This window comes from Stegodyphus dumicola, chromosome 2, assembly GCF_044657685.1.
Source record: "Stegodyphus dumicola isolate Sdum_Otavi_A_Nest chromosome 2, ASM4465768v1".
Lineage (NCBI taxonomy): Eukaryota > Metazoa > Arthropoda > Arachnida > Araneae > Eresidae > Stegodyphus > Stegodyphus dumicola.
In genome coordinates this window covers 198,557,613-199,035,914 of record NC_140769.1, presented here as the reverse complement: position 1 = coordinate 199,035,914, position 478,302 = coordinate 198,557,613, and the positions used below count along the sequence as shown (strand labels likewise).

Here is a 478,302-nt window from a genome sequence, read left to right as displayed (position 1 = left end):
TGATTCTTTACATAGTAACTTAACAGTTCTAAGGTAAATTGGTTTTGTTGCAGTGTGAGTTGCTCCAATCTAAGCCTTTGAAACACCTGACACTGATGAAAAATATGTACAAATGATATTCAAGCTTCTAAACATTATGAACACATCTTTGCTGAAATACAAATCAGCAGGAAACTATATCAGACAGAATGACAAACAAAAATATGCTGTTAAATTAAAATTGGGTAAAAAGGGATGGAACTTTGAACTGCCAAAAATGAGGTTGGATATTAATCTTCAGGTATATCGGGATGGAGAAAAATTTTTTGAAAGATGTTTCATATTTTATCATAAAATCATTAGATTATTAACAATAAATAGGCATTCACAGTATCACTGAGGTCACTCATTTCACCAAGTTTATAGCATATTTTGACATAATAAGCATGGTTGCTCTTTGTCAGTACTGTTTTATTTTCAGTTTGTGAAAAGAATTATTTACATTTTAATTTCTAACATCCACAGTGGTGGCAGCTTCCTCTTTTGAGAAAATTCGATTCTGTTCATGTGGTGGAATCGATCATATAACAAAAGTTATAAGAAATCATGCCAGTCAAATTCATTTGCATATAACAGAAATTCAATATGAATAGAGTTAAAATCTATGAAAAATTACATCTACAAAGGTTATTAAATATTCATAAATTTGTATAATTTATATATATAAAATTAAGTGATTTAATCACAAAAAAAGTTGCTTTTAAGGGGGGAATTAATTTTCTATTCAGAATATTTCATGTATATCTCTGTTGGAGTTATAGAACTGCATTCTATGTGCTTGACATAATGGTAAATCTCCATATAAACACAGAAGGGGCTCTTCATCTTTGGACATTGATCATTTAGAAGAAAGTATGATTTTAGGCACTCTGGTATATGCAAAGCTCCTTGTATTATAGATAGCTAGCTAATTTTAAACTCTTGAACTGTTGTGGGATAAAATTATTTCATGTTTGATATCTTCAGATTCACAGAATTCTTTTAATTGGTTGGTCCTGACCATATATATACAAAAATATTTGAATATTGTAATTAATATAAATTAAATACAGGTAATTTATCTGCCACAGTCTGAGTATAATTATTTGTTATATAGCCATCACTAAAAGAGGACAAGACAAATTAATTTAAATTTTTCTCACTTCTAATGCTCCAAAATTCTTGGTGGTGTCAGCATAGTAATATATCACCTTTCTTTTTCAAACGATAGTGGCATAAAATGTTTGAAGTTTGTTCTGGTACTTTTTCAAAAAGTAAGAGTTTTATTTGAATCCCATGGACTTAAAAAGATTGCAACTTGAAGGAAGAAGTTTTGTATTATGATTTAAACTGTTTTTATAATTATATAATTGACAGTTTTCAAAGCATCTAGCACTTCATTAAAAATTAATAACAATATCTTATATGTACTTCAGTTTTAGTATGTACAGAATTCAAAAGTTTGGGTTCGTATAACTTTGTAATTAACTTAGATGTAGTTTGATGTCTTGAAAATAATTTCATACATAGCAGAATGTTAAGTTAATATGGCTTCTTTAGCAACACATTTAAGGTCATCAATAATAATGTCTGGGGATTTAAAAATAAGCAGAAATATTAGAAGACAAACTGCTATTTTCCCTTTTCTTATGTTTAATTCTACTTTTTGCGTGATCTTTTGTTATCACCTTTGTGTGCGATTGAGAAAGACGTAACACAGTTGCTATTGTACCAAAGTTTAAAAAATGTGTATTCAACTTGAAACTTTTTTTGCACTTCTTTCTCTTTTTAAGTATGGTACAGGAAAAAGTTAAAAAATGAGGGTAGTCTTTTCAGATACAAGCATTAAAGAAGAATTAATAGAGCATTTGCCAAGAATGGGTGGTATATGAACTATAAAACTACTGTATCTTTCTGATAGCTTGAATTAAAGATAATAATATAGTTAGCTTGAAATGAAGAACTCTTAAAAGCCTGCTCAGCAATTTGTTTCATTCACACAAAAAAAAGTCACAAAGAGCACTACCATAAAAAGCAGTCTTAATGTGCATGCACCACATAATAAAAGTTTCATGAACCAATGCTAAATAGTGATGTGTAGCTGTGAACTGGATGGATAATGACTTATTTAAAAAGTTATGATATCACAGCCCCACTTATTATGATATGTACTCATTATGTTATCTGGTAACTTTAAATATGCAACAAATAGCATTAAAAAAAGTTAATATATTCCATAAAAGCAGGGCATTATTATCTCGAAATGTGAGAATTCATCAACAGAAATTTGAAGTTCTGATCTGTTGATGTTGGTCAAACATTTCAGTTTGTTAAAAATTAGTCTTGTTTAATAAATATTTAGAAAACTTATACTGCATCAGTATCCATGTAAGGGTGTCAAAACAAATAAAACATCAGTAACATGATGAGACCAGAATTGCAAAAAAAATAAATACATTAATATTTTAAGTTGCATTACTTTAATGACAATCACAAAAGTACTGTGAGCTCATTCCATTATTGAAAATGGTAACAGAGATACAAATATCAAAGCTGTCGCTTTAACACGCATACTTGAATGTTAAAGTGTGAAAACTGCTTTTCTTTTGTTTTCACTGTAATACCCATCGGCCATGAAAGTCAAAGTTGCAAAAAATCATTCCTGTGGAATTCTGAAAGAACTAGTGCTCTTAATCAGTATTTGACCAGCTTCGTGTAAAAGCTTTGATTGATTTCTACTATTTTATTATTCCTGTCTATTTTACTGAAAGCTCTGTTTAGAATGCTATGACTTCACAGCTGAAATCGAGCTGTCCCTACATTTCATGTTTTAAATTTTTCATTGTTCTTCCTTATATTTTCAATAACCAATACATTTTGCATTTTTGCTTTTAATGTGTCCCTTTTATATCGCTGGCACATTTCAGTTGGAGACTTTAAAAATAGATTTGCTTATTTGCAGAGGGAAAAAAAAAAATATTTCATGATGCTTAGGAACAAAAATTAACAAAAATTGCCAAATATAACTCCTTTCTTAAGTAAGAAAATAGTGTTCCATGTTTGGTCAGCGGTCGATTTTTGGATCTCTTGAAACTGCATTTTTATTTACTCTGAAACTCTTGAATCTAGAAAGAATCTGAACACATTTATGGACCCCTCTTATGAATAGTTAAGTACATAAGAAGAAAGCATTTGTTAAGTCTCCTTGGCAGGAAATGAATATCCGTTTCTGAGGAAGAAATGGGTAACCTAGCTTTTTACATGTAGTAGCAAATTTTTATCACTTCAAATTCCTATTATTAGTATCATTAGTTTGTGACATTTATGTAAATGATGCAGATTTCAGGTAGGTACTTACACCTGTGTGTTGTGGTGCAGTCTGACAATAGCAAATGACATTTTTAAAATTTACAACGTAGGTTTTTACAATAGCTTTTACGGGTAGCAGCTTTACACTAAACTTTACATTGTATTAGAGCCCTCTATTTTTATAGTTAGCAATGACAAACTGCTCAGCTCAAATAGTTTAGCAGATGCTAGTACAACTCAGAAATTCAAATATGTAGATCTAGGTAAGTTAAATTAACACTTGCTATTTACTAGCTTTTTTACATCTATTTTCACAAACAGTAGCAGTACATATTTTTTACTTTTTTCACTTTTTAACAGTGACTCAAAGGTAGCAACATTTTTTTTTTTTTTTTTGCACACAAAAGAAGCATTTTACATTTTTTAAATTTACAGCATAGGTTTTTATTATAGCTCTCACAGGTAGCAGCTTTACACTCTACTTTACATTGTATTAGAGCCCTCTATTTTTACAGTTAACACTAACAAACTGAAAAGAATAAATACTTAACATAAACAAAAATTACTTAAAACAATAAATAGATTTTTTTTTTGAAGAAATAAAATTGGTTAAAACATTTTAAACAAACCATTTTATTGCAATGCAAGAAGTATCATTTCCATACCCATCTAGTCTCAAGTGCAAATCTAATAATTACTGCTCTAAATTCTAAACAAGTTGCGCACGATCTACACTTACGAGCCAAAACATTATGACCACCTACTCATTAACGTGCTGGCAATAACCTTTGAGCTGCAACTAACCTTGGCATGGATGACACAAGTTCGTGGTAGAAGACTAGAGACAGCTTATACCAAATGTCTAACCAGCAGTCACGCAAAGTCGGAATATTCCGACATAGTTGTGCTTGAGCTTTGAGCTGCCGCTTCATGACATCCCAAATGTGCTCTATCAGTTTAAGATCCGGCAAGTTAGGTGGCTAGGACATTAACTGGAATTCATCCTTATGCTCCTTGAACTACTCCAACACAATTCGAGGCTTGTGACATGGGGCGTTGTCCTGCTGGACAATTCCATTTCCAGTAAAAGACTGATCTGCAGTTATGTTCAGGTAGTCCGTAGCTTTCACGGTCTGTTCTACCACAAATTATGGTCACAGAGCCGCCCATGAGAAGCCCCCCCCAAAGCTTAATATTGCCACTAGCCTGTGTGTGACCTGGGGGGTGCAACTGTTCACCTGGAAGACGGTGTACCCTGACACGACCATCGATGTGATGAATAAGAAATTGTGAATTCAGGCAACTGTCTTTCACTTATCCATGGTTAGTCTCGATGTTTCCAGGCCCGTTGTAGGCGTAGTTGACAGTAAAGTTTGGTCAACAGAGGCACACGAGTAGGACGTCTGCTGAGCAGTCCCATATCCAATGGTGTCTGCTGAACTGTGTGTTCCAAAACACTTACACTTGAACCTGCACTGTACTGGTTTGTGAGCTGAGCCACTGTCTGGCGTCAATTTTGCTGTACCAAGCGGGACATTCTATTACATCTTTTTTTCTTTGATGACGCTTGGATGTCCAAACCCATGTCATTTACTGCTGGTTTCACCCCACATATAAGCTGTTATCCTTGCCGTCGAAACCGCTAAAAATAAATTTAAATGTAAAATCAGCAAATGTGATAAAAATGAGAAAAGGATTTAAAAAACAATCAGCTTATATCTTATGTATATAAATTATATTCAGTATATATACTATTCTTAATTGGCCAAAGATTTAAAGTATCAAATATTACTAATCTTATTCAAGTTATAAAATATTTGTTTTAAAAATCATGAACTCGTCATAGTAGAGCTAATATTAATTAATATAACGGAAGTGGTTTAAATACACTACCTGAAGTAATTTGGTACTCAATTTGAGCTTTCATTATAAGTTAGATATTAAAAAAAAAAGGTCACTTTTCATGAAAATTGTAAAAAAAGAAAAACAGTATGCAGCAGACAATAATATTCAGTCAAAAGTTCTCGGCATGGCGGTCAAATGAAATGTATCTCTGACATTCCTTGAAATCTAGTTTTTGCTGCTACGGACATAAAATCCAGAAAAATATTGTAGCATTTACTGAAACTCATAAAGTTTAAAAATATCTTGAAAACAGATTTAAAATATATGATGTGGACATCACAATATCATTGTACGGCCTGTTAAATTATACACAATTTTTGCTGCACTTCATTTAAATTTATTTCATAAAATATACATATCCAACCAGTGGCCGAGCGGTAAAGTTGCTGAACACTGGTAGTTCCCATTCTAGGTGAACAGGCTGGTTGCATGGGCGTTTTCGTGGATTTCCCCATGTGTAACATGTATACGAGCCAGTTTTCCTTAAAAAGTCCTTCATGAAGGCATCTCTCCCTTATACATATAGGGATATACAATATCTCTTCTGAATCCATTTGACAATCCGTTTTGGAAAAAATACTCCCTTATTCTGTCCGTAAATATAGATGTCACACACACACACACAAAAAAAACAAAAAAAAAAAAAAAAACATTCAAATAGATTCGAGAGAGTTCAAGATGGATATTTTCATTGAAATGTGATGCCCGAAATTTTTCCGTGATTACAATTCTTTGTACCAAGGAAGTAAAAATCTTGTTCATCCATAAAATTATTTAAAACATCAAATGAACTAGCATAATCATCAGCACACTTTTTAGCACTTAATTTTTCGCCAAACTATAAAGCTTAAGCCTCGCAGTACCATCTAATGACAACTTCTTTGAAGATATGAAAAATTCTCCCTATAAAGCTATTAAATCGCTTACAGACTATGACCCTACTATTGAGCACGTAGTGAAAAGACCTCGAACGATCCACCACAATTCTAAGTGGTGGTAGTGTATATATTGTACAAAATTTTTATTTTATTATTACTCTTCAGTTACTATTCAAGAAAGATGAACTTTGCAAAGTTAGGACTTTATTTTTCATGGATGAATTCTTCGTTTTACTACTTATTTAACCAAGATTTTGAATTTTACTTTTTATTTTTACTATTTCGGATCGTGTGTTTTAAAATCAAAGTTCGTGGTCAACACCAAGTGCTTACTCTCACTCATTAGCCCTAGTGAGCCACATGACCTCATTTTCACCTTTTACAGTTTCCTATTCATTTAATGATAATATCGCAAGTTTAGATGATTTTCAAGTATTTCAAAAGACATAGGACTCTTAAATTCAAAGATAGATGTTGCTTTTACTATGTTCAAACTTTATTTATTTCCAAAAACTACAAAAAACTTCATTTTTCGAACTCTGACTCCTCGACCAATCTTAATGCCGGACGCTGATCACATGTTTCTACTCTTCTAGACTCACCCAGAAGCTTAGACTTTCATTTCGCCTCTCGCCGCCATTGATATAATCACCCATGATATGCCATGATGTGCAATTTAGCAAAACTTATTTTATGAGTTTTCTCATTTATTGATCTCGCCTTCGGGCGCGGTGTATTTTTAAATACACCTCTTAAATTTTTAACTTTTTGGCCTATGGTATAATGATAATATACTGGTAAAAGCTCCTAATAGCTAAAGCCAGCAGTAAAGATATGATCCAAGACCATCTAATTAGAGGCTGAATTGCTTTGTACTCAAACTGATAGTTTTTTTTTTTTTTTTTTTTTTTTTTTTTCTTTAAAGAGACGCAGAAGCAAATGCTGGAGTTTTAAAAAATTGAAATTTTGGAACAGCTTCAGTATAGCCCACCTTCAGCATAGTCTGGCGAATTTGTTTTGGCGCCAAAGCACATAAAATACGTTGTTTTGAAAAATGGTTGCCATCCAGATTTTCGACGAAAATGGCTTTTTTAACTATCCATCTATTTTCACTTAAAAAACATCCGAGAATTGCACAAACTAGGCACCGCCTACAACCTCGGCATTGCGCACTACATTGGCTCTGCCCATGTATACATCGATCTATTTTCATTTAAAAAAACATCCGAGAATTGCACAAACTAGGCGCCGCGCACAACATTGGCTTTGTCCATGTATATAGCTATCTCTTTTCACTTAAAAATCAGACATTGAATAAACTCTGCATTGCTTATATACTAAGAACTCTGCTTTCACTTAAAAGAAATCGAAGAATTGCAGAAACTCGCGCATAAGCAACTCCACTGATTCGCGTTGTAAAAAAAAAATGAAAAAAAAAAATGTCTCTAGAAAAATTGAGCTTACTACAGGCGAACCAAGATCCTAACCTAATTGATTTCTCAGCCCTACACTTCTTGTATCTCCAAGTACTACCATTCGATGACATTTTCTGACTAACTAACCAGCATGGTGTCTTACATTTCTCACAACAAACGTTATCCTTCAATAATCGACAATCCATCAAAAATCTTCTAAAAAGTTCATACTGTTTTGTTAATTCACACATAAAATATCTGTTCCCAAATTTTATTTGAAAACTGCCAACTTAAATTTTCCTTTATAATCTCCTGATACTTAATTACAACATCACTAACAGCAGTTTTAGAACAAGCAATAAATAAACGCAAAAATATCTCTTCCAAAGTAGCCAAAAAAATATATACAAAATAGTATTCAAGGTATCTGAGCGTTAAACAATCGCCAATAACAGTGTTACGGATTGTGTATTTAAATACTAATTTTAATAGAATTCTAATTTAAAATGTTCTATTTCCCCCTGCAACGCAGCGTGAGACAAATTTTAAGAGAAATCTATACTGGAAAAGTAAGAATACAGAGCACGTGCATTAAACTTTGAGTAAACGGATATCTCGGTAATTTGTATTGAAATTGAATAAATGTAACTGACTACTATATTAGCTGTAACCGTAATTCCATCCTCTTGTTTACATTGCGTTTGGCGGATAGTATGGGTTACCAGATCATATCATTTATCGCCGCTTTTAGCGATATTTTTTTGTTTAAAATTTCGGGTAGGCTATACTGAAGCTGTGCCCAAATTTTTTTGGAAGTTGAATTTAATTTTATTCACAAGTAAATAGTTAATTTTATAAATAGACAGCAGGAGATATGCTAATTTTAGTTTTTAAACGATGATTTTTCAGATTTTTTAATTAAAAAATTTTAATCATAAATTCGTTTTAAAACTATCAAAGTTTCCAAATTGTAAGTAAATTATTTACCTATTTGCTTGTAAATTATTAAAAATCTTGTTTTTCGAGTAAGCATTCCACATTTATGTCGACTAACTTAGTAGTAGAATTATAGTATAATTTTTAAATTTGCATACTGTTGCTATCAGAAAATGCGCTTTGCACGATTTGTACTTCTGCCAAATAAACATATTTTTCGCTAAATGTATTCAAGTTTGCGAATTGAAAGGTTAATGTATAGAATTCTGTGTTTGCGCATCTAAAACACGCAGCTTGGGATTTGGGTATGTTATTTAATGTGTGGTGGTTTTTCAGATTCTAATATTTTGTTTTGCCTGAATTAATATTATTTATCATTATTACTATTATCTAAATTACATGACGTTTTGCTATTTACATTATTTTTTCAGTTAGAAAGTTAATGAAATCGATTGTTTGGAGCATTGTTTTAATTTTTGGCAGTTAAAACTATCTCGCCAATTTGACACCAAACGATATGTTTCTTATATTAATGCGGAAGCAAACTTAGATTAAATCAAGTTAGTTAGTTTGGTTAGAGATTAGCGCGAGGTTTTGTCTGTGTTCTTGATTGCTATCTTGTGAAGAAACGTTCTGTTTTATTTGAAAGAAGAGTTATAATTTTTGATGAAAACTCTGACATTTAGCTTGCGTAGTATCTAACGGATTGAAATAAAGAGCTATATTTCTTTTACAAGTAACTTAGTCACTGTGCGGTACATATTGCTCATTTCTGTGGATTCCATTATTAAATTCAAAGTTTTATAATGTCTTCTCCAAAATGGTTGCCTATGGAGTCAAATCCGGAAGTAATGAATAAATTTCTGAAAAATGTGGGTGTTCCTGAGCAATGGAAGATATCTGATATTATTTCTTTTGATGAAGAATATTTGAGCAAGATTCCACGCCCATGTTTGGCTGTGCTTTTTCTATTTCCTAAAAGTGCGAAGTATCATGAACAATGTGAAAAGCTGGAGAAGTGTGAAAAGTCGGAAAAGCATGAAGAAGTATTCTTTATGAAACAGCAAATTACAAATTCTTGTGGAACTGTGGCTTTAATTCATGCTATAGCTAACAACGTAGAATTCCTGAAACTCGGTTCTGATTCATGTTTGCGGAAGTTTATAGAAGGTGCTAAAGGCAAGAATCCCCAAGAAATAGGACTGTTACTGTCGAATTGTAAAGAAATCGCTGCTGTTCATGGAGCTTCTGCAGAAGAGGGACAAACTCAGACGCCTAGTGAAGATGAAGAAAGCAAGCTTCATTTCATAACATTTGTTAATGTAGGAAGCAAACTCTATGAATTAGATGGATTGAAAAATTCACCAATTTGTCGTGGACCGACAACAGCTGACACGTTTCTCCAGGATGCTTGCAAAATCTGCAAGGAACATATGGAACGCGATTCAGATAGCCATAACTTCACCGCTTTGTCCTTTGGCGCCGCATCCGGTTAAATATGCAAGGTAATGGCTATTGGAATTTTGTACTTGCAGGCTAATTGATACTATTTAAAGGAAGATTTAACTCTGATTTATTTTTTGTGTTTATGCGATACAGCCAAGAAGCAAAATAACTAATATTATGAAACTTCCATTTAATACTGAAACTAACGTGTTTTTTTTTTTTTTTCCATTTGTTTAAAATTCGATTCCAAAGGAACTTAATATTAAAATTTTTATCCGTTTACATGGATCTCCAACTTCAAGAAAGGCAAACAAGTTGCCTTGTGTAAAGAAACATGGAACATTAAGCAGAAAAACAGAAAAACTTTTTTACTTGATGTTTAAGTAAAACATCATGCGTGTTTTAGGCTTAGCAGTTGTATAGTGTTCCGAACGGCCGATTTTACATTCATTTTGAATATGCGAGTTTTGCTTTTTGTTAACGTTCGAAAATGTTTCTTTCATTCTTGTTAACATGCAACAAGCTGATTTCATTTAAAATTTTCTGTTGTATTGAGTTTTTTAGTGTTTAAACAAAATTAGAAAAGATGCAATTCATTTCTTTGCTTATATTGTATTACCTTACATTTAATTTAATGTTCGGTTTTCGTTTAAATTATAGTTAAACCTGGACTGTCTGGAAATAAATGTCAATGATAGTTTGTCTGTATTTTAATGTTTTATTTTGGATGAAAATCTAATCTAAATAATAAGAGTTTGCAGCTATTCATAAATTCGAAATTTTTTTTTTTTCGTATCACTAGGTTATGTACAGATTCCGAAGTAATTTTCTATTGCAATATTTTTTCGACAGCATACATATGTAAAATATTAGCATTTTTTAAATGATGTATTTAATGTATTGGAAAATAATAGAAGCATCAATATCAGAACTTTTTCCAATTTTGCTAGTTTCGTTTGATGTTCTGTTTGATGAAAAATTACTAGGTTTAAATTCTTTCTAACTGAAACTTAAAATATGTATGTAATATATTTAATGAATGTTACAACTATTTTCATTTTTGTGGATACATCTGGGCTAATCTTTGGAATATGGTGATTCACCTTATATCTCTGATGCCATGTTTATATATAAATTATGTTTCTGATTCGCTTGGTTTACATTACTGGTATATCTAAAACAAAATCTAAGTGGTATTTTTAAATATGTAAGAAGCTTCGTAATTAGCAACATTAATAGCATTTCATAATCAGCTTAAATTGCTGTATCTAACAGTAAGAGAAAATAAATATTAGATCTTCTTCTAATAACGAAAACATTTGCTGTCGCAGGAACGTTGCAATAAAATATAAAAGTTTACAACTGGGTGACTCTTGTTTTTTGACGCCAAGATCGGGGCCACGAAAGCACAATTTCAAGATGGCCGCTACACAAAACCAAAATAAGAAGTCAAAGAATTGCACAAACTCTGTGTTCATGTACACATCGATCTGTTTTCACTTAAAAAACATCCTAGAATTGCACAAACTAGGCATCGCGCATTTTGCATAAATTTGTCCATGTACACATCAATCTATTTTCATTTAAATAAAGTCAGGAAGCTAAAACAAGTTAAAACTATCATGGTAACCAGAAGTGAAGTTCCATCGCCAAAATTTAAAAAAAAAAAAAAAAAAAAAATTGTCGCAAATTGAAGGGGCATCCAATTCTACACTAGAGCCAAATATTTCATATTTAGACATACTATAAACCATGTTTTCTTTTTGTTATTAGCATTATTGAAAGCTCTACTGTAATGAAATGCATTATTAGGCTCTCGTTGGTTTGTCGATTTATCTATTCCTTTCCATTCGAAAGTTAAATATTTCTGCTCTTCTAGAAGTGATTAAAATTTGTTCATCTTGTCTATATGGTTAATTATTTGGGGTGGAGCAAATTTCACGCAATGAATTAGTTCCTCATTTTTTGAAAACAAGAGGCGAGGGTTGCATAGCTTGTTCAATCAATTGAAGCCAAGCCCTTGGAGCAGTTTAAATACGAGAACTGGAAGCTTAACCGAACTGAAAGCTAGATTGGACATTTCAGAAAGTGCCGTAAAATAAAGATGATTGTCTATTCCATATTAATATTATTGAGTTTATCATCCGACTAGACATCCCTTTTGGTTTCATCCTAGTATACAGTACACACCGTATTTGGCGACATTATGATGAGCAGTTAACGAGTTATTTTGAGGCTGGCGATAATTTTTTTTTTTTTTTTTAATTCTTTCAATCTCTTTAACCCGTAAACTATCGTAGCAAAATATCGCACTTAGCAGTAGTGGTATCTTGCAAATCACTAGCATATATATATATGCAAACTGAATTTCTAAATCTGTAATCAATAAGTTAATTTATTATTTGCGTTTGCTGTAATCTAATGCCTAAAACTAAGGTTATATGTTGATACATAGCAGTTAATTTTCTTCATTAATTTCAAGTTTCTAGACGTTATATTTTAATAGCTATTTATTGGAACTCTAACAATCGGGAAAATATGTTTAAGACCGTATTAAGAACAGAATGTAGGGCTAAACATTGGAGATTTCTGTGTTAAACACTTTAGCAAAGCATTTAATTTAAGGTTAAAAGGCAGAATAACTAGTTCAACATAAGATATAGCATTAGTTTTTCTCTAAATGCAGGAAACTTATGATCGGAAAGGAAAGCTAAAGCTGAACATTACCAGTTTAAGCAGTTCAAACTGACATGCATCACTTAAATGACCATAGTTATTTATCATGTTTAAAATCTCGTGCAACACTCACTAAAAGTATATCTGAGATATGCTTTATTACAAACTCTTAAAATTATACAAATACATTTTTATAGCCAAAATAATTGTGAACGTATAATCTAAGTTGAACCTGAATAAATTAGCCACAACTTAGTGTTGTATGATTATCTAAAGTAACAGACCCTTTAAGACTGCACAAAAACATCTACATTATGTGTACCGATTTGATTCTGTTTTTCTGGACATGTTCATCAAATCACCTTTTACGAACAGCTCTTATTGATTTGCATATTTGCTTGTGTTAGAGGAAGATAAAGCAGAAATGAGATTCTAAACGTGTATTTAGTTCCAATAAAAAGAGGTGAATGCTTTCATATAATCAAAAAATATTTCAGGAAATTAGAAAATTTAATTAGCACACAATTTGTATCCATTTATGCCAAAGACATATGTTATTAGAAACAGAGTAAATTTAGGCTGCAAGCGCAATCATAATCTACGATCTATCATGAATAAAATATGTTGGTTAATCAAAACAAAAGTCAGCTGTCTGAGGCGCGAATGTGATTGATGGCACACACGGACTGTCTCCCGCATCCTCCCCTCCAATCAGTTTCTTTCATGGGATCTGAATTCGGATCGAATTTACTCGTACTTTCCAACAGCCTTATTCTCTTGGACGCTAGTGAGTGCTGTGGCTGAAGAATTTTTCGCAGAAGATCGTAGACCACCTGCTTAAAGAAGGAAGGATGATATTGCAATCTAGAGTCGATTGGGAATTATTAGATTTTGGCAAAGCACACTAGAGCTATTTGTTTGGTGGAGAGACTTCTTGTAAAAAGGCCTAAGGACTTCCTAAGGCAAACTGGCTGGCATTCATGACGCAGCTAATCCTTTCGCCGAGTTTTCAACTTCACTCAAACTTTAGTTTTAGCCATCGGATCGAAAGAAAATACTATTGCTCATCGGCTTTAGGCACTAACTGGTCTTTTGTAATTAATATTTTGGAAAAAGAGATAAGATACAATGCAGTCAATCACATGAAAATGATACAATTATCAGTCAATAACAGTGCTTTTAGAAAGATGATAAAAAGCTCGTAATATCGTAATATCGAAAAATAATTTATAAAATCTATCCAGAAAGTTAAAGATGCACCTGGATGTTTGCTACTCTTGAATTTTAGACATGGGAAGCTTTATAGAAAGACTGAAGTTGTTGCAACTTTATTTTTTTTTTTTTCTCTCAGAGCAAAATCGAATAATTACTTTCATGTTTGCGCATTCTTTTCGTGCATATAAAACACGAAGTAACAGGCACATATCGGCCCAATTCCCCGTAAGAGTCAACTTTGTTCTAAGTAATATTAATCCCTCGAAAAATAATTTGATTATCAATTTCTGTAGATACGAAAAATTAAAAGGGTTTATAATTACTCAATGTTCAGTACAATTTGGATTTTTTAGTTATGTGTCTTAAAGGCATTTCTGATTTCTTCCGCTTTAGAATAACATGCAGTGTCAAACTTTCAGAGTTAGAGATATGCTCCAATGTTTGCTGTTGGCCACCGTTAAATTAAATTTGATCTTTTAACAGTGGTTTGTTTTTAAACAATTATTGCTAATGAAAGGCTTAAACCATATAATTCTATTTCATTTTTTGTATATTGAAATAACCAATTCAAGATATAAATTATTTCTAGAAAAATTTTATCACAGTCGAACTGGTCTGTTGACAAATTTTCTTTGGAGCATCAATTTGATGCATATATATTTCTAAAATAGGTTCTCAAGCAAGGGGGAATTCTCTTGTTGGGAGGAACTTCTTAGCTTTGGGAGGGAGTGCGTTCGCCTTTTATGTAAGCGTTAAGTATTTTGTTATAGTTTATGAATGTAAAATGCAACTTTTATTCAGGTTTTGGTATTTATAAATATATGCTCTGCTTTTTGTTGGTTAATTTATAAAACAGGCTAAAACATAATATAAATTTAAGTGTATTTCTCTCTGTATATATGTATAAAGTTTGAGAAAAGAGGGGGGGTAATAATTGTGAAAAGAGTGTAAGAACTAAAAAGGTTGAGAACCGTTGTTTTAGAGAAAACTGTTTGACATGTGTTGTCCTGTACTACAAAAGATTCGACATTCGTACATTTCGAATGTGTGAATTGTAATAAACGATTTTTAGCTGCATATAATTCGAATTCAAAGATAATTTCAAACGTAATACATTCAAACTACTCTACGACCAGCTACGGAGCGGGAATTCTGGATCGCGTTAATACCAATGCTAAGGTCATTAAAAAATCTGTTTTGCTACCAGATGAAATTTTGGATTCTTATCCAACTGTGTCTTTAAAAGAATCGGAAGAATTTTATGTTCTCTGCAAGGTTTTTAAGTTGGAAGATTTAAGTGCAACATGAAATGAATTTTTTCGGAAGTAAAACTGTAATCAATTCCTGCACTTCCAGTTTACCGTACGAAAGCTATTGAATTATTAGCTATGCAATATGGAAACTTAATTGGTATAACATAGCTGAAAGTCGCATCATTTACGGTTCCATTCTTCTCAGGGAAGACGTAGATAAATCTTTTCCAATTCCCATCTGTTTCCATCTCAACAGTGGCCAAGTTGTTAGGACTACTGAATGATGGGCGTTCGATTCCAACCGAACATGCTGGCTGAATGGTTGATTTTCGAGGTTTTGCCCGTGTGTTATGCGATTAAGAGCTAGTTTTCCTTAAAAAGTTCTATCCTTAGGTATCCCTTCTCTTGTACGCTTTTCTATATAAAACTAACTTAATTTAAACAACTTATCTTCTTTCTAATTTCAGAGTCATAACTCCAATTTCCACGTGAAGCGCTATAACTTCTACTGTATTCACTTTAATATCAACCATGTGATAAAGTTGGACTGATTACATTCCACAATTTACCAGCGATATTTTTATTTGTTTTATTTGTGACAATTTCTACGTTGAACTTCAGTTGTTTATTCTGAAGCCGCACAAATAGTTTCCCTCAAATATTTTAAGTTTAGCCCAGTTCCTTCAAACTACCAGCAAGCGAAAACTTTGCAGACTTGAATTTAAGTTAATCCAAAGCAAAGTTTATTTCTAAGGCACTTTTAAATGAATCCAAAGCGTACCCTTTTCTAAAACGCGCAATTATATTCAATTCTGATACTTGATCTAACATTTCTGCGACACGACGATCCGTCATACTATCCTGAGCAACGGCCTCAACTCCTTCATTAGCTGTAATTTTTCATGAATAAAGAAAGTCTCTAATTTTCAATCTAGTAAACAATAGCAGTCTCACAAAAGTTTAGGAAATTTACATACGCAACAAGGCTTAGAAAACAAGCTTTCGAGAACAAGAGCCTCCTCCACTTACAATCATTTGTCAAGAATGATAAATTACATAACGTTTATCTTTTCCCCTTTCCGTAAATACTGCCACACCTTATACACATCTATTATACATCCCCTCAAATTTCATCGTATGACATTACTTAGCATATTAATAAAACTGTCATTAGTAGAAAAGTCGATTTAATCTAGAATTTCAGAATTTGGTAAGACATTAGAATGCATAATTTATATTTTAAATGCTATTATTTGTTTGAATAAATTATTAATTTCCTTCCTATGGCAGTCCTTAAGTGCTTTGTGATGGTGAGTAATATATAATCTAAAACTTTTCAACCGCCCAAAATAGTTATTAAACATATGTAATTAATTTATTTAGCTAGTGATAATAAGAGTTGAAGAACTGCGTCTATTGTTTTTAATTCGTTTAATTTGTTAATCAGTAAGGCAAAATAAATTTGAAAGAAGTTAAATATCTTACATTTCGCCAAATACCAACACAGTGGTAGGTATAGACCCAAACATTTTATTTCGGGTAGCAACAATGCTTTCAAATAGCTCTTTATTGATTAAATCCGGAGTAGATGGGGCTAGATCACCGAACTTCAAAATATCAATATGTTTTTTGTTGATTAAATTTTAAAGAAAAATATTTTGCGCTTAAACCGAAAAGTAACAAGTTCTTTTAAACCGCTAAGTTTTCTGAATAAGTTTGAAACACAAACATCCTAATCTCTGTCGAGTGGCAGAACACAGTGTTTCTAAATTGCCAAGTTTGTTAATCAAAATTTTTATCAGTTCGCATAAAACAAAATAACTTTTTTTGTTAGTTAAAAATAGGGGGTTTCAGTGTGCACATATTTGGTGAAATACTATGTGTTCAAAATTTGCTGCTGTTTCTGCCAACATAGTGCGTACACCTTGCACAAAGAAAGGGAATAGTTCTGTATCTCAGGTTCTGCTGGGCCGGTTGACGAAATTTAACTTATCTTTTTAATGCCTCGAAAGCGAGACTTGAGATTTATATCTAACATTGTTCTAACATAGATATTCTGACACAAAATCAGACGTTTTCTGAAATAACATACCTATTTTTTTTTTTTTTTTTAATATTTCGATTCTATGATTCAAAAATTATACCAAAGTGACATGTTTTATAAAAGTCGCATGAACAATTTTTTTTTTAAATTAGCTCTCGAAGTTTTAGTTTCTCAATGTTAAATGAATTTCGTATATTTATTATTATTTCCTTTTTACTTCCTTGTACGAAGTAAAAAGGAAGTATTGTAATCGCGAAAAGTTTCAAGCAGCATATTTTAACGAAAATATCCATTTTGACCGCTATCGAATGCAATTTAACGATGTTTTTGCGTGATATCTGTACGTAAGGGCAGAATAAAAGACTCGTTTCCTCCAAAAAATTATAAAATTGCTTTAAAATTAATTCTGTAGAGAATTTTTCGTGGCGTCTGTACGTACGTACGTATCTCGCATAACTCAAAAACGAGTAGCTTCAGAACGTTGAAATTTTGTATATAGGACTGCTATAACATGCAGATGTGCACCTCGTATTTTGGTTGCAATCGGCTACACCAAACGTATATAAAAAATTCATATATAGATCCACTTTGTTACCCGGCTCAGTGATCTCAGTTTCTTTACTCGTATATGTTTGTAAATTGTACATTTTTTGCTTTCAAAATGATTGAATTATGTTGTTCTTATCTTCCGGTTAAGGATTTTATGCCTTTAGTAAATCTGTGTGCAATATTTTTAGAATTATCAACAATTTTAAAGTTGTTTAAGTGCCGCTTAGCCTTTTTTTTATGGCGGCATTGATTGTTTACATTTGAAACAGCAGACTAGTGGATTTGTTGCCAATCTAGAGGAACTTAGCTTAGCAACAACAAAGATAGCGCCTTCATTTATTATTGCCAATTAAATCATGCTTAATCCTTTCTGGAATTTTTTCGAGGAAATAAGTGTTTAAGATTTATTTCTAATTTTTAATATAGATATTTTGAGTTTTTATGTATTTTTGCCTTCTCGCCAAGTGAGAACTGAATTAATTGAATGAGAAATACTCAATCGTCTGTGAAAAACTGTTGCTTTTTTGTTTTGTTTGCTTAATTTCTTTTCTACATCGTTCTAGCTTTATTATATTATTTGAATAGAACATGTGGCAACGATTAGATAATTCTATTCTTTAAATGATATAAATTTTGTGCTTTATGAGTTATAATATGAACGAAATATAATACTGGTAAGTGAATCTAGCGCCAGAGTATCGCTATGGTAAACAAATACTAGACTGAATTTTAAAGAATGCATTTATTCTATTGTGGTTTAGGCGCTGTCGGCGAAGTAGATTTAATTCAATCCAATAAGTTTAAATGAAATGCAAGAAAAAATGCGTATAATTTAATATTTCGTACAAGGAAGTCATGTGGTGTACACATCAGATTTTTTTTATTAAACTTGATTCCTTCTTACAAAATTCGAAATTTAGGTTCAATCCAAATAAAAATCGCAGATATTTACGGATTTATCTTTTAAATATGCATTTTTTAGTAGTTTTTATAAATTTTTCGAAAAACATTTTGAATTATAACCTATAAAATTTTTACCGTCACCTTAAAGTAGGTGCATTTTTAGGGATACCTGAAAAAAATTGGTGTTTTTTTTTAAAATTTCCAAAGATATACGTGAATTTATATATTGGCGCGTTTTTAAATTTGAAATATTTGTTATAAGTGCCGAAGTTGTTATAAGTTTTAAGCACTTTATTAAAATTATTTGAAGGAATGAACGATGCGCCTTTTCCCCCACTCTCATGCATTATGAAGAAAGGGAAAGAAAAATAGGTTACTAATAAATTAAGAATTTTGCCAAGCTAATTATTCTTGGCGCAAACTGAAAAAAATGTGAAAAGATAAATGTTTAAACTCCTCAGTAAGTTTCTCACCAAATTTTACAAAGTTTAATATTTGGGAATAATTTCAGTCACAGAATCGAAATATGGAAGAAAATAGATATGCCCTTTCAAAAACATTCCGATTTTCTGTCAAAATACCTATGTTAGAACAATTTGGCTGTATATAAATCTACTATATATCCTCAATCGCGCTTTCGAGACATGAAAATTCCAAATTAAATTTCTTCAATCTGCCCAGGCCCACCAGTGGTCGAGCGGTAAAGTCGCTGAACACTGGTAGTTCGGTTCGAGGTTCGAATCCCGCGAACGGGCTGGCTGCATGGGCGTTTTCGTGGTTTTCCCCATATGTAACGTGTATACGAGCCAGTTTCCCTTAGAAAGTCCTCCACGAAGGCATCCCTCCTCTTAGGCAGATAGCCCTCGAGGCTTTGCCATAATTACACACACACACACACTCAATCTGCCCAGCAGAACTGTCCCCCCCTTTTTTTGTGCAAGGGGCACGTGCAGAGTTTTCAGTATTTGATAAGAGATTAAAACGTATGCTATTTGTAAATCCGACTCCTGATGTATTATTATTGCTTTTTGGTGCTACTCATAAACTTTTTGAAAATAGCTTTTTTCAAAAAGCAACGAAAATCAGGGTAAATATAATGTAAACTACATATTTTTCTTTTCCCATTACCTTTATGAAATAAAATTACGCGAAATATTGTATCCTAAATTATTTACTTTATTTTAGCTATCGGGGGGGGGAACATAAATTAAGTTATGAATAATATCTTTTCTTTCAACATTTTTTAATGCAATTCTTAAAATTCATTAAGATTTATGGAAATATATCATATATTAAAAATATCTGCGGTTATTGTTAGCCTCTGTACCAGGTATCTACGTAACTCCTGATTTGCTTTTCTAGTATTGGCTTTTTAAGTTATTGTATGATTCGGGGCTTATTTGCATTCATTTTACCTCTTAAATAGTCATAAGACATTTACGTATTGGCGCAGCCACACTGGCGCAGTTTGGTGGATTTTGAAAGAAAATGAATGATGTCTTCTGGTCGCAAACAATTATTTTTATATTATTACATGTGCTTTATATTTTATTAGGTGTTTATCCGAAAATCAGTTAATAAACTTATTCGCTAGCGAATTTTTGTTTTTGTTCTAGTGGAATTTTGTGATCGTTTTAAGAACAAAGCAATTATTCCTTTTAACAATTTTTGCAGCAAATATTTGCAGTTTTCCTGCAGGAATTTTATCGCAGTTTCTTTCACTGCAGACAAATCCCACGAGTGCAAAGTTAAAATTGGTTTTAAGGCAATAAATATAACTATTTCTTTATAAAAATTGTTCGAATACAACAAAAAGAACTGGCATGAAAGTGACAATGCCACTTGTTAAAAGTGAAGAATTTACTAGATACATATGACCGCGTGTAAGCACCGTTATGGGCACATTTACTATAATTTGGAGCTTCTGAACATTTGGCGACATCTACTGTGATAGATGCACTAATACGGATCACGCCGATCACGATGACCAGTTAAAATTCGAAAATCGTGAAATCGTGTAATTGCGAAAAATTTTCCTCTAGAAATTCCTCTCTTTCTTCTTTTTTTTTTTTTTTTTTTTTTGCCTATTTCTCTCTCTTTTTTATTTCTGAAAACGTAGAACCAATCGGTAAATTGTTGCAGTAATAAGCGTATTGTAGATGTTAAAAACGTTAACAAAATGCCCGTTGCGTCGAAACATTACAGCGTGGAATTTTCAGACTAAAACTAAACAATTTTGGTCTTTTGCTTGGTAATGACCTTCCCATCATAAAATCAATATTAGCTATAACTACTAGAAGGATAAAGGAGAAAGTACGGAAATATTAGCTATAACTACTAGAAGGATAAAGGAAAAAGTACGGCCCAAGAAAAAAGTTATTTACTATTTAAATTATATCACTAATTATTCCCCAACCTATAAATAAAATAAGCTGGAAGCACAGATTTTACTAATATTTTAATAATTAAAAAGTAAAGCTCTTTTATACTTTTAAATGTATAAATCCAATTTTTAAATATTTAATGATAATCGGCACTTAGAATGTTAATCTTATCATTTTCAATTTTAAATGTATAAATCCAATTTTTAAATATTTAATGATAATCGGCACTTAGAATGTTAATCTTATCATTTTCAATTTAAATATCAAAGAAGGCGGGTGAAGATTGTCCGCTAATTAGTATAATTAACAGATAATTACATAAGATTTAAGTGTTCAGAAACTGTTGCCGACAGACAGCGCCAGCGTAAATGCATTAAATAATTTTGAGGCTTGAAGAAATACATGGCTTTGTTATAATAGGGAAGTCATTTTGAAAAGTTACAAAAATCTTCATTAATCCATAATGGAATAAAACTCAAATTTATTATTTGTGCAATCCAATTTTTTATGGAAGAAAGAAGAATATGTCTTATTAGCGAACACGATGATTAAGGCTATCGAATAATATTGCACTGCATAAAAGGAAAGTACACAGGTGATCCTCGACTTTTGAACAATTTCCTGTTTGGAACACTTTTAGAAAATCACATCTTAAAGATTTTTATCGATATTGCAAAAAATGTTCGCTTCCAATGCAGTCGCTCCCATGGAGCGCGGTAGCTCGCGTTCATTCGCACATGGCCTTCTAGAGAAGCTGACTTCTCGAAATTCTCTTGTGGTAGGTTTTCAAGCGTAGTATTGTCAAATGCATACAATGTATGTAGTAAAGAGGCTTAGTCCTTGGGGCTCGAGTCCAGACGTTATGCCAATTTCTTTGCTGTGCTTAAATATTTCGCTCTTATATATTTGTAAACATGAGTGAGAAACTGCAATGTGGTTATGAGAAGGAAATTAAAAACTCAAATTTCATAAGATCGAAACAAAATAATTAGAAGTTCTGAAACCGGTGAATTTTTTGCTGTTGCAAAAAACAAGCGTACGAATGCAACAAGTCGTACGAATGTACCGGTGACCATTCGTACGACTGCTGGTTGAAGATCTACGATAGTTTTGAAAAATAAGAATACAATTAGGAAATGCGTTTAAAATTGTGGAAATATGTCTTCAAAGATTGTTTCCAAAAGACGTGATATATTGATGGATGAAATAGAAAGGTATTTGCCATTGCGGTTTGACAATCAACATGAGAACGATGTCCCTCTGAGGTTTTCAATTACTCAATTTAATGCTCTTAGTCTGCATGAAGATTTTAAAACTGAATTGAAGAATATTTTAACGCGGTGTTTCAAGCAAATAATGGCTGATTTGACGAATGTTAAATGAGGTATTCTTCACATAATACTAAATTTAATGGAGAATCGACTGAAGCAGATAAAGATGCTGCAAAACAATTATTATTATTAGTGTCCAGAATTGGTGTAGGTGGAGGATAATCTCTTAGCCAAGTGTTCAATGTAGTAGAGAGAAATTTATTTTGGGGAAAAAATGTTTAATTTTACATTCTTATCGAACAAAGAATCAATGATCTCTATATTTTACATTTTCTAAAAACCGATTAACATTGTTTCTTAATGGAAACTTAGCTAGTAGTTTAAAACTGAAACCAGTGTATGTTTATCAATCAAAAAATCTCAGAACATTGAAAGGAAACGATAAAATGTTGCTCCAACGTACTTGAAAATAAAATGAAAAGGCCTAGTTTACTGCTTGAATGTTAAAGTTTGGTTGACTTTTTCATTTTCTAAAAATTAACACCCGGAAATAAATACTGTATTTCCTCCTTCCAATACTACCTGCCTTCTAATGCTGAAGAATCAGTTAGTGATAGCTACGTTTAAACTATGTTATATGAGGACAATGATGAATCAGTCCACCAAGACAATTGACAGGGCACCCGGACCTATATTTTTAGATTTCCTAGTAGTACTATAATATATGGAATGCAATAAACAATGTTGGAGATTCTAAGGCAGAAATAAAAGAGTCAATAGGGAAACGTGCACACAAATGATGAGTGATTTTATAAATTTTGAAGAACTTCCGGAAACTAACACAAATGAAATAGTTAGCTTAATGAAGGACTTTATGGTGTGAGGATGAAATCGCTCTCGAAGCTGAATTGAAGTCCTACAATCCTACTAAATTAGCGAGTTATTACTAAACCTCAAATAAAATGACAAAGCCTGGAAAAGGTTTTAAATAACGTTTTCATTTAATTTGAACTTGTAGTATAAAAAGTATGAGTACTGACCTTGAACCGTTAGCTTTCTCCTCGCGGTCGTTCGGCATTTCAACGTTGATTCTGGTTAGAGTAGGTCGTGTTTAAAACGGCTGCGCCGATTCAGAATCCCGCCAAATGCCAAATGCGCTCCGTCATACGTTTTCTTCATGCAAAAGGTAGCATAAAAAGTATGAGTTAGTGACCAGCGGATATTCACAAAGAAATTGTTTCTGTTTATGGGAACATAATGAATCGACAAAATGTAACGAAATGGTGTCGTCATTTCTCTGAAGGTAGGACCGATGTTCATGACGAACAAAGAACAAGTCGGCCATCTGTGATCTCTGATGCCCTTCTTCAGAGAACAGAGGAAGTAATTCGTGCGAATAGACGCCTCAAATTGAAACAATTGCATCAGATCATACCGGAAGTGTCAATGACGACTCTTTATGAAGTTGTGACTGTCAAGTTAGGGTACAGGAAATTGTGTGCGCGCTGGGTTCCAACAGGCGGCAACGTTCTATGACTGTGGGATATAAAAACTTGTGCACCGACTTAACAAATGTTTGGATAACGGGGGTGATTATGTCGAAAAATAATAAATAATCCAGTTAATAATTTCCAAATAAATGTTTTTTTAAGGAATGCGAGCCATTGTATCTTTGCTTTTCGAAATGCCCTCGTATTTAAAGAAACTAAATAATGAAGAATCTGCTTGAATGTATGTATGTTTCTGGTATTTTGAAAAAAAAAAAAAAAAAAAAAAAAAAAAAAAAACTGTACCTACAGTCATCAAATTTAGAATAACGTCGTCCTCCATCCGAACATTCGCACCTGGATGCCCGAATTCGGAATTTGTTTTATTTGTTATTTGTAATATTTTGTAAAAATTTAACGAATTTTTGATTAAAAAACTTAGCAATGTTAAAAGGAGCAGCGGCAAAAGTGTAGGAAATAAAGCCTTTTTATCTCCAGCGCGCGAGATTGTCAATTGGAAGTTCCAAAGATATGCCGTTTTTAAGTATTTTTAAAGCACAATGTGGCGTTAACCCAAAAGCTCTCGAAAAGTGCCTGTAAATAAAAAAAAAAGGTCCATTTGGACGTAATATAAAACCTGACAGCTTTCAGATTTCTTTTTCTATAATTATTATTATTTTTATGTAGCTTTATTCATTTATTTGTTTTTTTTTTTTTTTTTTTTAAATTTAGGATAATAATTTAAGGATGTATTTTTGCAACTGTATTTTTGACCATGTAGTTTGTTCATAATGATTATTTCTTATGTAAAATTGTAGATTTTATGGTTCTGAATCCAACAACGTTTAAATTGTTAAAATAGATCAAATAGAACGCGAGATATGGACAAAAACGTTCCTGTTAAGCCTTGGTAACAGCTTTTATCATCAATTTAGCAGTATTTTAGAGCTTTCGGAAAAACACGTTTACAAAGCTTCAAAGAGCCATTTCCCCCAAAGCTTCCAGAAGCCCATGCAACACCAATGCGACTTCGACAACAAACAGTTTCGACTGCAAACAGAAGCCAGTCGTTAGTTACCAAGCAAAATGAAATTCAAAGAGAATTGAGCTATTCACTGCACAAATCGATTAGCTTCCTTTTGAAATATACGAAATGTAAATTAAAGCACTTCGCCCAATCATAACTTTTTATATTTATAATAAATTTACCATATAATAAAAATTAATACCATTAAGCGACAAAATATTTTTGGCCATTGAATAATAAATAATTTATTGAAGAAGCCATTTGATTAACTCAATATTCTAATGTAAATCGTCGTCACAATTCAACTCAAATTCAGTAACGCATGCTAAATGAGAATGGTAATTTTTTACTGCCATTTTATCAGAATTAAAATAGAATAAATAAATCAGTCACAGTCTAGTTGCCACAGAATCAAGTACTGTGTTTGAATCATTATAAAGAATTATTTCAATTTGATAATTATTTTTAAGAAAATAGGTATTATACCGTTATAATCAAAATGAAAGAGACTAATAACAGTCTTGGATGTGGAAAACAGCGAATCTGATAGTTCTTCAATACGATTCATTAGCAGAAAGTCTGTCTCAAGAAAACAGTTACGTTTTTTCTTCGGATTTTTCTGATTGCAACAAACACGTCGATGAGGAGTAAACAAAAAGTTGTAATCCTGATAATTGGGCGAGAAATTTACAAGAGCATAAAAGAACTAGAGGTTTGACATAGAGGAATACAGGGGAGAATTTAATAACAGCAAAAACATTTGTCGACATATGCAAATGTCGTCAGAAGTGCAATCAAAATTTATTTAAAACGAAAGAAAGGCTACCATGAAGATATTTTATAGTTTACATAGTCAACTTGCTCAAAATATTTTCTTATTTGCAAATATATATATTTCTTATTTACATTATTATTTATTTATCTTATTCTCTCTATTTATATATTTCTTTTCGCATATCCAAGAAATAAAGAAAAAAGGTGTCACACGAATTCCTTAAACAAGCAAGCTCACATTCCTTTATATAATATTGTTGCGTTCAACGGGTTCGTGAATTTGGAGTAATTGATGATAATACTTGATGAAAAATGAATACATAATTTATTCGCCAGTAAGCACTAGTACACAAGACAGTTCTTGAAGACACGTTTACACTGTCGAAAAACTACGACAAACAGTTTGAAATAATCAGCAAGACAGCCTTCATGCTATAACAGTGAAGAAAAGTGACAAGTGACGGAGGACGCGGGCACTGTCCCTTTACCATTAGGGTAATCGGTATAGCACCGCGTCCACCCCTGTCTAGAGAGAACACCAAAAAGAAGAGATTTACACATGCAAGGGAATTTATTAAAAATCAAATAAACAAGGGTAATAATAACAAAATAATAAACATAAATATTATATGAGATAATATTAAATATGCTTAAGTTAGCCAGATATAATAAGAAATGGTTGAAATAGTAAGTAACTATATGATAATAATTACATACAATAAATATGGAATTATGAATAAATATGGAATACAAGAAGAATTATAATAACATAAAGGTTTTAACATGGGGGAAGGCACCAAGAAGGCATGGACGTTACAAATAGCATTACAAGTATTGAAGTACCAAGGACATTAAAGGTTGGAAATTAACATTCCAAGTGGGTAGGCGGTTTTGTTAAAATGCAATATATAAAAGATACACATCACTATAAAATTTTAAGTACAAGATCATGATGTAATATATTCGGTCGTTTACAATAATTAAGCAATATATATACTATTATTTACACAGAGATTTAAAGCATATATATTTAGTGCAGATACAGATAGTATTGCAGGTGGTACCAATACAATAAGTACTTGCAGTGAATATGCGGTGAAAAAATACAACACTTAAGTAGGTAAGTACCAGAACGATGAATATACAGATATGTATGCATTATCAATAAAATAAACAAAAATAATAGGAGTATATGTAGACAATACGTATAACAGGCAATATACCTATTATATTAATAAGTACATTGTGGTACACATCAAGATATATATACGAAAAGATCGGAGGTGTTTGTTTTCCTGGTTGATACATATAAAAGAATACATAGACTGCAGTTAAATACATTATGCATAAAAATAACAATAAGAAATATATAGAAAAATATATAATACGAAATCAGAAGGATACCAGAAATATATATAATATAATATTCCTACCATACTTTAAATAATAATAAGTGTACACAGTACGATAGTCATACGAGACTTTAAATACCCAAGACTGCGAATGCACACATATAAACTTAATACCCAAAAATCGTGCATAAAAATACCAAAAAGATATATAAGACAATAATAATACTATATATTGAATATCCTGAAGTATACACTATATAATATGCATACCCTACATTAAATGCCTAGGACTATGAGTGCGTACCTATAACGTATTCCCCATACCATTACAATATAGAGACAAGAAGTGTAAACAAAGAAATATATATAATACAATATTCATACCATACAGTAAATAACAATCAGTGTGCAAACCTTACATTAAATGCCAACACTAAGAATGCACACATATAAGCTTAATACCAATAAGTTTTGCATAAAAATGCCAGAATATATGTAATACAATATTAATGCCATACATTGAATATCATGAGGGATATACGAAACAATATACATACCATACATTAAATGCCGAGGACTATGTGTGTATACATATAACTTAATCCCCATACTGCGACGGAATGGTTACAATGTAGATACGAGAAGTGCAAAGAAATTTGTATAAGAAAAGATTCATACTAGATAGTAAATAACAATCAGTATTCATACAATACATTAAATACCCAACGCTGGGAATGCACACATATATACTTAATACCCATAAGTTGTACATAAAAATGCCAGAAATATATGTAATACAATATTAATACCATACATTGAATATCATGAAGGATATATTATACAATATACATACCATACATAAAATGCCGAGGACTGGGAGTACATACATATAACTTAATCCCCATACTGCGATTGAATACGTTGCAATGTAGATACGAGAAGTGCAAACAAAGAAATATGTATAATGCAATATTCATGCAATACAGTAAATAACAATCATTATTCATACCATACATTAAATACCCAACACTGTGAATGCACACATATAAACTTAATACCCATAAGTTGTGCATAAAAAGGCCAGAGATACTATATGTAATACAATATTAATGCTATACATTAATTCCATGCATTGAATATTATGAAGGATATACTATACAATATACATACCATACATTAAATGTCAAGGACTATAAGTGCATACGTATAACTTAATTTCCATACTACAATTACCTAAACAAAGACTTACATGTGTTTGTTGAAGCAATTCAATAAGTCCATGCCAATTGTTTAGTGATAAGTATAGGGAATATATACAAAATATGCCGATATAATGTTGGCAGCAAGATTATAAATACAATCAAACATAATCAATGATATAAGGGCATGGTGAAGTTACAATAAAATTGTATTAAAGAAATTCTTAATACACTATAATAGATAAATTTAAAGAAAGCATGTGAAAGGGAGAATCATATACAAATGAACAGTTTAAGACCACTGCTATACCTCGAAAACATAAAGATTATGCAGTTTGGCATAGATCAACACCATAGTCGAAAAGAAGAGACATTATGGAAGATATCTTTTTGACCAGGTGAGGTTGTTTCACCATAAATTTGGCAAATACCTGTACATTAGATGATGGCATCTTAATATGATGAGCACGAGTGAGTTCACACGAAGTAAGATAATGTTCGGGAGTTCCCGTCTCCCCACAGACGCATAAGTCTGTATTTGTTGTACGGTGTCTGTGAAAGTAGACAGGGAACGGCCCATGGCCAGAGATGAATCTTGTAAGGTGAGGATTGGTAATCTGACGAGCCGGATCTACGTAAGAAAGATGGTAATAAGTTCTTCTGCCAGTCGTAGCAGAGTCCCATTCAGCCTGCCACTTGGACACAGTTTGTAAGAAGATTGCATGTTTTAGGTAGGAATATGGCCATTTTATTTGTACTGATTCAGCTTGAAAATTGGCTGCAGCCTCTTTTGCAAGAAAATCTGCAAGTTCGTTACCGGCATTGCCAGAATGGCCTTTAGTCCAGACTAAATGTATGGGCGGGCAGTCATGATCATGCAAAAGTTGTTGTATGCTATGTATAAGAGAAGAGGAATGGCGAGGATTAAGAAGTGCGAAGAGGGCTGACAGGCTATCTGTGTTGTGGCTTAAGCAATAGCTTGTTGAAGGGACAAGCATTCTGCTTGGAAAACACTGTTATTGGAATGCATATGGCCCTTCCAATGAAAGGTGGGGAGGTTATCCGCATAAGTAACGTAAGCACAGCCTGTAGAATTATCAAGCTTTGATCCATCTGTGAAGATATTAATGGTGGTTGCTGGAGGTTGACATTCTCCTTTCAAGAAGACTGATAAACCTTTCCCAAAGGTTGATGGATGTATAGTAAGTGGATGCGCTGGGGTATCAAAAGGAACCGGCGAATGAAGAATATCATCCAAATAGATGGCTTGCTGAAGTTGTTTAACTTTAGTGATTGTAGATTCTTGCAATGCTTTAAGATGCAAAGGAATGAGGCCAGCGAGTACACATAAAGCGTGATTAGAAGTAGTACAATATGCCCTTGTCATGGCAAGGGCAAAATGACGTTGAATAGACTGCAGAAGGCGTACTTTGCGTGCTTGCATTGGTTCAACCCAGACCGCTGCAGCATAGGTAATAATTTTTTCTATGACGGTCTGGTATAGAATTTTCAAAATAAACGGATTTAAACCCCAGGTAGATCCTTGCATTTGACGAAGGCTTTTAGCAATGGTAAGAGCTCGCGTTTTAAGGTGAAGAATATGTGGGATCCATTTTAGCTTTTCGTCGAAGAGAAGGCCAAGGTACTTTAGTTGAGGTTCAATTTTAATTCTTTTGCCATTAATTAGAAAAGTCTGCCGTCGAACAAGAGAACCTCCTTTTTTCGGAATTAAAAGAGCACGAAGACAGCTTCATATCAAAGCACTAAAGTGCAGCTCCCGGCACGGTCTATCGCTCTCAAGCTAATTTCTGAACTCAAGACACTACATTCTCGCAGAACAGGCAGGGTATATATAGCTGTAGCCTAACTTCGAGAATATTCTCGAGAAAACTGCTAAAAATGCTTTCTAGAATGTCCTCGCTCCGTCTAATTCATATCGTCAATTTCGTTACCAAATACCGCCAAATGGGTCATTTCACGCCAAATATAGCAACCCTGCCTTTCCCTGCCACTTTTTTGCAACCCGCCGTTGATTCACGCTGTTCAGCCGGCAGACTTCCGAAACCGGGTTATGAGCAAAAGTGAGGTTTGGGCTCTAGACGCTTGTGACTTTTTTCTCCGCTCCGCTTGAGGAGTTTCGTTTTCGTCCCGCTTTGCGGGGAAGCTATCTGACCGCGCAGCCGCTGGGCATTCACATTTATTTTTGAAAAGACTGACATGATATTCCCGTTTGCAAAAATGATTTCGGGGACACTTATCAGGCGAGTGACGCGGGATATACAAATGTTGTTCTAAAGAAAACGCTACGTATTTGATTAATTAGCGCAGTTGCAAGCAATAAAATAGATATCATGTATGTTATAGAATAATATAGAGTCATTTCCAGCCTACACTACTCACTAAACCAGAGCTCATAATCCAAGATGACAATATTTAAATTCTGACTTAAATATTAAGAAAATGTATGAACTGTACGTCACACAATGTGAAAATAAAATATTGTACTGGTGAGAAAAAAATATTACTATAAAGTATTCTCTACAAAATTTAATTTACATTTGAAACAACCGTTTAGGGATGCAGGAGAAACTTATTGTTCTTTGCAAATAAGAAATTCAGTCTGCAGATGGTGAAAGAATTTAGATGGCAGAAATTGAAAAGAAAACTCTTAGAAGAGGCTGAATGGATTTAGTCGAATTAGAAGAGGCTGAATGGATTTAGTCGAATTAGAAGAGGCTGAATTGATTTAGTCATACGGATGCAGATCAAATGCCAGCATGCGAAAAGTTTTCATATTTTCTTTCCATTTAAAAAAAAGATTTAGCCTTTCCTAAACTGACCACATCCATAGATTATTATAAGCGAAATTTATATGTTTATAATTTGGTTTTCCATGATTTCAATAAAAATATAAACCACATTGTATGTTTGTTCAGAAAGTGAAAGATCTCGTGCGTCTCCAAATATTTCATCATACGTAATAAAGTATATAAAGGATTATGCTGAAAATTTCGAAAAAGTAACATATTGAGATTCATGTACCGAACAAGGCTTAATAACTGTCAAGCGGTAAAAGTCTCTGAACACTAGTAGTTCGGTCCAAGGTTCAAATCCCTGCGAACGGACTCGCTGCATTGGCGTTTTCATGGGTTTCGCCATGTGTAAGGTGCATACGAGCCAATTTCCCTTAAAAAGTGCTTTACGACGACATCTCCCCTCTTAAGTAGATATCCCTAGTGGACGTTGCCGTAACCTAATAAATCAAGCCATATACCGGACAAAACAGAGGCATCAAAACTCTCTTAAATTTACTGAAAGATGTTTAAAGTACGGAAATAAGGGCAGAGTTAATTGAAATGAAATTTGTGGCATTTTGAAAATTTTAGGAAATAGCTATTTGTCTAACGATTCAGATTTTGCCATTACTGAGCCACATAGGGGAAAAAAAAGTAAATACAAAAATTTATTAAATGTATAAAAAATCATTTACAATGTTTAACTTAAAAGTCAATAATATCGTTGAAAGCTCGGTAGGCCGAAGCTGAAGATACAAAATCATAACATTTCAGCGGCCAATGAATTCCAATTAATTTTAATCTGAATTTCAATAGATTTCTTGCTTTATCAAGCAAAAAGCAGGAGGAAAACACTTTGCTGAACGCTAAGATTGCAATAACAAATTTCAAGACGTCAGCTTAAACCGTTCCAGATAAACTTTAAACTTACCATGTTCAGACAAAAATTGTGTAACTTTGAAAATTGAGCAATAAGTCCTTACTTTTCAGTGTTTCAAAAATAGTTGCGAAGAATGTTTTTGTAACAGATCCCTTATCAGAAGAGGTATAATCACAATTCCATTGCTCAATCATTTTAGTTTTGAATGTTTTTTAAAATAAGATTTTGGAATATTTACATCATTAATATAATTTTTAGTTGCATTCTTAGCAAGCCATCTTCTTCAGATCTCCGACAGACTGCTGTATATTAACAGTAACAATAATATTAACATGAAGAGGTATTTTTAAGCGACTCCAGGGAAGAGAGTGAATCCGTACAAATTAAGCAGCTGTAGCTGGAACCACGTCCAACCTGGCTAATTATCTACTTAATTGCACAATTAAAACACAGAAGCTCAGAAATATATACAGTACATTCATTTCTAGTGCGAAATTGGTGATACTCAATTTCAACATCATCTTCAAAAATAACATAAGCAAAACCAACTTTATCATCAATCATACTACCAACCGTATAGCACACAAGTGATAATGTATTTACATTGGTGGTAACTCCGCATTGTGCTGAAAATATTTAATAACAGCATATCACTAGAATTTCTAATAGACAGTCTCGCGCGCTAGAGATAAAAATATTTTATATCGTACAGTGTTGCAACTTCTCGCGTTGAAATTGTTAGGTATTTTAACAAAAAATTCATTAAAGTCTTACAAAATAGGAAATAGACAATAAAACAAATTCGAAATTCAAACTTCGGGCTTCCAGGTGCCCATGTTCAGGTTAGGAATCATATAATTAAAAATTTGATGACGCTAGGTACCGTTGTTTTTCGCAATGCGAGAAGACCATATATACATATCTTAATGTAGGATCTTCATTATTTAGTTTCCTTAAATATAATACAGGACGATAATATTTCCTGGCAACAAATCTGAAAAGTGATTCGGACATTTAAAATGATTCGATGAAAATTGCCGTTTTGAGAATAATAGCACTTCGGGGCTAACGTGCATTTGAAGAAGATTAAGGCATTCCCCGTATCGAGAACTCAATCTCATTCCGGGTCCACTCCCCCTTTGGGCACGTCGTGGTCGTTCAAGCTCCACTATTACCCTCCCGGAGAGCAGCGCACCACCTGGGGACGCACCCCAGGCAGCACCGGTCGTCTAATGCTCCTACCAGTAAAGTTTTATGCAATGAAGGATTTAAAATACTGAACACTGAATTTAACTTTAATTACTTTTTTCTTGTTAAATTGATTAACTCCCTCATTGATATAAAAATTGTAACATTACTAACAATTACGTTTTGGCTGTTCTTTCGTATTAGCTTTATATACCATTAGAGGAATCTCTGTTTATACATTCTAGAATTTTGAAAAACAATGTATACTGCGAAAAAAAGGGGGGACAGTTCTACATCTCCCGTTCTACTGGGCCGATTGACGAAATTCAAATTGCGTTTTTCATGTCTGGAAAGCGCGAATTAGGATATGTAGGATATATATTAGATTTATATATAGCATTCCTATGTTAGTATAGTTCTAACATAGGTATTTGGACACAAAATGGGGCATTTTTTGAAATAGACTCGTATTAAAATTTGGTACGAAGTTTACGCAGAAATTAAAAAAATTAACTTGGCGCATTTTTTACAGTTTGCGCCAAGAATAATTCATCTGGCAACTTCTTAATATATGGCAAGTTATTTTCCTTTCCCTTCCGTTGTGCAGGAGCGGAAAAAAAAGTCGCAGCGTTTATATTTTCAAATAATTTTAACAAAGTGCCCAAACCACATTTGATATTATCATCGCTTTCAACAAATATGCCAAATATCAAAACGCGCCAATATATAAATTCTCAATCTTCGGAAATTTTGGATAAAAAACCGCACTTTTTTGCAGGTATGCTTACAAATACATCTACTTTAATATGATGGTAAAAATGTTTTCGAAAAATTTATAAAAATTATTTAAAAATACAAATTTGAAAAATAAATGACAAAAAACGGGCCAGTTTTATTTAGAATGAACCTAAATTTTGAAATATTAAAGCAAGAATCAAATAAGTTTAATAAAAAAGAGATATTAATAAATATGTATCTAATAAAAATAGATATTAATAAATATATATCAAATTCAATTAACATTGAGGAGCTAAAATTTTGAGAGCTAATTTTTTAAAACTACTCGTGCGATTTTTACAAAACTTGGTAGTTTGGCGTCTTTTGAGTCGTCGAATCGAAATATGGAAAAAACATTGGTATGTTATTTCAGAAACAGTCGGAGTTTGTGTCAAAATACGTATATTAGAACAATGCTATATATAAATCTAATACATATCCTAAGTCGCGCTTTCGAGACATGAAAAACGCAAGTTGAATTTTGTCAATCGGCCCAGTAGAACGGTAGATATAAAATTACTTTTTAGTCCAAAGGGATTTGAATCCCGAAGGACTATTAGTTTCGTTTTGGCATTTTGCGTCGGACTCATAAATGTCGGTTCACTTTTCAAACTGTTGCCACAAAATGTTAGAGTCCTGCATTATATTTGAAGAAAGTAAATAATGAAAAATCTGCATAAATGTATGTATATTTCTCGTATTGTGATAAAACAACGGTACATAGAGTCATCGAATTTTGAATAACGTAATCCTCCAACGAATATGAGCATGTGGAAGACCAAATTTGAAATTTGAAATTTGTTTTATGATCGATTTCCTATTTTTTAAAACTTTGACGAATTTTTGATTAACAAACTCAAGGATTTCAAAGCGAGCAATGGCAACGTTGTGCAGAAAAAACATTTTTATCTCCAGCGCGTGAGTCTCTGTATCGGAAATTCTAAAGATATGCTCGTTTTAAAACTATTTTGCGATATTGCTGTTGCACTGGATCTTATGGTTTAAGTGCGAGGAACATGATATTTAATAAAGAAAGGTAACACACAAAATGTTAAAAAACGCCCCTTTGGACGTAATTTAAAATCTGAAACATTTCAGATTTTGTTTTTAAGTATTAAATTTAAAAATTAAAACCTCAACCTCCTGATTGAGTTCTTTATAACACTCGTAAATTTATGCGATCTGAGGTTTTTTTTTTTTTTTTTTTTTTTTTGTGTGTGTGCAGTGTACACTATTTTATCGCATTTCTCCACTTTTTATGGAGTTAATAGACTTGTGGCAGTGAACAGCTCAATTGTGTTTTATATCATCTGGGTCAGGAAAGGCTTACTTTAAAGTAAGTGCGTCACAAAACGCATGATTACGAATAATGAAACATGGGTATATGCTTTTGATGCAGAAACAGCTTAGCAATTAAGGTAATGGAGCTGGAAAAGTGAATCAAGACCTAGAAGATTATGTCGGAGGCGATTAAAAGTCGAGGTAATGGGATGACCTTTTTTTCTCCTTTTAGTTTCAATGAATTTTTAACGACTAGGTTAAATTGTTAACAAAGAACAACATTTCAGTGTTTCTCAGGACTTGGGCAAACAGTTCTTAGAAAATGAGACCTAAATTGTGGCAACTTAATTCATGAATTTGCTACCAGGATTAATGCGTTTGTTCGTGAATGTTTGGCTGAAAATTCAAGAGACATGGCTTAGGAAGCTGCGTTATTGTCTATGAGGTACCGTGGTTTTTCTTTCTCAGTTCTATGGTTAAAAGAGCTGCTTCGTGGTAATCGGTTTGAGAATACAGATATAGTAAAAGAAAATTCACAGCAAATCGTTGCATGGTTTCACGTTTGCTTGGTTTGGCTTATTTAATTACGGCAAAGCATACACGGGGGCTATCTGCCTAAGGTGAGCAAATCCTTCGTAGAGGAATTTAAGGGAAGCTGTCTCATATGCATGTTACACATGGAGAAAGCCAAGAAAACGCCCTTTCCTCAGAACTCGAACTCCGGACCGAATTACCAGTGTTTAGCGACTTTACCACTCGTCAGCTGATGGGCCCGTGGTTTCATGAAAAAGATTTTAAAACGTGTTTCGAGGCTTGGAATAAAACATTGGCATGAAAGAATTTCAGCTTTAAGTCGGAAGAGATTGTTTTGAGGGAAACATATATATATATATATATATATATATATATATTCTTTTGATGCAGTATTCATAAAGTATTGATTAATAAATCGAAATCTCGAGTTTTATAGATTCATTCCTCATACTTTTTGGAACCCACCAGCGGCCGAAGGGTAAAGACGCTGAACACTGGTAGTTCGGTCCGAGGTTCGAATCCCGCGAATGGGCTGGATGCATGAGGGTTTTCTCCATGTGTAACATGTGTACGAGCCAGTTTCCATTAGAATGTCCTCCACGAAGGCGTCCTTCTCTTTAGACTGATAGCCCTCGAGTGCTTTGCCCTAATCAAATAGACCTAAGTCTAAACCTGAAAACTCAAATGCATTTTAATCTTCATATGAAGTGTAAAAATTAAGACTTAGAACATACCTAACCTTTTTCCTCCTATGTTAGTCCATTCCCTCCATACGGCGGTATAAGAATTCCTTTTTTCGGTGGGCGGCAGAGCTTCAAATTTCTGAGTTCTTCAGATAACCAGCGATGTTCTTTTATCTTTCTATCATCTATTCTTTAACAAATAATAGATGAAAGAAAATCACTTCTATTCGAACTTAGGAAAAGTAGGAAAAATTATAGTATAAATTTTCGAAATTCTATCTTCGCTTCAGAAAGCCGATGTAAACAAATTTCCCTGCGATGTGAAATGTGCGAGTCCATCAAAAAGTCGATTTTTTTTTTTACATTGAGAAGTATGAGAAATATTTATTTAAAAGTATTTGTGAGATACGAATTAAATAGAGACTTGTTTTTAGACTGGACTATAGAGGACTGGATTAAATAGAGCCTGGACTATACAGGTTTCGAAATCTACAGCCAATTTTTACTGAAATATGTACAAGTAAGCATATAAATATTTTGCTTCTGTGTTTGAATTAAAAAAATTTCAGTGTGTAAATTTCAGTTTACAGTCTTGACGAATTTACTTTAAAAGTTAAAAAAAATATGATAATTACAACATCTTAAAGAAACTGCAATTTGATATCGATATAAAGACTTCAGTTTAGCACCTGAAAATATTTAAGCTAAGCAGATTAAATATTTAAAGATCTTATATTAAAATTAAATTAAAAATTAATTAAAAATAAATTAAAGATCTTATATTCTCAGGGAATGGCAACATTTATGATGTCCCGTGGATAGCGTGATACAGTGAAACGTCGAAAAGGCTGTGCTGGAAACATTTCTGACGTAGAAAAATATATTCTATAGATTTTTACTACAGTCTTAAGGTTTCGTTTCTCCTGCAGGCCCACCAGCGGCCGAGCGGTAAAGTCGCTGAACACTGATAGTTCGGTCCAAGGTTCGAATCCCGCGAACGGGCTGGCTGCATGGGTGTTTTCGTGGTTTTCCCTATGTGTAACATGTATACGAGCCAGTTTCCCTTAGAAAGTCCTCCACGAAGGCATCCCTCCTCTTAGGCAGATAGCCCTCGAGGCTTTGCCATAAACACACACACGTTTCTCCTGCAAGCACAGAACATTGACACACTTGGAAGATGAACGAATTTTTAACCGACAAGCTTTGAAGATAAATAAGCTGTGGCATCAGTTTTTCGATTCCTGAGACCATATAATCTTATATTTAAAATCAGGAGTTCAAACTGTAAATTTTAGAACAAGCAACTTCATCGTAAAATGAAAATAATAACTTTCTTTCAGATGTTGGATTAGAATCAAATGTTAAGCCCTCCATTACATTGTACTATATTACATGTTTACGTAGAAATACTTTAAACCGAAAGACTGAACAACCCTAATATTTTATTCACTGCTTGTTCTAAATTTTACTAATGTGTCCTGCGCTTATTATTTTTTTAGTCGTGTTTTATTCGTCTCGAGCAATTTACTTGCAATTTGAAAGTACTGCATTTTTGTTTTTGAGTTATGCAACTGGATAGGATCCAATTACTTTTTCTTTTTACCTTTATAGAATTCCTCTTTACAATTATTCTGCAGCAGTCTCGATTCATGTACATATGGGTAAGTGACTGATAGTGAAATATGATAGATCTCTGAATGTTAAAGCGGAATTTACTCCAAGAAACATTGCTTGAGCTGAATCATCAAGAATCGAGCTTAACCTGCCAGTGCTAAATTTATGCTCCAAAGATGCATCCGAATCTCTGGAGCAACCTCACTTGTTGCGCATCATTTCATCCTGCATATCCGCTCGTCCATCCACACATACTTCACCTCCCTACTCTGCGTGTCCACGTGCAGAAGCAAGGTTGCAGTTGGGCCCTCTACCGGCGATCCCGGCCAACATCCCCGTCACTCGCTTCGAACGCCATCAGTTGATCAGCAGATCCCGCTGCGGATTGATACTTACCATCTTTTTCCTTCGCTTTCGACCATCTCGAGTTGGTGGACCTGGAAGAGAAAGAAAAAAAAAAAAAAAAAAAAAGCTTAGCTTTTGTTACTCTGTGTGTACACTGGGATTCTCGTCGAGTGAGGGTGGGAAATCTTGTTCATGTGTTTGTGCTCGTGAATTTTCCCTGCCTGGGAGATCTTTGAGGATTGCGGTGGGCGTGTGTCAGGAGTGAAGAACAGCCATGATGTGGGAACGTTCGTCGTGATATACCCCGCCATCTGCCTAGAAGAGGTAAGTTTTGGTTTAGGTATCTTGTGACAGTATTTCCCTCATGGGGTGATTTTGAGTCGGGCACTTTTCTTACGAAATTGCGGATGTCCTTCCAAGGATTTATTTGTATATGACGCAGGCTATATATAGCACTTATTCCAATGCCAAAAACTGCTAGTGGAATATTGCTGTGGTCAAGATATGGATTTTACTTTTAATCGTAGATATTATTAGAGAATTACTAAGACTAGGGGAATTAATTATTAAAGACGCGATTAAAGTATATATATCTGAAAATAATATTTTACTGCCTCCTTTTAAATTTGAGCGAAAGAAAGTAAAACTTATATCGTCTGAAAGTAGAAAATATAGATTGGGTTAATGTTATGTAAAACATGAATATTATACAAACGCGTGCAAGTATGCATAGTATGAATTCTATATTACAGTATGTGAAGAGAAGAAGGAATCATTTTTATGTAAACATTCTTCGATTTTTGTGTATTCTGTATTTCCAAAAAGCTGAAGTGCATGTTTTTTATTCATAATAAAGTAATTTCGAGTATTTGTAACTATTTATGTTTGAATTTGCTAGAACGAAATGTGAAGAATTGTTAGAAAGAAATGTTAATATTAGAAATTTCATATATTGGTCATTAATTTTAATATATGTTAAACCTTTTTTTACGTTCGTAGTTAAGAACGTATACATTATATTCTATTTTTAGAATAATAATTCAGGTAGTTTATTTTCTAGAATTCCGAAACAAGTTCTCAGAATAAGAAATATGCATTTATGTTATACTTATTTCTTCCTTGATTTACAAAATGAGCTCTTAAAGAAATTTGTTTCGGAATTTAAATTAATTTAAAAATCAACATTTTCCTGCAGGAGGATATTGAATAGCTCTAAATTATGCAAAATTTTTTTATATTTAATCGTTATTGCTGTACCGTAATTTTAAATTATTTTCTATATATTATTGATAATCATTATTAAAAATACTTAATATATACATCTTTTGAATTCAACGTTCTATAATTAAGAGAAAAAATATTTTCTAAATTGACTGAAAAATAAATCTGAAAGCCTTACAGCGTGTTTTATATTTTCATGATTAGTTAAATTACTTAGAAACAGGGTCTTGCCGGGGGGGGGGAGCGCGACTGGCTTTTGCCTCTATCGGGGAGGGCCTCTAAAAAATCTTAAGTATATGTATTGACATGTTGGAATATATAAAAGACGAAGCTAATAAGTGGTCTGCATTGAAAATGGTAAAGTTTATTGTAAAAATGTATTTCCACGAATCAGTCCTTTACTTATATTTGGGGTTAAACACATTTTTTATAGTGCATATTTCAGTTCCTTCTTGCGAGAGAACCTTTTCAGAGCTGGAGTTCATTAAAAGCTATCGTCGATCAACAATGAGCCAGTAAGACAATCAATTTGACAATCCTTTTCATTGAAAATACTGTACTAAAAACATTAATTTTGAAGAAGCAATTTAAAAATCTTGAAGAAGTCAAAGCTCCCCAAAAACAGTTTTTTTTTTGGGAAGGGGGTGACAGAGAAGTTAATTAAAACAATTATCACAAAAAAATTTAAAAAAAAATCTGAAAGTTTTCAGATTTTATATTACGCTCAAAGGGTCTTTTTTTAACCTTTTGTGTATTACCTTATAAGGTATTTCTCCCGACTTCCTAGCGTGCCTTCGTGGTGTAGTGGTTCTGCAAGCTGGGCCAATATTCCAGAGGTCCGTGATTCGATTGCCGACGATGGCGGCTGCTATTTTTCATCTTTCCTGCTTCCAAAATACCTAATGCCTCTAAAGTGGCGCCCGAACTAAAAGGGTGTTGGATGAGGATTCTCCACACCCATGATTTGGCGATTGGGTACCCTAAAAACCCCAGTCGCCCTTTAAAAAGGGGGGTATATAAGGTATTTCTCTCTCTTTCCTAGCGTGACTTCGTGGTGGAGTGGTTCTGCACGCTGGGTCGGTATTTCAGAGGTCCGTGGTTCGATTCCCGGCGAAGGCGGTTGCTAATTTTTCATCTCTCTTGTTTCCAAAAATCCTAATATCTCCACAACCTTTATTTATTAAACTTTATGCTTTCTGCACTTAAACTACAAAATTCAATTCAACAGCAATATCACAAAATTTTTTTAAAAGAACATATCTTTAGAATTCCGATAACAGTCTCGTGTGCTGGAGATAAAAAAAAAAAAATTCGTTCAGTGTTGCCATTGCTTGCTTTGAAATCTTTGAGTTTTTTATTCAAAATTCGTTAAAGTTTTACAAAATCTGAGATAGATAATGTAACAAATTCCAAATTTAGGCTTCCAGATGCCCATATTCGAGTGGATGACTACATTATTCAAAATTTGATGTCTCTAGGTACTGTTGTTTTTTTCACAGTACGAGAAGCATACATACAATCATGTAGATTCTTCATTATGTAATTTCTTTACATATAACGCAGGACTCTAATATTTGGTGGCAACAACTGGAAGAGTGAAACGCCGTTTATAGTGAACCAATGCAAAATGCCAAAATGGGCAAATTGCCTTTTTGGACAAAATATGGCAGATTAACAAACTTTTTAAATGTATTTTTGCTTGCTAAATGAAATTGGTTTTTCTTAAGATTTTTTGTTTTCCAAATCATTTTAACTTTTAATGTGTATTATACAAATTGTATTCACATTTAATACCGCGACTTTTCCAACAAGGGATGGCTTTCGCCCGGGCCTCGATAGCTGTAGGTCTGGCAAATATGCATAAATAGTTTTCACATGTTCTGATATTAAAATAAATATTAAGATAATTTTCAGTAATGATGTTTATATTCTAAATTGATAGATTAAGGCAGAGGTGCCCAACCTTTGACCTCTCGCGAGCACTTTTTGGCCTATCGCGGGCCCATTTCCAAAACATCAACATTTTTGTTAAACATATTTCCAATCTTATGTGATACATCTGAAATATTAATTTAGGCAAATGTTTTTGAGATGAATAATAATATTGGTTGAACTTTATGGAAATCAGAGAAGCGGAGTTCAAAGTTATTTTTCTGTACATTTAGGTTTTTCGAGTATTTCTCTGTTTCAATTGCCTTGTGGTTATTAATATGGCTTGATAAATTCTGAAAAATGGGTGAAATTTGTTTCTTTCATCTGATTTATCCACAAATTTAACTTTATCTGAAAAGCAGTTACAGTCCCAGTCAATTGAAAAGTTTTTTTTTTTTTTTTTTTTTTTTTTCCCTGGAGATCTTTGTTCAGTTTGCTCAGTTTAGCTGTTATATCCGTGAGAAAATACAAATCGGATAACCAATTGTTATCGTCCAATTCTTTATAACTTTCGTTTCCGGATTCAAAAAACTGCTTTATTGGCGAAAGAAGTTCTACAACTCGTTGAAGTACTTTTCCCCTGCTGAGCCATCTAACATCGGAATGAAGCAATAAGATTCCATGTTCGCTATCAAGTTCATGAGTCAGCAATCATTTATTTTATAACATCTTGCAAGATATCTCTTATGACTATAAATGCTTCCCATATTTTAACAATTAAGAAAAATAAATGAATGGTTATTTTAAAAATATTTTTTGTTCATAGTACCTAATCGGGCTGGCGAGCACATACAAAACGATCTGCGAGCACAAAGTTGGGCACCGCTGGATTAAGATATAACCATTACTAAAAAGCTTTAGTAATAGAAATTCTATTAATAGTAATAATTATAAAATGTTACAAAATTAACATTATTCAATAACGAATTTTCTTAAATTGTGTTAGTGTTGTGATTTTCTTTTACATTATGTTCAATTATACTGGAAGTTCATGGCTAATAATAGCAAAAGCAATTTAGAGATAAGTTTTATTAATAAACGTATCACATTTATGAAATGTACTGCAAAATTTTAAAATGGCATGCTTAAACCTTTCCGTCACGCTACCTTTTAAAGTCGGAGTTTTGATTAAAAAAAAAAAAAAAAAAAAAAAAAAAAAAAAAGGTAGGCAGTCTAATTAGAGGCCTAGAGGAGTACACAAGTAAAATTTTGTGAAGATAGCACTTATCGTTTTAATTCTGTGGTTGTGCACAAAGTGGCCCACTGATTGAATAGAGCTTCGAAAAGAGTGCTGAAACGAGCATTGTTGTCAATGAACTGACCGATGAGATGCGGAGAAACAAAGAATACAGAGTCTCAGTTGTCCTAGATTATCGGTGAGCCCGCTCTGGGCACACCTAGGGTTCGCCGTTTGCTTTTAGGCAAGATTTCAAGGTAAAAATTTAAAACTAATGTAGAATAAGGAGATTAGTATACAGCCAATAAAATAACAGAGAAATTTCATTTCAAACAATTCCTTTTATACCTTAAAAAAATCTAGAAGATTTCTTTGAAAAATGAGGGTCTTAAAAAACTAAACATGGCTAAAATATATGGACTGGTTTGTGTCGAGCTGCCATCTACTATGAATAAAGAAGGTTCAGAGTAACATATAGTAACCTATAAATCCTTTTTCATTCAATTTTTCTGTGCGTACAGAAGGAAACTTTTAGGTGTGTTACCGGACACACTGTGCCGCAAAGGGTTAATGTTTTATTGCTACATGATTAATTACAATACAAAAGAAAGTGAAAATTTTCCCAAGAACAGCCTATATTCACATACGTTTCAAAATAATACCTATTTTAATGAATCAAATTTTAGATTGCTATAAAATGCTGAATCACAATTTGGTATTTGCATTGCTGATGATTAAACTTTATATATCGTCAAGTTTCTTTTTAATTATTCTAAGATATTTGTTGTAAGCTTATTTGAGTATTGCTTCGTGAAAGGACTGCAAAGATTCCCTGTGTCCGTAGGCTTTTAAAATGACACTGTTAAAATTTCTTTAAAAGAAGTCTTATTATAAAAGAAGTAATCCAATGACTGTTTTTCTGCTTTCAGTACAAAAATGCTGTTGAACTGTACTGTGTAGTTCTTAGTATCTGCAATGAAAATTTTACACATCTGACCTCTTAGATATTTTACATCAATAAATTTGTCATGCCCCATTTCCAAGAGTTTGAAATGGTTGCCTTGTTTTCATTCCGGTTTAAATGAAGAGGCATATTGAGATGGAACATAGATGAGGCCTGATTGCAATAATCGTTGCACGTTTTTTCAATTAATAAGCACAAGCTCCTTCATCTTGCGTGTGCCAACAACAAAAAACTTATATGTTATGCGTTAAATGTTTAAGCTATAGCATAACATTGACAGAAAACTGAGCACCTGTCGCAAGCTGAGATGTGTCAGCATTGCGGCGAACGTACACGAGAAATCAAAGAATGCAAAGGAGACACTATTGCCATTTGTTAGTATGGTATACTGAACTAAAATATGTGTCACACCTTTTGAAGCGAAGAAAACAATTTTCCAATGTTGGGAACCATCGTAACTGAGGTTTCCTATTTTTCGTTTTGTGCAACTTTTGTAGCATATAAACAAAATGTTGAATAAAAGTTTAATTTCTAATATAGGGAATTAATTGTAGGATGGATTATTTTAATGAAGAACAGCTGTAATTTCCTAGAGTATGGCAAGGGATAAAATAATAATGTATAAAATCTAAATATTATAATAACTATATGTAAAACAAAAATCTGTAAAAAAAACTATGCCCCTCCCCCCCCCAAAGAAGGAAAAAAAAATATGATGTGGACTCAACATGATTTCTTTGTACTGCCTAATAAAGTATACACTGAGGTTATTTCGAAGCAGGGGAGATGAAAAATGAGCAATGCCCTCGCCGGGACTCGAATCACGGGCCTCTCGAATACGCGTCGAACGTTCTGACCACTACACCACGAAGCCATGCTAAGAAGGTGAGAGAAATACCTTATATACTATACCCCTTTTAAAGGAAATCTGGGGATTAGGGGAAACAGTCGTCAAATCCTGGTGATGGTGAATCATCATCCACCACCTTTTATCATCATCATCCACCACCTTTTAGTTCAGGCGCCTTTAGAGACATTAGGATTTTTTTAAGCAAGAGTCATGAAAAATGAGCAACACCCTCTCCGGGAATCGAACCACGGATCTCTGGAATACGCGCCCAGCGTGCAGACCACCTCACCACGAAGGCACGCTAAGATGGTGGGAGAAATATCTTATAACATATTTTTTTCCTGCATTTCGCTTAAACTTATTTCTTCGAATTTCACTAGAGATATATTTCTCCTTCAATTAACTTAGTTCTCACTTCGCCGCAAGGCAAAAACATATAAAATCTGAAATTATCTTCATTAAATTCGTAAAATACAGAAAAACATAAAACTCTAAATACAGTTAAAAAAAACAATTTTTACAATTAAAGTTACAGTTTCTCCGGGAAAACTAGCCATTTGGCCAGAGGTCAGGAGCACAGATTTTTCGGTGCACAAAAGTGAACCTTACTTTTGGTCCCACTCGGGAAAAAGGCACTGAAGTTGGTGCAGAAACTGACTTCATTCACTATTATACCAAGCATCTCAAATGTTAAAAAATGACGGCTTCGTTAGGATTAGTACTACTAAAACGACTTTTCGGTTGTTGATAATTCTGAAACTATTGCATGCAGATTAAGCAAAGGCATAAAACCTTAACAAGAATATAAGAGCAACATACTTAAATCACTTTGAAAGCAAAAGATGCACAATTTATCATCATATAAGAATAAATATCTGAGCTCTTATATACGTTTGGTGCTACCGATTGCAACCAGAATGGAGTTACACAACTACCTGTTATAGCACTCCCATACGTAAAATTTCAACGTCTGCAATGTCAAATGACTACAGCGAAGAAAGATCAGTTTATTATCCAAAACGAATACAAAAAATGAGCAGACCTGGTTACGTTAATGCAAAGAAAAGTTTCAATATATAATGGTCGTAGAATTCTTATACTAAGGGAAATTAAAATAAAAAGAGTGGAAAAAAAGTGTCAAAATCAACTCAGCGAACTTTCAAGGGAAAGGTTTACGTTCGATATTTGCAGAAAAAATTCCATTATCCCAGTGACTTTCTAAGAGTGAAACTGCATCAACACAAAGCAACAAGACATACTTCGAAAAGCACCACTGAATTTCTTGAAAAAATGAAGAATTACATAAATATAGCACACATACTTTTTGAAGGTATTCCTGCGAATTCATCCGACGTTTCACCTATTGATTATTGTGCCCCTGGTCACTTGAAAGAGCTCTTTCTTAGCTTAAATCCACAACGATTGATGGACCCTGGAAAGTAGTTTAAAAGGAATGGAAATCAGCCCTCCGCATAGATTTAATTTTTAGCGGAGCTTAAAAATAGGCTCATTTAAGAACATTATTAATTTATATCAATGTAATCATTTATAATTTATAAATGAGTATATTTGATTAATTCTGTAAAGTTTTTAAAGGAAGACGCTAGTCTTCATTCAGTTAATCATCGTATTGTTCAATTAATGTCATATTTATCTACCGAAAAGTAAGTTTTGAAGGAAAAGAAAAGCAAGATGATTTGAGGGCACAATCGCGCTGTGCTTTGCTTTGCTTTTAAAAAGGCTAAATAAAAAAGAATGCCTTCAACGTCTAAAAGTAGCTTAGAGAAATGAAGCTCCCTCTCATGCCATTCTATTCAGATGGTTTGCAGAATTTCGTAGCGGTCGAAATTTTTTCCTGGATGAAAACCTTTTAGGAAGTTCTTTGTCAGCTATAACTATCACAAAAAATGTATTGGCCATACAAAATACGTTAATCAATGATAATCGTTGTACCCACCAAGTAATACAAAAGAAACTTAACAATGGATCCACAGTTATACATAAAATTACTCATAAAGAAGTGCACGTTAAACAATTAGTTTCTTGATCCCCCATAAATTAACAGAACATCAAAAACCGGAGCATGTCGGAATCAGTAAAGAAACGTAAAATTACTTAACGATGGGAGACACCGCATAATTTCTAAAATCATAAATAGTGATAAAAGGTACATAGTGTTGTCTTCTCAACACATAATGGAAGTAAAGTATGTCTCTTTTAAGATGACCCTAATCAACAATGGTGAAACAACGACCAGCAGTGAACTTCAGAAGTACAAGAATGGTCAAGGTTTTCAAGTTAGAGACACAAAAGACAGTTACAGCTAACTTGTACACCACTAAGTGTTTTCCAGAAATTCTTCGAAAGGTAAATATCAGGACATTCATGCCTCACCATGGTAATAAATCTTCTCAGTCAGTAAGACCAACAGCTGAATTTCTTGAATAAAAACATACCAAACTGATAGAACATTTACCTTTTTCTCCTGATTTTGCTACATGAGAGCTTTGACTGTTTTTAAATCAAAAATTTACTTAGCTATCATTTCATTCCGAAGATGAGACTGATGAAGGTACAAAAACAGATTTTTCATCCATTCCAAGAAATCGATTGTTTGAAACATTTCATTTTTAGAAAATTCGCCTACGTTGATGTTAGAGGAAATTATTTTCGACATACCTAAGATTCTGCAAATTTAACTTGTACCTTTTAATAATATTTTAAAAATTTCAGAATACCCGTCCTAATATTTTAAGCGTTAAATACCTTCTTTTAAAAGAATGTAAGCATATGTAAGAATTTTAATAATGTATGGTATATTTGGTATATTTATTCCAAAAATCCTTTTCCGAGAGCAAAACTGTTATTTTCTATTCCTATTCAAAAAAAAAAAAAAAAAAAAAAAAAAAAAAAAAGGTGGGGGGAGGGGGAAAGAAACTCACACAATCTTACTTTTAGATACAGAAAACGTTACTTAATTAAGTTCAGTGGAATTTTATTCGTAACTTTAATTTATTATCAATGGCTGAAAATAAGAAACAGTTAATGCTAGCGTTAACAGATATTACGCCATAAAAATGATAAATTTAAAAGCAAATTTTTTTTGTTTTATTATTACGTAAAAGTAATTAATTTTCTCATTTAAAAATTCCTTTTTGACATTCTCTGAACCATACAATAAACAGCTTGCCGCTATTCTTTGTGTCCGCATAAATGAAAGGATGCTTCCTTGGAAAAGATTATAAGTACAAGGAAATTTGTAAATTTTCTATTATATAAGCAATTTTATGTTAACGGGGGTGAGGAAGTAAGCAAGATCTAAAAGTCACCAGTATTTCTGACAGCCTAATTAAATAACGCTTTTGATCGTATGTTCTTTTAAGTACCATTTCTACGGTAAACTAGATGATATGGAACGATGTATAGTCCGTTTTTGCTTTGGCGTGTATGTCTTTTATGCTCACAGTATAAATACAAAATCGGTTTCCCTTAGACATTCCTCATCGAGTGCTTTTTGTAAAAAGATTTTCTCTTCCGAAACAGACTGATCTTTCAGAATTAATCACCCATCCTAATTAATTTTATCTAATAAACTTTTAGTTTACTGTCGTCATTAATTTAACTTTATTTAAGAATTAAGATAGGTGGACCTAGCTTGCTGAAGGAAAGTACTTATTTTTTCAGGTTTATATTATTTTTGGAATAGTTATTTTAATTTGTTAGCCATTTCTGTCATTTCTTGTTTCTCTCGAGAATTCATTAGAGATATCTTTGTGTAACATATTTTAATTTATAATTTTGTTACATTTGGTGTGCTGAGATTCTTTTCATGTTAGTCATTTATAATACGTTTTCAAATGCTCAAAATACGTTAATAATATTCACATGTAAGTTTATTCTTTAGGATCGTGATCTAACAGTCATATTTAAAAATTCGTTGAACTACAGATATTTCTAGTTTTTAGTTTATGTACAATAGGTGAGAAAAACGTCTTTGAAAAACTTTTGGAATTCGATAAATTATTTCAGCAATTTCGAAAATGTATCGAGTTGTCTAAGGGGTATTACTTGAAGCTTGCGAGCATTTAAGCAAACCGTACCGGGTCGCGAACATAGAAGAAATTCAGTCCTTTTGATTGGTCACAACGCAAATGACGTATGCGCGGTAAGTTGCAGGAGCAACATATGCACATGACATTTTTGTGGAGCTGTTTTCGATCAATAATGTCAGATTAAAAAAAATCTTGCATCCACTCTTTTCCGGATCGCCTTCTTACTTTATGGAATAAAATTATGAAGGACGGTGTGAATAAATAAATCCCCACGAACACTGATTGTTTCATGTTTGTTCCCAAAATTAATTTTCATGTCTTAATCACTAAACAATAAGGTTATTTAAAACATTGTTATTAATATTTATCAATAAGCAACAATAAAATATATAAATCTAGAATAAGATAATAGATATGTTAAATTTAAAATTATAAAATAAAGTCTTTTTGTTCCTTACAACCATGGACATATACACAACTAAAATAATTTTATTTATTTAACCTAAAAATGTAACTTAAAATGTTTCTTAAATATTTTATTTTACATTTTTAGCCTACAGAATACTGGAAAAATGATAGAGGAATTCACTGCTTTCGAATACAAGAAAATTATAGTTTTTAACCCGTTCTGCGAATGCTATCGCCGCTCTACCCCTTGGCGTATATTTGTATTTAATATTTAAATTTTCTTGTGATTTACAAATTTCATCTCGCCATCACTTATAACCATCACGCAATGAAAGATTAAATCTTGTGACTTAAAAATACATTATTGTTAGCAAGTGTACAATAGGTGAGAAAAACGTCTTTGAAAAACTTTTGGAATTCGATAAATTATTTCAGCAATTTCGAAAATTCTTTATTTGGAAAATTATTTGATGTACCAGTAGTAAAAATCGGAAAACTTTACTAATTAGTTTGAACGTTAAACAAAGATATGTAAGAATAATTCAAGTCTAAATAAACAATTAATACATTTTTGAAATCTGGAAAAATATTGAATGTGTCGTCATTACAAATATGTATAGCAAAACAATTCCGAAAAAGTACGGTAGACAAATAACAGTGTCTCCTAAATTTCATAAGATAAGAACGATTTATTATTAAATATATTGTTCTTTAATACAGCAAAACATCATAAATAGTTGATAGAATAAACATAGTATTTCCTAGAAAGATGACTTACAGTGTATACTGAATCATTAAAAATTAGCAAGAGTTTGTTTAAGTTTACTTAAAACTGACCCTTCCATGTAAGAAACTCGCCGGTTCTCGTTTTTGTCTCTGCTACCCTTAGGGCTCAAATCATCCATCAATAATTAGAAAAGGTGAATGTGCAGCTGACTCAGCGAAATCGTAAACTGAATGTCCGTTCATGTTAGCTTCGCTGTGATTGGTCGGTTCTTGTACTGGCATAAAAATTCAACAATTAAAAGGTAAAGGTTCGGAATGATCTTTGCAGGCAGGATCCCCTTAGGCAGATAGCGGTCGTGTGCTATCTGACTAAGGGAAGGTATGGATTTGAAGGGCTATCTAAGGGAAACTGGCTCGTATTCAGGTTACACAGGGGAAAGCCACGAAAGCACCCACGCAGTCAACCCGTTCGCCTGGAAACGAACCCAGGTCGAACTGCTAGTGATCAGGAACTTTACCGTTTGGCCGCTAATAGGCCAAAAAATAAGAAAGATATTGTTGAAAATTTTTTATTTTAAATATTTTATAGAAAAATTAATCACAAAAAACAAGAATTCCATATGCAATATCGAGAATTATATTTATTAGTTAATTGGTTATATTAAAGCGTAAAAGGTTGTTTAACTATGTTATCTACAGAGCCACTGTTGAGTTTCTGCCATAGAGATCAAATTATTTCATTGAATATTAACGATATTTTACCAGTTATTAATAATATTTTACTTTACCAACACTATAATTTTCCAAATATTACTGCATACTGTATAAAGTTTTCTTTTTCTTTTATATATAAAGGATATGAATGAAAATTAAATAATATAGCTTCTTAGAACTAGATTAATAAATATTAAAAATCTCATTAGTTTTGCTCTTTGGCTGTTTTCCCAAAATTATGTTAAGTTAAAAAAATGTGCAGTTTTGTAACCATAGCAATACAATTTGCAGAGTTTAATACACGTCGAAATTAAACAATTCATTTATATATATCCTATTTCTCAGTTAAAGATTTTCAGTAGTTTAATTTTTAGCAGGAAATTTCATTTTGTTTAGACAGATTCTCAAAATTCTTTGTACAGTTTGCGAAAACTTGTTTCATCTCATGTTTTTGAAGCTGCATCTGCGTTGTTCGGGAATGTAGTTCACGTGAATTAATAAAAGAATATTGAGCCAGTCCTGAATTTGGAAGATTTAAATTCTTCAAGATTTCAATTACTTGGAAGCCTTTGCTCGCTACGAAAGTCAACTCTTTGTTAATAAACATTTATGAAATTAACGTACACTCAATCATTGTAATCATCCTCTTCTAAAAACATTATATCGTTTAGATTAAAAATATTTCTTTTTTTAATGCTGAAACTGTTATCCAGTGCTAAAAGCAAAATGTAAACAAAAGCTACGGAGATGTACTCTGGAGCCCAAACGATGCAGAGCTGGGTTTTAACTAAGGAATAATGATGTCATCAAAAAGCGTGTCCAATTTGAGAAGACGAATTTCCCTCTGCTTTAGTTGCACGGATGTTTGCTTGGATGCAGCCATCCTGCCGCTATTTTCTAGAACACGATTGTGTGAGTAATGTGTAATTTTTGAAAAAAATTCTTCACGACAATCTATCAGTGTTCAGTATCACGTAATTTATTACTATCAGATGCTTATTTCTAACTGATGTTTTTTTCATTTTCAGTTACGTACATGAGTACGATACCTGAATTTTCAGGAAACATTATCTGAAACTTCAGAATTAAATATCTCGTTTAAATTTCGTTGCATGGGAGTCAAATATTTTGCGTTTTTTTAAACGAGTACAAACCTTTTATTGACTATGTAAACATAGAGACCGTAAAAACAGTTAGGTTTTGTAATTTTTACAAGACTTCCTTGGTAAATTAAAAAAATGCCCAAACTTAGCTATTTGCCTTATTTTAAAACATTTTTCGAAGTGGAAGCAAATGTCTACAGTTAACGATTGCAAAAATAAGGTAGCCTGAGGACGGTTTCAGACACGGCAATGTATTCATTTGGCCATTTGTCAGCATTTTTCTAAGAAAATACGGATTTAAAAGAACACTTCAAGCTGGTTGAGCTTTGTACCCTGTTGTAGGCGTGTGAGCATGTTCTTATGTTGTGGTCTGTTTAAATATCTTCAGGGCATTAAAAGGTTATTAAAATAACGAGTAATAAGCAAAAGAATGAGTTGCGAGTTTGATGTGTCTGCATAAAAAAATTAAATGACAGAGAGAGAATTCCAAATGAAAGAAAGGCATAGGTAAAACATTCTTGGTTCTACACTCACGCTTAACCGTGTGATCAATAACGACCACCTTTCGCTTTCGCTCAAAGAACGCCTGCGTGCTTTTATCGTCCGGCAGCCCTTTCCAGCACAACCGCCTTCCAATATCTCGACGCAAATATTTGTGCACGGATTTAGTTGTAAGCTATTATGTGAGCGTGGATGTCGGAGTTTAGTTGTGTGGGCGCAGGCCTCGCATTTCTAGTTTATCGCACAGCATCAACAGACTCATTGGCTTCTAAAATCTGAAATTATAACACCCACTTAAAATAGCTGACTGAAAGAGTACAGGAAGAAATAAAAGGAATTTTTTAAAACATCTTCGTTGATTAAAGGACGTCGGATATCTCGAAGGAGAATTTTTGTTTAAATTTTGACGCTTATTTTTTAAATAGGACTAGGATAAGAAGCAGCAATGTATCTTTTCTAATCACCATAATTTAATGCACTGTAATGTTCTATCATGTTAATAAGCCAGTTATTGTTATTTAGATCTTCACTGTAACTTCTTTTTTCCGTTTCCTTACAAGAATGCAAATTATGTTAAGAGTATTTAAGGTGAGGTTTTTGGATTGTAAGACTGAGCGCGTTTATGTCTCTCGAAGCAACGTTACTAGGTCCGCTAGCTCAAATAAGATTGTAGTCTTCGGCTTTACGTTATAATTGCTGACATTTAAATTGTTACACCGGTGAGAAGTTTGAGCCAACTTCGCGTTAAATAATTTGTGTAGTCTTCTACTACTAGATTTAGTTTTAATTTGAATTTGACTGATAAGTTATCTCGTCACAAATGGCAAGCGTTTTATGTTCAAGGATCTGATTAATCAAAAGGCTATTTTGTAACCTTCTCAAGTTTTAGTCGTTATCTTCAGACGAGCGATAATTTGCTCCAAGTCTGTTAGAAGTTTGGATATCAGTTTATGCCACCAAAGGACACCAAACTTTGCATTGGCAGTCTTGTTGTTGTCTTGTCCTTGTAATTTTATGGAGTAATGGTTGCCAGAATCTCAAGGAGATTGGACTTCTACTTCCCACCTCAGTTTTGAAGGAGAGCACCCCGGGAGGTAGTCCAGTGGTCTTCCACCTCTCTCCTGTACCACCAAACCACAACGGCTTGCCATATATTTAGTGAGCCACCATGCCGCAAAGGCACTACACATTTACACACATTCATGACTTCTTTGGGATTCGACCCCGGGGTCTTCGATACTGCAGTAGGCTCCCCTAGCCACTATATATACTTGTCAATATAGAGTACATAAGAATAAATTTTAAGTTTAACTACTTATATCGCAATATTACATGCTTAAATTTTCATACTGCTGCATGTTTGGGTTTTCATGAGAATTTTCTTAATAACTGCGTCAAATGAATAGGAAGAAATTGGCATTTTTTTTGAAAACAAATCAGAGCACATACACCTAAACAAATAGATCTTAATAACTCGGAGAATATAAAAGATAAGGAAAATTATCCTTAATACTCGAGAAATACCTTATGCTTCCAAAATTACAAACAAAACAAAATCTAAAACAGTATCTCCAAGCATGAGTTACAGGACTGGGAATTGAATAATTGACTAAATCTTTATTCTACTGCAGTCAATATTTGTAGAGTTGTCTAAGCACTTATGGAAGCTTCGAGAAACATTGCATAGGGGTTTCAGAAATGCGTCTTCCTGAAATTTCCAGAATGTCGCTGAGTAGGCAAAAAAACAGCGAAATGTCGCCAACTTGGCGACACAAATTATCACCAGGGTGCTTCAGGAAGGTTTCTGCCTATATTTCGGACTCTAATTGAACTATCTTTATAATTATCATGGATAGTATTATTGGGTGTAATGTACTTGTAGACGCTGTTGTTCTGAAAGATCATAGCTAAAAGGCTTGTTAAGTTGCATAAAACTGCTATTTAAAATTGCTTTTTAAGGTGTTCGAAAAAGTGATATAGGCTTCATTCTAGGCATATCTTCCATTTACAAAACTTTTTAAAGAAAAGTGCAGAATTTATTATGCAAACATTTCATCACTGTGGAAATATAAATTTTAAATTTTTATATTCTTGGCGACACAAATATCTTTATATAAATATTTTCATTTCGTAGAGCAGATGTTTCAGTTAGTAAGATATCCTCTACAGTTTATTAAATTAGGTACAAATATTTCCACAACTTTACATATTAAATTCCAAGAGATATGCGTAATTAATATTTTCCTAGAATTAGCTACGTATTTAATTGTTTTACTCTGTACAAAACTATTAGTTCGGAATAGAAGCAGCTTTTGTTTTGTAGTTGCTCTTTAAACCTGTTTGAAAACTATTGAATTTGAGATAATAGTAGGCAAAGAGGATTAAGTCAAGTCAATAAATTCATTTTAGAATATGCAAAATATTCGCATATTCAGCTTTAGAAGGACTGGGCATTTTTGTATTTAACTTATTAAATACGAAATTTTTTTATTGGAATTTTCCTTCCCGAGGAGCATGTGAAAAGTGATTTTATAATTACAGAATCGTCCCTTTCCAGTGTTAAAACAATTTTATATAAATAAATCTATCTTATATATATATATAGGATGGAGATTTTAAGGATATAAACCTTATAGTCACCTTTTTCAAATCCTTTCTATGTTATACTAATTTCAGAAATCAGTATTTATTCATTCAAACTCTTTTTCGAATGAATCTCACATAGAAATAGTGAGAAAGTATTTCATTACTATACTTCTTTAAAGTATATATACAACTTTTGTCTTGAGCATTTTGGGGTTATAACTGGAAGTAGAATGAGAATTAAATATTGTGAAGGTCGCACAGTTAAACTCCAGCTCTATCTCTTAAACTCACAGATTAACAGTGCTTCTGCGAAATTCCACCAGATGACAGGGCTGCGCAACAGTAAAACCCGGAACACTGTTTTTTCAGAGTTTTATGGCTTTATGCAGTACTTTCACAATTGCTAAAGCATCATCCCCTCATTTTTCAAACTCGAAAATTTCATTTATTTAAATTTAGATTATTTATAAATTTATTTTATAAATTAAAAAAGAAAAAGTATACAAAATATTGATAAACACCAAAATTTTAATAAAAGTAGTTCTTCATATTCAGAAACTGAAAATAAGTAGTTGTAAAATCATTAGTTTTTTTTTTTTTTTTTTTTTTTTTTCTAAAGTCCAAAGGGGCTTTGTCCCTGAAGGACTATTGTTTTTTTCGTTTTCGATTTTGCGTTGGTTCACTATAAATGTCCGTTTCGCTTTTCATATTGTTGCTACCAAATGTTAGAGTCCTGCATTATATTTGAAGTAATTAAATAATGAAAAATCTGCATAAATGCATGTCTATTTCTCGCATTATGATAAAACAACGGTACATACAGCCACCGAATTTTGAATGACGTACTACTCCTACGAACATGGCATGTGGAAGACCAAATTTGAAATTTGGAATGTGTTTTATGAACTATTTCATATTTTGTAAAAGTTTAACGAATTTTTCATTAACAAATTCAAGGATTTCAAAGCGAGCAATGTCAACACTCCACGGGGGGAAAAAACCTTGTTATCTCCAGCACGCGGAACTGTGTATCGGAAACTCTAAAGATAGGCTCATTTTAAAATTATTTTGCGACACTGCTATTGAACTGAATTTTATAGTTTAAGTGCAAAGAACATGATATTTAATAAATAAAGGTAACACACAAAACGTTAAAAAAACGGTTCTTTGGACATAATAATTTAAAATCTAAAACCTTTCAGATTTTCTTTTTAAATAATTATTAACGTATAAATTAATAATTATAATTGTATAAATTAATTTTAATATTTTGACACTGCACAGGAAGTTGACTATATGACAACTTCTAATTTAACAAATCCATTATGAAAGCTGTAAACATATATTATATATATGTATATATTTTTAGCAGGAGACTTGAAAAATGTGTACTGCCCTCCCCGGGACTCGAACCCTGGACAAATAACAGCACTGGACATCTAGTTACAATCATACCCATTACGATTCCCTTCTAACTTAATCAACGCTGCTGCCGTAAATTTTCTAAGCTATAAGAATCTGCATAAACCTCTGGACTTAGCGACTACGTGAGGAAAACGCCTAAAATAAATAATCCACAAAAAGTTTATTATTAGCAAAAATTAAATCAATGTCATAGCCCTTGATGTTAGCACAAAGGCTTGGCAATGAACCAGAATTTCTTCCAATGAATTAGAATTTCAAACTATCAGAAATCGGATGAAGCCCCATTCCATATAAATGGTTGTGTTAATCCCCAGAGTTGCCAAATTTAGGGTCTAAAATCTCGCATGTTAATACATGACCATATTCGAGATTCCCTTAAGGCTAATGTCTGGTGCGACCTAATAGAGTAATAAGATTTTTTGTTGTTGTTGTTGAAACTAATATTAATTTCAAAATATTTCTTTACATGCTACAGATCATTTTGCTTTTGATCATTTTGATTCGAGTAAATGAAAATGATAAATATTGAGTTCCAGATCTTCATAATGCCACTGTCCCACTTTGCAGGTCATGTGTGAGATCCTTTGAATTGTCGATTTCTAGAATGGTAAATTGACGTATCCCATGGTAACAAGAAGTCTTGATCTTACTCTCGTAATAATGATGATGGTAAACATGTCACGCTGTCCTAGATATTTCTTGCTGCAGTTTTATCAGAAATGAGGTTTACAATAAAGGAACTGAAAATTTTGACCACCTTAAAGACGAAATCTTATAAGCGATTACATGTGTTTTTAGAGTTATTAGGTTTTTTTTGGGGGGGGAAGCAGGAGGAGCGAAATATGTGCATTGCCCTCGTCGGGATTCGAAGCTCGGACCTCTGGAATACGCGTTGAGTGTGCATCCCATTATACCACGAAGGTATACGGAAAAGGGGGGAAAATACCTTATATGTTCCCCCTTTCAAAGGGCGACTGGGGGTTAGGAGATTCAAATCCAGCTGGTGACGAACCATCGTCTACCACCATTCAGTTTGGGCGCCACGGTAGAGTCATTAGGTTTTTTTTGAAGCAGGAGCCATGAAAAATGTGCAGTGCGTCGCTGGGACTCGTATACTAGAACTCTCGAATATCCCTCGAGTATGCTTCCAATTACACCACGAATGCATGCGGAAAGGAGGGAGAAATTACCTTATATGTTAACCAGATGTTGTAAGGGGATGTGCAAGAAATGAATATCGCTATGAAATTTGTTGTATGTACTATTAATAGCGTGTTTGAATTTTGAATAAAAAGCTCTTAATTTTTTGGACGTACGCCTAGAAACACATCTACTTTAAGGTGATGGTAAAAATTTTATGTTATAATTCAAAAATGGTTTCGAAAAACTTATTAAAATTACCAAAAAATACAAATTTTAAATGTAAATCAGGAATTATCTGCGAATTTTATTTGAATTGAAACTAAATTTCGAATTGCGAAAGGAAGAATCAAGTATGTTTAATAAAAAGAGAGATATGAATAAATAGTATATAACCAAATTCAATTAATATTGAGGAGCTAAAATTTCGAGGAGATATTTTTTTAAAAACTACTCGTGCGATTTTTACGGAACTTAAGCACTTTGGCATAATTTGTATCATAGAATCGAAATATGGAGAAACATCGGAATGTCATTTTAGAAAAAGTGCAATTTTGTAGCAAAATACTTATGTTAGAACAATGTTATACAAAAATCTAATATATAACCTAACAAGTCGCTCTTTCGAGACATGAAAAGCGCAAGTTAAATTTCATCAATTGACCCCCTAGATTTTTTTGGTGCAAGGTGTACATTATCAGTTAACAGAATAAAGACCGACATCTCCCCTTTTAGAAAGTACAAATTCGAAAAATACATACACAATTATTTAAATTTAGATTATTTTTAATGTGCGTTTTATAAATTAAATACTAGAATATATAGAATACTAAAACGTGAATATAAGTAGTTTTTTTATATTCATAAATTAAAACTAAATACGTAATAGGTAAATAAAAGGTTGATTACGTTCCTCCTTTCTGAAACTATGAAACTGATATTGGTTACTGATGACATGTAAGTTAAAGGCCACTTGGATTAAACGCTAAGACACAACATTCTTTAAATTAAAATTAAACCGAAATACGCTGATTCTGGCGAAGCTGTTATTTCCCATTAGCCGTCAACGTCACTGGTCACCTACTGGTTGAGGGTTACTGAGAAACAATCTTTGGGTAACTAGTCGGAGGTGTGGAGGTCATGCAGTAAACTTAGACAGAACTTAAACAAATTAAAATTAATCCTCCTACAAATTAAAATTCTGTAGGAGGAAAGTGTTGAGAAGGGTTTTGGTTACGGATGATCTACAGAAGCTAGTAACTAATGAATCAGCAGCATGCAGGATTAGTATAAAATTAGTTACATTTTAAAATAAAAATGAAAATTAAACACTCAAATGGCGGTTAAGGCTTTCAGTTACCCATAATCTACAGGACTACGATAACTGCAGGTCAACAGACGACCAATATTGGTTATACCGACCAATACTGCTGTTATACTGGTGACCATTATGGGTCACCAATATAATATTGAAAGTAAATTCAAATAAAGTTTAGAAATAAAGTTAAATGGATTGACACCGTTGCCCATGAAAGTTGTTCACCTACATGATGGCAATCAATACGAGAAATAAAATTCAATGGATTGACATCGTTGCCCATGAAAGTTGTTCACCTACGCGATGGTAACCAATATGTTACGATTATTGGAAATCAAACCATAAAGTGACTGTAGTGCGGTAATACAGTAAATTTATATAAAATGTTAAAATTAGATTTAACTAAAGGAACCGCTCACCGAGACCAAAGAACACCGATGATTGTCAATGATGGTTACTAATGGTCACCGATTATTACTAATGGCGTATGGAGTTCAGTTACTAGTGTAGGACAGAGCAGTGCTGTTGCAGCTCTGCAAGGCTTGAAAAAAGTAGTAAATGATAATTACTTGCCAGATTAACGTAATGTACCGCTCTGAAAATTTAAGATGTATTCTAGTATAGTGGTTCTTAAGATCAAGACACATATGTTTTTCCATCATTAAATTCATACTTTTTCTGCAGCCGTTGCACAACCGCTGAACGTGTATTTTCCCTTTTTTCATGAACCGGGAAAAATCCTACATAGATTTCTATCAGACAGCGAAATGTATTTCTCAGTAGGTGTTTTATAAAGGCCAAATGGTTTAAATTGAATTTTTGTTCAAGGGGTGATATATATATATTTAGTATTTAAATGAATAGGAACTTCTGTGTTCTGTAAATTTGCTAAAGTAAACAGCTAAAGAGGATTTCAAAATGCTGTGAATACACATGCTTGTTTGTTAAAGTGAAATTCGTAGTACTACGGATATTTAGAAATTTAGCCACGAGCTAAGTTTTCAATTTCCTGTAGTTAGGGTATATACAGAAATGGAAAGTAACGTTCATAATTTTCTTTTCTAGAATACAATGATGCTGTAATATTTTACCAGAGCGTATAAGATTTAATTTAAAATAAACATTTGAGTCAAAAATACTTTTTTCTTTTATCTTTTTTCACACTAGTTACTCCTTCTTTTCGTAAAATCATGAATCATCACGTTTGAGTAGCTGCTATAAATGTTGTTAGAACTGTCCTCAAACAATCATTCTTTGAAATTGCTGTCACAAAAACCTTGAAATGCTTATTATTTTAAGATGAATTGCACTCGTACGAATTCGTAATGGATTGAATGCACAAGTCTGATAATAGGTTAAAATTTATTTTTATCAAAAGAAATATTTCAGAACTCTGAAATATTCGTACAAGTGTTCAGTGTATCACATATTATAATCAGTAGCTACGCTTCCAACTATTAAAAACGTTAAACACAACACAATGCAAAGGGCATCTAAAGGGAAAGCTAACTCGGATTTATCTCAGTTCACTCAGAAGTACAACTCGCATTAACAATAGCTAAGCAACTGGAGAGCAGATGTTCTCTCTTCGGCATTAAGTATTTTTTCAACCGGCCGCAGATATATTTCTAGTACTTTCTGTTTCTCGAAATTAATGAAAAGCATCGCAAGGGTAGATTACGGTTACAGTTGATATAGTGGTCAATTACATTTATTCAATTTCAATACATATTACGGGGATACAGGAATCGGACCAAAATCTCGCCAAATTTGGAAACAAAAAAAAAGTCGCCCAAATCGTTGTCAGCTTGGCGATATCTCGCCAAATTACCGAGATACTCATTTACTCAACGTTAAATGCCATTTGCCCCTATACTCTTACTCTTCCGGCATCACAAAGAAAAATACAACAATTTCACATATAATTCTACTAAAATTGCCTATCTAAGTACAAAATTCGTAACAATATTTATAAATGTAGTATTATACTCTGAGGTCTACAGCCCCAATGCAACTACCTAAAAATCCAAGACGACTGAAACTGGTTCTCCAAAGGACAGAAGTTGTCAACCGTTTTTACAGAATTCAATTGTATTTGAATTTTTCTTATTTTTATAAAACGTTTTTATCATGCGGAAATAAAGAAGGATACTTATCACTTGAATAGTATTTACACGATGCATGTTATTTTGATATTATAATTACAGTTGTCTTTAATTTCAAGGAATTGATTCTTATACTAGTAAATAGCTCTCTAATATCTTTGTGCATGGCAGTCTCTTAAAGATATAACCGTCAGAAATCCTGTTTATGATTTGCTGGACTACTCTTTAATTCGAACGTGATCTGAATTTCATAAGAGAAAATAAGCCGTCGGCTTGTAAACATCTATCATGTTGCTGTCCTAATTCGATAAAACTTTTAATACCAGTATCAACTCTTCCGTAAACATAGCAGAAGTCAATAACATAAACAAGTACATTGTATCTTTCATTATGTATATGAACTGAAGTAAGGCTAAAATGTCATTTTAAGATTGTTTTTTGATATTATAATTAGGTTAAACTAATATGATATACTATAATTATGAATCCGTTTCTTTTATTTATTTTCATATGAAGGAATTTGAAAATTACAGTTATAATGATGATGTTTTTAGATAGCAGCTGCCCAAGCGATAAATATTTTATCAACAACTTTATTAGCATTGATGTGAGGAGCATGAAAATTTTAAAATTGAACTGAAAAATATTTTAATAATCTAATATGAAAGGCACTCTAAGGGTACCATGTGGTTTGCAACAGTTTAATAAGTCCGGAAGATATGATTCTTTTTCCGATTTATATATTCATTATTTTTTTTTCCGAAATGGTTGTCTGTTGGCTATAAAGTAATTATTTACTGAATGAAGTGTTTATATATCGAGCCAGTTCCATTAATAAATATCTCACATTAAACTATATTACATATCTAACTTAAAAACGTTCATACTGCATAATATTTAAGATTTTATAAGCAAAAAAAAAGCTACCGTTTTTATTTGAGCATTATTAGCGCAGGAGTCTCGAAACGGCATTTTGCGTGAAATCACTATAAATTGCTCTATCACGTTTCAAATTGTTGCCACCAAGTAATGTTACCCTGTATTACAATTAAAGAAATTAAATAATGAAGAAGCTGCATAAATTTATGTATGTTTCTCGCATTGGAAAAAAAAAACGATACCTACAGCCATCTGATTCTGAATAACGTAGTCCTCCACCCGAAAATGGGCACTTTGAAACCCAAATTTGGAACTTGGAATTTTTTTTTATTGTCTGTTTCAAATTTCATAAAACGTTAGCAAATTTTTGATTAAGAATCTCAATGATATCAAAGACAACAATGGCAACACACTGTACCGAATAAAAATTTTTTTATCTCCAATGTGCGAGGCTGCCTATCGGAAATTCTAAAGATACGCTCATTTTAAAATTGTTTTGCGACATTGCTATTGAACTGAATTTTATGGTTTAAGTGCGAAGAACATGATATTATTAAATTAATGTAACACACAAAATGTTAAAAAAAATAACCCTTTGGACGACTCTTTTCTCTTTATCTTTTCTTTCTTTGTTTGGACGCAAGAATTGGATGAACCATAAGCTTCTGGGATTACGTTACATAAAAGCAGTTGTTTATGCTAGTAAAAATAAGAAATCCTTTGAGATATTTATTGTCACATCCCTCTTTCTTCCATTTAATGCTCAAGAAGTTTCTTAGTTATTCTAAATTTCCTGTACCGTTTCTTTCCCATTTTAAAATTTTTTGTCTTTGCCTTTTTCCCTTTTTATTTTTTTTTTTTGGCAAGATTCAAGGCTTACCCATTATAGCAGTCACTAACATTTAGGGGAGAAGGAGACCGTTTGTCGACTCAACATAGAAAACTGAAGGTATGCATTGTGGTTGTGCTCAGAACTGACGCTGCTGCCAAAGATGAATGCTTCTTCGGGTGATTGTCGGACAAAATGCTCGTATTCTACTTGTATGCAGTTTGCCTTGATACGGTTCTCTTAGAATCTAAAGACAATGCAGTTGTCGATGTGCACTTAAAAAGTTAATTCAGAGTCTAGAAATTGTGTCATTATTCTTTAGCAGCCTTTGCCTGGAGTTGTTAACAGAGATCACGTTCTTGATGCAATATTGTTTCTATTAGGTAATATCGGTTTGATCTCGAGGTTGTTGTTTATGACACGGTGCTACTCTTAAGCTACCTTGGACAGAACTAGAAAACTCACAATCTTTATGAAATTATAAGGTATTTCTCCCGCCTTCCTAGCGTGCCTTCGTGGTGTAGTGGTCAGCACACTGAGCCGGTATTTCAGAGGTCCGTGGTTCGATTTCCGGCTATTGCTAATCTTTCATCTCTCCGGCTTTTCCAATTAACCTAATATCTCTACAAAATGTTATTATGCTTTGGCAATCTTGGTCCGATTTAGCGTTAGTTTTAGTGTCTTAGCATTGTTTCCACGACATGCAAAGAATTTGAAGACCTGCCATGGACTATCTGTCTTCAAGCCTGATGTCAAACCAAATAAATTTTACCTCGAATTGTGATTTATCACAAGTCTTCACATTTAAGTTACTAATTCACTTTGCCTTTGTTTGGAAGATAAATAATTTTGTCCCAAAGTTAAGAAATTAAGTAAATAGACAAATTACATTAGTCATTAAAACTTTACGTATCATTTAACTTTTAGATTTTTTTTTTGTTGGCAGATATTTTGAATTATTTCGGAAAATGTGTTCATTATCGCAGTTTTGCATACCAGTATATAAGACTGATTCTTTAAAATTTCAAATTACTACTATAGCATTATCAATATAACGAAGCTACTAATTTTATAATTTCCCCTTAAAATACCCTTCACGAAAGCATTTCACCCCTTACTCAGATAGTCTTGAAAGTTTTGCTGCATTCAAATAGTCTAACCTAACCTATCCACTTACTAGATGGTTACTACCATTAATATCATGATAGCATGCAGCGTATATTAACCATAACGTATATTTATAATTACATATTCACGTATCTGAACACGTTCAAAATGTTTTTCATATTCCCAGTGTTATTATAATCATAATGTTCTACTTATTTCTAAAAACATTATTTTCAGAGTCGAAAAGCAGAATTTTCTGGAGATGAAACATCGGTACAAGGAAAAAAAGCTCTTTTCTCCTTCCATCTCTTATTTCATTTGTCATAACCCCGGTATTAGCACAATTGTTCTAATTTTTCTACGCTCATTGCATGTAATACGTCATTATTCGTCAATAAAAAGAACATGTCAAGCAGGAAATGTCTTACAATTTATTCTTTGTACCTCATTTCTTGTTATGTTTCTGAAAACAAATGCACTTTAATAAAAGAGAACAAAATTTGGTTTCATTATTACTAATATTTGGCTAAATCAATTCGTCACAGATGCGACGTCAGCAATATTTTTGTTTGATTTACTTTATTGCTAGCAATTATTCATTATTTGTCAAACAAAACATATTGCAAGAGGAACAGAAAATACGTTATTGATCACGTGTTTTTTAACTCCAGACCACTTTTACTGACTTTCGAATAAAAGCAGGTTTCAGCACTACAAAAAAAACTTCATTTTATTAATCAATAAGTGAGCATTATTATTATTTTTACTTCCTTAAACGAAGTAAAGGAAGTATGGTAATCGCGAAAAATTTTGGGTAATGTATTTCAACGAAAATATCCATTTCGAGCGCTCTCAAATCCATTTAAACGGTGTTACTGTGTGACATCTATACGTGTGGACAAAATAAAAGACACTTTTTACCGAACGGATTATAAAATGGATTCAAAAGAGATTTTTTTCGTGACGTATGTATGTATCTGGCATAACTCAAAAACGATTATCTTTAGAAAGCTTGAGTTTTATATATGGGACTGCTATAACATGTAGTTGTGCGCCACCCTTTTTGGTTACAATCGCTCTCACCAAAAGTATACAAACACACACACACGATTTTATACATATATGGTGTGTGTGTGTGTAAGAAAATTAAAAATATTCAAAGATAAATTATATCTTTAATTAGCAGCGTAAATTTATTTTCCTTCTCTAGTCTAAAAATAGTACACCTTCTTTGCACTGCATCACTTCCAGATTAATCCATGTCATATGACAAAGGTTCATAACACTGATGATGTAAGTAGAAGTGAAATTCAAACAGCCAATAATAATTGTACAGCAGTATTAATTATCCAATCAAAATGCGTTGAGAACCAAAACTAGCTTAGTCTGAATTAAGATTTCACCCTGAACATAACACACTCCCTCGCTATTCTTCGGCCTAGCTGGTCTGTTGCTTCCTTCTTACTGCAGAGTTATCAAAAATGTAAACCTCTTGAGATAGGCACTAATAATGTGCCGAGTTGATTTCGGCTGCAACGTGTTTGCTGAAATAAAATGAAAGAATTTATTTCCCACTGGTGCCAGTTTCCTATTCTTTGTGGATCGGCATTTCAGCATTTCAACGCCATTACAATTCCTGCTGTTCATTAGTTTTAAGTTTGTTTCTATTATATATATATATATATACACCCACTTTGTTACTCGTCTCGGTGAGCTCAGGTTTTTATTTTTACATGTTGGTAAATTGTGCATATTTTGCTTTAAAAGTGATTGAATTATGTTATTCTTATGATCCGGTTAAGGTTTTTAAGCCTTTGCTTTATCTGCATGCAATAGTTGCAGAATTATCAACAAACAGCCAATAATAATTGTACAGCAGTATTAATTATCCAATCAAAATGCGTTGAGAACCAAAACTAGCTTAGTCTGAATTAAGATTTCACCCTGAACATAACACACTCCCTCGCTATTCTTCGGCCTAGCTGGTCTGTTGCTTCCTTCTTACTGCAGAGTTATCAAAAATGTAAACCTCTTGAGATAGGCACTAATAATGTGCCGAGTTGATTTCGGCTGCAACGTGTTTGCTGAAATAAAATGAAAGAATTTATTTCCCACTGGTGCCAGTTTCCTATTCTTTGTGGATCGGCATTTCAGCATTTCAACGCCATTACAATTCCTGCTGTTCATTAGTTTTAAGTTTGTTTCTATTATATATATATATATATATACACCCACTTTGTTACTCGTCTCGGTGAGCTCAGGTTTTTATTTTTACATGTTGGTAAATTGTGCATATTTTGCTTTAAAAGTGATTGAATTATGTTATTCTTATGATCCGGTTAAGGTTTTTAAGCCTTTGCTTTATCTGCATGCAATAGTTGCAGAATTATCAACAATTTAAAAGTTGTTTAAGTGGTAGTAATCCTAACGAAGCCGTCATTTTTTAACATTTGAGATTCTTGGTAAGAATAGTGAATGAAGTCAGTTTCTGCACCAACTTCAGTGTCTTTTTGCCGAGTGAGACGAAAAGTAAGGTTCACTTTTGTGCACCAAAAAAATCTGTATTCCTGACTGTCGAAGCCATTTGCTTACATTTGAAGCTCTTAGTAGAATAGTGAATTAAGTCAGTTTTTGCACCAAATTCTGTATCTTTTTTGCCGAGCGGGACCAAATGTAAACTTTCAGTTTTCTGCACCAAAAAAAAAAAATCTGTCTTCCTGCCCGCTTGAGGAGTTGTTTGGTTTTACGTAAAAATTATATATATATATATATATTTACTGTTTTTAACTTTGTTTGGTGTTTCATAATTTTCTGCAGTTGACAAATTTTAACGAAGATATTTCGAGTTTTTATGTATTTTTATCTTGTGGCGAAATGATAACTGAATTTATTGAATGAGACTGTAAAATTATTTATTTATGCGAGGAGAGAAGTTTAGATGAAATGCAACAAAAAATTTACAATTTTTTGCAATGCACTTTTGAAGCAAAATATGCACAATTTACCAACATGTAAAAAAAACTGAGCCATACATTAATAGGCCATACATGGAAGTCATGTAGTGTCGGCATCAGATTTTTTTTTAATGCATTTCTAAGATCAAATTTAAAAGAAAGATTTATTGGGAAGGGGGAATTAATATTTTTACATTAATTAAATCATTGTCCTTTTTTATGTAAACATCAACTGAAAATAATTATCCAATCAATGTACGCTTTCAAAAGCCTGATGCTTTATTACGGTATCTCGTGTTTTAACAGAATCAAGTTTTGTTGAAAGCATCAGTAAAAAAAAAATGTTAAACACTCCAAAGGAAAAGTTTTGTAGGTGTTTATTGTTTTCAGTTCTCGGATTTAATATAATGTCAAAAAATATTCCCTCTTTAGGGAAATATTTGTTTCTAGCCTCGTACGTAACGATCAGTGAAATAAATGCATAGCCGGTATCTTGAATAATTTTTTTCCCTCCTATTGACCAACTGCACAAGTCTTCCGTGGTGTTTAATTTGCGATAAAATAATATCATAGTAAATTGTTTTCTACAGTATGGTTACGCCATTTCGAACAATTCGTTTTAAATGTAGGAGTTTACATTATATAGCTTTAATATCTAGCTAATTCATTCTTAAATTAGTTGGCCTGTTGTGACTGGTTAAGCTTAAATGAATTAATCGAATGAGAAGTATATCTTTAATGAAATTGGAAGAATTGAGTTTAAATGAAATGCATAAAAAATTTATATAATTTAATGACACGTACAAGGAAGTCATGTGGTGTCTGCATCATATTTTTTATTTCATTTTGAGCGATTTGTCTCACATTTTGTTGTACCGTTATCTCATTGTTCTATTGCCTGTAATGTAGATTTATCCTTCTAGTGAAGCATATTGCAAAGAAATCAACATTACAGGTGATCTTAAATAGTATTAGATATTAGCATATAAATGTAGAGCCACCTAGTTTAAAATGAATGAAATTGGAGGACTGAAAATTCTGATCAGAGTTAGTTTCATACAAAATATCTAGATATTCTAGCTACCAGTTATTTTGTATAATTGTTGCATAAAGTAAAATATTATTATTAGTGCATGTGAAATTTTCTCCTCGGATATCAAATTATAATAAACTTAAGTGCATACAATTATTTCTCTATGCTTATTGACACTAACGTTCGTTTTCTATTTACACACACACACACACACACACACACACACACACATATATATATATATATATATATATTGTTTTAAGAGAAATATTTGTGCTCTAGTTAATTTCATTGTATGTTATTAAATAGTTATGTTCATTACATGTTATTAAACAGTTATGTTCATTATATGTTATTAAATATTTATGTTCTAGTTAATTTCAGTCAAAAATATTTCGAATGAATAATAGAGGCCGTTTATATATTTTTAAACGACTTTATTAAATCTGTAAAACCTATAAACTTAGAAAATAATTATTATCGCGGAACGTATTTCGTTCTGAATTTTAATCATTATCTAGTATAGTTCAATATCATATAATTTTAAATTGTTTTATCAAAATATTTTCCGTATTCTGTATTCTGTTCATATTCGCTCTCCTTTGGTTCAAGATGTACAACATTTACTCGTATATTTTCCAACTCGACAAAAACCTAAACTACATTGCACACGTGCCCATGTAGGAACATTCGGCAACGAAATGGAAGATAGCTTGGCAAAAGAGGCAGCAAATGGTACTATAACAGCAATAACCTATTTACCAAATCCAATATCACTTTTAAAATCAAGACTTGAACAAGACTTGATTTTACAATGGAAACTCGTGTGGTCACAAGATAATACGGGCAGACGAACTTTTATGTTTCTAACAAAACCAACACGAAATTTAATTACAACAAATAATGCAATAATTTGTCTTCTAACAGTACATGGACCCTTCATTTCATATCTTTTTCTTTTTGGCTTGTATCATACAGAGAATTGCGTATGTGGATCAACAGGAACAATAGATTATTACCTGTTTGAATGTGCAATCACTAAAGACCTCCACTTTCGTCCTTGCACAAGTGAAAATGCCCAAGGATGGTTCAAAGAACTACTCAGAAGTAAATCTCTCCGCAAAAAAACTTCATAATTTAATGGAATATCTCATAGAAAATTGTGATAATCTAAAGGCAGCATAAATTAAGGCATAAAAATTCCACATCAGCATTTTTTCGATATAATTAGCATCACTTCAAGGCAGCACATCTTCAATCAACAAATATGAAACTTACTTCAGACTAACTATAAAATTTATCAGAGATTTATCAGAACTTACTTCAGAAACTATTAACTTCAACAGATAAGTAAACTTTAACAGACTTATGAACTGTGAACTTTTATGAATAGTGAACTATTTATGAATTATAAACTATTTATCAACTGTGAACTATTATTGCATTTCAGCAAATCATCAAAATCCTATTTTATTTATTATGTTGTAGAGACATTAGGTATTTTTTGGAAGCCGGAGAGATGAAAATTGAGCAAACGCCTTCGCCGGGAATCGAACCACGGACCTCTGGAATACCGGCCCAGCGTGCTACCGTTACACCACGAAGGCACGCTAGGGAAGTGGGAGAAATACCTTATATACTCCCTTTTTTAAAGGGAGACTAGAGTTTTAGGGGACCTAGTCGCCAAATCCTGGGTGCGGAGAATCATCATCCACAACCCTTTTAGTTCGGGCGCCACTTGTAGAGACATTAGGTATTTTTGGAAGCCGGAGAGATGAAAAATGAGCAAACGCCTTTGCTGGGAATCGAACCACGAACCTCTGGAGTACCGGCACAGCGTGCTACCGTTACACCACGAAGCACCCTAGGGAAGTGGGAGAAATACCTTATAATGTATATAACCAAAATTTTGTATCTAAATCTTAATTTTTATTCTGCATTATGCATTCTATATTCTATGTACGTACCATCAAAATTTCTTTTAATATTTATATGAAATCTGTCAATGTATGTCAAGTATATGTCAAAATTGTGTACATATGAAAATCAAAATTTTATTGTAATATAAAATTTTAAATAGACGTGGTCCCACTGAGTGAGCAATAAAGCTGAAAGTCTTCATGGCGGCACAGCTGCTCACCCAATGGTCTCCTGGTCTCCTGTATTCTGTATTCCCAAAAAATCTTTATTTGTATTCTACATTATGCATTCTATATTCCATGTACGTACCATCAAAATTTCTGTTAATATTTATTGAATTCTGTCGATGTATGTCAAGTATATGTCAAAATTATGTATACATCAAAATCAAATTTTTATTTTAATATAAAATTTTAAATAAACGTGGTTCCACTGAACGAGCAATAAAGCTGAAAGTATTCGTGGCGGCACAGATGATCACCCAGTGGTCTCCTGTCTCCTGAATTCCCAAAGATAAATATTCAAAGATAACTAGATATATATAAATACAGTTTAAAATGACAGCAAAGGCTGTGAAACTGACATTTGGAAAAAGAAAATAAGTACTAACTTTTATAATAAAGATAAAAGTCGCAATAATTGCTTTCTTCTGTAACTGCTTCAAAAGTATTATGTTTAATCTTGCTCTAAAAAATTCTCAGATTTAAAATATAACTGTAACATATTTTAATACTTTTGAACAGATAGTATACAAGAACTAAAAGAACTAAAAAGATAAAATCTCAGAAAAGAGAAAATGAATAATCTTTTACATTTCCCAAATTTTGTCTCAATGTGCGGCTTGAAATAGAAGTCTCAATTAAAACCATATAGCTGGATATAAATGGATATATATTAGGAATGTTGAAGAATCATAGATTTACATGATTTTAATACATTTTTTGAAAAAATTGAAAGAACAATTATAAAATGCACTTTATACTAATTCTTGTAGGTGAAATCTAATGAGAGGTAGTTTGTTGGAAGCTCAAGATCAATGCTATGACGTATTTTTATAAGCTTCACCTTCATTACGAAACATATGTGAAGTTTTAAGCACGTTGTTTGTTATACATGTGAAAAGAGTCCAAGGGAGTGCTTCAGACTCTAATTTCAAGGAATTCACGAACAGATGGATAAAATTGTCTTCGAAGTTGTCGAAGGTGAAATATTTCATTAAGAAGGTTCTTGATGGTTTTCGAAAAATGGCATGCGATTGGGTTGATAAAAGCACAGCAGATGTCTGTAAAGGACTAAAGGCAGCCGAAAGCTTCGTAGCTGGAATTTGAAAACGGTTTAAAGACAATGATGTTGCATGCAGACAACCAGGTCAAGGTGAAAAACGTGTCAAATGCAGACTGTCAGGAAACGATTGCTAAAAGCAATAATTGATTGTTATTTGGAAATCATTGCTAAAAGAACTAGGCGACTAATAACAGCTCAAACAAGAGATATATATATAAAGAAATCCATGATTTGCGTCCCACTAATTGGGGCTGCGAAGTGTTCCCTCTTCTGATGGTGCTGAGATCATAAGAACAGGCTAGATTTAATTCTCTAAATACTATTAGATATGAATTTCAAATTACAATTTTTCGAAAAGTTGCAGGAACTTATAAAGAAGCAGGCGAATTGTCTTTTACATTTCTCGATATAAGAATCCCTAATAAAGATGTCTCGAGAAATATAAAATTTACTTGCTTCTATTTTATTTTTGAAATAAAATGTGAAAAGTTTTTCGCATTTATTTTCATTTTGTAATGATTCATTATTCAATTTTCGTTTTACACTAGCTTGTCTGGTGATTTTAGAATTAAAGTCGGTTTGTTTTAATTTTAAATTACTATTCAAATTTTGCACAGGATTTTTATTTTTTAAATTTTTTCACTTCTGTCAATTGACACAGTAAATCGGTTACATGTTTTACTCTTTTGAAGTCATTTATACCAATTCATTTTTCTACTCTGCCAAATTGAATATGACATTTGGATTTCCTTTTAGTTCGGTTTATTTTGTAACACATATATTATTAAAAGATGCGTGCTCATATTCGCTTTCACTATTCTGAAGATGTGAAGAAATTTACATTAATCTCGACTTCATTTTTTTTTCACAGCGAGAACTGAAAACTTTGAAAACTGTTCTTTGAAAGACAGTTCTGAATACTTCAGAATTTTTTGAAATATACTTCAGCCATTTTCAACAAAGCATTGAGTTGCACAATGAAATGTCACGAAACGTATAAAAGTGTTCGATAGATCGATAGGAGAAACCTAAAATGGAATTCTGAAGCACACTTTGTAGGGAAATAAATATTCGTCTTACATTTTCCCGTATTACTTGCTTTCTAACGCAAGTAATCAATGCATTCGTTATTACCAATATTTTCTCTTTAACATGATCTTATTAGTTTCTATTTTTCTTGTTTTTTAAACGTTTGTTGATTGTTATGTCTTACGAGATTCCCTTAACAGAGTTTAGAAAATATTTGCGCCACAGTATTAGTTACTTTACCTTACATTGTGTTATCATGCATATATCATGTACTGTCCATAGTAGGCTTTGTTACTGGGCAAAACCTAGGAATTTTATTTAATATTGCACGAAAATTCACGCATACCTAGTTTTCAAAATTTGGCCTTTTCGTATACGATTTTTAATTTATCCTTCAAATTTAATCTGTTTATAACTGTTTGAAACTTTATTATTTAAAAGCATCAAACACACTTCTTAATATCTTGTATTTAATGGACAATGTACAATATTCGTTTCGCAATATGCAATGTTTAACATGCAATATTGAATATGCAAAAATGCTAGCTGATAATTTTTGTGAATATTTACAGCATTATTTTAGTCCAAAAAAGATAATTCCAATGTCGTTTATTGCGTATCTGGCACAAGATTCTTTGGTATTTTAACAGTTAGAATTCACGCATAAACCTTTTGCTTTTTTAAGCTGCATTTAGTTCTTCGTCAAATTATCACTTTATTGACATGAAATATTTTCGTTTATTTCTGCAGTTCTAGCAAATACTTAAATGAATATATAAAATCATTTATAACAGGCTCCCAAGTAAACCGAAATAATACTGATGTCAAACCCAAACTACAGTTGATACGATAACAATTAAAACAATATAGAGTAGAAACTGACAAAAAGTAAATAATTGGATTAGCATACAAATCAGAGTAATATGAAATAATAAATTTAATAATAAATAAGTTTGATTATGTTTAGAGTTACTAGAAATGCTTTCTTAGAGTTAGAAACAAGAATTAAAATTCAAAGTTAGATGTAAGACGTCAGCAGTTTTCCATTAGTATTTCTATTTAGTAATTAATTATTTTAATTATTTTATTTTATAATATAACTTAATGTATTTAATTAGCTATGGACAAATCGCTACAACATTTTCCTCCTTTATGTAACTGTACATAAACAGTTACCTGTTAAATGGATTTTTGATTTAAAATAAATTTTACTCTGTATTTTAAAAGAAATTACTGTGTACACGCTGTGTATTATTTGGGTAATATCTGAAAATTTAATAACAATTTCAGTGTCTAAATAAGCGGTAATAAATCTAATTAGTAATGTTAAGTTACCTAAACAAATGTTAAAATTCAGTTCTTAATAACTGGGTCCTCGAACTAAATTTAAGAAATGTTTCTGCTAAACGGATGTATATAGGGTTAATCCACCACTATCGTTACTCCTAAAAATTGAGTATTAAAAATTTTCACGAAAAGAGTTTCATAAACTTACCGCAAGATGATATTTAGGAACAAACAAATATTTCACTTAGAAAGTAAATCATCAAATTTAGAAAGGAAAGCACTCTATTTTGTACAAGCTAGCTTTATAAACCAGAAAATTCTAAACAATAGGAACTTTGTTTTTCCCAAGTGCCAAATAAAATTAAACTAAGCAAGTAAGTTTGAAATATTATTACTATTTATTTTTTAAAGAAATATATCACTCGAATGAATAAATAAGATCCGTAGACAAAACCATGCCTTGGAAACTGATAATAGATCAGAGAAACGGAAAGAATCTAGAAACATCCTTTAGAAAATGCCACCAATGTACAAATCTATAACCTTTCCTTCATGCGCCGTCTCATAGAGTCAGGGCATATTTAAAAGTTTTCATTCCTGATTACACTACATCTTTCATTTATTTTTCAAATATAATCCATGCGCTGTTATTTTATCCTGATTTAAAAAAGTTATTTGATTCCCTTCAGTGGCTTACTTTCAAGCTTTCAGACAGATAAACATCTGAAGAAATATCCTTATTATTATGCAAAACTATCTGCACAGCAGGAGAAACGTAATCACTCATAATAAAGAATAACTCAGTTTTAAACTAACCAGTTTTTGTTCCGTTACTTATCTTTTCTATCTTCCCTCATTTCCGTTTTCTGCCAGAATGATATTTCAGTGTCGCGTATTATGCAAAACAGGACAGAAAGATACCACTTAAGCTGGTGTCTGAGTTATATCAGACGGAGAGTGTAATGCCGTTCGGCCACGTTGATTCGCTGAATTAAGCTTGCTTTTTGACCGCCTTACATATGAATTGCCGGTTTGTGTACGTCAGCGAACTCGGGTTAATTATTTCTGTGCAGCTTCCGCTGATTATTTAACTTGGTTTTAATTTTATATTTCTGTTTTGAGTTGCAGACAAAAGTATTGGCACAGTTTGTATGCACCAAGAGTAACGTCTGTAATTTACTTCTTGAGTTCAATAAAATGGTCTTCTCACTCTCCCATGTGTTGTTATTAGTACAGTTTGAACTTAGCGAATAGTCGCTTCACAGCACGCTTGTAAGTACTAGCTAGCCATCAAAGTAAAGTTAACTGAACTAGAATCTTACAACCGAACAGTAAATAAGCACGATGCAAGAGGACGTCCATAAGGATCCTTTTTGAGCGCGGATCTCTGGGGTCTTACCTTACCTCAACGACATCTGTCATACCTCAACAACAGTCAAATCATACGAGAAACTTGGCATTTTCAGGCCACATCGCGTGCATCACTTCTGGCAGAAGTAGAAAATAGTTCAAAGATAATACCAGCCACACTCAACAAACTATGTGACTCAAACTAACAAGCTCAGAGAAGTAGCTTAAATCAATGGTATTTGACAAACCATACAAAGAAAACAAACTTTCGAAATTGAGGGGAAAAGAATAGAGATCGTAAATAAGTCGAAAATTCTTGGAAATACAACAGATTGAAAACTCAACTGGACAGAACATTTTCAAGATGTTCTGGAACATCTTCAACTGGATAAAACATCTCCAAGCGATTGAAAACTTCAAAAATAGCCATCTGTATGAGAAGAACGAGGGATATAATTTGAGCTGAAACTCGCAAATCCAGAAATTACTGTTTAACGTCGGGATAGAAAAAAATATTAATTACGGAGCTGCTATCTGAGCTATCGGCATGACAGAAAAGAAGAAGCAACAGCTCCGTGTCGTTCAATGACCTTTTCTCTTTAACATAGAAAAATCTGTCTGAACCACTTCTAACCTTGTATTCCGTGTACTCTTTGAAATCTATGAAATATATTCTATCTTCTGTCAGAGTTAGAAGCATTTAAAACTAAAGCATTATAGCTGAAGAATCAAGCTCCTTATATGGACTAACATTAGGATTCGAATAACTTTGAATTCCTAAACCTACTGTATTCTTGGCATCTTGCAATTTCTCCTAACACCCCAATTTACTTTAAAGAGCCAGTAATTATCAGTACGTACCCAACAGCATTTACAGATGTATCAAAAATAGATGAAAAGTTGGGATAATCTTGTATTTTCTATAAATCTAAGTGCCTTAGAAACGGAGCCTGTGTCCAGAAAGTATAGGTTTTCAAGCGGAATTTTTAGCAGTTAAAAAAAGGCAGTAGAAATGTTAAATAATAATAAATTCAGCCAGCTCACAATCCAATCAGATTCTCTTCGCGACATGCAATAGCAAATTTCAACACCCTTCTCCAACAGCACAAGAAATCGTTCGTCTCCTTCAAGAAAATAACCAAATGAAAACTGCTAACTTCTCTTGTTTGGGTGAAAGCACATGCGGAGAATAAAAAATACCACGAGGACACGAAGAAGGTGACTCATTCTACAAATGTAGCTCCTCCTTCTGATTCCAAGGATTTGAACTTAAAAGGGTGAAAGTCATGTTTAAAAAAAGTAGCATACAAGAAAATAAATCAAATCTGGAAGAACATGGAACTCTGCTCCCCAGACAGGAAACATATTATTAATTAATTAACTTAATAAATGAGAAAAGATGCTTCTATAACCGTCATTCAAGTTCATCCACCACTTGGACACAGCCCCTTTCCACTTATTACAAGGAAAGAAATATCTCTTCCTCAGACAACTTTGTTTGCGGCAAAAGAGAATCTCCAGAATGCTATTGTTTCTCATAAGTACATAGCAGTGTTAGACTAACTATAAACGAATTCGACTTCCGAAGATATAATAATAATCTAAAGTCTCATTACAAAATCAACCATATTGACCTTTCAGAAAAAGGCCAAGATATTTGTGAACAATAATGTTTACGAAAAATTCTTTATTTTAGTATACATAATCTTTTAAATAATAGCTGCATGAAAATGTTTTAGAAAGTTTCACAAAGCTTCTGTAGGATGTTTCACTGGATCAGTAGCATCACGGGATAGTACCTGTATCACCTTATGGTGAAGTCCTGGTGCCTCGTATGCCTTTTTTTGTCCTGCTATTATTGGTAAATAAAAATAAGGGCTGAGAGAGTAGTAAATGACTTCTTAATATATTTTACGCTTATGATAATTGCTTTAAATTAATATGCATTTAATTCATAAAATATCCAATTTATGTTTGCTATGAGTATTTCCACCTGTGTTGTCACTAATAAAAGAATTTCTAAAGACATATATTATGTAACTGGTACTGAATCATTAATTTTTTTTACTTCAGAATGTCAAGCTTTTTATTTATTTATTTTTTTAGTTTTTGAAACTATGAATTACAACCGCTTCTTTGAAATACAGACTGTAATCTGAAGTTTTCAGATTATAATTTTCACTTTGATTTAAGGAAGTAAAACTGTTTAAACTGTACAAAGTTAATTAAATAAATTGACGCAGAAATAAAATTCTCTCATTTACACAAGCTAAATTCATATTTCGCATAGAGAAAAATAATGCCTTTGTGATGCAACAACAGACACTCGGCGCGTATTCGAGATGTCCAGATTCTAATTCCGGCGAAGGCATTACGCATATTTCACGTCTCCTGCTTTAAAATAGCATAATTACTTTACAGTGGCTCCCGAACTAGAAGGTGATGGATGATGATTGGGTCACCCAATCCCCAGTCGCCCTTTAAAAGGGGAAGTACATAAGGTAGTTTCTTCTTCCTTTCTGCATGCGTTCGTGATACAACGGTAGCACACTCGGCGCGTATTCGAGAAGTCCAGGTTCGAGTCCCGGCGAGAGCATTACTCATTTTTCACGTCTCCTGCTTCAAAAAAGTCTTAATGGCTCTACAATCTGAAACATTTGAAAGGTAGATCTTTTAGTTATTTTAGGTCTTGAAGTTGAAGTATATTTGTGAAAAAAGGTTTTAAGGTTTCTCCCTCCTTACCGCGTTCCTTCGTGGCATAAATGGATAGCAAGTCCGGCTAGTATCTAGAAGTCTGGTATTTGAACCCCGGCGAAGATCTTGCACATTTTTCATGTTCCCTGCATTAATGTAACTTAATGACGCTACTAAGTCAAACACGCCAAAGTAGTGCCTAAAATTAGGGAAACCAACAAACCTTGTGTGTGGCGTAGATTTTAGTTAAAACTCTATCGAGTTCGAGGGTAAACCGTATCCGCATTTATAAATACGGCCGTGGCTTACGCTTTGGCTAGCTGATTTCAAAACAAAATATGCACTTTTGAAAAATAAGAAACATCATATTTATGCAAACGTTGGTGTTATAGAAAATTTCTAGGGATTTCCAGCCACATGGACAAGGAGTCCTTCTTATACAAGATTCAAAAATCAGCTACATGAGATTAGTATTTACTGTCCAAAAGATTTACTAACTTATCCCGCTCCTTGGCATTCATAAATCATAAAGTAGTCTCTAAAAGCATTCTCAATTAAAATATTCTAGACGATAATTTTTTTATTTTTTGGATTTGGCTGACAGAATTTCATGTCTCTACTTAGTCCTCCTTTAAATCGTAGAGAATATTTTGAATGATATCCTTTTCCCAAGTGTGCTTTCGTGGTATAAGAGATTACATGCTCAGCTAGCAAATGAAAGATACAATGTTCAAAACTCGAGGCGAAGGTACACTAGATTTATCCTGCTTTCCCTGACTTCAAAAAACCTAAATGTGTTCTGCATCTTCATCAACATATCTGATGTAGAATCGGATATAAACACTTACAATCAAGTAATTATTGGTATTAAAATAGAATTAGGTACATCTCAATTAGAATAAGTTTATTTATACATTTTGTTCCGTAACTTTACATTTACGGAACAAAACGTATTCTGTAGCTTATAGATTAATCCAGTTTTTAACATTTCATCAAAAGAATACTGTTGAAACTTTGAAACTGAGTATCGATAGCAACTGCGTAGAAACCACAAACTATAAATATTAGCAGTCACGATTAACTAAGTTGTATTTAGATAATTTAGGAACGAGTTTTCTTGTTCAAAAAACAAGAACGCTTTACGATGCTGTCAAGCATGCACTCATTATAAAAATGAAACCTATTTGCTATTCGAAGTAAATTAACTTCGTATCTGTCTCTGAAAATTTACTGAATTTTTCCATTAAGCCAAGAATAATCTAATATTTAATTTCTCTTGATTTTTATTTGCTATTCGCATGCTGCTGTTCCGAATGTGCGTCTATTTTTCCAATACATTGAAAACATTTTAAAATGTGAAAGAGGAAAAGTGTAGTTTCATGTAGTTTGCAACATTGTACAAAACGCGATTTATTGCCTAAATAACTCCTGATAAGGGAATAAATATACTATTATCATTTAATAATTATTTCAATCCATTAATGTAATCAATTTAACGGCATTAAAATATTAAAAAAAATAAATGTATACGTTTTTCAAGACACTACCTTGATAACAAATATGTTAGGAGCTTGATTACTACATTCCAAACACACAACAACATGATTGTTAACATAAAGTTTTATTTCAAAAAAAAAAAAAAAAAAAAAAAAAAAAAAAAAGAATAAGAACGAAATAATACTTACAGGTTTTACAGATAATTAATTATACATTGTAACCACAAATTCCTTACCCGACCATGGTTTATAGACATGTAATTCCAATTATCAAGTATTCTAAATGACTCGAATTCATGATCTGATAATTCTTGATTAAAAAAAATCTATAACATACTAAATCTAACTTTTTATATATTTTCTCGGTCCCTGTTGTTATATTTAAAAAACTGCTACACTTTTATAAAAATAAAACACAGAAAGTTCGTATCCTGTAGGAGAAAAATTAAATTAGGTATTTCATTTCAAAATTTGCGAAGAATAATTCGAGGTTGATTTTCCCCTAAAAACAAGATAGCGCTATTGTTTTTTAATTTACTAGCGTGTAATATTCTCTAACTTATAACTTTGCTTTTGCAATTGATATGCATAAAGGAATTTTCAAACAAATAATTTATAAGTTTTGAAACAATTAGAAGTTAGAAATGCCTTATTAATATTTCCATGTAACATTACTAATTTAGAATCCTAATCTAAAAATCATGCAAAAATTCATTAGTTGCGAGGAATATTTCTAATCTATACAAATATGACCAGAATGTTTCAGAACAATTCTGTTTCATGAATAAAATCCCGTTTGAAAACTTAAATCATATTGATCAATATTTTTCATGGGAATTTGCATAGAAATGCTCGTACTTTAATTCGCTAACATTAAAAATCTTTCTAAAAGTTGATATTTTATTTTTAGTAAAGTGAAAATGCAAACACTAATTTAAATTACATTTCGTAATTTTTATGAAATTGATTTAAATCTGAAAATGGCAAAACATTTGCGTCATTTAAAGTACCTTTCTAATTGGATTTTTTTTTACCAACAGTTTCTGAAGCAAAGTCCGAGTAAAGATTTTCATTGACAAGGCGTGTATTAAAATATAAATACATATGCACATGTTGTGCAGGAAAACTTTCATAACATTTCAAATGAACGAATCGCCAACGACTTTCTACAGTGAGAATAATATTTCATTGTTCATTTATTAGTAATCATTTCCTTTGATTGGCCTGCTACTCTAACTGGCTTACAGTAAAAACATATGATTAAATTATGAGCAATAGCAGAACGAAGCCCATACCTACATAATATGCACATTATTATTATTTTCACGCGAAAGATAAAGTTTTACGCATTCTGGGAAAAAGTAAAATATGTAGCATTTTGTATATCATATTGTTACGAAATGCCCAACTGCGGTAAGATAATTTCCCGCAAAGCGGGTTTATGGCTGCCATATTTGGCGCGAAATCGGCCATTTGGCGACAAAATAGGCGATATCCCACGGAGACGGAAGCGAGAACATTCTAGAACGAATTCTTACCGTTTTTCCTGAGAATGTTCTCGAAAACAAGTAAAAGCTATATATATCTTGCTAGTACGCGGAGTAAGCGAATATGTTGAGTTCAGCAGTAGTGTCTTGAGTTCAGAGATTAGCTCGAGAACGTTTGATCGAGTGGGGACCTTATAAGCCTTATAAGGCTTTGTTGCTGATTGTTTCAGCTTGTTCGTATTTTTTCGACGGCTGTAAACGTGTCTTTAGAACTCTCCCGTGCAATACTGATGAATAAATTGTGTTTTCGATTAAGTGTTGTCATCAATTACTCCAAATCCACAAACCCGCAGAAAGCAACAATACTCATTTTCGTGCTATTATGCTATTATCTGTTTATTTAATATTGAGAATTTTAATTGTACATAATAATCATTGTAGCGTTACATTAATAATTGCAATAGGCAATGAGAGTAGATTCTATTAACATAATAAATTCTATTAATATAATGTAAATGAAAATAATATTAAGCACTAACATATTATTCTTAAACATTTTGACTTAGTATCTTAACTTATTATTGTTACTGTGGAAGTATATCGCATTTTTCACCCTTCTAAGATTGATTAAAATCCCTCTACACTCGTAAGCATAGTTGCATAGTCGACATTTAATCCGTGTTCCTGACATTTTTCCAATCCTTATTGTTAACTTTACGCATTGTGAATTTAAAAATAAGAATTTTACTCAACACACATCCTTTCGTTTTTTAACAAAGATATTTGAAAAAGTTAGCTGCAGACTTTACTTTCCTATATATTAAACTTAGACATAATACTTCAGATTGCAAAATTTCTCTTTAAGAAGTAAAGACTTTTATGTATAAATATTTAAGTATGATCTTGTATTTAAAGTACTGTTATGTTACTTATGGTCTAGGAATCATTATTGCGGTTTTTATTTTAAAAACAGCAAAGGGTTATAAGTTGTGGTTTATCTTTTTTTTCTTTGTCTGATGTATTATTAGCTTACGTCAACGAATTTTATTATAGCCAGTAGACAAGAGTTATGCTTGTCGCTGACTTAAACCTTGTACAGCTCACATTACATCAGAGGAGAGGGCTCCCAGACCTGGTAGTTACGAGGTCACCTTACACGATTTATTAGTGCCCCAACCTCTAGTGGCCATCCTAGAGGGCGCCACTCCCCTCGACCAACTCAGTGGAATTTCACATGTCAGACATCGTCCGTCCCCAAGTGTTGACCGAGGAGCGCCATCCCCGGACAACCAACGGTATCTATCAATGTAACGCCCCCATATCCAAGAGGCAGACAAGATAGTACCAGTACGGTCCCTGCCAAGCCTGAACCTAGCACGGAATAAACGATGACTCTAATCCTATGAAGATTGTTTGTTTACCCCAGAAGTCGAGGCTATCTAGACATTGGTCTAACCAGTTAGCTGGATAGAAACTCGGGTCTCCTCACATAAAACGGTTGGTTCTGGAAATTCCAACCCAGGCGAACTCAGGGATGGTGTCGGACATAATTAGCCCAGGCGAACTCAGGGATGGTGTCGGACATAATTAGCCCAGGCGAACCTGGTTACCAGCGGGGCCCCGAGGACGCCTATGTCGGACTGGAACAGGAAAAGCTATAAGGTAGCGCGTCATCGTTCCGGCAGTGCACACACTCTCAGAAGGTCCAGATCTGGTCGGTTCCAGAATCCAGTCCTTTCCAACTACTCCCCCCTTGTGCAGCTTACAGGAGACTGCAGGAATTTGCCCATTTCCATCCTATTTTTTTTTAAGAATTCCCTGGAGAACGGATCTGATTATCTCGTACCAACTGTCTTTTCCGGGGTTCGAACTTGGAGCCAAGGCTGTGCCATCTAACTTCCCTAGCACCATGACAAATGTAAAGTATAAATTAATGCATATATCAAGGTAAATAATGTCCTGCAAATTTAGAGCTTTATAAAAATAATATTTAAAAGCATGCCATTCACAGAGAAAAAGTAAAGTTTTTCCTGCGTTTGGAGTCTTCTATATCAGAATTATTCTAGGTCAAAATGCATCAATGTGTTTATGTCCATAATAAACAAATAAATAGATTTGAGATACATTCATTAGCTTGAAATGAAGGAACTACGATCTCCAAACTTTCTGTCGTTTTTCTCAATTCCGCATAAAAATTGTATTGCTCCTGACCGCGGCAGATGTGAATGATTAGAAAGAAGTCAGTGACAAAAGAAAATCGAAGAGGGAGAATGGTGAAGTTTTTTATTCCTTCTTCGATCGGAATTTTTCCTCTAGATAGCGAACGCAAGAAAATAGGTCACAGCATTTAATGGAAATCACTTTAAAAAGTTCTGAAATACTAATCAATACACAGGCAAAATAATACTAAAAAGGAACCGGGCAGTGTATTTCTATTTGGGTTTAGAATGAAATGAAGAATTGCTTACGTCTTCTAAAACTTATTTATTTCTTGGGTCTGCAGTGCTATATGCTACAAATATTTGCTTTCTTAGCATTTTCTTCAATTTTGTATCTCAGTATGTACATTTCGAAAAACATACAAAGAACATATAGTATAAAAATAATAAACAATTTAACCCTTAGCCTGTCGAGTGATTTTCTGCGAATCCCTTTAAAACTGTCGCTAGTTTTGGACCGAACTTCCCGTAAAATGTCGCGAAAAATAACCCTAAACCTCTGAAAATTGTCAAGCAGTTCTTTTGTTATTTCCCATCCCTCCCAGAATTTTACTTCAATGATTCCGCTAAGTGAGATTGATTAGACTAGCGCGCTGCGCGTAAGCTAATAGACCCACGGCTACGAAATTTGGTACATAGGTACATCTACACAAGAACCAGTGCACTTCGAAGCGATTTTTTCGAAATTCGAATTCGAATTTTTTTTTTATTTCATGTTTTGTGACGAAATCGTGTCATTTTGAAACATAATGGGCTATAGGAAAGCGACATTTTACTCTACACACTCCATTTTTTACATCGTCATGAAACGTAGGCACTTAGCTATTTTACGAACTTAAAATAAATTTCGTGTTTCAATAAATCGATTAAATACGAATTTATTTAACAAAGGGAGCTTAACACTTTTTCAATGGGATTTTTTCTAAAAATGTTTATTTTTAAAAATGTACAGTTTATTTTTCTTTGATTTTTGGACACGTTAAACTTTCATCCTTGTGACTGCTTTTGCAAAAAGAATTTTGGAAAAATGATAATATTTTGTATTTTTAAAAATTTTTTGTAAATGAAGCTTCTGAGTACACTTCTCACATCTCCCATCTTTAAAAATGTGATTTTGGCAACAATTTTCCTGTCTTATTGTTGTTGATAGATTTTTGATGAAATCGTATCATTTTGAATAGTTTCATTCTTTTAGAAATATGGGTTTGGCAACAATTTATCATCGTATTTCTTATGTCACTGTTTTTAAGAGATTGGTATATTTCATTTTCATTTTTATATAAATATAATATATTTTTATTGATTTCTTTATATATATATATATATATATAAAGTTGCTCTGTGGAGTAAAATTCTGCGCGGAATTTTATGTTTTTTGAGTTGCTTTCATGTTATTTTTTGCTTATTTCCCTGTTTATAAGGTATTGAAAAGTTTTGCATGATTTTTGTTCTACGGAAAGTTGGTTAATTTTTTAATTAGGATAATTAATATTTGTAATAAGAGATACAGCTTATTTCATTGTAATTTTTTCCCTTGAAAACATAAGATAAAATATCATTAATTATACTTTGCTTTTCAGAATTTTTTGTTTTTTGCATTCTTTTATTTTATTTATTGCTCATTTCACTGTTTTTAAGATATTGAAAAGTTTTGACTGATTTTTTTAGGAAACAAAGTTCTTAACCTCCTTTATAACATTTGAGTTCTTAAGATTTTGCAAAGGGAATTTGGTTAATTTATTTATTAGGATAATTAATATTTGTATTAAGGGGTATTGCTTATTTCATTGTAATTTTGTTATACGTAATTACTTATGAAGTTGTTCTGCAGAGTAAAATCTTACGCAGTTTTTAAATTTAACGTTTGGAGTTCCCTTCAGCCATTTTTCGGGTACATTTAAAAGTCAGACGAAAGCTAAGTAACCTAAATCTGTATATCACTGATTATCACCGGAATTTCAATGGAGACTGATTAAACTGCTATCACTAAAATTATATTCTGACAAATATCTGGTGCAACTTTCATTCCTTCTGAGATATTGCTGAAACATTCCGTTTTATTTCCGATTTTCTGCATTTTTGTCATTAATTAAAAATCTTTAAAACCTTCAGCATTTTCCTATATTCTTCAACTGCATGCAACTAATAATTATTTTAAATAAGTTCTTTTTTCCTTAATTATTACGTAGTTTTAAGAGAGTAATAAGCGAAACATTTGGGTGTTTTTTAAGGGTGATAATATTAATATTAAATTTGCATTTTACTTTTTATATACATTCAAGATATTCAGAAAGGGAATTATAACTTGAAACCGTTTTCAGTGTATCATAAATTTATTGATTCAAAATAAAAATTCTTGCTTTCCTGTCCAAGAAACACTAGCAAGTTTTATCTGAAATAGGAAAGATGAGACATATTAATAACAAACAAAGCAATTAATTTGGAAGTCAAAGAACAAAAATCAGCGTTATATTTTCAAATTTTCACAGGACTAGTTTCGATGGTTTTACCGAACCATCATCTTCAGCTGCAAAAGCGCAAATGAACGAGATAAGATATAATGAAAATTAGATTGTGAAAATTTGAAAATATAACGCTGATTTTTGTTGTTTGACTTCCAATTTAATGTTTGTTCGGCTTGTTATTCTATCTTAATTAAACAAAGCAATGTTGTTACTTATTAGCTTACAATATAATTTATTCAATATGGTATTTTTGTAAAGAAAGAGTGTTGCTGTACATTTGGTAAAGTAAAAATAAGCATTTAATTTAATAATTATAAAAGTTATTAATTATTTAATAATTAATCATAAGAATATGAATAATTAAATATTTTTTCGGAGATATATTTTCCGGCGATATTTTTTTTCTAGGGATCCCAGCATACATTTTTGAAGCATTATGCTCTAAATAAATGTCTTGTTTGAACATAGCATTTATTGTTGACAAATCTCCAACCAAAGGAAATACCTTACTAGGGAGGATATTCAAACAAAACCTTTTATTAGAATAAATATTTTCGTTATTTTAATACTACTAATAATATACAAACATTAGTTTAAGTTCACTATAGTTGAGTGAATAAGATTGCTGGATGTTGGTAGTTTGTTGTTGGCAACCGAACAGTTTAGCTGCTTGTGGTCTTTATGATTTTCCCGATGCGTAACGTGAATTCAAGCTAATTTTATTTAGAAAATTGCCCACGAAGGTGTTCTCTTAAAGCAGATAACCCATGACTTCTTAAAAACTGTAAAATATAATCTGTGGATATTTTCCGTTATACGATAACACGAAGAAAATGATTTCCTATACGAAACATATGATCAGCGCTGTTATTGCCCTCCGTTTAATTAAATGCATCCATCTTATTCCTTACAATTAATTTTCCTTTTTCAAAGAAAGTTTGATTTCAGTAAAATGTACTATTTACAATGAGTCATTTTATTTTGCTCGTTTTTTATGCAAATATTCAAATTCAGATAGATATTGCGTAAGTTCAGAAAGCCAACTAGTCTCCAAGCGGTAAGATAGCTGAGCACCGGTAAATTCTAGCGGCTGCATGGGAGGCTTAGGGGTTTTTCATAAGTACAATTGATTGTGAATTAACAGTTTGTTTCCCACAAAAAAAAATCTACCCTGATGACTTCCTTTCCCTTAGACAAATAGGTCCTGTGTGCTTTATCATAATCCAAAATTTTAAGCGTATAAATCTTTTATCATAGCCGATGATGACGATAAAATATTTTCTATCTGATGTGTCAAGTTAGCATAATTGTATATTTCTAACGAAAAATGTTTGGCTCATGTTACCCTATAATGAAAAAAAGATTCAAATCGGTTTTTAGCTTAAACAGTATTTTCATTATTAAATCACGAATTTTATCAATAGTGTTCTTAGTATTAATTGCAGGCATGTATTCAAGAATATAATATACACAAAGCTGTGTCTAATGATTACGGCTAATTTTTATATAAAATTTTATAGTATAAAAATTTAGGTTCATAGGTCAGTCATATTTGAAAGAGTACTTGTGTATTATTAGAAAAGAGAGAGAGAAATTTAAGAATCAAAAAATTTACCACGAAGTAATATAAAAATGCAATAAAATACAAAAGAGTACAATACTATTTCATGTTTTGTGGATATACTTGAAGACAGAAACATGTTTCAGCTGTATTCGTTCATCGGAGGAAAACTTTTTATATGGAGCTATTTTTTTCAAATCTTTCACTATACAAGTAATACAAAAGCAGTATAAGAATTTCTTTTCTTAATACCCAACCGAAGAGCTGAGGGGACGTACAATGATTAACATACAATGTGTGCCCTGAATTATTTTGCTTTACATGCAGTTTCCTTATATATGTAAAACAAAACAAACTTTCACCCATTCCAAGATTTCAAGAACTCACAGAGAGAGAAATATCTATAACAAATTTTATTGCTGTCTGACTGATTGCTTCGGGAACGTCTTCCAACTCAAGCTTTCAAGCTTCAAGCTATTCAAATAGGAACGCTTCTCAGCAAAGCCATTTGGACCGCATCTGCTTTGTTAAAGAAAACCTTTTGGGGGTAAAATCATCCACTTCATCGGGTTTTTCAAACAAAGCAGTCAGTGGTCCTGTTACTACCTGCTGACCTAGAGAAATTTCTCAGAAACTTTTGTTCGAAAAAAACGAGTTTTATATTTTTAAGAATTTCCATTCTGACAGCAAGCTTTTGTTCTTTTTCATATATAGATGAAAAGAAACTAATTTGTTTTTAATAAAGAAGAAAAAAATTCATAAGCTTATTTAAATTTTTTACACAGCACCGAGTAAGGAGACGAAATTTAATTTTCTTTATAAATATTTTTCTCAGACAATACTTTAGTGTTTTTTAAATTACGAGAATAGTGCGTTAGTGCATGCATTTTCAAATCAGATTTATTTAATTAATATATATGGATATGCCGAACAAGCACACTTTCGCACACATACACTGTATATTAGTACATAAATAAAAATGAAATAAAATTTGAAAACAAGCAATTTAAAAACTACTGTATTGAAAAATTATTGAAAATTTGTTTTTACCTCATTTATTTTTTTTTTCGTTATATATATTTACTTCAGTTTTTTTATATGCATTTACTTAATTTTATTTTCTTATATGCATTTACTTAATTTTATTTTGTTATATGCATCTGTTAGTTATTTTTGAAAAATTTTTAGATTTTTTGAGTATGGCAAAGAAAACGAGACCTATCAGCCGAAGGCAATGAATATCTCCGTGGACGACTAAAACGTACTCATGTTCATGTTACACATAGGGAAAATCACAAAATTCAACTAGTTTGTTTGTTTGGGTTCGAATATGAGTCGAAATAGCGATAATCAGATATCTTAGCCAGGAGGCCATTGATTGGATTTGACAGATTTGGAAACCTAATAAATAGTATTTAATAAATATAATATTATTAAACGAATCGGATGTATATAAACCAAATAAAATTCTTATATCGAACACAACTAAAACTCGATATAACTTACACTGATAAACTGATGTGTAATAACACTGATAAATTAAAATACTAAACGGAATATACATTAATTCTACATACATAATTTTTTGTAATGTATTTCGCTTAGAATGTCTGGCCGCAAAATCCTGATTATATATACCCTTATTTTAAGGTTGTCACATATCTTATGGTTTGACTTTTACCTCAAAACACAAAGAATCCACAAAATTCAGTAAAATTCATAACTTTATTTCCCTGTAGAAAATTCTCCGAATCTTTTCAAATATAAAAGCACACGCGCCAAGCAGTTTGCTTTAAATAAATATATGCAGCAACGAGAAGATGCGCTTTTGACAGCAACTCGTTTCGAAAATGGAAAATTTTTCTAAATGTAAGAGATTTGTCGCTTAAATTAATTTTTCATTAACCAAAGAAACAAAATAGAATCGCATATTATTAAAAGAATTTTATTGATAATTCAGATTCTGAAAACAAGAACATTGTTGTTATAAAAAACAAAGAAAAAATAAACAACATACTTCATTCAACGGGGCCCAACTTTGGCTCATAAACTTTTCAACATAAAAATATTTGAAGCATGTTATGGATAAAGGTTAATTTGATTATGGCAAAGTACTCGATGGTTATTTGCCTAAGGTGAAGGATGCCTTCGTTCGAGGACTGCCTAACGAAAATTCGCTTGCATACATGTTACACATATGGAAAACTAAGAATATCATCCTGGCAACCAGCCCGTTTGCCGGGATTCGAACTCCGGACAGAACCACCAGTTGTTCCGTTAGACTCCGCTCAGTCGCTGGTGGGCTGTCCGATAACGGAAAAGTTCAAAATTTCATATTAGAGGAAAAGTGGTAGCATAGTATAATTCGAAGTTATTGCCATTTCAGTAATGTGAAGAGATTTCAAGAATGTTTAATTATTTTATTTAGCTTATGACAAACTAAATAAAATAATTAAACATTCTTGAAATCGCTTCTCTTAACATACTGGTAGTTTGACCTGCATTCAAACCCCCGTGAACAAGCTGATTGCATGGGCGTTTTTATGGTTTTAACTTTTTGTAGTGCGAGATTGTTTCCCTTAGAAAATCTGTCACGAAAGCATACCTTCCCTTAGACAGATGGCCTTCACGTGCTTAATAATCTAACAAGCCAAACCAAACACAACCCGAGCGAGGACTCGCAGTCAAGGCACGTCATCATGAAAAGCTAACTAAAATTGGCTCATATTTACATTAAACATGGGCAGCAAAAATTCGCTAAAACTGCTATACAAGCAATCCATTCGTCAGGATTTGAACCCGCTTCAAACTATTAGTATTCAACGATTTTACCGCTATTTCGTTGGCGGCCTTTTGTAGTATCATAAGAAAAGTAATCGCAAAGACACAATCATTGCGTACCGACGGATGAATTAAGTTCGGAATTTAAAGAATAACTTTCATTCGTGCTATTGCTGTTAGCATTGACATTTGGACAGATGTTAATTTATTTTAAATTCTTTTAATGTAATTAATTCATATCTTTAAATAATTGATCTTCTGACTGTAATTTTTTGTGCGGAGTATATCTAACCGTTCCGTACACTAACTGTTTTAATTCATTTACACTCCATTAATTTTAAGAGATTTTATATCGATAGATTTCTTTCCAAAAATGTTTCAAGGATTACATATTTTTTCTTTAGATTTCAAAACATTTTGGATTTAAAATCATAATAATAAAATTTTTAAAACAAATATTTCTAGAAATTCCTTCGGCGTATTCATTTATTCCATTTAGTTGAAGTTTCGAGTAGAATATCTTCCTTTCAACATTCATGTAATTTTTATATGTCAGTTCGCCATTTCTACGGAGCATAGAGCCACACATACGAGTACAAAACTCAGGCATGCTGAAAGCACAGTTTTAACATTTAAGAATGTAAAAAGAAGAATATACCATTATAATAACGCGCATTTGAAATACGAAGGCAAACAAGAAAGCTGGTTACAACATTTTATATTTTTTCCTGACGAATCAGAAATTGTAATCATTTTTCAATACAAAAAAAAAAAAAATTGATTCTATAACATATAGGCATAAAGGCGTCCTCCGTTACAATTCTTGTTTTTTCTTGTTTCTACTAAAATTCGGCAATGTACTATAACAACGTCGGATCCTGTTTGACTTTCATTTGTATAAAGTGCCACAAGGCAAATAGTTGTGAAACGATTTATCTTCTTTCGCAAACTTTTAGTCGGCACACAGGTAATACATACCTGATGTCTGACAAAGATACTTCACTCTAAGGACTTTTCCCTAAAGTTCTCTTTTCAAAGAGACTTCACACCCTATTAAGACCTTTGTGTAAACTGACAGCCGCCTGCAGAAAGGTAGGGGAAGGAAGACCAAATCGCGTCGTCTAAACACGTCTTAAGCAACCTTCGCGAAATTCGGGCTTCGTGTATACACGTCTTAAGCATTTTTCGTGCGATTTGAAATTCGTGTAAAGACGTCTTAAGTATTTTTAAAGAAATTCCAAAAACGTTTAAACACGTCTTAAGCAGTTAAAGGGTTAAGGAAGCGAGCAAAAAAGAAGTTACATTTTTTCAGCCCAGGGGTAATTTGTAATTTAAGAAACGAGATTAGCATGAATGAATAATACAATAAAGGATATCTTATATCTGTTAATGCTATCGTTATCTAAATTGCCTTTCACTTGAATTATATAATATATATGTGTATTTATATATCGTATTTATGTACATTATATATATTCAAAGTAAATTTAAACAAACACGATATATTTAAATGTGTAAAATTGTTAAAAATTTAAAGCAATGCAATAATGATGCTCTAAAAGAGCCAAAATACATAAATAAATAAATAATAAAATAAAGCAAAAAAATCTTTCATATTTTACATTACGACCAAAGGGGCGCTTTTTAAAGTTTTGTGTGTTACCTTTATTTATTAAATATCATGTTCTTCGCACTTAAGCCGCAAAACTCAGTTCAACAACAGCATCACAAAATATTTAATAAGAGCACATCTTTAGAATTTCCTATGCTGAGACAAAAATGTTTTTTTTCTCCGTAGAGTGTTGTCATTGGTCGCTTTGAAATCGTTGAGTTTCTTAACTCAGGGTTACGAAATTTGGTAAATAGGGGGTGCATCTAAACAATAGCCAGTGCCAACCTCGAAGCGATTTTTTCAAAATTCGAATGAGTTTTTTTTTTTTTTTTCATTTTATGTTTTTTGATGAAATTGCGTCAAATCGATGATTCTCTCTCATTATGGCAACAGTGCTGATAATGGCACGCTGCCAATGGCACAATGGCACGCTGCCATTGTTGTTGATATCAGAACTGTTGCCACTCGGAAAAATGAGGGCGATAATTCTGTGCAGTTTTTAAATTTAATGTTTCTCTCGGACATTGGACGTTTGTCGAGAGAAGTCAACGGTTAGTTGGTTAATTTATTTATTAGGATAATTAATATTTGTATTAAGGGATATTGCTTATTCCATTGTAATTTTTTTATATGTAATATATTTTTATTGATTTTTTTGATAAAATTGTTTTATCAAAAAAATCAGTTGTTTGATTTTTTATACGGTTTTTACATTTAATGTTTGGCCCCTTTAGGCCAACAGTTCTCAAACTTTTGAGTAACGTGTACCATCTAAACAAAATTGAAAACCTTTAGTACCACCACAACTCTTGAACAAAGTTCAGATCACATAAATTTAAGAGTGTTAGAGAAAAACGTCAATCAGGATGTTGGGGTTTTCATTTTTGGATTTAATAGTTAAAAGTACTTTGTAACCACCTATTTTTGTCTTGCATACCAACAGTGGTACGCATACCACCGGTTGAGAACACCTGCTTTAGGCATTTTCCGGTATATTTAAAAGCCAGACGAAGGCTGTATTCCAAATTTGGACTTCCAGATTCGAGTGGAGGAATAAGTTATTAAAAACTCGATGTCTTTTGCTACTGTTTTTTCAAAATGCGAGAAACATACATACATTCATGCAGATTCTTCATTATTTAATTTCTGTAAATATACTATCGGGCGATAATAATTGGTGGCAACAATTTGAAAAGTGATACAACGCTTTTAGTGATTCGAAGCAAAACGCCGTTTTGAGACTAATAGCCTTTCCGGGATAACGCCCCTTCGGGGTAATAAATATTTAGTATTCTATGATAAAAATCAGATTAAAGCACAAAAAATTTTTAAAAAATAAAATCTGACAGCTTTCGGGTTTTACATTACGTCCAAAGGGGCTTTTTTTAACGTTATATGTGTTACCTTTATTTATTAAATATTATGTTCTTTGCACTTAAACCATAAAACTCAATTTAACAGCAATATCGCAAAATAATTTTAAAATCAGCATATCTTTAGAATTTCTGATACACGATCTTGCGCGCTGGAGATAAACTTTTCCCCCATAAAGTGTTGCCATTGCTTTCTTTGAAATCGTTAAGTTTTTTAATCAAAACTTCGTTAAAGTGTTACAAAATACGAAATCGATATAAAACAAATTTCGAATTGAAGATTCGGGCTTCCAGATGCCCATATTCGGGTCTAGGCGTACGTTATTCAAAATTTGATGACTCTAGGTACCGTTGTTTCATCGCAAGGCGAAAAACAGACATACATTTACGCAGATTCTTCATTATTTAATTTCTTTAAATATAACACAGGGCTCTACCATTTGTTGGCAACAGTTTGAAACGTGAACCGGCATTTATAGTAGACGAACGCAAAATGCCAAAACGAAACTAATAACCTTTCTGGGCTAACTTCCATTATAATGAATTAAATTCGAAAGCTCTGGGACTGGAAATTGGTTACATTTTTTTAAGAACAGTTGATTTAAAGTGTGCCTATACGGTAAATTAAAATTAGGGAAAGGGAAACTGGAAATAAAAGTATAATTTAATTAAAACAGTAAAGACTGATTCACACTAGTTCTTTATCAGGGGGGAGGTAACTCAGGCTGGATAAGTCTTCCTTCATTTAATAAATAAAAGAAATAAAAATCAATATATCTGATCGGATTAAAGAAGTTTAGAACACCAAAATTCAAGTAGAAAATATAATTAGAGATAAAAATTAATTTAAACTACTTTAAAGCCGCCTATACCTACTATAGACAAAATTTTCCATAAAAAAAAATAATTTACGGAATAATTATTAAAAAATCTTCTTTCATGTTAACAGTAGCGAAAATTTATGCGTTCCATTAGATAATAACTTAATAGTAAATTTCTAAGCAAATAATCGATATTTAATTTTAAACCAATAACCGGCAAAACTGAATTAGATTGTAGCTTAATTAGTCAAAATAAGAGGAAACAGAACAAAAAAAAAAGAACAATGGAAATTGAATATTCACATTTCTTGTGGAGCAACGAAGTGTCTTCATTTTGCAAGTGGCTGCTATTAAGCAGTAATGTTGCCAAAGTACAAAAAGTAAAAAATGGAACAAGTTTGTTTGTGTATAATATATATATTAAAATTAATTACTAATTATTATTATATTGATTATATATATATTTCAAAAAATGCTATTAAAATGAGAGATTTTTATAAGTGTAAAACTTAGTAAAAGTTGTACCTATTGTGGACAGCAAAAGTTGTAAATATGAAAAACTCAATGAAAAATTTTAAAAATAAACATATTTTAGAAGACAAATTATTGCCTATTCCATAGGAAGATCCTGATCTTTCAAGAAATAGTCTCTTTCCATAAAATTACTAAAAGTTTAATTCGAGAGCGTTTTGTTTGTCTCGAATTTTCGAACGAAATTCCTATACCAAAAATTGGAATTCCTATACCAATTTCCAAATTGCAAAGTAATACAACTTTTGAAGTGAAATCTTTGATTTTAAATAAATTACCCGATGCGGTGTGAGACAATGTATGTAGAGAAAATAAATGTGGAAATATACTACATAGAAGTTTTGTTCAAAAATGCCAGAGAGATGCTATGTGGTCGAATTCAGTGGTTGGTGATTTTATGGAAAGAGAAAGTCCCTTAAGAAGTCAGGATCTTTCTATGGAACCGGAACCAGTTTTTCTTGTAAAATATTGTTACGAAATGCCCAGCTGCGGTAAGGTAGCTTTTCCGCAGAACGGGACTAGGCTTGCAAGAAAGTGACAGGTAAAGGCAGGGTAGCCAGATCTGACGCGAAATTTCCCATTTGGAGATATTTGGCGACAAAATTGGCGTTATGCCATGAAGGGAACGAGAACATTCTAGAACGCTTTCTTAACGGTTTTCTCGGGAATATTGTCGAAGATAGGTTAAAGCTATACCCTGCCTGTCCTGGGAGAGAGTAGTAGTAGTAGTAATATCTTGAGTTCAGAGATTAGCTTGTGAGAGAGTCGAGATCTGTACTTTAGTGCTTTGCCGTGAAGCTATCTTCACCGTATTAGCCTGAAGTTTGGCTGATTGTTTCAGCGTGTTTATCATAGTTTTGCGACGACTGTAAACGTGTCTTTGGAACTGTCCTGTGTAATACTAGCGAATAAATTGTGCTTTGATTCTTTATCAAGTGTTATCATCAATTACTCCAAATCCACGAAACGCAGACGCGGCAATATTTTTATATGTAAAATTTTTAGTTAAATTTAATTCATACTACATCTTATGCTTTCTGTAATACGTAGAAACTTTAGTACGTCCCCACTTCAATAGAATTTTTTTAAAAAAAATTTCCTTTTTCATTATCATTTTCTTATAAAACTGAAACTAATTATTAAAATTTATATTATAATCTTAGCAAGGTTTGTTCTATTAAGCTCGGTTTTAATTTATATGTATGTTTATGTATGTGTGTGTACTTGTAGTGTATATTCTCGTATAACACATTATACATTGATTATTATCATTTTATTTACTTGATTTATTTTGTTCATTTATTATTTTATATTTGAATTCCGAAAATTACTTATTTGGAAGCATAGCGAAACTGCGTTTTGAAATTTTGAAAAGTACAAAATAGCATTGCATTGCCCAAATATCGTTATTTTATTGTACATTTTTAACTGCTTATTTATGGCAACTCATAGCTCATTTTTCATTAGTAAGCATACTAAATCAAATGCATCATTTTTTAAAAGATGTAACTTTAAACAAAGGTACCGAAATAAGGGACATGGATAGAAAAGAGGCATCACATAAATTTTCACTTTTTTCCATCCTTTCCGTCTGTAAAGCATTGATCTGAATAAACCAAATTCGAACTGGGTCTCTGAAACTTGTATATATTTACGCATATTTATATGTTACGGGCAAATTATTAAAACTATTTTATTTCGACCAGGTTCTTCAGATTCAAAACCTTTCAGAACGCTGCCCATCTTTTTGCTGTGACGAAAGTTAAGTTTTTTATTATGGAATTCGGTTTTTCCATAACCGTAAGCCGCTCCGTGCAGACGGTTCTAAACTCTTAAAGTAAAGAGAATAATAAACAGTAGCTCCCCATGGAGCGACAAAAGTTTATGCGCGTTGCCAAGGCAACCTCGGTAACCACGGTTTAAACGCCTTTGAACTCTGGAGAGCAAAACTGCATTCGTTATTGGCCGTACTAAGACAATAGATGCGGAAACAATCTTTTTTCAGCACATTAATTTGTTTGTTTTTCCCTCTTTTTATCGCTTTTATTTGTTATAGTTGTAAATTTAATAAGGAGGTCAAATGCCTAATGAGGATAATTCAAGAAATTTCAAAACGAATGTCTATCTAAGTATTTTTTGAACAGTTGGCTGTAGACACACATAATTCCAGTTTCAGAAATGAGTCAAAATACCTGCATTAGAATAATGGTATATATAATCAAATACATATCTTAAGTCGCGCTTTCGAGACATGGAAAACTCGAGTTAAATTTTGACAATCGGTCCCGTAGAAAGGAGATATAGAACTGTTCCTTTTGTGTGTGTGTGTGTGAAAAGTGTACACCACAGAAGCAAGGACAGGGAATGCTATAATTCTTTATATGTTTTTGGTTTTATTTAAATTACGTTCTAAATCACTTAAGTTATTTTTTATAATTTGGTAGCTATAGCAAAACTTATCATTTTTAATGATAATCATAATTGATAATTAATAATTTAATAGTTAAAAATGCCAATCACAAGTAACAAGAGCGAGTGTATGTATTACGAAAAGCAATTTTCTTTAATCATCTTTATAAAAGTGCATAACTTTAGTATCATGAATTTATTAGAATACAAATACATTACAGTTATTTAATGTCTTTCGGTGATGCTTTCGATCTAATCAAAGGTAAAGGAACATTTTCGGAAAAAAGAACCAATTAGAAATATTACACTATAATTTCCGTGCTGCCAAAAAATGCTCTTATGGTTCCAAGAGACAATAATTTTAAACTATTGTATGAAAAAAATGATTAATTATCTATTCATTAGCGGTCGAATAATTCAAGTATTTGATTCAATGGGCTTTTTTCTAAATTAATTTGATGGCTACAAAGGAATGAAGTAACTGAAAAACCAATAAAGAGAAGTGGCTTTTTTACGTAAATAACTTAATTTACGCATTTAATTTTACATTGCAAAAGAGCAAGAATTCTTCTCGCCATTAAAATATTTCGTATTTTGGAACCTTCGCAAGAAATTTAAAAAATAAAAAGTAGATGGAGATTCTCCGAGTTTGATTTTATAGGAAGAAATGTTCTGCTTAAATTTTTAGAAAAAAAATAATGATTAGTATTAGGGATTACTTCAAATGATTATGATCTGCTTTGCAATGATAAAAATACGAAATTTATATGCGTTTAGAATGATTTAAAATTATTAATGCGGGAACCAAGGCTCCCAGACCTGTTTTAAAATGCCTTATATGGTTATAACGCCCCATACTTAGAGGCGATCCAAGGAGGCATACCCCCCGGGTCAATTTACATCCATCCATCCTGTCCTTTCATAGGAGTCAACAGTGGCCCACTTATTAGACGCCTTCTACTAATAAGTGACCACCGCTTCCCGCCTTATTAGAATTGAAAACACGAGTCTCAAAATTAAATGTGAGCCGCTTTAGTTCTTGTTTTCGTAAATGCCACAAAGAGACCGTATTAGGTTTATTGCGATGAAACTTTTCTGTTTATATTTGATTCAGTATAAAACATAATACTCTCAGTAATCGAAATGGAATTCGAGATCACCAGTGCTTTTATTCTTTCGTAATTTCTGAATTAATCGACATAAGTAAAAACTCGACACAGCAGAATTCAACATATAATGAGTTCATTGTACCACAAAGAACGATTTGAACAGAATTCAGTACCCATATTGAGTGACATCATTCCAGGGTGCTTTTACTAATACCGTCTAGTCTATAATTTCTGAAAGGTCTTTCAACTCGGCAAAGGACGAATGTGTGGAAGTGCTTGTCATTTAAAGATTGCGGGAAAGAAAGAAAGGAGAAATTTATAAACGACTGGAAGCGACGAAAATAAAGGGTTTTAACTGTGACATAAACTGCTGAAATTCGAAAGCTGCTAGCATGCTGCTGGAAACAGTTCACGACACGTGGACGTCCTCTTCCATTTTCCAGCTTGTTTCTCTAAATAATTCCATTTTAGTGATCTGCAAGTTTCTATTTTGGTTAGCGCTACATCGGAGACGTTTCATTTCTGTTGTTCTATTATACCAGACAGCTGTGGTAAGATGACGTCACGGAAGAGATTTTTTCCGGGTCGGATGATTTTCGACACGACTAAAATTTAAAGTAAATGAAAAAATAATTTTTTTTTTTTATAAAATAACCTTTTATTTAAAACCCATAAAATAATTAATAAACTAAAAACAGAAAATTAATTTATCATATAGTTCGATATGGTAACAAGAGCTTAAATAATTATCTTTCGAAATTCATCTATAATTTTATATCACGGATAATAAAAGCTTATTAGGCAATAATACTGAGAGTTTAGGGTGACGTTCACGGTTAACTCGATCGCAGTTAATCCGAACGCATTTAAAAAACACGAAGAGGAATAGCTCATATTGTAATCGGCAGAAAATTGCTGCTAACAGCTTATCTGTGCTGTGTTTATCTTATCTGGAACTGTCATAGTAAATTATATGTCGCTGGAAATGGAAACTGGTTTGCCGGAAATAATATTGAATACTATTGCTATTTTTGAAAGAAAACGTGTGTTTTTCTTTATTTAATAAACAGCTCTAAAAATACACTTAAATATTTTTTCCAGTTATGGAAAACTAAGCCTATCAATAATATGTGAATTCCTAAATTAATAAATAATAAAACAAATTTTAATATCTGAAAAAAGGTTTTAGATTGCTTTACAATAGCAAATAAACGGAGTAGTATTTTTAACGTTTTATTTTTATTTATTTATTATCCCAAAGAGGCGGTAGCCTAGAAGGACTATTAGTCTAGAAACGGTATTTTGTGGCATTCTATTATAAAAGGCGAATCACTTTTTAAACTGTTCCCACCAAATATTATTGCCTTGCATTATATTTAAAGAAATTACATAATGAAGAATTTGCATGAATGCATGCATGTTTTTCCCAGTGTGAAAAACAACGTTACCTAGACCAAACACATTTTGAATAAGTAATCCTCCACCGGAATATGAACACCTGGGAGCGCGAATCTTGAATTTCGAAATTTATTTATTGTGTATATCATATTTTGTAAAACTTTAACAAATTTTTGACTTACAAACTCAACTATTTCAAAGCGAGCAATGACAACAGTGTGTAGAGACGTTAGGCTATTTCGAAGCAGGAGACGTGAAAAATGAACAATGCCTTCACCGGTGTGAGAATGGAAATTTCTCACACCACGCAGTTCATCAGCATGGACAGTATCGTAACATTAATCGGAATCGTAGAACAACACGTGCATATAAATACCTGCCAAATAGGTCTCTCTCTTTGCTGACTACGTCTCGAACGAGTATGCGGGGCTGCGCCCCTTGCATATCGCACACTCATGGAATGATGTCTTTTTTTTAATGGAGAAGAAGGAGCAAAGCAACATGAGAATTGCCCAAATTATCCTGAAAGATTATGTTGAAAATTAATCCAACTATAAAATAATTATGTTAAAATTAAACCCGTCTTGAAATAACTTGTTAATGTGTGTTTCGCATCAAGAAATTGCTGCTATTGTCATCGACTCGTCTCCTTGTGGTCTTTACCTTGTGCTGACCAGAAGAATGTGTGTAAAAAAAAGAATAATCTATAATATAAATAATAGAATAATCTAGAATATAATCTAGAATAAACGTATAAAAAGCAACATCTGCAAGCTGTTTACATAACGTGGAAGTATTTCCAGTACGAAAAGTGAACGATGTAATAAGATATAAATTTTGCTTTCTATCTTCACTAGACGGCGCCTTCTTATGTTCTTGTGTTTTTTTTTTTTTGTGTGCTATGTTATCAATTTGATATATTTAATCTAGATAATGTTTGCGTAACTGAATAAAGTGAGATTGAGAAAAGAAATGTGTCTCAGAAAGTCTCATGCATATATGTTTGTGGGTAAGTGAAGTAATTTTATTATTCTCTATTTTAGGGTTACAATGTAATGTACGACATATCTTTTTTCAGGCCAGTAAATATTGGGTACATGTAACTTCGATTTGATACTTGAAAGTATCTAGTTAGATAGTAATTTACACGCAACACCACAACTTGGAATCGAACCACGGACCTCTCGAATACGCGTCGAGCGTGCTGACCACTACACCACGAAGACATGCTAAAAAGATGGGAGAAATACCTTATATACTCCCTCTTTTGGAGGACTGGTGGGGCTTAGGGAACCCAATCACCAAATCCTGGAGAATTATCATCCCCCGCCATTTTTAGTTCGGGCGCCCTGTAGAGACTTTAGGTTATTTCGAAGCAGGAGACGTCAAAAATGAGCAATGCCCACGCCGGGAATCGAACCACAGACCTCTAGAATACGCGCCCGGAGTGCTGACTCATATACCCCGAAGGCATGCTAAGAAGATGAGAGAACTACCTTATAACTGTTCGGAAAAAACATTTTTATCTCCTGCATGCGAGACTATGTATCGAATTTTCGAAAATTCTAAAGATATGCTGTTTTTAAATATTTTTTTATATTGAAGTTACATTCAATTTTATGCGGTTTAAGTGCGAAGAATATGATATTTTATTAATAAAAGTAACACTCAAAATGCTAAAAAATTTCCTTTTGGTGTAATATAAGATCTGAAAGCTTTCATATTTTTCGTTATTTATTATTCTAAATTTATTTACGTTTAATGTTTCTTCGGATGAACTAATGAAAAGTACTAGTAATTTTTTACCATTAAAATGTAATATGTTATTGTTTGGGGGAACACCGTGAATGTAGATGTTGAAATTTTAATATTTGTGAGAATATTCGTCAGAATTCAGAATGAAATTTCATTTATAAAAAAGCAAATCTGGTGAAAATATTTTAAAAGCCTGTTAGAGTATGTTTTATTTCTATAACAGTAACTAATAATAGCTAAATATTAAGAAAAATACGAATTTGAACACAGTGCTAATCACTAATTATTTTAAAAATTGCAGAGCATGTAATAGTATTTTCTACCGCTGCTTCCTTGCAAGTGTACCAAATACCTACAAACAAGTAAAGTGAAGTTTAAAATACTTTGTGCAAATTACAATTTTATTTCAATGAACGATAACAGATTAATACTTAAAATGATATGAGGTAAAATAAAATTAAAAAAAAAATCTGAAAGGTTTCAGATTTCTTACACCACATAAAATTCAGTTTCCCAGCAAAATCAAAAATATTTAAAAACAGCATATTTTTAGGAATGCATGAAAAAACGTAAGAGGTTGCCATACATACTTTTATATTCGCTTTATTATTTATTTAAAAACTAACCGATCGTGCGACCATCCGCCTAAAATAATTATCATAAAAAAGAAAAAGTGTGTACTAATTTCAATCAGTTCAGCTAGAGTAATTTCATAGAAATACTGAATATTTCTAATTAGACATCTCATGATTTTATTACATGTACGTATATTTAAATCAATCACATTAAAAATTTTAAGGACTATGGTTATTCCTTCAAATCTTTATTTCCTTTATTACTCAATAAAATTCCAGACTAAATTTCAGAATACCTTAGGCTTTACTAAATGGCATGACGCTGGCGCGTGGAAGATAGAAATATTTTATTTTTGGCCCGCAGAGCTGAGTTTATTAATTAAAACTGAGAGATAAATATCTAACATTTTTTCCGAATGGCAACATTCTAGTGCGCTGGCGATAAAAATGTTTTGTTTCGAACAGTGTTGCCATTACTCGCTTTTAAATTGTTGATTTTGTTAATCGAAAATTCATTAAAGTTTTACAAAATATGAAATGAATATTAAACAAAAATCAAATCTGAAAGCTTTCAGATTATACATAAGTCCCAAAGGGATGTTTTTTAACGTTTTGTGTGCTGCATTTATTTATTAAATATTGTGTTCTTCGCACTTAAACCATAAAGTTAAATTCAACAGCAATATCGCAAAATAATTTTAAAATGAGCATGTCTTTAGAATTTCCGATACACAGTCTCGTGCGCTGTAGATAAAAATGTTTTTTTTTCGTAAAATATTGCCATTGCTCGCTTTGAAATCGTTGAGTTTGTTAATCAAAAATTCGTTAAAGTGTTACAAAATATAAAATGGCTAATGAAAAAAATTTCAAATTCGGGTTTCCAGATGTCCATATTCGCTGGAGGATTACGTTATTCAAATTTTGATGGCTCTAGGTACCGGTCTTTTATCACAATGCGAGAAACACATTTATGCAGATTCTTCATTATTAATTTCTTTAAATATAATACAGGGCTCAACTATTTGATGGCAAGAATTTGAAAAGTGAAACAATGCTTGTAGTGAATCAACGCAAAATGCCAAAACGAAATTAAGAGCCCTTCTGGGGTAACGCTCTTTATGCTAACAAATTCGAAATTCAAAATTTGGTCTTGCAAATGCACATGTTCGAGTGGAAGACTACATTATTCAAAATTTAAAGGCTCTAGTTACCGTCGTTTTTTTACATTTCGAGGAACTTACATACATAAATGCAGATTCTTCATTACTTAATTCCTTTAAAAAGTAAAACAGAGTGATACTATTTGATGGCAGCAATTTGAAACGTGATACTCTTTTCGGTTAACTAACGCTAAATCTAATTTCGGGGCTAATAGCCCTTTTGGAGTAAAAAATTTTAATTTTTACAGAATTAAATTGTTTAGTCTATAAAATTAATCACAGATATAGTAAAAGATTCAAGCATTTGAGAATTCTTTGTATGCTAACAATATTTTATGATATTGTTTAAAGGATGCACATCATTGATTATACATTATACTATTTTGATGTAATTTAGACATTGCTTGTAGTAGACATAGAACTTTGATAATTAAATTTCTAACTGTATCATTTTAGCAGTAGCATTAACTAAAACCATATTAATTCTTCAAATTTGCTATTTCGAAGACTGCCAAGCACCGAAAGGCAAAAGAAATGAAAAGTTATGTAACTTAAAAAGATATTAATTTTAAGTCAGCGTTAATAATAATTTAGTTAAGTTAGTTAGTTAAGTAGTATTTACTTTGATGTTAGCTATGCACTAGATTGTTCAATTAGAAAATTGCAGATTATCTAGGAAGTACTGAAGATAGTTTAAAACTCACAAATTCTCAAGTCAAAGTTATTCAATTCATAATTTTTTAGTAGATTGTTGGGAGAAGTTGAGTTAAAATTATTGACACTGGTACATAAAGACATAAAACTACTGACAAATGACAGCTTTTTATTTAATCTTTTCGTGAAATTATCTAGGGCATTATTCAGAATGCTAGTTTCAAGCAATAAAACAGCTCTTCCTTTTGACCTACTTATTTATGAGACGATAAGATCGAACTTCCATGCAGCATCACACAGAGAAATGTTTTATTCCATCGCATTTTGTTCACGAGTTTGATAAATGGGTTTAAGTATACATCTTTACCTCTTTCTCAGTATTTTGATCTTTAAATACAAAACCTGAATATCTTTAAATATTTTCTGCATTAACCTATCTGCAGGACTATTTCGAAAGGTTTAAAATCATAGGATATACTAAATATAGTAACCAATACTTTTTAGTATGAAATGAGAAATAGGAATATGCGCTCAAAGAAGAATCGGATATAAGTAAATTCAAATTAGGCAGCATGCATTCCATGTCATAAAATCATTTTATCTTACATTCTCTTCAGTTTCATTTGATATTCAAGATGCGAAATTCATTACTCATTAGATGTAATAAAGCCAAAGAAAATTTTAAAAATTTTTACTATGATTTTAATATCACATTAAAAGTCTCATAAAGTTGGATATCTTGAGGATTAGAACCAAATTTTCTGGATTTTTAAGCGCTAATTTAAACTAGATTCGAATTCAAAGGAGGGAGAAAGAATGAACAAAAAAAATTCAAAATACTGATTTTTCATAAAAGAAAAGGAAAACGAGGGAAAATATATATTTAAAAATCTGAAATCTTTCAGATTTTTTACTATGGCCAAACGGCCGTTTTTCCATTGACAGACACATTTGCGTTTCGAGAAAATTTGAGCTAACGCCGCTTTGGGCTAAAAATCTTTAAAAGCAGCATATCTTTAGAATTTCTGATAGACAATCTCGCGCGCTGGAGGTAAAAATGTTTTATTTCCTACAGTGTTGCCACTTCTCGCTTTAAAATTGTAGAGTTTTTCCATAAAAACTTCATTACATTTTTACAAAATATGAAACAAGCAATAAAACAAGTTTTAAATTCCAAATTTGGGCGTTAATTTTAAAATGCGTTTAAAAAATGCGTTAAATTTATTATCTGTATTAAAACATATTCAACATTTTTTTTCTAATGACGGGCCCTCTGCTGATTTCAGCTTGGCCATGTTTGGAGAATATATTACATTCGGGTTCGAAATTTTATTAATTTTGGAAAAATGCGCATCATAGCTGCATCGCGAAGTTGTTAGTTTGTACGTTTTTTAATCTGCTTAGCAGCAGCCTTTTAGAGCCTATATTTTTTTATTGTGCACTTTTAAAGTAGCAGACTGATGAATAAATTTTTTCAAGGAAGAAAAACGTGAGACCATTATACATCTATTAAACTAGCAATCAGTCTTCCTCATGCGCAGTATACTGAATATGCTGATGGCGCAGAATTAATTCATTTGCTTCTATTTATTAATACCACAAATTTTGCTTACAAGCTTTATCTACCACCTTATTACACTGGTAGGCTGAATTAATGTTTATATATTTTATGCAGATGGTTAATTGTACTGTGGTTTACTGCTACTGTATGGGTACTTTAAAATGAAAATTAGAAATTCTTCGAACCTATAGAGATTTATGTAGATATATCGATATATACGGAAGACTTCATAATTTCCTATAAATTGGGATTTCGTATAGATAAAATTAATTCATAATTTTAATATTAGTTAAAACAAATTAGATTTAGTGAAAAGTAACCTTTTCGTTTAATGCAGATATTTTATCTCCATTTACGTAATTTAGAGTGAGGTGGGATTTTAAATTCTGTATATCTCTGGTATGTGAAAATACGTTTTATTGCACTATTGACTCCAGAGCCAAAGAAGCGGTTTCTAATACAGGGGCAACCCAAAGCCTCCACGAAAGTCCCTTAAGGGCTATATTCTGTACATCTCTCTATAAGAATGTCAAACGGAATGGGACAATAGCCACAAAGGGCGTTGTACTCACGTTTTTATATCCAAAGTCTGCATTGCTAGACTCTACTCTGCCTCACAGCTTACTAAATATATCAATGGCTACGGCCAGTTTCTGTAATATTTCTTCACCCGAGCAATCCCGAACTCAGACCTGAGCATTTGCGGAGCATAAGGATGCCCTCAGCATTACGTCACGGAATGCTTAGGGCTGACCTTCTAACTGAAAGGTCTCATATTGGAATGCCTTCTACCCACATAAAGCCATCCAGATATTTTGTACTGAGGAATCCAATCCTGCGACAGAGAACATATAACACTGTCAATCTGTTAATGTCATCAGGATTGTATACTGTGGCCTCGTAAGATCTCTGTGAAACTTCTTCATGGAACAAATATCCAGTTGTTGAACGAGGAAATGCATGATATACTCAATCACCAGAATAATCAGTGCAACTAATACCAGCAAATTGCAACAATAATATCATAAGTAATTAATTAATATACTCAAGCAATAACGTATTGAAATCTTCAATTTTATATGAATTTATGTATTTAAGTGTTAAATTATTGCATACAAGAAAAGAATGCATTCCGAAAATAATGTGTATGCCCATTCAATGTAAATTATAGAACTCAAGTATTTTATGTATCCAATAATTAACGTGAATATGTATATATAAGTGTTAACAATCCGTACTTAAGTACTTATATAATTAATGTATTCAAGTACTCGAGTATTTTTATTGCAATCAAGTATTCAAGCTGTTCTAGATAGGGGAAGGTATGGGACATATACGTGTTTACCTTCGTTAGACATCAGGTGTCACCGTCCAACGCCATCTGTTACCTGCACTGCGTTTCTACGAAATTCTTGCTCTAATCGAAAGAAACCTGTTGACATTTACCACAAAATGAAAAATAGCGAAACAAGTATTCAGTGCTAGCTTCGTGTGGTAATCGAAAGAGTATGCAAAATCAGGTTGGTTTGTATTATACTTTTAAGAGATATAAAGAGCTATATAACGGCGAAAGTGCGGAAAACAGTCAAGAGTACCACACCAGGAACAGCAAATGATAGATTTAAAGGAATTATTTGGATTTTAGCAAAGAATACTATGTCTATTTGATGAATGGAAATGATGCCCTTGTGCGAGAGTTTCTGAGGAAACCTGGCTAGTATTCATGTCAGACTAGGGAAACCTACGGAAACATCTATATAACCAGACTGTACGATAGAATTTGAACATGGATCGAGCAATCAATGTTCAGTGGTCTTACCACTTGGCAACTGGTGGGACTATAGCAAAGAAAAGTGGAGTTTATGATATAAAAGTGAATTAAGTCAGAACTTCTTGATCTTAATGATTTGTTGTACTTAATAGATCCAAATGACTATGAAATGTTAATAGATATTTCTTTTCCATACAGATTCTTCCGCATTTTCTTCTTGCATTTTAGATTAGGCATTTAAAACTCATTTCTCTGTTTTAAATACTAATGGCAGCTGCGGAAGATGATTCCAGTTCTCTTATTTACTAAAGCCCTTTGTGTGTAGGGGTAAAGTGTGAGGAGGGATGACGACACACGTTACAATAGTATGTGATTCGTTATGGCTCTAAAGTGTCCATTTTAAAGTAATAAACTACACACCTCACTTCTTCTTGTAACCCATTCCAGATTCTTGTATACTCCACCATTCCAGTTCTTCTCCTTCACGACTACCAGTTTTGAGCCTTCCAGTTCCTTAAGTTTTCGTTTGTTGTCTTCTCGACTCTGGATGGTGAAATTACGCTATTATTTGTACTTCCCAGAGGCTGTGGTTTTATCACACCAAATCTGCCTTTCCTATTTCTTAGCGATATTTTATTTTTATACGTTATTTGATGTGGCTAGCTGGATCCTCAAGTGCTGAAATGTTTTTCCAAGCAAACGAATATAGTTATTCTATTTTACGTACGTCACCGAAAACGTACTTTCCGTTGACATGGAAAACCTACATTTTACTCAAACATCCACAAAATAAGGCTGGAAGTAAACTAAGCTATTGCTTCTCAGACTTTCAAGTATTAAATTCTTGAAGGATAAGTGCATCATGTGTAAAGTCTTTTAGTGTACAACATCTTAACCAACCACAGAAGATCTCTTGTATTTTGGGCTCAGTAGATGAGGATTATCTCGAAAGATTTTATCGATCGCGGTTTCAGTTGCCATGACAACTGGTGTTAGCACCGCCTACCGCTTTTCAGAAGCAGTAACAAGTGTTTCTGTCATATCCGTGTTTAAGGAACCGAAATCTGGACTTTTTAAAAGTCCGGATGCATTGTGGGTACTTATTTATAAATACCTCTGACGACCAGATAAATTGACTGCTGGGGTTGAGCTGAAATGCTGTTTCTGAAAGTTTTAGAGAGTTTTATTTTACACTGAAGGGAGGGAAAGAGAAGGATGTATGTGAGAATAAATATCAGTGTTATTTTGAAGTTTTCCTCTACTATTAGCTGCTGTGTTGCAAATACTACACATTAAAAGGTATAGTGAATAATCATATAAAGCACAAAATTTCAATTTTGTTGATGAATATGTTATTTTCATCCCCTTCGGAATTAACCCTTGCAACTGCCATGTACATGTGTCAACGTTTTTCCCAGATCTCTAAACGTGCTTTTTTAAGGTCTCTGATTACGTTCTAATTTTCAACTTTGATGAACGTTTTCCAAAAATGTTTATTACTTTATTTCCAAAACTACTTTTACTTTGTCTCTCCAGTAGTTAGAATTATGGCTGTTCTTGTTCTGCACTGTGAACCGGAAGTTTCTACTTAAGAATCTGGAAGTTGATGTCTGAAGGTACTACTCTGAATAACTTTAAAATAAGAATTTTTCATTTGAAAACCTTTTGTGATGTTCAAAAGATGATATTGAGCCTTTCTATTTGTTATTAAGTGCTCGGGAACAAGTCTAATGTAGTAATTTAATTTTCATACTTGGCAACATTTACTTTTCCTTCGGTTTGTTTTTGTATTACATGAAATCTATTTTTTTGGAAACCGAGACCTTTTCCAACTTTTCTGTTATGAAAAAACTTTAAAATAATACTATAGTAATTTCTTGTAACATTCCAAAAATACACTATGAAATATTGTGAATTAAATGGACTAAATGCTTAGGTTTACATACTTATCTAAAATTTTTCAGACAATTTTGTAAATGAAAAAGAAATTCTCAAAAAATAATTAGTGCATGTACTCAAGCGGGTATATTTAATACACATATTATTTTATCACTTAAATTATAGTTCGTTTAATTCCTTATACGTTAATAAATATAAGTGACAAATATAAAAGTAGAATATTGATAAATATTTTTTCTGTGGGAACATATCTAGTAATCCTGAAATTTAACACATTTTTAACCCAAAATGTAAGAAAAAGCAAAATTTTATTCTTTGATAATACTTTTATCATTTGCTGTCATCATTTTAAATAGTATTCTGCTAAATAACATCAATAGTAGATTTATCTGTATTATTTTCCAAAATCTGGGTGCCTAACATAGTCAGATACCTTAAAACATTTTTATAAAACACTTTCAGGACAACAGAGAACTTCCCTTTGTTGAGTCTACTTGAAACAGTGGTCATACAGAGCTGTTTTAACCGTAGAAATATGTAAAACATTCATATAGTATCACACCTCGTAAACGCTGAGTCTGCGGACCTTATTTAGTGAATTTTCAGCCGCAAATTCACGAAAAAGAAGAACACTGGCAGCAGATGAATTATCGGGATACAAAAATACGTGAGTTTAACTCGTCAGTTCAGGTCGTTCTCTCTAGGAACTACTTCGCGCAGCCGCAAAATACTAAAAGGCAACTTTTTTGTTAAGAGTTTAGGCAGTTAGTAGAATCTCATTACGCAACAGTTGACAGAATAAGGAAAATTACTTTTCGATTTTTTTCCTTGATTTGACGAATTTTTATGGGGTTACTTCGGTTTTACTTCATGTTTAGAGCTCCGTAACGTAAATGTTGGGCTATTTCTGATGTACCACAAGCATAAATATGTGCTTCAACACCTACACAGGTAAACCCTTCTCTCCTTTGATACCAGTTTTGCGAGAGCCCATATATTTTCTGAAAGCTTATGTCACAAGCAGAAAAACTATGAAGTCGTAGCGGCAGAAGGATAAGCGTTTAAGAGCTATAAGACCCATAAAGTATCATTAAAGTGTGTATAGATGGACATATTTTCCCGTAATGATGTCTCTCTTTCTTGTATGTTCATGCATTTTCTGCTTCCGAAGTACCTGATGGCAAAGTCGTATAAAAAGAACTGGTACCTGATGGATGTACGGAAAAGATTAAACCTCTGGATATTCATTTCTTTAGACGCTACAAATCTTTTGCTTCTTACATAATGGACACAATCATTATCGAGACACAGGATCACATTTGGCATCGCGATAGTTTTCTGCCCCTGCAGACATTTCACTATGTCAGTTCAGCGCTCACCGTTTCAAGAACTTGATTCAGTATGCTTTTTATAAGGGTGGATACTTTGACAACGAACTTGGAATGTGGATTGCACCAATGGATTACTGCTTCGATTCATTGACAAATGATGAGTGTGCAAAGTGTGAGGCTATTGCTTTTGTAAAATGTGCCCAATGTTAACTGTCTTGCTGCGCATCTCAATGTTTATTTGATGAATTGCACGTTGATTGTCTCTTGCTATAGATTTTGTTTGAAGTCAATAACATGTAACATTTTCAACGTCTCAATGTATATTGCTTCTTTTCAACAAGTTGTTTTTTCCTTTATATTGAGATCTTCACCTTCGTACCATATTATTAGTTCATATAAATACGTGAAACGAGCATTTTAACGACGTTTGGTGTCATGTTTCCAACATTTTACTGATACATTGTGGCTCCTATAGCTCCTAAAAGCTTGTCCCTCTGGCCCTAAGATTTCACAGTTTTTCTACTTGTGACATAAGCTTTCAGAAAATTTATGGGTTTCCGTCAAACCGGCATCCAAAGGAGAGAAGGTTTACTTGTGTAGTATTCACCAAAATGCGTTTTAAGAAGGACTTCCCTTGAAGAAACATCTCTTAGAGGACCTGACTCATTGTTGTTTTTGGTAAAGCTTCAATTTGTTTGGCACAATTCCAGAATCGACATTTTCAAAATTTCTTAATAAGATATAAATGTTGTTGACACTTGTTCTATGATATCAATACTGTTAATTAAAAAGTATCAATATTTTTAGACGTTGATAGCTAAGCATCAAATCTTCAAATTGATCGAAGTGTTAATCATTATTTTTAGTGGAGGTTTACCATTGCGTCGTTCATCTTGGATGCATTTACTAATTTCGTAACCATTTTGTGCCGTGCATTAATTCTTGCTTCTCACAAAATTTTGTCCTCAAAGGTTTCGTTCTATATTTTAAACAATTTTATTGCAGAAATTATTGTGAAAATAAAATTACATGCACATATTTAGTTACATTTGCCATTTTGGGAAAGTATCAAAGAAAATGCAAAAGGTTTTATTCATTTGAAACTAATTTATTTTGCAAATGATAAAGGGAAATGAAATAAGATTAACAACAGATGTCCCGAATGTCGTAATAATCCTAAACAAGCTCCGAAAGTGATTTTTTGGATATGTAAATTTTAAATGAATCGTACGCAATAAGTTTTGATCAGTGTAAACTATTAGAAACCACATTTGTTTTGGAAAAAATTCTTTCCGGGTTTACATTTAATTTTTCAACCTTCGAATTACATCAGTGGCAATAGCTAACGTCGCAGTAAATGTATAAGAATGAAATTTGAGTGTTACATAAAAATTTTTAAATTATTTTTCACAAGATATACACTCCGAAATGTGAAATGACAGTAACAGTTTCTCTGATTTTTGACAAAAAGGTACTTTTATTCTTTTATTGTCACTTATGTGATTATAAATTACAAAATGTTACAAATAGACTGCGCGGCTAAATGTCGCTCTTGAGAAATTGACTTTCGTTCCAGTTGTAGAGTTATTAGGTTATTTTGAAGCAGGAGATGTGAAAAATGTGCAACGCCCTCGCCGGGACTCAAACCTGGGCCCCTTGAATACGCGCCGAGTGTCCTACCGTTGTACCACGAAGAAATGCAGAAAGGAGGGAGAAAATACTTTATTATTCACCCATTTTAAAATGCGACCGGGGATTAGGGGACCCAGTCGCCAAACCCTGGCGGTGAAGAATCACCATCCACCACCTTTTAGTTCGGGCGCCACTGCAAAGTCATTAGCTTATTTTGATGCTGGAGACATGAGAAATAAGCAATGCCATCGCCGGGACTCTAACTTGGCCTTCTTGATTACGCCCCGAGTGTGATACTGTTACACCACGAAATCATGCAGAAAGAGTGAGAAAATATCTTGTACAGTTATTAAAGTTCAAGAAATACATTAAAATGACGCACACTTTCCGAGCACGATAGTTCATGTCCCGCAACAATTTTAATAAAAATGCGCGAAATTTAAATTAAATGTTTTTGTTTAATCGAATTTGTGTCAACTTATTGCATTTGTAAGGATTTGTTTTGTGAATTATATTTAAGTTTATCAAACATCCAGAACTACCGGGGACAGTCCGGCATTTGCAATTACGTGCGGGTTTTGCCCAGGATTGAAAAACATCCAGGAGTTTTAAATGAGACTGATTTTACGTCTTACTAAATGTATCCGTTCGTCTAGTACAAATGATTTTTTTTCAATTACAAACAATATTTGATCTTCAGAAAGAAGTCAGTTAAAAGGATCAAACCCAAAATTGTATTTAGAATAGAAAGCAAATTCTATATATTCTAAATATGCAATGATTTTTGTAAACATATAAAATCCAACAAAGAGTTTCTAATGAAACCTGTGTAAGAATGAAATTAAAAACAGGATTTCCAGTTCTCTACATCATTCTTAAACTGTGAATCGTAACCCCAACTGGGGTGGCGGGACCTAGAGTAGAGGTCGACAAAAATTTTAGCAGTTTTGATATTATTTTAACTTATTATAATAATTTTACAATTATCAAATATTTTTACATAATGTGTCTGAAAATAGATAAAGATAAGACAATACAGACAAAAAAAAAAAAAAAAAGAAAACTTTTCGATGCATTTTTTATAATAGAATCGTTCATTTTACTTTCAAAATAAAAGGTTAATGTCCTAAAACTGCAATAGTATATTACAGTACAAGTGAAGAAGCTGAGAGTTTCACTTACGTATGTGTCGGATTTTCGTAATGCTTATGGGAGGTCCCACAAAATTTTCGTAAATATTATGGTGTCCCCACACCAAAAAGTTTAAGAAACCCTGATCTACACGATATTGAGTATCATCAGGAAAAGTATGCAAAAAAATATGCAGTTTAGGTTTTAGCATCTTAAATATTTTGATGCGTTTGCTATACGATTCCTTTATACTCCTTCATACCAACTTTTGCTATCATACAGGCTTGTGTGATATACATATACTAGTTAACATTTAATCACTGATATTAATGTTTCATGAAGTGTCCTGGGCATGGGTATCCATAGAAAATATTCGAACGAAGAGAGCAATAACTACCTCTGCAAGTTTTTATTTAATTCTTTAATTTATAATTCACTAATATGTTATAAAATACAGTAGGGTTAACAAGAGTTTTACTGGGGGGGGGCATATCTCAGAAATTCGGAAGTTCGGTGGTTACTGTGGTTAGGGCTCCATGAGACGGCTACAATAACATTAAAAGTAAATGTATAATAATAAATATATAAAATGTTTAAATATATCATATAGAGTTAACTTACGTGGATAGTAAAACTTCCAGTATTCTAACAATTTGCTTTGTTGTTGCGATACTTATGGAAATATTCTGCAATAGCACATACTTTATACATATTTCTAGCCAAAGAAAACTACAAATTTTGGTTTTCGTACAATTGAAATAAGCTATTGACACAACAGTTGAAATGAAATTATTTCTCAATACCAGCTATTTCAAAACCAATGTTGATTGCATCTTTCAATCTGAAGAGATGAATGCATACTTTGCGTACAACTCGAAATACAAATTCAGGAAATGACAAGTTTATGTACGAACATAGGTTACGGATGTAAACCGCAGCATACAGTGGTTAGGCAGAGCACGTAAAGGTAAGAGGGGTAGTAGATAGTTCACTGTATGCTTTTTCAGAAGTAGAAAATTGGTTCATCTAGTCATGTAGTGTTATATAGATGTCGCTAAGAGTTTTTGTCAAAAGTTTAATTGTGCAGTTCGTACAATATGAATTTGAATATTTGAATGGCGAAGGTAAAATAAGAATTGTTACATATACTGTACAATTACGAGTGTTTATTGTCGAAATATCTAAAATTTAGAATTAAGGCATTTGATTGAGGCCTCCAACTACTGTATAGTGGTTGGGAGAGCCGACTGCGATACCAAAGGGCCCGGGTTCGAACCTTTGAGAAGGCATGTATGTTTTCTGTCCCTTCATAGGAGGCAAAGGTGGTTCACCTGTTAAGTGTCTCTATAATAAAGAGGCCACCGTTTCTGACCTTAGTAGTGACCAATGTCTATGATGATTTATCTCCGCCATTAAGGAGAGATATTTGATCGGTGAGCACCGCGTTGCACACACCTGGTATATATCACTGCATGAACAAAAACGCATGCATACATTACATGCATCAATACCAAAGACTTTTCTACTCTATTCCCAGCGAAGTTTTACGTACCTTTCGGTAAACGCCCTTGGTCCAATATTCTCATTTTCAAAAGATGGTAACCCTAAGCAGTGTATCGAATATCTTCGGAAACGATTTAATGTATTTGTATTATAAAAGTACTTCATTTAAAACCACAGATAACTTTAGCAATAACTGTTGCCACCAAGTTGACGACATTTGTCCACTTCTCGCCTGCTGGGTGATATTCTAGAAGTTTCTGAAAAACGCGGTTTTGTAGTTCTAGAATTACTTTTTTTTCTTGAAGCTTCCAGAACTGTTTGATACCAGTTCTGCCATACGGTAGTATGGCTGTGTTGGAGCCATGAGTCAATATGTTCAATTATTGAAGTCGTGCATATAGATTGAGCTGCTGTGAACTTCACTGCGTGAGTAAACCTGCGGTGATGTGGTGATTTTCATGCTAAGGAGAATTCATAGCTGTAGTTACCATAATTAATAGGCAAGAAGGCCGGGGGAAAAACCCCTGAAGGATCTATTCTGAGGTAATAGATTAAAGCTTGATAAAAATAACAATAAAAATTCCAGACAAGCTTTATACCATATGAGTACTGCTGTAAGCTCTAAGCTCTTGCTTTCTATGTGGAAACATCATAAATCTGGAGTTATCTGTATTTCAAAAATATTAATATAAAAGTAGCACATATCCTTACTCCGCTTTATTACTATATGTCATGCATTGTAAGATTACGATCAGTTACATGATTCTCTTCTCTTTTGAAAGCTATTTCAGTGAAAAGAAGTGCGTCTTACAACGTAGTTATTACCTTCCCTGTAAACATAGAATATTGATTATTTCACTTAATATTTACACTACTAATATTAAAATGTCGACGCGCAACTTTAGGTTCATATTATGCATGCATAATAATTTTAAGTTTCATTGAAGCGTCGTACTTTACTCTTTCAGACAAGATTTCGGTTAGGGAAAGAACACCAAAAGAACTAAATTTAGTAATCACTTTACATGGTTTTGAAATTTAAAGAACGCGTTTTCTAGTTGCCAGAGTGACCTCTATTTTAATAAAATGCGCTGTAGTTTCTTTTAATTTAAAACGTGCAGGGAACATCCCTCTCGTTTTATTTTTCAACGGAAATGGAATTGTCTGTCGCAGAGGCGGAATTTCCGCCTTAAAATCAAACACCGAACTCTGTTTCCAAAACGCTAGAAGAACTGCAATTCTAATATTAGAAATGAAACGCACTTCTATTTTGGAGACCTTTTTCTATAAGAACAAAACGCATTTAACGTAATCTAATTCGATTTGAATTATTTAATTACAATAATTTCATAATTAATTAATAAGAAGTATGATTCGCATGCGAACATTATGGAAAAATCGATATTTATTTTTAGAATGATTTCGATAAAGCAAATATTTTAGAATAAAACTTACTACCAACGGCTTATTATTTGAAATGAGAAATATCGTCTGCTACTTTTAAATTTATTCTTCTTTCAAAATCTCGCATGTAAACGTGCTGTGAAGCAAAGGAAATGTTTTTGCACTTTACAAAGAGATATACTTCTATTTCATAATTCAAAAACAATATGGAATATTTCTAGTATTAAGAAATATTCTTATTCCATAATTCAATTTGTAAAGTGCAAGGTATGAAAATTTCGAAGTGCAAATTAAGCAACATTATTAATCGGAAAGGGAAAAACCATCGTCATTACTTCTACATGGAAAAAAAAAAAAAAAAAAAAAAAAAAAAAAAAAAAAAAAAGACTTCGAACAAGTACCCGAAAAAAGGTATCTACTGTATCTAATGCTCCTAATCATGGGTAACAACTGAAATTCCGCCGCCTCTGTAGCAACAATAAGTAAAATAATAAAACAATCTTTATTAGCTAATTAACATAATGTTCATCAGCTTTTGCTGAGGCATGCGGCTCAACGCAGGAAAATTTATAGACCTCTGTATGAAACTTGTTTGGCAGGAGATAAATTGTAACGTTTGTGATCCTTGATGAAGCAAGATTTTATTCAAATTACTTTAATAAAAACAAAAAAAAAGCTTCATTTGTCATCCGAAACGAAGAGAAATAAAACGCACAAATCTGGTTATGTCAATGCAAAGAGAGTTTCAGTAAAGAGGTTTATGATTGTCGCCTATAGACACTTATGGCTTTGGTTTCCTGCAAAGATTTCTTTCTAAGCGCACACTCACCACGATTTCTAGACTGGAATGCAGTGGAAGAGGAATGGAAATCAATCCCTCTGGAAATTTTAGGAAAAGCTTTCATAGAAATCAGGGTACGGACTTGTGGTCCGGGAAAAAAAGGCTATCAGCTGGAACATTTAAAAATACTCTTTACATTATTAATTAAACGACCCCAAAGTCATTCTAAAATGTGTAAACATTATCTGAATTTCTTTAAATAAAGCAAATGTAGTGCCATTCAAATCAAAAAAGACTGGAAGAAGAGATTTTTATTTCATTACGATGAATTTAAAGAAAATTTCTTGGCTTTCATTATTTTCTTAAAAGTTTCTTTTTTTCCTATAAATGTATTCTCAGAAGTTTGGAAATTTGGATAATGGAAAATGTAGGAAATTATTTAAGAAATAAATCCGGCAAGGTAATTAATGCTCTAACTTTAGCTCATTTTTTCTTCTAACATTTCGTTAAAAGACATTTCTTGAGCCAGAAATGTGAAAAAACGCATTAAGAGGCTAAAAGATTATTTTTTTCTTTTTAATGTACTTTATTTAATTATTATATTGAGAAAATGGAGCGCTATTAATAATAATATATTCATTAGGCTTTTTATCATAGGTAAGAGGAAGAATAATTCACGGAAAGACAATTATTAACGTTGAAAGAGGAAATGCTAAATGATCTTAGTTAAATGATTTTTATCTTCTGATATTATCAACTATTACGAATATTTTACAAGGAATATATCTGTTCTTTTTTATCACAAAAACATCGAAAGATTGTGCACAAAAATTGTAAAACCCGCTTCATAAAAACAGAGAATAAATTTAGATGAAAATGCTATAAAATGAAAAATACAAATTACAGAATTCTTTTTATACCTCCTGCTTCACTCAGATCATATGCATCGGTTAAGTTCGTTCCACAGAGGCGACCGATTTTATACCCACTTGAATGGGGAATTTCTGCTTCAGTTGGCATGGAAAAAGCCCCGGGGGGACAGATCTGATGATCTTCCATCCATTTTTAGGCTCTCAAATATTTTAAATGCCCCATGCCGCACAGTCATTATACCTTTACAAACAGCCAATCCTTCTCTAGGATTCGAGCCGGGGCCTAACGATACGGCAGCCAGCAAGACTAGCCAATATACCATCGGCTGTCATACTTCTTGAATATTATATCACATAAATAAGAACAAAAATGTATGTATCATCGTTAACCAATTAATGAAACAAAAGGCCGCCATTTTGCATTCTTTTGAACATTGCTTTAAATATTTTGTGTAAAAATTTACCGTGTTAGTTTGTGTTAGTTTGAGTTTAGTGTACCATGTGTTAGTTTGAGAGTGGTACTATATATCTATGGTACCATAGATATACCATTAGTTTGAGAAATCCTGCACTGTACCGATGTGGGTGGCTTGCTGAGAAGAAATTTTGTGGTAGTTGTTTTGGCGATCCTTTATGGCTTGACTAACGTCAGCAAAGCTGCTTGATTTTGGTGTGCAATTTTATGCTCTTCTTCAGACAACGGAACATCTAGAAATCGTGTAAAGCGAGACTAATTATGTAGACTTGCTGTAGTGATTGTGTAATATCGTAATTTATAAGAGATTATTGAATACAAGCAATACATACCGATGGGAACAATGTTGTCCACCAGCAGACATATGTTTCTTGAAACATGTCATCACATACGCTTTAAGACCAAAATGCAGCTCTCATCACTAGCAAAAACTTGTAGAAGAGCAGCTTGCTTTTCTACAAGCTTTTCCACACATTTATGACCGGACATTTTTGACGAGTCAGAGTGCTTCTATCATGTATCTTGCAAGACAATTGTTCCATGCCTCTTTTAAAGTCCATGGTTTGGGTACACTCGTTGATCGTGTAAGAAAATAAAATAGTTGATCATAATCGTATACCATCACGACTTCGTGATTATGTACAGGATGTTATGATCTTTGAAAATATTTTGTACCTATTACATAACCTCAGCTCTGATTAACAATTATTCTCTCACTTGAGGATGAGTCACGTATTTAGGGCGTATACGAAGAAGTAATAATTTATTGCGTAGAATTCGAAATGCTGACTTTCTAAAATATTAGTAGATATCATTCTGTCTGTATATGTCATTCAGCAATTTTCTTGAGCAGTTACATCACAGACTCTGAACAGAACTACAAAATCTTAAAAAGGTTTTAAAACAAATTTAAATCAGAAAACATAAATACACGACTCGTGCTTAAAATTAGCCAACTACGTATGGTTATGTAACGTAAAGTAACAGCCAGTTTCAAATTTAAACTAGTATAGTAGTCAAAGGCTACACAATTGATTTAACTCGAAGTTAGCCCATAACCTCTCACCGGCGTAACAATTTAAGTGTTTGCAACTATAATGCAAAGCCGGATAATACAATCTTACCTGAACTCGGCTAACGTAGTAGTTTGGCCTCGAGATGCAGAAATACACTCTGATTGACAGTCCAATAATTTCGGCTTAAATTCTCGATCCAATTTGCATTCTGCCGAGGAAGCGGAAAGAAGAAGTGATGGTAAAGACTTAAATCATAATAACTAGTTAGTTAGATTAACATAATGGAATGTTACAACCCTAACAATTTTAACAACGGTCTCCGTTGCGTTGTTTTCAAATTCCGCAGTCCTAACAGAAAGTCTTAAAATTGTGATATCACATGAAATTCATCAGTGTACATAAACCTGAAAATCGTCAAAGTTTCTTTGTGCATGTCTCGTTCTGTAAATGGTAGCACGTCCAGTTAGAAAAAGGATAATTCATGGTTCGAATTCTGGCAAGATCATATGAAATTTTTCAAGTTCCTCCTTACAGACTTACTAGTCCTCTAGACGAGTCATTCTCTAGTCCAATGCTTCCCAAGCAGTAGCATGGCAACGAGGGTTTAAACAGGGAACGAAATATTTGTAGAATGTATTTTTTTAGTGTTCCTAAATGTCATTTAATACCTTAAAGGTTTTAGTTTTCTTTAGACTTTTTACTTTTATCTACGTTTTGAAATTACTAAATAAAAGATAAAAGTTTTATAAATACAAACTAATAAGTGCAATATTTTCAAGTTAAAAATGCTATTATTTTAAAACATTAATATTGCAGTTTTCCTCTATGATTCAGTTGTATCAGAGTATTGTGTATTTCTTCGCTGGAGAGAATAAATTTGATTTTTTCGTACCTTAGATGACTTTTTAAATGAAGGAAGTTTAAAAGCTGGCAATAAGTTTACAAGGAAATATTAAATTATTTACGTGACTTGCAATCAATATTTCCTGCAGCGCTAGAAAGGCAATTCTTCGTTTAGAAATCCTTTCACGACGACAGTTAACCAACAGATATCAGTGAATCCCATTTCGAAAAATTATTTGATTTGAGAACTGAGTCTAGGATAAAACAAAAACTGAAAGAGAATGAATGAATTTTGAGTTAAGTACAAAAATATCCGAACTCGTCAAAATGAGCTAATCATATTTTACTTTGTTTCATGATACCATATTTCTGCGAGGGTGCTTTTACACATTCCTCTACAAAAAAATCCGAATATAGAAACAGACTTGATGTTGAATCTGATATAAGAATTCAGGCTTCTAAATTTGTGTCTGACACTGAAAATATATGTCATTCGAAGTCACTGGAAACTAAAATGTTTTAATTTTAATTTTGCTATATTATTTGTTTCATTTAATTCATTTTTTGTCAGTTTTTGTAAAATTAAGAACTGTAAAACATTTTGCTATAGGCATGACATAAAAATTGGTATAAATATTAATTTTATTTATCTAATATAGTGTTTCTTAAACATTTAGAACCTCTCAGACGGTATAGTTGTAAGGGAAGCCTGACTGCGATACCGAAGGGCCTGGGTTCGAATCCCGGAGAAGGCATGGATGTTTGTAAATGTATAATGTCTTTGGGGCATGGGGGGGAATTGCCGTCGAAATGAAGGCTCTGGAAGGCCAAGGAGCACAAATGCGAGGCAAGATAAGATGATTATTCGCCAGGCCCCGAACCGCCCAGACGGTATTGTTACGAATCTGGTATTTAAAAAGCTAATGTTAGTTCAATTATAAATTAAATGGTTTTATTTCCCGCGCAGTGCAGCGCGTGACGAATATTAAAAGAAAGCTAAGCCGGAAAATTGAAAATACAAGAGCGCGTGCATTTAATATTTAATAAATATCTCTTCTTGATTTCGAGAAGGTACTAGAAAATTCTCGCGCCCGATTTTAAAATCTTATAAAAGGAGGAAAACCTCTCAGTTCGTTGTAGTCAGTAGTTACTTAGTTTGTTATTGTTTAGAAAACTGCTCTTGTTGACTGAAGCGAATTCGCGGATTAACTTTCTTTAGCTGTTTTGAATTAAGTTCTTTTGAACGTTTGAGTAGTTAGAAGATAACTACTGTGAGATATTGTAAAACTGAAAGAATATCTGAATTGAATTTAAGCATTTTGTGATAGTAAAAAATTTTTTTGTTCATTTTTCATCGGACTTGTGCATTCATTTCGTAACGAACCCGTACGCACGCAACAGTATCATTGTAGACTATTTAACGCACTACAGCCACGTCTATATCTCTGTGGTACCGTCCACAATCTCACGGTGCTTGTCTGAGGCGGGGTTACGTTCACAGAGGCCTTTAAGACGTTTGCCGTTTACCCCACAACATTGGTGGAGTTGTCTGGAGTGGTGTCGCATCATGGCTGCCATCAAACTGGCATCCTAGAGTGTTCAGCGATGAATCCCGCTTCACTCTTGAAGCAGATGACCACTGTGTTCGTGTCTGGAGAGGAAGGGGGCAGCGGTTCCAATCAGCTTTCGTTTTACAATGGGATACAGCAATAACCCCTGGTATGATGGTGTGGGGCGGGCGCTCTTTCTTATGACAGCAGGTCAGCTTCAGTCATCCTCCGTACATCTTTAACAGCTCAACGATAAGTTGATACCATCTTGCGGCCGGTTGCATTGCCCTTCAGGGCACGTCATCCTGGGGCCATTTTCCAACAAGAGAATGCCAGGCCACATACCGCTCGTATATCTGTGAACTGTCTGCGTGCGGTTAATACTCTTCCTCGTCCAGCAAGGTGAATCAAGAATATCTGAGGCATGATAGGCCTCCAAATTCGGGCACCACAAAATATCGCAGATCTGGAGCGACAACTGATGAATGCCTGACAGAATGTATCGCAGGATGACACTTGGAACCTCTAACACTTCTTGCCTCGAAGAATTTAAGCATGCATTGCAGCCAGGGGCGGTTCGACCAACTACTAATTTGAATATTCAGTGGGTGATTGTGAGCCGTGCGTGGAATTCATATGGTGTCCACATCAGATATTGTATTTTCTCCTTACAACACTATCTCAGGAAAGATTTGATGGCCAGCCGCAGAAATCATTAAAATATGGTTATTGGGGGGGGGACGAAATGTATGCAATGCAATTCTGAAGTGCTATGTTAAACAATGGTTAACATAACAAAGTATACTTCAGGATGTTTTGGCTCGTCTTTCTGAAACGTATTTCTAAAAGAAAAGAATCACATTTATGTTACATAAGAGTACACGAATGAAATAATTTTGTTAGACTACAATTTAAAAACGTATATTTTAGAAGCATAATTGATCGTCAACTTTGTAAGAATTTAACGCTAGTTCCGATCGCGTGACATTCTTTACTGCATGTAACGCCTCAGCTTCGGAGTGGAGGAATTCTTACGTGATGCACGTCTCTTAAGTACTAATTAGGTAGATGTAGACTGCTGTGAAGCAAAAAAATACTTGCTATCCGAAAACTGCAATCTGAAAACTTGCAGTTTGAATATGAAGATTGCAGTCTTAATATTTCAAAGAAGAATCTACCGTTAAATGTTTTAAAAATTAGGAAATACACAAAGTTCTTAGTAATGTATAATTATTTTATTACACGCACTATCCGTACTACTAGGTTCTGTGTTTCCGACATAATAAAGCTTGAAATAATATATTTGCATTAAACACACTTAGGAATTTTTGATACACCAAATTCACCAGTAAACACCAAAAAACTTTTTAAGTACACCAAAAAACTCCTTAAATATTCCAGTACTTTACGCGATAAGAGCAAAACAGTAATTTACCCATTATATATCCCAGTCCTTCTAAAACGTCAATAATAATATTATTGTTCCTCAAAATTTATTAAATGATTAATAAAAAATACTTGTGCAGAAAAATTTTCTTAGAAAGACTTTTCAGAAGCTTTTCGAAATTTTACCATAATCTGACAATTTGTATTTCGTTTTCTTTTTGTCATTTACTAATAAAATCATTTTTAATGAATAGAATTTCTGCTTTGGGTATTTCCAAAATGGACAATGCAGCTAAACGAAAAACATACATTAAGTTTGTTTTTTGCAAGGAAATTTTTATTCTAAAATCATTTCAAATGAATTTATGCTATGATATATAAATTATAATGAGGCACATTCCGATGACCTCAGATATCACGTGATTTATATATAGCTAATATAAATAAACAATGGAGATGGCCTCTGAAATCACGTGACTTATGTACAGCTAATGTAAACAAAACAAGGTCATTCTTCCTCCTCTTCTCTTGCCGAATGTATCTCATTACTTATTTAATCACATGACACGATTTTGCTTAACGAGTGTTAATTTTTGAATTGAATATTTCCATTAAGCGAGATTTTCCTCTTATACATGCTTTGTTTATTCATCTGCTTATACAACAATGACAAGTTATCATGAACGCTTTTAAGATAAACTAAAAAGAAGCTTTATTCCAATAATTTGTCTTATTTGAAACATCTAACGCAGGATTTAACAACAAGATGTCCATTCCAATGTCAAAGAACGTTTTTTATATACAGTTTACAGAAAATCTTGCCCTTGCCTTTTCTTCCCATAACTTCGTCTTTTTATTGGAATCTTAAGAAAAAAAGAATTATATAAAAAAAGGAAGAAGAAGAAAATGCAATAAAAAAGTCCCATATTTAAAAAATACTTCGATTAGTGTCAGATAAATATATTCACATTCAGTGAAAATATACCTAGTAGAATCTGAATTATTATTCTAGCATGTATGATTGGCCATTTTTATTTATTCCGAATAAAATCCTGTATACATAACGTTATTCCCGCAACCACTGTTTTACGAAATGTCGTTTTAGCACATATATTGTTTGAAAATCACGTTCACAGTACTGTGTTTCCCATATCGATCGTATGGGAAAATATTTGAAACCAAATGCACATTTATGGTTTGCATTTTCGTCTTTTTGGATTATAAGTTTGACATCAGAGTAATGTACGCTCGTGGTCTTCAGTCCACGTTCGTGCTATTAGCATTATTTTACAAATACTATTCCTTTCCGGCAAGTTTTTTTGTTAAGTTGTTACCCGTTAGGTTTTATTTTGGGTTAAAATAGACTGTGGAAGATGTTAAAAACAAACAAAAGGTGGTGCCGAGCTTTCACCAAAATTTTAAGGAATTTTGCAAAAGGCTAAAATGCTTTCAGATGTTCTGTGCTCAGAACAGAAGCAAGATAAGCGGTTTTTTTAATTTTTTTAAAAATTTTTATTTATTTTTTTTTAAAGCAGATTGTTAATATAGTGTATCCATAATGAAAATTATTTAAATTGTGCTATAGTTTTCCATTCTAAACATTTTGTGGCATTCATCAATTCTCGATATTTTGTATTATTATTATTAGTTACGTATTCCATTCTAAGGCACTACATTCGAAGGAAAGGATGCCTTTGTGGAGGACTTTCTAAGAAAACCTGGCTCGTATTAACACGTTACACATTAGGAAAACCACAAAAATGCCCATGCAGCCAGCTCGTTAGCAGAATTCGAACCTCGGACCAAACTATCAGTGATCAGGGTTTTCACCGCTCGGCCGCTGGTGGCCCTGTTTTGCATTATTGACACAAACATTTATAATATTTGGAGCTGCTGTATTCGCCACATAATGTAATAGCTGTTAATATTATTACTCAAAAACTATTATCTAACTTTCGACATCCAGCCTAAATGTATACGAAAAGGGGCAAAAGGGAAATTCATTATTTACTGTAATTTGCAAATCATTTAATGTAATTAGAGACGGAAATGTTTTCCAACCGAAATAAATTCACAGAACTGTAAGTTAAAGATCTGCACGACATCAGGTTTTAATGAGTTGATTTTGAAATGCCATAGTGAACGCAGAAATATTCTTCTTAACAACTACACACCGCATAGCATAAATATCTCTCTATAGTATCTGATGTCATATTCTTTTTAACAAACACTACGTATATAATTTTACTAACAAATAATTTACTACCAAATAACAATTTACTACCAAATCAAAGGAATAAAGTTATGGCAGGTTATAATCGCTTTGAAATACGGACAAACATCTGCAGCAAATAAAATGCAGTCTCTAAGAAAGAATGGTGGGATTTCATGACATCTGGCTAGTATATATTATGTTAAATGTGAAATTGGTGTTGTTTAATTTAGTCCTTCATAAAAATCAAGAACAACATTAGTAAATTTTAATATATGCGTGATTAACAACGCGATAGATTCATGGCGATATTAAGTTGGGTTATACTTTTTTCAGGCAAGAAATCTGCGCAACCCTTGCAACTACTTGTCTGATTCTCTCCTTAAGATCGTCAATATTACTAGTTCTTTCATTGTAAACTACATTTTCGACAGAGTCTAGAGAAAGAAGGCTATTGAGATAAGATTACACGCACATCATTCGCAAATTGGGGTAATGTTACATTTTGCTGAAAGAAAATCCATAACTTAATGTTTTCCATTTTCTTTTACTTTATTTGAGAGAACTGATAGATCTATAGTACGTATAGTATCTATAGTATCTATTTTAAGTGCACATTACTGATAATAGTTTCAGTAAAGAAAAATGGTCTAGAAACTTTGTTACGCAGAAGACATCGACTTTCCATTCTCAAAAGTGTCTTGTGTCTTAAGCAAGATTTCAGATACCCAGCTTAGAACTATGATGACCTCTTCGCCCATCTAATTAATAAAAGCACTTTTAATACATTTTAAAGAATATGTGTTTCATAAAGACACCATGAAATCTATCATTCTTTCTCAAAGAATTCGTATGTAAGCACAAATAGGTCTACAAGGAAAAATAACCTTCTTCATGCGTTTTCTGCGTCTGCTAAATACGTGTTCTAAAACCGAAGTTCTCAACCAGGGGAGTTTTCCATAGTTTCAGGGAGAATTAAGTCAGTCTTTTATTTACCTATTAAGTATTTAGTTTTATCTTGTGGATATAAAAAGCAACTTTTGTTTAAGTTTAGGTATTTATCAACATTTTCCATATTTTTTTCTTGTTTACTTATAAAAAATAATAATCTAAATTAAAAACTAAATCAAATGTATATATTTTTTTCGAGTGTTTGAAAAGAAAGTAAAGGGGGGAATGATGGTCTAGCAATAGTGAAAGGGATGCATGGGACAAAAACGGTTGACAACCTCTGTTTTAGAATAATAATGTTCTCAAACTCTGTTCTGAACAGAATGTTCTTTATAAACAATATAGAACTATTTTAAGCATTTCATAAAATATGAAACAGAGGAAGTTGAAAAAGAAAATATGCCATCTGCAACGAATATGAAAACGTGAAAAATCTGAAAAGAGATTATTGAAAATCATAACTGAAAACAAAGGCATTTGCTTTTCTCATAAAAATCTAAATTCTTCATACATCATTTACGTCGCATATATGTGTGTGTGTGTGCGCGGGTGTTTGTGCGTAAAATAAAAAATATCTATCTTTCAAACAATAAATTAATAATAAACCCTTAAATTCCGTTTTCATTCTAAAAATAACAGATCAATAATTTTTCTAAGCTCCCTGTAGTTCTAATGCGTACTTATTGATGAAATCTGAACCCTACATTTGGACATTAATCTGTCATGTGATTTGAAATAGTATAAAAGGTAACAGCGTCGCAACTCCCCGTCTCCAAGAGCAGCCAGAGGAGTCAAGATTCGGGAGGGTGACCTATATCACGTGACCGCCCTGCTAAGATTTTAAAGTTCTATTTCACCTGTTTTTGAAGATGATTGGCTATGGAAACTTGTAAATAGGTTTTTCTCCCACCTGAAGACTCATGGGAAAATATTTAGTATGATCTGCTGCACTCATATTTTTTTAATATTGTTTTTAAATGAAATATTTCCAGACTTATCTCTGCAACCAACCAGATGCCTGAACTCATGACAAGGTGTGACTCCCCAAGTACCATCCTATCTACGGGACCAAATCATGTGCTTTTGTCTCTGCATCGCTTCAAGCAGCGTAATTGATGATTGCCGGCAGAAAACTTGATTTTTCTCAAGTCCGGCTATAGCGGAACCTGAAATTCCGCATCTCTTCTGCTCCATTTCGCTGCATCGCTTCGCCGTTAACCACGCAGAATTTACTTTTCTAATTTCTTCCATTTTTTGAGAAATGTGAGCTGTATAAAATTGTAGGGTGCATATCATATAAAATTATGTTCCCAAAATCAGCGACCAGTCTGTCTTCGAGTGTCATCTTTCTAACTACGCAGTTAAGCTTCACCATCGCCAAATCCGTTGCAACGTACTTTCACCAAGTCATTTTATTACATATATATATACGAAGAAAAGGATGATGAAGTTAATCAGAAACACCCACTGTTGCTTAGGCGATGGAAACGTTCATTTTTGGAAGATGTACATTATAAATATTTTCTGGAAACTCGACGAATATGAAACATTTGGGAATGGAAATAAATTTTGAGTATCAACTGTAGATAATCCATTACTGATCAAATATTCTAATTTCTATTAAATTTTAAAATTTTTTAAAAACTTATAGACATTTGCTGGATAGAGATATCTGGGATAGAGAGACATTTGCTTGGTTACATTGTCTATAGACGTTATGCCATCAAAAAATGAAACATGTCAGCTATGGGCATTTCTAATAGTAATAAAATGAAAAAATATGTGTTAGATACAAATTACAAATGACGGAAGAATAAAACAGGAAATGTTGAATATTGTGTTTCAGTTTCAACTGCTTATCCGAAGGAAGCTACAACCCTTCAAAATGATGTACAAGGTAATTGGCAGTTTTTAACTTTTCACGTTGTGATGAAACGTTAGACATTAACTTATGCAACAAAGAAAAAAGTGTTGTGAATCGTAGACCATACATCTCACACGGGATAGAATTTATATGGAGCTTTACACCGCCTTTCTTTTCGCAACCGTTGTTTTTAAATAAGGAAAATATTCGTATTTCGGCATTTTAAAGTCATTTTAAGTCATAAAATCAGTTTTGCGGAAATAACTAATTCTAACATTTTACCCGCTACATGTATATTTAGTAACATAATATTTAGCACATGTATATTTAATAAATGGTTAATAAAAAATAAAACATTAAACGCTTGACTTTCGCACGATAAAATTGACCGCGATTTTAAATATTACAATTTGAGAACATGTTTCCTTAAAAATTCAAGTATCAGACCACAAGTTAAAATATCTGATGTGGACACCTCTTCTGCGGCCCATTAAATTATACACATTTTTTGCGGCATTTCTTTTAAACTTCCATCTTCGAATTTCATTAGATATATAATACATAAAAACATAAAACCCCAAATACAGCTTAAAACAGTTAAAATAAAATTTGAGTTTCTAAGCAAAAACAGGCAATTCGACCAGAGGGCAGGAAGAGAGATTTTTCGGTGCGAAAAATTTAAATTATAGACTAGTTTACTTACAGTTTACTTTTGGTTCTTATAGTTTACTTATAGTTTACTTATTGTTTACTTATTGTTTACTTTTGGTTCCACTAGGCAAAAAGACACTGAAGTTGGTGCACAAACGGACTTAATTCACTATTCTACAAATGTAAACAAATGGCGGTTTCGTTAGGCTTAACAAGATTTATACAACTTTTAAATTCTTGATAATTCTATATTTATTGCATGCACATTAACTAAAGGCCTAAAAACCTTAACTGGAACATAAAATAACATAATTCAATCACATTTAAAGGGGAAAATGCACAATTTACCAGCATATAAAAATAAAAAAACTGAGCTCACTGAGCTGGATATATTTTTTTTAAATTGTTTTGTAATTATGAAATACATATGTATATAAATATAAATATACACACAACACACAGCCCAGTCCAATAACGGAGAGGGTGTATATATGTATAGCTGTATAAACGTATATATACATACCTAATTTGTTACCCGGACTGGGTTGTGTGTATATATATATACAAACATATATATACAAATATATATATATATATATATATATACATTCTTTTGCAAAAAATTCGAATCACCAAGGACTTTTGCGATCGTGACGAAATTTGGTATGAAAAAAACATCTTGATCGAACATGCAAATGATCAAAGTTTCAAGGCCAATAAACAGGAATTGCGATTATAGCGCTCAATTCGCAAAGTATAAAACCGGTAATAAAGGCGGAAAATTTATCTCTTTTGGTTGCTGACATTGCAATTTCGTAAAGAAGCAACTAAAGATAAGATTACGACGATATCGAAAATCTTACAGACAACTAAACGACTTCGAACGTGGTCGCATTGTACGGTTGCGTGAAGCTGTGTGGTCATACCGATCAATAGGCCACCACATACAGCGTACAAACACTGCTGTGCAAAGATATCGGCAGCAATGGTTGCTACGAGGAAATTGCCGATGAAATGAAGGCTCTGGAAGGCCATGGAGCACAAATGCGAGGCAAGACAGGATGATTGTTCGCCAGATCCGAACCACCTCAACGGTATCATTGTCGACTATTTAACGCACTACAGCCACGTCTATATCTCTGTGGTACCGTCCACAATCTCACGGTGCTTGTCTGAGGCGGGGTTACGTTCACAGAGGCCTTTAAGACGTTTGCCGTTTACCCCACAACATTGGTGGAGTTGTCTGGAGTGGTGTCGCATCATGGCTGCCATCAGACTGGCATCCTAGAGTGTTCAGCGATGAATCCCGCTTCACTCTTGAAGCAGATGACCACTGTGTTCGTGTCTGGAGAGGAAGGGGGCAGCGGTTCCAATCAGCTTTCGTTTTACAATGGGATACAGCCATAACCCCTGGTATGATGGTGTGGGGCGGGCGCTCTTTCTTATGACAGCAGGTCAGCTTTAGTCATCCTCCGTACATCTTTAACAGCTCAACGATATGTTGATACCATCTTGCGGCCGGTTGCTTTGCCCTTCATGGCACGTCATCCTGGGGCCATTTTCTAACAAGATAATACGAGGCCAGATACTGCTCGCATATCTCTGGACCGCCTCTGTGCGGTTGCTACTCTTCCTTGGCCACCAAGGTCACCAGACCTCTTACCAATCGAGCATGTCTGGGACATGGTAGGCCTCCAGATTCGGGCACCGCAAAATATCGCAGATCTGGAGCGACAACTGATGAATGGCTGACAGAATGTGTCACAGGATGACATTAGGAACCTCTACCATTCCTTGCCTCGACGAATTCAAGCATGCATTGCCGCCAGAGGCGGTTCGACCAACTACTCATTTGAATACTCAATGGGTGATTGTGAACCAGCTTGGTTTTTTAATGATTTTATTAACTGTGTATGAGCTATACGCATATTCAATTTCATCAAAAACAACCAATTCTTTCATGGTGCTCGGATTTTTTTTTTTGCAAAAAAGTGTATATAGACACTAACACCAGTCCCTTATACAAAATTTCAACGTTCTAAGGGTACTTGTTTTCGAGTTGTGTGAAATACATACGTACGTACGTACAGACGTCATCAAAAATTCTCTTCTGAATCTATTTTGTAATCCGTTTTTGAAAAATCCGTTTTGGTGGGAGTCCTTTATTCTGCTCGTACCTACAGATGTCACGCGAAAACATCATGAAATGGACTTGGGAGCCGTCCAAAGGGATATTTTCGTTGAGATATGTTATCCGAAATTTTTCGAGAATACAATACTTCGTTTACTTCATACAAGTGTGTAAAAAACGAATTATATGAATCTGCTTGAAACTTAAACGTTAAAAACGGAACTGGAAAAATTTTCTGATGCTAATAGGCTAAGTGATGAGCCTTCAATCTATAGCGGAAATGTTTGATGAATAATTTTAATTGAACCTAATTTTAAAAAATCATACAGAACTTGGGTTCTGAAAAAAATTAATTTGGCGTCTGGCTTCAGTATTGACATATAGATAACTTGTATCATTATTTGCATTATTTCAAAATGAAAACTATTTCTATCCTAAAGAATTGCTTTGTTTTAACTATTTGAATTATGATCCTGGACTAAGTACTTAAACTTAGAACTAAAACTGCACTAAAGTACTAAAACTAATACTTAAAGACTAAAACTGCAGATAAATACTATTAATGCATTTTTAGCATTTGTAAACGTATAAATTACTTCAGCGAAAATGTTTTCCGAACACCAAATGTACTAAAATGACATATTAAAGAATGTTCCATACTAGTAAATCACAAAGTAATACCCCTGAATGATACTGAATGGGGTGAGGAGAGCGATATGTTTGGTTTCATGGCGCTCAGAATTCTAAAAATTCCCAAACTCTGAAATTAAATATCTCAGGCAATTTTTGTTATAAAAATATTCCCGATATTACTGAAGTGAATTCTTTATTACGTGATAGAAGTAGAAAATATTTTGAAATGATGCTAAATTATAATACAAATTAGTTATAAATGTTTTTATTAAAATTTAGATTTTAATCAATGAAACTATAAGAAAAGATATGCTCAATATTATTCCCTAATTGTTGCATAAGAAAACATTGCTTTCATATATCTTGATAAAAAAATTTGTAAAGGTGTGCATTAATACTTTCCTTCAATATTTTGCTGTATGTCATTTCTGTGAGCAACGATGCCTGGAAGAATCCCCCCCCCGAAATGATAATTCCCTTCATCTTCCTTCTCAGGGAAAGAAACAGAAAAGAACTATCCGAAGTATGTATATCCCATAATTCCATTCACCGTACACTCATTCGATTCTGTAAGAGGATGATCTCATCACTTTTATTATTAGTACTTTGGTCCCTTCTGCGTAAGATTTTGTCATTTCTGAAAGAAAATCTGAAATAAAGAAATCATAGATTTAGTTCATAAGCTTAGTATAATGCGAATTTCAACAGAAACTAAAAACATTGAAGACAGTCATCTACAATTTATTTATAATATAAGGAAACATAAATTTTACTTATTTATTATTTTTCGTGGATTTTTTCTTACATGAAACATTCATAGTTTAAAAATGTTTCCGTACTTCAAGATATTCCAGCAAAATTCTAGATTGGAAAAGAGAGGTACATCATACATTTTTAAATATGTTACACATATTCAAGTGTTTTACTTAACAATATAAATTTTAAATTACAATTTATACTGTAAATCTCTAAGTTATATAAATAATATACGTTTGGGTTCAAAATTTCGAGCTAAATCTTTTTAGGATAGTTCTAGTTGAAATGAAAAAAGAAAAAAATTTTAAAAAATCAGTTTCTTGTTCTGTCACTAGATCACAATACACTAACGCTCCTGACACTTCTATAAAATCTAGGAAAATACTCCTTTTAATACTTATCATAGACGGCCCTATCATGGACATTGTTTGGAGTAGCTTAAATTGCCGGGAAGGGGAACTGACTCTTGTGGAACCATGTTGGAAAGAAGGAACAGCTAAGGACAAAGGGTAAGGAATTTCACTAACTAGGACACGCATTTCACATGACGAGAATATATTTCTGATGAAAGATATTCAAACTACTTTGCTCAAAATACAACAAAGCGCGGAATGGTCAGTGTGTGCTTTGACCTCATTAGTGCTAAAACATGATTTTTTCTGTCCGAGATGATGTAACAGTAAAAGTTATTTATCGGGTTCAAGATAATAATTTTGAAGACTATTTTAAAAAAGACTGCCAAGCTCTCGGTATTCATCGTAAGGCAGAAAACATTTACAGCATATCAAAAGAAAAGGCACTTGAGCAATTTAAAATGCAAAGTTTAATTCTTAAATAACAATTGTATGACTCTGGAAATTAAAACACTGAAGTTTTTCGAGAAATCTTTCTAAATTTTTTTGTGTTGATGTTCTCTCCATGTACGCAGCTTTCCGTTTTCGCTAAAACAAATCACATAGTTGCACAAACTCGGCACTATGCACTATGCTCACGATCACCTAAGAATAATTAAAACATAACATAGACTGCAACGAAACACTCCAGCGTAATGAAAATAAAAGGAGGATTCTGTTTTCACCTTTGAAAAATACACAGTTTTAAATGTAACAAATAGCAGTCAAAAGTAGAGAACACTCCATTGAGAGAAAAATATTGCGAAATCCCTTTGATAATGTTTTCTAAAAATTCCTATGATAATATATTATCTAACAACGAAAGTAGGGTTACTAGAATAAAATCCTTATCTAACAACGAAATCGGCAAACTTGGCATGTATCCAATACTTCATCTCAGCCGATGTAACTTCTATTTTCTACGTGAAAAGTGCTCTAATATACTGTCAAAGCCAAATTTCAATTATACTTCAAGCTACACGTATGCAGCATAAAATATCCATAATTTCACGCAAAGGGATATTCCTCAAGAGCTTAACCAGCAAAATAAAACCAGAATGCACCAAGCTATCTTAGCATTTAGTATTTTAACAGTTCCCGAAAAACTTAAGATGATCAGAAAAATACTTCAAGCAGCCCTTGAATTTTTTTCACGCAATTTGCATTATTTTTAGATTATTTTAGCCCATAGGGACGGTAGCCCAGAAAGGCTATTATACTCAAAACAGCATTTTATGGCGTTTCACTATAAACGGCGAATCACTTTTTAAATTGTTGCCACCAAATATTATCGCCTCGTATTATATTTAAAGAAATTAAATAATGAAGAATCTGCACGAATGTATGTATGTTTCTCGCATTGTGAAAAAACAACGATACCTAGAACCATAAAATTCTGAATAACGTAATCCTCCACTCAAACATGGGCACCTGGAAACCCGAATTTTGTACTTCAAATTTGTTTTATTATCTATTTCATATTTTGTACAACTTTAACGAATTTCTGATTAACAAACTCAACTATTTCAAAGTGAACAATGGCAACACTGTATAAAAAAAAGCATTCTTATGTCCAGCACGCGAGACTGTGTATCGTAAATTCTAAAGATGTGCTGCTTTTAAATGTATTGCTGTTTAATTGAATTGCGCGTGGTTTAAGTGCGGAGAACACGATATTTAATCAATAAAGATAACACACAAAATGTAGGACAAGCTGTAAGAGCATTTTGTATCGATCCTTTCGCAAGTCCCTGTACTTAATTAAACTGAAGCTACTCTAAAGTGTAGATAAGTGAATGATCCTAAACTTAATGACTACTTACTTTCCATTTAATTTGTTCTCAGAACAATAGTGCTACCCGCGTCTGTAAAAATAAAGGTTGTTTTAGTTTTTCAATGGAATACGATGTATCCGCACTTCTTACAAACAATAAAAACCTAAAAATGAACATTTTCTGGAGCATATAAAACTCGGTCTAATTAGAAGCAGAATACTTTCAGTTTATCGATTATTTAACCATTAAATAGAAGAACTAAAAAAGCGATTTTATTCTTTCGTAAACATTGTTAGCCATAATCAATTCGGTCGCATCGTTAAAGGTCAGCTGTAATTGGATAGTTCGTTGCGTGACGTCACAGCTAATTAGAAACCAAATACAGTTCGAGAAAACATAATAATTGAAACAGCCCAATCTTGCTTCACCAAACGATTTATTTAAAGCGAAGTTTTAACTACTTTCATCTTATTTTTCGCTTGATGCCATCAGTTCAAAGAGAAAGAAAAATATTAGCTGCAGAACATTATTAAAGAAAATGTTGCAGGCCATGAATATAAAATTAAATTTCTTACTTCTTTTCCAGTTTTTAAACTTAACGATGAAAATTTTTCACTCCTGCTGGTTTTTCCTCTTCCGAAAAAAAGAAATTAAACAAAAAGCCAGTTCGTGAAGAGCGTCCATTAAGGAGCACGTGGTTATGATTGATGAGTCTTTCTTGTCATCGATATTTCGATAAAAAAAGAACGCCATATTAAACGATTGCGATGATGGTAATATGTTATCGGTTTCGCTATTAGCTTCGCCGTATGTTGTACATATAAATCGATGATACTTTTAATGGTGTTGCTGACAAAATACTTGCTTCGTTCATTCGCGGATGAGGTTCACTGCTTTGTTTTTATTTTTGTTGCTTAATTTTGGCTGTAAAGCTAAAGTTTCGGATATGAAGCTAAAGATTGTAGGTTGACTGGATGCAATCTTTTTCGAATAGAAATGCAGTTATGTTTAAAGAGAGGAAACCAAATAAAATATTTAAAACATCTTTTTTAATTCGTTTTTATATTACTCTTAAGGGTGTGTTTTTTTAACGTTTCGTGTGTTGCCTTATTTATTGAATATCATGTTCTTCGCACATAAACCATAAAATTCAATTCAATAGCAATAAATAAAAGATTTGCCTCATTACTTCATAAAAAACTATGCTAATGGCTTATAATTGTATACAGCTAGACATTAAAAATTAAATATAACGTGGCGAATTATTATTTCAGTTGCAAATAGAAGGAGATTTTAAATTAAAATATTGATTTAAAAATAAACAAAATAAATAAATAAATAAATAAAGTATGAAAGCTTTCAGATTTTATATTACGCCCAAATGAGCGTTGATTTAACGTTTTGTGTGTTACCCTTATTTATAAAATATCATGTTCTTCGAACTTAACCCACATAAAATTTAATTCAATAGCAATATCCCGAAATATTTCAAAACAGTATATCTTTAAAATTTCCGATAAACAGTCTCGCGCGTTGGAGGTAATTTTTTTTCCTTACAGTGTTGCCATTATTCGCTTTGAAATCGTCGAGTTTGTTATTCAAAAATGCATTAAAGTTTGTCAAAATATGAAATATGTAATAAAAGAAATTTCAAATTCCAAATTGGGGCTTCCAGATGCCCATATTTGGGTGGAGGACTACGTTATTTAGAACTTGATGTCTCTATGTACCGTTGTTTTTTCACAGTGCGAAAAACACATGCATTCATGCAGATTCTTCAATATTTAATTTCTTTAAATATTATAATGCAGGGCTCTAATATTTGGTGGCAACAATTTTAAAAGTGAAATGCCGTTTCACAGTAGACGATGCAAAATGCCAAAACGAAATGAATAGCCCTTTGGGCTAAAAATAATACTCTTTCATTCAAAATTTGTTTCATTATTATTTCAAATGTACCATTAAAAATCGGAATTTGTTATAATTATTGAAGATTCTTAGTATAGTACATCAAAAGATGACATTATCAAAGATAGAATTTAATACTATCAATTTACGAATCGAAGTTAAGGTTTAAAAAATGCAATATTTATTAATGGATGGCTAATTTAAAAATCAATCAAACGCCAATAATTATGAAATGTGAGTGTGAAATGACTTACGTACACAGTATTGTAGCGTACAAACAGTAAAAGTCCTATAATGCAACACCTTGTGATTTGGCGTATCGGATGTAGGTATCTTTGACAACACGTATACTTGACTTGCGCGCGGCAGAAGCAGGTGATAAATCTTGATTTTCGCTATTCGACTAGACAGATGTAAATACTGTCCGATTTCAGTGAGGTTTTTCAAGTTAGTAGCTCTCTCATAATAAATATACACGATATTCGTCTTTTTCTTCGTCTTAGTCTCTCGCATATTTCATTAACCAATCTCACACGACTATGTATTGAACTGTACTATCATCACTACTACCAATTCGAAGATTTCCATTGTGCTGTATCATTTACTGATTTTGGAAATGAACCTACACATCATACATTTTTGTATTTATTTGGGATATGTATTTGTCCTATGATTCTTACTTTGAATGCTCTTTTAAGATATTGTTGCATTCTACGGCTTCCCGAATTTGGACTGATTGATAACAACACTTGATGAAAAATCAAAATGTAATTTATTCCCGAGTATTACACAGGAGAGTTCCAAAGACACGTTTACAGTCATCGTAAAACTACGATAAACACGCTGAAACAATCATCAACACAGGCTACAGGCCTTCAGGCTACAACGGTGAAGACAGTTTCACGGCAAAGTACTAAAGTACAGCTCCCGTCTCAATCAACTGCTCTCGAACTAATCTCTGGACTCAAGACACGACTGAACTCAACATAGTCTCTATACTACTCAAGATATTCTTTAAGCTATTTCTACTCCACGTGCACCCAGGATTTATGTAGGTTTAGACCTGCCTTCGAGAACATTTTGGGAAAAAGCAGTAGGAATTCGTTCTAGAAAGTTCTCTTCGTTCTACACTCTCTGCGTCTACGCCATATCGTCAATTTTGACGCCAAATATCGTCAAATGCGCAACCTCGCCTTTCTTGCCACTTTCTGGCAACCCTAACCTCGCTGTACGGGGAAGCTGTCTTACCACAGCTGGGCTTTCGTAACAATATTATTTGACACGATGTAATAAGCTTTCTTTGGTGACTTTGCAATGATGAACGATTTCCTTATTTAGTGAAACCTCGGATCGCGAACCAATAGTCTGAATAAAAAAAGCCTCAAATTGCGAGCACATATACCGGCAAAAAATTATTCCACGATGTTTTAAGGTACTCTTTGACACCGAATGACAACTCAGGGACTTCTACGAACATGATTTTAGTATTCTTCATTACTAAGCGCATTCCCGGCTTTATCCAGTCATGAGATCTTTCGCTACTTACTACATATTTGCAGATTATTTAAGACATTTTGCTTTCTTACTTTCTTCAACAATTTAAGTGTCATCTTAATGAATGTAAGTTAATGAAAATAGAGACTAAAATATGTAATTATACAAATTTAGCTAACAAATTCTGTTTAAATATAGGTCTTTATGTGCAGATCCAAAACCCCTTGCCACTCAAAGAGCTAAATATCAAAGCGTGACAACAGGACACTCACAGGGCCATCAATTCCCCTTGCAAGAAGATATGGCCAGTTGTGTTGCAGACAAAACTTTTATACAGAGGGATTATTTTTATTTTTATTTTTATTTTTTATTTAAGATGATACTGTGTCCTTCGATAAAACCACGGGCTTCAATGAAGATTTGGAGAAGTTGCTACGGACCCACGGAAATGAGCTCAACGACAGAGAATTGGAACTTCAGAAACAGAAACAGAAGACGATTTCAGAGAAAATGGTTATACATGAAAAGAAAGAAAGAAAAGATACTTCTAGGTTTCTGACATGCAAATTTTGTGATAAATGTCATAAAGTTTCACATAACAACATCACCTTGATAGAGTAGCAGCGCACTATATCATAGACATTTTCAATGACAATGCCATGTGCCATTTTAAAGCATTTTAAAACTTAAATAACAGTAAATCACATTATAAAATGTTTTAGGGAAATTGAGGTTCCATGAATCTCAATAGAGTTGTTCTAAGAGACAAGCAAAACATAAACGGAGAAGAGTTTTCATTCAAACCATAACAACTCTTCTTTTTCTGTTCTCAATAATATTTTAGTTATCATCTTTACTCTCCTTCGGTTCGGTAATATTAAATTAAGTTTTCGTTTACTTTACCTGTTCAATATTGTAGAATCGGCTCTGAAGAATCTGTCTCGGAATATGATGTCTGTAAACTTACTTCTTAGGTGGCTGTGTAAGGGCTAATAAACTAGTCCAATTTACAAATAACTTGAACATTTAATGGAAACATGAATAGTTGCTATAAACTACAAAATGATTACATGTGTAGAAGGATGAATTTACCTAGATGATATTTACAGATGAAGCGACCGTCTTTTACATGTAAACATCTTTCAGTCGCATCATCGTCTTAATGGCGGAATCGTCTGACTTTTATCATCGGAAAAGTAAAAGATTTATTCTCGCAGCTTGCCGTGTCATCCGATTATAATGAACGATGCCATCCCACAATATTGTATAAGCTGAAAAGGGCTTTCAGTCTCGAAATGGAATTTTTCGTTTATTCACTATAAACGGCGTATCACTTTTAAAATTGCTGCCACCAAAAATTATCTCTCTGTATTACTTTTAAAGAAATTAAATAATGAAAAATTACAAATGTGAAAAAGCGACGGTACCTAGAGCCATCAAATTTGGACTAATGTAGTCCTTCACCCTAACATGTGCATGGCAGTCCTCATTTTGAATTTCGATTTTGTTGCTTCATATTTTTTAGATCTTTAATTAATTTTTGAAAAACAAACTTAATAATTTGTAAGCGAGCAATGGCAACACTTTTCGATATAAAAGATTTTATCTCCAGCTCGCAATACTGTTGCCATTCAGAAAAACGCAAGATAGTTATCTTTCAGTTTTAATTAACTAAATCAGAAGTATGAAAGCAATGTATTGCGGCGGCCGGAAATGAAATATTTTTTCTTCTACGCTCCAGCATGTTATCATGCAGTCTTAAGATACTTTCAAATTTAATCTGGAAAGTTAGCGAGTAGGAAACTTAACGATTTAAAAGCATTAAACAAAGTTTTGAAGAATACTTTTTAATGTTTTTTAAGGTAATTGATTTAAAAACATGTATTAAAATCATGAGATATCTAATTAAAAATATTCAAGATTTTTTGTAATCACGCTAGCTGGACTCCTTAAAATCATTATATAGTCTTCATTGTTTATGATAACTATTTTAAGCAACTGGCAGACTAGTTTTTAAAGAAATAATATAGCGAATATATGTTTGGTAACCTCTACCACTCTTTCGGGAATTAAACTAAAGATATACTGTATTTCAATATTTTGTGATTTTGCCTTTGAACTGAATTTGACGTGGTGTAAACGCAAAGAACGTGATATTTAATGAATAAAGTTAACACATAAAAAGACAAATTTGTTTTTTGCCATCTTACTAACAAAACTGAACACTGATATAATGAACTGTGAAAAGATTGAACAAATATAAAAATATATGTTAACACTTAACAATGCATCGAGGATTCTAAATATAAGCTGATATGCAGCTTTTAAAGAGTTTGAAGATTTTGTTGTTGAATTGTATATGGCATAAGTGCAGAGAAAATGATGCTTAATAATAAAGCTAAAAAGACAAAAAATGGGTTAGCAGGAGTGAATGCTACAGCTGAGTGGTAGACTGCGAGCTCAGCGAAAGAGTTAATCTTTCAGAATTTTTCTGGGAGGCGTATTGTGTAAGAATTACTAATTTTTATTGGATTTGTAGTATTGGACACTTGTGCATAAAATTCTGTTGTAAGATTTAAGCAAGCAATCACTGTGGTTTAAGAATTGATAAATATATTTTACATTAATTCTTATTCGGGGGAAAGCGGTCCGATTTTGCGAACATTTCGGATGACAAACAGCCTTTAGGAACGAATTACATTTGTGAATAAAGGTTTCACTGAATAAATAAATAGTAATTTTATCTTCATTTTACGTTTTACTAAAGGTATAAAGAAGTCTTGGTTTCATAAAGGAGAAGAAGCGCTATCTTTTAATGAAATAGCAGTAAATAATTTTAATAAACAGTGAGCATTGGTAAAATAGCGTTAATATGCTATATTATTTAAGTAACAATGCATAAAGTGAGAATAAATAAATTTGACTTGGAAGCCATTTGAATTTGTTTTTATGGCCATGAATACTGCACCCAGTGAGATAATTTAATGTGTCACTCTGAAGATTAAGAAACTCGTCAAATCTATATCAAATAAGCATATATAATGGTATGGTAGGTGGTTTTCACGAAAATTGATTGCAAAGAGGAAGATTTGTTTTGGAATCTGGTGGAAATAATTAATTCCATATTTTCAGGAAAAAAATATCTTTGTAAGATATGTGTAGCAGTAAATTCAGTTAACAAGAAACCCATTCACATAACAACGGTAACTGATTTGGAAACCCACTAGGGAAATGAATTCAGTATCCTTCTCAAAGTTGTTAAAATGTGGTCCTTACTTACCCTTATACGATACGTTGCTCTCCGTGAGAAGTTAAACTAGATGTTTACCCACTACCCTAAAAACGTCTTTTCGAAATAAACGTAAAAATTGTATAACACCCTCACCAGGATTCAGACTCCAGACTTTCCGCCTGCTTTTCGGCACACAGTAAGGAAGTACAACTACAAGAAATTCCCTTGCGTTACCCTCCTTCCCTTAAAGGATCACTGGAGGGATGGGGAACCAATCTTCAAATTATGTTGGTAGAGAATTACCGTCCACCACATTTCAGTCCGGGCACCAGTTTAGACTCATTAGGTTTTCCAAAGCAGGAAACTTGAAATATGTGTAACGCTTTCACCGGGATTCGAACTATTTACCTCCCGAATGCTGGCCAGTCGCGTTTCCAATTACACGCAGAAGACGCTGCGGTTATCTGCCTAAAGGAAGGGAAGGTTTCGTGGAGGATTATCTAATAGAAACTGAATCGCGTTCACGGAACACATGTGGAAAACCACGGCAAAAAAACCATGCAGCACTTCCATTCACTTTATTTCAAACTACGGTCGAAACCAGGTTTCAGCGACTTAGCCGCTCGATCATTTTCGGGATGCAAGAGGCAGGGGAAAAAACTTGTTGCCACATTACGTTGTCATAAATTATCAAGTCGCTCTGTTAATTATTTTCTGCAGGAAACTTAAATGCTTATTTAATAAAGAAAAGAATTATTCAAGATGTATTAATGTATTTATTTATTCCGCTGGATCATTTGCGCACGAAATTTAGAATAACTGTTACTCGCAAGTAGCAATATTTTTCCTTTTGCCAGGAGTCCTGTTCTACTAAATGAAAAATAATAAATACCACAGAAGACGTTTATTTCAATACATATAATATGAATGTGACATAGGTGTACAGAGTATGAATACATGTATAAACCAAAATTATTTAATTATCTAATTAAAGCTATAAAAGTGGTATACACATATTAACACAGTAATATGACTATATATGCATCAAGTATTACAATAAAAGTCCATCATGAGTTTTAGCCAAGCTTTCTGTTACTAATCCTTTCGTCGTTTTACCAACTACGAGATTTTTTTCTACAGTGTCATCCTCTTCTTCCTTCCCGTCATGCATCTGCTTGCTTCTCTCTCGCTGCCCAGTAGTGCCCCCTTCTGATCCTTACAGTCGGGCATCCTGAGGCGACAAGTCCTTCAGACAATGATGAATACGCAAGAAAATCTGAAGTAATTTAATTAAAAAAGGGAAAAAAATCTTTTCTTTTCTCTGTATCGTCATAAGAAACGTCTCTAGGGAAAAAAAAAAGAAATAAACGTGTGTTCTCCAGACCATCTTTAAATGTTCAAATGTTTTAATTAGCTTGTCTGGAAATACTTCGGGGAGGAAAAAATATTGAAAGCCTTAATAAATTTTGTATATATATATAAATTCTATGTAGAGGAAAAAAATTAAAAGGGTTCTTACATGTATTTAAAATGAATTAATGATAACATAACATGATACTTATATGTATTTAAAGTAAAAGCAAATTAAGAAGCAGCATTTGTTAACCTGGTTCCACTTTCATAACGAATAGGAGTGACTCATGTGAAATCAAAACTCACCTTGGATTAGAAATCAATTAAATTTTCATGAAAATATGTCAGTTTTTAACTTACATTCATTTAAGATTCTAACTTTCTTTTTAATATTCACATAAATACAAACTTTTTGCTTTCTTTGATTTATTTGTACTTTAAAATACAAATAAATCAAAAGTACGCAATATATTTAAAAATACCTAAAAAAGTGCGCAATATATTCTAAAATTTTTAATGTCTTGCAAAACAAATTTAGTAGTGCATGGAAATAATTTATTGCATGATTCTATCAAATTGGTTTTGTGAACCTACATAAAGATTTAACTTGGCAGCACTGATCTAGAATACGAGCTGACTTGGATAAGGTCCAAAATCTAGCGATTCATGACGTTATCATGAAAATCTATTGCAAAATGCAACGAATTTGGTTTTTCTATTATTTTTCAAAGCATTTAAATGCTTTACGTTCGGATAAATAAGTGGATATTGGGGTATAATTTGGTTCTATGTATTTTATTTTATTTCATTGGAGTATAATTTTTTCTATGTGTTCTATGTATTTTAGTGTGCAACGAAGCCATATTATTATTATATTTCTTGAAATTGAGATTTTAAAAGAAACACATGAATTGTACTCCAGTGATTTGAAATTATACAAGGTCTCAAAATATACAAGAAATTTTCCAGCGACATTATGGCAGTTTGTATTACGGAAGTTTTTTATCGGACAGGAAATGCGAAAACTCAGCTATGCGCTTCGCTGGGATCCGAAACACGGGTCTTCAAACTGTAAGCCGGACGTTCTAACAGTTACACCACAAGGGCTCAAATGGAGAAAGGCGAAAAACCCTTAACTTCTTGCCCATTTAATGGGTGACTGGAGAAAGAGGTACAAGACTCAGTCAGCCAAATCTAGAAGGTGACGATTTATCGTTTACCACGTTTTAAATGATGTAATTATAGAGATATTAGGCTTTCCAGGAGAAAGAAACGAAACACCTCAGCTCTGCCCTCGTTTGCATTCAAACCACGGATCTTCTAATGCTAACCTGATATACTACCTGTTACACTAGGAAGGCACGCGCGATAGAAAGTGGTAATTAAACACCGAAATCACACTGGACTAAAGGCAATCTTTTGGAATGTAAAACTCTCAAAAATGTATCACGTACAGATTACTTGAAATATTTTTAGACAATCTCCAGCATTTTGTAAAGCGCTTCCACGAATATATCGATTCGTAAGAAAAAGGCCTCGGAAATATATTTAAATTTATTTTATTGTATTTATTATTTTTTGAGAGATAACTAGTGGTTTAGAACGGAATAAAATATTTCTGAATGTCCAGAACAATGATTAATACGTCTTTCATTGAATTCCGTCACTAAAACAATCAGGTATTTCAGATATAATTTTTAACCGGAGAAGTTTGAAAGTAAAAGGGCGTACAAAAACAACCTCAGGTCAGGGGGACTACTGCTAGAACATCCGGGCTAGAGCTGGTCCTTTTTCATTAAATCTTCTAGTACGTTTACTATCAGATCTAGTACTTCCTTTCTTTTGAGTAATAACAATAAAAATAAAGCGAGAAAATTATACTCAAGTAACATGAGAAAATAACGCAAAGAACCTCACGTCAGAAAGAAAACTCCTAGAACTTTGGTATTAGATATAGTGAATTTTTTAATAAATGTTCTACTGCGTTTACTATCAAATCTAGTACTTTCTTTTTTCCACATAATCACAACAAAAATAACACGAGAGAATTAGATCAGAAAATCATATAAACTAATATGAGAAGTAACACAACCTCAGATTAGGATTAATTATGCTTATATAAATATTGCTTATTTTTTATCGGAGGTCATCTTAGAAAGATCGTTTGCCTGAGCATCATGATCAACTCATATACTTCTTCCGCATTAAATATATTTTTTTTTTTGGTTTTAAACAAATTTTATTGCATTTTTCATTCTGATTTTATGTTATTCGAAAAGTATTAACTATAAAAGATAACGGCAGAAAGGTTTTCAAGAACACTGTAAGCATCTTACCAAAAGATAGGATTTAGGAACAAATAACTACAAATTATTAAAAAAAAGTATCAAAACTCTTTAACAAGCTTTAGTCTACAAAGATTACATAGTATTACATTGATTTTATTTAGGCTATATTTCTTTCACAGAGTGATTCTATTAACGCTATAGCAATAACATTAACGCGCTTGTGTTAGCACTTGTATCTTCTAATGCATTTTGAAGCAAACGTTTGCAGTTTCTTTTCTATGTCACGTAACAATATTGCATAAACCAATGCTTGTGGAATTGCTGAATCATCAGAGAAAATTCAAAATCATCTCGAACTTTTATGAAATATTTTCGCTCTGTGTGCTATATAGTAAAGAAGAAAGAGGGCGCTGGATGTACCTATAGTAATTCAACGCCGAGTGATGGCATGCGGAGAAACAGAAAAAAGCTTTATCCCCTCCTCCCTCGAGAAACCTATTTCTCTTCGTATAAAACGAAGAAAAAGCCTAAACATAAAACCTAAGCAGAAATCCACTTCGCCGAGTCCAATTTAGTTCCCTAGAAAGCAAATCATACATCAAATCAAACGAGAACGTCGTAAGTAGAGCACAGGGCATCCGCCTGCCTTCGAAAGGTCCATATAAACAATGCTTGTTCGTTTTTCCATGAAGGAACTTTCTTCAATCGTCTGCGGATGGAACGAAAAGCGGATGATAACGGTCGGTTTTATAGCAGATAAAGACAATAAAAATAAAATTTCATGTTGTTGTTTGAACGGCCTCATTTTGTTTATTTCTTAAATAAGTATTAAAATTCATCTCAGAAATGAGATTCATGCAAAATTGCATATTTTCGCCATGAAATGAAAACGTAACTTTAGAAATTCGAAAACACGTAAAATATGATTGACATTGTTAGAGATATTATGCAATATTGAAAGCACGAGACAATTAACTTCGTAAAAAATGAAGTATTTCATATTACTTTGCAACATAAGGAAAGGATTAAAATTTAAAATCAACGAAAATATGATGTTATTAAGAGAGGGGTGGATTAAATTCAAAGTTAAAGAATGTGAAGTACTTTTACGGTTTCTATGTCTTTATTTTTCTAAATATTTGTAGCTTCAGAAATTACGTTACCAAGATTAAAATTCAACACGGTGTAACGCCGCCGAACTTCCGGAATGGAAATAACTAAAATAGGTAGTCTTCTTAGATTTATTAAAAACTTAACAAGTACATTCTTAGAGTTCAAGCTTATTCTTAGAACTGTAAAAGTATCCAAAAACAAATTACGGCATAGTTACAAAAGGGATAAATGAACTAATAAATTTTTACTGAAAACGTAAGAAGGAAACTTAAGCATTTGAAAATTGAAAATGGATAGAAAATTAATGCAACTTACAGCACTTAATTTTAAACTTACATAATTAGTTTACAAAAGTCATTAATAAATCAATCTTTTTTTATAAAGTTTTACACATAATTTTTCATACAAAATGCAGACTGAAAATGTTTAGAAAAAGGAAGATAAATAACTGCATGAGGTGACTCTTAGTTATTTATCAAATTACTTTCTTTCATGTTTGTTAATCTAATATTGTTTCGGTGAAAATTATATCTTGTTTTGGTTCCGTTTATTCTAAAAATGTCGATAATATTTCTTGCGTTTCCAAATCTTTATGCGAATATGCATTTACAATTTTTAAAACCTGGAAAACGCATGTGTGCAATGTTATCGTCATGCGATGATTTGTAGGCGCTTTATTTTTTACCATGATATTTTCGACATCGTTGTTTTTAAACTGCGAAATTTTGAACCGCTTTATTTTCGACGACGATATTTTGTACCGTGATGTTTAGAACTGCGATGTTATCTCTTTACTTTCTTTTCTCCCATGATGTTTTGCACAATGATGTTTTCGCTTTGCGTTGTTTTCTCCGCGATGTTTTCGTCCGTGATGTTTTTGCCGCGATGTCTTCGACCACGGCAAACCACGGCAAAGGGAGTATCCTTAATGAGTCTTTCTTGATCACCGGCGTCACCTCAGGGTTTAAGTGGATACTTGGGCTCGTTCCCAAGAACTTTTTTTCAAACCATTTTTCTATGATTTAGGCGCCAACCTTCAAACTGTTTCTTAATGTACGCAGAAACTACTTCGAATTGTTCTAATTATTTCCAATTAACCGAGTTTAAAAATATAACGATTAAAAGTAAAACATTTCGAAAATTTACTACTATCTCGGAATACACGGTATTTCTTCCTGTTGTGAAATATTGGTAAACAATAATTTCAAAAAAGACATTTAGTAATTTGTGTAGCAATTTAGTATATCTTTGGTGTGTTCTCCATTATGAAGTTTGAAATTCTACATCAGGATCCCCTTTTTTGTAACAGAATGTTCCATGGATGCTGAACGTAGTTCAAGTGGACTCTAGCTATGGTAAGCTTCTCGGCATTTGTTTCCACTTAGAAGATGCTGCGTCGTCCGACTCCCGGATCTGACAGCATTTATGGTTTCAAATCAAAAGAGTTAACATAGTAAAAAAAAATTTAAAAAAAAAAAAAAAAAACTACTAAAATCTACTTTAACAACTACACTGGATACAATACTTTTCCCTTTGCAATGCTCTTGTAATATTTTATTCTACAGCACTAATACTTTACACTTCACTATAATACATTTTATTCTGGGTACCATACTATATGACACTATTATAAATAAATTCAAGGCACAGAATAATATAAATCGTAGTTAAACAAATACACGATTCTGATTGTAATACAATGGTATTAAATCACTTTACTATCCTACGGTTTTGAGTACAAAGCAATACCTACAAAACTGTACATTTCAGTAGTTTACGCTATAATACTTTTTACACTGAGTGCAATACGTTGTGACACTGTCATAAATAATTTCCTGAAGAAAGCCCGAAGAAAGGGGCCAACTGTTCACCTTATTTTGAATGAATAAAGGGTAATTAACCCTTCTTGAGTTTACGCTTTCTGGTCTTGAACTAAGTGATTAATTCGCTTAACAGTGCACTAGAGTCTTCGACACTTCATTTAGCAGTATAAAAGTGAAGTAACTCTATAGCATTGCGATATTTTACGATACAGTACTACTATAGTATATACAAAAATCTTTTACTGACTATGCTATTGGTTTTAGATCGATTTACCATCGCATTAACTCTGAGTACGAAGCAGAACCTACAACGCTTTACACTAAAGTACAATATTTTTTCATTATGTACAGTACATTGTGACACTATTATAAATAACTGCAGGATATGATGTAATATATATACATACAAATACACATAAAAATACCTGGTTCAGTACATTCTGTTCTATCCCTGTACTATTGAATTTAGTAATTTCAAAAAAGTTACATACCCTGAGTAAATACTCTTACGAAATGTCCAGGTGCGGTAAGATAGCTTTCCCGCAAAGCATTTTTAGGGTTGTCATAAAGTGACAAGGGAAGGCAGGATTGCCACATTTGGCGAGAAATCGCTCATTTTGTGACAAAATTGGCGATATGCCATAGACGGATGGAGAACCTTCTGGAACGAATTCTTACTGGTTTAACCCAGAATGTTCTGGAACATAAGCCAAAAGCTATATAAACCCTGCTGGTATGGGGAGAGTTAGTCCGTGCGGAGTCAGTGTCTCATCTAGCGAGTCGATCATGAATCAGTGAGAGTCTATCGAGTTGATAGTCAGTCAGTAAGTGCCGAGTTGGTCGTCGAGTGCACCGAAAGAGTCTCGTAATGTATAGCGAGTTAGTCTTAATTGAGGTTCGTCTGAGTGTTGAGCTCCGGGAACGACTGAACCGAGGAGTCGGAAGCAGTATTCTCAGAAGTAACTTCCTTGATGTAATTGCTTGTATTATAATTCGCCTAGAGGAAGAACTAATGTCAATCCATCTGAATGTCACGTATTTTTCAATTTATTAATTTAATAGTCATTGCAAAGTATCTGAAACTTATTTACTTAAAGAATAATACTTACATTTCAGGTTCTTATTACTACCTAGATCCACAAAGGTATTGCTAGGGCATTACATTTTAGAGCCCCAAGCCATCCTATAATTCCTCATTACTTTTTCATCTTATACGTAAAAGAGGAAAATGAGAATTAAGAGCCTTTAAAATGAATCTTTGTGCAGTGCCCAAGATTTTCTTAACCGTGCCTTGTTCCATTTTGAGAGATTTAGGCAAAACTGCAAAATATTTGGCAGTTTCTTCATCACACATGGAAAACAACTCTAATATTTAATTCATTCAGTCGTCAGAAATCGAACTAAAAGTGAACTAACTATCCGTGGTCCTGAGCCATAATCACTCGCTTGCTCTTGAGCTTTCTAGGATATCTTGATTTTTGATTTAGTTCAAGCTCATAAAAATGGTTGTTATTGGCCTTAGTTGTATTGCTACTAAAATTTCAAAATACATGTTGTAAATTAGTATTTATCTACCTGCATCAAAGCAACCATCTTTATTTATTTCAGTTTGACAAAGTTTTGCGCTGTGTATGGTGTATGTTCGAACTATACTGGAGTCTAACTACGAGTCCAAATTATCTTTACTTCTGAAAAAAAAATTAATATATATATATATATATATAAATTTCAACACAGGCTTTTTTTCTCAAAATTTCTGAATGAAATTCAATGAGTTTAGCTTGGTTTGGTTTAATAGCTATATACATCGCCCCCTCCCGAAAAAAAAGGAATAATACGAATATATAAGAAAGAATCCAGTATGCAGGGGATTTTCCACTGGGTTACACAAATTCTGCGTGGGCTTCATATGAAGAGATTTGCTTTCACAAGCACGTCATAAACCAGGTTTTTTTTCTATATAAACACGAATTTATTATCTATATAAGAAAAGTCTCCTACAAATACAAATACATGCTTCGTCCAATGTCTGATCCATGGAACTACACTACTGACCTCTTACCTTCATATTAGATAGGAGGCGAGAATCAAAAAGCTACCCGGGAAGGAGATCTCGTTGCGTTATCACATGTCGCAACGTCCATGGGCTCCTAATCCATGAGTGGCGGACGTTTTAATTTTGAACTCTACCACACCGCTAAACTGACCAGCCGGGCTCACTACTCCCGGTGGGCGGAGTGGTGGTACAAAGGCCATGTTGCGGTGGGTCTATGAACCTGGAGATTTGAATGGTCGTCTAAATTCTACTTGCTAGAACAACGCATGCTACCCCCAATTAAGCAAGATTTATGCTTAATCACTTTGTGGGCCAGTCGTTTCGACGGTACTGGACCTTTACCACATCTCCAACATGTTATCTGGAACCGCCACGCTCGTGTTTTATACCCTCAATGCTAAGATTGCCTGAGACCAGATCTCTATGTGTACAATAAGTGAGCTTGAGGGGGGGCTACGAAAGCAAATGATGCATTTCTACAGAACGCTACATAGAGTTATCATCACAATATCTCTGAGCAGAAAAAGAGCCTAACAGGGCAGTAAATCTATCGATCATCATTTCCCTCCATGCCCTTACACCTGCACCAAATTAATGGTCATATTTCCTAATGTGGAGAGAATATACCATTTGCCTAATTCCCTCTAAGTGTATACACGAGTAGAGTCAGACGTTAAACTGAGCGCTAATATGAAGGAAGAAAACAATAGTCCTCTGTTACAAAACTCAATTGAGAAATTCTCTGAGCCAAACCCAAGTGGCTTATCTTTTGTTGTAAATTGAAAAGTAAGCAGTTGTCTTTCTGAAATAAATGACTTTCCAATTATGCCTCTTGCACATAGTTTGATACAATATAGAACTTCAGGTAGCAATCACGTTACTGCTGTGTGTGCAGGCAAGCCTCCTCATTTATTCAACATCAAGTCTGTTCACTGCGACCGCTAAATGACAAAGCGAAATTGACGGCTACAACTGGTTTCTCCTTCTTCTGCTGTTGGGCTCCGAAGGTGTAGGTCGTTCTTCTGGCTGTCTTGACCCCGGCTGACATGTGCGCCATGTTTGTTTTTTTCGTTCTTTTTTGACTGCCATCTCCATATTGTGTGTAGAGTAATGTATTTCGCCGAGTAAAGAAATTGGTACTGAAGATTCAACTAAAATTATCTAGATGCTGACTCCTGCAGTAAATTAACGAGGTTCTACGATTCTTAAAAATATACTGGAATTGAATTATACTCGAAAGGACTTCATGTGCACGTGTTCCACTTACCTGATGTTACGAATATTCGCCTCGTGTTTCTTCAAAACTATATTGGAATAATCAGTCAACTCAATTTCCTCCGTTATAAAATTTGATATTTTTTATCATGAAACTTTGTTTAAAGATGATGTACTGAGATTTACTTTGATTGGAATATTACGCATTTCTTGTACGAAAGGTTAGGTTTCAAAATGGTAGGACTGTTTCTTTCTGCCGCTGTATGATTACGGTTAACAATCTTCTGTCTGGCGATATTTACTTAGTTTATGCTGGTATTAATTCAAAATTCAATGATGTCAAGATATAATGAATATTACTTAACTCGCATTATTTGAAGCGTCATCCTTTGGGAGTAAGTTTTTTAAATTTCTTATTCCTTTATAGATCACACATTCCATCATTACATTCGACAAATCATTTTTATTACACTGTGATGGAAATATTTAGGTTTAGAAAACCAGTTTTGAGAAGCAGAGTTTGTTTTCCCCTACTAGCAGTTTTGCAGCAGTATATTATGCAGAGGATAATCTGTTTTGAAATAATTACCATTTCGCTACTTCCTTAACTATCTGTCCCGCTTCTAAACAGCTGACAGAATGTCTGAAGCAAAAAAGCTATAAAAACAGCCAGGAAAGTGAAATTAAATGCCATATTGGTCAATAGACATGTATGAAGCATTGAAAGAAAAGAAATACAAAGACCTTCAAACATACGTTTATCCAGAAGGTTAAGCAGGGTAGTCATATTTATTGCTTCTTGTCACGAGAAAATCATAAGATCCCATGAGACATGCTGGCTGCCGACTCAGATAAAATCTACTTCTAGTAAACTGCGATATTTGTTCTAAACATGGAGAAATATTGCGAAAAATACTGTCAAAATTATTTTTAGGTCAGAAGAATGATCAGAGTTTATGAATACAGAAATTTATTTAAATAATGCTATTGTAAAGAAATTGTACTTAAATAATGCTATTGTTAATAAAATTAATTAAAATTACAACCAAAGTATGTTTTTATAATTTTTATATTTGTAACTAAAAACAAATAAATCTTAAGTCTTTACACATCACCTACGGAATTATCATAATTCTATTATCGTAATATAAGCGTATATCGGAGTAAATAATACGCAAAAGAATTAAATATTCTGTATCCAGCAGTTGTCATGTGATTAAAACTGATGAATATTGGTAGTTTGACTCGGTTTCGAACTTATGCGAACAGATTGGCTGCACGGTTACGTTTCATGGTTTTTCTTATGTGAAACGTGAATACGATCCCACTTTCCTTAGCAAAGATCTTCACGAAGGCATATCTCCCTACTAAGATAGCTTTTTTGTGTTTTGCAATATTCAAATAGAAAAAAATTTTCGGAATCCAGTTGTTTTCCTTTCTGTTATAATTACAAAACAAATCTGATTAATAAGCTCATTTAGCCCACCAGCGGTCGAACGGTAATTCGCTGAACACTGGTAGTTCGGTCCAATGTTCGAATGCCGCTCTGTATGTGTGTCTTCGTGGTTTTCCCCATGTGTAACATATATAAGAGCCAGTTTCCCTTAGAAAGTCCTCCAAGAAGGCATCCCTCCCCTTAGGCAGATAGCCCTCGAGGCTTAGCCGTAGTCACATAAACCAAACGAACTTCATTTAATTGAAAGTTGGAGAGAAACTAACATTGAATATGCAGTTTCGAATATAGTCGGCTGTTTTCTTTTTAATGAATTTTTTTAATGTTCCATATTGTCTGCATGAATATATCGTATTCATGCAGACAATATGGAAACTTAATTATGTAATAATTATATTACATAATTAACTATAAGTATTGTAAATTCTATAAGTATTTAAATTCATTTGATTCTAATTGTTTTTAGGTATTGTTGTTATAAATACTCTTTATTGTTTTATTTAATTATTTATTTATTTGTTGCTCTTAAGAAAATAAAAGTAATTGTATATGGAATTTTGTATGTAATTGATTTATGGCCAAATATTTTATATGCAAATACTTATTTCTTTAAAAGAAATGCAGATCTTTCACTTCTGAGTTCAACAGTTTTTAATGCAAGAGTAACTCAAGTAAAGCTCTAGAAATGGACAAATACGCTCTTGACGGGCCTTGGTAACAGCTTTGATCGTCAATGTGGCCATTTTCTGGAAGATTCGTAAACGCATTTTCGAATGTCTACGAGCGATTTTTCAGCTATGCACATAGCGATTATGTGTATCTAGATATTGATCGTCCACGTAATCCTACTCTCTTCGATGTTAACGGAAGTTTCAGCTGCGAGGCTTTTATGTGGACTCCCTCAGTTATTTTTTACAAATTGCTCTAAAAGTGACCGAAGAACAGGCTGTGTTTTTTGTGCTTATGTAGATAACAGACAAAAGCATATCTGGAAGATAAAACTCAGAGATCACAAGACTATATATCAAGCGAAATTACACGCCATTAAACAACCCATAATTTATCCCAAGAACTTTCCAATGCTCTTCACATTATTCTCGAACTCTGCTTCTAGTCTCACTCCAATTGTGGTTTGGTTTGGTTTGGTTTATTAAGATTACACTATCGGCCTAAGGGAAGTGATGCTTTGGTGAAGAACTTTCTAAGGGAAACTGACTCGTATACACGTTACACATGTGTAAAACCACAAAAATGTCCATGCAGCCAACCCGATTGCCTAGGATTATTGAAACCAAACCCAGGTCAGAAAAACCAGTATTCAGCGACTTTGCCACTGGGCCGCTCGTGGGTAGCCACTGCATTTATGAATATGATAAACAAAACCCCAGGAGTTAAAAATATCCTAAACCCCTTCCTTTGTATGCCTAGAAAAATAAGACCATTGCTTTGTTGGGTGCCATAATATATAATCACAAAGGCATCATCTGCAATGAAGCGGCACACGAATTTGAAAAGCAGACTTTACTTCTGACTTCTATATCCTTCAGCATGTCATCACCAGCATCTTATATGAAGATACACACATTTCACAGACTTCTTGAAAAGTGGCAGGAAAGGTAGAACTTGAGCTTGACTGTTAGGATCATAGATTATAGCATCTGCTTGTTCTTCACAGACCATGGCTCGCTCCCATCCTATATGTATCGTTTCAGCGTTAAAGGGAATCTCGGCTGATACAGCACACCTGGCGGCTGCCCATACATTTGTGTATCCCAGTTACTGAGCATTGTAAGCATAGATGGATGATACCAACCAAAAAAAAATCAAGGTTCAGAAAATATCCTCAGTGTTTACTTGTTCTGCATCACTTATTTATATAGAATGATTACACATAATGACTTTTACACTCACTTAGTTCTGCATGATCAATATACTTGTTTTTAATGTGAACGTATTATGAAGCTTATATTTGCAGATATCTTTATTATTGATATTGCACATTTATACATAATGTGTTATTTTTTTTTGATGCTGTATATAGTTGTTTTTCTTGCTACTAATTCATATAGTGTGTAGTTTACATGTAAACTGTAATTATTGTTTAGTATATATAGCACATGGTTTCATATTCACAAAATATGTTTTCTTGAACCTTGTTTATGGTAAGAATTGTGATACTAACCTGCCTTTGAAAAAATGAAAATGGCGCTTCACATCTAAACACCTCTACACGCAAATAATTTTGCATATACAGTCAAGATGTATCAGAGCACAACAAGTTTTCAAACATTTTTTAAAGAAGAATTAAATTTTGAAGTTAAACAAAGTACTTTTCTTACACATATATTACGGTTAGACGAATTCGAAAATCGTAAAAACAATAGAAAATAAATTAAAGAATTATACAATCCATGCATACAAACTTCGCCGTTCGTTTGCAAGAATTGTATAATGTTATATTACAATTGTTTTGATGATCAAAAATGTATGGGGATACACAAGCATATTCCATTAACAAAGACTCCAAAAACTTACTTTAATAACGTGTTCGGCTTCCTTTTCTTTTTATTACAGTATTTTAGGCATAGATTTCTCAAGATTTTGACAAAGATGTGACATTTTCTTTCGATTTCTGGCACTATTTAAAATTTATACATTATGTCTTATGCATAATACTTAATGTGCTCAACCGGATTAAATTCTTTATCTTATCTTATACATGATATCCTAAATATGCTCAATAGGATTAAAGTCCGGACTCTACGCAGACATTTTGATTAGAGGTGGACCATTATATTTAAAGTCTACAGTCTACAGTTTTCTACAGTCTACTACAAAAAAAATCTTGTGCTTGGGATTATAGTACTGATGAAAACAGTAGAGAGAATTTATGGCCTATATTTTGAGCACTTTATTTCAAGTTTTGTGACATAAGTGTAATTATTTAGTCATAAATAAAATGTAGATTTTTCAGGCTGCAAACGCTCATACAGCCTCAGAATGTTTGGCAATCTCCACCACGTTTTACATAAGGAGCAAGTTCAGTATTAGATTTTCGCCTCACCATTCGTTTTCCATCATCATTCCAAAAATATTGAATTTATTTTCATTTACAAATGCAACCAAATTCCAAAACCCTGAAGGCTTTTTATAGATATTGGAGAAGCTGTTTATACTTTGTTATCGCTTAAATTTGGGTTACAGTATTTCAGAATTACATTATGATCAGTAGATTTGCTTACAATTCTAAATTCACCCATCTTTATTTCAGATTTTCCGCTATTCCAAAGAAAAATTTAATTTTTTTTTCAACTCAAAAGAAACCACCGAATTTTTTCAATCCATGTTAGCAAAGCAGTTCTTTATATTTTCAGGTTTATAATCATTCTTCAAGGCGTTTTATAAGTAAAATCTACCAGAATTGTTTATCTCATCGTTACTTCAGTGTTTATATAGCATATATATTCCTAATACTTTATTTTATTTACTCTAAATTTTAACTTCTCGTGTTCCATAAAGTATATGCGAGACTTACATAATTAAGTTATAGTACTAAAAACATAAATAAACAAATGTATGATAGCACTGCAAATTGATGAAAAATTATTAAAAAAGAGAAAAATAAAATATTTTATTTTAAAAAAAATCTCAAAGATTTCAAATTTTATATTACACTGAAAGAAGCGTTTGTTTAATTAACACACACGTACACGTTTTGAAAGCGTATAGGCTAAAAATATTTAAAAACAACATATCTTAAGAATTCGATAGTCTCGTGCGCTGGAGGTAAAAATGTTTTATTCCGTACAGAGTTGCTGCTCGCTTTGAAATCGTGAAGTTTTTTAACCAAAAATTAATTAAAATTTTACAAAATCTGAACTACATAATAAAACAAATTCGAAATTCTGGCTTCCTGGTCCCATATTCGGGTGGGAGACTACGTTATTCAAAATTTGACGGCTTTAAGATCCGTTGTTTTTTCACAATGCGACAGACATACATACATTCATGTAGATTCTTCACTATTTAATTTCTTTAAATATAATAGATGACGACAATATTTGGTGGCAACAATTTGAAAAATGAGTCAACGCTTTTAGTGATTCGATTTATAATGTCGCTTCTAGATTAATAGCCATTCTGGGCTAAAAAGTCATAAAATAAAAATTGAGTAATCTAAATTGAGAATTAAATTCTAAAAAATCGAAATTGTCTCTTTAGTCCAAAAAAGTTCAGAAAAATAACTGTAATTTTCTATTTAAAGAAAACTAGATTATTTATTAGTTTTGCTTAATTTATTCATCATTATATACTTATCAGGTACTTAGATCCAAAAATGAAAAGCACCTGAAATTTTATCATTAAATATTTAGAAGTTCCCTGTGCCTCAACACAATTTTGGATCACTAAATTCTTTACTATTCAAACTTCGTGGCAAAGAGACATCTATTCCTTTTTAAACTTTAGATGGGAATAAAGTATATACGATTCTAGAATTATATTATTCATCGACGCTTTAGTTAACTAAGTATTGTTGTAAGTTTCGAAAGAAATCTGAAATATGGAAAAGTAAGCAACTGACATTCATCTCAAAGCAAAGATAGAGATACTTAAACCTCCGTACCTGTATGATCAGAAAATCGTCTATCACATGACCTTAAAAAAATCGATTGACTTGTATCCTGGGTAGCAACCTACTCTTTTATCTTCTAATAGCTAGTGAATTGACCATTAACAACCAGAGCTATACACTTATAAACAGCTATACAATATTTTCTTTATTAAAAAATAGAATTATTGTCATGTAGTGTCATAAGGGGGAACTAAAATTCAAATTTTGTAATAGTTATAACCAGCTCCACTTCAAGTATTATTTCAGCAGATATTTCAAATTCGTGTAAATGTTATTTGTTCTGTGTGTGTTTAAATTACAACATGATTATTGTCTAACATGTATATGATTAGATGTATACAAAATTATATGCTGCACTTGCATGTTTCTGATTGGTTTTGTTTACGTGATTACGGCATAGCCTCGAAAGCTACCTGCCTAAGGGGAGGGATGCCTTTGTGGAGGACGTTAAGGGAAACTGGCTCGTATACATGTTACACATGGGGAAACCAACTACATGTTGCTGATGGAAGAACATCTAAATGTGACCTATAAACACCTGTGAATGAAAGCAACAGGTGATCATATTGCGTTAAATCATTCGAAATCTTCCAGGCTTTAAACATTCGCGTATTTAATTTTGCATGTTTAGGTTTAAACGTGCAAAATGGGTTTTCTGTATTTAATTTTATAACATAGAATGTCTCAAAGGGGTAAATATCAAATTATTTTAAATAATATTCTGCCGTTTAAAAGTGAAGCTTATCCTATGAACGGAGCTAAAAAAATGAAAGAAAGAGAGATGAGTGCAATAAAATGAAATATGTGAAAAGCATTTCTATCTTTATGTTACGACAAAATAACAAAGCGTAAACCTAAATAATATGCTTTTCATCAATAGTTTTTAAAGCGCAAAAACCTTTTTATGGTATCTTGACAATGCTGCCCAAAAGCTCATACCACATCCTTAAGATATCTCGGAATAGCCCCCTAACTTCTCAAATAAATCCTTTAGAGTGCTTAATCTCACATCTCAATACACCTTCGTCGAGTTTCTCAGTAGTGTATGGGAAGTTGTAAGGATTTTGAATCCTACTTACCACATAGTCAAGACATCACGAATTAACCTACTAACCTCCTGAGCACATCCCCAGAACATCCTCGTTCAGTTCTCTCAATACTGTATGGAAAGTTGTAAAGATTTTAAATCCTACGTACCACATCGTCAAGACATCCCAGAATATCACGTTAACCTCCTAAGCACACCTCCAGATCATCCTCGTTGAATTCTCTCAATAGTGTGTGGGAAGGTTTACGGATTTTAGATCCTATTTACCCCATCTTCAAGACATTCCGGAATATCCTATTAACCTCCACAACTTCATATTATCCTCGTTGAATTCTCTCAATAGTGTGTGGGAAGATTTAAGGATTTTAAATCCTACTTACCACATCTTCAAGACATCACGGAATATCCAGTTAACTTCCTAAGCATATCCTCCATAGTACTTGATATCGTGTCTCAGTATATCCCCCTCTCTAGATCCCCTCGACAGTGTGCTGGATGTTGTGAAGATTTAAAATTCGTAAATCATGTCCAGTATGATTAAATGTTAATAACATGCAATTAGCTTTAACTAAAATATTATCAAAATATTTTAATCCTGGAATTTGTAGCACTGCTTAATCACATGTCGTTTTTCCTTTCAGCCGAAGAAGGTGCTATGGATTACATCCGGGAGTTCGACATCCGGCTGGAGAAGGAAATGTATTACGCGGGAGAGACATTGTCCGGCCATGTTATATTGGACACAGTCGAAAACTTCAAGTTAAAAGGTACTTGATTAATGTTTTTGCATTCCTTCTTAGGAAACCTCGCTATATTATGCCATTAGAAAAATAAAAAAATGAACTCTTAGCTCAAATAGTAAAATCTTTTTACAAACCAATCGGATTAACATGATTAAATATTTTCATCTAGGAGCATAGAAATTATCTATACATTTTATCACCAGCATTACGAGCATTGTCAACAATAATGACATATAAACGTACGACAGGGTAATAATTTATCATAAGACTCTTATAGGCGTTTCCAATAGATATTTTAAATTTTATTACTCTTGGGTGGTCCAAATATTATGACACTGTTTGGGACATCGCGAAACGAAGTAAGCCTGAGTTTCTGAACAGTTTGGTAGCTATCTAAGCTAAATAAATGTTTTTAGATATGCAAAAGCTTTGTTAAAAAGTAATTTTTTATTAAAAATAGGTTTGTGCAATTATCGATAACGTTAATAGCGTTTTAGTTACTAAAACATTTCCTTTTAAAGATGAATAATAAAACATTTCCTTATAAAGATGAACTGAGCAGACGTCACAAATATATGTCGTTTTGCCTATTTTTTATACACGTGGAAATTACAACATGGATATTCTTGTTTTTCTTCACTAAAACCTTTATATAAACCATGCTCTTGCATGTCACCGGATAATTGTCCTGGTGCATTGAAAAACACGTGGACTGAAGTAGGGCTTGAGATTAGATGCTGATCATCATTCCTTGGTTCTTCATTTGCCAAATTTTCACCACTTCAAGCAGTAAGGTTCTATCTGTTAAGTTTTCTTTGTAAAGTTTTCGCTTCTTATGCATCATAAATCAATTGAATATTGCAATTTAATTCCGGTGTATTAAGTTTTACTACAGAGTAATTTTGATTCGTTATATAACCTCTGACAGATATCACCATCAAAGAACATGCCTGCAGTTTCAGAAATACTTGTAGGATAGAGAAAGTTTGTTTTATGCCTTTATTTTCTGTACATAGACCCTACACAGAAAATCTTTCCTGTTTTGTTTGTATTTCATCAAGATATCGTCACTGACAGGCAAGTATTCGACATTACAATTCGAAATAATAATCACGATTGTTTCAAGAATAACAAGTATATTTATTTCAAAATTAGTCTTGCAAAACTTTCATCGGCAGAATAACAGCGAGACCGTACATAAGATTACACACAAAATTATAACGCCATTTTGAATAAAATATAATTATATAACATATAAGAATATAATTATATAAATTGCGTTATTATTATATTTTGAATAAAATGGCGTTATAATGTCTGCGAAATATTTATAGCGTTAAATTTTAAAGTTTAAAACGTTAAGTCTTGCACAAATGAATACGAACACTAGCAGAAAACGCAGAGTGCAATGCAACAATTTTGCCGATGTTAATTTTCAGATGATGATTCCGATTATGTTAATTGTTTCAGTTCTGAAGATACTTCTTCAGAGTCAAAATATCTTAAATGTATTACGTTCGGCCGTATTGTACGTGACTGTTGAGAATCGCCGACTAGTTTAATTTAAGGGTCAACTACGTTAAGTATTTGTGAGTAGCTTCGGCTAAATATTAGATTAGTTCTTATTTCCTTATTCTGATTTAAAAGACAGAGTGGAGGTTTGCCTGTAAGCCTAAGAAGGGGCCATCTTTTATTATTTCTTTGAGTGAATAAAAGGGTATTTTAACCCTTCTTAAGTCGCTGTAACTACTACTTGAACTCAGCGATAATTTGCTACTTAGTTCACTTGGTTCCTCGATATTAGATATAGACAAAGTATTGAGGAACATTATAACTCAAAGAACATATATAGTATAAGTAATATACTAAGTGAGCAATTAATGAATCCGGTACTTTTAGCTTCTGGCTGTAGACATGGCTTGGTTGATAAGGCAGGAATTAAACGTTGACAAAACTAATTTCGGTGAATTACCATCTTTATTTTTAGGCACATCAAATATTACTTCCTTGGCAGACAAATTACTTTTGATCATAGCTGAATACAAATAATTTTTATATACACAGATAAAAAGCTACGACGTCATTTCAGGGAGGGAAGCATAAGCGGCGTGAAGTGTTTACGTGGCAGAAAACGGGAGAAAAAAAAAAGAAAGTGTAGTGCTCGTGATTCAGTATTTATACTTCGTAGGTGCAGAGAGTATTCTAAGCTATGATTGGTCAATATTAGTTGTAGTTACCTTTTTCAAGCAGTGTTATGTAATTTGTAATGATCTCTAATTTGGGAGAACAGATGAATTTAGAATGTCAATTTTGAGGACGCCAGTTACTTTTTAAAGCAGCCATCGTATTTTGTTATATTAATGGCGCAGCCGATTTTCGAACCAACACACGTCTCAAGTGCGTGGAACTCCCAATGCAGAGTTTATTCAACTTATCTATCATCCCTTAACTAATGCATATAATAAAGAAAGTGTACATCACTACTCGAATTCTGAATCAGGCCAAGTATACTGTAACTTCGAACTATGGTGCGCGAAAATTTATTTTTTAAAGCTTTATAGGCAGCGTGTTTTTCAACAAGTATGAAAGTGATTTTACAACGTCTTCAAAACTGCTTATCTTATTTTGAAAGTGAAATATCAATTTTAAGTTTCTCTGCGGCTGCATTAGTGCGGATAAACTTGCTCGGTAATTGGTTATATTTTGAAATCTGAAATCTGTTTTCTTACAATAGTGGATTGATAGAAAAGCAGTGCTTTATGAAAATATCAAATTAAAATGTATAAGTATTCTAAGATTTTATTCTGGGAAGATTATTAAATTTCGTTATTAGTAAGTATAAATTTTTAATTAATGTTAAACATTTTGGAATTATTTTGTTAACAAGATAAGATATTTGGAATTATTTTGTAAAGATTTTTGTTTAAAAATTTGAATTTTAAGAATTTTCTATTTATTTTGAGAATGATGTGAAATATAAATGAAATAATTATTAAATGGAAGAATAATTAAATATTGCTAAAATTAATACAAATACCAAAGATTTAAGAAATTAAATAATCGTAATAAGGTTTCTATGAGAATTTAATTAAGAGTAAAATGTATTAAAATTTGTTTGGAATTATGGTAAATGAATGTTACAATTATCAATAATTGTATATTAAATAGAGAGTATGATGAGGGAGTACTGGTTCAAAATAGAGCCTTTGTTTTTTATCTCTGTGATCTGTTCTTTTACCCTCCTCATGCCATATAAACTTTGAAGGCTCCCACTTTAATTTTTTATGCAAGATTTTTATTTTTTCATATAATGGAGTGTGATTTTTTTTAATAAATGGAATGTGTAGTGCAATTCAAAAAGGCCAGTTGCCTTTAAACAAGGAACGGAGTCATTTATAAATAACTGCCAAAGCAACCCTTAACCACTCTTGAAAATTTAATGCGAGAACTCGTTTAAGTGGTTATGCCAAAATAGCTGGATATGTGTGTACAACGAGAAAGCTGTAGGATCTTCGTTTGTGTAAAATGACAAAATTGTAAAATGTAATAATGATAGTAAAAACCATAATTTCAATAATGCTATAACAAATGATAAAATATTACTTATAAATGTGAAAATTAGTATGGTGTAAAATTTTAACATTTATGATTATTCGTAATAATTACTGGGTACATAAATTTTTTAATTGTGATATTGTGTGTAAAAATTTTGGAAATCGTTCCCTGAAGTATCAAAATTGTGTGATGAGAAGAAGAACTTTTACAGATTGGACTCAAATCTTAATAGGACTCTCAAAAATGTGTAATTATTTTGAAGGAATATAATGCTTCAAATTATTACTGAATTCAAAATTTTACTACTTTATAATTTTAATCGTTCAAAAGTTAATTTTATGTTTTGTATTTGCAAAATTATCTCTCTCATGTTCTGCTACTCTAATGCATTTTCTCTCAAAAAGGCTTCTCTGTCTCTCCGCCTTTTTCTTTTGAAAGGGGGGAATGTGCAAGATAAAAAATATGAAAGCAAACTTCTAATTTTAATTGACTATAATCTCTTTTATTTTATATTTAATTTGGGGACTTCATGTACTAAAAAAAGCACAGTTCGCATGCGAGCTGCGCATTCTAACTGCGCGAAGTCTAAACTCTGCGGTATTTAAATTAATCATGCGATTTCTACGTAACACTTAATACAGATACCTCTTGCCCAATCAAATAATCATACACCAAAACTTAAAAAAACAAACTTTTGACTTCCTCCCCCCTTAATCTGAACTCATGCGTCACTTTTTGCTTGTGCTATCTTCCTGGCCAGACGCTTTGCTATAATCATCTTTGTGCTGCTGTGATCGCTTCTATCGCCATAGTATCAAAATTGCGAATGTCCTGGAAATAGGCACGATTGGAGTGCCAAGTGAATTGTGAACACAGATGTGAATTTAAATAAATGTGGAATTTAATCTGGCTCGACTGCTTCTTCAAAATAGATGGACGCTCTAAGCATCAAGTATCTACGCCATCAGTATTTCTGCGAATCTACACTGTAGTGTTCTTCTTACATCAGTGCTTTCAAAATTATGCTATTATTACACACACACACACACACATATATATATATATATATATACGCTGTCTTTTCTCCATATTAAAAGTTGACATTCTGTAACGTCCATAAATAGAATTATATTTCAGAAACCCATAAACAGCAAATGGAGGTCAGCTAACCATTCAACTATTGCTGTGTCTGTTAAAAATGGAAGTAATCTACCACAGTTTTATATATTCAGCTTACCTGTAATTATTATTGTCTGCGTATTCTGTCAAGTATAAAGTGAAGTTGCATGTTTATTTTCGGGATACGCTATATTTCCTAGAAGAAACATTAATACACATTAAGAACTACACACATTTCGCGACGAATTTTATTATCTACAATGTAAATAAAAAACTATATCAAAATTTATTAAAATATAAACTAGAAAATTTTAGGTAATACAAAAGAATAAAAGATTTTTCGAACACTTAGCTTGTGACCATTAAAAATTGGTTATGAAATTACACACAAATAGTTATTCTTCAATTATAAAAATATTCTACAGAAATCCATGATCTTCATTCTGCAGACGACACACCGGCGTGGTTCAGGTAACTTATTGAAACATGGCAAACACAACAGGTGACCGCATCGAGAAGAGTGCAGACCCTGTCCCCTCTTTTGAATGTTGTCATAACTACGTCGACAAGAAGGACATCGAATGTCTGGCGAGTGCCTTTGCCTCTTTTTTGGTGGCTTCGGTTTTTCTGAATGTTTTGGTCGATGGGCGTCTAAAAGGAAAGCAAAGATTTGGTAAAATGCCCTTTCCAAATAAATTAACAACCAAAAATTACTGAAGAATCGATTCAAATTTGTCTGAAGAATGAAATGCAAGGTTTGATTTTTAACTTCGAGCCCCATAAATGTCCTTTATATGCTCTTTTTATAAGATTATTTTTACAGGTATATTCGAAACCGGAGACAGATTCTGTAACCAAGTCTTTGAGCTGAAGACATAAACCGTCTATCCAAAGTTGATGGTAAACTCACATAAGATTGAGAAACTTTTGTCAAATTAATATATGCATATAAAGCCACATTTACTGCATCATACACTGCTCGACATTGAAAATGCAACACCAAGAAGGAGTGGTCAGAAAGTGATGAAATTTGGAAAAAAGACAGAGACAGCAAGCAATTGATCTTTATTTCAAAATGATAGCCAGAATACAGAGCAAGAACGGCGTCGGCTCAGTAGGATGTAGGACCACCGCGGACAGCGGTGCACGAAGAAACACGTCTAGGCATAGGGTCAATAAGAATGCGGATGGTGTCCTGAGGGATGGATCTCCATCCCCTTTCAACCATTTGCCACAGTTCGTCTTCTGAACGAGGCAGGGACAGAGTCTACAAACGGTGTCCAATCACATCCCACACATGTTCGATTGGTGACAGGTCAGGAGATTACGGTGGCCAGGGAAGCATCTGTATACCTTGCAGAGCATGTTGGCAGATGCGAGCACTGTGTGGTCGAGCATTATGCTACTGAAAAATTGCATTAGGCAGCCCCAGAAGGTAGGGGATTGCCACCAGCCGCAGTACATTATCCAAGTATCGTTGGGCCATCACAGTGCCCTGAATACGAAGTAGAGGTGCTTTGGAATCGTAGGGAATAGCGCTCCAAACCATTATGCCACGTTGTTGCGCGGTGGGGCGTTCCACAGTTACTGCCGGACTAGATCTGTCTCCACGTCGACGCCATATACGTATGCGGCGACTGCCACTGGATAAACTGAAGCGTGACTCATCTGAGAACACGACGTTTCGCCACATTCACATCGCTCCAGGTCGGCACCATTCTAAACGTTGGCGTCAATGCTGTTCGGTCAATAGCAGTCTTCTTAACGGACGCCGTGAGTGCAGGCCACGTTCAACCAATCGACGGGAAATGGTTCTGGTCGACGCGGGAACATTCAGGGTATCTTGCACATGCTGCAGAATCGCGGTACAAGTAACTTGCGGGACCGCCACAGCTTCTCGGCGGATGCGTCTATCCACGCGTGCTGATGTCACTCTGGCTGCACCTGCACCCCTCCTTCTTTCCACATTTCCTTGTTCCAACCATGTTCGCCATAGCCGATGCACCGTGCTCGCATCCATGTGGGTATCAGCTGCGATTTGACGTAAGGATCAACCCGCCCTTCTCAGTCCGATCACCATACCCCTCGTAAAATCGTCCATCTGCTGGAAGTGGCTTTGTGGACGGCGGCCTGGCATTCTCTCCTATTACACGTATCCTCCGGGACAAAAACCAACTTTCTTCGATAATTCGTCTGGCAGAAATAGCGACACGAATATTGCCCATTCTGCACGTTCCTTCCCTTCTATCTTACTTCACATGCGTCGGAGAGCTGCACATTTCACATCATTCGCATAACTCAGTGACGTGCGTCTACTCTAAAATTTGCATAAATTTCTGACCACTCATTCATGGTGTTGCATTTTCAATATCGAGCAGTGTATTTTTAGCCCCTCTTTCATGAATGTTATTCTTTAACTGAATATATATTTAATGAAAATTATTCATTATAGCAAGTGGACGGAGCAAATTTTCTGTTACTGTTAAAAATGAAAGTATGTTGTACTTGTTATGACCGCAGTCACCGTAGAGGAAAGTCCAAATGGATTGCTGAAACACGAAGGAAGTATTTAATAGGCTTGAAATTTGCGACCTCGATAAGACATTTAAATGTTTAGGGCTACAGCGCATATGATTTGCATATGAGCCAATAATGCTCCATAGAAGAACTGTAAGAATGGAGAACAATAGGCTATTTTAAATACCGGAATTGCGTGCTTTCATGCTGTTCTTCTGCTACGTAAGTCTTTCGAACAAGTTCCTCAATTTGACAGAAGAATTGTGACTTAAATAGACTGTCTATTATGTGGCTGTTTCAGACACAGCAACCGACGGGATTTATCACACAAGCCTCGTCGCACCACTGAATAAGAAGACAGGCATGTCGTAAGCATGGCAACAACATACTGCGCAACAACATTAAGAACCTAGCGAAAATTATGGATCTGCACAACAACCTGCACCATTCGACATTGTATGTAGGGGAAGGGAATCTTTATTAACCCTCCGAACGCGGGATCCATCATAACGCGTTAACCATTCATACTGAATGCGCGAAGATCGTTCTTACAGCGTTGACAGAAACTAATAGGATTTCAAAGGCGATCGGTTTCGTAAGAAGACAAGGTGCATGTGCATGTGCGTGTATATGTATATATATGTAATGAAGGAAACTTAGCTGTAACAATACTGTAGAAACATCTGATGACGTAGATGGAGAAATATGGCATTTCATCGTTGTAATATCAAAATAGACTTAGAAGTAATGATAGTGTAGAAGTATTGATAGCACGGAATGTTGATCCATGATGAACAGCAAATTTGGCAGCTGAGGCAGATTTAATATTCATCTTTATTTCAGTAAACCAGTTGCGGCCATAACCAAAATGACACACTACTCGTGCCTTTTCAGGAACATTTACATTTTGCATAGCTTTGCGGTAAAAAAGTGAAGCAGCAGTCTATGAAAGCCGAAGTGCGAAAAGCAAGTGAGTTGTGTTCAGGATAAAATCATTCAGGATGAGTTCGTTTCGCTTCTCAATACATTTGACTGGATAATTAACGCTGCTGTAAAATTATTATTGGGTGTTCGAGTTTTGGTTCCATTTACATCACCAGGTTCATGTAAGAGTCACATGACATGGGTTAATCTCGAAATGACACAATACAGGAAAAGATAGCTGTTATTAGAATACAGGGGAAATACTCAAATTAAAATTAAGCATTAAGGGACTATTACTAATTTTAGTATTTTTTTATCTTGCTTACATATTATATACGCGCGTGCGTGTGTGTGTCCGCACACCACAGGCATATGCTTCTGCAGTAAGGCGTTGAACGCTGGGCACAGATTGGTTTCGTTTATGTGATTACAGCAAAGCCTCGACAGCTATCTGCCTAAGGGGAGGTATGCCTTCGTAGAAGACTTTCTAAAGGAAACTGGCTCGTATACACATTACACATCGGGAAAACCACGAAAACGCCCATGCAGCCGGCCCGTTCGCGGGTTCGAAACTCCGATCGAACTATCGGTGTGCAGCGACTTTACCGTTCGGCCGCTGGTGGGCATCCTCAGACATGAGATCTTACCTTCAATACAGATTTCTAAACAGTTGTTTCTCGAGTGTTACGTTTCGATGCAACATAATAGCTCATCTTTATATTTGAAATGTAATTCATCTCTAATGAGATGAATTCCATTTGAAACTATAGAATGCAATGAGATGAGTATTTATAAAGCTGTAATATCACTTATAAGCTCACTTCACTCACTTTTATAAAAGTTCATAAGTGAGCTTTTATACAGCTGTATTATAACTTCATAATAATATACGCTCTTTATTTTTAAATAATATATATAAGCAACATAATTTAAATATATAATATCATACAATTAATACAAACTACGCATAATGGCATGTAATAATTTTAAAATGCATGTAAAAATGTTGTAAAACTAGAGAGATTAATTCGTTTGTGAAGAACGTTTTACGTGTTTTAACATATATTTCTAACTTTTAAGAGGAATTAAAATTCCCTCTTAAATTTATGGATAAAGCAATAGACTGCAAGAATGTGTTTAAAATAGTATATAAGAACCTTTAAAAATCAGTGAAACGCAAAAATTTCTTTCCTTCTATGTATTACCTCACTTCCAGAAAATTCTCTTTTTATTTTACAACTTCGTTTCAGCGCTATATGTTTAAGATACTCAAAACTCAGAAAATGGCTTTTCATTTTACATTTAATTTAACACATACAGGATTAATCATACATTTCCCTTTCGTTTTTCTTCCACCTCTTTTCTTTTTTATCCGAATTTTTGCGAATGAATTGGGTTTAGCATTAGTTTAAAGAGATCGTAACAAGCAAATCAATAGAAATGCTTCTTTGTGTCCCCTCATTCAGTAATCAACTTCTCCAATTTTTGGAAAACGTCCAAAAACTTAAATATCTGCCATAAAAAAAGATAAAGTAACAAACATATTACGCTGGACGGATATGACGTAAGCTGAAAGAAAAATTCAACATAATCCTTTTTCTTCTTTTTTACCAGTTTTAAGAAAGGAGGAAAAGAGAGTTTTAAAAAAAGTAGGAATTCTTTCAACAGAGCTGAAAGTGAAATTTGAAATTCTTTTTTCTTAACTTTCCGTTTTCTCTATTCAGCAGAAAACGTTATCATTTAATTGGTTCTACCCGTTCTAGTAAAACACATTTATTATCCAAATGCTCTTTTTGACATTGAAAGAGAAATAAATGGGTTTTAAATAACTTAAAGGAGAGAGGATTTAGGAAAAATTGGAGTTGCTTCGTTCAAAGGTCTTGTTAGCATTTTATCGGTCCTAATTCATGAATTTTAATTGCAGGATGCATTCCTAACCTTTAAGGGAAAATACGACATAAAAATTTTAAATTTTTGACTAAAAAATAAAGTAGATTGAGACGATTCTAAAAATATACAATTTATGCAGGTTTCGAAATTTTAAAAGACAGAAATCTTTCATTAAAAAATGCAAACGATCACTAGGAAGTCCACCAGTTTAGAAGGGGCAAATGTCTGGTAGGATTACAATAAAGTCATATCAGCTGGTAAAACGTTATGTTCATAAAGATTCTTTGTCAGAACCTGTTGTATTAGCTATTAAAAGTGTGTTTATAAGTCTCTCTGGCAAAAATCTATCGTCAAAGTGCATTCATGGAAGAACTCAAAACCCGAATGAAAGTTTTAATAATTGCATCTGGACACACATACCAAAAACTGTTTTTGTGAGTTTCATCATATTAACATTAGATTCGTTAGATGCGATATGTTTTAATGATGGTGCACAAAGCGAAAATAAAGTAATGAAATTATTAGGAATACAACCAGGATTTTGTAAAGTCTTTGCGAAAAATAGATCGTGATAGAATTCGTGAGGCACATCTCGCTTTCTAAAACGGCAGAAAGAAATAAAAATTAATAAAAGAACAACAACTTGATGTAGAAATGTCAAATCAAGATTATTGTTGTGTAGGAAAATATTAAAATGATTTTTATATAAACTATTAGTGCTTAAATAGTTTTTTTTTTTTCAGTTTTTCTCAAAATGTGGTTTTTTTTTTAATCTTTTGGTACACTTTTCTTAAACTCTATTCAGCTTGGAAGGTTTAAATTTCCCACTATTGTTTATCTTAACTATTTCTTTGAAATAATGCAAGATAATGTACCATCATTTGTTTAGGATATATTAAAAATTTAATACTATTTTTATATGATTTTCAAAACATTATACTAATTTATTTTTAATATTTTTTTCTTTTTAAGTAAAATGTAAAATACTGCATATTATTCTTAAATGATATTTTTTAACCATCATGCAACATTTGAAGACGTTTGGTGCAGTATTCTTTAAGAAAAGTGAACAAACTAGCACACTGTAATAAAAGATTCGGCAAAGGTAAGAGAAATTAAACAACTAGTAGTTTTTAAAAACATTAGGTTTTTAATTTACATTTTATATGTTTTATATAACCTACAATCTGTCTATTTTAAATGAAAACAAAAATCTAGAGTACAAGTTTATTTTGAGAAAAGTTAACCCTAATAACTTTTGTCTCGAGATAGTTGCATTTCGCCTGTCGAGATGTCACATGTCCCCTTAACCTGAAATAATTATAACCTAAAATACGAATCATCTTAACGTCTTGTCCACCAGTCGCCTAATTACTGAGTACTGGTATTCGACCCGGGTTCGGACCCAGGCGAACGGGCAGGTGAAGCAATGACTTCGGTTACTGTTATGTAAACTTTTTATTGTTGGTTTGTACTTTTGTATTTACCTTGTCATTGGAAATCAAAAAATATATATGTAGAAAAAATCTAGAAATACATTTAATGGCTGAAAACATAGAAGATAAACCGGAGAATATGAAAAATTTATTATTAATAATCAATTTTTGTTTAGGTATATATACTGCGCTGCTGTTGTGTGAAGACTTAAGAATTCGTATGTCCATCTTCCTTTTAAAATCTCATTGGAGAAAATATGAAGACTCATTACTTTTTCTCTGCTTTTTGCTTATTATGTTAGGTCATGTTTCGGCAGTCTTACACCAAGAGCTAGTAATTAAACCATCTTCCTGGTAACTGTTCAATTTTTTTATTCCTACATGCTTTACTATAACTAATTGTGCTTTGTCCTTTTTCAGTCCATTCACCAAATTTCATCTCCAAGAACTGTGACTAGAAATTATCCGAAGGAATATACTAAGATTACGTTCAGCGGCTCGGAGGGTTTAAACGATTATCATTATAATTGCTTATATATACCAGAATTTTGCTGCATACACATTCAACCATAATGATGAAGAAAATATCGAACACCAAGGATTATTTCCGAATAGCATGCTTGTAGATTCATCACATATAGTACTCATATTCCATATAAAGGTATCGAATTGTCGGGAGTGCACAGCCATTAGGCTCCGGCTTATCGGACTTTATGGGACTCACTTTTGCCGCATATGTAAACCAATAATTTACTATCTGTAATTTTAGTTTGCATAGCTATCATAAATATGATTAAAAAGAGAAAATTTCTAGTCAGAGATTCAGAAAAAAAAACTTCTGCAAATAATGCTTTTTAAGATAAGATTTGAATTACGGCAAACAATGGAAAGGTTTGGTATGTTTTAGTTTAGTTTATTACGGCAAAATACGCTAGGGCTACCTGCCTAAGGGTAGGAATGCCTTCGTAGAGGACGTTCTAAGGGAATTGCTCATATCCTCGTTACACATATAGAAAATCATGAAAACGCCCATTTAGCCAGCTCGTTCGCCTAGATTCGAACCCAGGTCAGAACTATCAGTGTTCAGCGATTTTATCACTCGGCCGCTGTTGGGTTGCAAATAACGCAAAGGCTAGCTACCGGCCTAAAAGAAGGATCAACTTTGCGGTGGATTTTCTAAGGGAAATCGGCCCATACTAGTGTTATACAGAGAGAAAATGCGTTTTCTGGAATACAGATTTTATATGATATTTAAAAATAAATTGATGCAATGATATCACAGCAATGCTTAATATATTAACGTAGAAATCGTTTTCTAAATTGATATTTTATTTTTTTTGTTAGTTGTGAGTACAAATATTTCGCTCTTCACTTTATACAACCCCTGAATATGATTTCCAATTTTAAGAGGGAACCTCGGTCGATTTTGTCGTATGGAAACCAGACGTTCTGCATTTTAATTTTTATAATGAGTAAAAAGTTTCCTAAGTATAGGAATTTATATTTGTATAGGGACTTATAATTGGGACAACATATAAAAAGTTTAATTTCGTAATTTTTACAAAAAAAAAAAAAAAAATTAGAAATGCCAAAACATGAATATTTGTGTCGCTTGCAACACTTTTGTGTTTGGAAATATACAGAAGCTGTTCGCATATTTTTTGACGATTTTGCTTTGCTATTAAAAACGTCGTCTGCGTGGAAATATGTTTTTTAACTGAAACTATATTTTTGAAAAAATGAATTATCGTCTTCTACTTGAAGCATTTGTTTCCATGCAAAATGGCATGGAATTAGCATGGAACTATGTGCTCTTTTGCAAAGAAAATTATTCGTATTGAGTTATTACAAAACGCCGTGAAAGCCATGGTTTTTTTATATCTAAAGCTACAATACGTAAAATTGTCAACAAAAAATTAAAAAACGCCAAAGTTTGCCTTCAAGTGGAAAATCGTTCCAAATAAGGAAAAAACAGGATGTTTCGAATATTGCAAAGGTACGATGTTAAAAGAAAATCCCCTAGCAAAGAACAATATCAAAATCATTAAAATGCCTAGTGTCAAATATGCAAAGTGATTGATGCTGATTTCAATCCTAAAAAGGCGAAAAAAGATAATGTGCATGGTCTTTCCCTACGTCATATCGTCGAACACAGAACGTGCTGCAGTATTCTTTATGAGAAACATTTACCCGCACTGAAATGGGAAATTTTTGCCTCAACAGATCAACCTTGGGTGTATTTAAATGACTGCAATAAAAAGAGATCCATTTATTTTCATCAAACAGAAGAAAAAAACCTTAAAATATGGTTCACAGAACCTAAAGAAAGTTTTTCAAAGGTATTTATGATTGTTACTGGTTTATATATATATATATATATATATAACGGCACATTAAAAAGAAAGAGAGTGGAGAAAAATGTTAAGATCAACTCCACATAATTTCAGCAACATATTTTGTTCTCTGTTTTCAAATTTGAAACATCTTTTCTTTCCCCACAGTGCCATCAATCAGTAGAACTGCATCAAGACAAAACAAGCAGCCGCACTTCAAAATCCACTGTTAACTTCCTGGAAAAAATGAAATAAAAAGCGGGTATCAAATCCATACCCTTCACTCATATTATTTTCTTTCTCTTCCCCCCTTTTCTGTTCATACCATTCTTTCTTTTTCTTCCCCTCCCCCTTTTATGGTATTAGGTTATGGTTTTATGGTATTTTATGGTATCAAAATCGTAAAAAACAACCTTATATTTAGCGTAGGTATAATGATATATATATATATCATTATACCTACGCTAAATATAAGGTTGTTTTTTACGATTTTGATTGTCACATTAGCGTGTTTCTCTTCTAGTCTATTTTATGGTATGTTTATATATATATAAACGTTTTGTTCAGTTGATTACTGTGGGAAATGTTATGTCATGATATTCCCTAATCCCCTACTGTATGACGTATGCATTGCGTCAGCATGTGTTTCCCGCCTTCGGGAGAAGACGAGGTTTATCTGGCGAGCGGAGCAGACGTCGCTCGATCGCTCGTATACCATTTTCATTAATTGTAATCCTAATTTAATCTATATTTGTAAATAGTAATAAATGTGTGTTATCAACTATGGTCGTTGCCTTTCCCCACATTACGGCAAAGCACACAAGGGCATCTACCAAAAGGGAAGGGCGCCTTCGTGGAATACTGTTTAAAGGAAACTGCTCTTATATACGTTGCACTTGGTGCAAACCACTTTCATTCGCCGGGATTTGAAGCCCGGACTGAAGTACCAATGTTCAGCGACTTCACTCCTCGGCCTCTGGTGAGCTTAAAAGCAAAATAACACCACACCAAAAAGAGCACATCAGAACTGCTCAAAAAAACATATAATGTTGAATGTTTTCTACTGTTGACGTGTTGTGAATGGTGAAGTTTTATCAACCCCTGAGGTAACAAAATGTATTATTTGAATGTTTTCAAGTGCTTCAGTGAAGCAGTTCGTAAAACCGACATGAAATTTAGAAGGATTGCTCTTGGTTTTTGTACCAAGAAAATGCACTTGTTGTCTGTAGTGGTCTCTACAGTTCTGTACTGTTTTAGTAAATTTCTATCTCAAGAATTCAACAAACATGGTTACGAGAGTTCCATATTTCTCCGATACAATAAGAGTTTGGTCTTTGCACGACTGAAACTAATCTTTAGTGTCTCTTTATAAATCTATTGATGAAATAAAAGAAATACGTGCAAGTGCTGAAGGGGGTTTCACAAATGTGATTTAAAAGCATGTTTCGAGGATTGGAAAAGCAGAAGCGTTATACAGGGTAATTCTAGATTGATTTTACAAATTAAGAGGGGTGATAGTACTCATCCAGATGAGCAATAATTATCATAGAACATAGGGTAGCATTCCACTTTGAGAGGCAAAAAAGAGGAATATTAGAATTCCAACATGAACTTACAACAGGAGAGTGAATGAATGAGACCAAACGTTGCGCAATGAGTTTACTGAAAAACTCACATAGACTGCACAAAATGGATAAAATCGAATTAATTCGAGCTCAGACTTTGATGGCAAACATTCAAATGCGCATTGGTTGACAAAGTCTCAACTTCGCAAACGATTGCAACAAGTTAATTATCTACATTATTAGGAGGAAATTATCTATTAGGGGGGAACACTGCTACCTTGATATCAAGTATTAAGGTAACAGTTCTTTTTCCCTTCTCCGTCTTCTATCCTGACCTCCTAGACTTACTGTGCTGCGCTTATTCTACATGAAAGGCCCTTCTCTGGGACACGAAGTTCTGACAGCCGGAACACAGCATGAATTTTTCATGCTAATCTCGGCATACAGCGGAAGTTGGAGTTAGCTGATAATATTCAGCCCTTGATTAGATAATTAACTTGTTGCAATCGTTTGGGAGGTTGAGACCTTGTCAACCGAAGATGTGCATTTGAGTATTTTCCTTCAAAGTCTGAGCTCAAATTAACACTCGAGAGCCAAGTTTTCGGTTTTATCCGTTTTGGGCACTCTCTGTGAGTCTTTCACTAAACTGATGTGCAACTTTTGATCTTGTTCATTTGCTCTCCCAATACTGTTTAAGATCAGGTTGGAATTCTAATATTTCTCTTTTCTGCCTCTCAGAGTGGAATGCAAACCATTTTTATGGTAATGATTGCTCATCTGGATGAGTACTACCTCCTCTCTTAATTTGTAAAAACAATTTAGAATCACACTGTATAACAGAAGAGGACCACTGTTAAAAGTATATAACAAATAATATGAAATCTTTCATTTCATGTAGTCATTCTCGATACATCTTGATTACAGCAGTTTATGTATTTCATACCTTGATTGATTGTCATTGATACTTGAGAAATTCTTTCGAATTGCTAGAAATGCACACATCATCAGTCTTACCGTTCTTCTTCGGGATTTCTCCAATGACGACCACAGACTGACTTGGATCTTGAGCATTAGATGGTTCTGTAGCTTGGTCAGTTAACCGGACATTTCTAGCAGTATTTTGCTTAATATGAAAAATACACTCATTAGTGACATTGTTATGAATGATCTAGATGTAATGATGATGGTAACATTAGTAATTAGATGTAATGATGATGGTAACATTAGTGATTAGATGTAATGATAATAGCAATATTGACATTAGTAATACCCATTAAAGATAGTGATACATTAAAGATTTCATATTCATTTTTATTTATCGGAGAGATTAAAATGATAATTGCACTAAATAGAAGACGCACTGATGGCAATTTTTTAATACTTGAACTAATTCAGTATGCAGTAATAATACACTTAATTTGAAAAATGAATGCGGAATCAACAAATACTTTACTTAATCAATTATTAAACATCTGGTTTTTAATCATACTCTTATTAAAACAATGGTTTCCAATGTAGCTTTTTTAAGCTGAATATAAAAAAAAAATATTCCCATTACATTGCTTCAAAGTAAAAAGGTGTTTATAGAAACCTTCATTCTGAAATTATCTGTTCCGGAAATCTCGTGTACGGCTAACGGCAAAATTTGGCTTGAGACTTTTTTTTTAAGCAGCATAAATGGCTGTTATCTTCGTTACCATTGTAAACCTCTTTTCATACGACACTTAAAAGATGTTAGAAGAAGGTGGATAAGAGCTTTTCTTTTATAAATATTTATTCTAGACGTATACTTTCAACTAAAGTTTCTTTCAATTAGGTACAAAATTTTATGGAAGCAGCCTCATAGCTGCGAATGGGAAAAGTTCTAAAAAATCGATACCGACAGAGTGTTACGAATTTTGTACATATATAGATAACTTTGGTGAAATTTTATGTGAAACTGTTGCAGTCTTCTGCATAATGTAGCATGAAAATCTAGAGAGAGGAGACTCTAGAAAATCTAGAGAGAGAAAAATAAAAATACAGGGGTAAGTCTATTTAACATTGAGTGAACGGCTATCGCCAAGCTGGCAACGGTTTTGGCGACTAATTGTCGTTACCAAATTTGGCAAGAAATCGCCAAAAGTTGCCAAACTTAGTGATAGTTTGGACCGGTCCCTGTGCGACCGTAATAGGTATTATTATTGAATAACTGTAATTGACATCAGATGCAACTGCAACCGTACCCACATGCCTTCCAATAATTTCAGGAAGTACTAGAGATTTCTCGGCGGCCGGGGGGTAAACTATATAAAGCCGGACAGAATATGTGCTCTTGGTTGTAGCTATGGGTTGTTAGTTCCGCGGAGCACTGAAATATATCTGGGTTAGCTCCCTCTTTAAATGCGCATTGCATTGCGTTGTGTTTAACGTTCTTAGAAGTTTGAAGCGTAACTACTAATTATACTTTGTGATACTGTGAACACTTGTACGAGTATTTCTGTGGAAAGTTCCAGAATTCTGAAGTGTTTCTTTTAATAAAATAAATTTTATCAACCTATCTTCGAACCTGTGTGCATTCAATCTATTACGAACCCGTACTCGCACTTCTATCAGTAAAATATCCTAATATAGTTCGATTAGTTAACGAAAATTTCCATGCTTGTACGTATGAAAAATTCGTAGGAATACATAAAAGCAAATATGCAGACTTAGGTCATATTTCTGTGGCTATTACTCCCACGTAATTGAAGATTTTGGAGAACAAACTTCGAATGGCCTTACAAAATTGAAAGCTGCTCCCTTACTAAAATAATGGTTCGGCCTTTGATAAAATATCATTTATTCCGCAAGCCTCCAAAATCAGTATTATATTCGTTTCAATAAATTATATTTACACGTGAAATTATAGATAATTTTGATTTGTTTGTAATTAAAAAATAATGAAAGTTTCAGAAATTGAATATTTTACTCTAAGATATTCCAGTTATTGTTTGAACTTACAGAACTTTCAGCCACATTGTGCATACAATTTGCTATCCTCACTATAGATACATAATTCTAGATCTTACTTCGAGAAACTTTGTAACAAAAATAATAAGACAGTTCTATGAAGAATAAGACAGTTTGATATGATGAACAGTTCAGAATTAAATTTATTATATTATGGTAAAGTATACTAGGGTCATCTACGGACGTCTACGGAGGAGAATAAAATTTATTGGTTAGGTTTAATTAATTGACGCAAAGAAACTCGAGAATTATTAGTTTATCCGTTTATACCTTCGTGGAGGGCCTTTAAGGTAAACTGGCTCATATCTACGTTGCGTATGACGAAACACTTGAGAGCTATTCATGCAGCTAGCCTGTTGCTGAATTCGAACGAAGTCAAAATACCAGCGCTCAGCCACTTCGGCCGCTGGTGGGGTTGGATTCATTGAACTATGGCAAAGTGAACTAGGTCTATTTACAGAAGAAATGCCATCGTGAAGCAGAAATTAAGCTTATATTCCTATTACATATGCGTAAAACACTAGAAAGAAGAACACTCCCAGATTGTTTACAGAGATTTGAACCTAGAAGAAAGGCTTGAACTACAAGTGTTCATATCAGTGATCCCCATACAATAAACTATTTATTTAATGAGAAAGCTTCGCAAGCAGCGGCGCCATTAGAATGTGGGTAAATCCATTACTGCATGAAAAGAGTGCAGAAACCTAGAAGAAGTAAGAGAGTTATAGAACCATTATTCACGGACGACAGCATATCGATTGGTTTTGAATGCTTTCAAAACGTAGCTTGCTAGCCAACAAAGTGAGGATCTTGAAAGCTTTGTTCTTTTATTTCGTCACTAAATAAAAATTTCCATAACTATTAGCATTTAACTTATGATTATTCAACCTTCGGGTGATACTTTTTCTACCTTTTTATGTTGCGGATAATTTTTCAACTATTTTCATTTCTAATTATCAATAGAGATTCCCTGCATTAACGAGGCCAACCGGCTGCCGACTAGATGAGACCGCTGAAAACTGCTAATGCCTGTTTGTATTCAAATTTCAGCCAACGGGCAAATTTTGCGGGGGATTTCAGAGTTTTCTCTGAATGTAACGTAAATACAATCCAGTTTACTTTAGAAAGTTCTCCATGAGGACAACTCTCCTTTTAACGTCCCTCTGGAACGCTTGATATTAAAACCAAATAAACTGTAATAATTCTTGAGAATGTTTGTTGTTGACAAGAAATAATACATTCCTACTGTGGACCAGCTCGAGCTGTATTTTTTAAATGTTACTCACAAGTTTGCCTATTTGCTTACAGATTTATGCTAACCACGCAGAGGTCAGAGTCTCATACTTCGTAGTCAGGGGAATAGCGTTTTCATGAATATTACAAAAGAATCTGGGATCTGAGAGAAAGAAACAGGCGTGCTCTTTTCCCTCTCGTGCTGCAACGAAGATGCCAAATATGTGCTTCTATTTCTAAAATGTTGCAAATATTTCTGTACATAATAAAGACACATCTAATTTAAAAATACAGTCTTGCCTTTTTGTTTGGCTACACCAGAAAGAACAAAAAATAAATAAATAAAAAAAGAGTGTATATTATTGAATAACACATTTAAAAATCAATGTAATTAAAAACTTCTACATAAATTAAAACTGACGTGAGCTATAAAATTTTATGACAGAGCTGATTTAAAAACAAAAAAGTATACTTAAAACCTCAAAAAATCTGAAATTAAAAATGTTTAAAATTCAAACAAAAAACGTTACAAAAATAGTTGAAAAAATCATGATTTTGATATATTCTGGTATGAATGATTATTATTTTATTTCAATATGATAAATAATTTGATTCACCCGAATCGCAATGCAGTATTACATTACATGTACCATTATCGTTTAAAATTAACGCTAAATTTACGTTAAATGAACGCTTGACGTTAAATACACGTACAATTAAATATATGTTTTGCGATGGGATTACAAAGAGCGCATACAGATTGGCAATTATTAGAACTAAATTTGATTAAGGTAATTTTATATATTTAACTGCTGCTTCTTTATTGCAATAAAATTTAAATGTGAACTCAAGCTGGGGATGGATTATAATTAGAGACGGTTTTTCCCCTTCCCCGAAAACATTTGTACTGTTGCCCAAAGAGATAGAGATCCGTTCAACCAAAGTTTATTTTGTTAAGTAAAAATAGGAGCATGAAAAACACTTTCCATTTAAAGGAGAGTTCAAACTAAAATGGTATATTGCACATAATAGAATGGAAGCATGTAAATGTCAAATTTAAAATAAGGTCAAAACTAATCTTAGAATTGATTCTGGTTATACACTGAAGTGACAAAAGTCATGGGATACCTCCTAATATTTTGTCGGTCATTCTTTTGCCCGGCGAAGTGCAGCAACTCGACGTGGCATGGACTCAACAAGTCGTTTTAAGTCCCCTGCAGGAATATTGAGCCATGCTGCCTCTAGAGACGTCCATAATTGTGAAAGTGTTGACGGTGCGGGGTTTGGGGCACGAACTGACCTCTCGATGATGTCCCATAAATGTTCGATGGGATTCATGTCGGGCGATCTAGGTGGCCAGATCATTCGTGGGAATTGTCCAGAATGTTCTTCTAATTAATCGCGAACAATTGTGGCCCGGTGACATGGCGCATTGTCATCCATAAAAATCCCATCGTTGTTTGACTGCGTGAAGTCTATGAATGGCTGTAAGTGATCTCCAAGTAGCTGAAGGTATCCATTTCCAGTCAATGATCGGTTCAGTTGCACCAGAGGACCGAGTCCATGCCATGTAAAAACAGCCCAGACCATTATGGAACCACCACCAGCTTGAACAGTGCCTTGTTGACAACTTGGGTCCATGGCTTCGTGGGGTCTGCGTCACACTCGAACCCTACCATCAGCTCTTACCAACTGAAATCGTGACTCATCTGACCAAGCCACGGTTCTCCATTCGTTTAGGAACGAACCGATATGCTCACGAGCCCACGAGAGTCGCTGCAGGCGATTTCGTGCTGTCAGTAAAGGCACTCGTGTCGGTCTTCTGCTGGCATAGCCCAAGGAAGACAAATTTTGCCGCACTGTCCTATCGGACACGTCCCTCGTACGTCCCACATTGATTTCTGCCGTTATTTGACGCAGTGTTGCTTGTCTGTGAACATTGACAACTCTACGCAGACGTCGCTGGTCTCGGTCGTTAAGTGCAGGTGGTCGGCCACTGCGCTTTCCATGGTGGGATGTTATGCCTGAAATTAGATACACTGTATCGGCACACTCTTGACACTGTGGATCTCGGAATGTTGAATTCCCTAACGATATCCGAAATGGAATGATCCATGCGTCTAGCTCCAACTACCATTCCGCGTTCAAAGTCTGTTAATTCTCGTCGTGCGGCCATAATCACGTCAAAGCCTCTTCACATGAATAACTTGAACACAAATGAAAGCCCTGCCAAAGCACTTCGCATTTATACATTTTCTACGCGATACTACTGCCATCTGTACATTTGCATATTGCTATCCCATGACTTTTGGCACTTCAGTGTATAGTGTTTTACTACAGTGTAAGCATTTGGAGAGAAAGTAAAACATCCCTTTGGCGCAACGAACAAAAGTATTCAGCCAAATTGAATGGCAAAATATTTTTGCTTCTTGAGGAATCGTAACCCCATGTCTTCAATGACTTTGTTGCATTCTGCTCAGGATTATGAACTAAATTCGAATTAAGCAAAGAATTTTAGCAAAAGCATACATTTTACCGGCTAGAAATGAAAATTCTCGATGCCATGAAGCTGTTCTAAAGTAACTAAATTATTACTAAACACAAGAATACATTTTACTGAGGGATAGAGAAGTACGAGCAGCTGTTGCATATTAAGCATATCATATTATGAATCAAAAGGCTGACCAATGGCAGAGTGAATAAAATTGCTGAACATTGGATTTCATCTGCATGGGTGTTTCCGTGGTTTTCCTTACGTGTAATTAACAATGCAATGGAATGGAATTTTCCCTTAGAAAATTCTTCAACAAGGCCTCTTTTCTGTTGGACATAAGCTATATTCGCATACAAATTAATTTAACCTAACGTACACACACAAAAGTAATGCTTTCAAGTACAAGTATTTTCTCGAATTCTGATAAATTATATACAACTCTGAAATAAAACATACAGTTCATCTATCGACAACTTTATCGTTACCATATGTGTATAAAACCTTAACAAGCTGGTATGATAGAGAGCGTAAGTTAACTACTGTACTATGTCAACGGGTTTAAGACAATATCCTGGAAGAGATATATATTTCTGAATGAAGAATCTTCGCGAAATGAAGATACTTAAAATTCGTCCACCCGAGAGTCTTTTGAAAAGGTGGTGGTAAACAATGTGCAGAATTCTCGAATTTCCTGTGCTGAGTACAGAATTCTTAAATTTCCTGGTGTGTTTTTGATCCAAAATAAAATAAACCAGGGCATAAATCTATCCCCTGTCATTTCTGGTACTCATAATCCCTAGCTAAAGTTATATATACAGTCTCATAATTATTTAAGCTCTTGCCCATATCTGGATACAGTATTAGTCAAAAGTGAAATAGTCTCTGGACAAGGGATTAAGAATAAAGCCATATACAAAGTAACCTAAACGAAACAAAGAATATATATGTTAACAACTCGACAATTAACTACAAGGGAAGATTATTAGTAGCCGCCGGTGTTTAGTTTTTGCTCTTACTAAAACGTCCAGCTAATCCATTTAATTACAGAAACTAATAATTTCAACAAATAGCTAGAATAAATGTCGCTTGCAGAAACTACGATAAAAAAGAAGTATGACAAGAGAATATGACGAACGCTGTAACTCTCAAGATCTGACAGCAAGAAAGATTTTGGATAAAATATTAGTGCTGGTGCAAGGATGTACGAAGATTGATGAATTATTGCTTGAATAATGGAAAAGTCGAAAGCGCTATTGGATGCCGGAATCGACTTCATGTGCTTCAGATCGGGGGGGGGGGGCTTTGAATGAAAATTTATACGCAGCTGAAGCGGCGTTGCATAGTTCGAAATGAACTTCGTAACATACAGAAAGTTATCTTCCCCCCCATATATATATATATATGCAAAACTAGAGGGTACAAATTCTGAGATCGATGAAACCGATTTCGTGATCGAAAGGAATGTGATGCTGATTTTGACATTTTATTTGCTCCAGTACATTAACTTAGAAGCTAATAATATGAAGCTCCCATAGGAATTAAGAAACAGGGTTTATCTCCAAATATTTAAGTTTATGAAAACTTGTAATATAGTTTAAATTGGGAAAAGGCAGTTTTTAAAAGATTCTTAGACAGTTAGCTTAGTACAGTAGCTTATACAGTTATTCAGTTAGTATAGCTGTCTACAGACTTTAGTCTAGCTAGCTAATGTACTTAGTTTTGTAGTTTCATAAAGAAAATGCAGTATATTCATTCTCATACAATAAAACCCTATTTCGATTGAAAATTAGATTTTGTGGATGAACCAATGGAAAAATCCAAAACCATCCTTTACTTCGAATTTGTAGCTCTGAATATTAAGCCATGATCACTACATATAAGCCATACCCGTTGCTGTGTCATAATATCCCCAGATTTTATTATCCAACATACTTCAAAGCACTATGTGTAATAAAATAAATATTAGTCTCTTCAGTTTATACGTCAGCATGTAACTCATACCCGCGGTTATTATTTAAAAATGCATGATACGCGTATGGAACCTATATTCTCATTTTAAGTATTGCTACTGTTAACGCTGATTTTCCTCCATGCGTAATAAGGTAATAATTGCTTTCTTGCATATTTTTAATTAAAACATAATAATTTAACTAGCAACATCTGTTGAAATAATGTAGTTGATGTAGTTGACTAATTAAAGAAAAGCATTCCAATTCTGCGTGTCTAAAAGCATGTATGACTCTGTGGATAACTTTCTAAGGACAATAGACTTTCTTTTACCCTGCGCAGTGTAGAAAAATTATTTGCATAAACTAATTCAGATGCCGATAAAATCAATTGGTCGCGATTGTAGCTACCGTACTGACGATTTTGAATAACGCGTTTCAAAGTCCGGGACAAGTACAGGAGGTTCAAGTGGATACTATGAACCTATGCCACAAAATATTCGTTAAGTCCATTTCTTTACGTATGAGATATGGTTCACATGTTTGATTACGTCCACGTGTAAGACACGATGTCAAGAGATTTGCGTTTTATATATGAATATGACCAAAACCCACAGAAATTGTTGCGATACTGCTGTTTGGTCCGTATTCTTTGAGGAAAAGGTGAATCATAAACATTGCTATTCAATATTTTACCATTTCTTCGGACAACCTCCGAAAGGCTAGATCGTCTACTTTGGCTTCAACAAAATGTGCTACTGCGAAGACAGCTAACAATGCTAAGAAGCTTCTGGAAGAAACTTTCGAAGAAAGTTAGCATAACTAAAAACGTATAATTATTCCGCTTCCTGGATCTTAACTCCTCTAGGCTATTTCTGCTATTAATAACTAAGTTTTCAGTGTGTTCTGATTTCCCATGCACCTTTAATGAAGTAAAAATTGTAAAACCAGAATTATAAAACACAAGATATATCTCGAAAAAACGTGCAGAAAACGTTCGCAAGTAAAATTAAATGTGCTCTACTTTCTGGTTGAACGTGGACATCACATCCAACGAATTCCAACTTCAAATTGACTGATTTCTTTAAATGAAACAGCCTAAACTTTGCATCTGCCAAAACTCCTTCCTTGTGTTAGTTGAAAGGGGTGAAAGTGTGGAGTATCATATTGGTCTTCCTGTATCGTTAACCTTTCAGGTCTTTCTAATAAATGAATTTTAACTAATTCCAATCCCAAGAAAAGGAACAGTTTACTAAAGTCTTTCTCATATCCGGTATTTGAATTCAAATCAAAGCGTTCAGTGATCAGCTTGTCTTAACCATTTATATCACCGTGCCTAACCATTCGTATTCGGTGGTCTCGTTCAAATTAGATTAAAAGATCTATGGAAATCAAGCGGCATTTTTAAGTCCTTTGTAAGCTAATTATGCCTGTTTCTCTTAATATAAATTTGTTTAGATTATTTATGCATCATAACACTTTCTAGCGACATTAGGTCTCCTTTCGATGTTCCAGACAAGTGATATAGGCGGCAGTGAAAACAGCTATGTAACCTTAATTCAATCCAATTTAGAACAAATCGCAGACCAAGCCTAGACGTCTCGACATAAGGTGGAGGGGGGAGACAAACTGTCTTTGTATAAATTCACTAAACCACCCCTTTTGCCTTGGGCATCCTCATGAATGCTGCATACAGATCATTTTGAGGTCTCCCGGCAAATTCCTATTCACAATAGTAGAACTGATCGAGTGAAGGCTTAGTTTAAACCTGCCGAATTTTATTATTATTATTATAACATAAGCTCTTAAATGAAGGTCTGCATAATTTGATCCTGAAAGATCCTCAGAAATAAAATCTGTGATGAAAATCTTTAGAAATCATTCCAATCTAAATTCATAAAAGTTGTATTTGATTCCCACCCCAGATTCGGGACTAGCTAATGAATGATATCCCCATTTCACTCGTTAGCTAAATACCTAATTTCTAAATTTTTGCGCTACTAACCAATAACACATACATGATATAAAATTCAACAGAGTTTGTTAATTAATTTTAAATGGTTCTCCTAGAAATTGTATCATGACTTAATTTGATGTAAATTCATTATTATCCAATGTTCCAGTGAAAGGCAGGCTTAATTGCCTAAAACACTAGGCTTCCGGAGTTTTATTTCTCAAGCATCGAAACTGGTGAGTTAATTTACCTTTATCTGAAACGAACACATGTATTTTCTAAGGTAAGTGTCACCACTAAGGGATTAGCCTTGCGAAGACCTCTCAGTACTATTCTTCGTAACATCTATGTGGTTTTTTATGAATCGAAATTATTTAAAATATTAAAGTTCGCAGTTTGGTTCCGCTACTTTTGCTTTGTTTGAAGGTAATGAAAAGATTTAAATAAAGTTCTCACAAAAATGAATTTCATTGATTCTGTTCACTTTTGATCTTAAAATATCCAGTTTCCTTCCGTTCCTCGACGTTTTGATCACTCGTAATATAACATACGAATAGTATGTATCCTTAACCTACGCTTTCCACCTCACTTCAGGTCCCGAATTTCCACGGAACAAACGTCAGCGTCACTTTATTCTTTCGTTTTCGTGCATTTCTAAGTTTACACCTACAGATTAGTTCTTGAATCACAGGTCAACAATTTAAGAACATTTGCAAGTAACAGAAGTTTATTACCTCGTGTGTAAGCGGTTAAAAAATTTTCGTCTCAACGCAGTAAAAATCATTCTGTTGTTTTGAGTAACTGCTAGAAGTCAATAGCCATTCCTTTCATTCTATCGATTAGTTACAAAATAGCATGTATTTTACAAAAGTTTAACATTCGTATCGCTTTTTCTCCTGCTAATAAAATTCACAGTTCGATACTCAAAAGGTCCCAATCTAGATACGAACTCCTGAGTTATCTACAATACTCTTTACCATTATGGCTTAATATACATCTGTGAGACTAAGACAGCCATGAAATTTCGCACTAAACAACGGTTAGGAACATATATTAGGAAAAAATGAACTCATAAATCCTTTATTGCCCCAACACTGCTAGTAAACAAATCATATTCTTCTTTATCTGCAGCGCAAATTATTCAAGAAACATCTTCCGTCGGCGAATTTTTCCTAGATTTCCTAGAGGCGTTCTAGATTCATAAAATAAATTTAATTCTGGTTAATGATGTCAATTTTAATCCGTCTTTACCTTCAGCTTCTAAAAACATTATTTTATAACTGTTTCCATTTTTGTGATACCTAGATGGCGCCAGTGGATGTATTTCCTCTTCTTTCGCTAGAAGTAGCCGAATCTTTTGTCTGCTGTAATCGCCCCTTGAGCACGTGTTTCTCCTCCGTCGTTTTCAATCCTGCAGTTGAAGAAGGAAGTTATATTTAACTTTCGAAACTATAGCCCAGTAAATTAACATATGTTACGCAAATTCCTGTTGCTGTAGTATATGCAGCATTTGTTTCAAGACACTTTGTAGCTAGAAGTACTTGATCTACTATCAGTATTTTGCAAATTAAAAAATTTTGAATATCCATGTAAAGTTCTGATTTACTAAATGACTTGGTTTGCATTAAGAAGTCTTCAACGTAGACATCCTTCTCATAGCCCTCGGATGCCGTGCCATATTCAAGCAAACTTTTCAGCACTTCGTTGTTATTCACACGGCAAAATGAAATTCGATATACAGTGGAACCTTAGATCCTGAATTCGTTAATTCATGAACATTTCGGTTTATGAACAAATTATGTTAAAAGGTCTCAGATGACGAACGGTGTCTCGAGTTGCGAACACTCAAGTCAGCAGCAAATGATTTTGAATGATATTTTGAGGTAAACTACATACATACTTAACAATCCGGAATTTCTGAAAACATTATTTTAATATTTTCCTTTGCTTAGCTTTCATTAGCAAAAACTAGCATCAAGTGATATTCAGGAACATGCATTTGGCCTGAAGGAAATTACGGCCAGATTAGGTAGCGAGCAGAGACTTTCAGCGCTTGGACGCTTATGACATTTTTTGTTAGCTATGATAGTGTGCCCCGTGAAGGTGCACTTCCATAGATGGTTAGTGCAGTGGGACGATACCACTTTTGCTGCTCCCTGCACTTGTTTCTGTCTGTCTATGTGTCTAGGAAAAAGCAGGACTAAAAGTTTAACAAATGAAGACATTGAGAAGTTACTAGAAAACCAGAAAATTGGGCTGAAGAAAAACCACAGCCACGAGATCTTCAGAAGCAGCAACAGAAAGCGATTGCGTAAGGAATGTCTTCAGAGCAGAAAGGAAAAATGGGATCCTAGATCTCTGACCCGCAAAATTCGTACTCGTATAATGTAAATTTTTGACGAAATGATATCACTCTGATAAAGCAGTAAAAGTATTTTCAATGACAATGCCAAGTTCAACTTTAAAACCATCACAAAACGTACCCAATAACAAATCACATTGCACAAATTTTGAATGAAACAGAAGCTCAGAAAAAAGCTCAAGTTTTGGGAAATTTGCATTCCTCCTTACGTCTGCACGGTGCTAAAAAGGAAGAGAAATGCAGCTTTTGTCTTAATGCAGCTATATTTAATACCTACCTAAGTCCGTCTGGTGTGGTTATCCCATGCGTTTATTCTTGTGGCTATCATCGTGGTTTTAGATACGGCTCTAGCCATCGTGGTGCGACGTTCGGATGCACAGAACACTGATGTGGCTGTAGCTGTCGAAGATAAGAACGGGAGTATGAATCCCTCAGAGTATGAAATTCAATCTAGACCATACCGACAGCATAACGATGCATGGATATAATGCTAAGTGGACCCGATAGATAGGGCGCAGCAATTGTCTTGATTAATTTAACACCTATTTTTCTCATCATGTACTTTCATATGTCATAAGCTGACATACGTTGCTCATCTGTACGTTTAAGTGTAAGGAAAGATTCAATTAAAATCTTGTTATATAATTTAATCCAGCGTTCTCTATGGAGCACAAAATTCTATTACGCAGCCTAACACCCAACATCAAACAAAGCAGAGTGACGTCAGAGACAAATAAAAGATACTTTCCTAAAATCAGTTAACTGAACTTTTATGGAAGGGAATTTCGCATTCAAACAGTAACATATTTCTCATCATTTTCCACTTGAGCCGCCCATTGTCATTCATATAGGTAGAATAAAATTTAAATATGTTTCCGCCTGTTTTATCTGTTTAATATCACGTTCATGTTTTTTTTGTTTCATATTTAATAACTTCTCTTCGTTTTAATTTATGGATTTGTGAACAAAGGAGTGTTGTACAGTTCAACTAAGCAATCCTCTATGGTCAGGAAAGGAATAATCCCTTTAAGATTTACATTCTATGGAAAAGAACGTTTTGGCTTAGGTTTACAAACATTTCGGTTGACTAAATGAATTAAATTCATACGCCGAGGTTTTACTGTATTTAAATGCAAAAGTGCCGCTTTGCAATTTCTAGAATTCATTCTTGTTGGTATACTTGTCCAAGACTTTAAAAAAACAAAACTGAGGCCATCCTTAGCTGTTAGAATCCTTGCGTCGTTGTAGTTACTTTTGTTATGCATGCGACACGGCAGATTGGCATATTTTTTTATTAGTTGCCAGTCCTTACTGCGAAATATTTTAGAATTGTCTTTTGAGTTGTAATTGTGCACTGCTTATCCCTGCAGCAAACTGAGCCACACAGAAAAATTGTTACGTGCTTCTTAATAATTCGTGTCCTTATTTTAGCTTAATTTTATATTCAGTTTACATAATTTATAAAACAAATTGTACATAATTAAAATTTACATTTCCAAAGTCTCTATGGGTGGCACTGTTATCATATTGGTTTCAAATTTTGTAAGAATATATTTGAAAGAAAAAGAATTATATTTCTAAATGAAAAATAAAGTAATTCCAAAAAGTGGTGCTAATGAATTAGCTTAGATAGAAAAGAGCAACACAGAAAATCGAAATACTTATTAATTATATAAAAGCTATTTTTCTTCTTTTGCTATAATCTCAAATCTCAATTTCAAATTTCAGCAACATATACGAATATTTTTTACAGATGTTTTTCATATGAAGCATTACGTTTGCTTTCTTTATCCACTGCAATGCAATGTAATGTAAAATCAACACCGCCTATGTTTCTCTTAAGCCAAAACATTTAAAGGAATTCTTATCTTACAAATACCACTTTATTTGTAAAATCGTGGCAAATTATTTTTCTACTTCTAAAAAGAGTCTGAAACAATTGCTTCACTATGAGTACAATGCTGATTGCAGAATCTATACACTAATATTGCAGAAACTTAGGCATTATTTGGTACTGCAAAAGATATGAAAGAACATTGACTATTAGAAGAACGACAGAACAACATCTACGCTATCGAATTCCTTAATAAAATTTTGAAACTCTGCTGTAAACTGACTATACGTAGCTAAATGGAAAAGCTTACTGAAAACACGCAGTTCGACCCTCGCCCCAATGTCAGTAAAGAGGGTCGCTGCGTTAAGATTTTTGTCGGAATTTTCTTCATATGTAATATTAATACCAGCCTAGTTTCCTCATAATAATATCTGCAAAGGGCATCCTTCAACTTAGTCAGATATGCGCTTGTGTATTTTGCAGTGATCAACTACAGGAACTGACAGTTATAAAACTCTTCCAAGACATTCTTTAGCTCTGGAGTATTCGTGCGAAATTTGAAACTGTTATAATCAATAAATCCCCATAAAAGTGTCTTGAAATGTGACTTTCAGTAATATTCATTCTATAAATATTATTTACACTGATGTCCAAATGTTAAGCAACAAAGGAAACAATTACAATATTCAGTGAAAGATACAAGATGTAACTATAGAATAAGCTCACTTAACTGGCGTATGCGTGGGGAAACTAGCCCGCAGAACAAATTTTGCAAACCTACATTTTTATCAAAGAAATGTGTTAGCTATTAAAATGGTATGTATTTGCGGAACCTAAATCTCCTTGAAAACAAGCTTTTTTGAGTGACGCTAAATAACGGGAGGTAGCATGGTGTATCGAAAGCTACCAGTGAAGGTCAAAAGTAAGCTAAAACCCAAAGCGAGCTGTTCTGTTAACTACCGCCTATGAAACTGGTATCAAAATGCAGCAAATTGCGTTAAGTAGACTTCAGATACGCTAAAGTTGACCGCTTTCTCTGTAAGCACAACGCCACAAGTCGATCATTGTACATTAACTTGTTTCCAATCTTGCAGCATCTACAAGAATGTATATATTTATGCAAATTATTTCCGAAAGGTTATATCCGTATGAGCTATGAGCAGACGACCAATGATTTATGTCCCGCTGACACCTCTGCACGGCGATTCCCATTTAAACTGGCTTAGACATCCTCTCAAATGGCTCCTCAACAATGTAGTATAGTACTGCTTGTGGATGACTCATAGTTTGGTCATGGCTGATCTGCAGATTGTGTGAAATTCTTTATCATGTCAATAATTTTTTGGTACTTTTCCGTTTCGCCGGCGCAAATCTCGCCAAGCAGACTTTATTGGCGACAACATACAGTATACACATAAAAAATATTTAAAAAAATTTAGTTCTAAGAATTCTTTTAATTTCTTCATAAACATTTTAATATCGCTTAAATCTTTATAAAAAGCCAATAAATAAAGACAATAAATTTGTAAAAAGACATTAATTTAAGAATTTACTATGCTTTCAAGGTTCAACATCCTAATTCGCCGGTTTATATCACGTGACCCCAAGCAGTCTCATCTCACGTAAACTACTCTACAAAAATCTAATGCTCTCAGTAATTATCTACATTAATTTCAAGTTAAATCTTAATTTGGAACACAAGTTTAAATGCAAGAAATATTTCAATGCGTACGAATAGCTTACTCAGAAATTATGTAAAACTGCAGTGCTTTACTTCGCTAATGTATCCTTATTATAATTGATGAATTTAACCTTTGACTTTACCTTTTCTATATTTTCGGCTTCGGGTAAGAGCTGTGATTGCATCCTAATTGACTTAATTACCGAAAATGGCCTTAGACATAAAACTGAACTATCTGATAAAAATTCTATGTAATTATAGTATGCCAGTATTGACAGAAACAATCAATCTGATAAGAAAAAGCTGCGACTTGTTTTGAAAATGTGGCATAAAAGGTTACCAGCGAGAATATTCCGTTTGCATCGGTTGTACTATTATTGGCGACTTTATCGCTTGCGCCGGCAAAACGGAAAATTACCAATTTTTTATTTACGAAATTCTCGTACGAGACGGTTTAATGCTTTGGACAGAGACTGTTGTGAGCAGCCGCACTGATATCTTCACTCGTAGAAATGTTACACAGAACAGTATACAAGTCCCTGCTAATTATGTTCGTCCATTTCTTGTAAACTTATGTCCCGATATACGCTTATTATGAATGCTTAAACAGTCATATTATATATCAGAATTTAGAATTTATTATCGGACACATTCCATCATGTAGTCTGGCCACCGGGATCCACGTACAATGCCCTTGTGACTTGAAGCCCACGTACAATGTATGCTTCGAAAACGTTTATTTTGTTTAACTCTCTCCACATATTTTAATGAGCTAAGGATACGCCTAATTCACGAATAGTCACAAATATCCCAAACTGCCATACATGATCTGGCAGGAATCAAAATTGTCGGTATGTGTTCCCAGCAGATGCCAGCACATTTCGTATTAAGTAGATATCAAAAAAGAAATTTTCTCAAATAATAAATCCTACTTTGTTTACTGCTATTATTATTATTATTTTTTTTTAATTTCCCCTTGTTGGTGGTTTTTGTTATATTCGAAACTTCCAATGTATCCGATTAATAGGCGTAGTAAAAATATAAAGGAAATTCTTTGCTACGCCAAGCCATTGTTCCGTACAAGGTAAGCAATAGAAATCTCTTTTATTAATGACACTAATGTCGTAACTGCTTATATCGAAATGATACTGTTATATCCAAACATTAAGCAACAAAGTTAAAGAAGCGGATTAAAAAAAACGTGCTTAATATCGTGTAATTCCGTACGTGCCAGGAGAGCAGAAATTCAAAACTTCAAATGTTTTGAGACAACTCTCAAAATCCCCAAGGCCTATAAATTCTTTTAAAAACAAAACTAAAAAGCATAAATTGGAAAATAAATAATAGCTCACATTCATTCCACTGCCATTCTTCACATTCTTCTACTGCCATTTTAAGAATCATGTCAAATTATGTTTAAACTGCCGAAGCATTCGTGGTAAATCTCATGCAGTACTACCACAAAAAAGCCCAAGCTGTTTAAAAAATTGTTTCATGGAAGCATTTGCATCTTGTATTCAAAAGTTTCATATTCTTTAGGCGAAACCAGTTTGCCGTCCAAAGAGACTTTCGTCTCCCGAAACGAATGAAACTCAAACTGGAAATACAAAACGAATTTCATCAGCCATGGAATTGATCTGCGCATGTATGCAAAATACATGCATCCAACATTGAAACAACTCAAAAGAAACTAGTATTTCCTTCCACTGGGAGCAGAACAAGAAACGTTAATCTAAATGAGCTTTATATTTGATGTCTATTATATGAATAAACTTTGTCTATGCATCGCGATAATTTTCTGCAAATTTACTCGCTTTCCAAATATAACATTCTTGAAAGAACCGTTACTCTTAAACGGATTTGGAATTCCTTTAAAAGCCGAAACTATGCCATTTAGCACAGGTGATCACTTTTACAAAACGACAAGAGGAGAAGACATAAAATATTAAATAGGGCGTAGTCGGGCGGAGGAAAGCTCTGTAAAAATACCCATGCTGCTCAGAAGAGCGTTGAATAATTCATTTGTTAACTGAAAGCACGCTGCTGTTGCCATTTTATATTTGAAAATTGTGCCGAGTTGGGCGGAAACAAGATGCGAGTAAATTTTAATCTCACAGCGCTTTGTTAAATGGGAAACATCTGCGTACAAACGGAAGATAACGCCGAGTTTTATTGGTTGATATTCGCTCTTTATTTATGATGTAAGAAAAGCGTTTAATAAGACTAGTACTATAATGTCTTTATTATGCATTTTTTTAAAGTTTATAACGCCTTCATTTTTTATTTCTGAGTAGCAAGACAAGTATCCTAGATACGATATAATTTGTTAAATTTTATTTATAATATACTCAATTGCATTTTGAATCAAATTTTCATCAGAAATATGATATGAAACTAACCCTATATGTCTCACTGGCCTGAATATTAATAAGCTACTTTTCATAAGCAAAATTCTATACTTTCTAAGATATTTCGCAAAGAAAAGAAGCGCTTGAATACAAGATGGCCACAGGCATAACTGGCGGTCTTCAATGACAAGGTGCCAAATAAAATGAAGTTTGCGTATGAATGCGAAGAAAAATATTTTCAGTTGTTCAGTACAGCGGAAGTGTTTGAGAATTTACCATAAGTACTTACGTATTGACCGATATCTGCGATTTCCTACTGTTAATTTGCCAATAATGATGTTCTTGAGCTTTCGCAAAGGTGCCAACTTCAGTAACTTCCAGTCAACTATCTCAGTATATAATAAGCATACCCATCTTCGGTTAATCGCATATATAATTTTTTTCTGTTCCATTTTCCGTAGAATACTTTATTAATTATAATTTTTAATTTCATAAATTTGCTTCGAATTATCCAAACCATGAAATAAGAGACTATCTACTTTTTTTCACGGTTACAAGAGACGGATTGGTGCTGTTTTATATATAATGAAATAATATTTCTTTTCACGACAGTTCCTCAGAACGTTTAACATCTGTTAGTACACAATATACTGCAACAGAAAATAATACTCCATAGGATACTTGAGAGCAGGAAATTCATTGGGAGTGGACGAACCTCTCGTTCTTAAAAAACTTATCTCCAAAAACACAGTTCAGTATATACAACCGAAGGGTAACCCGATATTACACCAGCGAAATAGGGGAAAGGACATGCATACGAAATCAATACTTGCAATGGGTGGAATCCACATTCTTGTTTTCTGGCTAAAATTCAACTTTCGCCAATTACTTCTACTGTCGAAGACTTGAGTAAAGTGGATTGTCCTCTTTAAATATTTATCTTAAGTCTATAATGGCAGTTACAATATTACAAAGTTTCAAGAATATAGGCAGTTACAAAGTTTTAAGAATAGTATACTTTTGCAAGCAAAATACAGTGAGATACCAGCAGTTAATAACTTCTTGGGGCCATGTATAAATTTCAAATGTCTCATTAATTTCGAAAATGCTAGGTATGTTTCATACCTGCTGCCGGAAGTTTTAAGAGAAGTTTATGGGAAACGTTTAAAATTTCCTTAATATTCGTCAAAAAGATGCTTCGAAAAGGGTTAAGTCTGCAATCTTGTTTATAGTACTTTCAGAAAAGTTTCACATTACAGTTTTGTTTTACACTTAATATCGTGTAATAAATGTTTCACTAACTAGAATTTTGTTATGAGAGCATGATATAAAAAGTTTTGCATTTAGAAAGCAATGCATCCCCCTCCAGTGCTCAAGCACTTTTCATACAATTCTGTTACATTAAGGATACATTATAACTTTTTAGATTATACGCCGAAAATTCTATCAGTTTTCTTATATTAAGAAGTTTCGTAGCTGGAAGTACATGTCCAGAATTAATATTTAAGTCAGTAAGGCATGCAGCCAATTTTTTTAAATACCTTTTCTAAGCAAGCAGCTGAATATGACCTTCGAAATGTCCTTTACTAATTTCATTCAAATTGAAAATTTTATAAATATAACCTTATATAATACTAGATAATTAAACGAAATTGGTTTGTTTATTTGTTAAGAGTAAAATATAGCACAGCACGCGAGGACTATCTTACTTGCAAACAAAGATATTGGACTTTCACACGACAATGCCCACGACGTTTTCAGACGTGATTAAGGATATCAGCGAAACAACGCCTGCAAAATTTATTATTTCGCTATCGCTTGGAACATCAGAACAAGACTATAAAGTTGCGCGCGTACCCACACTATCCGAAGCAACAAACAGTCAACGTAATCCATCTGTGAGATTTAAGGCTTTTTATGGCCAGTAGAGATCACGTATTCCATCATAAAGTTGCACATTTTCCGCTTACGTCAACCGTTCTGCCAGACGGTGTAATGGTTAGGGGAACCGACTGCGACGCCAAAGGGCCTGGGTTCGAATCCCGGAGAAGGCATGGTTGCAACTATCTGCCCCTTCATAGGAGGCAAATGTGGTCCACCTATCATGTGCCTCCATATACAAAGTGACCACCATTTCAGGTCTTAGTAGTGGCCAAGCCGAAGTCGGCTGAGGGCCCGCCATTGGAGGGGAAAAAAAGTAAAACACGTCAAATATGGCATGCTAATGGGTGAGAGAAAGTATGGCTGCTAACTAGGTTGATACATACACTATCGAATGGATAATGATGCCACTAGAGTCACAGATTGAAACGCAAATATGGCGTATAAGTATAGTTGGGTAGAATAAAGGAGATGTTTGAAGTGATGGAAGGTAATGCACGCTGGCCTTAAAATTCGAATAGCTACTTTGCCCCATTGCTTTAAATGCCAATAATGAAGTGCTATTGAGCTTCTTGCGGCATTTTGATGCAAGAATTTCTGGCAGTATCGTGCTACTTTGTTTTTACTGTACCCCTGTCTCAAGAGCCACGAGACTTTGCTCCCCTTTGTTCGATGTTATCTTGTATGCAATTATTGCTAAGAATTTTCGCTTCTTAGATATTGTTAAACTATTCGCGTACTATATAGTTTAACCGTATAGTAAGCAAATATTCGCGTACTCGGTTTTTGCAAAATATAAGTTGGAAATATGACGTCTGTTGGATGAAACTGCGCCATTTTTACTACTCATTTGCATCGCAATATAGGAATTACAAGCCATTTAGCTAATTGTTTAATACATTTATTATTCTATGGCACTCTTTGTTAGCTGGCGAAAATTCCTGTCTTGTAACACATTTCTCAAGCAACAGTCATTGCCATATTGCATCCATGCCATTTCCCTAAATGCGCTTTATCACATAACGATCTTGAAAACCATAGACACAGTATATTTAGAAAGCCGTGGCTACAAAAATTGCAGGCGCGCGTTTTACTTTATAAACCTTGTTCCAAAGCTTGTGGGCGACTTTACACGCAATTTCTTATCGGAGGATTTCATTTGTTGTATCCCACTTGAAGTTTACACTTATCGGGGTTAGCTGAGGTGCCCATTAATAGAGGGATAGAGTTCCTGCTGACGCTGTCAGTGAGATTTCAGAGACAATGCGTCTTATTGTTTTCTTATTTTTGACTGTGTAGGCCAATTTGATGAGCCCTTATGTGCCAGTACCCTCGTGGGATTCTCTGATAAGCTCTGGTAACAGCGGCATTAATTCATGCTGTAAACCAGAATATCCAACCAAATCATCAAAGCATGCTGAGGTGGCCTGTTAACAAAGTATCAAAGTAGGGTCTGCAAAATGCAATACTTTGTTTACGTTCTAGATCCCTCATGAACGTTTCGAGGTGAATATATTCGATAACTTTCTTTGTTAGAAACGATAACTTTGTGAAGGATTTTGGGTGGGAAACTAGCTCGTATTCATGTTACACATATATGAGAAAAAACAAAAAAGCTCATTCAGCTAGAAGCTAGATCATTCATTAGGAATACTTTATTAAATAATATTTACGTAAATTATTCTGAGACGTATAAATAGCCGATATTTTAGTACTATGATAAAAGAACGCACTGCTAAAACTTAGGTAAAAGAAATAAAGTTATAATTAAGAATCCCATATAATATTTCTGAACAGCTGATTAATGCTATACCATGAAAAACAGACTGAAGATCTTATACTCGTTTATTAGTAAAGCATTTTCCGAAATAGCAGCTTATAAGAAAATATGCATGGTTAATGATAAAATAGCTTAACGCAGTGTCACATAATGTGGCACGAAAGAAAGTATGCTTGAAGCACGAAATTTTCCAACATCAAAATAATAATATATAAAATAATAATTAACCCCTTAGCCTACACGATATCTGCCTATTGCGCGAGCTATAGTAAACAAGAAAGGTCGGTCGCGCGCCGTGCCATTCAACAGTTCAGCAGTGTACACGAACTAGCGCAAAATGTAAACTTTTCATGACATATATATTTCAGTGTAACGAAAGGAATTGGGAAATAATAAACAATGTTAGTAGTTTTAAGACGTCTAGGGTGTAATCATAGTCAATTGATCAGTTGACAAAAATAATTGCATGAGGGTTGTAAGAGTTTTTTAATTCTTTATACGAAAATATATTTGAAACGTGTGAACGTAACGAAGCTTTACGGGAAACTGAAGTAACAGATCATCCAGTTTCGTCAGAAACTGAAAAAAAAAATACTGACGTTACAATCAAAGGAAAAATATTCGATGTAGAATAACTCCAATCGCTTGTTCTAATACGCGAAATTTTATGCACAAATTCCTCACCACGACTCAGACTCGTAAATTTTGTTTATTACACAAATTCTTTACCACGAGTTAGACTCGTAGTTATAGGCCAAAGGTTTAATTCAAGTTTGACACATCAGATGCCGATATAGTGTAACATTTTGAGTTGAAAATTTTCTGTCAGAATTTCGATAATTAATACCAAAATAATACCCTAATAAATTGTAATATAAGCGTAAATAATGTACGCTGGTCATCAAAATTAAAGGATAATGACAGAAATAAAGGGTAACTGATACTTAATTAAAATTATTAATAGAAATTTGTACAAAAGCATTAGTTAACATAAATTACAATGTTTGGCAGTTGATTATTCCCAAATACTGAAACTAAAACAAAATTTAGGGAAATCGGAAAATAATGGAAACAATTTTTCTTTAATATGGTATATCACCTCAGACAGATATGCATACCTCACATCTTAATTTCCCAGACTTTAAGTGTTGATCATTGTCTTGTGGAATTTCACGCCAATCTTCTAAAAGTGAACTTTTCAGCTCCTGGAGGATCCGGATAAGAATTTGGCGCGCTGCAATTCGCCGCCTAAGGAAACAAGCTCAATCGAGCTCAAATTGTGTGAGTAAGGTGGCCAATCCATTCGGGGAGAGTGATACCTTCTGTTTGCAAGTATTCTAACTTCACATAGAGGCCGAGCATTACCATCCATTAGCAAAACCTCTGGGACAGTACCAGCAGTCTAACTTGTGGTTCCAGTAGGTCGTCCACATATCTCCAAGCAGCAACAGAACCTTCTTGAAAGGTATGCAGCTCGGTGCAGCCATTTGTCCTGATCCCTTCCCAAACCATGAAACCGCGGTCGCGGAAACAGGATATTTCAGGGACCAGGGAAGGCAAGTTGCGTTCTTTCCTCTCTCTAGATCAAAACATATCTAGAATCTCTGTTCAGAATGTATCTGGACTCGTGTAAGTAAACTATAGAGCCCTGTCGTTTTGTTTCCATTGAACATGACGACGGCACCAGTTTAAACGGGTCCCTCTGGAAGCTGGATTGAGTGGGACACAAAACACTGATTTTCTCGCATGCAGTCCAACCTCATTAAGGCCCCACCAGTGGCCGAATGTTTAAGACCGCTAAATACTGGTAGTTCGACCTGGTTTAGATTCAATCCCAGGAGAACGAGCTGGCTGCTTGGTTGTTTTTCGCCATGTCTAACGTGAATACGAGCCAGTTTCAAAAAGTCCTCCCCAAGGCATCCCTTTCCTTACGTAGGTAATCCTCGTGGCTTTGTGATATTCAAACAATCGTTAAGCCTTCATTCAGCAGTAGAACGGCTGATTCGAATTTCTGTGGCATCAATCCAATTTCTTGTAGTCGCTTCGCGGTTTCAAGCCAACAACGACAGAAAACTCTCTTCTGATGAAATTATTGCTCCTGGTCGTCCTCGACAAGACTGTCTATCAACTGATCGAGTGTTTAAAAAGTGGCATTGATATGACACTGAGGGATATGCAAATCTTAAGCGACCGCCATTTGTTTTGACCTCTCTGGATTCTACCCATTATTCGCCACTTTTGACCTTTACTTAAATGATGCCTTAAATGAGCCACAATATACTACTGAACACTGATCACTTTCAGAAACCACATTTACTCTAAACAATACTACGAACCGAAATTTCAACATGCGTCCCTTGCGCGACACATTGTCAGTCACCGAATTTGCATATTTCCGGCGCTAACAAATCCTCGGAAGTGGAATTTTTTGTTCAATTGTATTTACTTAATATTACAGCATTAATAATACTGGGCATTTCGTAATATTACAGTATTGGTTGCAACATCAACTTAGTCAGCATATTCTTCTATAATTGTGATGACTAGTGTATTCAAAAATATTTAAAGGAATAAAAAATACCTTTGGAAAGCCTAAACAAAATTTTAAATTCACCAGAAGACTAATATTCACAACGTAACTCAAACACGAAATATTGCGTGGGAGCTTATTCTCGCATAATAAAGTAGCAGTAAACAAATACTAAGAGTATTCTTGCATGCAACTTTAACCCTCCCAAGATGTTCAGTCGCTGCGTATGAGATTTTAATGCAATGCGTGTAAAATGAGCATTATCAAAAACCCTCGGAAGATTATTCAGTGAACTTCTTATATCTTCTCACTTGCCCACACTAACCTAAACCTTTAATTAGAAAATTATGCGTATTTTTAAAAACTTCCAAAACTTTATCATGGAAGAAATTATTAATCTATCTGTACGAGGAAGGAAAAGTGCTAAAATTTAATATATCAAATATGCTAAAGGGGAAAAAGTGCTAAAATATAATATATCAAATATGCTAAATACGTTGAGAATATTAAAAATATTTGACTGACTTGTTAGCCCATAGGGGTATTTGCACAGAAAGGCTATTAATTTCGTTCTGGCATTTTGTGTTGGTTCACTATAAACGGCGTTTCACTTTTCAATTTGTTGCCACGCTGCGTTATATTTAAAGAAATTAAATAATCTGCATGAACGCATGTATGTTTTTCGCACTGCGAGACAACAACGGCACCTAGAGACATCCAATTTTGAATAACGTAGTCTTCTACTCGAATATGGGCATCTAGAAGCACAAACTTGAAATTTGTTTTATGGTCTATTTCATATTTTGTAAAAATTTAACGAATTTTTCATTAACAATTTCAAGGATTTCAAAGCCAGCAATGGCAACGTTGTACAGAAGAAAAAATTAATCTCCTCTCTGTATCTAAAGGATATGCTCAATTTAAAACTATTTTGCGATATTGCTTTTGAACTGTATTGTATGGTTTAAGTGCGAAGAACGTGATATTTAAGAAATAAAGGTAACACACAAAATGTTAAAATAACGCCCCTTTGAGCGTAATAAAAAATCTGAAAGCTTTCGGTTTTATTTCCAGTTCCATGCATTATCTTAGAAGTATTATATCTGTTTCCGAAATTATAAATTACGTGGCATATTTTATACAATAACTATTGTGTTGATACTGTGAACCACGAATCTGAGTTTTTGATGTACTTATATGAATTTAATACGTAAGTTTTCGTTGATTAATACTGTTTCGAAAAGGAGATGAATATTATAGAATATGAAAATCACTACAAATAAATTTTAAACTACAATTTTCTCAAAACGAATTGCATGCTTTAATTAATTAATGCTATTAATGTGCAGGCTAAAAGTATTCTAAAATTATAACAGACTGAACATTTTTACCTGATTCTCTTCAGCAAGGTCAACGATTTCGACTATTCTCCCATTCTGGTGGTCGACTGTATACATATAAATAACATCATTATCGTCTGCAATCTGTTGTCCAATGATCGTGACTTCATCGCTCTGCTCATTTCTACTATCAGTCTGCTCTCCAATACGTGGGATTTCATCTCTTTGTTGTTGCCCATCTATGCTTCTGTCCTGTTGCTGGGCTGCGCTTGCAGTATGTTGTCTAACATATGCAACTTCAGCGCTTTGCTGCTGCTCAGCTGGCTGTTGCTCATCCTGTCGCTGTTGCTCTCTGACATCGCGGATGCCACCTCTCAACTCTTGCCCAGCTAAGCTTCTACCCTGTTGCCTGTCACTGGCGGTACTTTGATTCAGTTGTCCTTCGAATAAGGTCCTGTTCATTGCTCGCCTGCGATGCGTACGCTTCGGGACCTGTAAATCTTTGTGTCTGACAGCCGTTCGACGGTTTGCTAAGCGCTCAGATCTTCGCAATGTTGGGCGATTCATGCTGGGAAATAAAGTATTAATGAACATTTTAAATTTTCAAATTTTTAATTTGCAGTTAGTAAGTTTTTTTAGTAATATTCACACTTAATGTAAATACTACTAGTCTTATTTAAAATTGGAAACAAAAAAGTGCAACAATCAATTGGTTTTATTTACTATGAAGAAACCAAAAAATTCTGCAATCTGTAAACAACAATCCGCAAACAGAACATGGAAAAAGCACTCAGTGCCCATGTGTTTTCCTGAATTCATTTAATAATACTAACTTTATTACAATTAATTACTTTATTACAATTAATTTAGGTACTTATTAATTAACGTAACCACCTTAGTAGAAGCGCCAAATTTTCAGAATGTGCCTAACTCTGTCAATCATGCGCTTAATCATTTTTCCGGCAACTACGCTCATTATAATCCTTCAGTCAAACAACGCTGCCTCTTTTGTGTTTTTTAAACAAATTGTGATATGTTTACGGACTTGTTATAAATACCGATAGTTTGGGAATTTTTCTAAGCAAAAGGCTCGAAAATCACCAACTTGCACCCGATATGTAAATACTACCTTCTCATCTATAAAAAATTGCCAAATTGCGAGAAGATGGTTGCGTCTGTGTGGTTGCGCCAAATGGTTGGATCCGTAATAATTGGAACAAGTAAAACTGATTTTTAATATATTCTTCTGAATAAAAACACATACACTGGGTTTTGCAAGGTAATACCTTCCTGAGGAATGCTGACTACATTCCTTGTAGCTAAAGAACTCTTACAATTTTCAATTTTAAAATGTTAAAATTCCGCACAAATTTGATAAGTTGTTCAAAATAAATTGTTTTTAATATCTTCTTGGAACAATTTAATCAACAGTAACGATCACATTTGAATGTAACTTCAAGACCCTGATGAACAAATTTATTATTTCTTGGAATGAAAGCCGGAACGTTTAAGAAAGGCTTCGAAAACACAGAAGTATTCTTATTCCTGATTCAGTAAGCCGCTCAGTGCTTCATTTATATGTAATATCTAAGCAATTACAACCGTTGCATGCATCTGACGTCCGTATGATATTCATCTTTTACTATTTAAGCCCATCAGAAAGCCAGCGATAAACTCTGAACACTGGTAGCTTGATCCGAGTTCGAATCCCTGCGAAAGAGCTAGCTACCTCGAATTTTTCGTGGCTTCTCCCATGCGTAAGGTGGATACTTGGGCAATTTCCCTTAAAATTTCCTCCAAGAAAGCATCCCTTCCGATAGGCAGACAGCCATGGAGTTTCTTTATCAGTGAAACTAGCCTAATCCACGTTTTGATATTTAAACTAAGAGCTACGGGAAAAGGTTTATAGACAGGGGAAAATGATGTCATCGAGATAAAAGACATGCAGCGTTTTTAAATTATCTTACATTTATTAATAATTTAAACGTAATTCTTATGATGACTGAGTTTTTCAAACAGGGATGATTTCTGATGCAGTGAAACTTTTGATCACGAATGTCTCTTAGCATGAAAAATTTGCTTCATGAAGAAATTATCTGATCATAAAATGTCTCAAGTGATGAATGACAATAAATGATTTCGACAATGTTTCGAAGTAACCTATGACGCAGACTTAATGTTAATTGACAACTGAAAACGTTATTTTAATATTTTCCTCTGCTTAAATTTTATTAAAATGCCTGACAGCAAGCTACATACAGGATTTCAAACTATGCATTCACACTGGAATGAGTTTTGGCCAGACTGTGTTGATTTTGTAACACTTAATATTGAAAACTCTGATACTTATAATTAATTCTTTTCCATGTATGATATTGTGTTTCTAGGCAAAACTAGACACTCGGAAGTTAACAATAAAGGCATGGAAGATTTAACTGCAAGAAAATGAAAATAAGTTCAACAAGAAAATTTAGAACAACTTTAGAACTAGCACCAAAAGACGGCTGAGAAAAAGATATCTTCAGAACCAGAAAGGAATCGATAGCCCCCGCCATTAGATGGCGCTTCGAGCGTCTTGTTTCTGGAGTCATTCGATAACTTTAGCATGGAAGAACAGGTGGTGATAAAAGCCTAACAAGACGGAAGGCCTAATCATTACGGTAGTAAAAGTACAATAATATATGTAAATAAAATTTATATGTGTGTTTGTAATGAATGGAATGATCACTTTGCCCTGGATTTTATATTCGAACAGAAATATAACGAAAGGTAATATATAAATAGTTATCGCAAATGACGATCTGAATTCTTTGATTCATGAAATCTGTGCAAAATCTTTTAAGATGCAAAGTTTTCACGTAACTATGTCAATCAGATAAAACATTGTTAAGCTACAGCATAAACATTTTCAAAGTATTGTCCCATTTTTGAACCTTTTAAAACTTAGATAAGAAAAAATTATATTGAACATATTTCGTGTGAAATGGAGTCTCGGTGAATCTTGAACAGAGTAAAGTGGCGCTAGGTAGCAAAGAAAATATTTTAAGATGATGTTCCATTCACGGTCGACTTGATAATACGTATGAATTCTTTTCTCTCTCTCTCTGTTTAATATATATATTTAATTTTCAGCCTGACATAAAAAATTAATATTCCATGATCTTTACGGTTAAAAGATAATACACGTATATGTGTTGTTCTAATCTTTTCTAAAAGCGTTCTCGTTTTTAAAAATCCTAAATAAAAAAGTTCTTAATCTACGTCATTGTATTTCATTCTTCATTTACTGAAATAATTATTCTAAGAGATACATTTCTTGTGAGAAATGTTACCAGAATCCAAATGAACTGATGAAAAAAATATTGTTTTCTTGCTGCAAATCAATTTATATATATATCTTTCTAGTGAAAACTATCTGGTGCGTGTTTACCTATAACAAAATGAATCCATTTTATCAGATAACAAGTAACGGGGTATGTGGGCACTATCCCTTCAGTAGTTAGGCATTATTTCTATTTTAAAGTGGTTTGGTTTATTTTATTATGGGAAAGCACACGAACGCTATCTAAGAAGGTCCAGCGGTAAAATTGCTGAGCTCTGATAGTTCTAAGTTGCTTTCGAGACTGTCTACATGGACGTATTCGTGGTTTTCCCTCTGTGTAATGGGCTCACCAGCGGCCGAGCGGTAAAGACGCTGAACACTGGTAGTTCGGTCCGAGGTTCGAATCACGCGAACGAGCTGGCTGCATGGGCGTTTTCGTGGTTTTCCCCATGTGCAACGTGTATACGAGCCAGTTTTCCTTAGAAAGTCATCTACGAAGGCATCTCTCCCTTTAAGCAGATAGCCCTCGTGAGCTTTGCCATAATTGAATAATCCCAATCCCTCTGTATACGAACCAATTCCCTTAGAAAGTCCTCCACAAAGGCACCCCTTCCTTTGACAGGTAGCCCTAGTGTGCTTTGTCATAATAACTAACTAAACTGTCTAAAGGAAGGAATGAGTTCGTGAATGACTTTCTAAAGGAAAATGGCTCGTATACACGTTATACATGGGGAACGTTCATGTAGCCAGCGCTTTCGTCGGGACTCGAACCTCAAACCGAACTACCAGTGTTCAGCGACTTTAGCGCCTGCCTACTTTAGCGCGATGGACATTGGATAGAATGAATCAGGATAATTGAAATTCTGGATGATTGGGGGGTCTGTTATATACACGTTATATTAACTATCAGCCAAACGATACAAATTTTAAAATAAATAAATAGAGGAAAATTACAATTTATAAAAAAACACGTGAACGAAACATAAAAACTGCGTGCAGAAAGATGCATTTAATAATTAACAGTTTCATAATTTTGATATATATATATATGCACAGTTTGGATATGTCATTAAAAATCAAAATTCTAAAATGTAAAAAACACCTTAATACAAACATTGCTTAACTGACTGTTACCTGTGAAAGATTTGGTTTGGTTTATTTGATTACGGGAAAGCATTCGAGAACTATTTGCCTGAGGAGAGGTACCTCGTGTAGGATCGCCTAAAGAAATTGCCCCGTATACGCATTAAACGCACATAGGAAGTACCCATGTAGCCAGTCCGTTCGCCAGGAATCGATCCCACGTCTAAACTACAAGTGTTCAACGATTTTAGCGCTCGTCGGCTGGTGAGCCGTCACCTCTGAAAGGAGGACGCGCTATTAAGTTACTACTAACAATATGCTTACTGTGGCTTAAACTTCAGTTTGAATGTCAACCAAATGGCAGAGAAAAAGAATGTTTATTTGTGTTAGATTTCAGAAGGCACGTTAATTGAACTGGATTTAATCTTGTCGTCGATAGCTCATAAACCACAATAAAATAATACTACACATATTATAGAAATGATGCACTCTTTAAAACCCACTATATTATTTACCAGAGCGACACGTGGGCACTAGGTTCACTTAACAGCGTTACATCTCAATCACATATCTCAGAATGCACAAAACTTTTATGATCTGAAGCAATTATCCAATCGTTGCCGCATGTTGTATTCAAATAGTATAATAAATATAAAACGATGTATAAAAGAAATTAAACAAATGAAAAGAATGGTCATTGAAAAATTAAAAAAGAAATTAAACAAATGAAAAAGAAAGGTCAACTGAAAAGACCTTTTTCGCAGACGAATTCAGCGCCGCTTACCACCTGCGTTACTCGTAAACATTTTCCTCTGACGAAGACAGGCTGGCGACAATATTTTCTGCTAATACGAAACAGCATGTTTTGGAATAAAATTTTAAAAAAAGAAAATATTTTATTATGAAAAAAGTTTATTTTTTAAAAAATAATAATGATCTAAATTGTCACGTTTTGGCTAATTTTAACTTTGGAGAAGAAAAGGGGCTTTTTCAGTTTTGGGGATAATTACGTGCAAAAGAATTGGAATTCCTATCAGTTTGGGTAAAACATGTTAAAGTCCTTGTAAAGCTGGCCTACCAGCGACCGAGCGGTAAAGTCGTTGAACACTGGTAGTTCGGCGCATGGCTGGAATCTCGGCGAACGGACTGGCTGCATGGGCTTTTTCGTGATTTTCCCTATGTGTAACATGTATACGAGCCAGTTTTCAATAATTATATAAACCGGCCAAATCGATATTTTCTTATTAAAGTGGCTACCGCGCGTAGTCGCCAATTGGGAAGACAATCTCCTAGGTGGTAATGTGCACATTTAAAATATCGCCAAAACCTTGTAATAAGGTCCGCTTTAACAAAAAAATATAAAAAATACTTTGAACAGTTAATTTCTGTGGGAGTGGAGAAAAAAAAAACGTGAGCCACTTTTGGTTTTCCCCATGTGTAATGTGAATACGATCGATATCCATTCCTTTAATCTACCTCTTATGTGCCTCGCTTTCAAAAAGAATTAATTACCAAATTCTGTGATCCATTGCTGGGTCAATGCATTCCATTTCCTGTAACTCGGGAGATGCGTTTCATGCTTTTCCTCATATGTAACACAAACTAGATTCCGTCGTACTGAGAAAGTTCACCACGAGCGTACGTACCTTTTACTAAGCTAACTTTAAACATGTTATCTCGAGAAAAGATTTATTGTGCATGTTTAATACATAGAACATCCTCTATTTGGTCATTGGAATACGACAAAGCCGACAACGGCTATCTGCTTAAAGGAAAGTATGCCTTCGTAGAGGACCTTTCTGAGAGAAATATATGTAACACAAGAGAAAAATAGCCAAAAAAAAAAAAAAAAAAAGCATGCAACCAACTCGTTCGCTTGGGATCGAACTCGGGTTGAACTACCAATATTAAACGATCTTAACCATTCCAGCCACTGGTAGGGCTGTAACTTCGTAAGCGAAAAATAACAAATACGATTAAATTTAAATGAAGTCACCAGATCAAAAAATGCGATGCAGCTAGGATAAGCTTTCTTGCATCAACCAAATGCCTTAAGTGAATTTTTTAATTCCATCAGCCATACGTCTCTGTTGACTGTCTAATAGATAAAAGGATCATAATTCGATTTAACCTAATGAAATTTTCTGAACAATTTCTACTTACCTTCTTATAAAACGTTTTAAAGCCACTGGCAGTGCTTCTAATCTGAGGCAACGGATTCAGAAAATCAAGTATTTACATTTGCAAAGTACAATCGTTGAACGACTGAGAATTTAGTACACAAATGATATATTTACAGTTGTTAGTAAACCTTTCCGTCTTCCACTTCGTTCATTTAACAGGTTTAAAAAAATGGCATTGGGGGTACCTCCGATTTACCAGCGACATCTTTTATGAAATTCATACTAGTTATCACATAAATATTTGATAATGAAAGTCTTTATCTGATATTTGACAGCGATGCTATTTATTTACGATTAATTTATTCTGAACGCATGCCAACATGCATGAATTGAAAGATTTTGCTTTATTTCTTTCTAAATGTACATGCTGATATATATTAAAACATTTAATGTTAATACCCGGATGCTACTTTTGTATTATATGCTTATCAGGAAGAGCAAAAAAAAACTTCTGCATTATTTTCATAACTAAAATAGGATTAACGCGAGGTTATTCTTTTCTTCTGAGCAGTAATTAAACATGCTACAAATTAATTACCAGACTTCCAGTATTTAAATTTTTACCATTAGACTATTCGCATTTTTTCCAGAAGTGATTTATTTATTTTGTCTAATAAAATTTTAACTTATAAAGCAGCTAAAACAATGCAAAAAATATTCTATGAGAGGTACATATTAATAGCTTTTTCGTTCATGAAATAAATTCGAACAGACTCTTCGCTTTTACGAAAAAATGGCGAAACGTAAATGTCTCTCTCCTTCAGCATTTATTTTGTTCAGTCGTTGAGAAAATATATAACTAACACTAGAATGACTGAAACTTAGTATATACCTATATTGCCCAAAAGCAGTAAAAATAGATGAAATGTGAAAGAATAACTAATGTGTAAAGAAATTTGTTTAAAATTAATTTTTAACATTTTTTATATTATTTGCAGTTATATAGCAAGTTATTAGTAAATATTAACAATAAAAAAATTACTTCACTATCTTTTGCTAATGAAAGTGGAAATCTTTTTATGTGTACATCTGAAAACATACTTTTGACATTTTTCATATATATTATTTGTTTTGTTGTACTTGACAAATTTTGAGTTTTTTAGAATGGGTTGCATTATTTGATGATGTTGCAGTTTATCTTTGTAGGTCTTCATGTTCTGATGACTTTTTCTGTCTTGCATCTCTGTATTCGGTGGAAGGCTGTTCTGCTAATTGAAATAAGAACTTTTTTCGTTGTATTTGTATTCCTGTCGTTTCTTTGTAAAGGATCCAAGCATTTATAGCAACCAAATCTAAAATCAAAGTTCAGACTTGGTGCGTGAAGGTGCAGTTGCCCCTCGCTCCCTATTTTTTGACTTCGCTCATTTTTTTGCGTTTTAGTCTATGTGTTATATGTTTGATCAGATAGCCTAGCTCAGTAAAAGTAGGCGCCAGTGCAACTCTGATTCAAAATCCGGTTACGATCACGTGCAGTGCTGATAACGACTATGTGTTTCTGAGACTCCTTTCCCGATGCTTTATTTTTTTTTTTTTTTCTTTTTCTCCTTTCTAGTAATTTCGTTCTCCTGATGAGGAGGGACCTTTAGCTGCCCTCTAAATCGATTGAGTGTTTTAATATATGTACGCTAAATACAAGCTTGCTATTGCGATTTTGATTGTCACATTGGCGTGTTTCTCTTCTATTCCAAATCTAAAATATTGAAAAATATTTGGAGGCGCCATCTACGAGAACTAGCTTTTACTTGTATATTTTCTGGCCATTTGATCCGTCATATCAACTCCAAATTTTGTGCTGTTATAAAATTGAATAGATTTCGGTAACATTTTTTATTACTTCTATCAATTTTCAAAAATTTATGCTTAGAACTTAGACCAGCTACTCTTTTATTCGGTTTGCTTTTGTATATTGTAAGAACGCAATTCTCTGATTTATATAGCAAAGTGGAAAAACGAGGCATGTTACCCTTCGTTTGTTTGGCTGATTTGGGTAGTTCTCTTTTGTTTCCTCTAATAGTTCCAACTAGTATTGTTTTTTCGGCCAATAACTTTGTCGCAGTGACATGCTAGTGAAAACATTGTTGGTCGCGATATTTCTTCCACAGCTTGTATATGGCTCGACAAGCTTCAGAACAACGTGTTCACTGAGATTCGAATAACAAGTACTACTTTAGCTTATTGAGAAACTGCAACTTATCAAGTATAAACCCAAATCGACAATTTATCACGTACTTGTATGTTATCATGTGACGGTAAGAAAAAATGAAAACTGTTATTTCAATACAGAGCTGAATTGGTCATATAAGAAATTTACTCAATTCAATAATAAAAGTCATTTGATTGTTTAAAATTTCCCAAGCAGTCAAAATGACTGCTTTTGGGCAATATAGGTATAACACATATATATACCGGAAGAAGGTGGGTAACTACAATTCTTAATAAACGCATTTATATATTGTACAAAAAGTCCCAAAATTCTAAGAAATTGTGTCATTATATACATAACTGCTATTCTAATTGAAATTAAAAAGCAGTCAAAATGACTTCCTTGGACAATCTAGTGCCAAATGCAAAGAGCCCTCAGATTTGCAGCCTTTATGCAGTGTGGTTTATTGCTTGTTAAGAGCTAGCTATACAAGAGGAAAATGTAAGCGTCAAGTATACTGTCGTAATTCAAGCTTTTCACATTAGTTCGTCAGTTTGTTTTTTCTTCAATAAACTTTATCAGAATCGAAATGCTATCAAGTGCCAAGTTACAGTAAGAAATGTATAGGAATCTGTAGTTACTATTTACATGCAAACCTATTTTTTTTCTTGTATCTGTGGAAGAAAAGTTTAATCAATAAAAGAAAGAGAAATAGGTTGACATGGTATCAAGCTTTAGATTGCATTTAGAGGCACCAATCTTTAAATTTTAGTGAGAAAATACATATAATTTTTTTCATTGCGTTATTGTTATTAGAATTATTTATATAAGCTCTGATAAATATTCAGCAAGCGAAATTTAATCACTTTTTAAATTTTGTTGAGAAAATATTTTCTTCTTAAAAAGAAAAATTTAGGACCATTAGCTACTTTCAGTTCTTGCATTCGGCCTATTCGGTTTGAGTTTAAGACAACTGAATTTGCATATTATCGCAACCGTGTTATTAGAATTCTCCAGATATTTAGAAATGTGCCTGACCAACCATAACCATTTTTCAGGCAACCGTGTTCACAACAGTCCTTCAATCAAGCAACGACGCCATTTTCATGTGTGTTCCTTTTGCTCTATTCCAAGTTCCAACGGTTTTTATAAATAAATCATGATATTTTTTTGCCTTCAATTCAATTTTAAAATGCTTGTGGAATTTCTAGCAAAGGAAAAAACAGCGGAAGAATTTCCGCAGGATTGCAGTATTTTGCCGCACAGCCGCTAAAGAGAACAATGAGAAGATGCGCTGTCAGATACACAGTGCGCAATAACTAGATTCGGAGCGATGACGAGTTTCGGAAACTCTCCGATGTTTTTTCAGCGACAACAGATCGCTGTGTACGTGAGGAGAATAACAGTAGAAAATAAAAAAGAATTTCGTGAAAAGTGTAAGCATTTTTAATGGATCATATAAACTTTATCTGATAATTAAAATTTATGCTTTAAATGCAAAAGTGTTTTCAATTGATATGTTTATAATGTTTGCTAACTTAGATAAAAATCGATAGTTTGCGAACCTTTTCAAACATGTCGCAAAAATCACAACTTGTATTTATCTGTAAAAAATCGTTAAATTGCGCTAAGGTGATTGCGTTAGTACATATATGATATGATACCGAGACCACGGTTCTAACGCATTATCTTCTACATCTCCTAACTATTCATCAGACATTAGGCTTAAGGCACAAGCACCTACCTTTCCGATTTAGGATTTTGAACTCATTAATTACGTAATTACAATTAATTTTGATTTTGTGTTTATCCTTTTATCATCACACTCTGCCTTTTAATGTTTATTTAAGCATAATTTGCATGATTTGTAAGTTTCCTTTGCTAGCCTGTGAAATTTCCAAATTTTCACCACGTAAATTTAAAAAAACTCTCTCTTCGTTTCTGCAACTATCTCTGCAACCCCAGCTTACAAAAGGTTTCACAAGAACATTCAGCTTTTACAAAGCAAACGAGATCAATCCCATATGTTATTAACTCATCAGGCTTAATGCAGTCAGAACATAAATAATAGTTTTGTACAACAATCAGGCCATTTCGAAATGTATATTTTGAACTGTACAACACTGTTTTCCTCAGGGTGTTCTCCATCAAAATTGGGGGCGAGGTGCATAATTAGTGAGATAAGATTACGAGATGTACAATCACTAGTGAAATGTTGAGGCCTGCACACTTCTATACCTGTACCTGTATTAGCTGATTCGACTTAACCGGTTATTCTAACCTATATCAAAATTAGGTGAAGAACAAAAGGGGCCTTGTAAATCCAATAAAGTTATAGCGAACAATATTGAAAAGATTAGTTTATTACCTTTTAGTACTAAAATATTTAAGTAGTTCGTTGGCTAGCTAACCAATTATAGTAAATTATATGAAGGCCAACTTTTTCACAAGACGGGGCTTTCTAATGCAACGTTCGTTCAGGTTCGTATGCATTAGCATCGCACAGAATTGTTCTGATCATGCTATATTGCTGATCGTGCGATTTTCTGATCATGCATGATCTGCTACACAGAACCATTAGTATGAAATTATTTTCTGTTTAGAAACTGTATAGAAGTGCTGCATCAAAGCTTCGAGAAAATGCTTAATTTCGTTCTGCTGAAGTGTTATTCTCCGTTCAAGCAAGGTATCGTATATATGGAAGAAACGTACAGTTTTTAAAGGCTAATTTTATATACTGAAACATCAAATAATTACAAAAATGAAATAAGCATGAAATGAACGTAGAAAGGAATAAAATAATAATGAAGAAAGCGGCTCCACAGAGTGTTTCATATTAATTGGAACCAAAAAAAGAGCAAACTTGTGAATGCTGTGATTACTTTAATTTTGATAAATTTAATCTACATTGGAAACTATAGTAATCCAAGTTTCTATAGTTTTTCTATGTGTAGCCCTTCGGTGATACGGTAAATATCTATGCGATATTCCAACTCCTGCCACGCTCGTGATATAATATCATTTGTTAATGTTTCGAGCACTTCAATTATCCACTGTTTCAGTTGCTGTTAAGTCCTAGGGAAATGGAGGCACGAACACTTTGTCTTTAACAAAACCCATAGGAAAAAATAACAAGGTGTTAGATCTGGGGATTTCGGTGGCCAACAAAGCAGTGGCATATCGTTTGACCCAGCACGGTCAGTCAGCGGTGGTGTAGACTATCGTTTAGGTACTGGTGTACGTTTTTATGTCAATGTGATAGAGCACCGTTTTGTTGCAGAATTAATTTGTTTCGACTTAATAAATCAATTTGAGAATTTGTACTATGCTATTCTTTTTGTCCAGTTCAGTATGAAACACCCTGTATTTAATAATGATGATACTGAATAGAACCGTTTCATCATAGAAACGGCAACATGAAGCATAAAATTTAAACAGCAAGAAAGCAGGTTATGCAGATATCATAAAAGGAAAAACTAAGCTATTTTTACAAAAAAAAAAAAAAAAAATCCAAATTAATATATTGTGTTCAAAATAATGGGAATTTAGTTGCTAAAGCGACAATTGCGCCTAGTCTGAAAAACCCAATCTGCAACATCAAACTTTCGGTAAAATCCTAGTATACCGTACAGCCTTGGCGCGATTTTGAGAACATTCCCGAAGGCCTAAATGACTCGTTTACTACTCGTCATAAATACCGCGTTAACTGCTCATCAAAATGTCGCCAAACCCCGTGTGTACCGTATACTAGGACTGAACCAAAATTTCAAATGTTGTGAAAGCTTTACAGGTGACCGCTTTAACTGGGAAGAACCTAATAATCAGTTGGATGTGACTGCTAAAACATATTCGCCAGAAATTAAAAGCAATATTTTTAATCGATCTGTTAATATCGAAAGTTTTTATCGCTAATAAACCTTTGGCGATAAATGGGTGAGTTTGGATAATACCCGAGTATCATTTTATTTGAAATAATGCTGTCGTAAACAAGCATATCTAAAATTAAAGTTAAGAAGATATAAAATGGATATAGTAACAAGATATAAACAATATTACATAAAACCAACAGAAATATATGATAAATAACTTACTTCAAGCGTTTTCTTCTTAACGTTATCAAAAAATTATAATTTTTTCCGGATTCATAAAATGATTAAATAGTTACATTGAATTAAGTTTGATTATTTCTCAAAATGACAAATTCTGGCATCTAATCATTTCACTGATGCCAAAATTTCATGAAGTCTAATAATTTGTATAATTTAGAAAATGATTTTTACTCCTGGAAAAGAGATTCATTTTGTAAATGGCTGTCGTCTGTTGTTCTCATTGAAAAATTAATTAATACTGTTTAAAATGTAATTTTATGCAGATGGCAACAATCTTTTCGGAAATTTGATTGCATCATTTTTAAAAAGATAAGATATTTCTTTAATCTAAAAGGAGATTTAAGGAGACTTGAGATGTATGTAATAAATTAAACGCTATATATTTTGGACAGCTATTTAATTGCTCTTATCTTCTTAAAATATGTGTATATCATTACAGAACTTTTATGAATTCTTAAGATCTTTTTAAACAACAAGTAGTTTTTATTGGTAATGAAATCTAGGGTTACCATTATAAGCATACGTATTTTTTTCTTGACCAGATACACACTTAGATGCATATTTCTTTATAAAAAATCTAAAAACATAAACTAGATGGACTACCCCTTAGCTTCATGCTACACTAAAATTTCAGATATATAATCCGAAAGCAAAAAACTTCTGTATTTCCTATTCTACATCGACCAGGTCTTCGTTTCCCCCCCCCATGTGTAACATGTATACGAACAAGTATCCCTTAGAATGTCCTCCACGAAGCCATCGTTCCCCCTTAGGCAGATGGCCCTGGTGTACTTTGCCGTAATTAAATAAACGAAACCAAAGCTATCTACACCAACAAAATTTAACTTGTATTTATGTATGGTCATAAAGACACAATTTAAGATAACTATTCGATTTCAGTTCTTTTGCCACATGTATATACGATCCAGTTTCATTTAGAAAGTCCTCCACGAAAGCATCCCTCCCCTTAGTCAGAAAGCGCTCATGTTCTTTGCCATAAATAAACTAACGGAACCTAAAACAACCCTTTTGCCACAATCAGTCTCCAAAATCAGCGAACTTTATCGTTCTGTAAACCGCAAATTTCCAATGTTTTCAAAGGCCTTACCGGTGGCCGCTTTAACAAAAAAATACTTAGATCTATTTACATATTTACGATAACATGCATATTTTGACAAAAAATCAAATAATTCCTGAAATAGTATGCGAAATTTTGGCTCTTTTTCATTATAGGACATCTTTCGCTAAACACTTTTTTTTTACTGGTTAAGATTACAGGTGAAAGGCGGTCCGGGCACCCGTGCGACTTAGATTATTCGGGTGTTGTTCAGAGTCCACAATTGTCTAGGACAAGCAGTCTTGGTGCTCCAAGAGCATCGCATCGAGAGGTCATTTATAGATGTTCAGAGACATATAATGCCAAACAAGAGCTAATTGCATAACGTTATAATCCGCCAACATTACCTGTTCACCACCGTAAAACTCAAAACTTTGATATGGATACCAAATGACTTCCTTGTACGATCTATTAAATTATAGACACTTTTTTCTGAACTTTACTTATTTCTTCGAACTATTATAACTTAATTAACCAATCCATCACAGCAAGTTGAAAATTGCATCAAAAAGAGCAAATTTTGAAATTAAATATAAAAGTCAATTTTTGTTGCCCGAGAATCAACTTTTTTTTTCATAACGAGTATAAAACTTTCCCAAATATAACGAACCCGGAGACTGCATAAAAAGTTAGATTTCGTTATTTGTCCAAAATTAACTTTTTTTTAAATTTGATATTGCCAAAATATGAATATTTTCGTAATTTAAGACACTTCTGTAATTGGAAGTATGTGACTACGACCAACGAGTGTGGAAATAAAAGCCGGATAAAGACTTTAAAGAAGGCTAAGGGGAAATGGATATATATATATATATTATGTACTGCCGACTGCAATAAAAAACGAAGGTGTACAACTAGCCGTTATAGCTGTTACCATATACAAAATTTCGACGTTCTACAGGTAATCGCTTTTGAGTTCTGCAAGATACGTATGTACCTACAGACGTCACGGAAAAATTCATTTTATATCCATTTCACAATCCGTTTTAGAATAAAGAGTTCTTTATTCTGTCTGTATGTACAGCGTTAAGTAAAGAAAATAATCAAAATGGATTCAGCAACGGTCAAAATGGATTTTTCCTTGAAATCTGATAACCTCAGTCTTTCGCCATTACATACTTCCTTTACTTAGTACAAGGAAGTAAAAATGTAACGTTCTTCGTAACATTCTTAGGTTCGTAAATGTAACGTAATAGTACAGTTTTTTATTCAGTTAAAAGAGATCCTACAGGATCCCTTTTAACCGGCAACAACGAGATCGTGCCGATTCCGCATAACCGAATATACATTTCTAGATCTTAATTTCAGTAGCTTTGCGATGCTGTCTATAGCATAGGAAGTCCGTCCGTAATGTTTTCACTTTATCTAGCAAAATTAAATAAATAAAATTGAAAACCGAGCAGATTATTTGAACTTAAAACATATAACATGATTTTGCATTTCAGAGAAATAAAATTAAATAACTTTCTAAAACTACCGAATTTACCGCCGTTGGAAATTACCAATTTCTTAATGTGCTGGTGCATAGCTTCGAATGTCTGCCTTCTTATAAGACTGTCGCCGTAGTTTTAAAAATTCACTGTGTATAGAGTGAAGCTTTATAACATCATGTACGAACATAGACGAGCATTTCCCTGGGAAATCTTAAGAAAGGTCTTCAGTTCTTCATTAGCTTCCTTGCTCTACGTGTGATCTTCATATGGCTCTTCCTCTTCATCTTTTTCCTTTCTCAGTGCATGTAAAATTAGTTTGTCGTCATTGTAAAAGAGTGTGAGAGGAACAAGGGAGTCTAAATCCATGCAAACCTACAATCTTCTCCGGATATGGAAGTAAATCCAAGCTATCTGATACGGGAGCCGAAGTGTTTCAAAACTCTCATAGGCCTTACGTTATTGTTGGTAATGTAAAATGATGTTCTTTGTTTCTGTCCACGAAAGAGACATGGTAAATATAGCGTCCTTCAATATGAATTGTTTCTGCAAATCATGGACACTACTTTCAAAGTTCTCACATGGATGCATAAAAAGGGATTGATAGGCTAATACGTATTTATATTTTGGATGATTACAAGGTCAACATACATAGGTATATATAGTAAGGTTAGTACATTGATAATAGATACATAGACAAGGCTGGACATATAAATAGGGTAGATTGGTACACCATATAGATAAGGTTGATACATTGGGCGGCAGAAGACGAAGAAACACAGATGTTTTCAACTTTAAGTCTTCATATGCCGCTCAGACGGTATAGTGGTTGGGAAAGCCAGCTCCGGTACCGAAAGACCCTGGTTCGAATCTCGGAGAAGGCACTGATGTTGATAGATGTACAGTGTGTTTGCGGCAGGGAGACACTCTAAATATATGGCGAGCGGAACGTCTTCTCGTGTGGTTTGGAGGTAAAAGGGAGGGGTGGGAAAACCTCGGATCACCCGCCGGATTGCTCTCAAAATCCGGGTGGAAGTAGAACTTCAATCTCCCTGAGGCTGTGACAACCATTCTTCCATGAAATTCAGGGACAAAAAAAGGTTTGTTTTGAAAGGTGTTGTCAAGTGGTCATTGACTAAGAATTAAAAAGAGGGGAAGAAAAATAATAGGGTTAATGAGAATAAAAAGAGGTTCACCAAGTGAATGTTTTTACAGCCAAGCTAAAAATTAAAGTTGCATTTCTCAGAAGCAAACTCCAAAATGGTTTACACTATTTTTACAAAATTTGGAACTTCAGGTATAATTTAAGACGCGGAATCGAACCATGAAAAAGATCTGGATCTTTTCCGCTGGAGAACAACAACTGCTAAACAATATTGTTCAGAAAGACATATACGCGATCTTGATTTGGTAGAAAATACAGTTTCCTCGTCGGCTCATTTTGACTGCTGTAAAGTATTTTTAAGCATGAGAAATATATTTTTCAAATTAGTTATTTCAATAAAATTAGTAATTTTTTATGCAGTGCAACCTTTTGGTTCATGATATAATATACATTTTAGCAACACGCGATTCCAATGTATTTCATTCAAGGGCCTTGTATGCCCATGTGATGTCCTTCCAGGCTTTGGAGTTTTTAGTAGTTTTTCCCCCTCTAGAAGAGACGTAGTAGCAGCTAAAGTATAACAGCAGACCTGTTGTCTTCATGGGGTGTAGTGATTGTGATTATGGCAAAGCCTTAAGAGCTATCTTCCTATGGGGAGGGATGCCTTAGTGGAGGACTTTCTAAGGGAAACGGGCTCGGATACACGTACACATGGGGAAAACCATGAAAACGCTCAGGTAACCAGCCCGTTCGCGGGATTGCTACATCGGACCGAACTACCAGTGTTCAGCTACTTTACCGCTCGGCTGCTGGTAGGCCCATGCGATGTAAAGTATATATAGAGAGAGTATACACTAATAGGGAGACTTTGACACGAAATTCTACCCAGATTTGGCATGAAATTAGCAAATTTACACACATCTCCGAAATTGTTCGAGAAAAGCTTTTAATGTTTTGAAAATATGCCACTAAAAGATCTAGTTTTAATTTACATTTTGTTGGTTATAATGCAAAAGTAGACAGAGAGAGAGTATACACTAAGAGGAAGACTTAAATAAAATGGAGCGATACCCAGATTTGGCATGAATATAGAAGTCAAATTTTGATCTCGATGAAAAGAAACAGTTCTCGAGGAATTGTATTAAAACAAGCATTTGGGCACAGTATGAGATGAGAACCGAATGCAAACAGATCAGTATTTCATATCCGAAAATTCTCCAAAGTATTTAAATTACGAGAAATAAAATACGATACGGCTAAGTTTAACATCCAAGGGAAAAAATAACAAGATATTTTTAAAATTAGAAATTTTAATGTAAATTAAACAACTTGCCAAAGAAAGCTGAAAAAAATTAATTTTATGGTTTTTCGTGCACCTTTTTTTCAATCTGAAAAAATTCTTCATTTCTGGGTAACGGGTAACGTGTATGGAAGATATTTCATCATTCGGCATGTCCAAATTTTCAAATCATCCATAGTAAATACAATAATAGTAAAGATGTAACAAGTGACCGTTACATCTTTGGAATTTGCCTTCTCGTTGTGAATTTGAAAAGACATTCATTTACTTTTTCTTAAAAAGTTAACTTTGTAACGACTTTATAGAAGTAAATATTGGTAACTTCGTATGAACCAATCTCTTGGCGGATTTAGCAAACATCTGGCGACGACTCCGGTCCCGGTAACAGAAGTACCGTATTTTTGTATGTATATTTTTGTTATCGTAAAAATTATGTATTTTGAAATGTTTTAATTCTTAAAAATTATGATTTTTTAAGAATCAGAATAGTACTAAACCCACATTCATTTTTTCAAACATTTCAGCAACATATTGTATCCTCTTTTTTAAACAAATTTAAATGTTTAAAAGCTTTCTTTTTAAAAAATTTAATGTTGAAAGGATTTAAATAAACCTCTTTCGGCAAATTCTAAACATCTAAACATTCTGTTTCACAAATTTTTATTTCATCCTCTCCCAATTTTAAGGTACCATTTCCATATTGTTCCTAAGTACAAATATTACTATGTGTAATAAATACCCTTTATTACATTTTGTACGCAGACCTTTACAGAAAGAAAAGTATTTTATAATCCATTTAATAATATTAGCGTCGAGAGCATTTTGGTATTTTTTAAAGAGGCACCTGTTGGCAAAGCTCTAAACGTTGTAGCCTATTGTTTAATTAGCGCAATGCCAAATTCATGCAACTCATTGATATTTTCTAAGCGAAATTACAAACAAAATTTGGGACTTTGGCATAATTCGTGTCGTAGAATTGAAATATGGAAAAACATAGTTATGTCATTTTAGAAAAGTCCGATTTTGTGCCAAAATACCAATATTAGAACAATGTTATATAGAAACCTAATACATACTATGCTAAGTCGCGCTTTGAGACTTCGTATTGACCCAATAGAATGGGACATATAGAACTGTCCCTTTTTTGTGTGTGAAAGAAATACACAGAACTTAAAAATACGTACCTACAAGTAAAAACATGAAATCTAAAATTGGGTAGACTATAGTTTAGATACAAATAAATGGAACTTAAAAAAAACTAACGTCAACAATGAAAATTATCGCCTAATTGGCCCAATCGAAAACTCACTATATAAAATTAAAGCTCATCTAAATTTTTATTTATTAATTACGTGTATTCACAAAATGATTTAGATAAATTAGACTTATTAGAAAGATCATATTATTAGCAAGCTTAAAAAAGTTTTGCTTCGTATTATACCTTTGTTATATTTAATCAAGGTATACAGCGTTTGATAGTTTAACCCGTTCTTTTCCCTAGTCAACGCAAAATTCATTTCGCAACATTTAATCATATAGATCACTGAATTTTAATTTATTATAAGGGTATTATATTCACATTTGCTTATAAACTAAAAGGAAATGTAAACATATATACAGAGATCAAACCAAGTTTTGAAAAGCATACATATATACATAGATCACATCGAGTAAAGAATTGGAACCTGAAGAAATAATGAAAAGAAACATTTTTAATACCGAATTAAAGTAACTTTCCAAACAAAATAGTTTTCGTACTTAGAATATATACAATATTATGTTATATCAATATAATTTGGTGCTCTGCTATTACCGGAACCGGTTTCAGAACTGTGTGTATGTATGCATGCGTGTATCGTTCTATTTGTTCATATATGCATACACGAACACGTACATCCAACATACAATGTGTGTATACACCAACAGTGCATGCATACTGTGTGTATGCACTACACACACATACATAACACATCCATACATACGTGCATTTCTGAATCCGCTCCAGATAACAGAAGAGTACCTGCAATTTTTATTAATCCATCATACATATTGAAATGAGTATCAGTGTATTTGAACGTATGCATCAGTGTACTTGAACGTATGTATGTGTCTCGTATATGTGAGAATCATCATACTAAAATTACATGTATTATTACTATACATTATCAAAATACGCGTTGCTTATATAAGCAACAACTCAGTCATTCTTCCAATTACTTAACCGGCTAATCTTTGGAATATGGTAACAGGTAGTTTGGCGACATTTTGGTAAGGCGATAAAGGTTACTAGCTAGGACTTGGATATAGCTAGCAGTGTGCATGGATATAGTCAAGAGTGTGCGCAATGCCATTTTTGTGCAATTCTGAGATGTTTTTTTAAGTGAAAATAGGTCGACGTGTACATAGATGATACCGTGTATGTGAAATTCGTAAAAACGCGGCCAGCAGTGGGCGATTCTGCACTTTGTCGTAATTTCGCACCTAATCTTCGTCATGATTAAGCACTTTTATTCCATAAAAGTTCTAGCATAAGCGTAATTCGGCTAGCAGATTGTTGGAAAAAAATGTTGGAAATGTTGAGTAAAAAAAAAAAACCATGCCTTTACTTCGTGAAAACAAAATGGCGTCCAAACAAAAACTAGCAGGTTGCTGTAGCAGGGTTGGTCGTCAAATTTTCGCCAAAAAACCGCCGAGTTACCATAATCCAAAGATTAACCACTTAACCTTCTTCAGTATAAGAGGAAATGTAATATAAATTTATTCTGCTTCAAATACGAGTATTAAAACATTACAGAAATGTTTAGTCTGGTTTACTGGATTTGACATTTTCGTATTTTTAAATAGATAAAAAATACTAACCTCTAGTTTTGTCATGCTCTTGTATTTAATCATAACACAATTTACATAAAGGTTTGACTTCATTAATGTTTCTTGATGCGGATTAAATTTTCCAGTTGTTCACAGTGACATGTGCTTAACAATTAAAATACATCGTTTGAAGAAATCGCGTTGCTGAGTTAAAATATTCAGAGAAGTTTTCTTTCACTGCGAAGTACGCATCTTGGGTACTTTCGTACAGTGATGGTCACAGCTATCAATGTATCAAACAGGTAATCACACAGTTAAATTTCCAGTTTCTTGGATCTGATTCGGCAGATATGATAGCCCTTTTTAATTTCGCTTCTCAAATAAACTAAGGTAACAAACACATTGTATCATTAATATTTTTTAATTCTGTTAGTAGATCGTTTATCTGGAAGCGAAGCAACTATTACTAATAATTTAAGTGTCTGCATAACTAAACTTTATAGTAAGCTTGAATTGTCAACAAAGTAATGCTCTCTTGTAAGATGGAAAATGAAAATGTACGTCAGTTGCTTTCATGCATATTATGAATGTTTGTCTTTCTTCAAAGCTGAGACTTAACTGTCGCTAAAGTAATATAAGCAAAATATTCTAAAATTTAAAAATATGCCATATCGTTGAAAATAATGTATGAATTTTTTATTGAACACGTCGTTTTTTAAGATGGCAGGCGATTGTAAATAAATACTTTTACTACGAATATAAACTATTAAAGTAAACTTATTACTTTTATAGCAAAGAAATAGATATCTTCTTTTGCATCTAATGGTTCTGTGAGTCTAAAGGTGCATCCAAGGGGTAACAATAGTTTTTCTAAACAATAAAAGCATTTATTTACAAGTAAATATATAGAATTTTCAAACCAGTTGGAGATATATTGTTAGCCATCTCAGCATTGCATGTCCCGCACACTTAGGTTTCTTGCCTGCCACTGACTATTGGAACGAACGCAGTGCTCTCTAGTAGAATGACGCGAGAAATATGTAACATCTTCTAAATTACAAAAATTTTTCAAGCACAGTTCATTATAAGCCTGGTTCTTCAAATTTAAAACGCTAATTGCTTTGCTGTACTGTGCATCCCTGCAGTCATGTCAGCATGACTACGTCATCATTCTTCATTTCCTATTTCAAGGACAAAAGCTCTAGGATCTAAGAACTAGCCGTTTTCTTTCAGTCTTCTTAGGAACAAATTAAAGTGTTTTCAATTCGGAAAGAAACGGCTGAATGCAGCAGTTATATCTAGATCCCAATTTAATATCCCTTAAAAAAACTGAAAACTTAAAAAAAATCTGATGTGTACACCACATGACTTCCTTGTACGGAATACTAAATTATACGCATTTTTTCTTGCATTTTATTTACACTTGTTTAGATTGAATTAAACCTACTTCGCCGACAGCGCATAAACCACAATAGAATAAATGCATTCTATTAAATTCACTTTGTTTACCATAGCGACACTCTGGCACAAGGTTTATTAACAGTATTATATTTCATTCATATTATAACTCCGAATGCACAAAATGTATATCATTTAAAGAATTATCTAATCGTTGCCACATGTTCTATTCAAATACTGTAATAAAGCTAGAACTATGTATAAAAGAAATTAAGCAAACAAAACAAAAAAGAAACAGTTTTTCACAGACGATTGAGTATTTCTCATTTAATTAATTCAGTTCTCACTTCGCGAGAAGGCAAAAATACATAAAAACTCAAAATATCTATATTAAAAATTACGAAGTAAATCTCAAACGCTTATTTCCTCCAAAAAATTCCAGAAAGAATTAAGCATGATTTAATTGGCAATAATAAATGAATGCGTTATCTTTGTTGTTGCGAAGCTAAGTTTCTCTAGATTGGCAACAAATCCACTAGTCTCCTGTTTCAAATGTAAACGTCAATGGCCGCCATTAAAAACAGGTTTGGCGGCAATTAAACAACTTTAAAATTGCTGATAATTCTAAAAATATTGCACACAGATTTACTAAAGGCATAAAATCCTTAACCGGAAGATAAAAACAACATAATTCAATCATTTTTAAAGCAAAAAATGTACAATTTACAAACATATAAGAGTAAAGAAACTGAGATCACCGAGCCGGGTATTAGAGTGGATATATATATAAGTATATTTATATATGTTTGGTGCGGCCGATTGCAACTAAAATACGAGGTGCACATCTACATGTTATAGCAGTCCTATATACAAAATTTCAACGTTCTGAGGTTACTCGTTTTTGAGTTATGCGAGATACGTAAGTACGTACATACGTTCGTACAAACGCCACGAAAAATTCTCTTCGGAATTAATTTTAAAGCAGTTTTATAATTTTTTTGAAGGAAAAGAGTATTTTATTCTGTCCTTACGTACAGATATCACGCAAAAACATCGTTAAATTGCATTCGATGGCGATCAAAATGGATATTTTCGTTGAAATATGATGCCTGAAACTTTTCGCGATTACAATACTTCCTTTTTACTTCGTACAAGGAAGTAAAAATAAAAATTTTAAATGTTTCAGATTTTAAATTACGCCCAAAGGGGCGATTTTTTTTAACGTTTTCTGTGTTACCTTTATTTATTAAATATCATGTCCTTTGCACTTAAACCATAAAATTCAGTTCAATAGCAATGTCCCAAAATAATTTTAAAATGAGCATATCTTTAGAATTTTCGATACACCTTTCCGCGCGCTGAAGATAAAAAGGTTTTTTTTACCTCGTAGAGTGTTGCCATTGCTCGCTTTGAAATCCTTGAGTTTGTGAATCAAAAATTCGTTAAAGTTTTACGAAATATGAAATCGATCATAAAACAAATTCCAAATTTCAAATTTGGTCTTCTACATGCCCACATTCGTAGGAGGATTACGTCATTCAAAATTCGATGGCTGTGTGTACCGTTGTTTTATCACAAGGCAAGAAATATCAATACATTTATACAGATTTTTCATTATTTAACTTCTTTAAATATAATACAGGACTCTTAACATTTGGTGGCAACAGTTTGAAAAGTGAAACGGACATTTATAGCGACTCAACGCAAAATCGCAAAACGAAAACAATAGTCCTTCAGAGACGAAGCCTCCTTAGACTAATAATCTCGATTGAAGAAGTACAGAATTTAAAGGAATCTCGATCGTTACGGTGCTAATGAAGACTGTTGGTTCTTATATCCTTTTTCTCACAGCAGGCATTCTTTTTTCTGATTGAGGATATAGTTGGCGAGTATTAAATGCTGCAAAGAATAAGATTAGACATTGCTGATTAAAGCTGCAATTGCCTAGAATAATTACTTCCGCAAAATGGGTGCTATCGTGTGTTCAAATTTGGAAGACAAAATTCTTTAAACGAAATTGATGAAACAGACAGAAGTATTAAAAAAGTGAATGCTCAGTCCTCAAATTTTCCTTGGCATTTGCAAGTTTTTTTATAAAGCTGTAAAGAGACATTCGAAATTAAGAAAAAAAGAAATAACTCATAAAGACATCATATTCTCAGACTACTAAAAAGGATACTAATCTCAGGTTTTAAAAGCTATGGTTCCACCATTTTACGTCAAACCACATATATAATTTCGGTGTTCGCCGATAACATCGCGGCAAAAACATCGCGGACGAAAACGTCGCGGAGAAAACAACGCAAGGCGAAAACGTCGTGCTACAAAACATCGTGGGTGAAAACATCGCAAAGAGACAACATCGCAGTTCTAAAACATCGCGGTACAAAATATCGTCGTCGAAAATAAAGCGGTTCAAAAACTTCGCAGTTTAAAAACATCGTCGTCGAAAATATCGTGGTAAAAAATAAAGTATCTACAAATCATCGCATGACGATAACATCGCAGACATACTTTTTTCAGGTTTTAATAATTGTAAATCATGTTTGTAAATCATGTTGCGTAGTTTAGATTGTGTGCAAAAGGAAATTTAGTATTAAAAGGTACGATGTTGGAGTTTTTAACGAGTCTGCTCTATATAATGCTCTGTGTCTGAGAAGACAGGGAGGAAAGATAAAGTGGTGGAAGTTGATGAATCGAAGTTCGGCAAAAAGAAATATCATCGTGGCCGTCCTGTTGAGGCGCAGTGGGTATTTAGAAGTGTGGAAAGAGGGTCTGCGAGATTATTTTTAGGCGCTGTGCATGATAGAAGTAGGGAAACGCTGATGCAGGGTATTAAAGAGTGGATTGAGCCTGGTACAACTATTTTTTAGGATAGATGGAAATCTTACCAGGATTTAGGAAAAGAAGGTTTTGAACATTTATTTGTGAACCATAGTATGAATTTCCTGGATAGTGTGCTGGCTGTCATATAATTAGGAAAGTGATTATGTGGCGGCATGTTAAAGGCGGTATGAAATTGGTATTTCTGCTGTTCGAAAACGCATTCATTCATGGTAAGTGCATTTTATTTTATTTTTGTTCTTATTTTGTAGAATGTTATGTTCATTGTTTTTTACTTCCTTGTACGAAGTAAAAAGGAAGTATTGTAATCGCGAAAAGCTTCAGGCAACATATTTCAACGAAAATATCCACTTTGACCGCTTTCGAATGCAATTTAACGATGTTTTTGCGTAATATCTATACGTAAGGACAGAATAAAAGACTCTTTTCCTTAAAAAAAAAAAAAAAAAAAAAAAACTGCTTTAAAATGAATTCTGAAGAGAATTTTTTCGTGGCGTCTGTACGAACGTATGTACGTACGTGCGTGCGTACGTACGTATCTCGCATAACTCAAAAACGAGTAGCCTCAGAACGTTGAAATTTTGTATATAAGACAACTATAACATGTAGATGTGCACCTCGTATTTTGGTTTCAATCGGCCGCACCAAACGTATATAAATATATTTATATATATAGCCACTATGTTACCCGGCTCAGTGATCTCAGTTGCTTTACTCTTATATGTTTGTAAATTGTACATTTTTTGCTTTAAAAATGATTAAATTATGTTGTTTTTATCTTCCGGTTAAAGTTTTTATGCCTTTCATAATTCTGGAAGCAATATTTGTACAATTATCAACAATTTAAAAGCTGTTTAAGTGCGGTTAAGTTTTAAATAACATGGCGGACATATTTGTTTACATTTGAAACAGCAGAATTGTAAATTTTTGCCAATCTAGAGACACTAAGCTTCGCAACACAAAAATAACGCCTTCATTTATTATTGGGAATTAAATCATGCTTAATCCATTCTGGAATTTATTCGAGGACATGATGGTTTAACATTTACTTAGTAATTTTTAATATAGATATTTTGAGTTTTTATGTATTTTTGCCTTATCGGGAAGTGAGAATTGAATTAATTGAATGTGCAATACTGAATCGTCTGTGGAAAACTGTTTCTTTTTTGTTTTGTTTGCTTAATTTCTTTAATACATCGTTTCAGATTTATTATGGTATTGGAATTGTGGTATTGAATAGAACATGTGGCAACGATAAGATAATTCTTCAAATTATATAAATTTATATGCATTCTCAGTTATAATATGGACGAAATGTAACGCTGTTAAGTGAACCTAGCGCCAGAGTGTCGACTATGGTAAACAAATATAGTGAATTTTAAAATGTGCATTTATTCTATTGTGGTTTATGCGCTACCTACGAAGTAGATTTAATTCAATCCAATAAGTTTTAATGAAATGCAAGAAAAATGCGTATAATTTAATATTCCGTGTCATGTGGTGTACGCATCAGATTTTTTTAAAGTCATGTGGTGTACACATCAGTTTTTTTTAAAAATGATATTCTATATTAATTCTAAATGACATTTTAATTATTCTTATCAGGTACTTATGTACTATCACAATCACCTTAGTAGAAGTCCCGAAATTTTGAGTCCTTTAGATCAGTGCTCCGCAACCTTTTCTCACCTGCGACGCACAAAAAATCTTTCTGGAATTTCGTGGCACACCAAAGAGTTCTGAGTTATCAAGGAAGTGCCGAAAAAATTCAAATGCTGACACACTTACAATCACACACACAACAGTGAAATATATAAAAACATTTAAAATAGACATTATTAAGGAAAAAAAATTGTCATTGTGTATTAAATACATGATAAAAAATTGCAAAATGTCAAATACATGTATTTGATTGCGACACACCTATATCCTACTCATGGCACACCAGTGTGCGCGGCACACCGGTTGCGGAGCACTGCTTTAGATAACCATACCCATTGTAAGTCGCAATCTAAAAATTCACCGAATCGCCTTTCCTTTTGTAAGAAATAACCAGACTGCGTCCAGGTGGTTTCGCTTTTACGTAAGTACTCTTCAAATGATCATGATGCTTTGTATAGTTATATAAAAAATTTCTGAATTATGTTTATGCTGAATAATGCAGTTAAATTACGTTTTTATTTTGCAACCTAATGTTCATCATTACTTAAATTATGCAATAATTATTTATTTCATTGAATAATTAGGTAATGTATGCAATTATTAATTTATTGCAGCCTTTTAACTAACACCTTTCGTTAATTTATGCAATAGCTAATTATTTTATAAATATTTGAATTATATATTTAAGTAATAAATTATACAACCATTGAACGGAATATCATTATCTTACAGTTTAGGGGACCAGGTACTTCTAAACAACTGAAAACAAATAAAAACATTTTTATGGTTTTTATATCGAAATTCGATTTTTTTACATTTCGAAACACACCTCATGCAAAAATAAATTCTAGAACCAAACTTATAGTAAATTTTAAAATTTAAAGAAAAATTTTACAAAACAAGCTTTTATCTAAAACTCAGATAATAATTAATTAACTAAATAGAAAAAAATTGTCGCATAGTTAAATGGAAGCAAGAGATTAAATAACTTTCTCTACAAAATTCATCCACAATTTTATATTATGAATAATAAAAATATAGTAATAAAAAAGGAACTTCTTTTAATTCAAAATAATGGATATTCCTGCATTATAATTTGACTTTTTGCATCTTTTCCCGCTAACAAGACTTTTTTTTTATTTTCATTTTATTGTTTAATGTTCATTTTTTTAGTTTTAACAACATGATAAAAATCAAATTATCCCATCAAAAAAATCGTATTTCATTAATGAATAGTCACTTACTTTCAATAATTCTGTTATTATTTACAATCTTATGATAAAATTTATTTCTAACTTTACCTTACAATTTAAGCGACAATACGAACTCTCGAGAAAGTGCTATCCTACAAATAATTAACTTCCCGTCAATTCTGAGTTACTACTATTGTGTTAGTATAAGAAACGCAACAATGAGCCCAAATGTCGCCAAATGAGACCGATTTATTTACGGCATAGGGTTGATAGATGTGAACCATGCAATATTCCCTCTGTTTCAGAGAATGGAAAAATCAGTCTTGCAGTTTTACAATACACCCCTCCTCTTTGAATCTAAGTGCTTTGGCAGAATGCCGGGAAAAGCGAGTTGCTGGCCAATACGCATTCGTGCTGTAAAAGTAACAAGAGACTATGTAACTGTTTCTGCACCATTTTCGTGTGCGCAACAATGCTCAAGATCCTATTTTTGAAAATACCTTTAAACGGTCACTCATAATTTGATCGCAATTGCTGCATATTAATCTGCAGTGTAATTGCGCCTGCATATATTTGTTTATATTTCATATCTTTTTTTTTAATATCTAAACTGTACTGCACTTAGTTTGTATCTTTATACCATTGCCCATTTGCTGTGTACATCAATCAGTCTTCAAGTATTTTTTCATCTCTGCATTTCATATTTCCAACAGCACTAGTTGGCATTACGTTATTGTAATAATATCTTATATACCTGACCAAAACTTTTATCACCAGTTCGGGTTGTTTCTCCTTCTGCGATGGAATCGAAGAGTAAAATGCTATGGTAGCCAATGTAACTTGCCATAGAGTATAGAGTTTAATTTTTTCGCCGATTACCGCAGCACTTTCCGCCCTTATATACGCGTAAAGCCAATGACCTAGAGCACGGGTTCTTATTACCGTGCTCTCAAAGCTACTTATTACCGCGCTCAAGCTCAAGCTTATTACCGCGACTGTTCGCGATATACTATATTAGTATCAACCGTGTTCAACCCGCTGCCCTAAAATCGCATTAAATGCAACTATTTTGAATTTTTTGTTACCTTTTTAATGTAAGGTATTGTTTATGACGCTTATGATTGCAATAAAATAAATAAATATTAAGAACAGTTGTACTTTTTTTTTGAGTCCAAAAGGGCTTTGTTCCTGAAGGACTATTGTTTTCGTTTTGCGATTTCGCGTTGAGTCACTATAAATGCCCGTTTCACTTTTCAAACTTTTGCCACCAAATGTTATAGACTTGCATTGTATTTGAAGAAATTAAACAATGAAAAATCTGCATAAATGTATGTCTATGTCTCGCATTGTGATAAAACAACGGTACATAGAGCCATCGAATTTTGAATGACGTAATCCTCCTACGAATATGGGCATGTGGAAGACGAAATTTTAAATTTGGAATTTGTTTTATAATCGATTTCATATTTTGTAAAACTTTAACGAATTTTTTATTAACAAACTCAAGGATTTAAAAACGAGCAATGGCAGCACTCTACGGGGGAAGGGGGAACCTTTTTATCTCTAGCGCGCGGAACTGTGTATCGGAAATTCTAAAGATATGCTCATTTTAAAATTATTTTTCGACATTGCTATTGAACTGAATTTTATGGTTTAAGTGCAAAGAACATGATATTTAATAAAGAAATGTAGCACACAAAACGTTAAAAAACGCCCTTTTAATTTAAAAATCTGATTTAATTTAAAATCTGAAATCTGCAGATTTTTGTAATTTTTTTTTCCTTTTTTTTTTTTACTGTGCCCACCAGCGTGTTTGTCAAATGTGCCCAGACGGAGAAAAAGTGCTCTCGTTTTAAAATATCCCTGTTTCAAAGTCACGATCAGTAATCAATGGTGTACCCGAGTATATCCGTTACTGAAACAGTATTCATTACTATCGTAACGTTACTCGTTACTTTCGGTAGAATCGAATACTAGCATGAAGCATCGCATCGCGTATGACTTCTTTCGTACTTTATATATGTGTAGTATGTATTATACATAATTTTTCACGTTACTATACTTTCAACTATTCACGTCTTGTTATTTATATTATTAGATCTATTCATGTTAGTTTATTTAGATCTATTCATGTTGGTTATTTGTAAATAGATTATAGTTATTATAATATGATGAGTCACCTAACAATGATAGTGGTTAGTGACTCCCGTACCGAAGGGCCTGGGATCGAATCCCAAAAAAAAGGCATGGATGTTAGTCAATATATAGTGTCTGTGCGGCATGGGGGTACTCAAAATATGCGGCGATCCTTCTCGAGAGGTTGGTGATAGGGAAAGAAGGGTGGAAGACCCTTCGACCCATCCGCCCGGAGTGCTCTCGTTCAAAATTGCGGGTGGAACTGAGCAAAGTTATACACTAATGTGCAAAAATTAAGGACGAAGTCGAAAAATTAGCATATCAGCTGAACGAAGAGGCAGAGCGGACAGAAGATCAATCAGGAGATTACGTAAGGTGATGTACGATAGCACATGCCCAGATATGCAGGTAGACGTAATGGGGGAGTGTCTGAGTAGTATAAACCATGTTGTCGGTGTAAGATTAGTATTTCTGGCAAAGAGATTGCACGCCGTATAGCAGTTAAAATCACACCGAGTTGCTGCCTCAGCGAGAAATGGCGAATGATCAATCTGTTAGACGACATCTGGATGCTTTTACCCGAGGTCGAATCATTGGGAAGTTGGAGGAAGGCCGCAGTGTGACAAGTGTGGCTGCAGAGTTCGGAATTGCTCACAGCATCGTTTCACGACTTTGGAGACAATTTCAAACTACAGGAACAGCTATCCGGGGGTTTAGTAGTGGTCTTCCACGAGGAACCACACCCGCAGATGACCGGTATATTGCCTTACAGGCCAGAAGAAACAGGCGGCAGACAGCGGGAGAAATCGCTAGACACACGACACAGGCGACTGGACGGACGATATCGCGTTTTACCGTGGCCAGAGGACTGCACGGTGGTGGTCTGTTTGCACGACGCCCTGTACGGTGTGTACCTCTAACGCCTGCCCATCGGAGAAGGCGTTCTTTGTGGTGCCGGGAACACCGGAATTGGAGAGACAATGAATGGGGACGAGTACTCTTTACAGATGAGAGCAGATTCAGTCTGAGTAGCGATTCTCATCGCATACTCATCTGGAGAGAGCGGGGAAGCCGCAATCATCCCTCGAACATCATTGAAAGGGACAGGTATGGAGGTGGCGGTGTTCTCGTTTGGGGAGGCATCATGCTTGGTAGTCGTACAGACCTTCACATCTTCGACGCAGGTTCAGTCAACGGGACCCGTTATTGTAACGAGATTCTTCTTCCATATGTGCGTCTTTTTAGAGGCGGTATGTGTCCGCAGTTCCTTTTCTTGGACGACAATGCACCATGTCATCGCACAGTAGCTGCCGAACAGCTCTTAGAGAGTGAGGATATTGAACGTATGGATTGGCCGGCACGATCTCCGGATCTCAATCCCATCGAGCATGTATGGGATTTTCTAGGCAGACGCTTGGCAGCTCGTACCTTACCACCAGTAACGATTCCGGAGCTTCGATTGGCGCTGCAAGACGAATGGGCAGCAATGCTTCAACAACTCATTGGCACCCTCATTCTCAGCATGGGCAGACGCTGTGAAACCTGCCTAGCAGTCAGGGGAGATCATATCCCCTATTAAAGACCGGATGTTTCTTGCTGGACACCCATCGCAGGGATGTTTCAGTCTTCAGTCGCATTGCGCTCCATGCTACTTTTTCAATAAAGCTTCTTTTTATCCCTCTGATTTCTCTTTTAGTAAGTGTTGCTTACATTACTCATGTCCTTACGTATTGGGGATCTTACGGTATTAAAAGTGTTGATTTGGAAAGCTTTTGTACAAAGTTATATTGAAAAAACCGTCTCGTCCTTAATTTTTGCACACCAGTGTAGTGTCACCTGTCCCAAGGCTCTTACTAACGACAGACGTAATCTTGCCTTCTTGTGTGAGTTTTATTTGATATCAGGCAATCGAGATAAGTCACAACAACAACAATAATATAATGCGTAAAAAGTATACACTACATTTATGTTCTCTCGGGTCGGTCATAACGATGGACTTATTTTAAATAGCATACGACAACATCAGGAAAATTATTTATAGACATTAAAAATTAAGAAAGAAATAAAACATTAAAAACTATGTGTTCGCGCCTGCGCACCTGTAATGTAATCAACGCATGCGCATCTGTAATGTCACGATCAGATGAGTTTGAGAATTGTCATCGACGGTGTACGAGGGCTAGTCACAGCTATGAGTTAATAATGAGTGATTGTAATTTAATTATGGAAATTAATAAAGTAACGAACCAGCGTATTTATTATGGTGTGTGATTATTGGGATGAGATCCAAACACTATGAAACGACATTAAACCTTTTAAAAAACTTACAAAATCATTTAAATTAAGCATTTGAGAAAAAACAATTTAATATTGTTTTTAACCAATTTTCCGTAGTTCATATTTAAAAATAAAACTTTTTCTATTCTTTTTTGTTCAATGGAACAACGCTTTTCACTGAGTATTTATCCCGACTTAGAAATTTTTTTTTCGGACGGCACCGAAGTAGCCATGGCCGATAAATATTTCTCGGCCAAGCCTGAAGGTTCAGGGTACAGTATTGCTTGAATTTTAATGGACAGTCATTCCTAGAAAGAATTCGTTCCTTTAGGTATTGCTTCATATTGATGATATTGGAAACAGTTGAATTCGAGACGGAATTTGACATCGCCTTTCTTCACAGGCTTTCCAAACTGAGTTTTTGTCAGTGTCAGTGAATTCGCTTGGATATACTGCCAGCTGTGTAGTAAGACTAAAATGTTTTTCAGTCTCAGCTTTGAGGGCAATTTTGACAAACTCATAACTAGATTCATCTGCAAATCTGAATGCCTGCTTCTCTAACTAGGAGTCTGATAGCACTGCTTTAGATTAAGGGTCGGCAAAGTACAGGTGACAGGTGGAAGCAGGACCGGACGCCTTTCTAAGACATCGGGTGATGTCCGAACCCTGCAACTATCCAGAGCAACTCCCTCCCGGTGCCCCACAAGAACCGCATCGGAAGTTTATTGAAAACTCAGATCACATTATAGTTTCATTAAGGATACAATAATGCTACTTTGATTACCACATTACAATTGCCGATTACATTCACATTGCAGTTGCATTAAGGATAAAATAATGCTACATTGATTACCACTACTGTTAGAATTAAAAATTATTACATGAAATAACAATTATGTAATAAAATACCAACTACATAATAGCAATTACATAAACGCAATACCAATATATAATAACAATTACATAAACGAATAATATTATTACAAAACGTTCAAACATACAATTGATAAATGCAACTAGTGACACATAAGCATACAATTAATACAACTTACGCTAAACTTGATTCAAGGTACAAGACCCACATTTCAGGAGATTTCTTAAAATATATTACATAATATAAGTACATTAAAACATACAATAACTTGTAGGATACGACTTCATTAAACGTAATTCATGTTGTATAGATCATTAAATACAATGCACACTTCTTAATACTCAGTACAAACTGCGTCGGAAAGTACAGCTGGCCGCTTGTTTTAAATCCGGCCGACGGGATGATTGTTTTTTATATGAAAAATAAATCAAATTATGCGTTATTATGCAATGGTCGATACTTAAATTGAAAAGTTATGAATAATGACCGCGAGTGGCGTTGCTGTCGTATTCTCTCGTTTGTTGTTGTTTTTGCACCTCGCAAGCCTGTTGACATTTTTGCTATTAGTAGTCCGCAACTGTCAAGGTACTCAGCAATATTTTGTTGCTTTAGCTTTATTTTATTCATCACCTATAGTTACCAAGTCACACTCAAAATCAAATAAAAAGAGAAAAATAGACCTCGAATGTCGTGCTCTTAAAGAAGACTGGAGTGCCAATTATTTTGTCATAGAATTAACTAACAAAGTTTTATGTTTAACGTACAATGACATAACAGCTGTGTAAAAAGAGTACAATATACGTCATCATTACCAAACTAAGCACGCGCCACTGTATTCAGACCTCACAGAAAATGAACGAGCATTAAAACTGCAAAGTTTAAAACAGAATGCGTTATCACAACGCAGCTGTGTCGTAAAAATAAGAAAATGCTAAGAAAGTAGCAACTTGAGACAGATTACGAATAGTTCATTTATTAGCCGCGAAAAGAAGGACGTTTACCAATGGTGAATGTATTAAATCACGCTTGCTTGTGGCAGCTGAACACAAGTGCCAAGAAAATATAGTTATGTTTCGATATGGCAGTCTTCTGGCGAGAAAAGCTGTTAGAAGACTTGAGGATATCGGAACTACATCAAGAGTCTATTGAAAGACAAGGCAAAAAATTTCAAATGGTTTTCTTTCGCTTTTGATGAGCCTACTGATATTATTGATGTTGCTCAATTGCTGGTGTTTATTCGAGGGGCCGATGCAGAATTAGAGGTGAATTAAAAATTAGCTTGTATGAATAACCTGCGTGGAACAGCTACAGGTGAAGATATCTTCAAGGAAACCGCGAAAACAATAATACAATACAATTTGCAATGGAATCAGTTAAAATCTGCCACAGCTGATAGTGGAAAAATTATATGCGGAACCAAGAAACGATTAGATGGTCAAATTTTTAAGGCTTGTGAAGATGCTTATGTTTAAAACCTGTGGTAATTCATTGTATTATTCACCAGCTAGCTCTCTGTGGGACACACCTCCATCTGCCATATGTTATTGAACCAGGTGGCTTGTGGACTTACGCCATTGCAAAGGTTTTGTGAATTTTTATTAGAGCTCGAAACTGAATAACCTGACTTGCCTCATCATACAGCTGTTCGAAGTCTCACCAAAGGGAAGGTTTTGTTGGGAGTCTCCAAACTGAGAGAAGGCATAAGTATTTTTTAAATGAAAAAATGCCCACAACTTTATTATAGAACAGCGAAGGTATAAAACAGTGTAATCAGCATTTGCTATAACAATATAATCAGCATTTGATACAACAGTATAATCAGCATTTGCTACGGACGTCTTGGGATACCTCAACGAATTCAATTAAATTACACGGTAAAACAGTACTCATATGTGAAATGTATCCTATCGTAAAGGCATATCGCCGAAAATTTACATCGTTTGACGCAAATAACATTAAATAAATATTTCCATGCTATACAAATTTTCAAATATTAGGGAAATCCCTATTCCTTCGCGCAGGCTATATTTTCCGAACTTATACTACAAGTATAACAGCAATTTGTACATATTGATGCAAATGCAAAAGATATTTCCAATTTTCAATATCCATCTGACTGTAACCTGAGGAGTTTCCGCCAGACCTGCAACTGAAAAATGATCGATTTGCAAAGTGATATGTTGAAAATGATGTTTAAAGAAAAGAATCTAACTCAGTTTTTAAAATATCTTTCGGAAGATAAATACGCTGAATTGAAATTATATGCATGGAGACGGATATCCGCATTTGTGAGTATTTGCCAATGCGAAAAGAATATTTTCGAAAATGAAATATTTAAAATCCCAATTCAGATCATTGTTAACAGATGATCGTTTGCAAGCAGTATTAATGGTAGGAAGTATTAATCTCGAATTCCAGTACTGATGAAATGTTATCTCAGAAAAAGTAATTATATTCTTCGCATTAGAAATTTTAATCTATTTAATAATATTTATTAATATGTAAATGTTAAAAATGAACTTTTCTCCTATATGAGAAAATTACCCATTCATATCTTTATGTTTCCTATTTGGCCCAGCAAGTCTAAGATTTTTACAATCTGGACCTTTCTAAAAAACGTTTGCTGACCTCTGCTTTAGATAATACAGGGTGCCTATTACAATTTTTGAACCTGTCTTTGAATTCTATTATGATTTTGCTGGATAGATATTCTCCTGTTTCTGTAATAATATTTATATTTAAATTGCCAAAGATGCTAATTTTGCTTTCAGTGAGAGCTAAGACCATTAAAACAGTAATCTTATTTTGAGATGACATCTATTCGGTTAGTTGCTAAAAATGGCGTTTAACATTTTGATACCTAACTTGCTAGTCACTTTCTGATGGATTTTCAGTCGGAATGTATAGGAGTTCAAGGGCTGCTTTTAGAAGTTCCTGAAGGGTAACACAGTCTTTCCAACATATCCATGGTCCACCTAGTCACTACATCCATTTTAAATTTCAGATGCTTTTAAACAGGCCTCAGCTCCTCTGCATCACAGCTTATGAGACACTCTAGTCCCAAGCCCTGAAGTTCCCCTCACAGAACTGAATTAAATGTATTTGCGACACACGGTTAATGTTCAAAATTGGTCAGTCTTACAGCTGCTGGCGACAAATATTTAATTTTACATGTCTAAACCGTACAACTAAGGACATAATTCATTTTTTATCCATTCGGTTGTGTAGCTTATGACACTCTAAACAGCCCAACAGTGCAGACTCCAGCTCCCAGTTTTATGTATAATGGGCAGTAAAGGCCTCATATGAAGTCGTTGCTTGCAAAGACCAGCCATCTTTAATAATAGATATAAAATTTGTACTCTGCAATTCTTCTTTTAATCCGTTTTGGATTTCTAGGCATTGAGCGTGCAGGAAAGTATTACTCAATACATACCTTGAAAGTACTTTGTAGACGGGTTCTAAGAAATTCATGAGATCTTCGACTAAAAATGCCTGCAGGTCTTGGATTATCATTTTAAAAATTAGGTCATTTTCCCCTCCATTCTGCACTTACGGGACGTTTAACAAAAGTTCTGTTCGTACATCCATATGCAACAAAATATCCCGTACTTGAAAAATTTTAAATTAAAAAAACAAAAACGTGCAGTGACAAGTCTTGCACGAGTCACAGTTGCTGGAGTAATATGGCCGCCGAGGATTCACCGTATGAGTTGAACCCTCCCTCCTCCTATTCTAAACTCGTTGGCGTAGTTACGCATGATAAGAAAAGTTAACATTTTAACATATCTTTCAACATATTTATTAATTTTAAGAAACTTATATGTTTACAATAATACAAGATGATTTTCTTCTCACTTAAAATTTTATTCTTCTGTTAGCATAGCGTGCTAGCATGGGAACAGGAGAATTAGCATGTCAGTATCCTCTTGTCAGCATGCGTGATTTCATTCAAATGTCTGATTATAATTTCAAAAATGTTGACTAATTTTATAAAGAGTTTAATTGTATAAAATGGCCAATTATTTTGTTCCTAAATTGAGAAGCTTTTTGAAGTATAATTCAATTTGAAATTTTAAAAATTTCAACACTGCATGTTGACAAATCTCTTATTAATTTGAAGGAAATGATATACATAAACAGGATCTGAAGATAGTTTCATCTTTAAGAAAAGATTCCTCAAAACTATAATTTTCCTGTTTGTAAACATGATTTTTTTTAATCATTGTTCAGAATTTTAAGAAATTTTCAGCAATTTTGTAAACCTTATGTGAGTATAAATTGGCCAATTCTAATGTTTTTTACATAAAAGTATTAGAAGTTAGCTTTACTTTTATGCTACACATATGATCGGTTTTGGAGTCTGAAGAATAAAAAAATGGTAATTATTGTTTTTATATAGAAATGACATAAATTTTAGTATTGTGCATTATCGAGATTTAAGGGTATCTTAAAATGTCATAAAAAGGGGGAAATGTTTATGAGTAAGCAGCTTGTGTACCCGACTCTGGGAAACATATGTTTTTTTAGAATCAACGCCTGTTTATACGAGTAAAAAACGTCTGTGTCCTAGAGTGAGATAAATATGCTGTTAGTATGTTTTAGAAAAATATAATTATATTCATTTTAAAGTACAGTGGAACTCCAATTATCCGAATCAATTGGCATTCGGGTAATTGGACTTTTTCCGAAGAAAGGGCCTACCGTAACGCTTTAATTAATTATTGTATGTACTGCATGTTGAAAATGAGAAAAAAACTATTTTTAAAGAGGTTTTAATTAAGTAAAATGAAAAGGCAGTACTTTTACGTACATGTTATATAGCATATTGCACAGTACCTACAAGTGTTAAAAGTCATTCCTTGTTGAACATCTCGGTCAAAGTAAGCCATTTGACTGTTTTCATCCATTTTCGGACAACCAAGTCGCGCATCCACTCGACAAAGAGAAGTTGCATGTGGTCACACTCGGGCTGACGCTCCATCCACTTCAACGCAGTTTCAAAGGCCGGCAAACCCTCCACTAGTTGATGGTCTCGTATCTGCTTCAACTTCGAAATTAAGGCCATCTTGTTCCTCGACACTTTCTTCTCTCACACTTTCAAAAAGAATTTGAAATCATTCAGAATTTGAAACCCAGGGTCTGACGAATCAAATTTCATCCTTATCTTCTATTATCTCTTTCCTTTCCTTTTCTTGGGAGCTCATTTCCTTTCTCTCCTATTTTTCTCTTCTTCAGTTGATTCTAAAAAATTCTGAAAGCGATTCGGATAGTCGGAGTTCGGATAACTGGAGTTGTACTGTAGATCATTTTAAGTATACGTTATTTTCCTAATTTAGGGAAAAAACATCAGCTAAAATTAGTAATTTAGTTAATGAGAGTGCTCCGCGCAGTATATATTATAAATTTATGTCGATAACAAAAAAGGTATTTCATTTTAATTTTAGTTTTAAATATTTTATATCTAGTACATGAAGTGAAACAGCAAATATAAAATTAGCATATCGAAAAAAGTATATAAAATTGTAAATATACTATTTATAAAGATATTGAGCATTAAAATGTGTTACATTTATGGGCTATTTTTACGTTTTAAAAGAGTCAAATCCTTTAAAACTAAGATATAATTCCAAAATTTATAAGCATATAAATTTAGAAATTTATTTTCATATAAAATAAGGCAATTACTATTCACGTAACATATGTATACGCATTGATCAGCGTTCTCCTTAAACAATTAAACACAGTTTAATACAGTTTTTCAAAAGGAACGTTTCTACCTTGTTGTGGCTTAACCATCTTACCTAATAAATTAAAAAAACTACCTTTTTTTTTCAACTTGAGAAGAAGTTTGGACTGCAAATAAATTTCCTGGAGCGAATCGGGAGCCTCGGCTTACAAAACAAAAATGGCGAGTTTGGGCGCAGTTTGTTTTTAACCTTCACAAGAATTTAATTAGAATTTGTTTTCATGTTCCTTGTTAGAAAATTTTTCTAGCGGCTAACTGAATGAGAACCTACATTAAATAGTAATTTAATTACGAAGTAACTTAATAAGCTTTTTTTTAAGGTAAGAAAAACAGCATGTTATCAGATAATATGTTTTCTTAATTACATTAATCAAGATTTAGTAATGAAGATAGATTTGTTTAAACTTTTTGAAAAAGTAGAATAACGCAAAATAAAAAGTACAAGACTTGGTTAAGTATGGTGGTGAGTTTTATTTTTATTCTTAGAAATTGGAACATTAATAGTTGGTGTTCTAGGAAGGTGCTTGTAATTCGTTATTAAAATATGCTATTTGACCTCCCTTCTTTTTAATTCGATTATTTGGAATGTGGCAAAATACATTAAGGCTAAAACTTTCTGCCTAAAGAAAAACGTATTTTCGTGGAGGACATTCTAAGGAAAACTGGCTCGTATTTCACGTTACATATAGAGTAAAGCAGCGAAAACTCAGCATATTCTCCGGAAGTCTGCGTCGAACTACCAACGTTCAGCAGTTTTGTCTTTTGGCTGTGTGTGTCTTAACCTGCTTTGTTTTTATTCAGAATTCCAGAGCTAAACACCCACCAGCAGTAGGGCAGTTAAAGCCACCGAACACTGGTAGTTCATTCCGTAGTTCGAGTCCCGGCGAGAACGCGATGGCTACAAAGGCGTTTTCACAGTTTTCCCAAGTGTAACTTGGATACGAGCCAGTGACCTTGAAAAGTCTTCCATGAGGCATCCCTTCTTTCCGCGTAGTGCTCTAATGACGGAGAACGTAATAAAATAAAATAAAGAAATAAAAACTGAAAGCTTTCAGATTTTATATTATGCCTAAAGAAGCGTTTTATTAATGTTTTGTATGTTATTTATTAAATATCATATTCTTCGTACTTAAACCACATAAAATTCAATTCAACAGTAATATCAGAAATTATTTAAAAACATCATATCTTTAGAATTTCCGGTAGCCAGCCTCGCCCGCTAGGGTTCAAAATGTTTTATTCCCAACAATGTTGTCATTGCTCGCTTCGAAATCGTTGAATTTCTTAATTAAAAATATATAAAGGCTTACAGAATATGAATAGATAATAAAAAAAATTCGAAATTCAAATTTTTTACTTCTAGGTGCCCATCTTCGGGTGGAGGATTACGTAATTCTAAATTTGGTGACTCTAGGTACCGTCGTTTCTTCACAATGCGAAAAACATGCATACAGATTGTTAATTATTTAATTTCTTTAAATATAATACAGGGGAATAATATTTGGTGGCAACGTTTTCAAAACTGATTCAGACTTTTAGAATGACTCAACACAAAATGCCCTTTCGAGACTAATAGCCCTTCTGGGCTGACGCTCCTTTGGGCTAAAAAAATGTTGTTAAACTCTAATTCGTGTGAAATTACTTAGCATAAATGAAGCTTAGCCGATATAATGGTTAGGGGAGCCTGATTGCGATATCGAAGGGCCCGGTTTCGAATCCCGGAGAAGGCATGGATGTAAAATTGTCTGTCCCTTCATAGGAGGTAACGGTGACCGCCCATTAAGCGCGTTCACAATAAAATGGCCACCACTTCGGAGCCACACTTAGAAGTGGCCAGTGCCGTTATAGGGAAGTGCCCGCCATTGGGGGAAAAAACTTAGCATAAATTGAATTTTAAAAATATACTGTCTAACTAGCAATTCACCACCCCATTCACACTTAGTGATTTTTCTTTAAACTAAATAATATTTAGTCTAAGGCAAGTAACATAATCTTCTTTTTCCGCTTTTCTATTATTATTCATCAAATTGTGTTATTTATCTAGATTATTCTTATCTTATCCATTACAGAACAAAACGCGTCAAAGAATTTTCTACAGAAAGATATGTATATATATGCATCAGCGTTCCCTATCGTTGACTAATGTTAAATTAAATGCATTGTTCTTATCAATTATAGCAATGCTCTTGTCGTACAAAACGTCAGTGGGAAGAAAGAAAGCAAGCAGAAAACATCGCAATTCTTAAACAGCTTCGTTATTAAATGCCGTATTAGAAAATATCATGGTAAATAATAAGTCACCGTCAAATCATTGCATAATGCTGAGTAACATCGCAGACATCTGTTTTTAAAAGAAAATTTTACATGTTCGCGTAATGATTTGTGGGGTCAAGAAGAAATGAATAATATCTTTACCTTTATATTTAGTATTTTTTAATTAACTGGTAAATTTTTGCTGAAAAAGCAAAAAGGAAATTTGATCTTAAAATGAGTTAAAACTGAAATTGAATAGAAAATTAATGATACGTACGTATAAACAGAAAAATTTAATCGTATGTAGTTAACTACCGAAAGTTAATATTTAATAAATCCCTTTTATAAAGTTTGAATAGTAGTAATCTCTTTTATAAAACTATATTAATTGCGAGAACGTGCATTTAAAGCTTCTAAAGTCTGAAAATATGTTTCCGATGTTATCCTCCTGCAATGATTTTTAGATGCTTTATTTTTGACTCGGTGTTTTATAGAACTGTCCTGTTTTCTCCTTGCTTTCGTTCTCTGGGTCCAACGTTTTTTCCAACGATGTTTTCCCCTTGCGTTGCTTCTTTCGCAATGTTTTCGTCGGATTTCGCTTAGTTAGCTGAGAATTTTAGTGTTTTCCCACAAGTGTAATGGAAATACTAACTAGTTTCTCTTACAAAGAAGTCTTCGGAAAAGACATTCCTTCTATTAGGCGGACAAATTGTGCGTTCTTTATTATACTTAAATAAACAAAATACTTTTCCTTGTTATTTATAGGCTACATATTTTCTTAAAGCCGGTTTCAAGAATTTTGGCGCTCTAAGCTGTCAGTGCAGTTAGCAGCATGTATAAGTTAAACATATTCAAAATTCAAAGTGAAATATAACTTTAATTAGTTGTGTGCTGTGAAAACAGTTTTGCAGCTTATGCCGTCTATGCTTGGAATCCACACTACAATTCGGAATACTTCAATTCAGTCTGTGGGCCGCGTGTAGCTTTCTAAATTAATAAAGCTTTACTTCATCCTTAATGTGACTGTTAGCGGTAATTTTTCACTCAATGGACGTTGTTTTGAATTCAAAAACTTACAGTCGGAAAATGACGAATAAAAGAGTCATACTATAGTTTTTACAAAACGCTTTTTGCCAATTGCAGAGACCCATAGCACGGTATAAGAGAAAATATTTAAAATATAGTTTCTATTTCATTCATTTAAACCCAATGCAAACATTAATTTACGGGAGTTTTAAAACTCTACACAGACATACTTCTTGACTGTAACACCGACAGACAAAATAGTTAGACGAGCCAATAAACCTCTAGAGGAATTTAATCATCGAATTTTTGAAAAGAGTCAACATTACATGTCAATACACATATATTTAACAAATTTTTATGTTTCTATGTAAGGAGTATACAATCAAACTATAAACATAAGTGATTTAATTTCTTTGTCTGATATTTACAGCATTAAAGAACAAAAACATATTGCTATATTCATTGCATTAAGAACAAAAACATTTTCGCCTAATAAAATGAATTAATATTTTTGGAAACGATGATTTTAGAAACTACGTCGTGAGTGCAATGTTTTATAAACATGGTATAGTTGTTACAATGACTGAACTAAACATATTGCTATATTCATTGCATTAAGATAGAAAGTGCGAATTTAAAAATTTTTCCTAAGATTCATCCAGGAAGCAACGCAAAAGACAGACATATTTGCTATTTCAAAATTAGGCTAGATCAATCTTAATTTTGTAAACAAACGCTTTATACATTTCAAAAGAATCTGACTCAGATTAATTTTTCTCTGGAACCAAAAATACTCTGTAAAATAATTTTATATAATATTGGGCTTGAACTAGGAAAAGAACATTCCATTTTTAGCCATAAGAGTGCATAAGGGAATTTGTAAGAATTCTTCCAACATTTTAACAGTATTATGATGCTGAACATTAAATATTACAAGAAGAGGATTCAGTTCTTTTTCGTAAATTGGAGAAAACGATAAAGTAATTTCTTTACTGAATGACTTTAAAATTGCATGACCACAGTTTAATTTTCCCAACACTATTTAAAAGCAAATCTTTTTCATGATCCGGTAACGATTCTTGTATCGATTATAATGGTATAAAGTTGCCTTAACAGCTCAAAATATCAAATAAAAAATCCTATTCTAAATTTTCAAGAGATGATATGCTACTTGTGGAATAATCAGTTACCTCTAAAACGTACTTAAAATCTTATTATTTCAGTGAGTCAAAAATTCAGAACAGTAACGATAAAATGAACGTTAATATTTATTTTATCCGCAGCGGATAAAATGTAATAAAATAAATATTAATGTATGTCATGTTACCATATTGCATACGCAGTTAATAGTCATCCTGAGAAGAGCAAGTCTGCTGCCCAGATGGGATAGTGGTTAGTGACGGTGACTGCCATAGCGAAGGCCCCAGGCTCAAATCCCGAAGAACGAATGGATGTTTGTAAGTATAGAGTATCAGTGCGTTATGAGGGAATTCAAAACATATGGCGACCCGGAAGTCCTCTCCAGTGGTTTGGTAGTACGGGAAAGGGGTGGGAGACCGTCAGACTCCTTCGGGATGCTCTCTCCTAGAAGTCGGTGCGGAGTTGCCCAAAAATGTATTGTTACCTATTTTGTGCACAAGACCCATGCTAAAGATAGATGCATGCATGAGCTCCTGTCCGAGATAAAGTTCGTGAACTTGTTCTGATTAGGTCAAGCAAGTGAGATCAGCAACAACAATAGAGCAAGGCGAGCTATGGTTTAAAATTGCTGTTGGCTTGAGTATGATTTTACACTTTTTAAAAAAAAACTCCTTTTGGTCGCGAATGAGAGTTCTTTTTTTAAATAATATAAAGTATTATTCCCTTTTCTGGAATAATTTCATAAGAAATAGAATCGAAACTCCGATATCGTCATCGAAATGAGTTACTGTTATTTCACGCTTGTTCTTTTGTTTGTTTAATAGTATAACAGTAAATGTGATTGTAATAATCTGTGGCTGAAAGTAAAATCTACTCTCAGAAATTATTTATTTTATATGATTTATCCTCCGATTATTTTCTTTCCATCTGCGCTACAGCACAAAAGATATTCTGCTCATATACAAAAGGCAAAGCATTGGTGAACGAGCAGAAGGAAACAACGTAACCTCCTCTTCAAACCAACCATATGGAAAACTTTCTACTGAACATTTTCTCTCGCACTCCCTTTTCACCACAGTTTGTTTCCTTTGTTAGCCATCGCCCACTTGAATTCAAAGTCTCTTCACAGCAACACAAGTATTCTCGACTGCTGTCAGTGCGTATATACCACACGTGATGCTGAAAATATTATTTTACTCTTTGTTTCTCCCACTTTTATACGTCAGATGACGTCATTGAATTCGAGCGTTGGGATGAGCGCCTTATTTGTATATTGACCTTAATTTTTTTAATGTATAACATGAATATGAGATATTTTCCTTAAAAAGCTATCCATGAAGGCATCTCTTTTCTTACACTGGTAGCCGAAGTACGCTTTGCCATAAATTCAAAAATCCATTTGTTTCCTGAACACTTCGTAAGGTTTTTGCAGATGCTGTTGAACTACCTGAATGTTTTTTATTTGCTGTGTTCTCTGTTCTCAAATATTTGTTAACCAATAGCCGAATATTTCCCCTTCTGGGCAGAATTTTCAAATTTATGCTCAAATTCAGTTCAACTGCTCCGCGTGATAATCCTCTAGAACAGAATTTCTTAAACTATGGTGGCAACCCCCGCGATTCAGATCGATAGCTGAATTTAAACAAACTGCATTCATAAGACTTTTAAAGAAATTGCATTAATTGACCTTAATGAGATTATACTTTTAAAGACATCACACTAATTGATATTGATGAGATTGATTACCTTGTAGAGACATTAGGTATTGTTTCAAAGCAAGAGAGATGAAAAATGATCAATGCCCTTACCGGGACTCGAACCACGGACCTCTCGAATACTGAGCGTGCTAACCACTACACCGAGCTGAGCGTGCTAACCACTACACCAGAAGGCATTCTAAGAAGGCGGAAGAAATACTTTATATACTCCCCCCTTTTAAAGGGCAACTGGGGATTAGGGGACCCAGTCGCCAAAATACCTAATGTTTCTACAGTGGCGCCCGAATTAAATAAAGGTGGTGGAGAATCATCCACCACCTTTATTCAATTCGGGAGCCACTGTAGAAACATTATGTATTTTTTGAAAGGAAGAGAGGTGAAAAATGAGCAATGCCTTCACCGGGACTCGAACCACCTCTCAAATACGCACCGAGCGTGCTGACCACTACACCACGAAGGCATGCTAAGAAGGCGGAAGAAATACCTTGTTAGAACTAGATAAAATGCAAAGGCATTTGTAAACTATCTAGCAATTCAAACCTAAAACTTGAGTTTTCGTAAAAATCCTTGATGAATTCTGGATCGGAATTAGAACTAGATTTCTCACTATTTCTGAAATGGCATTAAATGTCCTTCTCTCATTCAGCACCACATATTTTTATAAAACTACATTTTCAGCTTTAACGCTAATTAAAATCAAATGTGGTTCAACGATGAAACACGTTGAAGATGCTTTATGCCTAGCAGTGTCAAATATCGCACCAACATTTAATTTGTTATGCAGCAGAAAACGAGCACATTTGTCTCATTAGAATTTTCTTTAATTTTTGTTTGCTTAAAATAAATCCTAAAATACTTCTTTTTATATGTATAGTTTTTACCAAAGAAGTAAATTATTTACGGTAGGATATTTATTTTTATATCTTTATTTTATACTTAATATCTGGGGTCGTGAAAAAAATCTTAAGTGATAAAAAGGGGTTGCGACTAAAAAACGTTTAACAAGCCTGACATGGTGCAATAGCTGTGCTTAACTCTGTTATTACCACTCAACAACCAGTTTTTTATTCATAGAATAAAACTAAAAAAAATAATTAGACTGCTCTCGAAGACGACCACACACAATTCCAGATATTATTTTTTCTGTGCGTACGATTATATTAGACAGGTGATGCTCTGAGCCGATAATCGTTTATATTCTTAAAAATAATGATCATTTTCAGAGATGGTCGTCTGAGGGAAATGGTTCCCACAAAAAGATTCAATACACTTTCTTTTCTATTGCCAGCAGAACGTGCTGGTAATTACCACGCAATGGAAAAGGTGAAAATTTTTTAGAAACTTTTCTACGATTTTGTTTTCAAATAATGGGTTATATTATTCTATAGCAATAAAAGTATGAAATAATCGATTGTCAAAATACTTTTCAAAATTCAAATTCATTTTTGATATATTTTAATTTCAGCTGTAGCGGCTAAATCTCAAAGGTAAATTTTCCAAATGGAATTGTTTGCGAGCTATCGGACATTGCTTCGTCTGTCTCAAGACAGTAACTGGCATCTGCTGCCGATAAATGACTACTGTTCGAGTTTATTCTATCGTTTCCATTTCGCTGAACTTTCTGTAGAATGTCTAGACATATTGAACAATTCGGTCGATTCATCTGTTCTTTCTTACCGTGAAATGAAGTTGGGTGAATTAAAAAATAAAAAAGATGAAACTAAAAATAAAAAAGAAAGTTAAACAATGTAACATTAATACATATTATTTATTTAGAACATCTACCAATAAGAAATGTCATTGTCATTTTAAATGAAATATTAAACTGTCTACAGAAACTGCAACTTGATAAGAGTATGTTATGAAAAGAACTGAAAAGAATTTATTTTAAATGATATCACTATATTTTATCGCGTGAGATGAAAATACAGGCAGTCTTCTATTTGCAGGCATCAGATAATTTACAAATACGAACATTTTAGAGCATATTTTTTTTTCTCTGTCTCGAACGAGGTTATTTATTTTTCTTTTAACACATAAAATCCTGTCCCGACAATTTTGACGGATGAGAAGAGGAGAAAGAATGTAAAAACAGCATTTGGAAAAGTGTTGCCACTGCGGCAAAAGTAAAAACTTTCAACTTATTTTTGACGCGCCATCGTTCATAGAGAATTCTCATATGTTTGTGATGTTAAAACATCTTTAAGATGATCACGCATGATTCTAGATGATTTTGATCTTCTGGAGAAGTTGTAGAGATGTAGTTGTAGAGATTTCATTGTCGATGTTTATTTATTTATATTCTCAGATGGTTACTTTTAGACATATGCAAATTAGAGAGCAGGTCTGTACGAGTAGGTTTACTACAAATATGTATGCTTCTTACAATGAAAAAAAAATTACAAAAAATTAAAAATTTATAATAAATCTTATTATAACAAATTTCCCTACCTTTATGCTTTCCCAAAATTTCACAAAACACCAATTAAATTCCGATTTATTGCCAGTAATACTAAAAATTATAAACGGAACATCGACTTTATTTTTGAAAGAATTTTTTAAAAAGTTTGTTTTCACATTGTCCATGATTCCAGTTTATTCCTTAACCATTATTAGATTATTAAAACTAAAACAAAATATCAAAACCGTTAAAATTTGTTACATTTCTTATTATTAATAAGATATTACTTAAAAACCTCTACTCCTCCCTTTCCTGAAAAGAAATTTGTAATAGTCTTATCAAGCTTTACGAAATTTTTTCAGCGATCAATAGCATCCTTAATTTTGAAAATTGGGTTACCGTTCACTTTTCCATAATCTTATCAAATTTTAAAATAAAATCTTCCTACAGGTTAACGGAATTCTCATGGACACGAATTGTTCAACTTCAATTTGCAATCTATTTCTTTCTGCACAAGATTTCAGTTTTATGCAAAATTGTGGTCAAAAAGGAAGATTTAATCTTACTTTTAGATACATAGATGACATTATTTCTTTTCATAATTCTGGGTTAACTGAAATTGCAAATACTTGTCCTAAGTGTTTCAATCTTAACAACACAGTTACCAATAATAATGAAACTGGCTACCTTAACTTTAAAATTTCCACCTGTAAAGAAATTGAACTTTTTGATAAAAAAAGTATACATTTAACTTTCATACTAATAGACTCATACCTTGAAATTGTAATATTTCTAAAACCTTAATTGCTAATATACCATTATCAGATAAAATCTGTGAATTAAAATTGTTTGCACTTACCTTGAATACATAAATCAAGAAAAATCAGTATCTAAAATATTATTAATAATCAAATTCCTTACTTGTCCAAAATTAGCATATCAGATCACTTTAACTTTGACTGTTATATATAATTGGATACACTTAAACCAAATTTGGAGGTATTTACTAATGGGTACATAAAAACTGTAAGTATGCATGTAAACATTTGTTAGTAAAAGACAGAATGACTATGTATATAGTCCTTCTGTCTTTTACTAACAAATGTTCATTTCTATTCTAGTCGCCAAATAGATAAAGACCTTTTACTGTTACTCACTATTTTACCTTTTCACTAATTTTTGTACTCTTCGTTGCCTACACATTACTTTTCGTTTAATTCAATAATACAAATTTTAAAATTCATTCTGTGCACACACTTAGAATTCATTAAATTCTGGGGCCCACCAGCGGCCGAGCGGTAAAGTCGCTGAACACTGGTAGTTCGGTCCGAGGTTCGAATCCCGCGAACGGGCTGACTGCATGGGTGTTTTCGTGGTTTTCCCCATGTGTAACGTGTATACGAGCCAGTTTCCCTTAGAAAGTCCTCCACGAAGGCATCCCTCCTCTTAGGCAGATAGCCCTCGAGGCTTTGCCGTAATTAAATAACCTAACCTAATCTAACATTAAATTCTGTAAACTTTCTTGCACACACTTAAAGTACTTATATTAATTTAAGTAATTTTTAAAGTGTTAAACTTTCCTGCCACCTTATAAATTACTCTTCTTAATAAAGAAAATTTAATTTGATTTGATTAAAATTTGATTTCTTTTTTTCCTTTATTTTTAATTTTCCCTAACTTCACCTCAATTTAAACATTTTTTTTTAAATTTTTGTGCAATTTAATTTCTATAATTAAATTTCATAATTTTATCACTGAGCTTATGATTTCCAACATATCTATTTTTCAATATTACGGGCAGCATTTATATCACTCAACTCAGTTCTTCATTTTGCCTGGGCCAACCAGCGGCCGAGCGGTAAAGTCGCTGAACCCTGGTATTTCGACCCGGGGTTCGAATTCTCGGGGTTCGAACGGACTGGCTGCATGTGAGCTTTCGTGGTTTTCCCCATGTTTAATGTGCGTACGGGCCAGTTTTTCTCAGAAGATCCTCCACGAAAGCACTTCTACCCTTAGCAGGTAGATCTCGAGGCTTTGCCGTTAATCACGTAAACCAAACTAAGCGTGCTTTTTACCATTTCCCATTTTATCAAACTCCCCTTCTGTTACTTAGCTTGATTGCATATTTCTCAACAGCATTCTAGAAATTATCATGAAGAATCATCATTTGGTTTTGAATTATTTTATTCAGAATTTATTTTCTTTTCATATTCCATTCAAATTAATTTGCAATTGATTGTTTAATATTTCATTCTCTTTTTCTCAGTTTTAAGCACATTGCCTTTTCAGTATTTTCCATTTTAGGCTATAAGCCTTACAGTTATTTTTACATGTTTTTTTTCAAAATTAAAAGAAAAAGATTATAAATAAAAAAAATAAAAAGATTAAAATAAAAAGATAGAAATAAAAAGATTTCAAAGTGAGCAATCGCAACACTGTACGGGAAAAAAAAAAAAAAAAAAAAAAAAAAAAAAACTTTTTATCTCCTGCGCTTGAAATTGCATGCCGGAAGTTAATCAAACGCCCTTTTGGGCGTAATGTAAAATCTGAAAGCTTTCAGATATTTTACATAATGAATTAAGAATATAATATTTATTTATTATTTCATTTCCTTTATTTAGTATTTTTTTATTTTTGCAGTATTATTTGTTTTAGGGTCACGCCATAGAAGATTATGTCTTAATGATTAATTATTTTTTAAATTTTACTCTTCATTGCATTTTTAAAATATGAATGGCCTTTAATTAATGATTTTTATTAATTTGATTTTTGTTTTTGTTTTTATTTGACACTTTTTTTTTAATTATTTCAAGAATTTATACTCACCCAGATGCAATTCAGAAACCTGACTCTGTAGAAAATTCTTCGGCTGCTCCTTGAAAAAGGCCAAAGAATTTTCAACAATAAGTTATATTATTTTTACTATGTTATTTTATTGTTTTGTTTCTGTTCCAGTTTTAATTTATGTATATACATATATGAGGATAAAGACGTACCAATAGATACCAATAGACGCGTAGAATGTTGAATCCGTAATGAACAATTCATCTTTATTTCAATTGGCATTTGCAGCCACAATCGACTTGGCACTCTAATCGTGCATATTCAAGAAAATTTACATTTTTGATACTGTTGCGACAGGAAGAGAGCAAAGCGAAATAGAGTCTTAACGGGAAGAGAGATAGAAGCTAAAGCGCGCAATTATCAAATATGGCAGCTTATTAAGAGATGGTGTCGGTGTAAGTTCTTTATAAAGAGACAGTTTCAGTTCTCGAAATTTTGAATTCAGGTTCCGAATTAGCTACATCATCAGCGTTATGCAAGCCATGTGGCATAAACTGACCTACAAATGACGATTCCAGAAGAGTTATTACTACTTTTGAAATAGAGAGGGGAGTTAAGCCCTATTCATAGTTTACATTATTTTGAGATTTACATATTTTTTTTTTATTTTACATATCGCTTATATATGTAAAATATAAAAAATACGATGGCTTTGCTGTACGTGAACAGGCAACCTCTAATTAACTTTCCGCAATTTCAGGATCTTGCCCCTACACCAGTACTTTCGAAAACATTCTGGCATGTTACATAATCGCTGCTATAAATGCAGAGTTCGCGCCATTTTTCATGAGACTGCTTCCTGCCATCGCTGCAGTAAGACCTTGTGATGCTCTGTCGCTTCCTCTTTCCTTTGTTAGAATAGTTATGATGTCGACAGCTTAACCTTAAACTTATTTTAATTTAAATCATTATTGGGTATGTAGTTTTTGGAGAATCCGAAAGAATAATGATCTGCCATTTTAAGTGAATAAAGCTATGGAGTTTAAAAATTAAAATTCTTCTGTGTCTTCAATTCGGATGCCTTCCCACTCCGCAACGACCACACCCGGACTCTGATGTGACCAAATTTCTAAGCTGCATCATTTCTAATGCCTATCTACTGCAAATATTACATATATAATTCATAATAATTTTTAATTTTCTTTTAATTACTTTATTTTGATTTTATATTCTTACAAACACACGCACGTATATATATGTATATATATATATATAATTAAAGACATAAAGTAAGAAATTTAGAACTAATATTTCACAAAGACCAAAAATGAAATTCATAATTAATAAATTTCAAATAATTGCAACAAAGAATTTTAAACAGTTTTTGAAACCAAAACACTTTAAACAAGCAAAACCCCATTTCAAAATTTATGAAAATTTAAAGAAAAATGAACAAAAAAACTTTCACAAAGCAATCATTTTCAAAGACCACCATCTCTGAAAATCGCCAATATTTCTGAGACAATAATAAATAACAGTATTGAACATAACCGATTATATGTTCTCTAAGGCAACCACTTCAACAAGAGACAAAATGATGAGTGCTTATCTTAGATTCATATAAAATGCACTTATTTTTATTATATTTTGCAGGCTTTAATCAGACTAAATTTAGATATTAACATACTATGCATTTATTTAAGTTAACTCTACGTTCTACATTTTCTATTGTACTTATGCTTCACTGCGTATTTAAAATATCAATATTAAAGCTTTGATATGTTATCTGCACTGATTGTGTTTCTTTAAGTGTGTTAATATTCGTTCCTAAATTATTGTACTAATATTATTTCTTTATGTTGCTAATGCACATACACATTTTTGTTTGCTAATCATTTTGCCCCCCCCTCAGTTGTCCAAGTGGATAGCCCTCGAGTTCTTTGCTATAATGTAAATAATGCTAATTTTTAAATTTTCAACTTTTCGTGATTGCCAGCAGTGACTTCTGGAGGGCTGTAACGACTGGACAGTAGCTTATCATTATTAATGAAACATTTAAAAAACGCATTCGAAATTTATCTGCTTATATTTGACGTTTTTCATGAGAAATAACTGTGGATGGTATGAATATATGTGTGCGGATGGTATGTGTGAGAATCCGTGAGGGTAGTATGACTTTATGATACCATTACTCATATTCAGATTTAAACAATAAAGATAAAATTAAATGCATCCTTTATGAATAAAGCAACTGAATCAATTTAGAAAGACACTTCGACATACAGCACCCAGATTTAGTAACCCGAAACAGTATCTTAAAAGAGTTTATTCTGGAATAGCTTTTCTTACTCATCAGAAACCTTAATCTGTATGGTGGAACATTACAACACCATCCATCAGCTCCAAACTTTAACTAAATAAAAATAAAGCAAGCACGAGAGCAACAAGGAAAATCAGTGTACGAAAGGAAAAAAGAATTACTTTTGAAACCCTTCAGATTCTAGTTTAACAGGAGAAAGAATTTTTCATCCTTTTTTTTTTAAAAAAAAGTGTGGTTATTTTCTCAAATACTTCCTTATAAAAGTTCTGTGTATGCACTTTATTTTACGCTTATGAGCTTTCTCTTTAAGTTGTGTTTTCGTATCACAACATGCCTTTTCACGATGCGTAGTCAGTTACCGTTTTACACTTTCATGATCTGTCAGTTCTCATCACGGCACGTTCTTGTAAGCTAAAAAACAACACTTCTTGTGTTAATAATAAATGTAATAACTATAAATAATAGATGACATCATCATAAATCTATTTCAGTAGGAAAATAGTATCTTCATCCATAATAAATAAGAATGTCGGGCAGTTTGGTTGTATACACAATGTTCATAATTTGGATTGATTTTTTTCGATGCGTTGCGGTGTTAATAACGAAATCGATTTTTTCATGTTGTAATCAATCATAATTTAATAGCACGCCGTTGCTAACTCTGGGACTTCTTGGACTCCACAAAACAAAATTTTAGAATTTTCTAAATGCGTAAGTTTTTATGAATTTAGTAGTTTCTTGTGGAAAATGCTCTTGCAGCGATTTATTCAAGAGAAGATCGAGTTCTAACTCACAACAAAGCTTCTATGGTTTACTGTCTCAAGCGATGCGTCTTTGTTAAATTCTTTGCTCAAATTCACGATGAATTTGAGGCATCCCATTTTATCATAAATCCCACACTAAATGCATAACTGTTGTTAAACTTATTGTATCAAATGAAAAGTAGGTTTATGTCGTATGGCTTTGAAGATAAGAACTGAATTTCTGGACATGTTTTAACAAGGGAAAAAAATCTGATGTGTACACCACATGACTTCCTTGTACGGCCTATAAAATTGTATAATTTTTTTTTTTTTTTTTTTTTTTTTTTTTTTTTTGGCTGAATTTCATTTAAACTCATTTCCTCGAATTTCATTAAAGATATATTTCTCATTCAGTCAATACAATTCTCATTTCGCGTCAGGGCAAAAATAGATAAAAAACTCAAAATAGCTTCGTGAAGAATTGTAAAATACAGAAAAACATAAAACGCTAAATATCTTTAAAAGCAGTTAAAAAATTAATTTTTGCAATAAAAGTTAGAGTTTCTAAGCAGAAACAAGCAATCGGTCAGCGTACAGGGACAGTAGATTTTTCGAAAGCACAAAACTGAAAGTTTAGTCTTGGTCCCACTAGGCAAAAAGACGCTGAAGTTGGTGCAGAATCTTACTGTATTCACTCTTCTACTAAGAGTTTCAAATGTAAACAAAGGGCGGAATCGTTAGGCTTAGTACCACTTAATCAACCTTCAAATTGATAATTCTACAGCTATTGCATGCAGATTCATTAAAGGCATAAAAACCTTAATCGGAACATAAAAACAATAGAATTCAATCACTTTTAAAGTAATAAACGCACAATTTACCAACATATACGAATATGATAACTGAGCTTATCAAAACATATAAGGTAGTGGCTGTATAAACAGATATATCTATACTTTTGGTACGGCCGATTGCAACCAAAAAGGAAATGTTATAATAACAGTCTCATATAGAAAATTTCAACGTTCTGAGGTTACTCGTTTTTTGGTTTATGTGAGATACAAATAATTAAAAAATACTTACGCACAGACGTGACGGAAAATGAATGAATGTGAATTCATTCTCAACCCATTTTAAAATCCATTTCGTGAAAAAGAGTCCTTTGTTCTCCTTACGTATATGTGTCACGCAAAAGTATAGTTCAGGTTGATTCGAGAGTAGTGAAAATGGATATTTTCGTTGAAATGTGGTACCCGTAAATTTTCGCGATTACAATGCTTCTTTTGCTTCGTACAAGGAAGTAAAAAATGAGAGTGTCATAAACATGCTTGGTATACTGAAGGTGCTTGGTATACTGAAAGTAATTATATGTCCTAGGTATTAAGACAAAAATGGCCGTGGGTGACTAGCAGGCGTGAGATCTTTTTTTCCTGATGTCTGAGACTAGAATAACAAACTACGAATATGAGAACTTCCATATATTTTCATACTATTAACCATTTTAAGATTATCTTCATTCAGAGATCATTTGAAATTTTAACGCCATAAAAAACGTGAAGTAACTAATGTGTATTATTCCGAAATACTTGTAAATAGAGCATATAGTGAAGCCCGCAGCCCCAAAATACAACTTAAATCGGTTCTGAGAGTGCAAAACTTTACCACTAATGTTAGATAAAATTATGTAAGTATGTAAAAATGCTATCATTCCTCCTTGCGGGCTGTGATAGTGTAAGTGGCTACGACTGTCTGCTATCAGTTGCAAGATCTAATACATATTATCTAAACCGTTTTAAATCATGGTGAGGACATAAATCCTTTTGTGTGTGTGCGTCATGTGTGTATTTTTCGTAGCCTGAAATATCTACTGTTCTACACAAATATGATTATTTTATAAGGTATTTTCTCCCTCCTTACAGCACCTTCGTGGTGTAATGGTAGCACAGTTGACGCGTATTTCGAGAGGTCCAGGGTTCGAGTCCCGACGAGAGTATTGCACATGTCTCCTGCTTCAAAAAAAAATCTAATAACTCTACACTGGCGCCAAAACTAAATTGGTGTACAGTGATTCGTCACCACCAGGATTTGGTGATTGGGTCCCTTAACCTTCAGTCGCCCTTTAAAAGGAAAAGTATTCAGTACTACAGTCGCCCTTTAAAAGTAAAGTATATGAGGTATTTCCTCCCTTCGTGGTATAATGGTAGCACACTCAGAGCGAATCCCAGAGCTCCAGATTCGAGTCCCGGCGAGGGCACTACACACTTTTCACATCTCCTCTTTCAAAATAAAATGACTTTACAACTTTTAGCGTAAAAATTAAAGCCTAAGTCTTAAATTACAGAAAACCTCCTTACGACTACCATCGTCGTAAGATGACTATCCACATTTTTTAAATCATAACTATTATCATAGAAGGATTACCTCAGGAGATCGCATAAGTAAGCATTAAACATGCAACTCTGAATTATGTGCAGAAAATTAAGTTTCTGTCCATGAAACTCTAATATCTGTCCAGAAAATTAATATTTTAGGGCTTAAGGTTTTCACATACTAATAATGATGATCCTTCTTACTGAATAATGCATCATCCGTAATCTATTTTCAATAAACGCTTCGTAGACATCGATAAAAGCAATCTTTCCAAAGATCCGAGTTGCAAGGTTTAATGATTTTTTAGATTAGGATCCAAAAGATTCGAATGGAATAAAAATTTCGAAATTTTCGGAAAATATATGAGATTCGAGGACTCGAATGTTCCCTCTCAACTATACACGAACGGAATCACCATTATGTATGATACGGTGAGTGTGAAACTCCACCTATCACTACCTCTGAACCTAGTTCCCTTTTAACATAAACATTCCCTTATATGAATAAATGCCATCAAAATCATGAACGGTATCATTCTTTCAAAGAAAACAAATGATACTCTTAACCACCCACTGCATTCACACCAACGCTGTCAGTTTAACATATTAAAATAGATGATACTCGCCCTCGCACTATTCCTTCACAAATTACAAATAGATGAGAAAAGTATCCGAAATTTATCTTCCATTTTTAATAATTAATTAGTGTTCTGTTTAAAATACAGTTAGCGAATTTTTAATAATATTGAAACATTTAAGCGGGGGCTGTTCAATTGAATAAGTTTTAAAAATTGAAATTATTTACCGAGCTATTTGCCTAATGAAAGCGTTTTTATCGTTATAAACACTACTGCTAAAAAATAGTTGCTTAAAAACGTAAAATGTTTTAGAATATTAATTTCTAGTAAAGCGTAAAATCTTATTTTTAATTAGGTATTCATTAATATTTTATATAATATATATTTCAGTCAAAAACGTTAGTTGGAAATTGTAAAACTTAGTTACTGGAAGGAGAAGCATTTGTCTTTTCTTTTACAATTTCTTTCAATTTGTGGAAAGCAATTTTTCTCCCTTATACAAATGCAACTATCAAAATATTCATATAGGGATTTTTTCAATTACTTGGTTTTTTTTAGTCATCGTCATACCGAAAAATGAAAATTCATGTAAGTAGAACAAAACAATGCTTTGAATATGAGCATTATTTGAGCTATACTTTTGTGCTTAAGAAAAGTGCCATATACTACAAAATGCAAATTAATTGGGACTAATCTTTTTTTGATAATTTGTACACATACCTTCATGTACAGGGGTAATAATAAAATTAATAGGCCATTATTAAAAAGTCAGAAAGGTTTCAGATTTTACATTACGTCCAAAGAGACTTTTTTTAACATTTTGTGTGTTACCTTTATTTATTAAATATCATGTTCTTCGCACTTAAACCATAAAATTCAATTCAACAGCAATATCGCAAAATAATTTTAAAATGATCAAAGCTTTGGAATTTCCGATGCACAGTCTCAGGCGCAGGATAAACATTTAAATGAGCATATCTTTAGAATTTCCGACATACAGTCTCTCGCGCTGAAGATAATTTTTCCCCTGTACAACGTTGCCATTGCTCGCATTGAAATCCTTGAGTCCTTAATCAAAAACTCGTTAACGTTTTACAAAATATGAAATCGATAACAAAACAAACTTCAAATTTGGGCTTCCAGATGCCCATATTCGCAAAAGGATTACATTATTCAAAATTGGATGGCTTTAAGTACCGTTGTTTATCACAAAGCGAGAAACATACATACATTTATGCAGATTCTTCACTATTTAATTTCTTTAAATATAATACAGGGCGATAATATTTGGTGGAAACAATTTGAAAAGGGAAACAACGCTTGTAGTGAATCGAACGCAAAATGCCAAAACGAAATTTATAGTCCTTCTGGATAAATTAACACTTTGGACAAAATACGTCCTTCTTTAGCACAAATGACTTCTTGAAGGCGCTTAGGCATTAAATGTATTAGGCTTGTGTATATAGGCTTTACTTCTTTATCATGGAATCACTTCTTAATCATGCCCTAGGCAATCCATTCCTTGAGAATCGGCTACAAGTTTTCAATTGGATTTAAGTAAGGTGAATTTTCTCTCCAATCTAGTACAACAATTTTATTTTCCAACATGAACTTTCTAGCAGATTTCAAATTGCGGCGTGGAACCAAGTGATATTTGAAGTGTCCGTACAGAGGTTTTCAAGAGTGGCACAATCCTACGTTTTAAAATTTCTGTATACTTCGATTAATTCATCATACACTTAGTAAGAATTAGACTTCCAGTGATATCTGCAGTTAAACACCTCAAGGCACATGTTTTTGAGGATATCATACGGTTTGTAGTTATAGACGTTGAAGGCTTATTGATTCACCCTCGCTTCGTTTAAAAGCGTTTTATCTGTTACCATGAATAAATAAATGAGTCTCACCGCTAAAACATTTTGCTTTTCTAGTCATTTTGAGCTCCAATATTTGTATTTTTTGGACCCTAATAATCATTTTTGCTTCATTTCACGTGTCAAAAGTTTTTTTTAATTGGCCTTTTCGCCATCCGACCAGCAATGAGTAGTCTACACCAGCTGCACATTTGAAAGATGAATATCAATACCAGTGGCAACACGCCTCTTTAAGGTCTTTGCTAATTTTTGTTGGACTTATATAGCTATTTCGGAATAGGAATCGATCAGATTTTGGTTTGCTTCCCCTTTCCCTTCCAGATTTGTTCTTCCCTTTTGATGAAAATGATCGGTTTCATGACGTCTCTTCAGAATTCGAGGAACACTCGATTTTCGAGCACCAACCGCAGGGGCCATTAAGTTATACACCCTCATTCCAACTCACGTAATGACGATTTTTTTTTTTTACCCAAGCAAAACACTTCCAAGGTTGAGGAGGTAAAAATGGCCAGCAGCTGTGATATCCTTCACGCAGGAGGAAAAGGCTAGTTCTTTAACAGTGTAACGATGGGGCATTAACTGGAAGCCTTCGAAATCGTTAGCAATTGGAGAATATATGTTAACGCATCGACGTCAGTAATATACAGAGCACAGCCGTCTGTATCATGAAGCGAAATCAGTTTCGGAAGATCTCATAATCGAAAAACTCTCTTTCTCTTCATTGTAATCGCGAAGTTTACCTTTGCCGAAAATAATAGTTTTATCTTAAAATAAATATAGGTAAAATTAATAAACATGAGTAGGTTGCATGATTTACAGTAAATTTTTCATAGTGCAATGTTTTCACAGGCGGTAAAAATGTTTATCTTCAATAATTTTTAAAACAATAGTACTTTGTTTATGTAACTAAAAATATCATTGAGAATCACCATATGCAAACTTTACTTCTGTAATTTTTAATAAAAAGGGAATCCATTTATGTAATATGAACCAAATTTATTCCCAAAATAATATAAAATCCACATAAGAGGGAAAATTCAATAGATTTACGGATGTAAATTTTATTTAGATTTTCTTAATAACGAAATAAATATTAAGAAATATATAAAAGCAGAATATTTTCCAAAACTCCATGCCGCTACCATCGCATCAGCTATATAAATTTTCAGAAGGTAAATATCCATAGTCATATCTCTTCTCTCCATTCACTAATAAAAACTGGATATCTCAGTTTTGCCAAACAGGGAAACGAATTTTAAAATTCCTTAAATGCTAGAAAATTTGAGTATAAAGGTAAATTTACACGCATATTATGCTATAAATAAATACTTCAAGAAAATTTCAAAGAATTAAATGCTAATTACGTTCATGAAAAGGACAGCCTTCTATTTGTGCCAGCTGCAATTTTATGGTGTACCACTTTTTTCCAAATCATCCAAGAGGTAAGATCCAAGAGATTAGGCTTTTTTTTTTTGTAAAGTGTTTTCCCCAAATTACAGACCCATTAAACACAGATTCATAAAACTTGGAGCTGTAGCATATACGTACATACTACATATTATACATAATCTATGCAGAAACAAAGCATAAATAAAAATAAACAATTGTGACTTATTAGCTGTAATGAATTGGTAAATTTTTTAACTTTTTTATATGAACATTTTATATTAATTTTGTATAATTATTTAGGATTATTTTACAAGTTATCAAACACATATTTTCTGACAGAGTTTGCAAAATCATTCCACAAGTGCAAGAAAATGTTTCATTAAAGTTAATTCGATCTAACTGTATGCAAGATAACTTATATAAAATACTGATTACTTTCCTGACATAAGAAATGTGTCCTCCATGTTTTTAAGAATTTCACCAAATAAGAAATGTATAATTGAAGATGTTAATAAAGCGATTTCGGATGGTAAAGTTAATTTCCCCCTATCTAATTCTTTAAGCAAACTAAAAATATCGTCTGCTATATCTGCTAAATGAATACTTTGCAACCAGTCCTGGTAAATATTGCATTTTACCACACTTAATTCTTGCATGGAAGCATAACCTGAAGCATAAACCAGCACTGGTAAAATATCATAAGAAACATTTTTTACGAAAAATCATTAATTAGTAAATTTGAATAATCATCAATATTCACAAATGTAAAGATAAGAATTCTTATCATAATCTGGTTAAAGGGACATTCATATTTGATGATGAAATTATAATATTGCTTTTAAAAAGAAGCTTCTTCTCACTTTCTAATAACTGTAGGTAATTTATGTAATAATTTGAACCTGACATTTGCCGATACATTTCAAAACGTGATTCAAGAGCATCAGTTTGAAATTTTCATAACAATATATATTCAGCTTTATACTTTTGAAACCACTATGGAATCAATTGAATGAATGCATCTACAGTTGTTATTAATGCATGAAATGTTTGTGTTTCTTTTGTTGGGACAGACTGTTTCTATATCTTAAGCCACAACACTAGTTTCATTAAGAAATTAGGTTGATCTTTACATTATGGTAACTTGGCGTTTTTTGGCGAAAATTTGGCGACCAACTCTTTTACAGCAACCCTCTATTTCTTTTTCCCCGCCGCCATTTTGTCTTCACGAATTAAAGACATGTTTCTTTTCTTTTTATCTACTGAACACTTCTTCCAACAATCTACTAGCCGAATTACACTTATGCTAGAAATTTTATCTAACAAAACTGCTTAATCATGACAAATATTCACTGCAAAATTGGGAAAAAGTGCACAATACCATACTCCTTACGCGTTTTTCAAAATAACACATACACATAAACCATGTACACGCCGACTTATTTTTACTTAAAAAAACATCCCAGAATTGCACAAAATGGCATTGCGCACACTCTTCACTATATCCATGTACACTGCTTTTTTCTCATAAATTAGAAAAATTTCACGAAAATACATAACAATTTTCTCAATCTTTAAACCCGGTAAAAAGAACATATATGAAATTACCTGATCGCGAAAAAGTATTTACCCTTTCCAAATATGAACATTTCCACATATAAAATAAATAAAATATCCAAAAACTTTTACCTCTAAATCATCTATTACATTATACACGTCACCAACGAATTCATACCACAACCATTACAAATACTTAGTGTCAGATATTTAAATTATTTCCATGCACGTTTACTTCAACTAAAACGTATACGAAATTCCTACAAACATAAAATTCACAAAATAACTATCATTTAATTAAAATATAATTAAATTCAAAAACACTACTTAAAATATAAATGAGCACATACATTAAATTAATAAAAATTACCTTACAATCCTAATTACTTTAAACTAAATCATTGCTAATAACAATTTTCCCAATAATACCAAATTCCTTTACTTCCACCTTACATTTAGAACAATGCATAAAAATAATATCCTCAAATAATTAAAAATACTAACTTACCTAATCTTCTTCAGAATCTTGATTACGTGTCCGATAAACTTTTCTTCTTTCTGTTTCAGGATCTTTAAAATCATACTTATATTTCACAGCAAAGTACCAGGTAAAAGAAATAACTTAATAAAGCATCTTTATTTCTATCTCGTACAACCTTAAAAAAACATTTATTACTACCCTTTTCAATACCACTAAATACCCATTTCGAATTCACTTTAGTTAGGGCCATGGGATCCAAAAATTCACGAACACTGTTTCACACCACACAGAATAAAGCCAAATACAAAATTTCCAGATTTTTTCCCGATTTCCCCCCTTTTCGGATTAAAGAACCGTAATTCGTCCATTAATATCACATGACATATCCCATGATCTCTCATTTCCCTCACACATAATGCGTAATCGGAACTGAGTACTGCTCACATTATTACCAAAGTCCCAGGTAGTAACCTTTATCGCCTCCAAAATGTCGCCAAACTACCAGTTACCATATTGTAAAGATCAACCAGAAATTAATCTGCTCAAAATTCTGAGAGTTAATAGCAGCACGAAATTTATTAAAGTGCCTATTTTCAAAATTACTCTTACAGGTTACAATTTTCCACCTTTTATTAGGTGATTAGATTAAGAATAAGTAGTGACGTACTCATTTTTGCCGTAATTGAATTTGCAACCAAATAAATACACTGCAGTGTCTAGGCATTCTGTATTCAGATACGCTATTAGAAAGAAATAATCAAAATAAAGAATTCCTAATGGACTATATCAAACAAATATTCAAAACAATACTGCGGAAAATGTCCTAACTAAATTAAATGCATTCAATTTTAAAGCGAAATATTTGAATAGGCTTCAGAACAGCTACAACATTTCCTAAATAAATCTAAAAATTAAAAAGATATAAAACGAAATATAGATAAAACTATTATTTACCATTACATAAAGTTTAGGCTATTTAAAATCACTTAGAATAGCAAAATAATCCACTTACATAACACTGTTAGCGAAATTTATATCCAAGACGTCCACGGCCACGGATTCGCCACCACACTCTACCACTACTAACACAAGTAGCGTCAAGCGTGGTTTATGCTTCATACATGTGCAGTAGGCATATTTTCAGCATGGTAACCTTCATCGCTTGGCCAAAAAACATCTATGGATGTTTGGCTTAGCGATGAAATTCGCAATTGAGACTTGATGCCTAAGTGCAGTGCTGCGGAATATATGAAATTTGCTCACTTTGTGCCCAATTATGTGAGCAATTATTTACTGGGGACTTGGCCCAAATATGCGAGAATTTATTTACTGGGGACTTGAAAAAGAGTACGGGGAAATAGACGTTATTCTTTTTTCACTTATGTTGATGTTTATGAACTACTTAAATTAATGCTGTAGGTTTTTGTAACGTCCAATAATCAATTAAAGTAACCGTATCTTATATTTATTTCCAGATGTATTTTTGTTTGATATTTCATCTTATAATTACGGTTATCATAAAATTTCTTTTCAAATTTATGCTTTCCACAAAGGCATGTCTCATCATCCTAGGCAAATAATTCTTGAGAGCTTAACATAATCAATTAATTTAACCTCATTTTACAAATTTGTATTTTATTTCATTTTACAGTTATCAAAAAGTTCATCATTTAACAGGCATTCAGCAAAATAACATACCTTTATCCTTTCTTCTCGTATTCTTTATTATATTGTCTTACCTTAGTGGTAATCCTAAAGGTTATCGAAAATAGGTCTTCGAACATTCGAAACATACAAAATTACTTTTCATACTTAAATATAAGAAATCAGTAACAGTTTAACTTCTTCAACCCGTCAAGCTCCTTATTCAGGCTTAATTTCTGCATCGTGGTAAAAATTTAGTGGAATAACATGTCTTTAGTTGCCTATCTCATGATACATCGCCAATTCTGTATAACGGACGCCAGCCAATAACGCTTACGAAACTTGTCATTGCGCATGCGTGAAGCATAAACCATACTAGACCTAGACGCTACTAAAAACACATCGACCATCTGGATCACGCGACTTCTGCGCTTCGAGGCCATTACAGAGTTGGCTGTGTATCTGTATTCATTCATTCATTCATACACATATTGCCGGGATGCCACTAAAACTACGCGGCGTATCCGGCTCGTTGACAGATAGCTCAAGGGCGCATGATTAAGATTCCCACCTCTCCCGGAATCGGGCCCTGAAAATTAAAATCTCCCGGCTCCCGGAAAGAATTTAAAATAAATATTACTCTCCCGGAATATCAGGTTTCTCGAAAATAACGATACAATACGCACGGACGAAATTTTTGAGAGCATCGCAAATTACACGACCGCGCACAGCAGGCAAAGAAATGTCTATGTCAATACATACAGGGTGTCCCTAAACGACCGCATAAACTCTGCACAGCTAGATTCCTCGTTGGGAGTACATAAAAACTGCCCAAAGAAGCGTTCCTGTACGATCCATAGTTTACGAGAAAATACGAAAAACAAAGTACACGTACACAAAGTACAAAGCAGTGACGTCACTGCTGGTGCAAGAAAAAACATTTTATTTAACATATCAACAACAGTATATGCACAATTTAAAGCGGATGTTCAAAGTGCCCGCCGTGCATGTCGAGGCAGGCTTGAGCACGCCGTGGAATGGCTGTCATTACACGTTGCAGCATCGCGGGGTCCACCGAAGTACAAGCAGCATGCAGACGAGCAACTAAGTCCATTGGTGTTGTCACTACGTCTCGATACACCAGTTCCTTGAGATGGCCCCATAGGAAAAAAATCCAACGGTGTAAGATCTGGCGAACGTGGCGGCCATAGAACCAGACCCCCACGTACGATCCAGCGGCCGGTGTATTCCATAGCCAACCACGTACAGGAGCACAGAAATGTGCCGAAGCCCCATCATGCTGGAACCAAAGTCAATGTATTGCCGCTAATGGTGTGTCATCGAGGAACTCGGTTAAGATCTCATTGAGAAACACCAAGTACGACTGTCCCGAGAGCCGTTCAGGCAACAGATATGGTCCAAGCAGGTGATCCCTGAGTATGCCGGCTTACACGTTAAGAGACCAACGTTCCTGATATTTCTGCGGCCGGATTGCATGCGGATTGACCTGGGACCACATATGGCTGTTGTGATGGTTAAATACCCTATCACGAGTGAAACATGATTCATCGGTCCACAGGATATGTGCAATGAAACAATTATCTGTGTTTTGTTGCTGCAACAGCCATTCACAGAATCAGACATTTTAAGATATTTTTAAAATTTTGTTGAACTATAGAGAAAATTACTCACTATCTGTAAATATGTGTAATATGTATTTTTAATTGTTTTGCATTCCTAGATTTCCACACTCTATATGGTAATTTGATCTTTAGTAATTCATCTGCTTGGAAAGAAACATTATATCCATTTCAGGGATTCATCCATTGCCACATGTTTTTCTATGTTCTCCTTTTTCTGTATAAGACACATATACTTCTAAGTTTTTATGCTTTTGTATATGCCATGTACACAGTCATCTGTTTTCACTTAAGGAAACATCTGAGAATATAAAAAATTCGGTATTAAAATTCCAAAATCAGAAAGAAGAAAAAGGCGATATGATGTCTTTAAAGAAAGCAACATTACATTCTATGCATGCAGAAAGCTAAATCTTTTTGTCGAAAACAATCAAAACTGCACTATGCTGTCCACCACTAGGCAAAAACATTAAAATTCTCATCGGAGGGATCATAATCGGCACTCACGCTCTTGAAAATGCCTGGAGAAATGAAAAACCATCTAGGCGAATGCTACACACATGCTTGGGTTGAATTATAAAATATTTTTGGCGACATCATGAGCTGCCACGTGAATGCTTTTTGGCGACGTGGTGTGTTCCTTCGTCAATATATTCTCATGGTTTATCGATGGGGACGTACCAAAAAAATAATGAAATACAAAAAACAAAAAAAAATTAACTGGCAAAATATTAGGTTCTGTTTTGTTATCGGGACTGGATTAAAAAATGTATGAATGTAGACATGTATGCATGTATGTACACGGCGGGGGGGAAGGACAGTTATATCTCCTGTTCTACTCGACTGATTGACGAAATTCAAACTGCGTTTTTCATGTCTCGAAAGGGCGACTTAGTATATATAATAGATTTATATATAGCACTGTTCTAATATAGGTATTTTGATACAAAATGACTACTTCTGAAATGACATGCCATCTTTTTTTCATAATTGGATTCTACGACTAAAATTATGCCCAAATATTAATTTTTTTAAAATTTGGTGCGAAATTAACGGAGAAATTCAAAAATTTATCTTGGCGCATTTTTCAGTTTGCACCAAGAATTAAGGATAATAGATTGGCGAACTGCTTAACACATTTTCCTTTCCCTTTTTACGTTGTGCATGAGCGGAAAAAAGTCACATCGTTCCTATTTTCAAATAATTTTAACAAAATTCCTAAACTACATGTGATGTTTTTTCGCTTTTCAACAAATATGCCAACTTTCAAAACGCGCCGATATATAAATTTACGTATATCTTCGGAAATTTTGAATAAAAAACTCTAATTTTCTACAGGTATGCTTAGAAATACATCTACTTAAAGTTTTATAGATTATAGTTCAAAATGTTTTCGAAAAATTTATAAAAATTATTTAAAAGTACAAATTCAAAAAATAAATCTTAAAAAAATGGGCGAATTTTATTTGGAATGAACCTAAATTCCGAAATGTTAAAGGAAGAACCAAATAAGTTTAATAAAAAAAAGGGTATTAATAAATATATACCAAATTCAATTAACAATGAGGAGCTGGAATTTGAGAGCTTATTTTTTAAAAACTACTCGTTCGAATTTTACAAAACTTGGCAGTTTGGCATAATTTGAGTCGTAGAATTGAAATATGGAAAATACTTGGCATTTGACTTCAGAAAAGTCCGATTTTGTCTCAAAACACCGATATTAGAGCAATGCTATGTATAAATCTAATACATATCCTAAATCGAGCATTCGAAACATGAAAAACGCAAGTTGAATTTCGTCAATCGGCCGAATAGAACGAAAGATATAGAACTGCCCCCCCTTTTTCCCCCGCACTGTACATATATGAGTATATGTATGCACATACATTCGGTACTTCCATGAATATAGTCATCCATACATATATTTCTGAATCTGGTTCTGATAACAGAACAGTACCAAATATTATACAGAAACAGATAAATTATGCGTTTAATAGACAATACACTGGCTATTAAAATAATGCCCTCACCAACCAGTTAAAAATCCTCCACCTACTTCGACACAGCCTCTTTCTGCTCAGACATTTGTAGATTTATAAATTTCCTGTGAGGGGATATCTGTAAATTTTCTACATAATGGAGAATTTTATGAAATTAACTCATATATGATACAGAGTTATGACACATTTCTAAATTTTAAAAAGAAATTAAAAGAATTTCATAATTGGGGGACATCAAAATCAAAACATACTGATATGGTAACCAAACCAACTGAAATATAAACGGAACCTTAGTTTTAAAAGCGTTATCAGACTTCTTTAGTATTGCATCTTCCATTTTTTAAACGTCAAGCTGCCATCAAAAGTATTACCAAATTCAAGTTTACTTCTTGTTGTACACTTTGTAGTTGCCATGTTTCCTCGATTGCTTTTGATATGGCGTAAGAAGCATTCCAAGATATCAACGATTTTCGCGAAATAAACTCTGCAAAGTAAGATTCATGATGAGAGTGAAACGTTCCTCTTCGGTTTTTATTCCACCACGTAATAGCTCGACAGTCAATCTATATTTAATGTATAATGTTAAAGGAAGAACCAAATAAGTTTAATAAAAAAAAGGGTATTAATAAATATATACCAAATTCAATTAACAATGAGGAGCTGGAATTTGAGAGCTTATTTTTTAAAAACTACTCGTTCGAATTTTACAAAACTTGGCAGTTTGGCATAATTTGAGTCGTAGAATTGAAATATGGAAAATACTTGGCATTTGACTTCAGAAAAGTCCGATTTTGTCTCAAAACACCGATATTAGAGCAATGCTATGTATAAATCTAATACATATCCTAAATCGAGCATTCGAAACATGAAAAACGCAAGTTGAATTTCGTCAATCGGCCGAATAGAACGAAAGATATAGAACTGCCCCCCCTTTTTCCCCCGCACTGTACATATATGAGTATATGTATGCACATACATTCGGTACTTCCATGAATATAGTCATCCATACATATATTTCTGAATCTGGTTCTGATAACAGAACAGTACCAAATATTATACAGAAACAGATAAATTATGCGTTTAATAGACAATACACTGGCTATTAAAATAATGCCCTCACCAACCAGTTAAAAATCCTCCACCTACTTCGACACAGCCTCTTTCTGCTCAGACATTTGTAGATTTATAAATTTCCTGTGAGGGGATATCTGTAAATTTTCTACATAATGGAGAATTTTATGAAATTAACTCATATATGATACAGAGTTATGACACATTTCTAAATTTTAAAAAGAAATTAAAAGAATTTCATAATTGGGGGACATCAAAATCAAAACATACTGATATGGTAACCAAACCAACTGAAATATAAACGGAACCTTAGTTTTAAAAGCGTTATCAGACTTCTTTAGTATTGCATCTTCCATTTTTTAAACGTCAAGCTGCCATCAAAAGTATTACCAAATTCAAGTTTACTTCTTGTTGTACACTTTGTAGTTGCCATGTTTCCTCGATTGCTTTTGATATGGCGTAAGAAGCATTCCAAGATATCAACGATTTTCGCGAAATAAACTCTGCAAAGTAAGATTCATGATGAGAGTGAAACGTTCCTCTTCGGTTTTTATTCCACCACGTAATAGCTCGACAGTCAATCTATATTTAATGTATGAGCAGCTGTTGTTAGATCAACAAAATGGAATTTATGGTCCTACCAGTTCTTGTCTTTTATATGCTCACCAGAAGTTTGAATAAATAGTCCTTCCCTCTTGAATACTCGACAATTTTTGCCATGAGTGTGAATGCTCTTTTTTTAGAAATAAACTTGTCAAATATGTGGAAGACTCATGCCAATTTTGGTTTTTCGCTGTATGAACAGATTTTCGCTTACGTTCACAATTTTTTCAGAGCCACCTATTCGTATATTTTATTGTCGGCTTATATGCAGAGAATACATCTCTCTCATAAAACTGTTTTAGTGAATACTCACATTTTTGTAGTGCTTCTTTCATCTTACGCTGTTACAAAAAGTATTCTGAAACCACTGAACCAGTTGTTAAAACATATGCTTTGCTTTCATTTGCAAATTTTCAAGCTGCACCTTTTAATGCTTTCACTGATGTGAAGTTTTATTTAATGACCATTTTTTGCATATTCGAATGTGAGGTAAAATATGTGTCTTTCCTGAAAGAAAAATATAGCAAGCATCTTTCTTACATCTCAGTAAATTAAAAATTTTTAAATTAAAAAATAAATAAATAAAATACATTAATACATGGAATATTAAGAGCTCTTCTTGTGATGAGAAAATCTTGAGTGATTATGAATTATTAGCATTTGCATGGAAAAAAATATGATAACATGGTTTTTTCGAAGCTCTTCTTATCACAAGCAAACTGTAAATCATCATTGTTGGGACTGCCAGATGTTTCAAAATAGTCTCCATTGGCGATTTATCAAAAATCTTGCCACTTTTACAAAACGGGATCCGTAATAATAAGGAAGAAACAATATTACATGCTTAGTAAAGCTTGGTTTAATTTATTTGATTACAGCACGTAATGGCTATCAGCCTAAGAGGATGAGGTTTTTATGAAGGACTTTCTGAGGGAAACTGGCTCGTATCTACATAAGAAACTACACTAGAAAAGGCTGCAATCCATTTTTAAATCATTGTTAAGACTTAAATTGATATTAGCTTTCTATGAAAATGCCTTATCAATTTCACACGGGCTGATTCATATTAAAATTGAGTGTATTTCACAGGATAAAATTTTGGTATTCAAATTTAGTGTGGGCGCAATATATTTTTAAAAACTGTTCAGAACAAACTTATATACACATTAGCAATTATGAATATGTAAAACTATAAAAAAATCTCTTAGTAGATCTTCTGTTTAAATATACTACATGATAGTTCTTTCATCCAAAGACTAATTTATAGTTAAACCAGATCCCTTTCAGATATACTGTAATCTTGCGCGACCCCAACCTGCACGCAACAATAGTGGTGACTGCTATTAACTGGAAAGTACACAAAGTCTTGAGAAGGGTTTAAATCCCTTTTTATTCAACTTTAGAAATTACAGATGCGTGCTCTTGACGCTTACAAACTACGCCGACCCGGCGGTAAAATAAAAATAAGAAACTAAAAATGAATAATAACAAGTCACTACCTACGAGGCTCTCTAAACGTAACTAACCTAACCGCGTTCTAAGATACCGCTGATATTTCAGCAAACTTCTGAATATTAAGTTGAAAGATTCAACTATCTGCCGAGGCACGCACACAGGCCGAAACGCTTGATTCTTCAAATTCTACCTAGCCACCTCCATGCTCGTGAAGCAAGAAAGCACACCTTCGAACTCGTTTCCCTTCTATTTAACTCAAAATACTTCCGCTCACAATTTAAATACTTTGCGCGTTCTACTAAAATTTACATACTCTGGCATTGGCAATTCCAGGGGAAAGTAAGGCTTGACAGGAAAGATAGTTTAAACTTAAAATAAATGTTAGTTAAAATAAATATAAACCCTACAATACAATAAAATAATAGAAGATGCCACATTTTTTACAAAAAAAAGGTTTATAATTTTAAATTCATTAATTCTTCATTTGAATAATAGAGAAACAAATATTAATTTCTTTTTCTAATACAATGTAGAAATTAAAGCTCAAAACATTAATTATTGGGTGAAATGTATTGCAAATATTAATACAATTAATTTAAAACTGAAATCTCATGTATTTCTCAGTGATTTAAAATAAACACAACAGTGTATTGAAAAAATATACATGCTAAAATATTAATATGAAAAGAACTGTAGTATTTTCAGAAAATTTTTCTTTTCTTCTGAAACCCATATCGCACAAGCATGTTTTAATTTATGCCCGTAAATTTACTGACCGTAAAGGGCGTATCTTTGATGTGACATCATCTTACACGGTGTTTAGATGTCACGTGAACCCCCTGTGTGTTTGGAGATTTAGCGCCTACCGTGTATACAGGCGTTGTCTACCCGTCGCGACACACTATAAGAGACGAAAGTGACGTCACAGAGAAGGATACATGGACCTTATAAGAAACCTTGTATTATAAGGTCCATGGAAGGATAGTGACCAAGGAAGACCGCTATGTTGGATCACACGGTTTTCGTCGGCCATTTAGGATCACACGGTTTTCGTCGGCCATTTTGGATCACGCAGTCTTCGTCATCAATCTTGACTGACAATTTCCGCCATGCTAAGCATCTTGAATCGCTGAGGAATTTATTATTTTTAAGTAATTCATTTAATGTGTAAATTATTTTTAATTATTTTTAATCTGTATTTTTACAGTCATGGATATGTGATCGTTAAGTGCGATAATTATTGGTCCCTTTCTAGGCGTTACCTTTATTTTTAGTACGCTAAAATGAACGAATGCAAGACGTATTTAAAAAGTATACAAAAGTAACTTTCACTTCTCACATAAACAAACTTTAAAAAAATGGTACAGTAATTCTAATTTATTATCTAAACTATTCTAAATAGTCGAAAGTAGATATCTAGATTTCATTAAGTCTGATAAAACTGCTTTGAGTTTTCTGCTGGAGCTACATGGCAAGCAATTTAAATTTCTGCGGAAAAATCACTTTGTCCGAATTTGCTTGACCACTATAGTGTATTCTGCTATTCCGGGAAGACTTTGAGCAGTCGTATTAAATTTCATCAGCTTTGCTAATAAAATCCTGCCTGTGATTTTGAACATTATTGCTAAAAACCTTACTTTTTCTTTTTCCAAGTGGCAGCAATTTCTCGGGCTGGAGATAAAAATGCTTTATTTCTAAATGTTTCGCCTCTGCTCGCTTTCAAATCGTAAAGTTTGTTAATCGAAAATTTGTAAGTGTTACAAAATATGAAAAAAAAATCTGAAAGCTTTCAGATTTTATATTACGCCCCAAAGGGCGTCTTTTTATGCTTTATGTGTTACCTTTATTTATTAAATATCATGTTCTTTGCACTTAAAGCATATAAAATTCAATTCAACAGCAATATCACAAAATATTGAAAAACAGCCAAAATATTGAAAAACAGCATATCTTGAGAATTTCCGATAGACAGTCTCGCGCGTTGGACATAAAAATTCCGTGCAGTGTTGCCACTGCTCGCTTTGAAATGGTTGAGCTTGTTAACCAAAAATTAGTTAAATTTTTACAAAACGTGAAATAGATAAAAAACAAATTTGAAATTCAAAATTCGGGCCAGGTGCCCATGTTAGGTGCAGGATTATATTATTCAAAATTTGATGACTCTAGATACCGTCGTTTTTTTCACAATGCGAGAAACATACCTACATTCATGCAGATTCACCATTATTAAACTCCTTTAAATATAATACAGGTCGATAGTTTTTGGTGGCAGCAATGCCGTTTCGAGACTAATAGCCCTTCTGCGTTAACGCCCCTTTGGGCTAAAAATGGCATTGCCAAATATTAAACATATTATTATTACATAAAGTTATACTATGACGTTGAAGAAAGCACGAGATTGCATGTAACGTCATGGTACGTCCAAAATTTATCATTATCGTATCGTCATTTTAGATAAATAGCTGCTGTTGGCAAATTTTTTGTTTCGAGTTAGGTTAATTTACATGATATGTTATTGCCACGTTCATTATTTTATTGATATTGAGGAAAAATTGCTACATTGCATTTAATTAAAATCATGACGTCACACGCATACCTGAAGTCAAACGTTTTGCTTCCTGGTTTGGAAACAAAAAAAAAAAAAAAAAATATTTAGCAATTGGGTGTAGCTTAAAAGGAATGAACTAATTTTACTCATACCGAAATACTTTTATATATTTTCTTTTCAAGTATACATAGACCTTATAAATTTTGCTTTGATCGCAGCCCGCTAGTAATTACGGTTAATGACGTATTAATATTTGTTATTTGTGATGTTTCTATTTTCTAATTCTCGTGCTAATGGAAATTAAAGAAAAAAGGAACTAATTTGTTGGATCATTTGGTCTTTTCACCGCACCTGTAATCACGCACTGCTGCCGCTTTATAGTTTTTATAAAATTAAACTTCTTTTCTAATATATAATCTATTAAATTAATCCGCATTATTTTAAACTGAATAGGTACCCTCTGTAAGATTAAACAGCGCTTCTTTAAAGTTCATATTAGGGTTTTTCAAATGAAATTTTGGTTTCTAATAACTATAATTTTGTGACACGACTCCTTTTTCTCTCATCATCAGATCCATTCCATAAATTTTATCTTAGCCAAGAAGAAAGGTTTGCTACGGTCATTGTTTTTAGGCCTTCAACACCCTATAGGTGACATCGCGAATGTGTCTGCTTCGTTTCAGTTCTAAAGAAAAATCCCTTGGAGAACGGTTCCGAAGATCTCCATTCCTCTTTTCCTACCACTAACCTCTTGAAGACTTCCAACTCGGCAGTTCTATAAGTGCCCCCATGACCACGTAGACATCGTGCACTAATAAAACACCTATATGGTTTTCAGAGGCGAGGCTACTAAAAAAATAAAAATAAAAAATTTTATTAGCATATTAAAATAAAGTCGGAGTTCTAAACAGAATGTTACTTTAGTAAAGGAGATCAAACTTATGCTTATTTACTGTATGAATTAGTAAAGAATCGATTTATAACTAATTATTTCGATTTGCTGCTTCCGATATAAAACCGAGAGAATTATTAACTTTTTCTTTCCTTTGCTGTGTAGAATTTTCTATGCTAAATATTCCTTTTCACTAACTGCGTTTGATTATACTGAATGAAATTATTTTACTCCAGCCCTTAATAACGACGCGATTTTATTCTTATTCGATACATTTTTCGCTTCTGAAAAGTGCTATATTTAGAGATAAATTAAAATATTCCAGACTAAGTGTCACAAAAGGTTTTTAAAATTTTTAGTATTAGTTGAGTTTTTTTTTTAGAATTTTATCTTTTTAAACTAACAAATTTAACATAATTCATATCTTTTTTGGTCTTTTCCAGATTAGGGAGAAAATATAGAATAATATTTTTGATTCACGTATAGGTGTTTGATCCCTTGTCTAAAAAAAAAAAAAATCTCCTATATTGCAATTTTTTGCTAACAGTAAATCTCGTTAAGTAAAAAACGAGATCTACAAAAATTAATTGGTTATTTCATTGTTTGTACTTCATTATACCGATTCTACAACTCAAACTATGCCTACATATTAAATTTTGTAAACTTTTGTGCAAAATTTACGGAGAAATAAAAAAAAAATGTGTGTATCGGCATCTATATCGATACATAAAATCGGCATGTATATCGGTATATGTAAAATTTAAAATATGAAAGAAAATAACTGACAAAATTTTGACAATATATAAATCTAAATTTCTGATTTAAAATATAAATACAACCAACGTCAAGGCACCTGCACTGTCCTGCAACATTTTGCATTGCGAAAACTCTTACCCAGTCATCATACAGGACTAAAGCAATGGATTTTATTTGGTTTGGTTTATTTTAATTATGGCAAAGCATACTAGGGCTATCTGCCTAAAGGGAGGGATGCCTTCGTGGAGGACTTTCTAAGGAAAAATGGCTTACGTTACACAGGGGGAAAACCACGAAAATGCCCATGCAGCCAGCCCGTTCGCGGGATTCGAACCTCGGACCGAACTACCAGTGTTCAGCGACTTTACCGCTCGGCCGCTGGTGGGCCTAAAGCAAAGGAACTAAGCTTATAAATAATACCGCAACTAAATTATTTGCCACATACTCTGTCTTGAATAACTCATATCTCTTCACTTATTGACATTCTCCATTGTTTAAAATGTAACTGCAACCATAATCATATAGGCCCACCAGCGGCAAAGTCGTTGAATACTGGTAGTTCGGTCCGAGGTTCGATTCTCGCGAACAGGCTGGATGCATGGGAGTTTTTGTGGTTCTCCCATGTGTAGTGAAGTGTATGAGACCCAATTTCCTTTAGATTGTCCAAGAACAGAATCACAAATGCAAATTTTTCTGGTTTTCAAACTGTGGAGTATGCTAATTTTGAGTTCGACGTCAAAAACGTCGCTTCAGAGGCAGCGAATGAAATTTGACTTTCAACTGAATAAAAGACAGGGAAGACAAGGATGATCGGCATTCAGTGACTGCTTTGTTTCGATGAGTACGATGTCTCAGCGAAGTCATTTAACCGATTCAGAAGCTTGGAGAGTTGTTGGTACGTTAGAAGGGGGCCAAACTCAAGCCAAAGTAGCGCAAGCCATTGGAGTGTCTCAAAGTGTGATTTCCAGGATCTGGAACCGTTTTTTGGAAACTGGAAGTGCAGGCCGAAGACCAAGGCAAGGTCGTAGACGAGCAACAACACCCAATGAAGATTGTTATTTAGTGTTAATGGCTCGGAGACACCGAAATATGAATGCTACTCTTCTCCAACAACACCTGCGCTCGGCTACTGGCACCACGGTTTCAACTCAGACTGTCCGAAATCGGCTCCATGGTGTAGGTCTGTATGCTCGCCGACCGATGGTATGTGTTAGACTAACATCAAGGCATCGTCGCGACCGCAGGGAGTGGGCAACAGGGCATGTGAACTGGAGGAGAAATAAATGGAGCAATGTTCTTTTTTCTGACGAGTCCCGTTTTTCTGTTCATCCTGATAATAGGCGTATTTTCATCTGGAGGGACCGTGGCAGTAGGAATAATCCTGCGTTCGTGCACGAAAGTGTCAGATTTGGCGGTGGGCGAGTGTTGGTGTATGGTGGCATCTCCATTGACGGGCGCACAGACCTCTACATCATTCGAGATGGACCTCTGACTGGTCGCCGATATAGGGATGAGATCCTCAGACCTATTTTAGTCCCTTACGCTGCAGTAATCGGAGATGACTTCATTTTAATGGACGATAACTGCAGGCCACATCGTGCTAACCTGGTGGAGGATTTCCTTTTCGAGGAAGGAATCGTACGAATGGAATGGCCAGCGTGTTCTCCAGACATGAATCCAATAGAGCACATTTGGGACGCTCTAGGAAGACGAGTTGGTGGCCGCCAACCACCCTCACAAACTCTCCAAGAACTGGAAAGAGCTCTTCTGGAAGAGTGGGACAGAATACCCCAACTTGTGATTAATAGCTTCATTGACACCATGCCTCAAAGGTGTTCAACGTTGCTGGCCGTCCGTGGAAACCATACCCCCTATTGAAAATGATTTCCTTTGAAGAAAACACCTTTTCTTATTCTTTTTTATCATATGCACAAATTGTGTTTTATCCTTTTGTACACAAATGAGCAATAAAATGCATTTTTTCTGCCAAACATGTGTAATTTATTCTCATATAACCTACTACGTCTGTCGACCATGTATCAATCAGCTAAAAAGTTTCCCAGCCACAAGATCCACCTAAAACCTCAATATCCTTTAATTGTTTTGAGCAGTGTATATACCCACAGTTTCACTTGCCTTAAAAGTCTTTACACGGCGCTTATTTTCGCAATCGTTCGTCGTACTCATTTACGTCCAGTTACAGAAGTGCTTTAAATGACGAAAATATTCATGTTTTGGCATTGTCAAATTTTAAAAAAAAATTTATTTTCGACAAATAACGAAATCTAACTTTTATTGCGGTCACCCGGTTGCTACACTTATATTTAGAAAAGTTTTATATTCGTTATGAAAAATAAAATTATACAGTATACGAACTCCGTACGATAAAAAAATACGAATCGCGATAAAAACTGACTAGCCTGTTTAATGATTTCAAATTTGATGACTTCGATGTCATTTTCAACTGCCTTGAGAAGCACAACAGATTTTTTTTTCATGAACAAAAGATAAAAAATGCGGAAATGGATAAATGATATTAGCTCCGCTCTGTGTCGTCTTTCTATGATATTTAATAAAATGAAAGTAAAATAAATGTTTAAATTAATTAAGAACAAGCTTAATTTTTGTTGTTTATAAAGATGAGCAAGTCATGAGGTCACTTGCAGTCCGGATAAATGAATTTCGTAGTCATAATGAGTGGTAATAAATAAATAATTTGTTTTGAATTTAACTTCTCTATAGCAAAAACTGATGGATTTCTTACTAACAAGAACGTATTTAAAATCAAAATTACCAAAAAGAAGAGAAGTTCCGTTAATTCTTATTATTATGTCATTTCTATGCTATCCCTTCTACCTTAACACTATTTTGTGAGTGTGTAATAGATTTTTTAGGCGCTATACCATTTTATTTTTAGTTAAATGCGATAACAATGTGATAAATAAAAATTGTGATTTTGCGTCCTAATACAGTATTCATCTTAAAACATATTTTTAGTTCTAAGAAGGTGTAAAATAATAAAGAAAGAAAATCTATGTCTATGAGCGTCGGAAAATTATTTCTTTTTGTCATAACGGCAGCGACGTATGTGATTATGTTAGGTTACATAATCACATACGTCTAATATACACTATGTTAGGTTACATACAGTTCGCGTAAATTTCTACTTAATTCAAAAATATGATCGCACCGTCACTTTATATTGCGGGTGTTCTGACAATGACGTACTAAATCTTTGATTTAAAACTTCACCATTATTAGCAGTCTCAGAATAGGTTACGAAAAAATCAATCGAATTTTGAATAATTATTTATCCAAATTTTGTAAATTATGTTAAAGATTCTGAAAAACATCTGGAAGATTATTTTTAGCCCAAAGAAGCGTTAGCCTAGAAGTGCTGTTTGTCTCGAAACGGCACAATGCGTCAAATCACTAAAAGCGTTGAATCACTTTTCAGACTGTTGCCACTAAGTATTATCGCCCTGTATTATATCTAAAGAAATCAAATAATAAAGAACCTGCATGAATGTATGTATGTACATTTTTCGCATTCTTAAAAGACAACTGTACCTAGAGCCATCAAATTTTGAATAACGTAGTTTTCCACCCGAATATGAGCACTTGGAAGCTGGAATTTTGAATTTGTTTTACTGTCTGTTTCATATTCTGTAAAGTTTTAACGAATTTTCGATTAAAAACCTCAACGATTTCGAAGCGAGCAGTAGCAACTCTGTACGGAATAAAACATTTTTATACCCAGCGTGAGATAAATTCTAAAGATAACTAACTGTTTATCAAAAATTCTAAAGATGTGCAGTTTTAAATATTTTAGCTCAAATCCTCTCGAAACGTGTAAATCTGTGTAAATGAAAAAAACGTCCCTTTGAGAGTAATATAAAACCTGAAAGCCTTCAGATTTTTTATTTTCATTTGTCAGAATATTGCGAAGATAGTTGGTATTTAAGTAAATATATATAAGAAAAATTATTACCTTAATTTTAAAATATTACCTATATTAAGTTTTGGAAAAATTGCTCTGAAATATTGTACAATCATTGTAAAACATCTATAGAGTCATTATGTTTTTTTTTTTTTTTTTTTTTTTTTTTTTTTTTTAAAGCAGGAGTTATGAAAATCGTGCCATTCCCTCGCAGGGACTCGAAACCTGACCTTTCGAATACGCGCCGAATCTGCTACCGTTGCACAACGAAGGCATGTTGGAATGTGGGAAAAAATAAATTGTTACTAACACATGATTATTTTCATTTAGTTATTTTAATATTTTTCCTTTGTTGAATTGGGCATGGCTTGTTATGAACATAACATCAATTTGTTTGGTTAGGTGGGTCGGGCTGCTTCCACTTCTGGTACTTTATACATCTATGCGCAAAAAATGTCAAATAAAATGGCTTAATAGAAGAGTATGAAAAATTAATTTCAAGATCTGACCCAAGCAAAAGAACAAACCAAGGTAAATTAAACCGCGTAGAAAATGTTAATATAATCGAATATAAGTCACAATGATATATTTGATAAATGATTTTTATTTCACTAATATTAGTATATGATTACATTAAATGAGTTTCAGAGATAAATTTGCCTAATGTGTTTCCTGGAGACTTTTTCGCGACATATCGGGCATTCCTTCTTCTGCATAAGAATCGTATCCATACACTGGTCGCAAAACAAATGACCACATAGAGTACTTAAGATTCTTTTCATTTTCCTGTCTATATCTTCTACAGAATCCAGACATATTGGACATATCGATCTATCTGGCTTGCTCGGTGTTTCTGCTGCAAAAGATGCTTCTGAAAAAATGAAACCGACAATAAAAATACAAAAATGTGGGGATTTAGTTTAAAATTCATAAGATTGGTTTTATTAACATACGTAGAAAGCATTAGATTTCTAATTATGTACTTAATTATTGAGTTATAAATTACGAATCTTAGAAGACCATTTTATGCTTTCTTAATAGCTCACTTTATGCTTTTCTCGAAGATTTTGCCGAGTTCCTCTAAATGCAGGCATCTGTTTTGAAACTAGGCTCACCAGCGGCCGAGCGGTGAAATAGCTAAACACTGGTAATTCCGACCTAAGCTCGAATCCAGGCAAACGTGCTGGCTGCAAGGGCATTTTAGTAGTTTCTCCCCCGTGTAACGTGTATACGAGCCAGTTTCCATTAGAAATTCCTCCACGAACCCATCTCTTCCTTTAGGCAGGTAGCCCATATGTACTTTGCCATAATAAACTAAACCAAATCAAAACTGTTTTGAAATCTAGCAGGGCACTTTACATTACTTAATATTCATCTTGATTTAGACATTTGCATAGTTACAAAATACATACAAACTGTCAACTAATTAATTTAGAATGGGCTAGACCTCCATTGTAAACAAGAATCTACTTCTTTTTTAACACATCATATGGAAAATATCTTCTGTATTTAAATGCATCTATCTAATTTGGATCAAAATATTGTGTTTTCCTCAGTTAATATTTTCTTACCTGCGCTGTTACAATCGTTATTTTAATTTCCCCTTTGACATTTTATGCTCTTTAGCAAATGTGTTCTTTAATTTTGTTGTCGTAGAAATAAGTTTTACTGTCGTAATTTCAAGAAATTATTCTTTAATGTAACGATGATTGAGAACTAACTGCAAATATTTACATAGCTAATAAATCATCATATTAAATACAGGATTTTTGCTATCACTGCTATGTTTGTTTAACAAAACAGTATATTATTAATTAATTACTCTTTGATTTCATTAAATTTAAAAAGTACTGATCATTTTGGCTCAATGCACAATGCATAAACGAAATAAATTCTTAGTATTTTATTAGCGATTCGTTAGGAGGCGCTTTTCATTTGATCATTATATTTCATTTTCAGAAGAATTAAAGGGGAAAAGTTCTTGAAAATTGAAAATTTCAATAGTTTTATAATCTAATGTCTTGAAGAAGTGTTTATCATTTAAAAGTTTTAAAAATATATAAAATGATGTATACAAACAATCACGCAAATATTTTGTTTTTCTTCCTAAATAAAGGTAATATCTGCTTTTGCAACTCATGAAACTAAGTTTCCATTATTGAATAAAATTGAAGTTCGTCTTGAATTAAAACTTGAAAAGCAGGAACTCTTTTGTTTTTTCCTTTTTTGAATACAAAATAGTGTAAATAAGAAATTATCGAAACATTAAGGAAGCATATAACCGTTTGATAAATATTTTTTAAATGTGTAGAAAGTACAGTACTTTATTACTAAGAACTTTTATGCTTTTATAATTATTTGTACGTTATTACTAAAACTTTTTATCATCACTGTTCACTTATATTTTGGATGCAGATTTGGATTTTTGCATTTTGTGATCAGTGTATAAGGGTGTTAAGAGCTTAGAGCACTAATCCCATTTCTGTTGTGTGTTGTGACTTATCTCACTTGTCTGTCAGCAAAATCAGAACAAGCACACGAAATTCATTGTGGCAAGGAGAGCAAAATTGTGGCTGTCGTTGGCAAGAGCTTTGAGCATCATACAGGTGACAATCCGACTTCTCTCAGTTCCTCCCCAATTTTGATGGACAGCACCCCGGAGGGACCAACCTCTCGAGAGAACTTCCGGTTAGCCGTATATTTAGAATGTCCCCATGCCGAAAGATACTATACATTTATAAACATCCATGCCTTTTTCGGGATTCGAACCTGAGCCGTTTGGTAGCGTAGTAGCCTTCCCTAACCATTATACCGTCTGGAGCGCAATCATATTTCGTTTACAGAATAGCGTTAAAAGATTAGATAAAAAGACTTTTATGTGATTCACTTTAAGATGATGAACAACGCACTTTTATACAATCTCTGCTCAGAAAGTTCGATTTCAATGTGTCTATAGATACAATGGTGTTTTTTTTTTTTTTTTTTTTTTTTTTTTTTTGTCTTACATAAAGCAGCTGTTACAGTAATCTACGTTGTAATTAATCCACGTTGGTGAATTAGAAGTAACCCACGTTGGTGGTAATGCATATCGGGGAACGGCTGTACAAGTCCTAAAACCTTATGGCGCAGTAGTCTTTAGGGATGACCTCCAGCCTGGTCGTAACACTACTTTGGATGTCCGAAAACGTCTGGCCCTTCAGAGCCGATTTCAATTTAGGAACAAAAAACGTCCGGGGGGAGGCATATCTGGGTAGCAGAGTGGGAGATTCGGCGTCACAACTCCCCTATTGGTCAGGAACTGCTGCACCAGAAAAGCAGTGTCTAGACGGGCATTGTTGTGAAGCAAAGTCCAGTTGCTTTCCTTGACGTACTGGGAGCGTACCCGGTATCCGCTGCAGCAAACGTAATATTGGAGACAGCAGTTGTAATATCGGATATAAGGGAAAGATATTATGTTTTTATGATTATCAACAAACTCTCACGTGGTTTTGATCTTTATTTATAACTGTCAGGATTTTATTGTTAATTCGTAAAAGAAAGGAAAAGAAACGCCGATTTAGCAAAAATTGCAAACAAGCAAATGGATTTTTATAAATGAATTTTATTCACATAAAAATTTTATCAGTAGCAAAGAGATGAGACACTTGACCAGTGTCTCATCATTGTGCAGGCTCACTGTACAGTGTCTCATCGCTGTTTACATGCTCAGGTAGACTTTCTGTTCCAAGAAAACGTTGCTTTATTACTTAATCTCTTTTTTCTATAATACATCTTCTACTTTCTTCGATACCGTATTTTTAACGCACCTCCAGGAACATCTTCCACAGCAATTTCAGTTCAGGTATCTACATCTTACATTCTGTTTGCATTTTCTGATGGTCCGCAGAGTCAGTTTCATTTCAAAAAGCACAGGATATACTGCGTCATGATTTGCTTTTGTAAGTTTATTTTCGTCATAAAGTCTGTCATCGATCTTCCTCTCGTCTTCACTGTTACTAACCATATTTTATCAATCAGTTCCACTGATTGACCATATTCTCTCTTAGAATATAAGCATTTTCACTGCTCATTTTACTATATTTTCTAATTTAAAACTCATAAATCATTCAAAAAAGCAACGCAAAATGTTTGAAGAAAGATCAATCAGCTGATTTACAGATATGCCACCAGACTCTGGCTGATTGCATGATATTGCTATACAGCAACAAGGAGTTTTATGTACCCAGAAGAGTCAGTAAAAATATCATTTTTCCATTTGTACTACACATATATTGTATAATCTTAAAATAGTTTTTGAAACAGCAAAATTCATGCCATTTCCGAAATATATACATCATTTTGTAATAACTGGCTACCACGTCATCAGCTACCTTTCTACACAATTAAATCATGTCGCCACATCTATTGATAAAACTAAGAACAGCTTACTAAGAATGCATATGAACGTTCGCTAGATACGTAATGTTTCCAATTGAAAGCGTGACAGATTCCTATAAAAGGTACTGTAAGTTTATGTAGACAAAAGCAACATCGTCCTGTGTACGCGCCATTTACATATTCGTTAAGCTGTTTTAGCAAAGCACGGATCTGCTTAAAACATAACTGTTAAAGGATGGAAAAAAATTTATGAATAGATCACTAATTGAAACTGATTTTACAAATTCTTAATTTGTTATCAGAACGGAATCCACCAATAAATTTATTTCCCTTTCGTTTCCTGAGAGGCAAATTCATAATCAAATTCATTCCGCCAAAGAAACTCAAAGATCAATAATGCATTCCCTCAAAGAAAACTTCCTCTTTTGTTTTTAACACGAATTCGAATACTAGCCTTTCTAATTTTTCGTTAAAAAGAAGATGTTAATTATAAAAGCTAAACTGATCCGCCTATGTTTATGTTTTAATCCTTTCGAAACTGAAAAGTATAAAAATAAGAACTTTGACTACCATCTGGATTGAATATGATTGCAAATGTGTGAAAACCTGTACGTAGCTCATCGTGCATTCCTTTATTTCCTCCGCCAGTTCCGCTAAGTAATAAATAGAATTAATTAAAAATCTTGCACTAAACTCCATAATACTGTAATGAATAAAAGAGTAATATCTAAAATGATTGCGAAAAGCAAATTGATCGTTCTATGATTTAGATCTTTACCGATTATAGTTTTGAGAAGTATTTTAATATATAGTCAAATCTCCTTTAAGACGACAAACCATGTTTGCAAGTCTTCTACGAAAGTGGTCGTCATGAATACATGTTCAGTATTGACGTGTATAATGTTCTCAGATAAAATGGGCACTTCCAGACGTCTTTTGAGGTTTTATAAATAGCTTCTTTAAAATTATGCATAACTTTTTATATTTGATATTATTTGTAACATCTTTACCAGTTTGGCATTCTCTAATCAAATTCCATACTTCTAAATGTTTTCTTGTTATGGAAACTTAATGTCCTATTTTGATTAAGCATTTCGTAATTTGGAAATCCTTACTGGAAAATATTTTAATAAATTATTTCCTTACACTAGTGTTAGATATGTCGATCTCGTGAATCCAGAAGAGCTTTAGTTCTATTGCTGCAAAAGTATTATCTGCGGCATATTCATAATAAGATTTATGACGATTTTGCTATATTATATTAAATGATTTTCGCATGTACTTTAAGACAATTTAGAGCTGTCAAATTTAATTTCTTTGATATATCTACTTCGGTTTCTTCTCTGGTATATGTTTGATATTAAATTAATCAGCATTAGCAAAGCCGGAACTATCAGTTCCCACAATGTATGAAAGAAATAATTCTACTCCCTTCCCGTCCCCTTCAAAATTATGATTGGTCCTTGATCTGCAGTTCCAATTTAGGAAATGAATTTCATAAAATAGGCTTTTAGATATCAATAACCTTGATCATTTAACATCTCTTAATAAAAGTATGCGTAGTTAGAATTAAAATTTTTATACACGTGCCATCTGCAAAGAAAACTCCAAACAAAATCCGTATGTCTGCCTAACTAAAGATCTTCTGCAGAGTACAGAGATCTGCATGTTACACTACATGTTAGCAGAGTGCAACAACTCTGATAACATGCAGAGTTGATACCGAAAGAGCTTACAAAAACTATGACTAAAAATATTTTTATACGTTAAAATCACATCTTGCTTTATTCGATTAAACAAATCGAAAATAGCTTCTCGTATGCTTCGTAAAAATTGAATTATGCTAAATAAAATATTCGTAAATCTTAAGACATGGGGCGTTGTCATGCTGGAAGATTCAATTTCCAGATGAAAAGATAGACTCCATGTAAGGGTTAAACTGATCGGCAGTTATATTCAGAGGGTCCGCAGCTTTCATGTCCTGTTCTACCACAAATAAGAATCCCAAAGCCGGCCATGAGAACATCCCACAAAGCATTATACTGCCACCACCAGCCTGTATATGACCTGCTGTATAGGAGGGGAGGGAGCAACTGTTCGCCTGGAAGGACGGCGTAACCCTTACACGACTATTGACGTGATAAATAAGAACGGAACCATCCTATCTGGCAACTGTCTTCCACTTATCCATGGTCCAGGCTCGACGTTCGCGGCCCACTGTAGACGTCATTGACAATGACGCTTTGTTAGCACAGACACACTGGGGGAGCGTCTGCTTTCACAGTCGCATGCCCAACAGTGTCCGCTGAACTGTGAGTTCCGAAACACTTGCAGTTGGACATGCATTGTATGGGCTGTCAGCTGAGCCTCTGACTGATGACGGTTTTGTTGTACCAGTTGGACAGTCTCCAACGTCCTTTTTTTGATGACGCGTGGACGTCCAACTGCTGGTTTCACCGTCATTTATGAACTTTGCATAAACACTAACAACGACAGGTCATGAACAACGTACAGTCCCGCAGTTTCGGAGACACTCGCTCCACGTCTTCGGGCCGTTACAATCTGCCTTCTATAAAATTCGCTTAGATCAGCAGCCTTTACCATCACTCGCGAAAGTAAGTGCAAGAATGATTCCTTACGTTCTCCAGCAGCAGTTAAATACCATTCCCCCTTAATCACATGCCCTTCACATCGCCCAGACGATTTCATTGAAAAATATGGGAATGGTCATAATGTTTTGAATCATCAGTGTATTTTGCATTGGAGAATTTACATGCGTAAATGTGTTTATTACTATAAGTCTGAAATATGGCTGCAGGTTTGATCGCATCTTGTGACGAGAGTGTTATGGTTAAGCAAAATGGGATAACTGGAAAGTCAATTTCTCTAGATGTCGACGAACAACACACAACAATCATACTCACTTTATTGCAGCATTCTGAGGCCTATTTATGGATTCTTCTGGATTAGTGCATCTCCAAAACATTTCCAACAGGTTTTTCTTTCCTGCATATCTTCCATTTCAAGCAATTATTTTCTCCACCTCCCCACAATGGATGGCATATATAGTACATCAAAATCATATCTTAACAATCTCAGAACCTACGATCATTCTGTTGCGCAATCGTCTATGCTGCAAATGTAACGTGTTGCTGCACATTCATTTGCTGTCTTAGCTAATGACATACGTTCGGAGACGTGACTCTTATTTAAAATTAAGAAATTAAGTTCACTTTTCATCACGTCCACCACAGTAATACACTACATTTGTTTCAAATGTGTACACATATTTCTGACTCACTGTAAGCAAACTATCTTCAAAAAACATTAATTGAGATATTTGAATTAGTCTTGATCGTATAAGGCTTGATTTGTTTCAATCTTACTCTCGCCCGTTTTTACTTCCTTGTACGAAGAAAAGAGGAAGTATTGTAATCGCGAAAAGTTTCAGGCAGCATATTTCAACGAAATATCCCATTTTGACCTCTTTCCAATGCAATTTAACGATGTATTTCCGAGATATCTGTACGTAAAGACAGAATAAAACAATCTTTTCCTCCAAAAAAATTATAAAACTGCTTTAAAATGAATTCTGAAGAGAATTTTTCGTGGAGTCTGTACGTACGTACGTATGTATCTCGCATAACTCAAAAACGAACAGCCTCAGAACGTTGAAATTTTGTATATAGGACTACTATAACATGTAGATGTGCACCTCGTATTTTGGTTGCAATCGCCCGCACCAAACGTATATAAATATATTTATATATATAGCCACTATGTTACCCGGCTCAGTCATCTCAGTTACTTTACTCTTATATGTTTGTGAATTGTACATTTTTTGCTTTAAAAATGATTAAATTATGTAGTTTTTATCTTCCGGTTAAGGTTTTTATGCCTTTAGTAAATCTGTATGCAATATTTTTAGAATTATCAACAATTTTAAAATTGTTTAAGTGCCACTAAGCCTAATAATGTTTTTGATGGCGGCCATTGCTCTTGTTTACATTTGAAACAGCAGGATAGCGGATTTGTTTCCAATCTAGAGAAATTTAGCTTCGCAACAACAAAGATAACGCCTTCATTTATTATTTAAATCATGCTTAATCCTTTCTGGAATTTTTTCGAGGAAATAAGCGTTTAAGATTTACTTCGTAATTTTTAATACAGATATTTTTAGTTTTTATATATTTTTGCCTTGTCGCGAAGTGAAAACTGAATTAATTGAATGAGAAATACTCAATCGTCTGTGAAAAACTGTTTCTTTTTTGTTTTGTTTGCTTAATTTCTTTTATACATCGTTCTAGCTTTATTATAGTATTTGAATAGAACATGTGGCAACGATTAGATAATTCTTTAAATGATATAAATTTTGTGCATTCTGAGTTATAATATGAACGAAATATAATACTGTTAAGCAAACCTAGCGCCAGAGTGTCGCTATGGTAAACAAAGTGAATTTTAAAGAATGCATTTATTCTATTGTGGTTTATGCGCTGTCGGCGAAGTAGGTTTAATTCAGTCTAATAAGTTTAAATGAAATGCAAGAAAACATGCGTATAATTTAATATTCCGTACAAGGAAGTCATGGGGTGTACGCATCAGATTTTTTAATTCTGCTGTAAAGGGCTTATTTCCAGTGTCCTTTATAATGATCCTTATTTACAAACTTTTCTCTGTGTCGAACATATAACTACTGTCTCACAAAAGTGATGGGACACTTGTGCTTTACAAAAGGAAACTGTAATAAAATAAATTTTAAAAAGATGTAAAAATTTTTTGTGGGTGTGTTTCATACTTAAATTTAGTAACAATTATTACATAACATAGATTTTCTCAAAATATTAAAATATTAATTTAATAAAAATACAATTGTTTAGAACGGAGCAAAAAATGGCTCACGTAAGTGATGGGACACCATTAGATACTACTACGTACTACAATAAAAATATTTTGGGGGGGGTTTATTTTTACTCAAGAGCAATTGGCAATAATTTATAAAATCGTCTGCAGTATTTCTCTCCAGTTTGTTTTGGAATTTTTGTGTTTTTTAGCTCTGTGCAGCCATGAATGCTAAACGAAAAGAAACTTTGCCTGAAATTCGAAAATTAGTTATTAATTTACATCTTGAACGTGGAAAAATCTATTAGAGAAACTGCTGAAACAGTTAACTTGAGTCATTCAACAGTTTTCAATATCATTAAACGATATAAAAAGAATCATATGATTCAGGATAAAAGAAGACCTGGCCGACCATCAAAGCTATTCAATGGAATAAAGCGAATTGTCGTTCGAAATATTAAAAAAAAAAATCCAAGAATGAGTGCTCCTAAAGTTGCTGCTGATTTACAAGCATTATATGGAGTAATTGCTAATGAGACTATTAGATGAGTAATTCGATCTGCTGGATATCACGGTAGAGCAGCCAGGAAAAACATTCTTCGTAAGTGAAAAGAATGGAAAACTCAGACTGGCTTTCGCAAAATCCAACATAAATAAGAATTCTGATTACTGGAATGAAGTTATATTTGCTGATGAGAGTAAATTTAATATATTTGGTTCTGACGGTAGAATCTTGGTGTGGAGAAAACTCATGGAAGAATTTCGCAAACAGAACTTGGTGCCAACAGTAAAACATGGTGGAGGAGGAGTTATGTTATGGGGGTGTATGTCGTCCGCTGGAGTTGGTAATCTTGTTTTTATTGACAGTATAATGGATCAGTACAAGTATATTGACATTTTAAATTAAAATTTGAAATCTTCAGCACGAAAATTGAAACTTCATAACGATTTTAAATTCTACCAAGACAATGACCCCAAGCACACTGCTTTGAAGACTCAGACTGCTGTATAACTCAGACTGCTGTATAACTGTCCTGAACTAATAAAAACACCACCTCACACTTAAATCCCATAGAGAATATTTGGCAAGAATTGGAATTAAGAATTCGCAAACACACCATTTCTTCAAAACAACAATTAAAATCGGTGCTTCAAGAAGAATGGGGTAAAATCACTCCAGAAATCACAAAAAAATTAGTCGAATCCATCCCAAGAAGATTAAATCATATTTTAATAGTAAAAGGAAATCCAACAAAATATTAAAACCTTTTAAAAAGTAAAATTTTGGGATAAATATTTGATGGAAAAGTAAGTGTTCCATCACTTATGTGAGCCATTTTTTGCTCCGTTCTAAACGATTGTATTTTTATTAAATTAATATTTTAATATTTTGAGAAAATGTATGTTATGTAATAATTGCTACTAAATTTAAGTGGGAAACACACCCACAAAAAATTTTTACATGTTTTTTTAATTTATTTTACTACAGTTGTAAAGCACAAGTGTCCCATCACTTTTGTGAGACACTGTATTTTGATTTACTATAAACCTTTTTATAAGTTTGTGTGTCACAAATGCTGTCACAAACCCAAACTTAATTCACTCTGTAAAATCTATATTATTTGATTCAGTATTTAATTTTTATCTGTGGATTTTATAATCAGTGACTGAAGACTTATTTAGTCTTGCAATCGTCGTTTTGAAACAATTTTATATTTCTGATCAAATTACTTTAGGTACATAAAAGTAACAATTTTAAAAAGTAAAATATTTTTTAAAATACAGAAACAGATTCGAGATAAAGTTTAGACAATTATAGTTACTTTTTCTATCTTCGGACATTTTTTCCTCCAGTCCTTTGGCTACCCGGTGGATCGAAAGGATTTTAGTCTGGAATTTATTAATCTCATTTTCTCGGTTGATTCTGACGGTAGAACATACAGTTCTAATATGTGGCTTTACCTCATTTGATTGCTTGAAAATCACTCGCCGAACCAATCTATAGCCTGACATCTTTAGGCGTTCGTCTGAGTTTCCAAGTAAATTTGATTGTAAAGATGAAACTGTTTGCCACGGGCTTTCCTGGAATTAAAACAATCAATAATCAAAATAAATTATTTTATAAGCATGCACAAAACTACTAAAACCTTTCAGTATGATTCTTCAGTTCTTTGCAGAGATTTTATTTCATCAAACGTACAAAATTAAACTACAGAGACATAAATGTTAATTACCAATTACTGTAAAAAATATTACTAACGTTACATTAGAAAAATAAAAATTTGCCTTAGATTATCATCTAAAAGCGCTGAGAAACATGCACGATATCAGGAATTTCCCAGTCTTGTATCTTTGACTACAAAACTTTGAGCAGTATATTCACCTGTGACTGGATTTAACTATAGACATTTTCACATTTTCTTAGTCTGTAGAATACAATAAATGAAAAATTTTTCAGTTATCCACCTGCCATGCATTTTGGCGTGTTTTTTAATTGTAAACTGTTTCTAGTTATAAGAATAATTTACAGATACATACAGGTACACAACGACAGCCGATATGTCACTATCAGTGGGTCTCGGCGTGTGTTTTCTGTCCCTATCATTAGGTCTCGGCGTATGTTTAAAGTCGCCTATATGTTGCTCAAATTTCTTGCTAACAACAGGCGCAATCTTGATCCCTTGCCACGATGATTTTCATGGGCTTGCTCTGATATTGCTCTTGCTTGATCTGATGTTAATGTCATCGGGTTGGATAAGCCACCAACAAACAAACATATTACAATCCGACACGCTCACACTTACACTCATTTTTCAATTATATCGAACGGAGGTCGCAGATTAGACACTCTAAACGTCTATAGCAAAACGTAAAGTGCGTTGTAGGTCGAAAATACTCTAACACTTCTTATCTTTATAATTACTCAATATTCGCTTACCTTTTTGGTCAAAATTTGCCATCTATATGTAGTGACTCCATGGTGCCTTTCATTTAAATCATTCTGGAATAAATAAATAAATAGGAGTTAAATTTATAAGTAAATATTAGTATGTTTACCAAAATAAATAATAATAGATAATGGCATAGTTTTAACTAATTATTCAATCGATAGTTTAAACTTTCAGTATTATTCGAACGAACTTAACTGAGCTCCATCTTCTCACTGAAGTTCTCACGGGAAGCACTTCGAAAGATCGGCTCCCGCTTCTCAGGGAAATAATGTAGTACTTCATGAACGCTTACGCTTTACGATGCGAGCCATTAGAATGAGCCTTAAACAAACAGCATTATTATAAATGAAATACACAAGAAGATGTAAGCAGTAATCGCAAAATACTCAAAAATATCAGGATTTCAATCAAAATACTGACCATCAAATTTAGGATAGAAAATTGTACAGGAAACCCAATTAAGGAAAGTAGGAAATTATAAGAAAAATAGTGAATAAATGAGTAAACACAGAATAGCGATAGGTGTAAGTGCAATAACTAAATGATTAATTACAGCTGTATAGAATTCAAGAATATTTATATGCTTATCTTTTTAAAAGATAAACGTTCGTTGGTCTATTATATTGCAATGCAGAGCTGTCTTTTATTTTATCTGCTATCCAACCAGAGTTCGGTAACACGATTTGTTTTATCTTATAAATTAAAGGTCAATAAAAAATTTCAAAACTGTTCAGATTCAACAAACCGTGGTCAGCTCTGGGAGTTTTCGATGTTTTGTTGAGAAACGGTGGTATCCATCCTTTCTGAAGATACAGGGTCGATAAAATAGCAATCAAGATAAAATCTCAGAATAACAATTTTTTAATGAATGATCGCTATTTGTCATTAACTGCTCTTTTTCATTTTCTGAAAAACTCCCACAGACTTGTTATGTATGCTTTCAGAAAGAACAGGATTTCAGTCACAGAAACCACTCGCCATTGTCTGTTTAGAACAGGGCTATACACTTGTGATGTGTTCGATTTTAATTAAATGAGGGGATATTATGAAGACAACAGAATACAGACTATACATCTCTAAATTACGAATAGAAGAGATTTTATAGTCCAATCTGTTCCCAACAGCAACCAACACAACATTTTTGCAATTCACGTTTCTTCTAAGATGCTAGTTAAATTTACTTGTCAAAAAGATTTAATCTTCCCGACCAGAAACCTTCGCGCGCGAGACGTCACTCACTCATAGCCTGCTCCAAAATTACTGTTCATTGAACAAGAAAGATGAATCCACAATAACCCTTTGTTTCGATATAAACACATTCCATTTAATATAGAGTGATATTTTACATCTTAACTAGACATCCTTTTTCTTTCATCTGACTTCTCTGTTGGTTAGAGAAGGTAAAATACTATGTGTGGTTCTTGACTTTTTACACTGGTCATCAAAATTAAAGTATAATGACAGAAATAAAACGTAACTGATGCTTAATGAAACATTTATGATAGAAATTTGTACAAAGCATTAATTAACATAAATTACAATGTTTGGCAGATGATTATTCTCAAAATATCGAAATTAAAACCAAATTTACGGAAATTAGAAAAATGATGAAAAATTAAGTCACCTCTTGTGGAAGAACGTTTTCTTTAATACAGTATATGGTCACCTCGGACCTATATGAATTTGCCACTGGTTGCAACCTTAACTTTGTGAGCAAATCTTTTCTCGCTCTCCTTTAATTTTGATGACCAGTGTAAGAAAATATCCCATTCTAGAATTTACTCCTAGTGAAAGCGCTACTGATTTTTCACGTTTCCCGCACTTAAACGAGCACCTAATCTGCACTGGCACACAAACTGAAATATAGTGGATGATAACTCACTAGTTGCATTTTGACTGTGTGCATTTCTGGAAGCGCCTTTTAAATTGGGGGGAAGACGAATGTAAGGGGCTAAGACACTGTTACCTGCATGCATAGTAATGTAAATAATAAGCACGTGCAGTAGGTAGCTGGAAGGTTCGTGGCCTGAATCCTGGTGGGTATCCATTTAATTTATGTTTCTGGTTCTGGAACTCTTTATACTCTAATGATTAGAAATTATTTATTGATGAAGAAGAAAAACATTCTACAACTTTCTGTCGTACGTTAAGTTTACCGTTACTAATTTCTGTTTCTTTATCAGATTTGAGCTAATTTTGCAGAACAAACATATGATGAAAGAAAAAGGATACGGAATACAAGGGCTAAACAGCGTGTAAATTGCATTTAAATCTCACTGAACGGGCTTGAGACATGGGAAAAAGCCAAACTTACCATCATATATCTCCACAGAGTTCTACTGAGTTGCAAAATGTTCTTCAGCAGGACTGAACAAGAATAAAATAGGGCTATCATTTTACTTCTGTAACGGGAGTGGGCTATTATTGCAACATTTAGAAATTCGAAGGAATCATATATTTTACTATAGAGGTACTTTTTTTCTCTGGGTATTAAAATATTTTATATATCTCATGTTGGTAGTAATATATAAACTGGTATTTCCTTATTAAAAAAGCACGGTTAGTCTCCTCAATTGGCAAGCTTAATTGTCAAATTTGTAGCTTGAAGCGTTATCACCAAAGGTCTATGTGGCGGCCTTTTTAGTAAGGAAATGCCCATAAATTTAAATAAATGTGTAAAGATATTTCTATTCCTTTTTGTATTTTATATTCCACTTTTCATATTTAACATAATTTTGAAAATACTTTTGCGACTAATCGTGATATCCCTTCAATGCTTTGTGTGTTAGTACAACCAGTTAGCAACTGTTGCAGATCCAATTTTCGATTTCCTGCGAACATGTATTTGATTTTTAACCTCTTTTGCTTCGGAAACTTAATATTATCTGTTTCGCTGATTATTTGCTTGCCCTTTTGTAGTGCTCCCGATGGAGCAATATGGTTTTAGAGAAGGACACAGCACAATTGACCAGGTGCTTTATTTTAGCCAAAGAGTCAGAGATGCTCATAACAAGAAACTTACACATCATACTATAGCTGTCTTCCTGGACCTCTCTAAGGCCTTCGACGGAGTTTGGACGCAGAGGTTGATTTCAAAATTATATGATAAGTTCGGTATACGTGGTAGAGCACTGCCTGAGATTTATGATTTTTTGTGAAATAGACGAATTAGGGTGAGGTTCAATGGTTCGACCTCAGATGGTTTTAAAATAAGCCAAGGTGTTCCTCAAGTCTCGGATTTGAGCCCTGCTTTGTTTACGCATTTATTGCAGGAATTTAAAAAGTCATTCCTGGGAACTGTGAAATTGGACTATTTGCAGATGACATTGTTCTTTGGAGTTCCGACTCTGATATTGGAAAGGTGGAGGAGAGTATGAATCTGGCTCGAACTGACATGTGGAGCTTTGCTGTAGACCACAAATTAAGTTTTAACCCTTCAAAGTCTACTGTGAGTTTCTTCACAACTAATAGAAAATTATATAATTTTCGACCGAGAATCCTGTTGAACAGTCAACCTTTGGAAGTGGAGAAACACCCAAAGTATTTGGGTTTCGTTTATTGGATCCTGAGATTTTGAATAATAGTCACTTGTAAGATCTTGTTTTGAGAGCTAGGAAACGCATTAATATCCTTAAGTACATCTCGGGCCGTAATTGGGGTGCCGATACTGTTATCTTCAATTCAATTATTTCATGCCTATCTGTAAACGTTTTTCCCAATTCTTCTGTTAAAACTTTAAATTACACTTCTTTGCTTCTCCATACATAGACTTTTTGAATTTGAAATTAATTTTCTTTAAAATGGTTAAATATTGGTGTTTAAAATTATAATATTTGTTTTAGCAACTTATAAGTCAGACGATTTCCTGAATAGCGTTAATATTCGGCTCAAATGTAGAAGTAATTCAAAACATATCTTCATTCAATTTTCATCAATAACTAAATGAAACTTCATACAAATAAAAATAGTTTTCAAGCACTTCTACACACCTGAAACTTGTTAAAATTGATTAATTCAGAATTCGACAAAGAATAATAACAGCCGTTACTATGTTTTAATGTAGATCTATTGTAATCCCACATCTAATTTCTGTTGGCTTCTTCTCTAGTTAAATTAATCATTCATAAGAAAGGCAACAAACATTTATTAAAAGATAAATCTTACTCGTAATTTATTACGCTTACACGTAACTTATTCGTAAAGGTTAACAGACGTTCTTACTTCTCCATACATGTCTATATCTTTTAGAATGTAAACAATACGACAACCAGAATAGCTGTTACCATTTCTCAGTAGATATTCTGTCTAACAATAAATAATTTACAATCATGCTTACATGCATAATTCACACTATCATGCATACTACTGAGAAAGTCAAATAAATTACTACTCAGAAAGTCAAATAAATTACTTTATAAGACATGCTATCAAGAAGAAACATCTCAGAAAGGAAATCATAAACATAATGAACAGTCTGTCTACAAGAGGGCACGGAGGTATGCAACGCAACAACGCCTGACAGGGCACTATATGGGCTCTATAAAGTTAACTGCACAATTAGTGCGGCTGAACAATACCCACATTGCCTATGGTCAAAAACAATGGGTGTCCTCTACACTTCATCATATCCATATTCATACTGTACGCGTATACGACAATACTAAACGATACGATTACCCAAAAATTGGGCCGGCTTTCACATGTTTAGATCAAAACAACTGTTAAAATTTAAGGAATAAACAATAAAATAAGCTTTCTATAATTTTAAATTTTAGCGAATATAAGACGGATAGGTTTTTCAGGAACGCATTTTAATATGAAGAAAACTTCACATATATGGATAATAAATTGCATAATTTTTCTGTACCATATTTATCCTTTAGAATTATCAAATTAATAATCATTAAAAATACCAGTAACTAAATAAAATTTCTCCTCACAATGTAGCGCTGGAAATAAATCTAAATAAATTTAAAAATTAATATTATTGATTAGCACAAGAAGTAATAATATCTTAGAGAAACTAATCAACAACTTTTGTAAAAATTAATATATTAAATTAGGTAAAAATTAATTGACTGACCATTATTACAAATATCAGCAAATCTTCTTCGGTAGTAATTCAATAAAAGTAGAATTAACATTCATAAAGTAATTATTAAATTCCGAGTGTATATTTTTAAATTTGAAAAAGGTAACAAAATCTTTCACGTGAAAATGATCCGTCATCTTTCAAATTTAGCGGGTGGAATTATTAATTACTTGCTGCCACATTTTCTTCACTAAATTTTGTAAGCAAACTACAATTTTTATTCCGTTTTCAAAATTAAACGTTTTGTAGCAAATCATAATAGGAGTTTTAATACTTTAAAGTAATCTGAATTTTAATTGACAAATTTAAAGGGAATTTCATTATTTTGAATAATGCTAAAAATATAACATTTGGCTTCAGTTCGTCACGAACAGACTAAATTTCAAGTAACTCATATCTGGGGTGTTACCAATAATGATGCACGTATTTTATGAGAATGATTTTAATTTTTAAACCAGGCTTAATTAATTTATATAACATCTAATAACTTAAAACACCTACACACGTAAAGTTCTTAATGCTAATAATTAAATTCTGAAAACTGCCAGTGCCTTCTTCAAAACGTAACTGGCATTTGTCTATGTACGAAGCTATTAATAAACTTGATACTGATGACCCTACAACCCTGCATAATATAAACAACAACTCTACAACCGTCACTGATCTTTAAAAGAAAATCTTTCCTTTGCATCTACTACTGAATCATTCAAATATTAGTTAATGCATATACTGGAAACCTTTCAGTAAATAGGCAGTGGTTTTAAAACAATGGATGTCGAATTTCAGCCTTATTCTAGAAAGGAAGTCCCATGATCACAGCTTATAGTATGACGTACGGCGTTCGGTACTTAGGAGTGAGATTCCCATAAACATAATTTGCGATTAAATTAAGAATTCGGGAGGTATTTCTTCAATCTCTATAAAGCTTGCCGTAGTTAGAGTTCAAAGACTTTCCATGAAGGTAACTTTAATTAATTAATTAATTTAACAGTTATAAAAATAAAATCTTTAGTTATGTGATGACTTTTGTGACTTCAAGAAAGAAGTCATCACCGCAATCAAAACGATTGTGGTGGATCGTAGTAGTGCATTCACTATAAGTGGATATTTAAGTATCATTGGCGTATTTCAAACTTATACAACAGAATTAATCTATGAAAACCTGCCGGCGAAAGAGAAGCAGATGATTTAAAGCTAAGAAATATGAAAAATCAGAAGATCCATAGTCATGAAAATGCTTGCCCAAAGATAGTCCAAACTTCTGTTCATAAGATTGATTTGAGAAGTCAAAATCCTCATGGTTACCTATTTATAACGGTTTGGCTTGAGATTAATACAATATCAGATGATACAAAGCAATTTAAAAAGAAAAAGAAAGAGACTATGCTAATAATCTCAGTTAGCGTTTTCAGAAAACCAACTTCTCTGGTAAACTTCTGTACCTCGCGCAATAGAATCATATCCTAATTCTCTAGCATCGCTTCTTGACTAATGTTAGTCCCATTTTCTTGCTTAAAAGATGTCTATTCTAGTAAGGAACATTGATGTCTCTTCAAGTAAGGAACATTGATGTCTCTTCTAGTAAGGAACATTGAATTGATGCAACATCAGGTCAGTGTTAAATTTTAACAAACACATATATCTATCTGCCTATTTATCTACCCATCTTCCTAGTGATAGAGTACACTAGGAAGATGAGGCACCCAGACTTGGGTAGCTCGAGGCTGCCTTATACAGTTAAACGCCCCAACCCCCTAGAGGTGATCCAAGGAGACATAACCCCTCGGCCCACCCAGGGGGACTTAAATCCTTCACACAGTCTGGGTTAAAAGCACATAAGTGGAAGGCAATGCGTCCACCAGAAAGAGAACATAGTTAGACATCGGCCGTCCCCCAGTGTTGACTAAAGGAAGCCAAACCCCCAAGGACAACTTTCGAACATCTGACCATGTAGCGCCCCCACAACCAAGGGGCAGGCAAGACAGTACAATATGGTCACTTCTAAATCTACCACCGAATAAATGATGGTTCTAGTCACTGTGAAGACTGTCAATTTTTCCCCAGAAGTCGAGTCTGCCTAGGTATTGACTAGCCAGAACGCCGGAAATACTCTCAGTCAGCACCCGGGGGAGCAGCGCAGTGATACAGTGAAGCTACCCTAAGCCGATGATTTACTGTTCCAGAAAATGTTTATCTTTTACGGAGATGATTATCTTAGCGAATGACTTTAGATAACGTTCATTGGTGCTTTTAAATTGCCTTAGCAAGGACAGTGATAATTTTCAATGCTCGTCGTTAGGTTGGCATGATCTGTCACCCCTTAAAATTGGGACCATCATTTCAATTACATCCTGTTCACATCCTGTTCATTGTTGCATGTATACATATATAACATATTAATATATATATATATGTGTGTGTGTATACATGCGACAGGATAATATGTACTATATTTTAGTTAATTACTACATGTACTGTATGTTGAAAATGGGAGAAAAACTATTTTAAAAAAAAAAGAGGTTTTAATTAATTGATGTACATAAAAGTGATGCCTTTTCATTTACCGTACATATGATATAGCGTACTGTACAGTACTTACCAGTGCTAAAAGTCATTGCTTGCCGAACATCTCGGTCAAAATAAGCTGTTGACTGTCTTCCTCCGCTTTCTAGCAGCCAAATCGCACATCCGCTTGATAATGAGAAGTTGCATGTGGTCACACTTGGGGCTGACGTTCGATCCGCTTTAAAGTAGTTTCAAGGCCGGCAGACGCTTCACTGTTTGATGGTTCCGTTTATGCTTCAACGTTCACATTAAGGTCAACTTCTTCCTCGACACTTTCTTCTCTCACACTTTCAATAAGTTCACCATCATTTAGGATTTGAAACCGAGGGTCTGATGAATCACACACCATCCATTCTGCTGTATCCTCAGCATTAACTTCTGAATATCAAGGAATTTTCAAAAGAATTTTTCTTAACTCCTTAAGTGACACATCATCCTCATCTTCTCCTTTCCTTTCCCTTTCCTTTCCTTGAGCTTCTTTTTCCTTTTTCTCCTTTTCCTGCTCTTCTTCAGTTGCTATGCCTTTGAACTTGTTCCACACACGTCTTAATGTGACTGCCTCAACCAAGCTCTAAGCTTCCGCCACCATGTAAGCGCAATCCTTCAAATGTATTTATTTATTTTTGCAGTTTTCCAACACCTCTTCTTTGTCTTTGCTCTCTACCAAAAGTTTCCTTAAAAGTTGCACAGTACAATAGTACTTCTGTAATGTCGTTTAATGGTTTCGATAACAAACTGGTTCATTGGTTGCAACAAACTTGTGACATTTGGCGGTAAAAAGATTGTTGTAAACTGGTCATTCCTCTTTCCAGCAATTATCCTGTGGGGTGAGTTGGTGCATTAGCAACAATTAAAAGCACTTCTTTTCCAAGAGATTTTTCGGTGCTTTTTCACTTCAAGGATGAAAATGTCAGCGTACCACATGGTCTTAACTTTTTTCTTAAATTCTGAAAGCAATCCGTATAATCAGCCATTCTGATAGTCGGAGTTCGGATAATTGGAATTGTACTGTACTTCGTTTTACATGTCACTTATTTTTATTACTTATTTATTACTACGTCACTTATTTTTTTAAGTATGAATAAGTTTTTAAAGCTTTATTGACTCTCATATGCTACTTAGTAGAGTATTTCTGGATTAAAGCTAATTAAGCTGCAGTACTGCTTGGCTCTTTATTTGTTCTTTTCTAAAATCTTTTAGTAAGAGAGACTGTTTTAGTAATTAGTGAAGAAAATGAAATCTAACAATTTTTTGCCATTACTTTTCAAAGTAGAGATGCCAAAATTTTGAAATCATATATTGCCCAGTTATCAAACATTTTGAAGAATGAATTCTGTTTTTCACATATCAGATTGACATGTAAAGGTAAAATAAAGATCTCGCTTAGAATTAGTAACAAATATTCATATTCTTTTGCAATTATAGAACTTAAGTATTAATTGAACCTGATTTATGATATACAAATTATGCTCACATTGTTCTATCTTTTCTCTTTTGGTAGTAAGAGTTTCTGTAATTCTGAAGTGTGACAAAAAATCAATTTCACGTTGAACTTAGGTTTAAAAGAAATCTCTACTTATTCGAAAGTAACATGTGTCTTCATTCTTTAAAACTCAAAAATATTTGGCCAGTGTTACTACATTTAGAAAATTTTGCTTCCTGAAGAAAACAGATGGTTACCAATATTTTTCCGTAATAAATAATTTTTCAGTAATAACACCAAATAACTGTCTGAAGTTGAATTTCACCTAGATTTTAAATTTCAAATTAATGCACTTTTTCTCCATTTGTTGTTATGAATCTTGAGCAAAACAATGAATCAACTCTGATTATTAATTTACAGAACACGATTTTCATGCTTACACATGTAAAACGAGCGAGAAACGGCGTGAATAATCTTCCATTACACAGCAAGAAACTTCACTTAAGAATAGAAGTAAAACATCGTGGTGGACAGAAGGAAAACATTACAGGTGAAAACATCGCAGACGGAGACATTGCGTCATGGAGATAACAAAGCATCGCGGGGGAAACAACGCAAGGCGAAAGATTCACTTCTAAACCGTTCCCATCGGCTCTGCAAATACTACCATTTTAGCTGATTCAGTAGCCATTATTGCTTTATCACACCTTCGGACATTGTACGCTGAGCAACTGAACTGACTTACTAATTTGTATATGCAAGAGGCTCATTCATCATACAATTTCACGAGATTCTTCTCTCATCAGATTTTGTAATGTTATGTTAGAGACGCTATGCTTTTCCGCACGAGTTACACACAGGATGCGGCTACCAGCCTAGGTGCTCGACAAAAGTGTGCATAACACCTGAGCCTTCTAAACCGTTCGTAGTTGATTGTTTGACATCGGCTCATGATTGTGTTCATTTTAAATATTGTTATGTAATTTGTATTTATTTAGCTATTTTTAGTAGAATTATAATTAAAATTGTTTTATTTTCCCGTGCAATGCAGCGCGTGACGAGTTTTGAGAGAAAGCTATTCCAAAACGTAAAATTACAGGAGCACGCGCATTTAACATTTCATAAATAGGTATTACGTAATTGTACTCTTTTGCTTTCCAGAAACCTCGATAAAATATCAGAATGTTCTCGTGCATGATCACAAAGCTTAAAAAAGCCGGAGAAAAACATCTCAGTTCAGCTGTTTACTTAGTTCTTGTTGTTGATTGTAGCGAATTCGCAGTGAGATCGGGTTAGCTTTCTCTGCACTTTGAATTGTGTTTTGTTTAACATTTTAGTAGTTTAAATATAACTACCGTGTTATATTGCACGAATATCTGTGAAGAAAAATTTCAGCATTTTGTTTTATTTCTTGTGATAAAAATAACTTTTATTGACTTTTTATCTGAATTATGCATTCAATTTATTACGAACCCTTACGCACGCAACTACATTTAGCTTCGTGCAAGATGAATTTTTACCTTTTAAATGTTAAATAAAGTTAGTTTTGAATGGTTTGTTGAAGTGCTGGCTTTTTAATGCCCTTCAATTGCCATGTGTTCATTTTAAATATTTAGCTTCGTGAAGGATGCATTTTTGCCTTTTAAATGTTAAATAAAGTTAGGTTTGAATTTTTTGTTGTGATTTATTAATGCTCTTCCAGTGAGTCTAGAGCAGTGTTTCCCAACGTGGGGCCCATGGCCCACAGGTGGGCAGTTCGATTGTTAAGGGGTCAATACGAAAGTGGACTCGTCCGGAGTTTAAGGTGTCAAAGGACGTTCAAATTTTCAAATGTTCTTCAAGAAGTCCAAAATTTCAGTTTTTATTCCCCAAAGTAAAGAATAATGTAAGTGATATATATATATATATATAAATGTTTTTAAATTGCGGTGCATTTTAAATATTTTACTATAAAAAATTTTCGCTATAGGCATGTATATTTAAATGAACTTGCACGAAGCTTAGAAATTTCTTCCTAAAACCTAACTTTCAAGCTTCTTTCATGAGTATCAGTTTTTGAATATAAAAAATTAGGTATGTGTTAGGGAGAAGCATAAGAATTTGAAAGAGGATTAGGTGAGGCCTAACAAAAAAAAAAAAGGTTGGGAAACACTGGTCTAGAGTGTAATGGCTACAGCCTCTTAATTATATTGTGCAGGATTGGTTTTTGCCGGTGGTTTTATCTTCTGATAGTCAGTGTTCAGGTAGGGGGCAGCATTTGTGATGACGCGTACTCGTAAGAATTTTGCCGCTATGTCCCGATGTTGCGCTGACAGGTAATTGGTTTTAGGCCTGCAAGATTGACTATTGCATTTGTCTGCGCAGTCCTGTAAGCTCTGGTGATTAAGATGCTCATGCGATTAAGAGGCTTTGTAGGCTGAGAATGTTTCTGAATTTATGTGCATTTAACGTGGTACATCGAGCTGATGCACCATGGCAGACTGTTGGTAAGGTCACTGTGTGATACCGCATTTTTAGAAGTGCGGAGGAGATGCCCCTGATTTTACCTGTCATTCGGAGCAGACTGTTTTAACTTTCAGTTCTTCTACATGCAGAATCCAATTGAATTTATCATCCAACATAATGCCAAGATATGTTTAAGCTTTTGCGTATCGAACGACATTGTAGTTAGGATTCGTAAGTCATCAAATTCCAGACTTTGAAGTCATTCATTACGAGTGACCGGCCGCTTACCATGAGCATAGTACGTAGTCCCCATACACTATATAAGGCAAATAGTATGCTAAAACCATGGTCCTATGTGTACATAAATTTTAAAATTCATGCATTTATTTATTGATTTAGTATTTTGATAGTTGCATGTTACTTACTGAAATTGTTATTTTAGTACTGCATGTAGTACGTTTTCCTGAGTTGTAAGTATGGCTTCCTGCCCAGGGATTGTATTGCCCGGGACGTGCAGTCTTTGGAAAGGAGTCTTCACAAATTTTGCATATATAAAATAATTTTAGTGAAATTATGTGTAAATTATAGTATTTATTGTATTGTAAAAGCCCTCAGAAATGAAGCAGACTTAAAAAATAGGCTTGCAGGGGTAATTCAATTTAACATGGAGGTAAATGGTCAATGTGGCGATGGTTTTAACGGCTAATATTTGGCGAGAAATCTTCAAGAGACGTTAAGTCTGGCGACATTTTTATTCAATTCCTTTGTAACTATAACTGGTCGGATCCTATGAAACTATAATTGTACCCTATGTAACTGTAAATGTTTATGCTTTCCAGCAAATTTGAGAAATGGAAAGTACTGGAAAGTTTTTGGCTATATAAGGGAAATGATATACTGCCGAAAAGAGCATCAGTTTAGTTTAGTTTAGTTCAGAGTAAGGAAAATTTAGGTTGTTGTGAGATCACTTTGCGAGCTTTCGCTTTGCATTGCGTTGTGTTTAACGTTCTTAGTAGTTTGAAGTGATAACTACTAATTGTGCTCTGTCATACCGAAAAGTGCTATACGAGTATTTTTGTCTGAGAAGTTCCAGAATTGTGAAATATTTTTGTAAAAATTTATTTCATCAATCTTTCATCAGTTCTGTGGGCATTCAATCCATTGCGAACCCATACGGACATAACAATATTTTTCAGTCTTCTAAGTGTCCATGCGGCATGAGCTTTATAAAAATAATTTATAAGCACTATATGTATTATAACGTCATTGAAAGTCTTTTAATATTTACAGAAGTTTACAGCAATTACGATTTTATTAACAGCATAAGTTTGGTTACCACTTATATATTACTTCGACTTCTATCGACTTTTGGCTCGAAAGTGATAAGGACATAAGACTGAGACAACGCAAAAATGAGGATCGAAACTAATAACTCTTCTGATGTTAAAAATTAAAACAAAGGTCTAAATTATTCAGAAATAGGAGATCAAGGATTATACATTAAAATCGAAAGTATGCACGAAAATACTCCAAGCGCTTTACATCAAATTTGTGGCAATCAAAGTATTTTTGGATCTTCTTATCAATTTTGTTCGTATTTTTCAGCCAGATCACTATTCTTAACAGAATATGAAATTTGAATTGCCGCTGGCGAGCTGATACATAAATTAGTAAAAGAGAAAGGCAGTTCTAAATCTAATCTAATCCTGCGTTGATAGCTGTAAACAACTAGCGGCAGTATTGCAAAAGAAGAATAAACTTAACATAAAACTTTCAGATCCATCCCATATTCAACCATTATAATCAAAGTCGAGAAGCACAGCGTCAAACTGCTTGATAAGGTGTAAACCAAAAATGAAAACTTTAAAAGAAAAGGAAAAGTTATTTACTTCATTTTTCATGCAAAACATTTCTTGTATATATGCGCGCAGTGTGCATGCAGATTAATCGGGTGCGAAAACATCTTATGAATAAGCGTATATTTTTAATATTTTGATTATGTTTTGTGCGACGGGGCATTGCCGTGCACCAAAAATCAGTTATTCGATTAAATTTTTTCAGACCGAATGTGTTGAATTCTCTTCAGATGTCTGTCTCTATTATTTATATGTGATTTAACTATCTGTTCCTCTAGAATGTATTCCTTGGGAATAATCCCTTTCCAGTCAAAAAAAATTTTCACCAATATAGCTTTTACTCGAGAATTTTTAAGTTAGTGCTTTAGGGGTTATGTTGAATCTTCTCCAATTCAAGAAAATAATTGCCGTTTTGTTTCAGGATCATAAGAAAAGCGCAAAGTTTCATCTTCGGGTCGCAAATTAATCAAGATTAATATTTGTCATTTGGATGAAATCATGAAGAGCGTAAATTCGATCTTCGTTCTGCTCTGCGTTCAGTGCGCGAGGGGCAAACGAAAACAAATTTTTTTCGAGATCATTCACAGTTTTGTGAGTTTACAGAACTAAACTAATTCACATAGTCTCCTAATCCTTCTTCATTGGTCCTAAGGGGCTTTGTTCCTGAGGGACTATTGCTTCGTTTTACGATTTTGCGTCGAATCACTCTGAATGTCCCTTTCACTTTGCGAACTTTTGCTACCAAATATTATCTCCCTGTATTATATTTTAAGGATTTAAATAATGAAGAAGCTGCATGAATGCATGTATGTTTCTCGCATTGTGATAAAACAACGGTACCTAGAGCCATCCAATTTTGAATAACGTAATCCTACTGCCAATATGGACATCTGGAAGCCGAAATTAGAAATTTGGAATTTGTTTTGTTATCGATTTGATATTTTGTAAAACTTAACGAATTTTTGATTAACAAACTCAAGGATTTCAAAGCGACCAATGGCAACGTTGTACAGAAAAAGCATTTTTATCTCCAGCGCGTGAGACTGTGTATCGGAAATTATTTTGCGATATTGCTATTGAACTAAATTTTACGGTTTAAGTGCGAAGAACATGATACTTAATAAATGAAGGTAGCACACAAAATGTAAAAAGAAACACCCCTTTGGACGTAATTTAAAATCTGAAACCGTTCAAATTTTCTTTTTAGTATAAATGGGCTTTGTTCCTGAGTGACTTTTGTTTTTCTTTGATTTATCGATTTTTTCCCTCTTAAAGTCAAACTTAGAATATTGGCAGTCTTCATTACAGCAAACTGTCATAAAGAATGCTAATTTACTGCATCGTATTAGCAGCATTTTACAGGTAGTCGAAGCTGCGTGTCAGTTATAGTTTTTCTCAGTTTAGTGTGAATGAGTTTTATAAGACAACTTTCCCTCCTTATCGCATGCCTTTGTAATGTTATAAGGTATTTCTCCCTCCTTCTTAACGAGTGTAGTGGTCTGCACGCTCAGCGCGTAATTGAGAGGTCCGCGGTTCGATTCCCGGCGAAGCTATGTTTGAAGGCGTTGCTAATGTTTCACCTTTCCGCTTCCAAAAATACCTAATATCTCTACAGTGTAATTAGAAACACGTCCGGCCAGCAGTCCGAAGACCTGGAGTTCAATTCCAGATTAAGGGCACTGCTTATTTTTCATACATCCTGCTTCGATAAATGTGATGACTCTATAACTTTATTGATGTTAAACAGTACCGTTCGAAGACACAGTTGAGGATTTTTTAGCAACAACTATTGAACATTTCAATGTTATCATCTGTTCGAGATAGCGAAAGGCGGCCATTCATGAGTTCATCGTGTACTTCACAAAATCATATAAATCATATTGGTACCACTAAAAATTTCTGGATTGTGTTAATGCCCGATTTCCCATTTACTTTACACACACAATATTTCAGATGTCTCCGCTGCTTTTTTTCCGTTTAAAGCAAAATTTTATTTTCATTCTTTGCTTATCTTTCAAATCTATGAGAGCAGATGCTCATTATATCAAAGCTAACAATTAACTGTATAAAAAATTCTCTCCATAAACAAAGGATATTTTAAGAAAAACAAAGTAAAGATCACATAGAAGTAAACGCTGTTCATTATCACTGGTAGATTTGCAGGAATTTGTTAAAAAATAATCTTAAAACTTTGCATAATATCTTTATTTTTCCTCCTTGACTTTTATGTGTGTGTGTATCAGTAAACATGAAAAACATTAACTAACACTTACAGTAAATGTCTTACCTGAGAGATATATTTAGAGATATGAAAGATATCTCAGTAATGTCTATCAGTCGCCATTATTGAGTTATAACCTGTCAAAACTAAAGATTAAAATCCATAAATATGAATTTCAATTCTTAATTTCCTGCCGGAAAAAAAACTTGAAAATTTGTAGATCTATAAATTTAAAATTTTGAAAGTGAATAAAAAATGATTGAATTAGCTTATTAATATAAATGAATATAGGCTTGAACGTAGTCGTGATTAGAAATTTCTTCACATGCTATTAATGATTGGAGTTTAAAATGAAATATCTTGAAATTTTGCAGATGAATTATGCCTCACATACATATCATGGTCTTATATAATAATCGTTTACATGAATTTTTAACTATTATTTGATTTATTATAAATTAATAAATTCATCATTTTTATGTTTTCTTATGTATCCTGCTGAATGCCGAACAAAAAAATCAGAATCAGAAACTTCCAAATCAGAAATCAAAGTTCGTTAAAATACCGTATAATTTTAATAAATACTTTTGCTTTTGAAGGTCAGTACATCACCTTTCGCATTCGTGTTTAAGTCTGAGGATCACTGCTTATTTTTGTTTTATTCTTAATCGATGAATATCCTGACGTGCCTAACATACGTTATTCATAAGACTATAGTCTTATGAATAACGTATGTTATATAATACCTTTATATGCCTATTTTTAATAGGCATTGGGCAGGTATTATATATAAACGCAGCAGGTTTAGTACCGAGGTTTGTAAAGAGAGTTTTATCGCTCTACTTAAAAATAATGTAAATTACAAAAAAGGTGTGCAAGAAATTAAAACAAAACACACACACATTTTCAATGAATCACTTAGAATCAAATGTATTCTTTTTAAAAGCGTAGAAATTCATTTTTAAAATTTTTAGGATAAGATTTGTATGCGACTATGAGTAGTATTTAGAGATAAATCTTTCGAATGCGTTGTTTAACCAAGCTTTTGCGGCATGTTGGGCATTGCTTTGTCCGTTTCAGTATGCTGTCCATACACTCGTTACAAAATAGATGACCGCATGGTGTGGTTACCATATTTATACCATTTCGCACTATGTTTTCTACAAAGTTCAGACATACGGGGCACTTTAGACCACTGTTAATTGGTTCTCCTGTTCCATGTGAAATAGCTAGAAAGAAAATAAATATCAAAATATGTTCATAAATTAAAAATGCAATTAAATTTAAAAAGGATGTTACAATGTCTTGGTGAATTTGAAATGTCTCCGCAGGGAAATTTAGACAGATTTTAGAAGACATTTGAAAGCACTGTAATATACAAACCCAAACTGTTAAGTAATGTATATTTGATGCTCAGAATCTATACTATTAAAATCTGTGTGCCTCTGTCTGTTTGTGTGTTTGTAACATCATCTCCTCGGGAACGGCTGGGTGCAGAGCTTAGCGGAAGGTACCGTTGGATTCAGAATGCCCGTGGCTCGCCGGATTGACCATCGGCATCTTCGTGCGACTTTAATTAGCCGAGATATTAATTAAAAACTGATTTTCTCCCTACGTTTCCCTACGTTTTGCACTTTCTTTCACGGGTTTCCCCTATTTTAGGGATTTGGCCGAGTGCCAAATTCGTTTTTCTCGAATATCTGCGGAACGGCTCCGAGTTGCGATTCGAAACGCATATCCCCGTATTCGAAAAAAATCAACGAATCCATCGATACCGGTCCCATCTTCGTACGACAATAATCGGCGGAGTTATTAATTAAAAACTGCGAAAACGTTATTTCATTTTTCGGAGTGGCAACCGTCTCGGAATTAGCTGAGATAAAATTGCTTTTTCGAAAGCGCCGGGGGGATGACAATTGCTTCCGCTCGAGATTTGTGCTGGCGAAAGGTCACGTGTCAATTTCTTTTTTCTTAAATATCTATGGAACGGCGCTGAGTTGGAATTCGAGGCAGGTGTCTGCGGATTCCAAAAAATTCTACGAATCCAATGATACCATTCTCATCTTCGTAGGACGTTAATCAGCTGAGATATTAATTAAAAACTGTGAAAACGCTAATTTTCGGGCTCATTTTTCCGATTGCAACAGTTTCTTGAATCGCCGCAGATACAAATCAAGGTTATATTCTAAAGTTGAATAAAGCACGCGATTGCATGTTACCTAACTGTATTTTAAAAATATTTCGTTAATGTAGGCATTTTAAATAAACAGCTGCTTTTCACAATTTTTTTTTAATTTCAGGTTAGGATGATTGTCACGTTAATTCTTTCAATTATATTGAATAAAAGTTATTATATTACATTGAATTTAAATGATGACGTTCTTGAAGTTGTACAACTTTAATCAGCTGGGATATTAATTAAAAAATCTGAAAAAGCTATTTTTTAAAAATATGTTGTTATTTTTTTAATAATAAATTTGATTTTTTGGAATAATATATTTTTTTATGTTATTAGATACGTGCACTTAATTTAGATATTATCTTTTAATGCAAATGATATTTTAAATAAGTTCGCACCAATAAAAATTAAATTCACACTTTTTTTTTTTTTTTTTTTTTTTTAGATTAAAGATTTTTCTTTGCTCCTTTGAGATGGTATACGGTAACTTTCGAATCCCGGTGAGCAGGCAGGCTACACTCATGTTTTTTGTGATTTTACGCATATCTGTTGTGTATGCAGTGTCTTCTGGATGCATAAATGAATAAAGCTGAACTCTGGTAGTTCGGTCCTAATTTCGAATCCCGGCGAACGGGCTGGGTCCATGGGTGTTTGCGTGATTTTACGCATGTGCCTCGTGTACGCAGCATCTTCTGGATGCATAAGTGAATAAAGCGGCCGAAATTCGCTCAAAACCTCTGATTACTGGTAGTTCGGTCCAACTTTCGAATCCAAGCGACCGTGTTGGCTCAATGTGTGTTTTCGGGATTTTTCGCATGTGTAACGTGTATGCGGTATCTTCTGCATGCATACTTGAATAAAGCGGGAGCAGCCCGCGCAAAACTACAGAACACTGGTAGTTCGGTCCAACTTTCGAATTCCGGGGTACTGTACATAAAATTTGGTCGCATACGTGAATACAGCGCGCGGATACCGGGTAAAACCGCTGAACACTGGTAGTTCGGTCAAACATTCGAATCTCTGCGAGCGGGCTGGCTGCATGGGTGTTTTCCTGATTTTCCGCATGTGTATAGTGTATAAAGTGATTTCTGGATGCATATGTGATAAAAGTGGGCGCAGCCTGCTCAAAACCTCTTAACGCTGGTAGTTCGATCCAACTTTCGGTGTCGGCGAACGAGCTGGCTCCCCGGGTGTTTTCTTGCTTTAACTCATGTGTATCGTTTATGCAGTATCCTCTCCATGCTTATGTGTATAAAGCGGGCGCAGCCCGGTCCACAAAATCGCTGAACACTGGTATTTCGGTCCTACTTTCGAATTCCGGGGTACTGTATATAAAATTTGGATGCATACGTGAATACAGCGCGCGGATACCGGGTAAAACCGCTGAACGCTGGTAGTTCGCTCAAACTTTCGAATCTCGGCGAGCGGGCTGGCTGCATGGGTGTTTTCGTGATTGTTCGCATGTGTATGGTTTATAAAGTATCTCATGGATGCATACGTGAATAAAGCGGGCACAGAATACTGGTAATGCGGTTCTGGTAATGCGGTAATTTCGAATCCCGACGAACTGGCTGGCTCCATGGGTGTTTTCGTGATTTTACGCATGTGTATAGTGTATGGAGTATCTTCTGGGTGTATATGTGAATAAAGCGGTCAGAGCCCGCGCAAAGCCACATAACACTGGTAATTCGGTCCAACTTTCGAATACCGGCGAACAGGCAGGCTCCATGTTTGTTTTCGTGATTTTACGCATGTGTATCGTTTATGCATCATCTTCAGCATGCATACGTGAATAAAGCGGGCACAGCACGCGCAAAATCGCTGAAAAATTGTATTTCGGTCCAACTTTCGAATCGGCAGCGGGCTGGCTGGAGGGGTGTTTTCGTTATTTTACGCATGTGTACGGTGTACGCAGTATCTTTTTCATGCACACGTGAACACTGTTTTGGGCGGGCTCCCGCCCAAAAGCGCTGAACACTGGTATTTCGGTCCAAATTTTGAATACCCGCGAAAGGGCTGGAAGCATGGGTGTTTTCGTGATTTTCCGCATATGTATAGTGTATGCGGTAACTTCTGGATGCATAGGTGAAAAAAGCGGGGGAAGCCCGCGGAATGCCGCTAAAAAATGGTAGTTCGGTTCAACTTTTCAATACCGGCCAAATTTAACATAGGATATCTTTTAAAAACGAACAATGATAAGCGGGCTTCAGCCCGCTCAGCTGGCGGGCTTGCCCGCTAGTTGAATTTAATTTGCGTTACCTTTTTTTAACTAAATCTCTAATCATAACACAGAAATGAAATATTTAAAGTTTAAAAAATGGTTTTGGATGAAATTAAATTTAAAACACTTCATTTTCAATATTGCTTTAAAGGAAAATCTGGTCATTCCATTACACAATTTGAAATTTTTTTAATAGTATACTTGTAAGTATTCATTTCTTATCAAAGATAAATGTTTCAATTTTCAGCGCAAAATATGTCCATTTCTTATAAATATCTATCTAGGTACCCGCAAGTGCAATACATTGTTGCTTAGTAAAACTAAAATTTAATTTAAAAAATTTAAAATCAGTACTGGCAATATATTAGTTGATTCTGAAACAAAAATTCAAGAAAACCTGATGTGCAATAATTCCTGTAAGAGATATAAAAAACATTTCAGACTAATTGTTTAATTCTTCACTGAAACTAAAAACGAAATGCCCCCATTTTAATACTGGTTGTCAACTTTCTATGATACAAAATCCGTTTAAGATTTTAAAAGGAAAAATATATATTTTGCGCTCCGAGCTGATAGATTTCCTGATGAACTCAAAATACATGTACTCGCATTATATTTTAATTGTTGATGTTAAATTGTTTTAGGTACCAAGGAAACGTTTATTATTCAAAACCTAAATTACTAAAAGCCTAAATTATTAAATTATTAAAATATAATGAAATATTGCAAAAATTAGCGAAATGTAAATAGCATTTAATTAATTGCTAAAGATCAATGTACAAAGTCTTTATATATTAACAAAGGAAAAATTTACAGTCCATGTTCAGACGTTGAGAAAATTCTCTGCGCGATACTTCATTTTATACTTCATTTTAGAATCCTTGCATTTGCATCATTACAACGAAATAAACTTACTTTCTGGCAGTAAATTTCTTGCTTCACGCATAATTTCAAATCACTTTTTAAAATAATCTGACAAGTAGGATATAACTGTTATGATTAGTTTCTCCTAAATATATTTCAGTATTATAATGTTGCAACTCCTCTTAAGTATATGTTTATATTCAGTTATTGCGTTCCCTATGCTATACAAGGCTTTTCAACATTAATTTACATAAAAATCTAAAAACAATTCCAGTACATTTAATGAAACGACATTGGAATTATCCTTTTCCAGTCAAACCTAATTTCATCATTACGACCACTTTACACGAGAATTTTGAAATCATTGCTTTAGTGGCCCCAATAGACCTTCTTCAGTCCAAGCAGATAACTGCCTTTTGTCTCAGGACCATAAAAGGAACGCCAAATTTCATTTTCGGTCGCAAATTATTTGAAAAAAATGAGATCAATGTCTGTCATTTGGCTGACTCATGACATGCGCAAATTCAATCTTCGTTTCGCTATGCGTACAATAAAACGTTCAAGATACCTTAGAAATAGTAGTTGTCACCTGAAACCCTTTCTGTAGTTTGTTTTTCATCTGGGATGTCAATTTTAGTTATTATGAGTCTCAAAAATTTCAATCTATCGCTCTTGCTGCTCTAAAGGCCGCGTTAGTAGGCCAGTGTTATCTTTCTCATGGCATTTGCATTAATTATTTTAATAGTATAGAATCTCTATTTTATTTTAGGCTTTTGCTCAGTTTGTTTGCTTTAAATATCTATATCCAATGTTGAAAGAAAATTTTCTTAATTAGATAGTGTATTATGCAACCCAATATTTTTAGTCCAAAGGGGCTTTGTCCCTGAGAAAGTATTGTTTTCGTTTTGCGATTTTGCATCGAATCACTCTGAATGTCCGTTTCACGCTTCATACGATTGCCACCAAATATTATCGCCCTGCATTATATTTGAAGAAATTAAATAATGAAGAATCTGCATAAATGTATGTATGTTTCTCGCATTATGATTAAACAACGGTACCTACAAACATCATATTTTGAACGACGTAATCCTACTGTGAATATGGGCTTCTGGAAGCCCAAATTTGGAATTTGTTTTATTATCAATTTCATATTTTGTAAAACTTTAACGAATTTTTGATTAACAAACTCAAGGATTTCAAAGCGAGCAATGGCAAAAAAAAAAACGCTCCTTCGGATGTAATTTAAAATCTGAACTTTTTTTTTTTTTTTTTTTTTTTTTTTTTTCTGTTGTCGTTGTGACTTATCTCACTTGTCTGACAATTGCATCAGAACTAGCCCACGAAATTCATCGTGGCAAGGAGTGTAAGATTGCATCTGTGTAAGATTGATTTTGCTTTAAGGCTTTATTTCATTTGCACACGATGTTTTAAACGTGCAATGATATTTTTAGATAATTAGCTTTGGCATGTAGTCTCCTTGTATCGCTGGATCCATTTCGCGTCCATTATTATTTTTTAAACCCTTTACTGAGTTCAAAGTTCGGTGCTCAGATGAATAATAAAAATGATGTGTAGATATGGCTTCTGTTCCTTTCTTAAAGAGCAATAATTCTGTTCGGGCTTTAAATGATTTGGCTAAACGGTAATTCCTCACCCGTTACCAATATTACCTATACTTTTATTTATTTTGAGAAAGTTGGATCTACCGCATTGTAATTCACATTATTAGTATACGACAGGAAATCTTTTATTAGCGATCATAAGTAGACTGTGATCACGATAGGGATCCTTCAGTCTGTTGAAATAATTCTTAAAAACCTAAATAATCTAAGCCGACAAATAAACAGAGAACAATTTAGAATTCGTGATTACAGATATTGTCTCTAAGTAGGTATATCAACATTACGATTAGTATTGTTCCTTCGAGATCTATGTTATTAACAAGTTCGTTCCTAAATTGACTCATTTAAGAAATAAAATTACAATCTTAGATAGCAAGAGTAAAAACCTCTTATCTCTTCCTCAAAACAATTTTAGATGTAATTCAGCTCAGTATATTTCTTCATCTTAATTCTACACAGAAGCAGACAGGTATAGAAATAAGTTCACTGTTCATTGCTGTTTTGGATATAAGCAAAATTGGAATGTAAAATCTACGAATATATGACTGATAAAACGACTGCATGACTAATAAAACGAGGTATAAATACTATGCAAATTTCCTCTTGCTTGTTCACATATATGTTTTTTTCGATGATATTTCATAGATTAAATTATCTTCACAGAAGAAATGATCATAGATTAAATGATCTTGGAATAATAGGAAAAGTGCTAATAAAACAAAGCTACTTCTATGGAACTTATCTATCTATATTTTGAATATCTCTCCATTCAATAAAGAACACTGCGAAGAGGTAATTTTAAATCCTATCCCAGATAATTGACCAGACATCCGCTCAGCATATGCAACCAATAAGGTTGAGAGCATAAACTTGTTTGACCGGGCTCGACTAGAAATTTGAACACCCTCGTCAACGGTACCCACTAGCCCGTTGTCAACATATAAACTAATAAAATTAAGGAAGGAAAACGAATACAGCATATGCAGATGGAAAGATAACTTGAAGTAATTTTCTCTTGTTCTCTTTCTCTTTACAAATGTAGGTAGGACGTACTATAGTCATTACTTGCCATTAAATATTTGCTAATCAATGTCAATTAATTTAATATTTTCTAATTAATGGCAAGTAAATATTATAGCATTTTCTATAGCACGTATAGGCAATATTGGCACAGGATTTAAAATTGTCCCCTCGCAGTATTCTTCATTGAACGGGGAGGGGGTCCGAAATATAGAAAGAGAGATAAGTTCCATAGAAGTAGCTTTGTTTTATTCCCACTTCTCTTGTTACTCCAGTATCGTTTAATACTTCTATGGAAAGAAAATGTGGCAGATTCAATGATTGCTCCAGTTTTCCTATTGCACAAAACTATCTCGGTTTCGGTTATTACTTTAAATTTAAAGGCAAATTACTAAGGTACAAAAAGCATTTCTTCGCATGTTTTTCCCAAATGGAAAATAAAATCATTGTAAAAGCAATTATAAAAAAATCTGATGTGTACACCACATGGAATATTAAATAAACGCATTTTTATTGCATTTCGTTTAAACGTATTTCTTCGAATTTCATTTAAACGTATTTCTTCGAATTTCATTAATATGTTTCTCATTCAATTAATTCAGTTCTCACTTTGCGGCAAGGAAAAAATACATAAAACCTCAAGCTACCTTCATTAAAAATTTAAAAATATAGAAACATATAAAACACCAAATACAGTTAAAACAATTGAAAAACATCAGATTTTACAATTCTAGATTAGAGTTTCTAAGCACAAACAAGCAATTCGGCCAGCGGGCAAGAAGGCAGATTTTTCAGTGCACAATACTGGATATTTACTTTTGGTCTCACTCGACAAAAAGACATTGAAGGTGTAAAAACGGACTTAAATCGCTATTCTGCTAAGTTTCAAATGTAAACAAATATGGCTGCTTTGGTAAAATATCTGATGTGTTCACCACATGACCTCCCTGTACGGAATATTAAATTACATGCATATTTTCCTGCGTTTCATTTAAACTTATTGAAATGAATTAAATCTACTTTCGTCGATAGCCTCTAAACCACAATATAATAAATGCACTCTTTAACACTATGATAAACACTTTTTACACTATGATAAACAAAAATCACTATATTTGTTTATCATAGTGACAATCTGGCGCTAGGTGTACTGAACAGCGTTAGATGTCCTTTATTTTATAACTCATAATGCACAAAATTTATATCATCTGAAGTATTATCTAATCGTTGCCGCATGTTCTATTCAAATACTTTAATTAATCTAAAACGATGTATAAAAGAAATTAAACATAAGAAAAGAAAGAATTATTCAATTAATTCAGTTCTCACTTCGCGACAAGGCAAAAATACATAAAAATTCAGAATATGTATATTAAAAATTACGAAGTAAATCTTAAGCGCTTATTTCCTAGAATAAATTCCAGAATGGATTAAGCATGATTTAATTCTCAATAATAAATGAAGGCGTTACCTTTGATGTTGCGAAGCTTAGTATCTCTAGATTGGCAACAAATCCACTATTCTCCTAAGTTTCAAATGTAAACAAACATGGCCGCCATAGTAATCAAAACGTAGGCTTAGCTGCACTTAAAAAACTTTTATATTGTTGATAACTCCACAATTATTACATGCAGGTTAACTAAAGGCATAAAACTCTTAACCAGAACAACATAATTCAATATTTTTAAAGCAAAAAATGCATAATTTATAAACATATAAGAATAAAGAAACTGAGCTCACTGAGCCGAGTAACAGAGTGAACATATATACATATATTTATATACTTAGTGTTGCAACCGATTGCAATCAAAATACGAGGTGCACATCTGCATGTAATAGCAGTCCTACATACATAATTTCAACGTTTTTTGAGGCTACTCGTTTTTGAGTTATACGAGATACGTATGTACGCACAGACGCCACGAATAATTCTCTTCGGAATTCATTTACTTTTTTTGGAAGGGGGGAAAGAGTGCTTTATTCTGCCCTTTTGTGCTGATATCACGCAAAAACATCGTTAAATTGCATTCGATAGCCATCAAAATGGATATTTTCGTTGAAATATGATACCCGATATTTTTCGCGATTACAATATTTCCTTTTTACTTCGTACAAGGAAGTAAAAACAATTCTTTAATTCTGCTAGTTTTCGTGTTTTTTTCTTTTACTGTTTTCACATATCTATTAATTTCTTTGGTTCGGTCAATTTAAAGATATGTTGGGTTGCATCCAAAATCAGTGAAAACATTTGGGCATTTTGAATTTCCGAGTGATGTTATCTTTAACCTAGATGCTAAAACGTTGATAAGCTTATTTTAGATCTTAAGTATTTTACAACATTATTTACTTATTTATTAGCAGCAGGGTTCAAATAATCGGATTAGTTATGAATGCATTCGCGGGTGTCATTCTATACCTAATTATAAATAAACTTTATTTCTAATTAGAAAAAATTTTCAGTTTGAAAAGTTAAAATATAAATATCGTTACGTAATTTTTCAAGTTTATAAAATACAATCTGCTATATAAAAGAATCTATATCTTTATTTACCTTAACGCAGAGGCCGCCTGAGCTCGGAGTCCGGGATGGGAAAGGTACTGACCCATTTTGCTCAGTGGTAGTTAGTCCTGCTTAAAGTGGGCTATTTAAATTCGATTTCGTAGGAATATATTGCAATAATTTGTTTAAATGACTCTTTCCTGTCCGAGATTTTAGAAGTGCAAAATTTGCTCTTAATTTTCCAATTATAAACTAAAATATTTATAAATAAATAATTCGAAATTTGAAATTAGTTGATATGAGTGTTCTAACTTGTTACCGCTCTCAAACTTTGGATAACTACAAATTTACTACAAAAAACTGCAAATTAGTTAAGTAAAATGATTTTTCCCTATTTTATCTGTCACAACTGTGTGTTACATACCGTTTTCACATATGCCTTCAGTCTGCTCATCAGGAATGTCTAATGTCAGTGGAGATTTCTTTTTACGATTCTTCATCGTTCTGCTATTTTTTCTAACACGTCTGTCGGTTATATTTAAGGAGACGTGTGGGCTATTAGATGTAGAATTTTTCCCTTGCATTACGATGGAAAATCTCGTTTTGTTTTGACCCTCCTGCTCAAAGATAGTAACTGAAGAGTTTGAAGATATAAAAATATCACTGGTATCCTCAAAAGACATGTAACTGGATTCTGATGACATGGTACAGCTACTGTCAGAACTTTCACAGGAAGACGATAATGAAGACAAGCTCGAGTCCGAAAAGTAGTCCTAGAAAAAAACGGTACTCATAAAATATGATTTATTTGGCATAAATAAATTAAGAGCATCTTGGAAAATTCATTTTCTGTATCAGTCGACATGTACGAGTCTTACCAATTTCTCGTAGAATAGTTGAAATCAGTTTCAAATTTCTTCTTCGATCAATCTTGAATATGGGAGTTCATTTTAGGAGTATTTGGACATTTAAATCATTGGAAGTTTCTGCTTGAACTTTTAATTTTTTCAAATAATTACAAAAGTAGGCAGATCGTTTTGCAAATTTCATAAGTAGTCTGTAAGACATTTCTGCTGTGAACTAAAGAACGAGATCTTAACTATTAAATATTCTTCAAAAATAACATCAGAGAATCATAGCACTAATGGCTCTCCTCGTATGTCTTTAACTTCTCAAAATATTTTATTTTTATAAGGAAAATAATTTTAGGAATTATAAAATGGGGAAGCTACAATATGAATTGGGAAAAAAAGAGCTATTTGTATTCACAGGGTCCATTGCAATGGATGCTGTAAATGCAAATAAGCCAGCATACGATTTCACACATTGAAATTCACTCACGTTCATCTCAATAAATAGACGTAAAGAAATCTTATTACTATTTTTCCCTCTGATTCAATTGTAAAAGAGCTCAAGCAATTTTTGTTTCAAGAGGAAAAATTATAAATGCATAAAAGGTATGGGGCAAAACCACTCTTTTATGCCATCAGATCAGAACCATTTGATCAATGAACTGAATCGTTCTTTTTGACAACTCACGGCTCACTAGTAATAACCTTGACGAATAAGATTGGAAGTGCTGAGTGAATCATAAGCATTTTACGAAAATAGACTGAAGAGCGAAAACAATCGAACGAGCAACAGAATCGGAGAATCGACTCCATCCAACCGCTAACTTCTTGGATTGATTTCTTTCAGCTGTTGTTTGAGATTCCCTAAACCCTTCCTTCTGCAAATAAAACTAACATTGAAATTCTGGAAGAATCAACAATAAAATTCTGGAAGAGAAGACGTTCAAAATGTTGGGAAATAATAAAAATTAATGTCACCGAGGAGTATTTATTTACTTTACACAGAGGAACGTTCAGGAGAAACAGTTCAGTTCAAGGAGAAACATTCTCTCTGCTCAAGACAGAAATCGAAACTTTGCTAGCCCACTTCCAACAACATCTTTCGGCCTGTGAACTCTAAACAGCTGCCGCTCCGTCTAGTGGAATCACCGTACGCTGGCTCAGTAAAAGTTAATCTGTTATTTGAATAAAGTCGCGGAAGTGCGAAATGCTGATCTCTAGTTCATATAGTTCGTAAAAGCAATTACCTATTTTGGAGCAAGAAATATGAAAAATCAACTCAGCCTTCATCGGGATTTAAATCGCAGATCTTCCGCCTGCTAGTTGGATATGCTATGCTATCACTTATATCACGAGAGCTCGCATGGAGGAATGCCATTATTCTATTAAGATTCACATTGAAAAAAAAAATCTGATGTGTACACATGAGTTCTTTGTACTGAATATTAAATTATGCGTAATTTTCCTGCATTTCATTTAAACTTATTGAATCAACAGTTAACGAATTTTGAATTAAATCTATTTCGTGGATAGCGCATAAACCATAATAAACTAAATGCACTCTTTAAAGTTCACTGTATTTATTTACCATAGCGACACTTCGGCGCTAGGTTCACTTAACAGCATTACATCTCATTCATTTTATAACTCAGAGTGCACAAAACTTATATCATCTGAAGAATTATCACAAGTTCTGTTCAAATAGAAATTAAACAAATAAAAAGGAAACAGTTTTTTGCAGACGATTCAGCGCCGCTTACCTAATGCGCATGCGCTACTAATTAATCCAGTTCTCACTTCGCGGAAAGACAAAAATACATAAAAATTCAAAACATTTTCATTAAAATTTGAAAGATATAGAAAAACATAAAACACCAAGTACATTTAAAATAGTTAAAGAAATCTGAAAGTTTTCAGATTTTAAATTGTGTCTAAAAAGGCATTTTTTTAATCCTGTCAGTTTTTTTCTGTAGTTGGAAGTTCAGTTATTTTTAATGTACACTGTTTGAACATGCTTTATCCTTTACCATTTAAAGTGCCTTGTGATCAAAGTGATCAAAGTGTGAAAGATTTTGTAAAATGTATGAATTACTTTAATGGAAAAATGTGATCGAAAGGGGTTTATAGAATTTTAAACTTCTACGTAGTCTCTTAAGCTCGCAACCCGTGTTTTGGTTGTATCAGACATTTAAGTAGGAAAGACTTTATACTTTTACCTATCCATATCGCATTAATTTAAAACAGAAAGAAATCTTATTGCCTAAAGGTTCAAGTTATACAATACCATATACTACATATGACCGAAAATATAAAATTTGGATTCTTTTTACCCTAATTTACTTTCTTGCTAAATTCATTTCTTTTACTAACAATGCAAGACACCTTTTTAATTAGAATAACCTCATCTACCTCTCTATTAATCCCAATTTTTTCATGAATCCAAATTAAAGGAACATAATTTCAATATTAGTGTTTAAATATTCCTATAAATTAGTATTATATAAATATATTTACTAAATCGTTATTTTATTTTAGTTTTTTTAATTCTTTTATCGCGTTTTAGATTTCGAAATTATATGTATGTAAACAAGAGTTTGTTCTTAAGCGAAGTGCTAATGGTGTTATACCTTATTGAAATTTTCAAAGCTTGGTAGTAATTTTAGTAATTTTAGTTTTTAGTAGTTTTTTACCTTTGATAGTATTCGTCCAAATTTGGAAAATGTTCAGAATTTCCTAAGATTTTGGATGTACCTCCGATCTATTCTAGACAGTAGAGAGCTTCATAAGTCATGAAAGGGCTCAACCCTCGCTCTGATCAAAACAATATATATATATATATATATATTCCTTTAATTCTCATAATATAAAAGTATAATACTGAAATTAATAGTAGTTGGAATTTTCGTACTTTTTAATCCGAAGGGTTTTGTCCCTGAGGGACTATTGTTTTCGTTTCGCGATTTTGCGTCGAATCACACTGAATGTCCATTTCACATTTCAAACTGTTGCCACCAAAAATTGTCGTCCTGTATTATATTTAAAGAAATTAAATAATGAAGAATATGCATAAATTCATGCATGTTTCCCGCACTGTGATAAAACAACTGTATCTAGAACCATCAAATTTTGAATGACGTGATCCTATTGCGAATATAAGCATCTGAAGTCCAAGTCAAATTTGAAACTGCAAGTCCAAATTTGAAATTTGGGATTTCATTTTCGATTTGATATTTTGTAAAACTTAACGAATATTTGATTAACAAACTCAAGGATTTCAAAGCGAGCAATGGTAATGTTGTACGAAAAAAAACATTTTTAATCTCCAGTGTGTGAAACTGTGTATCGGAAATTCTAAAGATATGCTCAATTTAAAATTATTTTGCGATATTTCTCTTGGACTGATTTTTTTTAATTTGTATTTTTAAACATTTTTTTTTTATTTTTACAAATGTTACTCTTCACATGAATGAATGACTTTAAAATATGACTTCATATCTAAGATTGTTATACTGATCTATTATAATAGCAGTTCGTTTATAAAAGTGATTCACTGCATTTCTACGTTATCAATTTTGATGCTATTCCTTCACGAGCATTCAATAGAACACGGCGGAATAAGTACTCCGAATGCATTCCTCCAATAATAACTGTTTAGAAGAAACATTAGCAAGTTATGCGTATTCGTTAAATATTTAAATTAAATGTTTCTCAAACCCATTAGTATTTTGAGATACTCTTCTGTTATCGGGACCGGTGTTTGTATGCATGTATGTATGAATGTATGTGTTCATGCATGCATGTATATAATTGCATATATGCATATATTATGTGTGTACACACACGTATATACGCATATGCATACATACATACATTTCTGAATCCGGTCCCGATAACAGAAGAGTATCTATTTTGCTTTGAAGGGACTAGATTGAAGGCTTTTATGACAAAAGAAGGCAAGGTTACTCGTGAAAGTAAATCTGTATTTTTAAGATTGAAACAAATTAGCAATGCTTTAATGCAAAAAACAAAGTAACTCTTCGTTCTAGTCATATGCATAATTCATTTGAATTAATGATGTACAGCTTTATAAAATATAAAATGTTTGATTGATTTTGATGTATCTTAATGTAAAAATTAAATTTCCGATAATTAGGTCAAAACTTTGCTTCTGTACTGCACATCTGTGCTACTAATTAATTTTTAATCTTTAGTTTAATTAAAGTTATATTATACTACTTTATTATCCTATATTACTCAAAGCAATCTATGATTTTGCATAAAAATTCTTAAAAAAATCGCTTACCATTATTATGCAATTATTGTGATCCAGACTTTTCTTAAAATAAGTAAAATAAATTTAAGGTTCATGAAACTGTTGTTAAATTTCGAGTTTAAACGGAGAAAGAATATTTCTTGCACACGATAATACGTCACGTTTCATATACAGCAAGTTGAGATGTTAAATGGTTTATTTAGTATTTTTTTAATTCTAAAAGACTAAGAATTCGTTTAAATCCTAATTAACAGTTAAAATAAAATCAAAATTTTGTTGCCATTCATTAAATGATAAAAACTTTATACTAAACATATGTTCTAACGATAAGATAATTCTAATGATATTTCACTTTAAAACAAAAATGCAAACTATTTAAATTTACAGTATGAAATATACTAAACATATTATAATCTCTTATCAATAATTTTAAATTTTTAAACATTATGTATATATTATATTATAATCTCAAGTTACAGATCAATAATATTTAAGTTTTTTAATATACTAAATATATTATATTATGATTTCATATGACAAATTACCAAACGATTATGTCCCGAAATTTTAAAAACAATTTTTATTTGTCACAAATATATAATCATGATTCATGTATTCATGATAGATTGTAAGTATTCATGATTGTATAAATTAAATGTATTTCCATTATATCAGTCAGACATTTTATTTTTAAAAAATAAAAATATAAATAATTTCTAAGTACGTGTACGGCTTTGAAATCATCAATTTATTGAATTAAAAGGTATTCATCCAGAAACTAAAAAATATTATTTATACTCAGAAATTAAAATATTCATTTGATTGATTTTATAGTGATCTTTAGTGTGTTTGTGTTGCAGTGGAATAGAACTGAACCCGCAATATTTCGTGATATTTCAAACCGGATAGCTGTGTTCTGTTTTCTGCAGCAAAAACGATGGCTCATGATTTTCTGTTCTAACATCCCGTTTGTTGTTTTCAGCCATCCGGGTGTTGCTGAGAGGAAAAGCTCACGCAGAATGGAAAGTGGTTGTCAGTGGTGACAGAAGGACGGTCAAAGATGATCACGTTTTCATTGACGACAGAGCTGTTATATGGGGGAAAGGTAAGTAACATATTCTCTTAATTTTAACCGTACGTACAGACGTCATCCAAAAAATTCGTCCAGATAGATTCGGAAACGGCAAAACGGATATTTTTGTTGAAATATAGTACCCAATAGTTTTCTCGATTACCATATATTCTTTACTTCGTGCAAGGAATGAAAAGGGTTTTGCATCTAATGGTGCATCAAAGAGACTTTCGAAAACAACATTTACAAGAAAAATATAACAAAATCAAATAGTTGAGGATATATTATTAGGCATCTCTGGCTTCAACGCCTTATGCCTTTAGCATTAATGGAGCGTATACAGCGCCCTCTCTAGCCTTATCCTGCAGAAATAATATAACAAAGGGGGAAATTTATAGCAATTTCCTGCGGGATCCGAAAACACTGCGTAGATAAACAACTAATTTTTTTCTTAGATATCTATTTTAAATAGTTATTAAATCAAAAAGTGCAAATGCTGTTTCGATTGAGTAAAATATCAAAATGTTGAATACTTTTTATTTATTTTATTTTTAGTACTTTTACGTATTTCCTCTTTATTTATTTTTAATATTTCAAGGAATTTGAATAGAGAAATATTGTAGAATATTATTCTATGATTCTTATATATATATGGTTTTATTCTTCCTTCTTTATTAATGAACTGGCTGTTTATTACTCGAAGTCTAGATGTGGGAATACTTTTTTTCACGGTTTTATTTCATTTCTATTCTCTGGTTGTTTGAGTCAAATTTTGAAATTAGATTAAACTCTTTCTACAGACCCAATTTTCTTGAAATTTTGTCCACCTATGTGTTTGCGATGGCAGTACAATAGCCCTTAGGAATACTTTATTCTTGATTTTAATTTCGCGAATGAAATTTTTTCGGAATTTTGAATATGATTTGACAATTTTTTGGGGGGGAAGGGGAATGGGTTTCCAATATCTTCCGATTTTAACCTATCTTCCGTTGATATCAATCGTAGATTTTAAAATTAAAAAAATTCACCATTCATTATCGCGGCGCATGGATTTAAACGAGGACGAGATCAAAATTTTAAATCAGACAGAAATGTAACTGAATTGGATGTAAATTTATGCCATCCATTACATGAGAAAAACCTTGAAAAAAGATGTCGTCGTGTGTTCTTGGCTGGTAGGCTGATCAGGAGAAGGTAATTAATTGTCCCATCTTGAAGAAATTGTGGTGAATGGATAAAACTTGTAGGCGTCATAAAGGAATTGCAAACGTACAAAATACCGAATTTCATGCTAACTGTTATAATTTGTCGATTTGAAAGGTGTTTATATACGATATATAAATGGTATAAATGGTAAAATATATTATTAATACATATTTAGATGGATAATAAATTATTAATATAGTATTATGAAATAATATATATTAATTAATTAATATATAAATATTATTATTTTTTAACCCAAAGGAGCAATTTGCTCAAAAGGGTTATTAATTTCGTTTTGGCATTTTGCGTTGATTCACTATAAACCGCGAATCATTTTTTAAATTCTTGCCACCAAATATTAGAGCTCTGTATTATATTTAAAGGAATTAAATAATGAAGAATCTGCATAAATGTATGTATGTTTCTCGCATTGTGATAAAACAACGGTACCTAGAGCCATCAAATTTTGGATAACGTACGTCTCCACCCGAATATGGGCCTTTAGAAGCCCGAATTTGGAATTTGTTTTATTATCTATTTCAATTTTTCATTATCTATATCATTCATTTTATTTAATATCTATATTAAGCCCAAATTTGGAATTTGTTTTATTATCTATTTAATATTTTGTAAAGCATTTATGAGTTTTTGCTTAAGAAACTCAACGATTTCAAAGCGAGAAATGGCAACACTGTACGAGGAAAAAAAATATTTATTTTCAGCGCGCGTGATTGTGTATCAGGAACTCTAAAGATATGCTCATTTTAAAATTATTTTGCGATATTACTATTGAACTGAATTTTATGGTTTAAGTGCGAAGTTAAGTGCTATTTAAATAAATAAAGGTAACACACAAAACGTTAAAAAACGGCCCTTTGCGCGTAATGTAAAATTTCATTCAGATTTTTATTTTTTTTAAATTTAATCTGTCTGTTATTTATTACAAGTACAACTATTTGAAAGTAATAGACGCAATTCTTAAAAGAGTATTATTATTTGGGGGGTGGGGTTAAGCGGATTGATTTAAATAAAAATGCATTGAATTAATGATGTATCTAATTAAAAACATTAAGTATTTTTTATAGAAAAACATAATATATTTTTTCTTTTTCTTTTTTTCTTTTTCTGAGACTTTTCATAATACACTTGCATTTTTCTCCCTTTGTATTGATAATTCTTACTTATAAACCGTATTAAACTTTAAAGACAAATGTTTAAATCTGAAACCTTTTAGACTCTTTTAATCTTTTACTTGTGTTACAATATTTCCATTAAATCATCAACATTAAACTAAAAAACTAATAAATGATTGCAAAAATATATAACAGCTTATTATACGCTCTCTTTCTTTAGTTTTCATTGCGGCTTAAATACAAAACAACTGAGAAACACCTGCACTTTTGCATTTTTTGCATTATTAGCTGGTCCCAGTTATAAAATTAAAATTTACCTATAAACATAAAATAAACGATCGATTAAGCCGCATAGGAACTGGCCCAGATAAATAAGCATTTGAAAAGACAAAATGGTAGATACAGTTTAGAGATTTGCCTCAGGTTTTAAAAATCTTTCGGTGTGACTCAAATTATAAAAATATGTATATATTTTATAAATAACTTTATGTTATAAGCAAATTATTAAAATTGTTCTTATAGTTTGGTAAATAAGTATATTTAGAAAAGAATTTGTAAGCCTTATAAATGAAGCTTCAACTCAAAGAACAATATTTAAAGACAGTCTTAAAATATTTTTATTAAAAGTGATTTTTCACAATTAGTTTTGCTTCTCCTTTTAATATCCATGTTGTCATCTTATCTGGTGCAGTATTTTTTAACATCTTTCATCTGAAACTTTCGATAGTAATTCCTTTCATTTCTTTTGTAAACAGAATACAGAAATTGAAATTGAAAAATAAAAAGATAAAGGGGGGAAAGACTCAGTAAACAATTTTATACTTCAAGTATTAAAATTTTATCTTTAACAAGTTGTCAGAATTTTTTCTTTTTTTTTTTTTTTTTTTTTTTTTTTGTGAGAGACAGAGATGGTAATAACACTAATAAAAAAGGAGCCAAATCTCTGAAAAATGGACTACAGGCAGCTAAACAACTCAACTCAGAGTTCGTAAACGATTTTCGATAGTTGGGCCGCCAAGTTCTTAGAACGTTGTCACAAGCAATCTTTTCTAACTGTATATATATATGAAAGAAACGAGACAATTTCTAAACAAAAACGGAACCCGATATATTTTGACAGTTTCTGCGAACAGTTAGGAAAATATAAAATCCTAAAACGAATATTTCTCAGCTAAAATTTCTACTCGTGGGCTTTTGTAGGCGAAACAAATTGTTGCTCTTTGTCTGGATTTAGTTTTTATCTCTATCTAGTTTTTCAGGAGAAAATTTCGCTATCCTGTTATTTTCTAGGAAAAAAAGAATACATTTTCCAATTCATATGTTTCTTCGTTTTTTTACAAAGTCATACTTTTGTTATATTCTGCGAAAACAATATTATCTTTTAACACTTTCACGAAGCGAATGATTTTTCAATCCCTAATGTTAACTCTTTCATTAAAAATACAGTCGTATAAAGGTATCACACTTTTGATTAATACTACTTTGACATGACTGGGCATTTTTCATTGAATGAAGTATTTACTTTCAGCTTATAATGGATTGCTTTACTTTCGAGTATCGTAAAATTGATTTTAATTAGATTGCTTTGGATTAATAGTACTTCTATATATGATGTTTTGGATTAATCATACATAGGATAATTTCGTGTTGACAATTTCCAATAGCCAAATGGAGAGATGTTTTATCGGAACTTCAATTCATGGCTTGTAGAAACATTAGGTTATTTCGAAGCAGAAGAGATGAAACATGAGCAATGCCTTCGCCAGGGCTCGAACCTCGGATCTCTCGAATACGCGCCGAGTGTGCTGACCATTATACCTCGAAGGCATGCTAAGAAGGCGGGAGAAATGCCTTATATATCCCCCATATAGAGGGCGACTGGGGATCAGGGGATCAATCGCCAAATCCTTGTAGTGGAGAATCATCATGCACCACCTTTTTTTAGTTCAGGCACCACTGTAGAGACAGACGATTTTTTGGAAGCTGTAGTTATTTAGTATAAGCAGTGTCCTCACCGGGACTCGGAACCACGGGCCTCTCGAATACGCGTCGAGTGTGCTGACCCCGAAGGCATGCTATACTCCCTCTTTTAAAGGGCGACTGGGGATAAGGATATCCAATCACCAAATCCTAGCGGTGGAGAGTTATCATCCATCACCTTTCTCAGTTCGGGCGGCACTGTAGAGACATTAGTTTTTTTATGCTTGAGAAGTGAAAAATAAGCAATCCCCTGACCAGGTCTCGAACCTCTCGAATATGCCCGAGTATACTGACCACTACACTCCGAAGGAATGCTAAGAAGGCGTGAGAAATACCTTATAAGCGTTTAAAACGATAAATAGTAAAAATAAAAAAATAATAAATCTTAAATATGTTAATTTTTATTTTGTGTTGATCAAAGGATTAAAACCGAAAATCAAATTATTAATATGTTTCTTTCCCCCCCCCTTGCTTATCCTTGCTTTTTTACTTCTTTCTACGAAGTAAAGGAAGCATTGTAATCAAGAAAAAATCCGGGTACGATATTTCAACGAAAATATCCATTTTGACAGCAATCAAATTTGTAATCTAATTTAACGATGTTTTTGCTTGACGTCCATACGTAAGAACAGACTAAAGCGCTCTTCTTTCCCAAATGGATTATAAAACTGATTTAAAATGGATTCAGAAGAGATTTTTTCTCTGATGTATGTACGTACGTATCTCGCTTAATTCAAAAACGAGTAGCCTCAGAACATTGAAATATATAGGACTGCTATAACATGCAATTGGGCACCTCCCTTTTTGGTTGCAATCTACCAAACCAAAAAGTATATATTTATAAAGATATATGTACCCACTCTGTTACTCGGCTCCCGTGAGGCTCAGTTATTTTTATTCTTATATGTTGGAAAATTGTGCATTTTTGACTTTCAAAATGATTGAATTAGGTTGTTTTTATCTTCCGGTTAAGGCTTTGATACTTTTAGTTAATCTTCATGCAATAGTTGTAGAACTATCAACAATTTAATAGTTGTTTAAGCGCGGATTACCCTAATTGTTTTTACTATAGCAGTCATATTTGTTTACATTTGGAACTTAGTTAGAATAGTGAATTAAGTCTTTCTACACACTTCAGTGTCTTTTTGCTGTGTGGGTCCAAAAGGAAACATTTAGTGCACTGAAAAATCTGCCTTCTTGCACGCTGGCCAAATTGCTTGTTTTTGAGAAGAAACTGTAAATTTCATTGTAAAAATTGTTTTTTTAATTGTTTTAACTGTATTTGGTGTTTTTCTACATTTTTCAATTTTTAATGAAGATATTTTGAATGAGTTTTTATGTATTTTTGTCTTGTCGCAAAGTGAGATCTGAATTAATTGAATGAGAAATGCATCTCGAATGAAATTCGAGGAAATAAGTTTAAATGAAATGCAGGAAAAAATGCGTATAATTTAATATTCCGTACAAGGAAGTCATGTGGTGTACACATCAAATGTTTTAACTCTTAGTAGAATAGTGAATAAGGCAGTTGGTGAGCCAAATTCTGAGTCTTTTTGCATAATGTAGTCAGAAGGTAACTTTCAATTTTGCGCCCCGAAAAATACGTCTTCCTGCCCATTGACTGATTGGTTGATTTTTACGTAGCAACACTAATTTTTATTTTTATTTTTTAATTGCATTTGGTTTTTTATGTTATTCTGTATTTTAATATTTTTAAAGAAGATTGAATTTTTGTGTATTTTTGCCTTGCCGCAAAGTGAAAACTAACTGAATTGATTGAATTAGAAATATATCTCTGATGAAAGTAAATCGAGAAAATAAGTTTGAATGAAGTGCAGCGAAAACATGTGTATAATTAAATAGGGAGTGCAAGGATGTTATCTAATGTCAACATCAAATATTTTTTTATTAACCATATATAGGATAACACTATTGAAGTGAATCAAATGCTTTGCAATATTTTGATCATTTCATTTCTTAAAGCACCATTTAATAATGATAGCTGAGTATGATTAAAGTGTAAGCCATGGCATTGCACCGTCTTAAGCCATCTTCAGCTAGATCAGTGGTGCGCAAACTAGGGGTCGCGACCCCTTTAGGGGTCGCCAGAAGTTTTTTGGGGGTCGCCAAATTTTTATGAAATGCATTACACCTGCATGCTGCATACCATACAGTGCACATATAAAGAGTGAAGCGCCATCACTCACTGTTTAATTGCAATTTCATGCTGTCCGCTCTTTCTTTGACCGTAATGCGTAATGTAAGTAAAGTGTGAAGACGCAAGTTTTTCACTCCGGTAGATAGCGCCCTCTTCGCGGTAATTCGCCAGTTTTTACTGAAAAGCGCCTGTTTGACAAGACGTAAACCGCAGGGAAAGGGGAAAAATTCGCTTCCGTGACCAGCCAATCAGATGGCGAGGTTCGCGGTGTATCTGATAGTCAGAGTGAAGACGTGAAGTGTTCGCATGAAGTTGTAGCATGTAGCAGTTGGCCTGCAATTGTTTTAGTTTATTCTCGAGTTTTATCATGTGACGTTGTGTAATTATGATTTTTTATATTTTTATCGGGCTTTGCTACTCTTTGTTATCAGGTATGTACTATCATTAGAGAAAGATATCTGTTAATTTTATTGAATTTCTCGAAAAAAAAAATTATAAAATTTTATATATCATTTGTTTTAGTTTAAATAATTTAACCCCTATCTTCATAATGGGTAAATGGGTATTACGTACACCAGGTACATCTTCAGCTAACAAAGGAACAAATGCTGATGAGGATTCGCAAAATACTGAACTAAATGCCCGATCTAAAAAAGTAAGAAAATACAATGAGGAGTTTATGAAGTATGGTTTTACATTTTGTGCTGTTGATGATGAAGAACGCCCGATATATGTCATTTGCAACGAAAAATTAGCAAATGAGAGCATGAAACCAGCTAAATTAAAAAGGCACCTGAAACTAAACATAAAGAACTTCAAAACAAACATGGCGATTTGTTTCAAAGACGAGCTGAAAATCTGAAAATTCAAAGTGCACATTTAAAGAAATTTACAACAATACCTCAGAAAGCATTACGAGCTTCTTTAGAAGTTTCTTATCTAATAGGAAAAACAATAAAACCCCATACAATTGGAGAATCCCTTATCCTTCCTGCAGCAACTAAGATGACATCAATTATGCATGGCGATAAATATGGAAATGAACTAAAAGCAATACCATTATCAAGAGATACCGTGTCTCGGCGGATTTCCGAAATGTCACGAAATATCGAGTCAGAAGTCATAAAACGCATACAAAATTCATCTGTATTTGCTTTACAACTGGAAGAGACTACCGATATTACTAAAATGTCACAACTAATTATTTACGTTAGGTTTATTTTTAATGAAGATATAACAGAAACGTTTTTATGTTGCAAAAGTTTGGAAGGAAAAACAACCGAAGAAAAAATATTCGAAGTAATAAATGAATATTTTGAAACAAAGTCCCTTTCCTGGGCAAACTGTGTTGCGGTTTGTACTGATGGTGCTGCAGCATTAACAGGTTCGAATAAAGGGCTCAGAGGCTTAATTCAGAAGGTGGCGCCTCATATGGTGTTTAATCACTGTATGATTCATCGGCAAGCTCTTGTTGCAAAAGATATGGATGAAGAGTTGCACAACATATTACAAGACGCTGTTAGTTCAATTAACTACATTAAATGCAACAGCCACAACAGCCGTCTCTTTTCAATACTTTGCAATGAGATGGGCTCAACGTATGAGAGATTACTGTTACACACCGAAGTCAGATGGCTTTCACGTGGGAAAATACTATGACGGATTTGAGAAATGAAGTGTACATGTTTTTAATCGAAAATAAACGTAGATTGGCAAGTTATTATATCAATGAAGTTTGGCTAGGGAAGCTGAGCTATTTAGTTGATATTTTCGAAAAACTTAACGACTTGAATTTGAGCTTGCAGGGTGAGAATTCAACTATCATAACTTCAGCCAGTAAAATTCAAGCTTTTAAGAATAAGCTTAGTCTCTGGCAAACTGAACTGAATAAAAACAACACCGACATGCTCCCTTGCTTTAACGATTTTACCAAGGAAAATAATATAGATATATTTACATTTAAAAACATCATTTCCAATCACATTGAAAAATTAAAGGAAAATTTTTCGAGGATTTTCCTGAAAACGATCTTGGTTGGATTCGAGATCCATTTTACTTTGACATATGCAGTTCAACTCTTCAAATTAGTGAGAAAGAGCAATTGATAGATCTAATTAGTGATTATACTCTTCGAAAACAATTTAAGACTCAGTCTTGCCAAAAATTTGGCTATCCGTGGAAAAACAATATCCCGTTTTATGCAAGAATGCCATCAGAGTGTTAATACAATTTGCATCAACGTATTTATGTGAAACTGGATTTAGCAAACTAGTTTCAATAAAAACTGAATACCTCTCGCGTTAAAACCCTGAAGATGATATGCGAATTGCAATTAGCAACATACATCCAAACATCGATGAGATAATTAGAAACTTGCAGCCACATACATCTCATTAAAGGGCAATTTACTGATTTTTGTGTTATAAAAAAAGTATTTTCTTAAAATTATTAATAAAATTAATATGAGTCAGATATTATGATGCTTTTATTTGATGAAACGAAAGAAATGCGCGAAATATACATCGTATTTGTGAACATTTATCTCTAGGGGTCGCCAAAAATTTTCTCTCTACAAAAGGGGTCGCAGTCGAAAAATGTTTGCGCACCACTGAGCTAGATCATCGACGCCACTCATCCAAGTTTTTGTCTTTGGGTTGCGAAGAATGTTTTTACCACAGCCTCCCCCTCCTTCGCGTTGCTCGTGAAGGAGCGAACCTCCAGTGAAGAGGCAATCCAGGGATCGGAATAAAAAATATTGCGATGATGAAATCTCCAGACTATATGATGGATGTGGCATCATTTCGATTTCGCGAAGTTCCTGGAGTTTTTCCTGTGAGTGGTGCAAACAGTCAGAAATTCAGCATTAAATTGCTGTTTGAAAGCGCGTTTTCTGTTCCACTGTAAAGTACTTCGGCTTCAAAATGACATGTATCCTCTTTATTTCTACATAATGCACCGTTTGCAGTGAAATTGCAATGGATAATCTCTTAAAAACTCTTACAAGCCAGAAAGCATCATCTTATGTTCGAATCACTCACGTTTGGTAACCGCTTCTGGCTTGGGTTCATTTACTGCCTTCTGTGTCTTTAGGAATACAGAAATGTTATGAGAAGCTACGGCTTATAGAAACGACCAAGGACCGAGTGGATAAGACGACTGAACAGGGATAGTTCGATTTGGATTCCTGTTCTGGCGAACAAAATCTGTATATGGATGGTTTCGTGGTTTTCTCTACTTATAACACGAATACGAGCAAGTTTCCCTCAACATGTTCTTCACAAAAATAACCCTTTCTTTATATAGATAGTCCTTATGTAGTTTGCCATGAACAAATTCCATTTCGTGAGTTTAGCTGATATTAGAAATTCAAGTATCTAAGTGAAGTTCTTTAACTATTTATTTGCAGTGTTATGTTACAAGAAACGTTTTTCTTTCACTTGACTATTCCTTACTTCTTCCATAGTGCTATAACTCTTTCAAATTCGTGTAGCAAATGTTTCTTAATTAACCGCCTTCTATTATTCACTTTGTAACTTTCTATGCCACAGATGAAGTCATAAAAATGAAATGTTTCAGAGCAAATAAATCATCAATGGGCATCCCTTGTGGTATTATCTTTCGAAAATTAAATACGGGACGTATTTGTCGCCAAACATACTTATATTAAATAATTAAAAACTTTTGACTCACTAGCTTAATAGATTTGGACCGTCTAGAAGTATTTAGTCGTGGTAAAGCACACAAAGGCTATCTCTTTATGAAGAAGAATGACATCATTGGAGATATTTAAATAAAAGTTGACTTCGAATTTATACTATGCATGAAACTAGCTATGTAAGCTACCTAAAATGCCTGTAAGAGAAGAAAAAGGTGCCAAAGTTATAAAACTTGGACTGTAGAGCAATAAAAGACAGTCCTGTGGTCGGATGAGTCTTCCTTCATACTGTTTTCGACTCCTGGGCGAGTTTACGTCTGGCGAACTCCTTCCCAAGCGTATGATACAGATTTTTTGCTGCCGAGTGTGAACTTCGTTTCACTCTCGGCAGCAAAAAAAAGAGCGAGTTCAAGGGTTTGGACAGCCATATCGTGAAACTCATGAAACCCTTGATTACTGTTCAAGGTCACAACTGCCAAGGATTATGTGACCATTTTGGCTGATCACGTCTATTCCGAGGTACAAATTATGTTTCCCAATGATGATGACTTATTTTAAGAGGACAGAGCTCCTGCTCACTCAGCTCAACATCGTCCAGGAGACTGGTTTTCTGAGCATGAGGGTGAACTTTCACATCTACCATGGCCACCATAATCACCAAATATCAATGTTATTAAGCCTTCGGGGCTATTTTGGAGAAAAATCTGCATGAGCGCTATCCACCACCATCATCGTTAACTGAACTTGCTGAAGTTTTACGAGAAGAGTGGTACAAGATTCTCTTGCAAAGCATTTAAGACTTCTATTTATCTATTCGGAGAAGACTGCCAAGCAGTTTTAAATGCCAACGGTTTTCCTACACGTATTAGTCACAACAATATGTTTTTATTTCGGTGTCTCCATATTTTTGTCCAACCCCTGTATTGAATAGAAATAACGCAGCTCTTCTTACAGACTATGATGGTGCGTTATTATCTAAATTTAGGCCAAAATGAAAATCTTACTTTGGCGCAGATTTTGAATGAAATTCTATCAGTTACGAGGGTGATCAATCGCTTAATCAGTTCCATTAATTCAATGCGGTTCTTCCAAACGCTTTGAGAATTCTAATATCATAGTTTTTCCCAATTCATTGCTATTTTCTTCTGTAGACAACGCTAAGTTAGCTGTCACTTTGCTTTGTTCATTGTTTTAAGTATAAACACGGTTGTCCTATTTCGCCAACTTGTAAGCAGTTACCATCAATCAGCTTATTTCCTTGTAAAGGAAAGGTGTTTGAAAGCGTAATTCATTTTAGACGTAAACTATCTGCATAAATAACCATGATAAAATCGTGCCTGAAATGTCGTACATTTTAGATTCAAATTGATTCAGAAAAGTAGTAAGTGCCAGTGTTCTCGAAGAAGTTGTATTGGGCTTGTACATAAACGACTTTTCGATACAAGGAAATTCGATACAAGGATTCTTTACAAGGAAATAAGCTGATTGATGATAACTGCTTACAAGTTGGCGAAATAGGATAAACATCAGTATCCTAAGTTTAAAAATATTATGCAAACGACTCTCTTCCTACTGCCTAGGTGTTCTATTTATGAATTTTATAATCTGTAATAACTTGCTCCAACATACCATTTCAAGTATTGTTTTAAAATTGTATTGGTTTATTAAAATTATTTACTGTACACTCCGTTTTTTTCATTTCCAAATGCCTGAATTCTTACAATGTTTTTTTTATGTTATTCTGAAGCAATCCCGTGGACATTTCTTTAGTATTATTAGTTAAGTTCATTATAACACTGCTCTCAGTACTAATTATATTTATCTCATTAAGTTTATCTGTTACGTATTATATTCATCTGTTATTTTTATCACATGAAAAGAAATGTTCTCAATTTAATTTGGGAATTTCAAATTGTATTAAAATTATATTCTAATCACTTTAAATCCTAAATCATTATTTTTAATAAATACTGGAACGGGGCTGTAAGGTGGGATTGTATGATTTACCGCAATAGGTAAACCTTAGATCCTTTGGAAAGCTTCAAATGCTCATATCCTCAACCTTTCTTTGCAGACTAAAATAAAGCTCACAAAATAGAATCTTTTAGAGTTAGTTAATATGAGAGGGCATTACCAGTTGACCTGAGCTTACGTCGCTAATGTCCCCCGTGCATTTAGCTGTACTTGACTAAATAAGAAAATATGCTATAAATAAGCTCTTTGAACTTATTATCTGCATACTGCGGTTACACTGCGGTTTATAATGTATAATATTATCATAAACTGGTGTAGAATCTGGAAAGAGAAATTAAATACGTGAAAATGTATTTCTCTTTCATAAGATACAAGAAGAATTCTCGAATGAATTTGAATATTAGTATAAACCCGCCCTCGTTCCTGTAAACTGAAAATACAAATACCTCGAAGTTACAAGTATCGTTGCCAACTAATTGAAATTTACAGAGGATGCTAAATGCACCTTGCAGAAGGCAAACGCAAACTACAAGGCACAGTCTGTTTGGCATGAGATCGAAACTGAACCTTAGAGAAAGAGAATTCTGCACTTAACTTGAATAAGAGGAGTTTAATTCTGTGCAGTCTTTAGACGGGCAATTGCTTCAAAAAAGTATGAAAAAAAATATCCACGGTTTTCGAAATAAAGTTGCGAGAGGAATGGTAAATGCATTGTGGCTTCTGGCAGATCCACGATGACGTAATAATTATACATACGCTTAATTATTTCCTTATAGCAACACAAAACTTCTTTATAAAAAACTCGAGTTCTTGCTACCTTGTGATGGAAAACATCCGACAATAGAAAGCCTATATAAAAGACCAAGAGCCATTCATCGTAATTCTAATTGGTGGACTGAAAAAAATGCTTCTATGTAATGCAAACTTTTAAGAAAACTCACAGCTGAGAGGAGAGGAAGAGGGCTTGGATTAGCCTGTAATAGAAAGAAGATCTGAGATCCTATTTTGCAATGTCTTTTATTCCTCCCGAAGAAGCCGTAACTATGTTTCATCGCCCTCGAAATCGATAGAATTTAATTTTAAATCTACGTCAAACTAAGATAAATCTAAATGTTACATTGACATGATTCTCTTTCTTTTGATCACTGATTTATTTCTATTATAAAATGACTGCTTTTCGTGTTTCCAAAAAGTTGATATTTCATCAGTATTTCTTCTTTATTTCAGAGAAGTTAGAGGGTAATATGCCTATCCTGCCGAGGGGACGCCACTCCTTCCCCTTCCGGTTCCAGCTTCCCGAGAGTGCCCTTCCTTGTAGCTTCGAGTCCCGGTCCTGTACCGTCCGGTACTACGTCAAGGTCACAGTGGATATCCCATACGCTTCTCCACCACAAGGCATGAAGTACTTCACCGTCATAGGACCCCATATAGATTGCATGGATGAGCAGTACCTGGTATGTATTAAATGTATGATAGTATCTTCTAAACATGTTCAAAATAATTTTCGCATACTGCCTTTTTTCAGATTAAATGTAGTCAAATCTTAGTTACTGGGTACAAAATTTTAGAATACACACACACGAACGGAAGTTTCTGAACTTGACGGTCCTCGAAGTACAGATCGTTATTCTTCCATTTAGCTGTCAAAACTTCAACCCTGATAAATAGACTAATGCTTAATTTCATTAGTGTCCGTTAACGATTTTTGCCCCTGAAACGATAAAGTTTTTTTATCCTCAAAATGGACAAAATCCTAGATCTCAGTGAGTGTCCAGTAATGACAGTTTGACAGTGTTTAGATTTTTAACTATGTACCTGATTCTGATATAAGGATATTTGTGTATTTTATATATACAATTAAAACTCGGAAATAATTGAATTGTCCAGTAATGACAGGTTTGATAGTGTTTAGATTTTTAACCATGTACGTGATTCTGATACAGGGATAATTGGGCATTTTATGTATGCAATTAAAACTCGGAAATAATCTTTTGAAGATTTTAAAATACCTTCAAAATAATTATGCGATTGTTTTAAATTATATTAAGTAGTTAATGTGTTAGGCGAAATATTTATCGTCTAAATGCTTAATGTTTGGCATCAACACAGACCCAGTCATAATCGACCTCCATTAGTTGAAATTCCGTTTTAGCATACACTCCTTACTAAGGAACAATTCCTGAATCCCAGACGTTAGATTTAGGAGACTAGCATCCTCTCATTTTAGCAGGCACTCCCTTATAACGGGCAAAAATCCGTGAATATTTACTAACGGGATGTTTTACTGTATTGGGTTGGACTCTACTGGCGTGTGCTTTGTTTGCCAAACATTATTGCCTTCGAAAATATACCTCCTTGCTTATATCAATAATCGGCATTAATGATTTATAAAATGGTCCAGTTGCCATAGAATAATTGCAATGCTTGGATAAGAGAGCCTTAACTATTCATTCGGAATAAGACGTGAAGAAAAATTCAATGAATCGGAAATTATTGAAATGGATAAAACAGTCACTGTTCCACAGACAAATAAAAATGCTTATTGAGCAATATGCAGTGATAGTGTCCATGCGTAACTATATGGAGAATTCAGAACAAATGTTCTGTTGCTACTTGTGCGAAAGTAATCATCGAATAAATGCTGAAATCTGAAGAACTTCTAGTCCCTATATGATTCATAGCAACCTTCTTGGAACGCATAAAGGAAGTATTCTTTAGAAGAAAAAAGACGCATTTCTAGGTCTGCTGAAAAGACATCACGCATTTGAGATACCCCAGTTCTCATCTTATGCAAGAAATATTCTTCTACAATAATTATTAAATTAAATTTGTTATTTAATTTTTTTGCTAAAGTATTAGGTTTTTTTCATCCATGCAAGATGGTCCAACAGTAATATATACATTTTTTTAATTTTTATCTTTTTTAAAATTTCCTTGGCACACAGTTTTGTCTTCCTGCAAAGCCACCATAGTATCTTGCTGATGTAATTTTTTTTTTTTCCAAAGTTTCCAGAAAAACTGATACATCAAAATTTATAAGGTATTTCTCCCGCCTTCTTAGCATGCCTCCGTGTTGTAATAGTCAGCACGTTCGGCCCGTATCGAGAGGTCCAAGGTTCGAATCCCAGCGAGGGTACTGCACATTTTTCATATCTCCTGTTTCGAAATAACCTAATGTCTCTACAGTGGCGTCCGAATTAAAAAAGGTGGTGGATGATGATTCTCCACCACCAGGATTTGGCGATTGGATCCCCTAATCCGGGATTAAATGGGGAGTATATGAGGTATTTCTCCCGCCTTCGCAGCATGTCTTCGTGGTGTAATGGTCAGCACGCTCAGCGCGTATCTATAGGTCCGAGGTTCGAGTCCCGGAGAGGGCACTGCACATTTTTCATGTCTCCTGCTTCGAAATAACCTAATATCTCTACAAATTTAATTTAAAATCTTTTTGAGCATGAAACGCCCGTTCTTTTCCGGCGATAGTTTCTTTTCTTATTTAGAATTCGATTTTCTTGTTTGAACCGTTTCGTTATATTTTAAGCAGCACAGCGCAACAAACTCGCGTATTAATAATTTCTGTAACAAAGTTGTTTATTCTGGAATAAAACAATATTTTTTCCTATTGCTTTTCATATTGCTTTTATGATATGGGGCCAAACTATCATAAAGGAACAATTTTGATGATCATCTAAATTTTGGACTATCACATCAATCAATTTTTTAAATCACTACTATAATTACAAAAAAAAGAAAAAAGAAAAAAAAAAAGAACGCAGTAAATAACATTTTTAACTTTTAATTTTTCGGAGAAAAGGTTGTCTTAACACCTTTTTAACTGTTTTTTTTTTTTTTTTTTTTTTTTTTTTTTTTTTTTTTTTTCATTGCTGCTTAATTTTTTTTAATTTCCTAAAAAACAGCTAAATTGATATTTTTAGCACCCAGAGGTACAATTAATCTCGATCCTCACTTTATTATCTGAGTCACTTTATAAAATAAAATTATGTTGCCACCAAATGTTATGCATTATTTTTGATAATGCATCGACATACATTATTTAAAAAAATAATGTAACAAATGTATGGTCACACTTTATTTTGTATCGGGAATTATAAGGATATGCTCCTTTTAAATATTTTATGTTTTTTCTGTTAAATTTTATGTCGTGTAAGTGCGAAGAAAGTGACGTTTATTAAATAAAGTTAAAAAGACAACAAATAAAAAGTTTGTAATTCATCTTACTAAAAAAACTGAACACCGATATGATAAACTGAGAACTAAAAAAAAAAAAAGTAAAGAAAGAAAAAATACATGGCAACCCTTATCGGGAATTAGGTGAATATCGAGTAAATTTGTTGAATTTTATGTGACGTAAATGCAAAGAAAGCTTACAATAAAGTTAAAAAGGTTGAAAGAAAGGGTTAGCAAGAGTGAGTTCAAGAGCCGATTGGTAAACTGTGAGCTCAGGAAAAGCGTAATAAATCTTAAACTCTGGTAAAATCTCTGGTGCGATGTTAGAATCTAATTCCATTCAGAGTTTTTTTGAGGGGTAAAATTTATGTGCTTAAAGTTTTAAAGATTAGAACAGGAATATTATTACAAAATGCGGTCAAAACGTAATCTAATTTAATCCTTTTATATATTATTTTTCTGCAGAATTTAAAGTGTCCAAATGCTCTGTAAGCCTCAGTATAAGAAATTAAGAAAATTAATTGAAAGGGACTGATTGTTTAAACTGTAGAGGCATTAGGTATTTTTGGAAGCAGGCAAGATGAAAAATGAGCAACGCTTTCACCGGGAATCGAACCGCGGACCTTTGGAATATGCTCTCAGCGTGCAGACCACTACACCACGAAGGCACGCTAAGAAGGCGGGAGAAATACCTTATAAAATGACTAAGAAAATGCATAAATTTTGCGAAGAATTTTTTTACGTCAATTTGAATTTAAAAACCCGTCTGACCAGTGAGGGCAGACTTCCATTTTATAGCGGTGAAGATTAAGCATATTTCTCGTTCCACATTTTTCATGTGCTACGTGCAGGAATACTTTCTTGCTTTATCCTGCACGTGTCTTGCAGAAAACATGCTGTAAGGAGAATACAAAGCCTATAAATGTAGTAAAAACAACGAAAGCTCTGTTACTTCCTACGCCATCATACAGATAAAAATAGAACAAACACCTTTCCTAATGCAATATCTCGCCTTTCCATCTTTTCTCGAAAACCATAGCAACGGATGAGATGGAGCAACAAAGAGTGTCTTTTTTCCCTTTCGTTTCTTTGAGTATTTCCTAAGGTGGTTTATTTTTACAAGATGTAATTGCATCTTTTGCTGAGCGGTATTATTAAAGCTCTGAGGAGAAAGGAATATTTATAAAAGCATACATGTCTATTCAAGCATATTTCTGCCAATGCAATCTTGCTATAGAATTCGTTAATGCTTATTAATTTTTCCTTCGCTAATATTGACAACTAGTTGTATAAAGACCCAACAAGGTAAGTTAGTTAAGTAGATGTTGTAAGTAATTTAATTAAGTAAATGGTTAAAAATATTATAAAAAAATCAACTTCAATGCACATAATATGTAATAAGTATCTGACTATTTTTAATGATTTCAACTTACTTTTAACCATTTTTACATTAATACTGAAGCTGTTTATCCTCCATTTCTCATAATTTATTACATTATTTATATTACTTTTTACATTATTTTAAATTTGCAGGTAAATATTAGCATCCCCAAAATATTTCCTTAAAAAGCAAATGCAGATGCTTATGCTTATGCGAAGCAGGCTTGTGGAGTTTTATTGAGTACATTTCGAAATTGTTGCTTTCAGTTCTTCGAAGCTGCAGGACTGTTTCTGGTATGCCACTGTCTTCTGCCTTTAGAAGTAAAGATCTCAGGCAGCCAGCTGTAGACAGTAGATATGATCGTTTTTATGTTACACGAATCTATGTGACATTGATCTTGATCAGGAAGCTGATCATGGGTGTCATTAGAAAAATCTGAATTTACAGGACACCCCAATATTTTGCAATAATCTTCCCGACTTGCTGTAAGGATTTCCCAGGTCTGTGGAATCGCAGATGTAACGCATGCGAATGATCTGAGCTGATTTCGATATTTCTTTTGGGGTATGGCTAAGAAGGAAGTGTATCTGGAAGGACACAATTTAGATGAGCTTCAAGAAGAAAGTTCCGATGTGCTCAATAACGTTTACAGGGTTCGTCAGAAAGATGCCATATACACTTTCATAGATGATATATGTGTCTTGGTTGAGTTATCTTTACATTATGTTGTATGATGTTTGCTTAATACATGACGATACCCTCATTATTGTAAGATGTGACGAATTAAAATAGCTTTGGTGGATTTTGAAGGACATCATGTAGCACTGTAAATCGATTATTCCTTAAGGCCCTTCTTCAGAACAATGCAGCAGCATGTACAGCAGTCCCCGCAGACACATTGACCAAATTTATTTAAGAAAACTCTCGCCGTTGTGCTATGTGTCTGGCGCTAATGGCCACCGCCCTTACACTTTGAGCACTCTACATAACTGTATAACTGTAGGTAATGGAAGATTGTATTAACCTAATCTAACCTAAGATATGTATGATTACATTAGCCTATAATTACGTTCGGTACTAACACACAGTAAAGAATTTTTCTTTCGTTAAAGTGTACATACATTTTTCTGAAAGACTCTATAACAGCAAATGTACACTGCTCAAAAAAAATTGGGACAGTGCTATATCTCCCGTTCTACTGGGCCGAATGACAAAATTCAAACTGCGTTTTTCATGTCTCCAAAGCGCGCCTTGGGATATATATTAGATTTATATATAGCATTATTCTAACATAGGTATTTTGACACAAAATCGGACTTTTTCTGAAATAACATATCGATAGTTTTCCATATTTCAATTCTACAGCTCAAATTATGCCAGAATACCAAGTTTTGTAAAAATCGTACGAGTAGTTTTTAAAATATTAGCTCTCAAAATTTTAGCTCCTCAATGTTAATTGAATTTGGTAAATATTTATTAATATCTCTTTTTTTATTAAACTTTTATTATTTCTCCTTTCACATTTCGAAATTTAGGTTCATTCCAAATAAAAGTGACCCATTTTTTGTGTTTTATTTTTTAAATTTCTATTTTTAAATAATTTTTATAAATTTTTCGAAAAAATTTTGAATTATAACATATAAAATTTTTACCATCACCTTAAAGTAGATGTATTTTTAAGCATATCTGCAAAAAATTAGACTTTTTTATTCAAAATTTTCTAAGATATACACGAATTTACATATTTTCGCGTTTTGAAATTTGGCATCTTTTTTTTTTTTTTTTTTTTTTTTTTTTTTGAGCAATAATAACGCCAAATGTGGTTTATGGATTTTTGTTTCAGTGAATTGCCACAGCTATTTTTAACCTTAAATTTCATGTAAAATTTTACGGAGAATTAATTATATGAACTTTTTTCCCTAAATGATGCGTAATAAATATTTATTAATACTATATGAAAAGTTATTTTATTTTAAATTATAGATGAAATTATTAGTCCAAAGGGATTTGAATCCCGAAGGACTATTAGTTTCGTTTTGGCATTTTGCGTCGGACTCATAAATGTCGGTTCACTTTTCAAACTGTTGCCACAAAATGTTAGAGTCCTGCATTATATTTGAAGAAATTAAATAATGAAAAATCTGCATAAATGTATGTATATTTCTCGTATTGTGATAAAACAACGGTACATAGAGTCATCGAATTTTGAATAACGTAATCCTCCAACGAATATGAGCATGTGGAAGACCAAATTTGAAATTTGAAATTTGTTTTATGATCGATTTCCTATTTTTTAAAACTTTGACGAATTTTTGATTAACAAACTCAAGGATTTCAAAGCGAGCAATGGCAACGTTATCAACGTTACAACTGTATCGGAAATTCTAAAGATATGCTCGTTTTAAAACTATTTTGCGATATTGCTGTTGCACTGGATCTTATGGTTTAAGTGCGAGGAACATGATATTTAATAAAGAAAGGTAACACACAAAATGTTAAAAAACGCCCCTTTGGACGTAATTTAAAATCTGAAACATTTCAGATTTTTTTTTTTTTCAAATTTTTAACTATTTTTTTAAATTTCTCTCTTTTTTCCTTTTTTTAAAAAAAAAAAAAAAAATAAGAGTAAATTTTTATCTTCGGCGTTTTATCGTCTGCTACTTTACTTTAACTTCGTTTAAATCGAATTGTCTAAAACTGAGAATTTTCGTTTGATGTTTATTTGAATTTTATGAAAATATCTTATGACATTAACTGCATAATTTATTTCTAAACAAATTGTTGCTTATGAAGTGGCTGAAAGAGCGGTTGATACTGTCATCCATATTTTTAAAGCACAGTATATTTTTATAGAAACATAAGATTTAGAATAATCATTTTTATAAAAGTCAAATTATGATATAAGCCCTCTAGGAACTGAATTAATGGAAGTTCAATGGTTATGTAGAAATTATCTGCAGCTACTTAATGGTTGGATAAGTCAGCAGGTTCTTTGGACAAGTAATAATAAGAATAAACGACACCCAACATTCTGGATTCAATTAAGAACGAGGATACGATGTTTATTAAATGAATTTAAGAAGTTTTAAAACATAAAAAATCAACTCATTTTTTATCCTAAAATATATTTTTGTGCGTAGCGTATATCATTATATTCTTAAAATTCTAATTTAGAATGTAATTGTCAAGAACTGAATCTTAATAGAATACGTAATTACTACGGTTATTAATAAATCCTTCTTATAAAGTAATTGCAAATATTTCAAAAAATTTCTGTCTGAATGCAAATATTTTTAATTTTATATTAATCAAGATTGCACACGATATTATTTATTTAGACTTCAATTCTTACCGTCAGTTCTAGTAGAAGTTACAAATCAATTTTATTTAATTAAGGATTGGATTGGATTGGATTATTTAATTATAGCAAAGCACACGAGGGCTATCTGCCTAAAGAGAGGGATGCCTTCGTGGAGGACTTTCTAAGGGAAACTGGCTCGTATACACGTTACACATGGCGAAAACCACGGAAACGCCCATGCAGCCAGCCCGTTCGCGGGATTCGAACATCAGACCGAAGTACCAGTGCTCAGCGTCTTTACCGCTCTGCCGCTGGTGGGCTATATAATTAAGGAATGACTCTAAGGAATGAATCTAAGTTTAGAAACAGCATACCGTAACAGCAATTCAATCATTGGCGCCGTATCTTTCATGTTACTCCCGATTGGCGAGCTACATGATTTTTAATGAGTATTCGGGTTTTGCTAGTAACTTCACTTGAAAATTGCGCTTAAACTAGATTAGTTGGTTATTTGAACATAGAAAGAACATGGGAGCTATTTGATTAAGATGCTTTCATAGAGAACCTTTGTAAAAAGAACCTATAAATCTACGAAAACCAACCATGCAGCCTGAGTTACACTTCGCAACAAACAATTAGTATTTAACAATCTTCAAATGCTAGGCAACTGGTGAGGCTCCAGTTAACTCTCCAATTTAATATTTTATTTGTAAATATTTAAAATATTGTTGTATTCTTAGATACAAAAAGCAGAATTTAAGTTTTGTTAACTCGGTTAGTAAACTACCAAGCCGTAGTGCAAATGAATATTCAATTTCTTTTGCAATAATTGTATTCACTTAATATTCTTGGAATATGAGCTAAAGAAAGAACGTTCTCGAAGATTAAAGAAGTGTTTAAAACCAGTGATATTAAGTTTGTCTTACAAGCTCAGAATCAAAACGATTCTGCAATTTCCCGAGTATTTGATTTGTAAATGGCTGTGAATTAAGCAGATGACTTTTAATCTTACGTTTTCAGTGAGAAAACGTATTCCAAATGTTTTGTATTGCATGACAATGCATCTTTTCATTATTCAATAACCAGTCGGAGAACAGCTTGTGTTCCGAAAATAAGTATGTGTACTCAATCGTCCTGCATGTTCTTCAAATTTGTCTTCTTGTGATTTTTTTTCTTTTCCAAAAACTCAAGTTGCCACTCAAAGGAAAGTCCTTCGACATTGAAGAGAGAAAAGGAGTATAACATCTACTTTTAGAGGCATGTCAAAAAGAGATCTCTACAAGCCTTCTCTTCCATTACATGTTGTGCAGTTAGACAAAAAGTTGCATCAGCGTAAATTTTATAATCTATTTTTATTACACTCTGATTACTTTATTAACATACAATGAATATATACTAAATCTTTTACTTCAGCTTACGTAATTCGGAATTTTTGACGGAAGTGTTGTCGGAAATAGGACTTAGAATATAAGATAAATTAAATATTTCGATAACCCAATAAATTCAAGGTCGAAGTTTCATATTTGATTTTCGGAGGGAGAGGAAATTTTTTCAGTTTTGGTCCATTATCCTAAGTATATTTGCTTCGATTCTTTATCTTTCCATCAAAGCGAAACATTTACGCATGGTATACATATAACGCATAACTTCAAATTAAAATTTAATAATATACAGAGTGGTTATAATTAAAGTTCCACATTTAAACGATCATAAAAGGAAAACTACTGGATCAAATGTTATCAAACTGTAATCGTGTAAAGGAGGTCATGGGAATTTATTTTCCGCGAAAAAAAGGAACTTCGAAACCTCACCACCAGGAGGAAAATGGCGCTGTATGCAATATTGTTAAACGAAATATGGGTCGGAATCTAACTTAACCTTTTGTTACACGGGTTTAATATATTGTATACCCTTATGAAACTTTGAAGTAGGCAAATTACCATTTAAAGGCGTTAAATTCGATAAAAGTCGAATGCGCCATCCGTGTAAGGGAGAAATTCGTCCGTGAAAACCACGAATTAGCGATTAGAAAATGTGAGATCGCAAATCACTCGCACAACTGAGAAATCGTTTTCTTACAGATCGCTAATTTGTAATTTTTGAAGCCTGAATTCGGCTCTAAAACATGAAGATACTGATTCAAAACGCTTTTAATCGATTTGGGCCAAAGAAATACCTCATGTTATCTATCTAGTTCCATTGCATTCTCCTACTGCATTCGATTGCATAGCAGTCATTCCAGATTGTTTAGTGTTGAATGACAGCTAGTTTTATAACCGAACCATTTTTCTCGGAAGAGCAGTCGACAGCTGGACCACTGTGATTGCAGCTCACTTAGAGTCAATGTTAAAATGTTTCGTGATACATGAACTGCAGTAACATGGTATTTTAGATACTACGATTTTTATGCAGGGCTGGGCCCCACCTCACGTGTGTCACACAGTTACTTAGGCAACATTTCACGAATGAACGTCTTATAGGCCGACAATTCCCCTCTTCCCACAAGACCTCAATCTTTGTGACTTTTGGCTATGGGGTTATCTCAAAAGCACTGTTTATGGTGATAATCTATACAATTTGGCAGAAATGAAAAATGTGATACACTGACATGTCCGTAACATTCCTCCTGATATGCTAAGAGCTGCTGTTGAGAATGCAGTAAGCGGATTTAACTTGCTCTCGGAAAATGCTGAACTCTACATTGAACATGCTTTGTAACACATTTCGGAAATTATTAAACACATTTTAAACAGATGTTTTCATGTCTTATTTCATTTATCAATATTGTATACAGCGCCATTTTTCCACTGGTGGTGAGTTTTTGAACTCTTTTTTTCCCGCGGAAAATAAATTCCCATAGCCTCCTTTACACGATTCCCAAGTTTGATAACATTTGGTCCGGTAGTTTTCCTTTTATGACCATTTCAAATTGGAACTTTAATTATAACCACCATGTAAATTAAACTTTAAAAGTCTGACAGTTTGGTTCAAGTCCCAGCTTTAAAAATATATGTATTTAAATATAATATTTTATATTAATCCTCTTAGAAAGAATGTTTTAAGAAGCTAATTTTTCTTTCGCATTATAGTTTGTATAAAAAACATGATCTTTAATATGATTTAGATTGTTTCAGCCGATATAAGAATCGGATTACCCGGTGGTACAAAATAAACCCTGCTGGACTTTTTTATTTCTTTGTCATTTAGCAAAAATCTTTTAATTAAAATATTTATCCTTTGCTATTTATCCTTAGCTTCGCTTTAAACATTATTTATAGTTAAAATGACTAGAAAATGAAAAGCTGTTTTCAGCTGAAACGCAATTCATGAAAATGATATTTTAAAAAATTGACAAGAATACAAAATTTATGGAAGTCTAGCAATCGAAAAATCTTAATTTTCTTGTGTGAGCACTGAAAATAACTGTAGAAGGAAAAAAAGAAAATTAGGGAGAAAAGTAAGCAAAAATTTTCAGGGAAATTTGGCTGTCAGACATACCAAGATGTTTTAAAAAGTTGGATGCTTTTGAATATACTTTCAGGATACTTCAAAGAATTTAGGTGTTCAAAGAGAAAACACTTGGACGTGTACACCAGCAAATACCATCAATTGAGCTTGTGTTAACAGAAAAGACAAAAACGATATCATTGCAAATTAAAGTGAAGAGCGACTGGTTTTAAACTATATGGTTGTATAAATTTAAATTACGTTATAGAACATCATATCGTATCATAAATGGAGAATCCCATGATTTCCTCAGTCGAATTATTTGAAGATTCAGGAGTTTATCCGGTGATGTATGTGGATGTCACCTAAAGATGTTTTTTTTTTTTCCTGATGAAACAGCGGCCGAGCGGTAAATCGCTGAACACTGGTAGTTAGGTCCGAGGTTCGAAACCCGCGAACGGGCTGGCTGCTTGGGCGTTTTCGTGGTTTTTTTTCCATGTGTAACGTGTATGCGAGCCAGTTTCCCTTAGAAAGTCCTCCACGAAGGCATCCCTCCCCTTAGGCAGATAGACCTAGTGTGCTTTGTCATAATTAAATAAACCAAAACCTCTTGATGAAACCAGTCTTTCCTTTCATCTCATACCTTCAAAATGCTTAGCCTCTAAAGACTGATAAAGGCTCTGACCAAATACTTCGTGAAGAACTTTCTAAGGGAAAGCTGGCATATACGGTACACATGAGTGAATCCACGAAAACGCCCATGCAACCAGCCCGTTTACCGGGACTCGAACCCCGGAGTGAACTACCAGTGTTCAACGATTTTCTACCGCTCGGCCGTTTGTGGGCCTTTACGAAATGGAAGACGATAACTTTATTTAAAATGATTGTCAGAAATATGAAGCTATTTCAAAAAGTTGGATGCTTTTTAATATACTTGCAGAATGCCTAAAGAAAAAGAGCAAGAATGAAGTAGAATGCCTGAAGAAAAAGTGAAGAAAAATAAATGTTTGCGTAAAATTTAGTATTTTTTTTTTTTAATTTAAAACTTTTTAATCTTATGATATTTGATTCTTGCGATTTCAAAAATAAAATATTTGACTAAAATATGAATAACATTTTAAGAAATCAAATGTAGGATAAAATTGTGTAAAGCAATGGGCACAGTGATAAAACTATTTAAAGCAGTGTATGCAAGTCATCCTAAGTTAAAATGTCGGTTATACATCTCTCTTATTTATATATATCTTTTCTGAAAGGAACATTGAAAGGCGTGTTAACTGTGCTTTACTGTATTTTCTCTTTTAATATATGCAGTTTTCAAACGCATCGTAGTCTGAGTTACAAAGTATTCTTCCGAAAGAAACGCAATTCAAATAAATAAAATCAAATTCTGGAAAATTTATATTAATAAATATATTTAAAATGCTCAGCTCGAAGGAATAAATAGGAAATTTTAAAATAATTATCTGAAAAGACAACACAACACAAAGAATTAAAATAAAAGTATAAAAATTTAAAAATTACCTAAAATAATAACTATGACAAAAATATATATAAAGAAAACTATTTGAAAAAAAATAAACGCTGCACCTTTATTTACGCAGTTCGAATATGTAAATAGAATTTTTTAAAACACTTATTCGAAAAAAACATGCAACTTAAACAATTAAAATGAAATTCGAAAAAGAAAAAATTACTTAAAATAATAACAGTTATAATAAAAAAATATAATATAAAGAATATTATTTGGAAAAAAGGAATGATGGTGACTTTTTTTCCTCTTATGGGAAAAGAAACTAGGTGGCCATATATTAAGAAGTTCGCCAAGTGAACTATTCTTGGCACAAACTGAAAAAAATGCGCCAACATAAATTTGTGAATTTCTCCGTAAATTTTGCTCCAAATTTTACAAAATTTCATATTTAGGCGTAATTTGAGCTGTAGAATCGAAATATGTAAAAAATTGGTATGTTATTTCAGAAAAAGTCCGATTTTGTGTCAAAATACCTATGTTAGAATAGTGATATATATAAATCTAATATATATCCTAAGTCACGCTTTCGTGACATGAAGAACGCAATTTGAATTTTGTCAATCGGCTCAGTAGAACGGGAGATATAGAGCTGTCCCATTTTTTTTAGCAGTGTACGTGCTTATATGAGAAAAACCTATTGAGAAAGCTGGAGTTTATATGCATACGTAAATTTACGTCAAACAAAGCTTTAAGGAAAGGAGTGTGTAAAACCTGCACTTTTACATAGATTGACTGAAAAGTAGTGGGATTAAAACTATTTAAAAAAAGAGAACGATTTATCCCGTGCATCTAATACCCTTAAACTAATAATCAATCTTTTGATTATCTTGTGTGGTTTACCTTATTTTTCTATAGTTATTTTTAGTTTGGAATAAGCCTTTCCTTTACTTTCTTATCTTCTATCTACGTTTCCCTAAAAGAATAAGTTTTTAGGATTGCAATTTATGTAAATAAGGTAGAAACGAGTATTTAAACTGAAGCCTGGGCCACTTCTGTAGGAGAGCGTAAGAGAGCCTGTTCTGCTTTTCGGCCATGTTGTTGCTGCTAGTTTGAGCTTTCTGTTATTCAGCTGTATTGTTGCATGCTTGCTAGTGTAGTTCTGTTCAGCTTTGGTTAGTTTATTTTAGCTAGCATTAGATTAGTTTTATATCTTTTGTCTTGAGTTAAAGGCCTAGAGTCTTGAATAAAAGGCATTAGATTAGTTTTATATTCTTTGCCTTGAGTGGAGGCTTACTGTAAGCCCGAGAAAGGAACATCTGATAATTTATTTTGAGTTGGAATAAAAGGTAAATTTAACCTTTCTTTTTAATTGTTAATTACAAGAACATAGTAAATAGTTTCTACACAGTTCTTCAGTATTCTAGCTCTCAATGAAATCCAGTTTAGCTAGGATGCTTTGTTATTGTTTGTTCCTTCTTCTCAGTTCAACTTCTTTTCAGATATACTTTAGGAGGTATTTATTTAAAAACGTTTCCTATGAGGATGCAAACTGTTCTTATTATTCAATAAAAAGGACAACATACATTGAGATGCAATAGAATGTAATGAGAGATATAAGAATGGTATCTGTCTCGCGTTTGAGATTTAATCATAGCAGGTCCAATAACCATAATTTTGACTTTAATTCCTTTAAAATTATCCCAACTCCTTGTTCAGAATTTCTTCAAAACTTTCACATTTGCTTGCACTATTTCCAGACTTGTTTTGCCAAAGCTTTGAAAATTTTAATCTCAGGGTTTTGACATTCTTTTAATGACTTATTTTTATTTTGCTTGATAGATGATACTATATTCATTACATCTTTCGCAATGTTTATTCATTTGCACTTCCTGTATATTAAGCTTTTTCTTTTGCTCCCAGCGTGGCTCATATTTTTCTTCCTCAAAACGAACGACGTATGTAATCGCCTTCTGAATAAACAAAACTTTACCAATCTAAGATTTTTTTTCTACTATAATTTTAAAATCAAAACTAATTCAGTATCTAACGTGATGTGAAGGATTTTTAGCAATTTGTTTACTCTGAAAATCGAAATATATTTGCTAAAGAAATTCAATTTCAAGAGTATATTGGGGAAAAGACAGTTGGGAAACGAGAAATGCTGCTCGTATTGATGTTTAACTCTAGAAGCGTTTAAAAAAAAATTTCCCCTTGAAACAGGTCTTAAACTAAACTATATGAATAGAACTTGAAGTTTTGCAACAAGCTATTTATATTTGGTATGGTGAACTGCGAACAGAAATTTATTTAAGCACTAATAATCTAACCTTGAATCAACAAAAATATTTCCATTCTAATAATTGAGCATCCTTTTTTTGTACGCAACATTTTTTTTCCTAATCCATTACTGAAGAAAATAAGGGCCTAAACTAGAAAATCGTGAATTAAGTTCTTTAGTTGATCTGCCGATGTAAATTTCGAAAAGGTTGCCTTCGGTTACATTTTGCCTAATGTCCCCAGACTCTTTGTTCAATACCACGTCCGCCATATTATGACTATTTACATTCAGAAAATTTTAGCATGCATGAAAGTTTTATAGTGTAACATGATATGGTAGTTACATATCAATTACAGGACAAATATTTATAAAAATCAGTGATAATATAGAAATTTATTTTCTCAAAAAGATATTTAACGACAAGCAATTCGCAGCCATATAGTATAAGATCTTTTTTTTTTTTTTTTTTTTTGTCTTTTTCTTTGTGATTAATATATATAAATACGAGTATATAGACACTGGACTAGGTTTGAAAACGAAATTTGGAATTCATAATAAATAGTTAGGTAAATTTATAATGCATAGTATATTTGCAACGATATGGTATCCATATGTGTTGAATGTTTATAGAATGAAATCACACTTGGTTCATTTAAAAAATAATAATAAATACAGAAAGCTATCCAAACAAATGAAAGTAAGTTTATTGAGGGATGTGACCACCTCTCACTTTCATAGATGATCTGCAGATAAGCTTCCCATCTTCAACTAAGCGATCAAGCACAGAAAAGATAATAATTGCCATTCGTCTAACATGGAAATTTCTAGCTCATTGATAGAGTATTTGGAGTAGGTATACGTGCAGAGGCAGGCTGTCCAAAAGCATCTTAAAGATTGTGCATGGCACTGAAATCGAAAGAATATGCTGGCTAATATAGGCAGTTTCCACTCTCTAGGTATTCATCCACTAACTTTGCTCTGCATAGATGTGCCGTTATAGTCCAATAGAATTAACGCCATACCAAATGCAACAGAATTTACTCTGACAATAGTGTCAACAACATCATCTTGACAATTTTGAATCATTGCAATAGCTCATCTAAAGACCTGCAGGTTCTTGCTTTATCTCAGAGATAATTCAGACTATACCTTATACTGCCAACATTGAAAGCAGGATACTCTGAGATATTATTGAGCACATTCTTGTAAATCATATTTCCCGTTCTTTTTATCCGGATCATCACATGCTTACTATTGGATTCTAGCTCAAACTTCATTCTGTCGTGAACAACATACTCGGCCAGTCAACTGCTTTTCAGTTCACATGCTAACAACTCTACTTCATCTATGCTGCTCTGGCTTTGACGCTTCGGAAATTCGTGCTTATATGGGCAAACAAGTCCTTCAATTTTTGTATGAACCACCGTTCTTATATTTGAAGCAATCGCTGATACATTGCAAATAGCTACTTATCATTAGAAGATGGGGTAGGCTTTAGTTGATTGGAAATAGATTTACAGATAATTATTGATATACTCGTTGGAAATAGTTTCCAAAAGCGAGAAAGTACAAAACGATCAATATAAGATATAACAGCATCTTTAACAGACTTTTTTGCTTCAACTGTCAATAGCACGCCAGAGCTGAGAAGTATCTTGCTATCTTCTCTGAATCACAGTTGATCTTATCTAACTGAAGAATAACCAGAAGCGTTTTTAAACAAAGTTTATCAGCAGCTAAACTCATCTTCTGAAACATTTCAGATAAGCGTTATCCTCAATGAATACCTAATTTGCTTATCTGTTGAGACTAATGTACAATGGTGCATATCATATGATATTTTCTTACTTCCTTCTGCGTCTGCAATGAAATTGAAACACATATCTTAACGTAGAAGGTTGAATCTGTAATAAACAGCAAAAATTTAATAGATAATAATAGTTTTCAAGGTACAGAATACTGAAATGTCGATTTACAATGAATAGGAAACTGGCAGCTGAAGCAGATTTAAATCTTCATTTTATTTATATAAACATGTAATGGCCACAAACAACTTCTCACGTTATTTGTGCCTATTTCAAAATTTTTACATTTTTGATAAATTTGCAGTAAGAATGAAGCAGCAGACAGCAGTCCAGCTAGGCCAGAGCAGCAAGCGAATGCGTTATGTTCAGGATGAAATCTTAATTAAGACTGAGATAGTTTTGGTTCTTAGTGCAGTTTGATTTGATAATTAATACTGCTGTAAAATTATTATTGGTTGTCACCCATTTAACATACCAAGTACTGTGGCGTATTTATCGATCAGGAAGGTAGTGCTTCAATGAAACATATTTAGCAGAAATTTCGGCTAGTGTGGTCTCCTCCTCCTCAGTCCATGGACCTATCAGACACTGTTTGGACAGAAGTCGAGAAGGTTAGATTTTTTTATTGTACGGTTAACAAAAGTAATTATCTAGAAGCATTACAAATGAGTGAGTGTTTTTTCCTGAACGCCAGCTGATAAATGGTGGAAGAGTAACTTCTGCATTCCATCTTTTAAGGTTTCCAAGTACAATATCTTTCCGCTCGAACAGGCATATGTTCACAGGAAATTCTTAAAAAACCTCACAAAATGCTTTCTAGTACTATAGGACATCAACAGTCTTCAAATGGGAAGAGGATGGTCGCTTTTGGTTGAAGAAGATGCAACAAAAGCATTAATCATGCCTGTAACCGGTATGAAGTGGTAGATCAGTTTAATAAAAAGTGCAGTCTTTCTGCTGGCTAGACAAATGAGTTTTGAAAGTGAAGATATCACCTGAAGAAGCTTTTTTTAATATTAAAATGCGTAATTTGTGACTTGTTGAAAGCACTTGAACGAAACGATTTATACCTGAAAGAAGAGAATAAATTATTATGAGATTATGTTGCTCTTGGTAAGTGCAATCAAAGCGAAGATGCATTTAAACTGAAAACTTCCCTAACAGCATTGTACGACTTACTTAAATAAAGAACTATAATTGATGAATAACTGATAAAAAATGCAAATGTCTCAAGGAAGCTGGAAAATCGATAGATGAAAACTGCTTGTGTAGAGTGGTTTAAAGAGACATTAGAATAAAAAGGTGTCCTTATTTCTCGAGTACTTTTCAACATGAAAGTTATGGTTATCTAAAGTGCTAGGAGAGAATTCTGTACCAACTTATAGATGGCTGACAAGTTGAAAAGAGTTCTGTTCATGGAAAACTTCATGGTGAGAAGTAACAGGTAGATATATCATCATGTGCCTGATATGTAGATAAAAGACGTTTCGTCTGGCTGTTAAAAGAATAGAAGTCACCCGAAAATTTATAAAACTGACGAAACTGTTTTGTTTTACAAAGCACTGCCAAAACACACATTAATATTAAAAGTGAAACAGTAGCTGTTTTTTAAAAAAGGAAGGAATTCTTCGAAGTTTTTGGAGAGTCGAAAATTCGTGACAACACGAATTCGTGAATGCAAGTAGTACTTTTCCAAATTTTCTTTTAAAACAGGACAGCCAGCTGAAACAATTTTAAAAATAGCAGTATTTCTAGATAATTATGCTGCTCACTCCTCTGATCTCATTCTTAAAAACATTATTGTTTCTTCTTGCAATTACACCATTTGTCATTCAGCCTTTTGACCAGAGTATTATAAATATTTCTAGTATCATGACGGGAAAATGGTAAAAAAAATAGGAACAAAATTCAATCTTATAAAAATGCGAGCGCTTCGGAGCAGATTATTATAATCGACAGATAAAGCTGACGCAATACGTCAAAACATAGTGAAAAGTTCATTGGAAAATGGGGCTTTCATTTAGAAGAAGCCCCAGAGAAATTCCAATCTATAGCCAGCATTTAGGGCAATAATGAGAAGAATTAGGAAGATTAATATTTGAAAAAAAATTTCAATTGACTTTAATATGAAGACAATATGTGAAAGAAACCCTGACTACGATATTAATAGAAAGTGTTGAAAAATGGTGCAGAAATTGAAATTTATAATGAAAATGATACAAAAGAAAGTGATGACGTGCCAACCACACTGGAATCTAGAAAAGAATTGCGTTTCTAAAAAAAGTTTCCGCTCAAGGCTGGTGATCCGAAAATCTACCTGCAGCCTTTCGAACCTGAGAACTGAAAATCTGTTTATAAACAATATGAAAGAAATACAGAGCAATTCTTTGTAAAAGTGTAAAGTTTCATCAGATATGTAAAATACTTTTATAAAATGATCTTTAAAAATTTCGAACGTGTGTAAATAGTATAAGTTTAGCATTTACCTCATAGCTCATAGACATATATGTTGAAATAGAGAACAGGCCTGTTGGGAAAACATTGGAACGAGACTTGTTTTCCCTATTAGGAAAACGAGCAATTGGTAGCAAAAAACTTAAAGTATTTGGTAGAAATTTGGAGTTCGAGTTCTCAACCTCTCCCCAATCACAGCTGGACAAACCAAATTTCATGATTCTTCCTCCTTATTATTTAAGGGAACCTTGTCTTTCATTGTTGTTATGATTATTGTTATATTTATTATTATTTCATATTTATTTTTTTATTTCACGTGAATCAAAGAGTGGACAAATAGACGGATGAAATACCAGGCGCCAGGCTAAACTGGCGCCATCCACAATTAGGCGGGAGACCATGGAGGTCAACCTGTCGCCGCCATTTTGTTTTGTGAAAAAACAATAAAAAATGAAACCGTCACCTTGGCAACCAAAAGCAGCAGCCGCCATCTTGTTTCATCACTGGTCACGGTGGGAGCTGTCGTCATAGAAACCAGCATCTCCCTTCCGCCATTTTCCAACTTCATTTCTGGCCTTAAACGATAAACGAACAGAGGGAATCGAATAGAAGAGAAGTGCAGCCTTCGCAAGACGAATAATTTCCCTGACTAAGGAAATAAAGGAGGAAAAAAGAGGAGTTAAAAAGTTTTTATTTGGTTTTGTTCGTTTACTTCTCTCAGTATAAAAAGGTGAAAGATTAAAACTGCCTATTGAAAGCGCTGCTTTGAATTATCGAAAGAAATAACTAAGGCACAGGCGACCAGTTTAATAATGTTGCTTTCGAGACTTTCATGGCTACTAAGTGCGTATTTTAATCGAAAATTTTCTTAACTTGTTTCTTTTCAAATGATAATAATGGCGATCTGTTACCCGCGGCAGACTTTAAAGGCTGAAAATTTGCTTATTAATTCACATTACAAAGCAACACGTAAATTTAAAGCAAGAAATAACGCATCAGATATATATCTAAATTATTTATTAAAACAGATTTCTCTCAACTTCGTACAGTGTTCTTATGAAACCTTTACTTTGTGTTACTTTGAGAGACCTGAGACATAGCAATAGAAGAATGGCATTACATTGGTACTTGTCGGAGATTTTCGATAGACTTAGGTTAGGTTATTTAATTACGGAAAATCCTCGAGGGCTATCTGCCTAAGGGGGGATGTCTTCGTGGAGGACTTTCTAAGGAAAACTGGCTCGTATACACGCTACACATGGGGAAAACCACGGAAATACCCATGCAGCCAGCCCGTTCGCGGGATTCGAACCTCGGACCGAACTACCAGTGTTCAGCGACTTTACCGCTCGGCCGCTGGTGGGCTTTCGATAGACAGTATCCGTTGTTCGACAAGGGGGCACGAGCTGATGAAATGCATGCCTGCTTAAAATCATCATATATTTGGAAGGAAATTCAGAGACTTCATCTTAGAACTAATATGAGAGTTCATATTAATGGAGATACCACAGCTCAAGAATTTGCTGACAATTTGCTGAAGCTCAAAAATGGATTCTTCACACCAAGATAATGTATATCAAAGTGATCTCTCCAGTGTCACACAATACATTATATATATTTCAGTGATGTATATCACTGAAATATATTGTGCATATCACTGAAATGAACTGTGTGATTTAAACTATACCAAGATGTATGTATATCACTGAAATGTATTGGAAACATTATGGAAAGCCTCCAAGACCTGTTACTTGCAATATTTCCCAACTTAAGACAGAACTTCACCGATTACAGCTGGATATGTGAAAAACCGTACTTGCACCAAATAATGATACAGTGAAGAGCCACTGATAAACAACTTTTAGCACAGTTAAACTGGCAGTGTTCAAATTTACAAGTCAGTTGATACTGTATGTTCTACAGATGAGGCTGTAATAAATTTTTGAGTTCTTTGGAATTGCCTGGAGTACCTTCGCATATTCTGGAGTTGAAAACTGGTGCACCTATAATACTGTTGAGAAATTTGGATCCCCCTTCACTCTGTAATGGTACAAAATTATCTGTCAAGAAGCTCATGAAAAATGATATTGAAGCAACTACACTGGTGTGCAAAAATTAAGGACGAGACGGTTTTTTCAATATAACTTTGTACAAAAGCTTTCCAAATCAACACATTTAATACCATAAGATCCCCAATACGTAAGGACATGAGTAATGTAAGCAACACTTACTAAAAGAGAAATCAGAGGGATAAAAAGAAGCTTTATTGAAAAAGTAGCATGGAGCGCAATGCGACTGAAGACTGAAACATCCCTGCGATGGGTGTCCAGCAAGAAACATCCGGTCTTTAATAGGGGATATGATCTCCCCTGACTGCTAGGCAGGTTTCACAGCGTCTGCCCATGCTGAGAATGAGGGTGCCAATGAGTTGTTGAAGCATTGCTGCCCATTCGTCTTGCAGCGCCAATCGAAGCTCCGGAATCGTTACTGGTGGTAAGGTACGAGCTGCCAAGCGTCTGCCTAGAAAATCCCATACATGCTCGATGGGACTGAGATCCGGAGATCGTGCCCGCCAATCCATACGTTCAATATCCTCACTCTCTAAGAGCTGTTCGGCAGCTACTGTGCGATGACATGGTGCATTGTCGTCCATGAAAAGGAACTGCCGACCCATAGCGCCTCTAAAAAGACGCACATATGGAAGAAGAATCTCGTTACAATAACGGGTCCCGTTGACTGAACCTGCGTCGAAGATGTGGTCTGTACGACTACCAAGCATGATGCCTCCCCAAACGAGAACACTGCCACCTCCATACCTGTCCCTTTCAATGATGTTCGAGGGATGATTGCGGCTTTCCCGCTCTCTCCAGATGAGTATGCGATGAGAATCGCTACTCAGACTGAATCTGCTCTCATCTGTAAAGAGTACTCGACCCCATTCATTGTCTCTCCAATTCGGGTGTTCACGGCACCACAGAGAACGCCTTCTCCGATGGCCAGGCGTTAAAGGTACACACCGTACAGGGCGTCGTGCAAACAGACCACCACCGTGCAGTCTTCTGGCCACGGTAAAACGCGATATCGGTCGTCCAGTCACCTTTGTCGTGTGTCTAGCGATTTCTCCCGCTGTCTGCCGCCTGTTTCTTCTGGCCTGTAAGGCAATATACCGGTCATCTGCGGGTGTGGTTCCTCGTGGATGACCACTACTAAACCCCCGGATAGTTGTTACTGTAGTCTGAAATTGTCTCTAAAGTCGTGAAACGATGCTGTGAGCAATTCCGAACTTTGCAGCCACACTTGTCACACTGCGACCTTCCTCCAACTTCCCAATGATTCGACCTCGGGTAAAAGCATCCACATGTTGTCTAACAGTTTGATTATTCGCCATTTCTCGCTGAGGCAGCAACTCGGTGTGATTTTAGCTGCTATACGGCGTGCAATCTCTTTGCCAGAAATACTGATCTTACACCGACAACATGCTTTATACTACTCAGACACTCCCCCATTACGTCTACCTGCATATCTGGGCATGTGCTATCGTACATCACCTTACTTAATCTCCTAATTGGTCTTTCTGTCCGCTCTGCCTCTTCGTTCAGCTGATATGCTAATTTTTCGACTTCGTCCTTAATTTTTGCACACCAGTGTATTATGACTGCTCATGTAAGAGGAAAAGATGTGTTCATTCCGTTGAATTCCCATTACACCAGCTGATGTATCATTTCATTTTAAACTGCTTCAGTTCCCAATATCGTTAAGTTTATCAACAAGGCACAAGGACAGTCTTTAAAGGTTGTTGGGCTTGACCTACAAAGTCCATGTTTTTCACACGGTAAGCTGTATGTTGGTTGTTCTAGAGTAGGAAAAAAAGGATTATTTTTACTTCTTTGTTCCCAATATTCCAGAAGCCCTTCGGGAATATCAATAAATTAACTTACTGTAACAGTTTATGAAATGCATGCTTAAAATCATCCTATGTCTGAAACGGAGCTCAATGGCTTTGCTTTACAAGTTAAATGAGTGTGATATGACTGACACATTTTCTCAGAAAGTTACATAAAGTATCGTAACATTTTTAACACATTATCATATATTGGGCGTTATTGAAACGTAATGCTTTTACTGTACATTTTTTTCTTAATTCGAATACGTAAGATCCAAAGTTTCAGAAAAAGAACTATTCAAACTATCCAGTAAGAAAATGTTTGAAAACATTTGATTCATCAAAAATGTCATAAAGTTATATTTATGTTATTGTAAATTTTTTATATGCTTATGTAGTTATGGTGGTGGTTAAGAAGGGGGTTATAAATTATGTTTTCACAAAGGTTTAATACACACCTCATGCAATCAATTTGCTAAAACTTTGAGATAATATATTTTTCTAATTTGCTTTATACACCAGGGCCGTATATACACTCATGTCCATAAATTAAGGATAATTCGGAGTCACGTGGAAATTGAACTCTAAAATTAATATATCACATGTAAAATGACTACACACATCTTCAAGAATCATATGCAAATTTCAGGAAGTAACCAGATGACACCGATGGTACGTCACAATGACGAGAGTGATATAAGGAATACAGGCAAAGAAGTAAAATTGTTCGCAGGCGCTTTATAAGCATTTCAGTGCAAGAACCGAATAGTTATGACACAAAGGACGCATTTGGATGATTTTTTACTTGGTAGAATTATTGGCTGTCTGGAATGTGAGCGTACCCAACTGGAAGTATCAGACGAACTTGGAATTTCCCAGAGTGTCATCTCCAGGCTTTGGCAAGGATTCCAAGATGATGGTAATGTGAGTAGACGTTACAGCACAGGTCGCCCCAGAGTTACAACGCCGAATGAGGACCGGTATTCGGCAGTTACTGCCAAAAGAAACAGGCGGAGCACAGCCTCAGAACTGTCTCGTCAGCTCTCTTCAGCCACTGGTACGACAATTTCAAGGCAGACCGTGTACAGACGTTTAGGGCAGATTGGTCTATATGCTTGTAGGATGTCACATGCGTTCCACTTACTGGGACTCACTATCGCCTGCGGTTAGCCTGGAGTAGAGAGCATGCATTGTGGACATCGCAACAGTGGGCTTGTGTGATGTTTTCCGACGAGTCCAGGTTTAGCTTGTAGTCTGATTCTCGCCGGACTTTCATATAGAGAGCTCCAGGTACCCGTTACCACCAAGAAAACATCATTGAACGACACCGTTATGGTGGTGCAGGAATGCTCATTTGGGGTAGAATTATTCTGGGTTCCAGAACTGACCTTCATGTTCAAATTGGAACCATGACAAGCCAAATCTATCGGAACGTCATTCTGGAACAACATGTACGTTTGTTTCGGGGCGCCACGGCACACAATTTGTGTTTATGGATGACAACGCCCGTCCTCACCGTGCAAACATCGTAAGCGAATGCCTTCAATCGGAGAATATCACCCGTATGGACTGGCCAGCATTCTCACCGGACTTGAATCTAGTACAGCACGTGTGGGACATGCTTGGGCGACGAGTTGCAGCCCGTCAACCTCCTCCTACATATCTACCGGAACTTCGGAGAGCATTGCTTTTTGAGTGGTGTAATATCCACCAAGATCAGATCGATAATTGGATACTCAGCATACCTAGGCGTTGTACGGACTGTATTGCATCGTCTGGGAGACATACAATGTATTAACAATCATACCAACCATGTAATATTAGTTTTTTTGTAAATAGGTTTTTTTTTTTTTTTTTTTTTTTTTTTTTTTTTGTGTGTAATTTGCTTCAAGGAGAAAAAATCGCTAATTTTTTTAATAATATCAAACATATAGCATCTTTTTTTGCTCTTTACCTTTTGTTTAATAAATAAGCTTTACAAATAATTCAAATTTTTTTTGCTTCTAACTCTTCCTTTGCCTGATTTTGCATTATCCTTAATTTATGGACATGAGTGTACAAAAGGCGTTGGAATTTCAACAAAGGAAAAAAAGTTGGAAGAACTTACGGGCTTTCTCGTAGTTCAGGCGTTCCCTTTAGCCATTTTTCCGATACATTTAAAAGCCAAACGAAGGCTAGCCACATAGCGGTTAATATAGAAATAAATTTGCGCCTTATGGAAAAAAACTGTTAAGATCATTTTCATATTCAACAGTCAAAAACTATAAAATGAGTATAAAACTGAAAGCATTTTCACAATCTTAAATGTCGTAAGTCTGTATTATTTATTCAAACGTAAAAATGGTTATAAGCTTCATCACAAATTCAAATAAAATACGGAGAATTTTACGAGTGAAGCTAAGCGCTTAAAAAGTTTTATAAACAGTTAAGAAAGGGCCATTAAATGCTGTGATCTACACTACGTAGAAATTCATGATTCTAAACAAAACAAACATAAGAAAGTAAAAATACGCATAAAAATTTCGTTTTACCATAAGTCTAATAACAGTTTAATAATCCTAATTTTTTTTACTTTGGAATGCATTTAAAGGCGAAATTTATTTTTTAGAGAAATATCAAATTTCAGAATTTCGTATCTTACATTTAAATGAACATAAAATAAGAAAATCACGGCAGTTTATGGCGAAGATACAGTGCATAGTTTCAAGCGAATTAAGTTTGGAATGTATAAAGACTTTTCCTGAGCTTTCAAGGAATTCGATTACGTGCCAGTATTTATTATGTAAAAGTAGTATATGATCATCAGATTCAAAATTAAAAACTATAAATATTTCTTTTCCTTTAATTATGAGTTTGTAACTCAAAAACCTGACATTCTATTTAAGAATGAGAGCTGCTGGTGCTTTTGGGATTTACAAATATATTTATAATATTAAATATTAATTTTTCATTTACTTTTACGTTTTAATATATAAATTTTAAAAAATTCAGATAAATATAAATAAAACTTTTCTATTAATTAATTTTTAGACAGATTATACGTCTTGTTTTATGTAGCTTCTATAGGCTATTAAATTTTCGAAGCTGCAAATGTAGTAATGTCAACTATCAATGTTAGAAGTTCTTATTTTTATGCGTGATGCTCTTATAATTCATAATTCTTTGGTCAGGATCAGCTTCATCTTGTTAGAATTATAAATGAACATATATCCACTTTCGGACGATATAAAACCTGGAAAGATTCTTGAAAAACCAAGTTCGCGTTTGCTAGAATATATTGATCGCATGAAGTTACTATTGTCTATTCTCAAGGTTAATCCATCTTTATCAAGACATAGATTAATTGGTCTATTCTCCTATTTTACTAGCCTCCAGAAACAATTAGCTCCCCATCTACGGTAAATACTGCAGAAGGATTTTGTGCCTTGACAGTTAAGTATTGGTTTACAAATTGAATACCAATGATTTATCAAAGATAAAAATGACGCCATAGGCATCAAACTTCAAGCCGGACGTTTTGGAAGCCCCATAGGGTCATCATGTGATGGATAAACATTATTCAGAACACCATAATTGGGAAATATTTTGGTCACCTTTAAATCTCGATTGAAATCTTTGTGATAATTTTACAAGGTTTATAAGAGATAACGTTTTCGAGTCATGACTCGCTATTTTAGAAGAACCACAAGTTAGAGCTTTCAAACTGCATATCGGCACAAATAAGGTTTTTTTTTTAAACCCTAGAATGAATGAAAAACGAACAATGTTCTCAAAGTAAAGGGCTTCGAACGCAACTTTGTGAGACATTGTGCATTCATCCCACACAATTAACTTGCACTCTTGTACAACTTTTGCTTTGACAGAACTTCTAGAAATATTTGCATATTGGTATTTCGGTATTTCCAAAATTTAATGGCAATTTAAATGCTGAATGAGCTGTTCTTCCAATGTAGCAGCAATTCCGGATCATGCAACAGCCAGTGCAATGTGTCTCTTAACACGTACTTTTGATAGCATAAGATTACTGAGAAATGGTTTTTAAGATATATAAGTAACACTTGATGCATCAATAAAAACATACCACCATCTTGATTCGAAACTGCAGTCATAATTGCTTCAAATGTTTCCTTTTGATCTGGAACCAGTTTCTTTTCATTTTGTAAGTTCTTGCAAACTGCAAAAAAGTCTTGATTGATGCAAGTCTTCACATAGGCTATTCTTACGATTTGACCACAGTTGATGAGGATATGACATGGCACATGTCTATAATATAACAGCAAACAGATTTCGTGGCCTTCTTGGGGAGCTAGTCACAGCAGCTTCTTCCAATGTTGCATTCCAGTGTTTATCATTTTTCAAAAGTCCTCTAACTTGGCAAAATGCTTTGAAAGTTTTGCGCACTCTTTCTTCAAATGTTCGCTGTTCTTTGGACTTGGCAGCAGACTTGGGGCTTTGAACTTCGGGCAGCAACAATCACAGGTGGAAACATTCCGAGTTGTTTGGATGTACGGTATACACTCGACCGAAGGCATCACTCGACTTGATTCCAGGATGATTCCAATTTTAAGCCTGTTCTATTTCTTGTTTGTATTGTTCCATGTGTAGTACTTTGGCACTTGATGATACAATAATGTACATGCAAACTCACCTTCGGTGCAAAGGCGAAAGAAAGAAGTCAAAGTTGTTCCTTGAGGAGCCTTGGCCCGTTCAATTGTATTAGCAGAAATGAAATATACTCGTTGTCTATTCTCAAGGTAGACACTTAAATGAATAACAGTAGGATAACGCTCGTCAATCGGAAAGTTCAGAATTCTCCACACAGTCTCATTGTTACTGATATATCTTCCCATTTCATATTGGTGAACTTCATGTATTTAATTTTCAGAAGTCATTACGTCAAAAACAGCCATATCAGATCCTTTGCTTACATGTTTACAGACATAATTTATGGACTTCACTGAATTACAGTATTCAATGTTTACATGAGCATTAAAAATTTTGAGAGAAGAGAACAATAGGGAACACTTCATTCCTCCACCTATTGTACCTTACATCATCTTCACCGCATAATATTTATTTAGTCATCCTTTGTTTACGCTGTTTTCATGAAGCAAAACATGGTAAATAGAAAAGAAGTGTGTGGGGGGCATAAGCGGTTTTTTTTCTGCAGTTGTTATTTCCCATGGTTACGAGTCAAATTGGTCAGCGTAAAATAGCCTTCAAGTTTCTATTTTGAAATAATAGATTATAATTTACTGTTTTCTAAGGTTTATTTTTAGCCTTTGATGTAACATAAAAAATCTGCTACTCTTCGGTTCACTCTAATATTTCGAAGCAATTGCATGATTATTAGTATTTCTTGTAGCGGCTAAGTTCTTGTTTCTAACTTAGCTAACTCAGTAGTTTCATAAGACATGCAAAGTAACATGCACACTCGATGTTGATCTTTGTGTCATCTAAATGTTTTTTAGTGTAACATGCTGAGTTCCGAAACATTAGCAATTCTACTCTACAAAAATACACAGGGAGGAAATAAGATATTTAATATTATTATGCATATGTACACTAATTATAAATTATTAATATATTATACATTATGTAGAATTAGTTTACTGTTCTGCTTATTTAACGGAGTTCCATTTCGTTTCATTCATGCTACTCTATCGAATTCCACAAGTTAAGCCCGAGGTTCCTTTTTCATTGCTGCCAGATTCGCTAGCCTGTGCTGCCAAGTTTCGTTTTTATCTTTTTCTGATTCCCGTAGTTCCTAATTTAAATGCAATATTAGTGAAGAAAGAAAGGATTATGCCAGTATTTTTGGATTGTGTATCTGCGTACCGTTCATCATATCCCCTAATTCGGTATCATTGGTTTTAGTTACTCGTGGTTTGCAATAGAACGGAGAAACGGATCCGTTTTATATCTTCCTGAATGCGCTGCAAACTACAATGAAGTTAACATAGTGAAGCTCTAAAAAAAAGGCTTAAACACGCAGTTCCGCGCGCTGGAGATAAAATGGTTTTTTCCTTCATAGAGTGTTGCCATTGCTCGCTTTGAAATCCTTGAGTTTCTAAGCATTTGTATTGTTTGTTTAAATGACTATAGCAAAGCAGTCCGTGGTTACTTGTGTGAGGGAAGGGATGCACGAAAAAGTTCTCGTATTTCATAATTCTTAACCCGCCAAAAACAATAAAAATTAAAAATGCTCATATTTAAGCCATGTGTCACATGATTTATCGTAAAAAGAATGCTACTCGAATATTAAAAACGTCTCGAGCAAAATAGTAATGCTTACTTCAATGAATGGTTAAAATTATAATGACTTTTAGCTGTTTTAAAGTCGAAACCCATATACAAAAATTTCAGTTGATAAAAAATAGCAGTTTTAGAAACTGAGTTTATCGTAAAAGTCAGCAGAGTAGCAGAATTTTAGCATTTTCCATTTCGAACATTAATAGAACTCTTAACTAGTAGCAGCAACCCTAGCACTAAAAAAAGAAGCTAACTTCTCTTGCGAAGTCTGTTTAACATCCACCTTAAAACCCTCACTCCACTAGTAGCGAAAAAAAGAGCATCCAATTTCGCCAGTCTGTTTTCGAAATTATCCTACTTGTTACCTCTCAAGATACCGGAAACCTCTTACATCGAATCTTATCTGTGTTCTTATAGGTTACAGAATGAGACACTTATCGCTGTTTCGGCGATAAATGATTAATGAGGTAAGAGAGGTTGGCGATCGATCACTATTTATGCTTCGCCAACTTATAGCCAAGGCGTGAAAAAAATTTTGTCTTGTTTCTTTCCGGGAAGAGCATGTTGCCGGTAGATAAATACTGAATTATGATCTCTTTAAGGCTTTTAAATTGAGGGATATTTGACCTTGGGTTAAAAACTCTTTTCATATTTTAAGCGTCAACGAGATGAAATATTTATGTGCAATAAATATGAATTGAGCTGTGAGCTGCTTTTCATTTTTAAACTTTCGCTATTCGGTAAAAAATATGTTTCGTATTTCTTTTATATAAAATATCATACATTTTATATTTCATCGAATATAACGGGTACGTTTTACTTGAGATTGGTAATGAGTAATGCTGTTATTATTATGATATTAAACGCTTTTAGTGAAATATATTCATGATTTTTGTATAACTTTGTATAATCAATGAAAATTTGGACATTTATTTTCATGTATTTCCAAAACATTTTTTTGCAATACATGTTGTTTTGGGCATTAAATACTGTTAATATTCAAATATTCAGACTACATGGGACCACATTTCTTCTGGCTATGTTCCTCACCAGTGGCCGGGTGACTAAAACCGCTGAATACTGGGAGTTCCGCTTGGATTCGATTCCAGGTAAAAGAACTGGCTACGTGTTTGATATCATGAAGAACGAGTTGGTTTTATAGATTTCCTCACTTTCCTCACTTGTAAGATAAATACGAGCCAGTTTCCCTTATAAAGTATTCCGCGAAAGATCCTTTTCCTTAGGCAAATAGCCCACATATCTTTTTGTCATTTCAAATAACCTAACCATACGCCTGCTATCCAAAAAAAAAAAAAAAACTCGAATAAGGGAGCTGTCGGTTTAATCCCTGAAATAAAGTTTCTTATTACGCGAATTTCATGTCTTGGCAAGACAGAAATTGTTGTCACTTCAGTCTGCTTGAAAATTCTGAAACTCTCATGTGCAAGCCATCTATTGGGGGGGGAAGCTCAGCTACGTCTTGATGAATTGAGTCTTTGCTTTATTAATTAAGTCGAGGTATCCCCACATGGCATTAATTTATAAAAAAATAATATCGGAGGAAGGACGGTTGTTATTACAATATCGTATCGACCAACCGGAAGTTTTACTTAAATTAACGTCTTCGCAAGTATTGCCACTGCTCATAACATAAAATCTTTAATTTATCTTCCATTCTGTTTTGCAGTTAGTTCTTAAGTTTTGCCATTCGGCAAATCAAAAGACCTTTCATTTGTCTTTACATTAAGTTAAATTCCTCAACAAACTCAAAGATTTCAAAACAATAAACTAAGTCTTAAACATTTTTAAAAATTGATATAATGTAAAGAAGACTTAATTTATAATATATTAGTTAGTAAATTTTGTGAATACTTGCAGCATTACTGTTAATTAATAAAAATGTTTCAATCGTGTACTACACTCTAGGAAGGTAATTATTAGTTTTATTATTATTTGAATAATAATCGTACATTTATTTAATTTACTTTATAGAATATTTAACATGATTTGTGTAGATTTTTCTGACGAAGAGAGAAATCCATTTCCGTACTGCATGCTTAAGTATTCTGTCCAAAGCCGACATTATACAGGGTGTTTCATAGATAATGAGATAAACTTGGAGGAGTTGGTGGAGCGTACTAAAACATGCATTTTTTATAGGAATGTAGGGTCTAAAGTTAACGGGTTAAGGCAGGAACGCAAAAAAAACGATACGAGAGGAAAATGTGCTTATGTACAAAATCAACGCAAAGTGCTTCTTTATAGCAATACAGTATTCACAATAAATGTTCAAAATTGCGATCACCAGCAGTAATATATGATTGGTAACGTCGTAGAAGGGATTGACGAACATTTGAAAAACCACAGGCATTTCGCGCACGCTTGCAGCCGCAATGAATAGTCGTGCAGCTTCAGTGAGTCAACGGGAGTCTCGTAAATGATCGCCCCATAAAAAAAAAATTTCAAGCTAGATAAATCTGGCGAACGGGGTGACCATCTAACGAGTCCACCACGGCCAATCCATCGGCCCGGAAATGTCCCCTACAAGTAATTGCGAACCCGTACGTTGTTATGGGCTGTGGCATCATCATGCTGGAACCACATGCGATCACGAACGACAGCTGAAACATCCTGCTGCAATTCCGGTAGCACCTCATGCAGAAAAATATCATAACATAAGCCATTTTACGGGCAGGTAAGAGGTATGGGCCTATCAGGTAGTCGTTAACAATACCCGCCCACACATTCACGGAGAAGCGGGTTTGGAATGCATGTGGACGTGTGCCGTGTGGATTATGAGTTGCCCACACGTGCATGTTGTGGCTATTGAAGATGCCGTCCTGTGAGAAAGTTGCCTCGTCCGTGAATAGCACATCCGATGGGAAATCTGCCTGCGCCGCACATTGCTGCAAGAACCAATGACAGAAATGAACTCGAAGAGGGTAATCTGTCTCTTGCAAGGCTTGGACTCTCAGCAAATGGTATGGGTGCAAACCATTTTCATCATGCAATACTCTCCAAACGGTGGAATGACTCAGCTGCAGACGACGTGCAATAGCTCTTGTACTTATCTGAGGTGATTCATGCACAATGTTCAAGATGGATTCTTCAATGCGAGGTTGTCGTGCACTTCTTCTTCCACTCCTAGTGTCAGAGGTGCCTTCAAATCACCCGTTTTCACACAGAGACCGATGCAACCTCTCGAACATTGTGTGCTTCGGCATACGCCTGTTCGGAAACCGTTCCTGGTACAACCGTAGCGCTGCTCTGCCGTTCTCATTAGCAGCACCATACATGAGATGCATGTCAGCTTTTTTCCCTGTGCGTAAACTCACCCATCACGCTCGACATCAAAGTTGCGAATGATCCTCTGATGCATCGGATCGTGCTTTGTCCGGCTCACTACAGCCCTCTACCGCTGCATTGCCTGCCAATCACAGCTGTAGTTCCTATTACCCTTTTTTGAACATTTATTGTGAATACTGTATTGCTGCAAAGAAGTAGTTTGTGTTGATTTTGTACATAAACACATTTTCCTCTCGTGTCGTTTTTTTGAGTTCCTACCTTAACCTGTCACTTTAGACCCTTCATTCCTATACAAAAAATGCATGTTTTAGTACGCTCCACCCCCCTCCAAGTTTGTCCCATGATCTATGAAACACCCTGTATATAGTACGCGATTTTCACATCATGCCGGCAACATTTGTATAGTAAAAAGATTTTTAACGCATTGACCTAACATATAAATTATATAGTTTATTCCTTGTGAACTTCTGATTATCTCTTGTTGACTATCCGTTTTGAGATTATCTGTGTATCGTACTCCCAAGATGTTTTACAATCTGATACAAGGAAGGTGAAAAACCTTCTTGATGAGGTTTTTTTTTTTTTTTTTTTAGTTCAAAGGGGCTTTGTCCCTGAAGGACTAGCGTTGGTTCACTATAAATGCCCGTTTCACTTTCCAAACTGTTGCCACCAAATGTTAGAGTCCTGCATTATATTTGAAGAAATTAAATAATGAAAAATCTGCATAAATATATATATATATACTGTAATGTTTTCAGTTATTCCAACACATCGTGGGTGAATGGTGAGGCTATTCCATTTCACGTTTTGGCAGAACGAAGGCGAGAAGGCATCTATGTAGGAGAACTTATGACGCAGCATTTATATGAAAGGTTATGTAACAGAGTAGCTTCTAGAAAAATGTAGAAAAACTTATGACGCAGCATTTATATGAGGAGGTTATGTAATAGGCGCGAATGTTCTAGAAGGTACTGGTCTAGGGGAAGATCCTGAATTGCAGAAAAAACATCCAGGACATAGCGTACAAGCTCTAACTATGGCCTATCATAGTTCATGACTTTTTCATATAAAATTTTGACTGTATAGCATATGAAATTTTGAACATTAAAACTATGAGTTATAAATATACAATATATGCATAATTTTAAAACTATAACATAATAAATATGGAATACTGATAAATAAATAAGTTATAATTACAAAAGTCCTCAATTTTGTTAAAAACGTCCTTTTTGTTTTTTGAAAGTCCTTTTCATAAAAAGAGTTCGAATAGAATGAAAATATCTGGTAAAATCTCTAAATGCCAGATAGTTCACAAATATGATGCATATTTTTCGCTGAATATGTTTTCATAATAGTAAGCTTTGATTAGAAAATATTTAAAATTTTTCTTCCTTCAGATAAAACTTAGAAAAGAAATAGATTATGTAATTTATGAATAATAAATTATGTGCATTTTTTCTTCTCATCGTAGGCAATTAAAGATTGACATATTTTACGCTTCAATACAAAATATTATAATTATTCAAAAAACAATTCAATATAAATAATACAATTATACACTAGAACATGAACACTTTGACTTTAAAACTACGGCATGTCCTCGCCAACAGATCAGCGTGATTACTTGCTGATGGTTGGGGGGTGCTAGGTACAAATATCGAAAACCTCCGTTGCCTAATACAAGGTAACTGATTTTTGGCATTGTAAATTACCTCAAAGTGGTTTTAGAAAAATAAAAGATCATATAAAATCAAAATTATAAGACAGATAACTTGTATAATCACGTTAAAGTCTTTTTTATAATTTTGTAAATTAGAAACAAATATTATCCCACAATAATAAGAAAATTTTTGCTACAAAATAATTCAAATTATGTGAAAAATATATAAGGTCAAGATCGGGAGAATACTTTGTCATAGTCGGGAAAATAACTTGTCATAATTAGGGTTTAAGTCTAAATCAGGTATTAAAAGTCATAATCAGAAAGATTTTTAATAGAGAATTTTGAAAAAATTAATTTTAGTTTTGAACAGAGATAGGACTTCTACTATTTCTGACAGTTAACTTAAACTCACTTGCTGGATTAAAAGGTCTTAATCTAGTTGAATGAACAATTTCTGATTTTACCAAACTGGAAGCCTCGCAATACTTCTAAACAAACATATCCATCAATAGGGCCGTCCTCTTGAGCTAACCAGTGTGTTCTCTGCACTGGTGGCCCAGAGTGCCTAGGCAGTTTACTTGAAAAGGCCTCCGTTCCTTGCATAAGGTAACTGGCCTTTGAGAACTGCACTAATACATTCCACAATAAAAAAAGTATAATAATATTAAAAAAGTTACACATACTCATAAAATGAGAGCCTCCAACATTATCTTACTTGAAGAGGGTGAAGGGAACAACTGTACAGAGGTAATTACAGGCCTCTGCTTAGGAACCCAGTACTTCCTCGACATACACTATACTTAACATACAATCACCCATAAATTTAACATGCATTTTTCATAATTTCATATTACGTATATCATGAGGTATCCTAATATTAATTTTTTTAGAACATCCAGCAATGTCTTCTCTTGCATAATATTGAATTCATTAATTTGAAATTAGAAACATCTTAGTTTCTGGACTACTGCGTTACAATAATCTCTTTGCCTGCCAAGTATTGCCACTACGCATAATCTAAGATTCTTAATTCGTCTTTAACTAGTTCTAAGACAGCTACTTTTTGAAAAAGGCCGAATTCTCGCATTTCTTAAATATGCTCTCAATTAAAAAAAGGATGTTGACCGCTGTTATATATTATATATACCAAATATAGAATCGCTTGGTTTATTTTATTAACTTTAAATTTCTTTTTGCTCAGGTAAAGACAAAGTTACATCTTAGCGCATGGTCTTTTTCCTTTCCTTTTCCTTTAAAAATTCTCTTTAATCATGTGATTGCCTTCGTAATTGCGTGTGGATTATGATCCCTTATTTGTTCTCTGTCTGGTTGTGACTGGTTTCATCCGGTTATTGGTAGCTCCTTTGCCACTTGATCTTTTATCTCGTACCAAACGATCACGAAAAGTGTGGATATCGATGTCTCGTTCTCACATGATTTAGTCTTTTGAGAATTCCTTGGATAAATAATAAAACTGTTTCTGAAAACTCTTATTTATTAAGTACAGAATAATTAACGCCTAAGATTAATCTTTAACCGAGAAAGACAAATACATAATTCAAGTATTGTAAATGAACACAACAATATTTAAGTAGAGGAGAATTAAAGAGAAATAATTTTTATATTATTATGAGGGTGAAACTTAAATTAATTTTACTAGGGAACCTTTTTCTTAATATATAAATGATAGCTCTAATTGTCATCTCCTTATTTATCAACAATTAAAAACTAATTATTTTAAGATTAATATAGAAGCATAAAAACTAATACTTAACTAGTTATGTATATAAGCGATTATACCTCAGTTAAGACAACTAAATGTGGTGTGAGTAAATCGTTATTCATTGAACAAGACGTAGTAAATATTTATATAATTAGTAGTTAGATGCATACGTACATATCTATATACAAGGTGGTCATTAAAAATCACCTCGACCAATCGAAACCTAGCGATTTATCCGCTCAGGCAATCGAAGTAAACTTGCAGATATTGTTGTTTGAAGGTATGCGCTCGTGATTGGCATGATTTAAAAGAAAAGAGCTCTTATGGTTGCGGTTACAGTGAAAAGATTTCGAAATTTTCAAATAGAAACACCCACTATTTTCCTGCGTATAATGTATTATGCATAATGTATAATGTATTATGCATAATGTATAATGTATTAATATATCGAATGCACCTTTCATGTATGAATTAATGTAATGCATGTATGCATGTGTTATTAATGTATAATGAAATAATAGGAAGAAGTTATATAGTTATAAGTTGCATAATGTACATTGATACTGCTTTGCAATATGTCTATAGAGTTAAGAAATTTTATTAGTGTATATATTAATATATCGAGTGCACTATTAATGTATAATGTAGAACATTACTACTGTGGTAATTCAACATATTAACACCACTTCTTATTGTAAAGTATCTCTAATTGTTATGTATTATATAATAATATAGTTATATAATGTTAAGTATCTCTAACAATAGTATGTTGAGTATCTCTAACATCTCTAATTGTTATATATTATATAATAATATCTAATTGCTATATATTATATAATAATAAGCATTGGTATTGTAAGAATCCGAAATACGTTTGTCTTCCAATATCAGCCCCTGTTCGGCCATGTTGTTTTTCTGGACAGTTGCAAGATCCGGACGATACTCGAATAGTCAGTGAAAGCCGACTCGGGTGTCCTGACCCTGCTCTCACCTGTCACTATTTTCCTGCGCAAATTGATCAGCGCATTGAAAAAACATAAATGGCGTTGGAAAGACAGACGTATGACGAAAATTTCCAGCGTAAAATGTTTGCGAAGAAGAGCAGGGCTAATGGAAAAAAGAGAGAAGAAGGGACAAGACTTTTATTAAAATAACAGATTTTCAGCGTGCTCACCTTCGCAGATGATAACGCACTGGAGGACTCTGCATAACTTCTCATTTATGGCATCTTTCAGTTCTGACAAATCTCGTGTACTTGATGTGCACACTTATACTTCAAGTAACGCCAGAACCAGAAATCCATCGGACGGAGATTGGGGATTCGTGGTGGTCCCGGAACTATACAGTTACAAGAGATGACACTCTATCTTGAAATGTTGTGCGCGCTGAAAACTTGTAATTTCAATAAAAAAAATTTCCCCGCTCTCTTGTGGTCTCATTCGTCCTTTACAATGCTATTCTTCGCAAATGTTTTACGTCGGCAATTTTCGTGATATGTATATCTTTCCAATGTCATTTATGGTTTCTCAGTGTCCTAATCAGCTTACGTAGGAAAACAGTGGGTGCTGCCATTCGAAAATTTCGAAATATTTTCACTGTAACTGCAACCGCGAGAGGTGTATTCTTTTAAATCATGCCAATCTCAAGCGCATATCTTCAAATAACAATACCTTAAATTTCATTTTGACTTGTTGAGCTGATAGAGCGCTAGGGATTCATATATCGGATCGTAGAAGTTCTTTTTTATGACAACCTTGTAAATATATATATAGTCTGTGTGTGTGTGTGTGTATGTAAATTAAAATTCTAATTCTGGTTAGCAATAAACATTTATCTCTCTATTTTAATTTGGCTATTTTCCCTTTCAGTCCTAAATAAATAAATAGCCAAATTAAAATAAATCCCCGATATATGATTCTTGCCTAAAGTTTATGACGGAAATGCTTATCTAACGTTTCAACCAATAAATAATTTAAAATTTTGGGACCGAAATTTATTAACTAGAGGCTAAAACCAAAAAACAAATCATTCTGAACAGGGATTTCATTTCAAAAACGGGGCTTTCCGCTTCTCTCTTTCTCTCTTTAGCTAGATTGCTGTCGCTGCTTTCATTATTGCCACAACATCTTAAAAATATAACTGCTCTTCAGGAACATTCGGATTCATCTTAACGTTTTAGCACGTAAAAGAAAAATATAACTAACGTATATGCTAAATAAATAAATAATAGATGTCTTTTGCACTTAATATTGAATTTTTTTACAGAATTTTAATTAACAAAAATATAAAAAAATATGATGTTTTTGCATTTTATAGAATGAGATAGTAATTTCAATTATAAACAGACAACCATATGTTAATTTCGAAACGTTTAACTCTGTTTTACTTACGCAGTATGTATTATTTCTAAAAATATTTCATTTTAAAATTAATCTAACATTTTAAATGAAGTATGTTATAGAACAAACATAGTGAATACTAAGACTGACAGTTCTAGATAATTTTGATTTTCTGTGGAAGTAACCGTCTTATGGAGCTAATATTATTTTATAGTGTTATGAACACTGTCCATTTTCAGAAGTGGTTGCCTTGTAAGAAAGCAATACGAGGATGGAATATAGTGATATGTGAAATATATGTAGTTATATTGTGAAAATATTTTATATATTGTCATTCAAAAATAAAATTTTCACATTGAATAATTCCCTTTTGTTTTACCCGTATAATTAATTTTGATAAAATATTTCTTTATTTTAATTTGAGTCCACTACTTGAACAAAAGTAAAATATATTACAGTAAATATTATCATAACATACTTGATTAAGTACTTAGAAGAACTTAGAATTGTTCTAACCATCACATTAATCCTTGGCGCAACTTAGAACATAGTACTTAGAAGAGGAAAAAATCATATTGTTACGAATTTTGTATTTAGATAGGTAATTTTTGTAAAATTATAATTAAAATTGTAGTAATTTTCTGTGTAATGTAACGCGAAATAGATTTTAAGAGAAAGCTAGGCCGGAAAAGTAAGAATATAGGGGCACGTGCATAAATTAAGTAAATGGGTATTTCGGTAATTTGTATTAAAACTGAATACATGTAATGGGTGACTATGTTAGTTGTATCCGTGATTCCATCCTCGTATTGCTTTCCACTAATTTCGAGAGAAAGTACTAGAAATATCTCGCGACGGTTGGAAAATTATTTAAGACCGAAGAACTAACTAAACATCTGCTTATTTAGCTGCTGTTGTTATGGTTGTGAGTTCAGCGTGAGATCGAAATATCTTTCTCTTTAGATACACTTTGCATTGCGTTGTTTTTAACGTTATTAGTAGTCTGTAGCATAACTACTGATTATACTGTGAACACTTGTACGAATATTTCTGTGGGAAATTCCAGAGTTCTGAAATATTTCTTTTGATAAAAATAAATTTTTATTAACTTATTACCGTACTTGGGCATTCAATCTATTACGAATCCGTACGTACGCAACAATAAAAAATGAGCATGTTTATTTTACAATTATGTAAAAAAATTGAATTTAATATCTCTTTATCATAGTGTTCATTTTCCTGGTCTGTTAGCCCCATTTCTTTCTTTTTATAAACATCTGAGCTATATATATGCATGGGTAGTGAGAGTACAAAGTAAACACAGCAGATTTCTTTTTCTTACCGTGACATCTTCATTCGAAATATGGAATCTAGCAGAATTCAAACACGTTCTATGACAGTGTTTGGTTTTGGTTGAAGTAACTCTTGAAAATACCCTTTCTGCGGTGTTCGCCGAAAACATCGTGGATGAAAACGTGGCGGAAAAAACAACGCAAAGCGAAAACGTCGTCGTACAAAACATCAGGGGAAAAAAGAAGACAAAGAGAAAACATTGCAGTCCTGAAACATTGTGGTACAAAATATCGTCGTAGAAAATAAAGCGGTTCAAAAACTTCACAGTTTAAAAACATCGTCGGTGAAAATATCGTAGTAAAAAATAAAGCACTAAAAAATCAATATATGACGATGATATCGCAGGCATGCGTTTTCCAGGCTTTAAAAGTTGTAAATTCATATTCGCATAATGATTTACGATCTTCCTTTCTCTAATCTTTTTTAGACTGTTTTTTATGAAAAATTACCATTAAAACATTATAAAAAAGATTAATTTATTAATGTCCTTTGCTAATTAAGTTTAAAATTAAGTGCTATAAATTTCGTTAATTTTCTAATCATTTTCTGTTTTTGAATGCTTAAGTTTCCTTCTTATTCTTTAATCAAATCATTATTAGTTAATTCAAAAATGTGGAACAGGAAAATAAAAATATTCCTCTTTCCTTCTTGCGCTGAAACGTATAGATTCGATGTTATCGCCATGCCATGATTTGTAAGTACTTTACTTTTTACCGCAATATTTTCAACGACGATGTTCTTAAACTGCAAAGTTTTTGAACCGCTTTATTTTTTGCGACGATATTCTGTCCCATGATCTTTTTTTTTTTTTTTTTTTTTTTTTTTTTTTTTTATGTTTTGTACGACAACGTCTTCACCTTGTGTTGTTTTTTCTGTGACGTTTTCATCTGTGATTTTTTCTTTTCGGCTGTAACATTTTCTACATTTATATTGCTTGTTGGTAAGCTTTAAAGATTACACAAAGCAATCAATTAAGCACGTAAAAGCCCAGCGACTGGCGCTGAAAACTGCAGCTACTCTGTGATCTCAGGATTGCGAGATATCAACTTTTATTTAAGCCTAAATAATTTTTTTATTTATTTACTATAAATTAATTTTAGTTGATACTTTATACGTTCTATAAAATTCTAGCAAAAAATTTCGTAAAATCTCATACACGTAAATTTTAGTCGCACATGTGTATCAAAAGTAGCAAGTTTGCGAGAAATTGCACGATCTGGCAACCCTGCATGGTCGTAGGCATCCCTGCGTCGTCGTAATAAAAAGTAAAGCACCCACAAATCCTCGCATGACGATAATATCGCAGAAATACGTTTTCAGGCTTCAAAAAATCGATATTCGCATAAAGATTTGTGAGCTCATAAAAGGACTGAGGAATATTTTTACTTTTATAGTTCATATTTTTGATTTAACTAATACGTTTCTGGTGAAGCAGGAAATGTAAATATTCAAAAACTGAAAATGCGTAGAAAAATAATGCTAGGTGTAGCAGTTAACTGAGTTTTAAACTTATAAAGTTAACTTTAAAAAGCCATTTATTAAATAATCTCTTTTATAAAGATTTATAGTTAATTTATCATGAAAAATATAGTCTAAAAAAGGTTAGAAAAAGGAAATGAGTAGCTGCATAATGTTAACTCTATTAAAATTGTTCGATTAATTATCAAATTATATTAACTAAGTAGCATTCAGTTTTAGTTTTGAATGCTTAAGTTTCTTTCTTAATTTTTCAGCAAAAATGTTTTAGTTAATTCAGGAATATAAGCACATTCCTGTTTCCTTTTTCGGCTCGTAAGTCAGTATACGAATATGCATTTAGAACTTTTAAAGCTTGAAAATGCCTGTCTGAGATGACCTTATATTTTCGACAACAATGATTTGTACTGCGATGTTTTAGAACTATAATGTTTTCTCTTGCTTTCTTTTTTTCCGCAATGTTTCTCATAACGACGTTTTCGCCTTGCTTTGTTTTCTCCACGTAATATAAATGACCTCACTCAGGATATTTATATTACGACGTTCCACTCACATTAGCCATCGTTTCTGCGTTGTTAGATGGCGGCGTGTTCGTTTCCGCTTTAGAACAGCGCAGAGTTTTCCAAAACAGTGCAAAACCTGCTTTAGAACAGCGCAGAACTTTTCAAAACAGTGCAGAACCTTCAAAACAGAATTTAACTGTGCTTTCTATCAATTTTTCGCGAATGTTTCGATAACGGTGAAGAAACCGGGCAAAGTGGATGGCGATTTTCCAGAATTTCATTTCCGACAAAAAAAAAAAAAAAAAAAAAAAGACGTAACCTGAAGAAAACAAATATCAGTTCTTACTAAATCCCTCAGTCTTATATCTGTGGTGTTCTGCAGTTTTATTCTAGCTTGGTAAAATTTTGCGCAATTCACTTTGACCCAAAATAAGAGAAAAATTATTGTCAACCTGAGATTTCGAATAAACTATCCTCTTTCCCTAATTAAAGTGTCTTGACTCTGCGTAAGGCCAGGCAACGCCGGGTGCTTCAGTTAGTGTTATATGTTAAATAATTTTGAGTATTTAAAATTTAATATTTAACATTACACTAAATTCATCCTTTTACCTAATTTTAAAACTGTTGGAGTAAACGGAAAACTTCTTTGTTTTTAACCACAGCACAGGAAATATTTAATTTATTCAATGAAAAATGGTTGGAAAACTTTTCTGGCGCAAAGCCAAATCTGTAAAACAAAAGCGTCGCTTTAAAAGCCACAATAGATTAGCCTGTGTTATTTATAACGGCCATTGTCATGCAAAAATAGTAATTGCATATTTTCTCCTTATTTCCTGTATGGCTATAACTCAGTACCACAGTAAGATATTACCTGAGGCTGTAGATTATTACAGACAGAAGTCGAGTAAAGATTGCAATTCTTATTTTATAATTACTGGCTGTATTCTTCCCTTCATTCTTTTTTCGACGCAGTAAATTTAATTTATTAATTTATTCGTGCACTGTGTTTCAATTAGTTAAAAGCAAAATGTTCTGTCCTTTTACATTGAAAATTCGCAAACATAACTTTTCAGAGTCATTAGATATTTTGGTTGGGGGGGGAGTAGGAGAGCTGAATATGTGCAATGCCTTTTCCGAGACTTGAACCTCGACCTCTGGAATACGCGCTGAGTGTGCTGCCGTTATACAATGAAGGCGTGTTGGAAGGGGGAGGAAAATACCTAATAACTTTCAAACAACTAACTACAGCTTTAACAGTCACCCAACGAGCAGCTAGCTTCTAATCTTATTCCATAAATTTGCTCTTAGACCTCTTAAGTCAGTGAAACAAATCGGAAAAAAAAATTTCTTTTTTTTCGTAAAAAGAGCTTTCATTTAAAACTCATAAAACAATTAATGAACTAAAAAGAGAAATTTTTGTATAGTTTAATGGGAATGAAAGTTATTCTTTGGAAAATATACTTCTACACTTTTATATCACGAATAATAAAAACATGGGGGAGGCTTTGATAAATTCTAAAAGATAATGGCTTATTTTATTTTTATTTATTTTTATTTATTTATTTTGTTTATGAACCCGATTACTGGATTTTGTTATTTAAGCTCTCACGCATTTAATATTTGTGATAAAAAATTGTAGATAAATTAATCTCTCCTTCCCATAAAACTATATGATATTTTTTTCCTCCTTTATACTATCCTAGTGCTATATTAGTTTTTAACTGTAATAAATTGTACGCGTGTTAGTTTTATTAGTATATTTTCATCCGTTTTATAATATGAGAATGTGATTCGGGACGAATTTATGCCAGTGATCGGTTACAGAGGGATTGCATTGCAGTGCTTCTATTCAAGTTATAGTTACATAGAGAACATCATTTCGCATTATAATAGTGATATTATACATGTTCGCTATTGACCTTTTTCGGCTATTTATTATATTTCTGGCTATGAAATCGCAACTTTCAAAGTTTGCCCATAAAGATGCTGTAGTCGCTCTCAATGTAATATAGCACAGTCACTTTTCTTGTAGGCAAATAGACAAGTTCCATAACGCTAGATTTCTACGTTCAAAAGTTATTTCGATATTTAACCATTTTTATTATACAAGTTGTGTATGCGAATTTATTGTAGTAAATTTCTAATTTCTTTGGGAAGAGAATGAATGTTCTAAATCAGTGAATGCCCGTTTTCCATTTTTGTTGAGGAAAAATGAAGAGATGAAAGTCATTCTGTTCTGAATTTTTGAATGTAAGAGAAAAAGGCCTTTTATTAAGTACTTTTGAATAGTTCGTAATTAAATAATTATGTACAATCATTGATTAATGATTTATTGCAAATTTTAATTAATGATTTATTCCAATTTAATCTTAACTAATAATTTAATTGTATCAGGATGTAAAAAATGTACAATGCGTATAAATAGAGTTCGACAGAGAAATTTTGCTTTCTAATACTAAAAATCTGATTCACTTTCTTATAAGAAAATGTATTATATAATTTCAATAGTTAATTTACAATTTAGTACAAAATTTTCTTTTATGTATAAAAGAAAATTGCTTTAGATTTTTAATATATTAATTATTTATTTTCCTTAAAACCAAATATTTTGCATAATCTGCCGCCCAAACAGGATACTGGTTAGTGACTTTGACTGTCGTACCGTAGGGCTCGGGTTCGAATCCTGGAAAAGACTTGGATGTTTGTAAATGTATAGTGTCTATGCAGCATAGGGGCACTCTAAATGTGCGTCGAGCCGAAAGTCCTCTAGAAAGATTGATGGTAGGAGGAGAGTGGTGAGAGGCCCTCGGACCCCTTGCCCCCGGATTGTTCTCCATCAAAATTGGAGGCTAAACTGAGCAAATTTTTCCTTTTTACACAAAGCTTTTTATTAATTAGGCTAATAATATGAATACTAATGAAATAATAATAATATCAGCAAATAGTTTGGTTTGGGTTATGTGATTACGGCAAAGCCTCAAGTGTTATCTGCCTAAGAGGAGGGCTGCCTTCGGGGAGGCCTTTCTAAAGGAAACTGGCTCGTATAAAAGCTACACATGAAGAAAACACGAAAGCGCCCGTGCAGCCAGCCCTTTCGCAAGATTCGAAACTCGGACCGAAGTACCAGTAGTTCAAATATCGAGTAGTTAGATAATATACTAGTTAATTATGGAATGATATATTAAGAGCATTAGAAATGAACATTAAAATCAAGGTTTCCAAATATTCTTGACATTTTGATAAATTTCATCAATAATAATTAAGTTCAAAATAAAGCGTTTTAAACTCTATCAGTTTGCTAATCTTTGATATTAACAACGAAATAATCTTGTGAAACCTTCGCATTCTTTATATAAGTATACATGCGTTCTTATAATTAAGCGCAGAAAAGACTGTGTCTCATTTTATTAGAAAATAAGAGTAAATCGCAAGCGTTTAATTTTATTTAAACTTTATTGCTGTATAAGTGCCTCGAAAATGTTTTAAACACATTTTGTATCCTTTGTTTCATTTCCTGTCATCATTATGGAGTCGTTTGCTTTTAGATGAGGTTTCTGTTTGCGGAAGAAATCGTTGAATTTGTTGCCATAATTAAATTTCCACATTACAAATGGGATGAAATTACTGAAGCGCTCGATGGTGGTCTTCAAACATCGTCACTAGATGGCGCACACAACAATTATTGTGTTGGTATGCACGAATACCTATCGATTTACGCTTCAAATCGATAGTCATTCCTCAAATGCTAAACCTAATTATTCAAATAAGCGACACCTGGTGGTTTTTAAGTGGCAGTAAAAAAAAAGTACCAATTGTTTTTCGGTATGTTAAATTTTATTGAAAGAGTATCAACTTAACGGAGACCTCTGTAGCATCGTGATTTGTAACAAACTTTCCTTGAAACTATGGTGAATTCTTAGGAAATGAAACAGCGCAGAAGAAACTTGCATAAAAAATGTAGTAATTTATTGCTTTTCTTAATATCAATGAATCTAATTTTATTTCAAGCCAATATCTCTCTTTCTTTTTCTATTTTTTAAATATTTGATTAACGAATGAAGGAATTTTAAGAAGCCAGAGTTACGATACCATAACTGCAATTATTTTGTATTCATTTTTGTTTGGATTCCTAAATGTTTGTATTTAAATTTATAAATTCACTGTATCAGACTTCGCAAAATTTTAAGCATACTGTCTTGCTTAAAATTTTGCGAAGTCGAAAAGAATATTTTATAAATTTTCTTTTTTTTTTTTTTTTTTTTTTTTTTTTACGAAATAGAAAAAAATTATTAACAATTACGTATCCAGGATTTCAGCTAACACTACTATCGTATTATGCAACAATGTTTTTTGCTATTTAATTAAAACTGGAACATATCATTCAGATTTAGTTTTGAAACGAAGCAATGAAGTCGACAACGGTCGTGTTACTTGAGCTCTGCTGTTCAGTTCTCTTAATTTCAAATGAAATACTTTTATTTCTGAAAGGTATAACAGCTATAAATCTATAAAGTTACTATTTAAAAATCTTTTTCCTCAATATGACTAAGTACGCACATTTCAATTGATTTCTGAAATGTATTAAATAAGTAATACGAGACTATGATTTCATTTTCGATTAGTGAAAAGACCTAATTACATTTCCTTTTCTTTACTTTCTCCTTATTTTTAAAACAAGTATTTTGTGAAAGAATTGCCATGTTTCCATTCTATAAAAACAAACCTTTCACTTTTTAATAACTATTAAAATTCAGAAATAAACCAATAACTGGCCTAGATGAAGTTTTACTTATTTCTCTTCTAGCCCAAAGACCCAATTTGGCCATCTTCATTAATTTAATTAATTTCGTTTTGGCATCTTGCTTTGGTTCACTATAAATGGCGTTTCACTTTCCAAATTGTTACCACCACATATTAGAGCCCTGCATTATATTTAAAGAAATTGCATAATGAAGAATCTGCATGATTGTAAGTATGTTTCTCCCACTGTGAAAAATCAACGCTACCTAGAGACATCAAATTTTGAATAAGTCCTCCATCTACATTGGCACCTGGAAGCCCAAATTTTGAATTTCGAATTAGTTTCATTACTAATTAGGTTCATAGTTTGTAAAACTTTACCGAATTTGTGATTAACAAACTCACCGATTTCAAAGACAGCAATGGCAAACACTGTACGGAATTTTTATCTCCAGTGCTCGAGACTACCTGTCGGAAATTCTAAAGGCATGCTGTTTTTAAATATTTCGTAATATTGCTGTTAAATTGAATTTTATGGTTTAAGTGCGAAGAACATGACATTTAATAAATAAAGGTAATACATAAAACGTTGAAAAAACGCCCCTTTGGGCGTAATACAAAATCTGATAGCTTTCAGATTTTTCCCCTCTCGTTAATCGAGAGTTACACCATCGTAAGTTCATGTAGCTGTATTCTTATTCGGCTAGTGAAAATTCAATGAAGATTTCATTGTAAAATATAAAGAAAAAGAACTAAAAGATTTTCTGGTTGAGTTTATTCAAATAAAACTCTTATGGAAGGAGGCAATGACCAAGAAACGCATATTCAATTTACGTTTGACGGAAACCCATCAATACGTTTGACATTTTCTGGCGGAATTCATTAAAAATGTGAAGGAAACTAATCATAAATCCGTTTGTTTGAGGCGAATTAAGAGGCAAGTAGCGCCATCTGCTGGGAAGATGTTCAGCTATAAGCTGTTGCCTTCGGCAGTGACTCAGAAGCATCAGCGCTTATAAAATGTTTTTCATCCATCTTTCATCACTTTTTTTCATCCACTTTTTTTCATCCATCTTTCATCACTTCAGTTTTAAGACATTTCTCCTTCAGGTTATTTTCGGACTGGGTCTTCGTTTATAGCAAGTGGCAAGTAGTGGCTGAGGAACAACGGCTAGCGTTTTAGCTTAGGATAAACAGCTGGAGTCGGAATCTCAAAAAGAATTCCCTTAAAAATTAGATCATGAATATAAATTTAGAGCAAAATATTTCTCCGAAAGTATGTATATGATCGAAACCATACGCGAATGTCGATTGCGAGGGTTACTTATTATCATATTATCATTTTGTTGCAAGCCAATTGTTTATGGCATCCTGTATCAAGCCAGTCGATCACTTCCATTTTATAAGTTTCAGAAAATTAAAGCTGCTTAAGTTTAGGTTACTATCAATCACAAGATAACGCAGTGTTTTAGGGAGCTTTCCATACACAGTTAGTTTCTCAGTCTGTGAGGTTATTTTATCTGGAGCTGAAATCCATTATCATTTTTCCATGATCTATCTTCCTTCTGCTTCATTACTAGAGGCAATATTTTTGGGGTTTGAAGTAAAATTAGCAGCTTATTTATGAAAATTTGAGATTGGAGTTGGTTTCTCAAAATACAGCCTAAGCAATCAAAGCCATTTTGCACATCGCTTCCTGGTACTTCGGTGGCAAGACTGTTTGGATGTACATTGGCGTAATGTGAATCAGGTTCTGGAGTGCAGTTAGTTACAAAGGCAATTTAACTCAAGAACTGTGCAGTAAAAGTGACCTAAACCAAATTTTTTTCACGCCCATGTGATCTATGCGCGCCAATTTTTACTTCCTTGTGCGAATTAAAGAAAGTATTGTAATCGCGAAAAATTTCGGTTATCATATTTTAACGAAAATATCCATTTTGGTCGCTGTAACATCCATTTAAACGATGTTTTCGCGTAACATCTATACATACGGACAGAATAAAGGACCCTTTTTTTACAAACCTGATTGCAAAATGGATTCAGAAGATATTTTTTTTTTCGTGAGTCTTTACGTACGTAAGCATGTATGTATCTTGCATAACTCAAAAAAGAGTAGCCTCAGAACGCTGAAATTTTGTATATGGGACTGCTATGATATGCAGGTATGCACCTTCCCTCTTTGGTTGCAATCGGCCGCAGCAAACGTATATATTGTTGTTTTCTCTTGTCTGACACCACTTGTTACGTTATTTTCTTCCTTCGCGTTCGTCCGGGGTTCGTATGGATTTGGAGTGAATAACGACGACACTACTTGATGAAGTATCAAAACACACTTTATTAGCCAGTATTGTCAGGACAGCTCCAAAACACGTTTTACAATCGACGATAAACTACTATAAACACGCTGACACGATCAGCGACACAGCCTTCAGGTTATCAGGCTATCACGGTGGAGACAGCTTCACTGCAAAGCACCAGAGTACAGCTCCCGACTCTGCTCGGTCGTTCTCGGAACTCCACGTACTCTCGAGATTCTCCACGCTACAACTCGCGATGCACTCGACGACACACAGAGCACGGCTCTCGTCTCTTCGGTTCAGTTGTTCCCGGAGCTCAACACGCTTTCTCGACGATGCACTAACCGCGATACACTAAGGCTGCGTTCAGACGGCGGCGTAAAGGGCATAGAAACATAGTCATAAGGGCATAAAATACAGGAGTTATGTTCACACCTGCGACAACGGCGTGTAAGCCGTGGCGAATGAGAAGAAGCTAAATTTGCGCATGCGTGGATGTGTGTATAACTTTCCCGCGCTGTTCTTCTGCTCGATTGATTTTCCGCGTTCGCTCTGCTTGTTTTGTGACAGCGAAATCTTCTGCAGAACGCCGCTTTGTTTTAGCTTCGGTCTGATTGGTCGACGCTTATCCCAAACAGAGCGTAAATTTGAAAACTTTGAACCCTATGCCACGAGCCCTAAACCAGATTTTGTGACTTAGCACAGACTGGTTGCCTTGGCAACGGAGCTCGGCTTTAACCACTTATGCCCTTTAGGCCCCCGTCTGAACGCAGCTTAAGAGACTCCTTCGGTGAACTCCACGACCCACTCGGCACTCGCTGCCCGGCTGTTAACTCGATTGACTCTATAGACGAGACACCAATTCGATACTCTTGAGGCACACTCTCAATGACTGACTATCAGCTCGCCAGACGAGGCTCACACACGCTGACTGCGGACCAACAGAGTTTCTATAGCTTTCGGCTTGTGTTCGAGAACATTCTGGGCTAAACCGGTAAGAATTCGTTCCAGAAGGTTCTCCAACCGTCCAAGGTATATCGCCAATTCTGTCGCCAAATGCGCGATCTCTCGTCAAATGTGGCAACCCTGCCTTTCTTTGCCATTTTATGGCAACCCTAAAACTGCTTTGCGGGGAAGCTATCTTACCGCGCCTGGACATTTCGTAACAATATATATGCTTACTCTGTTACCCACCTCAGTGAACTCAGTGGTTTATTCTTACATGTGGGTAAATTATGCATTTGTTTGCTTTAAAAGCGGTCAAATTATGTTGTTCTTATGTTCCGATTAAGGTTTATGTCTTCAGTTAATTTGCATGCAACAGTTGTAGAATTATCAACAATTTCGAAGTTGTTTAATTGCAGTTAAGCCTAACGAAACCACCATTTGTTTACATTTAAAAAACTCTTAGTAGAATAGTGAATTAAGTCAGTTTCTGTACTTTCAGTGTCTTTTCGAGTGAGACCAAATGTAAACTTTCAGTCTTGTTCACCGAAAAATCTGGTCCTCTAGCCGAATTGCTTGTTTTTGTGTAGAAACTCTAATTTTAATCGTGAAAATTATTTTTAACTAGTTTTATTTATATTTAGGGTTTTATATTTTTCTGTATTTTATAATTTTTTTAGTTTGAAATGTTTTAAGTTTTATGCATTTTCGCCTTGCCACGAAGTGAGAACTGAAATACAATTGGCGAGATATCGCGCCAAATGCTGCCAAGACCCGTCAGAATCGTATTTACTCTATCTCGTGTTATGCTTGAGAATTTAAATGGTGTTGGACTCAGCTCTACAATACCGTGTGAGAAATAAACACGTATATGCGCATAACATCAGCTACAAATTCAATTACATACAACATATACGATAAAATTATTATTCTAAAAGCTGAAAAAAATAACTAAACAAAACGTTACACAAAAACAACAATCAAATAAAAGAATTTGTAAAACTTTATAGAAATATTTAAGAAAAGTAAGAAGAAATTCAGCTGAATTTCAGGGCAAACATGATTGAACAAAAGCTATGTTCAACTCGTATACAGCTACATTCTTTGAAATATTAATAAGAAATTTTTAGTAATTAGATTACAAGGATTTTTCTCCCTCCTTCCAGCATGCCTTCGTGGTGTAACAGTAGCACACTTGGAGCGTATTCGAGAGCTCCAGATTCGAGTCCCGGCGAGGGCATTGCACATTTTTCATGTCTCCTGCTTCAAAATAACCTAATGACGTTACAAGATGATAATTACGAAACTGGAAAGTTTCGCGACAGACATGATTGAACTAAAATTAAGGTCAACTTGCATATAGCTGTATTCTTTGTTTCTCTCAGTAATATTTCTTTCTTATTCTTCTGGTAATATTTCTTATAAGGGCGGTAAGTCAAAAAGTCCTCATATTCACTTTTAAACTAACACTGGTTTCTTAGATCGACAGTTCTTAAAACAGATCGTTATTACCTAAGGCACTACGAATGAATTTTGGCTATTGATGTGAATTTTTCCATTTCCTGTAAAAGTATCTATATTTAGTCGGATCACGTTTCGAAATTATACAGTGTCGAGACTGGCATGATGAATTACATCGCAAAACTGTGAAATATCCCTAAGGCCAAAAATAGAAACTCTTCCGAATTCTCAACAGATCATCTTCGATTATTTACTCTAGAATTTTTTTAAGGTATGCCATCGCTTTAAGAACTTCTAATGAAATATGATCTTGCGCGTGACGCTCTGACAGATGGTCTTCATTCCTTAAGAATGGAAAGTGGAATCCTTCACCATCCATTTCACACTACTCAATTTTAGAAATTATTTGGAGCACTGTGTGCGAATTTTGAAATTCCATATCAGATTTAGCTTAAAAGTGAAGGATAGAGTATTCGTCAGCCGATAGCATCACATTTTTTTATTCGAATGTCATCCATATGACAATTCATATCAGAACAAAACATTAACTATTTTCATAATCACCAACAATTTAGAGAGTTTGATTATTTCTGAAGATGCACTGCTGAGAGTAATGAAAGGGAGAGCCAGAACCCAAGCCACCAATGTTACTTTGAATGCCAATCCTTACCAAATTACCAAAATACACATTTACGCAATGTTAAACAGACTTACGCCTGTATTCTTACTTTTTTGGCATAGCTTGTCCCTCTCGATTACGTTAAGCAGATGTTACGTTAAGCAGAAACATACAATAATTTCACATGTAATTGCGCTAAAATCATCTATCTGTGCACAAAATTCGTAACAATATGTACGTTCAAATGTACAGATATACTCTTAGTAATAAATATGATACGTTTCTATGCAACTTGAAAACATGTACAGTGCGAGAGGGGGAAAGGATAGTTCTATACACTGGGCCGATTGACGAAATTCAAATTGCGTTTTACATGTCTCGAAAGCGCGACTTAGAATATATATTAGATTTATATATAGCGTTGTTCTAACATAGTAGGTATTGACACATAGTATAACATAGGTATATGACGTAACATAGGTATATGACACTAAATTGGACTATTTCTGAAATACATACCAATTTTTTTATATATTTCGTTTCTACGACTCAAATTATGCTTAGATATTAAATTTTGTAAAATTTGGTCTGAAGTTTACGGAGAAATTCAAAAATTTATCTTGGCGAATTTTTTTCAGTTTGACCAAGAATAATTCACTTGGCGAACTTCTTAATATACGGCAACCAATTTTCCTTTCCCTTTTATTATGCCGAGAGCGGAAAAAAGGCACCTCGTTTCTACCTTTTTACATTGCGTTTGAGCGGAAAAAAAGTCACTTCGTTTCTACTTCCAAATAATTCTAGCAAAGTGTTTTAAACACAACTGATGGTTTATCGCTTTCAACAAATATGCCAGATTTCAAAACGCGCTAATATATAAATTCACGTATATCTTCGGAAACTTGAATAAAAAATTGTAATTTTTTTGCAAGTATGCTTAGAAATGCGTCTTTAAGATGACGGTAAAAATTTTATAGGTTATAATTCAAAATTGTTTTCGAAAAATTTATAAAAATAGAAATTTAAAAAATAAAACACAAAAAATGGGTCAATTTTATTTGCGATGAACCCAAATTTTGAAATTTGAAAGTAAAAATCAAAAACGTTTAATAAAAAAAGAGATTTTTTTCAAGAGCATACGTCAATAGTTTCGTTTTTGGTTTCCGTTTGAACTATTGCTAAAACCCAAATGTACAGACTGTTTATCTTTTGAGCGAGGCTTGTAGAGTCATTAGGTTATTTGGAACAGGAATGATGAAAAGTAAGCAACCGTCTTCGCCGGGAATCGAACCACGGACCTCTGGAATACCGAGCCAGCGTGCAAAACCACTACACCACGAAAGCACGCTAGGGAAGCGGGAGAAATATCTTATAGGCTATTTTAACGAATTTTTTTATTTCATTGCTCTCGGTCGATAACGCGTAACCTCAGTTAATCAAAACTTGGATAAACGTCGTTCTACTGCGATTACTAGCAAACTTCATTGCAGAAATTATGCAAGTAAATGTGAGCAAATAAGGCGGAAAATAACAAATTATAGCATCTAATATTTACTTTAATTAACGCATTATTTCTTATGTCATCGGCTCCTCTAGACACACAAACTGAGTTTAAAGAGCGAGCGAAAATTCGAGTTAGAAAGACAGCATTGGCATCTTCAGCCAATAGTCCTTAAATCTCATACTAGCTGTCTAATATATTTGCTTTGTAAACGTTACTTAAAGTATTGTTGCATTCTAAGTTCGCAAAAAAACAGCTCCTAAGTTTTTGTTAATGCTTTAGTTTTAAAGCTTCCAGCTCGGTATGCTAACACCTGCTTGTAACGAACGTTTTCCACCAACGAACGTTCTTAATAAAGTCAGAAAAAGAAAACGTGAAAGCAGTACCTTTATTGCGGATAGTAATCACGACACAAATCTCTGATTTTCTGCCAATGTTTAGGGAGTTTTTTAAAGCTTTCGGCCCAGAAACTTGGCTTCGGTCTAAAAACTGATCATCCTCATTTCGAACGTCCTATGCAAAATGAAAGATACACCAGCAAGATGTAGCGTCAGGTGTGAAAAAAAGGTAGATGTCCGAGGTAGCGATGTTGGGGCTATATGATGGGTGTGGCAAAAAAAAAACCCATTCGATTCTGTACAGAGTCCAGCCAGTGAATGATGCAGACACATGTGGCACATTATCTTGATTTAATATTACCTTTTTGCGCCGGAACTTAGTTCGACGTTTTTCCTTGATAGCAGCAACAACACGGACTAGCAGCTCACTTTATTGTCGAGAATCCTACCTTTTTCCAGATACCATTTGTGGATCTATTCCACCAAATACAAAGCATGACCTTTTTGTTAATCGAATGCGCTTTGCGACGCCGCTGACTTGCTCGCCGGACACAGAACAATCCCCTTTTCGACCTTTTTGAAGTAAATCCCCTTTTCATCACAAGTGTCGATCCGGTCCAGAATTTTGTCCCTGCATTGATAGAGCAGTTTAGTGCAGGACCAAATATATCTGTCTTTATCTGCTTGAGTCAACTCATGCGGATTGAAATTTCACATCAAGTTTATGGGATGCATAGCGTGACTAATGGGCATGGCACTAATGTCTAACTCTTTAGCAAGTTCTCGAGTGATTGCATACTGATTTTCTTCTACAAGTCGGGCCGCATCAATATCTGTAGGGCGGCCAGAGCGCTCTGCTCCCTGAATGACGTCCTTGTTTATAGAGCAGATTAGTGCAGGCCGAAACATGTCTGTCCTTATCTGCTTGAGTCAGCTCATGCAGCACCCAGAGATTGAAATTTCACTTCACGTTTATGCGATGCATAGCGTGACTAATGGGCATGGCACTAATATCTAACTCCTTAGCAAGTTCTCGAGTGATTGCATACTGACTTTCTTCTACAAATTGGGCCTCATCAATATTTTTAGGGTGGCCAGAGCGCTCTGCTCCCTGAATGACATGGTCCTTGTTTTTAGACTTTCGGTATCATATGACAGCATTGGGACCTAAAGTTATACACATGGTTTGGTCTGGTAGCGTAATAGTTCCATACATCTTGTACTTAATGATAACAATATTTATTGACTAATTTCACAACACAATGTTCTAAAGCAAGTCTATTTCTTTCAAATGCCAAAAATCATTTGAAAAAAAATTGATTAAAGACGCCAACGCGAACTGTTTGCGCTGACGATATTTGCGGTGACCAGAAACTTTTGTTAAAAACCCGATAAAATTTTAGTTGCTTTTACTGTTTGGTTAGTTACTTTAATTTGTGCTTTTGGTAACTAAGGTAAAAAATCTGATGTGCACGCCACATGACTTCCTTGCACGGAATATTAAATTATACGCATTTTTTCTTTCATTTCATTTAAACTTATTTAGATTGAATCAAATCTACTTCGTCGATAGCGCATAAACCACAATAGAATAAATGCACTCTTTAAAATTCACTCTATCTGTTTACCATAGCGACACTCTGGCGCTAGGTTCACTTAACAGTATTATATTTCGTTCATATTATAACTCAGAATGCACAAAATTTATATCATTTCAAGAACTATATAATTGTTGCCACATGCTCTATTCAAATACTATAAATAAACCTAAAACAGTGTATAAAAGAAATTAAACAGACAAAGAAAAAGAAAAGAAAAAAAAAAGAAAGAAAGAAACAGTTTTTCATTGACGATTTAGTATTTCTCATTCAATTAATTCAGTTCTCAATTTGCGACAAGGCAAAAATACATAAAAACTCAAAATATCTATATTAAAATTACGAAGTAAATCTTAAACACTTATTTCCTCGAATAAATTTCAGAATGGATTAAGCATGATTTAATTCGCAATAATAAAAGAAGGCGTTATCTTTGTTATTGCGAATCTTAGCTTCTCTAGATTGCGAACAAATTCACTATTTTGCCAAGTTTCAAATGTTAACAAACATGGCAGCCATAGCAAAAATAATTAGGCTTAGCCGCACTTTCATAACTTTTAAATTGTTGATAATTCTAGAAATATTGCGTGCAAAAGGAAAAAAACCTTAATCGGAAGATAGGAACAACATAATTCAATCATTTTTAAAGCAAAAAATGCACAATTTACAAACAAATAAGAATAAAGAAGCTGAAATTACTGAGCCGAGTAACAGAATGGATATATATATATACTTGTATTTATATACTTTTGATGCAGCCGATTGCAACCAAAATACTAGGTGCACATCTACATGTTATAGCAGTTCTATATACAAAATTTCAACGTTCTGAGGCTACTTGTTTTTGAGTTATGCGATATACGTACGTACGTACGCACAGACGCCACGAAAAATTCTCTTCAGAATTCATTTTAAATCAGTTTTATAATTTTTGTTGGGGGAAAAGAGTCCTTTATTCTGTTCTTACGTACAGATGTCAAGCAAAAACATCGTTAAATTACATTCGGTAGCGGTGAAAATGGATATTTTCATTGAAATATGATGTCTGAAACTTTTTCGTGATTACAATACTTCCTTTTGACTTCGGCCCACCAGCGGCCGAGCGGTAAAGTCGCTGAACACTGGTAGTTCGGTCCGAGGTTCGAATCCCGCGAACGGGATGCCTGCATCGGCGTTTTTGTGGTTTTCCCCATATGTAACGTGTATACGAGCCAGTTTCCCTTAGAAAGTCCTCCACGAAGGCATCCCTCCCCTTAGGCAGATAGCTCTAGTGTGCTTTGCCATAATTAAATACACACATTATCCTTTTGACTTGATGACTTGATGTACAAGGAAGTAAAAAGAGAGCAAAATCATCTGCTGTGTAGAAAGGTTAACCAAGTGTCTTTATATGCAGTCAGCTTTAACCTCACCAAAGTAAATATTTATGGCCAGATGTATATTAGTACACTTAAATTAAAATCATATTAAATGAATTTTATAAATTCATTACATCGTTTAGCAGTCATCTGTAACACATATGTCAATTTTCTAAAGTTGTTTGTCTAAAAAAATGTTTCGGAAAATTTTATTTATTTTTATCTGTTTTTCTATAAATTTGAACGTTCAAGGGTAGCTTTTAACCTCTTTCAGATCCTGATTCCATTCTGTTTATCAGTTTTAAGTAACTAAACGATTTATTTCGTAATTGTCTTCATCAAGGGAAAACTGCCACTCGAAGTATCAGTATTTTGTTCTTAGCTCATTAATCCGATACCACGTTATTCACAAGAGAGTTTAGGTTATTGTATGAGGTGAGTGCGGATAATGACTTGTTTTGTGTGGCTGAGAAGATGTAATTCCTGATATCCATGATGAAGGGATACGTTAATTAAGCAGATTTGCTCTGAGCGATCGCCGAACAGTATGTGATATTCGACAATGGCTGTAGTTATATTGAGGATAACTACTGGCAAAGAAAGCTATCAACTTAGAAGACGAGAGACAGTGTAGAAGGTATTAAAGAACTTATTCACAAAAACAGCTGAATAAAGTGAAGTAATTGGGGCTGAAGTAGATATTTTGCATTGAAGTGTATATCACACCGTCGTAGGTTGTGGAGTTTCCCAAAGCATGTCCGTAATTCCTTTAAAAAGTACAGGCTAATGTTACCAAGCGAGTCAATGGCTGCTTCGCCTTCTAACATACCAATACAAAGAAAACGTTTTCAAACAGCTCTCCTTTTTTGGTTATTTATGTGAAAGAATTTATTGATAACTTTGAAACAATGGTGAACGAAGACGAGTGTTGGATCTATCATTTCTCGCAGGAAAAAAATGGTAACTGGAATGGAAACATTCCGAATCCCAATCTCCAAAAAAGTAGTGAAAGGTTCTATTTGCTGGAAGAGTGATACTGACACATTTTTTTCTCTGAGAAATTCATATCTAAGTAACCTGCGATTGCCGTGATATTCTGGAGCGACAAACTCTGAAGAGACTGAGAAAATCGGTTGAAATTCGATGCCCATGGAAACTGAGAAAAAGGCATTGTGCTCTTTTGTGATAATCCGAAGCCACATTCGACGAGCATTACGAAGAAACTTCACCAAAATTCCTGCGGGCAGCACAACCTTCCTGCTATATTTCAGATATTGAACCATGAGATTTCTTTGTGTCCGAGCTTATGAAAGAAGAACTTCGAAGAGGTAACAGCATTGTGATGAGGAAGACAAGACTGGGATCCGAGAATGGCCATCGAAAGTTGCATTGTAATTCTTCGAACAAGGTGTAGATAAAATCATTACGCGTTGATTATTCGTAACAAAAGTGTTATTATTCAAAAAATTAGTTTTGGTAGTACACTTTCGTGTAAATAAAATGACTTTCATATATCTTCCGTACGCTGCTTCTTTCATGGGAATGGATCTAATTTATAACATTCAAGTAGTAAACAGTGCTAATTAATAATAATGTTTGTCTTCGCAAAGTGTAACCATCATCAAGCAGATTGTTGCAATAATAGCGTTAATCGTTCCCTCACTCACAGATTCAGAAACGAATATTATTTTCTCTCTTTAAAATAAAATCTCACTTTAAAAGATAAAACTTGAGAATATTAAAAAATACAATTAAGTGTCGTAAAGAAGAAATTCTAATAAAAGGCTAGTAAATTATTTTCTTCGAGATCTCATTGTTTTCTGGATTCACTCTTAAAATGTTTAATAACATTTGCAAAAAATTATCGAATTTCCTCATGCGTGCTTTTGCATTATAAGTAGTTAACGCATGCAGTTAATATTAGAAGATCTATCGTTTGGATCCGGGTAAGGGCATAACTCATTTCCCATGTTAGCCAGCTTCAAAACTTGTAATTGTTTCTAAAATTGTGCCACAGATAAAATATGTTGGGTGACAATTCGTCATCACCTGGTTTTTATCTACTAGGTATCTTTGCTCTTCCCAAACACCTTTTAAGTAAGGGAGAAGACAAGGAATTATCGCATTTCTCCGCTTGGGCTTTCGTGATACAAGTGATAACACATGTAGATAGCATTTGGGTGATTCGTGGCTTGAATCCCGGGGACGCTATAGCTGATTACTCATAGGAAAAAAACCTAATATATACACTGAATACACTGCATATTAATAATACTCTATATACTGAATATTAATAATTTGAAATATAATTAATAGCGTCCTCTTTCATATTTTAACTTTTCTGGATATCCGTCTATCTTAAGTTCTAAGAATCATTAATCCTTTTGTTCATTTCTTAATTATTTTCTTCAAAGCCATTTTACTTAATTTTTATCCATTATCAGTATTCTTATCTGGTTCTGACATTCTTTTTTGAACATACTGTCTCTTCACATTTTTCTCTTAAATTGTAAGCATTATTACTTTTCTCGTATAATTATGATCGCCAAATCCTGGTAGTGAAGAATCATCATCCACCACCTTTTTTAGTTTGGGCGTCACTGTACATTTATAAATATTTTTTAAAGCTGGAGAAAGGAAAATGAGCAATACCCCCACTTGCATACGCGCCAAGTAAACCGTTACACCACAAAGTCATGATGAAAGAAGGGAGAAAATACCTTAATGGTTCTTAATCAGTTACTTACTTAAGAAAACTACATTATTTCACTTATTGAAATCGCCCTCTTACTCAGAGAAACTCTCCAAAGAGACCCCAAACGGTTTCAGGCTTCAATGAAAATGGTCGCCTTATATAACCTATATATCAGCGATGTTCAGTACCAGTCTTTATTCACATTCTCAGAACTATTTTCTCTTTTTTTCTAATGGTGGTCACCATGAGAAATTTCATTATATTTATTAGTGAAATGCATGCCGTGTTGCTATAATTGTTCCTATTAAATGGTGTTCGGATTAATATTACAGGTTTCAAAGAAATGCTGCTACTTGGATTATGAGAAAATTCTGATTCTATTTTGTCAATTTCAGTTTTAATACTGTTCAGATAACAGTTTTAATAATCGTTTAATAATCCCTATAAGTTTTAACAATCATACAAATTACTGTCATGATTCGAAACCAAGTGAGATATCTATAAATACTGATATAGTCAGATATCAGTAAACAATGCTCCTACACTATTAGCATGTTCATGATGCTCGCTATTAGTACTTTCGTATTATATCTAAGATTTTTCATAAATTTTTAGTGTTTTAGTATATTTAGTAATTAGAAATTTTAAACATTAAAATTTTTAATAAAGCAACAATAAAACATTAACAATTAAACTTCTGTTGAACCTAATAAAGCATTCAAATTATTTTCTATTACATTTTCTGTTACCGACTTTAAATATGAATAATTTCTGATTTTCAACAAGATTTAAATCCTTTAATTGTAAGATGTTTTAGAAAGATCTTTTAGAAAACTGTATGCAAGCTTTAGTAGAATAATCAATTTCTACTGAAACTTTTTTTTTAAAATTCATGTGCTAAAATGTATTATATCCTGGTACTATAGTCCAGTATTGTGAAGTCTGAGATACACAGTCTCACAGTGTATATATATGCTCAGAGCTTTGTCCTAAAATCTACAACGGTTGTCATGCTCACCAGTGGCCGGGTAGATAAAATCCGCTGTACACTGGTAGCTCGACTATTAGTAGTTTTAAATTTAAGACCCTTTTTTTATTTTATTACACAAGTGACTTTCCTGATTTTAGTGAAGATGCTAATATCCTTCTGGCCTGCTACGCCGACGATACGGCTCTAGTCGTCAAATCGAGAAGACCAAACCATGTTTTAGCAAAAATGCAGGAGAAAATCCCAGAAATCGAGAGATGGTGCAGCAGGTGGAAGACGTGCATTCAACCAGAAAAAAATCAAAAATACTACTAACAAGGAAATATAAGAAAAGGGACACTATCACGTCAGAAGTTAAGCTTTTCGGAGCCTATGTCCCGAGGGTGAATTCTGCTAACTATCTGGGTATTACCTTCAACAGAATTTTCACCTGATCTGACCATATATATAGTGTGGCAAAGCTTATGGCATTATATTCAGGCTCTTTCCACTATTAAAAAGTGAATATCTTTATCTGAATTTGAGAAAGAGACTGTATACTTCCATCATCCGGCCGATTATTACTCGCATGGGCGAACGCCAGTAAAAACGAAATTAAACGACTTCAGACTCTTCAGAACAAGGTTTTATATTTCATCAACAATGCTCCCTACTTCGTCAGGAATCGAAGTCTTCACTCGGACCTTATAATAGAAACAATACAAGATCTCATAAAAAGACTAAATGAAAAGGTTTACAATAGAACCATGAGTAGTAAAAAACCCTACAAATTTTGCGAATGTTCTAGCCTACGAAATTTTACAAGAGAACAAGAAAATCAGACCGTTCGCTGCACATGTTTTGCATTATGACCTTCGTGACCAGGCCAACCAATCAGAAAGCGGAACCTCACGAAATGACTTCCCTCAATCGCTGATTTCATTTCCTCATTTTCTACTTATTCTAGGAATTCAGCCAGTATTTCAACATATAGACAGTCAGGCATCTTTCTTTCAAGGTGCTTCACACTCTTTGTTCCATCTGTTTCTGCCTCTCCTGGAGAAAACGTCGCTGATGTTTTTCACCTCCGCCAGGCTCATTTGGCACTCATTAAGAAACTGGTAAGAGCAGGAAAGGAAATCTGCTGTGGGCCAGTATGTTGCAAAAGTATCAAAGTAGTTTCAAATCTCGGCAATAGTAGTTGCTGGAAAATTTGCGTGCTTTTTCCCTGTGTAACGTGAAAACGATTCAGTGTTCTTTGAAGCTTTCCTCGAAGACATTCCTCCGTTTAAGCAGATAGCCTTTGAAGTAGTTTGTCTTAAGTAATCTATAATTTGGTTGCTGTCACTCAACCCCAACAGTGTAATACTTTTTTAATAAAACGGCTGGCACTTGCCTTTCCAGTATTGTCCAGTCCTAAGGCTGGAACTAGTGGCCATTTTATTGTCGAGGTACCTAATAGGCGTCCATCATTACCTCCTATGTGGGAACAGACAATTTACATCTATGCCACATTATATAGAATTTTCTCACTTTACCAACAAGCCACGTTTCATCATATTTTTTTATAACTCATTTTAACTTTTTCAGTTATCTTGCTTAGATTTTGTTACCTTATGCCCTGATGTTAGTGGGAATGAATTATTTGAATTTGGTAAAGCTGACCAATCTAAGCAATAGAGAGACAGACACTCCAAAACTGGCAAATCGGTAACTGAAAATAAATTGAATGCAAAAAGATGACTGGAAACTAAAGCCTAAATTAAATATTACGGTACAACTCGCCCCGACATTGTCCTCCGAGGAAGATTCGCTGGCTTCGCCAGCAAGGTCACTTTCACCTTTATTCTGGATTAGTTGTACAGAAAATAAAATTCATAATAATTCAACAAATAACATTACTGTTTTCTCTCTAAGAGGAGGATGCCTTCATGTAGCAATTGGAAGCTAAACCGCTTTGTATTCACATTACAGATGGGAATGACTACGTAAATTGCCATGCAACTAGTTCAGTTGCTGGGGTTTGAACCGGAATCGAGGTATAATACTGTTCAGCTATTTACTTATCCTTTGATTACTGGTGGGCTTTCAGTTGTTAAATGTCTGAATGATTTCACGTGCTTATTTCCTGTTTTTTGGATGAGAAATATCAAATCGCTATCGTATGTAGAAATCTTTCAAAGAACTCTGTGAAAAGAACAAATTTTACATCCAAAAGCGTAAAGTGAATCTACTATTGGTTGTTAAGGTTCTAGCATTGCATCAAACCTTTTTTCGGGAAGAGGAGGGGCATCAAAAGAGTAGTTATGAAAAGCAGTAGCTGGACGCATTTATTTCACTTTTGTATATGATTATCTAAATATCCTCAAATTGTGTGAAATTTAAAATATTTTCTAATATCTTGAGTTTTATTAATTCAGTTAATCTTGCAAGAAAATTTTATATTGGACTTCTTTGAAAGAAATCTCTGAATATGTTTAATTCTGCAAGAGTACGAGTTTTTTGGCATGCTGTTATGTTTCGGCAAGAGGATTTTCGTACTTCGAGAAAATCAGGCTCCATTTCATTCACTTTCAGTTCTGCATTCAAATAACCGTACTTACATATTAAAGCAACCACCTTGGTATAATTTGGCGATTTTTTACCAATGAAAATATAGAAGTTATTTATCGGCTGTAAGTGTATGATTTTCGCGCATAATTTTTAGGAAGATTCCCAGACTATCGATGTTTATCATAAGTCGAGAAATATTATCAGCAAATGAAAAGAAAACTTACTTTAGCAATACAAAATGTAAATTTGAATTAGTAAATAAGGATTAAGTGATACATTTAAAAAATAAAACACTTTCATTTTTCTTCAAATCTTTCTTTTTTTTTCGCTATTCTCCCGAAGTACACAGCGATCTGTTTTCGCTTTGAAAAAATTAGAGAATTGCGGAGTCTCGGCTTTTTGCAAACCTCGGCTGTAGCGGCTATCTAAAAAAACGCATTTCCTCGTTGTTGTTGTTTGCTGAAGTTTCTGAAGGAAACTTTTCAGCAAACAACAAAGTTAAATGCAAAATTATGTATTCCTGCAGAGATTTTACCGCAGTCTCTTTCATTGCTAATAAATTCTATAAGCTAATATTTTAAAACTAAACTTAAGGCTAAAAATATCATTATTTGTTTCAAAAAATCGTTATCCTGGAATACAACAAAAAAAAAATCGCATACGAAAATGACAGCATTGCTTAACTATGAGAATGTGGTTGCTAGAAGAATGGTTATGCGCATAGTAGTGAGAGTTTGGCACATTCAGAAAATTTAACGATTTCTCGTAAGGTGGTTGCATTAATACGTAAGTACCAAAAATTATTTCCTAAATCAGGCTTTTTGTGGACTTGGAAACCTATACCTAGAAAACATTATTATTTGATTATTCAAATACATTTCTAATTCTACAAGCGTATGTTCATGATCATATGGAGCGGCAATTACGATATTCTATAGTTTTAAGTTCTTTTATTTAAATAAAAATATTTTATTCTTTCTCAGATTGTATGCTGCATAAAACAGTAATAGGAAAAAAAGAAAGAAAAAGAGAAACACTACTATAAAAGCATTCTTCGAATGTTGATTGAAAAATTCATTTCAAAACTTCCAGTATCTTTTCTTCTAGTACTTTCATTTGGCTGATTGCCTTTTATTTCATTTGCTCTTTCAGTATTTTAAGTAACAAAGAACAAGTACCTTAGGAAAGAAAAAGTATAAATGGACATAATAAAAATACTTGAATGTACTATTTCATAGAAACTATTAGGCAAATTTCATTGAGCATTTCAAAACTTTATTCAGTTCACTTCATTTCTGGCCAAACAATGCAAATGCAGTTTCTTTGGGGCTATGCTTCACAGAATCTTTAAATGGAAGTAGAAATAAAAGCCGGAGTACCTGGAGAGAGAAAATCTGGCCGAAAAACTTTTATAACTCAGCACATATACGCGGACGTGCTTCGAAAGACTTTTATGATGCCAGTACTTTCCCCCGTTTTACTTCACTTCAGTTCCCGTCTTCCAGCTTTGAAAAATCATCTCCATTTCATCACAGGCCAGTCTATAAATTTAATCTTTTAGGAAGCCATCTGAATATTAGATTTGTTAGCTGCAGACGCAATTTCAAAGTAAACAATAAAATTTCTTTTTTTTTTTTTTTTTTTTTTTTTTTTTTTTTTTTTTTCCTTTTCCCTCTTTCAGACGAAGACAGACAGTTTATTTCTTAGCTGCAAGAGACTACATTTTTGAATCCTTCTTTGGGGCTGTTTGAGTAATAATTATGATATAATGTATTTTAAGTATACATATATTTTTCTGACGTACTTGGAATTTATTTGTAAACTTGTCTCGTAAATCCTTTTGCAATTCACTACTTTCTTTATTAAAAATATCATCTGTTATTCATACTGAAAACTGCTTCCTCATTACTTTTCGCTTTGTTCGAACTTAAAATAAATTATAGTTCGACCATCTCAAACGCAACCTTGGCTGGCATTCTGCCAAAACACATAGAATCGTCCAAAAGTGTGTTATAAATTTCTATGTGTTTTGGCATTCATTCTATGTGATTTGGAATGTTCTTTCTATGTGTTTTGGCATTCTGCGAAAACACATAGAATCGTCCACGTTAGTTACGTGCCGCGAGATGACAGGTTACGTGAAAAGACTCTCTTCGCCAAAGACAAGGAATTTATACGACCGAGTGAGGGAAAGTCCCTTTGTCATTGAGTGATACTGTCTTCATTGTATTTCCCGCCTTTGGGCTTATATAGCAGAAATAAATGCTACGATTTGCATTAGTTTACAGCCCTGAAAGAAAGCTCCAACTTTTTTTTCATAACTTATGAATTTTATAGAAACAATGCATATTTCATCGCTTACTTTTAAAAGTAAGTTCACTAACAATCATGGAACTATATTCTTCAGAGAAAGTATCCTTTTTGTAGTAAAAAAAGGAAACCGGTCAATAGGTTTCCACCACATTTGAGCGGGATTTACCTAGACCGTAATTGATTTTGCCAACGGGACATTTGCTAATATTGCGGTCTTTTGTGTAAATGTTAGAAATAGCTTATTTTTATCGTTAAAATAAATTCACTCGGTGAAAACAAGACGTTTCACAATGGTGATAAGAAACTGCAACATAATGTGATTACATTTTGTTCCATGGTAGATGAGAAGGGAGAACTCAGCTAACTTATCAATTATAATTATAATAATTATTTATGGTCGTTAAATATTATAAATCATTATAATGATAATTAAATTATTAGAATTCATTGAAAAATTAATATAACAATGAAATTTATACACTGACTACCAATACGTATTTGGACACCTATGCAAATGACGATATCTGCGGTCCTAACGTACGTCACGGACTCCGCCGGTATATATCGTGTAAAAAACAGCATCGGCTTTAGTCGCATGCAAGATGCCTCGCAGTTCGGAGCTCTCTGATTTCGAGAAAGGTATAATTATCGGGTATCACAAATGTGGCCGATCCTTAAGGGACATATCTAGCGATCTGAAGTACGCAAAATCGACAGTGGCCTATGTGATTAAGAAGTGGAAGGTGAGAATTGATTGTCGGAATGTGCCCCGAGTCTGCAGACCAACGAAATTGGGAGATAGAGACCGACGAATGCTGTCCAGAGAAATTCGGAAGAACCGCACCCAACCGATGGCCCTCATCCGCGAGGAGTTTCAACAGGCATCCGGGAGTATTGTTTTAATGAATACCATCCGTAAGGAAGCACATCTGCTTGGTTTTCATGGTCGTGCTGCTGCCCATAAGCCTTTGATCACAAAGTCCAACCGCGCTGCTCGGTTAATGTGGTGCAAAGCACATCGAAATTGGACTGTAGATCAGTGCAAACGGGTTCTTTGGAGTGACGAATCAAGGTTCACCCTTTACCGTTCGGATGGCAGGGTCTGGGTTTGGCGTCTACATGGAGAACGTCTCCTGCCAGAATGCATTGTGCCAACAGTCAAGTTCGGCGGAGCAAGAATTATGGTCTGGGGGTGTTTCTCCTGGTATGGGCTGGGACCCTTAGTCCTCATTCATGGTAAGCTCAACTCCGATGCCTACTGCACTATTTTGCATGGCAATGTGCTTCCTACGTTGTGGCAGTTTAACGGGTTGCACCCCTGTTATTTTCAGGACGACAATGCCAGCTGTCATGTTTCGACGTTAACCAAGGCTTGGTATGGTGCCAATGAAGTTCATCGAATGGACTGGCCTGCCCAGGGTCGAGAACATCTGGGACGAGTTGCATCGCCGAATTCAGGAGTGCACTGCCCGTGCAAAATCGGTGAAGGAACTTCTATGTCTTCTCCAAGCTGAGTGGAAAAAAATACCACTAGCAGTCATACAAAGACTTGTGGAAAGTATGCCCCGGAGGGTCCGCGCTGTAATTACCTCTCGTGGAGGCTCTAACAACTATTGATTTTGAATAAAGTTAGTTTTTCTTTTCTATCACAAGTGTCCAAATACTTATTGGTAGTCAGTGTACAATAAAATACAGTAATTGAATAATTATAATTACGATTATAATACAATAAAATTTTACTTATTAACTTATAAAATAGCTAATAAGTAAAATTTTATTAGTTTTGCTATACATATATGTTATTTTATAAGAAGGATTCTTATAAAATAACATATATGTATAGCAAAAGTAATTTGGAAAACACTTGCTTTTTTTTACTTATAAGTAAATAAATAAATGCATCAAATTAAATACAATGTAATAAAACAGCTAATTATAAATGAGGATCAGCATATATCGGTTTAGATAACTTAAAGGTAATTTTCTGCCTGTATATCTGCGATCTTTGAACGTAGATATACAGGCAGAAAATTACCTTTAAGTGATCTAAACCGATATATGCTAATCTGCGATCTTTGAACGTAGAAATAAACAGAGATAAAATAAGAACGGAAAAAATTCCTATGACATTATCCATGTCCATCCACCCTATTTTGAGAATAGATCGGTCCAATTTGCGCATGCGTGTTTTCGCTCATGGTCGCTGCTTAGGTGTTTGAACTATAAAGCACGCACTTTATGTGCTGCAAGAAATTTTTTAAATCTCGTTCATTTAAATAATTAGTCAAATTCAACTTACAGGCATTAATATTGTTGCGTTTTTCTCCTCACCTTAAGAGTTCGTGGATTTGAGGTAAATCACGACGACACTTGATGAAGTATCAAAACACACTTGATTGGCCACTATTATTCAAGACAGCTCCAATCATCACGTTTACAGTCGTCGAAGAACTACTATAAACACGCTGAAACAATCAGCGACACAGCTTTCAGGCTATTCGGTTGTCACAGTGACGACAGCTTCACGACAAAGCATCAGAGTACAGCTCCCGACTCTGCTCGGTCGTTCTCGGAACTCTACGTACTCTCGTGACTCTCCACGCTACAACCCCCTATGTACTCGACGATACGCTAGAGTACAGCTCCCGATTCGGTTTAGTCGTTCCCGGAGCTCAACGCACTCTAAGATGAAATTCGACGATGCACTAACTCGCGATATACTAAGAGACTCTCTCGATACACTCGACGACCAACTCGGCACTAGACTTCGAGACACTCGCTCTTAGCTGACTCGATTAGGCACTCACTGACTGACTATCAACTCGATGGACTCCGCACTGACTCGCGATCGACTCGCTAGACGAGATTGACTCTCCGCGTACTAGCAGGGTTTATATATCTTTTGGCTTGTGTTCGAGAACATTCTGGGTTAAAACAGTAAGAATTCGTTCCAGAAGGTTCTCCATCCGTCTATGGCATATCGTCAATTTTGTCGCCAAATGGGCGTTTTGTCGCCAAATATGGCAACCCTGCTTTCTCTTGCTATTTTCTGGCAACCTTAAACCTGCTTTACTGCGAAGCTATCTTACTGCACCTGAACATTTCGTAACACTGCCCCCTCCCAAGGACTGCGCATCCCAGGCAGTACAATCCTTGATCACAAGCATAATTCGACACAAACAAATAACATAACTAAAATGACAAATATTTACACTATGTACAAGTATAAAGTACATACAAATTAACAACATAACAATTTTAAATTATACAAATTACAGTTCATGATGAATTTCAGTTTCAGGCTATTCATTAAGTTATAACCCGGGTCAAATACTTGTTCACTCAGATGTATTTTTGTTTTGCATATCACAGTCTGAAGATTCAGTCCTTTCAGACATTTCATCCACAGGAATATCTGAAACAGTTCGTTCACCACTCTGTAGTTTATTCGCATCATGTATACAGTTCACCTCTGTATTTTCAGCAGCTGGTACATGCTCATTTTCCCCGTTTCCTGGGAACCAGCTTCAAATTCTGCATCAGAATCATGAACAGAACCCGATCTTTTACAAATGCAAGTATTCTGGTTTAAAATCAAAACCAAGTCCGTGTCTGCACAATCTGTATTAGGAGACATACAGTTTGTGGAGTGGATGAATTTTCTTGCAGCACTCAAACACTCTGCGTAAGCTGCACATCAGCTTCTTCCATCTCTGCATCACACGCATTTTCAGATGGTTCAATACTTGCTAACTGCGACTTCGTAATTTCACTTTTTAGTTTCGATGAACTTGTCAGTCGCATTTTCACTTTCTTCCACTTTCCCTTCAGGCACTTGAGAATCAAAAGCTTCTTTCCTGTCTTTTATTTCTTCATGTTTTCGTTCTTTTTCTGTAATTCTGTAATGTTTCTGTAATGTTTTTCTGTAATGTTTCATCCATTATTTCTTGATCTTTCTCAGACACTTCACCAGCTACTTGCTTCATTTCTTCATCCTTTGTTTCTTCAGATGCCACTTCTGTCATTTCCACATCTTTTTTTTATAGCTCCAGTTTCTTCCATAAGCTCGACTTTCATCCGTTGGAGTAGATCTCACACCTTTTCTCATCCCTTCATGTCTTCCGGTCCGGCTTTCATCTCAGCTGTCATCTCTTCATGTCCAGCTTTTATTTCTTCTCGGAATGCAGCAAAGGCAATCACGAACTGTTTTAATTGTTCTTCCATCGCTCGTGTCACTGGCATTCACCCTCAAATCCCACTTCTGACACCAGTTGTTACGTTTTTCTCCTCACGTTAAGGGTTCGTAGATTTGGGGTAAATAATGACGAAGTATCAAAACACACTTTATTGGCCAGGATTATTCAAGACAGCTCCAAAAATCACGTTTACAGTCATCAAAAAGCTACTATAAACACGCTGAAAGAATCAGCGACACAGCTTTCAGGCTATTCGGCTATCACGGTGAAAACAACTCCCGACTCTGCTCTGTCGTTCTCGGATTTCTACGTACTCTCGAGACTCTCCACGCTACAACCCGAGATGCACTCGACGATACACTAGAGTACAGCTTCTGACTCGGTTTAGTCGTTCCCGGAGCTCAACACACTCTAAGATGAAACTCGACGATGCACTAATTCGCGATATACTAAGAGACTCTCTCGATGCACTCGACGATCAACTCGGCACTAGACTTTGAGACACTTGCTCTTAGCTGACTCGATTAGGCACTCACTGACTGACTATCAAATCGATGGACTCCGCACTGACTCGCGATCGACTCGCTAGACGAGACACCGACTGACTCTCCGCGTACTAGCAGGGTTTATATTGCTTTTGGCTTGTGTTCGAGAACATTCTGGGTTTAAACAGTAAGAGTTCGTTCCAGAAAGTTTTCCAGCGTCTATGGCATATCGCCAAATGGGCGATTCCTCGCCAAATATGGTAGCCTTACATTCCCTTGCCATTTTCTGGCAACCTTAAACCTGCTTTGCGGGGAAGCTATCTTACCGCCGCCTGGACATTTCGTAACAATATGTATTCTCCTAAGGGTGTGAGAGGAAATCTGGAGAAGTGCCACTCTTGCTCGGAATACCTTTGTTCTTGGAATCAGTGTCAGATTAAATTTGAGCTCTAATAATTATACTAACCAAAAATAGCTTGTTGAGCAAAGAAGCATTTCACTGATTCATATGTTCTGTTTGCTATTTTTGTTAGTGCTCTTAACAAGCTATTTTTGGTTAGTGTATAAATTGAATTTATTTAATTCCCGACAGGCAATATTTTGCTGCTTTGATTATAAACCAAGAACTAAGACTAACCAACAAAAGCTACAGAATTTCAGACCAGTCTGAAAACTCTTACATAAGCCGAATTTAAAATTGTCCCATAAATCAAGTTAAATATTGCCAAACGTTTGAATCATCTGAAAAAAAAAACGTTCGGTCATCTGAAAAAATTAAACCTATCAGATGAGTTAAAGAGGAGCTCTAAATCCTCATCCATTCGAAAAAAAAAGGGCAAAAACGATCTCCCGATTGTTTTAAAATGTTGTATCAACTATGTTATGGACAGAACTGAAGGTGATATGGTATTTAAGTGTTCATGCAACAACTTTAATTCACTTCGGCTGTATTTTATAGATGAAAAAGAATGATGACGTAAATCATCATTCAATTTAATTAGAAAAATTCATTTATTACATGCATAAATATTATTAGGTACATATTTTGCATTTTAATTAGGTGTTTATCAAAAAATTCAATAAATAAACCTACTTCAGTCTTTTTCTTTTTTATTTCTTTTAATATTGTAGAAATTTTATAACCGATCGCATTAACAACAGATCCATTATAATTGTGTTCTTTAACTATTTTGCAGCAAAATACTGTATTCCTGCATGCCTTTCACTGCTGTTTCCTCCTCTATTGGCAAATTTCATAAACAAATATTTAATCTTGAATTTAAGATAAGAAATATCACGAGTTGTCTATAAAAACCGTTGGAAATTATAGAAGAAAAAAAAAACGCATGCGTTAAAACGACGTAGCTTGACAGAAAAATTGTTACCAGATGGTTGCTCGCGCATTGTAGCTTGAGTTTGGCATATTCTGAAACTTTGGCGAGTTCTACTAAGGGGGTTGCACTAATACATAAGTACCGACGATATTATCTACGAGGCGGTTGAAGATGAAGTTAATCGTGAAATAGAGGACGAAGCAATTGACTCGGCTTTGCAGAGAGAAACATGCAACAATGCTAGAATAACAAATTTTATTAATGTATATTGCGATTAATTTTTTATTTAATCTCCCTTATTCATATTTTCATTTATTCATTTTTGTTATGGAATTTTTTTAAACTACTTTTAACTTGTATATAAATGAAAATTAAATGCGGATTTGAAACTAGGGAACTACTCTTATCTGCGTCCTCAGGTCGCCAAATTTCTCGACAAATATTTTTGGCGAGAAACTCCACGTTGCCATATTACTATCTAAATTTTTTGTTTACATTTCGAACTTTAAGCCTAAAATGTCTCCAAAAACGCGAAAACCACGTTTTGAACGCGCAATTTAAGCTAAAATTCCGAAACAAAAACAAAAAATTTAGATAGCAAAAACGTAATAAACGTTTAACGTAATAAACGTAATAAACACAGAAACGTTTAACCAAAAATATTTGACAAGAATCCATGTACACAGCGATATGTTTTAACTTAAAAAAACATCTACGAATTGCACAATCTAGGCAACGAACGAATCTACGAAATACGCACACCTCGCTTTAATAAATTAACATAGCAAAAATAAATTTCAAAGAATACCATGTACACAGCATTCTGTTTCAACTTTAAAAAACATCCACGAATTGCACAATCTAGGCATTACGCACGAATCAACAAAATAAACTAAAATAAATTTCAAACAATTCAAAAAAACAACAATAACGACAGAAATTCATACTAAAAAATCTGATGTGTACACCACATGACTTCCTTGTATGGAATATTAAATTATATGCATTTTTTCTTGCATTTCATTTAAATTATTAGATTGAATTAAACCTACTTCGCCGACAGCGCATAAACCACAATAGAATAAATGCATTCTTTAAAATTCACTTTGTTTACCATAGCGACACTCTGCCGCTAGGTTTACTTAACAGTATTATATTTCGTCCATATTATAACTGATAATGCAAAAAATTTATATCATTTAAAGAATAGAATTATCTAATCGTTGCCACATGTTCTATTCAAATACTATACCAAAGCTAGAACGATGTATAAAAGAAATTAAGCAAACAAAACGAAAAAGAAACAGTTTTTCTCAGACGATTGAGTATTTCTCATTCGATTAATTCAGTTTTCACTTCGCGACAAGGCAAAAATACATAAAAACTCAAAATATCTGTATTAAAAATTACGAAGTAAATCTTAAATACTTATTTCCTGGAAAAAAATTCCAGAAAGGATTAAGCATGATTTAATTCGCAATAATAAATGAAGGCGTTATTTTTGTGTTGCGAAGCTTAGTGTCTCTAGATTGGCAAAAATCTACAATTCTGCTGTTTCAAATGTAAACAAATATGTCCGCCATGTTATTTAAAACTTAACCGCACTTAAACAGCTTTTAAATTGTTGATAATCGTACAAATATTGCTTCCAGAATTACGAAAGGCATAAAAACTTGAACCGGAAGATAAAAACAACATAATTCAATCATTTTTAAAGCAAAAAATGTACAATTTACAAACATATAAGAGTAAAGCAACTGAGATCACTGAGCCGGGTAACATAGTGGCTATATATATAAATATATTTATATACGTTTGGTGCGGCCGATTGAAACCAAAATACGAGGTGCACATCTACATGTTATGGTTGTCTTATATACAAAATTTCAACGTTCTGAGGCTACTCATTTTTGAGTTATGCGAGATACGTACGTAAGCACGCACGTACGTACATACGTTCGTACAGACGCCACGAAAAAATTCTCTTCATAATTCATTTTATAGCAGTTTTTCAGTTTTTTTTTTTTTTTTTTTTTTTTTTTTAGGAAAAGAGTCTTTTATTCTGTCCTTACGTATAGATATTACGCAAAGACATCGTTAAATTGCATTCGAAAGCGGTCAAAGTTTTCGTTGAAAAATGCTGCCTGAAGCTTTTCGCGATTACAATACTTCCTTTTTACTTCGTACAAGGAAGTAAAAAACAATGAACATAACATTCTACAAAATAAGAACAAAAATAAAATAAAATGCACTTACCATGAGTGAATGCTTTTTCGAACAGCAGAAATACCAATTTCATACCGCCTTTAACATGCCGCCACATAATCACTTTCCTAATTATATGACAGCCAGCACACTATCCAGGAAATTCATACTATGGTTCACAAATAAATGTTCAAAACCTTCTTTTCCTAAATCCTTGTAAGATTTCCATCTATCCTAAAAAATAGTTGTACCAGGCTCAATCCACTCTTTAATACCCTGCATCAGCGTTTCCCTACTTCTATCATGCACAGCACCTAAAAATAATCTCGCAGATCCTCTTTCCACACTTCTAAATACCCACTGCGCCTCAACAGGACGGCCACAATGATATTTCTTTTTGCCGAACTTCGATTCATCAATTTCCACCACTTTATCTTTCCCCCCTGTCTTCTCAGACACAGAGCATTATATAGAGCAGACTCGTTAAAAACTCCAACATCGTACCTTTTAATACTAAATTTCCTTTTGCACACAATCTAAACTACGCGACTGAAATCTTCCCACCACGTCTCTCATTGCAACATAGGCCATTTCAAAACACGCATGAAACGAACCATCGAGCAATTAAACTACTCAGCAAAAGATTTTTCAACGCCAACAGGGTTGCTGTACAACACACAAGCGAGCCAAAAACAGCGCAGAACACATATCGCCACATTTGGTGATATTAGGACATATATAAGAGTAGATCCGAAACTAGAATACATCGACCAGCACTGGTTGAATATTGACAAAACCTGAATGGCTAATTGAAACCTGTTCAGTTAGGCTTAGATAGGACGAAATCTGGCACCATAGGCGATTAATACAGTTTACGCTGGAGTAAATTAAAGATATTAATAAATTCAAAACAAAAACACATTTTTATTTGGTTGTAACTTGTGAAAACTTAATTTGGCTGTACCTCACGAAAATGCTTTGAGCTGCAATATGAGTAGATTCAATTGCTTATATTTCAAATAAAAACTCAGAGTAGATAAGTGAGTGCATGGGAGTAGCAGATACAGATTTGAACGAATTCTTCTGCTTAATGAATACCGTTAATTCAGTAAATATTTAACGGGCAAAATACAGCTTTTGTTTAGTATTAAGACTCTAACGCTAAGAGAAGTTACAGTGTTCCATCTTATTAGTCTAGATATACATCATAAATACACAGAATATGAATGTGCATGTGCACATCATACTCTAGGTACACACATATACAAGATGTGAGTGACACATATACATACATATTGTGTCTCTTATGAATCATGTACGAAGTGTGTCGTACTAACTGATGTCTTCTTGATAAAGAACTGTAAAGAGCAATAATATAATATTAATTCAAATTCGTCACAATTTATTACAGAAACCATTGATGGGTGCAGATCAAAGGGCCACCTGCTGCTTATGTTGTCGTAGAGGTGTTGTCAGCGTCCGGAGTACCTTGGAAAGGTCAGCCTACTGTTGCGGGGAGAGCATTCGGCTCAAAGCAGACATTGACAACCAGAGCGAAGAGGTTCTCAGGATCAAGCTCAAACTGGTACAGGTAAATAGATTCCCAGTGCCTAAAAAAAACATGATAGTCATTCTACATATACACTGATCAACCAAAACATTACGTTCGCCTTGCTGATATTTAAAGCAGCTGCTACTCCTCTTGGCATGGATTCTACTAGTCTCCGGTAAGTGTCTCAAGGAAAATATACTAGATTTGCTTATGGATCACGGGAATAAGGTTGACCATTGCACGTTTCGGTACTTAAATACCGAAGAGAATCGATCGGCTTCTGTCGAAAACATGCTCCAAAATGAATTTCTGACTTAGTACTGTCTGAAAAGTTGCAATGTATCTTACGATTTAAGAAAGGGAAAGCAGATTGAGTTTAAGTAAGCTGATTTTTAACAAAAGTAAAACTTTATGTACAGTTCCCATGTTTACATGCTACAGTTTTGCTTCACCACAGTTTATAGAAAAATCTGCTGCTGCAGATAAAACTACTTGGATAATTGTTTGAAAGTCATTGTTTCCCTTACTCTTTCCCCGGGTGGATCCACGTGCTGATGTGCAGTACCCTGTTGATATGTTTTGCCCTTCGATTTTGTTGTGTATGGGCACCAGTAGTCAGATCCATGAAATTATGGTTACAGCCGAAAACATCGCAGACGAAAACGTCGCGGAGAAAACAACGCAAGGCGAAAACATCGCAGTTATAAAACATCGCGGTACAAAACATCGTCGTCGAAAATAAAGCGGTTTAAAAACTTCGCAGTTTAAAAACATCGTCGTCGAAAATATCGTGGTAAAAAATAAAGTATCTACAAATCATCGCATGACGATAACATCGCAGAAAATACTTTTTTCAGGTTTTAATAATTGTAAATGGATATTCCCGTAATGATTTGTGAGCGCAAGATGGAAAGAAGGATAATTTTTACTTTCATATTTTTTATTAATCAATCAATTTTTGCTGAGATAATAAGGAAACTTAAGCATAGAAAATTAATGCAACTTATAGCACTTAATAGAATTTTAAACCGACATAGCTAACTAACAAAGGCCATTAATAAATCATTTTTTATAAAGTTTTTACTGGTAATTTTTCATGAAAAGTATAATCTATAAGTTGCATTTAATTTTCTATGCTTAAGTTTCCTTCTTACTTTTTCAGCAAAAATTTATTAGTTAATAAAAAAGTGTGAAAGTAAAAATTATCCTTCTTTACATCTTGCGCTCACAAATCATTATGGGAATATCCATTTACAGTTATTAAAGCCTGAAAAACGTATGTCTGCGATGTTATCGTCATGCGATGATTTGTAGATACTTTATTTTTTTACCACGATATTTTCGACGACGATGTTTTTAAACTGCAAAGTTTTTGAACCGCTTTATTTTCGACGACGATGTTTTGTACCGCGATGTTTTAGAACTGCGATGTTGTCTCTTTGCGATGTTTTCACCTACGATGTTTTGTAGCACGACGTTTTCGCCTTGCGTTGTTTTCTCTGCGACGTTTTCGTCCGCGATGTTTTTGCCGCGAGGTTATCGGCGGACACCGAAATTATATATGTGGTTTGACGTAAAATGGTGAAACCATAGCTTTTAAAACCTGAGATTAGTATCCTTTTTAGTAGTTTGAGAATATGATATCTTTATGAGTTATTTCTTTTTTTCTTATTTTCGAATGTCTCTTTACAGCTTTATAAGAAAACTTGCAAACGCCAACGAAAATTTGAGGACTGAGCATTCACTTTTTTAATACTTCTGTCTGTTTCATCAATTTTGTTTAAAGAATTTTGTCTTCCAAATTTGAACACACGATAGCACACATTTTGCGGAAGTAATTATTCTAGGCAATTGCAGCTTTAATCAGCAATGTCTAATCTTATTCTTTGCAGCATTTAATACTCGCCAACTATATCCTCAATCAGAAAAACGAATGCCTGCTGTGAGAAAAAGGATATAAAAACCAACAGTCGGAGGAATTTCACCTAGCGCAAAATTCTACTTTTTGAATGTAGATGTTGTATTTGCAAATCGGCTTGGAAGAGACATATAATCGTATTCAGTTTCTATTCTTACAAACGCGTTCCTGTAAGATCATTTCTGTTAGTTTAGAAGAACAAAATTACGTCTTCCGCTTTGGATGAATAAAGTCAAATTTTTAGTTTAGCGGGATGAAAGTGATATGTGAGAAATTCGAAATATGATTAGCAATCATCAAGCAGTAAAGAACTTAACAAAAAAAAAGTTTACTAAATCCAGAAGCCAAACAAAATCAAATCGTTGTACCATATCTGAAACTTTAAGGCGTGTTTGAGAATATAGAAAATGTATGCTCATGAAAATGCGTGAACTCACTTTTTCTTGCAATCTGTCAGAAGATTTAGAATCTTCCTCAAATCTGATACTTTGCTGTTGGCTTATGCAAAAATCAGAGCACCGCAAAGGTCAATTTAAAATGTTCCAGACATAGGTTCTATCCGTCATCTTCATTGAAACAAATGAAATCTGCGATACAAATCTTGATAGATTTAAGGAAGCTTTTATTGCTGAAGATATAAATTCCGTACAAGCTGTGAACCTTTGTTCAGATCCAAATAACTCTTCCTAGAAGCTACCGTAGGCTCAAGAAAATTCGAATGCATTTTGTTTCTTGTGTTTGCTTAAGCTGAAGACAAAAGAAGGCATAATCTTTTGATTATAAAATTACTTACTGAAATTACTACAAGTTATTGGATTAGTAAAAGCAAAAAAAGGGGGGGCTGAAAAACATATTTCATGTTCGTTTATATCACTGTAGATGATATTCTGACTCACTGGTCATTACAGCAAAACTAGTTCTAGAATTATGGTACCATTGTTACTGTGAAAACAAAATTCTTGTTGATAGAAGATTTAGAGATTTATAAGGATTTTATTTTGGAGATAAAAATATTTTCTCAGATAAATGGTAGAAAAAATAATTTTCTGTGGAAATACCGTAAAATCATATCGCTTAATTTGTATGTAAATTACTTTAATATGCAAAAAGAGTAGGAAAAGAACAAATCTTCTGACGCAAAACCTAATTAAAAAAGTTGGTTTGGTTTAATTAATTATGGTAAAGCATTCGAGGGCTATTTGCCTAAACGGATAAATGCCTTCATGGAGGACTTTCTAAGGGAAATTGACCTGTTACACATGGGGAAAACCTCAAAAATGCGCATGCAACCAATCCGCTTGCGGAATTTGAACTATAGTCCGAACCACCAGTGCTGAGCGACTTCACCACTTGGCGGCTGGTGTATCCCTAGCTGATAAGGGGCATATTTTTTTTTTAATTTGGGGGGGGGGGGGAATCGTTAGTCTGCCAATCTTGAGAAATCTTATGGAGAGAGTTGCAGTCAAGTTCTTGTCTACGACGTAGGAATTAATTAAAGTAAAGATCCGTTGGATAATAAGCATTTAACCCGAAAACATTAAGTGGTTTTGAAATATTTGTTCACCGTCCTTCTAAATTATTTCTTATAGCTTATTGGAAGGTACATGTTTCTTAATTTACCGTATTACCCGAAAATAAACCGCACATTTTATTCAAATTTCAATTGTTGAAAAAAGCTGCGATTTATATTTATATTTGCGATCTTACAAAAATGATAACATTTTGTAATGACGTATACAGTAAAAAATATCATGATTTCTGATTTTGAAATAACGATAATGCAACATTAGCATTTAGAAACTGGATGCATTGTTAAGGTAAGGAAGGTACTTGTAAACTCCAATAAGCACTGTCGAAAGTTACAGAAAGTTACTCGACGAAACAAGTCTCTTTTCCTATTTTCTTCTCAGAAAATTTCTCTTTCTGCTGCGTCGACGTTTGCAGCAACATAGACTATCAGCAGGGTGACCATTACTTTGGCTTCCCTTGACAATGGCTTATGCGCCGACAAAGGCTTATTTACTAATTAGCGTATATGACATACAAGGCCAAATAAGCATAAAGTATCAACAGAAAGCTAACATAAACTAATTAAATAAATTTTTTTAATTAATGAAAGGAAAGATAACAGAAAGCTACCAAAGTATAGCGCACAACTGTAACCTAGAATTTTCAATAATGATGTTGTATGACGTATGCACTGTATTTATGCTAAAATAAAATATTGTTATGCATCTAACCTACCCATTTTTACTTGAAACCATATTTACCTTACCACATTTAACTTGAAATCGTTGAATGATCAAAAGTTTAAAAGCCAAAATATTCTTGTGACTTTTCTTCAAACAAAAGGATAGAAAGTCAAATAAAAACCACAAATACTATTGTAAATTACATAAAAATGTAATTAGGTAAATAAAAATCAGCTTACACGCGTATATTGGCCAAATAACATGCTGTCAAAAAGAACTTGAGCTTTTACATAAAGCTTCAATTACTAAAAATCCTTTAAACGCTTTACTAAAAAAAATTTAGTTAATAAAAGCAATGAATAAATATATCATTAAAGCTTACATCTCTTTAGTTCCATACTATTTGCGAATGAATCGTTACTAAACTATTACTCGTACACTGCTGGCCCCTAAAACTGCAACACCAGGAAGGAATGATCTCACAAACGTCAAGATCACATTTGTGTGTGTGATTATGGCAGCAAAGCCTCGAGGGCTATCTGCCTAAGAGGAGGAATGCCTTCGTGGAGGACTTTCTAAGGGAAACTGGCTCGTATACACGTTACACATGGGGAAAACCACGAAAACGCCCATGCAGCCAGCCCGTTCGCGGGATTCGAACCTCGGACCGAACTACCAGTGTTCAGCGACTTTACTGCTCGGCCGCTGGTGGGCCTCAAGATCACATGAAAGGAAGATGTTGGGATATGCAAATGATTAGCATTTCACCGCTATTAGACGACTCAGAAGGGAGAAACGACATCTGAAGCACTGCATAAAAGAAAAGTTGTGTAGTGGATTTCTCATTTGGAAAGTAGTAGTAAGGTTGGAGTTTGCTCAAAATATCGTGCTATGCCTCGAATAAGATGAGGAAATGCTTACCAGCAAGTTTCGAAATTCGATAGAGGCAAGATCGTTGCCTATCGAAAGTGTAGTTTATCGTTCCGTTATATCACCGGTCAACACTGGTCGACATCCAACCACTGTCATGCGAATATAGAATCAATAGATTGCTGAGGGCCATACTGAACGGCATGCAGGATCTTAACGCCCTCCCATGATTAACACCAGAGAGGACAGACATATTGTGAGGTCAGCCCTGAAAAACCGTACGATCACATCACGCACCATTACTCAGGAAATGGGCATGTTTGCAGCACGCCCAGTATCAGCTCCTAAGGTGCGTCGACGTTTGCAGCAACACAGACTATCAGCAGGATGGCCATTACCATTTCTTTGGCCCTTGACAATGCAGCATAGAGAGAGACGGCGAATCTGGTGCGCCAAACGACAAAGCTGAGTACACGAATGGCACAATATCGCCTTTTCAAACGAGTCTCGGTTCTACGTGCAATATTTGGATGGCCGTATACACGTCTGGAGAGTCCGAGGAGACCCCACGTCGCCTGCATGCATTCGATATCGGCATATTGGTCCTGAACCTGGTGTGATGGTTTGGGCGGTCATTGGGTATACAACACGCACATCTCTAGTTCGGATCGATGGTAATTTGAACGCAGATGGGTACATTTCTGACATCTGACGTCCAGTGGTTGTTCCCTGTCTTCGAGGCCCCCAAACGCCATATTCCAAAAAGATAACGTAAGACCATATGTTGCACGTCGTGGTCTGACCTTCCTCGATACACAGAGTATTCAATTACAGCCCTGGCCTCCACGGTGTCCACATCTGTCACCCATTGAAAACATCTGGTCATGGGTTGCTGAGAGACTGGCTCGCCTCCCCTCTCCAGCTAATAAAAGTTAATAAACGGTTAATGAAGGGTGGCATAGACTTGAAGCAGCAAGCAATGAGTTGCCCATTTCTGTCATCCAAGCCCAGTTTGACTCCTGCCTAATGGGGTAAAGGCCGTTTTAGCTGTGGCAGCATTTTCGCATCTCTGCAAACAGCATTTTACTAATTTCGCATCTCTGTAAACCTCCAAAATGCTTACAAATTTAATCATTTTGTCTTCATGGTATACTTTTTACGTGCATTTTGTTTATTTGTTTTTGTTCATGGTGTTGTAACTTTAACGGCCAGCAGTGTATTTAACTTCAGAATAAAGAATGCTAATAAATTTCTTCCACGTCTCCTGAGTCATTTGACGGCTCATGTCAGTAAACCTAGAAAAATGAGTTCACCTCTTCGTTCTCAAATTTCTGTGCATTCGAATCCTAATCTTTGGAACATTTATTTGTAAACTCTACTGTCAATAGCCATTAGTTCAGTTTCATTTTGCATTCTTTTCAAAACTGAAGCTGATGTGAATGCTTCTTGAAGACTGGAATTTGAAGATAAGAATTTTGACCCTTATAAATGGTCTCACCCAAACAAAAGAAGGGTAGAAGTGGCATTTTAAAAGCAATAATTGAGAATGATCCTCATCAAGTACAATGTTTAGCCTGAAATGGATAAAAACTGCAATAAATAACAAAATGCGGTACGTTGACTTTTAAAGCAGTGCCCCAGTCCAAAGAAGTGCTTGGATAGTAAGAGTAAATGATACCCACAGAGATAAATGTCACTTTACTAATAATCCTGCTCTCTCGCTGTTTTCAGTTCAGCTTTACTTCGGGTTTGAGTTGATTCTTTGACAAGATATTCAACATTTAAAAAACCAATATATTTTTTGTCGCAAAAATTGAAATTAGCCACAGATTTTTATATTATTAAACTGTATTTATAATGTTGCTTCATTCTATGATTGAATTCTGTGATTTTGTGATTGATTGTCTTTTTCTTATCAGTATGTAGAATATTTCATCGACCGAGGAGTACTGGGAATGTCTAAAGAAGTTAACCATGTAGTGCTGGAATACAGGGGGGACCCCATCAGTCCCAATACAAGGTCCAAATTCGACAGTTCCTCTAGTCTGGTTGTCCCCGTCATGCCACCTACACTTATCGGTGTCTGCCGCCTTCTACAGATATATTATGTTCTTAAGGTAAGTAATTCATTTAATTTCATTATGTTCTAAGGTAATTGATTCATTCTGGAATTGGGAAATAGGATTTTTCAAATTTTGGAAAGTTGGAATTTTGTGTTTTATCATCAAATTTTGTTATTTTTTCCTTCGGCTATTCAGAAGCTAATTTTTCGTATCATTATATGTTTCTAAATGAAGAGAGACATATTTACTTTTTCCCAGAAATACAGTACGCTAAGTTTAAAAAATCTTTCCTATCATATGCTCTTAAGATTACGTTATTTAAAACACGAAATATATCAAATCAAAAAGTAAAATTTTTTCGTGCTTAAACATTTTTCTCTGTAGCCGAAAAGTAAGTTTAATTTAAATGGGAGCTATTTATGCAATTTTTTCAAGAATATAAAAGTTTCTTAACGATCATGTTGTATTTTAATGCTTTTAAGTGAGTTCGTAATTTGAAATAGAATTCTTAGTCCGAATTATAATAAGTAAATTGTTTTCCAGTTTTGTTTCTTAAAATAATCTGAGTTTGTAAAAGCGATATATTTTAGCAGTCTAGTAGATTTGAAATTGTTTACCAAAAAGGTGCGAATCGGATAAGACTATCCCTAAGCAGAATTTAAGTAAACAGAGAAAAGCTTTAAAATCTATATTTAGAAAGTTCAGCAAGATATGGCTGGGAGCGCGCCATTTTGTTTTCATCGCCTCATTTTAAGACGGTAGAAGTGAGAGTGAAAATGCACTTTTACTTTAGAATCAAATCTTAATTTCCGACTTACATGCAATGTTTTGCATTGGCCGCTATTAGTGAAATATTATATTTTGTATTTTTAACTTCCTTAGATTTTAGACACACGTGATGAACAGTTAACGTTATGCTAGCACATTTCCTTGGAAATATACGGGCAATAATATTAAGAAGAAAACATAATTCGGTTGCAAACATTAATTCTTGCCCAGTAGAATCTCTGGAATGGCATAACTAATACTACAAAAACTATTTGATGCAAAAACTTTCTGAAGGTAATTATGTATTTATTTTATAGTCTTAATAGGAAAGGGAGAGTTTTTTAATTAATTTTCTTGGATGTGCAGTAAAATATCATTTAACAATATTCCGCTTAATCATAACCCCGCAAAATATGGTTTGGGGGAAAAGTAAATAACGTTGAATGAATAAGCCCAGAAGCTAAGTCATTTTCAAATTTTTAAATCTTTCTTTTATTTTCACTTTTTTGGCATAAACAGATGTTTTATAACGAAAACAAACGATTTCCGAATATTATACTGTAAACAAAAACAATGAAATGTCTCACCAGCCTTAGAATTTCACGTAATCATGGAAATTGATAATTTTCAAACCTATATTCTAAAATCTGAGAGTCACCAAATAACATGATATTGCTAATTCTTGTTAATTTTTTTTATAATTTAATTGTCTACATGTAGAATATAAATAACTAAATTAGAAGTTTATTCTCTATGAAAAGTGGTTTTCTTTTAAATAAAAATTTTTAAAAAAAAACTTATTTTTCTGCAATGATTTAAATATCGAAGTCCTAAACATATGAAGTACCTCTTGCTCAGAGAACAGCAGATAGCATTCAAGTTATAACTTGATTGGTCATAACTTGAATTGGCCTGGATCTAAATATTATCTTGATATTTGAAGGCGAATCTTTTTAGTAAATGGCGGATGACCTTGATTGCGATTTCATTGGAAGATTGTGTTTATTTGTTTGGGGCAAAGCACGCTAGGGTTACCTGCCTAAGGCACGGGTGCCTTCGGGGAGAGCTTTCTGAGGGAAACTGGCTTGTGTCCACATTACGTATAGGAAAATTCTCGAAAATGCCCATGCAAGCAGACCATTCGCTCAGAATCAAACTCGGGATGAACTCAGGCCAGTGTTCAACGACTTTACATCTTTGCTGCTGGTGGGCCAATTGATTAGAAGAAACCTCTGCAACTCTCAAAGTTTATATTTTAGAAGTGTTCGTACATTTGGGAATCTCATCATAATGTGCTGGAGGACAGATAAATGGATTTCCGATGGTCAGCAACAAAATACGGAAATATCATGAATTGCAATTTTATGTTCTGTAGATGTAAAGGTTCATTTAATTTAAGGCCCGTAAATAGGAAACTAAGGCCTAGTTAAGTAAGTAAACTTATATAGTTTGTCGAATATAATGATTTCCTATGAACGAGGCCGTTCCTAGCGAGGGTGCAGCGCATAAGTTACGCGTGCGACCGGACTTTCGCGATATCACGCCTAAATATTTAAAATTCATTGTAAGTACTAGTCATATGTAAGTACTTTTTATACAATTTGCCTTATGTAAGTACTTTTTATACAATTCGCCATATGTAAGTAATTAGTGATTATGACATAAAAATTTTATCAATAACAGTCTGGGGTACTGTAAAAGCAGCGTGAATTCTTGAGCTCCTAATGCTCACTTTCCCGTTTTCGTAAAAGAAAAACAGCATTATGAAAAGATTTCGAATGATTTGGTAAATTCTTAAAGCCTGTGCCTTTTGAACATAAGCAACGATTAGGCTTTGTTTGTATGTGTAATCCACAGCTAGATCATAATTTGCTAAAGAGTTAATTTCTGTGAAAATCCTCTTTTTACAAAAAGTTGTGAGAATTTATAAAGTTTTTGGAATTAATAGATCGTAATGGATATGTGAATTTGTCATATGCCACTGAATTTGTCATATGTTTATATAATATGTGAGTTTGTCATATGCGTGTATATATATGTATATGACAAATTGACATATATATGTGTGTGGTATCAGTTAGTTCAACACAGCCACCAGAGGGCATCACGTGTGCGCCGACAGCGAGAGCGAGGAGATAGATGTTGATTACTTGAACATTACAGCTATATGGTTGATTCCAAGCGAAGGTGAAAAGTAAAGAACTGTACATGATAGCGGGTGCGAGCAGACGCCGAGCAGCTTTTCAAAAATATTTACTGATGCGGAACTTTATTTTAATTCAAATCTTTAGCTTTTCGATTATTATTCATTAAATATCTGTGGTGTGGAAGTGTTATTTACTTAAGAATATCATCTTCAACTCTCCACCCACATATATATATATTATTTTCTGTGAGTTAAAGCTCTAGTAGACCAATTAAGTAGAGCATAATGGAAAAATCATGGTTTGAGAGACTTTTCTACAGCCAAGTTTCGAATTTTTTATCTAACAATGCCCATATGCTCATACTTGCCTATACAATGCTTATATGCATATACATCTGCTTTCTATAATAAAATATGCTGCATTTAGTAGCATTCATTCTTTCCCCCCCCCCATCTTGATTATTAATTGACTTGTTGATCAGGACGATCGTATCATCCGCATATTTTGTGATTTTGCTATTACCGTAGGGTGAGCTCATTGATAAGGATATTAAAAAGTAGCAAAATATCTTCTTGATTGATTTTGGAGCAGAACGGATAGTTCCATTTCTAATCTTTAAGAATCAGTTATCAATATATATTAGTCATTATAAAAAAAAAGCCTTTCACACACGTGTTATCTATAAGTAAGTTATTTGAATACGGCCATGTCCACGGAGGCTGTTTCCTGGCCCACAAGGAAGGAAGCTAACTGAATAAAATCAAGCACAGTTTCATTACTGTTAAGATATGCAAATGATTCAAGTTTTAACTTCCGTGTCCAAGGGACGTTAACAACAGCAAAACTTGCCGCCGTTACTTGCCACTATGAAAAGTCATCCCGTTGAACGTAATTTCTATTTTGACTAATATGTTATTTTCAAACCATCTGTTTAAAGTGTACTGTGCCATTGACTAATTTGCCACCAAGAAACGAAAAGTGGCATCGTAGGACTGCATGTAGGCAGATGGTTATTTCGTCGTATTATTTACCAAATTGATCACTCAGATGCTACTGAAGCAAGTTATTGGCGGCATTTAGAAAGGTATGTGCACATTCGAAGTTCAAAACGCTGAAAGAACTTTCAGAGACAGTGATGAGTAAAGACTGAAATGTTGTGGGGCATCCCCCATCTGCCATGGTTGCGGACATTGAGGAAGCAGTGATCCTCTCCCTCTAGCATCTTGAAAGTGCCATTACCATTAGCAGACGGCTGCATGCCTCTGGTTTATAGGAATGCAAACTAGTATTACGACTAAAATATAAGTATTAACGGTATTTCTTTGTTTCGTGGAACATTATGATGGAGCTGGTGCATTAAGATGTGTTTGCAATCATGGCCGATTAAGCAGTTCTTAACAAAACATTCTGGACATACACAGTTAAACTGGGGCAATATGCGCGCCTTTATACTTATACTGGTAATTTTCCATTTTTATAACATTATTTTAAGTAAATGTGAGATGCGGTGGAGTACATGTGAAAAAGGACAGAGAAGGTGAGAAGAAAATGCGTAGATTACTATATGAATGTTAAAGAGATTCTAGCTTTCTAGCTCTACTTTGTTGTTGCTAATCAACAAAAGTTTTGGTTTGCAATATTTAACTGTAGGGCCGCCCAGACGGTATATTGGTTAGGGGAGCCTGACTGCGATACCAAAAGACCCGGGTACGAAGAAGGCATGGATGTAAAATTGTCTGTCCCTTCATAAGAGGTAACTGTGGCCGCCTATTAGGTGCCTCCACAATAAAATGGCTACCAGTTCTGGCCTTAGTAGTGGCCAATGCCTTTATAGGCAAGTGCCTGCTATTTGTAAAGATATATATATATTTAACTGTGTCGGCTAAAAGACTTTCTGCGTTACGATAGTTCATGCGTCATGAGTAGTATATAAGAACTGTATGACAGGAATTAATTCTGAAATGGCGTAGTTCAGAAAGATTTATTATTAGCTATATTGATATCTTTAGAATAGTAAGGAGAAATCAACAAATTAAAAATAAGACTTAACTAAATAAGACAAATTAAAAATAACACTATTGTAACTTAGAATTAAAGTTTTATCTTCTGTACTCTTTATGTATACAAAAATATGTATATATATACACATATTTTCTTTTTACCTCATTTTTATATGTCATTTTACTGTACAGGTGTGGGTGGAAATGGAAAAGTCCGGAGATGATCTTCACATGAATTTTCCAATCACGATAGCTACCTGTCCTTTCAGAATTCCCAATTCAAACCAACAGCCAAAGATAGAATATGGTAAGTTTATTGGTAGAAAAAACTTACATTATTCATAAAAGACAAAAATATTTGGCTAAGATGTTATATAAGCCCCGGGACACATGTGGTCGCCAAATGTGGCGATATTTTGCGTTGGATGATTTTGGTGATATTTTGTTTGTTTCTCCTTTTTACTTGAAAACTTTTGTGGGGAGTGTGGTTTTATTTCGTCGGGGTGGTTTTTTGGTAATGTGTAGAATAATGGCGTGTAGTATCATGAAGGAAGATGTGGAGAGATATCAGCCACGTGTTTTAAAGTTAGATTTATTTTGAGAAGATATATTGTTGCAGTTATTAATGAAGCATTTGTTCATGGTTGTCTGCATGCTGACAGAAGTGTATTTTTGCAGTTTTTATGGGATACAGAATTTTTGAGTCGAATGGTTCTCAACGAAGTTTGAGGTTTGGATCCTAGTTTTTCTGCAGTTTGACGTTTTTATTGTAACATTTGAAATTTTGAATTGTAGAAAGACTTCTGATGTAGCTAAGTCGTGGCATTTTGGTTCACATGCTTTGTGTGATTAGCGTACTTTTAGAAATATATGTGATATGTCTGTCCTTATAAGTTTCTGTTTGAAATTAATATTTTGATATTTTGGGAACTATTTTGAGTGGTAAGTGAATTTACTTTTTTATTGTTTTAATTTTGTAGACAGTTATTTTAATTGTTGCATTGCTTTAATTTTGTATTTTTATTTTTTTAATTTATTTGTGTTGAAATTGTTTGGAATTTATTGTTGTTATATTAGTTCAAATGGCTGTAGTATAGAATTGGGTGCCTCTTCAATTGGCATCAAATTTTGTTCAATTTTGGTGATGAAACCCCATTTCTGGTTGCCATGATAGTTTTAACTCGGTTTTGGCTTCCTATTTTTTAAGTGAAATTAGATTGATATGTACATGGACAAAGTCAACGCAGTCCGCAATTCCGTGTTTGTGCAATTCTCTGATGTTTTTTAAGTGAAAATATATCGATGTGTAAATGGATACAGAGTTTGTGCAATTCTTTAGCTTCTTATTTTGGTTTTGTGCAGCAGCCATCTTAAAATTGTGCCTTCCTGGCGCCAATCTTGGTGTCAAAAATAGAATCGCCAAAAAACACAAGGGGCACCCAATTGTAGACTTTTATCGTTAAAATTTGTCGTCAAACATTTTTGATAAGAAACTTCCCGCTTTTATCTAAATTTTTTGTTTTTATTTCGGACTTTTTGCGTAAATCGTCTTCATAAACCGCTTTTTCAGTCATTTTAGGCTTTAAGTTTGAAATGAAAACAAAAAATTTAGATAAGTAAAATCGTGGAGTTTTCGCCAAAAATGTTTAGCGAGAAATCTTTCGTCAACCCAGTCCGTATATGACAGCTGTTCTAAGTATTTTAAACTTTTTTAATTTTTTGCATCTTTCCTGTTAGTTCTGATGTAAATACATACTATCAAAATTATTTCAAGGAAATGCATTGCAAAAGTGAAATAGCATACTACTGCGTGACGTGATATCTTCTGTATCAATACAGATTAAACAGGAGAAAAAGAAATGGTAACTTATTTTCGTCAGAACCTCACTTGCAGTTCAGGCTTTTGATAAAATTATAATATTATCTTCGAGTCTTGAAAGTTCATAACTTGATTTTGTACTCAGAAGGCTTTTTACTTGGATCATTTTCTATTCTAATAAGTTTCTGAGATTTTATTCTTAGAATATGTGTTCTAAGAATAGAAGTTTCCTTCCCATATTTTGTTTGTGTTTAAAAGAAAAAAAAAAAAAAAAGATGTCTGATCGATGGCTGAAATTGTTCAGTTTGCATTTTCATGCATTTCATGAGGAAGCTACTTAAAAGAAGTTTTGTTAAATTTTTAGGTATCATGAAACTGCACTGTTTTAATATAAAAAAAAATAGTAAAGTATGGTATAACGTGATAATCTGGAAAATTTGCCAACAGATTCTATTGTTGCATTATTTCATTCAAATAGGGCATCATAGGAATGCATATCAAATCCAAATTGGTACCAGCCCTCAAAAAAAACTAAAGCAGGCGTGTCTTAGAACTGTGCACTTAGACAACTATCCAGATGTTTATGAAGCAATCAATTGGACAAATGACTCAGTTAGACTTAAATATCTCAACTCACACCATGCACGCAGTGAACAACAAGACTTGGCTTAAAGCTGATAGAATATATAAAAGTTAACAGTTAATATAGGAAGGTGTAGCACTGTGTTTTTGTAGGCATAAAAGAAGGTAAAAAGGTAATATATATCACCTTTATCTATAAGGAAAACAATCTAATAGTTCAAAACTATAAATTATCTTAATATTATCTTCGGTGATAAAATGGCATTTAAAGATCAAGTAAATTGTGTTCTTTATGAAGCAAACCCTTGAAAACTATCTAATTGAACACTAATTTTTATTTTATGATAAAAGCTGCATTTTCATATATATGCTTCTCCATTAGGTTTTGTTTCCGGTGTCAAAATTTTGTAATTCTATAACGACAGCAAGCTATTATTTTCAGTAAGTTTCTGTTATAAATACATAGTTGCATTATTGAAATAGCATACTTCAGATATTTACTAAGCGCAGTATCATTTCCTTCTTAGAGTTAATAATTAGAAATTAAATATTCGGAGCTCAAAAACTGAAATAAAAGAGAAATTCCGAATAACGTAGTTTTATTCTCACGTTATCATAAAACTAAGAATTAGCCGTAAAATATGGAATTTATAGAAATTCCATATTCAATATTCATTAAAATTCCATGTTCATTCCATATTCTCCCTGTCCTTCCTATTCAAAAAGACTCATTAATATGACACCTGATATTTAAAAGTACCTCATTGAGAGGTTAGTTATTTTTTCAAATTCCCGAACACTTGCAACTTAATTCACTTTGGAAATGACGAATACTCGTCTGCAATTTAGCCCTTTCATCGAGTTCATCGAGAACGCTGCACAAAGTGCACAACAGTAAACGACAGATTTAACGAGGACATTATATCCCAGTTTTGATGAAGGGTAACAGATCCGAGAGTTTCACACTCCTCCTCCCTTACCGCCTCAGTAGTACTTTAAGTGTCCTCATGCCGCGCAGACAAAATACATTTACAAACATTCCAACTTTTTTCAAGATATTTAGATGGTTTGGCAATAATACGGCTATCAGCAACACGAACTTCTTAAATTAACGGAGCGACCTCAAAAGATCAGTTGCATTTTTTCTTACGCCCTGAAAATTTTGCTCATCATCCAATGCAGCTATAACTGCTATCATTGATATATTGCTCGCAGTTGTTCATGCTTTCGGTGTTAAACAGAAATTAATCGTAGCAACCTCTATAGGTCGAATCAGAAGTGCGATGAGAGAGGCCGTTTGGCTTGGAGGACAGAACTTGAGTCCGTGTCATGGGAGTGGAATCCTCTATCGCTAGGGCAAAAGAGCTCTTGTGCGCTAGATTCAAAAATTTCGACTTTTTCAAATTTGAGAATGCTGAGTGGCTCCGAGGATGCCATATACCTAAATTAACTTGAAATGTAGCACTACCGGTGATGCTGCTGGTGGTGGCAAGGTTAGTGGTAATGGCTGTAACCAATTTTCATCACTACTCCAGGACGCTATAGGGTATCGGCTTCCTAGATTAGAATTGTAAAGGGCTAATACCTACTTACTTAGGGTAAAACATACGTGGCTTCTACGCTTATATTTAACGTAGCATAACATCATCCACTGCGTTACTTGGTCTGTATTTCTGTCAAAAGTATGACTGCAGAGCATCATTTTTTCAGTTTCAACTCCCTTTTATGGAGTTATTAATCGTAGTGAACTACAATTAGAGTAAATAAACTAGAGAAATGTGGTATTACCGAGCAGCTATGCGGAAAACTTCCTTATTGGTGACCAGGGAGAGATAGACACAGTATTATTATTTGCAACAAATAACGGATGACAGTCTCTAAAAAAAAGCAAAATATTGTTTTTCTGATATTTTAATAATTAATACACTCTCAGTAACTGTGTTAAACAAATGGTCGTAAAAAATCCATTTCCCTATTTATGGTTTAATAATCATTCTACAGTATATACTACTGACATACTACTGACAATCATTTCTACAGTCAAAGTCGCATTTTTAGAAACATGTAAAATAATAAATATATATTATTAAAAAGTATGATGTAGTTCAACTCACGATTTTCATGAATTTTTAGAACATTATACTTTTAATGCAGATTTAATCCTAGCCAAATCCTCATCTGTTTTCACTTTTTGTTTCAAAGGGATTTTTTACTTTCGATATTTCAATTTTCAAGATTAGAAAATTTTGTTTCAAGAAAACCGTAACGCTATAACATAACTCAAGTTTTAAAAAGGTCTTGTTTTCTGTATTAGGTATGGTTACCAATGCCATTACTCTTTTATTTAAGCAGGGTGTAAAGTTTAAAGGGCGAAGAGCCATTGTGACCTCACTTTATACAGTCCTGTGATATCCTGTTGCACTTTCATATTTTGCGTTCACCCTGAATAAAAAGGCTGCAGTGTGAATCGTTCTTATCCACCCCATCATGAAAGGCTGAAATGACACGATTTAAAAAAAGTCTCAACTGAGAAAGCCTGAAATAGGGCATAACTAAACGTTACGTTACAGGTATGCTCTCAACGAAGCTGTATTTCGTTGATTCTCTTGATTACCAGTAAAGGATGTCACATGTGCAACAATATTACCTTTTGATCTGGAGACTCAGAAGAGCTAAAACTGGGAAGAACTAAATTGAGAAGATCTGTTCCTTCGAGGAAAATTATGGAACAGAATTCATAAACTCCTAAAAGTTGTAATTAGAAAGGACTAAATCTGAGGGGCAAAAAAAACTTTGTCTCTCATGACGTGCATACCGATTGTGTGTATCTTGATTAATTTATATTGCTGTTTTTAAATGTAAATATAAATTTCTCAGATTGTGTATTTTAATAAATGAAGTAATGCCGAAAGATGTGTATATTTTTATTCAACACACGTAGCTGAAATCTATTAAGTTTTAATGGCCTTTCTTTTTCAGTTTAAAGTATATGAGGAAATTTGAATTTTGTAAGCAAATGTCCTTTCATAAAAACGTTTTTTAAGTGCTTATGTTAATATGACTTTTATTTATTACTTCTTTCCTTTCCATCCTTCTAGAAATGTGTTGCGACCATGTGGAAGGTGGAATGTACATCGGCCCTGAGTTCTTATTGGGGCAAGTATACGACGGGACTCTGGGATGCGTTGAAGAAGGTGAAACTGTGGTGTTGTACCGACCTGTTTACGTCTGTGTCAAGAACAAGAACAAGACAGACCAGAGTTCCTCTACTAGAACAGAAGATTCTACGACTACTCCCAAGTCACCTAAACCCGAACCCGACAGCAGAAGCTCTCAGGCACTCATATAAAATGTACTTATATTTTGAGAATTAGAACTGGTGACATGGTAGTCCATCTTCGAGGATTTATTTTTCTGCAGTTTCCAGCAAGTTAAGTAACCATTCTTTTTTCCGAACCACAGCATCTGCAAATCCATCTGTTTAGTTTGGGATTTATATCAGCATCATAGTACCACATCCGTCTTCTGTTTGAAAGTGTCTACAAGCTGTGCTTAATAGTAAAGTGTGATCTGCTCAACTGAAAACTTTTCTAGCGCATCATTTCATTTTTAAATTCCTCAAGCATTTGAGCACGTAAATCCAAAAGTATCCCGAGCTGTTTCAGCTCACAATTCGTAATATGACTCATTCTTCTGAAGTTTTTAATGAGGACGAGGATGCTTCAAGAACTGAACTGAAGAGAGAAGCATTTATTAACCACCTAATAATTCATAATTTTGGAAGTTTCGTGGCACTGCAAACTGTAAATCTGTTGCAGAGCTTATTTGGCAGCTGATTTAATACATTTTCTGAAGCACTTGATATCGTTCCTCTTCAACTGCATTGTGTGTTACTGCATAAAGCATGTATTTTTAATTTTGTGTTGTTTTATTTGTAAATATTCTAAAAGAGTTGATATGCTAGATTATCTGTAAAAATGCTTCATGTTGCCTATATTGATATCTATTTAATGTCATTATTTGAAGAACCATGTTCATTATCTCTATTTAAATCTCTAAAAATATCAGAAGTAGCCTCAGGATTACATTTTTGTTATAAATACTCTTATTACAATGAAACTAAAGTATTATCACAGTAATTCTAAATTTCATTATTATTGTAAAAATAGCTAAAAATATTGTTTAACTGCACTAAAACCTTAAGATAGTTTTAGAACTGAACACTAAACGAAGCGTTTTGATTACATTAATAAAACAGCATATTCCTGATACTTATTTCTAGTAAATATTTAATCTTTATAAGTCATGTCTTATGGAAGAAGCCTTTCACAAAACGTATACCTTAACGACTTTCGATCAGTTGATGTCATTCAGTTTTACATCTTAGATGTATAGTTTCCTTAAATTTCACTAAGCATTTCAGAAAAATGACGTAGGCTCAATGTATGCTGAATGCAACTTTTGCTAGATGGTGATCTCAAATGATAGATTAAATACATTTTGAGAGACCCGTTCAGACTATCCCTCGAAATGCTTTCGTCTGAAGCTGGATTTTGCCTATTGAACGATGGCATGATTATCTTACATTTACGACTAATAAGACTTGAATTATATGATAAAATTTAATTCTGGGCTGCTGAGACATCAGTTGAACACATTGCCGTCTTTCCCTTCTGATCTTGAGAAAATGAACTTGATGCTTCAACCATTGATTTACTCATTATTCTGTGGTGTTCTTGTTAAAATATGTTTTGTGGTATCTTGGCTGTGCATGAATTAACAGTTACTGCATTATTGCTGGAGTGCCTGACAAAATAATTTGTAACCTTTTGGCAGCTTAACCAAAAATCATTGAACCTTTGTAAAACGTGTTGATAATGTCTTCATAAATATGATTCGCTTTGTCGCACTCATTCGTGGGCCTTGTTGGGCAAGTCTTGTGATTTTTCATTAATATTGGGTCTTATGGACAAGTCTCGTATTACAAAGTAAATTTGTTGAAGCCTTTGAATCTAAAAGAAAACCTTTGTGTACTGTGAAAAATGAACTGTGGAACCATTCATGTGGACATATGTCATTAACAATATACTTTCATTCTCAGCAAACTGTGCAATATTCATTGTAGTTAAATTCGGGATGGCCAATGTCAAAGCTGTCTCCTATATGATATTGATGGAACTCCAAAAGGGCGAGTTTTTCGCAGGTCAGAGATGTATCCCCGCCTTACATAATTGTGCAGCTCGCCTTTGATTCAGCCAAAATGGCGCCAAGCGAAATTCTACATAATATAGACATCGAATGTGGATTTCTTTCCTCTCTGGACTTTTAGAAAAACTGAATAATGGCTCCTCAAAGTATATATATTTAAGAAAAGGATCGTTCTCCTTATTTGCACACATTGAAAATTAGATAGCTAAAAAGGAGGAACATTAAACAGAGGAAATATAAATCTGTTGGCAAACTTACAAATGAACTTATTTACTAAGTGTTGGAATTTCTTTTCTTTTTCAGAACAATGTAATTAAAAGCAGTTTTATTGCCGATGTACCTTGTGTCTTCTTTCATTCATTTTAACTCTGGTTTAATTTTATCCACTTCTCCTTGCAACATTGTCAGCTTTTAGAGAACACCTCAGTATTTCTCTTATTGCACAAATGCACTTGCTTCCAATAGTTAAGAACGCTACGGTAAAATCAATAGAAATAGAAAAGTATATTTTTAATTAATATTAAATTGCACCTGAAGGTAGCAAATGTGTTTATACATAAGAAAAAACAATTCTGTACAAAGATGAAAACAATATTTAATTTTCGTAAATTATGTGTTGTCGTCACATTTGGGTCATTAACAAATTGATATTTAAAGCTAAAAACAAAGAAACAAAACTTACATTAGCAAGGTATGCGACCTTCCGAATCTTCACAAAATTTATAGCAACTGCCCATGCGAATATAATTAAGAACATTTCTCCCTCCGTTAAATTTAGCGAGCGAGATGAGTTTTTCCCATTATGCTGTCTTCGGATCGTTTTGTTTGCCAGGGTAATATTTTCATGTAGGTAGGAAATAAATTTGCAGGAAATTTATTCCTACTTCCATAATACCACATAATTTTGTTCCTGGATAATTGGTTCCTGGATTCCTACCTCCAAACATAATTTTGTTCCTGGATAATGAATTCTGAGAACATCTATCCTTTTTCATTTCGCATCATCATTGTAGGTGTACAATGCACCCCACAATTTTATACACATTATATTTTTAGAACAATGGACAATACCTGGCATAGGCTAAACTAGCCAAGTAGCGTCTTAGCGGTAACAGAGGTAGAAGCAAAAGGGCGCAATTATCCAATATGGAAGCTCACCAAGAGAAGGTTTCGGTTTAAGTTGCTTATTAAGAGAAGATTTTCAGTTCTCGAAATTTTGAGTTCAGGTTCCGAATTAGCTACGTCATCAGCGTTACCAAACCATGTGAACATAGACTGACCTAGAAATCACGCACTCCAGAAAAGTTATTTTTAGAACAGAAAGGGGGGAGAAGGATCATTGCTAGTTTAAATTATAATTTTGAGATTTACATATTTTTTATCTTACATTTAGGGTCGTGTGTGATATATTTTGCTACTAGTACATAACAGTATTTCACGGGAAAATGTAGATGATTTAAAGTAAAGGGGACTGAAAAGTACAGTAAATCTCAAAAAGATAGAGCCGTTATGAAATTGAGTATTTTATAAAATCGAAAATTTATATGAAATATTTATGAAATGAAAATAAATTCTTTTAAAATTTCACATCATACAAAATAACCCTTTCATCTAGAGACTTGAGTAAAATGAACACCGTAAAAATATTCTGAATAAGCATTACTGGGAAAAATATCTCCGGAAAATGTATCACCGAAAAGATGCACCTGGTGAAAATATTGCTGGAGTGATAAAAATTATAATAATTTTTAATAACCTTATCAGGTACATATAATTCATCAATATATTAATATCAGGTACATATATTCTTATCAGGTACCTGATATATAATATTCTTATCAGGTACATATATATGTACCTGAGTCCATAAGGGCTCTTAGTCTCAAAACGGGATTTTGCGTTGAATGCATATTGCGGGATAAAAGTCTAAATCACTTTTCAAATAGTTGTCGCCAAATATTATCGCTCTGTCTTACGTTTAAAGAAATTAAATAATAAAGAATTTGCATGAATGTATGCTTTTATTCGCATTGTGAAAAAATAACGGTACCTAGAGTCATCAAATTTTGAAAAACATAGTCCCAATATGGACACCTGGAAGCCCAAATTTTTAATTTCGAATTTATTTTATTGCGTATTTCGTATTTTATTAAACTTAAGCGAATTTTTGATTAACAGATTAAATAATTTGAAAGCAAGTAATGGCAGTGCTGTACGGGGAAAAAATATTTTTATCTCTAGCGCGCAAGACTGTCTGTAGGAAATTCTAAAGATATGCAGTTTTTAATATTTTATTGTGTATTTCAAATTTTATAAAACTTTAGAGAAATTTTTATTAACAAACTCAACGATTTTAAAACGAACAATGGCAACACTATACGGAAAAAAATTTATCTCCAGTGCACGTGACTATCTATTGGAAACTCTAAAATTAGGCTGTATTTAAATATTTTTAGCCCAAATGCTCTCGAAACGTGTATATATGTAAATGAAAAAATGCCCCTTTGGGCGTAATATAAAATCTGAAAGCTTTGAAATTTTTTTAGTTGTTTTATTATTTTTTATATCTAAGAGAGAAATATAGAGGATTATTTTAATAATAAATATAATTTTCATTTATTTGTTGCAGTATGCTCTTTCTTACTAAAAAATATCATATTTAAAAATGATTATATTTTCTATATATCCTCGTAAATAAGGAATATATTTTTAGTTTCCTGTTGTCTGTATTTCGGTGCATTACAAAAGCCTTCAGAATACATTCAAGCCTTCAGAATTTTGCACAAAAATTAATTCTTTCCGTAGTAACAAGTGTAACATTTGCAGTAGAAATTGTTCTAGATATATGTAGTCTTGTTTTTTCAATAAGAGAATGTCTATTACCTATACATTAATCTACTACAAAGATAGGCATATTTAACAGTAGGTACGAAGTAGATTTTGCACTCGAGCTTAGTGAGGGGAATGTTGTAGTGCTCCATTTAGATGATCAACGTACTAGTTAAGCAGGTGTTCATATCAAGTCATTGTTTTTCAGTTTTCTTGGGCTATTATTGTCGAATGCTTTGACTTAAACATGCAGATGAGTTGGAATTTAGAATTAGTATTCCATTATTTCAATGTTGAGACGCCTCCTGAAATCTTTGTCATAAATAGTAAAATTTTTAATGCCAAAAATCTTAGTAGGTATAGTTTCTGGAACTTATTATTTTTATACAGCTGTTTTGCAGTCGGAGAACACTTTCTACTTAGAAATTTCTTGCTATAGGATCTGCGTAAAAATTAGATTTCGTATCATAGATTATGCACTTAAAGTAATATATCTAGCATCTAAATATGATTTGATTTTTTTCCTTGGATTGAAAAGGCGACGATCACTTTAGAACCAATGTTAAAAAATAATTGAACATAATTTCCATTTGAAGATGAATTTCGTATATTTTTTTAATTATAAGTTAATTATAAATTAAGAGATAGCTTATATCCAATAATTTATATAAGGCTGTCGTGCTGGTACATTTATAAAGACTTACCTCTCCTTTCCTTGAGTGCTGTAGTGGTGCAAGTAGTAGCACATCCTGATTAGTAGTTACAATGAAGCATAAAATTTCCTTTCTGAGTTATGAAATTTACTTCACTTTTGCTAAAACATTTTACTGTTAACTTCTGTAAAATTTATGTCATAATTTTAATAATTTCTCAAAGTTATTTAAAATGATTAACAGCACTGATTTTCGTTCTGATTAACGTTTCTCCCGAATACCGAGTGAAACACCTATCTTTCGCAAATTACTCTAAAACGAAAACTTATTCATCAGTTTCGAATTTCGACTCGGATATGGAAATTGAATGAAACATGATTCTCTTTCTAAAGCTCAAATTTGAGCTTGATATAGAATAAAAGGTGAAAGATACTCGAGTTGTAACTGGCAGTTTGAGATTCATTAATCATTCTCATTATGTTGTTTTTAATTATTTAAACTACGATGCATTTAAAAGTATCAGGCAGTTTTTATGTTCTCTAAAATAAAGATAGCTAATTATATTTTTAAAATATTGCTCGTCGTTGTCCGTCAATGAGAAATGCTAGCAATTTTAGATAAAAGGAAAAGCAGATATAATAGTGACGCAAAATGACGTTAAACGATATAAATGCAAATTCTTGAATAAAGCATCTGCACATATTCCAAAATAAAAATAAGGCAGAATGTTTGTTTTTTAGTCCAAAGGGGCTTTGTCCCTGAAAGACTATTGTTTTCGTTTTGAGATTTTGCGTTGAATCACTATAAATGTCCGTTTCACTTTTCAAACTGTTGCTACCAAATGTTAGAGTCCTGCATTGTAGTTGAAGAAATTAAATAATAAAAAATCTGCATAAATGTATGTCTATTTCTCGCGTTGTGATGAAACAACGGTACATAGAGTCATCGAATTTGGAATGACGTAATCCTCCTACGAATATGGGCATGTGAAAGATCAAATTTAAAATTGGAATTTGTTTTATTATCGATTTCATATTATGCAAAACTTTAACGAATTTTTGAGTAACAAACTCAACAATTTAAAAGCGAGCAATGGCAATACTCTGCGGCGGAGCGGGGGGGGAACCTTTTTTACCTTCAGCGGTATCGGAAATTCTAAAGATAGGCTCATTTTAAAATTATTTTGCGACATTGCTACTGAACTGAATTTTATGGTTTAAGTGCAAAGAACATGATATATAATAGATAGAGGTAACACACAAAACGTAAAAAAAAAAAAAAAAAAAAAAAAAACGCCCCTTTGGACGTAATTTAAAATCTGAAACCTTTCAGACATTTTTTGGTGGGGGGCTTGTTATTTTGTGTGTTTATTTCTGAAACTAACTGAGAAATAACTGCATTTTATTTGAGATTAGGTAATGTTTCCAGTTTTCATTATTTATCAAAAATTAAATACTTCATGAATACATATCCACTTAAGCTGCTGAATATATATATGCTGGTCTGTCATACTATGATAAACAATATTTACGTAGAAACTTGTGTACGAAAATGCGAAGGACCTCTAGAGGACAATGTTCGTAGGCTTATGGGACAGTGGGAAGTGTGGTAATTTCAAGCGAGAACGCTGCAGGAACACTGCAAGATGAATCAGTTTACTAACTCGCCGGATCTTATCTTTGAAGTTTCAGCAACTACACGCCAAAACATCTTGTTTCAGCACGATGGAGCACCTGCACATTTTAGCAGCACTATGCGGGAATATTTTAATAGGATATATTTCGATCGCTGTATTGGCAGAGGAGGACCAGTCGCATGGCCACCGTGATCCCCGATCTGACTTCCCTGGATTTATGCCTGTGCGATTACATGAAGTTCATGGTGTCCTAAGTGACCATAACGTCGGACATGGATTTCGTTGCTAGGAAACAGCTGCGCGTGTCCGTGACACACCTGCCCTTTTGAACGAGTCCATGAATCCATACATCGATGTTGTGAAGCATGCAATTTGGCGAATAGAAGAAATTTTGAACAACTTCTATGATTTAACCATGTTCTTTAAATAAATGTAATAATACCTCTTTCAGCATCCTTTCTTTCCTTCCCTCTATGCTTACGAACATTGCTCTCTAGCGGTCGCCGTTCGCATTTTCGGACACAACTCCCTATGTAAATCTTGTTTGTCATAGTATGGCAGACCAGCATGTTAAGTTTGGCAACAATCTTTAGCACTTTGTATATATGTGTATGTGTGTTCGTGAAATGGCGTGTGCATTTGTTTATTTGTTGTATTCATTCGTACGTATATGTATTTCGTGATGATTTTGCTAACACGTCCCATTGGGCAGTTTTTATCCGATAACATAAAATTAGCATTTCATGAGAAACCAGAACTTTTTAGTTATATGCAATTTCAGAAAGAATGGTATTGTAATTTTTACACATTTTTCGAATAGTACTTAAACGAGTTTTGAACTTAAAAATTTTTTCATGTTCAGTTTAAGTTAATTAATATATTTAGTTGTCTATGCTTTTATTGGAAGCGCATATTATAATAATAAAAAGTTTTCTTCTTTTTTAAGTTCCTCTATCTCATTATAATATCAACAAATGTAGCAATATTTGCGTTATACAATAAAATAAATACTGTAACACAGCAACGCCAATTAAGTGTCTTTTTATATAACAGCTCCAGTTACAGCTACTAAATTTAAACAACAAATGAGTTTCCCAAAAGGTGTTTCCTTTTCTAAAGAACTGGTCATAAATTATGTGAAAGAAAGTGAATCCTGATTTTCATTTTTACAAATTCTCGTATGCTGAATCAAATTTTAAGCTAAGACATTTTAACCAGAAATTATAATTTAATATTGCTTCAAATTGAAAGTAGTTAATGATATCCTTCCCAATTCGAAATACGGGCTTATGTATTTATGCTGTTACAACTACAAAAAATCACTGGAGATGGAACATTTACATTGCAATATAATTTTGGCCTGATATTCAAGTTTGTTTACCTATTTAATATTTTTTTACAAATACTGAAACATCGAAAGTAAAAAACGGCATTAAAACTAATATTTTGTAAATGGTAATCTTTGAATTAAGTTCCACGATAGCATATTTAAAACAATATGATACGTTGTTAGGAGTCTCATAGGGACGAAAGAAAAAATTCTTAATCAACGGATTGAAAGCATGTGTTCAAGTATGAGGTGCTTCATTATTATCACATCATCTGCCGTTAATGTCTCGAAGAAAGATGCGGCTTTTGTGTGTGCATGTTTCAAAACCTCTTTTTTCCGTTATTCAAAAAATAAGTACAAAATGAGTATTCCCCGAGGTTACCAAGTGACCCGGTATCTTACCGGCTCATCAGCATCCTCTGGTCCCTCGGCAAAGTCGCTGAGTATATCATACTTCAGAGAATTTCCCATCATGCTGAAACTCACAACATTTTAATCGAAGAGCAGTATGATTTCCGCAAGAAACATTCTATGGTCCATCAACTCTTACCGGGTCACGAAATTGATATCCCAGGTCCCTGAAAAAAATCTATCACTAGAGCTATCTTCTTAGACTTAGTTAATAGCTTTCCAGACTACATCATAAACATCACCTACTCCTATCTAATAAACTGATACTTTATCACTAGTACCAGCAAATCACTTTCTACTCCTAAGCCCATAAAGGCTGGTGTTCCACGGGGCTCTCTTCTTGCCCCATTTTATTTAATATCTCACATACACCACAAACCACTGTTGCTATGTACGCAGATAACACTGCAATTCTATTACAAAATGCATCTCATGGCTCAATCGTTCAATCACTAGAAACTCACATACATGCACTTAAGTCCTGGCTGCAAGAGTGTAAAATAAAAATCAATGTCGACAAGTCTGACGCTATACTTTTCACTAGAAAAAGAAACATCGATTGAAGCATTCATGTGCACATGTAGGATATCCCAGTCCATTGGAATAAGCAGGATTGATATCTTGGTGTCACTTTAGATCACTGATTCACATGAACCCCCCTCCACATTACACAGCTCTTAGCCAAGTTCCGAATGCGTAAACTTAATTCCTCGGATTGAAACCCCCTTAATTGCTCGTAATAGCGTTCTTTCTACTGATAATAAAATACTCATTTACAAGACCATGTTGCTTCCCATACTTTACCTACGTCTGCCATGTCTGGGGATATGTTTGTAAAACCTCCGTGCAAAAACTGCAAATTCTCCAAAATATTGTACTTAGACAAGCTATGAATTGTTGCTGATTCATAAGGAACTAGGAAATAAGGAACTAATTCCCCGTGAGTCTAAAATTCCTGAAATACACAGTTAAATGGCTATGCTAGCCGAAAAGTTCTATAGCAAAATTCCTAACGTAAGGAGCACCACTATCTCATCTTTAATTATGACTTTCACAGTCATGATAACAGAAGAAGGCCGCTTGCGGTTCTTCGTCATTTAAATACTAATTTTTAACTGCTGTATTGTTTCCGTGTTTTCTTTTTATATTAGGTTCATATTATATTTATATTTATGTATTTACTTTTCATTATATGTATTTATATACTATCAACACATATACATAATTATACATTTCTTTCTGTTTGCTTGACTGATTGCGCACATCGTTTCCGTCGGACTTGCCTAGCAATACTTCTCCAGTGATGTAACTTACGAACTTGCACATCATTACGCCACTTACAGGTAATTTGCTTATCTTACTTCATGTTATTATTCAGTGGAACTATTTGATTAGAAGCTAAAAAATATGCGAAGATTTTCTATTTCTGAGTTACACCTGGATACCAATAAAACGCGGAACCCCATTTATAACGAACTGCGTTCTCCTGAACAGAGGTTGTGGTACTCTTTTGCAACAAATCTGAACTACTTCAGTTCTTTCGAAAAGTATATGCATTTTACCTACGATGACTATACTGAATGATTTCAAATGCTACGGCTATCGTGAACTGTTTTAAACTTCCCTGTAGAAATACAGAAGGGTTCCAAATACGGATTCTTTTTTAAACATCTGCAGCTATTATTTTTCTAATTATTGTCATGCAACGTAAATTGTTCAATCAATGCAGAATGAATCATTATTTATTTATCTTTCCTTAACATGTCAGAACAAATTTCCCTTAAGTCATATCTGCATGGTTGAAGTTAAAAGGCGTAATTTGTACTTTTGAAGTTAAAAATACAGTGATCAGTAAAAAATGCAAAAGTTCTGTATATGGGAAAATAAAATAAGGGTAAAATAATTGAAAGCTATCTCTAATGCAAGAGACTAAACTTTAAATTCTTAATATTTATAAAATTCGCACTAATCGAAGTTTTACTAAAAATCATCCAGTGGTTCAAAAATGAGTTTCAGACTGGTGACGAAATTATTTAAATTCAAATGAAACTTTGTTTGAAATGTTAATCAGTTTCAAATATTATTGCAACAGTTTAGATAAAATTCAGTCTTAGATTGACACTGTTTTTTCAGAAAAATTATATCCGTTTCAAATTAAAAATACGACACATACTTCTTCTTCACTATGTTTCTTTTGCCAATGACAGCTGCTTTGCTCGCCAACAATATATATTCGAAAACAATAAAATTAAGTAATTAAATATAAAAAACCAAGCTGTCGAGTTATTTTTTCTTGTTAGTGTTCCGTTTTATTTATTTATTTATTGCTATTGTTTTTTAAATTAAAACTTGTAACACACAACTTCAACAAACCTAACCAATTATTGACGTTAAACTTGAGTTTCAACGACGAGTATTGTCCTAGAAAGAATAAATAAATGGCCGTTATTACATTTATTATCAAAGCAGTTTGTGTTTAATAAGCCCGTAATAAGTATATACTCTTTATAACTTATTAAAACAGGCCATTAATTAACTTAGACGCCAAACAACAAAAAGGCTATTAATGTTAATTTTCATCTGACTTAATTCTTAAGCAATTTTATTCTTTACATGTATAGATGTATTTATATGTAATTAATAGAAATTAATCGAATGAAATATTTTTCGTTTCGCTTTAATAATTACAAGTTTTGACTTGCCGGTTCTCACAAGTAAAATTATTTACATATTTTCGTATGTTATTTTAAATTTAATTCACTGGCATTTTGCATATTTCGTAACATTTCGTATAAAAAAATCATTTATTTTTTTATTTAACGGAAAACGTGCAAAGATATTAAGTATTTTTTGGAAGCAGGGGAAGTGAGAAATGAGCAACGCCTTCGCTGGGAATCGAACCGCGGACCTCTGGAATACGCGCCCAGCAGGCAGACCACTACACTACGAAGGCAGGCTAAGAAGGCGGAAGAAATACCTTATAAACTTCCATGTCTGTTTGCTATTTACATGCAAATGTAATATGCCCAAGCACTTTCTTGATGTTAAACAAGTCGTCCTAAAACGAAACAAAACCACCCTCTTAGACTACTTTCTGAGAATTGCTATTTAAAGATCAGGGGATCACTGAGACATCTGCACAGTTGCTTTAAGGCGGACATGATACTTCTAAGGTCCTCACCACTGACCGCCTAAAAGCACCGACACTTTGGACAAAGCTTCCCTTGACCGCTTAGTAGCGCCAGTAACGCTTATTATAGTTCATCTTAATCGCCTAAATACGCTTATGCCGCTCAGACGGTTAAATAAACACAAGCACGGGCGTTCATCTGAATTACAAGTAATTATAGCGTATGACTGCATTCAGATGCAAGGCGTGACTGCGATGAGAGAACCTCGAGGTGGCTGAGAGCACGAGAGCGTATCAAACCGGTATCACATCTACTATCTATCCTCAATAACGTGTAATTATTTCTGGACATTTCTAGATATCTAATTGGTTGCCTAATCAAAAATCAGTTCTTTGGCGAGTTTCTTTTAACATTGTGTCTCTAGATGTCTGTAGATGAGATTACTACATCACGTTTGAGCGAGCGTTACTCTCTTTCTCTCTCTGTGTGTGTGTGTCTCTAATTTTAGAGCTTGCGATGCATTACAGCGTGTGTATACGAATGTTTCAATGCATTTGTAAATAATTTGTTGAAGTCCCCAAAAAACTTTAAAAAGTCACATGCGGCCTTAAAGCCGCAGTTATCCTCACGCCGCACTATACACTTATGCTAATCCAAGCCTTCGGAATTTAAATCCACGAAGTAACTTTTTATGAATAGTAAGTGATTAAACGAAAATGAGCATACCTAATATTGCGCTTATGTCACACATCATATTTAATAAACTACCAGTGTATCCATTTTGTTACAATATAAACATTTCTTTTATTTTCAAACACCTGACATTCTGTTGTAATAATTACGCATTATGTCTTCTAAGCTTGATTAAGCATGGTTTACAGGCTGCTTACTTAAGTTTTCTTGGATTCTTCATTTCCAGGCTTTTAATTTTGCACCCTCGGTACACATTACTGCATGCAAAAGCTAGATGTCTTTTATTATTTATCTTCATTATGAAGTTTGTTACTAATTCAGTTCATTAGACATGTAACTTAATATAAGAAACGATGGTAAACTGGAACCCAAACCACAACAGTGTCCTTTATAAATAAGCTGACAACAATTAGACTATTTTGAATGGGAGTGGTAATACGAGTTTTCTCTCCTTCATTATACTCTGAAACTATAACTATCTATGTCTATCAAGCTTATACTAGGGGTGGGAGAAAATCAATTATTTCACACAGAGATGCATTTTCCTTTTTTGATGTTCAGGCCCTGTTAGTGGTCAAATGATTAAAAGCATTGAATGCTGAAAATTAGACCCGGATTCGGTACCAGGCAAACAGGCGGGCTGCTTGACTAGTTTTGGTGCTTTTTTTATATACTACATAACGTGAATACTAGAAAAAGAAAAAGTCTATTGGAAAGTTTTCCTTCAGAAAGGCTTCCCCGAAGACAGAAGGCATCTTTCCTCTTACGCAGATGGCCCTCGTGTGTTTCGCCACATTCAAATAACCTAACTTTCCTGACCTGCAAGCTTCAAGATTATTCCACAGTTATAGACTTAAAAAGGAAGGTCATGAAAAAGGTGTTCAAGGGTAACGTATTGCCAAATAGTTGATGTATAACAAAGCCAGAGGTACGATGATCAGAGGTGTGATGCCAGAGGTATAAAAAGTTTTTTTTCCTCACATATTACTCGCATTTGCAGTACCGTAAAAATCTGAAGTTGAAAAGCTAAAAACTGAACTTGAACTCGAGATACAACATTACGACTTGAGTATGAAACATTCAAAAAGTAGAAAAATGTCAAAGACGCTCTCAAATGTTTTACCCGGAAGACTCCAGAACTGCAGCAAAGAATTGTAGAATGTTCGTGATGTAATTGTAGGTCATTAACTGTAGTCTTTTGAACAGCTCCAAATTTGGCTAAAGAAGTTCTGTTATTTTACCTGAATTTGTCTTTCATTTTTACTTGCTTGTACGAAGTAAAAAGTAAGTATTGTAATCGCGAAAAACTTTTGCTTTAAAAATGATTGAATTATGTTGTTCTTATCTTCCGGTTAAGGGACCTTTAGTAAATCTGCATGCAATATTTTTAGAATTATTAACAATTTAAAAGTTTTTTAAGTGCCGCTAAGGCTAATTATTTTTACAAATACGGCAGTGTTTGTTTACATTTGAAACAACAGAATAATAGATTTGTTGCCAATCCAGAGAAAGTAAGCTTCGCAATAACAAAGATAACGCCTTCTTTTATTATTGCGAATTAAATCATGCTTAATCCATTCTGGAATTTATTCGAGGAAATAAGTGTTTGAGATTTACTTCATAATTTTCAATACAGATGTTTTGAGTTTTTATGTATTTTTGCCTTGTCGCGAAGTGAGAACTTAATTAGTTGAATGAGAAATACTGAATCGTCTTTAAAGAAATTTGTGCGTGTGTTTGCTTAATTTCTTTTATACATCGCCTTAGATTTATTATAGTGTTTGAATAGAACTTATGGCAATAATTACATAATTCTTAAGATGATATAAATTTTGTGCATTCTGAGTTAACAAATGAATGTAATGTTAAGTGAACCTAGGGCCAGAGTGTCGCTATGGTAAACAAATATAGTGAATTTTAAAGAGTGCATTTATTTTATTGTGGTTTAAGCGCTATCGATGAAATAAATTTAATTCAAAGCAATAAGCTAAAATGAAATGCAAGAAAAATGTGTATAATTTAATATTCCGTACAAGGAAGTCTATGTTGTGTACACATCAGATTTTTTGTAACTTAAATTAACAAGTTTAAATTACAGTGAACGAAAAAGTTCATAAAGTAATTTTTCCTGAACGTGAGTAATTTGCAAGAGTTATTTTTTAACCGGCCATTTTCATGATTTACTTCTAATGCAGTTTTAGAATATGTCTGACCTTACATGGGTTTGTTCGGAGTTTTTTCTTTATTTGTTTATTTAGTTATTCTGTTCTGTTTTTTCTCCTAGAAAAAAAGTCATATCGAAGAAACAAAGAGAGTACTGAAAGGAAAAAAAAGCCTTCCAATGGCAAGTACAAACTACAGTGTTATCGTCTTCCTGATGAAAATAAATGATTTGCTTGTTCTTTGATTCTGCAGTATCAATACTGACGAAATTCGGTACTCATCAGCTTTATTGCAGTCATATAAACCTGAAAATATTCAATTATTTAGAAGAGTACAAGAAAGTTTAACTGCACTTCAGAAATTTAAAAATTGAAAACAAATAATTATTTCAAGTAGCGTTAGAGCAGGAAATAACACAACTGAGGCCATTTATAAAGTTGCTTAAAATTCTACAAGTAGATATAAAAAAAAAAAAAAAAAAAGTCACCAGGCGGCTATAAGAAATTAAAAAATAAAACATTAAGTAAATTGTGGGACACTTTAAATCTCATAAGGCTTAAATAACAAATGTATGTTAAAATATCATTGATAGAAAACAAAAAGTTACTAATGAATGCGAAAAAAACATATTTCATCAGCCATTACTACAGGTGAAGCGTTTTGCTACATAACACATGCATTTGTGGCATCCCACATTAAATTTCAAGTAGCACTTTTTCTGATGACACAGCTGTTCTGACACAAAGGAAAACACTAAAAAATAAATAGCCAGTTGCAGCATTATCTTACTTACTCTAGCAAATCTTAGTCTAGCACGAATTAAAGATTGCAGAATTTCAGTGAACACCAACAAATCAAGTGAAATACTGTTTCTCAGATATAGTTATCAACCTTCTATCTATTTCTACATTATTCGAAGAAGAAATACACTGAAAATTGGAAGTCAGGTATGTAGACATTACAGTCGGTAATAAATTCATTTTTAGACCTCATTTTGCCGAATTCAGAAATAAGTATAACATTTCTATATCAAGCTATCTTGCCGGGAAAATGGTTCTCTAAAATGGAACATTGTTTCAGGTAGAGAAATCTGATCTTCCAGCCTTGCCTAAAATAGGGACATGTTTCAAAAGCAAATCTCTAAAAAATAAAAAGTCTGTAAAACAAACTTAGAAAAGTAACCAATGCTGCTTGGTTTATAAAAAATGACATTATACGTATCAGTTTAAAATTCGAAACCTTTAAAATTTCAAAAATTCCTTATTATTTTGCAACAAAATTAAACGTTAAAGCATGAACCACGAAAAGAAGTAAAGCACGAATGCACAGCCTTCCGTACGTTTCTTTAAAGTAACAAGCAGCAGCACTTTGTTGGCTTTGACACAGAAAATTTAAAGGCTGGCTTACATACCGCTCTTAATTATCATTACGTCGTTTTGAGGCAACATTTTGTTGGCTTTCAGAGAAAAAATTTTAAAATTCTTTACTTACATGCTGCTGCTAATAATCATACCTGATTCTCGCTACCTACGAGTAAAAGAGGCTATTTCCTTTAACTTTAGACTACTGTGTGTTCTTATAAAGTTCGTAAAGTTTGTCAGATTTCTTGCCTTCTGTAGAAATCCAAGTCGATAAAGCTGTTACTCCAGATTCGGTTTGATAAATGATTCTTCTGAATGATTCAAGGAAGATTCTGACTTCTCTCCTGTTTATGTAATTACCTAATGCGCCAATTGACTCGTAACTTCCTATGTCATTATATTTCTATGTTTCTAGCCAAGTCACCAGCTTGAACTGCTTTTCTGGTCTGCGAATACAAGGTGCTGCCTCATGTTTAATTATCTAATTATTATTATATCTTTGTAAATTCAGTTAGATACAGTCTCTTTTTAGTTCTCTCTTGAACAATTAGGAAAAATAACCTGTTCCACATGGGGTAGGGCCTTCGGTCCATGTACCTAAGTCCAACTTCACTCCTAGAATCGGGAGATTCTAATCACATCTATACGACTTGTTTGGTGTTAAAAATCTTCGTAAAACAAACATTTTTGATTGCGACAGAGTACCGATTTGGGCAGGGGTAGAGCTACTAGTGAACCTTTATAACAGCCTTACGCAGGGGTATTCAACCAGGAGTATATTTCCCCATGTGGGGAATTTCATAGTTTCAGGAGGATACAGTCAGCCTTTTATTTACCTGTTAAGTACTAATTCAGAAGTCAAACAACAAAAATCAGCGTTAATTTTCAAAATTTTCATTTAACGCTGATTTTTGTTGTTTGACTTCTGAATTAGTACTTATTCGGCGTGTTATTGTGTCTTAATTACCTGTTGAGTAATTAGTTTTAAATTATAAATTTAAAAAACTACTTTTACTTTTGGTGTTTATCAAGATTTTCCATGCTTTTTTGTTTCATTTAACAAACTAAAAATAATTTAAATTTAAATATATATATATATGTGTGTGTGTGTGTAATTTTCGAGTTTGGGAAAGGCGGGGGAATGATGGTCTAGCAAAGGTAAAAGGGGCCGAAAAAAAAGGTTGAATTAGGGTCTAGAAGTCAGAGATCATCCTTTTTCAAGTGGTGTACGACCCGGAGGTCTTTAACATTACATTTTAGTCGTTCTCCTAGGGATTTGTAAGAGTGTTTAACTTCTTAAATTAAAGAAAAATCCTGTGCACTTAATTAAAATCCGTTATCTTCAGGGAAAGAAATAGTGCAAGTGTGGCTCAATCTATGGGCCACTGTGACACGTGACACGACTTGTCCATTCATTTTAATTTTTTCTATATGAGGGATATTGCCTTTTTTTAATAGATTATTTTAGGTTTTTTAGGTTAATTTTCATTTTCCTTGCTTTAAACCAGGGTGAGATGCAATCAATAGCGTTCTGTAATTTATTTCTTGCATGGTGTGACGAACCTGCATTTATCCATGGCGGCCCGTAGAGCAATCACAAAACATCCGATGGTTCAGTTTTCTAATGCTATTTATTATTCGTTATATTTACATATTTACAACTGTCCTATTGTTAAGTGGACTACCTTCACAGAAATCATGTTGCCTAATCAAACGAAATTTCGTTTCTACTTACATGCGTTGCGCTACTGCCAAGCAGCGCCCTCTACTTCTCTCTTTACAACACTCCCCACCTGTGAACTCTTTAAGTTCACACAAACCGAATACAAAATAAACCATAATTTCTAAATCAAACACAACATTTGAATACTCTATAAACTACATCAAATTACAAATAACAATTAAGTAATATTTAAACACGTTAAATCAACTTATAAAGTAATTACTAAATAAGAAACATTATACTAAATCAAAATTCGCAAGAATTATATAAACTAAACTACATTTAGCAACAATCAATAAAGATATTCAGAAGATGACATATGTGCAAACAACAAATCAGATTATTACACTGTAACTCTTTACTACTAATTATGCACTTCAAGGTTGTACAGCAATTGTACTGGTCTCTTTAGATTACCTGTTTGAGTTTTAATGAGACAAGAGCGAACCTGACCATCTCTGCCAGGATAAGTTTCTATTATCTTACCTAGTGTCCACAAATTCCTAGGTAAACGGTCGTCATGTACAAGGACTACGTCATTAACATTAAACTGACTAGACACTTTAGTAGGTGGACATAAATTCACAGATCTTAAAGAAAGCAAGTAATCCTTCCTCCACCTATTCCAAAAGTGGTTTAACAAGGTTTGTTGATGTTTATACCTTTTGATCAAGGAATGTCTAGACCCAATCAAGTCTTCTCTGCACACTCTTGTAACTGGAAGAGAAAGTAAACGTTTACCAATTAAAAAATGAGCAGGAGTTAGCGGTGAGGGTTCTGAAGGGTCATTGTAGACATACGTTATTGGTCTTGAATTAATTATGGCTTCGATTTCCACGAAGACTGTTTCTAGCTCATTCAAACAGAGACTAGAACGTCCAACTATTTTCCTTAAACAAGTTTTGATCATTCTAAAATGCCTTTCCCAGAACCCTCCCCACCATGCTCCTTTTTCCACAATAAACTTCCATGTTATACCGTGGGAAGAAAACAAATTTTGTACAGATGGATGTTGAATACACTTCCAAATTTTTCGCAACTCGAGATCAGCACATTTGAATGTCTTGGCATTGTCTGAATATATCGTTGAGCACAATCCACGACGAGAAATAAACCTGCGAAACGCAAGCATAAAATTCTCCACGCTCATAGAAGGGACAAATTCTAGATGTAAAGCTCGAGTTGTAGCACATGTAAACAAAAGCAGATAATGTTTATTCTTGCTGTCCTTTGTAAAAAAGGGACCAGCATAATCCAGGCCTGTTACAGAAAATGGAGATGATTGAAGAACACGATCGGGTGGTAAAGGAGCGGTTTCCTGTGTACCGGCACGCACCTTGTATCGTTTACACAAAAAGCACTTACTTAACGTGGACTTGACGAATTGGCGTCCTTTTATGATCCAAAACCTTTCTCTAATATCGGCTAAGGTAGCTTCGACTCCAGCATGAAACAATTTGTTATGAGATTCAAAAATTACTAGCTCACTGTATTTATCTTTATAAGGTTACAGCCATGGGTGTTTTTCTTCGAAAGCAAAGTCTGAAAATTGAAGTCTGCCCTTTAAACGCAGAAGACCATGGGTATCCAATTCTGGGTTCAGTGAATAAATCGACGATGTGTTTTCTAAGCATTTTCCACTTGATAGATCTAGAATCTCTTTCGCAAAGTATTTTCGCTGTGTAACTTTTACCCAATAGAACTCAGCTCGTGAAATCTCAACAGAGCTTAATGGACCTTTGACTTTCACTGAATTTCGTTTTATATTGTTGGGAAACCGCATAACATAAGCCGTAATTCGATACACCTTCAGCAGCCTGCTAAATCGCGTTAACTCTAGTAATGCCGAAGATTCTACGTCTTGAACAGAAACATGAAGAGATGTTTGCACCCTTGCTTCGTTCTGAACGCTCTCCTCGTCGATGTTGGTCTGTTGATTTACAGGCCAAACACTTTCAGGTTGAGAAAGCCAGCTAGGTCCCTGTAACCAAAGGGAACTTCTCACAAGATTAAAGGCATTTTCTCCTCGAGATAAAAGGTCAGCAGGGTTTTCACTCCCACTGCAGTGAAACCAGCATTCAGGATCCGTGAGTGATTGAATATCAGAAACTCGGTTTGATACAAAGGGTTTCCAATTTCTTGCACATCCCTTTATCCAGTAGATAGTTATTTGGCTATCACTCCAAAGAAACTTTTGATGACACAGTTCAGGAAACAGCTTTGTCAAATACATAGACAATTTGGCGGCTACTAAAGCAGCCATCAACTCCAAACGAGGTCAAGTCATAGTCTTGAGTGGAGCTACGCGACCCTTTGCGGTAATGAAACTGGTGCAAATAATGTTTTCTGAATCAAGGTATCTAAAGTATGCTACTGCGCCGTACGCTTTAGGGCTAGCGTCAGCAAATACATGAAGACTAACATTAGATTTTTCACTACTACCAAAATATTTTCTTGGAAGAGAAAACTCCTCCAACACCTTTAATTCAGCTTGCCAGCGACTCCAGTCCTTAATTATTTCTAATGGAAGGGTATCATCCCAGTCCACACCTAATGTCCAAATTTTTTGTAACAGAATTTTCATTTTCATCACAAAGGGTTGAAACACACCAATTGGATCGTAAACTTTGGCCACTCTTTGCAGAATAGTCCTTTTTGTGACCTCAGCACTGTCATGGGATAAATTTCCTAAAAATTCGCAATTCAACTTGATCTTATCTGCTTCAGAGTTCCAGATCATGCCCAAAAATTTTGACTCTTTAGCTGGTTCTATGTTATAACCTTTTCCAATCCACCAGGAATTAAGTTCCTCGGAATTTGACCTTAATTTTCTCAAATTCATCTCAGCGTCTTTAAAAATCTTAACCGCGTCTGAGGATAATCGACATGCATCTTCAATAGTGTCTGCACCGTAGTATAAATCGTCTACATATAATGAGGAATCTAACATTTCATAACTTTCTGGATTTGTGCTTTTATATTTTTTAATGTGGAATTTTATAGTCATCGCTAAAATTGCTGGACTACAGCAAAGTCCGAATGGAAGACGTTTAAACCTTAAAACTTTATATTTTTCCTCACTATTCCCGAACCAAAGAAATTTTAAATATTCCCTATCCTTTTCTAAGATTCCTATCATTAAAAAGGCCTTAGCTAAATCTCCGCTGAAAGCAATTTCATATTTCCGAAATTTTAAAATTATGTCCAAAGCCACGGGGATCAAACTAGGTCCAATGTCTAAAAAATAATTTAAGGACTTTACACCTTTAGTTCTAGAAGAGCTCGCGTCGTAAACAATCCTACACCTTGTGGTTTCCTTAGGTTTTATTATTTCCCTGTGCGGCATAAAATACGATGCCTCCGTTATTTCCTGTGAACACTTCTCAACTATACCCTCCTTCATTTGCTCTTCAATTACGGATTTATACTGCTGATAAATCTCAGGATTTCTAATAAGTCTATTTTTAAGACTTTCAAATCGTCTTAATGCTACTCCGAAATTATTTTCTAATTGCCCTGCTTCTGATTTCCATAATAAACTGACATAGTATCTATTACCTTCTACCCGTATTTCCTTTTCAAAGCTCTGAATAATTTCTCTCACCTCGTTAGAAACCGCTGAGTCATCGGTAAGGCCCATCAAATCTAAAGTCCACAACGATCTCAATGAATCAGTTACGCAAGAAGAAAGGTTTACTATTGCCGTGTTTTGAGATACTATTTCGCTCTCTTTATCTTGAAGGCCAACTGGGACCCATCCAAACATAGTAGAAATCGCATAAATTTCCTTTCCTAATTGAATCTTTTCCCCCCCTTACCATCTTCCAGTAATAATCCACACCTATTAGAATTCCAACGCTTCCTTTACATAAACAAGCGATTCGCAATCCGCACTCATACATCATTTTTAGTGTTTGTTTTGAAGGCGTGGTCATATGCGCAGCCGTTATGGCGTCAGTGACGAGACAGCTGATTTTTATTTTGTTCTTTTGCTTCGCATCCGAAACACAGAATTCGACAACCTTATATGTTTTAGGTACTGCGTATTTCATTCCGAAAGAATAAATAGACAATGTTTCTTCTCCAACAAATTTTAACTTTAATTTCTTAACTACACTAATATGAACAAAACTTCGTGTAGCACCACAATCGAAAATTAAATTAGTTAACTCTGACTTTCCGTTATAATGAGCTAACACTGAACAGGTTTGCAATAAAGCATTTTTATTCAATGATTTATCACAAGGAACAACAGAAAGCGTGTGTCCTTTTGGGGAGTTTTGTGTTTCATCTACTGAATTATCTCGCGAACTTTCGCACAATTCTTTTACGTTTTGATCTGAAGCCGTTCGCGCTTTGTTACGATTTAAACTACTCGTACATAGTGACTTATGATGCGACTTAAACCCGCATTTTAAGCAGTTAGTTTTATTCCTGCACGATTTCCAAATGTGATATTTTCGAAAACAAATAAAGCATCTATTTTCAGTACGTAACTTACACAATTTTTCTTTAATGCTTTTGTCACAAGAAAATGAGTTATGGGACTTTTCGCAGAAGATGCATGCACGATTATCAACAGCATTGAAACAGGCAGCCGTAGGTACATTTCTGTGAATTTTTTTATAATCAGACTTAGCATGTTCGAAACGTGGAGGCAAGGTATTTCTTTTATCTCGCGTCAATAAACTCGACGCTTCACGACATTCAATTTCTCGCTTTATGAAGTCCAACAAGTCTGAAACATTAATTTCTTCATTTGGGTTTTTCCTTCGATTAAATTCCAGAACGAACTCTTCTGGAATAGCTTTTAACAACACAGGTATTAATAACTGACCAAATGAACCTTTCGTAACTCCTTGCGCTTCCAAATTCCGAACTGCAATTTCGATTTCATCATATAACCTACGTAAAGCTTTAATATTATTTGAATTCCTTACTGGTTCTAAATTTAACAGTTTGTTCATGAATTGACTAATTATTATTTCTTTTTTCCCGAATCTATCCTTTAAAGATTTTATACTCTCATCGTAATTTTTTGCATTTAATTCTAATGAAGATACTACATTACTCGCGGCACTTGTAAGTAATGTTTTCAAGTATGCGAATTTTTCTATCTTACTAAGACTTTCGTTTTTGTCTATAGTGCTTTCGTAACTGTTCCAAAACTCCGTAAATTTTTCAGGATCACCTGAATATTTCTCTAAAACTAGTTTTGGAAGTTTTACCGTAGTTTGTACATTTTTCAGTCTAACCAAGTTTTGTTCAGGATCTTTAATACTTATTTTATCCTCTTCCAACATTCGATTAATTCGTTTAATAGCTCGAGAACATTTTTCTTGATATTCCTCAGAACTAACTACATCCGCTTCTAGAGAATCTATCTCAATTACGGAATGAATTGCCTCGTCTAATTCTTTCAAATTACTTTTCTTTTCTATTAATAATTCAAGCACTTCGAATAATTCATCTGTATCTTTCTTTGCTAAGCTATCCTCGACTTTCTTTAGTAGTTTAGATACTACCGTTCTCAATGCGGTTCTCTTTCGTTTTAATCTATCTAGTTCTGCCATTATTTCGCGTTAATACACAAATGTACCCAAGACTGCAAATTATCAAAATTCAAATCAAACACGTTCAAAATTTAATAATAATCATGCTCTTACCTAGGGCATGGTCTGGACACATACTTCCTCGTGAAGTTCACTTTAACAAATCCAAACATTCCCGGCCGATGCACCATTGTGACGAACCTGCATTTATCCATGGCGGCCCGTAGAGCAATCACAAAACATCCGATGGTTCAGTTTTCTAATGCTATTTATTATTCGTTATATTTACATATTTACAACTGTCCTATTGTTAGGTGGACTACCTTCACAGAAATCATGTTGCCTAATCAAACGACATTTCGTTTCTACTTACATGCGTTGCGCTACTGCCAAGCAGCGCCCTCTACTTCTCTCTTTACAACACATGGTAAGGGTTGAGTGAGGGACATAAATGTGCCGTATCATCGGCATGGCAAGCTGTGAATATATTTTCGATATTAGGGAGATCATTAACGTATAAATTATAAAGTAGCGGGGAAATTACCGACCCTTGCGGTAAACCCGTGTTGATTTTTCTAGTGGTGGAGTAATTATCTTGGATCTTGACTTGAAAGGTTCTGTTCTTTAGAAAATCAGCAATTAGATGAATGATTGGAGGCGGAAAGTTGTAATTCATCAGTTTGATGATAAGACCGTATTCCCAAACTTTATCGAAGGCTTTCTAATAAAAATAGCATCTCTCCATATCTACATCCATAAAAATAGCAACAACTACTTCTTTTTGTTGATGTTCTCGCCTATAAATTCCACGATACGTTTTAAAGGATTCGAAAATAACTATGGATTTAATATGAATAATTCCTCTTTAATTGCAGATATTTACAAAATTTAGATCCAGTTGTGCTTAGAAACAACGAAAGAGCTTATTTTTAAAACATAAACCTTAAACAGAGTTTAGTTGTAGCTGGTATTACTCAAACAACCTCCTACTTTGCAATTTGTAGGATACTTATAAATTGCAACAAAAGTTATAAATCAAGTCTATTTTGAATTTTAACACGTCGATCAGCTCTAGTAACAAAATCTGGGACTTTGGGTGATGAATCACCTTCTTTACGGGAATCTGAATCAATAGCTGCAGGGCGTAGAGGCACTTTCATCCCTTCGAGCATCTTGGGCAATGAATGGTAACTTTTCCGAACTGTTGATTTCTAACAGATAAAGTCTTTGGAATGATTTCAACTTCTCTCCATCAGCTGTTCTCACTCTGACAGCTCTTGAGTGCCCATCTGCTCCAGAAAAGACTTCAATGACGATACTTAAAGGCCAGTTGATACGATTGCCATCAGTTTCTAGGAGAACGACCTCTCCAACTCTTAAAGATTCTTCCCGGCTCTTTATGAATCAACACTGCTAAATACTCATTCCGAAATCTCATTCTTAAATTCTGCCGTAATTTTTGTCCAAAACGCAATCTTATATTTAGGCTTTTACTGTCGATTTCGTCTAAATCAGTTGTTTCACTGCTAGGAATACTTTGTAAGAAACAAGCAGGAGTTAATGGCTTCAGACCTTCCGAATTGTCTTGAATATATGTAAGTGGCCTAGAGTTTATTGTAGCTTCGCAGTCACATAGAATAGTTTCCAACTCTTTCTATTCGAGACTTTTCCTGCCCAAAATTCTTCTTAGCATCTCCTTCAACATTCTATCCATGCGCTCCCACCATCCTCCCCACCAGGCGGCTGTTGGAGGGTTAAAATTCCAGTTGATTTTCTTGATAGTGGAATATGACATGATCTTCTCCCAATCTAAATTTTTTAGAGCATTGCTTGAACCAATGAAGTTTGTACCATTGTCAGTGTAGATTATATTTACTCTACCTCTTCGAGCAAAGAATCGTCTTAAAGTCGTAATAAAAGCTTCTGTAATACAGTTGTCCACATAAAAAGATTGAGTCAACAAGCTGTTTGCTTCCTTTCATCCGGAGCGTTCTCTAGATGCTAAGCTATAATTGCGTCTAGTAAAAATGGACTAGGAGAAGCACCAAATACCACTCTACAATGTCGGAGAGTGACTATTTCTTCTGGTCTTGATAACTCCTTCCATCGCAGAAATTTAAAATATTCCCCATCGTCTGGATTCAAACTGATTTGTAAAAATACTTTTTTGATATCTGATGTTACGCCAATTGCGTTTTTCCGAAACTGCATTATCAATTTGGGTACCAACTCTAATAAATTTGGTTCTTTTTTCTAAACAATTATTCAAGGAATTTCCTTTGGAATCTTTCGTCGACGCATCAAAAACTGGACCAATTTTTGTTGCTGTTATACCAGTTTTTATCACAGGATGATGTGGTAAATAGTGTCCCTTTTTCTTGTCTTTATCTAGAATTTCAATAATTCCATCCCGAATGCACTCATTAAACACATCATCCTATTCTCTTAAATGTCCAAATCTAATGAGATTTTTGGTAGTTGACATTAACCGTTTAGAGGCTAATTCTTTATTCCTTTCTAGTTCTGGACGTCCACTTTTCCATGGCAAACATATTTCATACCTTTTGTCTTCGTTTCTTTTAATAGTTTTACGGAAAAAATCTAATAGTTTCTTTGTTTACCTTGAAGCGCCCATCCAATTTTTGTTTTAATAGCTACCAAATTATTATCAATGGGCTCAATTCTCCCAGTCAGTAATGCGCCAAGATAATCTGCTCCTATTAATAAACCTATTTCAGGCACATATTCTCCTGTATCACTTAAACGTATATTTTTCTTTTTCAAAATTGGATAAATATCAGGATCCTCTACACGTGGAATTGCACTACATACTTTCTTTTTGTCCAGAACTGAAATAGTGTACTTGAAATTTGAACACAAGCTTTGTAATGTAATATTGTAGACATTGTAGGACTCTTGTTTAGTTTCACTGTCCCAAAAAAGTCCATGACTCATCATTTCTTGATCTACAGGTTTCAATCCTAGTTTTTCCGCAATATCTTTTCGTATGAAAGATCTCTCAGCACCAGTATCAAATAATCAGCGAGCGATTCCGGACCTGCCATCAGTGATGATTTCACCGATACAGTTAACAATAACATTGGAGAATTTTTTGGTGACAAAAGAACCTGTGCATCCGATTCAGACTTTTTGTCTTGTTTTGATTTATTTATATTTGGACAGATAATGCTATGGCGTTTTTTCTTGCATATAATAGACTTTAAATAAGCTTTGCAGATCTTAGAATTGTGTCCTGGTTTCAAACAGACGAAACAAGCTCCCCTTTTCTTCAATGCTTCCCTCTTCACCTCCAGTGACATCTCGGCAGCCGGCTGGGACATATGTGTCCCGAAGTAAGTATACAACAACTGGGGGCTCGGGACAGTTTGTTGTTAGTGGCAGGAGAAGGAATTCTAGCTCTTGAGGCTTGATGACTATTTTATGACACCCCGTAGAGTGCGTTCTTTTGTGGGATTCCGCTAATGGATTGGGGAAAATTGTCCGTGTTTTGAATTCACATGTGTTGCTGGCAAATTTGGTATCTTCTAGGAAATATTTTGTTGGGAGGAGAAAATAAAAAGAATAATTTGTTACTTCGATTCACACGCGTTTGCATTTTCAGGTTTTTTCCTGTGCAAATACGGCTTGGAGGTCAAATATCAAAGAAATTTTATTTTCGGAAGTTCTAAAATTCTTCCGAAATTATTTTAAATGCTTGAATCTAGTTAAAAATGTATAATTTTTGAGTTATTTCTGATTAAATTCTTTTTAATTTGGTTTCAATTCGAATTTGAAATTGTCTTTGTTTCATTCTTTTCATAAGTGTTCTTACCCCATTATTCCATTTTTAATGTGCATTTTAAGGCAGTGTAAATAAAAATAAATGTTTCAAGTGGTGAAAATTAATTTTAATGTTATTTCTAAATGACATACATTTCACGACTATTGCTTACTTGAGTGAAATTTTGGTTTGTTATGTTCTAAATGAAAACTAGCGGCCGACCGGATAATATTTCTTTAACTCTGATAATTTAACCTGGATTCAAATTCCGATGAACGGATTGACTGCATGAACTTTTCTTGTTCTCTCACATATACTTAGGGTATCTCAGCCAATTTCTTTTGAAGGCGCTCCACGATAGCCCCTTTCGCTTAGGTAGATAACTCTTTCTTTAATCCGACAAATAAAAATAAAATTATATTCGAAATAAGAAAGCTAAACTTATGAGCGTTTCCTTTTATGAATAATTTTGATGACAAAATGAATTTTAATTGTGCGACAAACGAAATGCAAATTTTTACTAAAGCAATTATTATGGAACATTTTCTAATTCAAAAAAGTTTCAAAACTTATTCGTTTACGCCGATGCTATTCGCACCACCGGTGCGATTAGCCGCTTAAGCTATTCGCACCAACATTAAACACGCATGCGCATTAAGTTGTCAGATCCATCAATTGAACCCAATCGAAAGGAACGGATTCTACGTACGCGAACTGTTCTAGTGAACCTTTTTTTTTTAAAAAAAAAAGGCGTTTTTCTACCTTGGCGCAGTTTATCATTTTTTAAACGTTGGCGACTTTCAGAGGCGTATCTAAGGTTTTAAGCGCCCGGGGACACCTAAAGATTTTGCGCCCCTTTCTATGTTACAAGAATGGAAAACATTTCATTCTGAAAGGTGTATCATCCATTTGGCCTCCCTTGGATGCTGCGCCCGGGGACAGATGTCCCCCCTTGCCCCACCCTAGCTACGCCATTGGCGACTTTCAAAAGTTTACAAAAGAAAATGGGTTCCTTTTCTTATAAAAAGAAGGAACACATTTCCTTTTATTAAAGTACATGTAAAAAAGGGCAGATTTTTTATATTCGCAATGTTTATCCTTTTCCTGAACGGTTTGAATAATTTAAATGACTGATTTGGGGGCGGCAAAATTTTGTTTACATTTTTTGTACTTCTTAGAATACATTTAGCTTTAAAGATGTGTTTTGCGCAATCAAGACTTTAATTCATTCCTCTTTGAAAAATTTCGTCTGATAAAAGATACAAAAAAAATTAGACGGAGCATTTCTGTGTAGAAAATTTAGACATGAAATAAGTTAAAAGCGATTATATCAACTATTAAATTAATTATTCTGTATGCCTGCTTATTTTTTATGGAAATACTTGGCATTTTCAGAACACAAAAAGTGCTTCAAAGAACTTTGAAATATTAGTACAAACACATTAATCAATTAAATTGAAATAAATAATGGGATGTAATTTAAAAGACAGAAATAATTTAATGTAAGAGATTTTGGTTTAAAAATTTGCACACACAAATAATTTATCATATTTTGAATGGTTTTATTTCATAAATAACTTTGATTTTGAAATATGGCATTTGAACCTATAAACCTGTGTGGATACTGAAAAAGTGATGAATATATAAGAATATTATCATTTTCAGTAAGTTTTCTTGTTGAATAATAAATTCTGATAGTCCTATGTTATAAGAATAGGGTTTAAGTTTGCATAAAATTTCCTCTGTTAAATAAAAGAATTTAAGTAATTTCTGTAGCCCTTTTGTCAATACACTAAAGATTTTTTAACTAATTACTCGTCCTCGCTTGCAATTAGAACCATCATTAAATCCCTATTTTATCTAATCATTTTCTGAACATTATCATGTATATATTGTAGATTTCACTCATAGATGGCTTCAGTTGAATTTTTAGGGTTGTAGATGTAGTACAAATGTAAAACACATTTTCTTATGGCAATTCAGCTGTCAATCAGTAAAAAAAGTTCTTTGAGTTCTTTGATGGGTTGCGTAGTTTTCGTTTGGCGTTCGTTGAAAAATGGAAAATCAAAAGCAATATTTTCGTCATATTTTGCTTTTTTATTTCCGCAAAGGGAAAAACGCATCGCAAGCTTATAAAAAGTTATGTACTGTTAATGGTGACGAAGCCTTAAAACGGCAGTGTCAAAATTGGTTTGCCAAATTTCGTTCTGGTGATTTTTCACTCAAAGATGAAAAACGCTCTGGTCGTCCAGTTGAAGTTGATGACGACCTAATCAAAGCAATAATCGATTCGGATCGTCACAGTACAACACGTGAGATTGCAGAGAAGCTTCGTGTATCACATACATGCATTGAAAATCACTTAAAACAACTTGGCTATATTCAAAAACTCGATACATGGGTTCCTCACGAACTGAAAGAAACGCATTTAACGCAAAGCATTAACAGCTGCGATTTGATAAAGAAACGTAATGAAAATGATCAATTTTTAAAACGACTGATAACTGACGATGAAAAATGGGTTTTTTAATCAAGCGGAAAAGATCGTGGAGAAGGCCAGGTGAACCAACTCAAACAACATCAAAAGCTGATATTCATCAAAAGAAGGTTTTGTTATCAGTTTGGTGGGAATACAAAGGAATTGTCTACTATGAACTCTTACCACCCAACCGAACGATCAATTCTGACGTCTACATTGAATAACTAACGAAATTAAACAATGCAGTTGAAGAAAAGCGGCCTGAATTGACAAATCGAAAAGGTGTTGTATTCCATCATGACAATGCAAGGCCACACACATCTTTGGTCACTCGGCAAAAATTATTGGAGCTTGGTTGGGATGTTTTGCCACATCCACCATATAGTCCTGACCTTGCACCATCTGATTACTTTTTGTTTCGATCTTTACAAAACTCCTTGAATGGTAAAAATTTCAATAATGATGCTGATGTCAAATCGTACCTGATTCAGTTTTTTGCTAATAAAAACCAGAAGTTTTATTAATGTGGGATTAGGATGCTGTCTGAAATATGGCAAAAGGTCATTGATCAAAATGGGCAATACATTACAGAATAAAGCTATTTAGTTCCATGAAAAAATTGTCTTTGATTTTCTAAAAAAAATCCGCAATTACTTAGTTGCCAACCCAATAGATTGACCTCGTCTTTGTAACTGATAATTATTACTTGCAAATTATTCTCTTGCTGGTGTACTATTAAGAACCCTTTCTATTGCTGAGTTAGGGTTAACAACCTTCGCTCTCACTACCGCCTGCCTTACGGAAATCGGAGTAAAATGCTGGTACCTGGGCTGATTGTGCGCATGCGCAAACGTAGGTGGTGTGAATAGCCTGTTAGCTAATCGCACCGTCGGCGATTAGCCACTGTGATTAATTTATCCGTTGTTATATGTTTGCGTTTATAATGTCATATCTATATCAATTAGATCAGAAATTAGACACCGTTTAGGTTAATTGAATATGAAGAAGCACACGAAGACTGCCTACCTAAAGAAAAAGATGCCTTCGTGGAGATCTTTTAGAGGAAATTGGCTCATATTCACGTTTCACGTGGGGGAAACAACGAAAACCGCCCATGCGGCCAGCTCGATCGACTGACGTCGAACTAACAGCATTCAGCGGCCTTAACCACTCAGTTGCTAGTAGTGTTCAGAAAGTAATTAATTTTATATGAGAATTGTGTTTTGGAGGGATCAAATTTAGATATTGAAATACCAAGCATGTATACAGGAATTCAGATGGGTACCACTTTTTAGTTCCCTGAATTTAATCTTCAGTGCGAATCTTCATTAATATTTATCAACTCAGTACGAATCTTCATTCCCAGCTTCATTACTCCCAAAGAAGGCAAGTGTAAATAACTTGAGATCTGAAAATTTCGCATAACAGTTTGATACCTCAAAGGTGATTTTAGCATTCTGAAAATGTAGATCATAAAAAACTGAACAAATATTTCGCTATTCGACAAAGATGTTTACTTTCTAAAATATCAATGCGTTCCTGTATATGCAATTCTGCATTCAAAGAAAAAATGGCGTAGCAATATAAATTATCGAACAGCTACAGTAATATCTTATATCGCTAAGTGATAAAACTAAATTTTTATTACTAAGTACATTAAAACTCAACAAGGATTTTATTTTCTAAAGCTCCAGGGTTTGCATCTGCATTTCTTTCTTGAACCAAAAACTATGAAGAGATTAAAAAAAATTAAACATCTTATATGCCTGATGTAAAGGCAGATCAACTCTGGGATCGCTATGTGCAACGCCACATGAAAGAAAAATAAATAAAAAATTTCTTGGTTCATTGTAAATTTTTAGTGCAGTACAAACGCAGTGACCAATTTCTATTTCTCCAGAAATGAATATTACCAGAGGTGTAAAAGAAATAACACTCATTTTGGAATCCGAAAATGCTTCTTAGTAAAGATTTTAGTTTCTTTGTAGTAAATAAACTCTATTTAATTTGCTCTTCAACATCAGAATAATAATGCTATTAAAATTGAAAATGTATATATTGTTTGCAGGAAATGTTTGAATATTTTAACTCACTGAATTTTCGATACGATGACAAGTGAATATATTTAACTCCGATTGCTTCGCTTGTTTTTTAGTACATAATCTACGTGCAAGTTTAAAAAACTATTTTAATCATAAAATAGAACACTTTTTAGAGCAAAATTTTATAGTTGTAGCATACATTTCATCTGAAGAAGATAAAATAATATCCCCCCTTGGAAAAACTGCATTCATCTACCTGCAGTGTGAAAGCGATTAGTGCATCCCGCATTCTAACGCCTAGGGCATTGGAACTGGACTGAAAGGAAATCATGACAGTTTCCCTGCCTGCCCGACAAAAGAGCACTAATCACCTATTCGTCAAGACTCTATTCGATAATTTTTCCCCCTTTGCATAACCGCTGAGCGAAGAGCCCCCCAGTGAAGATACACAACTGTTTTTCAAGCCCACGCGAAAAGGTTAAAGCATTCTGAGGTATTATGAAACGAATTGTTGTCTCCAGAATCCTAGCCAGTTTTTAATATTACCATCAAAACGTTTCAGTTATAACTTAGGAAGACGGAAATTTCACTTAGTTTCATTTACTACAATGGAAATATCGCCCTTTCTTTCAGCGGTTGAGAACATTAAATCAATTTTCGTTTTCATAGCAACCCACTGATTTTGATAGTTTTCCGTTAAATCCATAACCTTAGAAAATTCATCTTCATTAAAATTTTCCATTTCTAGCCACGTTGCTTTAAAGTTTTCATCAAATTGAAATAATCTGTCAGCTTTATCATTAAAAATATTAAATATAGATATAAAATCAATCTTACTTACGGCTTCATCTTTTAGGACAGTTTCCACTTCTTTTAAAGAAGTTGTGAAATATAGCCGCAATTGTGTTCGTTCCCGTTATCCATAGTCCTGTTCCACGGACAATATTATCCATATTCCTGTTCCACGGACGCCAGTATTTTAAAGGATTCGAAAATAACTATGGATTTAATATGAAAAAACACTTTAATTGCAGATATTTACAAAATTTAGAAGCAGTTATTCTTACAAACAACGATAGAGCTTATTTTTAAAACGTAAAACTTAAAAAGAGTTGTAGCTGGTATTACTCAAACAATACGGGCAATTTGCTGTGTCGTAGAAAAACCTTGGTGAAAACCGAACTGATGATCTTGATGATGTTGTTATCGTTGACAAAGGCAGTGAGACGTGTTTCGATAAGCCTTTCGAAAAGTTTGGCAATTGCAGGAAGTAGGGTTATCCGTCTGAAATTACTAGTAAGGGATATTTTTTGGAGAACAGCCTTAGTTGCGACAACTTTTCAGGAAAATTTATTAAATCGTAAACAAGCGTTTAAGATATTAGTTATAAGGACGATGCCTTTCCTTGGGAGGTTCTGCAAGGCCTTATTAGTGATATTGTCATATGCAGAGGCTTTCCTTGGATTAAGCTGCTTAATTAATTTTTGAATTTCTTTAGGAGAAGTCGGTTCTAGGAGCATGAAGCGCACATCTAAACTCTTCATGTATGTAAACAAGTCGACTGGAGCGTAAGCATGTTTGTTAAAATCATTTGCGGTTATATTAAATGCAGACACATTTCTTATGTGATACCTTTTCGACAAATTTGTGTTTCATATCGGACGTTTAGTAAGAAAAGTGAAACTGAAAAAGAATCTCCTGCGACGATAGACATTCTTGATGAATTAAAAGAAGAAGAACTAAGCGAAGAGGAAATTCAAAGAAAGCGTTTTAAATCGCGTTTACCTGAGAGAGTATATAGAATTTTCGTGCAGAAAGAAGCAGTGCCTATTGAAGCTAAATATGATTTTCAAATGAAACGTTTGCGATCCTATTACGCACGGCATGGAAAAGATAGTAAATTAAATCCAGGTATTTGTTGGCCAACTAGAGAGGAAATTTTAGAAACGATAAAATATGACAAAATATTTGAGCCACCACTTCAAGACCGAATGAAAAACGTTGAAGCTGCTCGAGCAGCAGAAGAAAAGCGGAAGAAAGAAGTCGAAGCTGAAGTTGATCGAAACATGGCTAATTTGGATAAATGGATGGCTGAATATTATGCAAAGATAGAGAAAAAGGAAAAGCAAGCAATTGAGTTAAAGCAAAAGCGAGAACAGCAGATTGATGCGGTAAGTGAATATCTAGGTTATGAAATTAGTCCTAAGGATCCAAGGTTTCAAGAAGCAGTTGAACAAATGAAAAAAGATGAGAAGAAAGCTCTTAAAGCAAAGAAACAGAAAGAAAGTTATGATAAAATGATTGCAAAATTGAAAGAGATGGCTGAATCGAAATGATTTTATCACAAACAAGTTTTAATGTATAAACATTTTATGTCCAAAAATTATGAAAAGTATTAATGATTAATAAGTTCATTGTTGTGTTAAAAACATGCTTATGTGATCAAAGTTTGACAAAACATTTGTTCACGAATCTGTATAAAACAATGTAATTCTTTTAATATATTACTATAAAAGTCACTTGCTTGGACAAATATTTTTCTTTGCCAAACTTCTCCTAATATATTGTACATAAAATCTAACATGAGTTAGAAGTAGGATTTCGTGTATTTTTTTCACTTGTAACCTTATGTGATTGGATAAATTTTCCCCCAACTCTTCATTTTAAGTTAAATATTTAATTATGAGAATAATGCAGGTAATTGGATTTCGAATGAGTCTTTAATTGAATTTTGTTCACATGTTCAAAACTATGACATATTAATGATGCAGTTTGTGGAGTTTGCTAAAAAATGAACTACCTTTTAAAGATGTATGTAAAAACAACATGGTTAGAGTAGACTGAAGGATACCCCCTTCAATCTATCGTGATAGATCTTCATTGTATTATCGTAAAATTGTTTCATTTATGATGGTAACCTGAGTATTTGAATGTTCCGTAAATATACTTTTACCTAGAATTGGGTGCTCCTTTGACTTTTTAAGTGAAAATGTATCAATGTCAGGGAAGTATGCATTGAAAAGTTAGTGCAATTCTCTGATGTTATTTTAAGTGAAAATAGGTCGACGTATACATGGTTAAAGTCCAGGGAGTGTGCAGTGTCTAGTTTATGCAATTCTGTGACTTTTTTTTTTTTTTTTTTTTAAAGTGAAAATAGGTCAATATGCACATGGGTGCTGAATTTGTGCAATTCCTTGGCTTTGTGTAGTGGCAATTTTAGGTACACAAAGCCAAGAAAACAAGTCAAAGAATTGCACAAACTCTCTATCCATGTACCACCAATTTTTGCCAAGGGGTACCCATAAATATACTTTTATTGTAACATATTTGAAAGCCTTTTTTTTAATATACGAATAGAAATTAGTGCATAAAATTATTATATTATTATATATATATCATTACCTGTGTGTACAAAAAAATGCTTCTGTGACCACCGGTAAATTTTGCATGACTTTTTTTTCGAGAATTCCTTATCTAAACTAGTAATGATTTTTGTTCTTACTTTTTAGTATTTAAAAGCTGTCAGTATATTTTAAAATGATTGAAAAATGGCCTTGAGCACTTCCTTGTTGACCCTGTGAGCAGTGCTGCATTTTGGGTCTGCTCATGAAGACCTGCATTTAAATAGCTTCTCTTAGCTAACTCTTTATAAAAATTTATTTTAAATCTGTGTTTCCATAAACTTTCATTAAGATAATATTTACATTATGAAAGAAAGAAAGAAGGCAAAATATTAAAATTTTATTCCAAGTGACAAAAAAATTATCATTTCAGCTAAAGGTAGTCATGCCACTCAGAGGATTAAAGTAACCATAATATTTCATTGCCAAAACTGGTACACTAAATCTACAATTTTTTAACTGGCAACTTATATGATTATCAGATTTAGTTGCCAAAGATTTATAGAATTGCTGCTATAAAAACGAAGTACCTGTTCTTGTCTTTTGGTCATTATTATCAACTTTTATACCATATGAAAAGTTAAGAATAGAATGCTAACAAAAGCTTATCTAATCTTAAGAACTCTTATAATTAAAATTATATTATATATTATACAATCGGCTAATCTTTAGAATATGGTAACAGGTAGTTTGGCGACATTTTGGTAAGGCGATAAAGGTTACTAGCTAGGACTTTAGCAATAATCTGAGAAGTACACAGTTCGAATCACAGATTATTTTGTCTCAGAGAAATGTGACATTTTCCGGAAAATTTCAATGAGGATTTTAGCTAATAAGCACTTAGAAACAATTTTGCTGCTAAAGTGCAGAATCGCCCACTTATTTGTTTGGTGCTTTTTACAAGAGTAAGAAGAATTGGATTTTTGCCAATTTTCTTTGACTTTTTAAGTGAAAATAGGTTGATGTGTATATGGATAAAGTCAAGAGTGTGCGCAATGCCATTTTTGTGCAATTCTGGGATGTTTTTTTAAGTGAAAATAGGTCGACGTGTACACGGATACTGTGTATATGCAATTCTTAAAAACGCGGCAAGCAATGGCCGATTCTACACTTTCTCCCAATTTCGCACCTAATCTTCATAATGATTAAGCACTTTTGTTCCATAAAGTTCTAGCATAAGCGTAATTTGGCTAGCAGATTGTTGGAAAAAATGTTGAGTAAAAAAAAAAAAAAAAAAAAAAAATGCCTTTACTTCATGAAAACAAAATGGCGTCCCAAAAAAAAACTAGCAGGGTTGGTCGCCAAAAAATAGCCAATTTACCATAATGTAGAGATTCACGTTTATAGAATCTTATAATTAAAAATCAAATAGTTTTTAAGTATACAAAGTTTTGAAAATCATAAAATAAACCTTGGCATTTTCCGTGTAGACTGGGCGGTCACTCCATGTCTGTCTACTAACTGGATCAAATGCATTTTTTTAATTGATAAGAATGAATGAAAAACAACGGAAAAGATGCTGCAGTTTGTTTTCTGAATACAGTTTCCACTTTAACACTTAAAACAATTGTAAGTTAGACAGTTTCTGTCAATTTAAAAACTAGTCCTTCAACGATTAAGGATATAAAAATTAAAATTTTATATTTAAAATGAGCTGTTCAAAATGACAAAGTCAAAAGTGGAAGGAAAAATTGCTCTGGAATTACTTCATCATAAATTAACACCATATGGAGACCTGAGCACTGATTTAACAATTATTGTTAAAGCAGTAATCAATCACAAAAAAATGGCAAACGTGAATCCCCAATATGTAATGTCGGCAAATTTAAAATGTCAAAAGTTTATGCAGTGGCTTGTAATAAGGAAATACCTCATAAAGATAAAGATTGTTTAATATGTAACTGAGCACTTTTTCTAAGGATTGTTTGTGCAGAAGCATGCAGCAAATGTGTCCTGCAAATGAAATAGCAACAATTTTATTTTGCTAGGGCCTGAAAATTTATTCAGTGAAAGCAGTTACACCCGATGTCAAATGTTAATTGCTTTCACTACATGTAGGCTTGTATTTAATATGCCTCTTAATGTGTTGAAGGCAAGTCTGGCTGCAGGTATATCACACAAACAAATAACTAGGACACTAGACAATAATTCTTGCATCATATATGAAGCAATATATGAATACTGAAACTATTTCTTTACAGATTAAATTATTTTGCATATCTCATCCTTATAATTTTAGGAGTAAGTGCTTTGTCTTTTATCTAGGCTTTTTTTCCTTCATGATGTGTAGTTCCTCACCATAAAAAAATCAATTCAAATTTTTTTATGGTGAGGTCTAATCAAAAAATTTTATCTCTGCTTTTGTTTTCTTAATTTAACTCTGCATCCCTGCTACTATAGTTATTTTCTTTTATTATCATTGCTTAGCTTGTACATTGTAACCTGTGATAAAAATCATTATAAATGAATGTCAATTATGAACATTCTGATGAATCTGCAGTACATCTTATAAAGAATTTAAAATATATTTCTGGAATCCATTCAGAGATAAACAGTTTTGTTAATGTTGTTGTTGAAGCAACAATTTCAGCAGTTCAGTATGGTGAATGTACTTTAATTAGTGCTTTATGATCTTGAAAAAACTGGAAAGGAGCTCATAAGTGAAAACTGTACATATTTATAATGTTGCTAGTACAATAAGTAACCAAAAGTATAATACAGTACAAAGTCCGAAATCCGGACTACTCTGGACTTCGGCGATTCCGGATAATAGATCATCAATTTAAATCTGGTAGGATGGCATGCAGAAATTATACAATTAAAAATATGAAATCGTATAATTTATGAAATAAAGAACAATTATGATCTAAAGGGTATCAAAATTTACAAAAGAAAGCTTAATATTTATTTGTTTACTTTATTAAACATTTCTTTCAATGTAAGTTGTTTAAGATGCTTCCACAAAAAGTTCGGTACAACTCTAATATACGTCCTAATTTCACCAAATGTGGCGATATGTGTTCTGCGCTGGTTTTTGGCACGATTACGTGTCCTATGGCAACCCTGTTGACGTTGAAAAATCTTTCGCTGGAGCTCGTTGATTCGCCTCTGTGTCTGAGAAGATGGGAGGGAAAGATAAAATGGTAGTTGTTGAATTGAAGTTCGGCAAAAGGAAATATCATTGTGGCTATCCTGTTGAGGGGTAGTGGGTATTTGGAAGTGTGGAAAGAGGGTCTGGGAGATTATTTTTAATGGCAGTGCATGATAGAAGTAGGGATTTGTGATTTTATTTATTTGTGAACCATAGTATAAATTTTCTGGATAGTGTGTCTGGCTATCATGTAAATACGATAGTGATTACGTGGCGGCATGTTAAAGGCGGTATGAAATTTATATTTCTGCTATTCGAAAACGCATTAATTCATGGTAAGTGCATTTTATTTTATCCTTCTTCTTATTTTGTAGAATGTTATGTTCATTGGTTCTTTAGTATGAATTTCTGTCGTTATTGTTGTTTTTTTAAATTGTTTGAAATTTATTTTGTTGTTTAGTGTCTAGACTGTGCAATTCGTAGATGTTTTTTAAAGTTTAAACAGGATGTTGTGTACATGGTATTCTTTGAAATTTATTGTTGTTATGTTAATTTATTAAAGCGAGGTGTGCGTAGTTTGTAGATTCGTTCGTTGCCTACATTGTGCCATTCGTAGATGTTTTTTTAAGTTAAAACATGTCGCCAAACATGGATTCTTGTCAAATATTTTTGGTTAGAAACTTTACGTTTTTGCTATCTAAATTTTTTGTTTTTCTTTCGGATTTTTAGTTAAATTGTATGTTGAAAACGTAGTTTTTGCATGTGCGAAAACCGCGTTTTTGGAGACATTTTAGGCTAAAAGTTCGAAATGTAGAAAAAAAAATTAGATAGTAATATGGCAGCGTGAAGTTTCTCGGCAAAAATATTTGGCGCGAAATTTGGCGACTTGAGGGCGCATATCAGAGTAGTTCCAAAAGTTCTTATTTCTTGTGTCATATACAGTGGACTTTCCAATGCCATACTCCTCGCATAATTTCGAGACGGATATACCTTTATCCGTTTTTTGCAGCAATTCCACTTTTTGTTTAATGTACATCGAAACATGGTTTCACTTTGTAGATCCTTTGGCAACTCTAGGATTGGAAACTCTTTTCGACATAATCAAAAGTTCTGGCGTAATAATAACAGTCTGCAAAAAATAATAAGCTGGATCAAATTAGAAGATTAGGGAGCAGTGCAGTCTGCTACATTAATTGAAGAATAATTGTCTTTAGAATCAATAAGATAATTTTAGCCTAGCGTAATAGCGTCCGTTATACATTATTGGCTGTGTATCACAAGATTGGCGACGAAAGCCAAGTTGTTTTGCTAAATTTTGTCTTGCTCCTATTGCATACTGAATTATTTTAGTTTAGTTATTTACTATACCTACGTTTATTTCTTGCATATGCTTCAAACTAATCCGAGTCCTAAATAAATAAACTCCCACATATACTTAAGGCTTTATCTACGGCCGGTGCTCGATACCGCCTGATGCAGTCTCTACGGGTCCTATGTTCTAAATTTTCACCATGCCTAAACTTTGGATCCCAGTGCTTTCTCTAAATCATAAATACTTCTTATCCCTTAATTTTGCCGCTCAGTGCTTCCCTAAATTGTGCCGTCCGGTGCCGACATATTCTGCCACCGCTTCTGGGTTTATGGTGAACAACATATCAGTTAATAATTAAAATAGCACTAAATGTAATCTTTTGACCTATAAGTTTCATTAACAAAATCTATTTTTAGCATATGAAAAGAAATTGTTGAATTTTTCCTCGTCAACATTTCTTAGAGCATTTAAAAATCTATAATCATCGCCAAGCGTAATGTTAGCATAAAAGGTTGCCATATTCTTGTTATTCAGTTACTAATATAAAAAAAGTTTAGACATCACAGCATGAGTTTTTACTGAAGTTGTCATGTATTGATAAACATGCGGTGATGAAAGCAAAATATAATAAATAATGACTCGCCAGGTTGGTATCAGCGATATAAAATAGGTGAATGTTTCGGTTTGAGATGTATGCCAAGTAGATACTCAGCTACGGAGCCAAATTATTAATCTCACAAATTTATGCTTACATGATTGTTTTTCCATAACAAGGTATTTTATTTAGTGCCTAAGTGAAATTAAGAATCGGAATTTTTAAGTGAAAATCTGCACACGTTTTATTATGGAAGAAAAAATCAAATGCACATTCGTAAAGTATTAATAAAAAAAAAAAAATGTTTGGGCTTTGAGGTCCGGATTTTGGACTTTATTGATGTCATAACAATACCAGTATCTTTATGCAAGTAAGGATAAATTACTCTTAACCGGTAAATTGCTTTAGTTACTAGTAAAAAAAAATACTGTACTGTATTAAAGCCAAAGTGATGACCATGTAATTCTGGATAATTTACAGAATCTCACTTCCAGAGTTAAAAAAAGTGTTGAAAATGCTGGAACCCGCATTAGTTCAACTCATTTCATAATATGGTCAAAATTTCAATCTTCAGGTGAATAACTCCATATATGTTTTGTAATTGATTGAAATAGGTTCCTCTTCTTATTCACTTAAATATAAATCACAAGGTATTCATTTATTAGTAAAGATTAACATGTCTATAAACATCATCATCTACGTAGAAGAGAAAAATTAACTGATATAAAATTAGGTTTCACTTCCTCCCCCACCCCCACAAAAAAAAAACTTTTAGATTGGGGTAAATTCTAAGTAGAACTGTATAGGTTTGAGGATAACTGCCATGGATTACACGTTTTCAGGAGCAAAAAGAAATTTTGCAGTGGGGAAAAGACAAGGAATATAATGTCATCTGTTGGGAGAAGGGAACAAAAATATTAAAATTGAAAAGCTTTGGATTTTTTAAATTTATTAATTTAGCATACAATTTATTATGTAGGACTTAAAAAGCAAGGATGAAGGGAATTTCAAAAAAATCTCCTAATACACCAGTAGCCATACAATCTGCCTTGTTATCTGATATCAAACTTTAAAGATAATTACAGGATTCATGAAAAAAAAAAGAGAGAGAGAGAAAAGAAAACTCGTAGGGAGAAAAACAGATTTAATGACCCTCCAAAAGGGTAAAAAAAGAGGAGGGAGATAATTGATAGTAAATGCATTAAACTCATAAGTGTGTCATTGTTAGCTCATCACAAATCTTTAACTGTTGGATCTAATTCTTTACACAAAAGGAAGAGATTTTTGTCCTGCTACTTTATTGATGTCATAACAATGCCAGTATCTTTATGCAAGTCAGTTATTAAGACCTTTACACGGATATCCCAGCATCTTGATAAAGTTTGCATTCTTCATGATATAAACTAACTTCATAAGTGTTGGTAAACTATCAACTTTCAAAAAGGCTACAACATCTTATCAAAGTTGGCAGTGCTGCTCAGACCAGCTTCATCCACCATCAGAAAAACAAATATTTTATGTGTGGTGTGAACTTTGCAAAAGTTTTTTTGGAATGCAATGATTTCATTATATCTTGTTTTGAATATTACTGATACCGATTATTCCAAATAAAAGCTCTTAGGAAATATCTGGGATATAAAAAAAAGGTTGTAATGTTAGCAAATTCATTATTAGATAGGATATAAATGACCTATATTATAATCAGTAGCATTATGTATTGAGTATTCAACATTCAACTAACTGGAAAGCTTAAGTAACCAAAATGCTTTATAATGTAAGAAGCTTTTTTTAAAATGAAGAATTCAGCAAATGTGACTTGTACAGCTATCATAAAGCACATATAGGACTACGACTCGGAACAAATAAAAACACTCACCAAACAGTATTTTTTTCATGACATCACAATAATGTTAAATGTAGGCTTTCAATATTCAAGCTGATAACAATTAAGATGATTGTTTACATACTTTTAGACCAGAAACTGCTGCTTTCATTCATTACGCTTTTTTACTATGAACTGATTTTTTATGCACTTAACTATCTGCTGTTTTCACTTACATGGCATTCTGTATTTCCAGATACTCAAGCTTTTACTGTAGTGTACATTCTTAAAGTGAAAATTATAAGCTATAATAATTGCTTATTATTGAGTTATCCAGAAAGTTGCATGGTTTTTTATGATAAATACAGATACATAAGCAGTGTAAAAATATAAGCTCCATTTGCCAACTCTAGCAGCTGGAAAATTTCTTTTTTAAAGAAACTATGGAGTGTTGTTTAATAATGTGCAAAAAAGTGAATTCCAGGGCATTTGGTGAATTTTGAAATGACCTGAAGAGATGAAAATCTGAAGAGGGCAAGATCGAATGAATATGAGGTGTAACACAAAACATCCTAGTCATACTCAATAAATCCTGTCTGACATTCATTAAAATATAAATGCAATGTCATTATGGAAACAACACTTCAACGATTGGTTGGTTTTGGGTGCTTTGCTTCAATTTTTGTTTTAAAACTGCCCTTTGCGAACACTATTTTTCTGAATTTATTGTTTGATTTGTTGGCAACAATTCATAATATATAATTCCTTTGTAGTTCTGCCATCTGTAAAGCATTTTTGTAATGTTGCACCCCCTTTTGATGTTACTAAGGGAGGTTCTTTTGGTTTACCATGACTTTTTTTCTTGTCACGTTAATGTATAGCATCCACTTCTATCTCTAGAAAACCATTTAAAAAAAGGAGCTTCTTTATTTATTTTCAGCAAAGAACCATATGCCAAAATTCCACAAAGCATATTTTGCTCTACAGTCAAAAGTCGTTAATTCGGACACGCATAATCCGGAATGATCTATAATCCGGACCTCAAAGCTACAAACTTTCTGCGCATGCGTCGCGTTCACGCATGCGCACAGGCGTTTACGAGAGCGCGTAAGACCCTTACGGCTGCGAATATGTTTGTGCGCATGCGCGTTTAAATTGTAACGGAGTTATACGCTAAGCTAAAGTTATCTAATTCAGTTAATGTTGCCGATTGCGTTCTTCCTTAATCTTCGAATTGGATCCGGCTTATTATTTTTTGCAGACTGTTAGAGCAATTTTATAAAAGTAAGCTTGAACTTTCGATTATGTCAAATAGAATTTCCGATATATATTTACTACAAAGCGAAAGTATGTTTTGAAATCCGAAATCTGTTTATCAATTTCACGCTGCTCTGCGGCAGAGGGGGGGGGGCAGAAACGTCATTATTAGATTATGATAGATTAGAAAGATTATGTCAAATAGAATTTCCGATATATATTTACTAATATGTAATTTGTATCTACAAAGCGAAAGTATGTTTTGAGATCCGAAATCTGTTTATCAATTTCACGCGGCGGATTGGAAGTTGATCTGTCAGGACTATCCTTATCTTCAGGGCAGACGTTTTTATTTTATTTGGTTTATAATTCCATACTAAGTGTAGTATTTCATTCTGTCTTTGATATGATTTAAATCAAGTTCCTCGTCATTATAATTCTCTTCCGATAGTGAAGAAAGTGACCCAGAGGTTATTGAAAACGAAAACATTTCGATTGACAAATTAGTGGGTATTCTCAACACAGCAATTATAGGACTTGAACAGTGGAACTTTGTAACTAAACAAGAAATTATGTCTGTTTAATAGAATTAAAGAGAAAGTATTATCACATGAAACGAAGCAACTTACATTGAAGGAAATGTTTAATAAAGTAAACAAATAAATATTAAGCTTTTTCTTTTTGTAAATTTTGATACCCTTTAGATCATAATTGTTCTTTATTTCATAAATTACGGTTTCATATTTTTAATTTTGTAATTTCTGCATGCCATCTTACCAGATTTAAACTGATGATCTATAATCCGGAAAAATCGATAATCCGGAATCGCCGAAGTCCCGACGAGTCCGGATTAACGACTTTTGACTGTATAACTATCATATCATCTTTATAGATGGTGAGGAAGAGAGGTAGTTAAACCATCGAAACTAGTCCTGAAAAATTTGCAAATATAACGTTGATTTGTGTTGTTTGACTTTTTAAATAATGGTGCATCTATTCGTATGTGCCAAGATCCTGTCAGCATTTTTTTTTTTTTTTTTTTTTTGCTTTTAAAGTATTTTCTGTTATTATATTACTTAAATATGGATATTACAGATCGCTTTTAGCTGTAAGTAACAATGTTTTAAGAAATGAATGATTCATTTCAGTATGCCAAGTATATCACTTAGTCCTTTTCTTGTATGCCAAACCCCTAAACATCGTATTGCATGCATTTGCCCCAGCAATACTTGTACTTAGTGATTTAGATTAGGCAATCAATAACGAGTTATCTCATTAGGTGTCAAGTAAACTCAGTTTGCCAACTATAAGTATTCTTCTAGATGGCAGAAAACGTGTTAAAGAATGTAACGAGTCATTTTAAAAGATATATAATGTGAAATCAAGCCTATGTGATGAATTATACCATATTAAGAAAGGATACAATAATTCAGAAATGAACTACAGTTTTTAAAAATAATTTTGATAGAAATGGAAATGTAACTATATGATTTAGTACATGAAGATATTTAAATATGATAATGAAATTAGATATTTTTATTATCCATTTGATAGAAATTTAATGGTCTCAATCAGGACAGATATGCTAATCTCAAAGAATAATATTTATCAATAATAATACTTATTCGCATATTCAGAAAAAATTGATCAGTTTCAGAGATGATTGTTAGAGTAACCATTTCTCAAAGAGATGATCAATATGAAAGATTTCATTGTAGTTCTTCATATTAAAAATTTTTGCAGTCATTATCTTTGCCCTTTTTTGTTTCATATCACACTACCACATTATTAATCATTTATGTATCCGTGCAGATTATCTATTCTATTAGCTGGGGCCAACTTTGCGACAGAAATTCTTTACGTTTCAAATTAAAAAAAGATAGTGCATATCTGTATAACGACTAATTTAAAAACAATATGTGTATGCTTTTAAAAATGTTTTACTTTTAAATATTAAATCACTCACAAAGTTTTGCAGTTTTCAAATTGAAGTGCATGCTGATGAGGAGTGACCTTGATTGAAGCAGATGTTTAAATACAGTCTGTTGATTGAAGCATATGTTTAAATAGTTTTGGTTCACAATGTGTAATTTTAGTATGTGTTGTAGCATAATTTTTGTTTCAGCGCATTGCTAAGAATGGAGAATCCAAAAGTTCATTACTGTCATGTTATACTCTTTTAATTTTACAAAAGAAAAATGCTATGTAGACTGCTTGTAAAAGTTATGTTATATAAGGATAAATAGCTGTTTTTGATGACATTTGAATGTAAGCTCAGAAATTTCAGCCTCGAAGATGATATTTGCTTTGAACGGCCATCCTTTGTAAACAGGGACTTTTCAAAAGCTTTAATTTTATCAAACATGTTATGTATAAAGTGGATCTTTACTAAGTTTTATATTTAAGTCATTCAAATGCTATATCAGCACAAAGGCAAAATCATGCAAAGAATTCCTTATTGCTGAATTGAGGAAATAGATATTCTTTCATTTCCACAAACAACTGAATTTAATTTTTTAACTCAAACACTTTTTTTAGCATAACACTTCTAGTGTAACACACTAGCATAATTCTGTGTTATAAATTGCATTACCATATTCACTTTCTAAATGTTTTATAAATTTTTCAGTTGGCTTGAGGTTTGAGAAAATTTAAGTTTTATTACAGACATGATGATATTTGGTAGATTTAATGTTTTTGTTCGGATCCAATTGATGAATAATGCAATAATTAACAAATATTTCTCTTCTGCCAAGTGTTTAAAGTTATTAAATGACATTCCTGCAATTTCTATATTCATGCTCCATTGATTGATATGCTGATAATTTTTTCTAGTGGAACTGTTCAGTTCCAATAGGGAATTTAGTTCATTGTACAGATCATCTATTGTAGTTCCTGTCACTGGCATCAATGAACCCCAATTCTTCAGTTATATTAAAACTGAAATTGATTCCTCTTGCAAATATTGATAGCTATAATGTGTTACTGATGCAGCTCTCAAATGCCAAGGAAAACCATTCAAACTTTTTAGCGACTCACCTAATGCTGCAAAAGTTTTTTTGTACAGATATGCAATTCTTGCACTTGTAAATTTTAACAAACTAAATTGGAAATAATGTGTTTTTCTCGGGAAAAACTAGTTTTTAACAGCCGATAAACTCCTTAATCATCTCTTTCTCAGCAAATGGTTTAATTTTTTTGCCTAAAATCTGACTAACACTGTAACTTTCACTGCCAAATTTGATAAAAGAACTTTGAGTTTTAAATATAGTACTATTTTGTTGTTGTTCTAAGCTTTGCTCCAGTTGATGCAATTCATCTTTCTGCCTTTGGTTTATTTAATTATGGCAAAGCACTTGAGAGCTATCTGTTCATAGGAAAGGATGCCTTTGTGGATGACTTTCTAAGGGAACTGGCTTCATTACACATGGGGAAAATCATGAAAACTTTCATGCAGCCACACTGTTCGCCAGTATTTGAACATCAACCAAACTACCAATGTTCAGCAACTTTCCTACTCGGCCACTGGTTGGCCTCCCAATTTGTATTTTTTGTTAAAACTTCTATTTTCATCTCAAAGTTTTCAATTTGTTTGTTTGTTTTAATAAAACAAGGTTTATAAGAAAATTAATTTTTAGTCCATGCAATTAGTTAAAAAATCTGCCTACCTTTTTATTACAATGATGCACTATCAAGTCACAAATATAGTTTAGTATATAAAATATATTAAAAAAAATTAAAAACTCTGTGATCTGTGAAAAAACTTTTAACTTTAAGAACGATCACCAAGAAAGCAGTTCATATGATTGTGAATGACTGTTAGTATAGAATGCATGCATTCTTGTGCACAACTTGCTTGCTCTTCAGGTAAAATATGCCAACAAAAAAAACTTAGTCTGACTTTGGTCCACATGGATAGAAAGGAGAAATGTACTACATACTGTTCTTATGATGAAGTAGTCTCTTCTTGCTGCCATCTGGAGATAGTCCACATATATGTGATAACTGCTAACTTTATGGCATGTGTTTCAAATACAACTCTTGCAAGGAATCTTCATAAAATATTTGGATAATCTGCATAAAATATTTAAAAATTATTCATGGGAAATAAGAAGGCTGACTCGTCAAGAGCTTCTATGCTGAAATCTCACATCTCTTTGAATTTACCATCAGCAAGGAAATGATAGCTGATCAAGTGTCATCACTGATGATAAGGCATGGGTGGTACCCAGATGATGCAACCCATGTCAATGGATGACATATTCTATCTCATTGCAAATAGAATATTTAGATTCTGACTATTGATTAGTCGCAACTGTTATCAGCTATGAAGCATGTGTTAAAGAATAAAATAATTTTAAGTTATATCAATTGAAAAAATTAAATTTCAAACACCTGCCAGCATCTCTCTGTAAATGTACCTACCCTAACACTACGATGTGGACTCTGTCAAGCTTGAGCTTAATGGGCCAGACAAAAAGGTCAGTCAGGCCATGGGTTGCTAACCTCAGTGTTAAACTGCTTATATTATTTTTTCATTTCCTACTTGTTCAGATGGTAGTACTTAAGAAATCAATGTTCAAGTCACATTAAGGCAGTTCATTTCTTATTTTTAGTGTTATTGCAGTTGATCTTGTTTAAATTGACAGTTCAATGCATGTATTTTGTTATTTTAAATATTGTAAACCTCAAGTAATAAATGTTAGATTAAAATGTTTTTACAACCTTAAACTTTTGCAAAACATAAAATGAAAGGATAATTGATAGTTTAAATAAAATAATAATTGATAGATGCTGCTGGCGACACTCATAAAAAAAATCAGGAAAATATACTGCTGTTCATATATTTTAGAGAGTTTTATGAGAAGTTATTTGAAATGCATCATAAATGTTACCCAAAGTTAACAAGTTTTATAATGCAATAATATTCTAGATTTTGTACAAGAAAGGTATCTTACATTTAATTAATTCTGCTATATAAGATATATTAAATTTTATTTTCCTGTAAGATAAATTTAGAATTAATAGAATCAATTATATTAATCTCCAAGCCCAACCAAATGAAAATTCAATCATTACAAACTTATTGCCAAAATGAGTCTAGATAAATATAAAACAAAAATTCTAGTTCTTCATTTATGATGTCTTAGTTTAGTTGACCTTATAATTTATATTTTATGTATTAAACATATTTCATGATAATAAAATTAGTTTTTAAAGAGAAAGAAATTTCTCAGCATATATGAGAGTTATGATAAGCTGGAATTATATTTGAAGTAATGCATTTGATGATTATAATAGTCTACTAACATTCCTTACTTTTTAACATAAAACATAACTCATTTGCATGTAGCTGTGATTTTTTATGATTGAGATGTATGTTTTTGCTGTGAAAAAGTAATAACAATTCCAATATGCCAGTGATGAGCCAACTAAAGCTGCATACATCTTAAAATCTGTGATAGCTGATGTCACAATATAATATGGATGGATCTTGTGACAGTTATACAAAAGAAACAAGTATATTCCATACAATTAGAATAGTTCATTTATTTCTCGATTAAAGTAAAATTCGAGGAATTAATAGTGTATATGGATGCATCAAATTATGATCCTACAGTGTGCAATAAATTTTAGTGATATAATTTAGAAGTTCAAAATAATAACTTTACATTTATTACAGTAATTGATGAGTTGGATTAAATAATGTAAACTCAACTATCAGTTACTGTTACTAACAATTAAAATGTTGATGATATATTGTGTTATGACAAAAAAAACCAGATAACAGGACAGTTTAGTTTATATATATTATATATACTCATTAAATTCGCTCATTTGCAATTTAAAATCATGTTTATTAATTGAGAGAAAACAAAGAAATTCTTGCCTTCTGGGAAGGAAAAAAAAGCCTCTGAAATTGATGAAACAGTATATGTACTTGTGTTTCTATGTCTTTCTATGATAAACATGGAAAGAAAGAAATTATAAGAGGTAATTTTTGTTCACGGCTATAGCTTCATAATCACAGATTAAAAATTTTTTCAGTAGCATATATCTAAATAATTTAAAATACAATTAAAAACAATTTTTTCCAAAAGGTTTATTGAAAGTATTTCAGAAATGCATTCATATCATTCATCATTAACACATTTTCATAAGAATATACACAACAAAATAAGTTAATAGTATACATTCACTCAAAACTGAATGTTTGGAAACATTTAGGATTAAAATGCATTATGATTTAAACTAGATTTTCTATGAAACACCTCCTTTTTAGAATGTGTTTAGAATTAAAACCTGAAGAAAACTTGTGAAATTAACTAGTCACATGAAACTCTTGTTAAAATATCAAAATATTTTTTATTCAAACTAGTGCTCTTAAACTAGAAATGTAAATATTAAATTGAAACATATAGGACAAACATTAGTGTACAATCAGCCCTCAGCAATGTTTTTAATAAAATATAATTTTATTATAAGAGACATTAGAGCGAAGAAAAATATGAGATACTCTCATAAAATATCTTAAATACCTATTTCATATCTAAATTAAGTATACTTTATTTTAAGGCTGACTAATAGTTGCATCATTGCAATTAAAATATTAAACTTCTGGATTGATGTGTTTCACAAAAATTAATCCATTATTTAGAATTCCAGCTGAACTGAGTAAGTGAGCCTTAAACAGTCATGAGTTCATCTAATTACTTAGATTTCCCTGAATAATAACTATTAATTATAATATTTTATAACAATTTATCTTATGATGACACAGTGGTAAAAAAAAAAGATAAACTAAATAGTTAAGGAAAATTGACACATATTTGAATGTTTTGAAACAACTGGAAATGGAATGAAAAGTCAGACAAAACTAAATTAATTTTAACATATTTACATTAGCTTTTTTGAATCTGCTAAAAGGAATGTCAGAAACTGTGCTTCATAATGCTTATTATGTTTATCAGCTAGCTTAAATTTAAAAAATTGTCAAACATGAAAGACATTTTAAAACATATAAGAAAAGGAAAATAAAATTTATTTTCATGTTCATTTCTTTAAAATAACATATTTTTAATATATTATCACTACTTTAATGATAACATTACGATCATTGAAAAACTCACCACAATCAAAAATCACTAAAATAATATATTAATAAGCAAAATGGTTTTAAATTCACTAAAATATTGAAAAATTACTAAACCTAGAGGCACATAAAAAGGAAAGACCTTGCTTTTGATGCAGTAAAAAAGACAAATTAAAACAGTAACCCAAATATCTGCCAAAACTCTTGGTAACAAATTTCATGTTATTTATCAAACTGATACATTTTTGGCCACTTTGCAAAATAAATAAATAAAGTTTCATAAAATGTGAATTTTGCACGCAGGATCATAAAACTAAAATTTTTTATAAAACCCAAAAGTAAAAATTGTAAAAGTTGGCATATACAGTATTAAAAGCTTCTATAAAATACTAAGAATAATGACTAATTAATAATGACTAATGTTTTTAATTGTAATGGAAACAAACTAAATTCATAATTTAACGAAAACTAATAATGAATGCAATGGATCATTGAAAAGCAAATACTGAATCTAAAGAATGAGAAATTCATTATTTATCAAAAGTCAAAGATCTACATAAAGAAACTCGCAAATAGTATACAATATTTTTTAGTTGCTTTAGTTATGGTAGTTGCTTAATTACTATACTATATCCCACGTGTGGCCAAGAGGTTAAAGCCACTGAATATTGATAATTTGACCTGGTTTCGATTTGAACCTATGCAAATGGATGGGCTGCATGGTTGTTTTTCATAGATTTCTCCATGTGCTATGCAAATATGAGCCAGTTTCCTCAGAATGACCTAGACAAAGCATCCTTCCTCTTCAGCAAATATTTCTTGTGGCTTTTCCATATTCAAATAACCTAACCTAATTACTTTACTACATGGAGCTTTTCTGGCAGTTATATGATTTGTTTTCAAACTTTTAAAAGCTACTGAACATAAAAAATATGCTATGTAATAACTTAATTATCCATTGGTACCGAAGATAAAGCTGCTGATATTCATCTGGAGTAATTTAAAACAAAGTTACATATGCCATTACACAGCTGGTGCTTAAAAAATATTTTATGGCTATAATTATCACATTAAACATGTTTAATAATTTTTTAAGAAATAAAAACCTGAAACGTTAGAAGAGAATGTTATACATATTAATGAGTTATTGTAAGCATCAGTATAACAGTTTTCAGATAATATGAAATAAACTATTTGTTTTATATAGCAAAAGCTCATCCAAATTCATCACAATAACAGCACAGTGTTACAAATTTTCATTTTACCATATTATTT

At 33.6% G+C, this 478,302-nt stretch overlaps 6 protein-coding genes across 11 annotated transcripts; 3 read left to right on the top strand and 3 right to left on the bottom strand.

The window, feature by feature from the left end:
- Nucleotides 1–8,823: 8,823 nt before the first annotated feature.
- Nucleotides 8,824–12,101, top strand: LOC118195266 (ubiquitin carboxyl-terminal hydrolase isozyme L3-like). Its single transcript, XM_035366532.2, has one exon. It carries the CDS (start codon nt 9,268–9,270, stop codon nt 9,955–9,957), a length of 690 nt encoding a protein of 229 aa, XP_035222423.1. The 5' UTR covers nt 8,824–9,267; the 3' UTR covers nt 9,958–12,101.
- Nucleotides 12,102–38,150: 26,049 nt separating this feature from the next.
- On the top strand, nt 38,151–429,007 carry LOC118183879 (arrestin domain-containing protein 2-like). 3 transcript variants are annotated; one of them, XM_085811621.1, is made up of 8 exons: nt 38,151–38,462; nt 156,910–157,035; nt 320,924–321,046; nt 334,347–334,573; nt 408,965–409,144; nt 416,005–416,202; nt 421,256–421,370; nt 426,563–429,007. In XM_085811621.1, exons 2-8 carry the CDS (start codon nt 156,924–156,926, stop codon nt 426,811–426,813), a joined length of 1,206 nt encoding a protein of 401 aa, XP_085667747.1. In that variant the 5' UTR covers nt 38,151–38,462; nt 156,910–156,923; the 3' UTR covers nt 426,814–429,007. The 3 variants fall into 3 exon arrangements, with proteins under 3 accessions (XP_085667747.1, XP_085667748.1, XP_085667749.1); XM_085811622.1 differs by lacking the exons at nt 38,151–38,462; nt 156,910–157,035 and adding an exon at nt 223,568–223,778; XM_085811623.1 differs by lacking the exons at nt 38,151–38,462; nt 156,910–157,035; nt 320,924–321,046 and adding an exon at nt 327,792–327,921.
- LOC118195264 (uncharacterized) lies at nt 161,918–219,594 on the bottom strand. Of its 4 annotated transcripts, none has more exons than XM_035366529.2 (4): nt 219,376–219,594; nt 198,776–199,292; nt 173,365–173,473; nt 161,918–162,336 (listed from the first exon to the last, which is right to left on the bottom strand). In XM_035366529.2, exons 2-4 carry the CDS (start codon nt 199,289–199,291, stop codon nt 162,092–162,094), a joined length of 870 nt encoding a protein of 289 aa, XP_035222420.1. In that variant the 5' UTR covers nt 199,292; nt 219,376–219,594; the 3' UTR covers nt 161,918–162,091. The 4 variants fall into 4 exon arrangements, with proteins under 4 accessions (XP_035222420.1, XP_085666471.1, XP_035222421.1 ...); XM_085810345.1 differs by lacking the exon at nt 219,376–219,594 and adding an exon at nt 205,293–205,475; XM_035366531.2 differs by having other exon boundaries at nt 162,201–162,336; nt 173,294–173,473.
- On the bottom strand, nt 277,242–293,977 carry LOC146998793 (uncharacterized). The gene is made up of 5 exons (XM_085810344.1): nt 293,890–293,977; nt 289,002–289,127; nt 288,794–288,856; nt 287,679–287,937; nt 277,242–277,507 (listed from the first exon to the last, which is right to left on the bottom strand). Exons 2-5 carry the CDS (start codon nt 289,086–289,088, stop codon nt 277,281–277,283), a joined length of 636 nt encoding a protein of 211 aa, XP_085666470.1. The 5' UTR covers nt 289,089–289,127; nt 293,890–293,977; the 3' UTR covers nt 277,242–277,280.
- On the bottom strand, nt 305,016–320,127 carry LOC118183907 (uncharacterized). Its single transcript, XM_035353522.2, has 3 exons — nt 319,972–320,127; nt 315,242–315,590; nt 305,016–305,637 (listed from the first exon to the last, which is right to left on the bottom strand). Exons 1-3 carry the CDS (start codon nt 319,972–319,974, stop codon nt 305,414–305,416), a joined length of 576 nt encoding a protein of 191 aa, XP_035209413.1. The 5' UTR covers nt 319,975–320,127; the 3' UTR covers nt 305,016–305,413.
- Nucleotides 429,008–459,987: 30,980 nt separating the features above from the next.
- On the top strand, nt 459,988–460,975 carry CRIF (growth arrest and DNA damage-inducible proteins-interacting protein CRIF). Its single transcript, XM_035353508.2, has one exon. The coding sequence runs from the start codon at nt 460,031–460,033 to the stop codon at nt 460,790–460,792; it is 762 nt and encodes a 253-aa protein (XP_035209399.1). The 5' UTR covers nt 459,988–460,030; the 3' UTR covers nt 460,793–460,975.
- Nucleotides 460,976–478,302: the final 17,327 nt, after the last annotated feature.

Bases quoted from the DNA above. Each gene is read 5' to 3' on its own strand.
- LOC118183907 (XM_035353522.2), bottom strand. The intron at 305,638-315,241 runs GTATGTAACACA...TTTTCTTTCTAG, and splicing joins TGAAGGCATATGTGAAAACG to CTATTTCACATGGAACAGGA.
- LOC118195264 (XM_035366529.2), bottom strand. From the start codon at position 199,291: ATGAATCGCCCAACATTGCGAAGATCTGAGCGCTTAGCAAACCGTCGA. The intron at 173,474-198,775 runs GTAAAAATGTTC...TTTCATATTAAG, and splicing joins ACCTTGCTGAAGAGAATCAG to CAAAATACTGCTAGAAATGT. The intron at 162,337-173,364 runs GTAAGACTGATG...CTTTCCTTTTAG, and splicing joins AGAAATCCCGAAGAAGAACG to ACGCCCATCGACCAAAACAT.
- LOC146998793 (XM_085810344.1), bottom strand. From the start codon at position 289,088: ATGAAGTACTACATTATTTCCCTGAGAAGCGGGAGCCGATCTTTCGAA. The intron at 288,857-289,001 runs GTTAAGTTCGTT...TATTTATTCCAG, and splicing joins CAGTGAGAAGATGGAGCTCA to AATGATTTAAATGAAAGGCA. The intron at 277,508-287,678 runs GTAACTATAATT...TCATTTTTTCAG, and splicing joins AATGTCCGAAGATAGAAAAA to AAGCATCTTTTGCAGCAGAA.
- LOC118195266 (XM_035366532.2), top strand. From the start codon at position 9,268: ATGTCTTCTCCAAAATGGTTGCCTATGGAGTCAAATCCGGAAGTAATG.
- LOC118183879 (XM_085811621.1), top strand. From the start codon at position 156,924: ATGGATTACATCCGGGAGTTCGACATCCGGCTGGAGAAGGAAATGTAT. The intron at 409,145-416,004 runs GTAAATAGATTC...TTTTCTTATCAG, and splicing joins TCAAGCTCAAACTGGTACAG to TATGTAGAATATTTCATCGA. The intron at 416,203-421,255 runs GTAAGTAATTCA...TTTACTGTACAG, and splicing joins AGATATATTATGTTCTTAAG to GTGTGGGTGGAAATGGAAAA.
- CRIF (XM_035353508.2), top strand. From the start codon at position 460,031: ATGTTTGTTAAAATCATTTGCGGTTATATTAAATGCAGACACATTTCT.